This window comes from Pezoporus occidentalis, unplaced genomic scaffold (genome assembly GCF_034315485.1).
Source record: "Pezoporus occidentalis ecotype Australia unplaced genomic scaffold, CSIRO_AGI_Poc_V1 ctg177, whole genome shotgun sequence".
NCBI lineage: Eukaryota > Metazoa > Chordata > Aves > Psittaciformes > Psittacidae > Pezoporus > Pezoporus occidentalis.
This window is the reverse complement of record NW_026913607.1, coordinates 1-459,188: the sequence shown is the minus strand read 5'-3', so window position 1 is coordinate 459,188 and position 459,188 is coordinate 1. Positions and strand designations below refer to the sequence as shown.

The following is a 459,188-nucleotide window of genomic DNA, read 5'->3' as shown; positions in this document are numbered from 1 at the left end:
TAATACCATGTCAATACTACAGCTGCCTACACGCATGAGCCTTTTCTGGTTCACAAGCAGTCAAAGTAACCTCGATACTCATTTGCAGAGATGGATTTTGCAGAGGTGGCCTCAGGGCGGGGTGTCCCATTGCTTTAGGTGCTGCTCAAACACCTACAAAGCCAGTAAAGAGCTCAGAGCCCTATAAACACCTCACAAACATATAGTAGACAATTCAGATATGGGACATAAAATTCTGCAGCAGTGTTGTGTGCACCTCTCCCCAGCTGTTTTCTGAAAACATTTTTTTCCATTAAATACCTCTTGCAGTGGCAATTTTCTTCAGCACACAAAGGTGTCACCTTGCAAAGCACCAGCAGCACCGACATTCTTCAGAGCTGCTGCAGCATCTTGAGGACAGGGAGGTTGTTTTGAATTACATCAGACTTTCTCTGAGTAAAATGATCTCTACATAGCATTATTTGTAATTGAGAGGCGTTACAATAAATGAATTCTCATCACCACTGCAAATCTTCATAAGCTGCCCACTGCCACGGTAACTGAACGCAACAATTAAGCAATAAAGCAAGTTGTTTCTGAAGTATTCTTAGTATCATAAAAACAGTCTTAATGGTTAAAACCCAGAGTGCTGGGAGTCATCACTGTGACAGCTCTGTAGATGAGAGCTACATCCCAGAAGCAAGATGAAGTAAGTTCACTCGCTGCAACAGTGGATCACTTTGGAAAACAATTAGTTAGGTAAAACAGAATATTTTCATACCTGTACATGTCTGGTTTGCTGTTGATTGGACAGTGAATCTGATCATTTCATGCAGCAGAGTGACAAATAACTTAATTAATTCCTTGAAACTGTTTGGAAATCTACCTGTTCTTGCAATATATTTCATCTGCAAGGCAATTTCCCCCTGCCCTTCTCCACATCAGGAGTTTCTGTTAGAAAGATGCGGTAATATAGAGAGACTTCAGCATCATTCACTGAATGAAAATATGGAAACAGCAAACAGTTTCTAAAAATAAAAATATAGTGAGTATGTCTCTAGGTTCCTAATGCATTATATGGTGACTAATCAGAGCAGCTTTCCTATGAAAAAGGGACAGAAGCAATAGAGATGGAATCAAATTTAATAGTACAAAATGCAAGGCTGTGCCCTGAGGGAGTAATAATGAGAATTTCCGCTACCAGCTGGGAGTTCATCAGTTGGAATTGACAGAGGAGGAGAAAGACCCAAGCACACTAGCCATTCAAATGTCTGTAAACTGTCAATAGCATGCAGATGTGAGAAAGACAAATGCAAACCTAAGACATGTCAGATGAGGGATTTCTAACAGAAGCAGCAAGATTTTAATGCCATTGCAAAAGTACAGAATATTGTATGTCCATGTAAAATGTGAATTAATATAAATCTGCATTTTCTGTGTCTTTCTCTCTTAGAATGACCAGGGCAGGAGAGAGCTTTCTTCTACAAGAAGAGACTAAATGAGCTTGGTTTCTTGAGTCTAGCAAAATTCAGGCTGGAAAAAGATATATTTGTTGCTTACAAATACCCTGGTGGGAAACATCAAGAAGAGAGAAGAGCTGTTTGAGTGGAAGGGCAGCACTGGCACAAGGACAAGTGCTTATAAACTTGCCACACTACATTTGAGCTGGAAATTAGAAGAATGTCCTGACTGCCCATGAAATGCATTTCTGGGATTGATCTCCAGAAGGTTTTATTGTGACAACAATCCTGACTCTTTTTAACACAGAGATGAGGCAGCTCTTTACAGGTACCACAGCTACCCTAAACAACAGGCAATTGGTCAGTATGGTACAGAAGGTCCCCTTCAGTCCTATTGTCCACTATCCTCATGTGGCTATCTCATTCAACAACCTAAGGTTTTCCACCTGTGGTATTCAATTACCTTTGGGCTGTCAAAGCTATCTGGTTTTCCTTGTTTTCCTGACTAGAAGAACTCACAGCTGAGGCCTGGTACTGTCCCCTGGCTACTTTACAGCCCATTTTTTGTGGAAATTGGTAAGGATAATCCCAAGCTTGTTTCTGATGGGGGAATAGGCCAAAGACTCCAAGCTGCCTGGTGCACTAAGACAAGCTCTGCTCCTGCCTAGGATGGAGTGACTTCACTTATTATCCAACCATTACCACCAGCGTACATAGAGACCTCACTCCTGCAGTGCTAGCACATCATAAATGACTCTCTGTGTTGAAGAGCTAGACTTGGGGCAAAGGCATGGAGAAGGGTACTAAAATATAATTTGCAAGTGCCAGGTAGATGATGAACAGCAGCTCAGGGCAGTTTGCTTGCCAACTGGCCAGCACTTATGCAGCCCACACTCTTGTAAAGTCATCTGAAATCCTAAATAAACTCAGTCCAGAAGAAAAAATTAAGAACAGGTATGGCAGAGGATCAGGTGGTATGGGCTGAGTGGGGCTCATGGCATTGGAGTCATCACTTGAGACAATTCAAATGGTACCATTGGAAAATTGAAATCTGGGAACCCCAGCGTGGTGGAGGTTTACCAGATGGCTCTTCAGATGAGTGCGCTCTGACCACCCCTGTGGTGCATGGAAGTTTGTACTTTCTCTGCCTGTAACAGGAGACTCTGCTAATTGACAGATGATCTCAGAAAGTGTCTAGATGCAAAACATTAGGTAAGCAAACCTTTTAAGTATGTTTCTTTGCTTTCAGACCTTAATATATTGGCACCAACCTTTGTTTTCTTTAACCTTCTCCCTGGCATATTATGGCCATCAGGTTGCAATACCGTTAGGATGGTTGTTCTTTCCATGTAGCACTGTAACTTTAAGCAGCAATTTGTCACTGCAGATAAAACATCTTTGCTGTCCCAGGTGGCATGCAAGCTGAAACAGGCATGGCATGCAAATTCAACTGAAAGTTAGAGTTCAAATACAGAGGAGTCTGTAAGAGGAGATAGAACGGGGGAGTGCTTCAGGAGTACAGTATGCAGAGGACTGCTAAGGAAGAGGAATAGTGTGTGCACAGGCGAAAGCAGGATGGGCTGTCCAGGCACAAAAACCGCAGCACAGAATGGCAAGAGTGGGAGCAAAGGATGCAAGGATAGATATGGAGAAAGCCCAGAGACGTGCAGGGAAAGGAGGCTGGAGGAGGAAGTTGGAGAGAGCTAACACTGCCTGTGCACTGCAGGGCTATGGAACTAGGAGGAGCCCAAGGGCACTGTACATAACACAGAATGGCTGCTACATCGCGCCCCAAAGCCTCCCATTCATTGCTCAGAAGACAAGCATATATGCACACAGATCTACAAAGCATTTGGAGATGCTTCAGGGTGAAAGGCATCTACAAAAGAACTTTCTGTTGACATTAAGAAGCAGTGGAAGTCTTCACTCGGAAATACACCTGGGTTTTGTCTCTTCATAGCACAGATGTTATTCAACTGCAAATCTGCACAGGATTTTTTTAAATGCATACCTCTGTATTTAATTTGGCCAGTGGGTTTGTGCTTCCAGCAGCAGATCCCTTCCTGCGTGTTTGGACAGTACACAGAGAAAGCCCTTAGTCCTAGCACAGCAACTGAATGTGTATGTTCAGTTCAGTTTTATATTCCAAGCACTGAGCAAACCCTCAACAAATGCCGTCTTCAAAAATTGGCCGCACACCCATGCCAGTCACATTTTCCGTAGAGTCAGAAGCTCAGCAATCCCTAACCAAGAAGGAAACACTGGCCTGGTCTGCATTCATTTAAGGAGAGGAGGGAAGAAAGAAAACACATTCATTAAGTTTTCTCTAGACTGATACTGGCCCGAAACTCAACCTGTTGCAGAACGACTCTAAGAGCAGAACCATAGAGTTCTGTGCGAGCAAGGCAGGGGGTGGCCCCCACAGGTGGCCGGAAACCGGACCTGGGAGGAGAATGTGGAGGAAGCTGTGGGGGCTAACCAATACTGTTGTGCCAAGAAGGAGTGGCTGAATACCACTCCTATATATGTGTGAACTGTGTCACAAATAAAGTAGAAGTTGCTTATCACCCATATTGGGTTGGCCTGTCTGCTTCTCCTCGCCGCTTACAAATGGCGCCCGAACAGGGACGCGGATTACAGGGTCCTGGTCGCTGGGGACCCGGATTACAGGGCCCCAACTAGCGGGGACCCGGATTACAGGGCCCCGACTAGCGGGGACCTGGGATATAGGGCCCCGGTCGACAGGGACCCGGATACAGGGCCCCGGCTGACGGGGACCTGGGATACAGGGCCCCGACTAGCGGGGACCCGGATACAGGGCCCCGGTCGACGGGGACCCAGAACGGCGAGTGAGCGGCGCCGGCAGCAGCAGCCGGGAAGCGCGGGCAATGCTGCTGCGGTGGCGTGACGGACCCGGGTGCTTGGACTAACCGAAAGGAATCCGCCGCTGGGGCGAACCAGACACTGCTGCGTCGGGAGGCCGATCCGGAGACCGAGGTTACAGGACGACCCAGAAGAAGACGATCCGGAAAAGGCTGGCCATGAAAATGGACCGAGAGGTAGCCCTGGACTTATTACAGTGCTTTTTATAAAAGCGGGGAACTGAGTCCTGAACTTTTTACAGTGCTTTTTATAAAAGCGGGGAATTGAGCCTGAGACTCTAGCAGGTCTACTGGCTGTAGGGAAGGCTAAGAGATTTTTTTTTTTGCAGATCCTAATACAATATTTGAGGAGAGTGAGTGGCGAAAGTTTGGTGATGAACTATTTGACTCAGTGCTTAATGATTATAAAAAGGCAAAGAAACTCGGTAAACCACGGAGGGAAGTAATGAACTGTATAAAAAGATACAAGGCAGAAAAGAAAACTGCCGCGGTAGCAACGGAGAAACTAGGAACAGACGTCCCCGGTCGGTTGAAACCGGGGGAAGATTACAACTCGTTCCCCCCAACTCGCGGGAGCACAGGGTTCCCCCCCCCCCTTCCTTTTCTCCCCCTCCATCAGAAGGTGCCGCGGAGGAGGTGTAACCCCCTGCTCCCCCACCACCCCAGTTCCGAAAGTAGGGACTTTGAAAAGGACAGAGAATGTATATTAGAAGGTACACGTATGATAAATGTTGAGGAATCCGAAAGAAAGAGGGCGGTTCCTCGGCGCCGGATCGATTGCGGCGCCACTGTGAAGCACGCAGTAAAAAATAGGGATCATGCGCGAGCGGGAGATTTAAAGGAACCGCGAGCCTCTCCAACTCACTATGCCCTAGAGTGGAAAAAAAATTTTAACTCAGTCACGGAGGAGCCAGGTCTGCAGATGGCCACATACCGAACGAGATACATCTGATAAGAAAGACACAGCTGCGAGCAACGGAGACCCCGAGTTCGGCGCAGGATCAGCCCCCGAATCCCCTGAATCCGAGCCAGATTTATATCCTCTGCTTCCAGACCCTGACTCTTCGTCTCCCGGCTCGGTCTGCTCAGACTTACTGGCCCTGGAGACGCTCAGTTGTAACAATGGGTAACCAAAGATGTGATCATTACTGGGGAATTTTCTGCAATGGGCATTCCTGCATATCCTGTGTTTACTACACGGCAGGGGGCTAAAGAGTGGGAAGCTCTTGATCTCAAAATAGTTAAGGAGGCCTGACAAGCAGTGACCACGTATGTGTTAAAATCCTCTTATACTCAAGCTGTATATGTTATGATTTTTTCTTGCAATTGACAGGGGAGCCCATACAGTTTCTCTGTGGTACTCATGTACTAGAAGTTGGTAAATACAAGTATGTCCAGGTTTCTATCAACCCTTGGAGACCTCTGTAGATACTGCTGGCCACTTCTTCCAGCACAGGCTGGCCACCTGTGTCGGAATGAGTGTGCATTTTGGTCAGTTTAAAAGCCCAAGCCTCATACAATGTGGGGGAGGCAGAGCCTCTGCGGGGACGCCCGCTAAGGTTGAGCCTGCCACCTCGCACTGCAGTGATGCTTCTCGGAGCTGGTTTGCTGTTAGTCTCCACAGGGTCCTTGTGCTTTGTTCTGTACGTGGGACTGTAGTGGGAGTAATGATGGCTTTTGCAGGGACTCAAAAAAAAAAAAAAAAAAAAAAAGAGGGGGGAGAGAGAGAGTAATGATGTTACATTTAACTTTAACCTGTCTAACCTGTCTACTTCTGAAGAACTGATAACCTGGGGGAGGGGGTATATTTGTGTCCTCCTGCCTACAGGTCCATGGCGACTGCCTGCAAAGTTTGTCAAGCCTTCCCATGAGCTGGACAGACGAATGGATAAACCTGATGCCTCAGCTACAGGAGCTGACTGTGATTACCCCAAGCAGAATGAGATGGAGGAAGAGAAAGAACAAATAACTGCAAAACGTCACTTGGGGGCAACTGAAAAGTAACATCCTGAATATGTGTGCTTGTAAAGTAGCTATTATTAGAGGTTGTGATTTTGTGTATAAAACCACCTGTATTTACTAGCTAGTTGCTAATAAGAAACTATGCCTTGTATTGTATAGATTTGTCACTTGTAAAAGAGATGTTAGAGTATGGAAATTTGCAGTAGCTGCTAGAAAATGCTAAGGCAAAAGCTAGAAAAATTTTAATACAATGGTAGTGTTATAAAGCAGGTGATGGAACAAATTTAAGAGGGGGGGAGAATTCCACTGGTAAGAAATTTCTTTGGCTAGTCCTTCACTGCCATCAGCATCTTCAACATGCTGCTGCACCCTGTAATAGTTACTCTGCTAATGTAAATTTGTGTGCCTTGCTGTAGTAGCGACTTGTTACTGGATGAAGCAGGTGAAACTGTGCATTGATAACAAGGTGCAAGGACTGAGGCTGACCAAATGCCTGCTACCACAATCAAGGGCAAGACTGGGTTGGCCTCTGTGTTTGCCACCAAGAAGAACCTTTAGCTCCGCTGTTGGCTGCAACCCAGCAGGCATGGAGCGGTGGGGACACATGCCGTGCCAGACCTTGATGTGAAGGATCAGAGAGCTATACAGCCTGTTACCAGAGAGCCATACAGCAGAAAAAAGGGGCAGGCCCAGGCAGCCTATAGTTGGCATATTTTGGAGATATAATCTAGCCCAGATCCCCTGCTCAAGTAGGGTCACCCAAACCATATATAAAACAAAAGGGGGGAGATGTGGAGACAGTGTTCTCACAGGAGAATGCATAATTGGTACATAAACTTTGAATAGTCCTGAAAGATACAGCAAGGCCATGAGAGGCCTGAAGAAGCTTAAGCAAGCAAGATAAGAGGCTGGAATTCACCAAGTTAATGAGAACTGTGGACTGTTGGCAAGCTTTCAAGGTTGAGTTCTCACACCTGTGTTTAACCAATTATATGTTAGTCACTAAGGGTCTTCAAAACATGTATCCAATCATAATATGCCAAATCACTGTAAGTGCTTCAGCCGGGGCCTTGGCTCAACTAAGCAGACTGGGTTGCTGAGTTGCTAAGCAGACAATTCTACATCAAAGGCAATTTCTGATTTGTTTTAATGTTGACTCTGTGAGACATGCAACACTGCAGAACCTTTTGTTGTTGGAACAGGGACATGGATGTGAAGAGTTTGATGGAATGTGTTGTATGAGTTTCTGATTATGCTAATTCGATGCACGCACAGCTGAGAACCCTGGCTCAGCTTACCCAGCAATAGTAAATGAGCAGTATTCTAAGAATAATTAGATGGTTGTTTTCAAGGGGCATTACAGGTTGAGTCAAACACTGTTTAAAAGTATTGCACTTATGTATCATTGATTAGGTTAATCATCGTAGCTATTAGACTTGTTTATAGTTGTGTGATAAAACAGGTGAACAGAATAACCCATAATGCCTTGCTTGCACAAAGAAAAAGGGGGGAATTGTTGCAGAATGACTCTAAGAGCAGAACCATAGAGTTCTGGAGGACTGTGCAAGCAAGGCAGGGAGTGGCCCCCACAGGAGACTGGACCTGGGAGGAGAATGTGGAGGAAGCTGTGGGGGGCTAACCAATACTGTTGTGCCAAGAAGGAGTGGCTGAATACCACTCCTATATATGTGTGAACTGCGTCACAAATAAAGTAGAAGTTGCTTATCACCCATATTGGGTTGGCCTGTCTGCTTCTCCTCGCCGCTTACATCAACCTTCTATTTTTGTTAGATTTTATACCCTTTCTGATCAGCTACATCTTACTCCAAAGCTCTACGTGGAAGCAAATATGGAAGTAAGACCAAAAGAAATTATACTGTTACTCCACCTTTTTGGGTACAAATGCGTCCTTCTGCAGTGAGCTCCCTGTGCTCAGTGCTCCCGCAGTACTGAGGTCTCTGAGGTTCTAATTTGTGAAACAAACAGGGACGGGGGAGCCCTTCTTCTCAGCAGGGCCTCGGGTAGCACAAAGTAGCTCTCTCTGTTCCTCTCTTCTCATGAGATGGAATTCAACAGAGAGATTGTGCAGCCCTTCAGCAGGGCAGGCAATGATAAGAGGCAGGCAAAGCAGAGCATGCTGAGCAGGGCATATTCAGGACATTGGTCCAGGAGCAGGGAGGGAGCCATGGGGCAGCAGTGCAAGCAGGCTGTGAGTGGCTCCTTGCAACCAATAAGCCTCGAAAATCCCCTTAACTGAGTACCCAGGTAGAGCCTGATCGCACTGCTATTGTGACTCCAAGCCGACTGGGAGATAAAGTTATGTTTAGGCTGGGGATAGGAGGAGAGGACTGTACTAATGCCTTCTTGTTGATGCTATCCACTGGGAGCCTACTGTGACCTTGGAGAAGCCTCAGCTCCCCAGGGAAGGCAAGTTTTTGCTGTAATGGGGCTGTGTCAGGGCACAGAGCAGGGCCTGGTTTCCATGCGTGCTATCTTTGAATGATGCAGCACAGAGCAGATGTCTAAGAGACAGCCAAGAGGTGGGATCAAGGCAAGGCACAGTGAGTGAGTCACCCACACCCGAAGCCAAGCAAGGGCTGAATGCTGAAACAAATTGTGTGAGGTGAGAACAGAGCCACAGCAGAGTCGGAAAAAGAAGTCATCCTAGCAGAGAAACAGCCAGAGAGACAGAAGAAGGAGGGTGAACAAAGTCAGAAAACTGCAGGAGAGCAGGACACAAGAATGACCACACTTCACCAGCCTGATGGGAATCCAGGCTGATATTTTTAAGGGAAGAGAGGAGAAAGGACAGGCATAGAGTGTGACTCCCCAGAGGACTCCCAGCCTCTGGCAGTCCACACCATAGCATCTGTTTTAGCCAGGGACTGTGCCTGCAATTTTATTAGCCTTCAGGGACCTTTTCTCCTCTGAACCTAATTGCTTTGCAAACCCCTGTGTGCTTTTGGCCTCTATTCCTAACTGGCAGCAGTGAGCTCCACAACCTGAAGATGCATAGGGGAAAGCATGGGAGAGGAAGGGAGGGATGAAGGAAAGCTGCTGAGAAGTGGGGAAGGATGGAGGGGATCCTTCTGGGAAAGGACCCATTGCATCAGCCAGCCCAGCTGTTTGCTCAGCACTCCTAAGTGGCAAATGGAGGTTACATCTCCATGGTTCACACCCAAGCTCTCATACTCACCCTCACTCTTGGAGGGTCCAAGACGTCAGTGGTGCATTTAAGTGGACCGCCTCAAGCACAACACTGTCAAAAGGAAAACTATTTCTGAGGAAGAAAATGCCAAAACCAGTGATTTTCAGGACCTAGAAGTTTCTTTCTCATCCAGAGAAGCCTGCAGTCCCTACAAGGCAAGTCTCTCCAAGAAAGGAGCTCCATGCACTTGAGCAACCTGTGCTGGAGCTCCTTTCTGGTCACCACTGTGCTAATCAGTGTTGGAGAGGCTTACACCTGCCCTGGGAACAGTGAGAGGAGTGGAGAAAGGCTTTTTCCCTCAAATGGTAGAGCATTTCTCTTTTCCTACAGGAAAGAGCCAGCAAACAAAGGTATTCCACCCATTGAAAGAGGGAGAGAGAAAGGGGCAGGATTTGAGTTACAAAAGAAACCAGCACATTGCAGCAAGGGAGGCTGCAAAGTACAAGGCCACAGTGTAAAAGGAAGAAAAGAAAAAAAGCACTCAAAGCCCTTACAGCATCCATCAAAGTGATAATATTATTGCATGCTGTGTTTATCATTTTCTTGCAGCTGCGGCAGCAGCTTTTCAGTGGGGCTGGGCTTAAAACAAGACCAGAGCCAGTTCCCTGCTGCTTCAACACCAGCAGACTGGCCTTTCCCCCTCCCTTGCACATGGACATTTCCCAGCCCCTAGCAGTGACTCTGAAATTCATTTCAGTCTTTAATTGCATTTCATGGAGGAGAGTGAGGCACAGAGTGGGGAGGGCCGGGCCTGCAGGGGTCCTCGGTGCCTGCCAGGGCAGCCGCAGTGCTGCGGATTAGCAGGATTGGGATGGGGTTGCTGCAGCAGGGTGCTCCCTGTGCACCCACCTGCACACACCATGGGCTGGGGCTTGCTGGCTCTGCTGGCCAGGAGAGCAACGAATGCCCTATTTGTAGTGTCCAGCTTCAGCAAGCACTACTTGCTTCCGTTTCATTGCACTCAAAAACGCCTGGGCTTAACTAGGTCATATTTCCTAACCATATTGGAGGCAAAGGCTTGTCCTGCATAAGTGATTTAGCCACCCTAGAAGAACATTATAAAATGGTGATGAGTGATTACTCCCCTTGCCTTGCTCTGGAAGAGTAAAAAAGACCTGTGCAAGGGACCAAATGTTGTTTACCATCCCACTGCTTCAAAATCCTAGGTGAGAAACAGCTCCTCTTCAGTGTTATGAATATATGTATCTCAAAGACAAGCTATTTCCAGCTCACATTTTCTTCATTAGCTACCAATATCCAGCCTTTGTATGATGTGTTTTTCTCACAGCTATCTGCACCAGGCAGTGAAAGCCCCACGCCAAAAGATGCTGCCATCTTGGTGCAGGGAGAAAACTGAACCTCTGTCCTGGGTGCTGATGTGTAGGCAAAGAGGCAAGGATGAGCAGGAGTTCTTCCACTTTTCCTCAGCTATGTTGGTGGCACAGCCCACTGTCTGTGTCCTCTTTCATGAAGAGGTGGTGATGGTTCCCGTATGCTGGCCAATGGCCTTGCAATGCTGGGGGCCACTCAGCAGCCTGCCCAGCTCAGCATCACCTGTGCACTTTGGCCTCAAGGGCAGATACCAGGAGCTGCACCTTAGTACCTGCCACACCAACTCCTAGCCCCATCACAAACCATGAATGGCTTTGTGATTCACTTACACCTACAGTCCTACCCTGAATCATGTTGGACTTCTGGTGTGCATGATGTATCTTGCACCACTGCTTCCCCTGGGGTAATGATACATGGCTTGAAAGAATCCATCCTTCTGCCCATATTAGACATTTTGTCCATCAGTGTCAACGGATGTCTGATTGTGGCTAATTTAAGAGGATAAACTTATTTGTCTTTATATGCCCTCCTCATACAGGTGGGAAAAAGACAGTTACTATTTTCAGTTTCTCTGCATCCGCATTTTCTTTGCCCATTTTTCTTCCTCATTCATTACTCATGCAACAAGAGAATTACTCCAACCCATAATTCACCTGCCGTTCTTAGACAGCAGAAAGGCAGTATTTTCACTGTAGGGTTTTTTTAATCCTGTTCTTTATATAGCCAGCCATTTTGTTCTCTTTTGAGACTGCTGCTGCAGACTGAGCAGATGTTCCTACTGAACTGCGCGAGGTGACACCCAGACTCCCCCAGTCGTCAGCCAGGCGGCTGCAGTCTATTGAGAACCCATCAAGGCGGTAGCAGCGCCACAGAGCCAACCTTCACCACCATGTTTGTAAACAGCGAAGTTTGCCTGCCCCTTTGCCTACTTGAGTAAGTCTTGCTGGGTGCCTACACCATCTGCTCTAACCTAAATAATCTCATGCCATCTGCAAATCTTGCTGCTTCCCCCACTTTTCCAAGTTATTAATAGATATGAAGCACTGGCAGCTCACTGCTCCGCCTGCTCTCCCCAGCCCCAGAGGTGCTCCCAATGCCTGGCTTGCCATCAGCAAGACCCTCAGCATTGCCTCCACATCCCCACCTCACTGCAAGGGGCTCCAGCCTGCCCACCACAGCTTTGCTGGGCTGCAGGTGTGAGTTTGCACCCCTGCTCAGGCAGTGTTTCTGAAAGCTGACTCACTCAGCTCCTCTGCGTTGCTAAGTACTCAATAATTCACAATGCTAAATGGCCCCTTTGGTTCAGGCTGAGCTTCTCATCCCAAGGGATGCCAGACACAGCACTGCCAGGTCCCATTAACTGTCCTGTCTTCCAGGCACACTAGGACTGCAGCGCATAACAGAAGCCCCCAGACTGAGCTCCCGAGGATCTCAAGGTGCTACCCAGCCCTCTGAGGATGCTGCGCAGCTTCCCATGGGGGAAAGAGGATGCAGCAGTCTGTGGAGGGAAGCAGCAGTGAAGTGGTCCAAAAGGACTGGCCCTAGTAGAGATTTCTGAGCAAACTTGTTGCTCAGGAAAAATGTGGAGGAAAAATGTGGAGCAGCTTTTGGGGGACACTGGAGGGCACCCACTTTCCCTCCCCACACACCCAAGAGTGGGACAGATTCATTTCTTCCCCTTGCCGCTCACCTCTGGCCTCAGCCCCATTTCTGCTTGTCCCCAGTGCTGCACCCAGAAACCCCCATGCTGGGCTTGAGCCCCTTCTCTTTACCTGGGGGACTGGTGATGGCTGCGTGCACAAAGCTGCTGTCTGCGGGGGATCAGCATCCAGCAGCCCAGGGGGTGCTCAGGGGCTAATGGATTTAACACCTGCAGCAGATGCTGACACATGGGGTGAGAGGAGGCAGTGTGGGGAGATGGGCAGCATGAGAGCAAGGAGCCAGCAGCATGCTGTAGCTCAAGCAAGTTGCTTGTACCTTATGGCTTCTCCCCACTCACCCCAGCTAGAAAACCTGCCTCCCATCCCAGAGAAGGTAGCCATTCCCCTCAATGTCCCTTTCTACAGTTTTTCTTAGTTCTTGAGGAAGGAAAGGCTTGTGTTATTTTTGCCTTTAAAGACAAACAGAAAGAAAATAGGAGTTTCATTCTGCAGGTCCCTGAAGCACTGCTGTCTACCAGAAATAGCTGCTTACCCAAAAAGCAGAATAGCCCACATGCATTTCCATCTCCCAGAGCTCTGGCTTTTATCTCTCTTGTCCACCTCATTTTCCCTGAAAGGTCTAGAAGTTCTCCAGGACCATTAGCAGCTGCAGGGCTCTTCAAGCCCTAGGGAAGGACATCTTCCCCTGTTCTCCTGCCAGTCATTTCAGCTGCACTTTGCCTCTGACAAACACCAAGGAGCTGCAGCACAGGGTCTTCTGCTCTTTCCAAGCTTTGCAGAGGGTCAGACAGGGGCTCATTTAACCAAACCAGGGAAATAAGCCACTCATGCAGACTGCAAAGCCTTGTTCAGCTGCTCACTTTGAGAGCTTAGCTTAGCCACACAAAAAGTGCCATATATGCACAGTACATGACTTTAAAGCAATCAAAATGTGCTCAAAGGAAAGCCAACTTTGCAGACCTAAGCTGAGAGAGCTCTTTCTAGCAGAGGTTACTTTCCTGCCTAATTTCAGCTTTTTATTCTCCTGGGTTTCGGCAAAAAGACCATGAAGAACATTCTTATTTTCTTCCTAAGAATCAGTCAAACCACATTTCTTCCCATTTTCTGCACAGACCCAGGCTGCAACAGTGACTGCTGCTTGAAAGATGAACATTTTGAGCAATGAGGGACCAGGGGTTTAGAGAGAAAACAAGTGCCGTGGCTGCCCCTCAGCCTCCCTGTGTTGCCATGCCATGTCCTGCAGCAGGGCAGGAAGTGAGCTGCTTACAGGGGACATCTCCACCTCCTTGGAAGAACTGAGGATGCAAGCAAGGGTAAAGCCTGCTTTCCTGAAAACAGAAGGTAAACAAATGAGAGATTTCCCATTCACTATTTCAGGCTCATTTCCCTGCTTTGGTGTTTGCTTACACCCTCCTTTATCTGCTTCTGTGACATTTTGGTGGCTATTCTGCACAAAATTATACAGCTCCCCTCCTTGCTCCACACTAGCCTCCTGCACTTACACTCAATTACTCTCTTCTCTAGTCACAATCTCCTCCTATAGCTCAAATAGCTGACCAGCCTTTTGTACTGCTTGTGATTTGGATAGCAGCTCCTGTCATTTTAGCTATATATTTCATAAAGGGAATGTGTTTGGGTTTTTTTAATATGTATCTTGAAAGAGAATGGCTATTAACAACAACTTGTGCTGACCTCCCTGCTGCATCCAATTCATTCTCAAATAGGAAAGCTAGCAGCACTAAAATCTATACAAAATATATTTCATGCTCCCCATTCCTGAACATTTTTATCTAAGGTTTTCTGTTGCTTTGTTTTTTTTTCTTAAGGTAGGGTCAGGAATGGAAGAAGAGCTTCTGAGACAAGGTTCATGGATATTGTGTTATTTGCATTATAACTATGAATCAAATGGGGAAGAGAGAATAAGTGAAAACTTCTTTCTTCCCAATCAATTTGTAGTACAAAGTCATTTTCATTATTTCAGGCTAATCTCCTATTAGACATTGCTATCAAACTTTTCCTAGACACATCCTCCCCCATTGGTTAATGTTCATCAGATTGCTACTAATCTTATCACAGACTTCATGGCACTCCTTGAGGAAATTCATGCCCCATCACATGGCTCTCCCTTTTTCAGGTGACAGACTGATGATACTGAATAAAACTGGTAATGCTTTTTCCAACACAGATTCAGATTTCCTCTTTAGAATATTTTTCTGAAGGATAACAGGAGTAATATCTAGTATGGGTATATATATAATTCCCATATATGCTCCCTCCCTGGCAGTGTTCAAGGCCAGGTTGGATGGGGCTTTGAGCAGCCTGGTCGAGTGGAAGGTGCCCATGGCATGGGTTGGAATTAAATGATCTTTAAGGTCTCTGCCAACCCAAACCATTCTATGACTCTATGAATCTGATGGCACAAAAAAAAAAAACAAACCAAAACCCCCAAAAAGGAAAAAAAAAAAAGGAGAAAAAAAGGGAGTCACCAACCAAAAGTTTTCATTTCAGTATTGTCAAAATGAAGCACTCAGAACAATTTTTCATTTCTTTCTACGCCAAAAAAGTCTCAAATCCTCATAGACAGAATAAAGACTATTAAATGCACAACTCTTCCTCTTTGTTTTGCCATGTTTTAAGTTCGTTCATGTTTTCTCCATTTGTGGTTCTTTCTTGAGGTTGCTGGGAGCTGCCTGCTGCAGCAGACTCTGCTGAGTTTCTAGAGTGAAGGAACAAAGTGCTCACAACTTCCCTACTGTCATGGTTTAAGCCCAGCCAGTAACTCAGAACCATGCAGCTGCTCATTCACTTCCCAACTTCTTCCCCCGCTACTCCTGGAGGGATGAGGACAATGGAAAGAAAATAACTCCTACAGGTTGGGGTAAGAACAGTCTAGTAACTAAGGTATAACACAAACCACTACTGCTACCACCAGTAATGATAATGAAAAAGAAGGGAAGAGAATACAACCTCTCACCACCTGCAACTGATACCCAGCCTGACCCAAGCAGTGATCTGGGCCTCCCGGGTGACTCCCCTCAGTTTCTATACTGGGCATGACATGCTGTGGTATGAATACCCCTTTGACTAGTTTGGGTCAGGTGTCCTGTCTCTGCTTCCTCCTGGCTTCCCGTGACCCTCCCCAGTGGCAGATCATGAGACTGAAAAGTCCTTGATCAGAGTAAACATTATTGAGCCACAACTAAAAACATCAGTGTTATCAGCACTGTTTCCATAGCACTGCACCAGCTACTAAGAAGGAGAAAAATGACTGCTACAGCTGAACCCAGGACACCTACCCTTGGGCTCTGCTGCAGTCCACACTGCCCCATCCATGCAGTCACCCAGTTTTCTACAAGTACTTCTGCTCAAAAAGTGGTGCTCTTAATTTTCCATGGGTGCTCTCTGCAGCGCCAAGACCTGGCCCCTGCATGGGGAAGCTCTTTACCTGTGCTGTGCTGCACAGAAAACTGTTTCGTGGGTAGAGGTTTGAGCAATGCAGACTTTTCTCCTGCACTTTACTAACCTGTTATCTCCACCAGAATGCTATTCTAGCCTAGCAGCTTTGCTGGCCCTTTCTTCTAGAAACACCCAGCAATATGGAGCTGGCCCTGGGGTGCCTGAAGTGCTTAGCATTGTAGCTGCTGCCCGTAAATGTACCATCCATTGCCCACTGCAGCAGAGTCGTCCTCCGCCCTCTCTATAGCCCATAATCACTGAGCACTACTGCCAGCATTTGAATTGCAAGTTTACAGCCTGGCTAAATTGCTGTCCGCTCCCGGCAGATCTCATTCAGCATTTCCTCTATCACCCTCTCACTGGATATCTGTTTCAGATTAATTGGCCCAAAGATGGGGCAGCCTGCATTTGTCTGGATTATTTCCTGCCCAAGCTGCTAACGTTGATAGATATAATTTTTTTAAAGGGAGCATGTTGGCAGGCCATCAGAAGGGAAAACTCCCTGACGGTGCAATTACAGTTTAATGCGTAATAGCCAGCCGGGAGATGCCAGGAAACCCAGACGTTTTGGACATATGAAATGCAACTTGCTGCTACACACAGGAAAAAATGAAAAACCCACTGGAGAGGACTTTGCAACAGCCAGAGGTGAATGAACCAATAGCTCGTTTCCATCCCTGCCTTTGATATCACGGGCAGGGAAAGCTCACAAAGAGGAATGTAGGCCAGTGCAGGAAATGTGGGGATACCTGCAGGTGGGGAGAACCATTTCTCTTGGTGATGTGCTGAGCCAGAAAATGACACCAACTTGCCCTGATCTTCAGTTCAGTGACATTGATGGAGGGATTAATTTAAACTGATTGACCACAACTTTACACTACACATTGCTGTCACATATGATTAAAGCTGATTAAATTGCTCACTACAGATAAAGCCTCTGACAAACGCAGCCCTGTTATCTTGTCCCTGAATTATCAGCCGGTAGCCTGTCTACTTCCATATGGGTCTGCTTTTCGGGTGGCTGTGACAAGCGGTTTGCATGAAGGCATTCTAACATATGGTTTAGTTGGGACCCCTTTTGCTGTAAATATCCTACTCCTCACTCACTGTTTTACATTCTGCCATTGGTCATGTAAGTCATCCTGTATCACTTCTAGCTAGGCACCGTGCTTCATACACAGCAAAAGCATCCTCTCACTGAGAGTTATTTGCAATCATGCTGAATTGTGCCATGAGCCTATTATGCAACTGATAGGGCTCTTCAAAATGGTTTTGAGAATAATGCCAGCCTGAGCATTCAATTATATTTATTCACATTACTCTAAAAGATAGCTTGCTTTCATGAACATCTTTGTGGGTAGGAATCTCTTTTTTTCAGCAGTGTTTGGGAACAAAATGGGTCACAATCGCTAAGGAAGACAGGCTGAATGTTCTATTCACAAGCACATTTTGTGAACGTTTATTGCTACATGCACCCAGCTCTAGTGAAGATGGACATCCCTAGTTTTCCTTCTCATTTGCCCTCCCCTGGTTCTTTTTTTTTGTCTCCGTGTATTAGCTGCAACCTATCAACATTTTCAGCTACCCTGTGGAGAGAAAAAGTAAAAAGAGTTTCTGGGAAACTATTCAAAAGAAAAAGTTTATTCCCTCCTAAACCTTTTCCTTAAATTCGATAATGTTGCTCTCATCTGGAACAGGCTAATGGCCATTTACAGAGTCCATATCAGATGCAGCTGCGTAGTTTCTGCTGAGCAAAAATTTCTCTGGCAGAAATGCCACTTCATTTACTGGCGAGTTGGTGTGCTCAGTGCATCTCAGCTTGGACAGATTTTCACCACCTCCTACATCGGATTGCCAGGATGAGTCCTTGGCCCAGTAACAATGCCAGCTCTTTCCCTGCCTTTTGGGCAGATACCTCTTTGGTGACATCGACCCCTGGAGCTCTGCCAGCTGTTGGATTTCTGTCCTGGCCAGGTAGTGGCAACTGGAGTTTCAGGGGCAATTTCTTCATGCTGTGTGCTCAATCTTACAGGTTTTCAGGCCACTAAATGCTGGGAGACACAGTCTTGCCCTGACCAAACACAAACACCGCTGGTCACAGTGCAGCTCAGTCACCCTGCTTCTCAGGTGACTTTGGGGACCAGGAGGACTTCTTACAACCCCTCTCACAGAAAACTGGAGAGGACATCCTGTTATGGGAGCCCAGACTTTCACTCTTGAAAGCTCTTGAGCCTCAGGCTCATCACTTCAGTGTGTTGGGCTCGGGAGGAGCAAACAGACCAAGAAAATATCAACCAACATATCTGTGTGTGTGTGCGTGTGTATATGTCAGAGCCTGTCAGTCAGGAAACAGAATGGAGCCAATGTCCTCCCCACCTAGAAACCAATGCCAAGAGCATTGGATGGAAGAAGCGAGGATACAGTGCCTTGAATGAGGAGGAGGAAGAGGAAGGGTTTCTGCCTGACTCAGCTCTCTTCTTTAAAGGTTGTTCCTTTCATTTGCCTGAGAAAGGTCAGTATGGAATAGGAAAATGATTTTTTAAAACCAGCTCTAAGATAAATTACTGCTTTCCTTGAAGTCAAAATAAAAAGCCTCACCTTAAAAAAAGCAGAAGGAGGTGGAAAAAGGGGAAAATATACTGCCTTAACTTGTACTTTATTTACTATCTGGTGATATATTCTTATTGTTTGGGACTTTTTCAGTGCTACTGCTGTTGGAGTCAGCATTTGATATAGAGCACACTTGTGCAAGGACAGCTCCATGGGAGGGTACCAGTTTCCTCCATAAGCAGTGAGAAACAGGCCCAGATGGCTACAAGGATGTCAGGGCCAGAGAAACCATCCAACACCTCCCAAAGTGGGACTGATCTCACCTCAGTTACTGTTGCCACAAGGTATGTGGGGTGGCCATCATGCTATGTCCCCATCCAGTACAACAGGACCCCAGAAGTTCCCTTGTGGTAAGGCCTTGCACCATAGCCTGCTATTCAAATAGGCCACCAGCATCTCCATCAGATGCAAGGGAAGCAGACTGGCAATGCTCCTGCACTTAAAACACAACAGCCTCCTGCCGCCCCTTCTGGGTCAAGGTCTACAAGCATTTCACAAATCTTAATTTGCTAAGTAAGCCCCACAGCTCTTCTTTGAGGCACTGAATTACTAGTCCCATTTCACAGGCAGGGAAGCAAGGGCAGAGCAAGTGAGGGTGTTTGCATGAGATCCCATATGTTCTCCATTATGAACTATTGAGCTTCCTGGCTGCAGCACAACCTGACTGAAGTGCTAAATAATCCATCATTTGTTCCCTTTTTATGTCCACACCAACCAGTAGCAGGAAGCACAGCTGCAAACTCATGCAAACCTGGGGAATGGTTTGGGCACCCAAGAGCATGTGCTCAGAGACTCAGGGAGCAGAAACACCAGATGCATTAACCTTCTGTGAAACAAGATACAACTCCTACCAAGGGTAAGGCAGGGCATGACTGCTGCTAGCTAGCAGGAATATTTGCTTTCTAAAGAGGCAGGTTTCTAAGCACCTTCCTTGCTTCCCCTGGCTGCGATAGGGTGGAAGGGAAGGAGCATAGAACACCAACAGGAAGAAGGAGCAGCAGCAGCAGCAAGGCAAAAACAGCACCTGCATGAAGCTGTAGGACATCTAAGGTGGTTTCCTCCCAGCTGCTCTGCTTCTGGGTCCATGCATACCTGCTATGATCCATGCATACCTGCTACATCCACAAGCTATGCTCCTACCATCCTTTCACTGGGGAGTCAAAGCAATGTGTCATGTAGCCCTTGTGCTTCCACCACTGCACTGACATATAGTCAGTGCAAAGGGGAAAAGAAGCCATTATTTACCCAGCCAAAGCAAGGAGAGCACAACCATGATGATGGGTGCAGAGCACACTGTCACAGCCAGCTAACACAGGAAATGGGGAAGGCAGCAGTATTACCTATAATGAAGCGAAGGATCGTGCTTGGACCAGCACCCTTACCCTTCTGGAGGGTGATACGAGCATCCAAGTGTCTGGATGTGATCCACAGATCTGACCCCTCTTACATCACCACAAAAGACCCCCTGAATCCCACTAAGCCAAGACTTATCTCCAGTTTCTCTACTCAGCAATGCTACAATGCCTCACAATCTACCTGCTTCATTACAGGATTCGTTTGGCCTTGCACTATATAGTCTCCAGGAGGGTCCCTTCCAGCCTAAATTAAGCCTTGACCCTACAGTTCTCCAATTTTGAGAGGTCTGAGCCAAACCACCACTCAAGTGACAGTACTGCTCCTTACAGAATAATCACTTTCATCTTCAGTGCATCTTTGAGGGAATTGTTGTTGGTTTCAGCTTGAAAAAACAACATTCCTGTGGAGACACAGCTGCAGCTGTGTTAACATGTCTGATCACCCAGAAACTTCTGAAGGAAAACTGGATCATTTCAACTCACTGCACAAAGAGGATGCTGCCTCACACTCTGCTTTGAGTCTTGAAACCATGGCAGCGGTATGAAGGAGGTCTTTCAGTCTGTGAGCCCGGATTACCCTCAACACACATGCAGAGCCCAACTGTATTTCAAAAGGTGGTTAAAAAGCTGTGGCTTCTCCACAGCACCAACAAATCACCCTGATTAACACACACATTTCACAGTATCATAGTCACATCCAGCACATCCAGCCCAGTACCCAGAACACAGATTGTGTTTGAAATGACCTTTTCAACCTGAATCACCTCCTCAAGGATGCAAGGAGTCATAGGGAAGAGACTTTGTCTCCTTTGGCAGTCTGGATGATTATCAGTGATATAATCTCAGTCCAGAAGAAAAGGGAGGAGCTGTGCATCAGATAGGCCGCCCAGCTACCCACTTACTGGGTTTGCGCCTCTCACTGTGAAAACTGCAGGCTACAGTAAGCTTGTGCAAAGACTGAGCTAATGGTTACAAACAGAAATACACTGCCCTATCAGCCTGCCGGGGCTGTGGGGTTTCCAACATCCTTTTCACAACAGCTGACGTCTATGGCTCTTCCAGCTTGCCTTGGGAGTCACTCCTCAAAATGTGGCCAAGCACCATTCACCCACATCCAGCCCAATGCACTCATCTTCTCAGCCACAAGACAAATAATGTGCTCCAGCTCTGGCTCGCCTTTCTCCTCTGTGTCATCTGGGCTAACCTCTTGCCTTCCCACACAGAACAGCTGGCTCAATCTGGGCTCACGTGTTTCCTAGGGACCTTCTGGGAGCTGCACCAGTTTTCCACTAACACTGCACTTTGTTTATGCCCAGAGGTCTCAGGTCAGCGAGCCACTGGAGCTGGCAGAGCTGGAGCCATTGCTTTACTGTATGTGAGAGACATTTGTGTCCTGTCTTTGGTTTGGCTGGGAACCCTGTGCAAGAGGCAAACGGAGCAGCAGAGCAAAACAGGCTGGAGATCCTCCCCGCCATCGCAGCACCAGCTGCCATCCCCTGACTGAGCAGATCAGAGAGCTTGATGAAAAATACAGTAACTTATGTGAAATCTGGCTCTGTAAGACATAACTGTTGTGACTCAACACATGGTTGAGATGAAGGGATGAAAAATGGAAGTACCAGTGCCACCGCTCTGAGGAGCCAGGCTGTCCCAAGGAAACCATGCAGGCCAGGCAGTACATCTGCTGAACATTGCTTCCTGCATCATGTCTGTTCTGAATAGAAGAAATAAATAAGAAAAGGAAACAAAATGAAGACCAATTTAGGACTCTAACCTCAGTGAGAGACCCAGCAGACTGAGGCGAGTAGAGGAGGGGAATTGGGTCCAATACCAAGGGGGCTGCTGGCACAGCACTGCAAGGAAAAGGCAGTGGAGGCCAGCTTCTCAGTGTGTCTTTGAATCTATTTCACCTGAGAGTCTTCCACCGCTGTCACCCTCATAACAAAAATGCCGCTTAGCACAAGATACTACTCACTCTCAGGGCCTGGCTGTGCCTTTCCCAGTGGAGTCAAAGAGGCATGTTGAAATGCAAAGCTCCCTCCCATACCACATCACAGTACACCGCATCCCTTTCAGGTGAGTTGGCATCTATTCATCCTGCTTCAGCAGAGCCTCCCACAAGAGGTGGATGCATTTAGGGTCAGTGCAGACAGGGAAGAGGGACAGAGACATTTAGCACAGTTCCTTTTGCTGCACATTGCCTTGGCACTGGAACAGGACACCATTAGCATCCAGGTGTGCAAAGGCAGAAGCTGGTTTTGCACCAAGCAAATCCCACAAAGCCAACACTTCTCAGTGTCATTCCTAGACCTCCTTACAGCCCGTCTCAATCAGAGGTGATTCACTCCAAGCAGCAGGAAGCTGTAATTTAACTGCAGAATGCAGCTGGAAAAACACCTGAAATCTGGCTGGGGCTATAGCCCTTTCCTCAGGGCTCAGGCTTTCCTCAGGCTTGTGAAGAGGCTGGCAGCCCAGAGCAGGGACACTGCACCCCTTGTAAATGCTCCAGCAAGACTGGTCCTTAACAGCCCTGGACAAACCAGGCAGCAGTGATGCAAGAAACCTCTCCAAGAATGGCCAAAGGGCAGTGCTGAGTGCTCAGGATGGAGGTGAGAGGAGACCCACACCACCTCCCCTTTCCCAGTGCTGCAGCACAGCCTGGCCACCTCCCATTCCAGCAACAGGGATCCCCTACCACAAGCGGTGCCCTCCCAAAAGCCACAAGCCTTTGCTGACACCAGTGAGCCACCTCAAAGCCCCTCCTGGACAGCCAAGCACCAACATTCACCACCAACACTCACCACCTGTTGCATTCTGGCTTTCCACTGCTCCCTCAGCTCCAGCATATGAGCAACCTACCTGTCAAATGAAAAAAGTGGCAATGGCAGCATACTGCCCAGGGCAATGTGTGCAAGCAAGCCTGTGCAGGTTGGATATGGCTGCCCAGCCTGTCCTGGCAAGAGCAGGAGTTTTGCTATTGCAACAACAATGGAAGAATATTGCACCTCCCTGAGGAGGAGCCCAGTTCCTTGGCACTATAGCACAGAGCACCTCACAGGGGAAAGTGCTCCATCAGAATGATTCATTTTGTACCCTTGAAATGGGGCAAAGGATTCATCGAGAGAGCACTCATGGAGCCCATTTTAACAAGTCACACGTCACTGCAGGAAAAGCCTTTGGACAAATGTGATTTCAAGCAGCTCATCTGCAGCACCTTGCAGCTTAGTTGACAGCCTGAACAAGCAGGAGAGACAGGCATTAGGGAGAACAAGTCAGAAACAAGGCAGGAAAGAAAGACCAGAGGAGCAGAGACAGCCTGACAACAAAGGCTTGTCTGTTGTGGAGAAAGGAAAGCACGTGTGTGCATAGGTATCTGTACAAAGAAAAGGAGTATATTTATACTTGAAGTTGTGGAAAAGGTGCCTATCTACACACAGTTTGTTGTAATATTTTATTACAGAGAAGATAATGTCTCTGTGCTTAGAAAATGGAGATGTACATATAAGTGTGAGTTATATGTGGGCTCTCTGGGCACAGCTATAGAGTATGAAATGTTTATTGTGTGCATGCGTCGACTAAGAGAGAGAGGTGCTAGCCTGAGGAAAGGAATTGCAGAAAAGTGATGCAGTTAGGGTGCAAGTGTATACAGCGAGGCTTCATAGCAGAGCATGTAAAAAGCACTTTTTGGTAGAGCTTTCACACTTGAATCTGCAAGCACCCATGGAAGCGAGGAGGAAACAGCGTGTATTTGGGATTGGGGGTAAAAAGAGTGCAGTTCTGCACATGTGAGAGAGGGAAGACCACGGGATGCTCACGTTCCCAGAAGGGAAGCATAGCAGGGATGCTGCACTGTGACTGCCTGTGTTAAAATTCACCCCAAACACATGCTGGGAGTTTTATAATCTGTCTGATATTGGTGTTGCACCCAGCCACCCCTCACTGCAGATGGGCTCTGTACATTTCTCAGGCCTGATGCCTCTGATTTGGATTCTGATGGGCAGGATTTCTGGCTAAAATGTTTCAGCCTTTGGAAAAGCAGGCTTTTCAGGGAGCACCATCCAATCAGCAAAGAGGGCCAGCGTGAAGTGGTGTTTCAAAAAGACATGCTTTCAGCTTGCCATTCTTGCTTGCTGAGGTGGGGTGGTTTGTTCCTTTCTCCAAGCCCCACTGTGGTTTGAGCACAGGTGATGTTTTACTGAAATCTTCATATTTCGGGGCACTTTTCAGGGAAAAAAAAAAAAAAGAAAAAAAAATGCTGATCTGATTTTGAGCCCTGAATCACTGTGTGGTTACAATAGACTTGCATGTGTTGTAGATGAGCATATTGCTGGGCACTGGTATGGGCATGCGTATGGAGAAGGATTGGGGGCACAGGAAGAGGGGCTGGATGCAGATGGGAGAGGCACAGCCTGCTGCTGCCTGCACACCGAGTGGAGCTTTGTGCTCTCCTTTCAAGCCACATTTTCAAGCAGCACATTCCCAGGAAGATGAAAACGGGTTTGTGTGAAGGAAAGGAAGGGGGTGGCTGGGAACAGAAAAAAAGGAGAGGGAAGAGCCCAGCAGCAGCAGACACGGCCTAGCACAAAACAGTTGTTTTCAGGTGCCCTCTTCTGGCCTTGCTGGGGTTTCTCCTCGATCAAGCCCAGCTCCGGACCCCAAAACCCGGTCTTCTATGAGCAAATGTGTCTGGGTTTTGGTTTTTATGTTTTGTTTTGGCTTGTTTTCCCCTCACCCTATCTCATCCTCATGTGTGGAAAAGGAATCCTGCCGGGACCTTCCTCTACTCACCATCAGGTCACACCTCTGAGCTGCTGCAGCCGCTGCAGTTGACACCGTGAGCCAAAATAGTTAACCAGAGCAAGGAGTGCTTTACACAGCAGGAAAGAATAAGATAAATTAAGCCAGGAGTCCTTTAGAAACTGAACACTTACTGTACTTAAGCAGATGTAACCCTGCAGGTTAATGTGCTTCCTATAAAAGACAAGGAGAAGGGTAGGAAGGAAGGGTGGAAGAGGACAGCATGAATGGGAACCAACAGAGACACATACTTTCATAACTATATTTCCTTCAGGATGCCAGCCAAGATCACTCCATCACACATGAAGAGAAGCATTTCAGGGGTGGAAAGATGAAGGATTTTGATCTAAACCATAAGGGGACCCATGAACTAGACGAAGGGCAGTGTTAGACAAATTGTACTGGGAGAGGCTTCAACTTGGTATAATTTTCTTACTGTGAGAACAACTGGCACAACCTCCCCAGGGATGTGGTGGAGTCCCCATCTCTGGAGGTTTGCATGACACAGCTGGACAGGGTGCCAGATAATCTCACCTAGGTTCCCTTTACTGTGAAGGGTTGGACCACATGATCTCTGAGGTCCCTTCCAACTGTTCTACAGTTCTATTTAAAACATGGTGAAGAAATCCTGGCATCTCTAAGAACAAAACCATGCCAGTGTGTCTGATTTGGGAGGCTGCTTTCAGTTCCCTGTTGCCCCCTGCCCAGGCTGTGGTTTCCATTCCAGTTCCTCTGCCAGAATTAGCATCATCAGATTTTCCAGCACTCCTTCTGCTGTGTGAGGAAAGAGGAGGCACTTACAGGACAAAGCCATTAGAGGCTGGGAAAGACATAAAATGAGCTGCAAGGCCCTACTCCCACCTCTGCCCTTCCATTGCCACTCAGCCTTGAGCACATCCCAGATTCTGACCCTTCAAAGCTGCTTTTTGTCTTCCAGAAGACAAGTCATCTCAGTGTACCATGGGGACATTTGCCACGTGCTGTGTAAGTGGCAGAACATGTCTGAGCAGCTGGAAGAGGAACCAAAACTTGAACTTGATTGTAGTGGAGATCACAAACAGAAACTAGTGACCGATGTTGTGTTTGGAATACAAATAACAGAAATCAAGTGTTTAAGAAAAATCTCTAGCCTTGACTATTCAGATCTTCTTGGGTGCATAACATGATCTAAATTAGATGGTCCATTATTCTATTTGTGCATACAGGCACAAAATACACTTTACTGGGGAGAGGTACGTACGGGCCCACTGAGTTCACGAGTTTGGATTAGCTCATGAAGCTTGTGACAATAACAACTTTTCCGCTGCCTGTTCTAGGAGAAAGCTTTATGGCTCCCAAATACTCCCAAGCCTATTAGTCAGGATGTAAATTAGCACAAGAGAGGAGTAAAAGGCATGGGAGGAAGGGCACAGAGCCATGGCTGGATTGTGCTAGTGTTGTCCCACTAGATGACAGCACCAACATGTTCTTGCACACCCCACTCTCCCACCAGCACCAAGCTGGCTGCTGCAGACTGGCACTTGCTGCTGCCACTTCTTGTCCTGATACCATAGCTGAAGAAAGCTCTCAGGTCAAATCCTGCAGGACAGGGCTTTGTACAGAAGTTGTTGGGTAGTTCTGTGCTGTAAATTGCCTTCCCTCCATAAAGGTGTGTGCCAGAAGCTGACTAAAAGGTGCTGTGCTTACATACAGCATTCCTAAAGTGTTTTGGCCATTGTATGGCCAGCACACAAATTCCTCTTCTCCTCTAGTGAGACCAAGCAGCCACTAGTTCCCTGAGCAGCAGTGGGAATCAAGCTGATCCTTGAGCATAGGTCTGGCTTTGTGTCGCCTTCTTCAGCTATGCTATTCATCACTCAAGGTAGAAACATTAAGGCAGGACCACTGGAAAGAGACAGTTCAGGGTCTAAAACAAGCATAGCACAAAATTCCCATGCTTCATGCACACAACTTCCCCCAGGGAATGTTTTCAGTGGCATGGTTCAAGTAGGGCTTCCATCCTGGCTCACTCTGGGTTATACCTAACTGAAGTGGTGGTAACTACAAGTCCAGCTTACCAAAGCTACCAAGAGACCCATGGCAAAGATCCATGGCCTGGGTTCCTCCCTGAAAATCCAGACTCCAGGATGCACCTGCCCCATGAGACCATCTACTTGTATCACACAGCTGCACAACACTTGGAGCTGGAAGAAGGTGCAGAGCACTGCTGGGCTAAGCCTCACCAGTCCCATGGAGAACCATCTGTATCACTTCTTCCATCCCACCTTCCTGCAGCAGGATTTTTTTCAAAAGGATTCAGCATCTTCTTTTTTATACCTTGAAGAAGCAGAACTTTTGCTTTCCTTCTGATCAACCTAGGCCTGTAAATCATTCCTCTATGCTGTTTCTCACTGGGCTTCAGAAGCACACGTCCTTCAAAATACAGGAGAGGGAGAGGACCAACAGTTCTCACTGTTTAACGTATGCGTACATTTGTTGAGACAGCTGCTTTGGTGGCTTCCAGTAGTGGTGCAGTTTTTCATCTCTAGATAAGACATCATGCTTGCATTTGCTTCAGGTGCTCTGTCACATATGTTCTTCTCTAGCACAGATGCTCTGAGAGAAAGAAGATTCACAGCTGCCTCTACAGTTGCCTTCTTGAAACACCTCTCCTTGCTTGTCAACACCCCATCTAACCCTGGCACCATCTGTGGCTCTCCAGAGCTGCAGTTTGGTGGTTTTCCTAAAGCTAACCCAGTTTTCATGATGTGATATTCTCAACATCAACAGACAACATTTGATATTCAGAGACATAGATATACAAACCCTTTTCCCTAGAACACACCCCAGGAAAGCTCTCCCTGTGGTACAGGGATGCCAAGGAATTGCTGCAAGAATGAGCCTGATAAGGGGGAGTACTTTGGCAGCAATAGCCAGGAACATATTTGTTGTTCTCAGCAGCATGAAACTATGTGGCCTGAATGTGGTCCATGTGTGGCCTAAATTCCTAGGCAAAGTAAGATGTCCGATACATAAATAGGGTGAGGACGACATTTATTTTCACCCTTTTATCCTTGTTAAATGGACCTTCCTTTGGTACACCTCGGACCCCCAGCAACTCCTCCAACACTCAGGATTTAACTTCCCCTACAGGGGCTAAAGGCTCCTACAAGTCACTTGCTGTGCAGACATTTCTTTCCTGTCAGTGCTTTTTAAAAATAAAATTATGTTACTTGTTTCCTCTTCTGCAGTGGCTAGTTTCTGGCTAAGCTGGTCCCTTTTTTAAATGGCTAAAAAGAGAAACAGAGTCTATAGAAATTGTAAGCTCAGCGCAAGGGTGTTGGAGGTTTTCCTGGTTGAGTTTTGGGCTTGAGATAAAGGCACTTCCCCTGTAATAGGATCCACATCCTCATTCTGCCATTTGCTTGCACTGGCTCTGGCTACTGAAATCGCACCGAAGCAGACAAAAACTGAAGTTTTGGCTACTATAGTGACCGGTGTGCCAGCAGCACTCAGGCCTTGCAGTCGCCCTAGTGTTGTGCAGCCTGTTGGCTGTACAGCCATTCATACTGTCCAGTGTTGTACAGCCATTCCCAGAAACACAGCTTCCTCAGGTGGTGTGTTTAAAAGCTGTAAAATCTCCAGGAAAGCAGAAATGGGATAAAACATTGGTGCCAGCACAAACCAATACCTACAAGTACTCCCTTCTCAGACAAAAGGGGAATTCAGGACCCTGTCCCCAGCAGGAATACGGCCAGGAGCATTGCAGGAGCATCCCAAGCCTACAGACCGCCCCCCCAGGTTTCACCATCTGCCTAGTGCTCAGGGCAGGGAGAGCCACCAAGGGACAGGACACACCATCAGTGTGAGATGAGAGGTCAGGAGTAAGAGCAAAGCAGGGCAATCCCACAGTCCCCTGGCACAGAGCAGGGAGCTTAGCAAGTTTCTGCCTAGCAAAGCCCTTCAGTGAAGCTCACAGAAAACAGAGGCAGCTCTGGGGCACCCAGCCAAATGGAGAAAGCACTGAAGCAGGCTTTGGGAAGAGCCCATCATAGAAACAAGTGAGGTGCACACATATTTTGTGGAAGAAAAGCTAGAAAGCCAAGCACCCTTGCGTAGGAACTCACTGGCAAAGAAGTGTCCCTTTACTTCATTCCCACTCTTCACAGGAAACCTCACCTTCCCTCTATGTCGTGGTTTAAGCCCAGCTGGCAGCAAGAACCACGCAGGCGCTCACTCATTCCCCCCCTTCCTCCCCCCCCACTCCTGGAGGGATGGGGAGGAGGATCAAAAGAATGTAACTACCATGGGTTGAGATAAGAACAGTCCAGTAACTAAGGTATAACACAAATCACTGCTGCTAACACCAATAATAATAATGATAAGGGAAATAACAAGGGAAGAGAATACAACTGCTCACCACCTGCCGACCAATACCCAGCCCGACCCGAGAAATGAACTAGCCCTTCCGGGTAACTGACCCCAGTTTATATAGTGGGCATGACGTGCTGTGGTATGGAATACTTCTTTGGTTAGTTTTGGTCAGGTGTCCTGTCTCTGTTTTCTCGCAGCTTCCTCTCCTCCCTGTCAGAGCACGAGACTCAGAAAGTCCTTGGTCAGAGTAAACATTACTGAGCAACAACTGAAAACATTGGTGTTATCAGCTCTGCTCCCAGGCTGAAAGTCAAAACCACAGCACTGCACCAGCTACTAAGAAGGAGAAAAATGACTGCTACTGCTGAACCCAGGACACTATCACAGGAAGAGGGGTTGGTCTGACTCTGGCTGCTAACAGCAGCAGTCCCAGACTGTCCCAGCAGGCATCACACTTCGGCATGAGTCTCTTCAAGCTTTAGCTGCCCTAATGCACCAGCCTTACTGCCTGTCCCCATTTCACTGCTGTTCAGCCAGGGAGCTGTAAGCACAGGACTGCATTTCTGGGATACCTGCAGACAGTTTTGTTTCAGAGCTGTTCCCTCTGGCTGCCAGCAGTGCCTGTGCCATGCATATCTCTACTCACACCCCTCTGCCTTTGCCCCATGCTCACTCACCTGCTCCATGCCACCCAAGAGAGTTGAAAATGAAAGCGAGTATTTGTATGGGAGGCCAGGCAGCAACTCAAAATGCTTGCCCGCTATTGTTATGTAGGCAGAGAAAGCGCATGGGAAGTGCAACCAGTAAGAATGACTGCACAGACAGCGCCTCTGTTGTGGGGTTATCTCTTCCTGTTATCTCAAAAACTACATTTCAGAGGCACCAAAGGCAGAAACTGTCTAACAATATCACCCAAAACAAAGGCACACAAGGCATCAGAACCATGTTGAGATCAGTGCTGCTGACAGGCAGGTGGGCAGAGCCAAACACCTTAATTATTTCTCTGCTCTAGTCTTTGCCCTCTCCTTCCCTCCTTCCCTACTTCAATTGAACCAGCAACTTTTACAGCAGCGATGACGTGTCAAGGTGGGGAGAGCAGGGCCTGCTGGCACCACAGGCTCTGAGCAGATGGGGCTCAATGCATGCCCAGCAAGACTTGGAGAAAGGGGACTCACCATCAGCCAGGAGACAAGCAAAGAGGTGTATCCCTCTTCCATCCTTTCTGAGACAGGGATCATGCCAGACTGCAGACAGCAGCAAAGCAACCTCGAGCAGGTCTTCCCAGGGCATGCATGATGAAGAGAAACTGTGCTCTGAAGCCAAAGGAGCACCTTGGCAGCCATACTGCCCTGAAGTTGACATGTGTATAGGTGGAGTGCCGAGTGCTCACAGAGGAAAAATAAGCCAACCAGAGTGGGCATTTCATAGGAAGGAAAGCTAGAATAGAAGTTAATGCTGTAGCAGTGTGGCCTGGGGAAGTGTCACAGGAGGTGAGGACAAGGCAACTGGCCATGGGATTGAAAAAGAGGAGGAAGCAGGAGGCCCAGCAAGGCATCCAATGCATGCCCCCTGCCCAAAGGGTAAATTGCAGCTCAGATGTATGCTTTCTAAGAAAGAGAAGCCACATCCCAGGACTGTGAACATAAAATACACAACTCAAATCCTGATTCTTGGCTGTCCAGCTCGTCTTAGGCAGCTGTTTCTGTGCCTTCCCATCCCATTGTAGCTGCCCTGTTGTCCAGTGTGCTACATGCACAGAGCCTGACCTATCTGCTGGCCAGCTCAGCTAGTACCTGCCCTCCTCCTCTACCCCAAACCCCAGCTGGGAAGCCCTGGGCAGTAGCTGGCAGGTACCCAGCTGATCCTGACATGACGTAGCTCCTCATGCACCTGCTTCTCTCTGCACCAGAAGGTCAAGGGGAGCAGCAGCGATGTCATGGTGCTCTGCCACAGGCTTTGGGAAGGCTCATTCGCTCAAGTCCCTGCTGTTCCTGGGGAGAGAGCAGCTCCCTTTGCCAAGGAGGAAAACTTGAGGTGATTAATGTCTTGAGGTCTGTCAGAACTTGAGGTCTGTCATGGAGAAGGGAGCTGGGAGGCAACACAGTTCCAGCTGGGGTTTATTTCCTTATCAGAGCCTGACTTTTTTTTTTTGCAGAATAAGGATGAAACCTGTGTCTTTTCCCCATAGCATCATTCTGTCAAGCATCCCAATGAAGACATTTGAACTAGGCAACGTTTCCTACTTGTCCTTTTATAGGCTCAGAGTTTTATTTTAGAAATTACATGATCTATCTGGCTCCAGCACTGCCTGTGCCAGGAGTGAGAGAGCCTCCCCTGGACTGCTGAAGATCTGGCTGACATACAAGCAGGTCTCTTCTACTAGAAAGGCCATGTTTGGGCAGCAAATGCTGCTGATGTCACACAGATCAAGAGTGAGATAGAAGATTTGTAACTCATATACAACCAACCATTGCTCTTTTGGGTGCACAACTGGTGAGTGCTGCAGGACCACAGCATGACTACAGACCTGCTTGGATCACTAGACTGCACTTTCCTCCCATTCTCTCAGCACTGGCTCTGCAGAGCATCACAAAGTGAAACTGAGCCCTGCTAGCACCCAGGCAACATCAACTACATCTCCTCAGTCAGAGAGGACAAAGCAGCATCCTTACAGAGCACGGCTCAGCATGTCAGCCCTGCCATCTCATCCCCTTTAAGAAGAATGAGGAAAAACACTTCACTTTGTGTGACTCACTGATAGATGCATCTATGAAAGAAGAACCAAGAAAGGTTGCAATGAATATCACTAGAGCCCATCGCTTCCTCTTATTTCTTAGGTCACACTGTCAGCTTGTTTTTCAGAACTAAAACATCCTCTACAGCATAAACCCCTGAGATTCGAATGCTCCATGACACACATTCAGAAGAATTGCTGACTTTTCAAGCAGGCACCAAGTAGAACTGGGGACTGTACAAGTATCATCCGTTGCAGTGCATCATGAACAAACATGAGACTGACAAAATAATGGTGACTATCAAAAAACAGGTGTCAATCAAAAATAAGCATTGTTCTGATAAGACTCCCCTTCTGCAGGGTACTCTGTGCTCTTAGTATTTGCTTGTTTGCCTGGTGGAGGACTGTGTTTTGGTGCAATTCCACAGAACAGGGCTAAATTAATCTCTCTTTACTTAGCTTTGAGCCTCTTGGCACATAAAAGAGAAACATCTAGCTGAAACATCTAGCTGAAAAGAGACTAGTACCTCAGAGGAGACCTCACTGAGTTGGCTGAGGCTGAGAGTGTTTCTCTCAGCCCATGGTTACAGCAGCCAGTTGTAGGGCAGTATTAAAACATGTACCTCCACACTTCATTCATGCCCACTGTTGTGGCCTCTGCCCTGCCCTGAAGTCAGGGTGCCTGCTGGTAGCCCTGCTCCCCAGGAAAGGGATCTGAGGGCAGCTTTTGGGTGTGTTCAGCCGTCACATACCTGAGACAACAGAGGTTTCCCCAGTTCACATGGTGGTCTCAAGCCCAGTCTTGGGCACAGGTTTGGACCCACTTTATGACCAACAGTATGAAAGCTTCTTGCCTCCTGTTGCTATCCTGGGCTCATCCTTAGATTCAGGCTGCAGTTCCTTGCCAGAAGAGTGAGCACACTTCTCTGCTGGGCTGGAGTCACCCTGGCACCACCTTATGCAGGCGCTGGTGCTCCACTGCAAGGACCTGCACCAAAGCCCAGGCTGGTCGGAAGCCCAGAAGGGTCTCTCAGAGGGTTGACAGAAGCTCACCAATCCTCAGCCATGGGGAAGAAGCATCTCCAAAGAATTTCTGCAGCTGTTAAGCCCGAGACACAGAGAACACTAACCAGTGTCAGGGCATCACAGGAGGAGCCCATCCTTCTCCTCAGGTCCCAGTAACTCTCCTCTCTCTCCCAGGAAGGACGGGCTCTCCTGTAACCATGTAACCACAGAGAATTCCCAGCTCATCTGCTTGCTCAGAAGAGGGTGGTGATAAAGCTCCAGCCACATAGGACAGCCAGAGCATGCTGCCACAGCAGGCAGGTGTGTACAGTAGCTGTGCTCACCTGTGCCAGACTGAGCCCATCAGCTGGGCATCAGTGTGAAACCTGCTGCATCCCTGTTTCCATGGCTAAGGGACCAACATGGTTTTTTTGCTTCCTTCATACCAAAGTGAGATCCAGATACTGAAGTACCAGCACAGGGGTGAACTGAGATCCTTTCCACCCACTCTTATGTTTATTAATTCTCTACAGGGATATAGAGTATGTTACAGAATAAACCATAAAGTGTTTATCAGATGCAACTTTCAATAGCAAAAGCCCTAAAACAAGCTGCAGAAAGCCAAGGTGATGCTCCCAGGGCTGTGTCTGACATGGGAGTTCAAGCACTGACCGAGCTCTGGCGGAGGTAGAGACCTTGTCCCTGATAAGTTACTTCTCTGTCCTTGTGCCAGAAGATAAAAATAGTCATATTCCTGGGAAGAAACAAAGGATGGCTGTTTTCTCTCCCCTGATATGTGTAGGATAGTCAAATCTAAAAGATAGTCAAATCTAAAAGAGGTACTATATGTTCTGCCTAATGGAACATGCTGAGCGGATGTCTTGTGCTCTGTGGCTCTTGCAGCTCCCTCCTTCTCCACTTGTGCTTCCCCTTACACCAGATAGGCCAGTGTAACCATTTAGACATTGCTCTCTTGTCTCCCTAGCTGTCCCAAAGAGACAGTTGTGAACATCTCCAAGGATCAAAAGAGCAAGTAGTGTTTGTCCAGCACATGTGGGGTGATACAGGTGCAGTTATTGCAGTCCAACCTCTTTCTCTCTTTGGGAGGGAGATCTCTCAGCAGTTCTCTATCATCACCTTGTTATATATGAGGTGCTTACCAGCAAAGGGTCCTGGTCCCTCACCATCAGCAGGAGGCCCTACAATGGAAAGCCATTACAATTCAGACAATAACACTAGTGATCAGACTGCTTGGAAGTCTGTAACACTTGTGTTATAAGCTAATGATTACCAGACTTCTTCTATGACAAAATAAATGTTTGGATAGCCAAACAGACCTATCCTGACAATAAAGTTTAATTTTATTTTTTAGCAAGGAGTCACAGAAAACTGAGCTGAAATATTCCTTTAAGAGGCCATGCAGCATGTTCCCTGGGCCTCAGCAGGATGAGAATGCTTAATCCGCTGTTTGAAACCCTCAGTGCTGGAAATCCTTTCCCAGAAATCTATTTCAGTACTTCATTTGGAACAAAAAAAAAACCAAACCAAACAAAAAACCACACCTGACTTAACCCTCCCTGCAACTTAAGCCATGGTAGAGATCGTGAAAAGTTTACTCCTTTCTCACTTGCATTTTTCTACACATGGATGTCCTTCAAAGCTCCCACATCTCCCTTCAGTATCTTCTTCTCTGTGTTTGATGACACCAATTCTGTCAGCTTCAGACAAGCATTTAATTACATACAATTATTTTTTAACCCAGGCAGTCATGCATTTGATCCTGAAGCCATGGGGCTGTCCTAATGTGTGGCAGGAGAAACAGAAGATATGTGACAAAACCCAGTAAGATCCTTAGGCCCATATTGTCTCAGTAGGGCTTTAGCTTCTTCTTGGTATAATCCATCCAAGAGGCACAAAGACAACAAGGTATGGTAAAAACAAGTGAACCACAGAAACACAAAGATTTCAAGGCTCAGTGCTCCGTACCCTACCATGGAGAGACACCTTTGATGAAAAATGGCCACAGGGATGAATGCCCATCACCTTGAATCTCCTCCACTGGGTCTCTTCATCTCCATTTGAGGTTCTCTCTAATTTTCTGCAACAAAAGCTGCCATTTCATAGCTGAGCGTTACGCAAGGTTGGGAGGAAGGGATTCCTGACTGTTAGAAGCTTTCTTTTCCTAGTGCACCGTGGAGCACAGAGACCGCTGTCCCTCCCGGGGCAGACGTTCAAAGTCTCTCTGTGGGGTGGTTTGGAGTCCGCGGCTGAGTGCGGGGCCGGGGCCGTGGAGGCAGTGCTCGCTGCTGTACCTGGGGTTGCGGCAGCGGCCGCCGCTGCACACGCTGCTGCCTCGGGGTGGGATTACACGGCTGCTGCCGGAGCTCCCTCACCATCATCTCACTGTCCATGGGGCGCGCCTGAGTCAAGTGCTCCTCTCCTGCAACGACACGAGCACCACGCAGTCAGGCACAGCCTGAGCAGAAGTGGGACAGAGCAGAAAGTACTGGGCCCAAGCAAGAAAAAGCCAATGTTGGTCTTACCTAAGACTGCTGTCACTCTCAGGTGTTCCTGCTACTCCAGTCAACAACCAAAATCACCTCTGCTTGCACATCCCAGGCAAACCCAAAAGCTTTTTTTGGCTGCCTGGCTGAGGTCAAGGTACCTGGGGGCATTTGAGGCAGCTCTCCCCTGTCTGTGCTGGGGGAACCACCAGTCACCAGTGGACAGCCCCAGCCTGAGCTGCTCTGAACTGTGTTGAAAACAGGACACTGAAAGCAAAGTGAGATGCAATCACAGGAAGCAATCAGTATCAAAGCACTCTGCCCTGCCAGTATCAGTGCTGGAAGCCAGAGGCCCATTTTGACAGCACTGATTTCCCCATGTGCAGAAGTAAATTCATGCCAGCTGACTCTTCATCACTGCCTTATCATTTCTGTAACATCAGTCAGCTTAGTTTAGGGGTTGAGTCACTTGGGACACTGAAATGGCCTTAAGAACACACAAAACTGTTTCAAAGAGGCTAGTCACTCTCTTATATTAGTTCTCATTTTCCCAGGCTTCTCTTTTTCTTCATTCTTACTGAATCCAGACCCAAGAACTGAGGGCATGCTATTAATGTGCAGTTGAGGAAGTAACGTATCTCACTCAAATAAGAACAGCTATAATGCAGAGTAACACTCAGATGGCTCACACCATCATTGTACTCATGAGCTATGGCAAGCCTTCTGAAATGACATCCTGTGGTTGCAATGTGGTGAGCTCTCCCAGTGAATGGGGAAAGCTCTTGCCTATTCTTCATCATCATAACTTTGGGGGAAGCAGGAGGGTAATGGCAAGTTACCCACACTCAGGTGTAGTGAGGTTGCACTCCCCTCAGCCGCAGGACTTGTCATGCTCACCCTTCTTGCCAGGCCGGCCATGGGCACCTTTGAGACAGCAGCTGAGGTTTCTTTCAGGCATCTTGACAGAGATGCCTGTTGTGTACAAAGGAGCTTTTACTCCCATTTTGTAACTCATGAACTGACTCACACAGAGAGTAACTGTTGTTTGAGACCACGCAGGAAGCCTGATACACAGTGTGGGGGCAGGACTGGGAAATAAGCCTTTGAACAAGCCCTGACAGGGCAACCTCCCTCCTGCTTTAGCTTCCCAACCTAGAAGTGGGCAAGACAACTCTTCTTGTGTGGCAGCTTAGTGTCTTCTGTCCACCAAAACTAGCAGCAATGCCCAAGTTGTAAATTCAAGGCAACCTCTCTGATAAGACCAAGAGCCCACTCTCAGAGAACACTGGCAGAGCATTTCCCATGGTCTTAAGGAGCCATGAATTTTGGACAACATTTGAAATACCTGCCCACCCTGAAAACCTCAACTCTTTAAAGTGCCCCAGGTGGGGCCTCCAGTGTTGACAGACCTCCAAGGACATTGTTCTGTAGAGAGAACAAGTTCCGTGAGATGCCTGAGGAAATTCACAGAAAAGCTGAGCTCTTCTTGCCCATTTTCACTGTCTGCAGTATTTCCAAAAGTGGCTAATGATTTCAAGGATCCTAATTTTGCACCATATAAATTTGTCAAAAAATCTGCTGATGGGATACCTAACTGTATATTTTAGCCCCACAGATGTTCATGACTGATGGCCTTAGCCAAGCTTTAGAGGAGCAATTCTTTCACCACAACTAAAAAAACGGCTTGACAACAAGAAGTCTTTTGTTCAAAGCAGTGTATCAGAAAACAAGACTGGCAATGCCAGCGGATCTGCTGAGATTCACCATATGCCAAAACCCTGTTGTTGCTCATACCAAAGCAGAGAGCATACTCCTGCCCACAGGGCTCACTGTCAGCATGAAGCTCTAAGATTTTAGGTAGCTGGTTAGCAACATAAAGCCTCTTAAACACTTACCATCATCTTCCAGCCTTTCTGCTTTCTTCCTCCTGATACAATAAATAAGTAAAATCATGAAGATGACAAAGAAGACTGCACCTCCTGCTATGCTTAAGATGAGATAAAGGTCCAGCTGGCCTAGTTAAGGGAATGAAAGAGGATTTTAGAGAGAAAGAAATAACTTGCACAACATCTGCCTAGAGTTACTGTTTTCTTCTGTCAACCATAAAGGCAGCCCCAGTGAGAGAGCCCATCCTTTGCCTTTTCTCTGTAGACAGCATAAAGTTGCTGGTCCTCATTGTGGAAAATTTTGATTGCTCCCTGATGGATCTAAGTTCTGCAGAAAATTGAAACCATTCATGTGAGCCTGCTCATTTGATTTAAATTACCACAAATGCCCTGTTCCTGCTAGCAACGGATACTTCTAGGGACAATGAGCATGCAGGCAGTGCACAGCATCTAACAAAACTAGACTTTCAAAGTACTTCCTACTGAGCTGGAAACACTGAGACTAGCTCTCTTCAGGGTATTTTGCTATTCCTCTTCAATTTTTGGCTGTAGGCAAATTTTAAAAAACAGTGAAAAGAACATAACCAAGTATCCCAATCTCAAAATGAGAGTTCAGTTTGCCCAGTGAGAAAAAATTTATATGACAGTTCCTTATTCTCGCCAGTGAGGTTTGCTGGATGCTGGCCTTCCTCCACCATTTCCTGCTTGGGCTGTCCTTCTGACATCTAGTGTTCATGCTCGAGTACATGTGCTGTGGAGTGAACCCAGCAGAAGTGCATCCTCCTTGGGGGACAAAGTTCCAAAAAGGACAACACCACTGGTATCGCTGTTAACATTCACTGGGCATGCATATGGAGAGCAGAGAGTGATGGCACAAACAATTTAAGGAAAAGTTCTTTCCTGTGAGGGTGGTCAGACACTGGAACAGGCTGCCCAAGGAAGCTGTGAATGCTCCATCCCTGGCAGTGTTCGAGGCCAGGCTGGACAGAATCTTGGGCAACATGATCTAGGGTGAGGCATCCCCACCCATGGCAGGGAGGTTGGAACCGGATGATCTTGAAGGTCCTTTCCAACCCAAACCATTCCATAAATCTATGATTCTATGATTCTATGTCTACAGTATAAAGACCACCATCAGCCTGGGCTGCCCCAGTGGAAAAAAAAAAGACAAGTACCCTCACTAATGTGGTTGTTTTCAACTTTTTTAGCTGCCAGTGTTACACAGAGGTGTATTTTGCCATTTCCATGCCTGTTTCTCCCAGCTGACTTTAAGGTGAGCCCTGGCAGATTCACACATGGTTCATGCTTAAATGCAGTCAACTGAGCTGAAGCCCATCTGAAATATGCCTTGCCTGCTAAAGGTCAAAATTCAAGGTGATAGGCCCCGAATGCAGGACCAGAAGTTCATGAAGGGCAGCAGGGTTGGAAAGAGGTTTAGTTGCAAGCTGAGGGATTTGTAATCTACTATGCAGCTGGCAGAATCCTGCCACCACACAGAAAGGTTTGAGGGGGTTTTGTTTGAGTAGGAAGGGTAGTCCTACAGATTTTCCTGTGGGTTTTTTTTTTGTGTGCGTGTCTTAGAAATGCTGTATTTGCATTTTGAAGATCAGTGTGGCAAACCTTTTATTTCTCTGTTAATGATGTGAGAAAAAACAAGCTCTTCCTCCCAACTCACCCTGTGAAGGAAGAGCATTTCTGAAGGGTGAGAAGTGAAGTCAAGTATTTAGCTGATGGCTAATGTCTGGCTATACTAGAAATGAAGGCAGGCCCATGCTTGCCTGTCTTGTGCCCTGGGATGGCCAGCATTAGACGGCATTTCTTCATTAAGACAACATGTTTGGGCTAGTTTACCCAGGAGACCACTTCCAGTGGAAAACAGCATTGCAGTGTGCTCTGAGAGCCTCTCTGCCATCCACAAGGCTCTTGACTCCACAAAAAACTCTATCCCTCTTCCAGTGAGCCCTAGGCCTCTCAGAGGATGGGGAAAAACACCACTAGCCACAGGAGAAGAGAAGGAGCATGGCCCACCTCACATCCCACTGCCCCCAGCTTGGGCTTTCTGCTGTTAAAGCAGGGATGCTGTAAGGGTAGCAGTGAGGCTGGCAGCAGCAGGGTGGAGAAGGTGGAGATGCAACAGGGCCAGGGAATGCTAAGCAGGAAGCATGACTCACATCACTGCTACCACAGCAGCATCAGCTGCCAGTAACTGCAGCAGTGTTAGACTTGCACTACTGGGTACCTGGAACCACTGATGCTTGTGACACCTGGACCAGTCCTACAGATACACACAACTGGGACATGCTTTATGGGCCTACTTTAGTAGATTCTGGCAAAACCAGAGTTTTTACCTGAGCACTTAGCTACTTTTTCAACCATTTTTTCGCTGACTTGGTTCTTAACAACACATCTGAACGTCCCAGAATGCCGTGTGTGCAATTCCAAACTTGTTGCATTCTTATGTATCTTTTTGCTTTTATCTTGAGTCAGTTCTATTATAAATGTTTCATCTTTAGTCTTCTGCTTCACTTCACACTTGACAAATACAGTTTTGTTCATGCATTCAGCACTGAGGATTGGCTGAGGGACAGGCCCTGAAAAAGAAGAGAAGGCACAAGCACATCTGAGATGGTTCTCCTTTTGAAAACCTCCATTATTAAGCAGAACAGAGTATTAGTGCCGAATAAGCAGCAAGTAACACCAGCTAATGAGACCAGAGAAGAATATAGAACAAATTAGACCTCTACTAGAGAAGTAACGTGGCCATAATAAAGACAATACAGTATATTAGCCTACATATTTTAGCCTGGCAAAGCAGAGCTGTGCCACCACGGCAGGACTACTTTCAGGCTGAGCATGGCCCACAGCCAGCAAGGCAGACAGGGGAGGAAGGGAGGAAGTTGTTTTCAGGGGAGACAATGGACGGGAGGGAGTCAGAGCCACAGCCCCCTCCAACACCCCAATGTTTTGATGCTAATGAAGTTGCTTCTAATCTGTCTGTGGCCATCAGAAGAGACTTCTAAGGCAGGACTAAAATCTGCTTGTGATGGTTATGTACTACCAACAGCACCCAACTAGCACAACGGCAACAACATGAAAACCCATCAAAACAGAATAGAAAACACAAAACAGAGACACTTCTTAGCTCTCAATGAGGCTATGACAGAAAGAACTGATTTCTGTCTCTTTTTACGTCCCACAAACAGCTAACTGCGTTTTGGTTCCAGATTCTCTATCACTGGTGGCACTGAAAGAGGCAGAAAAGCAAACTGGCAGGGATATCAACTGGGAAAAAAGTTAATTTCTACCCTTTAGACCAGGTAAACAAATCCATGCCAGGGTCACCTCTAGTTACAGGCAGTATAAGTTATTGAGATCAAACATTTTAAAGCCAATAAGGGCTATTAGGTTTGTATCAAAGTATAATCTGACTGACAAATGGCTCTAGTACCCAACAGTTACTAAAGGACTTTACTTCTAAAGCTGTGTGTTGGAGGTAAGGAAACCTCTCTGCTGCACAGCAGATGAAAATGATGAAATGATGCAGCACATACCTGGGTTGGAACCTTAACCTGAAATTGAACCCAGGACACCCCAATGACAGCTCAGTGGCTTAAAGCATGAGTAAATATCATGAGGCCCTGATGACTTCCTGAGTCTGCAGGCCATTTGCAATAGTAATTCCCAAAGGAGTGAGACACCCTTGCTGCTCAGCAGTTCATTAGCCACAGAGCTTCACACTGCAGAAACCCTGCTAAAACTATTCCAGATGTCGTTGCTGCCTTATCAAGGCAACACTTCCAGAGTGCCAGCTGGTGCCCACAAACTCTAGAGGTTGGCAGAAGCTTGCACCCTGGCTGAAGAAGGAAGAGCAAAATCATTCCATTGCTGGAAAAAAAAAAAAACAACATGATGCCCCACAGTTCAGAGGTCTGGAAAGGTGACAGCATCCATAAGAGAGCAGAATAGCCATCCCACCTTTCTTACTCATCCCAAAAGCCTTGGACTGCTACCATTCAAGACATCATTCAAGACAAGATACAGCACAGGACTGGAGGATGTCTTCATGCTTGGAGCCCTCATAGCTGAAATCCCAAGGCAGGTGTTTAAGTGTGCTTCAAACAGAGCAATCTTTATATTTGTGGTGTTATGTTATGCAAGGATAGGGTAGAGAAGTCTTCTGTCTCTGGAAATTCAACTATTGTGCTGTTTGTCAGAGGAAGTGATTGCTGGCTATTTTTTATGTTAGAGCAAAAATTCAGTGGGATTGCATTGCATAAATACAGGCATTTAGTGCCACCTGAGCTCCTGAGCACTTCTCAGGAACTGGCAGATGCAGTGCAAGGTGCTCACGTACCTGGAGCACTGGCTGGACACCAAAAGTCATAGCTCACTACCCATCAAATAACACCGTAAGTGCTTGCTCTGCTCCCACAGGAGGCTTCTGGAAGCAGGGTGCTGCTGGGAGCACAGCCCCACCTGCACGGTGATATCCCAGCTCAGGCCCCATCGAGGCACTGCCTGAGGTGCTGTAGTGGGGTTGACCACACTCACCCTGATGTGCTCATGGTTGCTTTCTTGGGCACATGTGAAAACATGGTGGCCAACAAGGAGGGGAGCCAGAAAGAAGCAGGGGACCAGAGGGCATCAACAGAAGCAAGGAAAGGAGGAAGAGATCCAGATTGCTGTCAGTGGCAGAAGGAAGGAGGTGCATCTCACAGAAGTTCCCTCCCCACAAAAAAAGCAGAAAGGGTGACAGTGAACAGGAAAGGCTGTAGGATAGAGAGGAAATACCAAGTCTGATTCAGCTATGATAAGAATTGTATGGGAAGAGCAAAAACTCACCCTGAACGATGAACACTGTATGTTCTTCTGCCTTCCGTTTCCCATCCTGCTCGTAAACAGTCACCGTGTAATTTCCGCTGTCCTCTTTCACTGCCTGCTCTATCTGCAGAGTCCCATTTAGGAATATCTTGCACCTGCACTGCTCCTTGTTCACATAGTACTTAACTTTCCTGTCTTTTATCTGAAGCAACCTTTTTCTGTCTTTCATCCATGTTGCATCATATACACTCCCAACAGCAGTGACACTGAGAAGAGCCGACTCATTCACTGCCACATAAAACCAGTTGGTGACAGAGCCTGTAAAGGGAAGCACAACCAGCCTGCCAATGTGACTCCAGCAGCATTCACTCTAGTACACAGCGGTGACCCAAAACGTCTTCATTTGCTACCCAGCCCCCACACACACACCTCGAGTTACCTCAGCCTCTTTGCATTACTGATGCTGTCTTCTTCCCCTGGTCTAAAGCACCTCTTGATCATTCATTAGATATATGTCAGTGCACAATTTAACTGATAGCCAAGGAAGCTGAGTCCAGCTTTCAAAAGCTGGCCTTATACTCTGGCCAACTTATTTGGCATGATTTTGGATGATAAAATTAATGGCTGCCCATGAACTTAACCCCAGCCTTAACTCTTCCTGAAAATAAGGTCATTTTGGGCTTGCATATGGCACAGGATGGTACTCAGAGCACCCATCACTGCAAACGTTACTGTGGACAGCAAGAACACAAACTAGTAGTGGCCATGGACATTAGGATCAGTTCAGCAATGACAGTGATGGTAATAATAATAATCAGAGCCCTTGTCAAGCAGTGAGTGAGTGTAAGGCACAGAACCAGAGGCAGACACAGTACTGCCAGGTTGCAGTGCCCCCGCCTCACCTATCATGGACACCCTGCTCCAGTGGAATATTTCCACTTGATTTTTCTAGTAAAGGATCGCAATGTGGCAAGTAAGGCATGTAGAAACAGACAGCTAACCATATCCTGTGAACTGATCAGGCACTGGGGACATTATAAGAGAGGTAAAGGCCAAATAAATCTTTTCTCTTTGCAGGTGTCCTTTGATGAAGTGCTACCTGGGCAGCACCTGGCATGCGGCTGCTGAAGGGCATACTCAGGAAAGCCAAGGCTGCCAAACATCATGTTACTACCCATGGAGATGATGTACTCTTGGGGCTGTGCCGGGGCGGCCTGCCCTCTCCCCTCCAGGCTCCTTCTCAGCCCTTGCAAGGCCCATCTCCAGTGAGCCAGTTCTTTTGGAGCACAAAGTTTGCTGGGAGGGCACTTCAAGGAATTGTCTCCATGCCTCCTTTGCAGAAGGATGTAAAGGAGTGTTCACAAGTGTCAGGTCCTATAAACTCACTGACAACCAAACAGGCGCTCAGAGCCACTGCTTATTTCTTTTGTCATCTTCTTATGTTCATTCCTCTTCAATTTATAGGATAAAGCCAGTCTGCATGAGGGGATTTCCCTTCATATCACCAGATAAAGCTGATTCTGCTCTAATTTTATATATTTTAAGCACTTTTTTGCCCACATAGATAAACTATGGTTATGGATATTTTCATTACAGTCCTTCATTCATGGTATCTAGGACAATGCTAAACTATGTCACAGAGAGGAAACTAAAACCCAGTTGCCATTTCATGAAATCAACAATACTACAGATAATCAAAGAACTAAAACAGTGCACCTCTGCAACAAGAACATTAATACTGAAGTGCTTCCAGCAATTGACCCCCATCTAAGGAAGGGCTGTTATTTCACTATGGCATTTTTTACAACATATTTGAAGCATCTAATAAAAGGTTCTGAAATAAAGCTATCAACCAGCCTTGGAAGCAGCTATCCTCTACACAGATGTCACTGCAGATTACACCCAAATATATGAATTATGGTACTTCTTTCTGCTCAGTCATGCGCTGGTACTTAGACCTAGTAATAGGAATTCTTTGAATAACAGATACTATCATTTCTTCTTTCTGGAAATACAGAAAAAAAGCTTTCAAGAATGGCATCTCTATGGATAGACCACCTGGACATATCTCTGCATGTTTATCTGATCTCCATAGTCTTGCTAATAGAAAGCTGATTATTCCACACATATGATACTAGAAATCCCTTTAGCTAAAGTAACAGCATTTCTGCTAATGCCAACTGAAATGTGCTCCAAGGGGCAGAAAGACCCAACTGTCAGCTCACTTGCAGTCACAAGAAAGAGTTAAAATGAAAAGCTCCTGTAGTAACTTTAGAGAACTAAAGAAGTCTTTGAAAAGAATTTTCCATTCAAGGAAATAATCATGATTTCTGCTGGGGAAGACATTTCATATATCACATACCAAACAAGCAAAAATATTTAACTATTAATTCTGTTCCGGAGGAAAAGAGCATTAAACAACCATACATGCAATCTGTAGTGGAATGAACAGAGAAAAACAACATCCGTGTATGATTGTATTGTCCCCATCCCTCGTACATTAATCTATGAGTTTTTAGATTAATACTTTTAAAAATGAGAGCAATAATATGCAAAGTATAAAAGATGTATGTATGTGCTTTCTGTTTTCACATCTTAGACTTCTTCAACTCCACTGAAGACACTGAGATATATCACTTTCTGTTAATATTTATGGAAGAATATAATTTGCACTTTCAAAAAATTCATTCATCTTTGATAAGAAAAGGAAATTACATGCGATAATGTACAGTGAACTGGCTCTCTAATGTAGTACAAGCTACCTCAAGGGCAGAGAGAAAACTACATGATGACATTTCTCGTTATACATGTGTCAAAATAAGACTCATAAACTTAAAAACAAAACTGCTTAGAGCTTATTATTATAACTGGAATAGGAAACTCAGATCCTGCCCTCCCCAAGCTGAAAATTAAATCAAATAATAACCCAAAGGTGTTCACTCACTGGAAAAGTGGAACTGTTTTCTTATCACTAACATCCCACCATTGTAAGTGGTTTAAAATGCAAGTTTAACAATGCTAGCCTGAGCAGAAAAAGGATAAGAAAAACTCACATTTTACACTCGGAAACAAAAGCAGCAGGCTCTTGATTAGAAAAATTCTCCTAAAGTTCATTTTCAGGTCAGAAAAATCCAATGTCCCCTTGTCTAATGACAGCTCCTAGAAGGTGGAAGGATTTTCTGCTGTGAGCAGGCAGTGGTGGGACGTGTCGGCACAGCCCTCGTGCCCTCCTCCCCTCCTCCCGCTCTCACCCCACCACTTCTCATTTCTAGCACAGGCACAAAAACCACGGGCAGAAGCACCTCTCAATGCAGCATTCTATCAGGATGCGGACAACATGCAGCGACAAGGAAAATGCCCACTAAAATGCAGAACACCCCTGAAACCCATCTACCCAGCTGGAGGCCCTCATCCTCTTCAGTGTTCACCCAAAGAGTTCAACTCCAGCACCTACATCCATCCTAGTGGGATGGATTCATTTTTGTGGTAAAGGTGAAGGGAATTCTTCTGCTCCCCCACAGCTTCAGCAGCAGCAAGAGGACAACAAGCCCAGGACCCCCAGTGGGGAGCAGGTAGCCAGTGGTGGTTGGACAATGCGTAGAAAGGAGATACACTTCCCTTGGAAACCATCAGTATCAGCTTCACATCAATGTCTGATCTATGAAAGGCTGCCTAGTGCCACAGAAAGGGGCCCTGCAGGCACAGTTTGAGCAAGCTGAGAAATCAGGGGATGAAAACACTGCCTTGTGTCTGGGCAGAAACCAGCCCTGAAGCTGGTTGGTGTGGGAAAGATGTTCATAAAAGAAGCTGGGAGGAGGCATGGGAGTTAGCTCTAAAAACACACGAGAAGCTTATAAAATCTTTATTCCTGATTCCAATATCAAACAGATGCGGTGGTGAGGATTTGGAATCATATCATCCCAGCACCATCCCTCTGCTACAGTGGCCACTGAAATCTTCCAAGATTTTGTTGATGATGTAGATCAAGAAAGACAACAGCAAAAGAAAAAAAAGCTGTGTCACCGGAGATGTGCAATATTAGATGAACCGTTTTCATTCGTTCATGTCATTATTCTTCCTTGAAGTTATAAGAAGACCTGGTAAGACACCTCCCCTTCTCTGGCTTTATCATCTTTTAACTGGTACTAATGCTGGTAAAAACTACCCCTTTTGGAATAAAAGGAGGAAAAGTTACCTGAGGTTGTCCTGGGTTCAGCAGTAGCAGTCATTTTTCCCCTTCTTGGTAGCTGGTGCAGTGCAGTGTTTTGACTTTCAGCTCGGGAACAGAGGTGATAACAATGATGTTTTGGTTTGGCCAAGGACTTTGTGAGCCTGATACTCTGCCAGGGAGGAGGGGAGCCAGGAGGAAGCAGAGACAGGACACCTGACCCAAACTGACCAAAGAGGTATTCCGTACCACAGCACGTCATGCCCAGGATGTAACTGGGAGTTAGCCGGAAGGGCTGGGAGACTGCAGGGTTGGAGGAGGTATCGGTCAGAGCTTGGTCAGGCTGGGGGGGCGAGTTATCGGTCGGCTGGTGGTGAGATGATGTATTCTCTTCCCTTGTTATTTCCTTTATCATTATTATAATTGGTGGTAGCAGTAGTGATTTGTGTTATACCTTAGTTACTAAACTGTTCTTATCTCAACCCGTGGGAGTTGCATTCTTTTCGATTCTCCTCTCCGTCCCTCCGAGAGCAGGGGGAGGGCAAGAAAGGGGGGAAGTGAGCAAACGAATTACCTGACTGGGTTTAAACCACGACAGAGGTGAAACATGCTGTGGTCACAGTATTGCGTCCTCTGCACAGCACAGGAAAACCTAGCTTTTCTTCCTTCTGTTACTGTTTCCTTACAAAGAACACACAAAAGAGGCACACACAAAAGGAGAGAGGAGGCAGCAGCAGCAAGATAATATTTCTGTGTCCAACCTCACTTTGTGGAGAAGAGCGAGCTGAGGGCAGAGGCTACTGTGCCCAGGCATCTCTCCAGCCAGGCACACTGTGCCAGCAGCGCCAGCCCCAGAGGGTTTTGAGGACCTCTTACCCCAGCCACACTGGCAAGGACATGCAAGGTCTGCACACTTGGACACATCAGCTTCCAGCCCCAGCCTCAGTGCCTACAAGGCTTTGGGCAAAGGCAGCATCCCCGATTTCTCCTGCTGGGTCCATGAAGCAGAGAGGAGGGGGAGGCCCCTGACACACTGAAACCACTCCCCACACTCTGCTCATCCTTGTCTTGGTTATTTCTCAAGGCAAAATCCCTCAAAGCCACCACCTGCTTCGAGCATACCTCTGCACTTTGTTTGCCAGATTGCCAACACAGAGGGGCAGGGACTATCATCCTGCTCCATACACACACCGAGCCTGCTTGGTGCCGTCCTGCTCACTGGATGCTGCAGAGCTGCAGGCAGAAATGGGGATTGGTACAAATGAAGTACAAATGGAAAGACACGTATGTGTGGAAAGGTGAAAGAGAGTCAAAGATTGATAGCAGCAGAACAAGGCTTACAAAGGATGCCCTGTACTAGTAAGGCCACTACTTCCAGTTAATCAAACTTGCCATGCAGAGATGCCCACGCATTTGTAAAAGCACAGCTGAAATGATGCAGACTGGAAGCCCCTATGCTGCAGCTGACCAGTTATATAGCACATCAAGCATGGCATCCATTTTTCCTCTTAGAGCAACATGTAGACAGGAAAAGACACCACTCCTAAAAGACATAAAAAGTGCGTTCAAAAATGAGTTTGCTGTGAACAGTGAAGAGGCCCTTGAGAGAGGTGGTGAGGACACCGTAGTTGATGTCCCCTGTCCACTGTTCACCACAAATGTCACCCCAAGCCTTTGTATTTGAGTACTTGGAGTGTGTGCACAAAATCAACTTGCTTAGAGATTTTGTGTAACAAAAGCACAGCTGATCCAGCAAAGGGGCACACCACCCACCTGTAGCAAGGATTCCCCATGAAATCCTGGTGTGTGCATGGTCCATTCCACCAAATGGCCCCTTTCCCAATCAGCATCAGAAAAGTCCTACACCATCACACCCAGCTGGACAAGGAGAAAGCAACCCATGTCTCTAACCTCAGCCTTCCTGCCAGATGAGAAATGGAGAAATGACAATAACTTTTCAGCTTTACTCTCCATCTCTTGACGAGCAAGACAATGTTGTGTTGTAGTCTTGGCTACCCAGTTTAGAAGGAAGGGATTTTCTTCATGTTACTGAGAGGAAACACTGGAATTTTCTGCACTGATGTCTCCAGTTTCCTACAAGTAAGGCATTAAGGAGAGGGTATCTGATGGTACCTCTGGGAAGCACAGCAGCTTTGAGCTACTGCCACAGAGGAGCTCTGAAGGCCAGCCTGTACCTTCAACAGTGTGGCATGGGACACATGTCATGAAAACAGCTACAGCAGAGAACACCAGTAAGGCAGCCCCACATTGACTGGCAACGCCCCCCAAGGATATAGCAAGAGCTGTTGCTGGTAGCTGTGTCTTGCCACAGCCCAAACACCAACCCCCAGCTGAGCAGGATGAGGTGAGATCTGCCAGGCCTGCAGATAACTATGCTCTCATGCTCTCCTGCTTGCTGCAGAGACTCTCTCTCATACCCGTTACATAGGAAGTAATACTTCTGGGCTAAATGCAAGCCAGGTAGAAAAATAGGGCATCAATAGAAAAGTAAATGTCTCCCAGTATGGTGGTGTTGGACCTGTCTTCAGTTAGGCCTGTGATGCTTAAGGCTCTTTCATTTAGGCTAAGGAGGAGTGAAGTGCAGCTGTGACAATGGGCTATGTCTTTGCAGTCACTGCTAACTCTGTGGTATTGTTTCCACTGCAAAAGCCACAAAGTACTGTAGTCATATGCATTTGCTTTTGTTGCTTGCTCCCATATACTCTTCCGTTCACTGTTACACTAAGATGTTTCCTCACAGGGAATGTATCATACTTACATTTACATGTAAAGGTGGCAGACTCCCACACACCTGAAGGCAGCATCTCAAGAGACAATATATAGATGTTCCCACCTCTAAGTCTTCAACTTAATGATGAGCCAATAAACATTCATGCCTGAGGCTTATTAAAATAAATAAATTTTAAAAAGAGATATAATTTTATTAGATCTACTAAAGTAGAAGTGTACTTGTACTCTTCCTTCATAAGAGTACAAGTACACTTAGTATGTTCTCAGGAAAGTCAGGGTGCAATAAGCCAGGGTGGGTTTGTAGTCCACCATCTCCTCTGGTTTGAAGTTTAGGTTGTATTAAGTGGTATTTGCATGCAATACTCTTCCCTGGGAAAAGTCAGACAACCTGCACCCACCACCACATCGGGACCCACACCATGAAAAATGATGAGCACTGCAAATTCATATCTCTCAACTTCTCACAATGACAGGCTCAATTTGTGAGGAGAAGAGCTAATGTGATATTGACTGGAACACCAGATGAGCAATACCATGTGCAGAGGAAACTTTGGCTAAGCCTAACCTTATTCCTGGGAGCATTCCTGGGTCTGCACCCTAGCCTGGGCTCCATCTGGGCTGCCCTGGATGGTAACTGCAGGTTTTGTGATGGCACATTCCCTTCCCCTCTACTGTAGCTTTTTGGAGGACGGGGGAATGTGGGCAGTGGCTGGAGTGGGGAAGAAGCAAAGTCAGCTCTGGCAGTGGGAGCTGCCCCTGCACTGTGAAATGCCAAGGAACTGCTGGCTTTCACACACATTTTCAGCTATTTGACTGATGAAGGCCACATACCACCTCCTCTTCACTTCTGCCTTATACAAAGCTAAGAAAGGAATTCAGCTTGAATGAAGCACTACAAATATGAAAACTAAGAACTCAAAAAGAAAGCTTTGGCCAAGGGTTTAGTGGGGATGCTGACTCGGCGGCTTGGAAGCAGTTACATGCAAACTGAAAGCACTGCTTTGCCTATGTGCCACGGAAATATTCCAAAAATAGTGACACACCCTGTCAGTAATGCAATGGCTGCTGCAGAAGCTTTTTTATCCTTCTCTAAAAATAGTAAATGGAAGCTTACAAACCGTGACTAGTGCAGAATAGCCCTCAGATGACAATTCAAAGAGAAATTGTTCCCTTGTGATGTCTCTAACAACATATCATCAGCCCCAGGTGTTCTCTCTCTCAAACTTGTTTTCTTCTTTTCCACCTGTAACAATGAGTCAACAGCTAAACCTCATGAAAAAGCACCCAGTTTAAGGTTTCAGTATAGTCTGAAGGAATGTAACCTCCTTAGACAGAACAGTCTGACAATATGTGGTTCAAAATGACTGAGGGTACAGCAGCTGTCATCATCCCATCAGACAGTTATTCCTGTAGATGGTGCATTTCAGTCTTGCTTATCTGACATTGATTTCCATCATCTATAATGATCCTAGATCTAGAATGTAACTTTCAGCATCTTATTCTAGTAATTTCAGTGACATTACTACTGCTTCAGAACATGCTGCAGTCCAAGCAAAAGTTTGCTGGCATGATGCAATTAATCTGTCTTACACACGAAGCCAGACAGACAAACAGAACAGCCTCTTCTAGTTTTAGCAGTGATAAATACACAGAGACCTGTATTAGCTACAATATGACCCTTCATCACCAGAGAGGGGATGGACTAGCTACCCAAGGAAGATTAACAGCTTCTCTTTGAAATTCACCCAGGAAAGACAATTTGCTACTACCATCTAAGAAATGTTTTGGTCAAGATCTGATGCTCTCCAGAAATCATCAGCTTAAGAAGTGCACTAATAACCCAGGTCTTGTACAATGTTATACTTATTATACTATTATAACACCAGAGAGGAGTGAGGGACAGTCCAAAATGAGTAGGTGGGAGGATGAGAACTGATTTGAGGGACTGAGTACAAACAACTGGGTAATACATTTTAGTATTAAAAGCATTTATTCCTAGGAAGGGGCCTTTATACAGTTTCCACACACAAAGGAAGGTCTTAACTTCAACTGCAAGCCATCAGCACAACTCTCTTAATACCCTGCAAAGTCACTGTAGGGATTTGTCCTACCAGTGCAGCCCTGGGATGCAGGTAGGCAACCATAGAATGTCCTTCGTCCTAGAAGAGCTTGGATAAGCCTCTCTGAATTGTCACTGTGGATCCCAAAATTGCTGTCATCTGTGACTGTAATTTACTTATTAGATACTGGATCTATGATAGCAAACAAAAGCCCATTATGTGGCACTGTACATATACATAAGGAGATTTGGCCCTTATCACCAGGAAATTAGGAGGTAAACTTCTCATAAACACCTGAGTGACCTGTAAGCCCAGACTTGCTGCTGCACACTGAAGCAAGAGAAAGCATCCTGGTGTCTTTCACATAACTTATACAGATGCTCTTTGCACCAGGTACACCTAGGGCCATGAGGTCCAGTGCAGCATACAAGCCCTTTTGCTGCTCAGTATGGACCTTAACTTGGCAGCTCAGTTTCCCTTGCTTCTTCTCTGGTCCCAGAAGTTTCCTGTTCCCTGTGAGCTTGTTTTGACTGCTCTGATGTCTGTCTGCTCCTACATATGGCTATTTCAATACACCAGCTCATCTAGCAAGCTGTGAGGACAGCATGTGAGGCAGAAAACAGGAGCTGAGACCCTTTCCATGGCAAGACAGTGAGGTTTTGGCCAGTTGGTGTGGCAGGACACCCTGCTCTGCCTGGCAGACCTGAGCAAGAGAACATGGCACACCAGTACCAGAACTTGGCCTGGCCAGACAAGGCACACACGTTTCTCATCAGCGTGACCCAGCCACACATGAAGGCTGTACACAAGTAGCAGCAGACCCAGGTGGGCAGCTTCTTGGTGTGCAGGGACAACAGGGCAGCAGGTCAGGCTCACCCCATCCCGACCAGGCTGGGCTCTGCTGCTGACATGCACAGGAAATGCTGGGTGGCTACAGCGGAGAGCTAAGCAAGTGTTAGCAAAGAGTGGGCCTTTGCACAGCAGGGGAAAATACAGGCACAAAGCTGCCCATGTTTCTGAACATTTACAGCCCACGGCTCCTCTTCTCAGCCAGGAAGGGTAATGGCTGCTGTGCTGTGTCATTGTGCTTCTGAGTATTTCTGGGGTTTTAGAGCTCAGTAAGGCAGGTAAGGGATGGTCTATGTAATGCATCTGACAGGGAGTGGACACAAACTGTGGCTTTTCACAGTATTTCCAATAAGGCAATACATCTACCAGCTCCCTGTCACACTCCTGAGGGACAGAAGGAAACCAGCACCTCACAAGCCAGCAAAGCTAACAAGAGAGATGTTGCCCACCATAGCAGCTTTGGTAAACCTCTTCCTTCGCATCCTGGGCAGTCAGACATCCTGTGGCAGCCGGACCATACTGCTCACATGCAAGACCTCTGCATGCAGCACCCCACAGGGCTTCCCAGCTCTCAGCCAAACCAACACACAGGTATGAGGTGCTGCTGTGTATCAGCAAGGCTTAAACCCATTTTACGGAGGAGTCCTATGTGATCATCACAGTATTACAGGTGGGGAAATGAGGCAGAGGGGTAAATGATTTGCTAAGGTCAGCCAGCCAGTCCAAAGAAGGACAACAAAGGAAACCAGATGCTCCCATGACCCAAACCCCAGACTCCCAACTACCTGCCTGCAAAGCACCATCTAAAAGCACCTTCCATTCAGACCCTCTATTGCCACAAACAAGGTCTCACTGGTCAGGTACATGATGGTGTCACCATTCTTTTCAGCCACCCTTTTTGTTTACATCATGGAAAAGTGGGCTTTTTCTTGACAATGTTCTTTTCATATCCTGTACATACACGACTTTCAGTGGCTTCTTTGCAGCACAGCCTCGATGGAAAGTTACTGTGCATGCCTTGTGCCCACACAGATAAGATGCACTGGGTTGGAAAAACAGGTATAGTGGTTATTTCAGTTATCTTGGAAGTTCTTTTAAGCTCTGCAGCAACAGTAATGCAGTATAAACACAGATATCTACTTTCCTTTCACACTGAGGCTGTACAAACACTGTTTTTTTTTTTCAAGATAGATATTAAATTCATGGCAATGTTGACTCCTACAGATCTTCTCTCCAGCAAAGAACCTCTCCTACAACTGGTTCTCCAGAGAAAGCTATCAACAGGCTTTTGTATTTTCCAAATTACAAAGCTTTAAACTCTCAACAAAAGATAAGGAAACAAAACTCTTTACCAGAAAATGGATCACCTGAAGAAAAAGAACTCCAAATCTTCCACAGCTTGGCAGGAATATGTACAAACAGAAGCTTAAGTTACACAGCTTTTCACCGCGGCCTCCTATGGCAACAACAGAAATCCTGACCGAGATTGTGCACAGCAAGGAAAGGCAACAGGCATGTTCTTACCTGTATTCAGGGTACCTAAAAAGCTGGTGGGGCTCCTGCCTGCCTACCATTCTTCTCCCATCTCATTTGGCAAAACACATACAAGAAAGTGAAGGCAGGAGAAAAATCATGAAAGAGCTGGCTCGAACTAGAGAAGGACTGGGGGGCAGAATAAAAAAAAAGAAAAGGTGTCTCCCGTTTGCTGCTATGAGAAGATTTCTGTTTACTCCTTTCTTGGGCTTATCAGAACTAGCACAGCACATTCCATGCAAATGGCTCATGAGAAAGGCAGAGAGGCCTCCCCAGTTTCCCAGGCTAAGATCATCAGAGAGACTTGGGGAGCTGTAATCTACTACCTGGAGAGAAGCACATTCGTCTACAGAACGCAAGTCATGCCAAATGTCAGGGAGAGTGGGAGCAAGGAGGAAGCAGCAGTGACTACAGCTTTCTGAAGGGCAGCACTTTACACTGCCTAAAGAGCTGGCAGGATGATGGAGGACAGACCTTGATTGAGGCCCCTGCAGCCTCCCCACCCATTTGAGTGAAGAAACAGCATCTGTGACTGCCATTATTCAGCATCACTTCTGTACCCTCAGGCATTCACCCCTGTGCCCTTTCTTCCTTGTGGATCTCCCACAGTGGTGACTCTGCTGTCTGCATCCTCCTCCTGCTCTCAATCTGTCACTGTTTGTCCTTTGACAACAGAGACATCCATCCAGCAGGCAGCTCCTGCTCCAGGCTCCATGTCGCACCTTAGAAAAGCTTTCACCCACCCCACCTTCTCTATTCTGCTTCAGGTGAATGAAGACTGACAGGCAGTTGACGGTGCCATTCATGTAGGTCACATCCCTGCTGTCCCAAATCCCCTAACTATAGGTTTGTCTGTGTTTTAGAGGAGAAATCTCTGATGCCCACTGCTCTGTGATGGAAAGCTTTCCCAGGAATGCAACATAAACTCTTAATACCCTTTGCTTCAAGTTATGCATTCAAAGTCACTATTGCAATTCTTTTCACATAGACAAAAGCATCATCACATCTTTTTCTTTTATTTTTTTTTGAAGATTTCTTATTATGTGATTTCCAGTATAAAAAAAAAAAAATCTTTTATAACTGCTTCTGTCACTAGTGTTGGGAAAATATGGTTTTTTCTCCAAAAAGTACTTGTATAACCAAAGCTGAGATAGCAATGCTGGCAAGAGGATAGCCACTGAACAGTATTTCTTTATCCATTTGCATATAGTACAGGAGCAGATAATAATTCTCTTTAATGTACTGTATTTACAATTCCAAAAGATTTGCAGAAAATTGCCTCCAAGTAATCACTGGTCTGCAATACATTAGCTTCTATAGCATTAGTCAATACTAAAACTATCAGTAGTTGTTATCAATTTAGGTGGGTTTTAAAAATTCTGCATGGAATTCAGGTTCCAAGTTTTGCTTTTTCCCCTCATACCTAATATTAACTACACAGTTAATATTAACTACACAGTTATTATTAATATACAATATTAAATACACAGCTTATACTGTAGCCCCATCCAGTATTTCATCATGTATGTTGGCTAAATGTGACATGGAATATGCTAACCAAAAAAATAAGTCAATTAAAAATAAAAGGATAATAGTCACCCATATTTGCTACCTCTACAGATGGGAACCTGTCCTTACCATCAGTGTTTGATACAGCAACACAATGAGCAGGCTAGAGATGTCTCCCCATGCACCAGCACCAGTCCCTGCCCTAAAATGCCCGTAAAATAGTGGACACAGGCCAAGGGTCCCCGTCTCCCAGGAGGCAGAGGCTCACTTATCCTCACAACACCCACCCCTCCAGCCCCCAGGGACCACACGAAGAGTGAAGGGAAAACCATGAATCACCCCACTCACTGCCTGCAGCTCCACGGCCAGCTCCAGATGAGGTATCAGGCGTATCACTGGGTGGCAGCCCAGTGAGTCTGAACCCAGCTCCCTCAGTGAAGGGGAGACATGGTGCTGGCCAATGGCCCCTTCTCTGAGCAAAGCTTGAAGACAATGGAAGATGCAGACCAAAGAAGATGGCAACATTAGCTCCTGGGGGAGGAGCCAATGTGCCAGGCACACATCTGTAGGTGTGTTGAGAGGTGAGGGACATAGTCAGGTACCTAAACTTGCAAGCATAATGTATGATTTTATGAAGTCAGGCCCTTCATTCCCTCATGGCTGATGGGAGGGTGGGGGAACCCCAGGGACAAGGAGCTGTTGGGGCTGAAATCTGACCTCCTGGCTGAGGTGAGAAACTCCTTCATGAAGGTGCCCATGATGCTATTGGCTTGCATGGGCAGAACTGCCCCAGGCTGTTCACATGATATTTGAATGCAATGGCTGTCTAGCTTCTGAGGGGTTTACCCATATTTGAACACTTTAGGGGGGGGTGTCTCTGCATCCCTCCTCCCCCACACCCCATCTGCCTTGTCATTCAACATCTGTTGCTCTGTAGTCAGTCTGCTTTGATACAGGCAGTTTCTTTATTCCCTATCAACAGTGGATGGCTGTGTGATTCAGCCACGTTTCTTGCTGGTGATCAAGATGGCTGGAAGAGTCTCTCAGTCCCAGAGCTGGACAAGAGCTCCACTTGAGCCCATCAGCAAGCCTGGAACCACACAAGCGGTGTCTGAGGGAGGCCAGCTAGAAAGAACCCACATTTCCCAGTGGTCCTGCATAGCCCAAAGAGATGTCTTAACTGGTCATACCAAAGTTAAATTAATCTTGATATAATTAACACAATGCCTACCTCCATTTGCTTGCTGCAAAAGTACAAGTATTTAGAAGGGCTTCATCTAAGGACCTTCTAGGCTCTTGGTAAAGCCTCCCCTACTGTCTCCAGCCACATCCGTTGCCTAAGAGATGAGTCACATACCTTCCTTGCAGAAAGGAAACACAGTGCTCATTGTGAACAAAACCGATGCAGTCACTGGTTGTCAAAGGTCACAGGGTCCCCACTGGGCAATGATGTTGTTTCCCAGCCTGTTTTACACCAGAGGACAAGAGGGGAATATCGCATATGCTCAAGGAACTTCACCATCGCTAGCCTTGTACAGGCAGGGTTTGATTGCACCCCAGCACTAAGCAACCTGGATGAAGGCACAAATAATACCCAAATGCTAAACCAAGCCTCTGTGATGACACATCACCAAATTCTGCTTCCATCTCAGACAGACGTAGGTGATGCTGCTCTTCCTGCCCACTTCTGTTACTGATTCTGTGTGTTTACCTATGGAAGTCTATGGGGCACCTCACTCCACCCTGCCTGGAGGTAGGACTCCAAGGGCTACATACACAGCCACCAGGACATCAGGCACAGCAGCCTGGGGTCAAGGCTGGAAAGAAGGGCACAAACTGTTTCATAACTAGGATGGGGAGCTTTACTGACGTGAGAATTTTGTTGGTAGAAATTCATCCTGAATGTTAAAAAAATCTGAAGGGATCATTTCCCTCTCTCTGCTACTGTTATACACCACATCTTTTTTCAGCTTTTGCTTTCACCTATGTCATATGTCAAATAAGATCATCCTCTGTCTCTTTTTATATTCACAAACTGCAATGAAAACACTATGAATTGCATTTTGTGTCATTTGTTGCTGAGCATTTGCTGCATGCAGCAGGAAATTTTTCTCTTCCCACCACAAAACAGTGACATGGATACAAAGCCAAACATCCATTCTGCCCAGTACTATAAACCACTGGTGTTTTTTTTCCAGGTGGTAAAAAAACATATCCCAAATCATCCTCATTTCCTGCAGAATGGAGCTCCCCTTCTCCTGCCAGCCCTCTGAGCAGAAGGATGGGCTCTGCCCTACTCCCAGTCTTTCCAACCAGGACAAGTGGCCAGAGAGGACAGTGTGACTGTCAGCTGTGGAACCAGCTCCCCACAGGAGGCCACAGATCCCTGGGGACACCCTGGCACCAAGGGCTGCCTCAGCAAACCAGCAAGTGTAGGGCTGGCATGGCACAGCATCATCTGGGCCACTAGAAGTCCCAGAAAAGCAGCAGAGACATCTGTTTCTGGTCAAATTCCTGACAGCCCTGTATATGTCCATACCCATTATTCTGCCAGATACTTTCTGATGGAAGTATCTCACTATTGCCTTTGGTGATGCAGCACCATAGTCAGGCTGAAAACAACTGCAAATTCAGGCAGGAGGTTCCTTGAGGTGCTGGGTTCACAGGCTGCAAAACACAATCACCCATGTCAAGTCCCACCACTGTTCCAGGGCTAACCCTGTACTGGTAAAGTCAACGGATTTATATGATCACAAACCACCAGGACATTGTTTTTATGTACCATCTGGGCCCACTTATCTAAGGATGAGCATGAGAGAGTTACCTCTCTGTCCTGGATTCAGCAGTAGCAGTCATTTTTCTCCTTCTTAGTAGCTGGTGCAGTGCTGTGGTTTTGACTTTCAGCCTGAGAAAAATGCTGATAACACCGATGTTTTTAGTTGTTGCTCAGTAATGTTTACCCTGACCAAGGACTTTGTGAGTCTCATGCTCTGCCAGGGAGGAGAGGAAGCCGGGAGGAAGCAGAGACAGAATATCTGACAAAAACTAGCCAAAGAAGTATTCCATACCACAGCACGTCATGCTCACTATATAAACTGGGGGCAGTTACCCGGAAGAGCTAGATCACTGCCCAGGTTGGGCTGGGTATTGGTTGGCAGGTGAGCAATTGTATTCTCTTCCCTTGTTATTTCCCTTATCATTATTATTATTGGTGTTAGCAGCAGTGGTTTGTTTTATACCTTAGTTACTGGACTGTTCTTCTCTCAACCTGTGGAAGTTACATTCTTTCGATTCTCCTCCCCGTACTTCCAGAAGCGGGGGGAGGAAGAGGGCGAGTGGGGGGGCAGCTGTGTGGTCCTAGATTGCCGGCTGGGCTTAAACCACCACACTCTTTTCAAAAGGAGCTATGCAGTCAAGCATCCTCTCTCACAGCTAAGGTGTCTTAGGTGTCACAAACACAGGTGGATAAAGATGGGAAAAACAAGACCATCTCCCTGAGTCCCTTCCCTGCACCTCACACTTTGGGCAAGCCACCAGAGCAGTGTTTGGTGAGCTGCCGATGCACTCAGATGTGCAGACACATTAGCCCACACACTCCATCAGGGACTAGTTGCATGCTATTGTCCTACAGCCTCTTCTTGTGATCTCTTTGCGACAAATGTCCTTATGATCTCTGTTCTCCACACTACCCAAGGCAGCAGTAACTTGTTGCCACCTTTCCTTCAGTTGGCTGGGTGAAACTTTGGAAACTAGACTCTACTTTCAGTGAAACCCATAAAAAAACAATTCTTAAATAACAGAACTTAAACATTTCCAAAAGAAGTTAGAAAACAGATCTCTTTATTAGGAACAAAAGCATAATGGGGAAAACAAAGCCATCAAAAAAGAAAATAGCTGGACATGAACACATACAGTTAAAGGAAGAGCACAGGGTGGACTTCTCACCTCACGGTAACAGAAACCTTTGCCTGCATCTTCAGCAAAGGACAGAAAACCAGCCATGTCATCATAGACATATGCCTCATAAAGCCATGTGCCCCATAAGCCATCTTGAGTTTCAGATTCCTGTCTCAATGGGAAAAATGCTTCCTGGACTGGGGTTACACTAATAGTGGTAAAATGGTGGTGCTAATAGGGCACCCCAGCCCTCCCAGGGCTGACAGAAGCAAGGCAGCACTAGGAAAAGCTGAAGTCAGGATGCACCAGCTCAGCAGAACAAGGGTGGCCCTACTCTGCCACCCGCAGCACCCAGAACACTGCTGGCTTCTACTTCAGAGCAGCCCAAGGAAATGTCCCCCCTTCGAAGCACGTACTGGAGTCGACTGTCCCCTGTCTGCCCCGGCAGAAAGTGCAGAAGAGATGCAAAGCTGACTGTCCTCCCATTTTGGTGACAGCAGCTCCTGTTCACCCAGCATCACTCACTGCCACTGTGCTGCTTACAGGCACTTGCCACCCCAAGCACTTGGCGTCATATTTTTGTCATTCAACTCACAGCCTTTGAGGAATGTTTGCACTGAAAGGAGCTAGAACAGCGCCATGAGGAAAAGAAATACTATCTTCCTTTTAGTGTGGAAAATCTGATTCCTACAGCAGCCTTAAAAAGCAGAGAGGATGAATCACCACCAACACAGCACATGAGATCCAAATATCTTCTAAACAGAGTCACAAGACAAGGAAACAACAAGAACAACCACCTATGGCTGGGCGTCACAGGTGCAGAGCTTTGCCATGGTCACAGACATGCAGACTTCAGGTGAGCATGCAGCAGTCCCACCAGCTCCCCTGCCTGGGAGAGAAGCGGCTTCAGCTTGGTTTTTACTTTGTTGGGGTACTCGCAGACCTTGTTGAGTGACATTTACAAGGCATACCTCAAATCTGTTTCCAAGGGATTCATGGCACAATATCAGCACAATATAAAAGAAGAGCAAAAGGAAAGAGAGGGATGCAAGAAGGGAAGAGAGGAATGCAACACACACTTCCCCGCTCCTTTCAGCCTCAACCTGTACCATCTCTCTACCATGCCTTTCTAGCCCACAGGGTTAGGTTAACACCAACATGTCTCACTTCCAGCTACCAAAATGCACTTGTACAGTAAATACCTTGCTCTGGCAGTGCATCTGCAGTACTCCTTGTGCCTCGAGAACCCTGCAGCCCCGGGCAGCTTGCCAGGGACTCAGTTACCTGCTGCCTGGGATCGAATCTTTGCCCTCTCCTTACCTCATCCTTCTTCCCTGCAAGTCTACCCCAGCTGCTCTACTTGCAAACCTCTCCTGAGCAGAACAGGACTTGCATAGCAGTAAGACTTGCCTAAGAGAGTCTGTGAATGGCTCCTGCCTGTCCAAGTAACACAGCACTGAAAAAGCCTACATGTACAGGTAGATGGCCTGCTTTATGAGCTTGCAGTAGCTAAATCATTACACTAAAGGCACTAATGCTTGCACTGACGAATGATCTCAGTGTTATAATCAGCGTTTTTGACAAAATTACACACCCCAGGCCCCCTCCTGCTGCAAGCAAGCAAGCTAGTGATGGAGCTGGTTTAACTCACAACCTGAGCAGTGAGGTTCTGGTGAAAGCCATTACAGGGCATCAAAAGGCAAGCAAGCCATCACCTCCTAGGGTCTGCACACAGCAGTCCCTGCCACCACCACCACTCCTGGTCCCAAACAGCAAGTGGTGAACAAATCATAAAGGGGCTGGAGCTCAGAGGAGTGATTTAGATAGAAACCAAGCACACAGAGATCTCCATTGAGCTTTTTTCTGAGGGCCTGTGAAAAATGCCTTGAAATCTCTGAAGGAAGGGGCTTTCTCAGGAAATCTCGGGCAAGTTCTTGTTTCTGTCTGGGACTGGAAGGCCATCCCAACCTGCCTGCCATGCCTGCCCCTTGCAGGAGCTGCTGCCTGTGAGAGACATGGCAAGACATAAGGTGGCAGGAAGCAGAGGAGCTGCCCGTCTTATTTCAGGCTGTCCTCTAGGGCTCCACAGTTTAGCTGCAGGTCTATTAAGAGGCAAAGCATCAATGAGCTGCCCAGTTTTGTTTGTTAGAGAACTTGGCAGCCCACAGCAGTGTGGCCTTCAAGCCAAGAATCTACTTTTCCTTGTATACGTATTTATCTTTTTAAATGAAGTTAGCAGGCCTGACACCTCATGCCTTTCCCCTGCCAAAATTTCCTGGACTAATTCTTACACATAGTGGGACTATGGGACGCAAAGGATGGGTGTTGTAGGCTTCAAGGCAGGGTAGAACAGCAAGCATGACAGATCAGGCATCACTTGGATCTGGGAAACAGTCTGAGGGATTTTCCTGGCTTTCCACATCAACTATGACCTCTGGGTCTGGCATTTCCTCAGCCTCCACCTCCACTGCCAAGTTTTCTTCCACAAGTGGCTGAGGCTCAACATCTTGATCAGTCTGGGCAGCATCTGGAGAAGAAGTGAGAGGTGGTTTAAATGCCTGCGCTATGCTCACCCTTGTGGAAACCCTTCCCCAGCCCCTGATGCTGCTGGCTGCCTAACCCGCTCAGTCCCCTCTACCCAGGTGTCTGCAAGCAAAATTTCAGTCTTCTTTGTAAGTACTCACTTATTGAGTTGTCCATTATAGCTTTAGACACTTTGGTGTCCCAAATATATAAAAATACTAAAGCCAAATCTACACAGTTACATCTGAGTAATTAAAGCTGGGAAACAGCATACATTTAATATATTCTCACCTGAACACTTTAAATACACACCTCTGCTTTCTACTTATTCATAGAAAACTTTAATGTGAGATACTTTGTCAGTCACGCTGACAATGTGTAAATCTTTTACTAAAAAAAAGTTCTACAGTTTAAGAATAATATTAAACAATGACCTGAATTACTTTTTTTTCTTTCTTGCAATATATCCATGAGCAGTATTTAATATTTTGAAAGCACAGCAAAGCAGCATCCAAGGTTAGACATAAAACATAGCTGAGCTGCTGAGAGGATGCGCTTGGTACAGTGAAAGACACCAGAATTGGAGACAGTAGTACTGAGACAATGCTATGACCTCCAGTTCATGATATCTCTGCTAGGCCTACTTCAGGTGATGATAGTTGCCAGCATATACATTTGTGAAAAAAAATTGAGGGAAACATAACGCAAAAAGTGGAGTATTAACATCAGGCACTTACAGAACAGGAGATTTCTGAAAGGTTTTTACCACTGCACTTTCTTGACCATACACGTGCTAAAGTCGTGGGATTTTAGTTTTTATTCCTTTGAAGGATATAAAACATGATTGTATTCCCACTTTAGTCCCAAATTAACGAACCTCATGAGTTTCAACAAGGCCAAGTGCAAGGTCCCAAGGTCCTGCAGCTGGGTCAGAGCAATCCCAAGCACTAACACAGGCTGGGAGGAGAACGGTTGAGAGCAGACTAAGGAGAAGGACTTGGGGGTGTTGGCTGATGAAAAGTTCAACATGAGTCAGCTTCAGTGTGTGCTCACAGCCCAGAAACCAAGCATGTCCTGTGCCTCATCAAGAGGAGCATGAGCAGCAGGTCAAGGTGATTTTTCCCCTCTATGCCACTCTTGTGATACCCCACCCGCAGTCCTGCATTCAGCTCTGGGGCCCCCAGGACAAGAACATGAACCTGTGAGTCCACAAGAGGGCCATGAAGATGATCTGAGGGCTGGAGCACCTCTCTTACGGAGACAAGCTGAGGGAGCTGGGGTTGTTCAGCCTGAAAAAAAGACTCAGGGGAGACCTTACAGCAGCCTTCCAGTACCTAAAGGGGGTTTACAAGAAATCTGGAGAGGGGCTTTTTACAATAGCATGTAGTGACAGGACAAGGGGAAATGGCTTTAACTGAAAGAAGGCAGGTTTAGATTAGATATTAGGAAGGAACTCTTCCCTGTGAGGGTGCTGAGGCACTGGCACAGGTTGCCCAGAGAAGCTGCGGCTGCCCCATCTCTGGCAGTGTTCAAGGCCAGGTTGGACGGGGCTTTGAGCAACCTGCTCTAGTGGAAGGTGGCCCTGCCCATGGCAGGGGTTGGAACTAGATGAGCTTTAAGGTCCCCTCCAACCCAATCCATTCTATGATTCCATGAAATACATGAACCTCCAACTTTAATGGGATTTAGCTGTCTTTACAGATCAGCATATTGGTGGACACTTTCCTGAAGATGACTGCTTACAAAAACAATGCTGAGTCTTATAAAATGTTACTGATGAGAAGTAAGGGGAAGGAGGCATGATAAAATTGCAGAAAATGTGCTAAGTTTTGAGGGGGGTGCTGTTTTTGAGATGTGTATTTTAGCACATGAGGTACTGGAACAGTCTGTAGGCTGCCAGCGTACCCTGTGTGGGATGCTTGTGGGATGGCTGCCATTACAACTCACGGCTGGGTGAGGGCAAGAGCCACACCTGTGTAGAAGCCAAGCATGAGTAACGTACTGATAAATGACCTGCTGCAACTCCTGTTGTCTGGACAAAATGTAGCACCTTCCAAGCATGTACTCACCAAGTGAGTCCCAGGCCCCTCTCAATAGTCAGCTCCTACCCTATCAGCCACACACATCCCTTTTGTCCTTCACCCTCCTAAACAAGCTATCTGTCCAACTTAAATCAAGTCACTGGACCCACCAGGCTTTGGAGGACAGTCAATTTGGGCAGCTTGAGCCTCAACATGGTCTCCACTGGGGGGGCTCTTCACACTTTCACTGGAGATCATGGACATTGTTAGTCTGTCATCTTTCTCCTCCTCTGCAAAACCAAAACCGGAAACTTGAAACAAAGAGGTCCCGCACATCCCAGCAGCCTCAGCACATCCATTGCAAGGCCAGACCACCAACACATGCTTGTATCTCCTCCTCATGCGGCACTGGCTCCATTCCCAGAGCAGACGGATGCTGTGTACAGTGGGCCAACAGCAACCTGTCAGAGACCAGCTTGGGCAGGCTGGCAGGATCACAGCTTGAGGTGACGTCACTGGGCACGGGCAGATTGCAGTCAGGGACTGGTGCTGGCAAAGGACTGCTATCAGAAGCCTACAGGTCATTTCAGGATTACATATGAATGAGGCTCAATTTTCTTGCCCATAGAAGAGATTTTGTTGTTTCTTTCTTTTCAGGAGCACATGGTGGCAAGCGTGAGGTGAAAAAAGGAAAAGCAAGGTTTAATTCCACACCCTGCTGGTCACAATAGTTGCCCATCAGCATGCAGCTTTCTGCTCCACCAGGACAAGGGAGGACTGGCTAGAAGACAAGTAGTGACCCAGCTGAGACCCGTTTATGCTGAGGCTGTTTTAACCTCAGGCTACACTGAGGCTCATTCCGGGGGGAAACAGCATTCTCCACTCACCTGAAGGCACTGGGATGAATTTGTGTTTCCTTTTCATGCAGCAACATATGACTGAGGATACAAGCACCACCATGATAACTGCACCCCCTGCACACCCTGCAAGGATGTAGATGAACCATGGATACTGCAGCAGGTCTCCTGCAAGAAGAACATAGCACTGTTAGTTACCAGGGCGGACAAGCTACTTCCTCCAAAGGGGGAAAATCCTGCAGCCAGGTTAGAGCATGTGGACATTAGTGTTGCTTTGGTTTGGATGAGGGGAGCTGATCCTGTGAACCGTGGCACATCGTGACTTATGTCACATCATTTAATTATAGTATGGGATTGTTTGTTAAGAGAAGAGACTTGCTTGGTTAAGCTATGCATGTTTGTTTCGACCTACTCTGACCAGTAACATCTAAGATAATTCATAAGTTTTAAACAAATTTAACAAGAAAGGTGGTGATTTGAAAGATACTACATTTCAACAAGGTTTATGAAAACTGACAGCTGAGAAGACGATAGTTACCTAAGGTAGCATCTCCTGCTGAAAGAAAAGCTGCAGAATCCACCCTCAGAGCTTGTGCTAGGGCCCAGAGAACCCACTTATAACAACCATGTAATGACTACACCAAACTCAAAGCAAGTCTGATAAAAGATCACTTTCTCAGCTACCACAGACTTCAGCCACCCGAGCCAGAGCTTTAATAAACCAGCTTCACTGCTGCCTGGGGAAGGATTTCTCTTTATTCCCCTTCCCAACCAAGATCATTCAAAACACCTAGCAGGAGGCAAAAGCAAAAGCTACAGATGGCTGAGCAGAAGGCCACACACAAGTCAGTGGTAATTACTGCCCAGCTCAGAGTCCCTTGCTCAGGGTTGCTTTGATGGGTCAGCCTTGCACATATGCTGCTGCTGAGCAAGGAAGCTGGTAGAGGACATCACAGACTTGCAGAAGAGAGATTATCCCAGACTGGCTCCCTCTCTAAGACAATTTATTCCAACCTGGGGCAGCCAGAAGGAAAACTCTTCTTCCCACATGAAAAAAAAAAAAAACCCAACCCCATACAGCTCAATTATCACCATAATGCAGAGTCCTTAAAACTTCTTAGGTGAGCTTACACAGTCCATTTTTTAATCATTTGGCTTCTTTTTGGCTGCACGCACCCCCGTATAGCACCACACTGCAGAAACCACCAGGCTCACATAGAGCCTGTTTTCAAGACCCCATATGCACAAATTGCTGCATATCCCCAGAGGCTGGGAAGTGTTTCAAATGTTCCAGGACATACTACACACTGTTACAGTTCACACACTCACCAGGACAGTAAAAACAAGGGTACACAGCTCCTCCTGTGTGTGAAACCACACATACTCAGTATTTTTGGAGTGCTTGTTCCAGCCGCTTTAGGAACAGTTACCAAGTTCAAAAAAAATCTATACTTACAATTAAACTTTCAGCAAATGAAAAATAATTTCCCTAACAATTTCATTTCCTTTTTTGATAAAAGCTTAGAGCATATTGTCAGAAGTATAAATATATGTTGGATTTTTTTTCTGTTTTTTCCTAAAAAATTGCCATTTGTTAAAAAGGTCTTTTTGAGATAAAATATCGTGTTAAAAATCTATAATAAACAAGTAATAAAAAAAGTAATGAACCGATAAAAGCCTTTTATGTATGTTGACTTGTTAAATTCTGAAACCTCTGCTTTAGATCCCGGTGGTCAGAGTCCTTTGGTGCCTGATCAGTTTACAGTATTTCTGCCAAATTGTTTTAAGCTGTTATTCAAAATCAATTTCAGCAGCCAAGAGGTTGCCTAAATAACTGTTTTTACATACATTTCATACCTACAGTGCAAAACTATATTCAGCACTTTGCCTGGAGAAATAATAATCAACAAAAATAATCTGTTAATCTTTAACTGAACTTGTTTCTCTCTTCAAGTCACTTTACTAGTATTCAGAATTGCATCTAGTGACTAAAAACTTGAATCTCTGCTGTGCTCTTGCTCTCAGACCCTTTCAAATCTGTGTTCATGCATGTGTCCATCCCAACAGACCTATCACTAATTTCCCCTGTGGGCTTTTCAAAAGAAAATGGGGAACTGATATCACACCCGGGGACTGGGCAGCCACCCAGAACAAACAATGGTAACTGCCAGCACTCGCATGTTTTATCACAGGGCTTGACTGAACAGCTTGTGGATATTCACATCCTCATTTTCCAGTGCCACAACCCACTTGGGTCTGACTACACTACCTCTGACCAGTTTAACCAGACAAAATGAAGATCATTTTCCACAATCACAAGAGCCAAACCTACACAGACTGGCCAGTGGTGCCAACATGATCAGGCTTGAAGAGCCCCCGGCATTTCCGCTGAATGCCAGTACACATGAAATAGGGTTTATGTCAGTAATTTTGCTTTCACACCAACTGTATGCCAACTATAGGAAAAAAAAAAAGACAGTAGCTGCTATGGACCTGGAATGCCTCAGTTTCTAAAATGCTAAGTGCTATTGCACAGTACAATTTCTTTAGTAGCAAAGATGAATAAATTAATGACACCTAAATCTGTCAAAATCTTACAGATAAAGAATTATGCTATTTTGATGTGGTTTTGTTGATCATCTTCACTGCCAGAGAGGAGAAAAACCATCAATGCTGGTGTGCACACCCAAGGTTATCTAATAATTTGTTTGTTTGAATGTGAGCTTACAACACATGCATCATGCAGTTCTGGCAGTTTTGATCAGTCCTAGGATCTTGATTTTCTGTCCCATTAAATCATGGCCTCATTCCAGCAGAGTACTCAGCATATATGGATAGCTTGTCAATGGATGAAGTCATAGCCTTATCACAGAACTACATATCTGAGCGGAGACACAGAGAGAAAATCCACTACATTTCATAACTAAATGAACTGTCTCTACCACACCTCTGATGGTGTAGGGCTGATGGAGAGACATTTGTATAGACTGGTAAATCTTTGTGCAGCTGGCCTAAATAAGGAGAAAAAAGACAAGGCAGGTTTTTCCTCAGCTGAACCCAGCAGCAACAGGGCTGAACAAGTGGACATGTTTTTACAGGGATGTTGCAGAAACTGGAAAGCTGTCTGGGTAATGTCAGGTAGATAGCAGCTCATGTTTCTAAACTGGCATAGAGGATTGGTGCACAGGAGGGTGCAAGGTCTCCATCACTGGGAAGTAGGAAAATGGACAGATGGCAATCCATCCTTGCTGTAGGGTTGGGTAAAAGGACCTCCTGAACAAATTTTCATCCTTTCTGTGGTTGTAGGCTATGTCATCCCGAGACACAGGAGGGAGGAGGAAGTCAAGGGGAAATTTCCTAAAAGGGAGGACGTGGGAAGGCAGCTGCCAGATGACAGAAGAGTTCGGTATTATTCTGACAGCAACAACTCATTAGTTTTCTGCTGCAAGAGACCAAAAGAGAGGTTTTCTGGAGACACCATTACTCACCATAGCTACAAGAGAGCAAAACAGGCCTGGTCCTGGTGACACTGTTCCCATGGTAAACCTCACATACAAACTCCCCAGGACCGGTTTTGTCCAGGCGAACCTTCTTCCCGCCATCTTTAACACAAGCCTCAGGGGCACTCATCACGGTGCCATTCAGCAGCCACCGAAAGCTGGTGCTCTCGTTGCTGTTCACGTTGCAAGACAACTCTCCAGTCCCATTAGGAAAGCACTGGATACCAATGGCTGGCTCTGGTCACACACAGCACAGGGCAATGGGAACAGGAAGGAAAAAAAGAGGTGAGGAACCAACTCAGCAGTGAACAGGAGCTGGACAGGAGCTCCCCTTACTACCACCACATTTACTGCCAGGGAGCACAGAAGTAAACAACCAGACTCCTAAGTGCCTACCCCCAGCCCTGAAATGGTTAGCAGCGCCCATCCAACCCTGCTGGTGACTCCTGGTACCTATTTCGGGGATGCCATGAAAATCTGATATTTCTTCATTTTCCTTACTGAAATTGAAAACATGATATATAAAAGCCCCTGATCTGAAAGGATGGTGCAAACACCCAAAGCATATGCCATCCAGGGGCTTCCTCTGTAATCAACAGGTAACCAGCTTCAGAGGAGACTCAGCCCTCTCCTCCCCCAGAGGTTTGTACTTTTGTTATCACTGTGCCTCTTCTTCTATTTTAGAGAGCAATTGGTACAAATCATGTCCAACATAGGTACCAGACACCTGCAGGTAGATAGGATGACCCAGACTAGGCCAGTTTGAAATGAAGTTATGATTCATCGATCTTACTACATTTTTCTGAATTTCTCTCTTTCTGTCTACTACAAGGAGCCAGCCTATTTCCTAAATTTGCCACTTTGCAAATACAGACTAGACAGAGAAATAATATGGTTTTAAGACAGTAAGAGTAACTCTGAGAATGTTGATGTAAACATCCATGTAAATAAGCTCAGAAATCACTTTGTTCAACTAGGACATTACCTTCAGCTAAAATTCACTGCCCTCAGGACTATCTTTGCTGTGAAATTGTTTCCTTAACTTAGGTGTGGCAACAGAAAAGAAGGAGGAGACAGAAGTTCCCAAAGCAAATTCACTGAAATGGAGGTTAAATCCAGGACACTTCTGCAGTCTTTGCCTACTTCCAGTCTAAGTCCCTGATCTTCATGCCAAGGAGTCACATCTTTGACCTACTCTCCATGGCAGTTCCGCCTGTTTGCGCACAAAAGGTTTAAAGATTCATTTGTCTTCACTAAGACCAGTTTGCTCAGACATTTCCATTACAATTTCATACGCTTCAATCTCCCTTAGAAGCTTTTTTAAGTGAAAGCCCTGCAAAAGGAATGGTGGAGATGAGGACCAGAACAACGTTCGCTGGCTTTCTGGCGCACTATTCAGCAGGGGGCAAACCCATTTAAGCCTTCTTCATATTAACACAAGCAATGAGCTGGATCTGGTACAGAAGTGATTTTGCATCTGTCTTCTCACTCCACAGATGAATGAGCAGGCACACAAAGGGGAGCAGCAATTCTGAGGCCACAGGGAGGACAGCAGGGATACTGGCATGGCAAGAAACCTATAGCTGGTCTCTGAACAGACCCAGAAGGTACTGACTTCCAAGCTGCTCAGGGGCACCTAAAAATCAGAAAGTCATACCTGGATTTGTTTAGCACCTTCCCTCAGCTGCATGAAGCAGGAGAATAACCCAGCACACCTCAACCCAGACGCGCACAAGGCCAGTTCAGTTTCCAGAGCCAAGCAAGGTAGAGTTAACTCCTTAAGGAAGTGTGTGCACAGGCAACAAAAATGTTGTTCGGTCAGTGAGAGATTTTGTGAGAGCCATCAGAAAGAGTACTCTAGAAATGGACTGAAGTCCATTCCAGCTACAGGTCTACGTACTGTAGGCTCAACTTCACAAAAAATTCGTGCTGTTATCTCTTACAGCAGGAAAACCATCTCATTGCTCAACTGACTGGCTACTTCAAGGCTCAACAGACAGGAGAGACTGACAACACAGATGCAACAAGCATCCTTTATTTACACTCACCATTACTGTTCCCTGAGGTGTCAGAATCTTACAAAGCTGTTCCAGAGGCACCTATAGCTCCCGCAAGCTGAAGTGGTCACTTAGGAAGAATTTCAAGGCACCAGCTTCCAGCCAGGCTCACAAGTTCAAATGTTATTTGTTGATAAGTAGGCTACTTACCAAATACTTGCACTGTAAAAACTCTGGTGGTGTTGTGAAAAACAAACTCATATTTTCCTTCGTCCTCTTTCTCCACAGTCTTCAGCACTAGAGAGCCATTCCAGAAGTTCAGGCATCTGGGGGCAGAAGTGCCACACTTAGCCAGCAAAGTATCACTCGAGACACTTGTCAAGCATCTCATGTCCCTCTTGCTCATACTGGAGAGGTTCTGCAGGCTCTGAATTCCCACAGAGAAGACTGCTGAGCTGCCACTGAGCACACTGGTCCAGGTGATAGAGCCTAAAGGAGAGATGCAGAGTGTGGGCAGCAAGCTTGTGGTGTCCATCCATCCCCTCTCAGCTGCCTCCCAGACAGGCAAATGCACAGGTGAGACCTCAAGAGGCACAGACCCACCCCTAGTGACAGACTGTAATTGGAAGTCAGAGGAGTGGGAAGCCTTGCATAAAGGCAAACTTCCCCCCACCCTGTGACACGGGAGTGGTGTTCACACCACACACACATTACAAAAGGCTGAGCACCTCATTTTTTCTCTCCTCAAACTTGACACGAACATCTCCCAGCCAACCCTCAGAACTGCAAGACTGTGCAGGCAGATACTCTGGGCATCGATGCCATGGATCTTTTACAGAGGATAGCAAAACCAACTGCTGCCTGCACAGCTACTTTTACACAAAGAGTAAGGTGGCAGCTTTAACTTTAACAAGTCTTACAGTAATCCTGCATGCTGTGAAGTTGCTGTACACAAATCAGAGGTGGGTAAATGGCAGGGCAGCAGCAGCTCGGGGACTAACCTGAGGTCACACCAAGCATTAGGAGCGGGACCACATCCTCCCTAGCCCCTCCAGCCAGTGTTCTGCCTACAAGGACCTTACATTCTCTTCTGAAATGCTTCGACAGATGCAGTACACTGAGAAAGCATTCTATTGTTAATTATCATTCGTTTACTAAAAAAAAACAATCTATCTTACTTTAGTCTGACTACCCCTTTCATGTATTGGTACTTACGCTATTTGACATCTCCCCAGACCTGGTAGAGTCATTAAGAGACCTTGGAGCAAAATTAAGGTGTCTGCCGATTTAGGCAATCTGTGCCAACTTCATAAAGAAAAATCCCACTTACCATGAGTAACAGTTATTATCACCAGCAAGCACTGCAGAGTAAAAGGAGAGCTGAAATCCATTTTAAAGACCTCCTTGCACCATATGCTGAGAAGATGATCTGGCTACAGAGCTCGGTGAATATAGCACTCAGGAAATGATGTCAGAAGTAAGAGAAGGAAAAAAAAAAAAAGAAACTCCAGAGACTGAATAATGTTTCAAAATAGACCTGCAAGGTTTTGGGTGACTGAACTCAGGCTGAATAAATGCAAGCCACAATGTGCTCTGCAAAGTCCTGCACCTTGGTGCCAGCTGCAAGTGTGAGAATAGGGCTGAGTGGTAAGGAAAGGCAAAAATATCTCCTGGTCAGCTCACCCTGTTTAGGAAGATGCCAACACCGAGAGCAGGCAAAGGTGAGACACTTTTCTTTTACTCCTTTTCTAGTTTTTGAAGTACTGTATCCCCACCCAGGGAGAAAAATCAGTCCAGTCAGATAAAACATTGCACATGCACACCAGCTGAGATACGAACAACAATCAGTTACAGAGAGTCTTACCAGCAGCACAGGTGGGAGAAGGCTTTCCCTCTGTATGCAAAGGTACATTGCCAGCCTGAACTTTGCTGGGCTCTTCTGAATAGTACCTGCCATGCGGGAAAGGGCTCCATACAACCACCCCAGGCACAGAATAAAGGTTATGGGAAGTTGCATTGCAAAACTGGACAGAATGCACCCAGAAGCCACCCTGGCTCTGTCTGTAGTGCAGATCCTAGAGACGAGACCAAAAAGACAGTCTTTTAAGAACCACAGTGAACCAGTTATCTACAAGGTCATACAGGCCCAGACACTTTGTTCACATTCATTGAGATGGCTTAAAGCACACTGGCATTTCGTACTGAGTACCAAGGTGGATTGATTACACAAGCAACACATCAGAAACCATCTCACTCACTGGAGGAAGTAAACTTCCATAACACTAGAGCCAACATCTGGAATTTTTTAGATGCACTTAGCAGATGTACTAGGGAACAACTGTTCAGAATGCAGCTGGCAATCTTACACTTTTATGTCTGTGTCCAGAAAAACAGCACAAACACAGCCTGTTAAAGAAGCTCCATACTGTGGAATTACATGTATAAACATTTCTGAGAAATGTTTAAACCCCTTGTGTTGTGGTCCACACTATTTTTCAAAGAATCTGGCTCTGCTTGATAATTCCACATTTCAGCCACTGGTTTGGTCCCTCTGACTTCTCAGTAATGACAATTACATCTCATCTCCTACACCCAGTGTCCAAAATTTACAGGTTTGTTCAAGGCTACCACAGCATCATCCTGTCTTTATCATACATGCATAGGACAGGTCTAAATTGATCTAAGATGTGCCAGAAATAGCCTTCTCTGAGAAAAGCTGTGAAGCAAGTCTTCAGACGCAACAGTGTAGAGGAAGGGGTAGAAAGAAAAGTATTTACAGTAAGTAAGAAACACTTTCATTCCCTTCTGTGCCGCTGAAATGGCATGAAGAAAATCTTTCTCAAATATCGCTGCAAGACTGGGGCTAACTACCTGCCTTAGATGTGCACGTTCAACTTCATTTCACCTTCATGCATGAAGGGCAGGCTGGTAGAGCTGAGGGTTGCAGTGCTGTGGTGGAGGCACAAGACAGAACAGACAGCATGTGCAGGGTTGCTTCAAAATAGCACTCCAAAATGTTCAGAGTTAGAGAAAAACAAAATGCAAAAGGGGTCTGCATACAGCCACATCCAGCAAATGTTCACTTCTCCTCCAGCCAGTGACAGCAGCGTCACAGAGCTCATTTAAAGATTTGCAGTAAAATCTAAGGAAAATATGGCCTTTCTAGTGTAGCTCTGTTGCTCCAAAAGTGACTGTATGACTGTGACATTGCAGTGTCCTGTATTTAGTTTCCCTCTCAGCAACTCCAGGACAAATGAGTACATTCATGAGTTCAATATTTCTTGACTGAAAGTGCCCCATACATCACATGGTATGTGAAGTCCCATTAGGTTCCTTCTGTCCCTCACAGCCTCACTAGCTAAGAAAAAAAACCTCACAGCCAGGATGAAGATGACAGCACATGCACAGCCTGTGTTGTCATCCATCAGCAGCCTCCTCTTAAGAGCAACCCTCTCAAATTACATGTATAATGAATTTCTTTGATGAGATTAGACACTAATTTCTAACATTGGCTAATAAATGCTCACAAAACCCTTGGCTGAAATTTCACTTCCCTTTTTTATATAAAGACATAAAGTTTTGTGTGATTGTTGCAGATAGAAAACACCTTGTGAGGCTTAACAGAAACTACAAGTAGAAGGCGGGGGGGGGGGGGGGGAAATAAGGGCATGGTAGAGGGAGGTGATCCTGCCCCTCTACTCTGCTGAGACCCCACCTGCAGTACTGCATTCAGCCCTGGAGCCCCTAACACAAGAGGGATGTGTTGCTGCTTGATTGAGTCCAGAGGAGGGCCAGAAAGCTAGAGCACTTATCTATGGATACAGGCTGAGAGACTTGAGGTTGTTCAGCCTGAAGAAGAGACTTCACAGCAGCCTTCCAGTATCTAAAGGCAGGGGGGCTACACGAAATCTGGAGAGGGACTTTTTACAAGGGCAAGTAGTGATAGGAGAAGGGGGAATGGCTTTAAACTGAAAGACGGGAGACTTAGATCAGACATTAGAAAGGAATTCTTCCCTGTGAGGGTGCTGAGGCGCTGGCACAGGTGCCCAGAGAAGCTGTGGCTGCCCCATCCCTGGCAGTGTTCAAGACCAGGTGGGACGGGGCTTTGAGTGACCTAGTATAGAGGAAGGTGTCCCTGTCCATGGCAGGAGGTTGGAACTGGGTAAGATTTAAGGTCTCTTCCAATCTAACTCATTCTATGTTTCTGTAAGAACTTGTAGCTGGAAGGTGAACTAAAAATCTTTTTACATGGTGAGTTGCAAGCTCACAGGATTATTTTGTTCATTTAGCCTCCAACAGCATCACAAAAGGAGAATAGAGATTCATTCCTTACATGACATGAGGCACTGATAGAACACAGGAGATTGGAAAACCTGAGCTAGCAAGTAAAGCAGGAAGTAAGCTGTGAAGTATTACAGAGAAATTTGTACACACTAACTCTGCACATCTTCTTTTAAATAGGCTGGGGTTAGCAGCGTACCTGCTTTTACTGTCATTAATGCCTGTCAGCATTAACTGGGGAAATACACAGGCCTGGCTTAACATGGAGGAAGGCAGCAGAGCCAGATGTTAGAAACTCAGTGTGTGGAAACAGAAAATGAGCCCACAGCTCCAGCAATGCATGGAGGCAGCTCTGCAGGCTGCTGAGGCCTCCCTGCCCCAGCACCAGCTCCTGGCTACAGCATGGCCATGGCTACACCACAGGCTGCCAGGGCACGTACAACCTGGTTTCTGCAGCACTGGGAGGAGGGAGAGGCTTGCAGTCATGTTAATTTACCTGTCCAATCCACGCCTACAGCTACTCATGCATGAGACTGTTTTTAATTAAACATGTTTTGAGTGGCTCTGAGGAGGGTTTGGCTGTGCAGCCACAAAGCAGGAATGGCGGTCAAGCTTTCAAGATGCTTCTGTGTGGGGTCAGCAGGATGCCAGAGGCTGAACTTGCAGAGACTGATAGAGATTTATGTTTATAAGAATATGAATTCTTTGCTAAATGGAACTAGGCAGAGAGCTATTCTTGAATGCTGACTCTTTCTTGATCAAAGAAACAGTAATAACAAGCAAAAAATAGAAGAGTATACATAAAAATGTATATACTTACATGGTGATAAAGAGACTGTCATGCACTTTTTCTCTCCAACAGCAAAGTTGGGAAATTAGTTATTTTACAGCTTACTTAGGAATCAGACACATATAATCAGAGTACTCCTGTAAATCATGTTCATGTAAATCACGTTCAGAGCAAGTGACCTTTGGACAAAATAGGTTGTACTTGCACAGTAAGAAGAGTGACCAGGACTTCTGGTCATAGATGAAGGCCCCCTCGAGTCAGGGACTCTATAGCCCCACATAGATCTGTAAAATGGAAATAAACCTGCAGACTCCCAGCTACAGACAACAAGGACATGGACATGAACAGATTTCCCAGGTAGCCCCGCAGTACAGACCTGCCAAATACCATATGCTCTGCATGAGACCTGCTCCACTGGCCCTTGTCCCATAAGTTGTCCTGTAGCACTTTCAGTTCATACGTTTGTGATACAGCACCACAGCACTGCTGCCTGGGACCCAACACACCAGGAACAGCCTGTCAGTCTGGATGTCCAGCCAGCTGCAGGTGGCTTGCATGGCCCTAGAGGGGCAGAAAAAACAAGAGGCTGCATTGCAGCTGTGGATAGACATACTTGTACCAACAGCAGTCCATTCTCCAAGATAACCCACACCCTAAGTACACTTGCCACTCACCTCAATGGATGCACATGGCGCTGTCTACCAGCATGTCTGACAGAGGAGAGGCTCTTCCTCACCACAAGGACCAGAGCAGAAAGGTCTCCTGTCACGTCTTAAAAGGCCAGACACAGATCATAGATGCTGTTCTCCAACTCCTGAAATCTCCCATTTGCCATGGTTTCCACAGAAAGTTGCACGTGGGGCATTTCTCCTGACCAGCTCTCACATGGATACTGAATGAGATTTTTATTCTCATTCCTCTTACCTCTGCCTCAAGAGATAACCTGCAGGTGATCCCTCTCCCAGCTCAATCCATCCAACTTGCATGGGGCTGGTCATCTTCCCCAAGACACCCCACACCCACTAACCAACTGCACAACATGAGATTCAATCAGGCCACTGTGAGTGAAGGAGAGAGTGAAGGAGACACATTGCCACACTGTTTTTCCAGATTCGAGTACAAAGAGACCATAAAAAAGACTGTTCTAACTCAGATTAAAAGTTCACCTCAGCCATTAGCCTTTCTCCAAACATAGTTGATGTCAGAGCCTCAATGAGAGATGCTATCTCTGTGACAAAGACATTTAAAGGAACCCACAAATTATAAAAAGCATGTTGCAGAAACATGCTGATATCAGGAAGTGCTACAGAAAGGCTCTGGGCCCAGGACAAAGTACCTGTGGTTTCTCCAGCCTGTAGTACCTCAGAGATGTACTTGCAGGAGTCAGGGCCAGGATTTCTGGAGCTCCTGTGACAGAGCCCATGGGCATGCTCTCTCTTTCTTCAGAACATCCATGGATATTTTAAGCTTTCTCTTGCCAAGATGTGGAAGGAACATCTGAGATCCTTCAAACATGGAGGAGGACATGGATGAGTTATGTTGGGGGCCTAGCAACAGGGCTGATACAAGGAAAACCTGTGTGGATACCACTCTGATGCAGACAAAGCAGAACCCAGGAGACCTCCCAGATGAGGTATGCTGCGCCTCAGACACCTCTCTGGTGAGACACACACCACTGGTTCTCGACTCATGCTTCCTGCCTCAGCCGTTGCTTTTGCTCTGTGATGCTGAAGTTATCTGGGACCAGATGCTGCTGTTCCCTACCTGTAGTTCTGTGTTCAGCTCTGGACCCCTCAACATAACACTGTTGAAGCAAGTCCAGAGGACAAGAACATAAAGATCCCAGCTGTCCAGGGCAAGCACACCAATCACATAGAGTTTCTGTGACATAGCTCTCCTAGTTTGGCCCATGATGACAAGAGAAAAAGAGAGTCCATATATGGAATAACTGCTAGAAACGACACAACTTACATTTTGCACCACTGTGAAATGCTTTGCATTTGCTTTGGGAAACAAAAAAACAAAAAAAAACAAAAAAACCCACCCTGCCTTATTATTACAGAGCTATTCAGATTTATGGGTTAAATCATGCTGTTACCTGAACAGAGCTTAACTGAAGGACTGCATCAAGGACAGCAAGTACAATGCCTACAGCCTACAGGCTTTGGCCAGGAAAATCTGCTTGCGTGAGTGGACAATGCAAGGAGAAGCCAAGTTAAGATCCAATCAGCCACAGGTTGGTGCAGGTCAACCATGCTTTTTTGCTTTCATTTCTAATGAATGTCTCAAATTAATTTCAGCCCCAATCAGTTTCACCTCAGAGCCTGCCACCATGTAACTCTGCCGCTAGCGCCCCCAGCTCACTGTTCTTCGCCTAGCCTGCCAAAACTGAGACACAAGCAGCCAAAATTGTCAGAGATTTTCAGCTTCTTCCAAGCAGGATTTTTCTGCAGCCACCCACCCACCCAGCTCCTCAAGCACCAAACCATCTTGTTCATCTTGTGGTTTCTCCTTGCTGTGTCTTTGGTGAGGGAAAATCAGTTTGGCAAAATCCCCGTTGTCACGATTTAGCACCATGGACAACCTAATGTGACAATCAGAAGACTTGAAAAAGCAGCAAAAATCACGTTTTCTTTTGCTGAAGCTTTGTTACCAGAGACAAGAAACTGCAGCTGCTGGTTCCTGCAGTAAATTAGAGCATTCAAGAGCTTTAAGAAGCTTCTTTTAAGGATAACAGACATACTCTTTGATCAGGGAGAAAAGAAAAAAAAACCCAGCTCATCTAACTTTGTATTGCTTACTAGAAGTGCTTAGCAAACACACTAAGGTATTCAGAAAACCAGTTGTCTTGTCAGCAGACAAGTCAGTCATTGTACGGGGATCACAACTCCACTGAAAAAAAAAAAAAATGGAGAGGTCCACAAACTGGAAAAAGCTGAAAAGCAGTGTTTTATAGGATCAAAAATGGGAACAAGGCTTCAACATGCCAGCTAGAACTTAAAAGGCAGGTGGAAAAGTCCTTGGTCACAACACTCTTTAACAAGTAGCCCTGGCTGAGGCCGAGGCAACAAATCAATATGGCTTTTTCAGACTAAACACCTGCATATCCTGAAAATCTGAAATAAGCTTTTATTCTATGTGTTTCTCCTATGTGTTTGGCAATGCCAGAATGCTGATAACTGTTTCTCCCACACTCATTGGGAGCAGATGTGGTCTCCTGGTCTGAAGGCTCTGTTCATGGCAAGAAGGATGGAGTCAGGTCTGCATGGGGGCAGAATGGAATGTCCCATTTCCAAATTAAAAGAATTATGTACAATTACAGAAATCCAACTCACCAGCACCTCACCTTTTTCTGGTTGGTCCCAGGGTACTCCATGACAGAAACTGACAGAAACAAATGAGGTCAGCCAGTCTGTGGATCAAAACATCCCAAAGAGGCACCAGAGTTGACCAGTAGATGAGAGGGTCCCATCTGGGCTACAAATTCTGTTGTAAAAGTGATCTGGGATATTTATCAATCGAAGAAAGGGATGGGGGTAAAACTACAAAAGGTTTATTTCACGATCCTAAGAAACCTCCTCCGTAAAGAAGGAAGGTGTCCAAAGGAATTTTCAAGGAGTTTAGATACAACTTGAAAGGAAAGGCTAAGCATAATCACCCAATAACACACAGACACATTTGCCCTCTCCCATCATGCTCAGGACCTTTGAAGTACTCTCAGACATCCAATATTGTGCTGCCTCTGTCACCTGGCCATTAACATAGGTGTCATGGTTTAAGCCTAAGTCAGCCACACAGCCGCCCCGCTCGATCACTCCCCCCCTTTCTTCCCCCACCACTCCTGAAGGGAAGGGGAGGAGAACTGAAAGAATATAACTCCCATGGGTTGAGATAAGAACAGTCCAGTAACTAAGGTATAACACAAATCACTACTGCTGCCACCAATAATAATAATGATAAAGGAAATAACATGGGAAGAGAATGCAACCACTCACCACCCGCCAACCGATACCCAGCCCACCTGAGCAGCAATCTAACCTTGCGGGTAACTGCCCTCAGTTTATATAGTGAGCATGATGTGCAATGGTATGGAATACCTCTTTGGTCAGTTCGGCTCAGGTGTCCTGCCTCTGTTTCCTCCCGGCTTCCCCTCCTCCCTGGCAGAGCATGAGACTCAGAAAGTCCTTGGTCAGACTAAACATTACTGAGCAACAACTAAAAACTTCGGTGTTATCAGCGCTATTCCCAGGGGGAAAGTCAAAAACACAGCTCGGCACCAGCTACTAAGAAGGAGAAAAATGACTACTACTGATGAACCCAGGACAGCATCCATCCCTTATTCCATACCATTCACGTCATGCTCAGATCCCACATTTTCAATATACCATCACACTTATCTCATATATATACATATATATACATCCACAGAGAGAGATAAAGAGATCTAGTTGGTGGGCTATAAAAGTGCTACATAGCAGGCAATAGCATATAATTGAGTTCTTTGGCTGTTTTCCCCTAAAATCAAATCCCCTTGAGGTACACATCAGACTTCCGCATCTTCCCTTTTTACCAAGTATGTCTGGGTCTCTGAGCAAAAGCAATCCCATGAGTGGGTTTGCCTTTACCTGAAGCAGGAATAACCCAGCCTGTCTTCTCCAGCAAACTCTTTATCTGCACCATAGGAACTTTATCCCCCTCTACAATATGTAAAAGTTCTAACTGGGCTGAGCCAGCCCTGTTGGCAGATTCTCTGGTGCTGACCAACCAGGTGGCTTTTGGTAAACGTGTATCCCAGTGTTTGAAAGTTCCCCCACCCATTGCTCTCAGTGTAGTTTTTAACAGCCCATTGTACCGTTTGATTTTCCCAGAGGCTGGTGCATGGTAGGGGTGTGATATACCCACTCAATGCCATGCTCTTTGGCCCAAGTGTCTATAAGGTTGTTCCAGAAATGAGTCCCATTGTCTGACTCAATTCTCTCTGGGGTGCCGTGTTACCGCAAAATCTGTTTCTCAAGGCCCAGGATAGTGTTCCGGGCAGTGGCATGGGGCACAGCGTATGTTTCCAGCCACCCGGTGGTTCCTTCCACCATGGTAAGCACATGACACTTGCCTTGGTGGATTGGTGGGAGTGTGATATAATCAATCTGCCAGGCCTCCCTGTATTTGTACTTCAGCCATCATCCTCCATACCAAAGAGGCTTTAACCACTTGGCTTGTTTAATTGCAGCACATATTTCACACTCATAAACAACCTGGGCAATACTGTCCATTGTTAAGTCTACCCGTCAATCACGAGCCCATCTGTATGTTGCATCACTGCCCTGATGGCCTGAAGTATCATGGGCCCATTGGGCCAAAAATAATTCACCCTTATGTTGCCAATATAAGTCCATCTGAGCCACTTCAATCTTAGCTTTATCTACCTGTTGATTGCCCTGGTGTTCCTCAGTGGCATGACTCTTGGGTACATGAGTATCTACATGGCTTATCTTCATCACCAGGTTCTGCACCCAGGCAGCGTTATCTTGCCAAAGCGCAGCAGCCCAGATGGGGTTGCCATGTTGCTCTGCTTCCATTGCTGCAACCACCCCCACAGGGCATTTGCCACCATCCATGAGTCAGTATAAAGTACTGGCCACTTTTCTCATTCAGCAATGTCCAGGGCCAGCTGGATGGCTTTCACCTCGGCAAACTGACTCGATTCACCCTCTCCTTCAGCAGTTTCTGCAACTTGTCGTCCAGGACTCCACACAGCTGCCTTCCATCTCCGATGCTTTCCCACAATACAGCAAGAGCCATCAGTAAACAAGGCATACTGCTTTTCACTTTCTGACAGTTTATTATATGGTGGGACCTCTTCAGCACGCATCACCTCCTCCTCTGGTGACATTCCAAAATCTTTGCCCTCTGGCCAGTCCATGATGACTTCTAGATGCCTGGATGACTCAGATTTCCTTGGAGCTCATTGTCGAATTAGTGCAGCCCATTTACTCCATGTAGCATCAGTTGCATGATGTGTAGAAGAGACCCTGCTTTTGAACATCCAGCCCAGCACAGGCAGCCAGGGTGCCAGGAGGAGCTGTGCTTCAGTGCCAATCACTTCTGAAGCACCTCAAACCCCTTCATAGGTTTCCGGTATCTCTTTTTCAGCTGGGGTATAGCTGGCCTCAGATCCTTTGTATCCCCGACTCCAAAAGCCAAGGGGTCGACCTCCAGTCTCCCCTGGAGTTTTCTGCCAGAGGCTCCAGGTAGGACCATTCTCCCCGGCTGAGGTGTACAGTGCATATTTTACATCTGGCTCGGTCCAGACAGGTCCAAGGGCCACTGCATGAACTGCCTCTTGTTTAATTTGCTCAAAGGCTTGTTGTTGCTCAGGGCCCCACGTAAAATCATTTTTTTTCTGGGTCACGTGATAGAGAGGGCTTACAATCGAACTGTAATTTGGGATGTGCATTCTCCGGAACCCCACAGCACCCAAGAAACCTTGTGTTTCTTTCTTATTAGTTGGTGGAGACACTGCTGTTATCTTGTTGATCACATCTGTGGGAATCTGGTGATGTCCTTCTTACCATTTTATTCCCAAAAACTGAATCTCCTGTGCAGGTCCCTTGACCTTACTCCGTTTTATGGCAAAACTGGCTTTCAGCAGGCTTTGGATTATTTTCCTCCCTTTCTCAAAGACTTCTTCCGCTGTATCGCCCCACACAATAATGTCATCAATGTATTGCAGGTGTTCTGGAGCTTGCCCCTGTTCCAGTGCAGTCTGGATCAGTCCATGGCAGATGGTAGGGCTGTGTTTCCACCCTTGGGGCGGTCGGATCCAAGTGTGCTGGACGCCCCTCCAAGTAAAAGCAAACTGTGGCCTGCACTCTGCTGCCAAAGGAATTGAGAAAAATGCATTGGCAGTATCAGTTGTGGCATACCACAACTTGGCTGCCTTTGACTCTAGTTCATACTGAAGTTCTAGCATGTCCGGTACGGCAGCTCTCAATGGTGGTGTGACTTCATTCAGGCCACGATAGTCTACTGTTAGTCTCCATTCTCCATTAGACTTTCGCACTGGCCATATGGGGCTATTAAAGGGCGAGCGGGTCCTGCTGATCACCCCCTGACTCTCCAGTCTACAGATCAGCCGATGGATGGGAATCAGGGAGTCTTGGTTGGTGCGATATTGCTGCCGGTGCACTGCTGTGGTCGCAATTGGCACTTGTTGTTCTTCGACTTTCAGCAACCCCACAGCAGAGGGATCTTCTGAGAGACCAGGCAAGGTGGACAGCTGCTCAATTTCCTCAGTTTCCAAAGCAGCAATACCAAAAGCCCACCGGTACCCTTTTGGGTCTTTGAAGTACCCTCTCCTGAGGTAGTCTATGCCGAGGATGCATGGAGCCGCTGAACCAGTCACAATGGGGTGCTTTTGCCATTCCGTCCCAGTCAGGCTGATTTCAGCCTCCAGTACAGTCAACTCTTGGGATCCTCCTGTCACTCCAAAAATATAGATGGGTTCCACCCCTTGACAGCTTGATGGCATCAGGGTACACTGTGCACCGGTATGTACTAGAGCCTTATACTTCTGTGGGACTGATGTGCCAGGCCATCTGATCCACACAGTCCAGTAAATCCGATTGTCCCCTACCTCCACCTGGCTGGAGGCAGGGCCCCTCTAATGGTCATCACAACACTGGACATTTAAGTCTTGTAGAAAGGGACTGTTCTTCTTTATCACAGTAGCTGGAGTAAAATCAGCTCTTTCACTCCATCTGGGAAACTGCTCACCTAAGACTGAAGCCGTAGCTCTCATGGGATGATCAGTCTTGGCCCTTGCTCCCCTCTGCAGTTCACTCACCCGTTCCTCCAAAGCTGAAGTAGGTTTTCCATCCCACTTTGTCATGTCTTCTCTGTGATCCCACAGGTAAAACCATAGGGTACCCCGTGGCGTATACCTCCTGTATCTCCTCTCTTGAACAATAGGACGCGTTTTGTTAATAGCTGAGACGTGTGTTGGTACACGTGAGGAGGTGGATAAATCAGATAGATCATCCCTCAATTGTCTGAGGTCCTGGGACAGTTTTTCCACAGCTGAGATGATGGAAGGGGTGAGATTGTCTTCGAACTCTCGGAGTTTATGAACCATTTCATCCACTGTTAGTGGTACTATGTCATTCCAGGTTACTGTTGCCAATGAGTGGGCATATGATGACGGTGCATTCCGTGTAAGTTTTCGCCACATGGGTCGTGTACATTCGACTTCATCTGGATCTATGGGTGCATCCCGTTATTCGGCTTGATGTGATAGATCATCTCTACGATGTCTGATTCCCTCAGAGACTGGATGCCTTTGTCTATAGTAGTTCACTTGGCTGAAGGACTCATAACATCTTCCTTGCAAGGAAACCTTTCTTTCACAGCTGCCAAGAGCCGCTTCCAAAGACTGGGGACTTTTTCTCTCTTGCAATTGCTTTGTCAATTCCCCCTTCTCTAGCAAGTGATCCCAGCTGCTTGGCTTCTGTACCTTCTAGTTCGTGACCATCGGCCCCATTGTCCCAGCATCGGAGTAACCAGGTGATGATGTGCTCCCCTGGTTGACGGGTAAAATCTTTGTGCATATTCCGTAGCTCAGTTGAGGTCCGAGGTCGAGCAGTTACCTCTTCTTCATCATGTGATGATGACTCCTGATCAAATGCTAGACCGGGTGGTGAATTCATTGGTTCTTCATCTTGCTTCACCCTTCTTGCCTCTTTTTTGCTTGTTCTCTTGCATACAGGGACAAGTGATATTGGTACGAATTGGTCCTCTGGTTTGGCTGCAGTGATTATCACTGTGGTTTGAGTAGCTACTGTACTTGTTGCTGGGGGTGGTGTAGCTGCTGTGCTTGGAGCTGGGGTAACCGCGCTGTCTGTTGCAGTCAAAGTTTGAGCAGTTGCTGTACTTGCCACTGGGGTAGCTGAGCTGTTCATTGCAGCCAAAGTTTGAGTAGCGACTGTACTTGTCGCTGGGGGTGGTGAAGCTGCTGTGCCTGGAGCTGGAGTAGCTGCGCTGCCTGTTGCTTTGCTCTCAGATCCACCGACATTCTTTTCCTTTTGAAGGTGCTGGATAGTCTTGAACAAGGCCCTGTAAGCATAGGCCAAGCCCCAGCACGTTGCCATGATTTGTCCCTCTCTGGTATGACCAGAATGACAACACACTTCATTTAAGTGTTTTACTAATCTTCTGGATTTTGCAGTTTTTTTGCAAACACTGTGTTTGCAGTAGTGAAATTCCAAAGTACTGGAGGGGCCCACTGACCTAGATACTTCCCATACTATCCCACACACCCTGCCACTCATGACTGTCCAGCCTCAGGGAAAATCTCTCGGTCCTCCTACATTGTCGTTTGACCCCAGACAAGACCCAAACCTGACTCTGCTTAACTCTTGAAGTCAGTCGTGGGCAAAACACACTCTGTATGCATGCTAGCATGGTGATTCCCATCACAATCAGCAAACAAGTCTCAACAGCATTAAAAGGCCATTCAAAAACTTCAAAACTCTCAAATGTAAATGGTCTGGGGGGAGGACTGGGAGGGTAAAAGGATGTCTCCTTCAGAGGTTGAGCACCTGAGAAGGAGAAAAAAGATGTGTAATTGCTAAGCACTTCTATTATATACCTCCCAAAGTATAAAGGTGGTGACCACACTGGGAACATAAGCCAGATCAGTTTCATGATCAATGATTCTATTGTATTACAAGTCATTACCATAAAGTACAATGAGACAAAAACCTTAGCCCAAGCCCCACACTTGAAAAACACTAATACAGCAAGTACCAGATGGAAGTAAGATACGACATACTGAAACTGTGAGATCAAGAGGAACAACCCTGAGAGCCAATACATCAGCATTGTGACGACTGACTATTAATCCGGTCAGATCTGTCGGTATCTCAACCCCTCGTGCTCCATGTTGGGTGCCAGAAAGAACTGTCGTGGTTTAAACCCTAGCCAGACAGCTTGTTCACTCACTCCCAGTGAGTGGTGCCGGGCTGAGAGCTATCGAGGCTGCCCCCCCACCCCACCCCCCCACCCCACCCCCACCCCCCTGGGGCTCTCCCCTTCCCCGTTCCCAGAGGGATGGGGAGGAGGATCAAAAGAGTGCAACTCCCACGGGTTGAGACAAGAACAGTCCAGCAACCAATGTACAACACAAAGCACCACCGCTACCGCTACTACCAACGACAACAATGATAAGAGAAAATAACAAGGGAAGAGAATACGATACCACCGGCCAAGAAGTGAGTCCCACCCGGAAGCCCGTGTCCTTCCGGGTAACTCCCAGTTACCCCCCCACCCCAGGCATGGCGTGCTGTGGTATGGAATACTTCTTTGGCTAGCCTGGGTCAGGCGCCCCGTCTCTGCTTCCTAACGGCTTCCCCTCCTCCCTGGCAGAGCATGAGCCTCACAAAGTCCTTGGTCAGGGCAAACATCACTTAGCAACAACCGAAAACATCGGTATCACCAGCACTGTACCCAGGCTAGAAGTCAAAACACAGCACTGCACCAGCTACCACAAAGGAGAAACATGACTGCTAACTGCTACTGCTGAACCCAGGACAGCATGGCATTCCTTTTGGCACAAAAGTACCAAAATACCTGTAAAGCTGAAAGTTAAGCATTGTGGCTTTTTTAAAGACAATAATTTTAACACTAAAAGCATAGAACCTTTTAAAACTGATACATTGGCTTTGTCAAAACAAAAACTTCAGCTAGGTGAAGTTCAGAGTCATCAAATACTGAGATTGTTCTGAAGTAGTAAAAAACTGGAGCCAAGGCCTTACACGGTGGTATTTCTGAATTAATGCAGCTATTTTGAAATGCAAGAACTTTGTTGATAATATCTATCTAGATTCAGGCAGTTGTATTTGAATAGTGATCCAGTTGGCTTACCATTGTTATCAACCCAGACACATTTTGCTTCTTTCCCTTTTTCCTGAAATAGGGTCGCATGACCATTTTGTGCACTTTGTTGCTTTGTGCATTTTTAAGATAGCCAAACCCTTTTCTGAAGATTTCTCCCAGTTTAGCAGCTTTCAACTACTGAATTCTCTGCAGGGTATTACATGCAGGTTAACTGCAATTACCCACATCTTGGTCACACAACCACAGAGATGCTGATTGGAAGAGGCTTCTGGAGTCCAGCCTCCTCCTCAGAGAATGACTATTGCAGCAGGTCACCCACGTCTTTGCCTCACCACTCTTCCAAAACCTGCAAGAATGGAGATCCAGCAACCAGGGTTACTTTCCTCTTTCAGTCTTCTGCATACATTTGTTCTTTGGTTGTGAACATACTGATCTTCAACCCACCACACTTCTAAGAAAATGCTGTCTGCTGTAGGCATGACAAGGACACAGCAAGATGCCTCTCAGTTGTACTGTTTCATAAACTGATGGAGCTCTGTCTTCCCCTTCATGCCCATCTTACTTTGTGGAAGACCATTTCTCCATCTGTCCACAGCCAGTGAAATTACAGACTGCCAATGTAATGAGCCCCTAGCAGTCATCAGTTCTCCAACAGAGTAAGTCTTTAATGCCAGTTGATACTTAAATCTTAACAAACAAAGCCTCAGCATCACACACCAAACCCCTTTCATTTCTCCTACTACAATTCCCATTCCCTTTAGGAGAGTCACTAAGGTTTCTGACTAATGCTAATCACTTGTGCCTTGCTAACAATGGCTTTAAGTGGAATCAGGTGGCTCTGAGAGTATTTTTCCACTTTTTTAGTAGGAAAGATTTCCAGATTCCTGGAAACCCACTCCTTTCTGTGCCCTCACTGGGTCCTCATCTCACAGCCAGCCTGTTTTGTACCACTGCTAAGTACATACTATGTTTGGGTGTTTTATCTCCTAGAAAGGCTGTGTAACTTATATTATCACCTTGGAGTAAGTGGTGGTGTGAAAAAACACCACCCAAAAAGGCAGTACATCTATCAGTTGGGACACAGGGGCCAAGCTGAAAAGCTGCTTGGGATCTGTGGCCTTGTGCAGCATTATCTGCTGTCTCCTCCCTGCGTCTGTAACCACACGGCTTCTCCATGTTCAAACCCACTCCCATCAGTCCCCTGGTAAGGTGGCAGGAAAACACAAATGTCACCATGACGAGAAAACAGTACACATCCAGGTCCCCCTACTGCATAGGGAGAACTTCTTTAACAACAGTGAGGGAAGAACTCATTTACACACCTGAGGTCCCGCATTTCCTACCATGTTTCATGAAAACACATGTACTCATCCACCTTCTTCCCTCCAGGTATGAATTACATGGAGAAATTAAGAACAGGCACCGTGTTGTAAAGCACCAGGTACATATCTTTCCCCTAGGGAAACTCTAAATGAGGCAGTAATTCCAAAACAAAGTGACTTCCTATCTCCTCTCCCATCTTGCACAGACAGCATGATGTCCTCACATGGACCTGCTCTGGGCCCCGTTCCTACCAAAGACAAGTCCTACACATCCCACTTCATCTGCTTTTCTTCTGCACTATAAGTTAACCTTGACAATGTGATGTCAAAGAACTTTACTGTAAATACAACAATTACAGGATGGTTTGGGTTGGAAGGAACCTTAAAAGATCAGTGAGTTCCAACCCCTGCCACAGGCAGGAACACCTTCACTAGACGACGTTGATTAAAACCCCCTCCAACCTGGCCACCTGATCAAAGTTAACCTAAATAGGGACCACAGAACAATTGTGTTCTTTGAAAACCCTGCGGTGGGCGAGAATCCACCTCTGGACAACAGTCTGCTGTGAGCTACTGGGTATCAGGCTTCGGAGCGGCTGTACCGGTGACTAGGCAAAGCCTCCTCCTGCCAGGTCTCACTTCCCCGGGCAAGCACGAGCGCGACATCCCGACGAGGGGCCCATAGCAGTGCAGCTCCCCCGCCCAGAGATGGACGCTGTCACGACGGCGCTGCAGCGCTTCGGCGGCATCGCTCGCCCCACCCAGGAAGCGCCCTTTGCCCGCGGAGCAGGAAGCCGCTACTGGCGCACGGCCTGGCGGGAGCGGGTGGCTGCAGGTAGGCACGGCGGGGCCAGGCCGGGTCTCCCGACACCCGCTGCGCTGGGGGACGGGGCGGCACCGGGGAGCTGGGATGGGGTGCCCCAGCCCACGCGGGGCTGTGCTGCGCAGCTCCTGGGGAGCCGGGCGTGAGGCCAGCGTCAGAGTCTTTGTCTTTGGCCCTGTGCAGGAAAGAGATACTCAAAAGAGAAGCAGAAATGCAGCTCGAAGAAGGGGAGGGCCGGCTAGCCCCTGTCTCGGTGGGCTCTGATGTAGCGGCCACCCTTGTCTGCTCACTTCCCTTACATGTTATGCAGCTCCCCCTCTCCATCCTCCTGCCCGCGAGCAAACGCTGGTCCCTCCCCATTTTCCACCCAGTGCTTCTTACGGTTATTACAGGAAGCTTTACACCCCTGCCACTGCCTTCTTCCCCCAAAACTACACCACACTTGCTCCCCACACACCGTTGGGGGTGCCCCAGCAGTGCAGCCCACGGAGGCCCTCCTCTGTCTGTGCTTCAGCACCCCTGGCTATACTCAGGGCTGAGCAGGCACAGGCAAGCACTGCAGGTTATGAGTACATCTGATGGTACAGGGAAGGGGGCTTTCATCAAACCCAAAAGAAACGCAGCTACATAAGTAACTGTTGTCTGTGATAATACCTTCACCTTTTGCTTTTTACCGCAAGAATTATCTATCCCAGATAATAGCTGGGAAGAGAAAGATCTGAACACCCTGTTCTGGATTGCAGGTTTCTGCTGTCATGCCTGGAGTGAGGATGCCTAGAGTGTGTAGCCACCAAGGGCACTGCAGGAGCATGAGAAGCTGAAAGTATGGAGATCTGCACTAGGATGAGTTCCATAACCTCCACAGCTTGGTACAGCCATGGGAGGAATGTAGAGCTGAGTGGTCACAAGAGAAAATAAGTAGCCAAGGTAAAGAACATAAATTGTAGGAGGCAGCTACAAAATCTAGATAATACTATTGCAGTACTAAAGCCAAGGCTGCTGGAACAGGACAGGGGATTTGCAGTTCTCTTTCTGGAGGCCTAAATCAGATACCCTTCTGATCCTGTTTTAGTAAAGCTATGGACGGTGCCTGCAGGAGTCCCACACACCCGCATACACAGATGTTCTTGCCATCTTGGTTCCCACATTCAAGCAGTAACACAGTATGCCCAGGGATATGCTCCTGCTAGTAAGGGATGGAATCCCTGAAAGAAGAACGTTCCCCTTGTTAATAAGGTTTGTCCCTTCCTTTCACAGGGACATGAGTCTGATCATGGGAAAGGACAAAACTTCCTTGCTCCAGACCAGCCTGTTAATTGTATTTGGGGTTATCTGCTTTCTGCTGAGCTGGTGTAGCAAACCTGAGCGTAGCAGCAACCCAAGCCAGGAAATCTTTCCAGGATCACAAAGGAATTATTCTTTCTACCTTGTCTGCTTGCTTAGATATTTCCTTGGATGGCAGCTGTTGGGCATTTGTTAGATGTTGAAATGCTGAGGGCTTTGGGCTCCCGAAGTTCAGGTTTGCTGACAGCTTTTGGAGGGAAGCTTTGCTCTTTGAGGTCAGCTGCCTGGAGGGAAAGTCTGTGTGTGGACATGCTTTTGACTCCTCCAGCTTTGGAGTGGGGCTGTCTTGGTATATATCACATAAGACAGCTTGGTCTGGCTTGTAGTGCCGGACTGTTGCAGCAAGGAGCCTCGAGAGTGGCAAAGTCCCAAGAGCTGTAGGGCTGCAGAAAGCAACCTCCCTTCATATATTGGCTTGGAACTGCTGGAAATGATCCATCTGCAGGGGTGGTCCACTTCAGCATTCAGCAGATGTTTACAGTAGGGACTTACTTAGATTGTTAACTTTTAGTAAGGTTTTAAGAAGGCCTTTCTTCTTTTGCTAAGGCTTCATTTTTGTGTGTCTGATTTACTATTTTTTTTTCGTTATGGTTCTGCAGTTCAAGATTGCAGTGTTTTTCTTCTCCTTGCTCCCCTTCTTTCTGTCCAGCTTTGCCCCATAGAATAAAAGACTTCAAGAGTGGTGGTTTTGTAATTGTAGGCATCCAAGGTCTCAAACTTCCCTTCATCTGAGTTCTCTCCTTGATTCTGGCACTATCTAATCCCTTATCACCCGCTACCTATTGTAAAGTAGCTGTTGGTGAAGGATGGAATGGTCCAGGAGCAGGTACCCATTCAGTCTGCAGTGTTGGTTTGCACCAGTGGCCATCTGTCCAGTTAGTCCATCCTGTTTGGAGCTCGACTAGCTGTCCAGAGATATCAGTTGTCCAGAGAGATTGGTAGCTTGAAGCAGTGTTCAGGGGGTGTACTTTTGCAGTGATGCAAACTAGTAAGAACCTATAAAGATTGAAAGGGGTGGGGGAAAGCAATGTCTTTAATGCTTTGAAAATATTCCCATAAGTGATTTCAGCTTTAGCCATGATGCCATCAGCCTCTGGTCCTAGATACACCCACATGGTATCCTTTCCCTGCCATCTTTGATTCCTGCTTCTTAATATAAAGTGACTGTTTTCTCTGTTCTTCTGCATTGTTTTTTTTCCTGCAGCAACTGCTAATGCCTGTCCTCTTGATACTAACTGCTGTTGCTTACTGTTTGTTTGGCTTTGGCCTTAAAATAGGAAATCCCGAAGGAAAAGTTCTCATCTTTGGTGCTGACAGTGTTTGTAAGAGCACCCTGCCCAACAGCTGCAACCATGACAGTTGCTGGAGCTCAGTAGGGATGCCAGGCTGGGAACCAACAGAATCCAGCTAGAGTAGACAAGAAATCATATTGCCATCATGTTTTGTTGGGTTTTGCTGCCTCAGCCTGAGAGTCTTGAAAGAGAAGAAAGAGATGAGATAGCAAGTAAGAAAATCAGGTTCTGGTGACTAAAGAAATTTAAAAATTTCCATTTAAAATAATCTTAGGAGAGTAATGAGTCTTTTGGCTGTCATTAAAGAACTGTAAGTGTGGCTTGGCTGGGTTTTGCTCATTGCTTACATTGGTATCTAGCATTGCAGTCAACCAATTCTGAGTCCAGCACGTCTGGTCTATGTCCTAATGCTTATGATAAGAGGAAACCTTGAGTCTCCTCTAAGGCAAGCCTCTAACTCCAGGTACCTCAGTAGTGTACAGAATGTCCATAAATGTTGTTGCTCAGTTGACTTCATTCTTTCAGGCAACCACTCTGCTTGCCCTCCATAATCAGCAGGGGCAGTAGATTTTAAGACACATGAAAAGCTCTTGCTGAATATTCAACTAAGATTACTTTTGTTTGCTTTTTGTAAGGATTCCTGGTTGCTGAGCCTGATGTAACTGCACAGATGGACCACGAAGAAGAACAAGATCCTGAGGCCTCAGAGGAGACACACATGGGTGAGGAATAAGTTAGATCAGATTATAAAGACAGAGCAAGCAAAATGCTTTCTGAATTGCTTCAGCAGCCATTTTATTTCATGCAGCTCATATTAAGACCTCTTTTCCCCTCAGGGCAGGCAGACAGCCTTTGACAGCCTGCTGTTAAGAGTATGTATAGGAAGGTGGAGTATTAGGAAGACAAAATGTGAAGATTTCTTGGGGGCAAGGAGACACCTGTAGCATAGCCTTTGGCTCTACTGTTTGTGGCACGTCAGTCTTCCTTTTACTGCTCCTCCTACATAGTGCAGATGAGGCTTCCTAGGGTAACAGCTTGCCCGTTCTCTGCTGTGCCACTCCCCACCAAGAATCACAGTTACAGTTATACTTTTCTTCCAGATGATGAGCTAGGTCCCCTTCCAGATCACCTTGCAAGCACAGATCTGCAGGATGTGTTGGCAGTGGGATCCAGGGGAGGAGAGGAACAGTTGGGAAACAGCCATGGAAGTCGGCATGATTCCGCAGGAGCTCAGCAAGGTGACTGTGAGGAAGAAGGGGTGACTAAGCTGCCTTCTTCTAATATCAGCCTGGTAAAAAAATGGGACAGAAGGACATCAGCAGCCTCACAGGGCACTCCTTGTGCAGGGCTACCCACCGTCCGCTCTGAGTGCGGCAAGGGCTTCAGTCGGAGCATCCATCTCATCCAGCACCAGCGAATGCACACTGGGGAGCGCCCCTTCCTGTGCAGGGAGTGTGGCAAGGGCTTCAGCCAGAGCTCCCATCTCATCCAGCACCAGCGGGTCCACACGGGCCAGAAACCCTACACCTGTGCTGAGTGTGGGAAGAGCTTCAGCCAGAGCTCTAACCTCCTTAAGCACCAGCGCATCCACACCGGGCTCAAGCCTTACATGTGCAGCGAGTGTGGCAAGATCTTCAGTGACAGCTCCACCTGCATCAAGCACCAGCGCATGCACACAGGTGAGCGGCCCTACAAGTGCCCAGCCTGTGGGAAAAGCTTCAGCCAACACTCCCATCTCCTTCAGCACCAGCGAACCCATGATGGCATTCGGCCTTACGCCTGTGGGCAGTGTGGCAAACATTTTGGGCAGAGCTCTGACCTCATTAACCACACTCGTACCCACACTGGTGAGAAGCCTTACAAATGCAGCCAGTGTGGCCGGGGCTTCAGTGGCAACTCCAACCTCATCAAGCATACCCGTATCCACACTGGGAAGCAGCCATACCACTGCACCCAGTGTGGGGAGAGCTTTCGTTTCCAGCCCCAGCTGGTGCGCCACCAGAAGCACCACACGGACTAGCTGGTGGAGTGGAGAAGGCTTTGTGGACCACAGGCAGCTACCTGGTGTTGGGAAGATGCACAGCTGCTCCCTGGACACTTCATATGGGACATGAGTTTTGTGGAAGGGAGCCGTCAGAGCCTTGTCCCCTTGTGTTCTGGGTAGCTCTGAGCACTGTCCAGGCACTTCAGCAGAGGGAGGCTGCTGCAAAACAAGCTATGTTCACTGTGATGCAGAGGTTGTTCTGAGCCCCTCTCTTGGGGATAGGGAGAGGAAAGGTGCTTATATGGTACGGTATATTCAAGGCCAGAGAAGAGAACATAGGACCGGTGTCTTTCTCTGTTATTTCTAGCAGGGAATGGTTTTTATCCCAGTAAAAAAGAGCTAAAATCTGTACCTGTTTGCTGTACAAGCTGCCTGGGTTTTACCACATGGTAAGGCCACAGCCTGGGATGATCACTCCCTTTAGAATCCGCATTTCTCACTTGTCAGTGGTCTTGGGTTTGGGTGACATTAGTACCTATTTATTTTAAAGTCCCACAAGACTGCTGCGTGCCTCAGCATACATGTGCTTTCTTGGGATGTCATCTATGGAGCAGTATTTTTGCTGGGTTGTATAGTTGTTACATTGACAGTTGCACAAATGACAGCTTACTCCTCAGTATTAATTAAGTAAATTAACATCCTTATGGGTATTTCTCTCAGATTCTTGTTTAGGTACTTTTGTGGGTGGCAGTTTATGAATGTTTTTTATAAGGCTCCTAAAAGTATTTAGGATTACTTTTTTGATTGTGGTGGTCTAATTGTCAGTTGATGAGCAGAAGAAGGATGACATTTGAAAAATAAGCTACGTCAAACTTTGATTTTATATTAAATGTTAAACATTTTTTCTTGCATAGAACTTTTTAACTCAAATGCCATGGTTTTGTGTTGTTACTGATTATGAGGAGGTAATTATGACACTGATTTCTAGAATTCAGGTGATATTTTTGCTAGTGGTTTCGACATTTTCAAATAATGACTTTCTAAGAAATCTAGGAAAGGCAGGATTCTGAGAAAGCAGAAGGAACTGACCTCTGAAGAGATCTTCACTTGGAGAATACTACTACTGGGAGTCTGTCCTTTAAAGAAATCCTCTCAGGCAACCGGTTGGTGTGGGGGAGGAGAGGGCTGGCAGTAATAACAAAGATGTTAACATATCTAGCATGGAAGAACTCAGTGTAATGAACGTGGCAGTGTACGCTGAAATGCCTGTTCCACCCACAGAGCCAAACAGAAGAAATTATAGTATGCTTTAGGCAAGAAAATGAAGTGATCAAATCTGTTGTAGAGTTCTTGTTTTTGGCATCCCCGATAGGCCTAATGCTAACAATGAGCTTTCACATGGAGGTGAGCTCCCAGATGGGGGATATCACTAAGGTCAAAGAGACCACCAGCTCAAAGAGCACAAGATTCCTTCAAGCAAGCTGTGAACAGAAGGAATGTGACTGGAATGACTGGCTGAGTAATGTGGATACATCCATATGTCCCTTAGCCACCAGCTGCTGTCACAGAGGGCACAGCTTCATGCTCCATTGGCAGTAGATCTGGTTTGTCATTTGCTCTCACTCTACTCCCACCTTCTCCCCTAGAGCCTGAATTAATACAACTGTGCTAAGTAACTGTTGACACAGCTGTGCTCTAGGTCAGATCTGTAAGATGGTCTACTTTTTTTAAATGGCAGGCTTTGGAGAGTTCATTTTAAGCTGCATTCATCCAATCTAGGCCACAGCCTCACAAGCAGCCCAGTAGACACATAGTTCTTGCAGGTCCTGGTGACCAGCATTGTGCAACTGGTCATCCTTCAGGAGCAATCAGACTTACTGAATGTGGGCTGTTGCAAATGATTTTACTATAGGATATAATATGCTAATATGTTTTGCAGAGCAGATGATCAGGGACTGAGCACCCAGGTTAAATCCCTGGGGCTTATATTATGCACTAGTGTAGGCATAACCTAAGGGTACCAGTCAGCTGAGTGAGATGGGCAATATTCATACACCATTTCTGTCTTGACATTTCACATGCTGAAGCACACCAGCGTGTCGCCCTTCACTTTGCTCCTGTGCATGAATTTAGTTCTTCTCTCCAGGCAGCTGTTATCCTTTTCTCCTCCAGGCTGTCACTACCAGCTGCTTCGCAAAAAACAGTGTCCTCCCTCATTAGCTTAAACAGTTTGCCCAATATTTTGACCATGGCTTCTTTCTGGTTTTCCCATGAATCGGTGTCATTGAAGTACTCAAACAGGACATCAGTTAAGATTGGGCTGCTTCTGAATAGATTTGCAATAGTCTGCAAGTAAAGGTGTGCCATATCCAGAAGTGGGTGGATCTTTCCAGAAATACTGGGGCACTACCCATTCTCTTCCTTTCAGAGGTCTTTGCAGTAGTACAAAACTCAGCTACTACTCTTCAAACACATTTTGAAATGCATGCTGCACATGCTTGAGCATTGAACTTTTAGACTTGGAATTATTTGAAATCCTTCAAAACCCCTTGTTTTTGGGGACTCTATAACTCCAGACTCAGTGATCTGATGATGAAAGTTGGGGCAGTTAGGAATTGTTTCAGCTACAATGCAGCATATTTGCTTAATTAAGAAGCATGTCTCATCAGGATGACAGGCTGTCCATGGAGACCTCCTGATTGTGGAGACCTGATTATTGAGCCTTGTGGCAGTAACTTGCCTTCTACAGCTGTTCATAAGAACCAGCCTAAGTTGCATATCACTGAAACTGGGCAGTGAAATTTTCCACTCAGGCACCAGACTGGTGAAAAGAAGGAAGCCTCAGATCTCTCCTGACAAGTGAAGATGAAAATTACTATATATAAATATATATTTCTATTATAAAAAAAAAAAACAAAAAACACAACAAAACACACCACCAACAACAAACAACATCTCACTCCCCCGGTGCTACCTGAAACATACCTTAGGTTCCAATTCTGTTACCCACACAAGTTCTGTTGCTGGTTGTCAGGTAAAGCCCTGTTTGTTGTGCGGGACCAGGTGCTCTCCTGGTCTCAGCAACTCAGTTCACCAGAGATAAAGGTTCCAAAGTGTGTCAGTGGGTTCTGGCTGCTGGACTGCACCGGGATGTGAGCGTGCAGTGACTTTTTTATTTGAATACTTTTACTTTCTCAGAAGTCCTGACCATTTGTCTATGCTGATAGTTTTAGCTGAAGGTGCTGGGGCTTCGAGTTCTGAAGAAAAATGTTCCAGGTACCAGGCCTGCATATCTTCTCTGCACACGTTTTGTGATAGCAGCTAAGTCCATGCATAACTATTTGTAGGACCTGCATTTTAGGCAGGTATGCCTCAAACTTTTACTGTGCTGGCTTACCCTTTCAAGTCTAAGATTGCCAAAAACTTGAAAAAGAGATGCAGGAAGAGCTTACATACCTAAGGTAGCCTCCATTTTAGCAACCTCACCCTTCTTGCAGAATCTTACTGACCTGAAGATGAGAGAGGGGTTCCAGTTCTCCTTATTGGTAACACTGGGAAGAATGCTGCTCCCCACAGCCAGCAGCTCCAAGCTGCGCTGGGCTATGCCCTTCCCAACAGAGTGCAATCCCACAGTGTCGTCAGACTCGGGGCAGTTCTCCTTTGGCTGACTTGCTTTAAATCCACATCCTCCAGTTGGAGGTCTACCTGTACGGACAAGTGTCTTTTCTGTGACTGTACATAAATTTATGATGACACATAGATGCAGTAGTCCTCACATAGAACACGGCAGTGTATCTATAAGAGAGAAAGCTTTCAGCTTACTATGCTAAAGTTTTAACTGATCTGCACCTTACAGTATGTTAAAGTCCCTGCCAAAACTTGCAGTTCCAGGGTGAGCAGGACTGAGGCCTGTAGAAGGATGCATTCTGGCTTTGCCAGGAAGCAGAGAACTTTAAATAAATTAATAATTTAGCAGGCTATTGAGTGTAAAATGCATCCAGTTTGAGCTGAAACTCCCACCACCCTGGAGTACCTATTCAGAGACAAGTGTGCTGACTAATCTGCTTCTCAAAGAGAAAATGTGATATCCGGGACACAAAAATCACCAATTCTAAAGGGCCTGATGCAAACATACTTGAAGTATAACCAGAAAGGATTTCTATCCACAGTGAGGACTAACTGAAAGCACTACACCTCCTGCAATAAGTGGTCCTGTGCCACTTCAGGCAATTTTTTTCAGCCTCCTTTCTCTAATTCAGAAATTACAGACCTGTATCTATAGCCAAGAGCTTTGGGCCAACTGGTCTGGACACAGAATAGCCTTACCTGTAACGAGAGGCAACCAAAAATTATTGTGGGAGCTGAGGGGCACCTGCGGCTTCTACCTTGCTAGCATAAACATTTCCCCAACCAGAAGCGACTTCCCAGAGAGCTGTGTGTCCACCCAGTATTTCTGATGTCATGTCTTCCCACACCCATTTGACTTCAAGTTATGGGCACCCTTCCTTCTTCTTGTACGTTTGGAGATTTCTTCACTGTGGAGGGAGTTGTGGGAAGGAGAAGGAATGAAGAGGCCGAAAGAGACACTGAGTGCCATCACACATGGGAAGAAAAGGATTAAGCATAAAATCACAGAACAGTTTGGGTTGGAAGGGACCTTGAATATAACCTAGTTTCAACTAGACCAGATTGCTCCAAGCCCCATCCAACCTGGCCTTGAACACAGCCGGGGATGGGGCAGCCGCAGTTGTCTGGGCAACCTGTGCCACTGCCTCACCACCCTCGCAGGGAAGGATTCCTTCCTAATGTCTGATCTAAATCTCCCCTCTTTCAGTTTAAAGCCATTCCCCCTTCTCCTGTCACTACATGCTGTTGTAAAAAGCCCCTCTCCAGATTTCATGTAGGCCCCTTTAGGTACTGGAAAGGCTGCGATAAGGTCTCCTCAGAGCCTTCTCTTCTTCAGGCTGAACAAGCCCAGCTCTCTCAACCTATCTTCACAAGGGACGTGTTCCAGCCCTCTGGCCATCTCCATGGCCTTCCTCACTTGAGCAGGTCCACATCTCTCTTGTGTTGTGGGCCTCAGAGCTGAACACAGTACTGCAGGTGCAGTCTCTAAAGAGCAGAGTAGAGGGGCAGGATCATCTCCAACCTGCTGGTCATGCTTCTTCTGATGCAGCCCAGGACATGATTGGCTTTCTAGGCTGTGAGCACACATTGAAGCTGGCTCATGTTCAGTTTCTCTTTAACCAACAGCCCCAAGTCCTTCTCCGCAGGGCTGCTCTGAATCTCTTCTCTGCCCAACCTGTAGCTGTGCCTGGGATTGCTCCGACCCAGGTGTAGGACCTTGCACTTGGCATGGTTAAACTTTATGAGGTTGGCATCAGCCCACCTCACAAGCGTATCAAGGTCCCTCTGGATGGCATTCCTTCCCTCCAGGGTATCAACCGAACCACACAGCTTGGTGTCATCGTCAAACTTGCTGAGGGCGCACTCAATCCCACTGTCCATGTCAGCGACAAAGATGTTGAACAAAACCGGTCCCAACACCATTGACAGTTTGCACTGGACGTTGAGCTGTTCACAATTAACAATTTTCAGACCCGGCTGTTACAGATCCTACACACACTCCATTCGGCCGTTGCGCACCGCGCGGCACATGGCTGGTCGCCAGGGGGCGCAGAGCCACAACCTGCGGTGGGGCTGTTGAAGCCCCTCAGCGGTGGGGACCGGCTGAGCTCGGGCGTTCCTGTGGGGAAGCTGGCAGAGGTTCCCCAATCCTCTCGTCAGCACCTAAGGGCACGGGGGTATCGTTTTGAGTTACGGTGGGCTTTCTCTCGTTAACGTTCGTGTCTGGATCCATATTTACTACGGGTATAAAGCTAAGGCAATAGTTCAGTGCATAGCCAGAACATTCGAGTAAGTTCTGATGCATCCCTGAGGAGTTCGGAGCAGGGCTGAGCTCGCTGGGGCTTGACCACTATTCCTGTAGGAAACAGGTGACCCTGCGTTGCTTCCCTTTCCACAGGGAGGAAGCTGAGGAGCCAAGGCATGATGCGTCCTGGGAAACAGAGTGGGGAGCTGCCTGTGGCTCTTCTGTGCCTGGCTGGATAACACCTGGCAAATACGGGTTTAAACATGTAAATGCCTGTCAGATTACGTCTGCAAACAGTGTGAGAGCCCACGTGTTATTTATAACATGGAGATAGGATCTAAATGAAGTTGCTTATGAGAGACGAAAAACATTGGTCCAGAGCTCAGCAGACATAAGGATGAAAGGATCAGACTGCCAAAAGGAAGGAACATGTCTGTAGGAAAAGACTGTTTCCCAATAAAATCCACAAGGAAAAAGTTTTTAGGTCTTCAAAATCAGTTTATCCTTTCTGTGAAGTAGTGTGGCTCCATGGAGTACTTACAGAGGTTTGTTGTATGAAAGGAGGCTGGGCAGAACATGCTTGAATATGTTACCCTGTGAGCTTGGTATGAAATTCATGCAGGGGTCTGCTGCTCCACTAGAAAATGTTTGGTTTATCATACATTAATCAAAAAAGGGTTGAAAACCACTCATTTCTTAGCAAAAAGTGGACAAATTATTTGCCTGCAGGGTAATAAAAAGGCAGATTGGCAGTAGTTTTCCTGCTTTTATTCTCCATGGTGACATCTCAAAAACAACAACTTTGAAACTCCAAGCATGGCAAATGTATAATGCCTGGTAATAGGGTTTGAGGATGTGTCCCGAAAAGGTATAAAAGTGTTGTATTTTCATTATACAGGGTATTTTTATGTCCTCCTCCCTCCCCCTTGAAAATAATTCATTACAGGAGAGAAGGACAATCTAAAATAACTAAGTACAGCAAAGAAAACTACTCACTGCATAACGGGTGGAAATGACTGTTGCAGGTAAGCAACAGCAGCAGGAAAAAGAACCCCAGAGCTCACTGATAAACAGCAACAGGACTATACCCTGGGCCAGGGCTTTCAAACAGGGTCTATGAAAAGGTAGCAGCAGTGGAAACCACACTCCCAGCTCAACTCTCCGGGCTGTGTGGCTTGTACAAACAGAACTGAAGGTGACCCTGTTGGGATGCACCATCAAGGACAGCATTGGTGCTCTGCAGACAGCCTGGGTCAGGAGTGCATGATAAGCTTCTTTCACCTCCAAATTAATTTTGGTGCTTGGGGCACAGAGGATGCATTGTTCTCAAAAGCAGTAGAGGTTTTGCAGAATAAAAGATGTATTTTTTTCTATATGAAGTGAGCATAGGTGTGGTAGAGATAGATGGTGGATAATGCCACCACCAGGCATTAGATTAAAACCTTGCCATTTCATTGAACTGAATGATGCTTCTCAAATGAGCTTGTCAACTTTTGGTGTATACTTTCAAACTCAAATGTAACTAATAGCATCCTGGCATTCCATGTGCTTTCTTTCTATGACTCATGAAATGCTGCTTCTCTCTGCTGCTGCTCTCACCAAGAATGAAAACTGAATGCATTTGCTCCTGTTGTTTGCACTTCAGAGCTCTGACTGCAGCAGCCCTAGGCTTGAAAACAATACTTAATTGTTTTGAAATTAGTTCAGCTTTAATTTTGAAAATGTTTCCAGTAACACCCCCATTGGGCTTCAGAGACTATCCAGAAGGGGGGTCATTTTATTTTTTCTCTAATTTCTGCTTTTATAGGGGGTAAAAATGTCTTTTTACAAAATACCACTCACTCTGCATCTGAATTGCCCAGAACCCCTGCGTGCAACACTGAAGGTTAATTGGCAACAGCCAAGGAGAACAGGTGGATGGAGAGGGATTACAAGCATGACAAAAAACGACAGGCAGAAAGGAAGGGGAAAGTCTTTCCTGTCAAAGGCCTCTATGCAGGCAGGTGTGGATGTCAAAAAGCAACTATAAAGGTCACAAGAGAATTCATATGGGAATCATGGCAGATGCGTTCCTTTAGTATTAGCTAACTTTATTCTTAAGATTTTTACTTTTCTAATGCTGGTAATCCAGCTGGCATTCTTAAGATCATATCAAAATGATAGCTTTGTCACCTTATGTAATGGATCTCTCTTCTGATCTTGCAGGCAATGGGAAAGGGACTTTAGGAGCCCCAAGTGACAATGAAGGTGGTTCCAATGTCACAGCTGCTGTACAAAGCAGGAATGGCCAGTACAACACAATGGAGATGCTGTATCACAGAGTTTTCCGGAGTGTCACATGGTCACATCTGCAGTACACAGCTTATTGAAAGGTTTCTTTGCCCCTCAACCCATTCAAGAAGTGAGCTAAAGCCCCTTTAGCTTCTCCATGTGTCCCAAACCCTGTACCTAGCAACACAGAACAAATCCTCACCCACATCTTTGTGTGAAAGCTCCCTGAAGAAACATAGCTCCAAGCAGTTTCTCAGCAAAACAATCTCCATGACATTAAAGCAATTTTCAGAATAGCCAGAGCATGATAAACACTGTGGTGTTGTGTTTATCTACCTGTAACAGGCTGTGGCAAGGTCTGGCTTCCAAAATGTTACTTGATGGCTCCATCTCAGGGTTCTGTATTTGTACAGACACAAAGGCTGGAGGCTGTCCTGCCTCTCTCTTCAGTCAGGGAAGCAGCTTTGGGAGGGACCTTGGTGCAAAAGAGACAGGAGTCCTTTTCAACCATGTGGAGAGTAGGCAGTTATTTTGCTCAAGATAACCTGGAACTGTAGGAGAAAACTGGCAACTTGACCAAACAGAGCTCTTCTGTGCAGCACCAGATCACTCTGTTGGCAGAGGAAGCTGGTCACAGCCCAGTGGTGGTATCATGTGTGGTTACCCATACTGAAATCCCCTGAAGAAAAATGCTCCAAGAATGGCCCTTCTCTCCTCCCTGCAAAGGCCAGTTACAAGGCTTGATACTTTCTTTGCTACTCCCTCCCACAAGTTTCTCTGGCCAGTTTTAGGTAGCTCTAGTGAGGATCAGCATATGAAAACCTCTTTGGTGATTGCAAAACCATTTATCTTACGTTACAGGTGAACTGGTATTGCCCATTTAGAAGGGGGTGGTTGTAAAAGGTCAGGAAATGGGTGTGCAACTGCTGATCCATGGGCAACGGGCACCCAAAGTCACAATCCAGACTGAAAACCCCAATTCAATGAGCTACAATGGGAGATCCAGACATCAAGGCAGGAGCCCAGGGAATTTTGGCGCCCACTGCTGCCAGGGGGGAAGGGGAGGTGGCCCTCACTGACCTAATTGTTCTAACGAAGGCTGGGACGCTTACAGTTTCAGTCATCTATGACATTTGTATGCCAGCACAAGGGCCTGAATAATTCTGGCTGGCTGTCTCAGATAATAGATGCTGCAGTTTCTCAACATTTTGAAGGATTCATAGTTTTGTCAATTTTCCACTGAAGCCACACACTGGAATTTTTACAATGTACTTCAAAGGAATAATGGGATTGCTGGGGAGTCATTACTATCGGTATTTATCTTCCCATTCTGTTATGTCAAAACTTTTTCAGTAGGCCAGATCCTGCTTTTGACAGCACAGCCAAACTTCAGGCTGATGCTTCATCCTGCTGTTGCTCTAAGGGCTCTTTTTTTTTCTTCTTTACGGGATTCACTCATCATCTCAGTTGTCTTAGTAGCAAGTCACTGTTGCGATGCTTCATTTTAAGGCCACAAAACCATTTATGTCCTTGACATGACCCAGGCACCCATATCCTGTATAAAAAGGGGTTTGATTTTAGGCCAGCAATAAAAATTTATCACTGGAAAATTTATCATTTGAGTCCCCATAATAACCAGGCTCATTATCTTCCAGGGCCAGCACTATTGCAGATGTTCTGAACCGTATGGCATAGGCACAAACCATCACTTCTTGTCTGAAACAAGAGGCTCTTCTCAGGCTCTCTGTCAGCCTCTGGCCCTCTGGCTCCCCTCTGCTGCAAGTCACACAGCTCATTAGGGTTGCATAGGTATAGAGGTGGAAGCCCCGCTCTGCCTCAGCTTTTTTATTTGGTCCATTCAGTGCTGCTGCAGATGCACTTCTAATGAGAAAAATAGATGGCCTGAGGAGACACTATCAGTAACTGAAAAGTCCTTCAGATTTGCAGAGATAAGAAATCCGTGATGTTAGAGCAAGGTGCAGCCAACTAATAGGTGCTGCCCACATCTGACTTCAGGGAATTAAGACCTCGTTTTTTTTCTGAGGCTGAAATTTTTACCACCTAGTAAAACTCATCACAAAATCTTCAATACTTTTCCATGTACTTGGATTTAAAGGAAATGGCAGAAAATTCTTATGAACACTTGGTTCTACAACTAAAATAGTTTTCTGAGGAGAATTAGCTTGCCAACAACTTATTTATAAGCTAAATACATAAATGGCCACTTCTAAAGCATAGTGTACACAATGTCCTAAAGTACCAGCACTGAGCAAATAAAACTGATTCAAAAAACTGAGAAAGCTTGTATTTTTAATACACACAACTCATTCCTGAGGGCTTGATCAAATAAACTACAGTGACTGAGATAAGGGACAGACATAACTGACATGAGGAGATTGTGACGCTCTGGATTTCAGTGTGATTTAAAAGACACAGGTATTTAGAGACTGCTACATCACCATTCTGGCCCCTGACTGACAGAGTCATTGTTGCAGATGCACTTTCAAATTTCTGTGTAAAATGTCTCCTGGGTCTGCTGGATGTCTGATGGAAAAGATAGCACGCTAAGCTCCTTTGAAATTCATGGCATAGGGTTCCCAAGGTTTTCAGACTAAAAAAAACACAATTATTTCTTGCTGCTAGTATCATCATATGTCTGGGATGAAGTGTTTAATTTAATATAATATAGTGTGTAGTGTAGCCCTGTAGGCTTCTCAAGGCCATGGAGACCTCAGATGGCAACCACTTCTTTTTAACTGTGCTGACATTCTCCTAGGAACATGTATCAAAGATGAGAAAAGATGAAATACTTAAAATTTAGTCTCTCCAGACAAAATACAAATAGATATATCTGGCATGTACTGGCAAATGTAGCTGCTAAGCCATTCCCAGGCGGTCAGGCCCACAGTGCCTGGAAAAAGGAAAAACTTCACACCCATTTTTAAAAAGGACAGAAAGGAGGACCCTGGAATCTACAGACTGATCAGCTTCACCTCTACGTCCAGTACAATCATAGAACAGATCCTCCTGGAAGCTATGTCAAGGCATGTGGGTGGCAGGGAGGCAATCAGAGACAGTCCTTCACAAAGGACAAATAGTGCCCGACTATCTGGAGGCCTTCTACAATGGAGTGACTGCAATGGTGGATAAGGAAAGAACAACTGATGTCATCTAGCTTGACTTCTGGCACAGTCCCATACAATATCCTTGTCTGTAAACTGGAGAAAGATGGGTTTGATGAATGGATTATTTGATGGATTAGGAATTGGCTGAATGGCTACACCCTGAGAGTTGCAGTCAACAGCAAGGTCCCTCAAGGGTGACCTGTATTAAGACCGGTACTGTTCAGTCTCTGTTAATGACTGACAGTGGAGCCAAGTGCACCCTCAGCAAGTCTACAAGTGACACCCCACTGAGCAGTGCAGCTGATTCACTGCAGGGAAGGGATACCATTCAGAGGAAGCCTGACAGCCTTGAGGAATGAGCCCATGTGAACCTCATGAGGTTCAACAAAGACAAGTGCAATAGCCTGCAACTCAGTCAGGGCAACCCCCTATATCAATGCAGTCTGGGGGATGAAGGGATTGAGAGGAGCACTATGGAGAAGGACTTGTGGGTACCAGTGGATGAAAATTGGACATGAACCAGCAATATAGTTTAGATTGGATATAAGAAGGAAATTCTTTCCTGTTAGGGTGGTGAGGCACTGGAATAGGTTGCCCAGCGAGGTTGTGAATGCTCCATCCCTGGCAGTTTTCAAGACCAGGTTGGATGAGGCCTTGGGTGATATGGTTTAGTGTGAGGTGTCTCTGCCCATGGCAGGGGATTTGGAACTTGATGATCTTAAGGTCCTTTCCATCCCTAACTATTCTATGATTCTATGAATATGCACTTGCAGCCCAGAAAGTCAACCATGTCCTGGGCTGCATCAAAAGGACTGTGACCACCAGGCAGAGGGAGGTGAATTGCCCCTTCTACTCTGCTCTTGTGAGACCCCACCTGCAGTACTGTGTGCAGTTCTGGTGTCCTCAACATAAGGCAGACATGGACATGCCTGAGCAGGTCAGAGGACACAAATCAATCAGAGGGCTGGAGCACCTCTCCTATGGAGACAGGAGTTGGGTTTGTTGAGAGAGTTGGGCTTGTTCAGCCTGGAGAGAAGGCAGCTCTGGGGAGACCATACAGCAGCTATCTATATTTAGAGAGGACTTCTAGTCCTGTGGCCTGCAAGTCCCAGGACTAGGATTTCCAAAATTACAGTCATCACTGTAATTGGATGCACAATTACATCACTGTAACTGGATGTAAAGAGGAGCACAGGACAAGCGAGCCAGTTTTTCATCACGAAGACTGCACTGTCATCAACTCTATGAAGATTAGTCTTCCTTTCCCTTGACTGTCCCTGGTGAACTGATCTGGCAACAGAGTAATACAGGAATTAATAGAGAATTGCGGTGATGTTAGTAAATCTTGTGTTCAAACCAGTGTTGCCAGAATGAGCACCTGAGGCCAGACAGCTCGCCAGATTTCCACAGTAAGAACAGAAATGGCATTTCGTAGGCTGACAATGTCTGTAACACAGTAGGGCACTAAGTTGTTTCTAGCTATAACAGGGATCAAGATACTGGACCTTAAAATATTCCCATCATCTTCCTTCACGTTACGGTGTCAGCAGCTAAAAATTAATGAAATGGCTGCAGTATACAGAATGTAAATCAGAACTTCAGGCTTCCAGTTTGAAGTACTTCACTTTGAAATTAAGCTGTTCCTGAGACAACAGCCACTAACATCTCAGTCACAACTGAGGTAAATGAAATGGCTGTAAGTGAAAAAGGTGACTTTTAAAGCTTGTGTTCATCCACAGTGTTAGTTCTTTTTTCATTGGTGTTACTACTCTTTTCAGTGTCTGGGAACAATGACCAGAAAAGAGTAATACTGGTAGGACAGAATGGAGACAGCTGCCCTCTGAGACTTTCTCCTTTTAGCTTCTCTAAAACAAAAAGGCCCTTTAAAACAAAAGCTTGCTATGCAGAGATGTCTGGTGGTGCTGGAAGCAGAATGCCAGCAAGGCTGGAGCACTACTTATGGTATGGTGGAGTAGATACTCTAGCTTGAAGCTTTACAGGTCATAGCTTGACTGCAAAGAAATGTAACAGTATCAAAACAAAACAAAGTTGGGGGTGGGGGGGAAAACACATCATGCTCTCACAATAAAAGCTACTTTGATCCACTTTCAAAATAATACATCAATCTCACCTGTAACTTTCATCACACAATGAACAGAACTAAATATATTGAACTAACCAGCCCATAATTGTCTCTCTATCTGTTCAGCCCTTGCCAAAGTAACATCTCACCAGTCCTTTTCTATGGTGTCTGGAAGGATGTACATTTTCTTTCACGATATAGACAAGCTGGAGGCGGCCTGCAGCTGTAAGAACAAAGCTTCCTCCCGGCATAGGGATGATACAGAAAAGGCTCCAACTGCAAATATGGAGACAACTTTGATCCAAACAGAGAACTGAGGAGACAGAGAGAGCAAGAGCTAAGCGCAAAGGCTTCTCTCTGCACACAGGACAGGGCAAGAGGCACACGGGCAGCCTCACTTGTAGTTCAGGGCTGCAGGGACAGTGGGGATGTGGCTGCCTTCCAGCACAAAATGGAGCGCACTGGAAAACACGGTGCCAAAGACAGCCCTGGCCTCGTATCCCTGGCAGACTCACAGAGCCTCTGAGACCGAGTACTGTTCATCGGAGTCTGTCTCTTGTGAAAGCCTCTACTCCCCTGATGAGACAAACAATAGAAACAGAGTCCATGGCCAATGGCTGCACAGGTTCACGGGAGGCTTGTCTTGCTTGCTGCTCTCTCTCTTTTCCATTGCAGTCACCTCATAGTATCCAGCCCATCAACATGACATGTCCACAACAACTTCAAACCACAAGGGACATCCTTGTTGGGAAATCGTTCTGAGAGGAAAAACAGAAGATTAAAGTCAGCAGGAAAGCACCCATGGAACACAAAGAGACAGACGTAGCTTTGACAGAGACACAACAAAAGAGCAACAGCTTTGTCCTCTCACACCCCTTTCCTCTCTCACACGTCACTTAAGCTGAGGCCTAACAGCCAAGCTGCTCTGGCCACAAGGTCTCACTCATGGAGCAAACTTTGGGCAGCTCCCCTTCCCCAAAACCCACGAACTCATCAGTCCTCACTAGCATGGGCTATGGCAAGATATCCTGCTGGTATCCTGAGCAAGGAACACCTTCTGCAAGCATGGCCCCTACGTGTGTCCATGGGTATGCACCCACAGGAGTCTGCCATCTCACCCCTTTCAGAAAGATGAGGTCTCTTACACCATGCCTTGCTATTAGCCCTGTCCCAGTCCAAAACAACAGAGGCTCTCAACTCTTCCTTAATAAGGATCAAGGCCAAAGCAATGCCCTGTGATTTCTGTAAACCCCAGGTAAGTCCCCTTCCTTACCATGATTCTCCTGAACACTAGATGAACTCCAACTTCCTTGGATCACCAGGCCTTAGATGCCAAAAACATCCCTTAGCTCCCCATACCCAGGCAGTCTGGCTCTCCCCTCCATCATGAAGTCCTGTGTAGGGCTCCTACACCCCCAGTGACAGCCCGCTTCCCACAGTGACGCCCCTCAACTGGGATTCCCCACACTCAGACTACAGAACCCCTTGCCCATAAACTCCTGCCTGGTGGCTCCCTGCTCAGCCTATTTGGATCATGAGCACCAGACACGGCCTCACTGTTTTCTTGGGGTCCTTCTTCCTCTTCTTGTCAGAGGCGTTGAGGTAGGCCTGCTCCCTGGCCCTATACGAAGGGCCTCGGCTCAGCTCCCTCTCACTGTATGGGGGCAGGGTGTCCTCCTCATCCTCCTGCTCAGGCGATGATGGCGGCTGCTGTGGCTGCTGCTGCGATTTCTCAGCTTTGTAGGTAGAGGGTGGTGACCAGGCATAGTATGTTCCCCCTCCTCTCTGGCTGGGCTGCGAGCTCAGCTTCGAGGGAGTTTCACTATGGTCACCGCTCTCATCGTGGCTCCGAGATTTCCTCTCCAACACACTGCTGAGGTAGGAGTGATCATATTTCTGGCTCCCTCCAGGCGTCCGGCTCACCAGCCTGGGCAGGTGCTTCTCCTCATGGGCCCGTCTCCGGGGTGGGCTGTATGACCAGCCCTGATCCGAGTCTGTCAGCAGCTCCCGGTTCCCTCTGTTGCGCTTGGTGTAGTACTCTTCAACGGAGCCATCCTGGTGGGGCATCCCTCCGCTGCGGCCGCCATGCGACTCCGAGCGCTCGAAGCGCCGTGTTTCCTGGCTGTCTGCTCGCCGCATCCTCTGGCTGTAGGACTCTGCAAAGGCTGCCAGCTCGTCCATGGAGACAGCCGGCACTCCCACAGAGAAACTCTTACGGGACAACATCTCAGACTTGGATCTCTGCTGGCTGGAGGAGGGAAGAGATAGTGTTAGAGGGTAGGATTCAGCTGCGCTCATCTCATCAGCTGCCTTCACAGGCAATGGAGAGAAACAGGCGTTCATGGAGCATGAATCATCTGACCTGTTTTCATCATCTTCCGCAGGGAGAGATGCATCACATCCTCAAAATCCCTGCTTCTCTCTGCTGACTGTCAAAGCAGCTTGGTGCGGATAGCTTGGACTGTGCATGTCTAATGTTACCCAAGATTAACCCTAGAGAGCACCTCCTTGTCCTCCAATATGTAGGGCTAGACTTGTTTCTCCTTGGCCGAAAAGCTTGTAGGTGTATGTCCTGCTGCAAAAACCCAAGAGCCCCACTACAGAAGCTCACAGCAGAGTGATTTTGAAGCAGGTTTAAAGAAACCAAACTAGCAAAATAGTCCAGTACTTAGGGAAGGAAATCCCTGATGCTTTGTTCAAGAGACTGGGCTTCTGGTATGTGAGGTAAGGATGCGGTATCTCTGCTAGGCATCAGAGTGCCAGTCTTTCAGGCCTGGCATATAGGTCCTGCTGCACCAAAGCACCAGGGTGTGACTCCCAATCAGCGCATCAGCACTAGGAAGTGCTGGAAGGATCAGGTACAAATCTCAAGAAAGCATTTTTAGGAAGGGTGGTTTGGTTTCCTACTGATCTCACTTTTACGTCCCAATGTAATCATCCCCAATGGGGTTGATACGTAGCTTTGCCCAGCTGGGTAGGCTTCAGCCAGCTTGTGGGAATCAGATTCATTCTGACCTCATCTAGTGACATCTCCAGATTTCATGTTTCTCTCTAACCCTCTGTCCTGCTGAGCAGAACCACAGCAGCAGGAAATTGAGAGGAGCTATCAGTCTATCTGTCCCTTCTCCTTTCTACTTAGCCAGATATAGCTGCTTCCCAACATGGTGCTCCTTACCTGTGCCAGAAAGTGTCCCGCTCATCTCTGTAATCAGAGACAGCCTGTGATCTGGACGTGCTGCCCCCACCCATCACTCCAGCCCAGTATTCAGCATCGCCATCCAGGTCCCCGGCAGGAGGCAGAGGTTTCCTTCGTGACTGACGGTAGGGCTGACGGAAGTTCAGGTCCTCTTCATGCAAAGAGCTGAGTTCAGAGATGGTGTTGTTATCTGTAGGGGATATTACAGAAAAGAGGTAAGATAGGTATTACCTGATAACATGTGCGAGAAGGGAGGGGAGGACAGGACAGGAACGCTGCGGAAAGCCCAGATGCAGCTTTTTCAGAAAGAAGTGAGCTGCCCTCTGTTAGAAAGAAATCAAAATGGAATCCCAGGACCTCCTCCAAACCCTTGACTGTTCCTGCCCAAGATTCCTGTGGCTCAGTTTGGACACAGAGCTGCTGTTAGACCTACAGGTCTTCTAAATTGGTAGCTGGCAGGCAGGTGGGATATTTTAAGATCATCACACATCGCATCAGATGGCTGTGTTCCAGATAACAGTCCAACCTTCATGTAGAAATCCCTCCTTAGCCCTGCTTCACTAATACATGAGAGCTGTGCCGCCTCATGAGGTGGGCACTGAGCTTGGTGGAATATCATCAGTGCAGTTGTGCCACCTCTTCCTATCCTGGTATGAAACAGGCTAGCTCTGGATATGGCCTGACTTGCCCAGCTAAAAGAAAACCAACCCCCTCAAAAAAAGATGAACAAAAAAGTAAGAGACTGTCTGAATCGCTGTCAGTCTGCACCCTGTCAAGCACATTGACATCTGGAGGCCTGACATACCAATCTGGAGAGGTCTTTTTATAGTAGATCTTGTGGGTGGAGAATACAGTGTGTTCAGCAGTGACTGTTTTAGAAGTATATATAATTTGTTAGTTATGCCTAATCTGTACAGAGCTTTGATGTAGTGTCATTCCCTAACACACCTTCATTGATTTGCAGGATCTCACACGTTTTAAATGAGCTGCTACCAGTGCCTAATGTGTGTTAGCTCTGCATGAGTCAGATGCTGCCGGGGGAACTGAGCCCCCAGCCTGTTCCTCCAATGGAACAGCTAGAGGATAACAATCAGCACTGCAAGCCCTCCTCATGCACACACCTTGTCCTACCACTGCACCTCTGCCTCCTAATGTGGAAAGATCCTCACTTGGGTTTGTATTCTGACATCCATTCAGTGCAGCCTCAGCCATTCTTTAGGGAAATAAAGCTTGCAGAAGGCTATCAGAAGACAGTGAGGAGCTCCACACAGAAGTTCTGAGTTTGTATCATGTCCCTGTTCACCACCCTCCTGCCCTTCACCAGCAGCTGTCCGACTGCTAAGCTGTCATACTGATGTGTGTGCCACCTCTGATCTTATGTTGACCAGTGTCACAAAATCTGATAAACCCCTAGTTTCTCGGATCTTTCTTGTAGTGTCTGCTCCTTCTGAAGGGCAACAGCCACTCCAAACTACCTTTCTGCATCCTCCAAACCACACTGGGGTTATTGCAACCCATGAAAAGATGCTTTTAACAAAATCATCTGTCTCTTATTTTGTCATATTAGGAATTTATAGTCACCACACTGTAAGGGATATAGAAATTGTGAAGACAATATCCCAGCTATTATCTATCACACCACAGGATGCAGAAGGCATTGCAGATGTTGATGATCCAAAAGTTTAATTATCCACGTAGACAATTTTTATGAGAATATTGGTATCTCTCACCTTATTTGTTCTGTGGTGATTGGGTAAGCAGCAAATCTTTAAAATCAGAACATAGAACCATAGAATCATAGAATAGTTAGGGTTGGAAAGGACCTTAAGATCATCTAGTTCCAACCCCCCTGCCATGGGCAGGGACACCTCACACTAAACCATGCCACCCAAGGCTCTATCCAACTTGACCTTGAACACCACCAGGGATGGAGCATTCACAACTTCCCTGGGCAACCCATTCCAGTGCCTCACCACCCTAACAGTAAAGAATTTCTTCCTTATATCCAATCTAAACTTCCCCTGTTTGAGTTTGAACCCGTTACCCCTTGTCCTATCACTACAGTCCCTAATGAATAGTCCATCCCCAGCATCCCCCCTTCAGATACTGGACTTGTAGATGCCTGAAATCTATTCAGGCATCTATTCAACTGCCCCAAGTACCATATCCTGGACATCATATCCTGGCAAAGCCAGTGAACTTTTAATTATGAGTATGCAGACTTTTTCAGGTCAGTGAGAAAAACAAATAATCAAACCATGCTTGTTCCTCACATCGTTCTCGCATTGTTCTCCTAGCTGGGTCAAACTGAGCCAGTTCTTTCTCCACATAGTAAAGCACCTTCATGGAGTCCCTTTCCTTGTCAGCCTGGATCCTGTACCCTTTGCACACTGCTAGAGAATAAAGAAAAGCATTAGTGGAAAACACATTTAAGTCCAAGGAGACTTTCTGACAATATTGCTTCTACAGTTGAGCTAATGCCTGCAGGCAGGTAGGCTGCGTCTTCCAAAACAGACTGAGTCAGTCTTTGCTTCAGAAGAAATCTGTCTGTAACGTGGGATGTGTAGCTGTGAGCAGCTGCATCATTTATAAAGTTTGCAGTAACAGCAAAAATGATTTGGAAATGCCCAATCTGTACAACCAAATGCATCAAGTGGTGTCACTGCCACAGCGTGATTCCAGCCCCCACAGAGGATGGCAGAAAGAAAAGCACTCACTTCCCCTTCCTCAGCACTCCAGAAAGGATTCGTCATAGTATGGGAGAAGTAGTCCCAGAAGATGAGGCTTCCTCTATGCAGTAGGGGCTGTAAGCTCTCAGTCTGCTGGGGAAGCAGGTGGCTGAGCATTTGGGAGCTGTCACTAGGCAGACCACTCCTCCCATCCTCATGAATTCTGCTCACGCAGGTTGAAGTGCATGTGGTAGGAGAAGCTCCAGAGAATACAGAAGGAAACACAGGAAGTCCCACAAAGTACATCACAGTGCTTTGAGATGCTTACCAAACCTAATGATGGGGCCAACCAGACCACTGGGTAACTGAAGCTGCCTACTCTGGTGTTCTTTACATGCTTGATTTTATAGAAAAGGTATGTTTTACACATACATTAAGTACTTGACCCCTGATATTACTCCATTTGCAGGGAAGTCTGGGCAGCTCTTTTGGTTTTCCCAGATTCCCGAGTGTAGAAAAGAAGCTCCTACACACCTGGAGCCACAGCAGCTCACTCTTACTCCAGCAGACTGGCTCCATGCACACTTTGCCTACTAATCCTATGAAAAGCCTGACTATCTCAAGGCAGGTCTATAGTCAGCAAGCACAGAACCCCACCTATCAGGATTTTGAAGAAAATAAGGCTTTTATAGCAGATTATTTAAGAAAAATCTCAGCCTGAGGCTATTTCAAGACTGACAGAAACACGGGTCTAAGTACAAACCAGTACTACAAGCCTCAAATTCAGCCTCATTAAAAAACTGAGGACAATCCACTTAGCACTACAAAATGGAGCCCGTCTGCCTTGCATAGGGTTATAATGTTCCCTTGTGTGAATACTGCAGTGTCGTATGAGTCCTTCTCTTGTGCCACGATTTAAATACTTGGATGGTGGTTTTGAATCAACCTGGTTTTTCTGTTTTATCCCACACTCCAATACTTTAAGCTCCTAACATATGGGTTTGATGGTACATTGCATAGTATGCACTGTGTGGGCTGAACAAGGACTTGGCAGAGGTATTTTTAGGCACCTTCTGTACGAAACTGCTGTGCATGTGTCTGTGTGCTATTAAATAACCATGCCCTGCTTCAGAAATGGCTGTGCCATGAAATGGATGGAATGATTCCTGCAATAATCCCACAAATTGCTTCAGAAGGAAATTGCATTACCATGGACTGTGATTGTGCACATGTAAGGTAAGTAACTACATCATGAAATATTACCTTGTCTATGTGTATTTGGGAAAGGTATTAGATGTTAAAACATAATATGGGTCTATTGGGGTCCTGCTTTCAACGTGTCTCAAGGCAGCTTAGCTGACAGCAGTCTGAGTTTTGCTATGTTTTATTATCCCCACAAATGTGTGCACAATTACTGCAAATGCACGCAGTGATTTACAGAACACGAGGAACCGTGCCTCTGCCTTCCAAAGTGGAAGACCATCATGTCTCTTGGGAGTGAGGTTGCTGCTATGAAGAGGGGCTGGGCTGACTAGCCTCAGAAGTGATGACTCCGGCTGCACTGTGCAAGCAATTGCACATCACCGTCACTGCTGACCTGTCTGGTACCTTGCTAGGAAGGGAATCTCCCAATATCCTTTCTTCTAATGTGTCTACTAGGAGCTCACCTAGTTTATACCCAGGAATCTCCCAATATCCTTTCTTCTAATGTGTCTACTAGGAGCTCACCTAGTTTATACCCACTAGGAGCTCACCTCATTTATACCCACGGGTACAAACAAGCATCAGCTGGAAATTACTCTGACCTACTAACAACCTTTTGGGAACTTGAACAGGCAACTTCCAAACTCTGTCTCCCCAGAGACACTACTCATGCTGAGGCTGTGCCAGGTATCTACTGGGGCAGCATCTATAGCTCCTGGAACTGATAGAGACTTCTCTGATTAGCTAGGTTTCATGCTGGCTTCATGCTTGACTTGCTATTGCAGCTGTGTATCAAGGGCAAGTAAATTTATTGGTTAATTCTTTAAGTATCTAGTAATTAACTGAATTTAAATCTGCAAAGATGACCATGAACAGCTCATAAAAAGTATTTCCATGACAGATGAAGGATATTTTGTGTCCACGTTTATTTATTACTTTTCACAACTGAATGTTCAACTTCCCAAATCTCTTTACTACTCCTTTATGTGAGAACCAAAGATATTATTGCTTCCTCCTAACCTCTTTCTTCACCTGTAAATTGTCAGAACCCTTTAATAAGGTCTGAATATTTTTAGGCCCATCTTAATTATAAGGGAATAAAGATGCAGAGATATTAACCACTTGTCCAGAACTATTCACTGAATTCAAAGGGAATGGAACATTTTTCCCTGTTAGACCATATTTTCTTCTCTTGAACACTTCACAAATTTCTAATGTTTAATTTGTGTTTAACTAGACACTTTCTTTATTCTTCTGTCGGTGGAACCAAGTCAGCCAAAATTGTGAGCTGCTTCCCTCCCCAGAAAGGACATCATTGCTATTTTTTTCAGACAAGTGTGATTAGGAAATAAATGATGTCTCATCCTTATACACTTTCCATATGAAAGGTCTGGAGGCCACCTCTTGGATCAAAAGCTTCCCTGTGTGCATGTTTTAAGGAATCTACACAAGAGTCTTCAGGTAACTACTGCATTTAAAATAGACAGAGCATACATCCTAGCATATGTGTTTCCAACACTCTTCTAAAGAAATGTGAAAGTTTTTGGTTCTTTTTATCCTGTTCAGCCCTAAATTTAGGATGGAGTTCCTAGGCTTCACTGTAGCTTTGTCACATGGGTTTTATGTAACCCTAGACAAATCTTCTAAATATCCTCATGCCTATGTTTGCTCACTATATCACCTCAAAGGGGTCATTTGTAAGCACAGAAACTATCTAGGGCAAAAGGCTGTCCTTTGTAGCCTGGCAGCCAGCATTGGAGAATCATCCAGTCTCTGTCCTCCAGCACTTCTGACCCCCTTTTTTTAAATAAACTTGACAGAAAGGTTGAAGTGTCAAAGATGCCAGATTTCAGATCAAACCTACACTGGCTGTGTGGGGGACACAGAAACCATAATCTCTTCCTGAGAAAAGGCCTTTATTATAAACCCAATCATTACCTGTTTTGTTTAGCTTCCTGTCTGGCCAACTAGCAAATAAATAGCTTGGAAAAGCCACATAAAGCTTTCTCTCCTACAGCCTGTAATTAGGGGATATTCTGGCATTGTAAACGACTTTAAGAAGCGTATCACCCTTCCTTAGCTCCACAGCTCAAGGAACACCTTAAAACAATAGGTGCATGATCCAGAAGGGCTTGTTCATAATATTGCAAAAAATATTAATTAAAAATAAAAAGCTGAAGAATATCTGATGTCTTGCTTTATATAGATAAAGCTTTATAATACTGGTTTTCTTTGCAATACATAGTATTTCCTGTCAGGTCCTGAGCTGAGTGATAAAGCCCAGCCAGCTGATGTGGACTATATAATAAATGCATCTGTCTGCTTAATGGGAACGGGATGCGGAAAGCCATTCCATTTGGTTACCAAACACATCCAGTTTCTTATTCTGCATTTGTGCTCTGCTAGTAATGTACAGCACACACAAGACTGGGGCTGTGATCCGACTTAAAAAATCCCTGGAGTTCCATGGCCAACCCCACACTCTACATGCAGTGACATTTTTCACAGGCAAAAAAAAAAAAAAAAAAAAGCACCGGGCTGTCATTTACCATCTTCTGACAAAGGTTTCTGAGTTAGATATGCTGTGCTTTGTATCAGTGATTGACTTATTTCCTATTTCAAAATGCTCCATTCCACAGCTCTGTTTTGATTTCGGGGGGGGGGGGGGAAGTATGACTGTTAAAGGAAAATACTATTTGCAATTCCAGGAGGTTCATATACTGTATATATAATACATAGGGTTGTTCCAAAAGCTTAATTATTTGATTATGCTACTTGATTTTGTCTTTTCAGAAGTGTCTTATCACACTGTCATGAGAAAATTTAACAAACTACAATTACTGGAGTGCTTTGAAACCAAGCATGTGGCTGGATGAATGGCAAACATACTGTGTCAGTATGGTGACTGCATTGGTGAGAGTCACTTTCTGCTGCAGCAAGTTTGAATTTAGACAGCCACTCTGATCCTGAAATGCTAGCGTTAAGGAACTAGCATGTGGCTAAACAGCTACCCTCGTTTTCCTTGATGAGAAGTGACCCTCACCGAGAGAGTCATCATACTTACACTCTATGTCTGACATTGATCCACAACTCCTTTCTAGTGAGAAGCCTTTTATCACTCATATTTTCTAAATACAAAGGCTGAACAAAAAGTGACCTACTGACTTCTGTAAAACAGGGGAGGGGATCCAGTGCAAATATTCTTAGGCAGAAACACTGAGGGAGCACATCCCTGTGCCCAAAATGCCATGGGGACAGTAAAACACACTGCAGCAAGATCTGCTGCCAGAGGGTAAGCAGAGTAGGAAGAACAGCATACCAAAAGAAAGCAGCCTGCAAAGCATCATCTCTAAGGAAAAAACAGCCACTGCCTCTGCTCCCCTGAAACTGTTTCTGTCCTCCACAAGTAAAGGTTTGCAGTAGTAATGAGAGGGGTTCCAGTCACGAACTTGAGCCTCCCATTCCCTGCTCAGCTAATTAGGCACCCACAAACTGACACTGTGCTGATGGCACTAGAAAAGTTGGACCATGTGGCCCTAAGAGATGCTGATGTCATTATGACAGCCAGGATTAAAATGCAGTTTCTCCGTGTTTCTCCTGTTTGCACTGCTCTATCAATGACAATCATTCCTCCTTTTCCCAGCCCCACTCCCAGTAAGAAGACTGAATGTTGTGCCTTGTACTGCAAATTACCATTTTGGCTTCCTCCACTGGCGTCACCTGGGGCTAAGGGAGGAGGGTGTGACTTATCCATCAGCACAGCAGGAGACGGGACACCAGTCACAGGAACACTGGGGATGTAGTATGCACCTGGCATGGAAGAGACTGGAGGAGGGTACCCAGCTTTTGCTGCTTTGCCTGCTACATACACTGAAAAAGAAAAAGAAGAGTAGTCAGCACCACACTGGCCTACCACAGACCCACCCAGCATATGGCTGAAACCTGCACATCACCAACACTGGTGACAGCCCAGCAGGAGACAACTGGACTACCACAGACCCACACAGCATATGGCTGAAACCTGCACATCACCAACACTGGTGACAGCCCAGCAGGAGACAACTGGACACATGAAACAACAAGGACCAATCTGAACCTCTCTAAGCCTCAAAAGGCACTGAGGGAAGTTTAGAAAATGCACACAGCAGGTCAGATGAGCCCTGCAAGATGCCCAGCAATTGAAAAAAGTTCAGGGTGTTAGAGCTGGCATGACCACTGCCATGATTTAGTGGCAGTTCAGCTTTAAAAACAACTGATGACTCAAACAACAGGGATGAGGCTCATGAAACTTGACAGATCTGCCTGAGCCTGACCAGAAACCTTGCTGGGTCATTTGGATTTTGCACTCTTGTAGAGGGCAGCTGCTTTGCATTGCTGTGAAGAAACCTCCCAGGATACTTTTAGTTCTGACCTGCAACATTCACTGACATGACAACAACTCTGGAAGGGGAGCATGACACTTTGGAGAAACAGGCACAGCTGGCAAGGCTTGGGGAATTACACTCATAATTAACTTTGAGCGCTTAACAATTAAGCAATAGGTCAGATGCTTCTCTCCCTAAGAACTAGTTCTTTAGTCAAGCAAAGTGCTCAGGGCAAAGGAAGTAATATTAAGCAGATTCTCCTCCTGTTCTGCCAGGAAGCAGAAGTAGCACAGGAGAAGTTTTGCACTAGGCTTGGACAGGGTCACTCACAGGCCCGGGGACAGCAGCAGGACTCGGGACAGCAGGGGCAGCGGACATAACAGCAGCAGCTGTGTGGGCAGCACTGGCACCAGCAGATTCCCACCAGGAGGAAGAACAGGAATGCCCCCAGGATCACCAGGCCCACAAAGACCCACTCTGGAAAATAAGGGGAGAAACAGAGATACTTACAGAGTTGCACATTGCTGTGAGAGGGAACGTCAGCAACATCCTGGCAGGGAAGAGCATAGGTGCAAAACAGATAGGTGAATAACAGAAGCTGACTCCCTGTGGGTCTAGGACTACATCCTCCTCTGTGTCAAAGCAGAAATGGCACACTATAGTGAGAAATGGAGCTACAGAATGGTCCCTTGCAAGGTCTCTGGCTGGCTGGGAGGTAGGAGCTCTGCTCTTCCGCAGCAGAGAAACCCTTCACCCCACAGCAGACCTGTACAAATGCTGCAGGATTATGCTCCATTACTAAAACACTACAAACACTAATGAACAAGATCCATTAGTGTTGGGATCTCGTCAAAGCCTCATTCTTTCTTGCCATGTTCATGCCCTGCTTGTGTGTTTGTTCCTTACCCACATCCTAGTTTTAGGGACAAACGCTGGTGCAAAGCATGCTATAAATAGGCCAGTAAATGAGCCACGCCTGCCCCTTCCCAACTGGGCTCACGCAGGCAATTATTCTTTTCAATGTGCCAAACGAACATCCTATTCAGGTGCTGCAGCCAGCCAGCAAACCTAACAACCATGCTGAAGCCTCAGATGTTATCTGCCAGGCCCCGAAAGGGAGCAGCTGAAAAACATTCAACGAGTGAAACTACAGAAGAGCCGGTCCACAAAAAACAGGATGGGGTTGAATAGGAAGGGGCAGCAGCTGTAGTGGGAGCAGATGAGGCTGCTGGGGCAGCTCCCAGGCCTGCACATGGCTGTCCGCCACACTTGGCAGGAGATGGCATGCACAGAGCTGTGCCTACTGCCATGTGGGAACTCTGTGGATTAGGAAAGTGGTTGGTGAACACATCCTAGCAAAGGAACTTCAAGACTTGGAACATACAGGAGGCCTGGAGTTGGTTTAAGCTCACTAGAGAGATGCACAAACCTATCTAGAAGTCAGAGGGCTGGTAGTGAAAACTCCAGGTGTACCTAGGGTAGAAACCAACCATGGAAAGATGGTGAGAAAACAAAGAAAGAAGTAGTGGGGCTGCCTTGAACTGGGTTAGGGCTTATCCCCATACCCACCCCAGTGGGAAGAAAGCAGCACACCACTGATACCAAACAGACGTCTAGCATTCCCGAAGGGGTCTCCTGGTACATTATCGTTAGCTGAAGAGGTATTGATACAAGGATTACAATGTGAGTACAGAATCACGCTGGAAGAACAGTGCACCTCTCACCTGCGTCGCTAAGCTGAAAAGCCAAGCAAAAATGTTTCACTTGGAACAATCAAACCAGATTCCTTTTCTAGGTCTTAGTAAAATGCAAAAATAAGAACGTGTCACTTTTGATTAATCCACAGCATTCTGTTTGAATGAAAGTAAAATTCTTTGCTTTGTTGGAGTTTTCCTTAACTCTTTTACAAACAACTCCCCTTTTTAAATGTCACTTTAAATCTAGAACTTAAAATTCCCTTTAAAAAATGACAGTGAGAGATCTGGCATTCACAAATCGAAATACTTCAGAAATGTCAAGTGAAATGTTTTATATTTTTTGAATATTTTATTTCTTTTTTGGCTGAAACAGATGAATTTCGTTTAAACTTACAGATAATTTTGGACCTTGTGGAGTAACTTTTTGGGGTGAAATTACTAAATAGTGAGAAAAGTTCAGCTAATGAATAAGGAAATAGCTGGAAGGAAGCATTCATGAATGGAAAAGTAAAAGCTGAGAGGAGATTACTTATACAGTTCCTCCAGTGATGGTTCTAGGTACTATCTTAATATCTTCATGAATGACTTTGACACAGAAAATAAGAATGTATCAATGTATCTTGAGGGTAAGTGGTAGCGAAGCATTGTCATTAGAGATGAAGATTGGGATATGTTAGAGAGATAGCTGTCCTTAGGCCTACAATAAGAAACATGAAATGCAACAATATATTGAATCTGAAGTTATACAGCAATACTTTCAAGGTCACACGTTCAAAGATTAAGAACAATTTGTGTTCCAAACAGGGGTTTGTTAGTTGGAAACAATAAAAACCAAGAGAAATTACCCAATGTCTGTCATAGAACAGTTGTAACCACTTAGGCAATACAGCCACAGAAACAGCAAATGTACTCCTACACCCAACAGAAGAGGATTTCCAGGAGCATTAAGGAAATACTAATGCCTTCATACAAGGCCTCCGTGTAACTTCATCTGAAGTTACTGATGTTATTATACAGCTCTTTGGACAAGAAAAGATGAATTCAGGCTGGAGCTGATGCAAAGCAGGGATTTGAGAGGATGAAGTGACTTGATAGCCTGCCTTGCAGCAGGAGAGCTGAAGCTTGCTGTGTTAGTCTGTTAAAAAGAGGGCTGAGAGCAGATGTAGCTGATGCCTGTTAATATGCTAGGAGGATGAACACCAGGAAGAAAACCAGGTATTAAAGGTCTTACATAAATGGGCATAAACAGGCTACAAGTAACGCAGGTGGAAGCTACAAGAAGCACATCAAAACAAGTGATCCAATGCCAAATCCAAAGTACCCTTAAAGTTGCTAAGCTTATGGAAAGGATAAATTTAATGACACTCAGGATAGTAATCAAGATAGCGAGCCATATTATTCTGTACTGCACTTCCTAATATATACCAATCTGAGCAGGGCAACAGTACAGTGGCTTTTTCTTTTGTCATGTTCTCATCTTGTTCTCTACAACCATCACTGATACAAGGAAGGTGGTGAAATAGTATCACATGACAGAAGTGGCCAGCCGCAGCTATGCAATGAAGCTCAGACATCAGATCTCCAGAACTGTTAGTGAACAGTTCACAACCACTCCATAAAGGATGAAAGCCTGGCAAAGGAAAAAACACAAACAGCAAGTCCATTGTAAGTGTAACTGTGATCTCCCTGAAAACAGTCTAGGAGTACAAAAGGTCAGGATAGTACGTACACTGTGCATTGCAAGATGCTTGCTCAGCACTGCAGTGGATGTTTGAAATCAAGTGTCCCACTCATAAGGACCTATGAATCAGGAAGGATTTCGCTTCACAGGAAATTAGATCATTGGCTTCTCTGGTGAAGTTAAGAAAACAGCAAAAGAGCCTGCTGGCTCCTTCTTCATGCACAAAACCGAGATCCGACCAGCCCCAGAAACAACTGTGTAACCTTGAGATTCAGATGATGATCAAGCTGAAATGCTAAGTGTCCTTGCTGTTTTGCTGCTGCCTTTTCCACTTTCTTGTTGTCTACACCCATGCAGTGAGAGTACCAGAAAGCTACCTGGCCAATAGCATGAATTTCATACCCATTCAATAAAATTGTAAGTAGTGGAGGAAAAAAAAAAGTATTAGGCAACAGATAATCACCTTCTGCCTATGCTGGAAATACCAATCCCTCTCCTGCCATGCTGAAATTCCAGGGAGCTTTGGGTTATACTGGAGGTGGGTGAGCATCTGCTTTCTCTCCATTTGCATCTAGGGGCAGACTTCAAAATAGCTTCACACATTTATATGGAGTTGCATTTTTACACAAACCTGTGAAAGCAGCACTCTCTGGGCACTGTCAGGGGATGATCTGATGACTCAAGGGCTAAACGTTCTCACAGCTTTTCCCCTTCAAGGAGATTATTTCCCTTTTAAGCAAAATCACCGTTTCCTCTGCAAAAAGTACCAGAACTGGTGGCCCTCATTAGTTTGGCTAGCAAGGGATTTATCATGACCACAGAGCTTTCATGGCTGGTCCAACCACTTAGTATTACCTAGATGATGCTCTGGCCATGCAGCACAAGAGGGGCTATGCCACTGATGGGTTGCTCTATTTCTACACCTCCTGTGCCACCATCTGTGGTGATGGCTGTAACAGTGCCTGTAGGATAGGGTCTGGGGAGCAGAAGGTACCACTGCACAGGAGCAGCTCACGTACAAAACCATACAGGCACACAAGGCTGCCAAGACCTTGCAGACTGGTGCAGCATTACCCTTGTGCTAGCAGGGGAGAGCAGAGAGCTTGATATAAAACCTCTCCTCAACTGTCCTGGCATTTCTGCTCTCACAGATCCTGGCATGCCACCAGCCATCTCTGTATGTTGGATCCCAGCATGGGCATTCCTCCCCCAAGTGCCAGCATCAGCTCCCTCAGATCTAAACCCAACACATTTTCCCAGTAAGCGATAAGTTTTTATCTTTTTCTCCCCAGATAAAACACAAATAAGAGTGAAATGTACACCACATAAAGATGCTGCAGAGGGATAAACAGACAAGATGACAGAGGACTGGGTGACTGAAGGGTGAAATGATTGAATACCTGGCATAATCTCCACAGCAAAACTGGGCAAGAGATCAGCAAGCAGCCCTGTCCTGCCTAGAAAAGACAGAAGGAGGAGAACAAGGAGATAGGTTACTGCAAGAAATACACTCCCCAGTCCCTGTCTTAGCCTCCAGTTCCCTTCCTCATCAGCCCACTTGCACTTTGTTAAGTGTGCATCCTATCAATCACAGATGTCATCCTGCTTGATGCCTGGTTTCTGCCATTTCTGTGTCCTTGCATTTTATCTTTATCAGCAGAGCTGGGGGAAAAGAATCTTAAACAGAGCTTCTCCGATGTAGGCACAAAATGACAAGAAGAGGTCGGTCTCCTTAGCCCGACTGCATGGTAACATCTTTCTGGAGTTACGTTCTACACATGCAAAAAGCTCCTGGAAATGCACAACAGCCCTCAAACCAAAGGCTGTAGTTTACATTTAAAATGAACTGATGCAGTTTGGGTGGGTGTGAAACATCTTTAACCCAAGGCTCTTGACAACTCAGCCACATGCATACAACACCTGTGGGTGGTGCTCTCCATGTAGGGCTCTGCAACTGCAGAAACACCTCCAGGAAAGGGGTCTTGAAGCACGAATGTGAGTATGTGCTACTGATTTCAAGATGCACAAGCAACCTAGTGAGATTGTGTGATATAAGGTTAACTCTCAAGCTGTCCTGGGTTCAGCAGTTATTTTTCCCCTTCCTAGTAGCTGGTGCCATGCTGTGTTTAGGCTTTACTGCTGCATGGTGCCGAGTTACTGGCTTGGCTTAAACCACGCCACAAGCGAAGCAAACCAACTAGGGAAGGATCCATGTAGAAATTTGTGGAATTGCTTTGCAAAATGAGAAAAAAAAATTAATTTATAACTGAATACAAACAAAATGCAAGCACAAAGGCAGCTTGGTGCCTGTTTCTTTTGGCACTGTATGTCTGGGATATTTCTAACATACAGCAAATGTCCTGCACAGTGTTCAGGTGTGTATCAGCAGAACAACCCTATGTGCATATATAGCACATATAGCATCAGGATCATGCTAAGTTTTTATAAAGCTATGCAAAAGGTAGGAGAACTGCACTCTTAAGGGAGACATACATTGTGGATATAACAGAAGCAGCTAAGGGTAAGCCAGTGCGAAAGTGGTCAAGTGCTACCTTCCTCCAGGTCCTGCACTAAGCAGCACTCAGACACAATGATGAACTGGATCCCAAGCTCCTTGGCATATAGTCTGTCCTTGAAGCACACTATAATCAAATTCCTGCTGTCCTTTTTTAACTCAGTGCTTCAGCAGAGCTTCTGTAGAGATCAAAAATCCACAAGGATGTCCACTGGAACCATAATAAACATGCTCTGAATGCAGGGAGTGCTCTGCAACTGCTTGCAACTCATCGAATCTGTCCAGTTCTCACAGTAACACCATCATGATAAGGTGTTCCCGAAGCCTTACCAAAAGATACAGTGGTGATCCTTGAGATAATTGTTCCTCATTTACTACTTTGAAGGAGGACTCTTGCCATCAGTCTACTACAACATTTTTATCTACATATATGAAGAGTTTCATGACATTCTTTGCAGTCCATTTTCTGGAAACATCAAGTGTCCAAACTGCTCACAACCAGCTTGGGAAAATGCTTACATATGCTTCCTGCCCTCGAGATACAGGCATGTACACACGTGGCTTAAGTCTCAGGTGCCACAAGCGGGCTCCAAACACATGCACCAAATGTATGCCTTGCGTCACAAAATCCTAGATTTAAATTATATTACATGCATACATTAAATATATTCCTTACTTTCCAAGCATGCACAAACATGCAATTCTTCATAGGCCTCCGTGTACATGTAAACAGTGTACACACGAACCACACTCATGCAGACACAAAGCACATAGCTTGACTCCGATCTGTTATTATCTCCACACAAACTCACATGCAGCTCTCTCCTGAAGGCAGATGCCAGTGGATAAATAGCTAGAGCTACATCGCTAATTTGGGGCTGGGATTTGTGGTACGGAAGGTAAGGGAGTGACACCTATAAAGAGCAGAAGCCCGAGCTCATGAGTCCAATTAAGTGCCTGCTTTATTTTGAACTTACCCGAAAAGCTTTAATCCTTGCTAGTGCTGGATCTTAGGAACCCCATGTTCAAGGGTGAAGAAGCGTCCCTCAAAAATAACAGTGCTTGAGAACTTGGTAACTCATTACAAAGACATCCAAAGTAGCTCCTCTGTGGTACCCTAGAGCAGCCAAGTATTTCCCAGCTTGTGCAGCCTCACTCAGCTCTGCTGTGCATCTGCTTGGGGAATTTGCTCCCCCTGCCCCATCAGAGGTGGTCACACAACACTGGGGGGCCCAGATCCACTTGCAGGGGATGCACAAAGCCCAGGAGGGCCTTTGGCAAGAATAAACCCCACCATGGCTCAGCCTGTACTCTGACACCTTGACTAGCCCAGCCAACAGCCAGCAAGCACAAAGCCTGCCCCTGCACTGGCAAGCCCCCAGCAGCTTTCAACACACCCCAGCTCTCCCCCTCCCCATCCTGGCCCCAATTAATTCACTAACCTTCCCCACACCCTTAGCGGGTAAAGCCAAGACAGGCTGCACACGCTCTGCCATGGCTACCCTGTGGTTGTCACAGCAACATAAGGCTTCCCAACAGTGACACTCATTGAAAGCGCCTTCCCTGCCGCTGCTGCTGCTAGCAACAAGTGGAGCAAAAGCACCCAGTCCGCCCACAGCAGGGGCAGGGCAGCTCTGGGGGAGATAAGAGTTGCTCCTGCCCTGTGCAAGCCCGTCCTGGGCATGGCACACCCCAAAGCCAGGCAGCAGCCAGTGGAGTGGAGCAGAGCATGGCACCATGGTGGGTCACACAGTGCCTGAAGCTGTGGCAGAGGGCAGGGTTTCAGTGAGCAAGGCCACCTCTTGGAGCCATGGCTGAAATGCCAGCAAGTGCCCACAGCCAGCGTCCTACCAGTGGCTCTCCATACTCAGGCTGCTCTCTGCATGGGCATTAAGCTCACCAGACTTTTCTTTTGGTTGTTTTATTTTCTCTTAAGGAAACTCTAAGGTGAAGGGCTGAGGCTAGACAGCATTTGGTGGGAGAAAACAAGTTAGGAAAATGTCATGCCAAGAGACCACCTCACCACACTACCTCAGCACAGCAGCCCTGCCCACCTGAGAAAGACGACTGCAGGCACCCCAAGACATGGCTGGGCATAGGCTGCAGCTCTGTGCTCCCACCTGCAAGGGCTACATTTCCTCTGTGAGAGCTGTCACACCCCCCAGGAGAAAGACAGAATAAACAATGGCTCCATTTACCAGAGCTGTCCTGGGCAGCTCTGTTAGCACTACAGGCTTTTCCTCATTCCATTATGGATCTGGGACATGTTCCCATTTCTATTCCTACCATTCCGCTCTGGGGCTTTACCCATTCACAGTGGCCTCTCACTGGGCACCCAAAGCACACCCCAGGCCCTGGCCAGCCTTGAAGTTCAAGGGAGACTGCAAGCCCTCAGTCTGCCCTGGCAGAGAGCAGCAGCAGAGGGCTGGAGGAGGAATGGGAAAGGAAAAGCTATGGGGGTGCAGAGCACCGTCAGGTGGTGCAGGGATACAGAACAGGCAGCTGAGGACAGGAATTAATACACAGGAGGTGGGCGGGCGAGAGAGTGAGAAGCAAATAGCAGCAGATGAAGGGAGGACCTGGAGTCAAGCAGAAATTAGCAAAAAGTCTGCAAAGAAGAGACAGAAAAATAATCAGGGTAAGTAAGTGGTGCAGCTGAAAAAAAAACAATGGCATGAATAAAGGTGGCACAGGTGCAGTCAGGAACACAGCAACTGGGCAAATACAGGAACATGGTGAACACTGGCAATTGCATAAATGGGATAAATACTGGGTTGATATGGGAGTAACTGCTGAATTGGGTTCTCTACCCAGGGCTGCCTCCACAGCTCCTACCAGCAGCACTGGGACCTCAGGAGGCAGCAGCTATAAAGGGAACTATTTCTTCCTCAGTGGTGGAAAAGCCAGCTGTGCCACAGCAAGAGGCCCCAGCACAGGACACTGCCCTGAGGGGAGGCTGGAAAGCACAGCAGAGGAAGCGCGGCCCTTGTAACTCAGATACTTTTTCACAGAAGCTGCTGTGAGATTTACTGGGAGAGCACGGCTCTGCAATGAGTTCCTCTGTGCTCCCTCTGCTTGGAGTAAACTTTATCCTTTCTTCCCATCCTTCTCTTCAATTGGAGGGAGAAACAGCAGCAGCCCATCGTGGAGATCAAAGTTTTAGCAGGCAACAAAGACCTCCGAGGAGGCTGTTGCCATGGCTACCTTGGTAATGGAGGTCTTTTAAATCATGCCAGCCTCCTTTGTGAGCAGCCGGCAAGTAAGGAGGAAAAGAGGGGTAAAAAACCTTGGCAACAAGTAGCACTCCTAAATGGTGTGAAATAAATAACTAGGAATAGGCTGGGCCAGGACAAGGGGGATTGGGCCTGGATTACAAAACCAGCAGCACAGTGGCCCTGAGCAGGCCAGCGGTGCCCAGTGAGGACAGGATTTCAGTTTGGGGCTGGGAGGACACAAAAGCCTTTCCTGGATTTTTAAATGGAGGGCTCTCATGCCACTTCCATCACTTGCTGGCACTACCTGCCCTTGGTGACAAAGGCACAGCCCAAGGTTGGAGAGACCTCAGTGTGAAGTTGCTTACAGACACCTAGCTGGCCCAGATCTGTTCCTCTCATCCCCAACACATGGCCAACAGGACTGACATCCCTGCCAACTGCTGTGACCAGGTACTGGCTGAGATGCTACTGGCAGCTTTTCAGTAAAACAGAGCAAAATCCTAAAACCAACCTCTTGTAAGGGAAAATTCTGCCAAGGACTTCTCTGTCTCCAAAACTTTTATATTACAGACTCTCCGGGCACACAAGAGACTCCAAATCTGGCTATTTTTATGCCAGCTATTGAGTCACTTTGCTGAGTAAGAACTGCCTTATTAGCACTGCACACCATACACACACATCCCAATAGAGATGTATCCTCTCTGAAAGTCAACACACGTCTCTATTAGTACATTAATTACTATGCAATATGCTGTGTATATATCTACATTCTTTCTTACCTATGGGTGTTAGACTTAATAGATTTTGGGTTTAGCCTTCATGGATATTGGCTGGTAATACAAACTACCAAAGATGTGAGTTTACCAAGGCTAAGTGCTAGCTGACTTCAGAAATTAACAAAAGCCTCAAGTGCTAACTGCTGTTATTTAAAGCCTAACAAAGGCAGAAGCTGAAGCTTCTAAAAGATTAATTATCAAATAATATTTCACTAATATATAATTTATGTAGTATTAGCTGCCAAATTGGATGGAAAACACAAGCAGGCAATAGACATCTAGCAAAGCAAGTGGATCCCTAACCAAAGTATCAAACTGACAACTGGGATTAGCAGATCAGTTTCCTGCCTCTTCCAGGAATTCGACATATCCTTGGGAATGAAGCCTGTTCCATGATGCATGCCTAAGCTGTGTAAAATCTCATAATGCCAACCCTGCACGGACCTATGCATTTCAGGATAGTCAGCTGCGCCTACCTATCCCTAACAGCCACTGCCATGTAGCTGTACCAGCTTGTGAAGGAGCAGTATAGCTCCTTTCACAGGACCCTCACCCGATTAGTACATTCTGACCCTCAGGAAGGCTTACTGGGTTATATACAATCCCATGCAAGTAAGATAGTCTGCTTCCTGATGTGAGCTGGGTCACATGAAGCTAGGACGGGGTATCCACTGACCTGTACTTCTGATTCTGAGGTTACTCCAGGCACACAGCATCCACTGCACTGGTACCCTTGCAGTTCCCTTCAACAAAAGCTGCAATGAACAATTTTACTGAAGCTCACTGACATTCTCAGATAAAAAGCAGTAACACAGGGGCTGTGAAAACAACTTGATTAATAGCACTGTGCTTCAAGAAGCAGGACACACAGCTGCTAGCTACTAAGGTGGAAATGCAGACTTCCTTCAAAATAAGATTTGGCCTTTTTGATTCAATTGAGCATCACTTGACTCTTGCTGTGGAGTTGTTAAGCTCTGTACTAGTCTAGTACTGCTGCAGCAGAAGCATAGTTCTTATCAGTCATGCTAGACCCTGTTTGGAGATTCCAAATACCACTAAAATACAACTATTTTATAAAAGCATGATAACAGTTTTTAGTTTAATTTTTTCCTCACTCTGCAGGAGGCTCACTACCAGCCAACCTCCTTCTGTGCTTCTGAGACACAGAGGTTACCACCCCTCTTCCCTTGCCTTCACTGATTCCATTAGAGAGGGTTAAAATCCCTGACTAAGCAAAACCTACTGAATGGTCCTTTCAGCAAAATACATAAGCACGTGCTTAACATCAGGTATGCCTTATAAATCCTATCAGCCTTGCTGTGCACAAATGGATATAAATAAATGCTTATATGCTTTTCTGAAATAGGCCTGAAAGGAAGACAGCACATGGGATTCTCTGATTTTGTCCATCTGCTTTGCATGTCAACACCACATACCCAGGTGATAAAACTCAACATGCAATCCCATCGTGACCCAGGCCGACTTAAGTGAAGGACACTAAAGACTGCACTGGAAATCTGTGATTGCTTCCCTCAGGGAAAAAGAATACTGTAATTTTTTTGTGTTTTAGATTTTGCCTCAAGTTGTGAATAAAGCGACTTTTGATCAATTTTACCACTGTAATTCACTGTATAAAGCAGGATCCTCCACTTCTAGGTAAGGAGATTTCCTCTAATTTGTTCATGCTATAGGTATCCACCATTTTTGCTTCTCAGACCTTTCAAGGTTTCTAATACACTATACTGAACTGCCCTGTCCAACAGGATCTTTTCTAACCTAAACACACCTTTCAACTTGGAATTAATATGAAACTACTAGAAGGGATGCTTTCCTATTTCCTTTTCTGTTCTGATTTTCCTGTCTTTCCCCATTGATAGCATGAACCTCTGCTCTATTCAATGGTCTAATTTATGCTTAAGTCATGCAGTAGCTCCAAAACAAGCAATGTCAATTATATTTGAAAGACCACTGTCAGCAGGGAACAAACAGCAATGTGCTGTGGGAACTGTATTGTATCTTGCAGTGTATTTTGCAGACACTATCCTTCCACTGCTCCAACTGCTCTAACAGGGAGTCTGGGTTCACTGAAAGAGCAGCAAACAGCAAAACATCAAACAAAACCCTTTTACCACATGTCCCTTAGGACTGTAGAATTGCTCCAATCTTCATCTGTACTCACTGCCTCCCTCAAAGCAGTTGGACGAAATAAAAAATGTCCCAGAAGATGCCAGAATGTTAAGAAATGGTATTTTCACCACTGGCTGCTTCCTCCATTAGCCATCAATGGGGAGAGGTAAATGAAAAGAAAGAAAAAAAATAAGAGCAAAGGGAAAAGGGAAGTGGGAAAGATTAAGGTGGGAACGGGAAGGGAGGGATGAAGGAGGGGATGAAAATGAGTAGGTAACCTGGAATCACTCTGAAAGCTGGAATGTTGCCTCCATACACACTACCCAGGAAAAGAAAGACAACCAAGCTGCACCAAGCAGCATGAGGCAGAACAAAGTATCCTTTCATGCTGCTGCCAAACTTGGAAGAGTGCTGCACAAAGCACAGGGTCAGACCCACAGGCTGAACAGAAAAGCAGATGTGGTCAAGCTACAGCCTAAGCTACATGTTTCCTCCCACTGTAACTACAGCAAACTGGGGCCAGTGACACCATCAAGGAGAGGAGAGGACGTCTTTATTTTCCCTCCCACATAGTCTTCTGTACGCACTGAAAAACAGATTCTTCCTGTTACCATGGCATTGTTTCATCACTGATATCTGAGCAGAGTGTAGACACACAGAAGAGGAAGACACCAAATCCTGTACAGGAAGGTGAAGAAGGGACTAAATTCAGCAGCCATCACCATACAGTCACAGACAGCTCCTCTGGAGATGCTATGGAACAGCTACAACTGCCACCTGGTAGACAGAACCTCACCTGAACTAACACAGTTCAGTCTTGGGCCTGTTATTAGCTAGCATATGATACACAGTCACACTGGGGATTTAGACAGGGCTGTGACACTTTTCTGGAGGGATCCATTCTCCAGCTGTCCACAGCTTGACTGACATCTGAAGGAGTAAGGATGGTACTGTCACAGTCACTCACCCATTCCATCTGGTTTACTTTGAGATGACAACTACAGCTCCAAGCATAAATGCCAATTAAACTCTGACCCTAGCCAGGAGAGTAGGGGCACTTGACAGACATGTTCTGTAGTATGCCTTTAGGTATCACCTACACACCATAGATCCAAGCCTTTTCCTTCACAGATCGACAGGATCTGTAGACCCAAGAACCATGCAAGCAAACGGTGGTGTCAGCAGGTTTTAAGGTAAGTTTTGGAAAAATTCATCTTACTCTTCTGGGGCAGTCTAAGGGGCAAAGTACTAAAGCTGGCTCACCCAAGTGTCAACCAATGTCCCTGAAAGGCCCATTCCACTCCTCTTTTCTGCCCTAGTGGGAATGGGTGCTTTTCCAACCTTTACAGTGAGATGAACTGTGGAAGCTATCACTGAAAGCTAACCCTGCAAACAGGAAAGAAACTGATCCTGCTCACCATACTGCTCAAGCGATCTTAACAAAAACGGGGCCAAGCATGCTGCAAGGAGAACAGGTCCTTTTAGTGGCAGCACCAGCTTAGACCTGATTAAGGTGGCTGTGAAACTGCACCTCTAATTGAACAAGTATAATTATGGAAAGACAAAAATCTCCCATATTGACACACGCAAGCAGATAAAACACAGTGCTTCTTGACATCCTCACAGGTCAGCAGAAAGGGCGAAGGAAATGTTAAAAGACTGCAAAAAGCATACAATTTTATATCTTTTGGGTGTCTATTTTTAAGAGACTCTGAATCAAGTGTTCACTTTGCTGCAAGTTTATTGTTTTATGCCTTAAGAACAAGGGTTCTGATTTTCCACAGCCCTGCACTTTGCTGTAGTCATTTATGCCAGTGTAATGTGTTAGCAATGTGGGTGTAAACATTACTATTCTGGTTTGGTAGCATTTGCCACCCTCTTTGTCTAGGTGTGAATGACTGCACAGGGTGCAAGGCAATGGTGAAAGTACTGTTTTACATAGATCTTACACCCAGAGTAATATGGTGCACAGATATGTAAAGAGAGCAAGAGTGCAGAAGGAAAGATATATCACCTATGTGCTGAAAAAGCAACCTGACAAGAAGGTTTACCAAGCACAAGCAGTTCCACCGATTCTTCATTCTTGCCCTCCACATCATCCGGTGTGATAATAAGGCAGTAATAGAGCCCACTGTCTCCCCACATCAACTTCCCAATTTGAAGGTCTGCATCTGAAAGGCAAAAAAGAAAAGTCAGGCTTTCCTTCCAACACCTATGGGAAGAGTGAAGTGTTGAAAGCACTGGGTCCATCTCTGTGTCCCAAATCCATTTCATTTCCTTACTAAGAAGGGGGGCTAACTTTATCCAGAATATCACAGTACTCAGGAAAAAAAAAACAACAGGCTCTGTGGCTGGAGAAGACAGGTAATGCCACAAGAGACAGCTCACTCTGCAAGTCCAAAGAGCATAAGAGGTAATCAGTGTCACTCTCTGTCCTTCCTGACACTTGAGCTTGGGATCCAACAGTATTCTTGCCATGCAAGAAGTGCTTAGACAGTATCTCCTCCACAGCACTTCAGTCATCTGCTGAAGAGGTTACACAGAGACAAAGGAAAACACTCCCACTTGCTGAGGCTGAAAACATACTCTCCACACGAGGGAGCCTCTACTTTGGGCTTGGTGGTCTCCCAAGCCAAGCAGAAGCCTTGTGCTTTTGAGGGACAAGGTTTCCCACACGTCCTTCGAGACCAAATGTTTAAAGGACCCTGCAGCCCGCATGTCCACCCAACCTGACTTCACCCCATGAAAAACTCTTCCTTTCACACTGCTGAAGGTTGCATGGGTTTAGGTTCATGACAGCATAAGCTAGTGAAGTCCAGAGTTGAGCAAACACGAGATGTAGAATAACTTTGGTATTTCGGAACTGGTTAAAAAAATCAGTGAAGTTTGCAAGGAAGAGAAACCTAGTGCATGGAGACTGAACCTATACCTTTCTTGCTGGTGCCGCTTTGTTACGTAAAATCTATGCAGAGACCAATATGCAGAAGCCAGAAATAAAAACCTGTTCTTCAAAGGGAAAAGAATACTGTGTGAGGGCTGGAGAGCTACATGAAGTCATATGAAGGGATGCACCAAAGGAAATTAACTTTGGGTCTAGGATTGGTTGGCTATATCCTAAATGTCTGACATCCAGCACGCTTTTCTAAGGGAGTGAATTGAACAATTTTACTGCCAGCTTCCAGTATCCCAAATTGCCAAGGGTCCGTTCTAACCCGCAACAAGCATCACTGGGGTGGAAGAGTTACCGTGGACAATGCTGATGTCTCTTTCCTTATAGAAGTCCCCTATAGTCACAGCAGATCCTTGTTTGGAAGCCACAACTCGGACTGTCCTCCTGCTGTCCACACAGTCCAAATAGGGATCCCAGTCCAGGTTCCTCTTGCTCATTGTTTGTAAACCAGAAGTCGCCATCCCCAGAGCTTCTCCCACTCGGTCCTGGCAGTACGATTTAAACCTCCACTGCACGACAGCTGGTTGGGTAGAAGAAGTGGAGAAATGGCAGCGAAGCAGAGCAGGCTGAAACAACATGGCCACCTTCTTCTTCTCAGGCATGGTAACCTGCAAGCCTTCCACTTCAGCTAAAAGACAAAAGCATGAGCGTCATATGCCTTGGCATTACCTGAAGAGGAAGCTACTGCATTTTATCATAGCACCATTTTCCCCACGTACATAAAATTAAACTATCTATCTGTTTCAGGTGCTAGGGTGCAATAACTCCTCAAGAATAGGTATTGGCAGCAGAAGTTTGCTTTTTTCATAGCCTACAGCCACAGGGAAAAATACAGCATGATGGGGCTAAACACTCAAATGTAATATCTTTATGCCTTATAGATAACCTAGCCCAGTGGCATGACGACTCATGGCTTCTGTGGCAGGTACACAGACAAGGAAGAGGTGTTTTAGGGATGGCCACACTTTGCTTCTACAGCAGGCCTGCCAAGGGGCCAGATCCTGAGTTCACAGCAATCCCAATGCAGAATAAGTGTGCCCCCTCACAATTCTGGTGGCATCATAGCTCCTCTCTGAAAGTCAGGCAGCATGCAGTGCCTGGCCCAGCCCGTGGTGCACTGGTGCCCAGCTGGTGGTGCTTGCTCTGCCAAACTCTAGAAGTGCATGAAGGAGTGGATCCAGAATCACACAGCTCCTGCCAGGCCTGGCGTATAGCACTGAGAGAAACTGCTCTATGTGGGAGATGCAGAGAAAAATGGCCCAAACACTGAAGTTTGTCATATTCCCAGGGAGGAGATGGATCTCAAAACCCAATCTTTATCTACCAGCTACAGGAAAGCTGCTGCCCAGAGCTGACATATTTAAGCCTTGGAGAAGACGCATGGGAATGCTCCTACATCCTTGTGTAGCTTAGGGAAAAGCCAAGAGCAATGCCAGCATAGAGCTCTCAGGAGAATGAGGTACTTCATCCACCTACAGAGGAATGGCCAAAACCTCGCATGCATGTCCTGCATTGCTTCCCTTCTCCTTGTGCTGCACAGCAATGACTGAGAGCACTTACACATGCTGGAATACATTCTGACACTTCCCCAGGCAGGGATGTGCAGCCTGTGAAACAGCCCAGGCCAGGGGCAAGGAGAGAGCAACTAAGAGGAAGTTTCTAACCAGAGGTGTTTTCTGCAGCTGAGGGGCAGCAGTACCTGATGGTGGAGGTTCATAGGAGAAATGGGATCCAGTTTCAGTACAGGAAATTATGATGGCAGCTCCCTACATGCAATTACCACACATCCCAGGGCACAGCGAAAAAGGGGACAAGACACAAGGAAACATGCAAGAGAATAAAGCAGAAGAATGTGTTCACGCAACATGAAGAGGGACTTATGGACTTTAGGGGAAGCTAAGGGAGGAATCAGAAGACAGGACAAAAAAACCATTCCTGATGTTGGGAAACAGAAGCAGAGAAGGGCAAAAGCAGAGAAAGAAGAGTAAGTATAAAGTATCAGGTTAAGTATAGGAAGCAGAAGGATAGGCAGGGTGACAATCATGGAATGTCATGTTTAACCAAGAAGCTTATGTTCAGCTGGAAGAAGCTGAAGAAGGGCCCTGGAAGGGCTGTCTCTGAAGGGCTGGAGCCAGGTTGAAAATTAAGAAATGATGTAGAGAGGAGAGGAAATAGAGTCAGCAAAAATAAACCACCCGCTCCAGAAAGCAGGGATGAAAAGGAGATGGAAGTTGGCAAAAGAAAATGATATGACAGGAGATATCTTTGGGATGGGGAAAAAAAAAAAAAAAGTAGACTCAAGTACTGGAGCTTAAAGCAGAGAGAGAGCCATATATGTATCAATGGTATAACAGCCAGCATGAAGGGACAAGATCAAGTTGGAGACAGCCACAGACCTGAAAAGTAAAAGCAAGAAAGAGATTCATGATCAGAAGTCAAAATCAAAGGAAAGTGAAGAGGCTGGACCAAGAATGAATATTCATTTCAACAAATTATCAGAGTCCAAACCATAAATCACAATGAAGTCAGGGGATAAAAACACAGTATGGAAAGAACCTAGTGGAAAGCACATTGCAGAGAGGCAAGACAGTCACTGATAATAACAAAGACTTAGCAATCTAGGCAGGATTTGATCCTGGGGACTGCTGTGTGAAGGCTTACAGTGCAGAAGGGTGCTATGGCGTTTGCAGAGGGATGCATTACACTACCCACATCGTACTTATGCCATGTGAAAGCAACACAGGAGATGTCATTACTTCTGCCAGAAGTGCCGTTAAGTGTGGGTGATCTCCAGAGTACCACAAAACACAGGTGAGGTCCCAACAAGATGCTGCCACAGGAGAGGCAGTAGCATTAGGCAGCTCCTCCACTTTCCCAAGGAACAGGTAGAGAGGTAACTCCTTTTCCGAGGGACTAGAGGGGCAGAAACATGGGGGCTACATGGCACTAAGAAAATGTCACCACTTGCTTCCCAAGGTGAACCAAGCAGTGATGTCTTATTCTTTCCTCTCCAGAGACCTGTGCTTCCCAGGTTGTATCTGAATGCAAGACACATGACAAGCACCTTGAACAAATGGGTCCAGGTGAGACCTGCATCTGGCAACTCTATGCCTGACCCCATGCAGCCTGTGGCCAAAGCCAGCTTGTGATGTGAGCTGATCGATCAAGTGACTCATCATGTTACTGCAGCTTCAGGGACAAAAGAGTGACACAATGAATATTTAAATCTTTCCCTTGTGAACAAAGTATGCTGCTTACTAAACACAGTGCTTTCAGCTAAAAATGCACCACAGCCCTCCTTCCCTCTTAATGAGATTTATGAGTTTGGCAAGCCAGGGACTGCTTTACTAAATGATTAACTGAGCTTTAGCAAATTCTCATCTAACTTTCTCCACCCACCCTCATGTGAATATCTATTTCAAAAAAAGCAAAGCAGTTGGGAAAACACAGAAACTCTTTTTCTACCCAAAATCATTTGGGAAATGTGCAGTGAATTATCTGGCATCTTCTATATTCTATCCCAAACTCTTTATTAACATTTGAAGTATTATTTTCAGATTCTTTCCAGAAATAGTATTTTAGGAGCAACACAGTGCCTCCGATTGAGAGACTGGAGCAGTGGAAACTCTATTTAAGTCAAATTATATATAATTATGGCTGAACTGGGAAATTATACACCTGTTACTTCCTCCGTCAAAAAAAAACGTGTCAGAATCGATTCATGTAGTACGTCATTGCTGTAACAGCATCCATCAAAAGGGCCACCAGGATATTCAGCTGCCTGAAGACAAGATGGTGGATTTACAACCATCGTACTTCTTTGTCTAGTTTAGTACAAGAAGGACTAAAAAGAAACTGAATTGTGCTCTGCTGTTTTGACTAATGCAGCCAGAGCAAGATAAGCCCTTATTTCAAAAGCATCATGGAAATGTACTTCTTGCACTCCAAAGAAGCAACCTGTTCATCGTGAATTTCATGATGTTTGAACTTTCACAAGAAAAATCTAACTCTAATCATGAGAGTAGTCTCATAAATACATGACAATTTTGATTACCTTTTTTCTGTTCTCCTAAATCCCCAGAGAAAGGTCTGCAAATATTAATCAAGTGCATCTTAAAAACAACAGATATACTTCCTCTCAAAGAATAAAAGGATCCACCGGTTTGTGTATCTGGGCATGTGTATACACTCACAGAGAAAGAGCTTAAAAATAATCATGCTTCAGAAACATAATTGCATGGGGTTTGTCTGTTTCTCATTGGCAAAGTATATTTGTCTCCTTTCTCTGATTCTTTTCCTGAACCGTCCTCAGATTATGCATTCAAACTATGCAATCAACATTATGCACAAGCTATCACTAATACGTTCTAGTGGTGATTAAAGAGAATTCCAGGAAGTGATTATAAAGGGGATATTGGTATGGGCACATTTGAGCCTTGTGAGCCTGATCTTCATAAGCACCTTCCACGAGCAAGAGAAGGCAACTGAGAGGTGGTAACTTAGGCTCTTGCTTTTCAGTTGCCCCTGGAGAAGCCTCCCTGAGGCTAGATGAATCCTAGGAAGATTTAGCTTCAAAACCTAGCTTTAAGTTAGCCCTTTTGAATAGAATCAAGAATCATGGAATGGTTTGGGGTGGAAGGAACCTTTAAAGATGATGTAGTTAGAAAAGGGTTGATCAGAAGCACTAATGCCTGTAAATAGTGGCAAGGCCAAACACTGTAGTTCAGTGTAACAAGTCTCAGACTGCATTCTTCTGGCATGTAAGATTTGAGTCCAAGAGAAGGCAGCACACATTACTCTTCAGGTCAGCACGGGTGTCCATATCTGCTGATACATCCTATCTCTTTCTTTGCTATTACTTGGCTCATTCTACCACTTGCCTGAGACACTAAAGCTGATGCTGTGAAACCACAGAAATTACACCCTCCAATTTTATGCAACTTTCTCGATAGGACTGGCAGTTGTGCACAAAGAATGGAAGTCCTTGTGCCCTCAGCCATGCACCTCTGGAAAACTACTCCTAGACTATACCTAAGGGCTTTGGCAGAAAAGCATACATTCATTGGTAAGAGGTAGTGCTCCTAGGGTCGTTTGTATCACTTCCCCAAACAAAAAATGCTGAGCTAGGAGATGCTGTATCTTTTTCTGCACCTTGGCTACTATGCGTAAATAAAACTGTTCTTTCCCCCATTGCTGAATACAGACATACCATTCCAGGAAATGGAAGATCTGGACTTTGAAAAGTCAAAGATGATAAACAGATGTGTAAACAGGTGACTGGAGAGCCAGTGGGATCACTGAGATTGTATTGTACAGATTCTTGCCTACTCATGCTGGACTAAAGCCAATCTATGCAATTTATTAACAAAAGCCATCACCATCAGATTATGTTGAGTGGTTTATGGGAAATGAATTGGATACCTTGGTTTGGTTCCTATCAGACATGTGTTCTTAGCAACCTGGCATCTAATTGTCAACTTTTTTTAGCTAGCAAGAAACCAATGCCTAACTAGGTCAGCAGCAGCTGAGGTGAAAGCATGGCACTGCTTTTTACAGCTCCATAGCAAACCCGAAAATTTCAGCTCCCTACCTGCTTAACCTGGAAAGGGGCAAAACCAAAGCACTCAGAGAAAAGCACAACCTTGCACACCCAGCACTCACAGCATAGAACCTCAAAACAGAACACTCCATGTAGGACATGGCCCAGACTCTTCAAACTGACTGCAGCAGGCTTTTTTTTTGCTCTCCCCATTCTCTGTGATGCTGTCCTCCATGCTCCTGACTTATCTAAGGAAGTACACAGCCCTGAAATGTCAGAAACTGTGTAAGGGCTTCTCCAAGAACTCAGGACATTCCACAGGCTTTCCTAGGTATTGGGGCCTCTACACCAGCTTTCCTGCACTCATTACACTCTTTAACCACCTGCCCCTTTCACACATTCACAAAAGTCACCCTGGATGCTTTCAGGTGAATTATCTCAGCTTTGGCCACGAGATCAAATCCACCTTGTCTGAAAAGCTGTTAGAATTGTCACGTGGCTCCTAGTTTACAGACTTGGTTCAGCATCCCAGAAATCACTCCCAAAACTATCACTCAGCAACTGGTCACCACTAACTTTTGAGAAAGAAATGAGAAGAGTCTCTCCAAACCTTGTAGTACCAAGCCTGTCTTTGGGATAGCACTGGGACTTCCACTGCTGGCAGTCCTGCTCAAGGTGATCTCAAAGGAGTAAAAAGTAAAAAAAGTATGAGATTTCTTCCCAGTTACATGCTGTGTGCCGCCAGTCAAGGAAGTCTAATGAACACTTTAACTCAAGGCAGATAAAACAGTCCATCCGTTTCCCTGTCTTCCCAAGAAGTCTCTTCTGCTGGCCAGGAAACAGTAAAGCACAACTGTGCTCCAGCATGCCCCCTCTGCCTGCTCTCCTAAACTGTGGCTGAGAAAGCAAAGGTAAATCTACCCACCTTTGTAGTGTACCATTGCATTGCTGAAAAACTGCTTAACAGGAAGAGAAGATCACATTTTAATGTGAACAGTCTTCTAAGGGTCATCTTTCCAAGCTTATCCTGAGTCATGAACCAGAAAAATAAAACGTGCTCTGCTTGTTCTATAGGTAAAACTGGAGTTCAGTCTTCACTTCTCTCTAGTTTTAAATCATTAGGAATTGCAGCTTTCATACGAATAATGGTAAATAAGAGGGGAGGATTCATTCCAGAATCAAGATGCAGTTGGTGATTTACAAGAACCAGCTTTATACAGGAGCTTAAGGATACTTGGCAAATTGTACCTTCTTTTTCTAGAATGAGAACACAGTCCCACACATACTTAAACCCATGTCACTTCACAGGAAGGAATAAAGGGTGACCATCCCTTTGCTGTTGTCACTCAAGCACCAGCTTTAGGCACGTGGGAAAGCAGGGCAGGAGGATGAGAGGCCAAACCAAAACCACTGCATCTCACAGATTTTTTTGAAATTCCAGTGAGAAGTCACAATGCACAAAACAAAACAAAAGATAAATGCAGGAGCCAAAAATTAAAGACAAACAAAGGACTGAGAAGAATTCATGCTGGGAAGAAAGGAACCGTGAGGGCTTGTTAGACATTTCTCAGTCCACCTCAAAGAGGGAGGAGGGGAGAGAAGGGGGCGAGAGCCTCTTGCTGCCTTTTGTTTCCCTGCTTCCTCCCCATTTTCTACTCTGTGTCTTACCCTGGCCCCTGCACTTCCCAACCCCCACTTCTCTTTTCCCAGAGTGGAGTGTACCACTCGGGATGGATTAGGGCTCCCTACCTTACTGCAGACCTTTCATTCCTTCGCACAGCCACTGTGGAGAGGAGAACCTTGAATCCATGTTTGCTAGCCTCTCTCCCTTTTCTGTACACACACATAGACGCTCACACTCACACACACACCTTTACTTGTTTGCTTTCCCCCAGTCATGGAAGACGACAGCAGCGCGGGCTCCATCGCTGGGCGGCAGCGGCGAGAGGCTGGAGGGCAGCAAGCGGATATTGGCTGCCTCCCTCTCTCAGCACACGGCTGCAGCTAACCTGTTGCCTGCCAAAAGCCTTTGCCTGCCTGCGGCTGACAGCACCAGCAGCAGGCAGATCTGTCTCCAAGTCCAGGACTAGAGGAAACTGGAAGGTTTTCCTACTGCAGCGATACCTCTCTCTCCATGCTTCAAACAGCGGTAGCTGCCGGTAACCATTAACTACTTTTAATGGAGGGAGAAAGGTGTCAACAGCCCAGCCTTTCAGCTTGACGGAAAAGTCCTGACATGTCCAGATAATGAAGCTCTTTAAAAAGAGCGAGGAATGTAATGTCAAGTTTATCTTTACCCTATACTCCTCCTACCAGTCCCCCTATGTTATTTCTCAGCATACCACTATGGCTAGTAGGAAAACAGTGGTAGCTGTGGATGGGCTGAACTACAGACCAACTCAGTGAAGTGGGATACGTTTGGAACCAGCCAAACGGCAGGGAGGGAGGCAAGAAAGGAGAATGAGCTAGGAGCTGCCAAAGCCCCGATGCGGCCATGAAACCCTGGAAGGGAACAGTAGGCAGGCACTGGTGTTGAAGATGACTCAGAGTGCAAAAGCAAGTTGCAAAAGCAAGGAAAGTGGTAGGTGGGTGGTGGGAGAGAGGTGTTATGACTAAGAGCCGAATTTACTGCTTGTGAATCCTAAATCTGAATAGGAAGAGGGAAAAGGCTGAGGGTTTTTTCTTTTTTTGGGGGGGGGCGGGGGGGGGGGGTGTCTGTTTGGTTTTGGTTTTGTGGGATACACTGGTGGTGGTAGGAAATAAATGCCACTTAATCCAAGTGTGTCTGCTGCTTCTTTCAGCCTGTAACCTGCCTGCCTAAAACCAGCCCGCTGAAGCTTTTCCTAAGGAATGCTCCTGCCTGTGCCTGGATGCTGCACCAGCTCACAGGAGTTAGCAGATCCTGTTTCTCCCTGATTCCCTGCCGCTCTTATTCTGCCGTAAACCCTACCCTCTCTTTTCCTTGTTATCCAGTTTTTAGATCCAGCTCCTTTTCAGCTTGTTCCCTCTCCCCTCCTCCTTGCTTAGGAAGGGCTAGCTCGACGTCTTAGGGAGCCAGCCGGGCAGGAGGTGGCCGGTAAACTGCGCTATCGAGCGGGAGTCCCGTCCTGCGCTCAAAGGCCTATGCTGTGCATACTACACCATCACTAGCACAGCCGGATTCTGCCCCTCCCTGGCAGCCCCCTTCTCTCACACCTGTGTCAAACGGAATGCGCGTCCAGGACACCGGGAAAGGAGAAGTTCCTGCAATTGTTCCCGGCCCGGCGTGGGAGCCGAGGGCTGTCGACATCCCCCCTTGCACCGCAGCCAAGGACGCTCCGGCCTCCCCCTGCTCTCCTGCTGCCTCCCCGGGCTAGCTCCCACCTTCCCAGCCACACAGCGCTCCTCCCTCCCTTAGCGCCGCGGTAAACACTGGCCCAACCGCCCCCCGCGGGCAGCAGCGCCGGTGCCCTGAGGACCTGTCCTCTTCCGCCCGGGTAGGAGGCGCCGGCTGCCTCCCCCCATCCCCAGCGAATCCAGCGCTCTCCGCGAAGTGTCCGCAAACTGCACGGCGGGACGCTCCCGAAAAGCCTCCCCCGGCCGGCTCGCTCCACAGTCTGCCGCGGCACATCCCCAAACCTCCCGTTCTCATCCTAGAGAAAGACGTAGAGCCCGCCGAGCAAGGCGCAGCACAAAGCACGTCGGGGCCACCGAGACACCCGCGGCCAGCAGCCCCCGCCCTACCTGCTAGCCACAGAAGGACGATCCAGCCCAGAATGTGCCCATCCATCTTCCCGCTGGCCCGGGCGGGCGGGCGGCAAGCGCGGGGCGGGGGCGCGCCAGGGCGGGCACGACCATGCCGAGGGGCGGTGGGAGAGGCCCAGGGGGCGGCCCCGGCCGGCGCGCCCGCAGCAGCCTCCCCTCGGAGCCTGCCGGGCTGGCGGCGAACGTTCGTGCTGTGTGCCTCCGCTCTTCCCCTGCTGCCGGCCCCTGCGGCGGGGGGGGGGGCACTTGTCGAGGCCAGCCCCGCAGTTGCCCGGGCGGGGGGCAGCTTCCCGAAACTGCTTCCCTAGTACGCTTCCCCTGCCAAAGGCGCGTTGCGATTGCCAGGTGCTGCCGGGGATGGGGGGGGCGGAGCTCGCCTCGGCTTGCGGGCACATCGGCACGTTTCTCTGCAATTCCTTCAAGCCCCTCGCTTCTGCCCCGTCCGGCTTTACAACTTCACTAGTGAACTCTGGGAAATGTCCACTGCGATCATCTGTCCTCCCCGAGTTTAACAAATGTATGCCTCGGGAAATGAATGTAGACAGTTCCAATGAGGAATTTCCCTGGGGTTTCCACTTTCAGCATGGCCACTGATGCAACTAATTACTGTAATTTTAGATTAAGATATGGCTTTGAGCAACCTGGTGTAGTGGACAGTGGCCTTGCCTGTGGCAGGAGGGCTGGAACTAGATGATCTTAAGGTCCTTTCCAACCGAACCGATTCTATGATGTTATGATTCTAACCCAACCCATTTATGATATAATTTTAGATGAAAAGGAAATATTCTGGCTGTTAACGATGGACAGCTAAGTTGTGGGGTGTTAAATTTTCATGCCACCATGACACTGGAAGGGGGTGGAAGTATTTTTGGAGGAAGGGCACAGCCAACAAGAAATACAGCTGAAGAAGATCACTTTTAAAAAGATGGATGTGGCGGTGAAATGAAATGGTCCTGGCCACAGTGAACACACGTATACACACATACTATACTTAAAACCTCTAAACTTCCTATGAAAGCAAAATAAGTCAGTGGAATTGTCCATAGGCCTAAAGCTGGCTAAATAGCAACATGCTCTTTGGTGGCTCAGCACCAGAGAAGCACCTTCAGAGCATCCAGCACAGCTTCCCCTTGCATATTGTTCATCTTCTGGCATTTTCTTTTCAGCCACTTGGCTGGTGTTTGGATTCTGCAGGCATCAGTGAGCCCCTTGCGAGGCGGGAGTAGTCTTCAGCTTCTCATCTGGAATCTGCCACAGAACATAAACAACCTTAACATCCTTCCAGCCCTAACTATTCTATGATTCTGTTTTTTTTAACGCAAAGCTGGGCCCCAGAAGTGTGCCCCACTGCTGAAGGCAGGGTGCACAGGGGTGCTGGAAGTAAAACTGAACAAGCCACTGGCATTCTAGCCAATATTTTCTGACTGCATGTAGATCCCTCACAATTTTGCCTTTCAGACTGAACCTCTCTATAGGCAAGATAAGCTTATTTCCAAAGCGTGAATAAAAATAGATCAATAATTTCTGAGAAAGCAAAACAGCATGTTTGCTATGATAAAAGATGTGTTGAAACATTTTACTTGGTTTTGAACAGTTGCAGTCCCTCTGTTAATAGCGTTAAAGTGGAATTAAGCAAGGAGATAATCCCTAGGCAGCAAGTCTGGGTTTAAGTATTTTATTCAGTGCTACTCAGTGTCATTTAAAAATACTTTTCACACAGAAGTTTGTTTTATTCAACACTGCTTTAAAAAAAAAAAAAAAATGAAAACAAAACCCTACACCCCAATCAGTGTCCTGGTGTTCCTATGACCTAATACATGATGAATTTAACTGTTTTGCAGCACTGGCAAAAAGCCACTGTTAAGAACCAAGACCCTGTTACGCTAAAGAATGTACATACACAACAGCACAGAGCTGATCTCCTTCAGCGCATAGTGACCTGACACCCCACTGCCTCTGGGCAGGTGGAAAACACAGCAGAAACTCATGTTAGGGCCACAGCTTAAACTTTCAGAAACACAACTCGGATGGAGCTGTGATCCTTTGCATCAGTTGAGGGTATGCCTCACCACTGTTACAGATCTATAGGCTGTAATACATGAAGATTTGTATGGGCTGACTCCTGAAAGATGAACACAAAGCTATTTTACTCTCTTTCCCATAACTATTTTTCCTGATAACTCTCAAAACTTCAAGTGAAATCCCAGTGCCTTGACCTTCTGCAGCTTAATTGGCCAGGACCTCATCCAGAGTTTCCTGAAACAATGCTGATGTTGATATGATCTGACTGGGAGCAGTACAATCCCTTGTGCGTCACTATTGTTAGCTATTCCTAGCGTGATTTGTTTGGTTTTTTTACTCTACTCCAGCTTTTGCAAATAAATTTGGCATACATCAGTTTTGCTAAACTTTTGACTCACAACAAAGGAAGGAAAGATTTTAAATAGAAGGAAGAAGCACCATTGTTTTGCCTGTAACATTGGATTTATAGCTGCTTTGAAATTTTCATACTCAAACTCACTGTACGGTTCTTTTTCACTTAATGTGATCGATCTGTCATTTGTATATATGCAGATATGATGGATGCCTGAGCCCTGAATAGATGTTCCAGATCTCTGCAGACCTTTGATCTGAGCATTGCAACATCTGAGCTGGCTTAATAGTTAATGCTGGGATGTTGTCTTTCCTTTTCACTAGTTAGGAGGGCTGCAGTTAGCCCAGTTTCACCTTCAAAGGGTGGGTAAATTTCTGTGCAATTAGCCAGATTGCTTCAAGCCACAGCCCAGCAGGGATTCACTGTCCCCTGAAAACAGCACACTGGTAGACTTCAACCTTTGTCTCCCTCAGTCACTTGATAACCCAAACAGCCAAATTCCCCGTGCCTGTCCTGCATAATTTATCCCCAGACTGAACTGGAAACATACCATGCTACAGCACTGTTTGATATAAGTGATACTGTGGCTCTATCTGGATCAGTTCCCCTCTAAGCAATAGGTTCATGAACAAATTCAGCTAAACAATATAGACACAAACTCACAGTTCATGCTGTAGCAGCTGCTGACTCTTGCCTACTACTTCACTCCTTCCTTTCATCTACTAGCATGGGTCTTTTGTGGTCATTTCCTCTGTTGATAAGGAAATGACCTTATCATGATAAGCGGAATCAGCTTTTTAAATTACCAGATGGAATAATTTACACCAACACCTCACTCTGAATGACCCATTTTAGCAACATCCCTGAAAACCTTCTACACTCCATTAAGATACTTCTCTTCATGCCTACTTTTGCACGTCCATTCAGCCCCCCAGATTTCCCTTGTAGAAATTTCCATAGAAACAGTGATTTCAACAGCTTTCTGGGATGTCATACTAGATTCAGCCATTAGACACTGCTCTTTTGATTTAGTACTGAGACCAGCACATTACAGTAGCTATTACGCATTTAGTGAGTCTCTTCAGAATAGCTATTAACTAAAACTTTTCCTTGTTTACTTTGTTACACTGAAATCTCTTATTAATCATTGATAGATTCACAGGAAGACATTGCTGAAATACATGCACTCTCTGGGCATGTTATTTTTTCTGAGCTGCCTGGCTACATCTGATAGCACAATAACACAGAGCTTTTACTTACCATTAATGTCAGGAGTGAGTGATACAGATACATAAAACTGCTTTTGTTCTTAACTTAACCATGACGTTTGTACCAAATGTTTAAAATACTTAAAGGAGAAATTTTACGTTCTCATTCCAATGAACCTTGAGTTCTGTCATATAAATTTAGCATCACAAAACAAAACAAAACAACCAATCAAAACAAAAAATCCCCCCAGCATCTTTCTGTAGTGTTCGCTCCTCTGTATAAAATTCCTGTGCTGCTCTTGATTCTTTTGCATACACCAAAAATCAGAGTCCCTTTGCTACACTTTTAGACAGAACCTGAAATTTTAAGTAAAACACTAAGTGCCCATCAGCAATGTTTTGTGAAGTTATCGTGTAAGCATAAAATCATAAGTAAATTATCCCAGCTCTTCTGTGTGTCACCATTAGCAAAAATACAAAGAACAGGAATAAGACTGCATATCTACAGATAACCAAGGAGATAATGAGTTGTTAAATCCTCTATGGGTTTGGCTGTAGAGAAACTGGGGGCAGCACAAATACCTTCAGGGAGCTGGAATTCACAAACTGGGTATTTGTTATTGTCTTATCCAGCTTTCTTAACAAAATAGGCCACATCACTTTGCCACACTACATCCCTTTTGAACTACAGCATATCTGTTAGAACTAGAATCACAGAATACTTCAGGTTGGAAGGGACCTCACCCTGCCCCTGATTTCAACTAACTTCACCTTCTAGTACTGTTAAGCTAGATGGAAGGGCCTTCTTAAGGCATTTCTGAACAGAGTTAACAACAGGTTATGATCAAAGCACCCTTAGCATTCTCTATGGAAGTTCAACAGACTTGTTATTTTTCTATATTCTTGAGCAAACATCAGATCTGGAAACAGCATCCCAGGTGCTGTTACAATTCCTCATTTAAAATTACATTTTGAGACATCCTAAGCTAATCTTTTAACTGGGGACTGAATGGTCTCTGTATAGTTGCAATTCCTTGATTCAGTATTGTGTGTCAATTCACATGCCTCATGTGTCTGAATGCATTACCTTTAGTAACCACACTTAATGTCTTTTTCATGCAATTACAAACAAATGCAACAGAATCTATTTTCTGCAAACCCATCTTAACTGGCATTCATTATATTAATTCATTACTGAAGCAACTCCTGTATCAGTGATTCTATTCTTTTGCCTGGGACTCCTGTCAGTCTGAAAAGTCTGTAATTACCCAGGTCATTCTACTTAGGGTCAGATCCAAAACAAGACTTTGAAAAATGGTACCTAACATTTAGAACTGCAATTTAAAAAACCTTCATTCAGCAGCAGCTTGAGACTGAAAACTCACATGTACTGCCAGAATTGACTACACAAATTTTTCCTTCTTTGCATGCTCAGATAGTCCTGAGAACACAGATGTCTTAACAAGCGCCCAGTTTAGGGGTCACATACATCTGGGTTATCACAGCCATGTCCTTGTTTTCCACCAAGGCCAGGTACCTAAGAGTTAAGTGTTGGCATATCAAATAATTTAATTAAGTGCCTTAAAAAAAAAAGTAATATATAAATACTGCTTTTATCTGCTGGAATGACCTCAGTGTTACAAAAGTTATTTACAGATTGGTGTAAATGCTACAGAGATCTCCTTTGCCACCTAAGTTGAGAAGCAGAGAATCAAAGAGTTAAAACGCAAGTTCGTTCAGAGGTGCTGGGCTCTCCTAAGGGCCCTGGGGAAGAATAATGATGACATGGGGATCTGAAGATGATCTGTTCCCTGTTTTCTCTCTGTCCCCCATCCCACTAGAACATTCCTTCTCTCTCTGCTGCTTATGAATTTCCTTTTCCAACCGCACCTCTAGACCTAGGAGAGCTATTACTAGAGCCTCATGTTTTTCAAACAGTTGATGAACACATTACCTAAATTTCTTTAGAAGGAACAGCTGCTGAAGTGTGGGTCTCAAAGCTGCAAAGGAGAGAACATGGTGTGAAGTAAAACAAATGTGCACAGATGCACTCCTAGCAACAACTCTTAGAGAAATGTAAGAGTAAATACTGGCCTTTCTGCCTGAAAAACTAGACTCTGAGCAGAAGTTTGTGCTGACAAGATGAAAGTTATTTCTTGCAGTGTCTCCTCAAGAGATTTAGCATTAATGTACCAGGAACTGGACCAGGATATGAATGATTTTTCACAAGTGACTTTAAAAATCCTTCCCTGTTCTCATTGAGTGTACATTACAATTTTATAAATTTTCAACAATGTCACAGAATCATAGAATAGTTAGGGTTGGAAAGGACCTTAAGATCATCTAGTTCCAACACCCCTGCCATGGGCAGGGATACCTCACACTAAACCATCTCACCCAAGGCTTTGTCCAACCTGGCCTTGAACAACGCCAGGGATGGAGCATTCACAGCCTCCCTGGGCAGCCCATTCCAGTGCCTCACCACCCTAACAGGAAAGAATTTCCTCCTTACATCCAATCTAAACTGCCCCTGTGTAAGTTTTTACCTGTTACTCCTTGTCCTGTCACTACAGTCCCTAATGAGGAGTCCCTCCCCAGCATCCTTACAGGCCCCCTTCAGACACTGGAAGGCTGCCATGAGGTTTCCACGCAGCCTTCTCTTCTCCAGGCTGAACAGCCCCAACTTTCTCAGCCTGTCTTCATATGGGAGGTGCTCCAGTCCCCTGATCATCCTCGTGGCCCTTCTCTGGACTTGTTCCAACAGTTCCGTGTCCTTTTTATGTTGAGGACACCAGAACTGCACCCAATACTCCAGGTGAGGTCTCACAAGAGCAGAGGAGAGGGGCAGGATCACCTCCTTCGACCTGCTGGTCATGCTCCTTTTGATGCATCCCAGAATACGGTTGGCTTTCTGGGCTGCGAGCGCGCAGTGAAGCCAGCTCATGTTCATTTTCTCATCGACCAGCACCCCAAGTCCTTCTCTGCAGGGCTGCTCTGAATCTCTTCCCTGCCCAACCTGTAGCTGTGCCATTGATCTCTCCTTCATGTTTAATGGCAAATTCAGTCAGTGGTTCACAAACATAAACCAAACTGTTTTATTGGATTTGAGCAAGACAGAATAGCCTCCATAAGACAGTGCCAGCATTTTTAAGTCGCAGAGGAACCAGCTGCAAGTGAGATGCAGGAGGAATCTGATCTAACCTTAACAGCAGTTCCAGCAGTGACAAACATAATTAGCTAAGCCAAAGATACAAGCTTGAACAACAGCTACCTCCTTTAGGCTGAAACAGGATGAGCTTTAAGGTCCCTTCCAAACCAAACCAGTCTGTGATTTTATGAATATATCTGCATAAATTAATTTAGTCACTGTTTGTAAGGATTTTACTAAATTTAATACATAGCATTATTCAGATTTAGAGGATATCGAGGGGCGTGATCCTTTTACTTTGAAAAATCAGCATATTGCCATTTTTATGAGGTTGGGGACCCTTCATGGTGTATGTCTGTGAGAACTTGGTGCAAGCTCCCATTGGGTATTTCTCATCCTTCAGCAGCCAAAGAGCATTTAAAAACGAAAACTAAGAAAACAAGCACACCCAAAACCAACAACGACAAAAATCCAACACCAAAACCCAAACAAGCAACCCCGCCACGCCCTCCTCCCCCTCACCTTCAGGTGACGGCGAAGCTCCCAGGGGCGGGCGGGAGGAACTCCATGTAACAGTTTCCCTCCCTCGCCGCCAAAAGCTGTGGGCGGGCACACGTCTGCCCCTCCCCGGCGGTGCTTTCTTAGGAGTCCTCTTGTAGGGAGGCGGAGTTCCCGTCAGCCGTGGCTTGGCTAGCTGCGAGGCAGGTGGTAGGCGGCCGCCGCCATGCCGCGCCGTAAGGGCTTTATCAGCCCGTACCGCTTCTTCGTGAGCGAACAGCTCCCCGAGCTGCAGCGGCGTAGCTTGCCCGTGGCCTGTGTCATCGACGCCATCCCCTATTGCTCCCAGGCTTGGGAGGTGAGGGGAACGGCCTCGAGTTAATGCAGCTTGATGGCAACGAGGGCAGTGAAAGGCCTGCAGAGGGGTTCTGCTCCCGGTGTGGTGCGTGGGGACTATGGGTTTAGTAGCTCACCTGCCTCTTGATGGTGCAGAAGCAGCACCCATCATGTAAGATGGAGATGTATTATGGTACTACTGCGTAGGTTGTGTGGGGGACAAAATTGCCTTTCTTGGAGGTAGTTGGCTGTCCTCCCCTCAGCCGCAGGGGTGCGGGGGGAAGCACAGCTTTGTGTTGTGTACAATGGATACTGGCATCCCTGGCTGGAATGAGGAGTTTCAGAAGATGTCTTGTTTGTGGTGGAGGAGTGCTAGTTTGCCTTTGCCTGAAAATGCTTCAAAGGCATATGCTTGCTAGGTGTTTCAAACCAAAGCGTATGGCTTTGTTAGAAAGCTACTACTCGCCACTGGTTGGGTCAGTGTTAGCAGTTGGTAGTTCTTGCCAAGTATTGATAATGCCCTTTGGAAAGACACAGTTAATTTCTTGCATGGAATTTTTTTTTGGTTTGTGGGACTGCTAGAAAGAAACAGTAAAAACCTTTTTTACCAATTTGTTTTCCTTCAAGATGCTGACTGAGGAAGAAAAGATGGCATATGCAGAGAAGGCTTGTAAGTTGAGTGGAAAAAAATGCTCTCGGAAGACAGTGAAAGAGGTAAATGCTGGGAAAGGAACATCCTCCAATGTAGCTAAACAAGAGGGGGAGTGAGTGGGGTTGGGGTTTGGTCAGCTATGATGCTATGGAAGACCTGCTCTCCATAGCGTTCCGTCTCTGGAGATAATGGACACTCTGGTAATCCATGCTGTTATGAAGGTTAGGCAGAAAAATGCTCTGGTTTGAATTGAAGGTGAGGATATTCTATTTTAAACAAGCACAGCGTGTTCCTTTGGGCTGTTTTACCAAGTAAAATGTAGTTCTCTAACAACTTAGTTTTATGTTTTGTGATATTTTGCAGTGGCTGACCTGCAATGTTGGCGTTTCTTAATTGATTTAGAATACTGTAAATCTGTATGACTCTGGTCATAGGTTCATGTTGCTTTTGCTTCATGGATGTCCTTAATTTAGGTTGCTCTTGTCTGACAGTCTGAAACCATGTGCAGCAGATTTGGCGTTCTTGATTGTCTCTGTGGTGGATCAGGTCAATGAAATCTTGCTATGCACAAAAAGATCGATTATACCTTTCCATTATTTTAAGGTTGGTTTGATTATGAAGAGAATAGTAAGACTATGGTGGAGGACAAAGTCCTACAATGTAGAAGTAACAGGTTAAGATGTTAGGTTGTGGTGAGATAGAGTACTAAACAGAGCCTTTATGCTATGTACTGTTCTTAAAAGGTGTGTGGGTTTGAACTATGTGAAGTTTCAGAAACCTCACTCTATTCCAGTCTTGTTTGGCAGTCTAAAACCTTGTGTGTCAAAGCAGAGAGCACAATTGAGTAAATGGATAATATTGCAATTACTTCTTCCTCACATGTTGCTTAATTCTAATGGTGATGGCAAAGTTTGGGACTTTAAAACACTTACATGATGCTAAAAGCATGACAGGATGATTGTCATTTGGAGTAACTAGTAAAACTGGATTAGTCAAATTAATTGTTTGAGACTAGATGGGAGATGTTGGGCAATGTTTTCAGATTTTGGGGGGCCTACCTGGATGGAAAAGAGCTGTTTAAAACATGACTTATCCTGTATGACTTAGCGTGCTAGGGGTATGTAATCAATGAAGCTCCATTTTCAAAAATGGGAGATGTGTGAAATGACAACTAAGTCATAAATGGAGGCTTCTGTATTTCCTTCCACAAGTTGTAGCATTTTAGGAAGCTGTAATCATGGAAAGAAATAATTACTTTACCAAAACAAAGACCATCATCCTTACTGACGGTCAGTGGAAATGGCGAAGTGTGCATGTGTAAGATTATATGTGATCACAGTATATTAATAGAACCCTTATATGTAGACAGCCACAGTTATTTTGTGCAGTGAAAGGTCTTGGTCATCTTTCAGAGAAGACTTAAGCTTACTTGAATGAGACTAATTTTGTCTTTTTTTCTTTTTTTTTTTTTTTTTCTTGTTTATATTTTGAACTAATAATCAATAAACTTTGAGGTGGTAATCTGGAATTAGTGTACCTAGATGTGGATGTTATTCCCAGTTGGGGTCTTGAATTAAATTCTCTGTGCCTGCCACGTATCTGTTCCTGTCCTCTTAAAAGCTGATTGTTCATACATGGATTTGCAGTGCTTCATGAGCATATGTGCCCCTTACACTTGTTCTGTGCTGGAGCAATCTGATGGCTTCCTCCAGGTTTTATCAGCTTTCCATTGATTTGATTCCTAGCAAAGATAAATTTCATGTGCCAAAGTGTTTTATAAACCTTACAGAAAAAAATTTGAAATTGTAATTTGAAAAGTCCCTTGCCTGTGACAAGCAGTTGAACCAACAAAATCTCCCTTCCCCCCCCGCCCCTCTCCCGGAATTACGTTTTGCTTTCCAGCTGTAGTGAGTTGACTGAGGTACTAAGACAGGTATCTCAGTTTTTGTTAGATGAGAAATCTTGCTTTCCTGGTCTACAGCTTATATACAAACTGCAGACCATTCCACTTAATCATAGCTGTTAGTGGATGTTAAATTTTTCTCTAATGTAAGGAGGTGAAGGACTTTGTGGTGCCAGGAGTCTTGATTATTTATTATTAACTTTTCAATCTTTTTCAGGCATGTAATCTGGCTGTTCCGGTTCCTGCGTGTCCCACCACAAAGATGCCCTGTGTGACTTTTCCAGATGCCTCTGTTATGTCTTGGGAGAATGATCAGGGTATAGTAATCTTAAAGCAGTTAATCTTGATAGAGTAAAGCTTGCTCTTTGTAGATACTCTCAATGGTACCTATACAAAGGCTGTTTACGTTTTGCCAATAACCGTCTGTGTCAGCTGTTTTTTTTAAACTAATGGTCTACTGTTGTAAAAAGGCATATTGTAGTATCAAGGGAAGTCAGTGCAAATAAATGTGTCTGTCCCTGCTCCACCTCCCACTCCTGAAATAATTCTAGCTTCTGTTTTTTAGCTTGATGGGAGTATAGCCACTAATAATTTCTTTACAATTATTTAAAGGCTTTTAAGAAAAAGATAATTCTTCAACTCCTAATAGAAGTTTGTTACTTACAAAGCCTAATCCAAGTTGTACCTGTTGTACAACCTGAACCTATACTTGTAACTGTATTAAAGGGTGAAGAGTTGTTAGATATCAGAATTCAAAATTTGTATGGTAGAGGTATTAAATCATGACCTGGCCTCTTTGGGAGACTAGAAGAGGGGATATGTACCTTGTCAGTGCTTTTATAACATCCTGGCTTGCTTCCATATTGAAAGAACTCTTGAAAATGAAACCGTTTTTATCTGTTACCCTCCTTTCAAATGGACATTTTAATTAGAGTTGAGTAATGAACATAATCTGTAGTCTTTTCCTCAATTAATGTTACATTAGTCTGAAAAATGATAAATGCTAATGCTTAGAAGGTAAGTCAAACAGCCAGTTCATATAAGCTGTGTCTGCTGTATGGTTAAGACTCAGCTCAAGCCTTTTACCCAAGAAGTCTATGAACTGTATTCCTGTTGTCATGGTTATGGAGGGGCATGAAAGAGCTCCATAAAAAGTATAGTACCTGTTAGCAGCCTCCCTGCCAGAGGGCATACTCCTCTGTCACTGTGATGCAGATCAGATGGGTTGGTCATGGCTTGAGCTGGCACAGTTGATCTTTAAAACTGAATGAGAGGTATAATGATAAAGGGTAACCAAGATGCATTTTATGATGCCGTTCCTTAATATTTTTCAGTAAAAGTCCTGTATGGTTCGCTGTAGCTGCATGAGTTTTTTTTCACAAGAAAAGCAGTTTAGACTTGGCTAGGAGAGCTATCTTTCCTGTGACCCTATAGCTTGTGAAGTTTTAAGACCCATGTAAGGAAGCACCGGCATTCAAGCTTAGGATAGCTGGTATTCAGTGGCATAAAGTCAGGCATCTATACAGCATTGTTTCTGTGTAAAATCAGTTACAGATCTCTGTTACTCAGTAGGAAGTTGTTGTGGTTTAAATGCAGCCGGTAACTCGGAACCATACAGCCAATTGCTCGCTCCCCCCACTTCTTCCTCCCACTCGCAGAGGGACGGGGAGGAGAATCGCAGGAATGTAAATCCCATGGGTTGAGGTAAGAACAGTCCAGTAACCGAAGTATAATACAAAGCCAGTACCACCGATAATAATAAGGGAAATAACAAAGGGAAAGAATACAATTGCTCAGCACCCACTGAGTGATACGCAGCCCGACCTGAGCAGTAATCTGGGCCCTCTGAGTGACTCCCCTCAGTTTCTATACTGGGCATGATGTGCTGTGGTACAGAATACCCCTTTGGCTAGTCTGGGTCAGGTGTCCCATCTCTGCTTCCTCCTGGCTTCTTCTGTCCCTCCTCACTGGCAGAGCGTGAGACTGAAAAGTCCTTAATCAGAGTAAGCACTACTTAACAACAGCTAAAAACATCAGTGTGTTATCAGTACCGTTCCCAGGCTAAAGTCGAAAATACAGCACTAAGAAGGATAAAAATGACTGGTACTGCTGAATTCAGGACAGAAATGTAGGATTTTTTTGATGAGAGACAGAGTTTAAGCGTAAGGATTAAACAGCTATCTTAAATTTCAGTGAGAATGCTAGGTGATGCTCATAAAGAGAAAGATTAAGGTGTATTGTGAAATATTTTTCATAGTTGGATGCTCTTTAAATTAGTAAACAATTTATTTATTAACATTTGCCTTGGGTGTTCTTGCTGCCACCTTTGGGAGCTTTTTTGGCAGAGGAGAAGTAGTCCTTTTAATTGGCAGGTTTCTTATCTCCTCCTACCCCAGAATATTATCAGCTCATTTGACCTGTATAAGTTACTGAATTGGGCTTGTGAAGCTGCTTTGTAGTTTCTGATTGGGTTGGTTTTTGGTTTGGTTCCCCCCCCCCCCCCCCCGCCAACCTTATTTTCCTAAAGGGTGAAGAGACTTGTCATGAAAAGCAATAATAGGATTCCAGGCCTCTCAATGTTCTTATGGGTTTGGGGTCTAATTTTAAGTGCTTTTATTTATTTTAATTTTAATTTTTATTCTGACCCTGTTGCTACACACATGAGCATCTGTGGAAGATACACCAGAGCTATCAAGATGCCTGACTGTTGCATAAGTATTAGCTACCTTGCCTGCAATACAGAGGAATAGCTGTGTGTTTTACTTGGTCATTACTCTCTTCCATACACTCATGTAAGAAAGCACACTGAAACTGTTGCTGGATGAGGTGTGGCCAGGATGGCTTGCTGTAACTTTTGGTGGCTCTTTTGAATTTATTTTTTTCCCTTTCAGCTGTACTTGTAGACATTTTCTACTTCCTGAACATTTACAGCCATGGCAAGCTGCCATCCCACTGTGAACAGCGCTTCCTGCCTTGTGAGATTGGGTGTGTCAAGTACTCCCTGCGGGATGGCATAATGGCTGATTTCCATCACTTCATAGAGCCAGGTGAGCTCCAAGGAGGGGAGATAATCTGTAGGTTATGTTGCTTTGGGGTGAGAGGGAGGTTTTCTAATGTCAATTACTACTGCCCAGATTAGATTTCTGGTATTAAGATAGGCTTTATTCTTTGATTGTAAGTGGTTGGGCTTGTTAAAATATCAAAGCTGTGCTGATTGTTCCTGAGGAGATGGACTTAAGCATCAGGAATGCAGGAAGCTTCAAAAAGTGTAAAATAAATCCAGGAGGACATTCACATGTTTGTGTGGCAATGAATGTTTGTCTTGATTTGACCTGAACACACACACTATACAATATACTTGGGGTTTTAAATGCATATAATTGAACTTTTTTCAAAAATAGTTGTGGCACTTGTGCAAGGCTGTAAGGGAAGGTTAAGTTGTTCCTTTCTGTACATGAAACTATGGTGCCTAGCTCAGAGTTAAGGATCTCTCATAGTGGATGTTGGATGATGGTGGTTTGTTTTTTCCATCTCCCCTGCTCTTCTGCAGAAGTACCACCACGTGGGTTTCGATACCACTGCCAGGCTGCTAGTGAGTATCACTGGAGAAAAAGAACAGTATGCAGAGGTGTACAGGCTTAGACTCAGCTTACCTCATCTGTATCCAGATGTCTTCTGAGCCTGCAGTTTCTCCCGCTGGGAACTTGGCAAGTTTCAAAGAGAACAGAATGACAGAGCAGCTTGTCACACTCACCTTCTATGTTTCTTGTACCCACAAATGGCAAAGCGCACACCCAAAATGGTTCAATGGCAGTTACTTGTATTCCGCCTTTCTATTTTAATTCAACAGTAACTGCAGTATGTTCTTAAATGTGACAACCTTGTACGGCTTCAAAAGCTTTCAAGGCTGCCTGAGCAGAGCATCGTTTCTTTGATAGTCTGTGTGTATCTTCAGCATGAAGTGCTAATTCGTAATTGGTTAACTCAAAGATACTTGTTTGTATATAGAACTTGTGTTTTGCAGCTGTACATGTATTGACAAAGTCAAAAGTATTTGTAACTGTTCTATCTGGCTTGGCCTGCCTTCTTTCCCTTGTGACTCTTCAGTGTTTATAGATTCCAGCTTGTTTTATTAGGACATTTCCTCCTGTTGTGTATAAAGGGAACAAACTTGGCCCATGTTTTCCTATACCGAAAACTTAGATAATGGACTTTTAAAAGGGGTGTGTGTGTGTTTGCTCACAGCCCACACCCGCCAGTCTTCTGCTGAAAGAAGCAGATTTTAATAGCTTAATTTGAGACCCTGCCTTTAGAGCATGGGAGGTGTGCTTTTGTGTATACATGTATGTATATAAAAAGATACGGGGGGGGGGGGGGGGGGGGGGGCTCTGATCATTTAAGGAAGCAGGACTTCTTGTAATTTTTTTCTTGTCCTACCCAGGTGATGCCACTCACAAGATCCCTGTATCTGGATTTCATCTTCCACGTACTTGTTATGCGGATGTCTTATGGGAACTTCTTGAGTTTGTCCACCCAGCCAGAGGTGTTTGGCCTCGCTTTTACTGCAGGGTATGGTCAAGGTCAAAGTAAGATGCTTTAAATCAAAATCTGTAATTTCAGTTTTGTTGGATGACTAAGAAGGTACCCCTCTAAAGCCTAGTCAGTGTGCCCATGAATGGAAAAGGATACTCTTTTTCCAAAGCTTCCCAATTCCATAAAGCAAAGACCTAATTTTCTGCCTTCTTATTTTCAGCCTGCACTTCTGGCTCTGGTCTACTGATCAGCATTTCACTTGGTCTCTTAACATTGTTCTGTCTTGGGTTAAGGGGTTTTAAGATCAACACTAAATTGATTGTGCTGAATAATAGACAGTCCTGCTTTTTTTAAAGGGATGTTTTTGTCTTTCCCCATGAGAATACTGTACGTGTTAATTTTTGCTCAAGTTTAATTTGCCAGTGAGCAAAATTAAATGTTAGGACTTGGAGCTGTTTTAAGCTTCATAGTAGCTATATTATCTTTTGATTCTATTTAAGCCTCATATCCTTAAAAAGGCAGGGAGGGTCAAGATCTTGGGCTCCATCCATAAATATAGAGAGCTCTGAAGATATACATATTAAAAAAAAATAAAAAATAGAACACTTAAGGAATGTATTATGGGTTAACCTTTAATTTCCAGAATTTCTCCTGGGGTTTGGTTGGAAAGCCTCTGTGGCATTTGGTTCCCCTTCAGGATGATTTTCAGAAGGAGTGTACATTCCATCCCACACACATTGAGTTTTGTTTTGGAGGTGACCTTTTCAGATATAGTCGGAAGTCTTGCCGATGTCAGAATTATATACTGTACTTCTTCAATGTGGCTGAAATTTTCTTTCCTCTAGTCTAATGACAGGTTCCGAATTAGCTGGTGTCTCAATCGAATGGCTAGCATCACAGGTGGGAAATGGATCATTTTTGGCCTCCCCCTTCTATCCTTCTCCCCAAAGAAAGATTATGTACTCGTGGACAGCTGTATTTGTCAAAAATCTTGGGATCTCAAAGGTTTCATAGAAGCTGGTACTGGTAGCTAGAACTGTTTTGTGTGCTGCTTCTTCTTTTCCTCCCCATCAGTGATAGTAAAATGGCAGCATGAGCAGCTTACTGGCTAAATGAACACATCTAGAGAATATATACTCTTTTCTTGCTCAGCCACTTAAAGGAGCACTAGAGGCAGTGAGATTATTGTGAAGGTGAGCAGATCGCTTTGCCATGTGTTTCTAACAGCTTCTGAGGAGAGCTAGCCTGCAAGCAGGATAACGTTATTATTGAGGTGGAGGGAAATTGTGGGAATATAAGATGGCCCACTTTTCTAAGAAGCCAGGTTTTAGTAAAACCACTGGTGGGATAACTTCTTAAGCTTTACTAGATCTTTGATGCTTTGGTAAGAGACTGGACAATGAACAGGGACAGACTGAGAAGTGAGCTAAGAATATTCGTAGAATCACAGAATGGTTTGGGTTGGAAGGAACCTTAAAGATGATCTACTTCCAACCCCGTGCCGTGGGCAGGGACACCTTCCACTCTACCTTCACTGACTCCTGGTCTCCTGACCGGGGTGTTCTCTTGAGTTATAGGCATTGAAAGCCACTTGGAACTCCTTGATGTAGAGGACCTGGTAATAGAGCTGCACCAGAAGAAATACCAAAAGGAGCCATCCAAGACTTGGGTGTGTAGAGAACTGGATGCCTTCCTGTGGGATTTCTCCAGTAATACCAGGTATGTTGTGTTCTTTGTGAAAGCATGTATTAGCCTGGTGTGTCCTGGCGCTCTGCGGTACAGCTTGTAAACTGCAAGGCTGGAATGTCCTGCAAGCTTCCGAATCCTTCTTGTTACATTATGGGTACAAGTGGAAATGAATATTCTTTCCCCAGAGAAGTGTGAAGTGCTTTTTAGTGTTGAGTCTGAGCCCTAATTTGAAGGAGGGGGTCAAAGTGGGAATAAAATATATTGTGGTGGTTAACTGGAAATTATAAAAGTGGTAAGATTGAGACTCTTAGAAGGGTAACTTGGATGGGACCTGGCTGTTACTATGTATCAAATGCCTCATGCTGCTGCTGTGATGAGGGACAAGGTATATTTGCTAGTGGTACAAATCAAGTTCTCAAACCTAAGTGTTCAAGGTTAAATCATGTCTTTTTTCTTTCAGAATGAGTGTTCTTTGTTACATATCTGGAACTCTATTTACTTTGTAGGATTTTTTCTGTGTGTGTGTTTTCTTGTTTTGCTTTTGGTGGGGTGTTTTGTTTTTTTTTTGTTTTTGTGGTGTTGGCTTTTTCTTGGTTTTTTGTTTGTTTTTGGTTTTGGTGGGTTTTTGGTTTGTTTTTTTTTGGTTTGGGTTTTTTTTTTTTTTTTTTTTTTTTAGTTTTTAATGTGTCTTGGACAGTAAAGCTCTTTCTGCCTTCACGTTCTTCTGTATTGTGCAACTAAGTGGTATGTAGCTTGTGGTGGATGTAGCTTGGGCTGTGTTTAGTCATGACACAGTTGGCTTGGAAATATGCTTTAACTTCTCCTCTGCTACTGTAAGAACCAATAATTTGATCTTAAAATTTAGTAGATCATTAAAATAAGAAAATGCTATTGTTTGAAGTCTCCTTACAGTGTGTATTTTAAGATCCATTGGGATAATCATTGTCACACTATCTTTTTATAGACAGGAAGTTTTCCATTTCCATGAGTATCCTCACATTGGAGGGAAACCTCAAGAGTGGGAAAATGTATTTTAAAAAACACATTTGGAGAGGAAAGCGAAGTGCTTATACTAAAAGGAACGGTTTCACATTAATGTGAAACTTAAAATTATTACCTTTAAATCCCTTTTATCTTACAGGGTTCTCTTTCCTCTCTTTACTCCCACCTCAGCATGAAGAAGGTTGCCTTTATGCATGCCTTTTAACTCTTCATAAACCACTTAGAGCTTCCTTGTTGAGTACTGGTCCCCCGTGAAATTGTAAAGGTATTATAAGGTCACTGAGACAAAAATCTTAAATATCTGTTCCTGTTTCTTCTGACCAGACTCAGCTATTCATGTTGATTAAAAATGCTGATGCTTCTGAAATAAGCATGAACTTCATTTCATGTAGGTGCAAGTGGCATGAAGAGAATGACATACTCTGCTGTGCTTTGGCATCCTGTAAGAAGATCGTGTAAGTATTGCTAAGGAGTTATCTTCATTATGATGAATTTTATTTTGCTATAGAGACACTTTTTTGGCTCTGGCTTCTCTAACTGCCTGGAGCACTGTAGTTCTAGATCTTGAGTTTCATTTGTTCCCTTCACTCTCAAGATTTTGTTCTAACTTTACCTGTTGTTTATGTGGCTTAGCGATATGCTGTGGGTCTTAGCACTTAGATGTAATATAACTTCTGTGACACTAATCCATCACTCTCTTCATCTTTTCACTACCTCCACTCGGTTTAAGCCCAGCCACACAGCCACTCTCTCACTCCCCTCCCTTCCTGCCCCCCCAGCTCACAGAGGGATGGGGAGGAAAATCAAAAGAATGTAACTCCCACGGGTTGAGATAAGAACAGTCCAGTAACTAAGGCATAACACAAACCACTGCTGCTACCACCAATAATAATAATAATGATAAGGGAAATAACATGAGAATACAAGCACTTGCCACCCACCGACTGATACCCAGCCTGACCTGAGCAGCGATCTAACCCTTCCAGGTGACAGCCCGCAGTTTATATAGTGGGTATGATGTGCTGTGGTATGGAATACCTCTTCTGTTAGTTTGGGTCAGGTGTCTTGTCTCTACTTCCTCCCAGCTTCCCCTCCTCCCTGGCAGAGAATGAGACTCAAAAAGTCCTTGGTCAGACTAAATATTACTATGCAGCAACTAAAAACATCGGTGTTATCAGCGCTGTTCCCAGGCTGAAAGTAAAAAACACAGCACTGCAGCAGCTACTAAGAAGGAGAAAAATGACTGCTACTGCTGAACCCAGGACATCCATTTACTATTGGAGAGTTGAGAGAAGTGTCAATTACATTAGAATTCATTGAATTTCTGTAGAGGTTTATTATACCTGTATTTGATGAGACATTCTCAGTATTTTCTAGTATATGTCTACTTTGGGAACATAGAATCACAGAATAGTTAGGGTTGGAAAGGACCTTAAGATCATCTAGTTCCAACACCCCTGCCATGGGCAGGGACACCTCACACTAAACCATATCACCCAAGGCTTTGTCCAACCTGGCCTTGAACAATGCCAGGGATGGAGCCTTCACAGCCTCCCTGGGCAGCCCATTCCAGTGCCTCACCACCCTAACAGGAAAGAGTTTCTTCCTTATATCCAATCTAAACTTCCCCTTTTTAAGTTTTAACCTGTTACCCCTTGTCCTGTCACTACAGTCCCTAATGAAGAGTCCCTCCCCAGCATCCCTATAGGTCCCCTTCAGATGCTGGAAGGCTGCCATGAGGTTTCCACGCAGCCTTCTCTTCTCCAGGCTGAACAGCCCCAACTTTCTCAGCCTGTCTTCATATGGGAGGTGCTCCAGTCCCCTGATCATCCTCGTGGCCCTTCTCTGGACTTGTTCCAACAGTTCCATGTCCTTCTTATGTTGACACCAGAACTGCACACAATACTCCAGGTGAGGTCTCACAAGAGCAGAGTAGAGGGGCAGGATCACCTCCTTCGACCTGCTGGTCATGCTCCTTTTGATGTAGCCCAGGATACGGTTGGCTTTCTGAGCTGCAAGCACACACTGAAGCCAGCTCATGTTCATTTTCTCATCGACCAGCACCCCCAAGTCCTTCTCTGCAGGGCTGCTCTGAATCTCTTCTCTGCCCAACCTGTAGCTGTTCCTGGGATTGCTCTGACCCAGGTGTAGGACCTTGCACTTGGCATGGTTAAACTTCCTGAGGTTGGCATCAGCCCACCTCACAAGTGTGTCGAGGTCCTTGGGTGGCATTCCTTCCCTCCAGTGTATCAGCCAGACCATGCAGCTTGATGTCATCGGCAAACTTGCTGAGGGTGCACTCAATCCCACTGTCCATGTCACCGACAAAGATGTTGAACAAGACTGGTCCCAGCACTGATCCCTGAGGGACACCACTCGTTACTGGTCTCCAGCTGGACATTGAGCCATTGACCACAACTCTTTGTGTGCGGCCATCCAGCCAGTTCTTTATCCACCAAGTGGTCCACCTATCAAATTGATGTCTCTCAATTTAGAGACAAGGATGTTGTGTGGGACAGTGTTGAACGCTTTGCACAAGTCCAGGTAGATGACATCAACTGCTCTACCCTATCAGTTCTGTAGCCCCATCATATAAGGCCACCAAATTGGTCAGGCAGGATTTCCCCTTAGTGAAACCATGCTGGCTGTCACCAGCCACCTTGTTGTTTTTCATGTGCCTTAGCATGCCATCCAGGAGAATCTGCTCCAAGATTTTGCCAGGCACAGGGGTGAGACTGGCTGGTCTGTAATTCCCCGGGTCATCTGTTTTCCCCTTCCTGAAAATGGGGGTTATATTTCCCTTCCAGTCATTGGGAACTTCACCTGACTGCCATGATTTTTCAAATATGATGGCCAGCAGCTTAGCAACTTCATTCGCTTCAGGACTTCAACTTCCTTCAGGACCTGTGGATGGATTTCATCAGGTCCCATGGACTTGTGCACGTTCAGGTTTTTAAGATGGTCTTGAACCAGATCCTCTCCTACAGTGGCCCCAAGGTCTTCATTCTCACAGTCCCTGCGTCTACCTTCCAAGACTTGGGTGGTGTGGTCAGAGCCTTTGCCAGTGAAGACCGAGGCAAAGAAGTCATTCAGAACCTCAGCCTTCTCCAAATCCTGTGTAGCCAGTTCTCCCGAGAGCTTCCAGAGGGGGGCCTACATTGTCCCTAGTCTGTCTTTTATTCGCTACGTACCTGTAGAATCCCTTCCTGTTATCCTTAACGTCCCTAGCCAAGCCTAATTCTGACTAGGCTTCAGCTTTCCTAACCTGGTCCCTAGCTTCCCAGAGAACATCCCTGTACTCTTCCCAGGCCGCCTGTCCTTGCTTCCACCTTTTATAAGCCTCTTTTTTCATTTGAATTTTCCTCAGCAGCTCCTTATCCATCCAAGGAGGTCTCCTGGCCCTCCTGCTGCACTTCCTTCTAGTTGGGATGCAACACTTCTGAGGGTGTAGCAGGTGATCCTTGAATATCGACCAAGAGTCTTGGGTCCCCCTGCCCTCTAGGGCTATATCCCATGGAACCTTACTAAGCAGGTTCTTGAAGAGGCCAAAGTCTACTCTTTTGAAGTCCAGGGCAGTAAGCTTGCTGCACGCTCTTCTCACTGTCCTGAGTATCTCGAATTCGACTATCTTGTGATCGCTGCATCCAAGGCTGCCTTGGAGTGTCACATTTCCAACGAACCCTCCCCTGTTGGTGAGCACGAGGTCAAGCATGGCACCTCTCCTTGTCAGCTCCTCTATTACTTGCAGAAGGAAGTTGTCTTCCACACAATCGAGGAACCTCCTGGATTGCTTGTGCTGGGCCTTACCATCATTCCAACAGATGTCAGGGTGGTTGAAGTCACCCATGGCAACAAGGGCCTGCGAGCGTGAGGCTTTTCCTATCTGTCTATAGAGTGCTTCATCCGCAGGTCCTTGTTGATCAGGCAGTCTGTAACGGATCCCCACAGTAATGTCTCCCATAGCTGTTTTCCCTTTAACCCTGACCCACAAACTCAGTTAACTGATCACCTGTCCCCAGAAAGAGTTCCATACTCTCCAGACTATCCCTAACATAAAGAGCAACTCTCCCTCCCCGCCTGCCAGGCCTGTCTTTTCTAAAAAGCCTGTAACCTTCCATTCCAACACTCCGGTCATAGGAGCAATCCCACCATGTTTCTGCGATGCCTATTATATCATACCCCCGTAGATGTGCACACATCTCTAATTCCTCTTGTTTGTTCCCCATGCTACAGGCGTTTGTATAGAGGCATCTGAGCCAAGCTCCAAATGAAGCCAGCTCATTGGCTGGAGCAGCTGGAATATATCTAAATTGCTCCGAGCACTTATTATAGGTTCTGGCAACTGACTGGGTGTGTTGGGATGGAATGATGCCCCCCTCCCCCAAACCCTCAAAGAGGCTTTAAACTCATAAAACTTTTATAAAACTCTTATACTGCCTTACATATAACATGAATACGTAAGGTTCTAAAATTTTTCAGGTGTGAGGAAAGAGAAAGTAAATAGTTGGGATGCAAGGAAATGCAATTTAAGATCACACTTGGCAGCAGTTTGAGGGAGGTGATAATGAATAGCCTTTCATTCAGAAGCCTCTTATGTACTGCTAGGTCTTGTGAAAAGAATATTGCTTTTCACCCTTCTAATTGACTGCATTTGATAGTGTGGGGAAGCAATTGTTTTAATTTCATGTGTAGCTGTTGTATAGGCTAGTGGCCTTGGAAGGATATAGGGTAACTGTTTAGCTGTGCATCTCAGGTTGCTTTGTTTGCCAGCTGAAGAATTAAAAATGCTGTACTTCTGTACATGAGCATTACAGCCCTCTTAGCTAAACTCTTCTTGTTTTTTTTTTTCTCCATAAAGTTACTGCATCAGTAAATCTTTAGCTAGTGTATATGGAGTCTCACTGACAGCAGCTCACCTGCCTCTTCAAGACCTTGATAATAGTGAAAGCACAAATACCAAGATGGTGATATTGGATGCTGGACGTTTTCAGGTCAGATTCTTTAAACTGATACCCTGTTTTATTCTTACTTAAGTGTTCAGATTTGCCAATTTTAGCTTAGCTGTTTTCTCTTTAGATGCTTTGTGGCATATATTGGTAAGACTGATGAAATAAAAATAATCACTACCTGGGTCAGTACACGTGAGTTTTGACTGTAATTGGTAGGTTTCATGGATAGTTGCACATGCTGCATTTTAAAAGTCACATAGATCATTTTGAATGTTCATTTCTTCGTACAGAATATGAAGGCTGAGGGTCCTGCATATGACAGACATTTTGCTTCTCCAAGTTGGCATCAAGAGTTTGTCTCTTCTAATTGTGAGTTTGATACCTTCACATTTATAAGGGGAAAGAGGTATTTAAACTTAATCCAGCTGATGCTTTTTCAAGTTGCTGGGTTTAGATGTTACCTGTAAGTGACATAAAGCTTAAACACCTCTGCATAAGCTGCATTTGTTCCTGAATATGGCTTCCACTGAATTTCTGAAGACAGAGTTACCCTTTTTTTATTGGACACAATCTTGGGGTCAAAAAGGTCTCTCAAAATGTAATTTTCTATAAAATTTGCTCTCTGATTCGTAGCCTCTTATTTTTCTGCTATATGATATCCATTCTTATATGCTTAGGTGCTTTGAGGCAGGGCCATCTTTAAAATGCTCTCCTTGCTCTCAAATAATTATATGTGAAGGCTCAACTAATATTTGTTGCAAGTATTCCACTATAACTTAGTTTATCAAGACTGCTCATTTAAAGTCTTGCTTTTAGAGATGAAATTTCCTTAATGGAAGGCACGTGAGCTCAATTCATCTGGGTAGTTCGTAGCTAATCTTCAGAGGGACAGAATCCAGTTTGCAAGACAAATAACTGTAGCAGTTCTAAGCTTGTAGCTTATTTCCTTGCATATGAAATAGACGCTGTAGTGTCAGATAATTTAATTCAAATTCAAACTCAAACTGTTGCAGCTGAAAATCATGATTTCTTACGATTTTGGTGTGCATAGAGGACACAACCTCTGTCTCTGACTTTTCATATTAGAGCTGCTCAATAGGTTCAGCTCCACAGTGTATGAAGTACTAGTCCATTAACTTATGCAAGCTTCGAAGGTTGATTTGATTTACAAACTGTATTTAATTTAATAGGTGATTCTGCATGTGGTGTGAAGACCTGTTCCCTTTATGGAACAAGCACCATGCGAGGAAGAGGAATTACTCGGCTGCTGAAAAGTGCATCTGATCTAACCAAGCCTTTCAGTAACTGAAGGTCTTTTTTACATCCAGGACAGCTGTAAATTCTAATTTTCCTTGTTTTCCTAAGATAACCAGCAGTTTTTTCCAGTTTGCAATGTTTCATCTTATGTGCAAACTTGATAGTTCAAGTTCTTGTTAGAATGGTAAAACTATTAACAAGATTTTTGTTGTCTTTAAATCTGGTCATCTACAGGAAGACTTACTTTGAAGGAATCTGATAGTTGTACCTCCTCTTTAAAAATATATGCCATACTCATTCTATTTCTTACTGGATGGAGTTCAAATTCAAGATTGATTAGTCAATATCACTGGATTAGAAGAATTCTTAGTGGTCTGTGTGATTCTAAACAAGTGCTTTATTTTTTTTATAACCTCCTTGCCCTCTCCTGCATGTGGAAGACATAACTTCATAAAAGTTTCTTCCCCAGGAAGTGATGGGGAGGGTGGGGTGGCAGCATTGAAGGTAGGAAGGGCTGCAATAGGGGAATTAAAAGGTGTAACAGTCTTGAAGGTTTGCTGTAATCTGTCAGTTCTAGCCACAAAAAGTTTGAGTGGCCATTCAAGGCAGAAAGACTTTCTATGAAATGCCTTGGAAGAAATGTGGTGGCAAATGTGTCCATTTACTAATGTTCTTTTGGAGGCACAGGTTATATACATCAGGAGCAAGTACAATATAAATTTTTTTTTTTTCTTTTGCATCAGTTTTTTGTTTTAAAACAATGTATGTCCCTCAGAAACTGAAGACAAGTTTAGGTGTTACGGGTATTTTTGAATGGAATATCAAATGCCAGCAGATATATGAATCTGCAGATATAACTTCACAAGTTTAGTCATGCTGGGTAGATACCAGTCATAAATTATTTGAGGCCACATAAAAAACTGGGAGACTGAAGTATCGTTAAGAAGTTAGTTGTTTCATTTTATGGATGTATAAGTGTTGAACTAGTTCCCAAAAAGTCTGTTGTCAGAGCCTTGTCCTTTGTGTGTCTTTAAGCAACTGATTGTCAGAAACGAGATTATTTTTTTCAGTTGTTTCTACATTTTGTTCCAAGAGAGGTCCAGTTGTGAAATACTGTTTCCATAGCAACTAACTGAGAAGATAGCTATTGCATTCCTTGTAGGAACTGAAAGTGAAGATTAGGTAGCTCATTCTTCTGCATGGTGGGGGTGGGGGAGCCAAACCCAAACAGAACACAGTCAAAATAAGAGGGCAGCACATTTATGAATAAGTTTGAGCATGCTGATCAGTATGTTTTAAAAAGTCCAATTGCTGTTTAGTTGGAAACCTGTTACAGTTGCTGTGAGGCCAGTTAATGCCCTTCTTCCAGTATTGCAGGATCACTGAACTATTTTCATGCCTCTTACCTAAGTTTGCCTGTATCACTAAATTTTCTTGAATTCTTCTGTTCTGCCTGCTGAATTCCTCCACCAGGTAAGGGACAATAAGTGTCTAAGCCTGTGATGTACCAATTAAGCATCTGGGGATGTTGTAACAAGTAAGAATGTCTGTTTAGTAGTGCTAAGGGCTTCTCTGCATTGGAATAACGTTGTTAAAATGTTAAGTTTCTTAATTGACAGTTCTTGCTGCATTGATACTTCAGAACATACAGAACTGTGTCTCTGAGTTCTTTCCAGGGGTTGGTGTTGCAGTTAAAGTTTCATGTTTCAGTTCTTATGAAGACAAGAATTCATTATTGTTCATATTTAGAGTACACAAACCAAAGAGCATTCATTATTATGTTTAAGATGTTGTTTATCTTCAAGACTGAGGTGCAGAATCTGAGCAGAAATGGAGAAATACGGAGTTACAGTTCCTTTGCATGTTTATACCTTATCACCGGCATCTTAAAATAGTACATAAGCTATGGAAGACCTAGCTACAGGTAGCCTTATAGGTAGGCAGTGGGCTGTTAACTAGGGCAGTAACTGTCTTGCCCTAGTATCCAAAAACCTGTAGTGTTTCTGGTATTGAGAACTGTAAAATCTATATAATGAGTACACTAACTTAATGTAACTCATTTAATACTGTTGTTCTGTATATATTGAGAGGGATTCCTAACAACTGTTGCAGGATGATGGAAAATTCATTTATTTTGCAGCTCTGCTTCCCTGGTGGTCTTGCACTTTGAATCTCTGATTTCCTGAAAAATAAATTCTGCCTAGGAAGCACAATGCAGTAATGCTTCTCTCCTTTAATGGGAAAGTAAAGTTGAGGGAAAGATGATGACTTACAACCTTAGCACACTTCTTAAGTGCAAGGAATAGTACTGGTAAGGCACAAATGGTGGGTTAAAATTGGAATAGAATTCTGTCCACTTGCATGACAAAATTCTCAAGGGGAAGTAAAACCAAGTAAAGGCACAGTGGCTCTTGAGCTGAGTTAGAGTGATGCAGCCTGGGAGCTTTAAACATGTAATTTCCACATGGTAAAAAGTAACAGCAACTTAGTACTCTGCATATGGGTTTTACAGGTAATTGAACTAAGGAGTTGTTTCTGTAAAGGAGACATTTAACAGATTCTGTCAGACCTGACTTTGTGCCCTCTTATTGGGGTAGCTCACTCAGTCCCAACAGTCATTGGTAAAAGTCATTCTGGGTTTGCATACACATTACAAAATTAATATGTATTTTTGTTCTAGTTACATGGATAGTACTCATATTGTTGAATTGTCTGTTACTATTCTCTACTATAAAACCTTTGGCTGGGAGAATAGTTTGTCTAAGGCTCATGAAAATAAAATGGACTGTGGTAACAACATTGCTGATGTAGTCTGTGACATCAGGATATTAACCTGTAGCAACATATTCTTTTGCATTCTATTTGAAGAGTGTGTAACTGATTCTGAAAAATAAAGTGTGTTCATCTGGAGTAAGCAGCAGCTACTGCTTCTGTGTAGTAGAAACTGACTGGTGTGCATTTATGGCTTGTCCACTTTCTTTCAGTGAACTGTAGAAGCTAGGTATGCAGAAGTTATATTAACCTCTGACTGCTCTAGCTAAGAATGTTACGAGAATTCTACTGTAGCAGAAATGTTCTCCTAAATATATATACATATACTGTAGATACAGTAATAGCTGAATTTGTCTTTAATTTTGAAATTTGTTTTGAAGGCTGATCTTACCAGTAAAGACCAAGACAAAGAAGGCATTCAGTCCCTTTGCTGCCTTTTTGTCCTTTATGACCAGCTCCCCATTCTCATTCAGATGCATGCACAGAAGTCCATCTTGTTGCCTTCCTGATGTGTGGGAAGGGAAGTCTCTGTACTCCTGAGGTCTGTGACCTCGATACTTGTGTCAGTTTCAGGATCTGCATTTTAAGTTACCAAAGCTTGTTATGTCTAAAGCAAGACAAATCTTTACTATGTCTTTAGCAATACGCTAGTCATCAAAATCTTAAAAGATAGAAGGAAGGGGTTCGTTAGGGGATTTTCTGGGTGGAGGGTCTGTTAAGTATCAGGTGGTGGGTTTTGCTGTTCAGGCACATGTCAAAGTGGAGAAGGCAGTGCTGCGATCCTTTAGCAAATGGCACAGTTGGTATTAATTTCACTGGGTGTTTTCTTTGCTAGCTACCTGGAGTGAGGTCTATTGCACATAGAAAACTTACTCCCATTTCAGGGACTCTGTCTTGAGCCATCACAGTCAGATGGTGGTGTGCTGAATATCAGATTCAAGGAAGCCCTGTCTGGATTTCTTTGCAAAATAGCTGTAGTTTTCTGGTCCTGATCTCTTTTGAAAACCCTGCATAATTAACACAGAAGGACTGTGCTTTTGACCTGTTAGTTTAAATTAAAAAATGCTAATCCTTCCCCTTAGCAAGAATTTCAGATTTTTTCCCAAAGTTCAGTGACTCCAGTATATGTGTGAAACTGAGTTTTTAATTTCTGGTTGATAGATGGAGGTATATGCAGCTGACTGCAAAGGTTTTAACAGTGTCTTTCCCTTTGGCAGAGTAAATGTACTGTAGTATGGCAGGGGAGTAGCAAGTTTGTTATCTAGTTTCCACCCTCTTGATGTTTTCTGTGGGATTCTTATACCTTGATAGGGATATGGTTGATAGGATTATCATCCCTATCAACCACAGAATGAGCTGCCAATTAATTTTTATTGCAATGATTCAGTAAAAAGAAGAAATGGGCAAACACTTTGATTAGCCTAAGCCTGTATTATCTCTGTTCCCTCACTTTTCCTTGCTTCTGTCTTTGGAGCTCCCACAAGCTTCTCTACCATTCTTAAACAGTCCCCTTCATTCCCTAGCGAACAGGTGAAATGGAGGAGACAGAAGTTCCAAGTCCCCCTTACATCCCAATGCATCCAGAATTAATCTTAACAGTTTGTTCATTGTACTGTGAACTTCATCAAACAGAAGCCTGCCTTGGTGTCTTTCCTGGAACAGATGATACAAATAAATAGAAAAGTAGTGCTGTTACTCTAGCAACAGGGATTGTGAGGTAATTAACTCTTGTCTGTCTGATCAGTTCTTAACTGTGCACTGTATCTTGAAATAAGCAGTAGCAGTGCCAGATTTTTGTATGTCTCTATACTGGAAAAAAATTCTCAAAATCCTGACGAGAGAGGAAGGCAATGAGAGCAGACCTTGGGGGTTATGCAGGAAGTGGGTAGGGGTGGAATCCCTGGAGATTTCATACAGGTCTGAAGAATAAAGGAGTTCATAAAGAACAGCATCTTCCAAATGCAAGGGAAGTCCAGAAATGCAGGTAGATGCATTGAGTGACCTTCTTGTCTATACAGGGAACTCATGGCTGCTCTCTAGTTATACGCAGTAGTCTAGTAGCAGGGAAGAGAGGCAGAAGCACGTGTGGGCTACGAAGCAAAAATGCACAAACACTGGCCAGCCTGTAGGGATGGATGGTGTTTGGAGAGCCAAAGCTCACCTGGAATTGATGCTTGCAAGGGGTCAAGGTCAACAAGAAGAGCTTCTGTAACTTTGTTAGCAGTGAAAGACTGAACAGGAAAAAGTCTTGTTGCTGAATTGTGTGACTGGTTTAGTAACATAGCTGTCGTACCATGGATAAGGCTGAAGTGCTCAAACATTTGTTTCAGCCTTTTCTAATAAGGTCTCTAGGATCTCTATGCTCAGAAAGGGTTCAGGAAAGAGAACACCAGCAGTGGATGAAGAGCGTGTCAGGAATCAGTTGGGAGTTCTAGATCCGTACAAGTACAAAGAGGCAAATGGGCTGCATCTGAGGATACTGAGAAAGCTGCCTGATACCGTTGAAGAATCCTAGAAAGCACAGAAAAGCACAGCAAAGGAAGGCAAATACTGCACACACCTGTCAAAAGGATGATTATGTTCTATCCCTGGCAGTGTTCAAGGCCAGGTTGGGCGAGGCCTTGGGTGGTATGATTTAGCGTGAGGTGTCCCTGCCCATGGCAGGGGGGTTGGAAGTAGATGATCTAAAGGTCCTTTCCAACCCTAATCATTCTATGATTCTATGATCTAGGAAACCATAGGCTGCTCAGCTCCACTGTTCTCCTTGAAAAAATCATGGAGTGAGTCCTCTTGAAATGTGGTTTTGAGTATGTGAAGGAGAAGAGGGATACTGGAAATAGACTGTGAAAATTGAACGTAACAGTGATTTACTATAGGCTGTGTAGAAGGTAAAGTAGGAATTTACTTTTTTGCCTGGTCGTTCATTTTCTCTTTCTTTCCTTTTGAGGGAAGTGAGTATACAAGTTGGGTATACATACATTCATTCTTTGGAATTGAGTATTGCTAGCTTTTCCTGTCTTCCCCTAGGTACTTTAGTGCTGCTTTAATTTTGTCTAAATCTGTGGGTATACTACAGGCTATTGCTTCAAAAGCAATACAAGACACACAATTAATTCAGTCACAGGAAAACCTTGGAGAAAGATAGGAATTTGAATGTGTATTTCTGGCTGACTAAGCTTAACAAATTGTTTAAGGAAAAACTCATGTAGCATTCTGATAAATACAAAACTTCTGAAATGTTAGTCTTATTGAAAACAAAAGGGGGGAGAGATTATAAGCAGCACTGAAATATCTCAGCCGTCTCTCTGTGTGCTATCACTTACTGTACTTCCCAGTGTAGAACTGAGCTCAGTGTTGCAGAATATAAGTAGTTCCGCTTTAATGGTTGTCAAATTTGCCTTTTGCCTTTTCCCTGCTACCTGTTACAGAACCTGCTTACAGAGAATTGAATTAATGGGATTTAGGGGTCATTGTGTTGTCTCTTCTGTATTTTTGTGTCTGGTTTCTTCAGGTAACTTAATGCAGGTTAGCAATTCTGTGTTTTTCTTCTGCTTAAAATAGCCAGTGTGCAAATGTTACTTCAAGACTTCAGCTGAACAAGCAGCAATTAAGCTTCACATGCTTTAAAAGTGAAGAGAATGGGATAGGTAACATAGTGTTAAAATGGTTTAGATGCCCGAGAAAGTTTCTGGCCATAAATACATCTGGTAATTAAGTCCTTTCCAGCTTTCTAGTTAAGATCTGAATACACACTATTACCACTCACCAGAAGTCCTCTTCAGCCCCAGGGTGCAGGTGTTTGTGAGGGAACGCAGAGTGCTGACAAATACCTGTAACATTTACAAAAGAAATAGGTTTTGTTTCACAGTAAAAACTTGTTATAATGCAAATCAGATAATTTGTACTATCCTTGCTTGTTACAAATGAAAGTATCAGCTCTGTTTCAGAGCTGTGCACTTTATTTATCTGCCTTTAGTTTCTGTATGGAAAGTTTTGGGTTTTTTTTGTCATCCATTTTTGCAACATTCTGTCATGCATCCAAACTAAGCATGGGAATAGGTCCTTAGAATGTCTTGCTCAGTTACATTTCAGCTTCTTCATTGCCTGAGAGATTTGGGCTTGTTTGTACTTTGTAAAGAACTGTGGTTGTGGGTTTTTGAAGTTGTTAATAGTTGAAATGAATAATTGTCTTTTTAAGTACCAAGTAAGACAGAGGCAGGCAGAAAAGAAGCCAGAATAACAGTTCTGGTAGTCTGATTATCATAGTTCAGAATCTAGAAAGTGTTGCCTGTGTGTAGGAGAATTTCTGGTTCTGCTTGCAAGTTAGATGTTAGAGTTTTCTTACAGATTTAAAAGCAGTGACTTTGGGGGTAAACGGTATGGGGGAGGCATTGCAGGAATTCTCTTAAACTCCTGAATTTGAAGAAGTAGCAGCCTTACAATACCTACAGGAATGCAGGAGAGAGATGTTTTACAAGGGCATATAGTGACAGGACAAGGGTGAGTGTCTTTAAATTGAAAGAGGAGAGACTTATATTAGACGTAAGGAAGAAATTCTGTGTGAAGGTGGTGAGCCACTGGCACAGGGTGCCCAGAGAAGCTGTGGCTGCCCCATCCCTGGCAGTGTTCAAGGCTGAGTTGGACAGGGCTTTGAGTAACCTGCTCTAGCAGAAGATGTCCCTGCCCATGGTAGGGGATTGGAACTGGATGAGCTTTAAGGCCCTTTCTAACCCAGACCGTTCTGTGATTCCAAGATGATGCAGGAGAGACCTTTGAAAGAATAAATATTGTTGTGTAGGTTATTTATTGAGCAACTCCTAAAAAAAAAAGAAAACAAAACAAAAAACCCAAACCAAATAAACAAAAAACTTTCAAACAGCTTTAATACTGTTCTAATACCATCTTGCCAATCTCTTGGACAAAGACAGTCCATTCTGTTCCAAAGATGATAAACTAATGATAAACTAACTCTCAACATTTGCACATACAGCGCTTCTGATTAAATTGTTACAATTTTGAATAAGATGGTACTTCTCAGTGTGTCGTTATCTGTCCATCCCCTCCACACCCCCTTTTATTGAAGATCTGTTTGCCACGTACATGTTCTCACACTGTCATTTTTTCAGAAGTGGCAGCAATGGATTATTACTGACTTGCCCATGCAACAGTCAGGAGGAAATGCTAAATTGCAAATTCATCTAAATTATTAACTTATCCATTCCATTAGTGTGCATTGTTGTTCCAAAATAGGAGACTTTCATTGGTCATTTGTGAATGGTTTCCTTATTTTTATTTATGTGTGCATGTATAATATATACAGAGAACACATTCAATAAAATGTCCGTCAAAAATCAGCTTGCTTCAGTCTGCATAAAACAGTTTCTGTACTGGACAATGCTGTAAGCTGTTGCACATGTGTAACACCATGAACAAGACCACTTTTCCTTGATGACTTCCTGTTGGTGACTTTGAAAGCTTCTGTGGAGTTGGGGATACAGCAGCAACTCTGTTCTCCAAATAGACCTGACTGGCTTCTTTTTTGAAGGAATGGGAAGTCTAGAAGACTGGTTATTTTTAGATGACGGGATAAAACCGTGCCTCAAATGCATTTTCTGCTATGAGGTTAGGTACTCACTATATGTAGTCACTTCTTTCCAGGGAGACAAGAATATTCTCTTCCAGAACTTGGAAGGCAGAGCCATCAGCTTTCACCTTATTATTCCGAAAAATCTTCTTGCAGTAAAAAAGAGGGATTGGTTTCTCCTCTGCAGTGGTGTCTGTGCCTCATTAAAGCCTGAAGATGGCACTGGCTTCCCGCTTCTTTCTTCATTTGTCTTCAACATCATCCTCTGCTCTCACATGCCTTGTAGGCATCACCTTGGAGTGTTCATTTTTATCTTCTTGCTCCCTAAAATATCGTTGAGGGATAGAGATGTTAATTTAAATCAGCTAGAAATGTTGCTGAAGAGGTTTTGTGTTAGAAGGGTTTTAGACTGCCCCAAGCTGACCTGGAAGTGTACCAAACTGAACTCCAGAAATTAAGTCTCACTGGTGATGCAAGAGGTGCGTGAACTGCTGGGTTTTTTTAATAGCATGTATGTAGAGAAAGAGTGACTGGTGTATCTTTTCTTATCCCACTTTTCTTCCAATGGGCTGTTTCCATCGTGAGAATAAACAAAATGTTTCGGTCTTGGAGTGATAATTCTGAATACAGATCACCTTGGTTCTGTATGAGGCTAGCAAGGACAGAGACAGCTGTAGGGGCTCAGGGAAATGAGAAACAGTCTGGGCTTTGCTTATCAAGTAGCTGTGCATGCTTGACTGAATTTGGCTTGGTAATTCAGTTCCAAGGTTTGAATGTTTTGGTTATACCCCAGAGGCCGCAAAGATGTGTGGTAATAGTGGGTATATTGTAAGAGAAGAGCTGGGAGCTACTAGGGTAGAAACTGAAAGGAGAAAGCAGTGCATGCTTTCCTTGATTTCTTTCTTCCTCCTCTGCTTTCCACTCTGTGTTGAGGGTGGAGGGAGAACCTGAATCCTTCATACCTCACATGTGTTTTTCTAGAGAAAAGTACTTACGTCATCTCATAGTCCTTTTCCTTCTCTGTCTGACAGCAGCAGCAATAGACTAAAATACTAATAACTGTAATTGCAGCAACAGCTCCACCAATGATGCCAGCGTAGAGAGCTATGTTCATGGATGCTAGACAGGAAGAAAAGTATTAGTGCTTTTCACTGAGAACAATATCAAAGCAATCAGCACAATCGTTGGACTTCGAATCCCACCACCAGAGGTCAGATCTCACTACCAGATACACACTGAGTAGAAGCCATGTTTGTTTGACTACAGCAACTGGAATTCATTCTGTACTAGGTACCTGGTTAAGTCTGCAGGAGCAATTAGTTAAATAGTGATATGGAGGAGCCCCTGGATCTGAACAACTGCTGTACTTCTTGATACAGTTTAGTTTTAGACTCTTTGGGCTCAGTCCTGTCTCGCCGTGCACATTTTTTTGTCATTTGTGAACTAACCCTAGAGTTAGTGATTGCTCTATTAGTAAAACAATGCAGAGAATCTTACTTAAAAGTAAAAAAGTGTACTTTTTTTTTTCAGAGAGAGAAAGGAGAATTTTATACTTCTGACTGCATTGCCTCCATTAATCTTTTGACACTTAGCTAGGATCCATTCTCTGCTACCACTCTTCCAGTAAGCAAGTCTTGTCTCTTACGTGGCATTACGCTGACTGTCATGTTGCAAAACTCCTTTCCCACAATGTTTGTCGAAGTGCAGATGTAAAAGCCAGAGGTATCCACCGAGATGTTCTTCAGTGTTATTTGTTCCCCTGTTGTGAAACACAAATCCAGTCCAAAAAAAAAAGAGAAGAATTAAGGGAAGCAAGCAGGGGACAGCAGCCTTTCAATTCCAGCCTAGGGTAGTTGGAGTGATGAGAGGTTATTAAAGCTGATGGATTGCTCTGTCTTGCTCAGGGCCTGCCATGCTCATTGCTAGGTTTTAGTGTGATTTGTGGGAGGACAAACAGAAGTGTGCTGTTTTGAGCTGACAACAGGGGATGTGTGGCATTCAAACATTCCTTTTAGAAAGAAAGTTGTAGGTGGAGGGTGAAGAGGTATGTGTGCTTAGTGAAAGCTCATTTGCATTGGAGTTTGCTGAGAAATATATGATGGCCTAAACCAGCATCTAGCTTTGAGAACTGGCCATCTGATGAATTAACTTGTAAAAGAACAAAAAGCTCTTCAGTCCTCCAACTCCTGGGACTTCAGATCTGAATTATTTAGCAGTGGCTGAAATAGTTTCCTGGTCTGGGAGAGGCCATGAAGGCTGTAAAAGTAAACGAAGGAAAATAAATGCAATGACATGAAATTGCTGTGATACTGATGCTTTCTGACCAACCTAACAGAGCTCAGAACCACATGCTAAAGCTTAGCTGTCTGCTCAAGCAGTCAGTTTGTGTTTGTTACATCTCCAGCTGACATTTGCCTGTGTAGTACATGCTTTTACATCATGATGAACTTGATAAAAGCTCTAAAAGCAAAAGGCTCTGAATACTTTTTGGTGACTTTCCTGTTTTGTTTTCCCTGTAATCTCACTTCTTTCCAGCCAGCTTGTGGGACTGGGATTCTCTGTCGTCACTGCTGGCACCTAGCATCAGATAGTTAAAGAGCATGCAAAGCAAGAAGTAACAGACTGCATGATGAGTTAGTTATTTTAATCTCTAAATACGGTCCGTGCTTGCTTGCCTTTTTGTTTTGTGGGTGCAGTATGAGGTTTATAGCTTTCAGAGCAGCAGCCTGTAACTGGACTGTAAATTCTCCCATATTAAATCAAAAGTAATTGGTGAGTCAAATTGGGAAAAATGTGGGTCAGATACTACCAGCTTTGGAGTGGCTCCTCAGGGCCTTCTGCACACTCTGGAGCACTGGGACTTGTTTAGCACAGAAAGCAATCAATCGCTTGTAGTGGCAGTAGGGTGTCAAGCCAGCTTGGGGCAGAAGGGGACAGTCGGCACACTACTTGGACATTGGTGCTCTGGTGAACAAAATGAGGTGGAAATGGAAGAGACCCCTGTCCCAGGAAAGAACAGAAGCAGAAAGGCAGCTGCTGCTACAAACCGACAAATCCTGGTGTGTTCAGGGCTGTGTGTGATGCGTTGGCACCACGTAGCGGCCAGTCAGATGAATGAGGCTTGTGTCCCTGGTGGTGGTTGGTATTTTGGGTAATTTATGCAAGAATCGGTTATTGTGTTGAACAGACAGTTGAATATGATCATGTTTAGTTTACATAGTGATGTTACAGTAAGTTATACCAGGAAGGGTAGGTTCAGATACTTAGTCTTTCTGGTGCTGAACATATATCAGGAAGAAACAAAGTTGTTTAAAGGAATAAATCTTAGTCCTCTTTCACTACTACACTTCAAAGAGAATTAAACCCTCATTTCTGTGTGAATAGTTCTACCAAAGGTCCTGTCATGGAAAGTCAGTTTTCAACTTTTTTTTTTCCCCAGATTCTGATTTAAAATGAAAGCAAATTTTTTTTCCCCAGATTCTGATTTAAAATGAAAGCAAATTAAATATTTGGGCCTTTGTGACAGTCCTAAGCCAGAAACCTCTCTCATGCTCAAAGCAGGAAGGTGTAACTGATTCTCATACCACTTTCCTCTATGTGAGGAGTCATCTCTGAAAGCTACTTTTGCCTGGTCATTGTCAAGCAAGCTGAGATACAGACACACCAGTTAGAAACCTCAGTGTTATTCCTCATGTTATGCTCTTACACCCAGCAATTGAGAAGGAATTATTTCTGGCTGCTTCCAGAGTGAGCCAGGTTTCTCACCAGATGAGAGCTGAAGTGAAAACCTTACTGACCATTGTTACTTCAGGTGACAGTCCTTTCTCCCTGCTAAGTAACTTGTGAGTGTGTCTTACATCAAAAGGACAACTTTTCAAAATCCTGGTCAGAGAACTTCCTAAAAAAAATCCTTAAGTGTGTTTTTGTATTTACATTTCAAATTTTTTCCAGCCCTGATCTACAAATATCTCAGACAGGTGATGTGTTTGAGTTTCTCATACCTTCTGTTGTTTGTAGTGCACGGGGGTCATTTTGTACATTGAAGCTTTGCCAGGTATATCTGGGCTTTGGGGAGCCCTCATGAGAATTGCAGGTCAGATTGATTGTCTGTCCATATTCTGCTGTCCCCAAAACCTTGCATTCTGGCTTGGATGGTGCAACTTAAGAAAGAAAAAAAGAATTAATTTTATTAATCAGAAGTATTTTTTGGTTTCAACCCATCTCCTGCACTTGTGTGTTTTATTCTTGCTAAACAGAGGTTGGTATTGCACCTGCCACCTTCTTTTCAAAGGAACTGGAGTGAACATATATCTGTTTCTCTCTTCTTGGCAGTAATCATCCAAGAAGGAATTGTAAGATGCTATTTGGGATATGTCCAATAGTGTTGGGTAACTCATCCTTTGATAACTGGAGTGTGACAAGCCATAGGGAGAATGAGAAGTGACCTGTAATGAGACAAGGGTTGCTAGAAAAGTGAACCATACAACTCTAAAGCCTATTTTCTGCAGTCAGGTATCTAAAGGATTTGGATGCTACAAGCATTCCAACCTACTTCCATAGTAGTGGGAAAAGACCAAAGAACTGTGGATGAGGACTTCCTGGGAAAGTGGAGGATAGTTCTGTCTAATGGATGTGGTGTTGCCTCCATCATGCTTACCAAGGACGAAAAGAGCCAAGGTTGTGATCTGCCGGGGGGGGGTCATTCCTCAGCCGCACGCTGCACACGTATGTGCCGTTGTCTGCCATGGTCACTGCGTTGATGGTGATACTCACGTCTCCTGCGTTTACATCACCACTGAACTGTATGCGGTTTTCTTAGCCCTTGCCATACTGGACAAGTCCATCAAAATACCTAGTGACAGCATCATCCTGAGAGAGAAGGAAGGGAAATTAGCAGTCTTAGTTTCTTCTGTATGAGCCTGCTATCTAACTCAATGGATTAGCCCATGGATGGATATATTGCTTCTCAAATCAGAGTTTCTGTTTGCATAGTTCTGAGATTAAGGAGAGTCTTGAAGGAATCTTTTTTTCTTTTCCCAGCACACATGCCCACTCTGAGTCCTGCTTCCATCTCCCCTCCCAGCCACCCCTCCTCTGTGCCCTATCATGTTTCTTTATGCAGTTTACCACACTATTATAGTTTTCCACACTGTTGAGTTTTCTCCAGACGGCAATGTCTCCTGAGTCAATGGAAGCTTCGGTTTTAAACTGGCAGCGGAGGGTAACATTGTTCCCTTGTGCCACTTGTGTTTCCTTGGCAGGTGCTTCCACAGTGAGGGCATGTGCAGTCACCAGAACTGGGAAGAGAATAAATGCTGCACTCAGCAAAAATTAATGGTGTCTGCATTCCACATTTTGTCTCTTTGTTTTTGTTACATGCCACAATAACACCACATCCCCTCTGTCATCTATGACATTCCCCACTAAGCAAGAGGTGATGTTGGCTGGGGCTGATTGTAGGAAGCTGCTCCACAGGGTGGGTAAGAGCTAAACTACTTCCCATTCCTTTCTCCCCTCTTCTTTACCTGGACATACTTTGCCATGGAGTTTATAAAGATGTTTTGTTTCATTTGTTGTTTTTTTTTTTTCCTGAGTACTCTTTCAATGTGTCTGATATCCTTTGACAGTTCTAAATGTACACAGATAAACAGATAATACAAGTGCATCAAGCAGTCTTAAGGATTCAGGCTAAACTAACAAATTTGTATTGTTGAATTTCAGGGATCAGTAAAGCTGTCAAAGAACTTGCTACAATCCAAGTCCATAGACAAGTGATGTTTTGTGCTAAGGGATCAAGGCCTGTTCATGTAATGCCCTGAAAAGAGAAAAACCTAGAAAAGTAATGAGAGCTTGAAAGAAACAGAAGAACAGCTATTAGTTTTTAAAAATGAGTAGGGGAGTAGTCACCTTTCTTCAGAACTGTAGAGCACAGGAACAGCTGAGACTTGAATAACAGAGGAATCCATCTGTGCCCTGCTGAAGTATGCAGGGCACAGGCAGGGCAGGTGTTTCTTGTATGCTTTATTCTGTTTGACTTGATGCTTAATTCATCATACCTAAACTAGTGGCAGGCCTTAGGTATTCTCAGAATTCAGCTGGAGGTTTACCTCTGTCCCTGCCCTAGATGATGTTCATGCCTGTGGGAACCCACATTTACCACCACCTGCTTTCTCCCTGCAGTTTTTGTTATGTGTGTATGGTTGGTTGGTTGTTGTGTTTTGGTTTGTTTTCATTTTTTGGCACAAAACTGAATCATTTGAAAAAATAAGTCTGAAACTAGGTAAAGGGAGTGCAGGGACAAAGGAAAGAGCACTGCTCAGAGGCACACCTGTGGTAAAGACAAACATGGTCCAGTAAGGCAGAAAGTGGAGGAGGGTAGAGTTGTATGCTCTCCCCAAGAGGGCCATGCTTTATGTGGTGGGGAAGCATGCTTCTGAGAGAACCAGGCTGAGTCGGTGTTCCCCAGAGAGGACTGGACTGGAAAGTTGCCATCTAGTAAGCTTTGCATCCTCATTCTGCCACATCTGTCTCCAGATTAGATCCGTGAGGAAATGTAATGTGCAAGAGTGAGAGCAGAGGATGTCTGGATTCCACCTTGAGCTGCAAACTGATTGCGAATACTTTTTTTTTTTTTTTACAAGAAAATACCACAGCCACATGCATTAGGTGAGTAAGCCATTGACAAGTTGGGCATTACCAGATCCTTGACTGCAATCAAGAGCAGTAGTGAACGGTAGTGTCCATTAGAAAACAACAGTGTAGGGACCCGAAAAGGTTTTGTTGTCACTGCTGGTAGCAGTGCAGGTAATTACAAAGGGTACCATGGGATGATTGGCATGAAGATCTGCTTTTAGCCAAAGTTCCCATTTTTCTGCATTCCCTGTCCCATAACTGAGTTATTCTGTGGTCTTGCGCATTTCATTAGTTATGCATGTGTTTTAGTCTCTTCCTCTGTGCCATGGTGGTAGTGGTTTCTGTTCTCTCTGGGATTAATTTGTTTACAGCTGCTGACAGCTATGAGAAGGAAACCAGCAGGGCAAAGTATTGCTAATATGGTTTTATTGCAGCCACTCCCCGGTCTTTCACTGCTTTGGAGCATCCAGTGCAACACCCATGTTTGCGTAGCCCCCAGAGCTCTTTCTAACTGTTGATGTTCTCATCATGCCTTCGAATTAGAAAGCTTTCTAACCTGGATAGAAACACTTTCCTGCATTAGCTGAAAAGGATTACTGTCTGTACTAGGAGATGGAGCGAAAACCATTCCCTGACCCTTCCCTCACTCAGAAACTGGTTCCGCCAGGCTGGGATTTACTGACCAGTTACTAACTCAGCCCTGAGGCAAAGAAAAGATGGCCCAACCCTAAGGTTTCCCCTCACAAGTGCTCTTCCTTCTTCTGACTGGGTGAGTCAAATCCTACCATAAATGAGGCCTTTGTTTTTTTCCAAACATGTCTTCAGTGCAGAGTCAGGGAGCAGCTGAACCGAACACCACATACAACAGATGCAGCCCATACAAGTGAGACTGCTTATTAATGTGTTGCTGTCACCCCAGTGCCTGACTTCTGATGATCTGATTTTTAACTAAATCTTTCTGGCTCCCACTCCTCCCTCATTAAGGCTCCTGTCTTTGGGGAAGCTGCATGGTTGCAGTCTGGGATGCCATTTACTCACACCAATTTCCTCCTTTCTCCTTCTCACTACATTTCACTTCCTCATAAAGCCACCAACAGGCAGCTGGTCTTAGTCAGAATGTCCAAAAATAGGGCTTTATTCTGCAGGGGTTGGTTGTATGGGTAGTTTTGGTTTGTTTTCTGACAGGAAACAGAATCTATTTGAAGTATGGCTGAAGGAAGGGGCAGGCCAATTCTGAAAATTTCAGGATAGGAGAGAGGACGAATAGCCTATGTAGTACTAGAGGGATGGCATCACCTACATTTGAGCCTTAGATTATCAGTACGTTTATAACATTGTAAGAAATTGAGAAAGGTTTATCTCCCTCTGCTCAACTTAAACATTTATACTTGTACAAAGGAAGAAGAAAATTAAAGTGACCTGTCTCCTTACACTTTTCTTACTAAGTGTCATTAGTGCCAAGGGCAATTAATAAACTGGAAACAATGAGAAAGATATTTTGTTCACTAACAAAAATGATATTCTGATCAAACAAAATTATTATTGCTCATTTGTCTTGGTAGATTGAGCAAGTGAGAAAAGTAGGAAATGTGGAGATGTTTTTTACAAGGAAATGCTTTGACTTTTAATTTCTCAATACTTAATCTCAGCATTTAGCTGAAATTCAGTTCCAAAGTGGGACAGGGGAAACATCTTAAATGTGAAATTTGCAGTAAAAGTAAATATTTTGTTTGATTAACAATGTCCGTGAAGAGCAAGGAGTTCACAGCACCAGTTATGCACACAACTGCAGTCAAAGGCTGATCAGCAGAAGTCAGCCTGTGCAGAGACCCTGATGCAGCCAATTCAGGGCAGCTCTGGCTTCTCAGCTGCACTGCCATGTCTTGTGCTGTTTCTCCACTCCAGTGCAATGCAGGAATTGCAGGAATCTACCTTCAAAATTTTTTCACAGGCTAGTATTTTAACACTGAATTATGACCATTTTAGTCCTGCCCAAACAGGCAAGAAGAGCTTCACCCAACATACATGTTTCTGCTCTGAAAAGTTTCCCATCTGTATTTTGGATAGCATGAAAGGGAAGAATAATTAAAAAGGAGAATGACCACCAGTGGTGTTACACAGTTTACATATTGATCATCAAATCATGAGCAAAGTAACATTTGTTGCTTATGGAGCACATCCACTTTTTCTAATTGTGTTAAACTTTGTGAATTTCATTCTTGTGGCTCTTACTGAAGTGAGGTTTTCAGGTTTTTAGTTAAAAAAAACAAGCTGTTTCCATACGTGTAGCTTTGAAGCCTGGAAGAAGGTATAGGAGCATAGGTATGAGAAGACAAAACAGGTTAAGAAGCAGTGGAACTGAGACCACAGGCTCTGAAACACAGAATGAGAAAAGGCAAATATGTGATCAAGGGCAAGCTGGCTGATTTATATGTGTTAGTAGGGATTATTGTGCATCCCCTTGACATGAATAATATACGGAGATTGCAAGTTGTATCAGAGTACATATAAACAACAGGGTTTAGGCTATGGAAATGTATGGTACATGCAGATTTAATTGTAAAATAATAAAACTCAAGGGCTTTTCCACTCCCAGCTGAGGAAGTTCCTGTATTTAACAAAAACTGTTAAAACTGTTTTTTAAAAGATACTTCCCAGCCTCATGAAGAGTGGCATTCTTTTCCTGTTCCTAATGCTGTCTTGCAGCTTTAGGAAATGCCTGTGAGTCTGGATGCTCAGAGACAGTAAACAACCCTGCTTGATCATAAACATGAAGGAACTGTCACTAAACAGAAAAAGAAGCACACAAAGTCCTTAGAGCACTCCATTGTAGTGTTGTTTCCTCCTACCCAGCCCTTGAGGACACAACCAAATTAGTACTCACTTGCACTGAAAACAAACAGCCAAAGTCTTTTCATTGCTGTTCTCCTCGTCTCTCCTTTGTTTCCCCTCAAGGTGTTCTTCCTTGTAAGCTCTAGGTGGCCCGGTAATTGATTTTAGCTGAATGGCTGCTTCACAAGTTCCTTTCCTCAGTCTCTTACGAAGTGTTGCTTCTGTGGTCTGCCACTCCCCTCACAGCCAGAAAGACAAGCCAGATGACCAGGAGGCTTTGACATCGGTTGCTGCTCTTTGTCTAGAGGCAGAGAGCAGACTTGTGAACTCCTTCCTCGATTGTGAACTTTCTTCCCCAATTAAACTGCCTTTCCCAGTTTATCCTAACACAAAGGTGCATAAAGAGGCAAACTGAAGGGTGGGGTGACTGTGAGTGTACAATACAACAACTGAAGTCATGCCAATGATGATACGTAACTGGTGGAGGATAAGCCTCATTCACCTTAAAAAATTATTAAGGGAGCCTAGGGCCAGAGTACAAAGGTATTGAACTGTTTCTCAGTGCAGGCAGCTTCCCCCATCCAGGCTTTAAGGGACTGAGGTGTCTAATTTCACTTACTGTTAATACCAGTAAGAATATATAATTTATGATAATTTGTTGACTAATGAGTCATCTAAACGTAAGTGAGATGCAGCTCATCCAGGTTCCTTTGTCTACCATTCAGCTTTCCCACTGTGTGGCTTGCACAACAGCCACAGGTACCAAAAGTCCTGTCTACCTTTCCACTGAAGAAGATAGATAAACCTGATGCTCATAGCATGTATATACCCACTGTGTACCCATTATATACCCACTGAGGTGTGTGCAGTGCGAGTCCAGCAGCTGCTTACGTGTTCTGGATGGGTACTTGGAAAGCACAAATAACTACTAGTATAATTGACTTAAGAGTAAAAGGGAGACTGATGGCAGCTCAGGCAAATATCTGACATTTTAATTTAGTGCATCAGGCTAGCATGTCTTTCAAAGTCTTCACTGCCAATAGGCAGCAAGGGCTGTCTCCATCTGGGATAGTCATCTATGCTCTATTTCTAGCCATTTGAGAGGCAAAGTCACTTTCAGGATGTAAGCAATCATTTTAGGCATCGTGGATGTGGTTAACCATACTCATAACGTAGTGATAATACTGATGAACTTGGTATTGATTTTCGAACGAGGCTACCTCAGAAGTGTGTGGCTACAGTGGTTATCTGTGTATAGTCCAAGAAAGTGGATGTAGATCTTGATCTTGTGCTGACCCCATACTTGCGCTGTAAACCTGTGAGAAGCCATGCTAAAGGCTGCCTTTTCATCTGTGTGGCAGTTGTTCAAAACACCTCCAAGACAATGAAACTTAAAAGTGACTGGAAATCAAATCCCTCTGATAGAAAGGACTATCTGTACTCCTGTGTTTGTTACATAATCTCAGTTCTCTTCAAACACACTGTTAGCCCAAAGCAAATTAAACCATGTATGAGTACAGAAACTGTATTCCTTGGCAATCTTTCAAAGGAAAAGAATCCTTCCTGCTATATGTGTACATCTTTGATACACTGCATTATAAGGCAAGTGTAGGGTCCTCCATTTGGGAAGGAAGAACCCCAATTACCAGTACAGGGTGGGGGCTGACCTCCTAGAGAGCAGTTCAGCTGAGAGGGACCTGGGAGTATTGCTGGATGATCAGTTGGCTCATACTGATGAGCCAGCAGTATGCCCTTGTGGCCAAGAGGGCAAATAGTATCCTGGGGTGCACTGGGAGGAGTGTGTCCAACAGGTCGAGGGAGGTGATTCTCCCCATCTACTCAACACCTGTGAGACACCATCTGGAGTACTGTGTGCAGTTCTGGGCTCCTCAGCACAGAAAGACAAGGAAATACTGGAGAGGGTCCAGCGGAGGGCCACAAGGATGATCATGGGTCTGGAGCATCTCCCTTATGAGGAGAGATTGCAGGAGCTGGGCCTGGTTAGTCTGGAGAAGAGGAGACTGAGAGGGGATCTCATCAATACAGATCAGTATCTCAAAGGCAGGTGCCAGGAGGACCGTGCCAGACTCTTTTCAGTGGTGCCCAGTGACAGGATGAGGAGCAATGGCCATAAACTAAGGCACAAGAAGTTTCATCTCAGCATCTTCACTTTGAGGGTGGCAGAGAACTGGAACAGGCTGCCAAGGGGGTTGTGGAGTCTCCCTCTCCGGAGACATTCAAAGCTTGCTTGGATGCTTTCCTGTGAAACCTGCTCTACGTGGCCCTGCCTTAGCTGAGGGTTGGACTAGATACCTCCTCTCCCTGGAGAGGCTGTGGGATCATTAGTTTTCACTCTTTCAATTTTGCTTCTGTTTAATATTTTAACTGAATCTGATGAACAGAGATAGTGACAGAATTGCCATCACTGTACACCATCTGCCCATGCTTCCCTCTGTTAGTTCTCTACATAACAGTTTTGAATGTTCACCAGAAGAGCTTGGTTTACAGTCTCTGATACATTCTGTACCAACTTGGTAAGCTTGCTTTTATCCTTTTCACAGAAATAAGACTTTCATTGTCATTTATACAACAACTCTTCGCTCTCTTCTCCACAATAATTTCAAAACCCATTTGACCAATTTCAGTTAAATTTGACAGACAGATCGTAATCTTAAAGATGGGAAGTTCCTTTCAGTCTCATAAAAATCAGCAATCCCAATCAGCTGGGATAAAAGAGAAATCTAAATTAATGGTACCTCTTAGGCATTGGTTATTGTTTTTCCATTCCAAGAATCCGTGGTTGTGCAGCCAGTGCACCTGACCATGGTCTGTCTCATCTTTTGCAGAGCCAGGCAGGTAGGGAAATGTGGTATAGTGAGCAAGCACAGGAGCCAGAGCTGTGGCTCCATGAGGGGTGTTTATCACACTGGGGCATCTGGACTGCGGAACACATGTCCATTGGAAACCAGGCTTTTTAATCCCACTGCTTGTGGAAATACATGGTGTTTAGTGTGTTTTCTTAACTTGCCAGTAAAAACCCACAATAGAGAGAATGTGCAAAGTTAAGCTGAAAACAGTGCACATAGTGTTCTTCAAATACCTAAAGCAGGTCTGAGTTTAGCAATCTGTCTAAATACCAGCAATGCAGATTAAGCACTGCACATTAACACTGAAACAAATGAACTGTTTTAATATAAATTTGTCATTTAACTGTAAAAGTAACAAGGTGCATCCTCTCCAAGCATATTGGCATGCATCTAGTTCCACTGTGCTAGTTGGGAGGGACAGGCACTGTATTTCATCTCACAGTCCTTACCTTGGACAGGCTGCCTTACCTGGTGTCTGTGTAGAAATGCTGGTGTGGAAATGATTCACTGTGGGAACAATTTTACCCTGCCTCTATCAGCCACATAATTGCATTACAAATAAGTTGGTGCTAAGATAATGTTCTGTTTGTTTGGAGACTCAGCTAAATAAGACTGGTTTCCTAGGTGTCATAGACAGCATATGTCTCAATAACTGTTACTTACATAAATCTGATATTAAGACACTTGTTTAGATGCACTTTATTTATTTTGTTAGTTCTGTTAGCTTTGCCATGGCCCCACTTACGCTAACACAAGTCTGTGTCTTAGCATAGGCTGACACACATCGACTTCTTCAACACTCACCCATGGGCAATGCAAGCCCTTAAACTCCTTACATTTTTGCTGATGGCAGCAGATCTGGGAAATCCTTTTGCTCTATATAGGATTTTTAGGGGATACTATTAGCATATTTAGATGAAACTGTCATTGACATTAAAAGCTTTAATATGAAATTAGGGGGGCTTCATTGTCTTGCCAAAAATACATACTATGATAAGGCTTGCCTATGAAGTTTAATGTGTAGGTAGCATAGTGCTAACACTAAATGATAGTAACTCTTGTTAAGACTGAGAAAGAGGAACCTTCGATCAAGGTCTCATCATTCCCGCCTAAGAGGACAGCACCTGGCCACATTCAGTTTGGGTTTATCTGTGAATGGATATATTAATCATCACTGACAGATGCCCAGCCACTTACAGGTTGTTACTTTTGGCTATGTTTGTATGTGCAAATGTTCATTAGCAAAGATTTCCATCATCCTTGCTTCTGTTCTGGATGGTCATCTTGAGCCCAAAAAGGAACAGCTTGTAACAAGCAGGGAGGAAGAGCTGCCAGGCTGCCTGCAGTCTGCGTGTTCTCCACAAGTCTGCAACGTACACAGTCCTTTCTGCATCTCTGCATGTGGATAGTTGTGGTGGGCATGGCAGGGCTTTCAGGTTTAGCCATCATACCCTGCTGCAGCTGTATCCTAAAGATTCACAAACAGGATTTTCAGAAGCAGCTCAGTGACTTAAAAGTTTTTATTGTATATCAATGGAATACATGCTCCCACAACAGTTAGGTTCTTTGAAAATTCTGGTCTCTGATAATAAGAGAGTCCATTCGCAAGTATCTTTAGATCACTTTCTGCCTCAATTAGCAGTAATTGATAAGAACATACGTGGCACTGCATTGCAGAAGCAGATAAAAATTGCATTGCCCAGAGGACACAGCTCTCTTGGTGCAAGAAATTATTAGGATGTCTTCAAACCTGTAATCAGTAATCCATTTCTTCCCTTTACATGACACGTGAGATTCAATATACCACTTTCTCTTGTTCCTGCTTGCTCACCCCAGTAACTGTATTAACACCAGTCTAGGATAGGAGAACACAAAGACTTGAGTGCCTGTTTCACAGCTCTTCCCTGCCATGATGTGGCATCCCTACAGTTGTAGCCCCATCCCCATGTGGGGATGCAGCGCTCATGTCTGAAGGAAGGGAGGTATGCAGGCTTATGCAGCATGATGCGGCATCAAAGGTATCTGTAGTATGAGATAGGTCAGTTTTCTTTTCCACTTCCTTTCTTGTTTGCTTGTTTGTTTGCAAAAGGAATCAACAGTGGGATGTCATTGCATGACTCAGAACTGGAGCCCTCAGTACAGGTAAATAGCAGTTGGGTTTTCATCTGGTCTGCCTCAGACCAGCCTGACTCACAAGCTTTGCTGGAAAGTCAAGAGATGGGAACTTTGAAAATCAAAGAAGACACAGTGTACCTCAGTCCTAGCTCTTGCAAGAACAAAATTCAGATGACCGTACAATCATAAAATCACAGAATGGTTTGGGTCAGAAGGGACCTTTCAAGATCATCTGGTCTAACCCCCCTGCCACAAGCATGGACATTTTTCACTAGATCAGGTTGCTCAAAACCTCTTCCAACCTGACCTGGAACACCTCAGTGATGGGGCACCCCCAGCCTTCCGTGGGCAACCTGTTGAGTGTCTCACCATCCTCATAGTAAAGGATTTCTTCTTTATATCTAATCTAAATCTACTCTGTCACTGCAGACCCTGGTAAAAAGTGTTTTTCCATCTTTTTTATAGTATTTAAGTACTGAAGGGCTGCAATAAGGTCTCCCCAGAGCCTTCTCTTCTCCAGGCTGAGGAACCCCAACTCTCTCAGCCTTTCTCTATAGGAGAGGTGCTCCAGCCCTCTCACAATTTTCGTGTCCCTCCCTGGGGCCTTCTCTGACAGGTCAATGTCTTGTACTGGGGGCTCCAGAGCTGGATGCAGTGCTGCAGGTGAGATCTCACAGGAGCAGAGTAGAGCAGGAGAATTACCTCACTCAACCTACTGGTCACACTCCTTCTGATGCTACCCAGGCTTTCTGGGCTGCGAAGCATGTTGCTGGTTCTCATCCAGTTTTTCATCCACCATTATCCTCAGTCCTCTGCAGGGCTGCTCTCAATCCCTTCATCCCCCAGACTGCACTGCTATTGGGGATTACCCTGACACAGGTGCAGGACCTTGCACTTGGCCTTGTTGAACCTCATGAGGCTCACATGGGTCCATTCCTCAAGCCTGTTCATGTTATGCTGGATGGCATCCCTTCCCTCTACCAAATCAACTGCATCACTGAGCTTGGTGTCATCCACAAAATTTCCAAGGGTGCACACAGTCCCACTGTCTATGTCATTAATAAATATATTGAACAGTACTGGCCCCAGTACAGAAGCTTGAGGGACACCACTTGTTACTGATCTCCAAGTACTGATTAGTACTTGGAGATCAGTATTGGATACTTGGATACTGACTGTAACTGGATGCAGCCATCCAGCCAATTCATTAGCCATTGAATAGTCCATCCATCAAATCCAACTGTCTCCAAATTAGAGGCAAGAATGTTGTGGGGAACAATATCAAAACCCTTGCAGAAGACCAGGTAGTCTGCTTCACTGTGTTTCCCAAGGACATCAGAAGTCATACCAGCATTTCACTTTGTGCTTGTGGGATCCTGCTTGCCTGGATGCTCCCTGCAGGCAGAGGTTCAGCCCCACTGGCTCTGGGCTCTTCTCTGGGCTCCTCCTGCAACTGGGAAAAATCAGAGGATCCAGCTCACAGCAGGGAAGGAGTTAAGTGCTTGACCAGCTGCCATCTATGAGGCACTGAATTCTTTCCCTGTGCAATCCAGCAGCCAGTGTTAGGATAGCACTATATTTAGAAAGCTGATAGAGGTTTGGTGCTGACACTTGTCCTGCCCCTTGATGAAGAAGCCACAGAAAGAGTGAGAGTGGAGGGCTGATTTCTCTCCCCCCAGTACTGTCCCCTGCCAGGTTTCCTGCCCTCTTCACTGGACTTCATCTCCGTACCTCCAGCAGGGACCCCCAGCACAGGGGTAAGTGCCCTTTCTTTGCTCCCCCTTCTCACACTGCCCCAGTGAGCAGCAGCTGCTCCTCACCCACTAGTAGCACAGGGGTAAGTGCCCTTTCTTTGCTCCCCCTTCTCACACTGCCCCATGAGCAGCAGCTGCTCCTCACCCACTAGTGGCACATGGTTGCGGTTCTCCCTCCTGAGTCTGGCTGCTTGGCCCTTTGGAGCCGCCAGCAGCAGTCATGGCGCAGCGGGACAGGAGTCACCCTGCTTGGACCCAGGGAACATCGGCTGCTGTGTTTTCATGCTCCTAACCAAGCTGTGGCCCCCTTGGTCTCCCATGCCCAGGGCAGGCACAGCAGATTGCACACAAAGGATTACAAGGACAAAGGCCCAAGGCTTGAAGTACATTTGGCCTTGAGTTTTCAGGAGTGTTTCATTTTGGGGAGGTGAGGTCTCATGTTTCTTGCCCCTCATGTTCCTTCCAGTCCAGCTCTGGCTATGTACAGCTCCTTCCAGCCACCATGCATGGCTGAGCCAGCCAGGGAGGGGATAGAGTTTCTTCCCTTCCTTCCTGGCCTTCCTCACAGGCAAGAAGGATATGGGTGCTTGCTGGGCAGCAGCCAGGGAGCTGCACAAGGCTTCAGGAATGGCAGGCACCCTGGCAGAGGGGCCAGTGTGGCTGTCTTGTGGCAAGGGCCCCTCACAGGGTTGTAGAAGTAAGATGTGGGAGCCCCTTCTGCCATACCCCCCACCACCACCGCCACCCAGATTGGCCTCCTCTATAACACCCTCCCTCCTGCCATGCTCCCCTTGCAGCAGATCCTCTCACAGCTGCCATGGCCAGCAGCAGAGATTTGGACAGCGAGCAAGTGGTGCCCAGTGAGGAGGATGAGGGACCAGACGTGAAAGCCGTGCAGGCCCACTACCTCCGCAGCCCCTCACCCAGCCGGTGAGTATGCTTTGCCGCAGGCGCTGCCACGGCCTCCTGGTAGCACAGTAATAGATCAGCTTGCCTTCCTGCCTCTTCTAACACCTCTTCTCCACACCCACACTCTGATCAAGCATGGATCCCAGAGCTTCCCTTTTCTGTGGTGGGGGTTAGCGTGCCAGCAAGGAGAGAGAATTCAGAGACAGGACTCCTGCACTACTTAATCCATGCTGCTAAAAGTGTATGCACACACAGGGGGGTTAAGTTGCAGAAAGCATTACTACAGGGTGGTATTGTTGTTCTTCCCTGTCTCAACCTCTTACATCCACGCCCATGCTGGAATTTCTCTTCCCAAATTCAGCCCTGTCTTTCTATTTTAAGGACCTGTGGATTTTTTTATGTTGATATTAGCCTTTCCCAGCCCCTAAAAGACTGAGGGTCTTTGGATTTGGGATGCTTCAGAATCATCCTTAGCTACAGGCTTCAGGGACTAAACAGGAGGCTGTCACAGCGCAAGCAGAAATTGAGTTACCTCAAGCAAAACAAGCATGATTACGTGTGTTTTCTCTTAAAATAAGGAAAAAAAAACATCAATTTGTACTCTTTTTCCTAAAGCAAAATGCTCTGCAGGGCTTTCTGTACACTTTGAGATGATTTAAGCTGAAGGCAGTGAGTGGGGATTGAGAAGACCGCATCCCAGTGGCCCTCAACAAGTGGGAGGTTATGAAATATTTCCCATTACCTGTGGGTCACTGCAGAAAAATGAAGAGAGAGTGCTTATTTAATTTAACTAAATGTGGTTTAAAATTGTTCACTGAACTCACAGTAAAATCATGTATTGAACTTGGTAAGTCACTCTCCTACTGCTCATCAGTCACTCAAAGTGAACAGAAACACCTCTCCTGTGTATCCCTTTGCCTTCTCTTGCCTTCCCTTCCTTTTCCTTCTCTTCTTTTTTTTTCTTTTTCCTCCTTTTTGTCTTGCTGTCAATGTCAAGAGCAATGATGAAAATGGTAAGGTCCTTCCCAACCAGAATGAGGCACTTGAAGCATCCAGGCTTGAGCAGTTCTGTACCTATGTGTTTCATGGATGCTTGAGGAAGCTACAGCTAAAATCTCTTGAGGCTGTAGTGGCAGATTATTACCAACTGTTATCTTTTTATTAAGATTGGAGGCAACCTTTCCAGCAAAAGGAATTGAAAGCAGGGAATAGCTGCAAATTTGTGCCAGCTCCTGTAAATGAGACTGAGACTCCTTTTGCTCATCTCATAAACTCCTTTGAAGGGCTGGAAAAGGATTACTTTCAGTCACAGTTGACAAGTGTTGGAACCCAACCAAATGACCTAGATGAGCCCATTAAGTCGTTTTCTATGGCTGTGCCCTCCATTTTGATTCTGGAGAATGAAGGCAGTTGAGCTCTCCAGACACTTGCTGCACCCTGACCGCACGTTAATCATCCTCCCTCTCCTGCTTTAATTAAACAAAACCACACAGTGTGTTGCAAGTACTGCAAGCCTTCATTGCCAGCTGTAGTGGCTACAAACTTGTCCTGATGATCTGTGCCATCTATTTGGAAGGAAATCTAGAGGATGTGCATCAGGGAAAAAGCTCTGTAAAACATTTTGTTAAGATAGTCTAAATAAGGAAAGATTTGCTTGGACTGTACAGGTCGACCTAGTTGGAAATACCTTTGGTTTTGTAGCCCTTTTTAGCTTAACAAAAACGTATGTAAATCACGCTGTGTCAGAGAACTGCTGTCAAAGGTGTTTGTGGGTTTCATATTTATTTACTAACCTGCAGATAGACAATGCTGTGTAAGTGGAAAGACTGTCCATAGATTCATGCTACAAAGTGTTCAATGAGTACTCAGAGAGAGATTCATAGGCTTCAATCTTAATGCTTGTATTGCAGCTTGCAATAACTCAAAAGGATGCCTCTTGGTAATTAGCTGATAGGAAAAAAACAGTTTTCTAGCATAATCTGTTTTGAATTGTTCAATAAATTCTAGTTAGGACAATGTTTATGTCTATCTTAATTGAGAGCTACTCATGAGGCTATTCCTTGTGATCCTTCCCTGTCCCACTCCCAAAGCAGACACTGATCTTCTCTACCCAAAAACTCCTCCACCAGTCTATTCTCTTGCACTCCCAGCCCACTGCAGCTTTTCTGCGTGGTACCTGTCTGCATCCTGCAAACACCGGATACCACAGCATATTTGAAGCCTGTAGTGCCACACTGGAGAGCAGGGGTTGAGGGCTGGTAGAAAAGCTGAGGCTTCCTTCTACCAGTTACTTCTGCTCTCTTCTGGAATGGTTGAAAAGGGCTGAAGTCTGGAGATGGGATCCCAGTGGAGGGCATTTGCCTAATAGGCAGTGTGGTTGGCTGGCAGGTATTCAGTGATGTCGGATGCTGATACAGAGAGCATCTTCATGGAGCCAATCCATCTGTCATCTGCTGTGGCTGCCAAGCAGATAATCAATGAAGGTAAGAGGAGATATAGAGTAAAATAAATATGTAAGTAGTAGAAACTTGAGTTGCACTTGGTTTGCCTTTCTCATACAGAGGTCCTAAATGATAAAAAAGCCCCACCTGAGACAGAGATGGAAACCACAAAGAAATGACAATTTACAGAAAGCTTTGGTGACTTCCTTTGAAGTTGTGAACTGAATCTGTGGCAGAATCATCTTCCACAGTGATGAATACAGTTTGATGGTTGCCCTGTAACAAACGGAATAGAATAGAACAGAATAGAATATTTCAGCTGGAAGCGACCTACAGTGATCATCTAGTCCAAGTGCCTGACCACTTTAGGGTGACCAAAAGCTCAAGCATGTTACTAAGGGCATTGTCCAAAGGCCTGTTAAACACTGACAGGGATGGGCCATTGATCACCTGTTTAGGAAGCCTGTTCCAGTATTTGACCACTGTAAAGAAAAGCTTCCTAATGTCCAGTCTGAACCTCCCCGGCACATCTTTGAACTATTCCTACGTGTCTTATCACTGGATAGCAGGGAGAAGAGCTCAGCACCTCCTTCTCCACTTCTCCTCCTCAGGAAGCTGTAGACTGCTTTCTTCTGGAGCTAGAATGAGTGAGCCCTCAAATCCCAGGCCTTTGGCCAATGTGGGTCTGTGTACTGAGAAGACAGTGCAATATGCTCTTCCCATTACTACCTTAAGGCTTCTAGATGAGCACATAATGCAGACATGGCAGACAGGATGGTGTGATGTTACTGGGAAAAAAAGCAATCCACAAAGAATTGACAAAGAAAGAACAAAGAATGACAGGTCATATGTTTGCATGGGTTTTACATACTTTTAGTTACAATGTCAGTTTATTCCAGAACTGAAGACAAAGGATGCCAATGTAGACTCAGCATGTCCCAGGATGTTAGAGTCTGCACGGCAGCTGATGGTGGAAGATCTGTACAACCGAGTTAAGCAAAAGATTGATGACACCAGCTTGTTTAACACACCATGTGTGATGGATTTGCAGAGGGCACTTGTCAAGGACAGGCTAGAGACCCCCAGGGATGCTGTGGATGAAGTCTGGCCTAATGTCTTCATAGCAGAAAAGTGAGTGTCAGCTTTTGTCATCAAGTTGCGTGAGATTCCAGTGAAGGGTCAGATGGAACCATTGAAGGCATAACATGTGTTATATGTATCTAATACCTTTCATCCCCAGAGAGCTCCAAAGTGGTTTTCAGAATATACTCACAAAGACCTCTGCACTGAAAAATACTTCTGGATTAGAATCAGCAACTTCCCTGTGCTCTTTTGATGCTTCAACAATTTGGGAGAGGAAAAGGCAAATGAGCACAAATTACACTGTTCTGATTGGAACTGGCCTTGAAATTGGAAGTAAAGTCTTTATTATGTAAAAGAGAGTTAAAAAAGAAACATATCAAATACTGAGTGGAAATGGTTAGGTCTTCTGTACTGTGGCTCAGCTGAGACACCTGTGCAAGTGACCAGACAGAATTAGTGGATAGAGGGTAAAGCAACAATTATGGTGTGATAAAAATTGAGAAATAAGTAATCAGCCTGAACTTAGGATGGCAGGATGAGTTTAAAATCAAGCTGGACTGGAAACAGCACATGCAGCTCTAGGGGTGAGTGCAGGTTTCTCATTTTCTTTTCCCAGTTCTACAATACCTGTAGAACTCTCAAAAGACATTAAGGTCTGAGGGGAGCCACATGTTAGATACAGTGTATATAAAGACTGGGAGCTCTGTAGACCTGTAACAGACACTTTCTCTCCTACTGGGAGCACTGATACCTAACCTTTTTTTCCTTTCTGAAGAAGTGTTGCAGTGAACAAAAGCCGTTTGAAAAGATTGGGGATCACACATGTCTTGAATGCAGCTCATGGTACAGGTGTATACACAGGCCCAGCTTTCTACAACGGTCTGAATATCCAGTACCTGGGCATCGAAGTGGATGATTTTCCAGACATGGATATCTCCAAACACTTTCGCCCAGCTGCAGAGTTCCTTGATGAAGCACTGCTGACTTACAGGGGTAAGAGGAGATTGCCGTGGTTCCATAGTGCTTGGGAATTAATGGGTGGAAGCGTTACTATGATGAACAGCTGATGCCACATTTGTAGCTGGGTAGAAGGCAGATACTTCGTTCTTTTTATCCATTTACAGGGAACATTTCTTGCCTCTTTTTGCCATGCCCCAATCAAAACAGGAGGGGGTAAACTAGTGAGAGTAGGCAGCCTGACTGTTCTTGCTGCAAGCCCTGTCTTCAGACTCAACCTGGCTGTAAGGCACCTCCCTCAGCTGCTATAAAAGTACCTATTGCAAAGAGGTAAAGCCCTGCTACAATAAATATTTTTAAGATATTAATATTATGTAATACTATATATTGATATATATTGTACACTGCAAGTTTCACTTTTGCCAAGATGCAAAAGAACAGGCTGATTTACTAGAACAATCCAAACAGCTGGGTTGAACACCTGGGTGTACACCCAAGCTACTGTATAATTTGCTGGGCTCCTCTTTCATGGCAATTGTTATTCTGTGGACCTCCAGTACGTGCTGATCAATTTTTTTGCAGTTTCAGTGGAGAGCTAGAAATATATTTATGGAATTCAATATGAAAATGAACACCATAATCAGTGATATCACTGATACTCTTCATATATATATTCAATGCATGTAATTTTTGTAAAGACACAACAGATTACCCCCTAGTAGAAGTGACAGGAAGAAAAGTGAGAAGTTTTGTTACTACATAAGAAAAGTTGAGCCAATTTTAATAGCTTACCAAGCACCATGAGGAGGCATATGGAAGAGCATTGATGTTCCTCATAACTCCCATTGCTACACTTGGCATAGTACAGGTGCTTACTGCTGATGGCATTCATTGACCCTTCAGCTCACTAAACTAGCAAAAATTACAGTCAAGCAGGGAAGAGATGGGTTTCACTTGGGTTAGTCTGCTGAACTACCTCATTTAAGGGTCCAGTGAGTACCTGAGCTGACACAGGAAAGGAGACAGAGAAGCTTTGAAAGAAAGCAGAGGAATGAGGTCTCCCCCTTTTGGTGAGCTTTTAGATAGACTTCACTGGCTGTTCAAAACACTTGGAAGGCAACTGAGGCTCTTGATACTAAGTGTAAAAGACATTTTGGGATTGTACAAATAGGTTCATTAGGTAAATATTTGCAGTAACATATCAGCAGGCAGAAGAGTGGTGTTTAAACTGGCTTCATTAAGTTTCAGTGCAAACAGTTTAATTAAACTGGATTTTATCATACATGTAGAAACAGTAATTTCAGTTATTTGCAAGCTAGCAAATCCTCATTTACCCTCTCTTCATATTTACAAGCTTTCCTTTAGCTGTAATTTGCTATAAAAGTAACTTTAAAAATAATTCTGTGCCAAAGCTTAGTTTTCTGAAAGAGGTGGTTCTTGTGTAAATGCTGTGAAATAAAGCATATCCTCAGCTTTGGCTCTATCCCTTGCAGTCACTGTTTGCAGAACAGTGGTTACCAGCAGTTTGAAGCAGCTGTATCAACCAATTTGTCAGAGTCAAGGTCTGCTCTCTTCTGCTAGTTGCTTGGTTCTCTCGTGCTGAGATACACTATGACTCTGGCCTCTAGCTAGTCTATATGCAAATCTTTGAATGTACCTTGCAAAAAAGCAGATGTGGATTCTGGAAAAAAATAATAAAAATAATATTAAATTGTATTTCAGTCCTATAATGTGCTGTAAAAAAAAAAAAAAAAAAAAAAAAAAAAAAAAAAAAAAAAAAAAAAAAAAAAGTTATTTGAGTATCCTCCTAGTACCTTCCTGGAGGCTAATGCTGGTATCTCCCTTTTTACATATGGGGAAACTGAAGCATGGAAGGCTTAAACATCTTACCCCATGTCAGCCAGCAAGTCAAGAATAGTGTGTCACTTGTCTTTCTAATATGTATTAACAGCTTTCTGATTATTTGGGGAAGTGAAGTGTGTAGGTGAAAATACAAATATTATTTGTTTTAAAATGTGCCTGCCCATGACTTTTAAAACTAATGTGCTTTTTATTCATACATATCTAGATTTTGTTAAGATAAAGCTAACAAATATTTAGTACTGCTTTCAGTTACCGAAACATATAGCATATAATTTTTAACACTATTCAGAGAATCCTTTTGTGATATATATCAGGGCAACTTCTCTATGTTATTGGAAATAGCTAATTGCTTCTCTATTCAATATCTGTAGGCAAAATCCTTGTCAACAGTGAAATGGGGATCAGTCGCTCAGCTGTGCTGGTGGCTGCTTACCTGATGATCTACCACCACATGACTGTTTTGGAGGCTCTGATGACTCTGAGAAAGAAGCGTGCCATTTACCCCAATGATGGCTTTCTGAAACAGCTAAGGGATCTCAATGAGCAATTGTTGGAAGAGCGAGAGCTGGAGCATACTGGAAGTGAAGAAATCACTCCTAGTCAAAGTCCTGTTGTCAGTGCAGGGACTTCTTCCCAGCCATCTGGAGCTGGGGACTCAGAAAGTGTCATGGGAGCCAAAGCCCACTCCATCACAGTAGAAGAAGAGGACACCACCAGCCTGCTGGGTAGTTTAATGAGCTCTTCATCAGTGGAAAAAACTAGCTGGGTTTCCAAACACTCCACCCTCATCAGTGAGGAGGAAGAGGAACACTTGTATGAGGAATGGAGGAAGAAACAAGGCCTGCCTACAAAGGAACCCGGAGTTAACCATGGTAGAAGAACATCACCAAAGTTTCTGGATCAGGAAGGGGAACAATCTGAGGAGGATGTGGAACAGAGGATCCATGACTGGCAGTGCAGAAATGAGAAATATCAAATTGAGAGTCCACCTAGAGAGGAGTACAGAGATGCCAGCATGGGAGGAAAACCTTACCCACCAGGTGAATTTCATGATGTTGAGAGTGTGAGCAGTTTTGAGATCCGAACCCTAAGACAACAGCTGGAAGCCAGTAGCTTAAGCAGGATGAGGAGGAGCCGCACAGGCTCTATGTCTTCAGAGAGCACCTGGGACATGTGGAACCAGAGGCTTCTGGAGATTGAGAAGGAAGCTGCTCGAAGGTATCATTCTAAGAATAAAAACTGTGGGAAGAGACAACCCCCAGAAACAGGAGAGGACAGGGATGTGGATGAGGAGAGTGTGCTTTCAGACAGTAGCTCCTTTTACAATTTCTGCCAAAAGAAGAAAGACAAATTGACTCCTCTGGAAAGGTGGAAGATCAAGAGGATTCAGTTTGGCTTTCACAAGAAGGATTTAGAACCATCATCATCTGGTGCACCATCTCCAGCAGAAGATGGCAGCCATGCAGGTATAGAGGGGACAGAAGGAAAGAGTTTGTCAGATATTAACCTGACTGCCTACCAAGCTTGGAAAATGAAGCGCCAGAAGAAGGTGGGCAGTGAAAGCAAGGAGGAATTTGTGGAATTCGCCAAAAGCGAGGATTCTGCATCAGCTAAAAAGAAGCAGAGGCGTGTAGAGCTCCTTGAACGTACAAAGAAGATCTTAGCAGAAAGCCAGTCCATGTGTAGCTGGGAGACAGACAGTACGATGAGTGGGAGTATCCCACTGTCAGCTTTCTGGGCCTCAGAACCTTCTGCAGGCGGTGCCGAGGATGCAGCTTCTGCACTGAGCATGCAGACAAATCATTCATCTTTATCACAGACCAGGAGCAATACAGGGGCAATGCAGCCTCAGATGCCAAGTATAACCCTTCCCAACCTCCCAGTCGGCCCAGGTGATACAATATCCATGGCAAGCATTCAGAACTGGATCGCTAACGTGGTCAGTGAAACCATTGCTCAGAAGCAAAATGAGATCATGATGCTGTCCCGTCCATCATCTGCAATGGCCTCCATAATGTCAGGAGACCTTGGCAGGGGTGTAGATGATGATAAAGTTTATCCTCTTTGTGCTCGAAGTAACTCATCTCTTGCTACCTCTCAGCTTCGCCAGCAGGACATGCACAAGACTGAGTCTCAGCCTGTCCTGTCTTGCAATACCTCAGCAAATGCAAGGACAGAAAGGACTGGTTCAAACATGAAGACAACACAGACAAGCAAGCCACTGTACAGCCTCTTTGCTGATGAGGTTGATTTAAAGAAAATCAGGAGGAAGGAGAAGGAGATGCAAATGGAAATGAGAGAGAAAATGACAGATTACCAAACTGAAAAGGTGATCAGAGACAATAAACGGAGCACTTCATTTAAAAAAAAGACAACCAAAGGAGAGGGCAAGGAAATAGAAGATGACAGAGAGAGTACAACAAACAGCCACAGGCACCCCTTGCAAGCACATGTTGAAGCAACTGACAGAATCTTTGATCTATTCAGTCAACCTGCAAACACAGGTGTACCGAAGTCAGAGACAGAGACTGATATTACCAAGTGGCTCAGCAGCCTGAAAGCAGAAAGAGAGCCATCATCATTTTATGGTCAAAGCAAGAAGGCTAGAGAGAAATACAGCAGATCATCCACAGTTAGAGAGATGGATTCTGAAACATCCAGTTACAGAATCTCCAGATCCCAAAGAGAAGAGCTGGACAGCTCTTCTTCCTACGAGTCAAAAGGAGATTCACTGAGAACCATGTCAAGATTTTCCTCTGCTTCTGCAAAAGAGGACAAGAATATGTATAAGTTCTCAAGGTCAAGGATCAGTGAGACAAGTTCCAGAGAAAATTGCCCAGAGCTCCGTGTTTTCAGACAAACACTTGAACCATCCTTTGACTCTGAATTCCCTGAACCACCTACACAGAGTAGAGTTAGATATCATGTGGAGGCATGTGAAGAGGAAGCCACGTCAGACATGTCAGAATTTGGAGCTAAGAGAAAGTTCAGGCAGAGCTTTTCAAAGTCTGAAGAGGATGGAAAGGAGGCAAAAGTGGAACAAAGTGAAGAAAGATTTGCATCTAGACAGTTCTCACAGTACAGGCGAACCATGCGTGAAGAAGAGGAAGAAGAGATGGATGATGATGCCATTATTGCTGCTTGGAGAAACCGACTAGAAGAAACTACAGCAAAGCTTCAGCAGCGAAGGGAAGAGTGACCAAGATGAGATTACAGAAACACAAGCAGAGCCACAGAGTCTCTGAATCACTCATCATTATATTTCTGATAATCCTTTGTGGTTTGTAGGGCATTTCTTGCAGATAGTTCTATTCTTAATCAAAAGCGATAAAGGGAAGAGGTCAAGTTTTGGAAGTATTTGTGGTTTGTCAGAAAGAAGATGCTAGTGTTAAATGATCCATGTAGGTAGGAGCACAATGTTAGAAGCTGTTAGGAGACAGACGATGTTTCAGTAGCAAAAGCACCTCAAGTAAAAAGACCAATCACATCCCATTTTGGTTATTTCAATTTCCTAGTCTCGTTAAAGAGTGGACATATTTTTTCTAGGATCTTTTTGATCATAAATGGAAGAAGCCAACGGCCTTTTCGAGGAACTTGAAGAATGTTTCTCTCTTAATCAGTTTTACTTTATGCCACTGAGAAGATACTGCCAGGTAGGCTCCATTTTCTGCACCAATCTCATGGATGTCTACAGAAATAAGACAGTTCAGGGAAATACGTGTACTGTTTTGCTTCACTAAGTAGGAGAGGCAAAGCTGAATATTAGGAAAAAAAAGATGCCGCTTTTTTTTTTCAGAAGTTCACTGCAGTAATGAATGTATTCCTGTGGTACCATTGTTTTCATTAGATGGACTCTTCTCTGCTCCAGTATGGCTGGTTCCTGCTATTTTTGGGTCAACAAAAAAAAATGTAGTAATATAAATGCAGTTTAAAAATTATGTTCTGATGTAGTTAAAGAGATGGAGTTAGGGCTAAAATTAGTGTTAGGTTAGCCTGGTTTTCTGAAGTACTGACTTCAGTTTGATTTATGTATGCAGCTCAGCTAAGTCTAGGGTTTTATGTCTATAGTCAGATTGTCCTGTATTAATTTTCAACATGATTTCCTTAAAAGAATGATACACAAACTGACCCCAAAATAAAATGACATATAACTAAAGCACTGGCAGAATGCACCATACACCTAAGGACAAATTGTTGCATTCGTCAAATGTGGTACTTGGAAGCTCATTTTTACGAGATGGTAGGTTTAGCTGGCTTGTTACATTAACATGTTGCTTGTATCATGAGTTACAGAGCCCACTTTACAGAGTGGATAGAAGGAGCACAGTTTCCATGTTAATTGAGTACACCAAGTTAAGAGCCTCAGGTCTTCCCATGCCCTGCAGAACCTTGTGAGTTTATGTGACACACAACCTGCCAGGCCTGCCACAACATCACTTCCATGGCTTGTGTGACACTGCATCTTTGATACACCAAAGCACCCAACTCTGTCACCAGTCCACGTCCTTCACCTCTCTCATAAACACCTTGGCCAGTTTCTCCTGATTTCTACTCTGGAATTATCTGTTCCCTCCTCTGTACAGGCTGTATTTTGAAACAACAAAACCCTCTGGCAGAGCTGAGTATAAAACAACAATGGAGGGATGATGTGGTATTGCTCTCTCACAGGAAATTTTGCCTTTCTTGCATCTCTTCTCCCTCCCACTGTGATGCTTAGAGCTCACTATTACTATTATGCTAGTACCATTCTCTGTTTTAATTGTGTAATATAGACAGTAAGCTCCATAGGGTGAGGGCCTGGTCTTTGTCCTTGTCTGTATGACACCACATTGCACATCAGCAATGCTATCTAAATAATGGTTACTGATAACAAAATTCAAGTGCCATTTTTCCTAAAACTCTCAACTATAACTCACTGATTAGACGTTATCCCTGCTTCTCTGAAGACAAAGATGACTCTTTCTGACAGCCAGGATGAGGGTAAATGATAGCTACTTATTGTCAGGTGAATGGAGTCTCAAAATCAGGTGATTGAACAATAACAGGGGTAGGAAAATAAGAGAAAGAACGTATTTTACTTGTGAGGGTTCTTTTTTTGCTGAGGGGTTGTTTTTTTTTGTGTTTTTTTTAGTAAACTCAGATTACACTTTTGAAGACATAAAGAAACATGGTCTTGTTTGTGTTTCAGGCATTCAGAGATTCTATAAGGCTTCTAATTCACTTCAAGGTTTTAAGTTTCAATGGATCAAAGTGGAAGTGTGCAATACCTTCTGACACTGAGTTTACTTTTTACCAAAGGCTGGTTCCCTTGGAAAAATCTCCGGCTTCCTACTATGCCTGGCTGCTGTTTTCTGCAGTACTGTAGGGGGCATCTTACACTGTAAAAGATGAGCATTATATGATACAGTAATTGGTTTAATTTTGCACTGTACAGCACAGCCTACAGTTTAGGTAGCATTTTGATTTAAACAGTGATCTAGGTCTGTTGCACAAATAAATTATTCAAGACCAAGGGGCAGAATATGGTTCTGTAACGAGCCTGAGCCAAACCATCCTAATAGCAAGTTTTGATCCTTCTGGGAAAGGGTTACGTGGGTTCTGCTGACTCACTGAGGTAGGTGGCTTATTAGTTCACTTGTGTAAAAGGGAGATAAAAATTGTTTGCTGGGGAGAGTCCATCTAAGATGCTGGCTGAGCAGTCATGAGGCAGAAGCCTTAGAAATAGCTGAACTTTATTTTCTTATTGCTTATATCTTTGTTAATAAAGCCAAACCCCAAAGCAGTAAGGGGATGGGGATCATTTTGGACTCCATGCAGTCTGTTGTATGGCCTGTGCTTGAAAGCGAGATGGGTAACTCACAGGTATAGATTACATGAAACAGTGACATAAAGACCTTGCATGGTGAAAATATTAAAGCATTCAGTCATAAGACCAATAACCAGGAGAGACAGAAATTGAGAGGCTGAAGGCAGGCTACAAATTCAGGTTTTAAGATGAGAATTTAGAAGGAGGTAGGGAATCGGTGAAAGGGGAGAGGTCTGCACAGATTGTTTCAGGTGACCAGAGCTGCAGAGTGAATGTTTTTTCAGCAATGATGCTGGTCTTACACTAGATTAAAAGAGTAGGTAAGTATTTACAAAGGATTTTTCAGCAAAAATGCGCTGGGACCTTTATTTTTGCTCAGCCTCAGTTTGCTCCTATAAGCAGGAGGGTTTTTGTTGGCATTGTATAGCAGAAGGTGAAAGTGCAAGGAGCATCCATACGGTCAGTTAAGAATATGAACACAGGAACATCAGAAAGGCTGTGTGGGGTCAGACCAAAGGTCCATCTGGCTCAATATCCTGTCTCTGACAGAGAACAACGGTAAAAACCTAAGGAAGAATATAAAGTGATATTACCCCAGCATGATCTTCCAGTTTCTAATAATTTGCAACTCAAGGACTTCCTGAGCCAGATGTGATATTTCTTTATTTAATAGCCCTTGATAGATTTTCCTTCTGTGGAGGTGCCTAGTAATTTTTGAGTTATAGCCATTATAGCCTTGTACCTGCTAGCCTTGGTGATCTCTTGTGGCAAGAAGTCCCACAACTTACTGAATGCTGTGTCATCTCGTTTTTGTCTGTTCTGAACCCACTGCCCACTAGCCTCCTAGAGATAATCTCTAGGTAGTATGTACGTGCCCCACTAGATTTCACCCCCTTCTATTGTTATGTCCCATCCTTAGCTCTCAGTTTCTCAGCCCAAATTACTTATTCATTATTTGGGGGCTGCTCCATGTCTCCGATTATTCTGACTGTTCTTCTCTGAACCCTTTCCAGTTCTGCTTTGTCACATTTGAGGCAAGGGACCAGATCCTCACATAGTATCCAGTATATATTTATTACATACACAAAATATGGTTGCTGGATGGCAATGGTCAGCTCTGAGATCATAATTTCATAAGTTAAATTTTCTTATTTGTAATGCTTTACATTTATTAGCCTTGGATGTCATCTGCCATTTTAGCGCTCAGTCTCATCAAGTCCTTCTGCGTTTTTTCACAGCCAGCCTCTCATTTCTACTACTCCGTTTCCTTAAGGTCCTTTGAACAATGTAGAAACTCAGCATATGTGGAAGGATACATGAGAGAGAAACCCATTTGAAGTTGGTCTGTGTGAAGTAAGGAATAACAAAGTGATGAAAGTAAGGAGTAAGAAAGTGATGAAAGCTGGACAGCTAGGAGGTGAGTGTTCAAAAAGAGCTCTGAAGACAACAGGCAAATGAAGAAGGGGACCTGCACTAGATGGAGACAGTAAGATATATATGTAAGCTGAGGAGGCTAATGTAAAATATTGATTTCTTTAGATGTATAAAAATCTGGGGAAAGGTTATGGGGCAGCTGCTGTGGGAAGGAAGAAGATGGTGGGATTTACAGAAATTACAAGTTGGTAAGAAATGTGAAGGGGACTGGGAGAAATGGAAATGGTACTCATCATAGTAGGAGAGAGATGATAAAATGACATATGTGCTAGACATCTGTACTAGACTTGGAATTCAATGTGCAGAAGCAAGTTTGGAAGGAAGCAGAAATATGCCAGAAGTAAGTTATTCCTAGTGTTAACAGCTGCATTCTTCGTCATAATGCTGATAGGTGTGAGGCCATGGCCCATTCCCCCATTTAGGATTTTCAGAGCAATGTGATTTATTGCATGCAGCACTAGTTTAGACTGGATAATTTTAAAAGGAGTTTAGCACCATTTTCCTTCTCTCACAGCTCTTTGAGAAATGCTTACACGTTAGCTGTACTGGAGAACTAGGTGAATTATGAGACAAGAAGTTTTGCTTGGGGATGGTTATGTCACATTACCTGCCTTTCCTTAAAGGATTCAGCTAGAATACATTCAATAAAGACATTATAACATGAAAACACAGTATCCATGGCCTTCGTAAATTTACAGACAGTCCAACATTAATGCAGAAAGAATGTGATTAATATAGTCTAGGGCTTGGAAACAGACACTGTGTATTCATGTACTCCAGCAAAATCTCTCTGTGGGCTACCTACCCATTCTCTGGAATTTCACCTGTCATCTAGAAAAACGAAAGCGGGTTAAATCTGTGGCTGTTCTAATTGTGAAGAAAACTTTCAAAATTGGAACTATATGTAACAAATAAACAATTCTCTAGAGAGGTGGAAGCATAGCTCTAAATGGTATGTGCATTATCCCAGTTGCCTCAGCAAGGTGCTAATTTGCTTGCCCAGGAGTAATAATTTAAATGCTAGTAATATTTGTTACATTGTTCTTCATGTAAAAAATGGAGAGAGGTTGTGTATTTAGGTTGTGTATTACCAATACCAGCATAATCCACTTAAATGAACACTCTGCCATTTTGGCTACTCCTAGGAACAGAAATTTTTTGGACATGAAAGAATCCTCCCTTTTTTTTTTTTTTTCCAGACTGCTTTTGGTTCTTTGGTACATTTCAACATATTAAGGAGCTGATTTCATGTTGCTTCCATCTCTATCCCCCTGTTACAACCATTCAGCAGCTTCTGAGCTTGGAGTTTTCCTGTGACTGCTGTTCCCATGCCACAGGGTGCACACACAAATAAAAAGCGGAAATATTTGTGACTTCTAAAAGCAGGCAACAGTATGAATTCAGATCTTCCCAAGACCAACAGGTTAAAGTAAATGTTGGGATGTCTGTGCCAAGTTATCTTGGTGTGGTGACATGAAAACTGTCTGAGAGAGCAGGAGAAAGGACATCCTGTCTGTGCTTTGAACCTTCCACTCTGAATTGCATTTTGAAGATTTTTATTTATGTGTATCATTAAAATAGACAAATTTAATCCTTACACGAGAGTGTAGCTGCTTCCATATATGATTCATACATGCAGGCAGGCTGGTTTACTTCAGATATGTATGCCCTGGATGACACAAATGTACAATGGAAAACTAGCTTCACTGTTAACTATGGAGAGAATAAAACTTCCACATAATCAATCAATCAATCACCTATTTTTTTCCAGTGCACCCTTCATGACAACATACCTGAATGCTTTACGGTCATTAAATTAAATTAAAGAACACACTACAGAATGGACAAGGTCAGATCAATAAATATTCAGACCTGATTCAAACTTACCAAGTTTGCACAAACTGGTGTAAGGGTTCTGCACAAGTAACCATGAAAGAAGGGATGACTCCAGTCAGAAGGGCACATGTGCAGGCATAAAACTGAACCAAGACATGAATGCTACTAGTTAAAACACAGAAATATTTGAAGGATATGTAGCATCACCTACCTACCATCAGCATCTACCTGGAGCTCAATGTCTTAAGAGTCTTTTTGCACTTCTGAGTGATATTAGAAAATAACCATGGTGGCAAGAACTGTTTACAACTGGCCAGATAGCTACATGCTTCAGGTCAGGTCCTGCCAGGAACATGCCTGATTTTAGAGATTTGCTATTTGTGATTTCTCCATTTGATTACTGCAGGCACCATATCAAAGAAAGATGCAGCACACAACCAACTGGTATTAAACATTGCAAATGGACCATCATGGACCATCCCAGCAGTTTGGTCTTTGCAATGACTCCATACTGAACTCAGATCCAGCTGAAAGCTGTTCATTAGTTTTGCAGGACATCTCTCCCTCCTTGCTTGAGAGGAGAGCTTTGTGAAACACAACAGCCCTTGTGGAACTACCAATTAATGGGGAGCTTTGTACATTTTGCTCAGGGAAATTTCCCAGTATCTGTCACAATCTATGAAGGTTCATCCCCAGAGCAGATAAAATGACCATGGGCCTAACTACATTCAAAACTAAATGCAAACCCCAGTTCTTCATTTTAAACTTCCCTCCCTCAATAATTTTGCAAAGCATGTGCTCCTTAGTCTGTGAATTGGATCGAAAGTATTGCCTAGAGGCAAAGGGTCAGAGAAGATTCCACATCTGAAAAGCAGGAGGCCCTCAAAACTAAGCAATCTCAGTTGCTGAACAGACACCACAAATAGGATGAATAAAAGCCCACATGAGACTCTGGTATGCGAGCAAGCAGAAGCTGACAGTTGCCCCTCAGGAATACAGTACAAAGCTTTCATTTCTGCAGGAGACGTGATCTGAAAGTCTGCTTCTGGGAGCAATCACACCTGAACTGTTGCATGGTGCTGAGGTTGCATAATTTAATAGTTGCATCCTAAGGTGAGTGTTCTTGGTGGTAGTGTACATAGAAAATTTGTAAAAGTCATTAAGGATAAAAGGGTCTATGCAAGAAAAGGTCAGACATTATCCTCATGACTGGTAGAAGGGGTCCATATTAAAACAAAGAAGGTGTTTGATCCTCTTTTGAACACTGGCAAATGATTCAGACCCACGTGCCCTTCATATGCTCTGTCTCTCCCCTTCCCATCCCCTCACTTTTGAAACAGATTTAAGTCCATCTATTTTTATATTTTCAAACAAAACCCATAAAAGGGCCATAAATATCATGACTCACTAAAATGAAAGCTGTTTTCTGCTCCTCCCAAGAGATTCCTGCCTGAGAAAGAGACAGAAAGAGCTCACCTCTTTCTTTGAAAATTTCCTCCTCTGTTGAAGTAAAGCTGGTATCTAAAAGCAGTCTTCAAGGCTTTGTTCTTATAATCTTGACCTGGCTTTGTACTGGCTTCTCTCTGTGTTCCTTGTGGAAGTGTGAAGGATGGGGCTATGGGAAGGGGTTTTGGCTATCACTGGCAGAGCAAGGGTCATGCTTGGCAAGGGATTTCACTGCAGTTTCAGAAGATGCACCAGCAAAAATAATGAAGAAACTCATTTGCCTTCTGGATCAGGCCAGTGATCTACCCCTTTTGTCTCTGATGTTGGCCAGAAACAGATGCATCTCAGAAGGTATAAAAAAAGTTTAAGTGGGTAATTATGGAATAACCTGCCCTGAGTAAATCTTTCTCCCTGCCTGGCCTGAAGCCCTCCTTCATCTCTCTTTCTTGGTTACAGTTCAAGTCTATGCCCTGAAGCATGACAGCTTCTCTCCCTTCCAAACCACTTTTCATCCTGGCCTGTCTAGTGTAACTAGCTTTGACAGTGATGGGAGGTATAGGTCTTGTCCACTGAGAGTCTGTGACAGATCACAGTCTTATTGGAAAGAGAGGCAGAGAAGTGAAAGGAAGGCAAGAGAGGAGAACATAAACTCAGATGAAATATCCATCAGGAAGATGAAAGGAAGAGTGAGTGCCTGAGAAACTAACTGCTGTCTGGTGATCTGGGCTGTGGAGATACCTTGCAACTTGCTTTTAGGAGATTTCAGCCTGGAGCATTTGTTTCATTGGTTGAAACTACTGTTCATCAGTACCTCCCTCATGTGTGTATATATATATATATATATTTATTTTTTTTTAAGCTGTAGAAGTATGAGAGTAGTCCTGAGACAGCTATTCTATTCTATTCTGAGGGAGCTTTTTCTTCCACTGAAGTTCACTACTCATTTCTGAAAAGGTATTGGAATAATCTGGGGCTACTAGACATTGAAGGCCAACAAAAAGGATTTAGGCACCCAAAGTCCAATATTCCTGTCTCTGTCCTCATCCCTGTCTTACAAACAGAGATCATAGAATCACAGAATGGTTAGGGTTGGAAAGGACCTTAAGATCATCCAGTTCCAACTCCCTGCCATGGGCAGGGACATCTCACATTAGATCATGTCGCCCAAGACAGCTGCTCATACTCCCAAATTGAACAAAGAGCACATCTGGAAGTGGTGTGGAGGTTGCAAGCTTCTATGAGTGTGTTTGGGCATTGCATATACATCTACATTTACATAACACAGCGTCAGATGCCGCAGTGTGAGGGTTGAAATGTCCAATACAGGAAGGCTCTTGACTTTTAGGTGTTGTCAACATTATCTCCAGTGATACCACTTTACCACAGAAAGCATTAACAAAGTTAAGCGTACTTTATAGATGGATACTTCCTATCTACTTGCCGCTTGAATGACAGGTTTCACTTGTTTGTCTAGGAATTCAGCAGTTCCCAGGGAGAGGGAAAGTAGACCTAGGTCTTGGATGATATGATTAATTTCACTCCCACAACATCTACAGTCTCCCATATTCCTTTCCCTCAGAAGTGCTGCAAAGTGATCCAGTGTTTTCCAAGTGATCTCAGCCGATCTCCTGGATGCCACACTGAGTTCAAAGCGTCCTGCTGGTGTTGGTTCAGCACATGGGACTGTTCATTAAGAAAACTGACTACATCATTTATACTGGGAACAGCTGCAGGGAGCAGTTCAGTGGTAGTGTTCAAGGCTCCGTAATCTCCTGTTAGTTGCTACTTGCCATTACATTTCTTTACTGGCCATAAAGGAGAAGTGTAGGGGAAATGAGATGTGACAATGATTCCCTGTTCCTCCAGCTCCTTTATCAATTCAGTAACAGGACAAATAGCACCAGAAGGTAATTTGTATTGTGGAATACTAACTAGCTTGCTATGGGTAAAGGAGCAGCTGTTTGCAACAGATTAACATTTGGGGATACATTTGTTGGAGCTAAACTGATGGGAAGAGAGGATGGTTCCCTATTCCCCGTTTTCCCCACTACTGACCCTTTAACACATCCATACCCTATATATTACGGGAACCTAAAAGTGAGGTCAGGTGGATTGTCTATCCCTTAGACAGAACTAGTTTAGCCCTGACCAGTGGGTGGTTAGTGATTTTCCCATTAATGCCTACAATAGAAGCTAACTGCTTGCTAAGCAGAGGCTGTCCTTTGTAAGCTTCTTACCTACCATCGATATTTGGGCTCCTGTGTCAATAAGGAATGCTGTAAGGCAGGGACATTAACCACAACTGATGCGAAGGGCTGTGGAGTCTATCCGTGCATCACAACCATCACCTCTGGACTCGAATTCTCAGCAGTGGGAGCACTGGTCACCAGTACTACCAGTGAACTAAGCTCCCACCCTTGTTTCCTGCATGTTCCTGGTCTAGGTTTAGTGCTGATAGATTTGGGTATTGTGCTTACATTCCCTGCATTCTCTGGCTCCCTATTTGTTATCCTTTTAAACTGAACATTTCCCCCTTTCTATTGGAGATAAGGAGGCACAAAAACACAAAAGGTAATCAGTTCTAAGTAATGTTAAGTTTGAGGGCTTTGTAATGGTGTGCTTGAAGGTGCTTGAAGGTGCTTGAAGGTGCTGCTGTGGTGCTTGAAGGTAGTTGACATAGTTTCAGGTCCTTAGGACCTTAGTACAAAAGGTGTAAGAAAAGCAGAATAGAAAAACAGGACCTGGGGATGGGGAGTATCTGGGGCTAGCAGATGTTCAGGATAGGAGCAGTTAAACTAACTGATAAGTAGGACAGGATGATTGCTATGTCTGTAATGTTGATTAAGCAGGTTATGAAGACTGTTGGGAAAAGTAAACGACCCTTACAGACCACCATCACATTTTTGTATGCTTGCCAGGAACTTTCTGGAAAATGATGTAATATGCCCAGTGACCATATAAGGATGACCTGTATAGCAATTCGGGGACACACGTTAGGAGGAGCTATCCCCCGTGTCTCCCGGCGCCGCAATAAAGAATACCTGCTTGTCAACCTGAAAGAGTTTATTCCTGGAGTTTTCTCTGAATCAGACTCATTAGTCACATCCGTTGCTGCCCTCTGACAGCTGCCTAGCATCCAGCACATAGCAACTTCCCTTTTCCTTTCTTTAACTTAAAAGAAGCCCACCATGTGGCAAACTCCTCCCAAATATGATCAGCATCCAAACAGTGGCTCTCAAACCGCTTGAGATTTTGCCACCCCTCTTTCTCAAATTCTTCTCCCAGTTGTTGGCAGTCAGTGTCTTGTTTTTCATGGCACAGAGACACACAAAGACAGTATCTTTACAGTTACACTAAACCCACTGCCTCAACAGGCCTGGCAAAGCATCTTGTGCTTGCCAACAAAGCATGTCCAAGGGAGATCCCTCTTCTGACACCAATAAAATATTACAGACTCTTTAGATCTCTTAAATTTACAGGAAACCATCAGACAAAAAATGATGGCTGCAGGAGACAGCAATTTGCAGGTGATTATGGCTACACAATGGCATCTCAGCTCTTCTGGGCCACCTGCCTAGCCTATCCGATGCTCTGGCTATGACTAAAGGCACTACTGGCAGCACAGATTAGGCCTTGGCATGAGCTGGCTTAGCCAAAATCTATGCAGGAGTTGAGTGAACGGTCACAGAAGGGCCAGGATCTCAAACAAATTAAAAAACAAAAAGGAATAGGCAAGGGATTACTATTATTTATCAGGTAGATTTAGATGAGATATTGGGAAGAATTTTTTTACTGTGAGGATGGTGAGACACTGGAATAGGTTGCCCAAGGAAGCTGTGATTGCCCCATCCCTGGCAGTGTTCAAGACCACCAGGTTGGATGGGGCTTTGAGCAACCTGCTCTAGTGGAAGGTGTCCCTGCCCATGGCAGGGGGTTGGAACTAGGCGATCTTCAAGGTCCTTTCTAACCCAAACCATTCTGTGGTTCTAAGACAGTAAACAAACATGTAATTTCTCATTTAAGCTTATTTCTCCTTCATAACAAAAAGGAAACACAGTTGGAAGATGGAATCATACTGTATAGTGATTCAGAGAAAACTCCAGGAACAAACTTGCCAGCAGAGTTTCAAGTTGACAAGCAGGTATTCTTTATTGCGGCGCCGGGAGACACGGGGATAGCTCCTCCTAACGTGTGTCCCCTTATATGGATGACCTGTATATTACATCATTTGATGACCTGTATATTACATCATTTTCCAAAAAGTTCCCGGCATGCATACAAAAATGTGATGGTGGTCTTTAAGGGTCGTTTACTTTTCCCAACAAGCTTAATTAACATTACCGACATAGCAATCATCCTGGCCTTCTACTTATCAGTTAGTTTAACTGCTCTCATCCTGGACATCTGCTAGTCCGGGATACTCCCCATCCCAGGTCCTGTCCTTCTATTCTACTTTTCTCACACCTTTTGTACTGAGGGCCTGAAACTATGTCAGCTACCTTCAAGCACAGCAGTTTCCATTACAAAGCCATCAAACTTAACATTACTAAGAACTGATTACATTTTGTACTTTTGTGCCTCCTTGTCTCAATAGAGCAGAAAACCCAGCTGTCTCTCTGAAAGCATCTCCTTCCCTAACTGCCATGGATCAGCTTAGCAAACTGCCCTTTCGATCTGTATGTATCCTTCTGAACGCTGGGAGCAATCCTGTTTTTCCTGCAGGCTCACTGGAGAGGCAGCTGGGACATGATTTTCAATCAGTAGATATGTGGCAGAACTATGTGTCTTCTGCTTTCTGAGGTGACTGATGCCCAGGTCTTCTCAAGTGCTGGCTAGCAGATTCCCCCCTCCATGGGATGCTAGAAAGAGCATGCTAGAAAGTGCTGGCTAGTTCTGATACCAGATTTTCTTTGGTGGCATGCACTTAGGTGAGACTTCTGCTTGATCAATGTAACAATGATGTTCCATTGCAGAGCTGTTAACCTGTTAAACTGCCATTTACAAATTCAGACAAGTGTTTTCTGCTAATCCTGTAACACAGTGTCACTGCCTGATATGGATGGTGTGATAAGAGTATGGTTTCACTGAACTGACCTCATACATGTGTCCACAGCTTTGTCTGTTGACACTTACACACTGCAAAATAATCCCTCACCTCACTGGCAAATCTTTCTTCAGTCTGCAATTAAGTCCCCTTTATAATTATTTTCTTTTTTTTTTTTTTTGCCGAGTTCACAACAGTATAGCTATTGCAAGTGTACAGAAATGGTAAATAACTTGCCTATTATTTTTCTTAGTCACCTTTCTCCTGGTCTCTACCTCAGTTGTGAATGCTTCAGAGAAGAGATCATCCTTGCTTAATGCCTGAAAATTCCTTAGCTCTTAGGGAGAGCTACAGTAAACTAAAATATATATATATATATATACACATATATATATGTTAGATTTTATTTTCATTACAAAAAAAAAAAAAAGCCATGCCATAACCTGATTTGGTGTGATTATACTGTAAATAGGGCATAAACAGTCAAATGGAAAATAACCCACAATATTCACACCATTGAGACACTGTGTAATGGTAATCACTGTTTTCTCTGCTGTTTGAAATATTTTCCAAGAGTCCCCAGAACCGCATGGGCAGCAGGATGTGGCCCAATTCAAAGGCTTTAATGTTACTGCTAAGTAGAAATCATTTTTCTCCTAGAAAATGTCAGTGAAATAGTCTCTCTTTTGCAAAAAAAAAGAAAAAAAATCATAGCTATTCATTGCAAAAGCATTAGGAAAAAGGCAGGAATATTTCTGACAAGTTGGGCTAAAAAATTTAGTCCACTTAAGGAAAAAGTACAAATGTTGAATTTCAAAACCACGCATCTTCTATCTGAGGATGCCAAAGAATTTTTTCAGCATTGGTTGCTGAATTTAATAGGGAACATTTCCTCCACTTTATACATGGGGAAACAGAAAAAAAAAAAAAAAATGTTTGCCTTCAGCTCATACTTTCCCTTTTCCCCAAGAACTGTGACACTTCCTGTGCCACACTGAGACCCAGCGTTTTAAACTGGTGCTTTAGCTTACCTTTAAAACTACAGACTTTGTTCCCAAACAGCATGGCCCTCTCTGCCTGCTGCATTGCTAGAGCAGAGCCCTGCCATAGAACCTGCCCTGATGCAGGGACACTGTGCTTTTCATGCTGTTTGTGGAGAGAGCCTTTTTTGTCTGATAGCCATGCTCAACACTTCCAAATATTTCCCCTTTTATTTCTCAGCAGCCTTTTGGGTTTTCTAATAGCTAATGATATAGTTATTTACTGTTACTGCATTAGTATCCAGAGGTCTTGCCTAGCACCAGAACCCCACTGCAGTATGTTCTGCATGCAGCATAATTCAAGATGTTCTCACCCTAAAAGACTTACAAATTAAATGAATGAAACAGACCCAGGCTGAGAAAAAGAGATTGCATCTGTCAGTGTGTTTCAGACCCTGAGACTGAGTCCAGTGTCATACGTGAATACTGCAGCAGAGGAAGTCTGCAGGAAATTTCAAAAGATAAGGTTAAATTCATCTTGCTGACAAAGTCATTGTCCCTGAGCAATCACTCAGCTCTGTGGCACAATTAAATACTCACTGGCCTCCAGAGAGCACAAGCACAACTATGGTGATTAAGGCATTCTCCTGAGAGGGGCAGACACACATTTCAGGCCTTCTGCCAGAGAACACATAATGTGAAAGAATTAAGCATTCATCAGTGCAGGCTTTTCCCATGGCTCCTGACTGCTAACCTGAAAAGTTGAGCTGCATCTTTCTGGCCCAAAGAATACTTAGATAATTAATTCAAAGGGAAATAGTTGATGATGTGGGATAGGACAGGACAGGACAGTAGGGCAGCACAGAGTAGCATATAGTAGAGTAGAACAGAATAGAAATATAGAAATGTAAAAATACAGAAATAGAGAAACAGGCTAGGCTAACCAACAACACAGGGAAGAGCCTGATTACTTCCTCAGATGTGGACTCAGGTTCTCTCAGTAAGTTAAATTGCTGATGGGCCTGAACACTGAGCTACTGAGTTGACAAAGGCCACTCTCTGCTTTTTCTTACCTGCTTATGGGCCATGGATAGGCTTGTCTGTGGATAAGGCTGCTGTGAGAACCAAGGGTAACTTCAGGGCTGTGAGCACAGGCTGCAAAGAAGTGCTTCATTGAATTTTCATGTTTATCCATTATAATTCAGTATAACTGCTACTTGAAACAGTGGTCCCATCTCCTTCAGCTTGCCTTTCTCAAACTCCAGGAAGCACAAGGACATCACAATTTTAATGCCAGATCTAGCAATGATGTGGGTATGGGGCTTGTCAGATCAAATTGTTGATTTGACAGAAAATTTATCAATTTTTTTAGAGGTTATAGCATGGCGTTAATAACTGTCCTGTGGCCACTGAAATTGCTATCTCCAAGATAAAAGCATCAGCAGGACCCTAACCCAGTAGGAATCCTTAAATACACTAGTGTAAGACTGAAGCAGACCCAGACTTTGGTGTTTCTTATTTGTTTCCTTAAGAGATTTCCCATTCACCATGGTGGCGTTCAGACAGTTACAGAAGGAAGCCACGTACCCAACAGACCCAGCAGAGAACTGCAAGGTCGGTATGCAGGCAAGTCCCTAAAAGCCAGATATGCTGCACTGAACGTTCCAGTGCTGAGATTTGGATCTGGATCACTCTGTGATGATGCAGGTGGTTTCAAATGTAAATGCAGACCATCACATGAATGAGGCATATATTCCTGGCAAAATTGGCAGCTCTACCCATGTTTTTCTGTTTGAGAAATGATTCATAAACAATCAGATTGGCTCTGGCTCTGTGTGGCAGATTGCACTTGAGCATGGGCAGCCTTCTAGCAGAAAGCTAGGCTAAATCACTCACTGAAACCAGAAGCCTTCTTTAGCATTTAACACTTCCTTTGCATTTAACAGCAAAACTCAGCAAAGCACCAGCTTTTATTTTTGCTTTGTCCTACTCACTCCCCCAAGGCTCAAAAGACTTCAAATGCCTCTGAAGTATCAAAGCTTCAAATACAGTGTAGACTTGGCTATTTTTCCCTTCAGCTGTGAGCATGGCAGTCATGGAAATGGGAAGAATACTCCCCATCTGGATAATTTAAAACCTGTGTTTAGTATTAATTCTGTCACTTTTAAACCTGTTAGTTTGGAAAGAACTCAGCTGACAAAACAATGCCCAGTGCTTCTGACTATCTTGCACTTTGTATGAGATGATTTTGTGAGCTCAGGGTGCTTGCTGGAATGGGAGGGCTATGGTGCTTTTGGGTGAGATTAGCCAACTGGTAGAAGAACCTGCTCTGAGGGAGAAGTCTGGCCAAGATGTAGGCAGGCAGTGACAGGATTAAAACATACAACATGTGGCACATTACAGTGGACATAGAGAGTCTTACTCCCTTATTCTACCACATGGACTGAGTCACACACTTTAAAACCCGTTTTCTTTGCACGAAGGAGCTGTTCAGCTTAAATCTATTCCTTTTGTAAATGAAATCTGTTCTTCAAATTTCTTTTGTTCTGCTGCTTTTATTTTTGTGGAAATTTTCCTTGGTGATGCCTTTGTTGTCAGTCTGGCCCTGAGAGATGAAAATTGTAAACCTCTCTAAATGTCAGCAGCTCTAGGAACACCTCCTTGGTATCTTCCTACCTTGGCTAGGGGCATGTGGAGTTACAGAACCCCAACTAGAGTGCACTGGTACCTTGGCTTTTCCTGCCTTCTTCTGTGCAATTATCTTGAGAGAAGTTACAGATCTAGGCCAGGGAAACCATATTCATAACAATCATTATTTACGCCTTTTACCAGGTTCTGTCCTTGCAGCGGGAACTGACATACTGTCAAAGTTGATAGCACCGTGCCAGTTTACTGCACGAGAACACTTGGCCTTTTCTTTCCTCCCATCTCCTGAGCTTAGCTTGCTCTCCTACATGAACCCTGGCTCACTCCTGTCCTTAATAATACCTCCATGCTCCATATGCTCTCTCAGCCTCCTTTTGATTAGTGCTCCCAGAGTCTTCCTCACTGCTGACGTCAGGCACATGCACAACTCTGTAATGTCCTCACAGCCCTTTTCAAACACTGGCTTTTAATCAGACCTTCTGTTTCCCCAGCACTTCCTTTTCTCACAGAGTGCATTTGAAGTGTGGCTGCCAACAGTGGTGGTGTTCCTTCTCCACTGCCTTATTTTATTGCTTCTATACTGGATTCTAAGTCAGAATTTTGTCGCTTTTCAGATGCTCTGATTTTTTATTTTTTTCTTTGGTGCTGTGTCGTGATCCTAATTTCCTTCAGGATTTCTGCTTCCTCTCCTGGGAAATTTGTCTCTATTTCTGGCATCTGTCCTTCCTAACCCTTCCCATGTTTTTTTTTTTCCTTCCAAAGACAGGAGAAAAGAATCCATTTAATATTTTTCTGTAGTAACGTCTATCTCATCTGTCAATAAATTACCCTTTGCCATCTATGGAAGCCCCCTTTGTCTCCCTTCCCTGACCTTATCCTGTGCCTTGCCTGTTTTTTTTTAAGGGAGGATGCAATATCCCTGTGCTGTCATTCCATGAAGAACAGCTGTCATTCCTCCCATAGTGTATGGGTACCTGTTTAAGGAGGGAGGGGAAAATGCAGGGGGAATTAGGGGAAAGCAGGGAGCTGCTACTGGGAAATATGATGGTCCTATTCACAGTGGAGAGTGTTTTTTCATTTGTGATATTCGGCTGCAATTCTGTCTGTTTCTTCTAGTGGTGTTAGACATTCATTTTCTGATTAATAGAAATCTAATGCTCATCTACCTGAAATATAACCACAAGAATATTTATTAAACATGTTATTAGAAATCATTATGTAAGCATTTCATAAATTTCTCATTTCTTTACAGTCTCTGCAACTGTGAATGCTATCTGTCAGAGCTGCAGTTTAATACTACAGAGTAGGTATTCAGAAAGCTTATCTGTGGCTAAAAACCACATGACGTTTCCATATATTTTCAGTGTTGCAAGCTGAAATGCTCACTGAAAGGGTTAAAGGGTGTGCATTAGACCTGCAAAAGGAAGAGACAGATCCACAAATCCAGCAATTCCTGCCCTTTTCTTACTCCTCCTTGTGCTGTTTGAAGCACTGCAGTATCCCAGAGAAGTCATCACAGAGCATTCCCTGTGTATCTTGTGGTGCAAGGTCTACTTTGTGCTGGTCACACATAGTGACCATAGGTACAAGTTCCCTTCTTCTTGCCTCTGCTCCCCACACAAATAAATCAGCACCGAACAGAAAAGCAAATTCTGGCTTTGATCAAACTTTACCAATATAAAGAAACTTTACCAAATTAAAGAAACAAAAAACCTAAAAAAAAAAAAAAAAATTCACTGAAGATGCCCTCACCTTTGTAGCATCTGGTAATTACATTTCTTAACACATTTTTTCTCACAATATGGACATGAACTAAGGAAATACAGTTATTATCTGTGATGCAGGTGCATAGCAGACACACCAAAGTGACCTGAACGTACAAGACACACCACATGATGGTGAACTCATTCTCCAAGCACCTGAATCAAAAACCTGGTGAAACACACCATCAGTCTTGTTTAATCCACCCCTGGAGTTTTCTCTGTTTGGAACCAAGCTTTGAGCACAGAGGTGTTCCAGCAGTCAACTGATGAACTTCAGCCAAATGAAAAAATATGTCTAGATATGACATATATACCAAACTTGTCACTTCCTGGTCCTGTGCTAGCAGGACATCAGCAGAACATCTTTTATCTTAAAACCACTATACTACTTATTTTACAACTCCTTTGTGAGTTATGTCTGCTCTGGCTCTTTCTCTCACAACTGGTGGCTCTGACTCGTAGTCTCTGTGGGATTTAGCTACCCTAACTGAAAGGTAACCTATCTCCACAGCCAGAGAGAATAAATTCTTTAGCCACCACAGCAAAATACATTAGTAGTATTATAGTAATATAGTATTATTAGTAAACGAAGACAGTAATGTCTTAAAACACTCCAGGGTGAATCACCAGGGCTTGGGAGCCAGAGCCCTTAACTCCCATGGAATGTAAGGTCATGGTGCTGGAAACAGTCTCATACCTGCAGGGACTAAGGCTCTGTCTGCATATGAAAATAGGGTTTTCAAATGTGTCCTCCTACTAGTAGCACTAACTCTGCTCTATCACCAGGAACAGTGCTGGGAGTCTGCTGAAGAATGGCTCCTGGCTATAGCCATCTTCAGCACTCTCCCATGTTAATTATTCAGGTCTTTTGTAAAAAGACACCTGTGGCAACTGGCAGAGTACCTGCACCAAGATTGCCAGCCCTGAGGCTGAGAAACTGTTAAATAGCCTTAGTAACAGATTATTAAAATCTTGATGATGAGTGAGTGTGGGTGGAATAATTGTCTACTCAGAAAAGAGGTGCCTTTTTCTCATTCTCTTCCTGTAGTTGAATCCTTATCTCCTGGATAAATAAAACCAAACCTCCTCAGTTATTATTGTTCTTGTTCACCTTTTGATCTTGATTAGATTTACCCCAGATGATACATCCCTTTGGCAATGAAAGTGGAATCAACACGTTTCTGGTGCAAGCTCTGGTGGAATTCTCACCCCCGGCTCCACCTCAAGTTCCTTGTTTTCTGAATGGCTGTTAATTACCCATCCTTTTAGCTGATGTCTGAGATAGATACATCTTCCTGAGTGATCACTCATTCTGATCAACACACTGCTCTGCATCACATTGAATCTTTAGCTTATTTTTAACCCTCAGCACTTGAGGCCAAACCTGATGCCTTTAGGAAGAGAGAAACTCATGGTGATAGCTGCTTCTCCTGTATTTTTCAGTGTTTTCCCAGATGAGGCCTCAGGATTATTGCAAACCAGTCCCAGGAAGAAATGCTGCTCAATTAGGCGAAAAGAAACACTAAGGAAAAAAAAAAAAAGGAATAGAGCCAGCAAATTGCTTGAGATAACAATCTCCCCTCACCCATGTGTCTCTGTATAAGAGGATTAGCTGAACTTCCTGTGTCACACCAAAAGTGACAATAAGCAATAGTGAGTTCCCCCCACGTTGGCACTTGTACCTTCATGTTTCATTTTCTTGCCCATACTGCTGCCTTGCCCCTTGCTGACTCTACGACAAACTTGGGGATGAACATGATGGCTTTCCTTTCCTTTAAGATTTATGACTCAAAGCCAAAAAAAACCCCAACTCTAGTTATTACATGCTCTGTTTCCTGCTAACAACTCACTTTTAACTGTATAAGCTAACCAAGAAAACACGGAAATAGGGTCTACTCAGTCTCACCTGATCTGCTGTTTGCCAGAGACACAAACAGAAGCCTCAGGTCTGCTACCACAGCAGTAGGCATAAAGGCATCACTTGGGAGTAGGACCAAACCTGCACAATATATACAGCAGAAGTCCCATTAAAATTCAAAACTACTGATGCTCCATGTAGATACAGTGCTACAAGCAATGAGATGATGTTTATTTCACGTAAAGATTTACCACTGTGTGGTAGGAGAATTTACCCAGGGTACTTTAGCATTAAGGGGAAACGAACTTTGGCAAAGGGCTCTGTCGCTAATGATTGTATCAGCCCCATTTTCCTCTGACAATGGTGTACATGTGGTGAAAAAAAATATGGCTTTCAGTTGATCAAATATCAAATAATTCCAGTTTCTGTATCAAACCAATTCCTTTTTGCTGAGCTGCACAGAACATCACCTTAAACCAGGTGAGCAACTCCTTCTGTGACCCTGAACAGAACTTGTATGAAGAGACATGATGTTCTAAAAGACAACACGAAGGAGGAGTATCCTCCCATCAACACATGCTCCCTCCCCTTCTCCACCCCGAGTTTCCACACAAGACCACAGCCGGTGGCGGTGGAGATACAAAAGGTGAGTGCCTCTGATACCTGAAGGGCCACATGCAGGTGCACTGACCAAGTAAGCAGTTGTGCCACCAGTGAGGAAAGAAGTGGAAAGTGGGAGGAAGCAGGAGAAGCAGAAATACTTTCACACTAATGTAGGTACCAGCACTTGAAAAAATAATATTGTGATAAAACAAACTGGGACTTAGGTGACTGATACTAGGGTAGGGATTGAGGGAAAATGCTGGCACAGCAAAATGTGTAAGAACTGTTGGGATTGGGTCATAAACTGAACAGGACTCACCAGTGTTTGTAAAGGGTTTTACCGAAGTAGGCATCTGTGCTGTGTACCCCTTCGTTGCGATACAACTCCCTGCACCTAAATTAAATCACTATGGCATTTCTGCCATGTTAAATGGTGAGAGCAGGTACTCCTAGGCCACATAAATTCAGCAAAGTAGTGGTTTGGGGGGTCCCTGTACAGCTTTATTTGTGATCAAAGGGCATGGTGTAGTGGGGGAGAAATGCCTCTAGACAGATTTAGACTTTTACTCCAAAAAACCTGCTCTAAGGCATTGTAAAAAATGCCCAGTGTATTGCCATAGGGTAAGGACTGCCTTGTCACTCTATAGCAAGCCCTGTCTCGCTTATATGGATCAGCGGTTTTAGTTCAAAGGGATCTAGGTCCATTCTCTTTCCCCATTTACATGAAATGGGACTAGAGTGGAGCGTGGCAGCCTTTTAACAGTGCCCCACAGCACTGCAAGAATTCTGCCTAGACAGTGAAGGACACCGTGTCCAATTGAAATTACAGAGGAATTTGGGGTAGGCAGAATGTAATTACACAATTGGAATTTAAACTGTGAAATTAAAAAGAAATGTTCAAGGATGAAGGGGCAGAGAGAATCCCTAATCTTCAGCCAGGCAAGGCTGTGTGACAGAAAAGTCCCTTTCTGAAGAGGGAATAAGCAAAAACCCTGTCCTGGAAGAAAGGGAGGTAGAGACAATGTTTTCAAAAGCACCCTAACTCCAGCTGTGTGCTTGTTTCTTAGGCTATGTCTATTCCACAGAAAACCTTGTGGTTGCTAAAAGGTGTCAGATGTGTCCCTCTTGGCCCCTCTTCACTGAGGTCAAAACCAATTTGGTTCCTCATGTAAGCAGCACCAAAGCATTCCCAAGGTCTACAGCAGAAAGCATGCTGTATGATCAAAAACCAGGAGCTCATCCCTCTTTTTCATAGAGGTACAAACCAGACTGTCCTTCCATATGGGGTCTGTCAGACTGCAAGCATTCTTGCTGTAAGAGCTGAGTTTTTCCTGAGTCTTAGTTAATAATCGTCATAACAAAAAATATGTATTTTTAAGGGCTCCTCTTTAGTAAGAGAAGGCAGAGAAAACCACTGAAAGCAAATCTGTGGCAGCTTTAGAGTTGGCAACTTGAATCAGGCAATTGCAAGAGATCTGAATCAAGCTGTAGGACCCTGCTGTTGTTCCTCTCAGAGTAGAGAGACAGGTTAAGATGGATCCAGCCTTGCAGATCTCTGGGGCCTTTCAATCAAGGCACTGTAGAGAATCAGAGCTTCTCTTCTTGGGCTGCCCAGCCACACATGCAGCTGAAGGCAGCTACTGAATTTCTCTGCCTTAGTTTACCATTGCTAAAAAAGCACAGTAATAATTTTCCTGTACCTTCTAAATTGATTTGTAAGATGTAATTGATTAAAATTGGAAGGCGCTCAGATGCTGCATTGATGACCACCATTTAAATGCATACAAAAAATTAAGCTAGAAAAAGTGCAGCCAAAGCAGCAGACAGCAAGAAACAGATTGAAGAACCCACCTGAAAAGATAAGAGTCCTCCTAGTGATTACCTCTCCCTTTCCTGAGGATGTGTGAAGGTTCTGAATTATGGGTTTTATTTTTTTTTTTTTAATATGAAAAATATGCTTCTTTCTGTCTGTGCTCCATTTCTTACCTTCAAAAAAGCAGCTAGCTGCACCTGGGAGGGGCAGAGTATTATAAGATGGAACAAGTTCCCTGCTTACAACTTCATTAGCTGGGAGACTCAGAGGATTGGCAACAAGTCTCAGAAATGAGAGATTCCAGCTCATCTTTTCTCCAATCCAGAGACAACAGAAGGGGGATGAAAACAGAGCTGGAAAGCAATCTGGTCAAAGGCAGCCAGCAGCATGTGCAGGGGAAAATAACAGCCTATATATGCAATGGACAGTCTCCATTCCTCTGCTGTTTGTGCACTCACAAGGTGCACAAGAAGGAGCTTTGAAAGCAGGGCAGAGCATAATACTGGAAAGGGATGGTGCTGGTGGGTCCCACACCTTGGGGGTGAGGGCAGAGAGTCTCTGCCACCCTTGGAACAGGAGGAGGGTGGGGAGCAACACAAGAGAAAGGACAAACAGCTTTGTGGTTAAAGTACTGAACACCACAGCCTCAGAGCACTTAGGCCCAAGGCTGAGTCTCACCGATGATGCTGTGACACTGGAGGAGCTATGCATGGTCTTTCTACTGCTTTTCATGACTTCTCCTCAATCAAGGAGCTACTAATCCAATTTTTCACATGCTCTTTGCCTGCCATCTCTCTAACTACAACCTTTTTGAGACATGGATGGTCTTTTGTTGTTCATTTATTGATAGCACATTCAAAAAATGAGACTGGAACAGAGAGACTGCCAGTCTCTGGGAAAGGGCATGTATTACACATGAAAAACGGTAAACAGAGACGCAAAGGTAAGTTTAATTAAAGGTGAAGCAGTCTCAGCAGTCTGAAAGTGGAATGAGTTGAGAGGTTTTGGGGAGGTATGCACAGAAGTCTAAGGGGCAAAGAATGACTTTCATGGCAGAAGCCTCTGCTGCAGTACCTAAAGGACCAAAGGGAATGCTGAAGCAACCGTGACTCTAGAAATAGGGCTTCCTTGGAAGGAAATCATCTGTAAAGAGGATAGAAAGAAGGGATATTGTGTGAGAAAAGCAGCATCTGGGATTCACATCTGAGTGGCACAGTGGAATTGGAGCAGAGCAGGTATGTTCGCTCTTCATTTCTCTGTACTCTAAAACTGTGTGAGGAAAAGGGTAATTTCCTTTCCAATGTGCTTTTTGCTTAAATACTGTGATTTCTGTTTCTTTTGTCCCCTGCCTCCCCACCTTAAAAAATAAAAATTGTCTCTGAAACACTACTGAATTAATTCTATCAGGAGACAGACAATTCAAAAAGTAATACAGCGATCACAGAAAATTTTGGGCTACTCGCACAAGAACAGACGAAGGAGAGACAGGAATTAGGAGGTGTCTTGATCAAAATGCAGACAAAGGACAGAGACATACTGCAGAGCTTTAAAAGATCCTGAAATACTATTTCTTCCCTTTACAGGTGTGTTGAATTTTAACACTATATTGTTTTTCACAGTCAGGAAATATTTTTAAAGCAAGAGGTGATTCTACAAGGCTGACATGTCCAGTAAGAGAACAGGAACATGGAGTACCACAAGGTGCTCCCTGCCTTAGGCTGTGTTTGAGCAGAGGATGTGTGTTCCTAAGCACCATTGTAAGCCTAGTCTCGCTGACTGCAGTCAAACAACTCAGTTTCACACTTTTATGACTCCAGAGTGCTCAGCTTCTTGCAGGAAGCTTTGTATCATTTTTGTGTCCAATTATCTCAAATTTCAAGTATTTCCAGCAAGTTGCTCACGAGTATGACACCAGTCAGGCATTATGTGGAAAGTAACACCAAATAATAAGTTTGCAGAAATCACAAGCTGTTTGCAGACAACTCACAACTGAAAGAGAGGTAAAATTTATCTTATAAATTATTAATCACTAATGATTTGGCTAGCTTTCCTGGATATATAGCCACAGGGATGTATGACACCTTGGGGAAGGCATCGGATAGAGATGCATTCAAAGTAAAGTAGGGAAGAGGATGCAGATATAGGTTGAGAGCAACCTTTAAAGAGAAAGGGAGCTCAGCTATGTGGCCAAACAGAACAAAGTTCTCTTTATAGCTGGTCAATTAGAAAACATGGAGCAAGTTAGTAACAATAGGAAAAAAGCAAACACAAATCCAAACAAAACTGAAAAAGCACACTCCTCCATAAAAAAACCCACCCATCTGTTTGTTTTCAGACATCTTTTCTTTGGCAGCTATGGGTTCCAGCTAACTGCAGCAGCTGAGCAAGAGGAAAGGTGTAGTAATGGGAGCAAATTCTCACCTGTGAGAAGTTGCTACTATGAGGGAGGAGGTTAGTAGGAAGTAGCATGCAGGACTGAGAAGAGTCTACAGGTGAGATGGGAAGATATGAAAGAGAATATTCAGCGTAGGCAGGATTAGAGCTGTGCAGAGTCTTAATCTAGCCAGCCCTTTCTCTAAACCTTTATCTGTTGCAGTGCAGCCACTGTGTGGCCATAAAACTGGATTAACTGGCCTGCAAGGATCATGGCTGAACAGAAGAGGAGCGTGACAGTATGCCTTTGTTTACACGTTCACTTCTGAGAGTGAAACACAGATCTTCCAGAGACAAAGCTCTTAATTACTAGTATGGAGGACCATTAATGAACATATGAGAGTACGAACAGTGTTAGTGGAACATTTTCACTTTCATAGCACAGTGCATTTCTGCTAATGTTATCTGAAGTATCAAGAGGTTTTTTTGTAGTGTGGAAAAAAAAAATCCCATTACTAGAGGAACTTATTTTTAAATAAAAAAGTCAAAATTACCTTTCTGATTCAGCCCTTGGAGAGAAACCCTGCTGTTTCCCTCCTTCAGCCTTTCTTTTTTGGCTCTTTCTTCACAATGAAAAAAAAATCTAGTGACTGCCTCTGACACAACTTGCAGTTCCTTCAGCAACAACATGCAAGAACAGATCCTTGCCTCCTCTTACTCCACAAAGGTTTTGAGCCCCAGAAGAAAATCTGGCTTGGACTCTGACCTCTTTAAGTTAATGACTCTTGGAAACCATTAAGGTGTAGTCCTTAATGAATGCCATTCTGCACCACCTTCTGTATCTTCTTTTGCTTTTTATGGATGTACATTACAAAGATCAGGCATAACCTGTATTTATGCAATATTAAGGTTAAGCATGTGAGGAAGTTCTATTTTTACTCTGCCAAATCTGTCAAGAATCGGCTGAATTTTGCCCCTCTGCCTGCTTAGCCAATTGCCTGTCCCCATTTGGAAGTTTTGAATCTAAAGCTAAATTTATTTGTTGGTCCCTGTATTCTCTTATTATTTACTGCTTTTTAATGAGGGAGGCAAGAAGCCTGACTTCCTCTTCACGTTAGTCAAAACTGATTCAGTAAGTGGAAATACTTGGTTGAGAAAGACACCCCAGGAGCATTGTACTGCCCAGAAGGAAGGATAAATTGTGTGGAAATCAGTGTGCGTTTCTTAACAGAGGAGAATCGCCTCTTGAGCAATCGCCCTGTTCAGGCCACCACTTCTGCCCTCCTCCACGGACAACCGCGGGTCGCACACATTTTCCTCTGCACGTAATTCCTCTTTATTCACATGGGATTCATTTTGCTTTGAGCTTAGGGAGTACCTGTCGTGCAGGCGCGACTACGACAGGTATTTTCACACCGTCACTTGCCAGTAACAGCTCTTTCCGAAACGCCCTTTCAGGCCAACGGCTGCATTTGAACCCAGTGTCATCTGCTCCCCCCTGTTAGTGCCGCGATTAACCACTCCCGCTACACCCGGTCGACCTGGCGGCAGAACAGTTCACCGAAGCTGCATGAGACACGGGGAGTACAACCCGCCCTCCTCAATGGCAGCGGTTTCTGCCTACACCGCCGCCGTTAACCCATGGCCGCGGCCTCCCGAAGCCCCCCCGGCGCCGCAGGGGGCACACCTCCCCCCCGAATCAGACACTGGGGTGGTGACGGTTGAGTGAACCACCACAGGATCCGTGTCCCCCACCCACGCCACCCAGCGATCCCAACATATACAGGAACGTGACGCTGCGTTTTACATATTCATATTCATACTCGCACACGGGGCCCCCCCGCCGCCTGCCCGCCCAGCTTAGCATAATTTATTAGTACTCAGGATTATTATAATTAACGGCACAGGAGGGAGCGGAGGGGGGAGAGAGAAGGAAAGCAGCCTCCCCGTGCAGAGAGATACACATATACATGCATCTGCACACACACACACACACACACACACACACACACACACACGCTCCCACCCTCACACGGAGTTGCACTCTTACCCGTCCGCATGCTGGGGCATCGGCGGCGGGGCAGGCAGCGGGGTGATGGGGGGCGGCGGCGCAACGGCAAGGCGGCTGGGTCGGGGTGGGGAGTTGGTGTTGGGAGGGGGGGTCGGGAGGAGGGGTGAGGATGAAGCCATGAGGGGGGATGCATCCTCGCACCCAAAAGCGGCCCGAGATGGGTAGCTGCTCACCCCCCCGGCCCGCACGCACGCACGCCTACAATAAAAGCCGCTTTACATATTCATGGCGGGGGGGGGGGGGGGGTATGGATGCTGCTGGAGCGGTCCTGACGCCGGCCGAGAGGGAGGGGGGGCACGGCCCGCCGGCCTGGAGGGAGGTGAACGGCCCCCCGAGTGGGGCAGGTTCCCCCGGCGGTAGGACGGAGGGGGACGGGAGTGCTGATCCCTCGGTGCGGCCGGGTGAGTGAGGAAGACTTGGTTTCCTCATCTCTCCTCTCGTTAACTCCCCCCCGCATCACCCCAGCCAAGGTTATTTCCCCAGAGCCTGGGGCCTGCAGGCATGGGGTGTATAGGTGCGGATGGCCTCGGGAAGGAGGCAGAATGAGAGCGTTGTTTGGCTTTTTATGCAAATTGCCCCCCACCCCCCAAGGGTAGGTTCAGTGTGGGGTGACTTGTGGGGTGTGCAGGCAGAGTTTCTCAGTGCTCCCTCCAACGGGAAAGGCCGCATGTTTTGTACCCCCGAAGGCTGGATCTGCCCTGGCAGAGGTGGTTGCCCTCCTCCCCTTTTGCCCTCCTGCTCTCATAGCTCCGAGGGTTTGCGGGGACTAGGGCGCTGCGGCCCCGGAGCAAACGCTCCCCTCAGGGTGCTGGGCACCCGGGCTCACGTCCCCTCGCCCTGGGCGCTGGGGCAGGAGCGGGTGGTGGTGGTGGCAGCTCGAGTGGGCTGGCACAGGGGTTGCGGGTCACGTCCCTGTCCCTCGCTCGATCGTTCTCTCTTTCCTTCTCATTTGAATAATGTCTAATTCGGGGAGGTTTATATTATTGAAATGGCCGCCTGGCTTTCCCCGCCTCTCATGTTTAGTAATTCAGACCTTTAATAACAGCCACTCAGAGCCCAACGCCGTGTTTATATTTTACATTCGCCCCATGTGCTTTTGTGGCTCAGTACGATTCTTCTTTTTCGCTCTCTCGCTTTTTTAAAATTTTCTTGGCAACCCACAGGGCCCCGAGATCAAGCCCAGGCTGTGTGTAAGGAGAGGAGGGGGAAGAGCTAGGCCCTGGCTGCTCTGGCAGGCGCCTAGGCCTCGCTCTCTGCTGCTTGATTTATTTACTAATAACCAAAATGACACCCCCCCCATCTCCACTCCACCCCTGCCAGCCAAAACAAAACCCTCCTGGGGCTTGAGCAGTATCAGATCTGCTCATAGATTCTTAAACACTCATGTCTTTTAAATAAGGAGCTTATTTTTAATTTATAACAACTCAAGACTAAAGGTGTTCCTTTCATATCTGGTTTTCAGAGGCTTGGGCATTTTTGGTCCCTTTGTCCTTGATTCTTTTCCTTAAAGGAGAGTTGCTTCTAATTTACGTTTCCTGGCACTGAGAGAGCTATAGAAGACACACTCAAAATCTGAACAGTTTTCCTCCTCCTTCTGAACACAAAACAGAATTGAATACATTGGAGATAATCTTATTCACCTTTTTGCTTAATGTGGATGCAGCCTAACAGTGTGGTGTGTCAGATGTTTTTGTCACTGCTTGTATCTTTGACTGTTCTGGGTTTTCTTTTATTTTCCCTTTTTATTTAGATCTGACTTTCATGACAGAAGATACCACTAGACAGTACAGGGTCTAGAAAGATAAGTTTTCTGTGATTGTATCATAAGAACACCAAGTGAAAATTGAAATTAATCTTAAATTGCCTGGAGTAATTCATTTTTGAGCTGGATATTGGTCTACTGAGAAAGCAAGCAAATGGGCTAGTTTATTAGAAAGAGGTAGTAATTAGAAAAAAAAAAAAGGGAGGAAATATTTGTGTGGGGATGGGTTTCAGCTGAAACTGGAGGTTTTCATTAGTGACCATTGTTTTCGCCCCGTGGGGAAAAAGGACCTAACAGCAGGGTACTTCAAAGTAACAGTGCCAGATTAGCATGTAAGAATCTTTGCAACTTGACTAGGAAGAGAGTTAACATACAAATGCAGATGGTGTATTTTGTAATTGGTGCTAAATTTAATCTGTCACAAAATACTATGCTGCAGCTAGTGAAAAGAATTTTGATTTAAAAAATAATAACTCGGGTTATTTATCCTTTTTCTTCACCCTTGGTGAAGACAGGCCTTGAATACTAGAAGGAAAAAAATGTGTAGAAGTGGTAATGAGACTGTTCAGGTGACTGTTTCACAGACCAGCAGCACAAGGCTGGCTGGACAAAAAGCAGTAATATGATTTCATGCCTTAAATAGCATATGTTTCTGCACTCGCTCCACAAGATGTGGTCAAGCCGATGATGTCATTGGCCAGAGGACAAGGTGCAGTTAATTTGATTTATTGACCTGGGATGAGGTGTAGCACTGAAACCTTCTCATAGGGAAACCATTTATCTGAGGACAATTTCCTTTATAGCAGCAATTTAACCACTGCTGAGATTGTAGATATTTTATCCAGCATGATAAAAATGTATTGCATCTTGCAAACAAAATTTCTTTTGTCACCGAGGTTTTAGTAATTTTCACAGGATGGAATACTGAACGGTGGCCTTGTGTGGTCTTCTGGCAGAGCTGGGGTTTATAACTCTGAATTCAGGTGTTTACATGCCAAAATACAAATGTATTTCTCTCAAACATATATTTGTGTGCCTGTATTGTAGCTTAAAATTTTACTGGAACGTGATGTGGATAGAAATGCATCCTCACCGGTGAAGCCTGTCAGGAACACATTAGTGGAAGCCCCTTTTTCCAAACTGCGGTGTCATCTTCAATTGTCAGAATGTGCTGAGACTGATAAGTGGGTATTACTTCTTAGTCTTGAGTAAGGACTTCTATGTTAGTTTATCACTGGTGGGGTTTTTAGCTGCTTCTTGGAGCTTTATCGGTGGTGAATGGGAGAGTAAAAGAAACTTTTTCTTCCCTGTGGACTGTGGTTACAGTGGAGGGTTGTGCTACTGTTGCTTCCTAATTCTTACCAGGGAAATAATGTTCTCCTATTTCTGCTGTCCTTTCAGTTTTTGTTTTATTACAGACAGAAGAAGGCTTGTCCTCCCCATGAAATAGTTCCCCTGCCTGATTACCTCTGCTCACTTACCAAGGTGTTTCTGCCCTTTTTCTCATGTATTTTCTTTTTTCCTTTCTTTTTTCAAAGAAAACTGACCAGTCTGAGAGCTGGTTGGAGAACAGGCTAAGCTGTGTCAGTAGCCATGCTGCTGCATGTGGTGCAGAGTTGTGAACGTGTGTGACAATATGGTGATGCCCAACTAGAGGTGCTAGGGGCTTCCTCCTCCCTTTCTAGAAGGAAGGGGGAAGAATCTACACTTCCCACCCTTTCATTTTAACAGGAAAAAAAAATCTCAGGTTTTGTGTCGCTACCAGTTTCTCAAGGATTAGTCTGCAGTAATAATTCAAGCAGTAAGTGTTAATGCTGATTTAATGATGCTGAATGTGGATAGCTTCTGGATTCTTGTTTTGGTTGAGTAATGGTGCTGATGTTGCCTCAGTGGAATCCGTGAGGTAGCATTCAACTCTGTCCCTAAAACCTGGGAAGTACCAACATATTCTGCATTGGGAATCTCTTGCGTGGTGTGAAGAAGTGCTGTTTCTACTTCTGCTCGATTGTAATAATGCCTTACCCAGATTTTGGACACCATTGTCAATTAATCTCTGTCAAATTTCAGGTGGTAAATTTTGTGTTTAGCGTAGCATATTTTTGTTCTTTTCCTTATGTTCAGATGCTCAAGGATGCAAATATTTTGGGGTAAATGTTTTGTCCATGCTGTCCAGAATTTTTTTTTCTGTCATCTGTCAGCAGCAGCTTTTCTGTTAAATAGTGTTCATCTCCTTTAGAGAAATGTTGGTTTTCTGTCCTTGTTCTCAGCAAATTTGCAGTAGTTTCATAGCATGCAGTAGTTTTCTTTTATAGCAAGCAGTTTTCATTTGCTTTCCTCAGATTTTGGCTCCTGTGGATTTCAAGACTTCAAACCAGATTGCGGCATTTTTCTTGTGCAAACCCTAGTCCAGTTAATTTTCTTACATTTTTTCCAGAATCCAAACTATTACTGCCCATAAGATAATAATCTCAATGCTGATACTTCATGTAGCCGACAATGAGGCAGCAGCTTCTGCTACTTGCACTTACGGCTTTATTATTTTCATCTTGAGAGAATCAGTGACAGTCATGGCAAATGACTAGCTTTTATGACATATGTATTTTCAGTCTCTGTGACAAAGCTGTTGTCAAAAGAAGGTGTTGAACAAAATTAAATATGACTTGAATGTCCCAAATGTGATATGCTTGGTTGGAGTGCTTAAGTTAGTATGTGAATGAAAGATTATCTAATGTTGCTGGATAGACTTACAGTGCTGGCTGTTTACTACTACCTAGATTTGCTCCTCTGTTAACAAATTTTCTTCACTGCCTTTCCTAATGTATTACTTTGTTATACAGGGCAAAAAAGGGGTGGGATTTGTTGGACTGAGCAGGGGAGATACATTTAAAAAAAAAGATTCTGGTCTTGTTTAATGTGTGTTAAGTAGTTGCTTGTATTTCAGTTGCAACTGTTTAGCAATTCCTAACCTAAGAAAAAATATCTATGTAGATGTATTTTCCTTTCTATAGTTCTTTAAATTTCTTTATTGTGTGAATAGGACTCGTGCCACTTAATGCGCACTTATTTTTTCTCTGTAAAAAAAGGAAATAAACTGAAGATCTCAGTATTATTCCTTTCCCAAGTTTCTTATTTCACAAGTAGCTATGAAATATCCACATCTGTTAATATAACAGTGTTATGAATTATGAGCTCTACAGTGTGTTACAATATCTTTGCAAACGGAATTTTTAATAGACTGTTACTGGCTTATTGAAACTAATTGAATTAGTTTAGGGTTAATAAACAACACAGTTGAATGGTGAAGTGTTCATTTGGTATAGAGGATTTACTGTGTTCCAGTCCTGAGTTTATCACCAGTTTTGCTTGCTAAGCTGTTCTGGGCTACATCCATGTAATGGGAATTACTGAATACGTTTTCACAAGGATGTTGCTGGGGGAATAATTAGCTAATGGTCTGTAGTATCTCTGAAGGTAAGAGTAATCTGATTCTGCTTTAATGTGTAATTGTCCAAGCTTGTGCCCAAGTTAAACTTTGCTTAGGATGTTTCAGTGCTGTTCATATGCTCTCATCAGAGGTAAAGTCTTCCTGTTGTTAAAGGCAGAGATTACTGTCAGTTCTAACTACAGTGTGGTGTAGATCTGCTGTAGGATATGCAGTTCAATGACAGCTTAAATCAGCCCAAGCCTGTTCTCCTCTCCCTGTGTGTTCCTGCCCCCCTCTCTGCACTGGTGTGGATGCTTGCCTGATTCCTTTGCTGAGCTAGTTCAGAGAATTAAATTGCTAGAAAACAAGCCTTGCAAAACAAAACCAAAACAAAAAGTTTGTTGTTTTTTTTTTTTTGTTGGTTTAGCTCTGAACTGGCTTTCAGTAAGATTAGACAAATAGCAATAGCAATCAAGGAAGGGAACAAGAAGCACACGTGTTGATCCAAGTCTTCTCCTAATTTTATTCTCTCTGATGGCTTTCCTTTTGGCATAAATGGGGAGTCATGCTCTCAGCCATGTGATCCTACCATTTACTTGGCACTTGTCCTAGCACTTGCTGGTTTCCAGGATGCTCTAGTTTAATTTGCTAACCTGTTGGAAACCTAAGCCTAGATGATTTAGGTCTTGGGCTTGTGAGTTGAGATTGGCTCAAGAAAAGCCTTCAAGTGCAAGAGAGAGAGAGTAGAACCATGTGAGTGAAAGTGGAGGAAGGGGAAAGAAGGGATCTTCAAAGCAGCAGCATGCCTTTTGGTTGCCTTAGTTGAGTTGTATAAACCACTGTGAAACCAGTTGATTGTGTTGATGAACCCAGGTCAATCTAAAATGGTACTGGCCCAAGTAGTGAGGATGGATAGCCATGGGCAGTGTGCTAGTCCTCCTGTGCTACCAACAAGCTGCGCATAGATCACTGAAGCCAGTGATGAAACTGCACTGATGCAAAAGAGTAGCTAAGAAACCAGTATGTGGTGACAATTTGGTGTGGGTTGTGCTGTCATAGGTATGGTTGCATTAATGGTAGCAATGGCAGAAACTCTTAAATAGAATTTGTGGTAGAGCCTTTTAAGTGGCTCCCATTATTTTAGTGCTGCTTAGTAATACACCTCTCTAAAAAGGATTGTGGCTTAAAAGGACATACTGGCAAAAGTACTTGGAAAATTACAGACACTGTTACTTGTGATAAATTTTGGACTGATATCCCTGTAAAAAAACCTTAAACAAGAAAAACCTCAAACGCCCCAAACTCCCCACAAACCAACAAAAAACAACCCCAAACCCCACAAAACCCCCAAGCACAACTGTTTTAGTCATTTAACATGATCCCTCTGAGACAGATTTATCTTTTGTATAAATTGTGATATTGTGACAAGGAGCCTTCTTCTCCCACCTCTCTCTTCCCCTCCCCACGCCCCCAATCCAATTTGGTATAGAAATTAAGTAGCATATAACAGGGCATGGAGTTTGACATGGTATGACAGGGCATGGAGTTTTGGAAAAGGAAGACATGAACAGCTAAGTTACTAAAATAATAAGACAAGTTGAAGAAATAAAAATGAGAAGACAAACCTGTTGAATCAGGCTGGAGATGGAACTTGCTTCTTCCCTCCTCCTCACCTTTTCTTTAAGGGTAGGAAGTCAACATCCTTTTTGCAGTGAGCTCCTTCGTTGTTTATTCTTTGTCATTTAGATGATTCAGTTTTACTTGAAAAATACCATGTGACTTAGTTTTTTGTGCCTGACCATACCAGTGTAAAGTTGTAGCTTTATACTACCTGGATATAGCTGGGGGGGGGGGGGGGGGGGGAAGAGATATACAGCAAATACAGGTAGAAATGACTCAGATGCTTGATGAATCACTCATTTCTACATTATTAATTAATACAATCTACTGAATGAGAAGCGAGATTCAAGTTTCTTTCAGGAACCCTGTTGCAAAGATTCCTTTCTAATTATTCATAATTTTGTTTCTTACCTGTCGACCTTTGTTAACTTACTGTTTTTATTTGAATTTTCAAACATAAGTTTAAATAGAGAGCTGAATTTGCTTATTTCTAAGGTTGCAAGGTTATGGATATGCCAGGAAATACAGCCCCTACCTACTCCTTTGGGAATGTTTCACATCTTATCCTGCAGTGCATATACACACTTGTGTGCGCATAAGCTTTGGGAAAAGTACCAGAATTTGGGCTGGGGACAGCCTCTTCTAGCTCTGATTGTATCAATGAAAGACATGACTGCTTCTGACTGTTGGAGTTTACTATTTCCCTGCCTCTGTTAGTGGATCTGCCCATTCGGGTACTGTCTAATCCATTTCAGTTAAAATTGTCTGGGTTAGTAAAGACTGTGATCTAAGCTGCCCAAAGTAGCCCAGATAATTCTGATTGAAATCTGGGTGAGAGATTGTCTGAGTTGCTTTGTCATCATACCTGAGGGTACAGTTCATGTTACACTTAATCCAATTTAAGGGTGGGTTGTTGCCAAAAAGAAGCAGGAACATAAGCAGGAAGAGTATTGGGCTGCCGCCTTCTGGACTATTGTCTGTTCTGACAGAGCCTGTGTAATACTGCATTTTAGCTGCTGGCAGAAGTGGATTGGGATTGTGTGGAGAAACTGGAGATAGGAGGGCAAAGGGAGCAGTAACTTTGCACTTGTAATATTCTCTTCTGAATGAGGGTGGCTGTTCTTTTCAGGTTTTATTGAACTTTCCAGTAGTACTTTACGGGTTTTATTGAATTTATGTTGATCTGAACTACACAATGTAAATTGTTATGACTATTTCCAGTATCTCAAGTGAAGCGTGCAGTTTACAAGTCATTTCCCTTAAATGAACTTTATCACAAGATTATCTTTGCTTGCTATTCCATTTCAGTCAGGATATAGTTAGTTTAGACAGTTTATGGCAACAAAGCTGAACATGGGAACCTGGGAGTAGCTTTCAGAACAGTTGAGAACTTCTGCATATTTTAGTTTGAGGTCTAGCTTCTGACTTCAAATCAGCCACAATGTCTCGCACAGCAAGTTGCTTTAATCACATAATTGCTAACCTTTATTCAACTATTATTTTACTGTCACATAAGTTTTTCTTTGGTTAGGATGGGGGTGCCTGAGTAAGGAAGACACTATCACACCTATGCTGCCTGTTGAATTTTGCTAACTACTGTCCTGGAAAAACGTGTTGAAGTAGCAGCAGGACAGACTTTGAATCAAAGCTGTCAAATGAGGATATGTCAGGTAGAAACGTGTGAACCAGAAAGCCCATTGTTTTCGAAAGCTGATTTTACTCCATTTCTGCAGAAGAACCAGGTCTTCTAAAGTTGCAAAAATCTCATGTGTCTGGTTTTAAACCAACCTTTGCTTATCTTTCTGTTCCTCCCAGTGTATGTAAGGTTGTACAAAGAAGGACTAAACAGTCTGTTGCATGTTCTTCACCTCTGGCTCAGGCAAGTGCTGAGCTGCAAATTCTTTGTATTTGGGAGTATAATCAAAGGAACTATCCCTGGTTTTACACTTTTCCTAGGTGTCTGCTGTTGGAGGAACCAAACATCAGAAATCCCTCACTTTCCCACTTATTTCTCAGTTCATCTTAAGTGTTGTAAGTGGTTCTTATCCTAAAGTGTTCAGGAAAGATGATGTTCCTTGTCTGCTCTGCACATTTTTGGCTCCGGGAAACAATGAAGAGGTTGCTCCAAGGACTTTTCTCCAATTTTTAATTCCCTACCAGGAAACTAGAGAACTGGAAGCTCCTTTTGTTGTCTCACTTTGTAAAGATAAGGGAAGGGTGTAGGGTGGGTGTTAAAAGTTCAGCCTCTGTTACTGCTTCATGGAAAAGATCTACACCTGAGTGGCTTCTCAGCTCCTGAAGACCCACTGAGGGTCTTGAGCATGTTTGAGAATTATCTTACAGAAAGGAACTGCAGAAATCTGTATTATTTTTGAGCTTATTTAATTTCTAGACTATTCTTTTTCTCATTGCAATGGGAGGCAATAGCATTGTAAAGAATACCTCTTCTCAGTTCTGAGAGAAAAAAATGCTGTGTTTTATCATTATACATTTTAATTTTATTTGGAATTATGTTTGCACTTTGTGTGGTTCAGTTCAGTGGTGAAGAAGGGACTTGTTCCAAATATGCTGAGGAATGACTAAAGCCCAGTACCCTAAAACTTATTCAGAGCATGCTTTAGTGTTCTGTGTTGGGAACAACTACTTTATATCATTCTCAACATAGTTAAAATTTAAAATGGATCTGGGCACATCTTACAGTCCATTTTATTAATATCCATAGTAAATGTAACTGTAACAACTATCAGAAAATGTAAAGGATGCAGCATTGTATTTGTGCTTATACGCTTAAGTTTTCAGTAATTGTGGATGATGAACTCTAAAACAGTGAAAAGGGTTTGCTGTATGGAAGTCTGAATATAAAGGCATAAAGCATTAGAATAGTCATTTAGCATCTTAAATCTCCTCGCCTTTGTCAACTTGATTTGCCGGCGGAGAGAAGAGGGATAGATAGTGTTTCTTGTGATGTCTCTGGTCAGGTTTGCAAGTGTTGTGAGTATCTCTAAGGATCCTATCAGAAAATTTTCAGTTGTTGATTCTGTTACAGTATTGATAAATGAATAATACAAGAAAAAATGCCATGTACAAAGGTGGGCCACCGCTTACATCTTCTCATTCCCCTATCTAGTGTGAACATAAGCAAAAATTAGACTTAACAGAAGGACTGATGGGGAAAACCTAATTCAGTAAGTTCATTTTAAAGTTATATAAAAGGCTGTCTGAAGTCTTGAGAAAATCCATGATTTTTTGTGTACAGTCAAAGACACATTAGTTGCTTAAGGGATCACATAATGTCAGTCTTCCAAATAGCAAAATTAATTGCTGGCACGGTAGTATTTTTTTATTACTTATTAAATAGTGATTTCATACTATGTGGGTCAGAGCTAGAAATGCTGGGTTACTAACAAGGAAGGGAGTCTCATTGCCATTTGTTTTATATGTATGTCACAAACAGGTCTGTGAATTGTATGACACAGACACAGCAAGAAATTTATTCTCAGAATTGCAGAGAAGTTGAGAACTCTGCATTTTTGATGTAACTTTCTTGAGGTTTTATCAACTTGTGTCTTCCAGTTTTGAGTTTTTGGCAGTTGTGTTACTATTTTCAATGTATTAGGATATATGCTTGTATAAACAAGCTATTAGCACCAAAGGCAGTATCTTTTTTTAAAGTTTAGAAAAACGTGGAAGATTGTGTATTTCTTTACTTTTCAGTGGCAGGGAGCGGATTGCCACACTAATAATTTCCTTAGAATGTGTTGTCAGTTTACTGTAATCTCCTGTCCTGGGTTCAGCTACTGCTGAACCCAGGACATCTCCCAAGTATATTTCATATTGTGGAAGGTTGGTTAAACTGAAGATTTTCATGGTGTCATTATTCAAGTAGTGATCATCATTCTTGGTTGTATGAAATAATACTAGAACACTGAAGACAAGCATGTGGGGTACAGCTGTCTGTTAATCATCTGTAACTTAAACTCGTGTTATTGTTTGTATTCTCTGTCTAATACTCATTGAGACAGCATTATACAGAGAGCAGAGACTGGAGAGGCAGATTACTTCAGTACTTCTGTCCTTGTATGTACTTGGTAGCAATTGAGAAAGTCTCCAACAAGGACGCAAAGCCAATATAGAAATGTAGTGTTCTTGTTTAACTGGTAACTGAAACAGTTTGGGTTTTTTTTTGTTTTTTTTTTTTTCCTCTTATTGAAGCTGAAAGCCCTCCTGTCAGTGGATCCTGAAATTGTTCAGGCATTGACTAATCACATATGGTTATGTGGGAGTGTTCTTTAGTCCAGCAATAACGTATGGATTGCTCTTCATGAGCCACTGAGGTATCAAATAAACATACTTTACTATATAGTATGGTCTGTTAAAATGTGTTTTGAATTTGGTGCTAATCAGCTCTGAGGTTGAACTGTGAGACACTGATATTACTGACCTCCAAATCTTGACTTTCTTTAATTTGGCAAGTTAATATGAAGAAGCTAATTTTCAGGTATGTTTTCCTTCATGTGCCTTTGTAATACTGAGGGATTTATTTCAACAAACAGTTGAGATTGCAACATCAAATGTGGCATTTGTGCATTGTTAGTCACAAACCCTATTGTGATCCGATGAATTGTCAAATGCGTAGCTTTTCTGGGGAAAGATTGAATTTCTGAAGTTTTTGTATTTATGAATGGTAAGGAGCTGGGAATATCATGTATTCCTCCTGTAAAAAAAGGACTGTTTAGAAGAAAAGGGCTGATGTAATTATTTCCAAGAAAGCTGCTGTCCTTGTTCTGAAAGCCCTGCAGGTCTGAAGCATTGCGCTTAGCAAGTGCATATGAGAAACATGCACTGGTGTTTAAAGGCCCTGCTAGGGCAGTCCCTAAACAAAAGGAGTTGTGGGCTCTAAACACGGAACATGTTCTTTATTAGTTCATTCTGCTTCTTTATGATAGTTCCAGTTTGACTATCTGGTTTGTGGAAACAAGAACTAGAAGATGTCTTTTGTATGCGACTGCAGTCATACATGTAGGAGAGGGAAACACAAAGAGAAGAATTACCCTGCACTGGAAAAACTGAGGAACACTGTGGAAAAAAAACATCATTTTTCAGTTAGACTCCTTATCACATGTATATTTTGTCAGACCCCTTTATGTGTGTCGGAGTGTTTAAAAAGTCTCACACCAGGTGACCAAAATAAGAGGCACTGAAAAGGCAATCTACTTAAAGTAATAGCTTATTTCCTGTGTTGTTGACTAGATATGTGTTTGAATAAGAACATATATTTTGTGGTGGCACAGGTGCTCCTTCATTCTGCAGTGAAGGCAGTATTCTGTGCTTGATACTAGCTAGTTGCCATGACAACAATTATGATGTCATGAATTCAGTACAGTGACTTCACTGCAGTGCATTTTATCTTTATTCTCAGTTTTCTTCCCATCTTGCTAGCAAACCAAGCATTATCTGTATGTGATACTGTGACTTGTTTTTATTATGTGATAATGATGACTGACAGCATCCTGATCTCTCTCTCAAATAACCCTAATTGCTGCGTACCTTTCAACTCATTCCGGTCTGGGAAACAGAGACCTTGCATTTTTCTTTATCTAGCCCAAAAATTTTGCTGATAGGAATGAAAAGGAAAATACTTTTTTAATCATTCAGATGTGATTCTTTTCAGCTGAGAGAAATGTATATACTTTCAAACCTTAAAATGGGATAGTACAATGTCCTGTTATGGTGCTTCTCCCAGAATAGTTTGTTCAATTCTAGCTTGCCGTTCTTAGTCCTCTTCTTTTCTGAAGTAGGTGAAATGTTTTCTTAGTCTATTTTCTAGGGTTTGTTGACCTGCAAATTGTACCAGGAAACTTCCTGCCTGTCAGTGTTCAGAAATGGTCAGTTGTTTTCTGCTCTCTGAGCACTTGCATTTATCACTGGGTTGTGCACCTCCATTTCACGGGTAGCAGAGCCGATTGTTAAGTGCATGCTCTTACCCTGTCCTCCATTGCCTTCTGATACTCAGAGAGGTATTTAGCATTCTTCATATGATTTTTAAAGTGATGTGACTTACAAATTTAGTGCTAGTAAAAATGCCAGTAAAAACACTGAGTTTAACGAGCCTGCATTTCTGCTGTTGACATGACTATGTGTCTGTTTAGAGCTGGCTTATTGGTATAACTTAAAGTTTGCCTGAGAATTCTGGGGTGAACATTACATTATCAATGGATAGCATGAAGTGTGTTAAAGTGGTATGTCAGGTATTTTTTCTAAGGGTTTTTCTTTCCTTTGCCAGTAAAAAGTTCTTCACCTTTGGCTTAATTTGATAAAGGTAGTTTCTGTGTATAGTAAGACCAAAGTATGTTGTGTGTTGAAAGCCTTTCTAATAACAGGAGAAAATATAGGATGTGGTGATTTCTCTGCGTGGATTACTGCTGCTGCTATCATTTGCATTAAATTGTATTGAGCATCCTTTTAGGTAAGGTTAGAATTAAATAAATATCCACTTAGGCGAGGTTAGAATTAAATGACTTCACTTTTTTCTTCTGAAAAAAGATGGAGACTTGAAAAAGCACCCGCTAACAAATGGAAGTGTGTCATGGACAGCATGTAAGGAAGATGAAAAACACAACAGAAAAATCAATGTTGCAGTTGTGTTTCTGCAGAAAAGCCAAAATATCTTATGTAGCCTGTTACTGGTGATAAGCATATAATGGAATTGAATTGCTGCAATTGGAATTAAGAATATGTGATTGCGATTTTTTTTGTTAATGAGCTACTAAGATGGAACAAACTGCAAAATACTGTTTCAGGTACTGTTGTTCCCATTACCTAAGTACCTGTGCTTGAACATTTGCTGGTTTATGTTGGTAACAGCTGTGCTTAGTAGTTTTATATTAATAGGTACAAATGTGCTACTGATGAGGTAGCTTGTGTTCAATTCCCTAAATGCTTTTTCAGAACTGCAGACATTTTTATCTTGCTGTAGCACCTGTGCACATAGAGGATTTTATTAATTTTTTTTAAATTTTTATTAATTAAGATTAAGGTATGATTTGATAGCTAAAGCTTTTGGTCTTCAGGCTAGGTTTAGGTGATCCTTGGAGTAACCTTTTTATAATTTAGTATTGATTTTTTTTGTTTCTGTTCATTTCTAAACATGTTGATTTTCAAGATATAGCAATGTATGAAGCCAATAAAATTCTGTCCTCTAAAGACGAGTTAGAGGACAGGGCACAACTAAAAAGGTGTGTGTCTACCTGTGATGCTGTTTATAGCCTTCCCCAGCATACTGGAAGCAGCAGTGGGTTAGGTCACCTGATATTCAGAATGATGACAGATGAACCTATTGACAGGTTAATAGGTCAGAAGGGACACCTGAGCAAGACCAACTTTAGAAGTTAAGCTTTTCACCAGGTACTGTCCCTGAAACATGTCCCTGGCATTTCCAGCCTCCTAACTTTTCTGCAGTAGCAAGCAGCCCTTCAAGCCTCCAGTTTCTTATTTCCTTTTTCACACACTCAGGTTCTGAACCAAATTTGGCTGTGGGCTGTGAAGCAGGCACTGCAAGGTGACCCATCCAACATTTTAACTCTTTTCACTGAAATCCTATTGAAGCTGCTGGCCTAGAGAAAAAGTCTGTAAAGCAGCAACCAAAAAAAGTATCAGAACAGCACCATTAGTTGTAGCTTCTGAACAATCACAAACTCCAGCCACTATGTGCCACTGTATCCTGAAATGCAAGCTACTTACTTTGCCATACTTCCAACAATACTGCCATTCTTACATGCACTGCTAGTACTGGTGACAACTTAAAAGGCAAGTTCTAGTCTCTCCATTTAAACAAAGAATGTAGAAGCCTGTAATATGAACTAGGAGCTAACCTTGGTGTTATGCTGTATTTTTAAGTAGAAGCAATGCCATTGAGACAATTCCAATTAGCTTATTTATTTTCCGAGTGCCAGTGGGCAAGAACAAAACTGGTTCTCATAAAAGAATTTAGAGTAGATTAAAAGAGAGCACTGAATGTTGAGGTTGTTTCGTGTAATAGTTCTAAAAGAAAACAGTTGGTGTGGAATGGAGTGGTAGTGTTTTCTTCTTGTTGGTGTCCCGTCTCCCGTCCCCCCCATCATCCCATTCTCTTAAATTTTAATTTTGAGAAAAGGAAGCAGGTTCTATTCTGATCTGTGAACTGCAGATAGTCCGTATGCCCATCCACTCATGAAAGAGAGCAAGGGACTCGCACAGCAAAACTTAGTTTTGATTTTTCCATGACACTTGGAATGGAGCCCAGGACATAAAGTTTCCTTCATTTTCACATGCTGAAGTTTTGTAGAGGTAACTAAACTCCTCCTGTACTCCCCTTTCACTTCTTCAGAAGAATCTGCATGGCCAAGACACCTGCGGTGCAGAGCTCTAAATTCCATACATATATTCAGTCTGGCATTAACTGCCATAATACTATTTCTAAATACAATATTCATTCATGCGAACACTGCTGGGAACTGAATGATCTCATCTTCACATGACTAAAAAGAGTTTTGAGTTAGCAATTTTTCATGTACAGTTATGTCAGTTTGCCATTAAGAAAGCTGCTATTCGTTCCAAGAGATCAATCCTAGAATCGTAGGTTGGAAGGAACCCCAAAAGATCACCAGGTCCAGTCCAACCTTGTGGAAAAGGGAGCCTGCATAAGATTCTCTAGCACCTTGTCCAATCACATCTTGAAATACCATGTTTTGAAAGCAATCAGGAGAATCTTTATCAGTACAGGGAGGCTGGCCTTAAGAAGCATATACTAAAATTGTTATAGCTGGGCTTTGCAGAAAGCATATTGCTTTAATTGGGTGCCATGTGGAGACCCCCATGACAAATGTGTAAATGGAGATAGGCAATTTCTGCAGGGACCTTGGTCCATGCTGGGAGTAGTGCGGTGAGGTGTTGGGTGACATGGTTACCATGGCCTCAGCAGGCTGCCTGGCTCCCTTTCTCTGCAGCTCTGATTCACATTACCCAGCAGTCCTTGTGCTTTGCTATGATCAAATGATATAGCCCTCACAGAAAAATGCACTACTCAAAGCTCTGTATGGCTCCTGTAGCAAACTTGATCTATACAATGGGAAATAGGAAAGCCTTCTTTATCTGATTAAACAGCCGACTTTGGCATGAGATTTCCTTTTTAATGTCAACTTGCTGGAAGTGCTATGACAATAAAAATGCCTTTTTTTTTCCTTTTTTTTTCCTCTTGTTGGGAAAGCAAAAAAACCCAACATTTCCTCATTTCATGTATCACTGCCAGAGCGGTTTTTGCCATTCTTTGAGTTTAATCATCAGATGTGAAACCCTGGTTGTACTTAAACACGTAACTTTTCAGCTCTATTAACAGGCAGCATCTGTGCTATATGAGGCTTTTTTTCATGGGTACCTCAACTGTTGTTTCTTCTTGCTTGCTATATTGGCGTTAAATGAATCAATAATAAAATGAATCATGTTTCATCAATAATTATTAAATGACAGAGATCAAATCATCAGTTTGTGAGGTTACTGGACCTATTTTAATAGTGAAACATTACCTTGCACACAGAAATCTACAAGTCTGGTAGACTTCCTTTAAAAAGTAGGGATTCTTTTTCAGCAGTTCCTTGATGAAGAATTTTCCTGTCCTTTTGGCACTAAGTTGTAATTTTACTGAAACACACCATTAGTGGTTGAAATACTGTGATACCATGCGTATTGTTTAGTTTGATAAAGTTGTCTGTATAAATACAAACATAAATAAAAGTAGGTTAACTGTCTTTCCCCGCAAAGAGCTCTATGAATATATCCCTAACAAATTTGAACCTACTGAGACTTACTAACCGAGGCTCCCTCCGCAGTCAGTGTAGCTGATGACTCAGGAGGTCATGTTTGACTTTTGTTTCAAATAGTAGGTGTGGAACAGTCATTTCTTGTGTATCCAGATTACTATGCATACATTAATGAAATTTCAAAGATTAGTCTGTATTCTGTATTATTGTAAACATAAACACTGGTGATAGCTTTGCATAAGATTGCATCATTTAGTGATGTTAAGTAATCCAATTTTTTAACATGCTGCATTTGCAGCAAAATGCAGGCTGGCTATGCTTCTTGAGGGGAAAGTCACAAACTGTCAAGGAGAAATCTTAGAATCAGTGGACTTGCTCTCTGTCCTTCAGTTATCTATTAATGCATGTAATTAAAGAGCAATTGGAGTAAGTGCTGTGTTCAAAAATAACACAACCTCAAGATTTTTGGCAGAGATCAGTGTTTGATCTGGCTTCCCAAATTTGTGGTATTTTCATTGGCTTCTGCTTCTCAGAGATCATTGATGGAGCAGAAAATGATGTTGTTTACAATAAATGCTATCTTTCATATGTAGACAGCAACAATTAGTTATAGGATGAGGATAATTAACATGTAAGGTTGACATCTATCTAGTCAGATTGAAGAGAAGTACCCTTGGAATGTTCTCTTTAAAACAGTCTCTTTAAAACAGCTGTTATGGCAGAGATAACAGCATTTAGTGGGTTCTGAGAGGATCGCAAGGTTCCACATGGGATTTCCAGGGATTTTTTCAGTTCTGAGTACAGGCAGAGCATTGTACATTTGGCAGATCTCTTTTGAGATAAAGGGATTTCCTTTACCATTGTGTTTTAATAATGCACATACATTATAACAGTTTTGTTCTTTGATCTAGAATAAAATGAGAATCTAGAGACTACATTACTCAAGTGCTTGAGCTCAGTTGGTGGGTTTGTATTTTGATTTGTGCAGCCTCTACAAGAGGCAGAAGGCAAACAGACCCTTAGGAAGAACAGGGATATCTGGTATTTTCTGTTCTGCTTGAGAAGGTGTATTGGGTTTATTTCCTTTTTAGATTTAAAAAAGATATCCTGAACACTCAACTGTTTAACTGCTACTATGATATGCTGCTGCAGAGGCGTTTTCCTTTCATGCTGCTTTCATTCAATAAGATGCGCATTTTTTTCTGTATAAATGAACTCTCATTCAGTAGTGCAGTTGATGAATTCTCTTTTTTTTTCTTCCTGCTGCAACACTGGCAAGCAGTTCAGTTCATGTGGGTATCGGTACTTTTAGTTGTGTGATCAGAATTTTCTAATGAGGAGAGGGGATGGTAAGAACTGGTTTGAAATCACTTTTCAAGTTACAAAAAGAATAAAGAAAGGAAAACCATATAAAATTAACAGCTGGAGTATTCTTTATGGCCTTTCAGAAGGGAAAGAATAGAGATGGGTTGTTTTTTTTTTTTTTTTGCTTGTACGAGTGAAACCTTGCACAGTTTTATTCTCATTTTTCTATCATGTTCACCCTTCATCTTTATCATAGAAATGTGATTCCTCTTCTGATGACTTTCCTGAGGTTTGTTCTCTGTGACGCAATCTTGGCATGGTTGACACGATCCGATTCTATTCACAGTTTTGCTTCCCTTTCATACCCCCCATATTTGGTTAATTAATTATAATGACCTTTTTAGAGCATTTTTGCCTTTATCTTTTTTTATTCTTTCTTTTTCTGAAGCCCCAGTAGATTGAAATCAAAACTAAAGCCATGCCAAGAGGTTACAGGCTATGTAGAGGGCAGAGTAGTGCTTGTACAAGAGCAATCTAGCCACCCTGTGAATAAAAACCTTGATTATGTGTTGCTAGGCTACAGTTACTGTTTTCTTTTGGCAGTGGGGAGGGGGGATTGTTTTAAATAAACTTTTGGCTTGGGCTCTTTTTTTCTGTGAAAATGTTTCTACCAGGAGTAATTTTTTTATTTTTATTTTCCTGCTTTTCTCCTTCCTCAAACCCACAAGGCAGAAGTGGAAAACCCTGTAACCATCCAGGTGTTCAGGATCAGATAAGAAAAACTTTGTATCTGAAGTGACTGGTTCCAGACCTTGATCACTGGTCTTAAGAGTCATTGACTCTTTCACCTATGGTATTGAAGAGAGTGGAACAGTGCTAGATCAGAATACTGGGATAATTTTTTTGCTTGAAAGACACCGCTTTCTCTAATAAGTACCAGAAGAGCTTGTTTCTAGCTACAGGATACTTGTATCCCATTTGCAGTGACTTGACTTTGTAAGCTTTATTAAGGTCCACTTGAACAATGCAGGAATACCACACTTCTGGTAGGCAACTCTGATTTTTTTGTGTAGTGGGTGACTGAATGGTTAGGGCAGATGATGGCCTTTGTGTAGTTCCTGAAGCCAGTTTATCTGATGACTTTGAGCAGCAGCACTGATGTGTGTTCTACTTACAACTGAGTAAAAAGTGTTTTGAAATGAGAATTGGGACAGGAAGGTGCATAATACGTACTGTCACTTCTAGGCACACGAAAGACATGGGCTAGCCAGATAAGGATAGATGGTACTGTTTGCAGAGACTCAAGCACCGGAAAAAACCCATGCTTGCCAGACTGCTTGTAGCATTGATGCTTCCAGTGAGCAGAAACCAATGCTCGGTATACAAAGTCTTATAAATGTTTGACTTGAAAGGGTAGTCCAAGTATACAGTAATAAAAGCCTATGTTGTATTTATAGTGTTCTAGCAAGGAAGGTGGGTTTTTTGCAATTAAAGGCTCTGTAGGAATAGAGTCTGTAAATGCTGGGATTGTAAACTGGCAGCAGGAACTGTAAACTGGCAACACAGCACTAAGCTGCAGTTGAGTGCCAGAACTTACATTTGTAGTAAAAACAGGTTTTCATATGTCTTTGATGCAAAATGGGACATTCTGATATTTAAAATAGTAATTTTGAAATGCCCTTCTGTGGGTTTTCAGATGATGGCAGTTAGATCACCTTTCAGTTGAGTAGCAGTTCAAAGGTACTCTTTTTTCCTGAAGTCTTGAATGTGGAGCTCACACTGCAAGAATACAGCTGTGCTTGTTAGAGGAGTTTTATCCATGACATGCTTTTATTCAAGGTAAAACTGAATGGACAGATATTAAGAAATTATATAGCACTTCCTTACTTTCTTCCTGTGAATCCATCTCTTGGTGCCTGCTGTTCTGTCTCAAGGCTACCATAATCAACTATCCTCATGCGCAGAGGAAATGAATACTCTCTGAGCTCTTTTTTCATTCAATAGAGTGTCATCTTCTCTGGAAAGACTGCTTGACCCTATACAACAAATATTTCATGTGCTGTTTAACAGCAACTGAGGGGAAATTGTATCGTAAGGTAAAGAACTGGCCTTATATGAAGTAGCCATAGTTTCAATTACTTTTATTTCAGAATAGAGAACTTGTAATTACAAAACTTAGCTTTGGCTTCCTTCAACACAGCGAAATTAATAGGTCTAATTCAGCAACAATATTAAGTACACAGTTGCTCTTCATCTGAAAGGAGAATGTGTCTTTACCTGTAATACCCTGAATTAATTTAATGACGTCATGACAGTAACAGAGGGTCTAGGAATGCTTATGAGAATTCATTTATAGTTAAAAACTTATTTTTGCATGGAGATCATGGGAAACGGCATGTCTGTTCGTCAGGATTTTGGTGAAACTTGAATGTTTATATTAAGGGAGGAATGAAAGCTGGTAATGGGATGACTAGGGATAATTAAGGATTCCTTTGTAGCACTGTTCAACAGTTCTAGATGTAGAAAGAAGTTGGGTATTATCTTGTCCAGATTGGAAGTTTTATGTGGTAGTGGAAATTTACTGAAAGCTGAAAAGTTGTCTTTCAAAGGGGCATAATAAACCCAAAGTTTTAGCATTGTCATTGTGCTTTCTAAGCCAGAGACTTCCAGGTCTCTGAGCTTTGAAGTTGGAGGCAGCAATGGAGAGGCACTGTTATTGCAGGAGCACTGCAACTCTTGGTGTGTAGCCATCATCACCAAATTTTAATTTTATTGTTGGCTAGGGATTCTTTTGTCTCAGCTGAAATTGCTTGAGGGAGGATTGTTTCATAAGTATTAGCAGATATTCCCTTTTTCCCTTGAACAAAATTCTGCCCTGAGGTGTTGCTGTGTTTTCTCTATATTAAGGCTGCACATGTTTACTTTGTGCATATTCAGCTAAAGGTATTTAATATACATAATATACTCTCTATTTGAGGTTTTGAATATTGTGAGATATGAAATAAGAAAACCAGTTCAGTGGGATGACTACCACTGTTAACTGAGGAGCAAGGAAGTAAGATAGGGAATGTATTAAAAGAGTTTCCAGTGTTGTTTTGGCAATAAAACTTGTGTGTTGATGGAGCAAGGGAAACTGAGATACTATGTTCCATAGCAAAGCAAAACATAAAATGAAATAAAATCCTTAAATTAAAGCTTAATTAATAAGTAAAATGTTAGTATGCTACTTTAAAAGATGTTGATGTGAATAAATTGAGAGAAGAGGAGGCTGGGACTTCAGAGATTTTCTTCACTGGTTTATACTGCCTCCAAATAGTATTTTAAGCAAGTTTTCTAGTTTATATGTTCCTCAGTTTAACAAGTTGTAGGGGTTTGATTTGCTTTCGCTTTTTTCAAGTAGGAAAACAACAGTACAACATAAAGACAAAAACCAAATGAAAAACTCACCCCTAAATCAAGCCCCCAGATAATAAGAAAATTTTGTCTTGCTAGGTGCTTTGCAGTTTTAATGTCTGGGATGTATTTTGCAATCAGTAGATAAAATGTACAGTAATAGATAATTAGGTTTTCCCTTAGAAACATGGAATGATAGAATGGTTATGGTTGGAAAGGACCTTCGAGATCATCTAGCTCCAACCCCCCATTGCCATAGGCAGGGACACCTTTCAGATTACACTGAAGGCATAGGTCTCAATGCTGCTGTTTCCATAATCCTAATTTGGTTGTTTGTGGTAAGGATGAGGTTCCTTATTTTTCTGCCTTATAAGATTTGGGAAGCTTACGTAAACTCAGCGGAGTTTGAGACTACTCGACAAGTTGTACTCTATATGGACCAAACCATACCTTATTTGGGGGACTAAAGCACTATCTAATCCTATGTTTGTGTAAGCAGTTAAGGTACCCACCTCTCATTTAAACAATAGCTTCTCTTTTTCCAGCAGCAGCAGCTGCTCTGAGAGAAGGATGGGGAGGCCAAAAAAAAGCAGAGAGGGCTTACAGTTTGCAAAGCTGGAGATGGGTGGCACTTTTGGCTTGGGGAGAACTCGCGCAGCAACTGCCTGGTGTTTTCTGACTTTCAGTAGCAAGTCTGTCTCTGAATAAGAATATGCATATCAGAAAAGCTGAGCTGCCAAGGCAGTATTTCCTTCTTTATGAGGCACTCTTACCTTACTGAAAAAGTTGCAAAGGTGGGAATAGCCGTTGACCATTTTGTTTGACCATGCTGTTTTTATATTGACTTTTGAACTAACAAATCTTGGAAGAAGAAATAATTAAACTGGCTTAATATTGCTGCAAAATCTCATGTTCATTCAGGACTTGCTAATTAACTAAGTGCCGGAAAATGTGAGCAGGTAGAGCAAATGTAAGTATGCTTCTGTTAAACTGCAGAAAAGGACAAATTGTATCCCTCAAATCTGCCTCCATGGAATGTACTTTTATAAAAAAGTATAGTGAGAGTGGGTGGAGAATACCTAATAGATGCCATACATGCATGTCAGCACAGCTTGATGCAGGCATGTATCGAGGGGTACTAGAGGTAAGGGGTGATAGAATCTGTGGTGTTCGTGTCTTGTGCCAACCAAGTTGACGGGTTTGTATTTTGATGATGTCCCTGCTTTCTTTTTCTCTTGGTCTTTTTCTGAAGATGGGTTTTATCTATACTATGGCTCCTGTAATCACACTGGCTCTTAAATCCTGCAGAAATGTTATGTCTGCTGCAGTTTCATGTCACAGTTTCTCTCATGTCTGCCCCCTGCTGAAGGGGTTCCCCTTACCTTTGACTTTTTTTTTTATACCTTTCTTCCCCAAGTGTTTTGATTTGTATTTGAACAATTAAAATCTAGCTGGTTTAATTTTCTGATCCTTCTTTTCAGGGCTAATTTTCCTCTGTTGTATCAGCTAGGGAAACCCATTCCCCTAATGACATGTAGTTAACTGTCTAACAAATAGTGGAAGCAGTGGAAGCATTTGCTGTTTAGGGAAACCTGGTCCCTTTGCTTTATGTTTGTGCAGCTAACTACACCCTGGTTTACCTGTTTTGGAGAGCTGTGGCACCAGTATGATAGCCAGCTCCGTGGTGATTTATTTCCATGTTTCCATGCCCATCCAGTATTTATTTTATTCGTGCTGCCACCTAACCACCACTTAGCTATTGCTAGATTGATCCGTGCTGCCGCTTGCTAGGCAAGTGCTGTGGTAAGGTCAAGTGTACAGATATCAGCAGAGGATGGCAAGTCAAGAACTTTGTGTAATAAGGCTTGTTTATTTCAACATAGAATGGTGCTCTTTCTAATGTGCTTGAGGTTCTCTCTAAAGGAGCAATCTGATATTAAGTAAAGTATCTTTGGAATTAAGAAATGTTTAGCCTGATTTCTTCCCTTTCCTGGTTTGATTTTGTACTTCTGCTTTTTTCTACAGACGCCAGCAGGAAGCCTAGAGTTCATACTCATTCATCTTTTGAGGCTGGTTTGATTAGGAAAGAATACCAGAAAAATAAAAAGAGGGTGAGAACTTTGAGGAATGATGATGATTATGATGATGACAGTGATTATTAGTTTTTTTTGTGGGTTTTTTGGGGTTTTTTTTGGTGTTTTTTTTTTACTACTTACTGCAGGTCTAGAATAGCCTTGAAATTTCATGTAGCTTAAAGTAAAATAAAAAACTCCTGGTTTCAGTAGCATGACAACATTTCTAAAGACCTTCCCTGAAGTATTGCCAGTGGACATGCACAATTAAAGAAGTAGTTTAAGATAGAATACATAATTTAAATAGTGACTTCTAGAATAGAAAGCCCCTAGACAGGTGATGATTGCTGTTTGCATCACAGAGGAAGGAAGACAGTATGAAAGCTACTATTTATACAGTAGACACATTCCCTGTCTGCATCACCAGATGGTTATGGCAGGTATTGTGTGAGATTTTTATGTGGCAAAGGTAAAATTTTTCTTCAAAGAAAAAAGCGTGGGGGCAAACAAGTTCCGGGAGAAGGCAAAAGACTCTTTGGCTTCAACTCCTTTATCCAAAATCATGTTAGTAATGATCTCAAATATTTTACATTTCTCTAATTAGTACATCAGAAGCATCTTTAGTGTTGGCTGCTTTATATGACTGTCATTATTCAAAGTGTTTTATAAATTTAATTAAAACTCAGACCCTCCTGGTGCACAAAAGAGATTGGATTTTTATTTTCAGTTACTTCAATTGCTCTGTAAGCTCTTTATTTCCATCTTTTTTTCTCTTCTACTTGATATCTATAATCTGAAATGGATTCAGTCTAGCTTGTAAAGTTGATATAACAGGTACAAGTTCTGTAGTTTTCTCTAGTGACTTTCCCCCCCCTTTATAAACAAACAAACAAAAATTCACCATAATTATTTCATAAAACACTGTTCTCAATAATAGCAAACAAGCTTGTGAAAAAGAAACATTTCTACCAATTTTATTTCATGGTTTTTCCCAGGTTACCTTACAGATAGTGTAATAGATAATAAATGTGCTACTGATGTGAGACAGAAACCTCACTGTAAAGCAGAGTGACAACTGAGCTTTGCTATGTCAGTGGCTGCACTGGCAGTCTGCTGGGAACTCATTTCCTGGTCAGTTCATAAGCATGCATTTCGGTATCAGTTCCATAGCTTAATTGTGCATTTGGACTTTAAAATTAACCTTGTTGCAGGCTTATTAAAATACATATCCTTAGAAACAGATGCACTTCATAGTCCTATTTGAAAAAGGAAGCAAAGTGGTTTAAGTTACGTAATGATTTTAAAAATGTTGATACTGGGTGCCTTTTTGGTTTAGGTGAAGAAAAGATCTCTTCTCAAATTAGAAGGCTGAATAATGGAAAGACAATTATCAAATAGGAAGGTTACATTATGGATTTGCTTTCTGGAAATAGTGTGCTGTGGGTAGATGCATTCTGATGTTGTCAGAATATAATCGGGAGAGAGGTTAATTGTTGATAAGGGACAATTTAAAATGAAAAATATTTTTGTTGAATTAAGACACTATTAATTTATTATGATACTGACACATAAATCTCTCTACCTTTTGCAGTGTCATGTCTTATTATGACTACAATTTGCAAATATTTTCAGTATATGCATCATAGATAAAAATCCACAGAGGAATATATAAATTATGCACAAGTAGTTGCTGCATAGTAATGAGGGGAGGAGGTGGTCTAGACAAAAAAAAAAAAAAGATGCTTGAGAAGTGCAGTCTGCTATTATGAATTATTTCATATAAATATTGCCCATGGCATGGATATTTAAAGAGGGTGAAAAGCTGAATGTGTTCTGAGAGCTAATATTAGCTGCTGTTGGGGGCCTATTGGAGCATGCTCAAGCAATTCAAAGAGGAGGGGACCGAACTTGGCAGCCTGTCGTGGATACACCCTAATCTTTTTATTTTAAATAACCGAGTTCAAGCTACTTTGTCTTTTGAAGAATTAAGATGCGTTGACAGTCGTTACAAGTAACGATGAAGAGCTTTTTCAAGAGTCCGTGGCTTTGCACAGTGTGAACAGTGCCGCCTTAACATCGCGCTGAGATGGACTCAGTATTCCTTGTTAGGGAGCTAGCCCTGCAGATGGCGCTTGCTGTTCCGACGCTCGGCTGTTGTCCGAGCAGCAATCGCTGTGCTGGGAATTCTAATGGAGCTGTGTGGAAAATGTATGCTTTCAGGTGACTGCTGGAAAACAGATGTTTTTGATAAGATTTTGGTAAATGTATCGGGATCCATTGGGAATAAGATTTTAACATGAAAATAAATAAAAAGCACCTAGGGGAGTAATTTTATTTATATTCCTTATCTCAGATGGATTTATTTTTTAGAATTTTTGTCCGGTTCCTTTCTTCTAGCTTTCTTAATAAGAGCTTTGGACATTTTATCCCCATGATGAAATTATGTGAAATGTTTTCTGACCTTTTTCTTGAATCTAAAACCTTCAGCAATGCATGCAGCACAACTGAATTTTCAAAGGAAAACTCTTTGAAGTCCTTTTTTCTTTTTTCTTTCTTTGTGTCTCTGTCTCCCCCTTTCTCCATCTCTGCCCCCTCCTTCTCTCTGTCTGTCAAGTTCAAGAGCTGCTCAGATGCCATGAATTAAGTGAAGCACAAAAGGGGAAAAGGAGACCCTTTTGAAGAACAAAGGCCTCCCATTAGGCTGCCATGTTCTTTCTCTGACCAAAATTGCTCCCTACATGGTTTTTATTGCTGTCCGAATACTTGGCACATAAGGTAAATACAGTAGGACCCTCGTTACCTCACACTCTCTTCCTCTTCCCTCTTCAATAAATGTTTTGTCTCTTTGTTGTCCCTAGTAATTCTTATACTGATTATTCCCACCCTCATAAAAGCCCAAGAGGTAGTCATGGTGGTGGATAGCATTAGATACTGTGTAAATGCTTCCAGAAAAGAAGACAAACTGCAGCCAAAGAATTTATTTCAGGTGGAAGAGAAAGGGAAGGAAATACAGATGTTTTATTTTCTTCTCAATATCTTGCCTCTGTGCCGTAGCTACAGTTACATATCTCATAGAAGTTGATAATTTCTTCCTGTTTGTTTCAGAAACAAACAAGGAAATAGAGCCAAATCAGAGTTAGGAGGAAATGCATGCCACAAGATTTATGCTATAGAAATCTTCTCTTGAGCTTCATGATTATTTTTTTATCTTTATGTTTTGCACAGCTATCTGTTCAGAGTTCCGGTGAAAAGTACCAGCTAAGATTCATTCCTAGGTAGATTTAAAATATGAACTTTGTAGCATGCACCTTTTTAGAAGAAATCAGTCACTGAATAGCATCCGTAGATAATGAAATGTCCACATCCATATAAAAAACCTGAAACCAGTGTAAACCACAATCTTAAACCTAAAATTGCAACTAAACCTTTTATTACTTAAATGATAGAATTTGCCAATACCTTAAAAAACATCTTTGGGGGAGTTGATTTTTATAACAGTTTTGAAAGGTGAAAATAATCTATGTGGGGTAACATAATCCATGCCAAAATTGTGTGGAAACTGTAAAGCATACAGGTATTTCTTGGAATTTGGAATTTGTTATCCCAACTTATTATTTCCAAATAAATTATTTTCAAGGATATCTGTTTGGTTTGGTATTTGTGCTTGCTTTAACTTCTAGTTCTGCATTTTTACTGACATGAAGTATTTTGTTATCTTATGTAACACAGTTAAATATGCTATGATTAATAGAACATGTCCTGTTATTTTTATTTTTTGGCATTGCTTCTTAATGCTGCCACCTCACCTCTTGGAGTATGTGCTTCTATCGACTGTATAGTTATGAACATAGTAATTCCAGAGAAAATGTCAACAAGGCTATTTAAAGAAATAACAATTACTCTTCTCAGTCTATCTTGCAGATTACAAAGGAAGGAAAATCCACCTTGAAATCTGACTTCTTATGGCAAGTTTCGTCCCCCTCCCTCGTGTTGATCATGTTGCATAAGAAATTTTACAATAAATTTTATTGATTATAGGAAGATTTTTTTCTCACTCTCTGAGCAAACTTTTACACATCTCCTGGCTTCCCCATCCACTTGTAATTGGTCTCCTTAGCTTCCTGCTGTGTTTGGGGGGGGTGATGCTGGCATTTAATGAACTTTCAGTATATAATTGGCTTACTTTGATCCACATTTTAGGCAAGAATGGATTGTCTAAAATGGAAGCTGTAACTTCAGGTGTTCTGATAGAATATTGCATAGGTAGCAGTAGTACATCTACTTGTAGTAGATGTGGATGCTGTGATTAATAGTAGTGGCTATAGCTGCCTGGGTATGGAAGATGAACCTTTGTTCTGTCTTCCCCCTCCTTACCATGCACCATTTGTCATGTAGCCTCTCCTGTTGTCATTTAACCTGTGTCTTCTTACTCCATCATGGAGCTGGACCTGTAGTCATTTTCCCCAGCCTCGCAAATGGAGCCAAACCCTCCCTCCCCATCTGCCCACAGGCATGGTTCTACTCACCTGTCAGAGTGATCTTTGGCTAACACTGGGAGCAGATCTTCACCCTGCTCCTGAGCAGCAAATATAGGTCTCAACTGTGCCAGGGTGGTTGCAGCAGCTGCTGGAAGTACAACAGTGGGTGAGGAGATGCAGCTGCCACATCCACAGTTCAGCTACAGCAACTGGTGACTAGTGTTAACAACCAGTCACTAACACAGAGATGCTTTTGTTGGGAATATTGCTGTGTATTGAGTGTCATGCACATACCACCACTGACAAGTTTGTGAAATGCTGGACTAGAAGGCTTCATACTGGGTATAGTAAGAGGAAAAGTTTCTGAGCTAGTTGGGGCTGTACCATGCAATTTTGTAATATGATTTTAATACTACTGTAAATAGTGTTAAATTCCATCAGATTATACTCACAGAATCATTAGGGTTGGAAGGGGCCTTTAGAGATCATCTAGTCCAACCCTCTGCCAAGGCAGGGCCACCTAGAGCAGATTTCACATCCAGGCAGGTTTCACATCCAAGCAAGCTTTGAATGTCTCTGGAGAGGGAGACTCCGCAACCCCCCTTGGCAGCCTGTTCCAGTTCTCTGCCACCCTCAAAGTGAAGATGCTGAGGTGAAACTTCTTGTGCCTTAGTTTATGGCCATTGCTCCTCATCCTGTCACTGGGCACCACTGAAAAGAGTTTGGCACGGTCCTCCTGGCACCTGCCTTTGAGATACTGATCTGTATTGATGAGATCCCCTCTCAGTCTCCTCTCCTCCAGACTAACCAGGCCCAGCTCCTGCAATCTCTCCTCATAAGGGAGATGCTCCAGACCCATGATCATCCTCGTGGCCCTCCGCTGGACCCTCTCCAGTATCTCCTTGTCTTTCTGTACTGAGGAGCCCAGAACTGGACACAGTACTCCAGATTAGTCCTCACCAGGGTCAAGTAGAGGGGGAGGATTACTTCCCTCATCCTGCTGGCCACCCTCCTCCCAGTGCTTCCTCATCTTTTTGTGGGAACAGGCAATGTACATCCAGAAGAGACCACTGTGAGTTTTCAGTTGTGCGACTGTGCAAGGCAGACTTAGGGTCTGAATATTGGTATTTTCTGTATAAAGACTGGTAGAAGTAAAGAGTTGGCAGCTTCCATTGAAGAGTTCTTGAAATAAGTAATGGAAGAAGACATTAGCAATATACACAAAACTGTGTTCCTCAGTTACACGGGAACTGCAAGTATTCAACAATAGTAGCTAGTTCCTTGAGTCAGAGCCCCACAATGAAAAGGCTTGCATTGCTACTCTTGAAATAAGCTGAACATTTTTAGAAGTGATGTCTTCAGAATGATTTGCGCCATCATGTTGGCACTTCAGTTGAGATCCATGCCATAGCTTCAAAAGCCCTGAATGTTACATGCAGAGAGAATCTTTCAGCCATCTTTCCCTCCTTGTGACAGCACAGGCCCTCAAGTTGATCGAAAAACTCTGAGATGGAGGAGGGAAAGGGTCGACTGTCCAAATGGCAGCCTTCATTCCTGAGCCAAGGCTTAGGTCACAGGTGGCTGTGCTGTCACCAGATGCCTTTCTAGTCTCTGTGCTGGTTTTTTTTGTTGTTGTTGTTGTTTTTTTTCCCTAAACTCATGTGTCTCTGGAAAAAACTCTTAAAAGAGGTTTCTGATTTTTCAAGATTTTTAATTTGAGCACAGCTCTTGTGAAGATTGTCAGTTTGCCATTTTTGTATCTCTGTGATACTCCAAATTCTCCTTACCATGAGAGCCAAGGCACCATATGTGACTGAGCCCTACAGATTGAGTGTTTGAGACTTCAGTTAAAAGGGTTTTCTATCTCTAAAACTTTCTTCTGTAGTGTGAAAATGGAATTTAATTTGTTTGTAATGATGCTGCCAGAAGTTCCTCAGGTTTGTCTTAATTTTGAACTCTTAAGCAAGCCTTTCCTGAATGACTATCAGAGCTCTGAAATGTTAGGTTGGTTATTCTAGTCGCTCAGATTCTCATGGGGTCAGTCCAGGATAAGCAGTCCATTATATCATGTGCTTCTGCCGAAAGGACTAATATTTCTTAAAAGATTCCTAGTAGAGCTTTGAAACTGTGTCGCTATTATACTCATCACACAGAATGTAAAATATATTGAGTTAGAACAAATAGTTTTCTTCTGCTTTTATCTTCTTTGGTTTGCAGACAACAATAAGCAGGACTCCATGCACTGCGAACTGTAGATGGCGTTTTGAGTTCTCTGCCGCTGGAGCAGGCTGGTTTTCAATGACTTGCTTTAGGCTATAATATGGAGATGATTCTTTTTGTTCTGTTTCCTTGCTTCTTGTATTTAGTATTTTTTTTTCAGGCAGCAGCATGAACTGGAAACTTTGCAAAAAGACTTTGTTGCATGTTTGATTGTGAACACAAGTAAAACCTTCAAACTTTATTACCATTCTGGTGTGTGTTAAATTAATCTCATATCAGTCTTAGGAAGAGGAGGTTTTATGTACTGACATTTGATGTTTTCCTTTTAAAGGCAAAAAAACCCACTAATTTAATTAGAAATTGGTGTAGCAAAATCCGTTCAAGCATGTTCAGGAAAAGAGTCCTCTTTGGTGGGTGAATTTTTCAGGCTGTTCTGGTTTGGGAAACTACTACCTGTCTGTTTTGCCATGACAGTGTGGTCTGTCCTGACTGGGCATTGAAAAAGAGAAGACAGGACTTCACAAACAAATTATGGCATGGTAACATTAACTCTAAAGAGCATACAATAACTGTCCATGTTTCCCAGGGAGGTTGTGAATGCTCCATCCCTGGCAGTGTTCAAGACCAGGTTGGACGAGGCCTTGGGTGATACGCTAAATCGTAAGGTGTCCCTGCCCACTGTAGGGGGGTTGGAGCTAGATGATCTTAAGGTCCTTTCCAACCCTAACTATTCTATGATTCTATAAGAATGGTCAGCACCTTTTGGACTGTAATCTGCTTTTGTTAAGGACAAAGCTAACCTGAATTATTCTGTAAAGCTGCAAGCACACAGCTGTTTAACACAGACCAGGAGTCTATAGCATTGACTTTTGGATGTGTGTGTGGTGATAGAATCCAGGAAGATCCATTCTCAAAAGAAGGGTTTAGGGTTTCATTTATATATTCATATATATATATATATATATATATATATATATATATATATATGAATATATTGTAACATTGTGTGGAAGTACCTGTCAGTATTCTTGGTGAGGTCTAGAGAGTTGTATAAATTACCTTTGCGCTTTGGAGCTGCTGCATGAAATTTGCTATCTAGGATTAAGGGCTCTGATCCTGTATTCTGTTTCTGGGCATAGTACCCACATTGGAAAAACAGTCATGCAGTTTGCAATCTACACTAAAGTCTTGTGGATATCTTCCCATGTCCATACACGGAAAGCTTACTTAACAGAACTAATTACCATTGTAGGTAGATCTACATTTCCTAGTGTGTATTGGTTTAATACCTAGTGGTGGTATGGTTTAAGAAACTAGAAAGGAAATAAAGTTATCATGTTTGTGGCTGCTTACCAGGTGTTCAGTCTAAATGCTCAGCTCTCCAGGGGAGTTATGGGCATTGCCCAAATAGTTCTTTTCTCCAGAAGGCATCATTTTCTCAGCTGAGAGAACACAGGTTTCCTAAGCAGAGAATCGCTGCTGACAATCCACTTAAAAAAATTACCTAGTTGAACAAATATCCGACTTCTGTCTAACCAATGCACACTGAACACTCATGTGATCCTAGGCAGCTCAAAAGTAGTGTTTGTGGTTGTGTTTGCCTTTAGGAAAAACATAGAAGCCCTTTCTGAGAGGCCACTCTGCGTTTTCCTTTGCTTGTCTCATAGCCAGAGCACGGCTTGCTTTGTCTTCCTTTGGAAAATTGCTACCGCTGTTGGCTGTGCGAGTTTGTTCTGCAAGTCTCTCCTCCCGAGACTTGCAGTTCTAATCTGTCCTTGCCTTGCCTCTGGTCAGGCAGCCGATTGTTTTTCTGGGTATGTTCCTCCGGGTAGCATCTGTCTTCAGGAGAATTTTCCTTACAGCAAAGTGCAGACTGCTGAACTGTGTCTGTCTCACTATTGCTGTTTCTGACTGCTATGCTGAATTAATTACATGAGCAGTTATGATAGAGGTGCTTGAAATGTTTGTGGCTGTTGAAAATGGGAGAGTTGCTCTTAAATGAATTTCTTTCTCATCCTCTGCAGCCTTTTGTTTGTTCTTACTTTACCCTGTTTTTACTGAATAATATTTCATATTTCAAATAGTTAAAAATGGCTTTTTTTGTCAGTAGATGCCTTTCATATTCATTAATGGCTTTTATGGTCTCATTGCCAATATTAGAAGTGGTTTACATGCCTACACAGCATTTCACGCCTGTCTTTTAAGCTGTCCCTCACTGTAACTTTCTAGTTGTATATTTTTGTTTAATCACCTGTTTGTTCAACATGTTACATTTTAACTCTGTATAATTAATTCAGTATTGAAGGTTTCTCTTAAATTCATGTTTTAAAGGATTGGAAAACAGTGTTCTTTAAAAGATTGGGTTAAAATTACTTGTACAAAATTAAAAATATGTGAACATTGTGGCTTACACAGCCAGATGTTGCAAGATCAGCATGAACCTGACAGAGCCTAGAAGGGATTTTGCTCTCGCTCGGTAAAGACTTGAACAAATACATGGGACTTGCAGTGTTCCCCCAAAGGCCAAAAGAAATGAATTCTCTCAAATCAGAATGTGATTTCTCTCAAAAAGTTTGCTCCACTGAGAAAACCTTCTCAAGCATCTCCTGGGACTTAACCATAAAGGTCTTTGGCTCAAAGCAAGCTAGAGTTTGCATAGGGCAAGGGTACAGAAATAATTAACCTAGTGAAGACTGCAGAGCTCAGTTATCTTGTGTTTCATGGAGAAAATGTGCATATCTGGTTGTAATCTGTGCTAGCTCAGTTCTCTTACTGTTTTCTGTTGAAATACTCTGGTATTAATAGCATGAGAGCTTTAAACATTAACTTTTATTGTTTCTTTTCTGATATATTAAGGTTTTCTGGGCTGGGGTAGTGACTTAGGCCATTCAGACCTGTGAAGCTGAAGAAGAACGTAAAAATCAGTTCATGTAATGGCGAACAGTTTACCAAATACAAACCAAATGTGTATTACACAATGTTTGTATTTCTTTGCCTACGGTAAGCTACTGAGATGCCTCTTGCTCAACAATTTTACTCATCAGTGGGTCAAGTTAATAGGGTTTGCATGTAGTGAGAACCCATTTAGATATTAAACACAAAGGTAGCATCATTTCTATGTTCTTTTCTTGTTTATAGGGAAGCCACAACTGAAGATACAAGTTAACAGCATGCTGTATACAAACAGGAAAAATGCTATTAAAATAACAGGAACATTTGTTAACGTTTACTGGCATGTAAAGTATACAATGTGTTGTAGTCTACCTTCAGAGGTAGCCAACTGTATTTTACTCAGTTGAAAATTGAACACAACTGAATTGTTGTGCAGCAGATGCTTAAAGCATTACTGGGACAGCTTTGCCTGCTCTACTCCTGCTAAATTTATATAAACTGTACTGAAATTTAAATTTTGTGGAAATATGTACTGAAGTTTCCAATATTGTTTCTTCAGATGGTTTTGAGCTTGTCTGATGTGTATAGAAGTTCCAAGTGCCAGTTGATTTTTGTTGTATTTCGGCATGAACTATTTAAAAAGGTGAGTTGTTCCCAATAAAGGAAGGGAATTCTCTTAATTTCGTTTGAGAGAATTTCTTGAGGAGGAACTGGTAAAAAATGCTGTTTGTGTAAATTTTTTTCTCGTCATGAGCAAGGTGGAGAAGTAGGGAGAAATGAAGGTGAGAACTTGAAAATGGGTATTTCCATATAAGTAATAAAATTACTCTCCAGGTCACCTGTGCTGTGCAGTCAGCTGTTGTGTCCAGTGGATTTTGATTAAATTGGAGAGTGACGTTTTCTTTCCTTCTTTGTGTGAACCTGGCTCTTTGAGGTATGCTCTCCTAGAGCATGTACTGTTTCAGCCCTAATTTCAAACATTTCCATTCTTCATACCTGCTTTGAGCCTTAGGATTTTTGTCCTTATACCTTGACCTTGGTGTATCATGCATTTGTGAAGCTAGTAAGGTAGATTTAAGAGGATGGCCTGTCCCTCAAGTTGAGAGTGAGAGGATATGAAATAAACAGACAGTGTATTTTAGAATGGAAGAGAACAGAAAGATATTTAAAAGGATAAATATTGCCTTTACATAGTTTCTGGGTACAGGGAAAAATATGCTGTCCTGATAGAAGGTCGTATTTTCTTTTTTTGGTAATATATTATTGTTGTTAACCTGTTTACAATCTCTAATATAGATTTTATGCTATAAGCCTATGAGCATTATTAAACCTCAGGTTGGCAGGATTTTTTGGGCAGTGGGATGTTTAAGCCTGGTTTTCAGATTAGTTGGTTATGCTGTTAATGCCATCTCTCCTAATTTTTGTACATCCACTGCAGAGTTGGTCGCATTTATCAGGGGCATGACAGTCTTAAGGAGATGAGGTTCTTGTGTGTTACCCAGTAGATGGTCAAGTAGGAGAAACTCTGATGCACTCTTATGAAAGGAAAGAATTTGCTAAGAATGAGAGTTATTGATTATTGGAAAATTAATGCAGAAGAGAGACCTTTATAAACACACTTACTGCAAAAATCCAGTAAATCAGAGAAACTCATCCTTAAATCTATTGTGTGTATATATAATGCACCCTTAAGATAGGCAAGTCTTTTGTATGGGGACCTGTAACGATTACTTTTAACTTCTGTCATCAGTTCTTTAATCCTGTTCCTGGGAGACTGTACAAATGATTGTACTGGTAGAACTGAGGGAGTAGAGCAGGGGTGGAAACAAGTTCAGGGACACAGAATTTGATTCAGAAGACATGGTTGCCAAAAAGATGGCTTTTCTCTGCCATATAGATTCTTGTCATGAAACAATGCAGATTTTAAGATTTTTCTGGAAATTGGGACGCGTATAACAACTTTTTTTTGTAGGTGGAGTGTCTGATATATCAAAAGGGGTAAATTCTTGCTTAAATCAGAAACTGGTTAAAAAGCCTGAAATGCAACAAATGCAAGATACAAATATTTAGGAAAAGAATCTTGGCTAGTTTTATTGCCCACTGAATTACACTGCCACTGCCTGTGTTTTAATAACATTTCTGTCCTGTGTTGTTTCAAGGGAAAAAAATGTTATGGACTACTTTTTATCAAACTCAAAATAGCATCCACTGTATTTTCTTGGAAGCTTTTGTTCTGAGAAAGTAGATAGTATGTAAATAGATGGAGAGCTTAAGGAGAGCTCTGAATTTGAGCAGTGCCATGCCAGCTTTTATTCTATGAACTTCCTCTCTGAAAATATTGCACATATCAGAGTCTAGTTCAAGCCAAAATAAATGTATTTATGGTACTGTGGGCCCTATCTTGGCCTTCACTACCGTGGAAGGTAGTAAAACCACCCTAGAAAAAACAATGAGTTTATGGATGTTTTTTCCCTGTTGCTGATCAGAGTTCACAGCGCTAAGGCTTGAGTTATCTCATAGTCAGAGCAATATATCAAATAATTTTTAACAAACTCGTCTATCAGCTGTTGATCACTACAACCTAACTAGTAATTCTAAGAGATGAGCGTTGCTTCAGCTGTCTTGAGTCAGTATTGACAAAATACATCCTGATACTGTAGCCATGTCTTCTGTGGCTTTCTCTTGACGTTGTTTGATGCATTGGATTTTTGCACATTGTCTTATATTTCAAGGAAGCTGAAAGCATAAAGAGTGCAAGCTTGTTTTGTATTGCAAGACTTTTTGGGTCTTACAGTCTAAAGCTTTGTTTAAGAGGAAAGCTAATGTTAGGATCACTAATGTAGTGGAGAAGGTAGCAGTTGGTTACCAATAGCAGTGATGGTGACTCAAGTGACTCTTACATAAGTGTATCTGATTACATTATTTTTATAGGCACTTTAACAGTATAACCATACCCTGCTGTTTCTGAAAGTGGAGTGCATGTACTTAAATTGTGTTTCCAGGCATAGCTAAGCCAACGTACCACCTTTCTGAAGCTGAAATATGACTACCTCTACTCCTTACCATCAGCCTTATGATCTTGCTTTTACTCCTCTTCCGTTGGAAAGTCATGTGCCATTCTGACAAGTTATATACCTTTCTGGAAGACATTCACTGTGACAAAGCGAGCACAACATAGCCAGTATTATGGGGAAATCCTAGTGGGGAGCATGGCCTTCTTTAACAGTTGTAAGCCATCACATTACTGTACCCTGTCTCTTTACCCTTATGCTGAAGTTATAACACAAACCTTTGTAAGCTTTATGCCACTAGGACAGACTATTTCCCCTTTCTCCCCAGCTCCTTCATGATTCATCATCTGTCCTTGCATCTGTTTTCTGTCTTTGACTTCTACTTGTAGCAAATTTAACTTGAAAGAAAAATAATATTTTATTAGCATTTTATGAAGTTAATTTTGTTCTAGATTGCCAAGTCAAATTGTCTCTCCCACTGGTTAGGTGAGCACCAAGGCCAGTGTGAGGGAAGAGGTACAGCCATCTTGTGATTGTGGGAAAGAAAGAAAATGATGCCTTTGTCTTTATGGTGGACAGCCATTAGATTGGATTGGTTATGAAATCTAAGTATATTGTGAAGCTGTAGTTTAAGCAATTTAAACCAAATTTGATGAATTCTGTTCAGTCCCACCCTTGGTGGCATCTGCTCCATTGCACTGTCTGACTCTGTAGTCACACAGGTTTGGAGCTGAGCTGCTGAAATTGCTTTTCAGAAGGATTGATTTTCTGCTGCCCAATTCTCTGAGCTTGCTGTGGGGTCAGTTGAGTGCTGATGTAACCCTATGGGAAGTATGGGCAAGGAAAATGCTGGGTAGCCTACAACTTTCTCAAGCTGGACATGAATGAAATGTTTCAACTACTTCCACATCTATACTTCCACGTATAAATTATGTAGATGAGATAATTGATATACAACATGTAGCAAGGGGAAGATGTTACATGAGTTCAATAATGTTTCTTCAGTCCTGAGGAAGATTGAGTTACAGTAAGAGTAGTCAGGGCTTTGTTAAGAATATGAATCAACAAAGGAGATAAAGGAGGCTCTAATAGGTAGAAGGTACTTGATGGGGGTTTCTGGGAGTCAGTATGAGATGTTGTTCTTGGTATGTTCCTGGCAATCATGTTCCCATGGTGATAGGAAAGCACTCAGTTATCTGTGTCTTTTGCTGGACTTGTATTGGACAGGTGGAGATCAAAATACAGACCTTGCACTTCTTGCATAATTAACATTTACATCTCACAACTGTGAGATGTAACTGAGGCCAAGAGATTAACAGGACCAGGAAAGAAAAGGAATTATTCATTTACAGTACATTATGTTAGGTTAAATGAAAGCTTTGTGAAGCCTTTGTAAGGAATTGAAAAACCATTATACAACAGGGAACAAATAAAATGCTAACCAAAAGGGATTAAGAAGAAACTTTTCTGATCAGTAGGCTGTTCCATGGGTTTCCACTGTGAGGTTTCTTGTACTGTTAATCACAGTCAGGTGAGTTTTAGGTTGAGTGAATCATCTCTTCTCAGCAATTCTTATGACCCATTAAACAGATACTGTCTGTGGATTTGAACAGGAATGTGTAGTGGGAAAGACTTGCTAAGGAAGCAAAGTTTAAATTTACTTATGCACAAGAGCTCCTTTTGGAAGAGGGAACCTTTGGAGAAAGGGTAGAGTCTGTATAATCAAAGTGTAACCAGAAACCTGACAAGGAGCAGGGGGGAGGTTAGTGATATTAACATTATGGATTAGAGAATTTTAACAGCTAAAATAGCAGGTGCATGATTTAGAGCTGAACATCTCTGCTTTTCAGTATGACAATATAATAAAAATCTGTTAGTAAAAATTTGTATTAAAACCAAGTAAGATGAGATCAGCAGCAGTAAGAAGGGCCCTTAGTATAATACATGTAGTTCTGTAATTAGGCAGGCCAAACCACTAAGAAATTAATTATTAATTTGATTGTTATTTTAATAGTCAAACTGGTGATTCACTGTGCAGATAGGAGAGGTAAGCTGTAAGCTGAGGTAATGCTGTAAGATTTCCAACTTGCACAGTGAAGTAAAATTTGAAAGAGGTATTGTGAGAAACACTGAAGATAAGCTTCCTGATTTTGGAGTCTACCTGTTGATTATTAAAATGATAAAGGTTGGAAAGGACCTTGAGATCATCTAGTTCCAACCTCCATGCCGTAGGCATGGACACCACACACTAAACCATGTTGCCCAAGGCTCTGTCCAACGTGGCCTTGAACACTGCCAGTGATGGAGCATTCACCACTTCTTTGGCAACCTGTTCCCAGTGCCTCACCACCCTCACAGTAAAGAACTTCTTCTTTGTATCTGATCTAAACCTCCCTTGCTGAAATTTGAACCCCTGAACCTTTGTTCTGTTACTACATCTGATGCAGAGTCCTTCTCTGGCATCCTTGTACTCCTTTAGGTACTGGAAGGCAGCTCTTCTTTAGGCTGAACAGCTCCAGTTGTCTCAGCCCGTCTTTGTACAGGAGGTGCTCCAGCCCCTGATCATCTTTGTGGCCTTCCTCTGGTCTTGCTCCAGCAGCTTCATGGCCTCCTTATGTTGAGGACAGCAGAAGTGCACACCATGCTCCAAGGCGGGTCTCACGAGAGGACAAGATCACTTCCTTTGACCTGCTCTGGTCATGCTTCTTCTGATGCAGCCCAGTGCATAGTTGGTGTCTGGGCTGTGAGCGCACACTGCTGGTTCATGTTCATTTTCTCATCAACCAACACCCCCAAATCTTTCTCCTCAGGCTGCTCTGAATCTCTTCTCTGCCCAGCCTGTAGCTGTGCCTGGGATTGCCCTGACCCAGGTGCAGGACCTTGCATTTTGCTTTGTTGAACTACATAAGGTTTGCGCTGGCCCACCTCTCAAGTGTGTCAAGGTCCCTCTGGATCCCATTCCTTCCCTCCAGCATGTCAGCTGCACCACACATCTTGGTGTTGTCACCAGACTTGCTGAGAGTGCCTCAATCCCACTGTCCATGTGGCCAAAAAAGATGTTGAACAGGATTGGTCCCACCACTAACCCCTGAGGGACACCAGTCGTTACTGGTCTCCATGTGAACATTGAGCTGTTCACCACAACTCTGTATGTGGCCATCCAGCCAGTTCTATATTCACCAGGCAGTCCACCCATCAAATCCATGTCTCTCCAGTTTGGAGAAAGGGGTGTGTCATGTGGGATGAAGTAATTTGCAATGACTGGAAAATAATCTTTCTAATTTATGTTTTGTGTTGGTTGATGTCAGTAAATCTGATGATGCCAAGGGAGCTGCAGAAGGGGAGTAGGAAAATCAGTAAGACAATAATGTTTAAAAAAGGAGCAGGTTTATTAAAAAAGCTAGAGGCCAGTTGCACTTACATGAGTGAGTAGATAATTTTATTTGCTCATAGACAATTTTTGGTCAATAAAAGTAATCTACTGTCAGTTTATACAATTTTCTGGGGTAGGATAGATAGTCTTCAGATTAATTTGCTGTAAGCTTTTCCAGTTCTTGTTAAGATTAAAGCTGTGTTTTGTAATTGTATTGATAAAATGCACTCTTTTATAATGTATCTGATTTAGAATGGCTTACTTCATTGATTACCAAATTAAGTGATACAAAATCAATAGTAACACATACTAAAAGGATTAAGGACAAGGTAACTGAAAAATCTTAATATAGTTATGTTGTGGTTTAATCCCAGCCAGCAGCCACTTGCTTACTCCCCACTTAGTGGGCTGGGGAGAGAATCGGAAGACTAAAAGAGGGAAAACTGGTGAGTTAAGATGAAGATAGTTCAATAGGTAAAGCAAATGCTAAAGCATGTGCAAGCAAAGCTAAACAAGGAATTGGGGGTGGGGACTGGGGGGTGTTCAGCCATCTCCAGGAAAGCAGGGCTATATCATGTGTAACAGGTACTTGGAAAGACAAAATGCCATCACCCCAAATGTTTCCCCCCTTCCTTGTCCTACAGCTTTATATGCTGAGCATGATGCCATATGGTCTGGGATATTCCTTTGGTTAGTTGGGGTGAGCTGTCCCGCCTGTGTCACTTCCAAGCTCCTCATGCACCAGCCAGCCTACTCATTTGTGGGGTGGGGTGAAAAGCTGAAAAGGCCTCGACTCTGTGCAAGTACTGCTCAGCAGTAACTACATCTCTGTATTATCAACACTGTTTTCAGTAGAAATCCAAAACACAGCCCCATACTTACTACTATAAAAAAAATTAACTCCACCCCAGCCTAAACCAGCACAAATGGAAAGTGGGAGTTTACTGGCTGTATCCTTTTCTTCAGCAGGTACTCTTCTGTATCTGCCAGTAATGAGGGAGAAATACAGAAACTTTGGTAGAGTTTTTTGGAGGATGCAAAGATTGGTGGAGTTGCAGCTATGAGATCAGTTACTACAAAGGCATCTAAGATTCACTATTTTTTTCTGAGAAACAAACTGTATATTTTAATTTAGCTAAATACAGTGTCTGCCAAACATCTAGAAACAGAGATGTAGACTCCATTTTTGAAAGTGGAGCCTATGCTCTGAAAGACATGTACTCTAAAAATGAATTGAATTATGATAACTTATAGTCTGGAAATGGCTTTTGGAATCGGGCTATACCTATGATAACAATTCAATATTTGAATGATAAATGTAGATGAGACTAACCTTATGGTGCTATGGGGAAATTTGTAACATCAGAAGCATTGCTGACAAAGCCAGAGATGTTTCTGTGATGGATTCAGAATGTGAAAAGCCTGTCAAACTGAATTTAAAATTCAGAATCTTTGGTTTAACCAAATTGGGCTGAGTGAACAGTAGCTTGTTCACAATACATAAGGGGACTTCTGTTTAAGGAAGTTTCTTTAATCAGCCAAAGGTACGTAACGAGATCCAGTTGCTGGAAACTGCTTCTAGGTGATCTCTGTCTTAAAAGCACACCTTATACTTATAAAAAAAAAAAAAGGTACTTCAAGTTAACAGCTAAAGCTAAGAAAATGGTATAGCTCCATGTCTTGGTGTGTGCTAATCAGAGCACAGTGTTTTTAATCTACTCCATCACCTGGAAGTTGAGAACTTAGTTGCACAGGAGAACTTCATGGCCTAATTTTATTTCATAAATGTGCTTATCTTCAAGTCTCTTCAGAAGACAAAACCTTCACTCTTCTCCGTTACCTTTTCTTTTCCCCTCCATCCTCCGTTTAAGCTGTTTATAAGCAAGTAGCATGTGTAGGGTTAGCACTGATCAAGCCAAATGATGCTCTAAATTACATATGGAAAATTTCTTGGCAAGGATGTCCTCAGCATGCATCATGTATAGAAACCTCAGCATTGATATGAGCTGTAGAAGACAGAGTGTGTGCTTAAATCTCCTGTATTTTTGAGATGTACAAAACCTGCCTCTTTGTTGGTATAGAAGATACATATGAGTGTGTTTTTGTGCGTGCATATTTGCATTTGGAATGTCTCCTTAGCACCTGATACCAAACACTTATTTGTTATACCAGTATTAGCAGGTACCACACTTTTTTTTTTTCCAAAATGACATAGTAACTTTGTATGTAAAATATCTTCACTTTTCAGCTTCTCAGATTCCAGAGTCTGCCACCTGTATGTCCATTTCATTTTTTTCTGTTAATTATGTAAACCTATTGCTTGCAATACAGACTAAGATACTTCAGGTTTTAATTCTTTGGTGTTTATTAACATATGATGGACTGTTAATATGATGTGCTTCTTAAAGAACAAATTATGCTAGGCCTGTAGAGGAATACTATTTTTTTCCCTGCCAAATAATGATTTTTTTTTTTTTTCTTCCCCAGTTGAGTGGGCTTACAGTCATCATTTTTTACACTAAGTGGCATCTTGTGCAAGAAGTAGGGGAAATTGAAGTAGTGCTACATAAGATAGATTCAAAACAAAATAAAAAAGAAAATTCTTCAGTGTATACTTAAGCCATGGGGCTCCTTGCTGCAGGCAGGCTCCTGAAAAGGGTTCAGCAGGATGTTGATGTGGATTCATGGGAGAGAAAAGTCTGCTGCGGGTTACTGTTTAGCAACATCCTCTGCCACAAAAAGTCTTTGAGTTGTAATCTTGGGGGGGGGGGGCAGTGTCTTTAGGTGCCTTTTGTGCTCCTGCATTCCAGCCTAAGCATCGACTTTTGGTTGGTTCCTGACTATCCATAGGCTAATACTTGGGAGACATGGGCCCTTTTCCCTAAGTCTGTAGGGCTGTTAGTTCAAACCGCAGTCTGTGTAGAGGAGAGAGTTGTGGCCACACTAAAGGAAAAACAGAGAAAGTGTGCTCCTTACCTGTTTCTGTTATCTGGTCAGCTGACCAGCAAGTACATATTCTATGGCCAGCCAGTACACTTGTGGTTCCAACTTAGCCCCAGTGCCTTCTCTCTGCTGTTTAGCCAGCAGACATGGAAAGTGAGAAAGCTGATGTGGAGTGCCAAAGAGAAGAGCTGCAGGCTTGAATGTAGGCAAAAGCAGTGAGCTGCCTTTGCAGGACACAGAGAGGAGTGGAATGAATAGAAAGTGGGATACTTGTTTGTAGGTAAGGATAGGATCTGTATGTGATGAACAATTGCTAGTCAGTCACAGGGTAACTTTAGATTTTTTAGAATGAGACTTGGAAAGCTTATGCAGAAAAGTAGAATTAAAATGGGAAATACTTACCAGATGTCTTGTGGAAGTCTTACAACTGAACCAAAAGTATTTTTGTTTTGGGTTTCTGACTTCTCTTTTTCAGCTGTATATTCTTGATTGCAATATACAGAATAACGTGTTTTCTAAATAGTTTCTTAAACCTTGCAGCAGAAGACAGAAGCCATTTCCTTCATAGGCATTACCTCCTGTAAATAACAAATGCTCACTTTACATGCTGAGCAGATGCTGAACTAGGAGCATATGCAGAGTTCTATTTTCCTGTATTAATCAAGGAGAAATGGATGTTCTTTTCAGGAGATGTTTCCTTTTACACGATGTTGGAATTGGTGGTTAACTCTGAGTGTTTAAACTCTGTAGCCAATATGAAGCAGATACAACCTTTCTCATGGCCAGCTGTGCAATTTGCTATGGGAATTTGGTGGGGAGTGTGTGCCCTGCGGACCACACCTGGCTTATTTGCATTAGATTTAATTTGGGGAAATTCAAAAGAAGAAAAGAGTGTAGAGTAGCCAGCAGGCAGGCAAAAATGGGCTTGTCAGTTTGCACCTGTCACATTGGATGGACAAGCTGCTCATATACATCGATAGTTCTTGCAGTCATGTAGGGCTCTGAATTTTGTAGCCTTTTTCGTGCATTTTGTGAGTGTTGAGAGGCTTGTTGGAAATGTAATGTCACAGAGGATTTGTGGTTTTGTGTTATTGCCCCTAACTTAGTTAAATCCCAGAGAATTTGTTAACTTTCTCTGCATTCTTAATGAGTATTCCCTCTGTGATGGTGAGGGATTGGGAAGGCAGTACAGAATACAGGTCATTCTTTTTAAATGGCATGTTAGTTCAACTCGGTGCAATATTAAAATGTCAGTACAATGTTGAGCTTAGCATGGTTTTTATTTTTCTTCTGAATACCGAATTGTTCTTCTTTCAGTGGGGACTGTGACTTCTAAGGAGGCTGTGGCACAGTTTTCACTCAAGTCAGCAGCAGCTCGCAGGCTGCTTGTGGCTGGATTTTGGGGGATGATGGTGTCCTGGTACTTAAGTGCTTTACTTCTTTCTTGCTTCATTCTCACTACATTCATGTGCCTTTTGACCAAGACTGGACAAAAGTGATTAAAATAGCACTGTATGCTGACTTGCTCTGTATGATCTTTCTTCCACTGGGCTGACAAACTGCCTTGCTACCTTTCTGCAGGAATGTCTTATAGGAACATATAAACTGTTTTCAGAACAGTATGCTTAGAAACTTTGAGAAGTTTGAAATCACCACCTCAGTACCTTTCTTTTTAAATTTATATATTAAAAAATTTAAACTTACATAAACCCCCCATACTATATATATGCTAAATAATATAGATACTAAATTATATGTAAAATGTGTATATACACTTGTGTATACTAAATAATATATGTACTATATTATTTGTTTTATATAAAAGCATGTATATATAGTATATATGTTTATATATAAAACATACAATTTCATATTTATATGTATATGTAAAATAATTCTGAGGGCTAATGGGTGGTTGTCTACCTGTAACTATTTTCAGTTCTGATCTATTGTAATGTCTTGGTCCCCCTTGAAGCTTCAGGTTTTAAGCCTGTTGTGATGCTGTAGACCAACATACAGGCTTTTTATATAGATGGTTCAGATTTTTATAAGGTGTGCTTTTCACTTATTTGCTATAGTTTAGTTCTACTATAATATTACAGAATTATTAGCAATTATTTCTAAATTCTTCTGTGAATAGTTCCTTGGATTTGGGGTTTAGTAAGCCAGGTCTAAGCTAGTGTACTCATTGATGTAATTGTAGCTGTTACTCCACTTCTGCTTCTGTTAGTTTCTTGTTAATGCCCCCCATTTTCTTTACTTTCAAAGCTTTGTAGTTCTAGTGCCTTCTTCAACACATCTGATGAAAATAAGTGATTATGTAATTAAGTCTTACAGTGTAAGAATCACATTTCCATTTTTGAGCATGGAAATGGTATGTGTGCAGAGACCAGAAATCAAGACCAGTATTCTCAAGAGTGAAATTGGAGGGGCTTGTTCATATGTAAGTATACTAACTGATATGAGTTGTCAGCATTAGGGCTGACAGTGTCCCAAAGAGGAAATAATTATTATGAGATTTTAATTTCTTCTACTTGTCACATAAGTTGCATGATAGAGTTCATAAGATGAATAACATATGAGTGGATTTAAGCCATAGACAATAAAAGTTTTAAGGTAATACTGCAGCTGAAACAGTCTTGCCTAGTTGTTTGTTCTGCCTCTTTGCTACCTTTGCGCTTTAAACATTTCTTCCCTTGGACAAAGGAACAGATTTGGGTTGGTATTTTCTCCTTGTGGTTGGAGTAGTTTTAACACAGGTTAATTCTCTTGGGTAGTTGTGTAATGGCAGCACAAAGAGGAGTCGGTAGAGCAGCAGAGATGAGCGGTGCTGCAACTGCAGGTACTCCTGCTGGCATTTTCCTGCCTCAGAGCTCATGGCCCATGGCTGCAGTACTGGCAGTCATCTATTTAAGGTTCTAAATTAAGTGTCCTATTTCTAATTTTTGGTTTCTCTGTGAAAATGGCGAGATATGCATATACAAAACTTGTGTTTCACTGAGGAATTGGAAACCAAGAATTAAAGTATTCTGGGTATCACTTTTAAACATTTTATTTGTTAGGCCTTTGACCTACTTTTTTCACCCTGTAATGTTGACTACATCATGAATTTAGAGAGGGACTTTTCACAAGGGCATGTAGTGACAGGACAAGGGGGAATGGCTTTAAACTGACAGAGAGGAGATTTAGATTAGATATAAGGAAGAAATTCTTCCCTGTGAGAGTGGTGAGGTGCTGGCACAGATTGCCTAGAGAAGCTGTGGCTGCCCCATCTCTGGCAGTGTTCAAGTCCAGGTTGGATGGGGCTTGGAGCAACCTGATCTAGTGGAAGGTGTCCCTTCCTGTGACTGCGGGGTTGAACTAGATGATCTTTGAAGTCCCTTCCAGCCCAAACCCGTCTGTGATTCTGTGAATTTCTTTAGAGGATTCAGTATTTGTCAACTTCACACTTCCAATCAAAGTAAGTTACGGGAAGTGGGGCAGTGAGGAAAAGTTTATCCTTGCTCTGGTTTGTTGGACAAATAAATAAGACATTCCTGCCTTCAGTGGTGTGTGTCTGTGGGCCTGCACATAAAATGTCTGTCTTCCCAGCAAATCCTCTGCAAACACAGCCATAGGGGGTAGTCATACAGCATGCACTCAGCATTGCTTCTAGTAAACCTGTTCTTGTGGTTATTTGCTGGAAAAGCTAATCAATGTCTTCTCTGCTTTAGCACAGCATAGGTGATAAAATGAGCAAAACAGTGCTTGTGAACATTTCCCGGAAAAGCACATGTAGGTGATATGTGTAGCTGCCCTGTGGTTTTCACTTCCTACTGTTCCTGTATTATTATAAGTTAAAGACCAGGTGCCCAGAAACTTGTATTTTTATTTTTTTTCTGACTGATGGCAAATGCAGTCTTATGTTAGCTCTGACCATCCAAAATGATAGATACTTGGATAGGTGTGCTAATGGATGGAATCGGCGTCTGCAGTGTGAATAACTCCGTTTCTTTCTTCAGATCTTGCATCTGGCAATTTTTTGTTCAATTTTGTTCAACAAAGCAGCTTGTCTGGAATTTGGCTTTTCCTCTTTGAGATCAAATAATTTAACCTTCAGAAAGAAGCGTTCTCATGAGATGTCTTGTGGGTCCTACAGGCGTTAATAGTGTCTGGATCAGTGTGCTGAGTGCATTAAAGCAATATCCGCCTTCAGATTTGAGATAGTTAAGGAAGAGAGAGCAAAAGCAGTTTCTAAAAGGAGAGTGATAACAGCAATGCAACTTCAATTCATACCATGAACTATAGAGGTTTTTGCATGTGCTTTTTTTCTGTCAATTTGTCTGTCAAACACTCTGACGCTTACTAGAACGAAATACTCTGTTGTTGATCTTGATGTATTCAGTTAGCTCCAGCAGAAATCATAATAAACTTAAACCAATGACTTTGATTTATGTATTTTGGGAGTGACCTGTAGCTTATTTAACGACAAGTGTCATGGAGACTGGGATTTGAATTGAACTGAATTGAGTCAAATACTAAATTAGTCTATTCTTTGTGGAGCCCTATTCATCAAGCTAGGCTAGTAATTACTACTTTGGCAAAGTGGAGAACAGAGAAACAGTGTATTTGCATAAGGCAAGATGATTTACAGGTAAGTTTCAAAGTAACGTTTTTAAGGTCTGAGAGCCTGTCCATGTTGTGTGGGTACACATGGGGAGGCAAATGCTTTTGGAATGCACATACAGTGATGTTTCCAATATGTAATAGGTCATACAACTGCTAAAACAAATATTCCTATTCAGTATTTGAGCTTAGCATAAGTAGCCTTCAGATGTTATCAGATCAATTGTGGTCTGACTTACATATTAGAGAATATTTGCTTTACTGAAATACCTGGTATTTTTAATGTATATTGCAATAACTATTTGAAACTAACAGTAATTATACCGTCTTCTTTAGTAGTATGAAATGTGTTTACCTTTTCCATTCAGATGTGTGCACAGTTTCAGTAGCCAGTGCATGTGTGCGTGGAAGACATGTTCCCATAAATGTTATCACAGCACGTGACGAGATGACCAGGAGGATGACCAGGTCAGGGGATGTATGAACATGGTCTGGCATTCCCTGTCAGGGGAAGTTTACAGTGCTCCTGATTCTCCAGCTGCCCCAAGCTGCAGCATCCCATAAAAGCTTCTGAGCTTTCAAGGTGGTGGGTTTTTTGTTTTCTTTCATTACTGCTGTTACATAGACCTGAGCCCTTAGATTTCTTTTTTTATTATTATTCTGATAAATTTTGAAGTTTTACTGATCATGTTCTTCAGCCCTCCCGTGTGTTCAATTCATGTAACTTAAGTCTTCATTTCAGTCTTTCTCTACTGTGTTGTGCAGTGCCTTTTTTGAAAAGCAATGTGAGGCACATAAATCTTGTAATAAAATATGAGGTGTTTACTAATAAAACAAGATATATCTGATCCAGGTGTTCAATACTTGTCAATGTGAAGTATTTCAGATTTGTCAAACCAGTAATTTTAAAGAAAGATGAGACCCACATATGTGTGGATAAAAACTCAAACAAGCATCTCCCTTAAAATATTTACATTTTAAACTTATTTGTATGTGTGTGTTTTTAAAAATATCCCACTTAACTTTGGATACTACTTTTCAAGTAAAAGTTCACTAGAGCAAGGAATATATAATGGTTTAGAACTGAACCTCAAATGTGGTGGAATCATAGCACAGTTTGCTGATTTTTCAATGCTAACTTCTAGTTAAATTGAAAGGAGTTGGGTGCCCTCCTGCAAATACTGAAAAGTGCTACTGGGCAGTAGCCCTATGGCATATGCAGTGTGCTGGTTAAATAACACAGTTTTGTGTTCAAATGTGTGACACTTTGGGTTGTTTATTTGAATTAAGTTCTGAAGTTGGTGCTTATGATGGAGTGTTTGGTGCACATGAATAAATAAAAATGAAAAATAAAAATTTCAGCCAAATGAAAACATGAGTGAAACACAAGTGCTTAAATCAGGAGAGGTAAAACTTAAGGTTTTTTACTCTTCAAAATTTCTGTGATTTCTAAGTATTATGATGGCTTTATGGCTCACAGTTGCAATTTTGAGCAAGTGTTGACTGCAGTGAATTTGTATCCTGTGCTTCTGAAAACACTCAACGGAATGAAAGCAAAGCTTTAATATAATGTGGTATGGCTTGTAGGCCTTAAAGGGAGGGCAAAACTGTGCAGATGATGCTCTAGAATGATAGAATTAGCCATGAGTTCCAAATGAGGCTCAGTTTGCTTGTGACAGCTATATGTTTCCTCCTCCTCAGACACTGGTACTATATTGTGAGTTTGTCATGACCAAAATTTTCTTAAATCATGATAGTTATTACCTTCTGTGGACAAAACTAAGTGAGACTTACAAAACCAAACCCACAAACAACTTCCTTAGTATTTATGTCTCAGGTGCTTATGAATGTCTGCTGCCCTGCATTGCTAAGTTGAATTAGCATTCCCGCTTAGCTGTCTGTATACTTAATTTTCTTCAAAAAAGGTGCAAGAAAGAATTCTGAAAAACATTTTGTGTGGTGGGAAGTTTGAAAGGATAGTTATGATTTGAGTTTGTGAGAGAGAAGTAAAATCAGATGTAGACTAAAGTTCCAATTCATAGCAATTGAGTAATGACCAGTAATTCAAAACCAGGCCAATTTTATTTGACTTTTCCAGACAGCTGCTCTTTGACTTTCAGAGCAACCTTAGTAATTTTCAGATAAAATCAGTTTTGTTAGCCAGAGCTAAAGGTGGTGGCTAAAATTAGAGCTTCGTTTGCAGCCCTAACTATGAACAGACTGCTGTTTGTAATTACTCTAAGAGGATTGTGCCAACTTTAATAATAGCTAATTATGTGGAAGTATGTGATTTTTATAAACTTGTATGTTGGAGTTGCATTTGATAAAATTTTTATTAGGCTTCATTTGGCTTGTGGAACGGAGATTTGGAAATGTCTTGAGTTAGAATGTAGTAGCTCTGTGTAATGTCAGTTTAGGGTATCTAGGTCCCTGGCTGGCACAGCACATAGAAAATAGCCTTGCTCAAAGTGTTGCCAGTGTTTGTTGCTGTTGTGCTTAGTCAGGTATTATCCTCAAAGCTCTGATGACCAGTCTTCTTCAGTGGTTCCTCAGGATAAAATATTCTAGATGCTGATAGACTAATGAAAGCAGTATGTTAACATGTTACAATTTATATTTTATTTCCTTTCCTTGTATCATTACAAATACACCATACAAAATGAGAATAATGAGTAGAGTTGTCTTACAGGGTAGTATTGCCCTGTTGTATCAGGCTTGTCACAGAGCTGACTAGTGGCAGAAATTTCCTAGCTGTCATTGAGGGCAGGTAGTAAATGACATTTTAGTAACGTATGGAAACATACCTGTATAATAAATGAAGATTCTGTTCCCCCATAAAGATGCTGAATAGAATGTTGTTGATAATAACTTATCCCTTTAATTCTGCCTCATTTGTATTGTTTTTTTTTTAACAAAACAGAAACACAAGAGAGAGACAGACCATCTGAATATAAGGGTTTAAGCATCATTTCCCCTATTTTTTATCAACTTTCGCTATCTATAGGACATTGGGGAATAAGTTTTTGGAGTTTACACTCAGTTGGGGAAAAAATAAATGGGGAAAAAAAAAAAAAAACAAAATGGGAGGAGAAATAAAAGAGGAGGTCTAACCATGGGTTGCATAACCTGCGGGGGAAAATGAAATTCCCTTTCTAAAAAGTAAAGTATTAAGGTACCAAGTGTAATCATTATAACTGAATAAATAAAGTGACATATTGGTGTGACAAACAGCAAAACAGAAGAGTTCATTTGAATTGGGAAGATACAGAAAATATGTGAAGAGAAGAAGAGAAATGGATTGGAAAATGTCTCCTGAAGCTGTATCTGCAAACTCTGAAATATTTGACTGAAGAAGAGCTACTTTTGCTATACTTGGCTCCATGTTATTGGCTTAGTTCCTTTGGTTTTAAGGAAAAGTTCGACTAGAATTATGTGGGGAAAATCATCAATGTAAGAGTTGTAGGATTGGGTGAAGAGGAGAGAAATAATTGTTGAGGTGTCTGTAGGTGTGCGGGATGTAGAGAGATTTTTGTACTGATGAGTGCAAGGTGCACCTATTTCTCTTCTTAGAGGTGCCTCTAGAGCAAAAATGAAACATTGTATGCAGAGCCCAGCCTGGTATTTTGCTTTAGTATGAGTACTGGAAGAATGACTTTGTTTTTAGGGTGTGAAGTAACTTTTAACGTAAGAAACCAGAAACAAAAGAATGGCCAATGATGTGGCAGAACCTGAAGAGAATGTTAAACTAGCATATCCAGCTATTGGTTTTGAATCTGGGTGGTATACACTATTTCTCCCCAAACCTTTTCATACTTGTGTCTTCAGGCCTCCTTCAGAAGCCTGCCAGATAAATAATTGCAGAAGTATGGCCTAAATGAAACAATAGGATTTATTTTGGCCAAAAATTAAGAAGTTCTGTAAAACAGAACAAAATTGTAAAACAAAATTGTCAAAGAGTGAAGTGGTTGCTGGCAGAATGGTACTCTTCTCCCTCCCTTTGTTAGCTTGATAAGTCAAAGGTTTTATTTCAGTTAGCAGCTTAGTAGAAGTTACAGTTCGAAAGAATGTTTGTGTTTGGAAGTTACAGTTCAAAGGAATGTTTGTTTGTATTTGGGTTGGCATTCATATTTGGGAATGGGAAGAAAATTTTTGCCTTGTCTTTGTTAGCTATCAATGCAATGTTGATAGTATGGATGGGCTGTGGTACCACCAGCACACTTGGCTAACTGCTTCAGGCATGTCCTTCCCTGGCCTTTATTTGCTGTTTGCTTATTCTGTTATTTGATACGAGTCATCCATCGCTACACACGTGCCTGCTCTTAACGGTAACTTCCTGCAGTCATGTGCTTTTGATGCTGCACCTGTGTTCAACCAGCTCAACACAGGCTCTCATTTGAAAGGAATCCCAAGATAACACTGCTGTTCTCTTACTATGCATCTAGCTGCCTCCACTCAGCCGCTGTTAAACTGGCATTTGCTTTGTGAAGTGCTTGGCTTGTTACAGCATTTGTGCTCAGATTCTTCTGATGAAGCAAGTGGATTATCTCCCAGTGCACTCCAACAGCATGTATGAAAGAGTAACGTTTCATACACTAAAATGTAACTGAAGGGTCTGCAAACCATGGAGATGTCCCTCTGAGTTCTCAATGGGACACATGAATGAGTAGAAAACCAAGTTTTTAGACAAATATTAGGAAAACCTATCCAGTACACCCAGTTGTTTCCCTGCAGCTGGGGTCACCTTACGTTCTTGCAATCTTTTTCAGGTGTAGCTCACTCATGCTAAATATATAGCAGGGAACATCTTGTGTTAAGTAGAGATAGGAACCCAAACAGAAGAGGTCAAGGATGGAAGTAAATTCCACTCAGTACTGAATGATTGAGAAATCCCTTTTCTGTCACTCCCTCTTGTTGTTTGGAGAGGTGGTACTTGAATTCACTTCAGAAATTAGAAGAAAAGTAAAGATAACGTGAGGTTTTTTTTTTTGGGGGGGGGGGGGGTTTGTTTGTTTTGTTTTATGGGTTGTGAGGTGATTTTTTTTTTGTTGTTGTTTTTTGTTTGTTTGCTTGTTTTTTTTTAAGAAAAATACCCTTACCCTTTCAGTTCACATTAACATCCGGAAGTGAGTGGCTCAAGCCTATAGTCACCTGCATCATCACATTATCTTTTCCTGATCAGAATGTGGAACAGTGAATGTTGTGATGTACACATTACATTAAATTTTTATCTAGATGTTCTTGCATTATATATCTTGGTATTTGTGTGTTAAATGATTTGAGATGGCTTAATAGCTTGTTAGTACAACCAGTTGTGTGGACCACTTTTGGAAAAGAAGATAGATGCGTCCACAGACCAAAGCCTTTTCCCAGTTCTCTGGTCCTTCAGTGTACTTTGTGGTGACAGCTGCAAGCGTGTTCTGGTCATCAGTGAGTGGTTCAGAGATGTAACCTGGCTGTAAAGTGCCCCTTTCAAAGGCCATAGCTCTGCAGTAAGCTTTCTTTAGCTATATTGTATACATTTATGGCAGGGATTAGTAGTAGTTTTTTTGTTTTTTTCTTGGAAGTCATTGGAAAGCAGGAGTAAATCTATTTTGATTTCACTTGGGATAGATTAGTGGGTGTCAAATGTTACACAGTACTTGATGTATCTACTGCTGTTAAGTTGGCCATGGCAAAGGGATTACCCAATAATGAATTGCCAAGCTCTTCAGCCATTTAAAGGGAATCGTGCTGCTTCCTTGCCCTGGTGGTACTCTCTTTCCTGCCCAGGACCTTCTTGTGACAGTTCGTGTTTGGAAATGGAAAACTCCACGCAGATGTCCAAGCACCGGTTTGACAGCTTTGTGTTCAGCTTCTACCTTGCTAATTGTTTTTGTGGATTATTTGGATTGTGTAGAAAGCTTTTTCCAAATCCCCTTTATTACTGAAGTTATTGTTGCCAGCAGGAATAAAATTAAAGGTGCTTAAGTCTGTAGAGTTGTTTCTAATTTGTACGTGTCATTTCAGTGGCATTTGAACAGAACTGTCTCTTCCCCTCCCTGCTCCCCTGTGGTACTGTGTTGAGCTAGGGCTAAGAAGCCAAGCCATTGGAAGAAAATTCATTTTGTTTCCTAATTATTATGCTGGCACTTGGGAGATAATTTTTCCCTTCATGCACTGCCAATTAATATGCAAATGAGCTGATAAATATTTATACAGTGATTTAAATTATGCAGGGAGCGCTTTCAGTGTACTCTGCAAATGAATTGTTCATGGACTTCAAAGTGCTGGCTGCTGTGCTAACGAGAGGAGATTTGCATAAGGCCCTAATCAGGCGCATACTGATTAAACTTCATTATGGAAACTGCCAGCTGCAATCTTTGTTTCTATTTTATTACAAAAAGGGGAACTTTTCACGCTTCAGTCGCCTTGACAATGTCAGACACAGCTAGTAGGAGAGACTAAAACTCCACAGAGCAACTGAAGTTTCCCTGTTCAGTTGAAGATTGCTATGGTGTAACTGAAGTTGTATTTCTTCCCCCACCTCCCCACTCCCTTTCGTGTTCAGTCGAGACCAGTAGTGTAGATTTGATAGAAATTGCCATTCTCTCTTTCCTTGGACTATCTGAACCTGTAGAGGATACCACAGCAATGCTGGACTGCGGTGACTACGTTATAGGTGGGTACCAGCTCAGCTCTTTCTTAACAGCATTTAATACGGACATAGGGGCTGTGAGGTTGACTATGCATAGAGGCTTACTTGCATATGCAGAGGTGAGAGGAAGTATTTGTAAGGCTGAAGCTCACCAGTGAATCGGAAGCAAGTAGCTGCCTGATAGATGGATAGATCTGTACCAGGGAAATACATGGTCTGGTTGGTTGGGATTTTTTTTTGGTGTTTTTGTTTTGTTTGTTTTTTGTTTGTTTTGTTTTGTTTTTTTCCTTTCCCTCACTCCAGGAGAATGTTTCCTCTGCATTGGAGAGATTTGCTGCTAGGCTTGGATGATATTAATACAGACCTATTGCTTTTAGGATTTCAATCTGAGAAGCATTTGGCTTCTGACAAGCACTGGACTTGACTTGCATATCTGTGTTGTGAATTCTAAAGCATTAAAATAAATAAGAGTCCCAGTCTCAAAGAATTTAGTAGTTTTATTGAGCCGTTCCCCAACAGAATGTATATTATGTCTGTGTATTTCTAATATAACAGCAAGGTTCTTCATGCGTAATAGAAAACAAGGTGGAGTGCGTGGTGGTTGCCATTGATAGTGTTGCAAGCTATGCCTAAGGTTACTGGGATAATGTATTTTCTGCAGTGAGATTCTGTCAGGACTGCAGAACAGACATGCCATAATTTCTTCTTTATATCTTTTAAAGTTATTTATGATAACAGATCATCCTAATTTGACAGTAGATTTTATTTCTTTTCAAGGGTCTTTCCCCAAAGCTCAATTTATAGATTTTTTTTTTTTTCCTTCTTTTGATTCCATTTTTCAAGTTCATGTAATAACTTGTATATCAAAGTAGAAGAATATATTTTTGGATGGTAAATTTTGAAGCAGACAACTGAATACTTGTTTCTGAATATGATTTTGTTTTGTTTTTTTGTTTTAATAAATTTCAAAAGAATTTGTGGCATGTTTTCACTCACATAGAACTTGGGGGGGGGTGTTATTTGTTTTTTTTGTTTGGCTTTTTTTCATACATGTTAGTGAATCATTTTTGCTGGTGCTGATGGAGTACTGGGCAGTGAAACCATACTTCTTGCACTGGGTGAAAGAAAAAAGTTAATGATATATTCTACATTAAGATTTTCTGTGTTTTGCTAGCTATGTATAGTCTCTAATATACTCCAGGTTGGTGCAGTGTCTGTTATTTTTTCTGAATACTGCTTGCAGTGTTACTGGGGGTATGTGAAAGCTTGGCGCAGCACTGCCTTATGACAACCTCAGCCCCACTACCAGAGTAGCAGTACTGAATGTATTCACTCCTGAGAGTTTGATTTCAGTCATGCACCTGCTGCTTTCTATCCTTCCTTCTGTGGAGTTTGTGCTTTAGATAATTTTGGCAGAAGTTGCAGCCCAGGGCCTTTACTTAAAACCTGAGTAAAATGTAAAGAAAAAAGAAAAGGTGAGGGCATTATGGTTTGGATTTTTTTTAGCCCACTTCATTTGTTATTCTTTTAACTCTAAAGCAGAAATTGTATGAGCATGTATAAACCAAATAATCTTTTTATTTGACATATAATGAATCTGTAAGTTTAGTATCCTGCGGATATGTCTGTTTTTCTGGTAGTAGTTTTGTGCTTCAGATGTATGCCATACCATTTGCAATGGAAATGGCGGCATTGTTCTTGGTGCTTTATATGCAGAAGGCCCACAGAATGAACAAGACATAGTCAGCTGGTGAAATAATGGATGCTATCCTTCATTTGAACTTGACGTTTTTTCACTCAACTTGCTGCTTTTTTGCACTAGCAATGTTTGAGGTCTTTGTTAGAAATGAACCTTTACAGTAAAATAGTCTTCATTTAGACATACTTTTGGTAGCTGAGTAAACTTCGTGTATGTCTAATACTAGGAAACACTGAAACCCTTTTTTAAAAGGATTTAATTTGCAGCATAGCCCGACAGAAAAGCATGTCTTGGTTCATTTATGAAAAGAGGTCTGTACAGTTATAATTTTGTCCTTGAGGAAACTTGCTGGTCTTGCAGGAAAGTTTTGTTGTAGGAACCTGCTCATACTGAGGGAATAGTCACTATGTTGCTCGGAGTTCTGTGCACAGAGCAGTTCTGTCCCCTTTTGGGTTCAGTTTGTTTACCATTAGTATCCTGCATGGTGATTTCAATGCTTTAATTTCTGTAACAAACTAGTACAGGAGGTCCTGTGTTGTTTACCTTGCAAGAGCTTTTTGAAGTGGTTTGGTGAATAGATCCCATGTTGCTGAGATATGACCTTTCAGCCTGTGCTCTTCCCTTTTGTGGTCATTGCTGTCATGAGTTCAGGCTAACCTTATGCTCTGGGTTTAAAAAACACATCCTGTCTCCAATGGCCCCATGAGTTAACCCAGTTTCCAAAATATAACCAAATATACTGGCCTTCTAAGCCCTCTTTGCTCATATTCATTCCTGTTGGATGACAAACCTTTGTGTCTAAAGGGAACTCTCCCGTTCAGTGTTCTCTGAAACTAAACTGATTTCAGTAGCCATCTGTGGGTCCAGGAGTGAACTAATGCTGTTTATCAAATGAATGTTGCCTATAATCACTTTAAATAAATGAGCTATTGCCACAACAATAAACTCAATTTAAGACACGTGCAACTTCTAGATAGCAAATAGGTTGTATGTTTTAAATACAGATCTGTCAGCATGGATGGACGCATCAACAACAAACATTTCTGTGCAGTCAGTGGAACTCATGTTCTGTTTCTAGGTTGTGGATCATGCTATCTAAACTTGGAAAATAACAAAAGAAGGAGCTGGGAAGCAATAGGTTCTGCATCTCCAACATGAGCAGAGCTCTGTCTTTCAAGACTGTGAACTCATAGCTTGAATCTGCTAAGCAGCTTTTTGCTGAAGTGTGGGCCAGCAGTGCTGAGCTGGAAAGTATCTTCTCACTCACTTCCCCTTTCCAAAATCAGTTTAGAGTCATAGAATCATAGAATAGTTAGGGTTGGAAAGGGCCTTAACATCATCTAGTTCCAATCACCCTGCTATGGGTAGGGACACCTTGACTAAACCATGTCACCCAAGGCTCTGTCCAGCATGGCCTCGACCAACGCCAGGGATGGAGCATTCGCAACTTCCTTGGGCAGCCCATTCCGGTGCCTCACCACCCTTACAGTAAAGAACTTCTTCCTTATATCCAGTCTAAACTTTGCCTGTTTAAGTTTGAACCTATTAGCCCTTGTCCTACCACTACAGTCCCTAATGAAGAGTCCCTCCGCAGCATCCTTATAGGCCCCATTCAGATACTTCAGGTTGCTGTGAGGTCTCCATGCAGCTTCTCTTCTCCAGGCTGAACAGCCCCAACTTTCTCAGCCTGTCTTCATATGGGAGGTGCTCCAGTCCCCTGGTCATCCTCATGGCCCTCCTCTGGACTTGTTCCAACAGTTCCATGTCCTTTTTATGTTGAGGACACCAGAACTGTACACAATACTCCGAGTGAGGTCTCAGGAGAGCAGAGTAGAGGGGCAGGATCACCTCCTTTGACCTGCAAACGTTTAACACATTTGCCTTTATGCTAAGAGTGACGTTGATAGTTCAGATCTCTTACATGTGTCTGACTTTTGAAAGATTTAAGCATAGGCATAGGAACATTCTGCATTCAAGTGCACCAGTTGTTTACATGGAAGTTTACATTTGTTTTAAAAATATTGACATTTCTTGACTTGTATTTTCTAACTGCTTATTGGAGTTTTTCCAAGTTGGATGTCTCTTATCTTTTCTCTCACACATGCTGCATTTGTAATTAGCTCACTCCTGTTCCTGCCCCACACTCCCAGCGAGGCTTCATCTTGACTCCTGTTTTCATTCAGGCCCCTGTCCATGTGCTTCATTCATCCTGGCTGGTGCTTGTGTTCCTCTGCTGCTGTCACCCGTGGTTCCATTAGCCTGGGGGTGGCACTGGTCTCTCCAAGCAATAGCAGGTGATAGTGTACAGCAGCAGTCTGGTTTCTCATTTTCAAGTCTCACAGACTGCCAAGCAGAGAAGTGTCTGAGCATTCTTGGAAATACCTGAGGGAAAGATGCAGCAGTTAATGCTGTTACTGTATTCTTCAGCCCGCTGTTATTTTGGTAATCTCTGCTTTAATGAAAGTACATGACAGAGGTAACCTTTTAAGCACCTAGCAAGAGAATATCCTGAGTAAAGCATTCATTGTAGTTGCATTTAACTGTTTGTGGGAATGGAAGAATATGCTTAAGGATTTGCTTATGCTTCATTTTATGAACTGTCTTGAGATTCGTTTTGTAGTTTTGGTTTGTGATAATGTGTCACACTGAGGTCAGTAGCAAGATAAGAGGAGGTAATAAGCTGGAGACCTGATGCTGTACACAGAACATCTGTATAGATTTCTGTATAAGGAAACTATATTCTCTCTCTGCCATCTGGAGAGGCCCTCTGCATTGCGCTATGTTCAGCTGACAAGCTGAAACCAAGAGCAGACTTTTCAATAGGTTTCATACAGAGGGCAGAGGAAGAGGAATTGTTTTATGTTTGTACTGCTTTGCATGAATATGTAGGAAATATAAAAATCACTTAATATCAGTAATTTTACAGGCATTCCTGTAAAATGAAAATGCAGTATTAGAAAAATGGCATCTGTTTAATTAAAATGACTGAATTTCCTTTCTCTCCTAGCTGGGGGGAAGGAGGGAGGAATAGCAGGGACGACACAAGAATAATGCAGGCCATGGTGGTCAGACTTAATATTTTTGAATCTTGATGTAGTCATTGTGCCTTCCTTTTTTTTTTTTTCCCCTTCCCCCCTTTTTGCTTCTGTGACTTTCATTGTATTGAAAATTAGGTTTCTACCTGGCTTTGCCCTCTAGCATGCTGTCATTTATGCCCTTAACACCATGTTTTCACGTGTGGGAATAATGACATATTAAATTTTGAAACAGTATTTATCTGGAAGGTTCAGTATTGTGTTCTGCTTCTGATCGTTCTTTTTGTGTTATAATCTGAATTAGGCTAAAGTACATATAACATTTCTGATGTTATATGAGACGGTAAGAATAGTTTTTTGGTTGTTTTGTGTTTTGTTTTTTTTTTTTTTAATTTCCCTATATTAGTTTATCTTTATCTGTGTTTTAATGCAGACTCAAGAATGAACAATCCGTCAGAAACCAGTAAAACATTGATGGAGAGTGGGGATGGGAATACAGGTAAGAAATGATGAATTGGTGTGCAGGTATTTGCTGGTGGAATTCAATGGATATTAAAAGCAAATTTTCTTCACCAGTTTACAGGAATCTAAACAAACCAAACCCCACACCTCCTGTTCATAAGAGACTTGGAAATGCTTTTGTCATGTCAATAAACCTACTGTGTGCAGGGCATGTTTCACACCTGCTGTAACAGAGCACTACCCACCCTTTGTACAAGATTCCCCTTCCCCATTTCCTGTGTCTGTGATGTTTCTCATATTGTGGAAGGTGTGGTGGCACTAGCTCTCCATGAGTAGTCTCATTTATTTTCCTGGCAGAACATACCTTCAGCACTTCTAACTTAGTGAAAAGAACCCAGCCTTCAGCTCAGATCCTAAGGAGCTGGAAGTACCACTGATTGTCCAGGGATTTCTGAAGCAAAATGTTTGAAGAGCATTTTTATTAACACTCAGAGGTCTTGTTTTTGTAACTTTCTGTAACTATCTATTTTCCAGTGACATTTGTAAATCATGTGAGTCTGCTGTGCAAGAACTACTAGTCTATCTTTAAAACCTCAGAGGATGTTTGTTTGGATCATTTCTGTTTTAAACTGTAGTAAGCTGATGCAACTTGAAAGTTTGAAGAGAAATTACTGTAGGGCATGGAATTTACGTTTGGCAGAACTAGTCTTCTCAAGGAAAAAAATAAATACCATTGCCACTGGTAAAGATGACTTATAATCAGTAGTTCTCTGATCTGACAGCTAAGTTTCAAGGAAGCTAACAAGTCAGGGTTTTGTGTTTCTGACCCTATTTAGGGAACATAGTACAGTCACCTCAATACACTGGTTACAATAAAATGCCTGAAACAGTTTTAAACTTTAAAATTTTTGTGTTAACTGGACTCCCCTTTTAAACATCTGCAAAAGCAACTCCGTATTTCATGTCTTGATGAGTACAAGAGTTGTTGGATGGCTGTTTTCACAAGAATATGAATTGATCAAACGGTGTTGGGTATTGCAGAATTACAAAAATCTTTTCCAACCTTCAGTTGTGGCTGGACAGTCTGTTTAGTATCTAGTGGGAAAAAAGAGGGAAGTACATAGTGCGGCTTACAGTAAACAGTCGTTTTGGTTTCCTTTTTATAGGTTGCAGCATAGAATTTTCCAAAACAACTCAACCTTGTTTGTTTCTTTGTGCAATGCATATTCTTTATTTAGAAGCTGTATGAATTCAGTACTATGAAAGCCAAGGTTATGTCTGTGGTAGCTGGTGTATTATGACATGCATCGACATAGCAGTAAAATAGTAGTATTAAGTGTAGCATTTGGAAGAATTCTTGTTTGCATTGCTCCATTTTCAGAGATTGTTTTTTCCAGTTTCTGTAAGAAGAAAGTCTGTAGCAGCATTGGAGAGGAACCATGAAATATTCTTTAACTGCAAAAATTTGGAACAAAAATTAATGCTAAACTTCTTAGTAATATGGACAAGGAATCAGCAACTTCTTTCTCAGTCCAGGTAGGGAGAGGGAAATTTACTGCTGGTGCTGGAAGATGTCTCCTAGAGCACTGTGCAGATACCCACTCAAGATACTTTTGAAATCTTCCTTCTCCTTGTTTGCCTTCCCTTCCTGAGTCCTTTCTTGAACTTTACTCCACATCTCCCCAGATCTGTAGTTCCTCACTCCTCTTCTTACGTGATTTGTAAACGCTGACTGAAGTCTGATAATTATGATGATTTGAGAGTATTGACTGTAGGTGCAATTTTACTTTGTCATGCCTTTATCCTCTGCAGGTCCAATTCTAAGCCACCGTAAACTAATCCATATTCAGGGTGTCCTGGTACTTAGTATTCTGTTTCTTTTCCTGGAATGGTGCTGAATGAGAATGGTTCAAAGATTTGATTTGGCTGAAAATGAATTAAACTTAATATTGGTTTTCATCCAAACCAACTCCATGAAGTAGCCAACCAGATGGCTGATTTTATGGCAGAATTTGACCATGCTCAAGTTGCATTGGACTAGGGCTATAAGGGTTGAAGTTTCATGATACAGCTCGATTCAGTCTTAACAACTGGGTTAGGTCAGGCGCATTTCCCTGCTAACACATCTCCGAACTTTCCTGCTTTGCATTATCTGCTGCTGGCTGGGTCCAAAGGCAAGTTATCTCATGTAACTGGGAGAAAACTAACTTGGCCAAAAGAAGAAACAGTTCCCATGGATAGTTTTCTAATCAGTTTAGAAAGGTGAATTGTCTTACTGCTGTGTCCGTGAACTACAAAGAGAGGTAGGACAGAGACAGTGTAGTTGGATCCAAGTTCACACTCCTTGGTAGTTTGTTGGTTTTTGAGGGTTTTTTGGTGTTTTTGTTTGCTTGTTTGGTGTTGTTTGGTTTTTTTGGTGTTTTTTTTTGTGTGGTTTTTTTGCTTGTTTTTTGTTGTTTTGTTGTGTTTTTTTTTTGTTGTTGGTAAGATGTTAGATCAGCTCTAGCAGTTACGGGAGCTGGGATGAAGATGGAAAAGGTGTAAATACTTGGGATTGTTAAAATCACAGTACTTGTGATTGCATCTGCCATGGCTATTTATCACCATGGCTATTTGCAGTTAACTCCTTATCTTGGGCAGAAGTGGCATTCTGGTCCTTCCATGTCCTTAGGGTGTACTGACCTGCTTCTGACAGCTCCCATTTTCCAGTCTCCAGATTTCTTAGATTCCAGAGAGGTGGTGTCACATACTTATGAGCATCTTAAGAGCAGGGCATCTCGTGCTGGATTCAGAGTTTATTTTCCTTGCTGGTCTTCAAAAGACATACGCATCCTGTGATAAATTCAAGCAGCCTGTGTACCATTCCTTATGAAACTAAGGGAATGGGAAAGGGAAGGAATACTTACTGTACTTCCAAATACCAAAGAAATTTTAAGATGCAGGTAGAACAGAGAATGAGCAGTGTGGATTGGTGGTTTATTTTGTTTTTTGTTTTTTTTTTTTTTCTCTGACTTTGGTTTTAGGCGGCATGGGGAGAGGGGGTTGGAGTCCTTCAAGGCTGAATTTAAAGAAAACTTTTTTTTCTCTCAGTAACTGCCTAAACTGGTTCTTGGGACCCATAGAGATTTTGAGCTCAGTCTTGGAAGTTGCTTTGTTCAAAGCTATTAACCCTGGGAGGCTTGTTTAAATTTCCCTATTAAGAGTCAGCAGAAGTGCTTATTTCTGTGTATTATTTCTGCGCACATGCGTAGCACTCCTGTTTTAATTACAGTACCCTGATTTAAGGCTCTTTTTAAAAGACAGTTCACTAGGGCAGCTTCACCTATTTATTTAAGGTGAGGCTTCCAGCTAGTCTTCTCAGATATGGATAATATTTTTGAACTGTGCAAGTCTCCAATTGAAATTCAAACTTACAGTAAGTTTTCTTCTCTGTAATTATTTTTTTTCCTACTTGGAGGTGCCTGCCAATAGTTGCAAATTCATTCAAAGCATCTGCTTAAATGATGAGGTGGTAGAATTTTGTTTGTCAGAAATTACTTTTTGTCAGGAATTATTTATATATATTTACCCAAGCATTTTCCCACTCCCTTTGACCTTCTGCATTGAGCTAATTCTGCAGTTTACTGGACAAAAGGAAAATAGATGAGATTATCATAGAATCATAGAATGGGTTGGAGGGAATTCAGTTCCAACCTTCCTGCCTTGGGCCAGGGACACCTTCCACTAGAGAAGGTTTCTCCAAGCCCCATCCAACCTGGGCTTGAACACTGCCAGGGATGGGGCAGCCACAGCTTCTCTGGGCAATCTGTGCCAGCGCCTCATGACCCTCACAGTTAAGCATTTCTTAATATCTAATCTAAATCTACTCTTTTCTGGTTTTAAGCCCTCATCCTATCACTACTTGCTGTTACAAAAATATTGTTACAGCTCTTTTCAGCAAACCTTCTTTTTTTTTTTTTGGAGAGAGAGAGAGAGATATGCAACCAGGTCACATTCAAGATCAGTTCAGGCCAGTGATAGTCATGTTCACTTTGAATTGGCATTTTAGATTCATTAAGCAAAATAATGTTACGTAGTTTAAACTTTTTTTTATTTTAAGTATTTTTAACACGTCTGTGGATCTTTGGCTGCACATGTGTCTCTTAAGTCTGTAAGCCCTGGCCCAAAGCACAGAATTAAAACCTTGAGAATAGACTAAGTTTTCTCCCACAGCACCAGAGGGCCACCTTAGGTTTGCCTTACATGGGTGCTAGAAAGCTTGTGTCATTCCTTAATTAATTAGTGACTGTCTTTGGAAATCTTGTCTGTGTAAGCAGTTTGTAGGTCAAAACAGAAATGTAAAATACTGGATAGTATATTTCACTGATCAGATTTTAGGCCTGCTTGCTTTTGCAGATGTTTCTAAGGAGTAGCAAACCCCTATTATTGTTTAAGAACTGTGACTCTCTTGCTTAATAGATAAAGCTAATTTTTATGGCAAAAAATGGTAGATGATGACATAGGAGTCAGTTGAACACCTGTCCATAGGGCACTGACCAAAATCTGATTGTCATCAAGCGTAAACACTCAAGTTTAAAGCTGGTTTTACTTCATTTCAGTCACACAATTTTTAAGATTGCATCATCTCTTCTAGAAATTCCACACAGCCTGGTGCAAGGAAGAAAGGAAGGAAAGAAGGGAGTCTGCCTTCTTTTTAGCTGCTTAAAGTAGTCATACACACCATACAAAACCAATTGTTGATAACGCCTAATGTTGATTTGATCACCTCCCCACGGAATGATTCTTAAAAGTTTGTAGTTAGAATCCCTCTTGGCAGAAGAGAAATCTATGTTAGTTGTGGAAAAAATGTCCACGTCTGTCTCTGTCCCACAGCCCTCCTCCCCTCCAGTTCTTCTCACAACCAGATTATTTGGTGATAGTTTAGGGGTTTTCATGTTTTCTGAGCTGCTTAGGAAGAAGACCGACAAAAATATAGGAAAATAATCAGGTTTTGGTTATAGGAAAAATGGTGTGAGCAAAAGCAACCCCAAGCAGTTTTGTTATGAGAGCTCTGCACATCATGGAAATGTGGAGTTACTTTTTTATCAAGAGCAAAACTGTGGCCTGTAACTGCTATGTGTACATGGTACTTCTGTTTTCAGGAAGTATTATTTAGCTGAAAAGTGATTTTTTATATGAACATTGTTCTTGCCACTTTCTGAACTTGAAGATAGTCTTCAGCTGCTAGATAGAGAGGACATGGAGAATGTGAATGCCTTAGCAGCATGCATTCATTTGGTTCTCAAACCATGGCAGAGAATGACAGGGTAATGATGTACATAGGTGATAGAAGCTAAAGAAAATACGACATTGGTTTAATTCAGCTGACACCTCTTATGTTATTGAAGCCTGGAAATAACACTGCTGCCTCACCCCCATTCTCTTTTCAGTAAAAATCTTAAATTCTTGTTAGTCTCAGAGTACTTTTCTGCTGCATAGTATTGAGAGAATAGCAAAAGATTTAGGAATATTAATTCTTATTCCATAAAAGTAATAACTAATAGTTCTTATCTCTCTTTCTCCAGGCACGCAAACAAATGGCCTGGACTTTCAAAAGCAGCCTGTGCCTGTCGGAGGAGCTATCTCCACAGCCCAGGCCCAGGCCTTCCTTGGGCATCTTCATCAGGTAAGAGAAGACCCATTTTGAAATAAGGTAGACTCGGAGAGGTATGAGCACAGCTGCTCTTTTATGTTGTGTGTTCTCTCTTTCTGTGAATGATAGGAGCATGCAAAGGAATATATGGGTACACCACATGCTTATATAGCTTGGGTGGGAAAAAGTTCTTACTGTGGCACTCACTTCAGTGCGTTAGGCTGCAGAATATGTCAAAATAGGGTGAGACCTATTGGGGAAACTAGAGAGCCCCTTTCTGGGGACTTAAAAATGCCTAAGGCATTTGTATTTTCCGCCTACTCTCCCTGAATTTTAATGGAGATACTGAAAAGCAAGGTAAAATGTAATCGTTTTGATAAAGGATTGTACTGGCCCAGCAGCTGCCAGGGTTCTGAAGCTGTCTCCACCTGATGAATCCAGAAGTGGTGTTGAATGATTCGATCTTTCAAGCTCTTGCACATCAACTCGAGATATAAAGTGATGCTACTTACTAAGCATATACTGTTTGTGAGTTTTAATTTTTTTATTTTTTTAGTTACTTCAAGGACCTGTTTGTGAGATGATATTCAGGCTTCTACTGTCTCTCTGTTCTGCTGATGCTGTGTTTAGTGAATCAAAGCTGAACTTCAGATGTAGGCTGAAGGAAAATAGGGCATCCCTAGGTGGAGAGAAGTATAAGGGGCATTTTTTGTAGTTTTTTTTTAATCTGTTCATACTTGATGTACAAAAACAAATGATGTCCTAATTTCTTTCCCTTCCTCAGCACCAAGATTAAACTTTAAAATACTGTACCTAATTGGCTGACCCTGAATGTTTGAGGTCTGAGGTTGCCCAGTTATTGTGGTATAATTGACATGCTGAAGCTTTTATGCCCTCTTTTAAGAGCTCTGAACTGCCATTTTATTGTGTGGAAGATTCCACACATCAAATAATTACAGTTTTCCTAGTAGTTTGGGTTATATAGGACCTAGGGAGTGACTGTGTTTGAATTTGCTGAACCAATAGGCTGTTGTAGGCTGCCTTTATGTAGAGAGAGGCTGACTAGTTTTCATGGGTTGTCAGTATGTGTTTAGCACAGAGACAGATACAGCTGTTCTGATGAATTTTGTGTTTGTTTTTAGTCTTCGTTTTGTTACACAGATTGATCTGGGACAGTAATTGTATTTAGCACAATGCTATATTTTGCTTTGGAAATGTATTTATTTAAACAGTTGTCAGGATCTTTGTAACTTCATGTTTGATACGTGTGATTCATGTCTTGAAACTCTAGTTCAAAGGAAAATCTCAGCTATTCTTCTATGTACCTGCAGGTGTGTGGGACTGTATTGTCAAACTGTCCACTTCTAATGTGGTGGCTGCTAGTGGGGTTTTATTCAGCTTTATTTTTCACTGTTATTCACACACAGTGCTTTCCTCCAGACTGATACAAAACATTAGGTTGTAGGCAATATTCAGGAACAGTGTAAGTTTTAATTAGAAATGTTTTTTTTGTGTGTGGTGGAAGCTGTGTCCAAATTGCATTCAAAGATTTTCAGGAATATGCTGGCTGTACTTGAGTGAGATACATTTGTATAGTTTTGCGTGGTCTATTTTATATTATTTATTCATTTAAAAATATTATTTCTGAGTATATTTTTTGAGGGCAGGCTAATATAGTTTAGATTATTCTCTGCTGTTAATTCACGTTAAAAGTTGAGATTGCATCAACTTTGTCAAAGTATATTTTGCTTGTGATGAGGAGGAGGTTTTCTGGGAGTGCTTGCTTAGATGTAGAATATGCTTAGTAACTTTAGCACCTTTGTCTAGAGTGGTAGGAAATATTTCCAAAGTGACTCTCAAGGGTTGCTTGTTCAAATACTCAGTTATTAATCTTGTGTACTGCAATTCAAATTAAAACTCTCCTTCCTGTGCTGGCAGATATGTGGGCTCTCTTTTGTGATGGGTGTTATGTGGGGTCATCTTTTTACAGAGGCAAGAGTGCTACGTTTTGCTTTGCTTTATTGTATCCTTATGTGTTTCCTGGTTTTCAAATGAGCAGTGGTTTTCAAACATGACCAGAGGTGGAATTCACTACAGGCTGTAATTCTGACCTTTGAAAGTGTTGGTAATTAATTACATAGCGTTCCTTCTTTATATTAGTAGGAGTGGTGGTAGAAACAAGGTGAGACCAACTAAAAAGGTTGTCAGTAAATGAAAATTTAGCATTTGTTGTACAGAGAAAATCCTTATTAAAGATAAAATAACACTTCAAAAATCTCACTTTCTGAAGCATCAGTTTTTCTTCACTGCTAACCCACAAAGACTTTCTTTGAACCTGTTAATTACAAACATTGAATTCAAGTTTTGAGTATACCTGAATCAATACAGCTTTTGTAAAGTGTCTCCACTCTCTGTTTTGAGATCTTCTTTTCAGTGGCTGAGGGCTGTGCATACTTGAATAGGTTGATTTGAGGAAGAGTGTTTATGCTGTGGGTTTTGTGCTATGCAGGTGATTGCTCCTCTGTTGTATAAGAAAGTGGGTAAATGCAGTGTACATGTCTGGGGTAATACCCATTCTGAAACACGAGAAGGATGATGATGAGCAGAGCTTACTGGCCTTCCCTGAAGCCTCAGTTTTATTTTTTTAAACAGGAATAGTTAGCCTGGCCACCTCAAAATGCTGTTTCAACTCAATTTCATAATAATATCTAGATCTCTAGGCAGGAATATGTCCAACAAGAGGTAGACGAACACTGTGGGAGAGTTACAGATTTTCTTTCAGCCTGGAGCACAGCCCTTTCGCTAATTCAGGTGTTAGAGGGGCATGCATTGTTCTTGGGGGAGTTTTTGTTGAGGTGGTTCTTTTTATGTTAAGTTTTTTGCTCATTCTATGTAATTTCATTTCCCTTTTTGCACTGTGTTGTAGGTCCAGCTCGCTGGAACAAGTTTACAGGCTGCTGCTCAGTCCTTAAATGTACAGGTAAAGACCGTTACCTTCTGTTGCTCATCCTTCTCTCATTCCAGACAGCTTTGTGGTCCTATTAGAAATGGTTTTTAACCTGTGATATGCTACTTTGTTTTTTCGTTTTGACTAGTCTTGCAAGTGTAGGTATGAAGGAGTAATAGTTTTACAACTGTAAATCAGGCTCAGAATTGTTAGCATTCAGAAACTGGGGTTAAACCATGCAGTGATTGTAACTTTATACTGAATTTCAGACATGTATTGTATCATGAGAACTATAAACCTCCAGGAATATTTCATGTTCTTCCAGTTATTAATGTATTTTAAAAATAGCAAGTATTACTTTGCAATTTGTCCTTGCTTCTGGTAGCTGAATATAGGAATATAATGTAGCATTAACTATGTAATGCAGCTAGTGTAGATAGCTTGTGTAAATAACACATAGTGATTTTAAAGTAAGTCAGAGTAATTGTTGTTTAATAACATACATGAGACATCAAAGCTTTGGAACTTTTATGCTCAGATGCTGAATACTTCAATGTATTGGTTAATGCACCACTTCCTCAGTAGTAGTTTAAGGGACAAGGGATGGATGCAGTCTTATTGAAAACAGGTTTCAGTAGTGCTTGTTATTAAAGAATGTAGGTAGTGCATTACACGGAATGCAATAGAAGGTGGACCCACTTATACATAATAACGATTTGGAAAGAAGAGGAAGTACAATGACCTTCCTTTCTACGAGGAAGGAGGCAGAAAATTGCCTTGGTTGCCATGGTAAACTTCCATCCCTGAGAGAGATGTTGGCAAACAGGCTGTATCTCCAGTGCAGTGTTTACAGTCCTGCACTGTAATTATCGCTCAATGACTGGCAGAATTAATCAGAGCCTTTATGTTAATTAGCCTGCTCTGCAGCCCCCAAAACAGGTGGTGGAAAATATGCAAATCTATGCAGAATTTTAATGTTCTGCATAACCAGTTTTAATTATCATAAAACTCTCCCCCCATCATGCACTTGCATTTCCTCCCTCATGTCTTTACAGTTGCTTCTGTTAAAAAGACCCCAAACAACAAACCACAAAAAAAAACCAACAAATACCTCCCCCAAAATGAAAACCACAGAAAAACCCTAAGCCCCCAAATATTTTAAAATAAAGTAGCATTCAGTTGAATAAATGCTAAACTTTGATTATTTAAAAGCATTGTATTTATTATGTATCTTGCTGTAGGTAGATAAACCTGTGAGGATTTCTTGAACCAGTTCTCTATAAGCCAACAGAATGATAATTTAGGGGTGTAGGATGCAGATACAGAAAATGGAAGCACAATCTCCTTTTCTTCATTCCGTTGTTCAGGATTTTAGGCAATGAATAATTTTAACGACCTTTTCTTTCTTTATGGTGAAAGGTAGTGTCAGCTTCAACTGCATTGCATAAAATGAAATGAGACCTGGAAATTATGTCAAAGAGTTACAAAAGACCTGAGAGTCTTTGTTTTTGTTTAAGCTGCATTACCTACAGAGGTGTTTGAGCAATTGTAGCTGAGATGGTGGTCACATAGAGCCATTGCTTAAACACACTCTTAAACCCAAGGGCTTTTTGTATGCAGATGAAACATTTTTATTGTGCAGTGTTGAGAGACAACAGTGTTATACGTTAACATATGTTTTACACTATAAAGAGCTGGTGTTTTTTTTGTTTTGTTTTTGTTTTGTTTTGTTTTGTTTTGTTTTTGACTAGTCTAAATCTAATGAAGAATCTGGGGACTCTCAGCAACCATGCCAGCCTTCCCAGCAGCCTTCAGTGCAGGCGGCCATACCCCAGACCCAGCTCATGCTGGCCGGAGGACAGATCACTGGGGTAAGATTTCCCCAAGTATACTGTAGTAAGCCTCCTGTCCAGTAAGTGATGGTACTATGTGTGGCAGGCCCCATAGAGCTCTCAATGAGGGTAACTGTCATTTCCTTTAGCATAGGAAGAAACTCAAGTGCAAGAGGGGACAGAAAATATCTCCTATATAAAAAAGGAGAATTTAATCTTTGAGTTTAGTTGCAAAATACTTGCTTTAAGAAAAAAATATCTCTGTTCTAAATATCCATCCTGATCCTACAGTGAAATTAAAACCTTGTGTGTGTACAAATGAGAAAGTCATGGATGTCATAAAGAGGATTTAACACACACACACACACACACACACACACCCCCGGTTACAGTGAGGCATGGGAACATGAAACTAAATTATATCAGATAGCCAGGTGAAGAACAAAAATTATGGGAACTGCTGGCACTAATTCTTCCTCTTCTCAAACATGTTTCCTCTTAAGTAACTGTATTAGTGCTTGACTTAATCCCACTCAACCTTCCTGGTTTAATTTACCAATTTTGATTCTTTTAATTGCACAGCTTTGGAAGTAATTAAGAAATAACTGTTGGTTTAGGATTACTGGTGTTTCTGAATTGTGGTAAATGCTTTCAGTCATTTAAAAAAAAAAGCAAGTTCTGTGAATTGACTGGTTTGGTTAAAGAGCTTGTTTCTGTGTAATCTGCTTTGCAGTAAGAGTTTGCATGTTAACAAGGAGTGTAAGGTAGTTGCTTCAACAGTGTGTTTATGATTTGAAGTACTAGGTTAGATTATCTCTACTCTTGAATGGAACAGTATCTTAATTTCATGTTCAGTTGTTAGAGCTTCTGGTATGCTAGTGTGTAAGTGAACATCCTATTTAGTTTTTGTTAATTACATTTGAAAGTTTTTAAAGTGAGATTGTTTTAATATGCGAGTGAGACTGTGCTTAAAACTCAGCATATTTTATTATTATTCTCATTCTCAAAAAAAGAAAGGGTTTGTTTTAATTTATGATTGTCTGTAGTGGTGAAGCATTCTAAACTCCAGGTCTATGCAGATATGGATTGTAGTAAATATGGGCATCAATATTCATTTACATGTAAAGGAGAGACTGCTGCCACCTGTTTCACAGAGATAATGCATGTTTGGGAAAAGGAAGGGATGTAAACTTGCCAACTCTATTCTACTCAAAAAAAAAAAAGGCAGTGGGGAGACTTGGAGAGAAACAAATGGAGCTCATGTTCTTATATCTTATGGCATAATGGAAATGATGAAATATGGCAGAGATTCATGCTAATGTGAAGCAGCTGGGGTGTTATCAGTTTGTTCAGTAGCCATAGACAGCATTCCTGCTTCTCATTCATCTGGCAAATTACTTGCTGTTCTCCTGGGTGTAAATTTCCTTTCAAATCCTGGCAATACTGATTCTTTTCTTTTGCTAGCTATTAATCACCCTTTTCCTGAACCTCCTGGTAGAGTTGTGAAAAAGTTAGGAGTAAAGTTAGGTTCTGTAGTTTCCAGTAAGTGCAAATACTTGCCTTCATGCAGTTTGGTTTATGGCAGGTGTGTGGTGGGTTGGTTCCTACATCTTGTTGAGTAGCCAGCTGCCCTTACTGATGGCCAGAGTCATTGGCTAGTTAATGGCTGAATTGTAGTAACAGTTCTAGGCATGTCTGGGTAATACAACTACTAATGAGCTAGCTAATGACTTTGTAGCTGAAGTGGCTCTTTCCATTATTAATGGCTATGTTTTCTAATTATTTATAGCTCACGTTGACGCCAGCTCAGCAACAGTTACTGCTACAACAGGCGCAGGCACAGTTGCTGGCGGCTGCAGTGCAGCATTCAGCCAGTCAGCAGCACAGCGCTGCTGGTGCTACCATCTCGGCCTCTGCTGCAACGCCGATGACGCAGATCCCTCTATCTCAGCCAATACAGATTGCACAGGTGAGCCTTGAGGCTTCAGAGGGTGGAAAATAAAGAGGTTTGAATAACTGCATCATTCAAATGCTATTTTTCTTTCTTATTCAGTGAGTTTCTAGAGTCTTTGAGTACTATTAGTCTTTTCTCATGCATCCTTAGCTGATGAGATTGAAGTTGATAGTTTTAGCAAAGAATGCATACCAGTTGCTTATCGGTTCCACTGGGCTTCTCAGTCTGTTCCAGAATCTGACCAGGTGCTGTATTTTCTGAAATTTCCTCTTTCTTGTAGTTAGCTTGAGAAAGGAGAAAAAGGGGTATAGAAAGATGCCCATAGAAATGATAGTTGTCAAGACCTGTGTGGATGGGAAGGGACATGAGGTACGCATGCTTTTGGAGGTGTTATCCCCCATGCGCCTCAGCGCTGAATAAAAAGCATACCTACTTTACAACTTTAATGAGTTGTGGAGCCTGTCCGTGCATCACACATATATCAGAAAGAATGCTTGTCAGATCCAAATAGCAAAATGATAGAGCTGATGGTTTGACTTGACATGGTTGTGTGGTATTTTGGCTTGGTGCTATCACACATATATCAGAAAGAATGCTTGTCAGATCCAAATAGTAAAATGATAGAGCTGATGGTTTGACTTGACATGGTTGTGTGGTATTTTGGCTTGGTGCTTATTGCTCCGAGTTCAGTGACAAAGAATGGGTGCTCTTGTGTGTAATGAGTCTGGTGTCGGCATCTTTACAGTTTTATGGTCTGGTGCTAAAAGACCTGTTAATTCTTAATTGTACTTGTGAAGCAAGTTCTGCTTACTAGGAGTAGCAAAGATCCTGGGTCTTCCAGGATTGGCTTAGTTCAGTGTGGAGAATGCAGTGCCACTGACTATATGCTTAGTAAATGTTATGGTGAATCTTCTGCGCTTCTGGACAAGGGTAACCAAATATACAGCATAGGCATCTTGAGTACTACTAGTACTTGTGTTGCTGAGGTCCATCTTCCCATAGATTAAGGTTCTTAGTATGTAATATTCCAGTTTGATTAGTGTAGATATGCAAAATATATTGGGAATGTAATCTCCAAAGTTGCTACTTCTTACAGTGCCTAGGTTCTTTAGAAAGGCTGGTGCTTTCTATTCTGACTTTTCACTTGCATTTAACTGGGATGAGGTGTCCAAGAAGTGAAGATGAGGGCTGGTTAAGTAAAAGAATGGAAATGCTGCAATTACCTGTGACATCCATTGGTGAAATACGCTATTCCTTTATTGTGCTAGTCTGCTATCTGAATAACAGCCTGGTTGTGCTATCAGGTTTTTCTTACCTGAAGTGGCAAACTTCTGTGGTGTTGGTCTAAAAGTTCTGACCTCTTTGGCTGTCCTTACAAAGGCCGGAGTGATGCCAACCCACTTTTAGAAGGCCAGAACTGAAGCTGCCCACTGAGTCTCTTGATGTCCTGTGACCAGATATTACTACTTCTTTTATCAAAGTATCCCACTCTACTGTCATGATCTGGAGATGATTCAAGAATGTAGAGTTCAAGGAAGCTCATAACTCCCACGATTACCTCTTAATTTTCTTGAGTCTTTGTCTCTAGCCAGTAATACAGGCATATTTCAAGAAAAGAATTGGAAATGTCCTTGTCATTAGCTTCTAGCATCTCTCTGTGCATCTGTCACAGGGTTCCCATTTGATATTATGTGAGTCAACCTAAATGTAAGTGATCCACAGGCATTAGTGGATAGTTTTGTGCATGTGCAAGATGTGGTTAATCCTGCTCTTCCACTTCAGTGGGAAGCTATGAAAATGCATGAAGTGCTTAGAATTACTGATTTCATACTGGGGTTTTCTCCAGAACTTAAAGAATCTTCAGAAAAGTGTTTGAGAAGAGCTGAAAAGATCAGGCATGTGCTAGCAAGTAGGAGCTTCTGAAGTGCGTATTGTCTGGTTTGTGCATGTGAATGAGCTAAAGGTTCTATGAAAAATGGCATGTGATCATGTAGTTCCCACTTATACAAGTACATGCAATGTGTATTTGTAACACAGGGGTTAAAAAGTAAAGTTTTGCTTGTTTTCTGGCATTCCTCACTATGTAAATGCTTGGCTTTACAATTAATTTATTTTAGGATACGTTTATTTTGATATATAAATGTGGCTTGGTTGAATCTTGTTAGCTTCTTATGATGAAAATACAAGGCATAATATAGAATCATAGAATAGTTAGGGTTGGAAAGGACCTTAAGATCATCTAGTTCCAACCCCCCTGCCATGGGCAGGGACACCTCACACTAAACTATGCCACCCAAGGCGCCAGGGGTGGAGCATTCACAACTTACCAGGGCAACCCATTCCAGTGCCTCACCACGCTTACAGTAAAGAACTTACTCCTTATATCCAGTCTCAACTTCCCCTGTTTGAGTTTGAACCTGTTACCCCTTGTCCTATCACTACAGTCCTTAATGAAGAGTCCATCCCCAGCATCCTTGTAAGGCCCCTTCAGATACTGGAAGGCTGCTATGAGGTCTCTGCGCAGCCTTCTCTTCTCCAGGCTGAACAGCCCCAACTTTCTCAGCCTGTCTTCATATGGGAGGTGCCCCACAGTCCCCTGATCATCCTCTTGGCCCTTCTCTGGACTTGTTCCAACAGTTCCATGTCCTTTTCATGTTGAGGACACCAGAACTGCACACGATACTCCAAGTGAGGTCTCACGAGAGCAGAGTAGAGGGGCAGGATCACCTCCTTTGACCTGCTGGTCGTGCTCCTTTGGATGCAGCCCAGGATACGGTTGGCTTTCTGGACTGCAAGCACACACTAAAGCCGGCTCATGTTAAGTTTCTTATTGACCAACACCCCCAAGTCCTCCGCAGAGCTGGCTCTGAATCTCTTCTCTGCCCAACCTGTAGCTGTGCCTGGGATTGCTCCGACCAAGGTGTAGGACCTTGCACTTGGCATGGTTACACTTCGCTGATAAGGTTGGCATCGGCCCACCTCACAAGCATGTCGAGGTCCCTCTGGATGGCATCCCTTCCCTTCAGCGTATCAACCGAACCACACAGCTTGGTGTCATCAGCAAACTTGCTGAGGGCAGACTCAATCCCACTGTCCATGTTGCCAACAAAAATGTTGAATAAGACTGGTCCCAACACCAATCCCTGAGGGACACCACTCGTTACTGGTCTCCAGCTGGACAGTGAGCCATTGACCACAACTCTTTGTGTGCGGCCATCCAGCCAGGTCTTTATCCACCAAGTGGTCCATCTATCAAATTGATGTCTCTCCAATTTAGAGGCAAGGATATGTGCAGATGTTGGATATAAATTAAGATACCCTGTAGAAATCTGTACATTTGTAGATTAATGAAACCATACTTTTTGGTCTTGACAACCATTTACAAGTACTGCTCAGCTTTGTTTGCATTGGTATTGTAAACATATAGCTGATTACACAGCTGCATGTTTGTTTTAATTGATGATTTTTGAATAATTGATTGATTGGCAGGCTTCTGCAGCAGGGGTGTTACTCTATTTAATTAACTAGTTGCAGAAGCATCATGTCTTTCATTTGCACTCAGTTAATGTCAGGTTATCAGCTGCAGCAGTGTGGTAAGAGGTTAGTGTTGCTGCTGGGCTGTTGCTAAATTGACACTAAACAGTTTAAACAAGTTTTGGAGTTCTTTGTAAAAGTTACTTTTTTCAGGATCCATGATCGGTGTTTATATGATGTAGACTTCAGTGTCAAAGATGCTTAAGTTCTGAAGTCGTAGCTAGAGATAATCATAGAATTGTTGGGGTTGGAAAGGACCTTAAGATTATCTAGTTCTGACCACCCTGCCATGGGAAGGGATGCCTCGCACTAGACTCTGTTGCCCAAGGCTCTGTCCAACCTGGCCTTGAACACGGCCAAGTATGGAGCATTTACCACTTCCTTGGGCAACCTGTTCCAGTGCCTCACCACCCTTAAAGAACTTCTTCCTTATATCTAACCTGAATGTCTTCTGTTTAAGTTTAAACCCATCACCCCTTGTCCTATTGCTATAGCCCCTAATGAATTTAGAACTTCAGGTGACTTTAAAAAACAAACCAAGATACTTCCTCATGTCAAGATGCATCACTTGACAGATTATTCTGCCAAGATAGGAGCTTTTGATCTTTCTAAATTGTTAGGTAGCTCTAGAAGAAGTGCATGTTTCCTGAAAAGTCTTTCCATCTCTTTCTACGTGCTTGTGCTAGTAGACAGATTTTTGCCATTGAGAAGGTTGGTATAGGGAAACAGTGTCAGGTTTGTTTGCATGGTTGCTATTGGGAGGTTTATTGTAATGCGACAATTAAATAATAGAACTTTCCCAAGGTAGAAATAAAGTTGGCTTTCAAATTAATTTGAGGGGCTGTTTAAGAGTGATTAGCCTTGGAGGTATCTTTTTCCATTCTGTGCTATGGAATGATATTTCTGTATTTAAATAAGACTCAGCCAACATACCATTTACCAATGTAGATGCGCAGAATAAGATTGCTTTATACCAGTTATCCCCGAGGCCTCAATTTAAAAAAACAGTTTTTTCTATTAAAGTGTAAGAGACTGATGATAACAGCTGTCGTATCTTAGCTGAGTACCCTGTTTTGTGAATACTATAGTTTTAAACAGAAAGCTCTTTTCTTTTGATCTCAGAAACACACTGCCACTGTTTCTTTGTATTCTTTTTGTTATATAACTCCATCTACTGTGGTACTTCCTCACATCATCTGAGATCTACATGATCGTGTGTGTGTGTGTGTGTGTTTGGTTGTTTGCTTTTGGTGGGGGAGTCCAGACAGAAAACCTGTCTTTCTGTCCCCAGCTTTTTCTTAAAAAAATTTCTGTCCAACTCTTCCTTTTGTATTTCTACTTTTTCGCTTATCCACCTCTATTTGAATCCTTCAGTCTCCATTTATTTTAATTCCACCCAGTGTTCACAGCCTTAGTCAGCTTGCCCTACTCTTTCTATTTTTGCTTCTTCCTCTGCATCTAGTCCTTGCATCCATTTCAGTAGGAGTCCCTCTGTGTTGGAGGGTCTGCTCAATCTGAAAAGGTAGCCAGTAGAACATTGGAAATAAGTGTTCTACTGTTCTGTTGTGGTTTGGACTGAAGAAATAAGAATTTCTAGTAACAGTTCTGACTGATCTAACTTCATAGTAAGAAAACAGAAGAAATATGGAGTTCTTGGGTAAAAACTGGAGTAGTTATATCTCTTTATTTTGGAAGGAAAATTGCCTTGATTTCATAGGAATGGTTGCAGTACTTCTCAAATTTTCTGAAAGCAAACAATACCATCAACTTCAAAACCACTCTGTTCTGCTGGCAGGAACTTTTTGAATATTACCATTCTCTTAGTTTTCATTTCTTAAAGAGCATTGCTTGGTCAGCCCATCTGTTGTCTGTCTACCATATTGCTACATTGCATGCTTTTGACTTACCATGACCAAGTTGCCTAAGTGATTGATGGCCAGTGTCTTCGTAATGCAGGTTAAGTAGTCATTTTCTTACAATTCCTGTGTGTGGTCTCGTAAATCAATTGACTCTTTTTTTTTTTTTTTCCCTCCCTAGTCTTCCTTTCTACCCACTGATACTCCTGACCTCTGTTCCCCAGCAGGAGATTGTTGCAACTTTGAAGTCTTAGTTTAACAGTTTAAAAATCATGTAAGGCCATAGTCAGATAACTGTATTCTGCAAATTATTGTATTGTGTAAATAAAAAGTTATTCTTGTCAGTCTGTCTTGACTTTCCATCACTGGCAGTTAATGGCCTTTCACATCTGCTGTCTGAGCAGCTTGTTTGAGTGCTCAGTAACCTGCATCAGTCAAAATGTGTGCGGGCGGCTTTACGGGTCTTAAGAAGCAGGTCTTAGTGTGGCTTATCAAGTATGGTAAAACTAGCAGCTCCATTCAGGCAGCAAGACTGAGCACTGTTTAGGGGCAAACTGGCAATGTTAACATTTTCTGACACAGACCCGGAAAAGGGCATCTGCCTGCAGACGGGTACCCCAGTATCTGAGTAACTCATCAGAATTAAGAGTTTTGGGAGGTTTTTTTGTTTGGTTCGTTTGGTTTGTTTAATGGGAAATTCTATGTTTGGGCAATATCCCAGGCTTTTATCCATCTGCTTGGTGGGTATTTTGAAACAGTTTCTTCCCAGGAAGGTAGAAAGATTCTACACAAGTAAATAGATAGTTTTCATAGATTACCTCTGTTATGTTGGCCAGCTTCATGTTGTGCTTCCATTTTCAAATTTCAGTTACTCTTGTTATTGTTGTGTGTGAAGAAGGTGAAAGGAAGATTAGCATTTTTCAAAGATTAGTGTTTATGTTGAGACCAGCATTTGATTATAGAGAATTAATAGTTCTGAATGGTTTACATACATAAAAATGGGGTTCTACAGTAGTGCAGTGCTTTCAATTATCCCTTTTAATCTTTAATTATAACCATGTTTATTAAGCTTATTGTAATTTGATGAAAAACTAATAAAATATATTTATTTGCTATTTATGTTAGCTACTTTCTGAAATTTGGACTGAAAATTGCAAGCTAGGAAGCTGTAATTTTTTCTTTCCTGTTGCTGATTAGAATGGTAATTGCAGATTATTGTTGTTATAAATAAAATAGCTCCCACCTAGTATGCTTGATTTATCAACAGTGAATTTTGTAGCAAAGTTGTATCCTCAGAAAGTAAGTCTGAAAAATGTGGGTGCTGATAATTCAAAAGTATTTGAAACCTACTGCATTTGGGGTGGGGAGAGAAGGACTAATTTTCTTTTTTGTTAAAGCAGAACAGTGCTGGAAATACTTTGCTGAGTTATTTGGTACACAATTTTTGTTTGGTTTTACAAAGGACAGAGAAACTCAAATTGTCAGTGTAAAGGATATTCAGTAGCAGGTAGCAAGACTGCTGTGTTGGACATCCACATTTATCTTTAAGTGTTAGAATATAACTGGTTGATAGGAAATCTAGTTACACTGGGAGTCATGGCTGACTTAAATGTCTAACACACAGTTCTCTCTTTTCCCTTTTTTTTTGTTTTCCTTTTTTGTCCCCCCCCCCCCCCCCCCCCTTTTCTTCCTCCCCCCTTCCCCTGTTTCCTTAAGGATTTGCAGCACTTGCAGCAGCTTCAGCAACAGAATCTCAACCTGCAACAGTTTGTGTTGGTGCATCCAACAACCAACTTGCAGCCAGCACAGTTCATCATCTCTCAAACACCGCAGGGGCAGCAGGGTAAGTGGGCCTTGCCAGGAAAGAAAATCGTGCATCGTCTAAAAAGAGAAGGTGAAACCTTCACTAACTGTTGATATTCCCTAGAAGAAATAACAGTGTTGCGATTAGGAGACTTGAAAGGGACACCTCCTTTCTGGGTGTTAGAGGCAAAATGCTAACACTGTCCCGTGGTTTAACCTGGCAGGTAGCTAAACACCACACAGCCACTTGATCCCTTCCCCTGACTGCTGTGGGATGCAGGAGAGGATTTGTGAGGAGGGAGGGGGGAAGAAGTAAAATTTGCGGGTTGAGATAAAGACAGTTAAATAGGACAGAACCAGAAGGCATGATGATGATGGTGACAATAAAAAATCAGAATATACAAAACAGGTGATGCACAGTGCAGTTGCTTACCACCTGCTGACTGGTACCCAGCCAGTTCCTGGGCAGCAGCCCCTAGTCGGCTTTGCCCCTAGTCGGCTTTGCTCCTAGTTTATATACTGAGCATTATGTCACATGGTATGAGATATCACTTTGGCCAGTTTAGGTCAGCTGTCCTGGCTATGCCCCCTCCCAGCTTCTTGCGTCCTCCAGCCTACTCACTGGTGGGGTGGGGGGAGAATCTGAAAAGTCCTTGACTTGGTGTAAGCACTGCTTAGCAACAACTAAAACATCAACATTATTCCCAGACTAAAGCCAAAACACAGCACTATTACCAGCTACTAGGAAGAAAAATAACTATGCCAGCCAAAACCAGGACATGCTGGAAAAAGATGACGAAGTCAAGAGTCCTTGTGGGAGACCGTTAAAGTCCTTAAGCCTAAGGAGGGTATAGTGAATTTTGTCATGAACTGAAATAATAATTGCACCTTGAGAAAAGAGCTAGAAGGCTTGATTTTTATTTTTATTTTTTGTTTTATAATTCCTCCTGGAAATATTATTCTGGTGGTAAACTGGGTATGGCTTACATGCTAAAGGCAAACCAAGGCAGTGGTAGGTGGTATTGTGCCCAGCCAGTTAAGATGTTGTATAGTAACTTTTCTCTAAGTACTAATGCATTCATGTTGCAATAAATCAGAGTACTGATTGCACCCCATTTGTTGATGTCCACAGAAAACTGCGTTTAACCATGGTCTCTTACGCTGACGTACAAAAATGGGTCTTCCTCCCACCCTTTCTTTTCTGTATGAACTCAGTTGTTCAGATCTGGTAATCCAAAGATGCTTACTCAGAAGGCAGCTCCTGTTATGCTTGAAGAGTCCTCCAGAGTCTGGCTGTCCTATAAAGCAGCTCTTTGCACTTCGTTTTCTTTTGATTTTTTTTTTTCATGCATCATTCCTTCTTACATACTATGAATTGGATAGAACTGGCTTTCCATTGTGCTGAATCCCTCATACTGTCTGAATGCTCTCACATTTGGATAAAGTGTTAGTCAAAATTAACGTTTTTTTTTTTAAATAGGACTTGATTTAGGAGAGCTTTTATACCAGCACTGGTAAAAAGTAGCTAAAAGGCTATTTATGGAAGCGTTTAGTGATGTACTGATTTCTTAAAAAGAAGCAGAACTTACAAGCTTGACATATTCTTCTAGAAGAATTCAAACTTAAGCAAAATTTAGTTCAAGGATTCTTTAAAATAGGCAGTTTTCTTTTTCTTTTTTAAGGAAACAGCAACAAAAAAAACCACCATTGTTTTGAAAAGCTTACAGGTTTTCTAAAAAACGCCTACATTTTTCAGCTAACCTGCTGGTTCTAAAATATCTCTGAAGATGGTTCACAAAAAAGGAAACTAACAGAAGCAATTATATTAATTTCTCAAAATGAATTTCCTTCATTATAGAAAAGAAGGAAAACTATTTGTTTGCTTTAAAAAAAATCTATTGAAGTAGAATAACTACCAGAGAGGTTTTCATAGTACCTTTTTGAAGGACCGTCTCTGAAAATGATTTCTTCACTGCAGTTTAAGACCTGCATGTTGCTGTCGTCAGTGATGCAGTGTGTGTAGAAACACCATTTTTACTGGTAATGTGCAGCCTGGACAACTGAATAGCTCAAAAATGTTGGAAGATTTATATTCTGACCATAGGTCATTAGTGTGTGACAGTCTTCCAAACTGAAATGCTTGAATGGATCCAATTTTCTTCATGAGCACTCAATGATAAAGCAACATGTATGTCATAATATCTCTTATATCACTTTTTGGTATGGCTTTGTGCAGTATTTCATGGCTATTGTTAGAAGATCTCAAACAGCATGTTATTATTTACAAGAAAGATTGAGAAAGTGTGTATTTTTATTTTGTTGTTTGCTGTTGCAGCTGGCTTTTCCATATTTTTCTTGTCCTTTTAGTCCTACTTGTACATTAGTCAACTTCATAAAATAATAATATTTTTTAACAAAGTAGCATAGAGCTTTCTTTAAAACCAGTGGCATTCAGGGTTTTTTTGCTGCCTCATTGGTACTGTATATGGCTTTATATATATATATGTATGCATTTAATAACTACTGAAAATTCAGGTTTATTTATGCATTATCTGTTCTGGAAGAAATCGACTGCTTTACAGACTACCTATTTTGTACGTTCCAGTCACATAAATGAGAAATACGGTTTTTAATACAGAGATTAGTTGAGGGAAATGAAGAATGTTATCTCTAGGCAAGATTGTATAAAAAATGTAAACATTAGGTAGAGAGAAGCTTCTTTCACTTGAAGAGGTGGTGGTGTGCAGAGTAATGCAATCATCAGCAATCATATTGAGATTCTTGGAAGGGGTTGAATGTCATGGCTTAGATCTAACTTCTGAAAAAAAAAAATTAGAAAATTCAACACCTAAAATACTAATCAACAATGAGGATGTTATTCTGCTATCTTTCTTCAACACGCATAGCTCACAGCAGCATATGTGAAATTCTCCCTTTAAATGCACTGTCATATGTCTGGTGTAGTCATCTTTTCCACATGATTTCTGGTTATTCTCTGGCTGAGATGAAACAAATTGTGAAGTTCCTGTTTTTCACGTTTGGTAACGGGTGACATCATAACTGAAGGAATTGTTTCAAGACTCAGCAGATATGCAGAAGATTGAATGGAAATAGAAATTTGGAGCAGTTTCTTATTCAGAGCAATTCTTGTCCGCTTATTATTGCTAAGGTCACAGGCAGGAATGTAGCACCTTGTACAGTGTTTATACATCTTTTATCTGTTCTCCTATCTAATAGATCTGTCTGTAGAATAATCAATTCAACATCCTTTACTACAATTATAGCTGTTTCTTAAAAGTATTACCCTCATCAAATGACCATTTGCCTTTCTACTCAGAAGATATTGCCAATAAAAATCACATCGGTAAAATCTGAATGGAGAGGGGAAATCGTGCTTCATTTCATTTAAATTAATCTTGCAAATAGAAGTTAAGACATGAGAAAAGAATGCATCATTGGAAAGGAAATTTGGAATCAGTACTTATAAAGAAAGTATCCAAAAAGGCAAATGTCGAAGATAAGCTGCTAAGTAGCATTAAACATTGAAACTGGGCCTACCTATTCTCAGTTTATTCCTGTTTATTATTAAAAACCTTGTTTATGAATTTATTGTAAAAGTACCCAGGAAGATGATGGCAGGCCAAATCCAGTGCTGTTCTTTTCTTTCATGCTTGTCCAACAGACTTTGAGACTTCACTTGTATCATTGGAAAAAACACAATCAAACACATTTTTAAAATGAAATAATGAATGTTAAACATCAGTACCTACCCTGCTGGCCTCTGGTACCATAAATCAGAGTGCAGCTTCCTCACCCAGTGTCAAGATGGAGGAAGATGCCTGAAGTTTCCTGTATTTCTTCTCAGATGCGTCAAATTTGTAATGGACAAGCATTCATCCCATCTGAAATTGTGCACCTGTACTGCCCTTACAGGACTCTTTCTCGTTTTGTTAATAATATGCTCTGTGAACCAGGTGAAGGTGCTTAGGTCTCCTCAATATGCAGATGAGGAGACCCAGGATTTCATTGTCATTAAGAGACCCTTGATGACAACGTATTTGCTGACACAGCAGTTGAATGAAATGTAGCTGAGTCCGCACATAAGAGGGGAGAGCTTGAAGTGGAATAAGGAAGAACTTGGGAGAAGTAATTTAAATGTTAACTTTTCCCCATGTGCTACAAATATACTCATTACCAAGATCTGAATTAAATCCCTCTAATGTTTCCTGTCCTCTTTGAAATTGAGTCTTTGCTTCTAACCATCTGAACAGCATCAGTGAGTAAAAGTGCTGACTTTTAATTCAAGTAGTGTGGCAGCACCTTTGCATGGATCATTGAAATGATACTCTGCAAAACCACAGTGCAGCAGCTACAGCACATTTGCGTCATGTTCCTGAGCTATCTTAAAGGGTACCTGGATGCAGCAAAAAGTGCAGCAGCAGCTTAACATCTTGGTGGAACAGATTTGTGGGAATGTATAAGTTAGTACTTTCTCTCTTGTGTTGGATCCTAGTATAATTCCAACTGTGAGTCCCCATTTTGGAAGATCTGGATTTGATAAAATGGAGTACACCAAAGTGCCCAGAAGGTTCTTTGCATCAACAGTGATAAACAAAGTTAATACACATAGCACTGTATGTAACGTGGTATGACACCCTTCCTTCTTTCCTTTGAGTTGTTTCCAGTTACTCGAATTATGACATTTTAATGGCTTTGTCTTGCAAGCTAATTTCCAGGATATGTCTGTGAGAAGATGAACAGCTTTGGCAAAGAATAAGCAGTCAAGTTCTTTTTAGATTAAAAAAAAAATATATATATATATATATAAATAAAAATTACTCTTTGGGGGGATCAGATAGGAATGAATTATGTATTATGCTTCTGGGGCAACTTTTTAAAAATTATGCTGAAAAAAATCTTCATTTGAATGGTTGTTTTATCTTTTGTTTAATTTCAGTAAGAAATAAACTCCAGATTAGTCTGTTGGCTGGCAGGAAAAGTTTTTTGCCTCGGACCAAAAAAATGCTCTTGTAGACATTACAGGAAGTCCTGGATGATGGTAGATGCATTTACTTTAACTACTAAAAAACCCCAACCAAACCTCCAAAACATCTGAAGCACCATACCTTTGCATAAATCCTTATTTCCTCCATTCTTTTGGAGCATCATATAGGTGATACATGTGGCGTATTTAGTGCAATGCTGCTACTGGACTCTTAGAACCCAAAGGACAGGGCTAGAAATACTACCTCTGTAAATGTAAGTATACAAGTGCAATTTTAAAAAGAAACGTAGGTTGGAAGGGACTTGTAGAGGTCATGTAGTATTTCTTGAAGCAGGTCCAATTACAGCAGAGTGCTTAGGGCCTTGGCCAGTTGACTTTGAACATCACCAAGTATAGATATTCTGCAGCTTCTTCAGGTATCTACCCCAATAGCTGACCACTCTCATGACTAAAATAAAATAGAAAAGTTTCCTTATGTCTACTTGTAGTAGACATGTTCCAACTCATCTCTTGCATCTCAGTACTGTGCACCCTCAAAAAGAGCCCATTTCTGTCTCTGAGGACAGAAATAGGATCTAACCTAATTTTTGTTCATAAGGTTGAACAGCCCAGCTTACCTACCTGTTCCTTATATGGTTGTTCTAGCCTGTTAGCCACCTTCGTGGGCGTTGAATGTACAAAATCCAGGATATCATTGTGTCTTGTACACAGAAACCAGAAGCTGAACAAAGTACTCTAGATGCAATCTTGCTAGTGCCAAACAGAGGGCAAGAATTGCAGCCCTTGACGTGCTGGTTGCACTCCTGTGAATAGAGCCCAGGACATGATTGTTGACTGTCCTTATTGTAAGGACACACTGCTGGCTCATGCTCATTTTACTGACCTCCAGGACACCCAGGTCTATTTTCTGTGAAACTGCTTTCTAGCCACCTAGTGTCCACCCTGTTTTGCTATACAGGCTTATTCCAGTCCCTATCCATGATGTTGCATTTTCCTGCACTGATCTTCATGAGTTTCCATTTGTATAATCTCTTTAGACCCTGACTTCTGGTTTATTGACCATTTTCCCTCTATTTAGTATTATCCACAGACTCCCTGAAAGTGTATTTTGTCCCATCAGCCTTATTGGTTATAAAGATATATATTTATTATAAAGATATATTTATTAGAAAGATATATTTATATATTATATTAATACCCATTAATTCTTACCAGTACTGTTAAACAGTATTGATGGCAGTGTGAAGTTCCTATGGTAACAGCAAAGTGCGAAACACCGGTATCTCAGCAGTTGCCTAAAAGGTGCAGTTTTGGACTTAAACTGTATTTGAAAGGCTGTGCTATGTGCCCTATAAGTTAAGTCACTGAAGTTTTCCTGAGTGGAAGTGGGGACCAGTAGTTTCTTCTCAGAAAAAAGCGCCCCAAAGATGAAGGTTAGGCAAGTCATGTTTGTGAAGAACAGAACTGCAAGGAAGCTGACAGCAGTCCAAAGCACGTGCACGAAAAGTGTCTGGAAAGATTGTAAGCCCATGGAAGAGATGGATGCTTTGCTGAAACAGTTCACCTCCCCATGACCTGATTATTACTTCAGTCAGCTGCAGGTTGACCTAACTTGTTCTTCAGTTTTTGCCTGAGAAACCTTGTATCAGTATCTCTTAAATGGGATAAATTGATGTAAAAACTGAGTAGGTTAAACACATTCAGAATATTTTATACTGTCCCTCAGTGCTAATTACTTCAGAGGGAGAATAAACTGAGGAAAAATGTAGTCATCTTGTGTTCTCCAGCAAAAGTGTTATTGCCAGAAAAACATCCTCTGGGATTTCTTTGAGGACAAAAAATCCCGAAAGGACAGTCCTAGTCACTCTGATTACAGTCATAAGATCAGTGTAATGGGTTGCCCCTTTCCATTTCAAGTTATCAGTTAAAATTCACTGTCATTAAATGAAGGTCAAAACCTCTTCATATGGGGATGATTATTCACTAATTAATATTTAGATTGGGGCAGCTGAAGTCACCTTTCAAGTGAACAAATATTTGTGTTGTAAAAAGCACTGTGTAGTAGGGAGCTGTCTTCAAAGTTCCTTAAGCTGCTCCCTTCCCTCGCTGTGGCTTTTCAAAAACACAGATGGAACATGTTGATTATGTGATGCAAAGCAAATTTACATAGATGTCTATACTTGCATGAACATCTGGCTTTATTCTGTGGATCTTGATATTTGATAGCAATGCATTCTATTTAAAATACATGTTTAACAGTTTGTTTAAAAAAAGAATAGCAATATTACTGTCAGATGACAATTCTGTAGTTGTGTATCGCTCATTAAGGATACATTTTCTTCTTCCTGTCCCTGGTAGTCTCTCTTTTCATGCCTCCTATGGCCTTAACCTCATGTAAAAGATCCGGTTTCTCACTTGGTATTTATCAAGTCTTAAATTCTGGTGTCTCCTACCCATGTTCTGCTAAGAGGTAGCTTGCAAGTGGTGTGCTTTGGTTAATCAGCCAGCTGATGAGCCAAATTCAAATTCAAATTACAGAATTTAACTTAGTTGGTGTTCTGTCCTCTTAGTGCCTGTAGTGTCCATCTGTTGTTGTGCCATCATTCTCTCCTGGTTTTAGGACCTTGGTATATTGAAGATGTCTACTAAACATAGGTTTAATTAGTCAGGTTCTTAAATTAATAAGGGGAAGTTGATAGTCATAGCCAGGAGTTACCTAAAGAATACCAGTAATATTTTAAACAATAAAATTGAGGGACTTGACTAACTAGGTATATTTTTGTCAAGATCCTTACACCTTAAAAATATATAAATTCTAATTTTTGGAATTAAAATTAATCAGATAGCTTATGGTTAAAATATATAGATGCAAGCTTATATCTCAATTTTCCTGAGAAATTTAATAAGCCATACAAATAGTGGACTGTAAGAGAATTTATTTTTAGAACAACAGCAATTGATGGTTGCATCAGTCCCAACTCTTCTTTAATGCTGTCACTTTTCCATAATAGCACAGGTTTTCATACATTCAGTATAATGTTTATTTATGCGGTTTAAGCAGTGTTCAGTATCTTACCTAAGCTTTAAGTTCTGATTACATTTCCAAAAGATTTCTTCTTTATTTCAGCTAGGAAGTGGTTATCTGGCTTATTTGGTCTCCTGGTGTGGTCATCTGCTTACATTTGCCAGGGAAAGTTGCCTTCTTGTTAGGCAGGTTGCATGGAGTAATATGGAGAGGAAGAAGGGTGATCAAGGAGCCAAATTTGTGGTTTTGATTAGCATTTGGTTATTGGATATGATCTGATTAGTGTTCAGTTGTTTATTTTTACATGGCTCCCAAATTCTTGGTCAACTGTTCGTTACAGGAAGAGGTTTACCCCAAATCTGTAAGCTGCAAGAAGCAATAAATGATTCCTGAACACAGAACTGGGATAACATAGATCATTGCAAACTCTTTCTGCAGGAGAGACTGGTGCAGACTTCTTTTTTACCCTTCCATAAATGCCAAGGGATTTTGGACAGAAAAGTCCAAAGTCTGAAGTCCGTGCAGGGATGAAATGAAGGCATCTCAAATTTTTTTAACTTTCCATTATTTGGCAAGAGCCTTATTTTATCTCATTTAATGTTTTAGTCTTTTAAAATGACAAATCCAACCCACCCTTTTCTTTTTCCAGGTCTCCTGCAAGCGCAGAATCTTTTAACGCAACTACCTCAGCAAAGCCAAGCCAACCTCCTGCAGTCTCAGCCAAGCATCACCCTTGCCTCGCAGGTCAGGCTTATTTCTACAGTTTATAAGTTGCTTTGAGGTGATTTAACTATTGCAAATGAATGGACCCTTTGTAATAGTTACTAGAGTAGGTATTGCAGCTGTAACAGTGTTTGTCTTGCCAGATTGATTCAGTGTTGAACTGAAGTATCAGTGACTTCTTGGTTTTTTTTCTGTTTTAGTAGTGTCCACCCTAATGTGCCTCTTTTCATGCATTTAAGGTTCTAAATTTTTACTTTTAGCTGAAAATTTCTATGATTGATACCTTGAGTTAATGGCTCTAGAGCATCATTTGATTTCTTGTAAGACTTTTTTGAAAAATCTACAAATTTGTGAAATTCAGAAGAGGAAGGAGTGGGCTACCTAAAGAGCCCATAAAGAGGATTACTGACAAGTATCTTTCTTTCTAGAAATTTCAGTGGTAATCTGTCGTTATAGTAGCCCAGTTGTTTTGCTATTATTGCTAAGTCATTGCCAGTCTTAATAGTTACTTTCTGTGAAAGTGAGGAGATTGTTAAAAATACATTAAAATGTTCTGCTAGATTTTAATGTTAAAATATTAAAGCTCTGTAATTAAGCTTTCAGACTGCAAGAAAAGCAATTTTAATGTTGCATGTGCCTGCAAATTTAGTTTTGCTTCACTCTGGGTTTTACAGTGCAGTTTAGTTACGTGACTGCATGCTGTTTTGCAAATACCATGTATGGTATTTTCCTGCCAACTTGGTTACATGTAAGAATTTTTTAGTCTGTAATAAAATGCCTGAGTCTATCAACGTCTTAGAAAACTACATTTTCTATTATACTACCTATAGTATTTTTCATGCACCATGTGGAAAATGGAATTTGTATCACCTCTGTAGTTCATACCTCAATTAACAGCATGACTCCCTACTAAAGATTACACTTGGATTAAAAAAAGTATCAAAACTGCAAAGAGAAAAAAAATTGTCTAAAGGGGGTGAAGTCAGTAAAGACATATTGCAGTAATTACCCACTATGTTTAATATGAATTAAAAAATAGTAAAAATATTTATAGTGTGACACATATATCTGCAATCCTAGAAAGATCATACATGATCATATTATTTCTGAAGAAACGGAATTATAGATCCTGACCTCCCTCAGTCATCTGCTGTGCACTGCAAAATACTGTATTAATCCAGAAGAAAAACAACATAAGGATCAGTGTAAAGACTTAAGCTATATGTAGGCCATTTCTTTTAGAACAGCCATTTCTGGACCCTTGCATAGACTTTGCATAGTACTGTAATATTGCGTAGACTTGACGCTGTTCTTATTTGCCCTGAAGGAGTCTGTAGTTTCAGAACTGGGCATAGCACATAAAAGCATGAAGTCACCTTTGCTTAAGAGCCACAGCTGAACTGAGTAGAATTTTACTAGAGTAAATGATTTGTCTCTGCATCTCATTTCCTCTATGGCATGGAAGAAGGTAGAGTTAGGCACTCAAAATGCATTTCTGATGTTCCTGTTGCACATAAAGCCTGAACTGTGCAATACCAGATATTATTTTGTCCACATGCAAATATTTTCTATGATGCTCATTTTTTTTTTCAGATTCTTATTATTGTTGCATAGTAAAATACACTGTTCAGCCCATGTTCAGGAATAGTGAACCTCATGTGGACTTACTGGAAAATTAGCCTTTTATATAGAAACAAAATGTAACCTAAAAGGAATTATTTTATGCAGGTTACCTTTACTTACTTTCTTGTATCACCAGTACATTCATCCTTACTGTTGCAAATATCCACAGAAGGGCTAGAGATAGACATAGTTTTTTCTTACTGGAAGAGATGGGTTGGTCACAAGAGATGGCATTCAAAGAAACTTGCCATCTTTGCTGCACCTTGTATGTGCTCCCTGTTCCAAGACTAAATAGGAAACTTGAATCTTTTGGGCTGATGACAATCTGCCACTTTACACAAGCAGCAAATTAAATTTTTAAATGATTAAAAGGGGATGAATGCCAAGTTGTCTGTAAATAATAGAACTATATTAAGTAAGAGCATTCAGCCTTTCTTTTGAGCAGCTTCTGCAGCAAGCAAAAGTTGTTGGTTATCTGCTGCATTGAGCATCTCTTCTTTAATTGATGCTGACAGAGCTCTTAAAAGGCTGTCATATTAATACAGTTTTCTGGATTGTGATTGCTCATTCTTGAGAGGAATCTAAATAAATTGTAGGAACTTTCAGATTGCTTGAAATGTCAAATTCATTGATCTTTCTCACAGAAATCTCATCCTTTTTTTTAATTGAATTTTTGCTGATTATTCTTTTAAGTCTGATTTTCATCTTTTCCTTGCTATCTTAATAGCCAGCAACCCCAACACGCACAATAGCAGCGACCCCCATTCAGCCACTTCCACAGAGCCAGTCAACACCAAAGCGAATTGACACTCCCAGCTTGGAGGAGCCCAGTGACCTTGAGGAGCTTGAGCAGTTTGCCAAGACTTTCAAACAAAGACGGATCAAACTTGGATTCACTCAGGTGAGACTGTGTAACTTAGTCCCTGCCAGGGTGGAATGTGAGGTCTCATCTTTCAAGTCTGGAGGGAAGCCTACAATTCCCCCTTTTCCTAGGAGAACCTTCTTAAATACGGTTATGCTCTGGCTTTTGTGTAGGGGTTTTCTAAGAAATAAGAGAAAAAGCCATACATCCATCTTCTTCCCTATTGGTTTTAAAGCATAGCCATTTTCCCAGCAGGTACGTGTATTTACCAGTGCCAGGTGTCATTGCATGTGCACTATTCATTCTATAGGATGCAAAATGAATGGAGGAAAGCACTTTAAAGCTGTCTTCAGAAGTACAAAGTTCCAGAAATCATACAGCACAATTAACAGCTCTGTGTGTTTAAAAAGTATATCACAACTGTGCAGTTGCTTTGGATGTCAGAGGGCTTTTAATTCTCAAGCTCATTTTTCTATTAAACATCAATGATTTCTGTATTTAATGCTTTTGCTAAGGTTCCTAAACAAAACCTGACAGGACTGTGACCTTTAAAGTTTGCTCCTTACAGAGGTGAACTGGAGTTGCGGTTTGTTTTGGTTTGTTTAAAAGCTCAGGAATATCCACAGAGCAGGAGAAAAGTAATCTTGAATGTCGTGAAAATGGTTGAATGAGAAATACAATTAAAAGTACAAAGTGAATTTATATGTCCTGTTAGTCTGTTGAAGGGAAATGCTGCTTGGATCCAGGAGTCCTTTCTTATTAATATCAGAATTATTTCCCCCCCCCCCCCAAATTAAAATATCTGTCCAGGTAAACAATAATTTTGGCATGAGTTTTTGGTAAGCATAGGCGTGTTTTTTGCTATAAGAAGTAGCTTACAAAAATCAAAGTAGGTATTTAAAAGTCTGAGCTCAGAGCAGTCAATCCAGCATATGTGATTTTTTTTCTCTAGAATAAGTAAGTCTACTCTAGCTGAAAGTATGTGCTAAAGTCACCAGTTCCTGGTAACATCTTAATTATAACTCAAGAACAGAATGTTCTTAGTAAAATGGAGTTGCTGGTATGTGTGCCTCCTTCCCTCCCCTCTTTCCAGTAGAGGGAGGCACAGAAGTACAAGTGATGGACGCACACAAAGGCTAGAATAGAGCAAGAGCAGAATAGAGTAAAATACAATAGTTTCCCTATAGCCTGGCTGAGGAGGTTCATGTAGATCTTTAGTTACGTTTAATCTGCCTTGCTGTGAGATGATTATAAAAGCTCAACTAGACTTTTAGATTATGGGTTAACCCTACTTTATTGACTCTGTTATGAATTTTCATGGTGAGGAAAAATGAACACAAATGTTCAGGCTTACATTTCAGTATTAACTTTTGAGCTTAAAAAAAAAAATGGAATCTTGAGAAAGTGATAAAATTGCATTTGAGCATTCCTGTCCTGCTGAGTTTGTATGTGTATAATTAGCCAGTTCAAATAATTTCTACCTAATTGTGTAATTGGATGATAATTAGAGACCCCTATTACTTTGATTTTTTTTTTTATAGGTGAATAAATAGATTGCCTTTCAGAGGATAAAAGAATTTTATTTCCAGTGGTACTGTAAGCATTCTCAGACTCATGCCACCCCTGCCTTTCAAAAATAATTGTGAGATTTAGTTTGCATTGCAAACTAATAACTTACTATGTTCTGTCTTGTGAACAATGTAACAGGTTTTGAATTCCTGCAGTTCTGTCTCTTCTCCCACCCTGAAAAATGGGTGATGGATTTAAATCCTTTTGTTTAATTGCTTTCCATGTTTGACATAGAGACACAATGAGCATACTGCACCTTAGAGTTATTGCAGGTATGTGACTGATTGGTCAGTACAGATTCAGGCTGTGTGAGCAAACGTTTTAGACTATGTTAGTTTTATTCCTTTAAAGATGTTACTACCTGTGCTAGTCTGTCTGAGCTTCTTGACAGACCAGTACACAAAACAGTAATGTAGCTTATAACCAGTTTCAGTTCAGTACCAAAGCTTCATTCAACCTACAGAGTAGATCAGATACGTATACAGTGCCTTCATCCTCTGTCTCATCCATCCTTTCAGTCACCCACCCCAATTTATAAAATTCTCACCCCAATATGTAAGTTCCTTTGATTACAGCTTAAATGCTGCCACCTTTTGGCACTGAAAACTATTGACAAAGAAATGGTTAACTGTCCATTTTAAATCAGACAGCAGATGTTAGTAAGAACAGCATAAATACCAGAATTAAATTTAGTTGGGGGACTGGAGCACATTTCATAACTCTTTCCTGCCGAGACATAAATCAGTTTATCTCTAAAATGGTTTATGTAGCCAGGTTTTCTTCTTCATAAACCCAGTAAAGCATCCATGTTACTTCTCTTGGAATGCTCTATGAGTTTTAAAATGCACATGCGATTTCCCATGTGGTTGAAGGGCATACAAACTAATTGTTCTGCTCCTCTTCTAGGAAGGAAATTGTTTCTTTACACAACCTGCACAATTTACTAAGGTTACCAAAGACTGTTTTCTTCCTCACTTGTATGTGGCCACTCTGCATGCTGTTAGTATATTTGTATCAAGCTGTGGTTGTGGATCTGACCTAAAAGGAAAGAAAGTAAGCTTTACACACAATCCAACTAACCCATTTGCAATTAAACTCCATGGATTATGCTCAAGCTTTTCAGTCTCTTCTAGAATTTTCATACTTTTTTTGTGTTAAAAAATAAAAATCTAAATTAAACTACTTTAGACCAAATAGCATACTTAAATAATTATCCTTTTTTAAAAAGGGCAGGACCTTCCAGCTTTAAAGCAAAACAAGAAAACATGATGATGTTTTTAATGGCCACAATAAAGAATTGATTGATTTTTTTTTTTTTTTTTTTTTAAACAAGATTTTCCAAGTGTAAGCTACATAAATGTGTGTATGTATACATCAGGATAAGCAGAATGTCTGATAGCTAGCTAAACAGAGTTTTGAAGACCAATAACAAATTTAAAGAGATGATCATCTGTCTATAAATCTCCTGTATAGTTTTTTGACAGATGGGTAGTGATAGTGAAGACTAAGTTAATCATTATTTGAAATGGTTCAACTCCTTGTCCACTTTGAAATGTGTATCTGTGAGGACAAGTTTGTTTTGAACCTCAGAAGATACTAAAAGTTCAGATAATATTTTTGCATCTATTTAAATGTGACATATGTTTGCAGACATCTTTTCAGGAGTGTTTTCTACTAATTTGAGAACATGAATTCACTGCACTTCTGCTTATTTGAACTTTTCATTTTCGGTGTGAAGTATGTAGATAATTAAATCTGCTCCTGAAGAGAGCTTGGCATTCACTTATTTTAAACAACTAAGAAAAAATTTGCACATTAATATTCAGTGGAATGTTTTACTCAGTGATAATGCTCAGAAGACAAAGCATTTGGGATTTTCTGGAGTTACATGGTTACACTGACTGAAGCTTGACATTTCTTTATGATTATTTGCTTTAGCATGAATCTTGGTAGCACTGAGCAAGTTTCTGTGAAACTGAAATCCCATGCAGCAGTGGAGTCACTGAAAGAACTGAAGAATATGAAAGGATTCTTTGCTTTGGAAGTGCCTATGTTAGTGAATCCCTTTTTTCTCTTTCTTTGTACAGGGTGATGTTGGGCTCGCTATGGGCAAACTCTATGGAAATGACTTCAGCCAAACTACCATCTCTCGCTTTGAAGCCTTGAACCTCAGCTTTAAGAACATGTGCAAGTTAAAGCCACTTCTAGAAAAGTGGCTCAATGATGCAGGTGAATGAGTCTGTATTTCTTCACCAGCCTATCAAAAACAATGGGATTCAAAAAAACTGTGAAAAACTGTTTCTTTTGTACCCTTATGGTTTTATGAAGCCATGAATCTTTGTAATTGTCCATGGGACAAATAAAGGTATAGGAATAAGGGTTCATATTTCCCTTTTCATGTGCCTGTCCTCATCCAAAACCATTCCAATATGAACTTTAAGAACTGTGTTTTGCAGCCAGTTGAATAATTGCATGGGGTGAGGTATAATATGTGTCATGGTTTTCCTCCTTCGTGTGTGTTAATGCATGTAACTTCTAATCCTCTTCCAGCTTTCTTTTCCAGGTGTGTAGTAGAGGGAGAGTTGCATAGTTTGTTGTTTCAGTAGGCAGAGCTTATTGCATTCATCTCTTCCTACACCACTATGTGTGTTCTTTTAAGCTCTCTCCAAGCTTCCATAAAAGCACCCTCTTTCTCCCCATAGAAGAGTTTTTTGTGGGTTAGGTTTTGCTTTTTAATTCCAGGATTATTTTTTGGGGGGATATAAATTATTAATGATGCCATTGTTGGCAGTGTTCTTTTTTTTTTTTCCTACCACCAGCAAAAGGAGCTGGATGCTGATGCTAGGTGTTAGGATAAAAATTGTTTTAAGAGCGCTGTCAGTCAGTTTTTCTTCCAAGTATGTCTAGTATAAAATGATAGATCTGCTAAACAGATGGCACAGATGGTGTGTGCCCTTCTATTTTTACCAAAGTGAAGAGAGCTTTATGCTGGTGCCTACAGTATTCTCTGAAATTTTGAAAGTAATTGCATGCAGTGTTGAGAATTTGTCCTGCATTGAAACAAGGAAGAGTCATTCTGTTCTGTTAGCAGGGATTACCTTTAGGTAATCTAGAGCTGTGATAGAAAACACGAAGAACTTCACATGTGCTCTAGTCCACAGGACAGTAGTCCCAAAACCTTCCAGCAACACTGGATGAGTTGTGCTTTTCCTGCTAGAAGAAATATTTGGATCTGTAAATTCAAGTTAAGGACTTTAAATAGTGTCAGGGTCCTTCACAGGCTGGAAGCTGGGAACCATTGTCTTTGGCACTGATTCATTTTCATGAAAATCTTTGGGAAAAACATTAAGATGACTTTAAAGTCTACTTTTAGGTAAAAGTAGGCTGGAGAAGCATACCAATGATCCTTCCTCTTACATTACATTGGAATTTATTGTTACAGAACTTTGTTGTGTGGGGTTTTCAGTGTGGAGAGAGCTTTCAGGATGTTTATGGATACCATTACTGAAAAAAAAATAATCTAGAAAGTAATGAGATGAATGTACTTGCCCATTTGACCTTACAAGAATGGTCTTAGCAGTGTGAACTTTGACACATGCTTATCACCCACAAATGCCAGTGCAGTTGAGAGATCTACAGTCATAATTAATAATTTTGTACCTACCTGTTGGTTATGTTGCACTAACTGCTACAAAGTAGGGTCACGTGTGTCCTCTCTTTGCTCTTCTGTGGAGTCAGGGGTTGAGAGCTAGAGACCTAGTGTAGCTAAGGGGAGCTGCTATCTGTGTAGGCTGTTTTGTAGAATTGCAAAGCACTGAGTATTTGCTAAGATCCCCAGAGAGAAGAGGTTGCACACTGTGAAGCTGGCTATGAATTTCCTCTTCCTGTAGCGTATTGCAGAGTGGGTAGAAGAAACTTCAGGCTGCTCAGATTTTTTTGTAATTGCCTGTGACTTACTTCTGTGGCTCATGGATATCAGTTTCTGCTTTTTTTTCTTTAAACTATGGCTTTCAGTGAATGAGTGTAGGGTGAGATAAGAGAGGCAAACTTTGTATAGGTATTACAAAAGGTATGCTGATAGCATACAGGAGCAGAGCGTGCCCTCTGGGCTTACTTGTAGCTTTTAAGTATGTGTTGTAATTTCTAAGTAGGGGGATTAATGCACTTGATCTTCAGAAATTTCTGTATATCTGAAATAGGTACCGAATGGGTTTTAACAGACCTTGCACAGGTGAAGTACATTCGTATTAGACTGCACTGCATAAAATAAAATCTTGTGATTTATGTTACTTTCTTTTTTCAGAAAACCTCTCATCTGATTCAACTCTCTCCAGCCCAAGTGCCCTGAATTCTCCAGGGCTGGGGAATGAAGGCTTAAACCGTAGGAGGAAGAAACGCACCAGCATAGAGACCAACATACGTGTGGCCTTAGAGAAGAGTTTCCTGGAGGTCAGTGATCCTGTTGCACGGCTCAGCCTATATAGAAATGAAGAAACTTTGCTTAACAATCGTATCTATTAGAGCGAACCCATTACTGTGCTATTTAGAAAAGTGCTTGTACTAAGCAGGGCGGATACAGAGGATGTGGCGAGAAACACACATTAGTGCCTGATTCATTTAAAAAAAAACCAAACAATCAAACAACCAGAAGAACACAGAACTTCTCAAAAAGCCTCATTAGTTTTTGCAGTTTGCTGACTTCATGATTTCGCATTCCAAGGTTCTGAGCCATAGATCTAAGACTGATATTCAGCACATCAAAAAGAAGAAAAACAGATTACCCTTTCTGGGGATGGATAAATGGTGTGACAGTCCCAGCATACATAATGTGAGGTTTTTAGCTGGCCTTAGGTTACTCTTGTTTGGCACTTTGTGTAGCTATATGGACAGATAACCTCTGTAAGTAGCCCATTCAATCTCCCTGTCTTTCATTATAGGTCTAGACAAATTGGGGTTCATTTGGCTATTGCTATAGTCAATCCCTTGTATTCCTTTTTGAGAGATGCTGAAAGATTTCCTTATCAAGGTCTAGAATTCCTTGAAGGATTAGTTCACAAGTCAGATCCTTTCTTTCAAAAAGAAGCATGTGAGCTTAGTCTTCATCACACATCTCTGAGGAACACAGCTGCCTGTTGGTAGAAATGTTCCTGTAACTAAGAAGATGGAGGGCAGAAGTATCTATTGTGATCCATCTCTACTTTACCAGTGACCAGATTCAGGGTATAAATGACCAATCTATATTTCTGCCTAGTGAAGAAGTAGCTATTTAATGTAAAACTTCAGAATATAATTTCACAGCTTTTCAAATGCCGTTCCCTTTTCTCAGAACCAAAAGCCTACCTCGGATGAGATCACCATGATAGCTGACCAGCTAAACATGGAGAAGGAGGTGATCCGCGTTTGGTTCTGTAACCGGCGCCAGAAGGAGAAAAGGATCAACCCACCCAGCAGTGGTGGAACCAGCAGCTCGCCCATCAAAGCAATTTTCCCTTGCCCAACCTCACTGGTAAGAATCAAGAAACTGTGCTGGCAAAGATCACTGGAAGAGATATTCTACTGTGGTCACTGTGGGAATTGCACGTGCTATGCCTTCTGTGTACACCAGACTTGTTCTCACAAATGCATATTTTACCAGCATTTTAAGCATCCTACTTGCTTACTGAGAGAGATAATGCTGACAAATCAGGCAGTATTTGGGCCGTCAGTTTGGGTGTTTAATTTAGTCAGCTTGTGAGTAAGTATTCTGGGTAGCCAATTTGCATTTGGGGTTATTGTTTTGAGCATATACAAGATAGGAACTCCAGTTTGTATCTGGACTTTTTCTCTCGCCCAAACATCTTTTGTAAAATTGTAGTAATAAACGCTCAACAGCTCTACCCTTTCCCTCGTATTTTGGCTGCTCTGATAAGTAGATGAGCAGCAGTAAAACATGTCATTTGGAGACTTAAGTCACGCAAATCCAATGATACTGTTGTCGCTTTTAGTCAGGAATGATTTGTATAAAAAAAGACTTGGAACAAAGGAACAATTTAGCTAATCATAGAATAGTTAGGGTTGGAAAGGACCTTAAGATCATATAGTTCCAATGCCCCTGCCATGGGCAGGGACACCTCACACTAAACCATATCACCCAAGGCTCTGTCCCACGTGGCCTTGAACACCGCCAAGGATGGAGCATTCACAACTTACCAGGGCAACCCATTCCAGTGCCTTACCACCCTAACAGTAAAGAATTTCTTCCTTATATCCAGTCTAAACTTCCCCTGTTTAAGTTTGAACCTGTTACCCTTTGTCCTATCACTACAGTCCCTAACGAATAGTCCATCCCTATAGTCTCCTTTCACATACTGAATTTATTTCCCACACTTGTATTTGCCTCAGGTAAACACAAACTTCATGAAAATAAGAGTAACAAAATACATGCATCAAGGTTCCTTCACCTCCTTTGCTACCAATGTCCATGGAGGTCTGTTTTCATAAATAGAAACAGTAGCTATTAGGTTTCATAGTAGCTATGCTAACAGGTATGTGATGGATTTTATGTAGCCTGTAGCTGTACTTTTGTAGTATTTTATTTCATCCTCATCACCGTAGTAGCTAGTATCTTCCAGTACTTCACTAAATCATTTTGGTGACGTGTCATTCTTTCCCCTCATCCTTGTCTCAGGTTGTGTGCGTGCAAACTTTTGTTTCAGGGGAAGGGATATGTTAAATGTACTTAGGCTTTTTATTTATTTTTACTTTTTTTTCCAGTGGGAAAGCAAGGTTGCATGCCTTGCTGCCAAAGCAGAACATAGTGAGATTTATGATAGCCTGGTTTAGTAAGCATGCACATTTACTGAGACTACAACTTAAGAAAGCTTTGCTATGTAAATTTCCCTTTTATTAGAAACTGCCATTGTATACAAGAAATTGAGGTGTTGACCACAGTCTCCTTATTTTTAGTGATGTTTCACTAAGCATTTTCACTTACTGTAAGCTTCTCTTAAGACACTGCTACCACTCAAATGGATGTTCTCGTCCTGCTGCCCCCAGGCTTCACTGGCTATGTGCTTTGTTGATTCCTGTGTCAGCTCTGGAGGTTATGTGTCTGTAGGATGATTGAGCTCAGTTTACTAGATTGACTGCAAATAACCATGTGTTGAATTTTCAGTATGGCTATAACCAGTCTGACTTGTTGCTTGGCTGCACCAGTGCTAGGGTTCTGAAGCAGGATTAGAGGGGAGCGCACCTTTTGATATCAGCTTACTTTTGCATTGGCTGAAGTCAGTCACTGCAACCATGGGATTAGCTGCATAAATTCCAGGTCATTCGCTGCCCTGAAATACGCATTGTGACCTTGGCCTTAACTGTTCAGTGGGCTGAACGCATTGCTAAGGCACATGAAAAACAACAAGGTAGTTGATGACAGCCAGCATGGCTTTACAACGGGGAAATCCTACCTGACCAATCTGGTGGCCTTCTATGATGGGGCTACAGAACTGATAGACAGGGGTAGAGCAGTTGACATCATCTACCTGGACTTGTGCAAACTGTTTGACACGGTCCCACACAACATCCTTGTCTCTAAATTGAGAGACATCAATTTGATAGATGAACCACTTGGTGGATAAAGACCTGGCTGGATGGCCGCACACAAAGGGTTGTGGTCAATGGCTCACTGTCCAGCTGGAGACCAGTAACGAGCGGTGTCCCTCAGGGATCGGTGTTGGGACCAGTCTTGTTCAATATCTTTGTTGGTGCCATGGACAGTGGGATTGAGTCCGCCGTCAGCAAGTTTGCCGATGACACCAAGCTGTATGGTTCAGCTGATACGCTGGAAGGAAGGGATGCCATCCAGAGGGACCTTGAAACGCTTGTGAGGTGGGCTGATGCCAACCTTATCAATGAAGTGTAACCATGCCAAGTGCAAGGTCCTACAGCTGGGTCGGAGCAATCCCAGGCACAGCTACAGGTTGGGTAGAGAAGAGATTCAGAGCCAGCTCTGCGGAGAAGGAGTTGGGGGTGTTGGTCAATGAGAAACGTAACATGAGCTGGCTTCAGTGTGTGCTTGCAGCCCAGAAAGCCAACCGTATCCTGGGCTGCATCCAAAGGAGCACGACCAGCAGGTCAAAGGAGGTGATCCTGCCCCTCTACTCTGCTCTCGTGAGACCTCACTTGGAGTATCGTGTGCAGTTCTGGTGTCCTCAACATAAAAAGGACATGGAACTGTTGGAACAAGTCCAGAGGAGGGCCAGGATGATCAGGGGACTGGAACACCTCCTGTATGAAGACAGGCTGAGAAAGTTGGGGCTGTTCAGCCTGGAGAAGAGAAGGCTGCGCAGAGACCTCATAGCAGCCTCCCAGTATCTGAAAGGGGCTTATAAGGATGCTGGGGAGGGACCCTTTGTCAGGGACTGTAGTGATAGGACAGGGAGTAACAGGTTCAAACTCAAACAGGCGAAGTTGAGACTGGATATAAGGAGTAAGTTCTTTACTGTAAGGGTGGTGAGGCACTGGAATGGGTTGCCCTGGTAAGTTGTGAATGCTCCATCCCTGGCGTTGTTCAAGGCCACGTTGGACAGAGCCTTGGGTGATACGGTTTAGTGTGAGGTGTCCCTGCCCATGGCAGGGGGGTTGGAACTAGATGATCTTAAGGTCCTTTCCAACCCTAACTATTCTATGATTCTGATGACAGATGCAATGCCTGGGCTGCATTAGTGGTAAGTGTTATATATGTCTAGCTCTTTCATACACTATTTGAGATGGGCAGAAAACTTTTAGGTCTGTCCCAGTCGCCCCAGTCTTGTTTAAAATGCGTGAAACATTTAACTGTCTATAAGCATATGCAGCATGAGAGAGTTCTCTGGTAATAAGCTTCAAGTAAGAGAGGAGAAAGAGGAACGTTTCAGCCTAAATCCTTGGCTATGTTCTCTTGGGCAATTCTAAAGGACTCATTTCTCTCATTGATGTATAACAGCCTTCAATTATTGCTGTTGGACACCATTTCATGTCCATAAGAAGTACTTTCAAGCCTTTTATTTTGTTTTTCTTCATAAGCTAGTTTCTCCAGCTTTAAATCTTTTGTGGGTTTTTTTTTTTGTATATTTGTTTGTTTGTGGTTTTTTTTTTGAATCTCTAGTGTCTTCAGTTTATTGTAGATTTCTTGTAATCTGTCCAGAAGTAAAATCAACTAATGTCATTTAGATATTTTAAAATTCAGAGATCCTTCCTCTGGCACAAGGAAACTTATCAAAGTAGAGCTTATAGTTTGGTTGAGTAAAAGTGAGATATTATTCTGCTTACCCATGTGAAAACGTGACCCTAAATACCTTTGTTAACACTGGGGCATTTAAATAATTTTATCAGAGAAAGGGGTTTGGAGCTGGAAGGATGTTTAAACAAAGATAAAACCCATGCAGAAATAATAAGTTTTGTATTTCTAGGAGAGTGACTGTTAAAACAAGGTGCTGTCTTTGAGGGAGGGCAGAACAAGAGGGAGGGCTAACTTGCAGTCCTCAGGCAGCCTAGACGTAATGGATGTATCTCCCTTCAAATACTGAATGATTAAGAGTAAAGATACTGCTGGTAATTACAGAAGGTACTATGGTTGGTCCACTGAATGATAAAGTAATGGGATGCAGTGTTTTCCCTGATAGTTTTCCTTGATAACTTCCTTGGTTGAGGATGGGTAAAAAAGAATTCTAGTAGTGAGCTCTTTTTGTCTTTTAATGGTTGAGCAGTTGTATTCTTTTTCGACTTCCAGGTGGCAACCACACCAAGCCTTGTGACTAGCAGTGCAGCTACAACCCTGACTGTCAATCCTGTGCTCCCTCTGACCAGTCCTGCTGTAACTAGTCTTTCAGTCACAGGTAAGGGCTGATCTCTCTCGTCCCCACATTAACCTCTACCATTTTTACCTTTTAGACTCTTCAGAAGTTTATTCAGTATTAGTCACTGGTATCCCAGGACACTTGTGATCATTTAGTTGACTTTTCTGGGAATAAAACCAAAGGTGATGCTGAAATGACATTTGCTATATTCAATTGTAAGCATCTAGAGCTCCTCAGCCCTACTGCTGGGGAAGTGTCGTTTCGCTGTAGTCTCAGCTTCTCATTTGGACTCTTGGTGCTTCTTGGTCCTACAGAAATATGTTTGTCTCCCTTTCAGTTGGATGTGCAGTTCAGCTCAGGTGGGTGGTAGTTTCTGTTCAGTCATACTGTGTTCTGTACTGATCTAACCAGAATCAATCTTCTAGGGACATCAGAAACCATCTCCAACAACACAGCAACAGTGATTTCAACAGCACCTCCAGCTTCTTCAGCAGTGACATCGCCTTCACTGAGTCCTTCCCCTTCTGCCTCAGCCTCCGCTTCAGAGGCATCCAGTGCCAGTGAGACCAGCACAACACAGACAACCTCGACTCCCTTGTCCTCCCATCTTGGGACAAGCCAGGTGATGGTAACGGCATCAGGGTTGCAAACAGCAGCAGCAGCTGCATTACAAGGAGCTGCACAGTTGCCTACAAATGCAAGTCTTGCTGCCATGGCTGCTGCAGCAGGACTAAACCCAGGCTTGATGGCATCCTCACAGTTTGCAGCTGGGTAAGGATGAATTTTTCATGCTCTTTTAGATGAGATGACAGAAGAGGGATAAATTGCTTTTATGTATCACTATTTCCTGGTGGCTCACTCAGTGATTCTAGTGTCATTTATCTCAGATTCTGAAGGTTTACTTACAGACAGTCATTGGCCATTCCCATCAATGTACACAAATACTGTTTTCATTTTACAGGTGGAAAAGCTGTGTTGCAGCAATGTTGTTATTTGCTAAGTCATCCATCCCACTGCAGAGCTTAAGAGGTGCAACTTACCACTGAGTCATAGATTCTGTTCTACTAATTGTAAAGTGGAGAGCTAGTCTAGGCCCACTTCCCACCTCTGTGCTCATTTCTTTACTGTGAGCAAGAAGCTGTAAAAGATGCATGATGCTGCGTTGTTGAAGTTTTAGTTTTAAAAATGTTGCTCTGAGAGGTGACTCTGTTTCTTTAATTCCTTTTGATTTACATCTTTCTTACCTGAATTTGGGAGATGATGATAGCTCTCTAATGAGTGGCAGTTTCCCCAAAATATGAGAATGTTTTACAGCAACAGTCAATACAAGTCTTGTATTTGCAGTGCCATGTCACTAACACTAACCACACATCTGAAAGGTACCATCTACTCAAGGCATAATGAATGAAAAAGTAAAATGAACTAAAGTTAGCCCTTTATATCTGTCCCTCCTCCCTCCCCTCCCCCCCCCTTTTTTCTTTTAAGAAAGCACAATGGTGTACTTCTGAAAAGTGACAGCCTTTCCTTAAAAGTAACACTCCTTCCTTTTGTCTTTGTTTCTCCATCAATTTTGCTTCTTGTAGAGGTGCCTTACTCAGTCTCAATCCAGGGACATTAGGTGGTGCTCTCAGCCCGGCTCTGATGAGCAACAGTACACTGGCAACTATTCAAGGTCAGTAGTGTTCCTTTTAATGCATCTCGGTCATACAATTTCAGTTTACAAGCTTTGTTTTTTCCTATCAGAAATGAACACTGACTCCTCAGCAGTGGACATGAATGTTTTAGGAATAAAGGTTTTACAAAATTCAAATGTGCAAATACATTTTATGTATCACAGAGATAAGAGCAGGTACAGCTTCATAGTGGGGATTAGAACTGTGTATGATCTTGTAGTGATTTACACAAGGCATTTTAAGATACTGAATGTGATCTGGAATTAATTTTGTTATTTTTCTCTCTTTGGCATGCATTTACAGTAGGTTAGAGATCTGCTTTTTATAGCTCTTCTAGCATAAGCTTGAGAAGACTTGTGTTGTGTTGAGGTCTGTTAGGAGGGCAGTTCTGAGCAAGACTTGACCTTGAATTCTTGTCCTCGTTTGTATTTAAAAAGAGCCCACAACAAACAACCTACTTCCTAAAGTCCTTATGTATAACTTTAAATCCATAATTATCATTAAGAGGAGAAAGATTTACTTTGGAAGTGCCACACAGCAAGAGTTGTTCTCAGTTCATGGTTTGTGATCTGTAAAAACAGATAGTGCAAGTACCTAAAGAGTTAGGTAACCTACATATTCAAATAACATCTAAACCAGCTTATCAAATCTTGTTTCCAGAGTACAAGAAAGAACCATTTTGTAGTGTCACAGGTAAATTTAGGAGATCATAATCTAAGACAAACTGAACCCTGTAGACCTGTAAAAGTAAGTTGTAACAGAGGTTGTATATTGGCATTTAAAATGTTATGTTCAGGGTTATATGACCTTCTTCATCTTGTGATAGCTGTCATTCCATTGTGAGCACTCACCTCAATGCTTTCCAATACAGGTTGCCTGAACGTACAGTGTTTCCTTGGCAGGAAACGGACCTCTATTGCACTTAAAGATCTGAAGAAAGACATGATGGAATTAGCTTAGGACCAGATGGCAAAAGCATTTTAGTATCTGCAAGGTGTCTTGTCCACTCTTCTTAAAGAGATGTTTTTTAACAACCTACAATGAGATGACTGTCATTAGGGTTGTAGAGAGCACGCATATCAGAGAAAGGAAAATGCAGAGACCAGTTACTTTTTGGCACTTTTTATGCACGTTTTGCATTATTGCTTACTGTTCATTTTCCCTTTTCTAGCTCTTGCATCTGGTGGCTCTCTTCCAATAACATCACTGGATGCAACTGGAAACTTGGTGTTTGCCAATGCTGGAGGTACTCCTAACATCGTAACTGCCCCTCTATTCCTGAACCCTCAGAACCTTTCTCTGCTCACCAGCAATCCAGTTAGCTTGGTCTCTGCAGCTGCAGCCTCCACAGGGGCCTCTGGACCAGTCGCCAGCCTTCACGCCACCTCCACCTCAGCGGAGTCCATCCAGAACTCTCTCCTCACAGTGGCCTCTGCGAGTGGGGCCACATCCACCACCACTACTGCCTCCAAGGCACAGTGAGCCGGGCTGAGCTGTGCTGCCAGCAGCCTGTTTCACTGTGAGGTGGGATTGGCTGCCAGCAGGGTTTATAAACTGAAAATGTGATGAGCATCCTCTCACCGTGTTGCTGGGGACAAGGGAGAGAAGGAAAAGATAATAAAAACCAAAAGCAAAACAGGAAGGATTTAAAGCTGAGACAGACATTTGCCTAATTTTATAATAAACACTGTCTTTTCAGGATCGCTTCATGGATCGGAGAACTTTCTAACCAAAAATGTAAAAAAAAAAAAAACAACCAAAAAAAAAAAACCAAAAAAACCAAACAAACAAAAAACCCCAAAAAAACACCCCAAATCAAAAAACAAACAAACAAAAAAAAAAACACAAAAAAAGTGAAAGGACTACTTATCATTTCCAGCAGTCACAATGACAAGTTAAGGTGGGTTATCAACTCAAACATAGGAAGGGGATTTCCTGCTTCTTTTTGGTCTAAATATCTTTCTTTTTTAATTATCATTTTATAGGTCTGTTGTACAGGCCAGTATGTCATACAAGGTGTTTATAATCGTATCAATTGTGTTGGGGGTTCCTTTCTTAACTGGTACAATTTAGGCAGGCCTGTATTACTGGTGTATCTCTATTATTATTATTATGATTATTATTATTATTATTATTTTTATATATATAGTTTGGACGTGTTTGTCTTTTGCTCCTGGATTATATTCAGTGAGCTCCCACACAACAGGGGGAGGGTGGGAGGGCGGAGAGGAAGAATGGAGCACAAATAGTCTTTCTGTCCTCATCTTCTGGGAACGTTCTGAGCAGTTTCCTCATCTCTGAATTTGTCTAATTGTTACTTGTAGGGGTCAGAAAAAATTTCTGTTCATTATTGTTGCAGGAAGATCGGTGTGGCAGTAGAGCTTATTGTATGCAAACTTCCAGTCTGGTGTATGCTTTTTAAGCAAAGGTAGGAATTAGTTCTGAACTGCTGTTTTCTTTCCCTCAAGTACTTAGACAAAATGGACAAATTCTGCACTTAGCTTTGTGTGCATGGGTCCTTTTTATGCCAGAGCATAGGATTTGACCTCCTAAGTCTAGATTGTGTGGCATACCAATGGCTCTTCTGTTCTGTTGATTTGATTTTGCTGTTAAGAATGTACACGAATATTTAAAAGCCGTTACCCAAACTAATTGGTAGCACGTAAAGCAGCATTTACAGTCCTAGACTCCCTCTAGCTGAATTGGAATAGGACTTTAAGAGGTCAGATACTCTTTGTTCATATCAATATTACTTTTCTGTTAATTCTGATGCTTCCAACATTGCATTTAGAAAAAACTTTCTAGTAAAAAAGTGATCTGGCTACAAAACACAACAATATGAGAACAGAAGCTACCATCATTGATGCCAACACAATCAAACTGATTCTGGGGCTTTGCACATACCTGGGTGATCTCGTGTAGTGTCTGAGCTGTGATGCTGCTAGTAATGTAAAAATGGCAGTAAGCATCTCTGACCCAGAGCCTCAGGGTTTGCCTGCCACTGTAACTGTCTTTTCAAGGTTGATTCTGATCCACGTGGCAAGTGGTATTTACATAGATGAGGAAGAGTAATGAACTGTACTGAAGTTAGAGCTGTATATTCTTAAATATACAGTCCAGTACCTGAACCAAAAAAAAAAAAATTTTAAAGAGAGACTGGATCACTGCAATGCAGTTCACTTTGAACTTTCCTGATGGATTTAAGGTTTAAGATTTAAAGGTTTCTGCCATGTGTATAAAACTAAACTACTTTTAGCTAACGAGGGTATTAGAAGAGTCCCTTTCCCCCACCCTCTTTTGTCACCAGAGTGTCCTAAAATAATGAGCAGATGCAGCTATGTTCATTTTGTTGATGATTCAGGGGGATCCTGGAGCTTCTTATCCAAGATCCAGAAGGCAGCAACTTTAAACTTTACATGTGCTTTGGTTTGTGACCTCAGCATGTGAGATTTGTGTTTGCACTCAAGTGGCAGAACCCCTTACCTTCCCCCCCGCCATTGTTTTGCTCTGTTCATCTCTAACTCTCCACCTTCCTGTTTTACTGAATATTTAAACCAGTTATCCCTAAAACTTCAAAACTAGTGAACTGCAAGCAGGGAGGCTAACAAATGTCCGTCCACCGTTTCTAATGTGTTTTTGATTATTTTTATGTTTTATTTTTTTAAAACTAAGCTTGAACCAAAGTCAATTTCTAGCAAGCTGCTGTACTAATGGACTAGTTTGTGTAAGTGCAGTTCAGATGCAGAGAGGCGATAGATGCTACTGACAATTTCTTTTTCATTTGTCTGTTTTTATTAATTTTATAAAAAGTTGCTGCTTGTTTTTAATTTTTTTTTTTTGGTTGGTTGGTAATTTCTGTTATCCTTGGGACAGACTCTTAACTGGATTTTAATTTGTTTTCTTTTGTTTGATGTGTAAATAGAATGGCAATGTCAGGGGATTGTTAATCCAACAGGTCCCACCCTCATCCCACCAGTATGGATAAATCTTTTTGTTTTATGACTTCAGGCTGTGCAGGAGACTTTTAGGGCTAGGAATAATCCTCAGAAATGGAAATGTCCCAGAGTAATAAATAGCAAGCTTCAGGGAGGTAGGGAAGAAGTGGAAGAGTTGATGCTGGTGCCAGCTATGTTGGTCTGAAGGCCATAGCACAGACCACAGTTTCTACCAAAGGAATGCAAGTCCCTGGGACTTGAGTTCAGTAAGAGGATGGAGAAATGTTCATTCCTGACTGAAAGTTCCCACTTTCATGCCTGTACAAAAATGCCATTTATCAGGAAACGTTTTTTGTGCAGGGAGGATGCTACTGGTCTTTTCCCTGATGTATCCTCGACTCCCTGAGGGTTTTGTGGTGGGGTGAGGGGCATGATCCTTGGGTATATGTAGGAAACACAAAGAAAGGTGGGCCTTAAATCAGTGGAAAATCCTCTCCACAGTTCAGAGAGACTGTGCCATTAGCTGTCTGAATGAGTTTTCATGTCCCATCCTTGCTGATTTGTGACTGGGAGAGGGTCTTGTTGAGTACATATCTGGAACACTAATGCAGCTTGGATGGTTTATTTATTATAAAAATCTGCTTTTTTTCCTGACTACCTTTGCATTGGTCACATGGCTTTGGTGTGAGCACCTTATACCCCCTTACCCTCCCCCCTTACCCTCCTCCTCTCTACCCTGTCAACCTCTCTGGGGCCCAGATTCCAGGATATTTCTTAGCAAGTCTTTTTCTGAGAGAAACTGGAAGCTCAGAGTTACCACATGTCCAGGAAGTGTTTGGTATTGCTTGCAGAAGCTGACATAATACCCGACAGCACGTATTTTGTGGTGTCTGTTACCAGTGTCCTCTTATTCATTATCCTAAAACATCCCAATGATTGACTCCTGGAGCCTGCTTTTCAACCCTAGCAGTGTTTTGTGTCATGGATGTTGGCTGCCTCCAGTGTGTAGGTGAAATCAAATTGTCAGTGGATGTACATCTGCCTAGGTAGAGCACATATGCTTGTTCAGAGCATGAAAGGAATATGAGATCATGTACTAGAATTTAGCGGGGGGTGTGTGTGTGTTAATTCATAATTGCGCTGATATTGATGCATCTGAAAAGAGACAATAACAATTGCATATAGACCTAGTAAATACGATCAAAAGGAATTCCATAGCATGTTAGAAAAGGATAATAGCATCTCTTTTTCAAAGTTCCATGTCTCCATATTTAAAGATGTATGGGTTGCCTTTCATACCTGAAAGCATAAAGAGAAGGTGAAAAACTCTATGTATAGCCAAGGACAGTTAGCTCAAAAAGCGAGAGATTTACAGGGACACAAATACTGATATGACCTGAAGTTCAAGAACAATTTAGGAAATGGCTTCAGGATGAGGTTGTTGTAAGCTGGTGATAAAATTCTTCCTGGTGTTAAGAAAATGGATTCCAGTTTGGCTTTAGCAAACTTTTGCTACTTGATCTCCTCAGAACACACTCTCTGTAGTCACTGTAGAATGATTCATGAAGAGCTCGTAGGAAGTCCACACAGATAGAGCTGCTTACAAGAGTCACAACATCTGTCTATTTAATCTCCTTAAGAGGATTTATTTTGTTTCCGAGTTAGAGTGCAGTGTTAGTCTAAGCACATTTTTATAATTTTCCTCTGAAATGGTGCCTATGTTCATGCACTCAGTTGTTAGGGAGGTACCATGCTTCTTACATGCACAAGTACCTCATTTATGAGAGTATTTTTTTTCCCCCGCCCATAGGCTAACTTGTGAGCAACTTATGATGACACATCATTGCTCTGCTCCTTCTCAAGATCCTCTGGCTTCAGTAAATAGTTACTGAAATGCAAGTGAAATTGGATTGAAAAGGACATTTTACCATGAATGGGAAATCTGTGTTTGGCTGAACCAGCAAGGAGAACATGCTCAGAAGTTAGTCAGATCTTCATGTAGGAATGTGCTGCTGCTGTTGCTCAATACTTTGGTTTGAGTGCTAGTGAGGTTATCTTGTAAGAGAAAACTAAAATGCTAGAACATTAAGAGGAAGACATATATTCTGATGGCTCAAATTGTAGACCTTTTAGGACATCAGAAGCTTCGGATTTTCATTTTCTCTTCATTTAAATGAACAGGCTGACAAAGAGGTTTTCAGTGGAAACAGTATAGCTCCTGATGCGTTTGGAGCTACGCTTTATGATTTTTGCACCTTCTAAGTGAATCAGGGAGATGCCAACACTGAGCAAAGAAGCTGTCTGCTGATCTTACATACAAGTTCTCTCATAGTATGATAGCGTTTAAGTTGAGCAAGAACAATGCACTGCCTTTATTTTTACCCCTTTTCTTATTTTAATTTTACACACTTAACAGTGAGAATTAAATGTAGACAAAGATTTGATACTTCTGATCTTTTGGTATCTTGCCAAAATCTTTTAGGATAATTAATTCCTTAAAAAAAGCATAGAAAGAACCAGTTTTGCTCAGGGGCCAATAAGAGAATGGCTGTAACCAAAACATGTTGGAGACAATTCTCCATGTGCATCCATGCCTACAGTTGTGTAATAGGAAATTTTGTTTGGTTGGGTTTTTTACTTCTCTTGGAACTCTAACAATGTTATGATTCATTTTAATGTTTAAATATCAACCTGTGTAAGCCTTGTTGTGTGCTTTTCCTCAGCACATGTTTCTTCAGTTGAGTTACTGAAGGAGACAGCAGAGTTAATTCCTTAACTGTGTTCACATTCCTACAGAGCAGCATTCTTTAAAAGAGAAATTCCATCTTTGTTACAAATAGAGGAGAACCTGTTACAGCTGGAACCATACCAGAGATACTAAGCCGAAACAACATCTGATTTATCTTAAATGTCAATTGATATTTTCTTAGATAAAAATTTACTTTACAAAATCACCTGAGAGAGTCAAGTAGCTTCTCATGTTCATTAGAGTATTTTAGGACAGACAGTCCAAACTTTCAATGATACTGGTTTTAAACAAGAAGTTTAAAATGCACATCTATTTATTGCGACATTAACTTTATTAAGAGTCACTATTACCCTGTTCCTGTTCTGCCTGAAATGGCTCACTGGTGTTTATCCACAGGGCCTGGATATAGCTGTTGGATATACACCTGACTGTTACCTAGGATGGAGTGTTGTACCAAAGGAGTAAGCTGGCCTGCTGCCCCCACTGGGTTTATGGCTGTCCGTCCTCACATAGCCCACTCAAATTCCTTTGTATTTTTGCAACCAATACCTCTTACTTCTTCCTTCCTTTCCAGAATACCGTAGCAATACAGAATTCAAGATGTATACCTTGCAGAGATTTTACCCTTTTCAGTCATTAAATCTCACTCCTGTTGCTACTCATGAGTCCTTTTCTTCATTCCGGCGGGGAGACCCCTAAATACCATAAAGATTTTTGACAGAGGAGGCTTTATTGTAAAGTTATTCACTTACAGTTTGCAATTTCTTAAAATGTTCATATCTTTGGCTCCGTGATCTGAAACGTACCTGGTTCCCTGTATGTCAGTGCATACTGACATAGTATTGTCAGTATGCCATAGTAAGTAGTTGCAGTGCTTTGGGAATGATGAAGTGATTCCCATACTTGCATATCTTCACAGACAAACACAGAAGAGTAATGCATGAAAAAGAACGTGGTATTTGTTCAGTTTACCTATCTTCATAAGATCCCAGGACATTCATGCTCTGAGCTTTTACCTCAGTGGGATGCTGTTAGGAGAGTGTTAGGAAGATTTGCACTGGAATTACAAATTGTTTAACTGTGGGAGAAAAGACACCTTTTAGTTGAGTTGACAAATAAGGTCAGCATGTAGAACGTATCGCGTACTCCTCTTCTGACCATATTCCTAAAACCAAAGCAACTACTGGGCTTTGTCTTGGGGCTGCTCTTAGCTCTGGCAATGATACACTGCTAGGAACTGTCTGTAACTGGAATTATCTGGGCTCCCTCCCTCACTTACTCTTTCCTCTCTCGCTCCTTGTTCCTTCCCCCATCTTCCCTCAGCAAAAGGTAGCACCACAAAGCTCTGAGAACAATACCTGTGGGTAGCAGTTTGCTTCTGGCACCTTCATAAAATACCTCAACATAGCTTAGCATTGTCGCAGAACTGGTTTTAAACTGAAAAAATCAGAAGAGAAAAGCAAACTTTATAAATAGTAGAGATAATTCTAGCTGTAGAATTTAGCTGAACTGATGTTTATGATTGATAAACATGATTATGCTGTATGTATTTGAGATCCTGTTTATAGGTTACAACTTTATAGGGTCGGGTGGGTGTGGGTGGATGTTGGGGGCAGAGAAGGGGGTTGACTGTGTTAGAAGGAAAATGTTTGCTCCTGAATTTTTTTCCTTGTATCTGTCTTGCCAAAGGAAACATTTTGTCGCTCCTGCGTTTGGGATTGTTGTTTGGTTGGTTTATCTGTGGTCTAATCTGCAGCGCAGCACGTGGTGGCATGCAGGTTACTGATTGGGTTGCTGTTCAGGGTCGTTTCGAGTGTGCGCACACTTCCCTCCCTCTTGGCCTTTCCTTGCCCTTTTCTGGGATCTAAAGATGAGGCAATGCATATCTGGGAGGCTCAGGGGAAAGAAGATGGCTGTACTGGGTTAGAATCAACCTAGGTGGTGTAAATCCATTTCAGTTAGTTAAGTTGCTCCAGAGCCGAGCTGGATCCGTTGCGTTTGACTTTGGGGAGGGAGAAGAATGGTTGTCGCATCTTAATCTATCTGGGAGAGCAAAAGTGAAACAGGTTCCTTTTATCCCCTTTGTCTTGTTACTGAATGTAGGGCTTGTAGTGCTTGATAATAGGTGGAAAACTTAAACACTTCCTTTCTCTAATAGCAATGCTAATCCTGTCTAGACCAAAAAATATGAAAGAAAAAACCAAACTGAAAAGTGAAAGCTAACCTGCTCCTAACACTTGGCTGGTATGCCAGAAAGGGTGGAAATACTGACACAGACGTTGGAGAGGAGTTTTGAGCCAATTGTTGGCGAGGGAGTGGGTCCTTTTCCTGGCGTATGTCTTGATGTTGCCATGGGAGTAGCAGAAGAGCGAGTGGTTATTGCCTTGGGAGGGCGTTGCAGCCCCCTCAATCTGGACTCCAAGGCTCCCTTCTCATTTCCCTTCAAAGTGGATGGAATGGGAGGAGAAGGGAGGGGTGTGCATGGATGTGTGTGCAGGTGCATGTGTGCGCCTGGCTGTGTGTGTTGGTCAGGAGAGGTGGGTTTCCAAAGGAGCTCAACTAGACTAGGGCGGGCAAATTGCCAGTGGCCTCATAGGGAACCAAAGGCACTGATAAGTTGTCAGCTCTGCTGTTCTCAGAGCGGGTAAGAGGAAAAGCTGGGTGGGGTGGTTTTGAGCTTTGGGTCAGTGTCCCTTCCTGTAAGGACCTTGTTTCTTGTGGGTGCTCCCGCCTTTGCTGCGCAGAGTTGCTATGGCTCTGTGGTGACAAATGGTGTGGGGACTTGCCCAGTGCTGCAGGTCTGAGGCTGATGTTGGGATATAGTCAGGGAAAACTGTTTCTTTCCTTCAAATGTGGAAGCAGTGTAGTCCAAGGTCAGAGTCTGTTCAAAAGCTTTTGTATATGGTCTTTCTCTTATGGGAGGGACCTTGAAGACTCCTTTCTTTGCTCCCCAAAGTAGCCTTGTACATGTTCATGTATCGTGCTGTTGGGCTGGGTTGTTTTATCAGTGAGCTCTTGTGAAGAAAGGGAGGAAGGAAGGGGGAGAGGTGGGTTGTCCAGCTACTCTTCCTCCGGACACCAGTTGGGTTGCAGAACTTCACTGAAAGCTTTACTAATAGAATTGTTGTTCTGACATTATGTAAAAGTGGTATTAATATTGTGTGACTTTTCAAAGAGCTAGTTAGATTTATAGATAGGTAGTAGGGATTTTGAAGAAATGACTTCTCAAAGAAAAGAGCACTTGGAACAAAAGAAGTGGAAAACAAAGTGTGCTTTAAGGAAAACAAATCTGAGGAAGGAAATGAAACAGCTTGTGGGAGGCGAGGGAAGATGATACCCTTTGGCGTTCCTTAGTGCTGCTGAGGCTCAGCCCCAGAACTGGAACATACCCCCTCTGCCTTATTTCATCTCTCTACCAATCAGGACATTGTTAAGTAGCTCAGAACAAAAAGTTGATCTGTCTTAAAGCTGTGTTGGTCTGCTGGTGTATATTCACTGGTAGAGCTTTACATAAAACCAGGAGATACTTAATTTATCACGTTAGCATCCCCTTTCCTCCCCAAATTCTCTCATCTGTTGTAGGCCCCACTTCAGGATTTGTACTGCCTTTGCTGAATTGTATAGCAGCAGCTACTTAAGCCCTGTTCCCTGAATGTGGTAGTGTTCTGTGCAGATGAAGCTGGCATGTTGCAGTGCTCTAGAAATCTGAAATGATTAAAACAGAAGGAATCCCAAGACCATGGCAATGGCATGCCAAGGGGCAAACCATGCAGATTGCACAACCCCCTTGAGTGAGAGCACCCGTGACACTGTCCTGAGAACAGGGCAGTTGAGACAAACCCATTAGTTCTTCCCCCATTCAACTCTCCACGTGTCGGCCTCTGTGACCCCGGTGCTTCCTGCACCTGAGTGAGTCTGAGGGGAAAGCGCAATGCGAACGACTTGGAGATCAGCGCCGCTCCCTGCAAGTTCTGGAGAGTCAGCATGGGCCTCCGTGTGAAGCAGGAAGGGAAGGGATAGCTGCAGAGCTGCCAGTGGGTGGTTTGCAGGGTCTGGAGCAGCTCTGGTCCCCACGGGTGCCTTGCATGCCAGCCGTCTATGGGAAGGACCTGGGCAGTGGTAGCTGCTTCATTCCCACCGGTGCTATTGTTCCATTTCCTTCCTCTGTGGTAGTATCTAAGGCTAGGTGTGAATAGGTGTGGGGTGTTTATCCGCCACAGGTACAGGAGCTGTCGTATACCTCATTTCTAACTCGTAACTGAGTAACTTGCTTTAACTTTCTCCAAACCCTACAGAGTTGCCAAGTCTGCCGTCCCTCCTTTGATTAACACAGAACTCTGGCCTATAGCACCCCGTGACCTGCAACCTGAGGAGTGACCCCCTAACACCTCTGAATGTTGCTGCTTAAAAGCTACTGCAAAGTGAGGGCAAATTGCAATTGTATCTTTATTTCCTTTGGTTACAAGGGGTCCTCCTGATTAGTCTGTGAATATCCACCCTCTTCCCTCCAGTGTCCGCAGAAAAAGGCTGCCCGCGCTGCCTTTCCCATGCTGGGGCAGCAGGGCTGCACTGAGCTCCAGGGCTTGGAGGCGTGCTCAGCCCAGTGCTGTGTACATGCTACTCACTTTTTAACGTGACCAAAAAAAAAAAACAAAAACAAAAAAACAAAGGAAAAAGAAAAATGTTTAATTTTCTTCTTTATTATTTGACAATCCTGTATTCCTTTCCCTGCTCCCCAACCTGGCCAGAAGCTGCATCCTTAACCTGATCCATCTTTATCTGAATGTAGTTTCCCTACCCCCATGGGAAAGAGAAGCTTTGTCAGGTCACGGAGGCTGCTATAAGGCGGGAGGGGGAGGTTTCTTTGTTTTGTTTTGTTCTGTTCTTTTAAAATTTCCAGCCAAAACCAAAGATTTCCTAATGATTGTATAAACTCAAAACAAACAAACAAACCAAAGACAAAGGGCGTCTTCGGCACCAAGCCCACCTGTGAGGCTGGGCCTGGCTGGGGCAATGGTCTCTGAGTTCTGGCCAGGGGCTACCCCAGGTGAGGGGATGCTGCCCTGGGCCAGCCTCCAGAATGCCCTGGGTGCAAATTCATGGACCCAGGTGCCGGGAGAGTGCAGCCTTGGGCTTCACAGGTGGGTTGAGGAGCTGAAGACTTGGGTGCAGGATTGGCTGCTCTGCTGGGTGCTTTAACCCTCTGGGGGCTGGGTGATGTTGATTAATACACGCTGAGGTGCACTTCTGAGCTTCCCCCCCTCCCCCTGTCATTGCTTGGAAGAGGCTGTCCTGTGTGAGAAATCCCTGAAAGAAGGAAAAGCAGCTTTTAATTTCTCCTCTAGTTCCTTTTTTCTAGATTTCTTTTCTTTTTGCAGCACCACTGTGCAACTATGCATTGTATTTCTCAACCTTTTATGCTAGGTAGATGCCTATGACTTTTTAACTTTTGGGGGGGGTGCAAATGGAGGAACTTTTTACATGGATCTTTTTAATCTCAGTTGATTGGGGGGTGTTTGGTTCTAGGGTCATACAAGCTCTATCCCAAAGCAAAATCCAAATGTTAATATTATTAGCCTGATGCAGATACCAAAGATAATTTCTTTCCTGCAGAACCTTAGACTTGTGTATTAAGTACAATTACCCAGCACTTGCATTAGTCTAACCTCAGTAATTCCAAAGCTTAGATGTATATTTTGGTATATTTCTGGGATATTAAAGAATTGTTGTTTAAATTCTTGTTTGTTTCAGTGTAATGCTCTTAAAGTCATAGCATGGAGAAAACTGAACTTGTCCTATTCTTAGTAGTTTGAAATAATAGTATTTTTGTATGTTTTGGGTGTGTCTATGTATGTATTAACAGTTTTCACTGCCTAGGTGTTCATAAATAAATAAATACAACAACTAAGAGTTTTTAAACTGTACATAATATTCCATGAGGAATTTCCACCAGACCACCAATTTGGATCACATTTTCACTGACGGCCACTCCCAACTGGGGTTCTTTCTTTCTTTTTAAAGAGACAGCATGTTCTTTTGTTTTCTCCATTGACCTGAGGGTCTTTCTAAGCGGAAAGGGGTTTTCACTGTTTTAAGGGATGGGCCAAAGAAGAAGTAGCTTAGATTTTTGATTTATAAAACCAATATTTAATACATTAGTTTGTAAACTGACCCTCTGCACAAGGAATGGAGAGTGGAAAACCAAGCCCATTCTTCTAAAGCCAGTAAGGGTTTCCAGAGAGGCAAGGATCTGTGAGTGCCTGTAACACCTAGGCAGTCCCTTTTTGCTTTGTTTCTGCTTAAGACAAACTTTGGGACTTGATGGTTTCACTGTTCTGTGCAGCTGCTTACACTGGCTGGGAGGGTTTCTTTTGCTTGCCCTTCCTCTTACATTGCATCTATGGGTGTCAGGTCAGCAGAACAGTTGAAATGGAAGGCCATGTGTGAGTACCCATCCCCAAGCGCAACCCAAGCCCTTCTTGAGACTGAAATAGGAGTCCCACACATTTCAAAACCTTGCTGATCGCACTAGTGGTGAGAGGGAAGGCAAAATGCTGTCTCTTTATAAAGATGTGCTTTATTATTATATTATTATTTTCCCAGTGGTTGCCTACAGATAGCTGTAGGTATTGAGAGATTGTGTAGACTACAGTAAATCAGAATGAAAAGGTAGATTTTGTGTAGATGCATTTGTCTGCTGTAATTTTTTATATATATTAAACTTACTGTAATTGTACAGTTCATTTCTGTTGTAAACATCATTAAACCATTTTCCAAGTGTTTTAACATACATGCACTTGTTTGTATTTTTTTTAACTTTGCTGGGGGAAGGAAAGCTAAGTCCACTTCTCCCAGTGCATCAAACTGGGCAGCACATTGTTCGGTCATGCTCTTGGGTCTTGTCAAACCAGAGAAGAGCCCTGGTTTCTTTGCACACCACTTGAAGTGTCTGTTGTACTTCTGTGTTATCAATTCCTCTCCTAAAAGAAAACCAGCTTCAGTTCCTTTCTGAAGGCAGAGAGAAGACTCAGCTCATGCCTACCGTGAGTGTCCCCGAAACAACCACTAGATGCTGCTTGATGCGAGTTCCATTTATATATAAAGAGCTTATAGGGAGGTGAGGGGGAAATAACCTTTGAATTTCTTCCCCATTGTTCAGTGGTTGGTATTTTATGACTGCCAAAACTCGTGACCTCTACATCTTGCAAATATGGTTGTTGCCATTTAAAAAAAGAAAGCTATTTTCAGTACTCTTCATTCTTGCATCAAGAACATCGTTAAGTCAGTAGCAACGTTATCATAGCTTGTACCTTTCCCACAGCTCTCCACCACACCTGCACACAGCCAGGTCTTTGACAAACTTTATTAATTCCTCAAAAATACATGATTGAACCGGTATCGCTTTGGAATGACAGCTGCAGTGCTTTTAGAGGTAAGTTGGTGATGGACTGGTTTGGAAACTGCATTTACAGTGGCTTTTGTACAGTTTTGGTTGGCTGGAAGTGATAATTTGGGGCTGGTTTTGACATGACAGTTCCCAGCCCAATCCTTGCAAGGGGAACCTGGTCTGCAGTGATAGGTAAAGCCCTTCAGCCAAATGGGATTCTCCAGGGTGAGTTTTCCTGACTTTTGTAATATTACTGTCTTTATACAGGTCTGTTCTCCTGGCTTTGTTGTAACAAGGGATCTTCTGCATTCTGGGAAGTCTTTTATGCAGAGTATCTGGCTCCTGTTTCGCTCCAAGTCCCAGATGAGTGGCAATGCCAGTGCTAGATGTTTTCTTGGACCTTAGTGTGTTTTCTTCACGTTGCAAAGCTGCCATTCAGCTGCTGTCCTTCACTACAGCAATACTGCCTCGCTTTTTACTGTTAAAAAAGTTGTCTTCCACTGAAGCAGTTTTTAAAAGGTAGATTTGAAGCAAGAAGTTTAGCTGGCCTGTGTCAAATAGGCTTAAGATAAATACTACAGGAAATAACTATGGACCTATCTTTACAAGTTCTTTAAATGCACTGAAACCATAATTACACATCTTGATACTCCTGGAAGGTGAGAGCTATGGAAACAGCTGTGTTTAGTAGATGTGGGCTGGTCCCACAACATGAATCTCTCAAAAATCAGCCTAATAACCACTGTTACTGGAATCAACTTTACAGGTATATACATTTTACTAGCTAAAGCCTGTGGTTACGTGGTTCAGGAGGAAAGGGAGAAGGGACTGACCAAGCCTAGCCATACTCTCTCTGCACCAACCAGTAGGTTGTTGCACTGAGAAAACACACAGTGCTTACTGTGGATGGAAAAGGCTGTCCCCCTCCTCTCCCCAAAGCAGGTGGGCATCTTGCACTCTGCCCACCCCTCTGTGACTCCCACTTAGCGGCGGGGTAAAGGCTGCATCTGAAGAGCATCATACGTGTCCTTAGTTGCTGTACTGAGTCCCTGAAAAAGAGAAGAAACAGGTAAGGTGCACATCGACCGCTTCCCTTTCCTAGCTGACTGGTCAGAAACGGGGTGGCTGGGACACTGTAGCATAATACTAATTTTTTTTTTTTCCTGCAGAGGTTTTTACTCATGAGTGACTCCTTAGTCTTTGTATGGTGTCAACAGCCATCCGTTAACCGAAGGCAGGACACATCCTGAGTAACTGTTGTGAGCATATTGACTACAGCAACTCACCCTAACACGTTATGCAGACCTTAAGAGTACATTTTATTTGCATGTAATTGACTATTAAGAGCTAACTGAAGCTAGAGTGAACTTTGCTAACTAAACAACTACCAAATCATGAGCTTTGTTCTCTGGACTTCTTCTCTTTAATTTGGAAGGGAAGTCAGGTGCAATTCTGGGTAAGTTGGCAGCAGGGCTTCAGATCCCTGTGACTCGCAAGAAGCATCCCCTCACAGCCCTTCCTGCGATGCAGCAGATCTACTCCTGCTAGCCTGCTTTGGTGGTGGTGAAGTGAGTGTTAGCACACAGGTTACAGATCCATGTTGCTGCTGTGGAACCAACTCCTGCAAGAGCATGGTGGCAGCAGATGCAGCAGAGCTGCAGGTCACATCAGCCCAGGAGGCTGCCAGAAGTGCAGAGGTAACGGGGGCTTCCAAGAGGAAGTAAGACAGGTAATAAAACTGCTAATAAAACTTCTAGCTAGCCTTCACTCCTCTGCTATGAGTGTTTAGTGGCATATGGGGACATGGATGAGACAGTGCTACTTATCGGCTGCCTGTTACTATCACAGTAGGCAGGTTTTGAAGACAGGTGCCGTTAGCTACAAATATGCCATGTTACAGGAAAACTTCCTGGCATGTGCTGCATCAGAAGCAGATTTTTATATATATTTGATTTTGTCATTTTGAAATGTGAGTGGCAATGTAGAGGCTTCTACAGAAAGTAAAATGCATTTTGGAACAATTAATGCCTGGCAGTCAAAATAAGGCCTTATTGACAGACTCCTTGCCCTCAGTGAGTTGTGTGCACCACTGAACCCTGCCAAGGCACCAAGGTACTGGGAGTGCTGACCCACGTGTGCTCTGTATGTGACTGAGATAGCTCAAAGCTTCCGTGGCTCAGCCTGTGACTGCTGTTCGGCAACCTGAAGGTTTCCATGTACAGCATTAAACAATTAGAAGCAGAAAGGTTACGTGTCACCTGCTGCAGTCAAAAGGTTGTTCTCCATGTGGAAATGGTTCCTAACAGCAGCTAAACAAGTGTTCCTGCCACTTGTATTTAGAACATACAGGCGCTTTACCAAACTACCTGTAGTGTGGGCCTTTGCCCTGAATCTGAGTAACTATCCTCAGAAAGGTGCGCTGAAAGCTCTGCCTCCTCATGCACCTATAGGAGTGCTGTTAGATCTGTAACTACAGGCTGCAATTAAGCCATGAGGACAGATGAGGGGAGCAGTTGCTGGATGTGTTACCTACCTGGTAGACACCATCATTCCCTTTGCCTCGCCGTCTCTGCTGCTTTGGGACAGAAAAAAGCAGCATAGATTTATAGGTGCTTTCCCAGTTACACAAAAGAAAAGAAATCCCTGCCTGCTGCCGTCCCATAGTGAGGGTCACTATGAGCTGTGCTTGGCCTGGACACTCCTCTGCACAGGAGGTGAAGCACCTGCAAAGTCTGGACCAGCCCAAACACACTGCAAGGGCTGTGAAGGAGAAAATAGCAAGGATTGGAAGTAAAAGGAAATTATTTTGTTTTCTGACATATTTTACTGTCATACTGTTATAATGCTGCTATTTCTTTGAATTACTCTATGTATGGAGATCTGGCAGCATTCATATAGCCACTTGTTTTACGAACTGAAGGCACATCTGAAAGAAATGGGGCTGTATTTTTGAGTTGCTGTATGTCAGCTGTTGTCTGAGGGAATCTGCCTTCTATTAGACAGACATTAGTAAGTAAATTCACGAGCACGCATCTTATAAACTCTTCAGATGTTCAAAGGAACCACAGATAAGACTGTCTGAGGACAAAGTCATCCAGGATTCAATAGAACAGGTACTGGGACTGGCATGGTACAAGTCACACACAGAAACAAGGTCACTCAGACCAGGCAGGTACAAAGAAAAACCTTCTCATTGAGCCCACTTGCTGCTGCATTCCCAGGAGTACTGGGAGCTGACAAGCAAGGTGGCTAAGTTGTGGTCCAGGTGAGGACAATGACAGCCAAGCTCAGCCCCTGGCTGGACTCTGGCACATCAAGCCCTTGGCTGTAGCACAGCACTGACCACATCATGAGCACAGGGCAAGGAGCAGTGCCTGCCACAATTGAAACTGCAGCAGCCTGTTAAATGATCACACAACCCAAATGAGGCAAGGGTTCTGGTGATCCCATCCCCTCAGTAATAGAAAAAGTCATAAAAACATGGTGTAACTTTGTAACCCATGGCTCATAAGATGAGCTTGGCTGTGGCACAGAGGCTTTAAAATAGAAAAAGGAGATGGCATTAAATGTCAGTGTTACTTAAGCATTTCTCATCACTAGACTTCATTTTTGAAATGGACCTTTTATGTTTTTCAGGGGTAAATGCAAGTTTATGTATAAAACACTGACATAAAATAGAACCTGTGCAGGTCACATCAATTTTTCGTTTTGCCATAAGCAATGTCTCCAGATGGTTGGTTTTCAACACAAGCTTCCCTCCCCCAGCAGTTTGTGCACAGAGCTAAAACTAGCTATTTGCTGCTAGCCTGAGACTTAACCAATGTGTTCCTTCTTAAACACTGGAGAGTGTAGGTGGAAGGAGAATGTTTCCCCCATTACCTGCTTGAAAACATGCAGAAGGAGGAGGTTGCAAATGATTAGCTGTGCCTACCATTCAGGCCAGCCTCAATAGCCAGAGGGGAAACAATGAACCTCTAGCTCTGAATGTCTCTGGAGGAACATGCTCAACTACTATGAGTTGCTTGGCCACAGATGTTTCACTGCTTGAAACCAGACATTTCCTTCAACTGTTCCTCACCCATCTCATACCCTCTGCCTCTTCAGATGGGGCAGCTGTTAGAAGTATTCTGTCCAAAAGTTGACATGGTTTCCCTTGACATTATTCAATGCACCTGGGGACACTGCCGGAGTATGGGCTGTGTTCTAATGCCAATGGAACCAAGCTTACTATCTGATCTCCACCTTGGTTTGTGGCAGCTCAGTGCTATGGCTACATGTCTTAGTTACTGCTGCATCAAACGTAGTGGTTACTACAGGAAATAGTAACTACTCACAGCTGTGCCTGTAAGTGCTGTGCAACACAAGGACTTTGTTGTGTGAGGCAGATACATGCAGCCAGGGCTACTGCTCTGTAAGGGAGCAGGAATGAAGAATTTTTCATCCCAGTCTTTCATTAGGAAGGAAAGTAGGACTTACCTCACCCTTCATTCCAATTTCACTGTATGCCTCACCCATCTTGTCCATCTGCAGTGACTACAAGCAGAGAAAGGGAAAGAGTCAGTGTGTTATGAGAAAAGCCAAACCAGCTGCTGGTGACTGCATACCACACCTGTGCTTCTGGGGCTGCCTTGCCTTCAGAACTTCACTATATTCCAGAGAAGAAGGGACAGTGGTAGGATTTGACCAAGGTGCATTTGCATAGATGCTATACATGATCACATCTGCTTAGCATATCGATACCACCTCATCTCCAGACACCAAAGTGAATATAAATCAACCCTCCACCAAGTCATTTATCTAGACTAGCACCAGATACTACAGTCAGAGCTCTCCAAAGAAAAGTTTTAAGTAGTATTTGTTTAGGAGAAGAACATAAACATGCAGCTCAGGCCTAGAGAAAAGGGAAATCTAACACTGCAGGGTGAAGGTTAAGAAAGGGGAGCTTTTGCTTTCTTTGTCTGGCAAAGCAGTCCCCAAATACTTGTGCCCAGCTGTGATCAGAGTGGCTGATTCAATAATAAAGCACTGAACACCCAGGAAGACCCAAGTTAAACAAAAGTATTAGCATTTGTGCTCCCTTGCAGCACAGACCACCAATTTAGCCAGAGTTAAATCACTTATATCAAGAGGTGCCTAAGCAGCCGCTCTTAGACACACTGGGATTTGGCTTTTGTCAGACAGCAGCCAGAGAGGCTGGAGAACAAGCAGCATCAGTCACATGGAATGAAGGTTGGTTAGGCAATAATGGCTAACATAAAGGGATCAGCAGGTATCTTGATCCAAATTCTTTTTCCCGTCTGTACAGGCATTCAATGTTTTTCTCACAGAGAAGTGAAACAAATTTTTCTAGCAAAAAGGGGGAGTAGAAGGAAGTCTTTGAAAGCAGCTGCTAAGTTTGAACCAAAGCTGTTATTGGGTAGGGGGAAAAAAGTCTCCTATGACATAACAAGTCCTGTTTCCAGCCGTCCCTCCCTTTCCTCTCCCTCCAACTCTCTCTACTCACAGTGTAGACGGTGTCCTGAGGGTTCTTTCTTCTCTGCTGTAAAACAAAAAAAGAAAGTTGCCCGCACGTTGCAGTACCACCAGCATTCCCCACCACTTTGTATGTGCCTGTGCATTTGTTCAAAGGCACAGCTACAGCTCTGTGGTCAGGCTGTGCCCCTTACAGCCCATCCTGCCTCCACCCATAAGCTCTGGAAAATTAATTTCATTAAAATAATTTATAAAATTGAGTGCTTCTCTGCCCAATCCCAACAGCTGCCACCTGCAGGCAAACCCTACACACTGATGCAGGTTTCCCCTCCCTTCTCCTTTGAAACTGTTGGGCTCTGGCAGAAGACAGTTTTTCTGACTGCTGTACTATTCCATTGACACTTGTCTGGTGGCATCATGTGCAGTGAGCTCTCGTGGAACACCCACTGCTGCCTTCACACAGGAACACCTGCCCTGCTTCACATCCGGCGCGAGGCTGGGTGGCATTTCCTACTCTGGGTGGCTTGCAGCGCTCAGCAAGGGCGAACAGCAAAGGGGAGGAGGAAGTTTTATTCCTGTCCCCACCGTGCTGACAGCCTCGGACTTAGTTACTACATGGATTTTGCCATCCCCTCTCCAGGAAGGCATCACTGCCTGCATGTCGAACAGTGTTAGATGGGAGAAGGAAGGAACCATACTAAAAAGGTGCCTGTGTGAGAGGAAGATACCTGGTGTCTCCCACCCAGCTCAGGGTCTGGACCTCGCTTTGCCCCCAGAACATCATATTCATGTCTGTGCCCTCGAGACAGTTTCTGAAACAAAAAAGGCAAGAGGCAGTGACAGGCATTGTGATCACAAGAAAACAGATACTGACTTAACACAGGAAAAGAAGGGAACACCTTTTGGTATCCAACTTAATGAGTACTATAACTGAGCTCAAAATTCTTTTTATGCCTTAATGCAATTGTCAACAGAAATGTCTCTGACTAAGCCATGGCAGTTAGTGGCCTGTGCAGCATAAAGCACAAGCCATTGTATCAAGAATCTTTCTTTAGTAGAAATGAGCTGAAAATGACAGCACACAATTGGGGAGGACACTGACATTCATGCTTTCTCTCCCACTGGTGGGTGAAGATCCATGAGCTTGAGTTTTCTTGCAAAGTGGCTCATTTAAATTTGCAGCAATAAGCTACAGATATTTTATGCTCAACACATTTCTTAGCTAGGAGAAGTTAGCTTGGAAAAAGGCAAAGAAGAGCTTTCAGGTCAGAATAACACAGCTGACAGTGGTACTGAAAAAGGAATGGGCAACACTTCTTAAACTGAAAAAAAAAACCACACGTTAGCATTCGTACGTTACAGTTAAACTGCAGAATTTGTTACAGGATGTGGCTATGGTCAAAAGCATGAGAGAAAAAATTAAAATCACAAGACAGCTAAACATAGCAAAAATAGCAGTTTAATGCTGCCATGAGTGAACAGTTTAGCTATGAAGGACATTCAGGATATTGTCTCTGTCCTCTTTCACTGCCTAAAAAGCCATCTGATGCTGGCTATGATCAGGGTACAGTGTATGAGGTACAACTCAGGTATGACCTGGTACAACAGGTCTCTGGGCAGGGCAACAGGAAAGCTGAATGGGGACAGCTGGGTTGTGGTGGCTCAGGCTGTGCACACTTCATCATACAAGAGCTACAGTTGCATGAAGTCAGCAACAAAGCATTCCTGGGCATTTGCCTGTTCTCCAGCCCACATCAAACAGCACTGTCAACACCTCTGATTTGTCTGAGGAGCAGCAGTCAGTGAGAGCTGCAAGCCAAATGCAGGGGGCCAGGTGAGAAACTGGGGTGTGCACATCATGTGTAAAAGCCTGGTGGCTACATACACTCTGTCCAACATGCTCTCTCAGGCATGTTGCACAGCGCAGCACACCGAGCAGTGCTTCTGAAATGCTCTGCATTTCTGGTATACTTTCTGCTCAGTGGATCAAATCAGGAACCTACAATCCACGTATTCGTCTAGCATCCAGCCAGGTATGTGGCAACAGTTGCCCTTGCTAGGTTTTATCTTTCCTCCTTGCAATTGCTGTGCTGCACACTTGGGTATAGTCCTTTCATTAGTTGGGTCATCTGGTTCACAGGCAATTCACTCCCTCTAAGTAAGTGCCCCCAAAAGTCTGGGTAGAAGATTTGAAAACAATCAGTAGTTACTTACATTGTACACATCATCCCGGCCTGGTTGCAGCTGATGTTCAGAGGCCTGGCTAAGCTGGAAGAGAAAGTATGCTGTGAGCAGAGACAGTGGCTCCATTCAGTCCTTTCGTACCCTCTCTCCTACAAGTTACTTGCATCAGAAACAGGGCAACCCATAAGCAGCCACCCTAGCTTTTAGGTAGGTTTGTATTTAGGCATAGGATAAACTTGACTTGTTTTTTAAAAACATATTTCTAGTAACTTGATGTTACTCAGTCCACCCCTTTCCTCATGAAAGTGCCATTACTGTCCCTAAGCCTTTGGTGGGACAGCTCCTGTCATATAATTAGCAGAGCTCTCAGAGCATTTACGTATCTGGAAACATACATATATCCATCATGTCATGTCATCTTCTGTGGAAGTGCACTAAAGCCACTAAGTGTCTCCCTAGATGCGAAACAGCTACTGTTGATGTTGATGGTAACGGCAGCCCACCAAGTTGCATCCATCCTGTCCCCCTGACTCCTCTCCTGTGGTTGTTAGGATTATATCATTTTCATCATCACACTCATACTATCAAATGTATCTAACTTCCTGAGACATTTTAATATATCCTTCACAAACTTGGCATTTGTCATGAATTTGCTGCGTATTCCCTCCTCTCTTTCCAGTGACAAAGCAGCAGAAGACACCGTGTCACTCTTAATCAGGCATTTCCCAGATACAATATCCAGAATCTCTGTCTTCATCCATAACCATAGTATCAAAACACTCTCACATACTCTCTTCCCCACCATTCATGAACCTCACGGAAGAACTCCACCAGAGTGCTCAGGTTGGCCCCAGAAAAGGAAGAAATATAAAAAAAATAGAGAGAAAATAGATTTTAAAAAGGTCTTAATCTGAAAGATATACTTCCTCTCCACCCCCACTTTCCAGCTCAGCCCGAATTTTTTACAACCCCAAAGCCAAATGCATCAGTGTTTGGATAGACTGACCTTTGCCTTCACAAACAGAGCTGTTATGATGACTGCATAAATGAAGAGGAATCCATCCAGTAAGTAGCAGAGTCTTGGGTCTGTGAGCCCAAGAACTGGTACAGCATCTGTACAGAGACATCAGATACGTCAAAAAACAAGGTTGCTTATATCACTGGGTGCTTGACAGCATCAATGTGGCTGTGCTGCATAGTGCTTCATCAAAACAGTCGGTATAAGGGCAAATCTGTGCATTTGCAAAGGAAGTGGAAATCTGTATTAGAACCATAGGATTGATTAGGTCAGAAGGGACCACTGCAGGTCCAACGCTCCCTCTAAACAGGCTGTCCAGTACCCTGGTCAGCTGAGTTAGAGTATCTACAAGGACAGAAATGCTCATGACCTCCTTCAACCAATGCAGGACGTTTTATCCTGGGTTTCCCACCCGCAGAGCCTGCATGGAGATCTGCATGGAGATTAACCAAGATCACAGCAAGAAAACCTCACACAAAGCATTTGTTTTCTGGGAAAACCCAGCAGCACCTCCTGCAAGGATTCATTACTGGTCCTGGTTAGGAATTTGTCCAGCAATTAAAACTTGTGCGTGTGTTGTGTGTGTGAGAAAGTGTGTCTGTTTGACAAAAATTCAGTGAAAGTCTTCTTAGGACAAAATTTTGTGTTAAATGTAAAAAGAGACTGATACCACCACAGTTGGCTGGAGAGCTACTGAAATCACTACTCTATTCAGAAGAGGAATTTTAGATGCATCTCTGTAGCTCAGGTTATACACTGTAACCTTAAAGCTGCAGAGTCTTCTCTGTGAGTGTTCTCTTGGTTTAGGGATGCTGGAGACCATTAATCCTGCAAAGAGAACTATGAGCAGGAGAGACAGACATTTAACCTTGGATGTCTGGACACATCCATGAGATACCCATGAGTCATCCTGATGTGCTTTTGGTTTGAGAGGAAGGTTTTAAACCTGAATTCCCTGCACAAGAACCACAACCACAGGCCTCTTTTTGAATGGATTGCCCCTAAAAGATTATTAATTTTTTGTATTTAAGATAAGTATTAAAACTTTCCTGAGGGAGGAAAATCTACCGTTACCCTAACTGAGAGCTCAGTAAAATTGTTACATGGAAGATGTTGATGTTCATTGCATGATGTTAACGCTGCATATGTTTATACCCTGACACATATAGCAGGGCACAGTAATATTGTTGGTCTCCAGCAGCTGAAACTGATGAAACCAGCTTTTCAGTTCATAAACATGTAGTAAGTTCGTAAGTGTCACTAAAAGAAAAATTAAAACAATTCAGGTCAAGCAGCCTATATAACTATAGATCCTATATGCAGTTCTAGGCCCATCCCCAAAGGAAAAGCTGCATTGCACAGTTATTAAAATAAAAAAAAAAAATCACAAATTAATCTGGGATGTGCTTTGTACAAAGAAGTGGAGGGAGTTCAAAAGATAAAGACAAGAATGATCAAGAGCCTGTGAAGCCCTTCACTGAAGATAAATGGAAAAGAGTTGGTACAATTCATCTCCTTCCTAAGGCAAACAAAGTATGGCAATTCTTACTAACCACGAGTGATGGAGGGTAGCTGAACCACCCAGTACAGTGCATGGTGGTGAGTTATCCCAGTGCTGAGAACAGGACCATTCTGCGTACTGCATACTGGTGTTTCTCCCTGCCCTATCAGGCCATGCTGATTATTTCATTAGGAGGATCTTGCAGGTGACATTCAGGCAGTCAGCACTGTGAGGAAGCCTCCTTCACAGAACTGAAGTTAATGGTGATGGCCTGTCGCACTGCTCAATTGCAAGATTTGTATGAAGCATGACTGAAAAGCTGTGCCTGGGTACTTGGTAATGTATTTGTAAATTCTCAAGCAGATGATGATACAATCACTGTTCCTACTGAGAGCCTAACACAACAGAAAAAAATAATTCCCAAACAGGGTATTTGTTTGCTTGGCTGAACCCTGAGCTCACATTCTTCTTTTTTTTTCTGGTTTTGAATCATATGTTTAGAAACAAATCCATGGAAAAAAAAATAAGATTCTAGATTATTTTCCTTCTCCCTCTTCTGTTTCTATGGTATTAAAAAGAAGGTTCAAAGCATTTTATAAACAATAATCTTCACCACTTTATTTTTTTCAGGATTATAAAACCCCATATCTCAGGGGTAAATGAAGACAGAGATTAAGTTACTTGCCCAATGCTGGGTATTAAACCAACAAACTAGCTGAGATTAGCTTCCTAGTGTTTTCCTTCTGAGCAGTCACAGGACAGTATTATATGCCAGAGTTGGTTCAACACAAAACCAGTGTGAATTGCTTTAGGTTTGGTAGCTAAAATGCAGCATTGGGGAAACACAGCTGTAGAGCATCCAGAGGCAATCTGTTTCTAGCAGTAATTAAGCTGCTTTCACACAGTGCAGCAGCCTGGCCTCGAGCTGCATGTGTCCCGAAGCAGAAACACAATGTAAGGAAGGTGAGCAGCCTGACACAGAGCCAGCCAGAGCCAGGAAGCCTGGGGGTATCTGAGATGCTGCTGAGGAAAGCTCTGGGGATCCTGGCCGTGACTCTCCTCTTCCTGTTCCAAAGCAGAGCACATTCACACTGTCATCTCCAGTCCTGTATTTTTCCAGAACTAATAAACTCCCCAGACCAGATGCTCAAGGGGACATAGAGGTATATGTAGGAGAAGTCAAGAATGCAGGGGCTCAGCTGTAGCTCCATGTGAGCTGTGGTTAACCTTGGCTGACTCTGCAGAGCCACCCAAGTGCCTAGGTGGTGCTTATCTGGGGCACTCTGGCCTCCAGTAGCCCAGGCAATGGGTTAAAGCCGTTCAGTGAGGGAAATCCTGCTAGTCGTAGTCCAGCTGCAATGGTTCCTAGAGACATATGTTTTGAGGCAATGATAGAGTCCAATGTTTAGAAACAAACCAAGAAAATTAATTACTTTATGTCTTCTCCTTCCTTAGCATTTTTAATTTCTGTATTCTTAAAAGAAAAAAAAAAGATGTGAAGAACCTTCTCAATAATAACCTTTGCAACAGCTTTCCAGATTAGAAAGTGAGAGAGAGAAAAAGGCAAAACATTCAAGGCCTATTGAAACAAAGGTCAAAGAGATATGAAGCATAATGAATAACTAGCAGTTAAAACAGTTAAAAACAGATAGCATCCATTTATATGAACACAATCACTTTAGGGTTTTAAACTGCTAGAGGAGAGATTGCTGCCTCTTCAACATTTGCACAACACACACAGCCAGAAGCCCAGTCCCTCAGACACCACCAAAACACACTCCCTCCCCCCCCATCAGTCCTGAACATGTTTGGGGGGCTGAGGCTAAGGCTGCACTGCTGCTGTTGATGGTCCTTTCCAACCCTAATCATTCTATGATGTGCTGATGCTGGGAGCTCGGCAGAGCCAACAGGCATGAGGGGAAGTCACATTCAGCTGCCTCATGCAGCGTAAAGCACAAATAATGACCATTTTACTGATAATTCCTACTTTGTTAACCTTACAGTTACCCAGTGCCTACTGCAAGTTACATAACGTCTTTTCATATACCAGTGGTTTACCAGTCCAAATTTCAGCAGTCCAGTAAAGTACAGCAGGGTTTTAAAGCAAGATGTCCAAGTACAGGCACGTGGCACAGATAATGTCAAGTCACAGGCAGCGGGGAAGACAGTTACATTGCATTGTAAATTGATGTCAGGCTTACTGCTTAAATGTGGCTTGGGCAAACAGCATCCCTCTCTCTCCAGACATCAAAAAAGAATTGAGTCACAAGTCAACATCCATGTATGCAAATACACAAGGGCTTATGGATGAGGTCAGAGTGGTGCTCTTGCTCAGGAGGGAAGCAAGCTTTGAAGGAATAACAATTACAAAGTTTGCATTTACTCCTGCTAACCACATGCTCTTACTCAAGTAGCTGCACAGTTACATCCCCCTGTTGCACAGCAGGAACATTTACTCATAGACCAGGATGTTAAGGAAAACCAGAAACAAATTATGCAACCTACAGCATTAGGTTATTATGCTTTTGCTTGTTTTGTTTGGGTTGCTTTTTTTTTTTTTTAAGGAATTTGTGGAGGAAAAGTTTAGAAAGTTTGTACAAGGAGTTGACACAGGCTGAGGAAGCACTGGCAGAGCCATAGCAGATGAGGCAGTAGGGAAGGAGACCAAGTCAGTTAGGGGAACACTGCTGCATTTTGTGACAAGGTTGCCAGCTCAGCCTCAACCCCCAGGTGCCTGCCAGCGCATTTGGGACTCTTTCCCAAGCTGTGCTTCTGCCATTAAGTTGCTTCCTAGCACCTCCTCCTTCCAAAGCCTGGACTTTTCTCCCTTCTTCTTTCCTCCCACCCAGCAATGAAGCTCTGCCTTTCTCTATGCCCAGGCACTCTCTTCTGCCGCTGAAGGTCCATGAACCCACATGCCTGAACTGCAGGCTGGCACACATCTCTCACCCTGGTCCACAAACACGTCCACGGATCCACACTGCCAGCTCCCCATAACAACCTCTGTGGCCTTTTACTTTTTAAAGTATGCTAGGGAGAAAAAAAATAAAAATAAAAAAGAAAAGGCAATTCACAGCAACTGCCAGTGACAAGCGACACTCCCCCCCCCGCTCCCCGCAGCAGGTCAGTCAGCCTCATCAGCTGAAAGAGAGGAAGCCCAGAGGCGGGTGGGGAGCTGTGCTGCAGGTGCCTGGCATGGCAGCCCGCCCTGCGCAGTGTGGTTTTGAGAGCAGCATCACCCCCCAGCTCAGTCCCAGCACATGCTGCTGCTTTTCTCCTGCTTCAGGCTCACAGGAAGCCAAGGAGTCCCAAAACACATGGCCAGACACATCCAAAACACAGCACAATCAGCACTCCGAGGCTGCCTATGGCTCAGTCCACAGAGCTGGCCTTCACTGCCAGCCCTCAATGCCGTCCCCCCAAAGTCCCAACAGGGATTTACTGAAGTGAATCACTAAAACGTGGCCTGGACCCTTGAAACACATTACTCCATTTTTTTTTTAAGCAGGATTTTCTCTCTTCAATGTTTTTAGTGTGCACCTGGATTAAGTTACACCATGATTCTTGGTAGTTGCTTAAGAAATACAGACTGTAAAAGCTGAACTACTTGTAAATTCAGACCAAATCTGTCCACCACAAAATCATCTCTCTCTCTCTTTAAATGATTAATTTGAGAATTTTTAGGGGTTACCAGAATTCAGTTAACACAGTTATAAATAAAGAGTTTTATACTGTGGTTACATACAAAGGTGTTTAAAGACAGAAACAGTAGTGCCTTCTCCCAGCACCTGAGAGCTGCCACAGATACACATTAGGGAAAAGCAGGCAACCTTTCTCCACCAGCTGTGATCTGAGGGTCTCACAGTCACTGCATCCAGTTCACCCCACTTCTATCCCCTATGTATCTTCCAAAATCTCATGCTGCAGTTTGTGTTTCCACAGCCCCCCAGCACACAAACTTTCTCAGCTAAGGGTGCCACCACACCACACTACACATCAGTCACTCACCAGATCTTCTCTATGGAAGTCAAACACACGGAGAAGCTATATGTGATGGATCTTGCCACACTGACACTCTCTGAAAGTGAACTCAAGAGCTGTCTGGGTTTGGGGCAGAAAGGGAACAGGGATGAGCATCCTGCTTGGTGCTACTCTTCAAGTATATGCAAGTTTGCAACTGAAAGGAGAGCCCAGACTAAATGCCTGAAAGTTAGCCACCTAAAATTATGAAAGATAATCCTGTTCATAAAGAACATATCTATTCTGAAGTTTATTTATATTTATACATTTCTATGTTTTTTTACTTACAGATATCAATAATAAAAATACCTGGGACACTCCCAAGACTGAAGAAGCAAAGGTCAAATCTTTCGTCACAAAATGAAGAGGTTCTTCCATGCCATCATTTAGGCACATTGATGGAAAAATCAGAGCAAAAACAACTGAAGGAAGAAAGGGTCTGGATTACACCAGGCATGGTGCATTAACAGGTCTAATGTGTTAGAAATGAGTGATGTGAAAGATGTTCCTTGCACCAAACCAAGTCTGTGAAGCCAGGAGGCTTCTCCCTTTATGCGGAGACGAACAATAGCCCTGTTGATCATTAAACTGTTTTAATTGTATTACAGGGCCAAGTAACACTTTCAACATAAAACTCTTCTGCTACCATATCTGCAAAACCAAGATACCCAAGGAAAGCCGGCAGGCTTTTAACACAGGAGGATACAATAATCCCACCACAGCAAAATTACATTGAGCTCACTGCCTGAAAAAATGTCCAGGTTTGTCTTTCCATAGCAGCCACTGACTTGGCATAAAATCTTCAGAGCTATTTACATTACTGGCTTGCTTTTCTTTTTTTCTTTTCCCTCACCCCCAGTTTCTTCAGCATTAAAGAATTTTCACGTTTGTCACCAATACACCATTGTGTATTTGTGAAACACAACATGGCCCTCGGCACAGCTTGTGCCCATGAAGTTCAACGTTATAGTTTGCTGTTGTCCTCAGCTTCAAAGCCAAGGAGCAAGCTGCTATTACCATATCAGATGTTAGGCAGCCAGAATAATTACATTCAATTTCAGGTCATTAACTTTTGATTTTTTATACCAAAGACTGTTAGCACTGTGAAAACATGAGGTCAAGTTGCTTCAGGATGCTCGTGAGCCCTTCAGACTTCTTCTAGGGTGCCTTTCAGGGAGGCAGTATTGCAAAGTTCCAATAAAACTCTTTTCCTTCTGACGTTTAGGAAGAAATAGATTCAAAAGGAGGAAAATATTATAATGCCACAAAAGGCCAAACATTTTCTAGCACATCATGAAATAAAGACTGATAGAATCCAGGGTACTTTAACTTGAGCTAGACCGGAAGATCTCCAACAGCTGTCTGATTTGTGAATAGAGGACACGGTGTGTGCAGCTAACAACTTCACAATCACACCTTTCCAGTTTGACAGTGAAGATGATCAACTTTGAACATACCATTAAATAAGACAATCCTGCACCCTCCAAATCCTTCCAGAGCAGTGTCAGAAAGGAAGGAAGTGCTTTGCTCATCTCTGGGAGGGGACTCCTTCCTTGTTTATCAGTCCTTCTCAAAAAAAGCAACTTCTTTCACTTCTCAGTTTTGCAAGAACATGGTAAAAGGGCTTTCCTGAAGTAAACCTACTGTTGCCTCCTAGAGACACCAAACCATTCACAGGGTGACTCTAGAACCTGGATATCCAGCAAGCTCAGATGACAGATGCAAGCTGTGCAGCTTCTTCAACGTCTGTAGGGGTTTTAGATTAGGCATGTGCTTTTACTAGACCCATCTTCATCAGGGGTAGTAGAAGTTTAATCCAGTTAATGCAAAAGATGTTCTCTACTGTAAATTTTCTGTTGTCCAATTAAATCTCGTGTTAAGTGTGTCAAGAGGCAAGACTTATTATTCAAATGGCTGTTGCTAGATCACTTACCTCTGCCCTTCCCCTACCAATTCTGTCTATGCAACCCACAATAGCAACTCACCCCAAACTGATTTACTGTTAGGTAGTCTTCTACAACCCAGTGCACATGATGAAGAACTACTTAAAAGAATTCAGTCTACACATCTTGGCTCATTGGGAATCCCAAAGATTTGGGCTACATGCCACAAAGCTGGAGAAAGAGACACAAAGTCAGACACAAGATGCTGTTGATCACAATCAGGTGTGTTTCTCTGTTCAGTAAGCACCTCACAGACGTGGTAGATGTTTCCCTAGAACTTTAAAATAGTGCTTTTAAGTTAGACTTTACAAAAAGCAGTGGAAGTATGGTTATGCTAAACAGCTCACAGCCCATGGCTCTGGTAATCAAATATACTGATGATAACATGAAAAATGGTTCCCAACTTGCATCCCCCACTCCCTTTTATCCTAGGTTCAGGCTTCCAAAAGTCATTAAGCTTATGTTGGCTATCACTATTGTCAGGAAATGGTTTTCTATTAGCTGGGTAATAAAGGAATAGAAATATCCATGCACAAAATAGTCTGTATCGGTCAGCAAACACAGACTTCTTAGTGTCTTTTCTTTTTGTCTTACTGAAGGGAGGGTCTACTCAGTTTGACATAAGCTGTGAAATCAAAGTGCAGAGATGCACAAGCCCAAAAAGTGATGTAACAGGGTTGTCTCTGAGCTCCACTGCAGCTCTCTTGATCAGCTGCAAGAAAGGAGAAAAGTAGGAAACTTTTCTCTCACAATGATGCAAACTAGAGGTGGGTGTGCTGGAAGGAGAATTGCAGCTACAAGGCTATTTACAGACTTGGGGGTGTTGGTCGATGAGAAACTTAACATGAGCCAGCAGTGTGCGTTCGCAGCCCAGAAAGCCAACCGTATCCTGGGCTGCATCCAAAGGAGCACGACCAGCAGGTCAAAGGAGGTGATCCTGCCCCTCTACTCTGCTTTCCTGAGACCCCACTTGGAGTATTGTGTGCAGTTCTGGTGTCCTCAACATAAAAAGGACATGGAACTGTTGGAACAATGACAGGAAGTCATTGCTAGACCACTCTCCATCATCTTTACCAAGTCTTGGGAAACGGGAGAGGTGCCTGAGGACTGGAGGAAAGCAAATGTCACCCAGTCTTCAAAAAGGGCAAGAAGGAGGACCCAGGTAACTATAAACTAGTCAGCCTCACCTCCATTCCTGCGAAAGTAGTGGAACACCTTATCCTTGGTGCCATCTTAAGGCATATCAAGGATAAGAGAGTTATGAGAGGCAGTCAACATGGCTTCACCAAGGGGAAATCATGCTTGACCAATCTCATAGCCTTTTATGAGGAAATAACACGGTGGATGGATGATGGCAGAGCGGTGGATGTGGTCTGCCTTGACTTCAGCAAAGCGTTTGACACAGTCTCCCACAGCATCCTCACAGCTAAATTGAGGAAGTGTGGTCTGGATGACCAGGTAGTGAGGTGGACTGTGAACTGGCTGAAGGAGAGAAGCCAGTGAGTTGTAGTCTATGGGGCAGAGTCTAGTTGGAGGCCTGTATCTAGTGGAGTGCCTCAAGGGTCAGTACTGGGACCAGTATTATTTAATATATTCATCAACGATTTAGATGAGGGAATTGAGTGTACTATCAGCAAGTTTGCTGATGACACTAAGCTGGGAGGAGTGGCTGACACGCCAGAAGGCTGTGCTGCCATCCAGCGAGACCTGGACAGGCTGGAGAGTTGGGCAGGGAATAACTTGATGAAATATAACAAGGGAAAAGTGTAGAGTTCTGCATCTGGGCAGGAACAACCCCAAGTTCCAGTATAGGTTGGGGAACGACCTGTTAGAGAGCAGTGTAGGGGAGAGGGACCTGGGGGTCCTAGTGGACGACAGGATGACCATGAGCCAACACTGTGCGCTTGTGGCCAAGAAGGCCAATGTCATCCTGGGGTGTATTAGAAAGGGGGTGTTTAGTAGGTCGAGAGAGGTCCTCCTTCCCCTCTACTCTGCCCTGGTGAGACCACATCTGGAATATTGTGTCCAGTTCTGGGGCCCTCAGTTCAAGAAGGACAGGGACCTGCTGGAGAGAGTCCAGTGCAGGGCAACTAAGATGATTAAGGGAGTGGAGCATCTCCCTTATGAGGAAAGACTGAGGGAGCTGGGTCTCTATAGTTTGGAGAAGAGGAGACTGAGGAGTGACCTTATTAGTGTACATAAATATATAAAGGGGGAGTGTCACGAGGATGGAGCCAGGCTCTACTCAGTGGCAAACAATGATAGGACAAGGGGTAATGGGTGCAAACTGGAACACAAGAGGTTCCACTTAAACTTGAGAAGAAACTTCTTCTCAGTGAGGGTGACAGAACACTGGAACAGGCTGCCCAGGGAGGTTGTGGAGTCTCCTTCCCTGGAGACATTCAAAACCCGCCTGGACACATTCCTGTGTAACATTATCTAGGTGTTCCTGCTCCGGCAGGGGGATTGGACTAGATGATCTTTCGAGGTCCCTTCCAATCTCTAGCATACTGTGATACTGTGAACAAGTCCAGAGGAGGGCGACGAGGATGATCAGGGGACTGGAGCACCTCCCGTATGAAGACAGGCTAAGAAGGTTGGGGCTGTTCAGCCTGGAGAAGAGAAGGCTGCGTGGAGACCTCATAGCAGCCTTCCAGTATCTGAAGGGGGCTTACAAGGATGCTGGGGAGGGACTCTTCATTAGGGACTGTAGTGACAGGACAAGGGGTAATGGGTTCAAACTTAAACAGGGGAAGTTTAGATTGGATATAAGGAGGAAGTTCTTTACTGTAAGGGTGGTGAGGCACTGGATGGGTTGCCCTGGTAAGTTGTGAACGCTCCATCCCTGGCGTTGGTCAAGGCCATGCTGGACAGAGACTTGGGTGAGATGGTTTAGTGTGAGGTGTCCCTGCCCATGGCAGGGGGGTTGGAACCCGATGATCTTAAGGTCCTTTCCAACCCTAACTATTCTATGGTTCTAAGTGAGCAATTCCTTGCATTACAGCCAACACAGACAAAAGCTGCGACAATTAGAGGATTCGTCCTTGATGCACAGTCAAAGCCACGACTGTATGTCCATCATAGCTAATCTTACTGGGATGAAACCAGTTTTCTTTTCCTTTCTCCAGGATCAATTTCCACTCCAGTTCACTCGCAGCACTGGATCTAACCTGTGCCAAAAGAGCCAGTGTCAGGAAGGGCACCAAACCCCCGAGAATGAAAGCATGAAAGCCATCCTCTTTTTTTAGGTTAGGTCTATAGTAACATCTTGCAGACTCCAGGTGGTTTCATTCAAATCTTTCAACACACTCCTCATACAATGTCTTTCAGCAGGTAAATATCATGACTGAATCAAAAGGAAGATAGACATATGCAAAGCTCTGGAAAGGCTGTAAGATTTATTTTAGCTCATCCAGCAGGAGAACCATGTTTTAAGCCTCATGATTATCAATATGTTTTCATTGCAGTCCCTCTATAGACATTCACTTGCAAGAAGGCTTCTGAGGGTGAAGAAATTACTGCTGAAGCTTGGTATCAAGCAGGGAAGCAGTTAAATCATTTTACAGAGGCAGTGGTGGCCTCAGGTTATCAGACAGGAAGAAGGTTATACCAGCTCCAACGGCTGAGGCTCCATATGCTGTAGTAGCTAAACACTCTGAGGAGGGAGAGATTTCAGAGCAGGCCTTCAGACCCCTGCCACTGACCCACTTAATGGGGAGCCATGCATGTCATGTCCTGCATCTACTAGAACATGCACAGACCAGAAAGCCCCATGTAACAGCAGTTACATACAGAGTAAAGAGAAAGTTTCATTAAGGATTTGGTTTAATATTCATTCCCTTCATACTTTTTTTTTTTTGCAGCATTGCTCACCAAAGCTTATCAATAAGACCACTGGGGAATATTTCACTCTGAAAACACTCTGAACATGAAGCATTTCACGGCCTCATAAAAAAAATTCAGTGATGAGCTATCACAAAATGGCAATATCACAAGAAATCTTGCCTGAATCCTTGGCAGAACCCTTCAGCAAAGGGCCTCGGAATAAACCCTAACTCCATGGACTATCATGAATTCCCCTTGAGAAAAGAACAAATTGCTTCTTCCACCTCTGCAATGTTCTTCCTCTAATTTGGGAGCGTTCACATTTTCATAGCATGTAGCAACTATACAACTAAAATATTATGGCAAAGTAAAACACTACTAAAGAGAAAGGGCATTAGTTGTGGTTCTGCAAGTGGTGCGGAGGTGCATGACTTTCTGTTCCCATTAACACCTTCCTGCTGAGGCCTCTGTCAGGTGATACGACTGTGGCTGGTATGCCTCCATCATCACTACATTTTAATACAAGCCACATGATGGACAACACCCAGTTTTAGGAAAGCCTTATCCCAGATTGCCTTACAGGATAAGAAAAAAAAGGGGGGGGGGGGGCTATAATTCTCATACATAAGTAGGAAATGGCAAATATGAAGAGCCTATATATAGATTTATACGGAATTAAGGACTTTAAAAGCAATTAATTCCTGTGGGGGAAATAGGAAAGAATTTCCTTATCATTAATTATTTTGTGCAATACCCTTATTTTGCCAACCATAACAAAAGTAATATTTTAACTGTCGAAAAATCAAGTGCTCTCAAAACCTCAGACACTAGGAGTTAGTACCTTTTTAATTACCTCTCTATGGAGAGACACACTTGTGGCAAAAGCAAAACAAAGGAAGAAAAGGACCCCAAGCCCTCATCACAAAGAAAATTTCCTCTATATTTACAGCAAGAGTTTAAACCTTCCTATGTCAGTGTTTGTGACTGACATTAAAGTAAACAATCATGCTTTACTCACAACTACAGTGCATGCAAGTAATATTAAAATTTATCACGTTAATTCCAGTATTCAATATGTACATTAAAATGTGGCTATACAACACCACCAACAAAAGAGAAGTGTCAAAAGAGGTATCCGTTGGCCACCAAACTGCTTTCACAAACAGCAAGTCTCCAGTCATGCCTGAGGTCTCTTCTGGGAGTTAATTTCTCTTTTATTAACAATATTTTTTTCCAAGTGTTCACTGGTTGTAATAACTACTGTGCTGAAAGGGAACATGACAGCTTCCAAGCAATGCTATCTAAAATTAGTAAGAACACCAAATTAAAGAATATAATAGTGCAGGGTCAGGGAAAAAATAAACCACAATTTCTGTTTTTTATATAATATGGGTATTAAAATTGCATCTTTGGTAAAGCAGAGAATTCTAGGCATTGTTGGCTTTCTGGAAAAGTATTTAATTTTTGCAGTTTTAAATTTGTTAGTGTTCTATGTCGTTGACAATGCAGATAACCAATCTGTTTTTAAACTTACATCTATTAATAACACAAAATCATTTTCCAGAAGAGGCTCAGCTGCAGAGTTCATTTGATAGCAATAATTACAGACAGTGTTGTACGAAGCTTTTGTGACCCACAGCAATGTTCTGAATCAGCTCATTGGGAAAGGACAGGCCAAATTCTACACTCCATCTTAACTAGGAAATCTCTATCTATTCCTGCAAGCATTTAATGACAAAGTGGCTAGCTCATGTTCTGCATGCTGAAAAATGGATGGGACGACAACATGAACACACTAAAGACCCTGAGGTTTCACTAGTTCTTTAACATGCTGGTTTCAGAGAAGCAGAAGAAGAAAGCATTTGAACATCAACACACAAGGTGTTTTGCAGATCTTTTCTGTAAAGGGGAAAAAAATGGCAATATTCTACAGTAACAGTGAATCCATCAGAATGAGTACTAGAGTTTGACATCAGTCATCCAAAATGAACATGGCAAGATCTCTGATTTTTATACTGCCAAGAACATCTGATGATAGAGATGGGATTTCAGAGACTGATCTGTGTTTGCATTAAACCAAGAACAAGTTGAATTATAGACACATGAAGCTAGCACAAATGGGTGAAGAAAGGCTGTTGAAATCACTTATTTGTATTCTCTCTTTTATATCCCCAGATGCAAATCTTTGCTTTCTCTCCTCTCTCCACTTTTATTTCTATATTATAAAAAAATTCCAGCATTTCTGAACATGCCTTAAATCTTCTCCTTCCCTCACATCCCTGCAGATCACACAATGCTAGCCTTGCTCAGTGGTGGTATGTGCCGTGAATGTCCATCAGCCTGCCAATGGCAGCATAAACCCAGAAGGTCCCTGCTGAGCTCATGCTGCTGCCACGCAGGCACTGCCTTGAGTTTCTCTTTCCATCCGTCAGTTCTCATGAAACATGGAGAAACCAAACTGCCCTATTGAAACCTTAACTCCTCTATTAAATTTGGCGGAATGGGGCCAAATGATAAAGACAGTGACTGCATAAGGTTGATCTTCATAGGAAACACGGCTGGTACTGTGCGTATTGCTGTAAGCTACAATGCTGATCTTATTTGTGATGTTTAGTATGTGTACAGCACACTTTGTAAAGTGTGTGGAAAAAGAGGGGCCCTTTTCTGAAAGGCTCTGTCTAGGTCATGTAAATCAGTATAAGAAACCTGGAAAGGTGAGCTACCATCAGCAATTTAAGCTCATTTAATCTACAGCACTGAATTTACCCTATTGGTTTTTCTTCAGGATTTTTCTTGAGAAAATTTTCCAAAAACACTGCACACAGAAATCCCACCTTGTTTTTAACTGGATTTTGTTCGGTTTTGTTTTCCTGGGGAAATGTTACGGCTTTCTCTAGAGCACAGATTCCTTGTATTTATTCCTTACATCTTAATGTAGACAAGCAGCTCTCATCCACTTACCAGAGAGTTTACAGAAAAATTCTTTTCATACTTCTGAGTTTTAGAGCACATATCTGCAGCAGCCACTTAAGATAGTATCCTATGATCTCTCTGATTTTTCCCACTTCAGCTAATTTTGTAAGCGCAGAATTATGCATTGCATTATCGCTGCACTGATGTAATTGCTTGTCAGTCTCATAAACCAGGTTTATTATAAAATCTTTAGCGCTGCTTCTAAAATGGATGAAAATGTTCAAATTTTATTTGCTTTCAACACCTCCTCTCTCCCTACAAAAAGCCTTATAAAGAAGCCTCTGGAGATGTGCAGACAGATAAAAAGACTGCCTGGACAAAGTATTTGTTTACTTTCTTTGTGCAGCTCAGATGGAGTTAGAATGCAAAGGAAAGTTATACAAGCTCCATTTTTCATAATACTGGGAGCTTAGATGACCTTTATTTGAAACAGTGTTGGAAAGTGCAGTTGTAGAACTGCTGGATGAGGTGAAAGATTGCCAAATGATTGGATGCCCCAGGAAATAAATTTTCTCCTAAATTTATGAGAAGGATGCTTAGCATTACATTTACTTTTGCTATGCGCTCTCTATGAAAATCCTTCTTCTACTTCCATCCATTAAAATTTCTTCTTACCACAGAACTGTTTATTGTATATTGTACTATTTAAAATATGTAACGCAAAGCTCGGCTGCCCAGATAATGCGTGGTCTTGTAAAAAAAACAAAACAATATTGTCCCTTAATACAAATGCTTTGAGATTACCTTTGATTGATCCATCATTCATTCATATCTGGACCTAGTGTGTACTTCTTATATGATAGAGGGGAAGAGGGAAGATAGTAAGGACAAATACCACTTTGTGATGCCTTGGCAGTAGCTTCATTTGTGCCTCTGGGAGTTTCTTGTATATGCAAGCATGGAATTAATCCTATTAAGCAAAGCATTATCTCACCAAATTAGCCATTAGATGTGCATTAATTATTTCAATCCATCCCTTGATAACCATTTGGGGAGGTTACATTGATTCTACAGACAAAAAAAGTAAAACTATTCAGACCGACACCACTTGAGAGGATTATGTTCAGGTTTATTGCATCCAAATGGAGGAATAAATACAACTGAATGTAAACAAATGGCCCAGTTCTCTTCCCACTAAAAAGCAGATTCTGTAATGGGGTGAATTAATTCTCCATGCTATTGATTTCAATGGAAGTTAGCACAGGCCATTTAATCCAATGAAGATAGGTTTAGTACCAAAGCAAGCACATATATACCTCCAAGGACACACAAGAAACATGTAGTGATAAGCAGTAATTAAAAGATAGTTTCAAATATGTCTTTCTTATACAAGATTAATTATACGAGAAGTCTTTGCCTTCTGTAAGTTTGGGGAGCTATGATGCTATAATTTTTTTTCTGGCAGATAAAACTTTTCATTACTCTTTTCTTTAGGTTTGCTGTATTCTACCCTGCTTTCAGAGTGACTTTATAATTTGTTCTTCTGCAATTCATTTTCACATTCCTACACATCAGAAATCAGCAAAAAAGTTTCCTCTGAACCCTTCACTTTAAACAGCATTATTTTTATAGCAATATACCCCAAAATTGTATTTTTATTTTATCAACAAAATCTAGCAGTGCTTTACTCAAAGTTAATTACAAGACTTACATTAGAATGAATTATTACAAAGAGAAGGGAAAAAAGCAGGAAGGACAAGACGGTTTGGCTCATGGCACAAGGTCAAACACAGGTATGTAACTCTCCAAGCAATTTCATTGAGTAAGAGGACAGCACATGCACAAGATACAAAGGTCTAAAAGTCTGTGTGCATGAAGCAAAAGTCTGGATTTGTAACCTGCTTTACTTGATACTGTTTAGAATATAAAACTGACTCATAAAAAAAACAATGGGGAAAAATTTACGACGTATTTATCCTGTCAGTCAGTTTTCAGCTTGGATATGACAAAAAGTCATTACCTAAGAGATTCTATACAGTCACCTAAATTAAATACATGCATACAGATCTAGATACATCTATAGAGCAAACAGTATATTAAATTAAACAAATACATTGCATATCATATGCTGGAGAAAACACTGAAGAAAATATCAACAGAAAATATGGTGAACTGCATAGACCCAAGATCATTTTGTTTTACCAAACTGGTATTGTAAGCCCGTAAAGCTAGATTTCCTTGGTACAAGCCTCTTTCTCCTCCATTACTTTGATCTCATGAGTTTATGATCACAATAGTTAAAGTGCCTAAAAGACAAAAAGTCCAACCCCCTGGGACAGAGTGTCTTTTCAAGTGGTTTATCACCATGCTAACAACCAGTCATCCAAACCCGATGGTTTTAAGACATAGTTTATCAGCTTGGAGCAATATTTCTTCTCTTTTCCCTCTCGCATTTCTATCACTGTTATACTATTGGGAGCAAATAAGGCAAAAATTACTTAACAAAACCTTTGCAAAATTATTATGTTATTACTATGTGATCTTTAGGAGCAGTAAAAAAATGACAGTTTTATGATGATATTTATAACCTAGGTAAAGCTAAGTAAAGTAGCACACTGAATATCCTGCTTCACTTAAAGTTCTCAGCTGACTGCAGCACAGAAATACCCCACAGATAAGTTGTTCAGAGATTAGTATTTCTGCATCTTCTAGGAAATTAAATTCTGCAGCTGGTTATGCTATCTGCAGAATAACCTGATACCTGATATCAGGCACGACTGGAATCCATGCACAACCAATTTGTAATTCCAGGCATAACTGAAAAAATAAGATTTTAAAAACAATCATGTTTCAAAGCTAGTTGTACTTTCAGGTGTTTATGAAGTGTCAGTAAATTATATTTAAAAAAAAAAACAAACAAACTCTGCTCCTTGAATTTTTCACAGCAGATTTGTGCAATTCTAGTGAAGGGATTACATGTCTGTTTGCACACAGACTCGCTTCTAAGCAGGATCATATTCCTCTTCTGCAAATGCAGGGTAGATGAGTGATCAAGTTACATAGCATATGAGCATCTTAAATGTTACCATTCATGCAGTGCTGAAATTGATAATAAAAGCTCTAATCAAAGTCACTAACGCATGTAGGTCAACTTGCAAACTCTTCTGACTTCCAGAAATACTGACAGACGCTACTGATTACCAGAGAAAGGTTTTGTGCTTATTCTAGTGTGGCTGATGACACCAAAAGTCTCATGGAAACACTGTACAGCCATCTGTTCAATAATTAGTCACTTTGTAACTGACGAAGCAAAATTTATATACTTGTTTTCATTCAGAAAATTTATTATTATTGAGCAGAAGTGTAAAAGCAAAAGGACTCTTTACAGCTTGTTACTTGCAAGATGATAAAGAATTTAGAATTACACTCCAGTCATTTTTATCTGAGTTCCTCAAATCGCAGATGTGACACACTACATCAGAAGAGAGGCACCCTAGCAGTTTCAGTAAAATCATGTCTGACTTTATTTAAAGAAAATACTTTATAACCTATAAATAACTGTATAATGAATGATCAGGAATAGAAACCTATGGAACAAGTGTTGAGGTAAATATAATGTGTTGAAATCAGAATGATCCTACCCAAACAACTGATGCATAAAGTTCCAGAGGACTTGTCAAAAGTCTGCAAAGTGCATTTTGTGCAATCTTAATGGTGGAAAAGAACAGAAAACCATTAAAGTGACTTTGTTAAATTATTTCCTACAGTTGCCTACAGACTGTTCCGTGTCTCTCATATTCTTTAAAATTACTCTGTACTGTAAAAAGTTAGAAAAATAGGACTTCTAAACATGAAAAAGTACTTGCAGTTTAATGACACTCAGCGCCGACCAGCACAGTTCAGAGAACAACAGAAAGCATAGAGCCATGGCATTCAGGCAAGGGCTCCCTTTTACATTTGCTGCACCTCTTGGCACTGCACACTAGACACTCTCCAGGCTGGTTTTAATAATAACTTTATAGCCATAGTTAAGTAGAGAATAACTACTTTATTATCCTTTACAGGCAGATAAATCTAATTTCTCATACCTATCCAACTTGCTCATCTCTACATTACAGTTTCCACTCATCATCCTTTTATCAGATTTTGTTAACAACAATAAGCTTCTTTCCCTAGATACTGTATATTATACATACTATATGACTTCTCTTTGCCCTTCTTTTATATTCCAGATACGCTGTACTTCGATGAGAAAGGATCAGATCTGTGTTTCAGAACAGACCATACAAATCAGTTTTTTCCAGAAAACCAAATGTGTTTTTTTTTGCTGCAACCCCTTGCTGCTGCAACCCTGCACAGCCTCAGAAACCCATCATTTACCAGAGAAAGCCACTTTCCCTGGCAGTCCCCTTGCTCAACGCCAGTATTAGGCCAGCCAGGCCATTTTGAGAACTTCTTAGGAACTGTTTGCCCAGCAGATCACCTGTGACTTTTGGAACTGTTTGCCCAGCAGATTGCCTGTGACTTTAGTGGTTTACTTTTGTCTGACAACATGGGGCCAGTGAGGGAGGGAACTCACCTCCACCACTGCACAATCTGCTGTGCTGTGCTCCATTGTCACAACACAGGCTGGATGTCGCTTACAGAAATCTCCATCCTCTTTATCTCTTGGGTCAGGTTAATATCAGTAAGGTCATGGGTTTTTTTTGTTTTTTCATTTTCTCCAACCTTTCTTCCTTGCACAAAATAGCTGATTTCTGGCAGCCCTTGCAGTATTTCCAAGACCTGGCTATGAAGCTGATTATGAAATGGCTTGAATACCCTTTTTTACACAGATTTGCTTCCATGCTCCAAGAGAATCATGGAGGGACACACATGCTTGTCTGACAGCAACCACAACATTCATGCCCACTGAGTCCCTTTCACTTATAAGCTGCAGTGACGAAACAGAGCTCATGGTCTCTCACTCACACACACCCTAGCCCCTTTGAAGCCTCAAAGCAAGACATTATGCTTCTCTTCTTAGATATGAATCTACCCCCCTACACACCCGCCCCAGCAAACGCACATCTGAGACTTTCGTTAGCAAAGACAGGCAATACCAAGTGCATCTGAGACAGCACTTGCTCAAAGTAGCTAAAAACTGCTGTATGTAACCAAACTAGAAATTGTTGCCTCAAAATAAAGTAAGCGTAGGAGAGGGCTTTGTAGTTTCATGGTTCTTCAACCTCTTTTTACAGGAGGGAAAAAAAGTGCTTAACTAAAACAGGGCAACACCAACACAGTATTTTCCCTAAATCTGGGTCACAGGCATTCTTTTCCCAAAACTGAGACTTTAAGGAGCAAGCAAGAGATTCTCTGAGAAACACCATGAATTATTAGGCAGGCAACACCACTGACACAAGCAGCAGCAGTAACATCTGGGATCAACATGCCACCTCTACAAAGTGTCAGACCCTGGAGAATACACAGGTTTTCAACCAGACAAACACAGGCAAAGCACCAACCCCACTGGACTGTACAGAGTACATGCAGGGACTGTTTTTTCTTTGAAACATATGGCTTCAAAGAAGGCCCCTTTGACACCCTGAAGGCAAGACGTATGTGACACAATCTTACACACAAATACACTTTTTCTTTTAAGCACAGCGATTGTGGTGAGGGGTGGCTGGTTTGTTTCCAAAATGTGGCCATTTTCATAGTTGTTGCATTCATCCGTGATATGAGGCATGCCTAGAATGCTCAGCAGAGACACCTGAATGCCTCAGTATTTCACATCTGCTGCCTGAGGTCTCAGCACATCCCAGGAAAAGAAAACCATGCTGAACGATCTTGTGCCGCACAGCCAGACTCGGGGCGCAACAGGGCAGCATGAGCGTAAATGCTGCCTGACAGACTAAGCGAAGGCTGGTTTTTTCTTTTTTTAAAAGGCAAAATACAGATCTCTTTTGAGAAGACAGCTTTGACTTTGGAATGTAAAAATGAAACTGCCAGAGGGAAAAAGAAATCCACATACTCTAGAGAGTAACCACTGGTACACAAACTCTCTCTCCCTCTCTTTTATATGAGGCACCCAGAATAGCAGCATTTCTGAATATTTTTTGCCAGCTCCCGCTCCTTCATAATGAGCAATTGGAAGGTTTCTAGCTGAGTAACTGACTTCATAGATTTAGAGAAAAATAAGTCAAGTTACTATGTCAAAGGACAAAAAAAGGCCTGTTTGTGCTCGCTATATTTCTGAAATATACTGTGCTCGCCTGCTGGGACATGAGCAAGCAATAAAATGCAGCCTCTGTCATTCAGAAGTCACAATAAACATCCAGAAGTTTAAATTCAAGTCTTACAAGGTTAGACTAATATCCTTCTCATAAGAAATACAAATCCTAGGTAACCACGAAATACAGCACCTCTCCCAGAGATGTGGTATTTTGGAAATTCTGGTATTAGCTGCAACCAGAAATAAAAAGGCATCACAAAATACCATTTATATTTGAAGATTTTCAGCTTCTTCAAAAATATTAAACTGCTTCATTTCAAACATGTGATGGAGATGAAATAATCAAAATAAAAATCTCTTGAATTTCTGATCTGTATCTTCAATTCAACAACAGCGGTTTTACCATTTCCTCATTATTTTGCATTTATGTTGCCTCAGAGCATTCTGCTCCTGAGGTAACTATTGATAAGACGATGACATATATATTGAAAGAAATACAGAGGTGTGATAGGATTCTGCTCCAATGCTGTCTTCCAGAGCAGTAGGACTTAGCTAAATCAGAGATACTGTGCAGTTTAAGTAAGCAGCCTATCAGAATTTTGGTTCACCCATTGCAATTTTCTCTCACTTTGATGTAAAATTTTCACTGTCTTTCCCTCTTATATAAACATACATGCAATACCAAGGGTGTATGTGCATATATATATATATACTCATATATATACATATATGAGGAGCATGTGTTGTATCCAGGTATGTGCATATACAGAGATATGCCTACATACACTCACCACAGCCCTCTCCTCTCATTGCTGGGTTATAGACCAGAGCAGGGAAGATGCTCAGCTGAACAAATCACTTGTGTAACACCAGTGACTTTCAGTCAGGCAGACATATACAAAATTTAAAAAAGGTTCAGTAATGAAGGGAGCAGCCTGCCCTGCTTTGCCTCCTCTCTTAGAAACAGAAGGGTAACAGGGACTGTAGCACAGAGGAAGACACATCACCTTTGAAATGAATCTCAGCACAGGGCTCCCACCTCCCTAGGGGTTTCATTCTTCAGGGTCCCTTCCCCTCTTGGCTTCACAGGAAGAATGTCACTAGCATGAAACCACCTTTGGCATCCACACAGCCTGGCTTTACTGCTGTGTCACTCGTCTCTTTTTACATCAGTGTCTGGTAGGAGAGGAGTGGAAGGAGTCTGGGGAAAGGAAATAAGCTGGATAACATCAGGAGAAAGTCAGAAAGCAGCTATGTAAAAGAAGTGTAAGCAGCTTTAAATGGGTTCATAAAACCAGGCAATAATATATTTTCCACTTGAGTGGAGAGGAACTACAGACTCATGTATAATTTGACTCCTGTATCTAAGAGGAAGTGACCTAAGCAATATAGACAAAACAGCACAATGTTAAAGTATTTAATCTGTTCAGCATTTTCTGTCCTGTTCTTGCTAGTAGTAATCATCCCTATCAGTGGGCAAGCCCTGCTTCCAGCTCAGGAAGCATCCCTGAGCATGCCAGTCCCATGTCTAATGGGACAGCTAACGCTCAAGGCGCACAGGAAGAATGCAGCTGACAAAGAAATACCAGGCTGTTCTGCCCGCCAAAATCTGTAGTTTTCTACATAAGAGTGTGATGTTTTCTTGCATAGAATCTAGGCTTTACCAGTGCTACTGAAGTGCCAACTAGACTGTGTCAGGGACAATGCTGATGCTTAAAACAACACACACATGTCAGTACTCATACCTGTGTGCTAGCCCTATTCACTATTATGTATTTCAACAACCTATTAAGTGGGACATGCATTACCATAGGCAATCAAAAATGCTACATTCATACCAACAATCATGACAGAGAGAAGCTTCCTCCGTTTTCTTTCTGTCCATGCTTCAAAGTTTTTCTGTCACTGAGAAATTCAGAAAAATTTAAGAAAACATCCTAAAGATACAGGCAATCACATGAACCCCAGCAGCCAAGGCTTGGAGAAGAATTATCACAGAGATAGACAGGTAAGAAGTTAATGACTGGTCAGAAATGTATTCTTCAGAAGCTAACAAAAATCAAGTTAATAAATGAACTCAGTATGTGGTATCTTATGCTACTAGAGAGTTTGTGTGGTACTTTAGAGAGTTGTGTTTGGTATTTTAACTGCATAGAGATGAGCTAAAAATTCAGCTGTTTGCTTCCTTCACTGAGAGTTTGTTTATACTATTCTCAACTTCTGTGTACTTGTTCTAGCCCAGTCACCAGTCACAGAAGCTAAGAAGGTAATCAATAAGCCAAACCCAAAGTTTCTGTTTTGTCTCTCCTTCATGGTATGGCACTATGCTAGCCTAAAACTCCTTTGACAGGTAGCTGAGCCTCAGACATTAAAAGTTAGTTAAAGGAACAGGAAAAAAGAAGATAAAGTACATAAACTATATAAAGTATAACCTATTAACGCTTCTAACAAAGAGGACTAACTTGTTATTGGGACAGTAGAAAAAAAAGACTTCAATATCTTTTATTTTTAAAAATATACACATTATTCCTCCTCTTTCTATTGTTTCTAAAATCTTCAGTTGTGAGTACATGTTACACTAGGGATTTATACCATGTTACTACAAGAACATTTTTCTTTGCAAAAATAAGAATGTGCGAAATTTCATACTTCTTGTGTTCATTTATGCTAAAACAGAAGTAACTGCCCAGAGCCTGATTACCTCCTCTTCAAGCCCAAACTTAAACTGCTAAGTTAGTTGCCTGGTTGAACTTCCTTTCCAACCCTGAGATGAACCCAATAACCCACCCCCAAAAGCAGGAAAAGCTGAGTTATTTTGTACCCATGCACTTTGAAGAAAATAGTACGTGTGCTTTAAGTCACTCTAGTGATGGAAATTCAGACCTCCTGGCCCTGAACTGTTAGTTGAGTTTGCATACTAAAAAGTTCCAGCTACATTGATCAACATGCTACGAATAAAAATTATTTTCGTTGTTAACACTGCAGTTTTCATTGCACTAAATAGTGGCAAAAATACAGTTTTAATACTTCATGCCACTAACTTGTATCAATGGAGTTATTAAAAAAACACAATAACAAATCAGCCCAACAATCAAAAGAGCTCAGAGAACCTGTTTGGAGGAGATCACAACTTACAAGCATTTCCTTTCTGAATAATTAAAACGAAATTTTTATTTTTTTTTTGGGGGGGGGTGTATTATTTTTCATTTGGTTTCCTGACATATCAGAAGTAAAAATAAAATCAGGTACATTTTCATGTAATATTTCATTTTTAATTCTCGTTAAGTCTTTTTTAAAAATATCAAACACTGTGTCCTTTCTAAATTAAAGAATCTTTTGTCTGCTATAAGAAAACTCTTTTGAGGAGGAGGGTCGGAAATCAAAACAGAAAAGATTTTTAGTTATCTCCACAAAGGAGTTTTAAATCTCACTATTTTGGGATTTCTTGTCCTGGTATGATTCAGTAACATCTCCTTGCTATACTGGTATTTAAAGGTCAGCATTTATCAGTTTAATTCACAATAATTATACATTAATTTAGTCTATGGATTTTCAGATGAAGAAAATTCAGTGACTGAATGGCAAGGAAATAGTTTTTATTTTAAAGCTTCTCTGGTTTAGTCAACCAGAATCTTCTCCGGGATATATACCACCTTCATCTCTATTGCACAAAACACAAACCAGCATTTAATCAAAAACACTAGGGACCAGACAGCAGACTTGGCCTGACTGGTTCACCAGAAAGTCAAACCTGACTTTTCAGTGGCTGAGTTCTGCCTGGCAAGCACCAGCTCAGGTGCATGCTGCTGTCTATGACAAAAGACAACAGCAGACTCCACGACAGTCAGCCTCACACATAGAAACACAAGAGTTCACAGAAGTCATCATCTTTCTGACTCTATGTGCATTTTTCTTCTGCTTGTTTTCAGTCCCTGCGGTGCAGCTACATACGTTCCACTGCCCAGGCTGTGCTCGGGAGTCACAACCTGGTGATGCTCTGACACTCAAGGATGTTTACCGAAAAGCTTGTCACCAATACTTTCTTCCATCTAAGTCGTATGGGCAACCTCTTCGCCATTAAACCCCTTCCCACTGCAGAAAAGCTTCCGAGCTCATCAGCATGTCTGCAAGTTTCAGATAAGAAAAACAGAGAGTGCAGTGAGGTCAAGAAGAAACAGTGCAGGTGACCATTCATAAGCATTCAGCAACTCCTAAAGCTACATACAAAGCTAGGACTTGCGTACCTGCTACAGAAGGGCAGGAAAAAGAAATCTGTAGAGGCAGGATGCATATGACTATTGACAAGGTACGAGCAAATTCAGATAGGCTATGGTGCTACATAAATAATTAGATTGCATTCAAAAGTAAACAAAACCACAGGCACGGGATATTTTACAAAAATATGGCACATTGACAGTTCTGTAATAAACAGAACCAGGTAAATATATTTTTGCAGGACTGAGTTCAGTCAGTGAAGGAACATTAAGGATTATTTACAGACAACCAATGCATGAGTAACTGAAATACCTGAGGACAGAAAGTGTTAAAAAGGAGGAAAACAAACCCTGGTTTGTTTTGGTGTGGAAAGTTTAGATAGACAATATGAGTGTTTATTCAAACCTAAGTACTTATAAGCAAAACTTTAGGAAGGTCCTTTCTACCTTTGCCTCAGAGGTCACAAACAAAGCAGTGTTTGAATTGCATCTTGTCTCTGAAACACAGCTTGGCTTCCCAGGATAATTTCTGACACAAAGAGGACACATACAGGACCATCATAGGTACAATTCTCCCCTTAATCTTATGCTTTGCTGTTTGTCCTCTGATGCTTTCCCTTTTGTTCCCACCTTGGCTGTCTCTGCTAGTTTAATCTTTTACAGAACATTTACTTTGTTCTTCCCCCCCTTATCATGTTTCCCTTTCTCTCCACTCTGCATACATCTTACAGAAAAGATGTATGTGGGGCAGGGAGGCTCCAGTTTTAGACCATCCAGTAATAAATTACATTCAAAGTCAAAACGGGGTAACCACATAATCCCATGTAACAGCAGAAGACCTGACTCTATGTACCATCGAGGTCTCACTGCTCTTACTCATCCTAGTCCAGGGGATCTAGGGATCTAGGTCCAAGCCCTCCAGTATCAGGCCAAAAGATTCATCTGCTGCTACCTTATAAACAAATTTAATGACCTGATGACACCCATTGTATCTCAGAACTCTCCCACCTCCCTTCATGTAGGGTGACTTCTGCTTCCCTTTTCTTGACAGCCAGACCATAAATCTCTGGGAGTTATTCTGTTCTCCTTTGCTTCTTCCCTAACAGTTCTCACAGCTCTCTCCTGGTAAAAGAGAAGGAATGTGATGATTCCTCTTGTCACACGGCTCTTCTTAGCTCTTCTGGGTGTCCCCTGGACCTGTTTTCTTGCGGGACACCTACACAGCAGCAGTTTTCCAAAGCCCTGGTTTGTCCTTTCCCAGGAGGTCCCAAAGCACTTGCACACCACATGGGGAGGAGGTATGTCCAACATGCCAGAAACATAATCATGCTGAGTTATGCACATGCTGAGTCTGAGTCATTGACAGTTATCCAGCAGCAACAAATAGTTGGCAGTATTGCCAGATTTTAGGTGGTTTAAGTTATAAACCACACATGTGCATTATACCTATCACTTAAACATACTATGAAAATTCAAAGGTCTAATTAGCCTGTACTAAGCTTTAACTAATCAAAAAGTCTAGTGTAGAATATTTATTCAAATAACTCAAATACAGATATTTTATTCCACTGGCGGGGGGGGGGGGGGGGGATAAAATCTAATTATTATTGTCTCCCTTAGCTACTCAGGGTATAGCTGTCTCTCAGGAGTGTGGCTGGGCTTTTACCACAAATAGCATGGTACCTCTTGAAAAACAAATAAATCAATAAATCCTTATTTCCACTTAACTGTAGGGAGGGTAAGTGGGAAGAAAAGCACATCAGTATCAGACTCAAAACAGGATTCCCACTTCCTAGAGAGAACACATTGAACTGTATTACCCTTACACTATTGAGACAAGATGAAGACAAATAAGTTTACAATCCAGAGGCAGTTAACACACTGGGACAAGATAACTGTCTCGTGGGATAACAAGACAAAATTAAATATAAAAGATGCCTTTGAGTTGTGCTGTTACAATGCGAAATGGATTATACTAGCCGAGTCTACATCATATTATATATTTGCATTTTAAACCAAAAACTGGCACAAGAATTGTTAACGAGTTTTGTTGGATATATTCTAATTAAAACTGCAAAGTCTCTTAAAACCCCCCACCAAAACACAGAAACTTAAAAAGCGCTTTCTTGTGGGAGAAAGAAACAAGAGGAACATAGAAAAACACATGCAAAAATTAGGGTATGTAGCAAGCAGGAGGAAATGAGAACTGTGGTGTAATTTCTTTTAAACGAACTCTTAATTCTACAAAATGCATTATCTTTCTGAACTGCACACCCAGTAATTCGTGCCCCCATTTGTTTCTTCTTTCAGCTGAGTCCTCAGCTCCTAGAATAAAGCTGTCACTTCACTCAGGAGGTGCCTTCATTCCCTCCTCCAACCTACAACAGTTATGACAAGAGATTAAGAAAAACAGTTATCCTGGGGCATCCCAGACTGGTGTGTAATGAACAGTTTAACCCTGGATAAATATAATGACAGGTGTGGGTGGCTTTGTTTGAAATGACAAGGCAGTTTCTCACCCATTGCTCTGTCACAGAGATCAGCAGTGCTAGCATTTTCTGCTGAGTTGAGGGGAAAGCAGCCTGAAACTGTTTTTTGGAGGCTGTGCGCAAAATACAAAAATTGCAAAAAAAAGGAGTCAGCCTCAGTGTTGAAACACCTGCCTGGTCCTAAATCAGTCAGCAGTGGAAGAGAACTGGTTTCTAAGATGCTCTTACAAGAAAACAACACTGTCTCTGGATACACAGAACATTTAAGCCAAAAACCAAACCCAAACCACAAATGTTTTGGGCTCTCTTGCTTTCAATTACCTAGAGATTTTTGACAGATGTACTTGACTTTATATTCAGTTTATATTCACATGATACTCCCAATAGCAACCTGTTTTAATATAGTGGTGGTGTTTTGCTCATTGATGAGTGTTCAGTGCCCATAAAATGGTTAACAGCAAGGCTCAAATTCTATCATAAATCATTAAATAGTCTTGCCAGCACCAGCCTCAATCATCACAGGGCTTGATGATACTGTTTGCAGTATTACAGGTGTACCTGACTAAATACAGCAGCTGTCCTCCAAAGGCTGCAAGACTTCTTCACTCCTGCAAAGACTTGTGCTTCTGTTTAATCTTGTCTTCAATTAGTGCATTAATTTCTGGACTGTATGAGGTGTTACACAAACAGAATCCAAGTAAACAAGTAAAAAAGGCTGGTAAGGGGCATAGGCACAGAAAGAGTCAAGTGGCTGTCTGAAATTCCAGTCCTGGATCCAAAACCAGTGCAAGCAGTAAGGGTATGTGATAGCATCACATGACACCCAGCATAGAACCAGAACTCCAGACCCCCATGACATTATTGAACTCATTCATTGTATGACTTTGAAGACTGTGACCTTACTGTGTTTTTAGGTTCTGCACCCACACAAAGCTTTCCTGAAATTCCATCCCCCCCCCGCCCCTCAGGTTCTTCCCATCAACTTAACCTGGCAAGTCTAATGGGGAAGAATTCAAAACATTTTCAGCCTCTGTGCAGGGAGAAATTTTATGGTGGCTCCTCTGCCTCTCACTCTCCCTGCTCCTTTTCAACAACCTGGGAAACCTTTGCTGTTTTAAGTTTCCACATACCTTTTCAGTTACAGATGCTGACATTCTGAGGTAGTCAAAAGTTTCCCATCCTCCTGCTTTGCAAAGACCAGTAGCAACCTTCCTGAGGGTTGACTACCCAACACTAATCCTAGGACATCTGGGTTGACGCACTATCCGGTCTCATAGCAAGTGCCTGGGAACCCAAGACCTTATTTCTGCTCTTCATATGAATTTTGCTTGAAACAAAATGTACTTCTCTATTAATATATTGCCAGAAATAAGAAATAAATCAAGAAGGTGGATTGACACACTTCCCTTCAACTGAAGTCTCAGTTGATACGCTGGAGGGAAGGGATGCCATCCAGAGGGACCTTACATGCTTGTGGGGTGAGCTGATGCCAACCTCATGAAGTTTAACCATGCCAAGTGCAAGGTCCTACAGCTGGGTCGGAACAATCCCAGGCACAGCTACAGGTTGGGCAGAGAAGAGATTCAGAGCAGCCCTGCGGGGAAGGACTTGGGGCTGTTGGTTGATGAGAAAATGAACATGAGCCGGTAGTGTGCGCTTGCAGCCCAGAAAGCCAACCGTATCCTGGGCTGCATCAAAAGGAGCATGACCAGCAGGTCGAAGGAGGTGATCCTGCCCCTTTACTCTGCTCTTGTGAGACCTCACTTGGAATATTGTGTGCAGTTCTGGTGTCCTCAACATAAAAAGGACATGGAACTGTTGGAACAAGTCCAGAGAAGGGCCACAAGGATGATGAGGGGACTGGAGCACCTCCCATATGAAGACAGGCTGAGGAAGTTGAGGCTGTTCAGCCTGGAGAAGAAAAAGGCTGCATGGAGACCTCATAGCAGCCTTCCAGTATCTGAAGGGGGCTTAGAAGGATGCTGGGGAGGGACTCTTCATTAGAGACTGTAGTGACAGGACAAGGGGTAACAGGTTAAAACTTAAACAGAGGAAGTTTAGATTGGATATAAGGAGGAAATTCTTTCCTGTTAGGGTGGTGAGGCACTGGAATAGGTTGCCCACAGAGGTTGTGAATGCTCCACCCCTGGCAGTGTTCAAGGCCAGGTTGGACAAGGCCTTGGGTGATATGATGGGGGGGTTGGAACTAGATGGAACTAGTTGGAACTAGATGATCTAAAGGTCCTTTCCAACCCTAACCATTCTATGATTCAATACAGCAGTTATAGTACTGACATTTCAAGAGAAAAACAGACTCAAAGCAAAGATTTCCCTTCTGGCCATAACACAACAATCTGTCATTTTACTACAGAAGAACACATTCATGGTGGGTTTTTTTTGGTGGTTATTTTCCTCTTGACCCCATTCTAATGTCAGCAGGTGATGTCCAGCTCTTCCAAGGAAAAGCCAATTTTATCTTTTCCATTACCAACAGGTGATTGCTTAAGAGAAATCCTGCTGCCTTACTCCTGTGGTTTCCAACAAATATTTAGTAGTCTCAGTAACAAGGGTACTATCATATAAATATACTTGTTAACAACCAGTATTGTATCTTTAACAACCTTGTATCTGATATCAGGTAAGAATTCTCTTTCCCAATGACCTTTCTAGCTAAACGCTAACTAATGAACCTCGTTCACTCCTTATCTCCATGTTTCTTTGGACTTGTCCTTTTGGACTTTTCTGTATAGTCACCTTTCAGCATCCCCAACCTCCTGTTAGATTGTTTTCGTAGCACCTTCATGATGAAATATTGAATAGATTTTAACACTGAATAGATTTTAACTATGTTCTATGTCATACTGCTATGTCTGTGCCTCTGCATGCTGGACATGGTACTTACCTTCTGTCAAGCAGATTTTGCTTTGGCTGACTGATTTTGTTTATTAATTTGGGGGTTGTAAAGATATGTAGAGTATCTTACAACTCATCTACTAAATGCTTCAGCACTGCATTTCTTTTCATTTTGGTTGCAACAACTCATGTGGAGATACCTTTCTTATCTTAACATGGGTTTCTATTTATATCATTGGTTTTGTTCACAAATAGCAACATGAAACAAATTCCCCTTGCTTTGGCCAAAAACTCATAATCAAGGGTCCTAAAATATATTTTTGTATAAATAATTTCTTGCCTGCCCTAGGCTAGTCTTCCGTTATATTGGTGCATCATGAATTCAGACAACAAAACATACTACAGCTAATGGCTACAGTAATTGGCAGCTCTATTCCCGTCATTCCCAGAGACTTTCTCAAAGGCAATTCTGTGCCTTGATTTACCCCATTAGAATAGAAATTACAAGAACATTCCACTTTAGAAGTGTAGTGCGAGGGCATATTAATGCTTATGAAGCACTTCAAATATCTAAGAAATTATTAATGAAAGTCCTGTGATTAGTAGCAAGAGCTGATTCATTAAAATATTAAAAACTAAGTGTACACTGGGGGTGGAAAAGGTACTCATCAGATAGCTGTGAACCCTGTCAGGAACACAGTTCATTCTGCAGTGTGGATAGTGTCAAAGACACATTCCCAAATCATATTACAGACCAACCAAAACCAAAGGCTATCTCACAATTCAGGGACAACGTGAAAACACAATTCACAGTCCTGTCTACACTGCAAGACCAAAATGTGTTGGCCACACTGCAATGGCAACTAGCAAAAAGCTGATTTTGCTGCGTAGCTTGGCTGATTTGTACAGCAGCTTCTTTCTGTATGCTTTGACAGTGAGGCTTTTACGAAGTTTGCCATTCATATTATAAACACATACCTGTTGAGACACTAATAATGGCTGGTGCAGCCAACCTAGACTAATTTCATGCACCGGGTGCAACACTCACAGTTTCCAGTACATGATGCTGGGTATGAAGGCGACATCTCACACATTGAACAACACAACATTGAGGTCTCTATCCTTCCACAATTCCATATAATCCACCCATCAGCAGTGGTCCACTTGGAGAATCATAGAATCAACTAGGTTGAAAAAGACCTCTTAAGATTACCAAGTCAAACTATTACCCCAGGATTGCCAAGTCCAAGTGGTACAAAACCGTATCACCGAGCTTCTTCTACACAGTTTTTGAACACTTCCCGGGACAGTGGTTCCACCACTTTCCTGGGAAACCTCTTCCAATGCTTGGAACCTTCAGTAGAAGTAGAACTTCACTTACAGAAAACTGCTCTTTATCTGATAAAAGCCGGAAGTCTATCAGTAAATTTTGTAACTCTAATATACATGCATACAGCAGTAAAAAAAACACCTTATTAAAAACAGCAGTAAAAAAATCCTTATTAAATATACATTTAAAAATGGCTTCAATAATAGAAGTGAAACACATTTTCATGCTGATATACCAAATGTCACATATGAACTTAATGGTTTGCACAGATCTGCTTGTAACACATGCCTACAAACACATCCAAGCCTTTTTGTCCTGCTCTCTGCACATATGCTTATGCAACATGAATAGCATCTGTGTTTATATCTAACTATCAACTTACATGGCATAAATATGTCTGTAACCTGCTTGATTAAACACTGGGTATTTTTGTTATTTATTATTATACCTCTCAAATATGTAAATAAGAACAGAGGACAGAGAAAGGTCTCCTTGGCAAACTGTCTTTTGCTCCTACAGCCAGCCATCTGAAAAAATCCTTTCCATGAACTCAGCAAACTGCTCCCAAGTAAGAATCCCCTTTGCCCCAAGAATAATCTATGCCAAAGTTATTTGGATGGTGTGAATCCTTCTGCTGATCCCCCTGAAGTAATTCAGCTATCAGTTCATACTATTTTTCATAGCATACACTCTCATTTTCAACTCATCTTCTCTCCTCCTAGCATGTTTTAGACAGCAGTCATCACCTGTCTCAAATCTCTGCACAAATACACAAGTGGTGTCCATTTACATAATACATACATGTATTGAAGAGGCAATGTTTTGATGAGCTATATGTAAACTTCATTCAGCATGCCACTTCAGGGCTCTATTGCCATATATTTCACACTTTTCTCGTCCCCTATAAGTTCAAGACCCCAAGACTGAAAGGCTTTGGGAAAAAAATAAATATCTGAAATAGCTTTCAGGCAAGCTCACTCCCACCCTCATTCTCACATACGACAAAGATAATAGGTAAGTGACAAGCAATGAGCATTTTCCAAGTCACACTGCAGATGTGTATAAGCCCTGTATAAGCCCTGTACAAGCCAAAACACCCTGAATAAAAGCTCTGCTGAAGTATAGCCCCTCTTAAGCAACTTCTCAGAAGCCAAAGACCGGGGAGTTCAAGACCAAGGTGCTCTATTCTGTGCCTGAGGCAATAGAGGCTCCACATAAGGAGCAAATAAACTGCAGTCAATCCCCAAAGGAAGCCCTTGACTTGATGCCTGGTTAATAGTTAATGCATAGGGCAAGCCCTCAGTAATCAGGAGCTACCTGTGAGAAAAGCAGCATGCAGTTACAGAAAGGCAGCTGAGAGCTGAACTTCAACATCTACTGAAATAGCAAGAACTATTTCTATTAAAACTAATGTATGTTGTAATCAGTTTAAATCAGCTATTTAGACATTACAGTCATCAGCTCCTAGCACAGGTGTTCTCATGGGAGTAAAAAGCAACTATAATTGTTCACATATATTTGCCATCCCAATACTGCTGTCTCTAAACAATAACACTTGGTCACCAACCATCTTAAGCACCATTATGTTAAGAGCTGTACTGGCATCAGCAATGACAGCATGAATGTGTTGCATGAAGCACAAAGAATGTTGTTTATCTCTACAGCACATTTTTTAAAAAGCTCAAGATGTTTGTAAGTGTGAAATAAGACACTCTCTGTTACAGGACATTATTTTTATCTCTCTCTCTCCACTTCAGGAAGACTAGCAGTGTGTCCATAACTGAGATTTTACTTTTTTTTTCTTTCATCAGTTCAATTGAATCAAGAATGATACAGACTTTTTTTAAAGAGAGAGAAGGAAAAAGGTTGGCCAATTTCTCAGTGCAAGCAAAGGCTGTCTTGTAAGCAGTAAGGGTCACTGTGAATATAGCAGCAAATAAGACACAGCCATTATTTCAATTTCCTATATATGAAATACATTACACTGGAGGATCTAAACAAGACTTGATAGATCTCAGTTTTTAAAACACCATCATGTATGTGTGCAAATAAACCTTTTTGTTGATTAACCAAACACTGAAATATTATACATTTTTCAGGACAAATGTGTTAACACTTTGTGTTATCTGTATATCAACAACTAGATAAGCAATTTACAGTTAAAAACAGCAAACATAGTGGCCCATCTTGATTAAATTCAGGCAGTTTTCTATTGGAAAGCCTACACACATTCCAGTGGCTTTTTAAGGGTTACACAGTAAGTCAGTCACAATTAAAAGTAAAAACCTGAGACCTCATTTTTCCATTTTCTTGTTCTATCTAAAATATAGCAGTCCTTCACTAAAAAGAGAGACTTTGTCAAGCACTGAGGATGATGGGAATTGTCAGAATTATCTATAAATCCTTCAGACAAGATTCCAAAGTTCAAGATGCCCAATTAAAAAAAATTTACATTCCATTCATGTAGGAGGGGTTTTAGTATCCTAATGGCAATCTTCTTAATCAGATATATTAAAAACTACCAGAAGATACTTTAAAAATATTCAGAACTACAATGAAACAAGATAATGAGGAGTTCAACAAAAAAACCACTGAAAATGAAAACCTCAAAACAAAACTGCTTTCAGAATTAAATATTATTTAATTGCAGACTTTATTAAAACTGCTTTGTAAAACATTTATACATGCAAATTGACCAATTAAAGCCAGGTAGCATATCTATTTAGAAACATTTCCCTTGGGTATAAGACACCTTCTAGCTATGGATAAAGCTGAATACTTCTATATTTTGTACTATAGTACAACCCTGAAGCTTCAAAAGAGGTGAAGACCCCACTCGATGACATAGAATGAGGATTTTTTTCCTTTCCAAAATGTTTGTATACACTGCAGTCATTATGGAGGCATCAGCAGCTCACAAAAACATCATCAAATTGGTTTTCAACTTGCTGATAACAACATATTTCCTTCAGCACAGACCTTCATGTGAGCTACAAAAACGTGGCTGAGCAGTTTGGTAAATGCCCAGGCAGTTTGCCTGAAGTAAACTCCTGCTGACACCACTGGGGAGCTGCCGAAACAAGACAGCTAATTTAAAGCTAGCTTAAGTATGTTTAAATAAGCAGCATTTACTGAAACACTGATGTGACCTAATCAGAATGGCAACATTTGACTGAAATTAAAGACCATCCCCACATTACAGTTACAATTTGTAGACAGCACGTTTAAAGATGAAGCTACTTGCCAAACCTTTTTAAATACCTGAAGCCCTCCTTTCAGGCTCCAGATAATCCTTCTCTTCAAGAAAGGTCACCGCATGTTCTGGGCTTTCTCAACTTGCCTCTTCTGATCATATTTCTTGTTGCTGACTCCCTCAGATCCCTGCGTACCATTAAGATTTAGTAGCCTAGGACCATCTTCTAAATCTTCCAGTTCTGTATAACTACATGTAGTTTCAGAACAGGCAGAATAATCAATATGCAAACATACATTATCACTACTTATATTGATGGTATTTTTACATTTTCATGCGTTAAGAGAACAGTAGTACCACCTATATAATCCATCTTGCAGACATTCTCACACCCAGGAGCCTGTTTAGGGGTTCTGGTTCTGCCGAAATACAGTCAATACTAAAGAGAACACAACATTTTTTACAAGGTGGAAACCTTTAGATACACATACTCCATTATTGACTGCAAAGAATTAAACTGACTATAAAATACTGAAACTGAAATTGAGATTTTTATGTTTTAAATAGATTTATTCAGCTAATCAGGAACACTACCCAGTACAAATCCTGACAGTACATCCATTAGGGAGTATTTCTAAGCTCCCATTAGAATTTCTCATCAAAACCAGTGTCTCTTGAATAGTTTGGCATGTGGAAGTCCCATTCAAGCTCCTGCTCCGACAGTCAGGATAAAGAGTTGAATCTGGGTTTTCCTCTTCCCAAACATTGAACACACCCTGCTCACAGACTTTGTTTAGCACCTAACAAAAATATTTTGGAAGGGTTTGCTTTACCCCAATGGAAAACAAGGGGGGTGGAGATGGAATTAAAATCTTGAAGTTCTGCAGAAAGTTGTGCCCCTTTAAGCTCTATTTCAAACCTGTTATTTATTCTACTAAAGCCATAATGTCTAACAAATAGATCCAATGTCTAACAATTGGCCCAAGATGTGAAAAGAAAAGCAAGAGAGAAAGGGGGCAAACCCCTTAGCTAGTACTCTGCAGCTGAAAAAGATAAAACTAGATAAAAACACCAGTAAGGGCTGAAGGTTCCTATATAACTTCTTTAAGAGAGGTATAAAAAAACAAAATTGTTTCAAGCCTGAAAAATCTGCTCTCACTTTTCTGTCAGAAGAGACATAGCTAATAGCAGCAACAAATACATTATAGCATAGCCAGGTTTTGAGGCAAGTATTAAAATAACATCTGAGTTATCAGATAAAAAGAAATTAATTTAGCTGTACAAATAAACATGAGAGGGAAAATTCCAGTTCTTCCTAATTCAAATTAACACCAGAGACATCTTAAATTTAAGAGAAAATTCAAAACAAGGCAAATTGAAGCTTTTTCTTCTAGAAAGAAGTAATTTTGAGAGACTCTTGGGGGTTTTTCATATTTGAGTCAAGGAGAAACGCTTAAGATGTGACCAAAATACATCCTCAGGAACAGTCAAGTAATGAACCCAGTATGTGTAACTGTTCATATTTCAGTATATTTTAGGCAAAACTCTTCCAAAAAAAACAAGCCCTGAAGATCTGTAGTTGTTTTCAAATTTCTGGGGATGAACCATAATTTTGAAGTTACAAACAGTCTTCATCAGAATTTTACATCCCATCTAAGACAGCATTGTTAATCATCTGGGAAGGTGATGCCTGAAAATAAATTACTTCCTCTCACAAACTTTCTGAACAAAGAAAATGAACGATATTGTGCTATTTTCAATAAAATCATTCCTAAAAGAAATCCATATTCTCAACTAGCTGTATTGAGTTGGATGCAGAAAGGAGTAGCCCTCTGCCAAAATTGGGGATGGAAAACCAATTGCTCCGTGCAGTCATTTGGGCTTTCAAGTGAGTGCATTTTACAGCTCATTGGCAGTCCACAGACACCCATCTGTGCCTTGGCCCCTGTGGCCCAGGTTACAGCACTGTGCTGCAGGTATTATCATTCACTGCATAGTTCTGCTCATATACAGTGTGGTGTGCATGTGTAGGCGAAGTTCTCATCACCTTCCTACTCAAATAGAAGCGAGACTGGGTCCTACTGAAAACATAAACAACTGAAAGAGATTTAGAGATTTTTTTTTTTTTCCCCAATATAGATGCTTAAAGTGAGAAGCTAAATTCCAGAAAGCCTTTATGGCATATATTAGATGATACTGTTTTAACTTAACTGGAAGGGCATTTGACCTTCTGCTTGAAATCCAGATGCGTTATTCTGGGTTATCCTCTCTGGTAAATGGGTATAGTCACACTTATAATATGTGAATGCTCAGTTTTACATTTAAAAGATCAATTGGTTTAATCAGTTCAAATTTAGGCAACTTGTGATGGGATATTACTCCCTTTCTTTCTCAGGAAAAGGAAAAAACAGAGGGTGGTTGTTGAAAGTGGTGAGTTTATCTTTCTTACTTTCCCCAATTCTCTTTAAGCTTACCACCTCCGAAGATTTAATTCTTATACTTTTTTTCACTAAAATAACCCCCCAGCAAAATTTATGCAAAGAATTTACAAGCCTATTACTAATGAAAAGTGTTATGGGTAAATGAGGAGAAAAAAATACAGAAACAGGTCAAATCTTTCACAAGTATAAGCCTCCAAAGTCAGTTAATTATCGCATGAATTACTTTTGTTTTGTTGAATTTGTAACTCTTCAAATTCCAACAGTGCTGAACCAATTATAGCAATATTTTTTGCTTTTCCTGAGAAATATGAAAAGTTATAAAAACTCACCACACATAGTAATCCATACTTCCATTACTCCATATAGCACCACTCCCAAACACCTCTCTTAAAAATGTTTTCTTACAAATTCCCTTAAAACATTCTAGCCTATGACTAAGACCGAGTTCAGCTGTGCACACCTAGTCAGGCATCATATCTTTAGGTATTAAACCACAAAATAAAAAATAATGAATGAATCCTGAATATCAGCAGCAAGTTGTTAGGAAGAAATCTTTACAATTGAACTAACATTCTTTAAAAAAAAATTATCAAAAGGAACTAATTTGCAGCAAGACATTTTATGAACAGAACAAATATACTCAGAGTAATTCACAGAATTGCTTCACAGTCTTAGAAACTGTCTTTAGTTTAGGTAGACTTTTTACAAAATACCAATTATAAAACATATTTTCTGTGTATCCTGTCTTCCTTCCTTCAGAATATGATTCTTAACAACTTGCAAGACTTTACTTTTTCAATCTTCAGAAATGCACCTGCATGCTTGCACAAAGCACTGCTGAAATTACCTTACTTAGGTAAAAGTCCGAAGTGACAATACTGTGCATCATGGAGAGAGAAGAGAGAGGGAGTTGTCTCCACATAATTCCCATAAAACTTCTTTCTTGCAATTAGTTTCTTATGGCTCGATGGGAAACAATGTAAATTGCAAGAACATAGACAGACTCAGAAATGACTTCTTCTACCAAAGATCTGATGTTCTCTGATTTTTGCTGATATGCAACCAAAAAAATTATCTCATATTGTAGTAATTATATGGCTATAACGTATAACATGGCAAGAGTCAATTTTTTCTTTGCAAAAGGTTTACAGTTCTGCTATATATAGTAATCTGTAAGGTCCCAATCCAGGAATCCAATTTATGTATACCTTCAAAAGAAACCATTCACTCATTCAGCTATTCCTGAATGGCAAAACAAACATTTGTGAAGTAGGAACATGCAGTATCTAACATTATGACATTTACTGAGAGTCTTTAAGAAGTAACATTGTCACACTACACAAAATTCTTGCGTCAAGTTATCTGATAAGCAATAAATTATGGTATGTTAATTTTTAGTTTGAGCTGAATTTTTATATTAAGCAAGTAGAAATAAATGTTTTGCAAACAAAGTATCTACTTAGTCCAGGCCCTGCTCCTCTATAGAGATGTCTGCGTGGAAAACCTCAGTCCACTTGCACAATCCATGAAAGTATGAGGGTTTATTCTTACCCATCTAATAGTTACTAACTCAGCATTTTTCCTTTGTTCCTTCTGAGCCTCAGGTTGCTTTGTGAGGAGATATACACCATGGGAAACTAGAATGAATTTAACATACTTACTCATTAAATATTTTGGAAGCATTTTTATAAAGATTTGCCTCTGCTTATTTCAGGTTTGGCTGTCATGCAGATGACAGCAACATTCTAAGTGAAATGAATGAAAAATACCCATGCTCCCAGCTGGAACAAACTCATCATGAAATTGGGGTGAACAAGCAGGTTTCCATTTCTAGAGCCATGCAGGCTTGCATTTTCCAGGATTCCTTCACAAGCTAGAAAACTTGACATGAAAACTAGAAAAGTTTATTTATGGTGAAGGTTAAGATCTTCACCTAAGACAACAGCTTATATTTTAAGTAAATCATATATGGTGAGATTTCTTAAAAAAAAATCCAACAATCAAACCAACCACAAACACACCACCCCTCCCCCAAAAAGAAACTCAAAACAACAAGTTGGCAACTTGCCATAATCTGTGTGTCCCACTACAGTTTATGGTAGCATTTGCTGAAAATTTTTCAATCTTTTCCCCTTGCCAGCTTCCATCAAATTCTAATTTGGTATATATTTCACCACCGTAATATCTGGTCTTTCAAAAAGTTGTGTTGCTCTTATGGCTTCTCCTTCATTTAAAAATACAATAAGTTTAAAAGTGTTCTGCTACTCTAAGATGGGATATAGTAGTTTTCATTACTTTCATCCCATGAAAGGGATAGGCCAACTAGTATGAGCATTTTATCAGGCTTCACAACATGTATGCAAGGAACATGGTGTTTAACATACTGTCACATACCAAAAATACATGATGATGGAAACCCTTAAACTTGCTCTTCTTCTCGTAAGACTTAACAAGCATATAACAAAGTATTAAGAGCAAAATATATTAAGGACTTCCAGAGCTTGATGGCTTCTTTCTAGGAAACTAGTACGGATTCAAATATTTCCAATCTATATCATTAAAAAAAAAAAAAAAAAAGGCTACTAGCCCCTAAATAGAACATAGACACCAGTGCCTGTGCTCTCTCAGACTTAGAACCTAGCTGTTTCCACTTCCATCTTTAATAGCTGAATTGTCAAAGGACTCAAAGAACTACACAAATATTGATATAAGATTAATATATCCATAGTATGTGGCTAAATAACTTTTTATCTGTTATATACAAGGTAATAAATCAGTTGTGTAGGACAAATTGGAGTTCAATGTTTTCACTGGTTACCTGAAAAAATCTGTTTCAGACTGTCATGCTTTTGAAGGTAAAAACACTGTGTATTATTGTAAAAGGAGCACAACTGAATTTAATTAAGAAAACAATATTTAAACCCAATCTCAAAATATTACATTATACATTGGTACAAACTAAAAACCAACCAAACAAACAAACAAAACAAACTGTAAAATTCCATCTCTTCACATACTCCAGAATACCATAATTTTTTTTCTTAATGCTAAAAAGAAACAGCAGCAAAACTTTAATTTAGCTGTTCAAATCATATCAGTAGAACAGTTAAAATGAGCAATATGCTTATGAGTATGCAGGCACACAGGCAAAGTAGACACCTTTAACAGGATATATATATTAAGTATTTTTAAGAAGTTATATCTTCCATTCATGCCACACTAAAAACACACTCTATTTTCCTGCCAGAATATCTGATGTATCTTACGGTTCTACATGAAATATAAACATTCAAATATATGATGAATTGGAAGAGGAGAGGGGGATTTGATAGTTATCTGCAATTTTGCAAGCATGTATGTTTTATTTCTTTTTTTAAAGGGAGTTCAGTTACAGCTTGGAAACAGTTAGGAAACAAATGATTAATTTTTATATCTATCTTTCCTTGCTTATGGGTTTACTTATGCTAGTCACAATTCAAGTTTGTGTGAATAACATGGCTGTCAAAAGCATTCCTCGCATCAATGTTTGTTCATAAATCAAGCTGTTGTCCCTTTTAAGCTGCTAGCAAACCTTCTACTCCCCCCCTCCCTCCACCCCCCACCCCCCTTTGGCTTTTTATCTACATAGTATTACTTTAAGAGACACTTGCACAGGATAAATACATTTTCAGATAGCTTTCTCTATTTTGCATATACTTCCCATCTAGCGTACATGAAGAACCAAAAGGAAGAGCAATCACTAACTTGTTACTTCACTCATTAGGAATTTTGCTTGGAAAGTTTCAGATAGAAAACACTCTATAACAAGCATTAGAGTATAGAACATAGCACTGCAAGAGCACAACAAATGTCCCTTTACAAAGAAAGGCTACATTGCCTAGATTTTGTTCCATTCACTAATATGCCAGTTCATAGATTTTGCCATGAATTATTAATGAACCATGATGGACAGGCAGGAAATGAAACAGGTAAAATTAAGCCTGTGTTTTTGTTGTTTGTTTTTTTTTCTCCCTAGGTGTAACAAGAATTCAGGTATGAGAACTTAAGACAGCACAAGGACATAGGGATGGTAGCCAAAATAGTCTGTATTTACTTGCTTGGACTTCCCAGATAGGCTTGTAAACAACTTCTAGCTCACAAATTTTGTAGTCTGGGGACTTGCTAGTCACCTGACAAAAAGGAACACATGAACCCTAAAACCCATTACCTATTTTATTTTCCAGTCCATGAAGTGATTAAAAAAAGGTTTCTGGTATCATGGCGCCCAATGGGCAGAAGACACAGTTATGCAGGGCTGCAAAATATTGAGAAGATAAGCTTCCCAAGTAATACCTGTCAAAGACCAACATGTTTTAGTTTCCACAGAGTCAGCTCAAAATAGGACACTGTTCAATTCTGTTTAGCAGACAGTTCTGAGAAAAGTAGTTTTGTAAAGAAGTGAAAATCAGGGAAGGGCTGTCCCTGAAGCCTTGCACATGTGTGTGTTGTATATTTGTACAAATCAAAGTGTCATCTCATCAGCCTCAAAAAAAAGGGAGCGATTCTACAGGATTGCCCACAGTACTGTTTATTGCTACTGAAGCCTGTTGTACTTCAGACTAAAAGCTCTGTAAACTGTAGAAAGATTTTTGCCATTTTAATCATTATATTTGGATAGGAGTGGTATAGCATTCTTCCTAAGTCTTAATGAACACCGTGTTTAATAAACTAACCTGCTCAGAAATTCAGTTTATTTATTTTTATGCACTTTTTAACAGAGGGGTTATAGGAGAACCTCAGCTAAACTTCCAGCTGTATGCTTTTGTAGCTTTGAAGGGGAAATAGAAAACTAAATGCATGTAGGATATGGCTTCCCTCTGTAACTGCTCAAAGGCCAAATTGGAGCATTCTGAAATGTGCGGTCTGGTGTCAATAACTCAAAACCTGTGTTGGGGTGTAGCCCATCTCTAGAACTACTTATTAAAAAACAAACAAACAACAAAACAAAACAACAAAAAATCCCACAAAAAACTAAAAGTTCACTTCACTCTAAAAAGGCTTGAAAACACTCCAGGCAACAGCAGATCATTGCTTCTGATCATAGATGAATTTTTCAGCTCAGCTGTTTGGTCTTATCTTTGAATAAATGCATGACGATCTTGTATTTTTGTTGCCATGTACCATCAGTAATGTAGCAACGATTCCACAAGTTCTGTGCTACAATTCTTCTACTTATACTCTTAGGCTAAATACTACTATTCTCCAAACTATTGTAAGTATTCAATCAAAAATACTTTGCCCCTAATCCACAGCCAACCACCCCCCAAATCAATGGCATGGTAGCCTGTTCAAATTTTGATCCCATGTATTCTTTGTGAGTGTTAATAGCCCTAAAAGCTTTGCACCAGAGACGATTGTAGCACTAGCTTTACCCATCTGCAAATGCTATTACATATTTTTCAGTAACAGTTTTCTGCTAAAATGTACAAATAGGAACCTGAACTACTGATGTCTTATGACAGATTAAAAATAGAGAAAACTTAAAAAGTTTTTTGCAGATGCATTTTGACATAATTTCTATACCTATATATCCTTATATGCATCTAATAGATAGGGAGAAATGTACAAAATATAAGTATCAGAAGTACGATACTTAGGTATCAGAAAGGGGCAGAGGCCCCTTGCATTAACAAGCAGCTGCAAACCCCTTCTCTAATCTCCAGAAAACTTTCAAATAAAAAGCTCTTCAGTCACCAAAACTCTTCAGTGCAAGGATAGCGTATTTGTCAAGTACAGTTAGGGTGTACATTGTGAGGGAAGCTCCCCCAATGGATTTTGCTTTAATACATGCTCGAAAGTGGCTTACTAGTATTGGCTGACTTCTCCAAATTCAGAGCTTGGCTGAAGCCTTCTCTGGATGTAAATTTTGCTGCTCTTTTGATCTACTAAGCTACCAAGAAGTACATTCCTCTCTCTCCCCAAATTAATACAATTTGTAAAGATTCGTGCATACCAAAGCTGCTTCACTTTCAGCCCAAGTAGGGCCAGCTTACACACCACCACAAGTAAACATATAAAGGTAAAAGTTACTTCATTTTATGCTCTAGGAGGGACAAGCATGAAGGCAGAGACACAAAAGGAAGGACCTTACCCTTTTCCTCATCACCTATGTTCGCGTTTCCAGCATACCGGGTATGTTATTTAGTGCAAACTGAAATGCCATCAGAAGTAGCATGGCTCTAATATTACCTAACTAAATTAAAAGCCTCTCTAGCGCAGATTACTGCAAGTTACTATGTTTTCATTATCGTATCAAATTTCCCCTTTTAAAAATCCCAAGGAAGGGCTTGATGGATGAGAGCCTAATTTAATTACAAGTTGTTGTTCAGCTGTGGCAGTCAGTCCAGCAAGAGGAGGCCACATAGACAATGGCTGTCCTCACCACCTCCTCCTCCCAGTTCTCCAGAGGTTCTCTATCACAGGGCAGTTCAACTCAAGTCCTACCACTGCGTTCACAAGCAGCCATGATCAAGATGGCAGACATGGCTAAGGCCCCCACACAGATACCCTCCTCCTTCCAAAATGGTGGGGAATCCACCAAAGAAACATCATGCCTTTTCATCAATAAAAGCCTGCCCTACCTGTGTCTGGGAGCTGTGCCTGCAGGATGGCAAAGATCACAATCCTCCTCCACTTCATCTTGCTTCTCCAGCAGTGGTGGGGAGCAGGAGGCCACAAGCAGGGAGAAGAGGAGGTTCCTCCACAGGCTTTGCTCATCTGCCAACCCCACAGGAAGCTCTCCTGTGAGGGCTTTCAGAGTCCACCTGCTGGCAGGAGCACCAAAGCAAGAACCTTCCTGTGCCTCACAGCCTCCGAGGGCTGGGTTTTACACTCTTGGTATTGATGTCTGGGGTTTCCTTTTGTATTTTTTCTTTCTTTTTCTCTTTGAAAGATGGTTTTTGGTGGTTGGTTGGTTTGTTGATTTTTTTTTTCAATTTATCTGATGGTTCCTAGGTCATCCTAGTCAGCAGTTGCTGATCTCTACAAGTAGCTCAGGAAGCATATCTGGAATCAAATTTGTCTTGACTTTGAAATACTATATAACTGTTTCCAGTGTGCAGTGTGGCATAAGTAGGAGTTTGAAATGTAAGCTATAGTCACTCTTGAGCAAGTAGCTGGCTAACCTGGTAAAGGTGTAAAGTTTATTTCTAAATCTAGTTGAAATATGGCCTTACTGTGAGCACTGAAAATGGCTGACCGCTCAGGGCTGGAGTGGCCAGCATCAGGGAGAGTTGAACTGTGCCCATTCTTGCAGACACCATCCATGGGACATAAAACACCAGCACAACTGGCCCTGCCTGGATCATTTCAGTTGTACCTGACTATGAAATGGAGATGCCTTTTGATGTGAACATGCTGCATCTTTCTATTTTGAAAGGGTGTTAGTATGTGCAAAGCTCTGAAGCCATTTTGTCCTCTGAGCCATCACAGCCTGTATGGAGAGCCTGCGCCACCTCTGAGGGAGAGCACAAGATGCATCTCCTCCTCATGTGGCTTGAAACAAAAATCTTGCAGCCCCTAGCTATGCATGCTACTCCTACCTACCGAGCGGGCCATGGGATTCAACCTTCTTGCTGCTTGAAGCTGTCTTCTAGCAACAGATCCCAAGGCAGACCAGTGGACCCCAGGATCAGGATGAGTGGTTTGAAGGCCGCTGCTCTCTAGGAGCTAACAAGGCTTTTCAGTCCCACGTTGTGGGTTTGTCCGTTAACACAGCCCTTGGAGCAACATAAAACAGAGCAGGTCTGCCCAGCAGCAGCCAAGCCTGGTTTCCCACAGGTCCACATTCTCCAACCAGCATGGTGACTACAGTGCCTCCCATATTGCCCTAAGCCCCTGTCACCCCCTTTGCTCTCCCCTGCCCACTTCTGTGCGGGGATTCATTTAGTGCAAAGAGGGGAGAAGAAACCCAGCATAATAAAAGAAAGGAAGGTGAAATCTGGAGGTTTAGGATAGTCCTCCTGAGAGGGTAGTAGGCAGAAGCAATTTCTCCAGCAGTGTTAGGGCATTTATATGAGAAAAATCATACCACTTGACACAGTGGTGCCAACTCTCACTTTTTAAGAAATCTCACATTATTGTGCTCTTTTCAAATGTGAACAAATACAAATTTTCACTTTTATTAACACAAATAGAAAGTACATTTTAGACAATGGTAAATTAGAAAGGCTTTAAAACATGACTTAGATGCACCTAAAGCTTAGCTACCCACCATCAAAATACAACTGGTTCAATGGAAGATTGCAGAGTGTTTACAATAGTAGTACTACTAATACACTTCAGGATGAGAGCTTAGGCTGGGAGGAAGCACAAATATCTCAATGAATATACATATATATTTCCTATTTCTAATTCTAAGAAAAAGGAATGTGTATCCCCAGCAGGTACAGGAACACGATTGGTGATAACTGTTTCCCAGTAGTATAAAGACAACTGGCAGGGTAAGTTACTGTGCATTTAAGTAGTAAGAATTTATAATCTTTTGAAAGCAAAATAAATAGAAGTTCTTGGAAGAAGGAGACCAAGAAATTCATCACCTTGCTGTCTGGAGTACTGAAGGCTAAAACATTAATAAACCAGTATTATTGTCTTATTTAATAATTATTAGATATTGTTCCAGGCAATACCAAAATTATTAGACACCAGTATTACTCAAACCTAGTGCCACACACCATTCTGTAATACCTAGACAGTATTGCTGAGCTTCTGTTCTCCCCAACCTTGAGGAGGGTTTCTTTTGTGGCTCTCTACCCCAAAAGCTGCAAGAGAAGGTTGTATCACCTCTGAATCACTGCCAGGCAGAAGGCAAAGCACAGAATGTGAAAGCTGTCATGCACTGAACCTGAAAGAGGTGTCATTGGTCCCAGAGATGGCTGTGCTTGTGTATGAGTTCTATATTCCAGTGCGAGCCAGATAAAGCCCTTTCTACCCACTTCCCTGTGTGACAGAAGGTTGGCTGAAATAAGGAATTAGTGAGAAGAAAAAGACCTCTGCTTCCCTAGCATGCTCCCTAAACCTCACAGACGCCTTGTCCAAAAGCTAAAATAATATCATACTAGGTCTTGATATTTTTAGGTAATGGTATTTTCAGAGGAACAAATGACACTGCTCATCACTATTCCACTGACCCATCTCCTCCTGTTATTGATCATAGCTTCTCCCTCTGGCAGAAAACCAGCAAATTATCACTTTGAATAAAGAGTTGAGGCCAAAGGTAAAGAAAAGGAATGAAGAGCTATATAAGAAAGGGGGATTAATGGCAATAGTAGCACTGCTCCCCCAAACAGTAAGGGGGAACAGCAGTTAGGCCAGTCTATTTTGATGCCTAAATAGGGAAAGGTCAGAGAAATAGAGTATATGCTCTGTGCATCAATATGCCATTCTTTCTCTGGACAAAAATCCTGGAACAGCTCTAATGCAATGGGCTGATTCAACCCCAGAAGCATCCCTGTTTCATGCTTACCAGTCATGCTTCTACTATTAAAAAAAAATAAAATAAAAAAAATAAATAAAAAAGGCAGCAGAGCTTGCAGTTTTAACAGGAAATAAATGAAAACTGAAAAACAAACCCACACCACAGTCAAACTGAGGATTAAAAAATAACTACACACTGCCCTCTGGCTCATGTATTGCTACCACAGAAAGCTTGCCTGCAATCATCAGCACAGACTGCTGAGACTGAGAACAAGTCAGTTAAGTTCTCCTAAGCCTGTTTGATACAGTTAGCACTTGCAGACAAAATTACCTGATGGAGGAGTGGGACAACTTTGAGAAGGGGGAGTCCAGACAGACTGCAGAGTCCTGCCCCTGATCCAGCAGTGCCAGGACTAATTCAACAGGTATTGAAATCATTTTTGGAGCAGTTCACACAAAGATAATGGGTGATAAATAAGCAAAAATTTTCTCCAGTGAGCAATCTGTTCATAAACATACTGTTCATGCAGTAGACTAAGGCATCAAAAAGACAAAGTCTGCTGGTTTTTTTTTTGTAAGCCCACAATTTTTACTGACAAAATGTTGAGGACTGACAGTCCTACACTGCTTCACTGCATTTCAATGCACTGTAATGCCTCAGAGTGAAGCTTTGCTTTGGTGTAATTGGGTTCAACTATGTTAATCACCTTGGAATGCAGCAATTAATACTTACTTAGTTATAATTGCTGCATTCCCAGAGGATTAGTCCTTGCCCTACACTTTTGCCAGCATTGCAAATGGAGAGCTGGAAGGAAGATAGTGTCTAACTACAAGCCTTGATTTGCAGCTCCCAAAAGGGAAACAAGAGAAGTTGGTTTTGCTACAACTGCTCCTCTCTGTGTATGAAAATACTACTTTTCCAAGGGAAAACTATTTGGCTGTCACTCTTCCTTGCAGCTGCATTGTGCAAATAGAAACCCTGCCACATCCAACAAGAAAAAAGCCACAAACGAACACCAGACACCTGTGCAGTATCGTAACGACAAACACAGCCAGGACTGTATTCTGCCTATAGGAAATAATAAACAGACCCTGATGTGATGTAAGAATTAATTCCTATTCATTATTTTGGTTTGCTTGTTGGACTTGGAGTTGGTTTGGTTTTGTGGGTTTTTTTGTGACTAGCAGTTCCCTGTTCCCACTGTGGTCTTAAAATTTTTAGTGCAACATGGGTTTTGGAAACCTGTAAAGCATATGTTAGAAGAAAGTCAAAATGTGACCCCTCTGAATACTCAGGTTTGAGACTTCTGAACCTGTAATGTCCAGTTCTTTCCTCCCCAGTGAAGCCTTTATGATCTGCTCTGGATTTTTTATTTGTTAAATGCACTGGAGAGACCACTGCTTATGTCATATCTTAAGAACGATGCTGTTTTTCCTTTAGGCAAGTCAAGCCACTCTCTCAATCATTAACATTTTCACCTGTTAATTGCAGGTGAATTTCTATTATTACGTTACAGCACGCGTAGAAAAATTCTGTGACTTTACCACCAAACACACATTGAGGAAATGCTATTTTTAATTATAGAGCACCGTCAATATTTTCTTGCATTGGCTGTACTGAACTGATCAGTAGGGTTGTGTCTTTCATGAATATAAAGTATTGTAAAGCCAGACTTTACGACCTGTGACAAGTATCTCCATTTATTTTCTTTCCCTCTCCAGCCCTAACACACACCTCTTCTGTATTTTTCAAATGCTGATCCTGGGGAAAACTTAATTAAATTAACTGAAATTCATTTAAGCATTTAAAGCAAATCAAAAATCCAGTTCATGCTTGATTAAGCAACTGGTTTGGGCTAAACGAGAACAGGAAAGAACTACACAAGGTTCTTGTAATCATATACTGCAGGTTTTGTGCAATTATTTCTGTATTTCTTATATCTAAACAACTGTTCATTTCAACCTAGAAACAGTTATTTTTCCATTACTGGGTGATATTTAATAGGTTCCACTGGCATAAAACATTATAGAAATACAAAGTATCTTCACTGAAATATTCATGCTTACATATGCAATTATGTATGTACTACCTAGTGTTTCTTGAAAGCTTTTCCTCTGTGATTACGTGCACATACACACACCCTCTGCATGGCTTTGTCAAGTTATTCTGTGTTTGTGGCAACCAGAAGTATCTTGTTTTCAAAAAGGCATTCCTCTCATCTAAAAGTGCCGAGATGATTTGTAAGTGTTCTACATGAATCCTACAAACTGGTATCTATCTACATTTTACAGATAAGGAAGGGGAGGAATAAGGGTGCAAAATGAGTAAGGTTAAAGTCCTGGTCAGTGGCAGTAGCAAAAATGTGTGAAGTAGTTCTAGGCTTGTATGGGTACATGGACAACTTGCCTGAGTTTGATGGAGAGACTCCACTCTCTTAGCAAGACCCACAGCAGTTGTTGTATCTGCCACCACACATGTACCAACTCTTTTGTTTAAATTGGAGAAATTATATGCAAAAGGAAGCCAAAGCTGCAGGAACTGGAAGCAGAGTAGTGGGGAATTGTTAAGGCTTTTCTATCTAGGATATGAAGAGCTAGAGAAGATAATTCAGAACAAACACAACAGTTATCACATTCTTTGAGTAAAAAGAAAACATTCAGGTACTAACTGCACACCTAATCTCAGCCAACCAGAAGGCTCCAGGCAGCTCTGCAACCAGCATGATTCATGAAAATCAAACTTCTAAAAAGCATGTATTTTGTACCTTTAATGAATATGAGCTAGATTTTTGTTTCCTCTCTTGAGCTCCCGTCATGACATATATAGAAGCTTTGTAGATTCAAAGTCAGACTACCTGTTTCAAACTAAATCCAACTGGACAAAAATCCAGTGTCCAACACTTAACACATTACCTAACCCTTGTTTCCATAGAAAACTAGGCTATGGAGAACACTAACCACTACAACCAGAATGAATGAGTCTAATCTTATCTCAATACACTATAATATTCAACACAGAAACTCCACAGAGGCTTCTAGTTGCAAAAGCTCTTAAGTCAAAAAGCCCTGGAAGCAATTCTAAGAGTTTTACATGAGAAGCTCATGGACTGAGCTTCCCAGCAGGCAAAATACACTTGCTGGGGAGCACCAAGGGCCACCATGGTCAGCCAGGCAGTGGCCTTGCCACTGAGGTACTACCCATTCCCACAGTACCTCGTCAAGAACAGGGGGTTGGGTGACAGCAACAAGGATCAGCCACAGTTGAGGCAGGTTTGAGGTCAGGTCAGTGGGACTAGGCAAGCAGCAAGAGCCTGAGCTCTATCACAGCTCCCGTGCAAACAGAAAGAGCTTTTCCAGGCTTTTCCCAGCTCTACCTCATCACCCAGATACCTGCACATAGTCAGGAGTGGCCACCCAAAAGATGGGAGAAGGGCTACAGGGCAACAAGAAGTCCAACAAGATTAATTAGCTGTTGGAAATCACAAATCAGAATCATGTGGTTTGGTTCAGCTAATAATAAGCCTAAGCATCATCATGCTAACACACTCACTTCAGATTCTTACAGTACGTAGTGAGAGAAATGTACACTATCAATCAAGTTTGGAGGTGGCTTCTCCCAGCTGATGTTCCAAGGCAATCTATACCTGTCTCCATTTCCTTTACTAGAGTTTCTTAATTTAAAAACCTTTAAATCATTTTTATGGATATTACTTCTGAGCACTCGGTAGCACAAAATGGTTACACCCCCCCCCCCCCCCAAAAAAAAAAAAAGATGAATGCTTCTTTTTTTAGCATCTAGCAGGATGATGTGTTTATGGAGGAAAGCATTCATAATGTAAAGCACTGTAGAAAAAGAATTTGTTCATATCATGCCTTAGTCATACACTTTTCCAGCACCTTTGAGTTATGATGAATTCAATAACCAATTTTCAGTATTAAACATTTAACAATCAACCCGAATATATGTCTACGGCACCCTCTGGTGTTCAACAATAATATAGCAGTTAATTTGATTTTGAAATTCTTGATCGTGATGGTATTCAGGAAAAGCCTGTGACAAATTAATCCATTAAGTTATGATTAATACTTTTTGTATTAATCTAATACTCTGGTTAAGATACCTCTTCTGATTTTATTGTGAAGATCACAAAGTTAAATAGCTAAGAAATTAATTCCAGATGTAACTGAAAAAATGCTTCAACTAATAGCTGATGTACCTAAACATTATTCTGCAATGATGTAGCATGTCACAAGAATCTACTGGGCACAAGTCTTACACTATAACACAATAAAGAAACAGAAAATCAAGGCATAGAAACACAAACATGTCAATGAGCAAGACAAGTAAACAAACAAAAAACAGGAATATATAATTAGAGAGACAGGCTGAGATTATCCTAATTAGACTCCTAGCTAACAAACATCCTGTGACTTAGTGAGGTGCCTCAGTTTAATCCATATCTCAGGTTCATAACCTCCTAGGGATGGAGGCTGACTTCCTTACTATTTAGAGTTCAGATAATGTCAAGCATATCATGATAGAGGATACACATAGCCAAAATACTGATTCATTATTTACAGCTATGTTAATTTCTTACACTTGGCCTTCCCTATTCTAACCTATACTATTATTTCTGGATATTAAGAAAAAAAGAAACATGTTTAGAAGCAAATTCCTGAATAAGTCTAATACAACAAAAGTGAGCACAGGGAGAAGAAGACGAGGAAAAACGGGACCAAAGCTGATAACTTGAGTCTGCGATACTGACATCTACATGCCTGTTACTAAGGGAGGTGAACAGAGAGATGGCCAATGCTCTGTCTAATTGATACCCTAGTCATGCTCTACATTCCACTTCTACATACAAAAATCTCTTTATCCAAGTGTTCAGTGAGATGCAGAAATTCAACAACCCCAAAGAGTTCTTCCTTGATGAACCCTCAAATCCAGCTCTGTATGTGCAGCTTAATCATTTTGTTGTTCACCACTTTCCAAAAGAAATATCTGCCTGGGATCCTATCAAACTTAAGACATGAAGAGATTTGGATGATCTGAAACTGTTCCAATAAAATGTAGCACATTACAAAACTGTTTAAGAATAATTGTTACCAAAAAATGCCCTTCCACTCTGAATCAGACAAGACTTGGGAATTGGTACTAATGAAAACATCACATCTGATAAGACAACCAGAAATAAACCAAGTTTTATTCTGTAACAAACACTCAAACTAAAGCGATTCTTCTAAAGGTGTTGTACCGCTTTTGCATGACATAATTTTCTTTCCATAGCAGCTTGTTTGGAGCTACATTTTGAACTTGTGATGAAAGTGCTGACAACCCACCCACGTTTCAGCTATTGTTTACACAATGTCAAGACCTTCTCTGCTTCTTCCCCCAACCTCCTAGGGAATAGGCTGGGTGTATACAAGGATTTAAGAGAGGACTTAGCTTGGAAAGCAGACCCCAACAGACCAAAGGGATATTCCACACCATGTGGCATCATGCTCAGCATATAAAGCTGGGAGGAGAAGAAAAAAGGGGGGCTGTATTCCAAGTGATGGTGTTTGCCTTCCTAAGTAACTGTTAACACGTGATGGAGCCCTGCTTTCCTGGGTGTGGATGAACTCTTGTCTGCCAATGATACAGTCATCTAAAAACATAGAAGCCCTAGCAGAAAGAAATAATCAAATAAGGCGTTCTTGTATTCATTTCCACAAACTCCACTGTTGTTATTTTATGTTCCATTTCACAATATTAGATGCAGAAAAGGAAGTGAAGCATGAAAGTGCTTATACCATTCACAGAGGGAAAGCCACATGCATTAGTTTTTATATGGTTTTACCATATAAACAGGTTTTATAGTTTTTAAATGGTTTTACCATTTTTTTTTCAAGTAAGCATGAAAGACTCCAGAGCAACAGTAAAACAAGAACTCTGAAGAAAGTGTACTCAGGTGAAAGAGCATGAGAGAGGGAAATATTCTTGAACATGTAATAAATAACACACACCACCACTTGTCAAAAAAAAACCCTTTAATTTTAATAAAAGCACAGCATCATCAATCTCACACATCAGAAGTTACAGAGTGACATGTAACGCATTCAAATGGCCCTATGGTAAGATCCGATACCACCGGATCATTTGAGTTTCCACAATTGCTATGCTTTATATAAAACTATTTTCCAATTTCGCATTTAATGACAGTTATGTATTTAACACAAATTATTTCCATATTGTAAGTTTCAAACAACAGGACAGAATGGGTTTGACACAGTAACAAGTATCTTTTTTCTCCTTGCAGAGAAGGAAAATGTAATACATTATACCAAAAATACTTTCACAAATAATTCCAGCAAGTAGCAATACAATAACAACATTAACCTGATTTGATATAATGAATTCCACTGTTCTATATATTGATCTGCCTCTAAGGAGCCTAAGTTCTCACATTCTTTACTCTGACAACTAGGTAATATTTGCTCATTGTAAAATCAACTTAGTTTTCATAATCACTTTTGGGTATTTGTGAACCTAGCACATGGTAGATGAGAGAGGAGGTAAAAAGATGTTAATTTATTTCTTTTTGTGGTTGTGTGTGGCTTATTTTAACACAGAATTAATTATGCACACCTTTCATTTTCATTCTCTACAAGTCATGAATCATCTCTATCATACTGTATTGCTTAGTTCACACTTTTGGGTTACTAACCAAAAATTGCTGTGCAAGGCTTCAAAGCCAATAATCTGCTCATTTCTACTGCTGAGGGTAATAAAAGCTGATAAGTTGCTATTTGATCAGACTACCAAAGCTTAAGATTTCAGAATTATAATCAGAAAACATTTACCCTTTACAACATTCTTATTAAACTTACAAGCCATTGCACTTTTTATACTAAAGACAGATACTTTAGGTATTGCCACACCCTGCTTCCATTAAAGAGTCAGGGCACATAACCACTGCCTGCTAAGAGTTACCAAGAACTTAATCCTGAGGTATACATAGAGTTTATATAAACACAAGTCATATTCTATAGCACATTCAATATATGTAACAAAATAGAACAATGGCTCAAACAAGTGAATGTATTAGTGTGCAAAGAAATTTATTAACAGAAATTGGAAACTCAGCATATCTTTGCCATTGTAATACAAGCAATGCTTTCCATTCCACAGTCAGCTGAGCCATACTGTAGTACTTTGCCATAAAGATCTAAACTAAACTGGTATTAAAAACAAAAAAAAATTGGAAATGCTCACAAACCACTATTCTTTAACTAAGGCATTGAGAGATTTAGAACTAGACTAATCCTGTATTTTCCAGTAAACAGAGTTTCTGAATGCAGACTGTCAGACAGATATCTTTCCAGAAGCATGTCTAGTGAATAAGATTTAGTTATGACTTATGCACAAAGGTTTCTGAGTATGACATGATTCAAGCTGTGCTAGTTAGTGAGAATTCACATTACTTCAGAAGGACTATACAAGCTCATTAACAGAGCAGAGTGATTTTTTTTATTATTAATTCAGCTGTACAACACATATTAAAAAATAAATCTTTCATGAAACAACTCAGGTAATTCATCTGTGTATCAGCATCAGCAAGGATCTTCTTCCACCTACAAGGAGTAAGAGTGAAACTGAATTGTGTGTTTACTGTGCTAAAATGTATTTGAAATTTTTAATGACTTATTTTTATGTAGACAATAGAACACCATTTCTCTATACCTGAACATCGTAATGATAGATTCAAAAGCATTTTTTAAAAAACATAAAGCAATATTGCTGCAATCCCATTAATATAGCTTCGTAAGTGCTGAATAGTCTCACTACTTTTACCAAAACATCATCTTTCAATTAACTCAAAAAGGAGACAACTGTGCCCATTCTATAAGAGTCCTTCCTCCCAAGAAACTGTTTTTTAAGCCAAGGTACAAGTGCAGTTAGCCATAGATAGTTCTTTAGATACTATACTTGATATTGTTAAGTAAGTGGATCTCCTGTTCAAACATATTTCAGGCACTGCATCCAGTAGACTAGTTAGCGAAAACACATAAATGTGTATAAAAAAAAGAGAGAATAGAAATTTGATATGCAGAATTTCTATAGGTTCTAAATATAATGAGAGTTAGTATGCAAAACCTCAGTACTTACTAAGGCTTGATATTGTAATATTCTTCTGGCGTCACAATTTTCAATCCACCAAAGTAGTCCAGGACCCAAATATAGGTGATATTGAATTTGGCAAAGAACCAATTGTGATCCTTAGGCCAACTTTCCATCTCAGGGTGGCGACTGAATAATGCTTTTTTTGCTAAGCCTGCTTCTGAATCATTCACCTAAAAGATAATAACCATCAAAATATTATAGTAAGATACAGTCATGTGAAGACAAATTTTAGCTAAAAAACCACTGCTGACTGCAGTATGCTTTTTTCAGTTCAGCCATGTCTTGTCCCAAAGGACTCACTACTGTGGCAGAGTCCCTCCATATTCAGTGGGGCATATCACTGTATGACACAGACAAAAACTCCAAGGCAGTTGATTTTAATATTAAATCAAAAGGGTGCTTTTAAAGTAAGCATGAGTAAAGCAGTTCTTCATCAACATAAGAATAAATCTTTCAACAGATCACAAAACAGAGAAGTATGGATACTTGCTGAATTATTACAATGCAATGTTTTTTAGGTGTGATTTTACCTCCTATGCACCTGTTCAAACAGACACACACAGACCCAATCATGTTCAGACGTGCAAACACATGCATACACAAATACACAAATAGGATGATAGAACAGAATCTACAGAGAAGGGAAGCTGAATTGTGTGGTGGCACTTAATATACAATGCACAAATGTTTAAAGGGTTAAATCAACAACTTAGAGGTCTGGGAATGCTACAACAGGAACTAATTGAAATAAACCACACTGTTATTGATGAGGAACTTGTGAAAGCAATTAAAGGATTGCTGGAGTGTAATGCACAAATATCCGAGGTGTGAAAACAACAGAGCTCCTGCAAATATCAAATGGTAACTTCATTTTTCTCACACCATGATTAGCCTTCTCGTATCGTGGCACGTAACATCTCTTCATATACTTTCACACAGAAATTCTAACCTTTCCCTTCTCCATCCACTAAACAATACCTATTTCATGCACATAATGTTATCCAGTGTCAACTTTCAGCTACTTACCTTTACAACATTCCCACTGAAGATGATGTGGGCACAGAGGGGATTCTGGGGATCATATTTGTGCTTCTTGCAGTAAGGAGTCTGCGCCAAAGATACAGTCAAGGAGGCACTGGAATTGATCTGAAATGCAAGCAGTAAAATAAGGTTTACATGCTTTTGCAAGAAAAATGCCATACTCATACTTTCAGCATTTTGTACTTTATTAAGTTCAATATTACTGGTAAAAAGAACAAAGCTGTTGTCAGCTTTTCCTAATTACATATGAAGGCCTTACTTAGATGAACTTTGAATGTGAAAGAAAGCCCAGCGCTCAAGTTTGTTAGTATAAAATACAAACCTCACAAAACAGCACTCCCTAAAACTGTGAATTCAACATGCAGTCTAGATATTTCACATTCAAATGAAACATTGCCTAGAAAAGCTTTGGCTGCCCATCCCTGGCACTGTTCAAAGCCAGGTTGCATGGGGCTTGGAGCAACTTGGTCTAGTGGAAGCTGTCTCTGCCCATGGCAGGGAGTTGGAACTATACGAGCTTTAAGGTCCCTTCCAACCCAAACCAGCCTCTGATTCTATGATATATTCCAATTTACATAGACACAGTACAGAAGACAAGTACATACAGTGAACTTCATTAGTAAAAGGATAAAGGGTTACTAAAAAGGCAACTGAGTTTCAGAACTGTTGATAAAATTAGTTAAAACCAAACATACAAACACCCTCCCCCCCCCCCCCCCAACATCAAAACAAGCCTCTCTGCTGCCTGGTCAGGTCTTTTGAAGTTTAAAGTGAATTTTTAAAGGCAGGTTTAAAAAATCCTGGGTATTTAAGATACCTAATTTGAAGAATTAAATAACCTGTATCTGACTGATTTACAAAAACTAATTCGGTGAACACAGCTTGACAAGTAGTGGTGCAAAACAGGACTGCCTACCTCAGAATGGCAAATACAAATATCCCAGAAAAGAAAGTTCATGTGCTTTGAGTTTCCTTAAAAAACCTCATCTCAAAAAAGAAAAAAAAAAAACCAAACAAAACCCAACAAACAAAAAAAACCAAATCCATCCAAAAAGTCATGTGAACACTATGCAGAGCCCTGCTGACCTGATGGAAAGGGAGCAACCACCTGACAGATAGGAAGCTGCTTAAGTACAAAAAAAGCTGACTCATGATTATTCAGCACCATCCCCGTCACACGTGACTGTCACAGTCAAATGCTTCTGCCCTCTAACAGCAGAACAAGGATCTATTGAAGAGCCTTCCATAGGAAAATGTTCGTTAGCAGTTTATACCATGATTTTTACGTTATTCTGGGATAGAGAAGATACTACACAAGATAAGTTAGGCTTTCTACAGCACTTTGATACATAAACTATTTCAACGTAACAAACTAAAACCTGACAGTGAACAGACAAAAAAGTTTACAGTAAAATAAAGTCTGAAAATTTCCATTATTTTTGTGTTTATTTCACTAACACCGTAATAGTTGCTGGAACAACAATAAAAAAAAAACCCATTTAAGGACACACACAAACACTATTTCCCTACCTCTGTAGCCAACTCTCTTGACTTCATCCAAGTGACACATCTGAGATAGGGCCAATTACACTCAGAGCCTCAGCACACCTCCCATCATGTGCTTGCCTTTCAATCTGCTCCAGAGATCTAATTACTACTCTTTCAATAGCCTGTATAAAAGCTCTCTTCGCTCAAGTCCCACACTGCCTATTTACAGGTGTTTTGATATTTTTTGTGACATTCTCCATTTAAATATTCTATGGCCCCTCATTCCGCTGCTCAGTGATCCTGTAAGCTTCAGTCTCTTCCTCTACCAGGGTGGTGCTCAACAATTTCTCAGACCATGATCAGCAGGAACTTCTTAGGAGGACTGTTCAGCCTGGCCAACAGAAGGGTCTGGGGAGGCTTTATAGCAGCCTTCCAGTACTTAGGCCTATAAGAAATCTGGAGAGGGATTTTTAACAAAGGCATAGAGTGACAGGACAAGGGGGAATAGCTTTAAACTGACAGAAGGGCCATTTTTCTTAGACATTATGATGAAGTTCTTTACTACAAGGGTGGTGAGCCACTGGCACAGGTTACCCAGAGAAGCTACGGCTGCCCCATCCCTGACAGTGTTCAAGGCCAGATTGGACGAGGCTTGGAGCAACCTGCTCTAGTGGAAGGTGTCCCTGCCTGTGGCAGGGAGATGGAACTGGATGAGCTTTAAGGTCCCTTCCAACCCGAACTATTTTATGATTCTATGATGATTCTAGGACTACTAAGCATTAACACAGGCAGCACTGCCTATGTTCAGATGCTGTAAGGCCAATAATTGTTCCCAGGGCTCAAAAATGAGGTTACATTCATGGAAAGGGCAGCTAGCAGCACCATCACATTGCCTTCAGAAAAGGCTGGTGTAAACCCTGACCCCTACAGAAGAAATTCCAGCCACCATTTGGTTCACTGCGTTTGCAGCCTGCACACTTGCAAGCTTTAGGTCTCCTTTACTGGAGTCACTATTTCTATCTAGGGCTTGCATACACTACATCAGACGTGATTTTGCAGGGACACTCTGTCCTTCCCTGCCGGCCCGGCCGCTCCTGCTCACCTCCAGGTCCTGCACGGAGATCTCCATGTCGGTCAGGTAGAAGTAGGGGATGCCGCTGCCGCTGAGCGGCCCGGGGGGGCCGTCGCTGAGGGAGAAGATGTTGGCGAAGGGGTAGCCACGCAACCCCTCCTGCGCAGAGAGCGTGGCCAGTGCGCCCCAGTCGCAGGTGTGCAGCACGAAGCGCGCCATGCGTGCCGCATCCTCTGGCGGCGGGATGGCCCCGTCGGCCGTCAGCAACAACAGCAGCAGCACCGCTACAGAGCTGCCGAGCTGAAACCTAAACATGCCGCACAGACCACGACCGAACACGGCACGCCGCCAGCCACCCCCCATCGGGCTCTGACCCGCGAGTGGGGGGACGGGCCCCACGGCGCTCCGCCAATCGGAACAACCTTTCCCCGCCCACCTTCACCCATTGGGTGAGGGAGCGCAGGGGACAACCTTGTGAGTGGGAAATTAGCCTGTCGGCTGTCAGCCAAGGCTTCGCCCTTCTCAGCCAATGAGAGTTGCGAGGGGGCGGGACAATCCCCGCAGCCGCTATCGGTTGTAAACATCCCGGTCAGCCCTGCCTCTCCAGGGGGAGGAGAAAGGGCGGAGCCAGTGGTATCCCAGCAGCCAATGAAAGACCTCTTCGCAACTCTCTGCCAATCATATTCCGCGGCGCCTGTAGCCGATGCGGATGGCCGGTGGGCTGGGTGGGGTGTTGCAGTGGCCCGAGGTGGAGTAAGGGGCAGTTGTAGTTTTGTCCTGGGGACTGGCGTTGCCTGCCTTCCGGCACTCACTTGCTCGCGGTCGGCCTGTCTGGCAAAGTGTGCGTGACCCACCTGCCGTGGGCTATGGCGGCATGCAGTGCCCAGCAGCAGCTGTTCCCTGACATGCCCCCCCCCTGTTTGTCTTGCAGAGGCTGTGTGCGCGTCAGATCCGAAGCGGGGTTGTGGAGCCATCGGCCCCACCGCCCCTTGGTACAAAGTCAATCTCAGAGGCTGGTTCTGTGTCACCACAAGTGCCTGTGGCTCAGCCTTCCTTGTCCTTTAACCACAGCAAGCAGGGTCTGGATGAAACTGGTGTGAGACATAAAAGCTCATGGGATTGTTTCCCAGTGGACACAGCTCAAGAGTTGCCACTTCCAAATTGCAGGATGCGTGTCAAAGCTATCTCTTCTACAAGACTTGGCGCTGCTAGTTGAACAACCTCCTGGCCTTCAATGCATTGCTTAGACGAATAAATACAGTAAATATTTTATTTACCACTTTTTACTCAGTCACCTGATGAATATTAGGATTAACTGGGGTAATACTGAGACTTGATTCAACTTTTCCTAAAAGATGGTGTGGATTTCCATTTTTCCACTTTGATCTCACCAAGTATGTCTACACTACATATGTAATACCAGCATAGCCCAGAGAAACCCAAATTAATTTACCATGTAACTGCCATCTGCCCCCAGGTGCCACACAGCACCCACAGTTTACAGCCCACCAGAGGGATCGTTCTGTTGGGCTGAATTCAGGAAGTAAAACACAGCACAGGTCCATTCCGTGCCATTTATGTACTGTCCTGTTGTGTACAGGCAGAACAAAATAGTTAGTCCTCCAGTATTCCCTTGGCCTGCAGAGCATGGCCAGAGACCCCTGCTTTCCCTCTGGGACACACAGAGCCTTCCACTGCTGCATTCTCCTGGTTATGGTCAGGAAAAAAAATGTGTTTTCTTAAAACTGAAAAGCAGAGGCTGATGAACCCCTGGTGTGCAACCACTAAACTTGTGAGTAGCAACTGCTCTGGAAACTAAGGCAATACAGGCAGCCTTATTTGTGGTACAGGGCAAGTGATATTTCAGGGCAGACTGCTAAGGAGAAAAACAGGAAGAAAAGGAATTACAGGAGAATAGACTGCACAAAAGGTTGCCTTCAGGTATGTAGTATTTTACAACTTGGAACATACTGAAGGGACAAAAACAGGAGCCATTCTAAAGGACTGCAAAGATTATGGAAGAAAGGGATTAAAATGGTCTTGAGGAAATGGCTTGGGGAAGAGAAGGGGGTGAAGAAGACAATGCAACAAACCCTTTTTGTTACAGATTTTTCTAGCTAAAACAGAGACACAGCTTCCTCTTTTCTCTCCCCACCAACTTGTGTGTGCATGCACAGAAACTGCTTGTTTCTGTCCACTTCCAAGCAGTCCTGCCCTCTGAGAGCCTGAGGTGGAGAGTGTGTTTACCTAATGTAATGAAAGGGACAAGTGTATGTGGGGGGTGAGTTTGTGAATGATTTTACTTGGGAGCAGAGTGTGACAGGGAGCAGACTGGAGGTGTTTGGTTGGGTCAGCACAGGAAAGAGGGGTTACCATGGAGAGTATATGGAAGTAACATGTGCCTCAGGGAATAAAAAAAGGACAGACAGGAAAGAAGATAAAGGAGATATGGGAAGCAGAGCTGGCAATTTTTTGTTTTCTCTTCTTCAGAGCTTTTATGTTACGGAGTTTAGATGTATGTATTTGTGCTCATGGCTGGCCTCCAGGAAGGGTGCGCCTTTCTGGAGCTGTACAGCCCCTGTGGCAGGAGAGACAAAATTGAGCCTCTTAGTGTGGAAGATCATCCCCCACCACTGCTGGGACCATATAGTGGAATCTCAGGGCCCAAGGGAAAGCAACCTGTCCAAACAAAGTCTGCCCACTTTTCCTCTCTTGCCTTTCCAGCCTTGTGGTACGTGTACATCCATCCCTGTCTGCAGCCTCCAAGGGGTGCTGCTGCGAACCTCAGTGACCTGCTGGATCTGGGATGATGAGCCTGGTGGGGATTCAGCTCTCAACAGGATTTATGGAACAAATATCACTGGCTCTCCATTATGGAGAACAGGACTTATTAGGCTCAGTGGCCTCTGCAGTGGGCAGTGGACGGCAGCATATAGACCGTCTTGCACACCACACAGAACGAAGAGGGCTTGTTTTGGTCACCCCTTTCTTGGGTGGGTATCATGGAGTGATCCTGAGCTGGTGAGGGATAAGGTCTTTAACTCTTTCAGCTTGCTCTGAAATCTCCAGGCTCTCACTTCCTCAGCTAGATCTCAGAGAAAGGACAAGGATTCTCTCTGTTGTGATGCAATATGTTTAGGGGCTTCCAGTGTCCTTGCATAACAAGGTCAAGAAAGTATTGCTAGCCACTAGTTCTCTTTTTCAACTCGTGCTTATGTCTGTAAAAACCCTTAGTAAATAGACAGTAATATCTCACTGTAGATAAAGCCAGTTTATCCAGTTTTATCCAGCCAGTTTATCCAGCTTTATCCAGCCAGTTTATCCAGCCAGTTTATCCAGCTTTATCCAGCCAGTTTATCCGGCTTTATCCAGCAGCTGGCCAGTTCATGGAACCATCTTAATTTCAGTGTGGTTTGTATGTGATGGGCCTTGGGCTGAATCTGGGGTCTGTGTTGCTGGAGAAAGTGTATTTCAGCCAGAAAGCAAGCAAGGTCACCATCCTGTCTACTGTATTATTATGCTCTGTCTGCCCTCCTCATAGCTGGTTTTGCCTTGAACCAGCTCTCTGTTTAGATAGCATGGTTGTTGGATGGGCTGGGCAAGGTTTCTCTTCAGACACCGTCTAGCTCTGTGCTGGGCCAGGCTCCCTGTCTAGATCATGCACTCTGAACAGAAACCTTTCTTTGTCCAGATAACACTTGCAGGCTGCGCGGTCTCACTGGGTGTAGTGCTTGATCTCTGAGCCAGGCCAGCTCTCTGCACCCCAATGACAGCCGGAGTGCTTAAAGTCACTTGCCACTGCATTTGACATAAGCAACTGACCTGTGAGTCAGCTCTGGCAAAAGCTGAAGTACTCGGTGCTTTGAAGTGCCAACACTCTGTGCCATATGAAACCCACCATGCAAATTGTTTCTAAAAATGTTGGCTAGATATCCTCCTGAGGAGATAAGCAGCCCTGTGGAACAATGCAGTGCTACTGCTATCAGGAAATTGCACACGACAGAGATCTTTGTTGAAGACAGAAAGGTGTTGTGTGCCTGTGTGTAATGCATATATTTGTTCTTACCCTCAAAGTTCCCCAATTAACTTGGTTGGGAATTAGCTTCTGACCCTTTCATCAGTGTATTTTTTGAAGATAGGTAAAATTAATATAGCACTGTCCTGATATTCAGCTGAAAGTCCTTTTATGTTTTTAACAGCCACCACACAGGCAGTGGCAAGGCAAGCATCCTCTGTGCATAACCTGTTAGGGACCGGAAGAGTTATTCCATGTTCAGTCTAAAATTCTTGCTGTTCAGTCGGAGCTTGGGCTGCATGCTGAGGAAGATGTTGTGAGGGCCAGCTATGATACTAGGATGTTGAATGATTGGCAGCAGGACTGGCTTGAGAACAACATAATCAAACCCATGCTTGTATCCAGCAAGATACCTGGAATTGTGTCAGCACCCATGTTCTGGCTGTAACTTTTTCTTTGTTTATATTAACCCTTGTTGAGTTTTAAAACTAGTAACTGGTAGAGAAATCATTCAGTCTAAAAGCAAGCTGTCAGTGGCTGATGCTGATAATATTTGTCCCATCACTATATTAATATAATGGGATGCAGCCATTGCCTCTTAATACCCCAGCTGAGTATGTTCTCTGAAGTCAGGTGATCAGCAATGAAAGAAGAGCTCTCCAAAGAAATTCAGGTGCTGCAAGAGATGGCACTATCTACCTGTACACCACCCACCAGCCCCTAGGTGGCCTGATATGAGTTAGGGTGGTCCACTTCAGCGCGATCTCCTTATTACAAGCAAAGCATTGCAGGTGAAATGCTCCTTGTACAGTGCTGCATTTTTCTAACTTTACTCTGCTTAGGGACAAGCTTTTGCTCAGAGCCTGAGAGTTAAGAAGCCTGGTTAGTCTGAACCATGATATTAGCAGACAAGCACAGGCCAACTGTCAGGAACATGTGAAATGATTGGATCTTTCAATTAGTCTGTATCACCTAGTTTTTTATGTGGCTACCACACAACACACACAGTCTCACCCTCCCTGTCCAACACAGCTTAGCAAGAATCACTTGCAACCATGTCCTTTCACTTAACTCAAGCCTCTTTGCTAATGGGGCTTTCCCACTCACATCATTCCCTGGGGTGCATGGTGCCTGGCACGTGAGCATGTGTGTGCTCCCAGACATTCATTGCTGCAGCTGCAGAATTAGAGCAAGAAATGTTGATGGCACAAAGCATTCCAACTGACTTCATTTCCTGCTGATAACTCCCTGAAGAGGGAGGGTGAGGCTTAGTGTCCACAGTGTGAGTTTAATGCTGAGGGCAGGGTCGATGGGAGCAGATACTTAAGGACACAGTTAGCAGAATGGTGAGTTCAGTGAGTTTCCCCTAGAAAACGCTGCTCATGTTCATTTCCTGTCAGCTTGCTATTGTCAGAGAAGCTGATGTTCAAACCCAACCCAAAACAGGATGTTGGCTTTTAGAGTTGATTGATCTTTGAAATGAAAATGTTTTTGTTTTTTTTCTGTGGTTACTGTATGTTTGTTTCAGTTGAGAATTGAGTTGCTTGAGTGGGAACAGGAAGGGTTGAGACCTCATTTTAAGGGGGTCAAAAGCCCAGTGTGGGAACATCTGTTGGTTAATAGTATGAATTCTGAGAAATTACGTGAATAGCAGTAGGCAAAGCCAGACAGAGAGGTGGACAGAACAATCCCAGATACTGGCACTGACAGGTGAGCTCTACTAAACCCTCAGTTCATGCCTTAACAAAGTATTTAAGTCTGTCTTGTGGGGACCCACAGTTCCCTCCACCCTTTGCTCATCCCTGGCCCTGACAAACATACCTTCCCACATTGGACTCCCACACAGACACACCTGAATGAGATAGCTGCACGGACACAAATATCAGAGTTTCAGATGCCCTCCAAAACTTTCTTTCCTAAGTGGTCTCTAAAGAACTGTCATGTCCCTGCATTTTCTTTCTGTGGATTAGCATCCTGTGGAGGCCCCATTGTCCATACTTCATAGCCAAAATTCAAGAGGTCACCAAATATTACACATGGTGTTTCTAAGCATGGCAGAACTAGTCATGCTACCTCTTTTGCAGGCATGCAGAATGAAGGATTTCCTTGCAGCTCTCCCCTATGTGCTGCTTGTAGCAAAAGTACAAATAATCTGGCCTGAAGCAAATTTGCTGGGTTTGGCCTCACATGTCTTGAAAATAACTACCTGGGAAGCTGCAAAATCCAGGGGTCCATGTTTGCAATGTTTTTTCACTCAAAGTTTCTCCCTAGAGCCTGTTTTAATGGCACTTATGATGACTGCATTTTTTTCCTCTTGAGGAGGACAGATGTAGAAACTTTTTTTGCATATAAACAAATTAGTCTTATATACACTGCTATATCCAAGAACGTCTGTAAACAGACACACACAGAGAAATGCAGAGAGTCATACTCTAAAATATCTCACATTCATACTTGCACGTGCATACCCGGTTCCTCAGTATAACCTTCCTTAATAACATTTGTTACGAGGTTCTTGTAGTTAAAACATGTAGGTTGATTGTTTCAGATATTCTGGTGGTTTTCAGTCCAGAAACAAGTCTAGGGCAAATCCACACCTTGTGTCTTCCTGTCTGGAGAAAATCATGTGCTGTATTTCCCTGTGTTCTCTCCCTGTTCCTTCAGGAAGAAAGATTTAGTATTAATAGAGTACTGTGTACCTTGCGCTGAGCAATGGCATCTGGGAGTCCTGCTGGCAGAAAAGATTTGCCTTGTGGCAAGATACTTGGGAGGAGAAATAAATAGTGAAGAATTGTGGTGGGGCAGCTGCAACTACCTTTGCTTTATTAGTGCTGGTAAAGTGATACCATCTCTGCCTAGCAGCATCCTTTTCTGTAGACCTGAGTAAAGAGTTTCCTCCACAGAGTACAACCCCTGAAAGCCAAAACAAATTACTGAAATAGACCCTGAATGGCATGAAGCAACCACTGCACTATGTGATATTGACAGTCTGTTAAATGGTAGACAGCTTGAAAACAACACTTGTGACTAATGCCCACAGTGAAATCCCTGAACATAAAATCCTCCTTCTGACCCAACAGCAGAGAAAACATGCGCAGCCAAAGTATCCTGCCCTCCCCACCTCATGCTGCTTTTCAGTTCAATTCCTATCCCCTCTCCTGATGTACCATTGTCAGGACTTCAAGAAATCAATAGGATTTCCAATCAAGAAGGAATTTTATTCTTACACTTTTTTTAGATTTTTAATATATTTGCTTACATCTATAGTTGCAGCATCTTCTGGTTGCTTACATCAGAGGGGTTTCAACTAATCCAGTGTTACAGCAACAGAAGATTATTTAGTCCTCTTGCCCAATCTCCAGATTGCAGCAACTCAGCATATCATTCTTTGGCTAAGGACCAAGTAACCATTGTATATTGAATTTGGGAGTTAATTAGATCATGATTAAAATCTGCTAGTTCCGTAACAGTCCTACAGACAGCATGCAGTACAGCAACAGTTAACTATACTGTAAGAACTATGTCAAGATGATTTATTGGTAACAATAATCTGGGATATCATGATTGTCACATTTAAATCCATTCTGCAGTGTCTTCCACCATAGCCAGCAGGGACTTGCAAAACAGTGCAGAGGAAAAGTATGCATCCCTTTTCAGAAAAGATGCTTTAACCCTCTTTTGCCCCTGAGGTATCATCTCAGAATGATGGCATGACATTGTGTCACTTCGCAGCTGCATGCAAGGCAAGGAAGCCAGCAGAAGACAAAGGAAGTGTTTCCAAATTCTTTGCACCACCCTGCTCCACCCTGCTCTCAAGAGGTGGGGACTGAAATTCTTGAGGAGGAGCATATGCAAACAGTTGTTAAAAGAGATGTCCAGTTTACAACACTGATCTGAATGGAAGTGGAAACTATAGCAAAACATTCCTAAGGCTTTTTTTCCTGTCACCACTGAAGCTTCTCACTTCCAGTGCACAAGTCAATCCTTTCCTGTGAAGGGAGAGAAGAGCATTCTGCACTTTCTGACCTGGTAGTGTGAGGCATGAATTCAGGGTGGAAGGAGCTAGTCCTGCTTTACAACTAGCAGTGACACCTTGCATGGCAACCCCCCTTCTGCTTGTGCCCACATTATTGCAGCTCTCTTCACAGTGGAGCCCTTATCTCTCGTTTAGGAGAACACCCAGCAGCACAGTAGTGTCATCCCTGGGAGTCCCAGCTGTGAACTAAGATACCAAAGCCTTCTGGTCAAATACAACAATCACCCTTGCACTGCTCCTCTTCTGTCTCTCTGATCACTCTAAAGACAGTCCACTGCTGATTGAAATTACCTAAAAGTGTGAAGGAAGGGAGAAGGGAAGCTGCAGTGAGAGGGGAAAAGAGTCTCCTTACAAATAAACAAAAAGGAAGAGACCCTGTAGACTTGGAGAGAGAAGCATGGTCAAGGGAGAGATCCAGGCAGAAACATCGGGGCAGTAACTGCAAGCAATGGAGAGAAATAGAGGCAAAACGGCGTGGGGGGGGGAAGTAAAGATGAGGTGACAGAAAATATAAAGGGGAGAAAGGAAGGGAGAAAGTGCACATGTGGTGTCCCAAAGTTTGGGAGCAGCAGCAGAGTTTGCTGCTTGTTGCCTCATGAGCCCAGAGCTCTGGGAAGGACAGTATCTGTTTAGATTTGTGTCTAAATTTAAACTCTGATTGCCTTGCCTCCCCCTCCTCTCCCCTCCCTCCCTTCCTCTCACCAACCCGCCCTTCCTCCTTGTTGGTAGTGCAGGGTCACTTGCTGGGCTTTGTCAGTTCTCAAGCTGAGCAGCAGCTTGGATATTACATGCCTTCCACCGCGGCACAATTTTTCTGGCTTGGCTGAAGTTTTCCCACAGATAAGAGGGAAAGGGGTGGGGAAGAAAGATTTCCCCAAGGACACCTCTCTTGCGGGACATGGAGGTAAAGAAAACTTTTATTTCCACTAGCTTGTGACTGGCTCCTCGATCTGTATTAGCTCCACCTTGCAAAGCAATTTCTCACGAACGACAGCTCAGAATATCTCTTTGCTGAGGTTTAGATAAATGTCTTTGTCTCCCAGCCCTTGCAGTGCACCTCAGAGTATTCAGGTTTGGAAAGTAGGGGGATGGTGTGGGCAGAAATTACATCTGTGAAAGGGGAATGAGGAAGGACTGCTATTTATTTTTTAGTCTTTGAGGTGGGAGAGTTACAGTTTAAACGGTATCCTTTTGAAAGAAGGTTTTAAAAATACAGTAGGAATGGGATCATATGAGAAGTGAACAAAACGTACAGGATGAGCAGGCTCTTTAGGACTGATTCCTACCCAGCCCATGGAACAGCAGAAGCTGTGATTTGGACCCTGAGCAGAGTTCCGCATGGATGGGGCAGTATCACTTTCATTATCATTAGAGCATTTCAGTAGAATCATGAGAAACCTGAGAACCACTGCTTTGGAGAGGTAAATGAGTAGTACACCCCCAGAGAGTTTCCTGTGCTTTTTTCTCCATACTGTATGTCCCATGCTTGAGGAGAACCAGAGCTCTGTCTCTTTGTGGGCACACAGCTTGCGGTCAGGAAGCAGGCTTCCCTGGCATTTCAGTCCAAGCCTTCTCCTGTGTAGCACCCTGAAGGCAGTTCACCTCTGCTTACCTCTTTTCCCATTCATGCAAGATAGGAAAGATGGTGCTTGCTTTGCTCATGTCAGACTGGATTCATGAGCAGTTTTTGAAGTGGCAAAAGAAAAAAAAAGTATTTTTAGGAGGGGCACAGGAGATAGGTGATTATGACATTGTGAAAACCTCAAATGACAAAAGAGGATTTGTGGTATTTCAGCTAAACACACATCTTACTAAGCACGTTAGATTGTCTTCCCAGGGAAGCATTTTTCTGTGTCAGTGCAGCCCCAGCAGCATGCCACATGCCACAAAGCCAGGGAACAGTGTGCTTGAGGCACCACTATAATTTTTCTTGAAAGCTTTCCAGTACATAGGTCAGTTCTGTTAACACTCCGGTGCTAACATCACACTCCCTGTTATTTGTGCTGTCCTGCCCCACAGGCAAGTGTTAAAGGTCAGACATGTTTGTTAGAAGAAATGTCCTCAACAAACTATCTAAACAGATTTTGGTATGGAGAAGGACCAAGCAGTGATCAAACCAACTGAGCACAGACTACATGTGGCATGACAAATGTATAGGTTTGTAAGGACTACTAGGTTTGACAGAGAGTAGATCAGTAAGTGTTAATGCTCGTTTTTTTTTTTTTTCTTTTTGGCTATATAGAAGCTGGTGATGTCTCAGAGGGAAAGGGGAGTTGAGCTCTTAATTTGTTATAACTGCTGTGCATATTAAGCAAGATATGGAGCAAAGACTGATATTTATTGTGTTGAGTACACTCTCCCACATCCCTTTTCCTCTCTATACACTCCTCAGGTGTTTTCTGTTATCTTCTTCAGAGATGTTTCAGAGTAGAAATTTCCTTTCGGGAGACACATGTGACCATACGGAAGACTTCTCTGAAGTCTTTAACCTGAGTGTCCTCTTCTTGATCCTGTTCCCTTTCCTCTATTTCCTACTCTTTCCCCATGTTACCTTGTTTTCTGATCCTCTGTAGATTGTTGCATCTGTTTCTTATTTTTAAAACATCTCAACTCCTGAGACATTTTTTAAGTAGTGTACTTGGTCTTCCCTTCCTGCTCCAAGCCTCCAAAAAGGTGGTTAGTGTCCCAAAGGTAAGAAGATATTAGACCAAAATAGATCCAAGAGTTCCCACCTGCCAGTTCTCCATTTCTTCCTAACAGCTTTTCACAGGCAGTGTGAGCAGGACCTGGAGACTCGCTACACTCTTTTGCTTTAAAACAGATGCAATGGTCCTGTGCAGCAGGAATGAAGAGTTCTGTTATTTCCCTGTTTGCTTCATCAGTGTGCTTCCCTGCAGGCTTCCCTGCAGGCATAACTGGCCTGTGCAGCAGGAATGGGAGTTCTGTTATTTCCCTGTTTGCTTCATCAGTGTGCTTCCCTGCAGGCATAACTGGCAAGCTCTTTGCTCTAGTGGGACACATTAGGATTAGCATTATGAAAAAAAGGTCAGCAGGCTGACCTAGCCAGCTGATTTCCGTCACGTCTCTGGCAGGAAGACCCTATTTTTGAAAACCCCACAGAAGCAAGATATTTGGGATCACTTTCTCAGAGAGGGTAGCGTGGTGTTGATGTTTGTTAGGGCCAGTACCTACAGTCTTAGGCATTCTGCTTTCAGGAACGTGATAGCAGAAATTGAAAACATTGAAAGCATTGAAACATTGAAAGCAGTAACTGTAACCATTTAAGATCCCAAAGAGGAAGTAAGTGGCAACAAAACCCCATTCTTGCAGTTCACGTAATTTTGTGAGTCTGCAGATCTTCATGGGTTGTTTTTTTGGTGTGTTTTTTTGTTTGTTTTTTTTTTTTTTTGTGAAGACCCAGCGTCTTGATGCAAGATAGATTTGAGAATCAGTTTTCTTTCCAGTGTTATGACTGATGAAAGGAACTTGAAATCATTAAGTTCTGTCTGTTCAGGACAGAGGAGTTTGTATAAAAAGTGTGTAAAGCTGGCACTGATGAAAGCTAAGCCACTTGCAAAAAGGCAGCCAACAAACATTCTTTGCGTTTGCAGTACCAAATGGATCAGAAATGAATGTATCAGTTTGTTTACGTCTTCAGATTTGGTCCAATCTGTCTAGTTCCCATAGCGGTATCAAACCTTGCTGCAGATGTTGTGAGTTAAGGCATCCACTGAAATTGCCTGTGGCTTTCTGAAGCCCATATCCAACAGTGGTCATGCCATTCATCTTCCCAGCCTCTCTGTAGGAGCTTGGAAGTATGGAGACATTTGAACTTCACTCACACAGCAAATGGAAGCAATCCAAGACTGGTCTTTGGTGGCTCCCTATGGTGTGATGGGTTGCCTAAGCTGCAAAGGTGCAACAACCAGGTTTACTTTCGGAAGGCTTCCATATTCTCTGTGTCTACCAATAGATTCTTTCTGTGACATCTCCATTCCATGTCTCTTTTCTGCAGCTAGGTCCTGCTAGATCTTCATTTTGCCAGTTGCTGTATCAGCTCAGGAGAAGGAAAGCTTTTCTAGGGCTGACAGCAGTTCTCTGCTCACCTCACCACTTCTCTTCTGGACAACCTACTGGACATGTCTCTAAGACCTGTCCTCTCCCTACACCACAGTCTTCTCATGTGGGACATCTGGGGAGTGATGGGGCCACTGCTCTTTTCAGTAATAGCCTCTCTTGTGTCAAGTGAGGATACCACAAAGAGGCCCTGGGTCCTGCCCCACTCCTCCAGTGAACATCAGAGTCCTCTGTTCCCTGTATCAGTAGGAGGCCGCAGAAATCTCCAGGGGTTTCTACACATCTCTCCCTTCAACAGGCGAGGTCAGAAGCCATTTCCCCCGTTGTACTGTGGTCAGCCAGACATCACAACTGAGCACATTTCCAGGTCTAGGATTTGCATTGCTGCATCCTTCCAGGAGCCATGGGGAATGGTGACCTCACCCAAACTACAGGGCATCTTTCTTTCAGCATAGGTACTTACAATGTCCCTTGGAAAACTGCACTAAGGATACGTGACCTGTCACACAAGAGGATTGAAGTGGACAGGACAGAGGAACGAGTACTTGGTACTGTGCAGTCCAGGAGGCTGAAATCTGTAACCATAATGGTCCTCAGAGCAGCAGGACAGTAAACCACAGAGGTGAGCTCAGCTGAACGAGGTCTCTGCCCACCCTTGCAGCTCCAGAGCCAAGATAAAGTACAGGCGTTATGCCATGGTTAGCCCTGCCAGAAAACAATTTCCCTTTCTCAGGGAGCTCTGCTGCTTGGCTTTCATTCCAAAAGTTAAAACATTCCTTTTCTGCTCTTTTTTTTTTCTTTTTGCTTAACAAAGCATTTTAACCTTGTTAACCATAAAACACTTGTTTTCATGGTTTCCTTCCAAACTCATCAAAATGACATTTGTGCAGAGTGTCTGTGTAGATAAAGGGACGAGTATGTAACTATACTAGGAGAGGTACCATATGACCCCATTTTACTCCTCAGGTCTGGGCAGGTTTAGGACCTAACTGACAGTAGTAGCATGTCTCCAGAAGAAGATCCTGGAAAGGATCAGGTTTGTGAGACTTCCACATCCCAATAACCGGATGAGGCCTCCCTCTTGAAGGACAGAAAGGAACAAAACCAAGCCCCATGGGCTGTGCTGTGACCCTTTCTTGTACCTAGTGCAAGGTGGTTTGAAGAATTAAAGCTTCTCCTGCATCACTAGAGAGGGATGAATCTTCTGAACTTCTCCTCTCCCTCACTCTCCTAAAACACCAAACCTACAGCCTGAGTCTGGGATTTGTACCCAGCAGCCAGAGAACCTGTTTAGAGGACCTGTCTATTTTACTGGTGAAGCCTTCTTGCTGCCTGTAGGTGCTGTAATACTGCAGAGACACAACTTGTCTTGGTGACTTACAGAATTATACACCTTTAGCAGTTTGCAGCATGGCATATGTAAGGATGAATTTGGTCTAGAGAAAGGAGATGTACTGTGTAAGGAGAATCTGTTATTACACACTCACTGCACAGTTGTGTCACACTGAGTTATTGTCAGAGGCATAGGGCACTTCACTCTTACAGAGTCTCACATATGCACAGATTTAAGTCGCACTTCATCTAAGCCACAATGTATCCAGCTGTGAGTCTTATGCCAGAAACACTTTTACATTAACATCAAGGCTGAGACATATCTTTATGGTATCTTATCACCGGTATATGGGTCCTGCTAATGCACTGACAAGGATGAAGCTAATCTACCGCATTAGTGCCAAATGAAGCTTTCACTTGTTAGAAAGAAAAAAAAGACATCAGATCAAATTTTAGTCAGATATGAGCACATCACTTGCTAAAGGTGTTTCTGGAAGTCTTCTCCAAGCATAGACCCAGACTTCACTTGCCAGACTGGCAGGTGGTATAAATGCATTCTCTATTTCTTTTGTTCTTCAGCATCAAGGTTTGGTTTTTTTTTTTAAAGAACCCTAAACCCACACAGCAGGGCATTAAACTGGTTTTTGCATACAAGTGTCCTAGTGCAAATAAACCTGTTTACCCTTTGTAACAAGATGCACACAGTGTTTTGGTCAGTGTGGATGACTAGCAGCCAATCTGCAAAGGATATTGATTTACCACTACCAGATTCAACAAAGCCACTGTTCATCTCAGACTTCTCAAATGCATATTCTCAGCATGATTGGACCACAGCTCAGGTTGTGCTTTTGTACAAGCTGGTAGCTATGGCATGGAGTGATACTTCACAAAATAGAATACATTTTTCTCATGCTCCATCACTGAACCAAGCTACATGCTGCCTCTAAAGGCAAGAAATTTATTGCTTACATAGACCACAGCATCAACATGTGCAGTTTGGGAGCTTGGGTACCTAAAAGATGGAGATGCAAAAATGCAAACGAGAGGGAAAGCTGACTCAGAAGAATGGAGTTAACAAGTCAGTGTGGCTTTGGGGTGAGACAGAGGACAGTAGTCTAAAACTTTTAACACAGAGGAAACAGAATTAGTGCATTGCAAAAGCAGCATGTCTGGGAATAATGGGATCAAATTAAAGGGAAGATGCATATCTCACTGCATAGCAGGAAGGATTTCTGGCAGTGAGGTCTGGCAGGGACTGGAATAGTATAGTGGAAACCACATATAATGGAAATCTCTTTCCCACGAGATGTTAAAAAGTAGGCTGGACAGAGCATGAAAAAGATAATGGCAGGAGTAATCTGTTGCATTCAAGTGTTAGTACTGATAGGGCCACCAGAGGGGCAAGACCATACTTTTTCTGCAGTTCTTCCATGTGTGGGGCTGCTAGCAGAAACTAGTGGCTATTCAGCATCAGGTCCCAAAAGCATTTATGATTCCTTCCTGCTATGATATGTTGTTCGAGCCCCTCAGATTTTTGCCTCTGGGAAGCTTAGATCAAAATAAACTGGCATCACATCTGCAAGAGTCTGGGAACTGTTCTTTTATTGCCTGTGTGAAACACAAAACCAATTTTGTGTGTGTGTGTTCTTCCAGTTTTAAGAATGGGATTCTTTATCCTTTAAAACTTTGTACTGCAACAGCAGTCATGGGTTATTCAAGTCAATCATCTTGAAATATCTTTCTGTTGAGTGCCATGTTCCTCTCATGTAAGTCCAGATGAAACAGGTCCTGTTTTCATATACACACACTTGAGCTTGTGTGCCAGGTTTCTGAGGAATTTCACCCCTTGGGCCCTGCAGCAAGCATGTATTTAACTTGTGAAACGTGCATAGTATAATTTGGCTTCCCACTTAGTCTTTACAAAGTGCACAGAGTTGTCAATGCTGTCCCTCCATGAAAATCCAGTGTGTTCATTCCCAGATTCAAGGTATTCATTCCCAGTTAAGAGACTTGTCCATGTGGACAAGTACAGGCATGCACACTGGTTCTCTAGGCAGCAGGTGTCTGTAAGAGGACAGAGTGGAATAAAAGGGATGGATTGCTGAATGCACTGCAGCATGAGGTGACAGGAGACATAAAGGTAACAAGTTTGACAAGTCACCCATACAAAAAGGAGACAGTCCACACATTCTCTTTCATCAATGCAAAGTTGTCTTTTCCTCTCATACCAGGACTCATGTAATACCAAGTCCTGCTCTGTACAGGTCAAGAAGCCTTTGCCTGCCGCCACCCGGGAGTTTCTTCTCATCCCCTCTTCTTCTCCTTTGCACTATGCACAGGACTCATGTTCTTTGACTCTGCCCTCTCATCCCAATCTCCTGCCCTTGGCACCGGTATCTCGTACTATTCCAGTTCTGACCGCAGGCGCCTAGTGTGGGTGACCCACCACCTATGGTCTCCATGACAGGCCTTGCTCAGGAATATGATGCTCAAGGTCCAGTCTCACAGAGTCTATCCCCTGCAGCAACTTCACACTCTGATCCAGCAAACTGAAGCCTGCATCATCTACAGCAGCTCTTCAGTGCCCCTTTGCAGTGGGCACTGGTTTAGTCTGTATATTCTCAATGGTGAAAGCTGGAAGCCTTTTCGTTTTGTAGCCCATGGGAAAGAAAAGCTGCTAAGTAATGAAACCTTCATACTTTATTTCTTCTGCCTCGCTCTGCAACTCAAAAATTGCTGTATCATTTGTTGTAATTCTTCTTCTCAACACCTTTCATTTTAAGGTCTATGAATTCAGTGACATTCTGAACAGAACTTCCTAGGGCTGATTTGCTCACTGAGCAAGTGAGATGCAGACACTGAGCCCGTGCTTCCTGGACACCTGGTTCCGGTAGCCCAGCTTTGATCTGGAGAAACTGTGCCTGAGGTTGGAGGAACTTAGTCCCCCTTCTTGCCACAGAAAGAACTTGTAAACAAGTTTCAGTCAGCCATCAGGAAAAAGAAATAGAGCATTAAACTAGGCAGGGTATTCCAAAGCTCTTACAAACATTGGGGTTCTCTTCTACAGGGTTTTTGGGAGAATTTCACAAACAGGTTTGTTCAGAAACAGGGATAATTATCTTTCTCAGATCACAGAAAAAAGAAAACTAGAGCCCTCAGATGGAGCCAAAGGGAGGGCAGCTGCTGAGAAAGCAGCTTTGCAGACCAGGATCCTTAGTGCTGCGGGGCTGTTGAGCCTTCCAGGGCCCAGCTAAAAAGAACTCTGTGGATACAGCTTAGCATTCACACCTCAAGCTGGCTGCTAGCTGAGTGTTTACTATCACTTTCCTCTAATTATCTGATTTCCAGGAATTTATCTAATTTCCAGGAATTAGACTAAATTCCTGGCTCAGATAAATATGAACCTCATTCTCCAACCTGCTGGTATCCAGCGTAGACCTAATTTAATAGCAATGTGTTATCAAAGATAGCACAGTCCTGACAAGTCCTGGAAGTTGCAGCAGTTAGGATCTCTGTGAAGGCTCATCTACCCTTCTGATTTTCTATTTCCAGCATGATAAATTAAGAGAAGTTGAATCCCTGTGCTGCTACGAGACTGTCTCTAGTGTTGAGCTTAAATGGAGAGGTTATCACAATCTACTTACAGTATTTATCAGAAGTGTTTTGAATTGTCCCTACTTCTCACATTCTCTGTGTCCCTTCTTTGACAGATCCATGACTTCAGTTTCTAATTTGACCTTCTGAATAGCTTCAGATTAGATAATTAACACATACTGCGTATGCACCTGCTTAAAGTTCATCCTCTTTAACCACTCAGTCAGTCCAAGAGTGGTCCCTTCTTCATCCCGCCTGAAGCATCTTGTGTTTGAGCCTCCTCCTGCTGAAGTTCATCTTACTTCCAACCTCTGCTAAAACCAGGGCTCCTTCCCTCACCCCACATGAGGGAAGTAAGGGAGAAGCTAAACTGAATAGGAGTTGAAAGTTGATTCATCACGCTGCCACCTTTCCTGCTAAGGGGCTATTTCATTCACTCAACCCGTTTCCTTCAGAGCAGCTACCCAAGTGGCTCCATGTGTGCAGGTAAGACAGGGTGCAGCCTCACATTGTGTCTACAGCTAAAGGGCTTTGCAAGTCACTTAAAGCAACACTATGATTCAGATGGTTTAAAATAATGATGTTCTGCAGGACACAATCAACAGGAAGCTGCTTATCTCAAAGGTCTATATCAGATGATAACCACGGTTCATGCATTTTATTCCCCACTGAAAGAATCCACACATGTGCCCAGCCTTCCTGGCCATCTCTCTCCCCTGTGCCTTTGTTGGGGACATGAGATCAGGTGCACTTGCCCCACAGACTGCACTATTTCCCCTCTCTATGTGGGCAGCCTGGGACGTTGTCAGCTGTTCCTTCATTAGCTCACCTCTCATCCTTCTAGAGCAGCAAGAGCTCCTAAGAACGAGGCCTGGAAGTACATACAGAGAGGCACTGATTAATCTGGGGAAACTTGACAGGCTGTGTATAGTTCCCAGACCATTAAGAAAAACAGATGTCTGAGAGGGAAACATCAGGAAGCTGAGAAGGATCCTGGGGAAAACTCTGGCCAGGAACAGAGCTCTGAAAAACCAGCTGGTGCAAACTGTGCACTAGGAAAGCAGCTATGTCTTATGGTGGCCCCACTGCTCTTCTCCATTATCTATTATTCTCTATTATCTCACCCCTCCACCCATGGAGGCATTTGCTAGTAGTGTGAGTATCTCAAGGACAAATCTCAGATACTGGATATATAAGCTGTGTAAGACGCTTGGGAAGAAAGACACTCCAGTGCAGCCAGACCGCCATCCTTGTAACAGCTGCAGTCAGCTGTAGATTAGGACATCAGCATCACTCTATCAAGGTACACATCAGGCCTTGGCTCCGAAGGAGCTATTCCACATCTGGTGTGTCTGTGGATTCCTAAAACAGCACAACCTCATCAACTTACCTATTCAATGGATAATTTCTGAGAAATAACCCCTTTCTTTTCCCCACATGCCTTTCACATCAATTATCTGTAATTTAGATATCTGCAGTAGCTCATATCTGGTTGTATCAACCAAGTTTTCATACACCATTGTTGCTAGAGGGCTCCAATCACTTGGAGAGAAGGACCATAGGTCCTGACTGACGCACCAGAAAAGCCAGAGGTCTTCCTGAACTAAGTTAAAAGCTGTGTAGGTGTTAATCTAATTTAATTTTGGAGAAATGAAGAGTGGTGCTGCTTGAAAGAGAGTGGGGGTCTTTAGTTATTTAGTAATGGTGCATTGGCTCTCAGATGACACTGAAATCCTGCTGCCACTGAAATGCCCACTGGCCTCCTTCATTGTGATCTTCTTTGAGAGAAGAACCAAGGGCTGTATTTAACAGGGCATTTCAGAGTAAGGAACCTTGTTTTCAGCATCCCAAGCCAAATTTTCACAATCAGGAAATCTGCTGCAGAATTGTAGCTCACCAGCAGCACTCATGTTTTAGAGGCACAAAGTATTTCCCCAAAACCCCTTAGAGGTATTGTAAACTTGAAGGAAAAAGACTGCAGATGTGTCACTGGTGTTCACCTGGAGCAAGGAAAGAGCTCTGCAAGATCAGCATTGTTCTTTTAAGGTCAAATGCTCATCATAATGAGCAGAAAAGAAAAAAGTTGTTTGTTTTGTTTTTTTTTTAACTGTTCCAGGCAAATACAGCCAGTAGTTTTTAAACTGGACATGTTAACTCTAAGAAAATAGGATGACTCTGAGTTCCCAGGACTTCATAAAGGGAGGAGATGCATTAATATAGTCTTCAAGTATAGTCAAACTTAGTAATTGCAGAACATTTTTTAAACTAGTCACATCTTTGTATCTCAGTGCTTAAGGTTATTGATGGCTTAGCTCCAGTTTGCAGTGTACGGGGTACCACTGGTGTCCTGGGTTCAGCAGTAGCAGTCATTTTTCCCCTTCTTGGTAGCTGGTGCAGTGCAGTGTTTTGACTTTCAGCTCGGGAACAGAGCTGATAACAAGGATGTTTTGGTTTGGCCAAGGACTTTGTGAGCCTCATGCTCTGCCAGGGAGGAGGGGAAGCGAGGAGGAAGCAGAGACAGGACACCTGACCCAAACTGACCAAAGAGGTATTCCATACCACAGCACGTCATGCCCAAGACGTAACTGGGAGTTAGCTGGAAGGGCTGGGAGACTGCAGGGTTGGAGGAGGTATCGGTCAGAGCTTGGTCGGGCTGGGGGGGGCGAGTTATTGGTCGGCTGGTGGTGAGATGATGTATTCTCTTCCCTTGTTATTTCCTTTATCATTATTATCATTGGTGGTAGTAGTAGTGATTTGTGTTATACCTTAGTTACTAAACTGTTCTTATCTCAACCCGTGGGAGTTGCATTCTTTTCGATTCTCCTCTCCGTCCCTCCGAGAGCAGGGGGAGGGCAAGAAAAGGGGGGGAAGTGAGCGAACGAATTACCTGACTGGGTTTAAACCACGACAACTGGGTAGTAGTTGGACGATTTGAAATACTTTGCCACCTACAGTAGCCACACAGAAAAATCAGCCTTTGATTCTTTCTGTAGTTTTCTTTTTTTTCTTGAAGCTCTAGCATTCTGTGATTCTGTGATCTTAGCCTTCTCTAAAAAGACATGTCTTGCCCTCATCACAGCAAAGTCCTGAATGGAGACACTAGTGCACACCAGAGTCTCAGAAGGGAGAGCCACATGTGGTATGGCTGGGCTTAAAACCCAGAACGAATGAGGTTTTGAAGTTGCACTGTTTCAGGTGGCAGGAAAACCCCTCTTGCAAGGAGCTGCTCCAGAGACAGGCTGCCACACTGCTTGTGTGGGCACAGCCTCTGTGCTTTCATTGTTTCTGCACTTGTGTGGCTGGGTATGATCACATCAAGCCAGATATCAACTTTATCCACAATCTTTTTCCTGTTGCCTGCAAATTATTTCCATGTTGACTGCTTGGCCTGTGAGCAAGGAGCTGTGTTTGGCTGGTAATGAGGCAATTACACACCCATGGCCCTTTTACAGGAAAGGCCAAGGCCATTTCTCCTTGAATAGATCGGGCTCCTTAATGAGCCTTATCTCTTTTCCCTGCTCTCTCAGCCTCTCTGCCTTGGGTGTAGGCAACTGGCCTCGATTTTTGCCTCTCCACCTAGCCCTTCTACTCTTTCACCTTTACTGTTTGCAAACAAATGTTGCCATGTAGCTTAAAAATCTAGTAATATTGATTATCATAATCTCTTTTTACTGTATGTCATACATCTTCCTCCCTCTGTAGCCTCATGTCTCACTGGTATTAGCAGTCTTTTATTTCACCTTTTTACCTCTTACCCCAGCCTTGTATCTTCTCACTGCAACAGGAGTCACCTCATCATTCGAGTACCTTCTGGGCCTTCCTTCTTGAATATTCTGTCTTCTGACACTAAATCTCATTTCAGTTGTTCTATTCTTATTGCTTTCAACATCTTTCAACTTCTCCTTCCTCTCATGTTGTTGACTTAGTCTAGGGAAACTGTAGGCTGACTGCTTAGCCTACACAGGTTACTGAGACTCAGGCAATTGTTAGGGTACAACCCTGTAACTGCAGGCAGGAAGGATAAGCTGAACAAACAGGGAATGCATGTGACTGAGATGTGAAATCTGTTGTCTCACTAGCAAAGTGTCTTTAAGACACCCTTATAATCATGCTGGATAATATCAAAGTTTTAAAAATCTTCAGACACCAAACTGGAATTCCATCAAAAACAGTTCACTGAGAAGGAATCAGTCCTTTGTGGGTGCTGGACTTTGTTAGGGCTTGCTTAGGATGAGTTTTGTGGCAACAGGTCATCTCAGTTAAGTGCCTGAAATACCCTGTACCACACAAAATCCAGATAGCTACTACTTCTCACAGAGGTGCAATGCAGATATCTGGTGTTTGTGCATGTTCATGCAGAGCCGTGACTGGGCTGATGAATCCCTTTGATGTGAGCACAGCACCAAAAGAATGCATCCAGTTTGATGCCACCATAAGAAGTTGTGACTGTGGGGCCCATATCCCTTACTACAGGTTTCCTTGGGCTGCTCAGCATTGCAGTGTAGCTATCCTCAGACACTTCTGTTGTGGAGAACCAGTGTGCCATGGAAGACCGAGTGTCAATATGAAGCTTGTGAAACCCTGGACTAAAATTCTGTCCTGAATGTTGAGGGCAAGTTACAGATCAGCTACAGGACTGATGCAGAAATTAAACACTGCAGTCACATCTTCAGCCTGGAAACAATCCTTGCAACCATTGCTTGACTCTGCTGATCACTTCACTAGGCATCTGCCTACTTGACACTAAAATTCAACCAGTGCCATCCTGCTTCTGCAAAAGACTGGGATAGTCCCAGCTGATCTGGCCATGGGTGGGCTGCTGCCCAGACCAAGCTGGCATTAGAAACTAGGTATTTCCCTGTTACATTCCCCTTGTACCACAACCTCATCTCTCCACTCTTCAGCACAATGAACACAAGCAAATAGGATCAGGCATCTTACAGCAAAGGAAACTATGACACCTGTGTGTTTGTTGCTGGAGGTCTCTGCAATCACCTCAGTCGAGGACTCCTGAAACACTATACATGCACATAAAATAATTGATTTACATTTGAAATGGTCTGCCACCTCCTTCCCTGAGCAGCAGGTCATGGCTGAACAGCCAGATGCCTTCCTGCACAGTGCACAGCAGAACCAAGAGCTGCTCACGTCTCCATAGGGTAGGGCTGAGATTACATATGTGCTGCCCCTGCCAAGGCACACTGCGCAGCAGAGCCAGGTGCTGCAGCTCCCTGCCTGTTTTGGTAATGACTGTATTCGATCAAACCATTCTTGGCAGACTTTGACAGACATGATAAGACACTTGCTCAGGAAGCAGATGGTCTGGGCCCCGTTCTGTTTGCAGGGGGTGTGGGCTTCAAACCCTTTGGTCTGTCTGAAAGAGGTAATTTTTAATCTGGTGCTTAGGGCACGGCCTGTTAAAGCCACGCCAACATGCAGCAAGGGTTTCAAGATTCCCTGGGGCAGAGGGAAACTCTGCCTGGTGATCTGAGTGCTCTCCTGACACATAAAACCCTGACTTACCCCTGGGCCGATTCTGTGGTGTATGCAGCAGCGGCTACACATGCATGAAAGCCCATACACTGCCCTCTCAGCAGAGGCTCCTAACCATGAAGGTTTGAGGTAATGCTGCTGTAATGAATTGGCCTGTGAGGTGCTGGGAACGTACAGGCACTAGGCAATTGCCAACTATTGTCGTTACTAAAAGGAAGATTCAGGATCTAACTTGTACTTTTCACAGTGATATTTGCTGAGTTTGCTAACCTTATCAGACAGTGCTTAGCAAGTACAGGTCAGGCTCTCTAGAGAGCTACAAACCATGGCACGACGAGAAGAAAAACTTGCCATAAATCCAGCCTTCAAAGTTTTCAACACCAGCCAAAGGCTAGCATGAGGTGGCTGGCATACCCTTCCTATATAAGGGCCTTTCCAGCCTGGACTGTTGGTTAGGACATCTTACTAACAAATTCCACAGAGGCAAACAGGAGACTGCTTCCTCCACTTTGGGCCCAGCAGCAACTGTCCCACCTCATCAGGTTAAACCGAGACTTCATGAAGCTACTCTGCTGAGAAGAGATGCCTTCTGGGAGATGTGGAGAAAGGTGGCATTGGTACTGACTGTCTTTCATGAAAAACAATACTACATAACAGTAGCATTGCACCCATTTTATTAGCAGAAATGCGTCAATAGCAAAGGGAGGGACATCTCCAAGGGGAGATTAAAATAACGATTACCTCATTCAATTTCATTGTAGTCATTCTCTGAAACAGAAAGTAGGTAGTGTATTCTGCAGATGTTTCTATAATTCTGTTGTGAAGGACACAGCTCCTCACCTGCATGTCTGCTGCTCTCTGCTGCCTGGCACTGAGTGAGGCAGCGGAGACACTTGCAATGCTCTTGAACCACACCACCTAACTCCAGCCACCATCCAGTGGTCCCTGTTGCTCAGCACTATTAGGGTAGGCTTTTACTTGTGATAACCATTTGCTGTTATGTTCAGGAGCTCTAGGCAGTCCTGAGGTTGCTTGGAGGGACCCTGAGCAAGCTTCTGATCCAAACAGGCAGCAACTTTTCTTTGAGAAAAGCCTTGCTCCAGCCACTGTGCTAATTGTCCAGGCCCTTTTACATATAGACATGGGTAGCTTGATCCACTGAAAGAAGAAAAACCAGCCAGAGTTTCCCCTCTACTTTCAGCAAGCAAGGCAGGGAGTACATGAACCATTTTTTTTACAGTATAGGGGACAAGTTGAACATAGTGTGCCTTCCTTTGAAAAGCATTTGTCCCTTTACTAGTTTCTGGCTACATGGTATCTCCCACCTCCACCAATTCCCAAATCTTTCTTTTATGAGCCTTTAAATTTGGCAGATCTGAGTCTGTAGTTTTGAAATCACTGCACTGTATTTGCTGACTTATGGATGAAAGCCGCTCATTGCTGCTGAGCTGGAATATCCTCACATTTCCCTTTGCACAGTGCTTGACCCTGACTGCCAAGGTGGCAGTGGTTCATGAGGGACCTCTCAGAAGGAGAAAATCAAGACCAGACCACCGAAAGCCTTGAGAAAAATGTTTCCCTAAAGCAAACTCTTTCCAGAGTTGCTTTCCAGATAAACGTTTTGTATTTTTACATACTTCATGTAAAGTAGAATTTTCCTGTCCTTTCTCCTAAAAACAAACAAGCAACCCTCCTTTCAAGTCCACATTGCTCGTACTATTCTGTCCTGTGTTATAGTCAGAGCTCCTTTCTCTTCATCCCCCTCATAGCTATGCAATAGCCTTGCAGCTGAGTTCAGACACAGACTCATCCTATGTTTGTTCATCTGTGTAGGGATCAGTGTTGACCTGGGTACCACTCTGTGGAGGGATGTTGCACTTCTCGGAGTTGGTCTTGTGGCTAACTTATTCCAAGACTTCAAGAGACATGCCAGCAGTGGTTTACACTCAGGCAAAAAGCTCACTCTCCTACAAAAATGTTAGAAAGAGTCTAAGAGGAGACTTGACATCTGTTCCTGCAACATGCATTTTGGTACTTCTAGTCAAATTATTTTTAGGGCTGCTGTGACAGCTCCTGTTTTCACTAAGATTAGAACTGAAGAAAGATGCTAGAGATGGCTGGGCTCTAACAGCACTGACTGCCTTGAAGGTAGCATGTGTCATCAGAAGTCCTTACCTCCTCCTGCCTGTCTTCATAACTTTCCTTGTCTGAAGGAAACCAGCTATGTAGAGACACGTACAGATGAGATGTATGCCTGAGTTAGAGGAATCTTAAGCTCATCTCTGGGACCCAGGAGCTCAGACTGGTCCCAGACCTAATCTGAGATTCCACTCTTTCCACAGAGTGTTTAGAAATCTGAAATATATTCACAATATATTCCCACAGGCTGCAGGTTGCTTTCCCTGGAGCTGCAAGATTGAAGATTGAATCTGTTGCATGTGATATCAGCCACTCTGCACTGGCAGATTGTATGTCCTGATTTCAGACCCAGAATTCTCTTTGAATCTTTGAAATGGAAATCTTACTTTCTTTGCGTCTTTCTGTTGTGTTTCACTCCTATGTTCTGGCACGGGGGGGATCGATGGCAGTTAGAGGCTGATATTCCTCTTCACCCAGACATCTGATGACATCTCAGAGGAAAAGGATGAGAACTCTGCACACTGCCATTACTAAAGACCACAAAATTCTCATCTGGGATGAGAAATGGAGGAGACAGAGAGAAGTAGAAAAATATTGTTTCTTTTCTAGCATTTACGATACACCTGAAAGATCTGCAAGGTATCCTGGTCTTGTCCTCTCCTGGCAAGTAACTGTGATACACAAAGTTTGCAGATCTAGCCCCACCAGAGGAAGGTCCACAAGTGTCTCACACAGTAGCTCTTGCTCTTGCGGAGCACAGCACAGTAATTATCACTCCTGCTCTATCACAAGCAGTAGGAAATGCAGGTAGGAGTCTTGGCTTTGCATCCCAGGGTGTGGTCGGCTACGCTGACACAATGATGGACAGGACTGGCTATAAGTATCACAGAACCACAGCTGCTGCCACTTCTAGCTGGGGCTTCTGCTGATAATTAAAATTTACCACAACCAGACAAGAAGCAGCTTCATTGCCAGATAAGATGCCAAGTGAAAAAATAAACCACATAAATCCCTCCTGAAACAGAGAGTTAGAAGGCCTCCAGTGAGAATGATTTGTGAGGGTAAGAAGGGTAAAGAGAGAGAGATGAGAAGAAGGATGCTTCACTGGGATGGAGAGAAGACTCAGTGTGACAAGAAAAGGTCTGTTTACTCAGGGCTGACATCCTGGGATGTGTTGCTTCTGACATCTTGGGATGTGTTGCTTCTTCAGCCAGGGGACCAGCGTGCTGCTGAGCTCCATTTGGAACAAGCATTGTGAGATTCCTGTCTAGGGAATTAAACGAATGGGCCGAGGCCAGATTTTTTTTGTGAGCCCACATGCTTCCTGGACAGTCTGTGCACAACCTGCATTGATGGGTGGGTGACAAGGAGAATGAGAAGGCTCAGACTGTGGTAGCAGCCTCTCCTGGGTTTTGCTGCCCAGATTCTCATGCTGGGATTCAGGTATTTTCTCACCCTCTTTGCCTCTCAGTTTGCTCCTTTGAGGGAGTTTATTTTAAACCTACCCTGATAACTTACTTCTCCTTTCCCAGTCCAAACAATGTTCCCTTTTCAGCATCATCCTGATGCTATTGATGTACTCACATAGACACAGATAAACTAATCGGCTCAGGTTATGTTGTCTGGAAGGTGCAAACTGAGATTCATCTAAATGGCAAATGCAGAGAGATGGCTTTGAGTGAAACTGAAAACTACAGATTAGAGAGAATTTTCTATTAGTAACTTGGGTCCAATCCTATTAAAAACTATTCTTGAGCTTTTTTTTCAGTTCATTTGAAGAAGAGTTGCTTATGAGCTGCCCATCTAATCTTTTATGAAATGTGAGAGCCAAAATAACTAGTGCCTGTAAGGAGAGGTTGAAAATGAAAATTCAGTTACCTATTTCCTTCCATTGAACAATGACAAAAAAAGTGGCAGATTTGCCCAGGTGAACCTAAACTTGTCCTTTCTGCTTTAAGGTTAAGACCCACACCTAGGGATCCACTCCAGATTTTTTTAGATTATCTTCTTTGAACAATAAATGAACCTAGGGGTAGGAAAACATAGTTTGGTGGATTGGCCTCTTTGGACACTTGCCTTTAGAACAGGTACTAAAGATACTCCTAACTGAAAGATTTTATTACTTCAGTACATGCAGACACATTCATATTATCTTTAGCATTATTGAATGTTATTGTGGCCTTAAAAAAAGTAAGGCTGGTCTGACATGCATGTGTGCTTGGCTGGTAATGAGATGCATTCATGATGTATTCTCCAGAGCATAAGATCATGTCCTTTCCAGACAGACCAGAACTACACCATAGATCACACATCACATGAATATTCGGTAGCCTTTTGCCTCCAGCTGTCCTCAATGGTTAAATAAAACAGATGGGGCAGGGAGAAAGGATTAGCTCTTGCTTGTGGGAATGGTTACCTCAAATCCGTGGGGCAGTATGGGAGGAGCTAGTACTGTCATCACTTCTCTCATGCTTGTTCTGCAAGACAGACATCTCCAGTTCATCAAACCCCATCTCTGCAGGGAAGACTTTTCAGGAGAGAAGCTGCAGACCTCATGGCAGGGGAAGGAGACATTCACCCCACTCCTGCCCCTGGGGGGTCCTGAAAGGAGGCACATTCACTGCTAGAGCTTAATGCTTCATTCCCAAAATGCTGCTTTCTGTGTCAGAAACAGGTACTTGAGAAGTTTGAGACTGGCTTTTTTCAGCCACAGTGATTGCTGAAAAACAGGCACCTCTGTCAGATTAAGGCTGTATTTCTCCCTACGTGAGCTGAGTTACGCCAGTGTATATGGTATAAGCTTTCCTGTGCAGATAAGGCTTATGACTGTCTGACTCCTCAAATCCTGTATCTGCCTTACTGAAAAATGAGAAAGGTAGGCGTTGTGCCTGGGAAGGCTTTGCACAGGCAGTATGTCCTTTGCTTTCATAGGGCTGAGCAAGGCAGGGAAGAGGGGGGAAGTGTTCAAGGCCAGGCTGGATAGGGCTCTGATCTAGTGGAAGGTGTCTCTGCCCGTGGAAAAGGGCTGGAACTAGATGAGCTTTAAGGTCCATTCCAACCCAAACCATTCTATGATTCTATGACTCTAGTTTGACTCTAGTATGATTCTAGTTTCCTCCCTGCAGATTCATCCCTCATCCCTTCCTTACCTGAGGGGGTCCTCCAGGCTTTGCCTTTGCCATGCAGTGGGGCAAACCTGCTCCCCAGCCACACATGTGGCTGCCACTCTTCGACGTGGGGCTTCTGGAGATCTCTGACACAGTATCTGTGGGTCTTTTGTGGGTGTGTAACAGAAACTTATTCCGATTCACTCAGCTGCCAGTGTGGCAAGGTGCTCAGTTGTGTCTCAGGCAGGAGGCAACAGACTGCAGGGTGAAATACCAGTGCCACAGGCCAAAATAACCTTTACCAGCAGGCGTGCAAATATATGATTTTTCTGCTGTTCTCAGCCCTCTGGACAGGAGGATATATCAGGATGCAGTTTCCTCAGGCTCTGTCTGAGGTGGTTAAAGGGAAGTCCTCCCCCTGAACTGCAGGCTGATGCTGCCAAACTTACATCCCCTCCTGCTATGGCAGTGTAAGTGCTTGTCAGGCGTGCTGTGAACTCAATTGCTGAAATGATCTGAGTTAAAAATAACCTTGTAAAGACTTAAGGGATATATTTTTAGCCCAGATCATTTCAGTGATATGGTGTACAGCACAAGCCCCACAAATTCACACTGGTGCAAGGGAGGGGGGAAGGGGGAAACGAAGGTCAAGGGAGAAAGAGTACTTGGAAATATAAGCTGTCTTTCTGGCAAAACCAAGACCTTATGAAGCTGCACCCCAAAAACACTGACCCTCTCTTGTTCTCATTTAACATACTGGCAACTGCCTTCTCACAGCGTGGTGTTGAGAGCTTGGTGCTGAGGGTCACTATTTCTGGATTCTGTTTCTGTAATCCTGACACTAGCCATGAACTTCTGATGCCTTATTGTGTCTCACTCTGACACACTGTATTTGTCATTATTTTTGCCATATTTGCTTTTGCTGGGGGAGATTGTATGCGCAGCAATGAAAAACCCCTGTGGGAGTCACAGCGGAGCTTTGCAGAGCTTGTGTGAGCACAGGGTATGGGAAAGCGGCTGGCACGATGGACTGGTGTGAGAATGGCTTCAGGGAATCATTACTGTGAAGCTCTTTAGAAGCAAGGGAGGGATGTGAAGTTGAGGGACTGGCCTCAGTGCACATCTAGATACAGTTTCATGAGAATTTGTGTGTGAAGTGCACAGGACCAGTACCAAAATTGTGTAACCATCACTGAATTCATAGCTGCTGAATACTCCAGCCTTGCAAGGTGCTGTGGAGGACTTGCATCTCAGATTAAAGGTGCTCCATTTGGCCAAAATATTAGACCATTTTCTGCAAAAGCAGAGAAGTCAGAAGACTCATAGGGGAGGGAAGGAGAGTAGGGCAGTACAAATCACTGCTGTTATTCAGCTGGCATATAAGTACTGCTTAAGCCAAAACACTCCACTGTTTGGCAGCTAATAAACCTTTGCTCTTTTCACCAGTCAAACCAGGTGCACAAATCCTTCATTGTCTGCTTCTGAATCCCACTGGTACACTTTCAGACTAGTATTTCCAGTAGCGTATTATGGACAGTGACAAAACTGGGGTTAGGTCATGACCAAAACTGCTAGCTGAAGGCTGTTGGGCCCAGTTTTGCACCAGTATCAGCAAGTCATTTCAGTTCACCACCAAAGCCACCTCTGGCTTTCCAGTTTTCTACAGAAGTGGAAATTCTCTGCATTCTGATTTCATAAAAAAAACTCATTGTAGTGACACTCCTCACCTGTAGCTCAAATCATGATCTTTAAGAAAAGCTGTTTGTGAATACCCAAGGTGTACGCACAGAGAAATTCTGCAGTCTCTTGACCTTTTCTCTGTGGGCCTCTAATACACACTTTCTCTCATCTGCTGCCCACAGTGGGTCCATGGGCTCTAGCGGGGGAATTGGCAAATGTCACTGAGTCAGGTAAGGACATTGCTGTACTGAGGGATCCCTCCCACATCAGGCAGCCTTTCTACCCTTGCGTTTCTGGCACATTAAATCACCAAGTTGGGACTGTGCTACCAGAGCTGACTGTGCCACAGCATCCAGGCATCTCCAGTCACTACCTTGAGTACTGAGCATCTCCACTCCCAGCTGCCTTGAAAAGATACAGCAGAGATGATGTGGGACATTTCTATGGAGACCTAGTGGTATTTCCACCAGGGAGCCTGTGAGAGAAGCAGGGATCTGTGCTAAAAATAGTGTCCCCCTTTAGGCTTCTGAATCTGCAGAATCAGGAATTGGTGTCAGTTTTGCTTTCACAACGGAGGCAAGGATTCCGAAGCATAAGGAAGGAGAGGCTTTGGTGAGAAACCTTGAATTGCCATGATTGTACTTAACCCACAAATAAAGGCAGGACTTTCCTCTCCAGTGCTGTCAAAGGGGCCAGGTTCAGTTTTAAGAGCAGATGAAGAAACATGTGGTTGAAAATAATTTTAAAATTTACTCAATTTTATAAACTTATTTGGAAGAGGAAAGTGAAACCCTGTACAGAGGACTTGCTAGTTGCACTTCCTCTTTTGCAGATAGTGCCATGCTTACACTGATGGTACAATTCATTTAGTGTTTTAAGTCTCTGACTGACACTTTCCAGAATACACAGTGCTTAGACACTTATTTTTATGGAACAGTAAAAGACCTCAGAGTAGCAGTCACCAAATTACTGATGGAATAATTCTTTCACCTTAGCTCACTAGGTTTAGCCCATGCACACTTCTCTTAGGAAAAGGGAAAGAATCAGCAGTTAGTTGCAAAGAGCACAGAATTCACATCTGAGTAATTTCACCTTCTTTTGGCAAAAAAAAAAAAGCAGAGCTCCTTATCATCATCCTTCAGAGAAGTGGTGGGTTATGTCACCAAGATGGAAAAAATGACCAGGAATGGGAGAGGTTACGTTACTATTGTGGGGCAGGAAAGACCCACCACCGAGCTCTGGGGTGAAAGTAGCAGACGCATGTCTTAGGCGTGGATGAGGCTGAGGGCTGCTGGTACATGCTCTGGGGTAAGAGTGAGAAAGTGAGGCTTCCCACCTCCCTCCCAGTGCGAGGCAGACTGACATCCAGCTCCTGGAAGCCAGGGGCATGGTGTTCTCCTTGAAGTGCAAGGAAGGAAACTTTTTGTATCCAAGTGTCCCAGTATGGCACCTTCCATTGACTAGAAGGCATAGAACCTGGCACACCAGCTGGGACAAAAACCCCAAACAACCAAAGCCTTAGAAAAAGATGGATTCGTGACAGAAGTGTAATTGTCAGAAAGGATCCGAGAAAGGACTTTTCCTGTTGCAAAACATGTGGTGTAATCGGAGAGCCTGCAGTTGGCAGTTTGAGGAGTACACAGCCGTGGGCTACTTGTGCTAATCTTAGAAGGGCATGTTCACTGCTTCCTGCACCCGGCCAGCAAGCTTCGCACCGGTGAGAGCCACGTACAGTCAGTGCCTGCTATGAGGAAAACAAAAAATGCATGGAATAATTCCAGCCTCACAGATTTGATCATATCCAAAGAAAGGGAGCTCTGTTCTCAGACTGTAACTCAAAGCGAAAACACAACCACTCCAAAACAAGAGGTCAGACAGGCCAAGAGGAAGTGCTATGTCTTTTCTGTGTAAAGGCAAAGGGCTCTGAAAAGGCTATGAAAATGCTGGAGAAAAAGAGACTATGAAGGAGGTAGCCCATCCACCAGACACTGAGCACCTGCAGCTCCTCAGCCTCAACTGAATCCTCTGTTCAGGTCGTGCCATGCCCAAGTGTCCTAGAAGCTGGTAGCCAAGCCTCCCAGTCCATCCTCCCTTACCCAGGGTTATTCTTTGTTTCCTCCTCTTTCCAGCCTGCCCTCCCTTCATGAAAAAACAGCTTACAGCTGGGAACTACTCTCCCTCCCCATTTATCTAGCCATCACTTTTCATGTGCAGCAGTTTGCCTTGCTGTCCTGCTTACCTCACTGCTTCTTTCACTCCTTTTATCTGACACTTCCCTTGCCTGTAGTTACTCTAATGAAGGCTGAAAAGATGGGGGGAAGGTGCTAGAAGTTCCCTCAGAGGAGACAGTTGATGGGGCTTTTGCGGCTGGATGCAAGAAAGCTGGTCCGAGGCGTAGAAGAAGTTTACTGGGGGAGATGTAGTCAGGATCCTGGAAACAGGGAATGGCAGACACCTACTGGGGCTTGCACACCTAGGAGAAAGAAGACAGCATTTATAAGGACCATTTATTCACCTCTCTGAGAGAGGGAAAGGCCCTTTTCCACAGTGCAAACAGGCCTTAGCCATGCTGCTCTCTACCAGGTTTTTCAGACTAGAGAATGCTCCAAGATCCTTACTGTAATCTCCTTGATTTGCTTTTAATCTAGAAAATAGGAGTCTAAAGAAATTCCTACTTTAGAATTTTTTCAAGTTTCCACAACTATTTCTTCAGACCCTGTAGTGTGGTGACCCAGAGGCTATGTCCATACATTGGCCAGATTGGTATTTCACCTCCAGCTATGCTGAAGGAGTGGTTCTGCTAATGAGACAGCAGGTCCCTCCTGGGCAGAGCAGTATGAAGGGAAAAGGAAGGGCTCTGCCGCAGTTTTTGGAGAAACAAATGTATTCCTTTAGCAGTGGACTTTGGGGGAACTTTCTGACTGAGAAGCAGAAGAGTGTTGAGGTGGAGGGGTGGGAAGTGTGGTGCTGGTCATGCATTCATGGTGGTGGTAAAGGAAGTGGAGGTATGAGCTTCATTGCTGATGGTTTGTTGTTTCGAGGTCTCTGCCTTTAACAAAACTATTGTTGCTTAGTTTAGTATTCCCTGGTGTCAGATACTAGAGATGAAGAACAAAAGTTTCCTTTCATCAACTTTGATTTCAAGCCTTTCTTCTCATACTGCTTGATACACATATAGCAAAGAAAACAAGGGAAATGTGGGATGACAGCAGGGCTGTAGGAAGAGTTGCACCATCCAGTCTCCATTCTTCTCAGCCTGTTGTTGATCCAGGGGAGGGGAAGCTTCTCTCAGCCCTGGTATTTCCTCCCCCCATGCACACCCGCCTGAGTGTTTCCTTGCCAAAAAAGCAGAACAGCACAGGGACATCCCCAAGCAGATGCTGGCATGCTGTGAGGACGTGGAATGGCTTCTCACAGGAGAACCACTGGTAAAGGAAGGGTGACAGTGATGAGGGCAATAAATATTGAAAGGGATGGGAGAGCTGAGAAGGTGTATGGGAATGTCCTTTACTGACCTGCTCCATCTGCTCACTGCAAGGAAAAGATGGGGAACAGACACTTGGCTTGAAAATAGTTTGCTTCCAGTGAAAACTACTGAGCCTAGGCTCTTCAGCTAGTTCTGAAAAGATTCTGTGGAATTGCTAGTTTTCTGGGATATTTGAAAATGCTCCTATATCCTATCTTCTCAAACCTCTTGCTCTCAGACTGGGTGATTGATGCCATATATAAGAAACTCTGCTTTAATTCCCTGCTGAATCTTGAACTTTATAACACATATGCAGGCTTCTCTCTAGCCCATTTGCTTTTCCCAGCCTTTACTCATAACTTGTTGTTCCCAATCTGTCAGAACAGGCCAGCAGAGACCAACTCAGAGGTGGACAAGTCATCATCACCCTCAGTGGCTCAGCTAGCAGGGAAATTCAAAGAGCAAGCAGCCAGTATTACTGGAAAAGAGGTAAGGTGCTCTGCAGCCACCAGCAGGTAATTGAGTAGGAAATGAGGCATTTTCCTCTGCCTGTAGAAGTTAGAGCATCAGTGATTGGAGCATGAATCCACCTTGATTTTGAATCTTTGCAAAGAATTTGTCTCCTGGTGCAATGCAAGCTGTGACAGTGTCTTCCATGCATTGCTGATTTGTATTTTGGTAGAGCCAAACCTCAAGACATCTAGACACTGTTTGTACCTACCAGTAGCACTGTACTATCTGGGCTGGCTTTTGTGGGCAGAGTGCAACAGTGGATAATGAAATAGCTAATACTGAGCCATTGAAAAAGAAAGCAAACAACAGATTCTGCAGTGTAGAAGCCAGTGGCAGGTCATCACTACCTTGTTTACAAAAGTAGAAGGTTTCCTCCAGTTCCTTCTGTACAGGTGTGAGAAAGAAAGCTATCTCTTTACTTGCCCTCATTACCCCTTCCCAATGACATTTCAGACTCTGCCTGTCATACTGAAACTTCATTTTATTGGAAGCCTGCTATGCCAAGCATTACCTCACAAGCTGTCTTTCACCAGATAAGCAAAACACCAGAATACCTCTCTTAGGAAGAAAGGAAAATCACAGTATTTATGGATGGAGTTTCACATTTTAGGAGAGCCCCCTGTATCATTATGCACTGGTTTAGAAGCATATATGTTTACTGGTGGCCCTCCTCAGTCAGTGAGCACCACTTTAAAACTGAACTGCTTCTTTCTGCTGCTCAGCTGATTTCAGCATGTCCCAGGCTGCGCCTAAGGGGATCCCCCCTGTCTTTGGCTGGATGCAATAATGACCTCTACCCCGTAGTGCTGGTATGCCACCGTCTATCAGAGGGCAGCACTCCCATAGCCAGGCCCCAGGATGGGAATAGCCAGTCTCTTCCCAAGTACTTTTTTTCCCCTCTAGTCACCAGCACACCACTCCATCCATCCCATTACAGTAATTTCCCCTGTTTAAGGTGTGGGATTTAACTGTACTAACTGCCTCACCCTTCAAAAGGCAGAAAGTTCTCAGACCTCTCTTGTGTTATATCTGCAGACTTCTGGTACTCCCAAGCCAAGGCAGTGTGGAGGGGCCTCACAGTGGGGAGAAACTAATTTTCTCCAGAGACAGAGGAGTACAAAGTTTCCTGTCTTTTCTCTCCAAGCCATCTGTCACTTCCCCATTGGCTTTCTCAAGCTGGCTTCAGATTAATGGCTGAGTGGATGGTCTTTAACCCTTGCTTGACTCATGCCAGCAAAGGGGAACCTATCAACCAGGAAACCTCTGATACATTCACTGTGGCACAGCACAGCATTTGACGGCTGCAAAATGGTGAGGTTTCAGTAAGACATGACATTATTGCTTTCTAATGTGACAAAGTGATAAGGGCAGGGCTGCCCTGGCCACTCAGAGATGCAGCATTGCCATGCTGGCTGCAGCATCATTAGCAGTTAAGCGACATCAAGACTACAGCTCCTCCAAGACAGCCAACTCTACAGAGAGCAAAGTGCCATAATTCAACTTTTCACACGCCTGCCTGTTAGAAGGTAACAGAATTATTAGATTGTGGATATTATCCAAGATCCACAATATGATCTGAGTATTTTGTCTGTTAACACATTAAAAGTGTTAAAACCTGGCATAAAAATAGATAGAGCTTGGCTTCAAGACCAGAGCAATAGTTATGAAGGAACAATTCCATAGGTGCTGTGCTGTGCATCTCTGTGAGCACTCTTGTACCTCTGAGAGCCCAAGGACATTCAGAATGAACTGGTGTCCCTGCCGTTAAGTTTTCTTGTTCCTTCTCTCTGGAGAATCTGTTCCTTAGCCAGCCTAAAAGTTACAGCTGAACACTTGCCTCTGTGAGCTGCTCTTCTTCGTTAGAAAGAAAATAATAAGGCTGTAAGGCATGTTGAAAAAAGTCAGGATTCCCCTTTTTGCCCCTAAAATAGGTCAGATGCAAAAAAGGAAAATCATGATCCAGGTAGGCAGCTTTCTTTAAACAGAAATCCTGGTAATAAGAGAGGAAAGAGAGCCATAACAAGCTGTTGCAGTGTGAGGGGGTCTCCAGCAGGATGCTTTGAAGATTAAGCTTCTGGGAAGGCTTCTCCAACCTCTACAGCTTAGAACAGTGTCCTTTGCGCAAAGCTTGAAGTGTCGTGTTTCATGCTGTGGAAAGAGATAGAGACTACTTTTCCAACTAGGATTGGGCTTGAGATACTACAAGCACACGTAGCATGCTGGCCACAGCCCACATGCTAATGTCTTGTGCTGTCTTTAGATGATGCATTGAGGCAAGCTAAGCCCTGCCATCCAAGCAGGTCACTTACAGAGCGTGGCCTTTGGTGCCTGAATTTCATTTCCTTTTTAAAAAAACATTGATTTCCCTGCTGCTGAGTTGGTTGTTTTCTTCTCTTAGGTACCACCACATAAGCCAACTCGGAGGAAACCACCATGCTCCCTTCCATTGTATTCCCACAAAACTGAGACAAGTGACAATGATGAGCAAGTGAGTACCAGTTTAATAGAGGGACAAGGTCTCTCCTCTCTGCCACCTCTTCTCTCCTGAGACATGAATATGAAGGTTGCAGAAAGGTCAGGCTGTGCAGCAAAAGACATCAGTCATGCAGAATCCCTGCTCACACATACGTACTCAGCGTCAGCTCCACGCTGTTTTCCAGGCTTATAGCATGGATACATATCCCATTTCTACTGCTTTTGTTTTACTGTTAGAGTCATGATGGATCCACCCAGTTAACACCTTTGAAGCATTTTAAAGCAGGAACTGCCAACATTTACTAGATTTAAACAGCGCTTAGCACAGGGGACACACATGCTGTTTGTTGCCTTCAGATGAACTGTAGAGGTTTGAGCATAATGGTGGAATAGTTCTGCTCTTGAGATTTTTCCTTTGTCAGAAAAAGGGAATAATTAATACAGAGTGAAGAGGGATTTAGTCAGCAGTACCCACAGAACATTGTCCTCAGGTGTCCTTCATACAGCACCCCCAAATGAGCAGGTCCCCATAAGCTGTCTGCTACTCACTAAGATTCACGCTTGGGCCCTCTCCAGTCACTTCTGTCCTTCTGTATTTCAGGGTATGAGGTTTATCCACCAAATTTCACATTCTCACCTGCCCTTAACAAGGGGATGGTTCTTTATCCTTCTGTTCTGACAGCTACAGGCTCTTGCTGCCTCCATGCCAAAGGAGCACAAGCTTTAAAATCTTATGTTTCTTTCCTTTTGCTTTGAACCTGGAAAAATCTATATGCTCTTTCTCAAAGCAATTCTCTCACTTTCTTAAACTGTTTTCAGCCTTTCACAGCTCTGTCTTCCTAGCCACTTAGGCTTTTCTTGCCCATACTAATTGGATACTGTTAGTCAAGTAGTGGCAGAAAGTCTTTCCTGTCATAAAAAGTTCACAATGTTTGCCAACGTTAAGGTTTGTATCCTTTAAGAAGTAGAATTTTAATCTGTCTGGTCCTGAAATAATACCAGTGGTAAATGTGTCATAGGTTATCTACCTTATTGAAGGCCATGAGGCAGCAAATCCATTACACATCACCTAACTCAGGTACTTCAGCCAGAAAGTAGACAATCACCTTTTCTCCCATAGAAAGGATACATGTATGCAGAACCCTAGGATGGCCAGAGAATAAAAGGAGGGCATGGTAAGGAAAGAAGAAAGCAAACTTTTGCATGAAGACATCATATAAGACTTCATTTGCTCCCCGACTAGTATTTTCTGCTTCTCTCTTCCAAATTTTCCACCTTCACTGTATTTCCTCTTTTTCACTTACTTTACTGTGACTTTTTCATGTTTCATTTTGTTTTGCAGAGGCAGTCTCCCAGTGCTTGCCCCGTTCCCAAGGTCAAGGTGAAAAGCTCCCCCATGATTGAAAAGCTGCAGGTAGGTCCTGGAGGAGCCCACATGGTTGCTGCAGCAAATAAAAATTGATTGGCATTTGTCATAGTTGCTTTACCTGCAGAGCAGCCACTGGGGAAGGGGATCCAGGAGTCAACGATGACATCTAGGTAAGCAGGACAGAGGCCTCACCGAGGAGGGCCCAGTTCCACAGCACACAAACAAGAAAGGCAGAGCAGGTCTACTGATGCTAACCAATATCAGAAACTGTCTAGTGATCCTCAAACACATCCGCAGGCAGGGCAGTGTGTGGGTCAGGATCATTTGGACCTGTGGGGTATGTGGCTGGGTATGGCCATTGCAGTAGCACAGCTCAGGTAGGAAGCAGGGACAGGCACCTCAGTTTAAATGCAGCTCGTGAGAGAAAAGTGAAGGAAACCCTGGCTGAGATTTCTTCCAGCTCTTTGCAGCAGTCTAAACCATTGGGTTGGAAAGCACCTTAAGATCATCTAGTTCCAACCCCCTGCCATGGGCAGGGACTCCTCACCCTAGACCATGTCGCCCAAAGCTCTGTCCAGCCTGGCCTTGAGGACTTCCAGGGAAGTGTTCTTTGGGCAGCCTGTTCCAGTGCCTCACCACCCTCACAGTAAAGACATTCTTCCTTGTATCTAATCTGAACTTCCCACATTTAAGTTTGAACCCAAATCCCTTGTCTGGCAGCTAACAGTCCCTGGTGAAGAGTCCCTCTATGGCATCCTTGTGGGCCCCTTTCAGATACTGGAAGGCTACTATGAGGTCTCCACACAGCTTCTCTTTTCCAGGCTGAACAGCCCCAACTTTCTCAGCCTGTCTTCATACGGGAGTTGCCCTTATATATTAAATTGAATCACCTGTACCCATTCAGGGAGCTGGCACAGCTAAAATCCTAGCAGCAGAGAGTGTGCTCCAGGCTCTGGCACTCCCCTCTGCGTGCCCAGAAGCTCTGTGCATCTCTCACCTCGATTCCCCATTAGGCACAAACACACCTAGTACCTCTTGCCCTTATTGTATCTCTCCACAGGGCCTGATTGATGACACTGAGGGCAGCTCAGCACTCGATAGCCTGTAGACATAGTGCCCTGCCACTGCCACCTGCCTCTCCTGGCAGCACTTGCGACTCCAGAGCTCAGTGCCTACTGGCTGCTCTGACACAACATAAGCGTATTGATAGCACTGTCCCTTTAATGCACCCAAGGACATTTGCCTAGAAGAGGTTTTTTGTGACACACCAGCAGGAAGTGTTCTGCCACAATTAGTCACAAGCTAGCTTCTTTTTCCATGGTCTTCTTGCTCCTCATAACTTCACAGATCATTCAGAAGACCTGCAGACCAGGCCTTAAAATGAGAGGTCTGCTTGGGCACACACAGGGGTGGTCTAAATCTTGAAGTGATGCTGGCTGCTTGTTCAGACTTTCTCCCACCTCAGCCACTGTAGACTGCGGCAGGCTTGGCTGGGTCACTGGAAAATCCCAAAAGGCCTCAGGATAACAAAAACAGACGTCCTGAGATCCAGCTGCTGGGGAAAGGCAAAAGTCCAGTCATAATTTCTCTGCCCGAATTTGTTTGTTGACAGTGTCACCAGGAAAGACCCATAACCAGAAGGTACGTGGGTTGTGACAGCTGAGATGCAGCAGCTCCCGTGGCGGGAGCAAGGGTTCCTCCATGTGGTTACCGCACGTAGTACGCGCTGGTATCATGCACACCATTATGACGGGGATGTTTTCTCTGTAGGCCACTCTGGCTTTTGCTCCAGCTGCTCTGCTGTCAGGAGCATCTCCCAAAAGTCCTGGTCTGAAAGCCCTGGTTTCTCCGTTCAGCACCCCTCCCTCAACACCCAGCAGCCCTGGGGTTCAGTCCGAGCCCAGTGGAGCAAGTGAGGTGCCAGTCAGCTTTGATCAACCCCCAGAAGGCACTCAGCTGCAGTTCTATAACAAGGTACAGTATGTACTAGGATTTCTCCATCACAGAAGGGTAAGGCTTGCTTATTGCTTGGGGATGAAGAGGAGGCTGTAGCCCTCAGTCCCAGGTTCGTAACTGCCTGTCAGTGTAGCTCTGTGAAGCCTTGTCTCTGCTCACCTGCATACAGAGGTTTGTGTTCCAGCAGCTTTTCCCAGCCCAGTTGGTAAAGTGATAAAAGTGGCAGGACCCAGTCACTTCAGCTCAGCAGTAACAGTGTGGCTGGTACCTGGGCAGGGAGTGCTGTGAGAAGGTGGTGCCATGTGTAGCATATGTCAAGGGTGGCTGAGGCGCACTTTAGGGAGCCATGCAGAGCACAGTGGTTACCAGGTGTCCTCACAGAGTGCTCAGCACTTGAATGGGGACCTCTAACCTGCATTCACCATCATCAGCTAGACTGCAGACTCCTTCCTCAACCACCAAACTGCCAAGAGTAGGAAAGACTGAGATACCCAGTCAGCAGCATCTTTGTAATGAATGCAGCATCCTTGGGGTGAGGGTCTAACTTGGACAAGGGACCACAGTTTTAACTGGGACAATGATTTCTGCCACCATCTTTACAGAAGGAAAGGATGCATATATTACAGAGCTGCTTGTCCTATAAAGTAGTCTCTCATTGTCAGGGAGCTGCCTTCTTCCTACCTCTCAGTAGCAGAGCATGGAAAGTGAGGCCACCAGGGTAGCAATAAAGTTTTTTCTGCTGTTTTCCTCGTATTTTCATGCTTTCCAGTAGTACTCTTTCAACTGCTTCAGTGTCTGCTTTTCCTGCCTCCAAGGTGCGGACAAGGGGATTGATAAAGCGCAGGCCCCCCTCCAGGAAATTCCGACGATCTCTGTCTGAGTACGGAGATGGGGAAGATTTAGGGGTCAACATCTTTCCAGAAAATGGTGCCAAGGAAGATGGGGATGAGGTATTTGGGCCCAAGGGCAAGACAGAGGAGGCAGAAACAGAGAGCAAAGAGCAAAAGAAACACACAGGGTCTGATGGAAAGCCCCCATCAAGGAGAGGATCCAGCAGATCAAAAGGTGAAGAAAAAGGAGAAAAACAGGCAGAGGAAATGACTCCTTGCAAGAGTAATGCATGGGATACAAAGGAGGAGGAAGAGTGTCATTGTGCCCCAGAGGAGAACTCTCCCCAACCTCCCTCTGGCAACAAGGAGAAGGTGTTCGAGGGTCTCCAGGAAGAAGAGCAGCAAGCCTGTGAACAGGAAAAGGGGTACACAGAGAAGGAAGAAGCTGAAGCAAAGGAGACCAGTGAGAGCACAGACACATGGAGAGAATCAGAAGAAACACCACTGGCACCTGAACAGCTGCCAGACATGGTGGGTTTGGAGACTGCCAGTGAGCCTTCAATGTCAGCTACGCAGGACCAGGGCACAGCGTAACCATAACACGCAGGTAAGACAGGTCAGCATGATGATGGCTCCTAAAATGCCAGAATGTTTTGCTTATTATTGAAAATGGCAATTTTCAATCATTTTTGCTGCTCTCCACACCTCAAAAGTATCAAATCTCAGGCCTGCAGAGGCTGCAAGGCAGGGAATTTAAAAAACCCAAACAGCCCTCCTGGGTGGTGTTACAGAGAGTATGGAGAAAAAGCAAAGTTGATTCTGGATTGAGTAAAACGGTGCCTCTGCTCACCAGGCACCCTGCTCAGTTGCTGGTTTGAAAGCAATTTCAAAGTGCTTTCAGTGAAAAGCACTTTTCCGCAACAGTAACCACCTATGTACTATCTCGATATGCCTCCTTACATATACGTATTTATATGTTTGCACACATTGTAGATATGCATGCATACATACATATTCTCTATATATACATGTGTTTAGCTTGTTAGTTTTGCTAGCAAAAAAAGTCTTTTCACATGTACCAATTTCCTGATCAGCCCTGTAAGCATGCAGACACGGGCCTCTGCCACTTGAAATAAAAGAGGATTTCCACTGGCTCAAGTGGACCTTGTTGCATGTAGGTTCTTACACATTCTCTAACCACTGATAATATAGCCACAGATGCCTGAAGAAATATATCATTCCACCTCAAACACCTGTTCCTTCTTCAAATGCCTCGTTGGTTTGGCAAGAAGCAATTGAACGAAGCAGGCTAGTGCTCAGGCTGCATCTTGCCTTTGTGTCCTAGCACAGAAACTATCAAAATACCCCCCAAAGAAATATCGAAGTCACAGACCCCACACACCAGCACTGTTTTTACTTAGACACATGATTATTTTGTGTAATTTCCTTTCTTTTCCCCTCTTAAAAGGACATACACAGTCAGGGCACAGGAGACTTAACATGCAAATAGGAGCCATCTTACTCAGTCAAGGTGGAAGTTACAAGGTGGAAAACCTTCCGTGGCAGGAGAGGAGCAGAACACAGATATTCCCTGAGGTACATACTCATCCCTGAGCTGAGTGGCAGCTCACTGTCTCCCTGTTTTGCACCATCATACTTAGGGACAGTTGGAACAAGAGACTGGTTTGCAGTAGCTTCAGAGCTCAAAACTGGTGTTGTCTGACATTCCTTGGTGATATCTGGGGACTGAAAGACCTGATATGTGCTATCCTGGAGCTGACAACCACCACCATTCCTGGTCTCTCTGCTTCTTCATCCTGCTCCAAAATGTCTTTTCCTTCTCCCCTGAACTGGTCTTAGATGAAGTTCATTAGTTACATACATACATGTATGGTGCCTTTTTGGAAGCTTCTTTTGAAACATTTTGGATTTTCAAATTTCAGTAAACGATGTTTTAAAAGTAGGAAAAAGTATGTTTTCTCCATATATGCTGTATGGCAGACAACGTGAACCCTGAACATGGGAAAACTCTTAGGAAATTGTTCATAAAGCATAAAATCCCTTTGAAGTGGGGTTGAGCTGTCTGACCTGTGAAACAGAAAGCTATGCTAGGCAGTTTTTCTGTATGCTTCGTTTTTGGGGTGGTTTTAGTGCTGGGGGAAAGCAATCAACAGATTTGATGCACAGAAAATGTGCTGATGTGTAGCTGTGATGTGCTGCTTAAGTCAACAGGGCAACTTTTTTATCTGGCTCTGGACTCCAGTCCAGATTTAGAAGTGCTGCCTGTCCCTCAGTCTTTCACACTTCCAGACCCTATCCAGTCTGATTCTATTTTGAGACTTCCAGTTTGTCACCACTGAGTGTCACTCATGACAGAAAGCATCCTGGTTCACTGGGAACAGCTGGTTTATTTTATGTAGGTCAAAGAAGAGGTCTTTCAGAAGATGGCTGAGTCTCCATTCGTATGGCCTGGCTGAATATGAATTGGTGAAGGTCAGATAGCCATTCTCTCCTAGATATTGTACTAGAGTTGCATTCACTCTTCAGGTACTAGTTAAGTCATGGGTCTAGCAGTTGCTAAGCCAAAAAAAAGCTTTTCATATGGAGAGTATTTGTTGCCCATAAGAAATAACTTATTTGGGAAAGACAGATAACAGACCCTCCTCACAGCAGTGCTTGAAGCTGTATCTGCAGTACTGAATAAAAAGCTGCTCTGGCTCAAGACCATGGGGCTTATGTTCACAGCACGACATAAAGCTGTGGACAAGTTTGGGCTCACTGGAGACAGCTAGCCAGGCTTGTCAAAAGCTGAGCCAAGGAGTCCGCTAGCTGTTAGGTGGTGTGAACAGTCAGGAATTAATGCCTGAACCTGCCATCAGCCACCTTGGATGCAGCTACCGAGACCAAGGGCAGAACCAGACAGCTCCTCATCCATGACGAAGCTCCTCCTAGCAAACATTAAGCTGAGCAGAGTCAGAGGCTCAGGTTCTCCCTGTCTCTCTGCACAGGAACAAGCATTTTACACACACATCTGACCTTAAGTGGACTCTGTAACGCATCCCCAATGGTTTTGAAGGATATCCCCTTTCTGTTCACCAGCTCTAAAATCACAAGGAAAGAAGTGGCTCTGTGCCCTGCCTTTCTTTTTCCTAAGTGAGAGCACCAAGGTGTCATTTGCTGAGAGCCAGCAGTGCTGACACTCTCATGTGGACTTGTTAGACACGGAGGACCCCACATCCTTTTGAGCCATGCTATGGAGCATTGTTATCTTTGAATCAATTTTAATCTGTTTGTTAGAGCTTTTATTCTAGGGCAGGCTGCAGTCATTCACTGTACCCTGTTTCTTCTCTCAGCAGTGTGTCCCATCTGGATATGAGTGATTGTGCCTTACTATATATATAGATATATGTGTGCCTGTTTAGAGAATGAGTATGTGTGTCCCAAGCAAGGGAATGGAAATTTGAGGGAGAAATAGAATAAATGGTGGAATAAACCCAAGCCAGAACAAAATCTGTGTTTTTCCTCATGGGGAGATGAAGGATCCTGAGGTAGGATGGAGAGACCTGGCAGTGGAAGGCAAAATAGGGGTGCTATTTGAACAGTTTTAATTTAATTTATGGTATTTTTTATTTTGGGGGAACATCAATAACTGACGTGCTTAATCCACAAAGGAAGGTGTTCTTTGGGGAAAGCAGTGACACTGGAAATAACCACACTCCCTGCCCCAGCCCTGCAGGTATTGTGTACCAAGGAACAGAAGAAAGCAAAGCTGTCTCACCTAATGCCATTTCTCCAACAGCATCCTAGTTCAGGGGAAGCACAAAAACCTTCAAGGTGACACACAGTGTTCCTTCCTGTGAGATTTCCCAAGCTTCTGCCAGTCATCAGTTTAGAGACTTTCTGTGCCAGAAGTTGCATCATCATCTCCATCCTTGATGGCCTTACAAGTTGCAGGAATACTATCCATATTATCAGGGAATGTTGGCTTGGGCAGCATGGTGGTGTATCCACAAGGCATACCTAGTCAAACAGTTTTGACTGGAACTTGACCACAGCTTAGCTTGGTGTACTGGGCCTATTCTGTCCCATACATATCTATCAAATTGACAGGTGTATGAACACTGATGGCCAAACAGGAAAATGCCCTCAGCAGTACAAATCTGATATAGTTTATGCAATTCCTCTGGTGTGGATAATGCCTCAAAAGGAAAAGCACAACCTGACAGAAGTCCTTTAAACTGGGGGGAAGGGTGGAAAACAGCAAGAGTAAAGATGAAGTGGAGCCAAGACATGCAGCCCAAGAGCAAGGAAACTGTAGTTGCTGTGTTTAGCTGGGATTTTCTTGGGTTTTTTGGTTATTTTTTAATTGGATTGTGTTTAAACCGTACTGCCATCCACAAGAAAGTGTTGGGTGGTTAAGGACTAAGAGCAATTACTGACGGTAGGAATAAGGCTCTTTTGAAAGATCTGGGATGCAAGGGAGACTGGTTTGAAGGTGTGGAAACATGAGGGGGATGCTTGCGACTGACAAGAGGCATTTGCAGGATACAGCACATCAGGGACGAAGTGGGAGCCAAAGCTGCAGCATTGGTTCAGAAAGGAAAGGGAACGCCACTGCCTCCTCTGGGCCATAACACATGAGAAACACACTCCCAGCGGCTGAGGCACTTCCCTCAGGAGCCCAAGGCCATTACCGCCGGCCCCAGCGAGCAGAGGGGAACCCGCCATTCCTCTCTCACACCTCTAAGGGGCGCGGTGCATAAATGCTCGGCAGAGAGCGGGTCGGGATAAACCAAAGCTGGTCGGGGGAGGAGTATGTGTGTACCCCATTGCCCCCCTTTCCCATTTGCTGAGAATGAGCTCGCCCTGCTTCCAACCCACTGGCCGTGCCTGCTACTGCCCACCAAGCGCGCTGGCTGCGAGCGCGAAGCGGAAGCTTGTTTGCGGGTATTCTTCCGAGACTCGGGAAAGCAGCTCGGCGGCCTTCGGTGCTGCCCGGGGAACTTGGAATCGCCTCTGCCAAGCAGAGCCTACGGGTCAAGGAAAGGGCGATGCCAACGGTTGCCCTTTGGGTGTGGGGGGAAGGAAATTGCAGCAACCTCCACTGTTAAGGAGAAGAATGGCGTATTCCGAAGCGGTGGGCAGAACCATTGCGAGTCGGGGGAGGGCAGGCCCATAGAGGCACTGGGCAGTAGGAGGCGGGAAGAGAGTGAAGTGCTGAGCTGGGGAACAAACGGTAGAGCGGCTCGTTGGTCTAGGGGTATGATTCTCGCTTCGGGTGCGAGAGGTCCCGGGTTCAAATCCCGGACGAGCCCGCTACAAAGAGGGTGCGAAAGCACTTATTTTGGTGCCGGGGTGCCCCTCTGCGTTTTCATGCTTCTTTGCCTCGGGCCTGCCCGCAATGGCAGGGTGGGCGCTGGTGCCGGGATAGAGCGACAAACTCAGTAGCTGCGGGGCCGCAGCCGGGTTGTGCGGAGGTTGAGCCGCAGGGGGTAACGGTTGAGAGCGGGTGAACAGGGCGCCCCACAGCCCCGTCTCCTCGGGAGCGTTACAGTGGGAGGGGTGACCCTTTCCTTGCATTGAAAAGGAAATGCCTCTTTGCGAGTCCTGCCCATGTCTCTTCGCTGTGGCTGGGAGCCACGCTGTGCCTGAAGCACCGCGGGGGAGGGCACCAGGCTCATCAATTGGGGCAGAAATAGAGGAAGCGAAAAAAAAAAAAAAGAGACGGGGCTCGTCCGGGATTTGAACCCGGGACCTCTCGCACCCTAAGCGAGAATCATACCCCTAGACCAACGAGCCGCCATAGCGGGGCTTTTCTCTCCCTCACAGAGGAAGCCTAGAGCCTGCCGTCCCGCCGGCGGCGGCCGTGCAGCTGCCTGCAGCGGGAGGTAGTGCAGGCCTCGAGCTGAGAGAAACAGCCTCCAAGTGCGGGCTGGGATGGTTTGCCAGGCTGGAACCCTCTCCTTACACAGCCGTGCCTGAGCGCTCGTAGCAGGCACGAATGAGAAGTCCCCTGAAAACAGCGTTAGATAAACGCGAGGCGGATAACGGGCTTCGTGACAGCCCGGCGTTTGCAAAGTGGGGCCAGCCGGTCATCGAGCTGGTCGCAGCAGCGTTCAGGCAGCGAGTGCCGAAGTTTCCCTCTGTCTCAGCCTGAGGGCAGCGATCCCCGCGATTTACCTCAGCCTGTGCCCGCCCAAGCCCGGGGTGCCGGTGAGGAGCAAATGTGCCGCTGGGCAGCCACGGCTCACGGCCGCTCGGTACCGCAGCTCTGCTGGTGTGGCCTGCAGCCCACTGGCGGGTGGGTGATCAGGGCTCACAGAGATTGCCCTGCCCCGGGCTTGCTGAGACAGTGCAAAAACCTCTCGGGCGCACAGCCTAGCCTGCTGTTCTGCGGTGCTCCATATTGCTAGTGAGGTACGTAAAATCATAGAATCACAGAATGGTTTGGGTTGGAAAGGATATTAAGCTCATCTAGTTCCAGCTCCCTGCAATGGGCAGGGACATCTCATGCTAGACGGTGTTGCCCAAGGTTCTGTCCAACCTGGCCTTGAACACTGTCAGGGCTGGAGCATTCACCACTTCCTGTTCCAGTGCCTCACCACCCTCACAGTAAAGAACTTATTCCTTATATCTAACCTAGACTTCCCTGTTTAAGTTTAAACCCATTACATCTTGTCCTGTCGCTACAGCCCCTTTATGAAGAGTCCCTCTCTTGTAGGCCCCCTTCAGGTACTGGAAGGCTACTATGAGGTCACTATGACATGCACTGTTACTACGTATGCTGTCACTCTGTTTCTTCCAGCCGCTATGGCTGCCTTATCTACCCTTGTGCACAAAATCTGCCTAATACGTGTCTAGACATTAACCACAGTCAAACCACAAACCCCAGCCAAAAGAAGGGAAATGCATGATTCACTTACATAAGCCAAAACTGTACTATAGCCAAGGGGTGATGTTACTTTCCTGCCTTACAGGTGATGATTTTACACCGACTTGTTCAAATATCAGAGTCCTCTTAAAATAAACACTGATGCTGGTCAGGCTAGAGATTAGAGCTACCTTGGCTCTTGTCTCTGTACAGTAACAGCTGCTAAACTAATTTTGCCAATATTCCAAGAAATGGGGGAGGAATATATGACAGAGACAGGAAAAATAATTGCTTTCATTTTATGGACTTTTTTTAATATATCAAGGTTATCAAGAATACTTGTGGTTCAGGTTGTTTGATAGCATCAATTCATCTCTGGAATAACTCATCATTAGCATCCGTTTGCATTTTCAGGTTTCCTCAGAGCACTTATACTGGCAAAAAAGAATGCAAAATGATGCTAACGATTCCAGTGGGTCCAAGACTTTTTTCTTAATCGAATCATTTGCATTAACAAGAGCATCAGGAGTAGAGATAAAGAAGTTATTATCTCACCCAGCACTTGTCAGGCCACACCTGGAATACTGTGTTCAGTCTTGGTACCCACTATACAGAAGAGATGTATAGTATATAGTATATAGATAGGCTGGAGAAGGCCCAGATAAGAGCCACAAACATGTTCAAAGGGCTGGGAAGCCTGCCAGCTGAGGAGAGGCTGAGAGAACTGCCTTTGTTCAGCCTTGAGCAAAGAAGGCTCAGGGGAGATCTTATCATGTTCTAGTATTTAAAGGGTAGCTACAATGATGGAGACTCTCTTTTTACAAGGAGTCACATGGAAATGATGAGTGGGACCGTGCCCAGGTTACTCCTGGGGAGATTCCATCTGGATATGAGAAGAAAATCTTTCACAATCAGAACAATCAGCCACTGGAATTATCTCCCCAGGGAAGTGGTAGATTCCCCAGTTTTGAACACTTCTAATTGTCCTGGATTCAGGCGTATCAGTCATTTTTCTCCTTCTTAGTAGCTAGTGCAGTGCTGTGGTTTTATTTTCAGTGTGGGTACAACAATGATAACACTGATGTTTTTCGTTGTTGCTAAGTAATGTTTACTCCGACCAAGGACTTTCTCAGTCTCATGCTCTGCTAGAGAGGAGGGGAAGTCGGGAGGAAGCAGAAACAGGACACCCGACCCAGACGAGCCAAAGGAGTATTCCATAACACAGCACATCATGCCCAGTATATAAACTGGGGGGAGTTACCCGGAAGAGTTGCTGCTCAGGTTGGGCTGGGTATCGGTCGGCAGTTGGTGAACGGTTGTATTCTCTTCCCTTGTTATTTCTCTTACCATTATTATTATTGGTGGTAGCAGCAGTGGTTTGTGTTATACCTTAGTTACTGGACTCTTCTTATCTTAGTCCTGGGAGTTACATTCTTTCGGTTCTCCTCCCCATCCCTCCAGGAGTGGGGGGAGGAAGAAGGGGGAGTAAATGAGCGGCTGTGTGGTTCTGAGTTACTGGCTGGGCTTAAACCACAACACTAATATTCAGTTTGTTAGTAATAGGTGAAATTGTGTGTTGAAACAATATTACAAAGAGAAAAGATGATTATGTTTGAAAATCTGTTAATCAGTAGAGGGTTTCTTTTTGTATTAAGAACAAGTTGAAATTCTGCTATTGTGTATCTTAGTTACTTTATAACTAAATATTACAATGGTAGCTATAATGATAAGCAATTAACATAGCCATATATGGGGAAGGGTATATGGGTGGATCCAGGGGAGTATTGTGAAACTCTACCGAAGCAGAACTCACGAAGGTACCAGGAGTAGTCAAGTGAAAATAAGAGAATGCTGGTGTCCACATAATGATTGGGATATGTCCAAGGAACAGAAAAGTGAACAGGATGACCTGAGGAAGACTTCTTACTTCATCCGAGGAAGACTCCTTACTTCATCAGGACGACCACCAGAGGGGGGCTGCGCAAGCGCAGAAGAGGCTGATGTCATAATAGACTGATGTGGCAATCCTTGATGCATATGTATTAGTCAATGATGTAATCTGTGTTGAATATGTATTAGTGACAACATTTTCAGTGTATAAATTACAAGCGCAATGTAATGGGGTTGAAGCCAGATTTGGGCGTGTGCCTCTGGTTTCCCAGCGCTGCAATAAAGCACCTCATAGAACCATTCCGGTGGTTATGTGTCAGTTCTTACGCTAACAAGTTGAACAGGGTGTTGGGACATCTCATCTAGGTCATGCTTTGCTTAGAGAGGTTGGACCAGATGATCCTCAAGCTTAC

At 43.0% G+C, this 459,188-nt stretch overlaps 11 protein-coding genes, 2 long non-coding RNA genes and 2 other non-coding genes across 33 annotated transcripts; 7 read left to right on the top strand and 8 right to left on the bottom strand.

Annotated features, from left to right (window-relative positions):
- Nucleotides 1–34,132: 34,132 nt before the first annotated feature.
- CD2 (CD2 molecule) lies at nt 34,133–45,219 on the bottom strand. 2 transcript variants are annotated; one of them, XM_062614646.1, is made up of 5 exons: nt 45,059–45,213; nt 42,027–42,323; nt 39,533–39,775; nt 37,194–37,313; nt 34,133–35,234 (listed from the first exon to the last, which is right to left on the bottom strand). In XM_062614646.1, the coding sequence occupies exons 1-5, from the start codon at nt 45,117–45,119 to the stop codon at nt 35,026–35,028; spliced, it is 930 nt and encodes a 309-aa protein (XP_062470630.1). In that variant the 5' UTR covers nt 45,120–45,213; the 3' UTR covers nt 34,133–35,025. The 2 variants fall into 2 exon arrangements, with proteins under 2 accessions (XP_062470630.1, XP_062470631.1); XM_062614647.1 differs by lacking the exon at nt 34,133–35,234 and adding an exon at nt 35,261–35,565 and having other exon boundaries at nt 45,059–45,219.
- A 13,465-nt stretch (nt 45,220–58,684) lies between these two features.
- On the bottom strand, nt 58,685–71,454 carry LOC134161626 (uncharacterized). Of its 2 annotated transcripts, XM_062614663.1 has the most exons (7): nt 71,001–71,454; nt 69,881–70,159; nt 67,662–67,910; nt 67,116–67,184; nt 64,204–64,341; nt 63,487–63,606; nt 58,685–61,299 (listed from the first exon to the last, which is right to left on the bottom strand). In XM_062614663.1, the coding sequence occupies exons 1-7, from the start codon at nt 71,059–71,061 to the stop codon at nt 61,139–61,141; spliced, it is 1,077 nt and encodes a 358-aa protein (XP_062470647.1). In that variant the 5' UTR covers nt 71,062–71,454; the 3' UTR covers nt 58,685–61,138. The 2 variants fall into 2 exon arrangements, with proteins under 2 accessions (XP_062470647.1, XP_062470648.1); XM_062614664.1 differs by lacking the exon at nt 67,116–67,184 and having other exon boundaries at nt 71,001–71,449.
- Nucleotides 71,455–87,661: 16,207 nt separating this feature from the next.
- Nucleotides 87,662–93,731, top strand: LOC134161645 (zinc finger protein OZF-like). The gene is made up of 3 exons (XM_062614687.1): nt 87,662–87,788; nt 91,048–91,134; nt 91,513–93,731. Exons 1-3 carry the CDS (start codon nt 87,662–87,664, stop codon nt 92,430–92,432), a joined length of 1,134 nt encoding a protein of 377 aa, XP_062470671.1. The 3' UTR covers nt 92,433–93,731.
- A 5,283-nt stretch (nt 93,732–99,014) lies between these two features.
- LOC134161619 (uncharacterized) lies at nt 99,015–325,108 on the bottom strand. Its single transcript, XR_009964056.1, has 2 exons — nt 325,060–325,108; nt 99,015–103,714 (listed from the first exon to the last, which is right to left on the bottom strand). It is a non-coding gene; the product is annotated as an uncharacterized LOC134161619 (long non-coding RNA).
- ILDR2 (immunoglobulin like domain containing receptor 2) lies at nt 105,745–141,594 on the bottom strand. 7 transcript variants are annotated; one of them, XM_062614640.1, is made up of 10 exons: nt 141,403–141,594; nt 132,436–132,768; nt 131,242–131,361; nt 121,958–122,014; nt 117,510–117,656; nt 116,509–116,685; nt 111,217–111,336; nt 108,923–109,133; nt 107,251–107,995; nt 105,745–106,505 (listed from the first exon to the last, which is right to left on the bottom strand). In XM_062614640.1, exons 1-9 carry the CDS (start codon nt 141,446–141,448, stop codon nt 107,266–107,268), a joined length of 1,941 nt encoding a protein of 646 aa, XP_062470624.1. In that variant the 5' UTR covers nt 141,449–141,594; the 3' UTR covers nt 105,745–106,505; nt 107,251–107,265. The 7 variants fall into 7 exon arrangements, with proteins under 7 accessions (XP_062470624.1, XP_062470617.1, XP_062470620.1 ...); XM_062614633.1 differs by having other exon boundaries at nt 111,217–111,333; nt 141,403–141,570; XM_062614636.1 differs by lacking the exon at nt 141,403–141,594 and adding an exon at nt 139,429–139,798.
- MAEL (maelstrom spermatogenic transposon silencer) lies at nt 148,842–165,177 on the top strand. 2 transcript variants are annotated; one of them, XM_062614641.1, is made up of 12 exons: nt 148,842–149,009; nt 149,615–149,701; nt 151,760–151,859; nt 154,434–154,589; nt 155,093–155,134; nt 155,984–156,111; nt 156,921–156,975; nt 157,653–157,794; nt 159,159–159,221; nt 163,625–163,757; nt 164,006–164,084; nt 164,906–165,177. In XM_062614641.1, the coding sequence occupies exons 1-12, from the start codon at nt 148,878–148,880 to the stop codon at nt 165,022–165,024; spliced, it is 1,236 nt and encodes a 411-aa protein (XP_062470625.1). In that variant the 5' UTR covers nt 148,842–148,877; the 3' UTR covers nt 165,025–165,177. The 2 variants fall into 2 exon arrangements, with proteins under 2 accessions (XP_062470625.1, XP_062470626.1); XM_062614642.1 differs by lacking the exon at nt 149,615–149,701.
- Nucleotides 173,020–182,951, bottom strand: GPA33 (glycoprotein A33). Its single transcript, XM_062614624.1, is given in 8 exon segments — nt 173,020–173,652; nt 174,324–174,447; nt 174,974–175,087; nt 177,330–177,488; nt 177,986–178,025; nt 178,027–178,197; nt 178,477–178,625; nt 182,846–182,951. Coding segments are annotated over 8 exon segments (873 nt in total). The 5' UTR covers nt 182,880–182,951; the 3' UTR covers nt 173,020–173,570.
- STYXL2 (serine/threonine/tyrosine interacting like 2) lies at nt 189,396–205,775 on the top strand. Of its 3 annotated transcripts, XR_009964054.1 has the most exons (7): nt 189,396–189,532; nt 190,327–190,459; nt 192,827–192,921; nt 193,779–194,010; nt 194,738–194,955; nt 197,154–200,435; nt 203,862–205,619. XR_009964054.1 is itself a non-coding variant. In XM_062614621.1 (6 exons), exons 2-6 carry the CDS (start codon nt 190,347–190,349, stop codon nt 199,979–199,981), a joined length of 3,486 nt encoding a protein of 1,161 aa, XP_062470605.1. In that variant the 5' UTR covers nt 189,396–189,532; nt 190,327–190,346; the 3' UTR covers nt 199,982–205,775. The 3 variants fall into 3 exon arrangements, 2 of the variants coding, with proteins under 2 accessions (XP_062470605.1, XP_062470607.1); XM_062614621.1 differs by having other exon boundaries at nt 197,154–205,775; XM_062614623.1 differs by having other exon boundaries at nt 189,410–189,532; nt 190,330–190,459; nt 197,154–205,775.
- Nucleotides 229,378–331,058, top strand: POU2F1 (POU class 2 homeobox 1). 7 transcript variants are annotated; one of them, XM_062614628.1, is made up of 16 exons: nt 229,378–229,401; nt 285,149–285,214; nt 290,742–290,842; nt 293,736–293,789; nt 295,508–295,627; nt 297,378–297,557; nt 304,649–304,775; nt 313,415–313,509; nt 315,839–316,012; nt 319,630–319,771; nt 321,846–321,991; nt 322,869–323,048; nt 327,288–327,393; nt 327,780–328,125; nt 328,938–329,026; nt 330,199–331,058. In XM_062614628.1, the coding sequence occupies exons 2-16, from the start codon at nt 285,157–285,159 to the stop codon at nt 330,507–330,509; spliced, it is 2,229 nt and encodes a 742-aa protein (XP_062470612.1). In that variant the 5' UTR covers nt 229,378–229,401; nt 285,149–285,156; the 3' UTR covers nt 330,510–331,058. The 7 variants fall into 7 exon arrangements, with proteins under 7 accessions (XP_062470612.1, XP_062470611.1, XP_062470613.1 ...); XM_062614627.1 differs by lacking the exon at nt 229,378–229,401 and adding an exon at nt 273,248–273,815; XM_062614626.1 differs by lacking the exon at nt 229,378–229,401 and adding an exon at nt 278,928–280,005 and having other exon boundaries at nt 304,658–304,775.
- A 12,000-nt stretch (nt 331,059–343,058) lies between these two features.
- Nucleotides 343,059–395,674, bottom strand: CD247 (CD247 molecule; the record flags this gene model as incomplete). The annotated part of the gene is given in 10 exon segments (XM_062614686.1): nt 343,059–344,147; nt 345,632–345,673; nt 347,575–347,631; nt 348,602–348,637; nt 349,299–349,382; nt 350,785–350,838; nt 351,761–351,867; nt 395,332–395,396; nt 395,398–395,540; nt 395,543–395,674. Coding segments are annotated over 10 exon segments (786 nt in total), but the record flags the coding sequence as incomplete, so codon positions are not given.
- A 3,406-nt stretch (nt 395,675–399,080) lies between these two features.
- On the top strand, nt 399,081–405,396 carry LOC134161618 (uncharacterized). The gene is made up of 2 exons (XR_009964055.1): nt 399,081–399,266; nt 404,060–405,396. It is a non-coding gene; the product is annotated as an uncharacterized LOC134161618 (long non-coding RNA).
- On the bottom strand, nt 404,187–410,268 carry CREG1 (cellular repressor of E1A stimulated genes 1). Of its 2 annotated transcripts, XM_062614645.1 has the most exons (4): nt 409,963–410,268; nt 407,358–407,477; nt 406,317–406,501; nt 404,187–405,781 (listed from the first exon to the last, which is right to left on the bottom strand). In XM_062614645.1, coding segments are annotated over exons 1-4 (591 nt in total). In that variant the 5' UTR covers nt 410,248–410,268; the 3' UTR covers nt 404,187–405,780. The 2 variants fall into 2 exon arrangements, with proteins under 2 accessions (XP_062470629.1, XP_062470628.1); XM_062614644.1 differs by having other exon boundaries at nt 404,187–406,501.
- An 8,416-nt stretch (nt 410,269–418,684) lies between these two features.
- RCSD1 (RCSD domain containing 1) lies at nt 418,685–451,558 on the top strand. Its single transcript, XM_062614620.1, has 7 exons — nt 418,685–418,887; nt 443,253–443,360; nt 445,783–445,872; nt 447,202–447,273; nt 448,999–449,202; nt 450,000–450,621; nt 451,483–451,558. Exons 1-6 carry the CDS (start codon nt 418,882–418,884, stop codon nt 450,606–450,608), a joined length of 1,089 nt encoding a protein of 362 aa, XP_062470604.1. The 5' UTR covers nt 418,685–418,881; the 3' UTR covers nt 450,609–450,621; nt 451,483–451,558.
- Nucleotides 451,559–455,257: 3,699 nt separating this feature from the next.
- On the top strand, nt 455,258–455,329 carry TRNAP-CGG (transfer RNA proline (anticodon CGG)). Its single transcript has one exon. It is a non-coding gene; the product is annotated as a tRNA-Pro (tRNA).
- A 412-nt stretch (nt 455,330–455,741) lies between these two features.
- On the bottom strand, nt 455,742–455,813 carry TRNAP-AGG (transfer RNA proline (anticodon AGG)). The gene has a single exon. It is a non-coding gene; the product is annotated as a tRNA-Pro (tRNA).
- Nucleotides 455,814–459,188: the final 3,375 nt, after the last annotated feature.

What these genes read in the sequence shown, in the direction of transcription:
- ILDR2 (XM_062614640.1), bottom strand. Translation starts at nt 141,448, where the DNA reads ATGGATGGGCACATTCTGGGCTGGATCGTCCTTCTGTGGCTAGCAG. An exon ending in GGTGGAACTGCTTGTGCTTG is followed by an intron (nt 122,015 to 131,241) that starts GTAAACCTTCTT and finishes TGTCTTTTCTAG; the next exon opens with GCAGGACAGGGCTGCTTGCT. An exon ending in CAGTGGAGGAAGCCAAAATG is followed by an intron (nt 111,337 to 116,508) that starts GTAATTTGCAGT and finishes TTTATTCTCTAG; the next exon opens with CAGTGTGCAAAGGGTACAGG.
- STYXL2 (XM_062614621.1), top strand. Translation starts at nt 190,347, where the DNA reads ATGGCCAGCAGCAGAGATTTGGACAGCGAGCAAGTGGTGCCCAGTGAG. An exon ending in CAAGCAGATAATCAATGAAG is followed by an intron (nt 192,922 to 193,778) that starts GTAAGAGGAGAT and finishes AGTTTATTCCAG; the next exon opens with AACTGAAGACAAAGGATGCC. An exon ending in AATGTCTTCATAGCAGAAAA is followed by an intron (nt 194,011 to 194,737) that starts GTGAGTGTCAGC and finishes TCCTTTCTGAAG; the next exon opens with AAGTGTTGCAGTGAACAAAA.
- LOC134161645 (XM_062614687.1), top strand. Translation starts at nt 87,662, where the DNA reads ATGGACGCTGTCACGACGGCGCTGCAGCGCTTCGGCGGCATCGCTCGC. An exon ending in GCGGGAGCGGGTGGCTGCAG is followed by an intron (nt 87,789 to 91,047) that starts GTAGGCACGGCG and finishes GCTTTTTGTAAG; the next exon opens with GATTCCTGGTTGCTGAGCCT. An exon ending in CTCAGAGGAGACACACATGG is followed by an intron (nt 91,135 to 91,512) that starts GTGAGGAATAAG and finishes CTTTTCTTCCAG; the next exon opens with ATGATGAGCTAGGTCCCCTT.
- MAEL (XM_062614641.1), top strand. Translation starts at nt 148,878, where the DNA reads ATGCCGCGCCGTAAGGGCTTTATCAGCCCGTACCGCTTCTTCGTGAGC. An exon ending in ATTGCTCCCAGGCTTGGGAG is followed by an intron (nt 149,010 to 149,614) that starts GTGAGGGGAACG and finishes TTTTCCTTCAAG; the next exon opens with ATGCTGACTGAGGAAGAAAA. An exon ending in GCATCCTGTAAGAAGATCGT is followed by an intron (nt 159,222 to 163,624) that starts GTAAGTATTGCT and finishes TTCTCCATAAAG; the next exon opens with TTACTGCATCAGTAAATCTT.
- POU2F1 (XM_062614625.1), top strand. Translation starts at nt 279,978, where the DNA reads ATGCTGGACTGCGGTGACTACGTTATAG. An exon ending in GCATCACCCTTGCCTCGCAG is followed by an intron (nt 313,510 to 315,838) that starts GTCAGGCTTATT and finishes CTATCTTAATAG; the next exon opens with CCAGCAACCCCAACACGCAC. An exon ending in TCCTCACAGTTTGCAGCTGG is followed by an intron (nt 328,126 to 328,937) that starts GTAAGGATGAAT and finishes TGCTTCTTGTAG; the next exon opens with AGGTGCCTTACTCAGTCTCA.
- LOC134161626 (XM_062614663.1), bottom strand. Translation starts at nt 71,061, where the DNA reads ATGGATTTCAGCTCTCCTTTTACTCTGCAGTGCTTGCTGGTGATAATA. An exon ending in GATAATAACTGTTACTCATG is followed by an intron (nt 70,160 to 71,000) that starts GTAAGTGGGATT and finishes TCTCTCCTTTAG; the next exon opens with GCTCTATCACCTGGACCAGT. An exon ending in TTTTACAGTGCAAGTATTTG is followed by an intron (nt 67,911 to 69,880) that starts GTAAGTAGCCTA and finishes GTGTGTGACCAG; the next exon opens with AGCCAGCCATTGGTATCCAG.
- CD2 (XM_062614646.1), bottom strand. Translation starts at nt 45,119, where the DNA reads ATGAACTTTAGGAGAATTTTTCTAATCAAGAGCCTGCTGCTTTTGTTT. An exon ending in TACAGTGTTCATCGTTCAGG is followed by an intron (nt 39,776 to 42,026) that starts GTGAGTTTTTGC and finishes CTTCTTTTTCAG; the next exon opens with GGCCTGTCCCTCAGCCAATC. An exon ending in AGAAAGGCTGGAAGATGATG is followed by an intron (nt 35,235 to 37,193) that starts GTAAGTGTTTAA and finishes GTGTCGTTGCAG; the next exon opens with GAGAGGAGCACTTGACTCAG.
- RCSD1 (XM_062614620.1), top strand. An exon ending in CCATGATTGAAAAGCTGCAG is followed by an intron (nt 447,274 to 448,998) that starts GTAGGTCCTGGA and finishes TTTTCTCTGTAG; the next exon opens with GCCACTCTGGCTTTTGCTCC. An exon ending in AGCTGCAGTTCTATAACAAG is followed by an intron (nt 449,203 to 449,999) that starts GTACAGTATGTA and finishes CCTGCCTCCAAG; the next exon opens with GTGCGGACAAGGGGATTGAT.
- CREG1 (XM_062614644.1), bottom strand. Translation starts at nt 410,247, where the DNA reads ATGTTTAGGTTTCAGCTCGGCAGCTCTGTAGCGGTGCTGCTGCTGTTG. An exon ending in TCTCCGTGCAGGACCTGGAG is followed by an intron (nt 407,478 to 409,962) that starts GTGAGCAGGAGC and finishes CTTGCATTTCAG; the next exon opens with ATCAATTCCAGTGCCTCCTT. An exon ending in TCAGTGGGAATGTTGTAAAG is followed by an intron (nt 406,502 to 407,357) that starts GTAAGTAGCTGA and finishes ATTATCTTTTAG; the next exon opens with GTGAATGATTCAGAAGCAGG.